Raw genomic sequence first — 446,639 nt, forward strand, 5'->3', positions numbered from 1 at the left:
GGAAGAATAAATGTAGTTAAGATGTCATTACTACCCAAAGCTATCTACACATTCAATGCAATTCCAATCAAAATTGCACGAGCATACTTCTCAAAGTTAGAGCAAACTATCCTAAAATTTGTATGGAACCACAAAAGACCCCGAATAGCCAAAGTAATCCTGAAAAATAAAACCAAAACGGGAGGTATCACCATCCCCGACTTTAGCCTCTACTACAAAGCTGTCGTCATCAAGACAGTATGGTATTGGCACAAAAACAGACCCATAGACCAATGGAACAGATTGAGAACTCAGAAGTGGACCCAAAAGTATACAGCCAACTGATATTTGACAAAGCAGGAAAGAATATCCAATGGAAAAAAGACAGCCTCTTTAACAGATGGTGTTGGGAGAACTGGACAGCAACATGCAGAAGAATGAAACCAGAACAATTTCTCACACCATACACAAAAATAAACTCAAAATGGATAAAGGACCTGAATGTGAGACAGGAAACCATCAAAACCCTAGAGGAGAAAGCAGGAAACAACCTCTTTGACCTCCACCACAGCAACTTCTTCCTTGACACATCCCCCAAAGCAAGGGAATCAAGAGCAAAAATAAACGATTGGGACCTCATCAAGATTAAAAGCTTCTGCATGGCAAAGGAGACATTTCTTTAAATGATTTGGAGTCTTCCTGTCTATAAACATGGCATAGTTTTTGTTTCATTTATGTCTTCTTTAATGTATTTTAATAAACTTAAAAAGTTTTCTTTATAAAAGTCTAGGTTTATTCCTTGGTTCTACCTATTATGTCATTTAACCTATTAATGTTTTAATATTAAGGCACCCTTGGATTTCTGGGATAAAGTCATCTTGTTCATGATGGATTATCTTTTGTGAGCACTGCTAGATTTGGCTTCACAATATCAAGATTCTTCTATCCATGTTTCTGAGTGGGATGCCTTTCTCAGCTGGTTTGGGTCATGGTTGTAACATTAGATTGGGTGTGTGGTTATACATTGAACTGAGTTGGGCATTGTTCCTGCTACTTTTGTTCTCTGTAAGAGTTTATATAAGATTGGACTGGTGTTTTCCGTGAAAGGTTGATAGAATCTTTCAACAAGATCTTCTGGAGGAAGATATTTTTTTGGAGGTTTTTTTTTTTTTTTTTTTTGTAACAAGATTTTTAACTCTTGTCAAAAATTAGAAGTACTGATCCAGTTTCTTTAATGGTTATAAGAATTTTTCAGAATTTTTATGTCTTCCTATATTAGTTTAGGCAAGTTGTTTCTGGTTCTAGCTTTCAAATCCCTCTTGTTCTGATATATAAAACTGTCCCTTTTTTGATTGCCAGCTTAATTATGAATTTAATTTGAAAAATTAATCTAAATTGGAAATGCTTATATAGTAGGAGGACTTCATACTAGTTGAGAGCTTCCAGCTTGCCAGAACCAGAACTCCAGATAGGTGCCTCTGCGACTTAGTAGATATTGTCATGTAGCTTTTAAAAGCTTTTATTTTATTTTATTTTATTTTTTAATTTTTATTTTTATTGCCAACACTCTTTGAGATTTTCTTTTATTTGATAATTTCACCAGTACTTAGAATTGTCCAGTTCTTTAATTTTTGCTAATCTCATGCCTATGAAATTGTAGTTTTAAATTGAATTTCTCTGCTTAGTGGTAGCATTGAGCATATTTCCCTAGGTTTGTTGGCCCTTTGAGTTTTATCTCCTGAAAATTTTTGATCATTTTTTGAGTGTTTGTATTTTTATAACTCATAGTCATTTTAATATATTCTAGATGATAATACTTTGTCACTTATATGTATTCAAATATATTTTTCCATTTTATACCTATCATCTATTTAATTTTTAAGGTAGCTTTCAAGGCAGAGAAAATTTTAATGTTGACATATAGAATTTACTGGTCCTTTTTTTCTTTGTGATTTATAATTTGGTATCTTGCTTAAGAGATCTTTTGCTCTCTCAAGGTTATGAAAATATTGTTTCAAAAGTGTCAAAGTTTGTTTTTCCAAATTAGATCTTCAATCTGTAACTGATTTTGGTACATGGTATAAAAGATAGAGATCTAACTTGATTTTTTCCCACAGGGTTAAAATGGGCCTGTTTCCAGGCTTTCTTTGTTGTCCCCTTGTTATATTTGTCTATTCTGGCAGCACTACCGCAATGATGTGGTTCTCATGGCTGCATCGTAAGTCTTGATGGCTGTGAAGGTAAGTCCCTCTTCCTCAGTTCTTCAGAAATGTCTTGTCTTCTTAGCTCTTATCTTCCATATGAATTTTTAAGATAAGTCTGCCATGTCCTTTGAAGAATCCTATAGGGATTTTGGTTGGAATTTCAATGAGTTTATTTTACTTTGGTGAAGGAAATGATATTTTCATTATTTTGCACCTTCCCATCAATAAACATGGTAAGTATCTGCTTTTATTTGCATCTTCTTTTGTATCTTTCAGTAGAATTTTATAGTTTTTCCATGTAAAGCAGGATCCCTTTTTCTTAATTTTATTCCTCAATATTTAAGGTCATCTTTTCCACAATTGTATTTTCTGATTGGCTGATATTTACGTATTGATCTTCTCTTATAACTTTGAAGTTTGGATACTTCCAATGTAGACATTTGTATTGCCTGTAAACATTTTAGTGTTGCCTATCATCAATAAACAACAGTTTATTTCTTTTCAGTCTTCTTTTTCCTTTTTCCTTTTTTTTTTTTCTTACTGCACTGGCTAGGGACTCCAGAACAAAATTAAATAGAAGCTTAATAGAAGACTTCCTTTTCTTATTCTTACCCTCAAAGGAAATGCTTCTAATGCTTCACCATTAATTGTGAAGTTTGTTCTGTATTGTAGGTAGATACACGTAACACCAATATTGAAATTCTGGTTGAAGAAGGAGAAATAAATATACAGAAAATTCATTCTAAGCCAAAAATTAGCTTTTATTATTAGCTTTTATTATTTGGATTATGGCTAAATCGTCAGAAAACTTCCAGGAAGATTGAATATTTGGAAACAGCCCCAATGTCTATGGAAAAAAAAAAAAACTCACAAAGAACCCTAACTATAAAATGTCAAATAAGTATTAATTCAAGTTGATTCATTCCTGAGATCTAGAGGAAACTCTAGTGAAGATCACAAAAAAAAATCATGGAGAAAATTCTGAAAATTGTATAGGACTTACTTCAGAGCATTTTATAACAGTTTTGGAGGTGTTTTATGACCCAGGATTTCTTAGGGCTGGAGAAATTGAAAATAACTAGGGATAGTTTAAAAATTGCCCTTATGAGAAAGAAGTGGGATGGCTTTTGAATCTCTCTGTATTTTTGGTAGTACTTTTTTTGTTTATTTGCACTTTTACAGAGGCTTTGGTCATTCTGTAAAATAATTAAGAGATCATCACTTAGCCTTTTTTCCTGCTTGGATCATTTTCTGCCCATTATTTTAGGTATATACTGTTCTATCTTTTGGTAATCTCTGACTTGTCAAAATCATTTTCCTGGTTCCTTATGTAGGCCTATCTTTTACCTCTTTAATTTAGCCTTTCCCAAACTGCTGAATTGCTGAGAAAGAGGGATTCCATGGTCAAACAAGTTTGGGAAATACAGTGTTAAGCCAAGCTCAATAGCTTACCTTACCACTAAAGCTCTTCTAGAGCCTTCAGTATTCTAATGTGCTTGTGAATCTCCAAAAGGGAAATACAGCTTGTAGTATTTCCCCAGTTAGTCAGTTAACTTTTTCCAAAGAACACCTAATGACACCTCATATAACCCAGTTCTTTAATCTTCAAATAAAAACTTCCAGTGCTTGGGGCACCTGGGTGTCTCATTCACTCAAGCGTCCGACTTCCGCTTAGGTCACGGTCTCATGGTTCTTGAGTTTGAGCTCCACATCGGGCTCTGTGCTGACATCTCAGATTCTGTGTCTCCGTCTCTCTCTGCCCGTCCCCATTCACACTCTGTCTCTCTCCCTCAAAAATAAACATTAAAAAAAAAAAAAAAAAACCTTCCAGTGCTTGTAAACTTTTCCTTAGTGGAAGACACATTATGTGCTCTCTCACTACTAGATTGTAAATTCTTTGAAGACAATTTTTTTTTCTTGAAGTATTATTTGATCTCATTATATACCGAAATTCTGCCATTCTTCCTCTCTTATAGTTCCTGGGATGGGCACACTGGATATTACTCAAAAGTTCATGTATGGCACAATCTTGCTAAAGAATCCAATTTAGCTTTCAGGGTCTTTTTATTATACCTCCATCTAACTACTTGTGATGCTTTACTCAAGGCTCTAAGATGGGTGCTGCTGGTGCTAAAAAGATTAGTAAGATGTAGTTACACCTCACTGGAACATGTGTACAGATAAATACATGACACAAAACACAAGTTAAATGCTAAACAAGAGGTACAAACTCCCTTGGGATTCAATGGAGAAACAATAACAACTGGACAGTTAGGGGAGGGAAACACATGGGAAGAATCAGAAAAGATTTCTGGGAGGATGTATCATTTGGGATAGGCCTTAAATTTTTTAAAAATATAGACAGCTTTAGAAGAGTGGCATTACAGGTGCGGCATATAGGATATGGAAACAGGAAGGTAGGAAAGAGGGGCAAGTTCAAGTGGCTCTGTCTGGCAGGATATATATAGGATAAGTTGTAGATGGGATATAGCCAGAGCATGGATTATAAAAATGGAAACAATACTTTGGGTGCCAATGTGGGTTATGCTAATGCTGTTGTCCACAGGGAGCTATGGAAGAATTTTTGAGTGGGAAGGTGATGTTAGGATCACTTGCTCCTCTCCTCTCCTTTGTGGTGTCTCCTAAGCTCTGGTTCCTTTGCCTCTGACCAGCGCAGCAACATACAGAAACTTCAGCCAATGAATTAAACTTCGCATCTCCTGACCTGTGTATATGATACCTCCTCTTGTAGAGCTGTCCAGAGTACAACAGAAATCGTGGCATCAGACTCTAGTTAAATGCATATCCACTCTATGTAGAATACTGTCAGAAGTCAGAATATTGGGGAATGAGTGTTCAGATGAAGAATACAGATAAGAGGTCATTGGTGGATTTAATGATAATACTTTGGGGAGTTATGATTTCAGCCTGTTAAAGAGGAAACTGCTAAGAAAAAAGATGGGTGCAGATAGTAAATTTTAAGTAGTGAGCCAGGAGAATTGACTATCACTAGTCACGTGTTCCAGGCAGTTCAGGGCTAAAACTGGCACAGGTGCTCAGGGAAGAAACCCAAACAACTGGAGTGTTGGTTTGTAGTCACCCACCTGGTGCAAAGTTGAAAGGTCTGTCCCTTCTGATGTAATGTCGAAAGGCCTGGACCCTCCAAGCTGTTGAGATGGGCCTGGAGAAACTGTGTGTGTTTAATGGCCTTAATGTTTTCTGTGACGTGGACTTTGAGGTCATCAGAGTAGTCGGGTGGGGGGAGGGAAGTACCCCTCAGATTGGAGGTTTGAGAAAGCTGGCGTGTGCTGGGAAATCAATCAATCAATCAATCAATACCGGAAGCAGAGCACCGCTTTGTGTTTTGCATTGGTCGGGACAGGGCTCTCACTAGGCTCTGTGGACTCGGCGCAGGGTTCCACCCGGGGCCCGGGACTCTTGGGGGTGGGCCCCTCTCGGCCCCCGCGGCAGCGGGCCTCTGTGCGCCTCGCCTCCTCGCACCGCAGGGCCTGCCCGGCACCGGCGAGCAGGGTGCAGCCGCGGCGGGGTGCCGGGCAGCTGTGGGAGCTCGTCTCGCTCTTCCGCTCGCAGGTTGCCCGGGGAAGGCGAGACGCGCAGGAGGGGGGCGCCCGCCATGCCCCGACCGCAGCTCCCCGCCGCTGCCTCAAGTCCTCTGCCCCCGCGGAACCTCCTGCCGCAGCCCCTGTGAGGACTCAGAAGAGGCGGCGGCGGAAAAGGCGCCGCCCCCTTGGCGAGCTTCGCGACCTGGCGGCCTCCGCAGGACCCATGGCGGATTCCTCGCCCGCGCTGTCCCTGCGGGAAGGCGGCCCCCGAGCTCCCCGGCCCTCGGCTCCCTCGCCGCCGGCACGCTCGCGCTCGGGCTCGGAATCCGAGGAGGCCGAGCTGTCGCTGAGCCTGGCCCGCACCAAGACCCGCTCGTACGGCAGCACTGCCAGCGTGCGGGCGCCGCTGGGCGCCGGCGTCATCGAGCGCCATGTGGAGCACCGGGTCCGCGCCGGCGACACGCTGCAGGGCATCGCGCTCAAGTACGGAGTCACGGTGAGCAGGGCGTGCCGCGGCGGCGGGGGCTGGTGGGCTCGGGGCGGGGCGCGGAGTACGGGGGTCGGGCCACAGCCTTGTGTCCCCAGCCGCTCGCCCAGCGAACGGCCGCAGCGGTCGCCAAAGATGGTTCTGTCGCCAGAAGGGCAGGCCGCCGAGGCTCCCTCCCCAGGTAGGTGCATCGAGTTCCCGGTGTCCTGGCCAGACACCGCCCAGATGCCAAAGAGGACCTGGGAGCTACGTTCACCCGAGATTTTCAGGCCAGATCACACCACTCAAAGCTGAACTGAGGTGTTGACTTCTGCAGAGAATTTTGTTTTCTCTGTAAACAAGCGCTGTGATGAGTCAGGGATGGTACGATTGTTTCCACAGGCTGGTTCTGGTTCTATCGATTATGCTTCTTTATTTAGAAGTGAAATTACACCCCTGGGCTCACTGGCAACTGTGAATGTGACACCTGTCGCTAAGCAGCAACCCAGAACTGGGGTCTAGGTGAGCTGGAGAGCTGTGTTTATTATAAATTTATAAGTGTGTATGTCCTGGACGTATTGCATTACACTTCTGGGAAGAACATGGAAACCTAAGGGAACATATTGTCTCATTAAAATTACTTATAATTAACTCTGAGCTATGTGATGGCCTTTTTGCATCTGAGTTCTGTATCAGTTTTCAGTGTTCTTTCCCGAAACACCTAAGACAGCAATGGCAAGAAAGGCGATCTTCTCTGTACCTTTCTCTTAAAGTGAAACTCTTCCTGGTCCTTCACAGAATGACAGAGTCAGAGTAATTATTTTGCACATTCGAGTTGGTACTATATGTTTCCCTAGCAGGCCTTATCATTTAAATATTTTGAGACAGGAATCTTGCTGTGCAGCATATACGGATATCATCATGCTATGGATAGTCCTTTGCTGTCCTCCTAGGAGTCTGCAAATGTGAACTACAATTCTCACGTACCTCAATAAGGCCTGGTTTGGGTTAGAGCCAGACAGGACCAGGGTTGGGGAATATCAGCAACTACCTTCTGCCGAATGTCTGCTGTGTGCCAGGCATTATTACATTCGTCCTGTTCCATCTTGTTCTTACTCAGTTTGATTTCCCTAAAGAGCCTTGGAGGTAGGTATAATTAACCTGTTTACAGATGGGAAGATGGATGAAAGGTAAGGGTATTGTCTAAGCATGCTTATTCATTGAGAGCAGCTTGAATTAGCACAGTGATAAAATGTTTGCTTTTATCTAGATACCACTTCTGATTTCCACCCTTATTTCTTTCCTAGACTTATCACTAGCTCTCTTAGCATCTTAGCATCAGAAGAAGGAAGACCTCTTCTGTTTGGTTTCTAAGCATCATACCCACTGGGCCAGGGTCGCTGTACCAAGAATCCATGATATGTAGAGAAGTGTTATTTCCCTGGTCCCTGCTCAGAACAGACTCTCTGCAGCCCAGTGCTCTCCACGGCTGCACTTGAGTTACTTACGGCTCTGAAACATCTGCTCCTTGCAGTTCTTTACTTTTGATCAAATGCTTTCTAATCTATGCTTTTGCTTAATATAGATCCTGTTCCTCATAACCTTATTACCCCTTTTGGGTAAAATATAAACCAGATTCTTCACTACTTTCATAAAGACTTGATTTTCAGATGTTAAGTTCAAGTATAATGAATTGGGAACTGTAATCTATACCCTCAAAGAGTCTGTCTCAACTGCAACACTATTAATATTATGGACCCTGTAATTCTTTGTTGTGTGGGTTGTGCTGTGCATTGTAGGATGTTTAACAGCATCTCTGAGCTCTGCCTATTAGATGCCAGTAAGACCCCCAACCTCCATCCAGACATTGCCAAATATTCCCTAGGAAGAAACTCACAATTCATTGAGGACTACTGGTTTATTACATGTATATCATTTACATTGGGCCCTGAACTATAGTTGATGAAATTTGTAGAGACTCTTCCAATTGGTTATGTAGAACCAGTGAAAGTGATAATTCTTACTTTAACAGTGAAGCGATATTATTGCTTTAATTCATGTATACAGATATTAATCGGATTTACTGATTGTAAATTGAGATTTTAGGTGGAAACTAAAAAGGCAGAAAAGTTTTTTTCTTTCTGCAACTGAACAGAAAGAAGTTGAATGAGTTAAGTTTCAAATATTGACTGCCTAGGTTATAAACATATTTAAATTATTGTTTAAAGGAATAGGTGATGATATGTTGGAGACTTAGAGACCCAGGGCAGTGCACCTGGAAATTAAGAGTCAGTCCAGGCAAACATTTAGCTTTAATATCCCATGTCTGGTAATAGCCGAGCATGGCTCTGCTGTGTTACTTGTAGGAACAGGAACTCTCAGGGAAGCCTGTCTGCTGATGACAGCTCTCCAGTCTCCCTGCTGGGATCCAGGCAGGACTTCAGTCCCTCAGAGGGAGAGACCGATAAGAGCCAGTAGTATTTGAGGCACCAGCATGTTCCCAGAACAGAGACTCTGACAAGGGGTGAAGATGGAGATCCGGTTGTCGACCATCAGTTTTCAGGGAAACACAGCAGAAACTGGTTTTCTGAAGTGATGCTCGATGGCTGGCAGCAGGGTATATCCCAAGATGTGGGAATAAACATGTTCCTCAAACTTGCCTGGATAGGGGAATGCCCTGAGGCAAACTGGAAATAAAGAATCCTAACTGACCTTGAGCCTATTGGATCAGAATATGCAGAAAAGGAGCCCAGGAATCTTCATGTTTTACAAGCATGGCCTCTTGGCTTGTTCCCAAAGCACTGTCCTTCCTGGGGTCTCTGCACTTGCTGTTTCATCTATATGGAACACTCTATTCCTGATTGCTGTGTGGAATGTTCGCTTCATGGGTGTATGACCTGGTAGTCACATGAGACCCCATGCTCAGAAGAGGCTTGCACTTGGTGTAGTGCTCTACTATTGCCATCTTGAAATTTTTAATACTCTGTGAACAGGGGCCCCACATTTGCACTTTTCACTGGACCCTGCAAATTACGCAGTTGGTCTTGGCTATGTAACTTGCTCCCTCACTGCCTTCAGGTTCTTGCTTACATGTCTCCTCCATGAAGCCTTCCTGACTACTTTCTGTCAAAGGACAGCCCTCCTCCACACCCCCTTTCCCCTTCCCTGTCTTGTTTTCCCAACAGTATTTATTGTTCATCTCCTTTTCTTTTCTCTTTTTTTCCAGCTTCTATCTTTTTGGTGATAGATTAGTGAATAAATAGAAACCCATGCCCTCATGGAGATTATATCTTAGTCAGTAGAGACAATAAGTAAACAAATGAAATATGGTATATGTCAGGGATTGATAAGCAAAATGAAGGAAAATTAAGCAGGGAAAGGAGATAAGGAAGGCTAGTGGAGGTGGCTATAATTTAAAATGGTATAGCCACAAAGAACTCACTGAGAAGGAGGTAAGTTTGTGTGTGTGGTGGGGGGGAGGGTTGCAGATATCTGTGAAGAACATTCTAGGCAGTAGGAGCAGCCGGTGGTGCAAAGGCCCTGAGGTGGAAGTATAATTGGCAAGTTCCAGGAGTAGCGTAACTGGTGCTTAGAATGCAGTGGCATGTATTTGGACCTTGAAGGCCATTGTAGGGCTTTGGCTCTTTTTCTGAGTGAGTTGGGCAGCATTGGAGGAGTTCAAGTAGAAGAGTGACATGATCTGACTTAGGCCCTAGGAGGATCACTCTGGATGCTGCTTTGAGAACAGGCTGTTGTGGGCGAGTGCCAAGGCACAGAAACCAGACAGGTTGATAGCTTGGTAATAAATGCAGGTGAGAGGATGGCAGCTTGGACCAGAGCAGCAGAAAAGCAGGTGGTGGGAAGTAGCTGGATTCTAGATGATTTGTTGATATGCTATATGCTTTCTGCTTATTTGTTTTCTGTTTCATTTGGGTATCCCTGCCCTACAGATGGGCCCATTCTTCTCCTTAGGAAAGAAGAATGTGAATGTTCAAGAATCTGGCCACGTCGGAAGCCTGATGGACCCCAGTTCTTCTGCCAGGGCCTTAGAAAATATCTTAAGGACCCTTCCCACCATCCTTTTTCAAGTCAACATTATTAATAATGGCATTTATTATTTTTTAGCTGTTTTTTTGAATGCTTATTTATTTGAGAGGGAGAGAGAGAGAGCCGGGGAGGGGGCAGAGAGAGAGAGGAGACAGAGAATCCCAAACAGACTTCACGCCATCAGCACAGAGCTGATGCAGGGCTTGATCCCACAAAAGGTGAGATCATGACCTGAGCCAAAATCAAGAGTCACCTTACTGACTGAGCCACACAGGTGCCCCCCACTTTTTTTTTTACCTGTTTTTATTGAGCCTGGTTTATTTGAGTCCTTTTGCCTCATGCTCAGGCTACAAAATGATACATGCTGTCCTCTTTTTATTCATGGTGACTTTATCCACTACTGCTTTCCACTAGCCTGTAGCTACTTGAGAAGCCAGGTTGCTTGTCCGACTCATCTCTGGACATTCTGTGTCTAGCCTGAGGCCGGCGCATGGCAGGCTCTCCACATAATATGGACCTGACCCACAGGCCTGACTGGTGTGAAATCAGGAGGCCCTGGAGTTGAGCAGACCCTGAAAGGTGGAGGCCAGGGGAGGGTTTGAGTGACTTGTTTTGCAGTGTGGTTTGAGGCTCACTGTCCGGCCTACAGAGAGGTTGCTGCTAGGGGGATGGTGCTGGTTTTCTCCCCTTCCACCAGCAGGGTGTCTTTAGTTCGAATTAAACATAAGGTTATATTTGAGCATCTCTACCAAAGACGCCTTTGAGGAAGTGGTCTGGAGACTGAAACTATTTGGGCTGAGTTGAGAAACGGTTAAAGGCAGTTCAGATCTCAGACATGAATTTGCTTGGGCTGGAATTTCCCTGGCTGTACTTATCTCTACTGAGACATTAAGGCCCTTTCCCTAACCCCGTATTCTAGATTTAGCTATGGCATTTGTGGCCGTGCTGGCTCCTCTCAGTTGGACGGAAGCTTCTGGAGGAAACTCACTGACGCTAGCCAGCCACTGTGAGCTTGAAACCCTGGAAAAACATCCAGAAAACAGTATAAAGACTAAAAGTGGGCAGGTAACAGGGAGGGGAACTATTATTTGCATGAACTTTTTCTTTGTCTCTTTGCTTCCCCTTGGCAACTCACCTGTCCTCTCTCCTCCAGTGCCCTCGATCACTTCCTGTCTGGTTTTATTCTCACGGTCTTCTCGCTTTCTTCCAGTGAGCTGCTAATGTACAGTGGCTTCTTAGCACTTCCCCTACCAGAAGTCACCTTGCTGAGAAAAGGTGAAATATGATTGTTATTTTAGGGGCAACAAGTGTTATGAGTTAGAAATATAAGTATAGGTAAATCTTTTGTGTTTATAACTTTAGCCCCTGTTGCTGGTGGAGATGGTTGATCCTTGCTGATCACAGGGAGGAGAACCATCAATAAATAGTGCTGCCGGTAGTGAAAAGTATGGTAAAATAGTCTTTAGTAACTAAGCTTGGGGTTTAATAGAGTCTCATGTATTCTTTGTTAAAAATCAGCTTTATTGAAGTATAATTTACATACCACAAAATTCACCCATTTTAAGTGTGTAATTCAAGGACCATCAGTCAATTTACAAAATTGTGCAACCATCACCACAATCCAATTTTAGAACCGTGCCATCACCCTAAAAAGATCCCTGCCCCTTCCTGTTGCCTTCTCTAGCCCTAGGCAACCACGAATATATTTCTCTAATCTATAGATTTGCCTTTTCTGGGCATTTCATATAAATGGAGCCTCCTGTGTTCTTCTGAAATAGCATGGAAAGGAAGGAAATCCTTTTCCCTATTATTAGCATATGGCAGTGGAGGAGTCTGATTGCCCCCAGCACCTAGAACCTAAGACAGTGAGACAGTGGGCTGATCAGTCAATGTAGCACTTACTAGAAAATGATCTGGAGAGAGTCCTTTAATATTTAAGTCTTTTCTCTTCTGTAAAATAATAATAATCAAATTAAAGTTGTGTGTATGTATGCATATATTCTGTAAACCACACAGAGCCATGGAAATGTTAGTTATTAATGTATCCTGAAATGTTTTTGGAAGGGTTTGCCTTTTTTAAGTAGTGGAGAGAAAGAAACAGAAACAAACCGTGAAATCATGACCTGAGCCAAAGTCAGGAGCTTAACTGACTGAGCCACCCAGATGCCCCTACAGGGCAATTGTTTTTATTTTATTTATTATTATTATTATTATTATTATTGTTATTATTACATTTTAAATGTTTATTTTTTTAGAGAGACAGAGTATGAGAGGGAAAGGGGCAGAAGGAGAGGGAGACACAGAATCTGGAGCAGGCTCCAGGCTCTGAACTAGCTGTCAGCACAGAGCCCGAGGTATGGAGCTCATACTCAGGAACTGTGAGATCAAGCCCTGAGCGGAAGTCAGACACTTAGCTGACTGAGCCACCCAGATGCACCAGGGCAATCATTTTAAAGAAGTTGTTTTTAAGTTATCAGTGGCACTTGTTCTACCTAATGTCACCATGGTTGTGATCTTGTGGCCACCTTGTTAGCTCATACTTAATTCTTCTGTAATCTTTTTCTTAGTGACCAGTCAGTTTCATTGAGTGATGCTATTCCATCCTGAGTGGGAGACATTTTTGAAATGACAGTATTTCATAAAAACTGAGTGTTAGGAAATGTTGAACAGAGCCCAGTTGGGAAAGCGCTAGTTTTCCAGCTCTTCTTTGGGTTGGATCATGACTTTACTTAGCTTTATGTGAGGTGACATTACCAGAACATTAGACCCACCTATGTTCAGATAAAAGTATAAAACATCATTTCACTGTTTGGGATTATCCCCAGTCTCTTGTCTGTGCTGTTGCTGTTTCTGCCATGAGTAGGCTTCCTGTTTCCACTAATGCCTCTTTCTTGCCAGTGCATTTTCCGCAAAGCTGCTGGAGTGGCCTTTAACTGTAATCGGATCGTGTCACTCCTTCTCTTCACCCTCCAGTGGCTTCTCATCACATTTAAAGTAAAATCCAGGGGTGCCTGGGTGGCTCAGTTAGTTGAGCACCTGACTTCGGCTCTGGTTATGATCTCACGGTTGACGAGTTCAAGCCCCGTGTCAGGCTGTGTGCTGACAGCTCAGAGCCTGGAGCCTGCTTCAGATTTTGTCTCTTTCTCTCTGCCCCTCCCCCACTCATGCTGTCTCTCTCTGTCTCAAAAATAAATAAACATTAAAAATTTTTTTTAAGTAAAATCCAAATGTTATCCCTTGACGTGTAAGGCCCTGTGTAGCATGGAGTTTTGGTCATTGCTCCCTGTATGTCAGCCACACTGTTTTTTACCTGTGCTGGGGCACTGCAGCTGCTTTTTCTCCCTGGAATGCTTTCCCCTCCCCCAGCTTTTTGCATGGCTGGTTTATTCCTTAACTTTACTACAGGTACAGAGTTTGCAGCCTGTGCAGTTGGTTCAAGCCACTACTTGTAGAGGAGAACAAGTTAAGATCAAGTTTATTACCTTTGGGAAAAAAACATAAAGCTCACACACCCCAGGGCACTGACAACATAAAATGTTAATTATCTGAGCTTGTTTGTATGAAATTTTTTAATATATTTTTAGTTTGTAGGAGACATATTTTTTATTGTGAGAAATTCCTACCTCCTTCCTTCTCATTGGCTAAATACATGTTAGGATCTGCCCTTACCTGTTACTTTCTAGTTTTAACCAAATGTAATAAATAATATGATAGCAGCTATTATTATTATTATTATTTTTGAAGGCTTTCTGGGGGCTATGTATTGTTCTAAGTACTTTACGTGAGTTGATTTGTGTAATCCTCATAATGATTTTATTGTGTGACAGGTACTATTATTTTCCTTACTTTTCAGAAAAGAAAACAGAATCATGAATGATTAGAAAGCCAGGAATTGAACCCAGAAAGTATGAACCCTAGAACCCATGTTTCCAGCTACTACCTTGTATTAAACTCATTGACCTGTTTCCACCTTCATTCAGACTCAAATCTGCCAGTTCTTAGATTGTTCCCCACCTTGATGCTAACTGTCTGGATATCTCTGATGTCCTTGATGCTGGCATCCTATGTATCATCTTACAGTCTAGACCATAGAGTGAATGTCTACCTGAAATGCTTGCTGATGGTACTGAGATGGAGATAGCACTGTCTCAGAGTTCAGGAAGCTCATAGACTAGTTCAAGAGGCAGTTCTATGGGTGAATCAGTGGGATGATGCATAAGAGCATAGGCAGCCCTGCCCTTTACTCCCTGCGCTTCCTTGACTATACCCAGCTGTTGATTCAGTCACCTTGTCTTTGCTCCCTGTCATTGGCCCTTTGCCTGGCTGTGATGGCCTGCCTTTCTTTGAATGATAGATGTATGGGTCAGGGTTCTGGCAGGAAACAGTGGGCTCAGGGGGCGTGGCCAAAGAGAACTTAGTGAAGGGACATTTACAGAAGTGGGAGCAGGGTTGAGGGAACCAGCAAGAGACGATGAAGCAACCTAGGACTAGCAACAGTGGGAAGATGTTACCCTAGGGCTTGAAGGGCCAGGGGAAGAAGTGGTGTATACCCCACATGGGGAAATCTGGAGCCTGGGATGAGGGAGGGGTTACCTGCAGGAACTCTGCCATAGAGTATTGCCGCCACTGGAGTCATTCATGGTGCTATCTTTCTGCTGGTGCTTCGTTTGGAACTCCCGCTGGAATGCCGAGGACATGGCTTAGGTAATGCAGTTCTTAAGAGGTCAGCCTCCTGGGGTTCGGAACAGGCTTAAGAAGAGTTGTGGATGGATTGGATGGTGACAGTGTATTTAAAGGGAGAGTAACTAACACAACAGATGACTTACTGTCTCTCTCTGGTTACTTCCTGGGATTCATCTTTTATGTCTGTTCCTCTAACCTGTTTTAATTAATTCATCCATCCATCTGTCTGTCTGTCTATCTATCTATCTATCCTTCCATCCTAAGCATTTAGTATGTACAAGATCTTTGTTAGCCTCAGGGAAGCTACAGAAATAAAAGTGTTTGTCCTGAAGGAATTCGCAGTTGATGCTTGATGTTCTCAGCTCTGCCTCAGCAGTGAGATCTGGTGCTCCCCATCAATTTCTGTTATCCATCGTTATCCTCAGAAAATGGTAGGCCTCTGCCAATAAGCATTTCAAAGGGCACTGTATCAGTGTAGGCTCTTTCATTTACAAGTGACAGAAAACCTAACTGAAACTGGCTTGGGCAAAAAAACAACAAAGAAACAAACAATAGCATTTATCGGCTCATAGAACGCAAAGGCCCTAGGGTTCAGGCTTCAGGCTTTGATTCAGAGGTCTGATTGCTTTCTTCCAAGGCAGCCTTGTTGTCAGGTTCCACGAAGTGAACAGATTGCTGTTCTTTCTAGTAGAGAAAATAGAGGACCTTTCCTCTCCCAGACCCAGCAAAAGTCTCCTTGCAGCTCTGAATCATTCCAAGATGGGACTGTGACCTAACATGAAAGCCAGGACACTGTGACACTGCAAAGGACAAGAATGAGTCATATGCTCACCCTGGAGTGGGGGAGCAGGTTTTCTGTTCAGTGCCATTGCGAGCCCACATACTAGGATGGAGGAGGTGGAGGCTAGCTGGTAAAACAAAAACAAAAAAACAAGAGGGTAGGGGCGCCTGGGTGGCTTAGTCGGTTAAGGGTCCGACTTTCGCTTAGGTCGTGATCTCGCGGTTCGTGGGTTCGAGCCCCGCGTCGGGCCCTGTGCTGACTGCCAGCTCGGAGCCTGGAGCCTGTTTCAGTCTGTGACTCCCTCTCTCTCTGACCCTCCCCTGCTCACGCTGTCTCTCTCTCTCCTAGAAATAAATAAAACATTAAAAAAAATTTTTTTAATAAATAAAATAAGATAAAACAGGGTGCACAAGCCAAACAAAGCAAACAAGGAGAGGATGGGGGAGGGGTGGCTCTCTAGTTCCAGGGCAGGTGGGGCGCAGGATGAGCATGCGGCTCGTCTAGGCTTCTGATCTTTGGANCTGTGACTCCCTCTCTCTCTGACCCTCCCCTGCTCACGCTGTCTCTCTCTCCTAGAAATAAATAAAACATTAAAAAAAAATTAAAAAAAAAAAAACAAGAGGGTATTAAAGGCAGAGTCCATATACCTGAACCTGTTCTGGATAAGGTATTCAAGTTATTTAAATCACTCACATTGAAGCCTAAACTAGACCAGAGATAGTTAGGATTTTCAGATTTTTATTTTGTCTCCTAAATGCACCTGCCTATTCATGCCTCTCTTTCTCACCCTTGCCTTCTCTCATTTAACAAGAAACTAGAACACCAAAGACCACCCCACCCTACACAAACGATACTTTAAGATAGTGCCTTTAAAAGAAAGAAAAAGCTTTCTCACTGTACTATTTGTGTAGATTCAGCTTATATTAAGAATTGAGGAGATAGAGGGTTGATTTACTAGTCGACTATTGTTTTTCAGGCTCTTTGATGTAGAAATCTAATTTTTTTGCTTACAATCAATTTGGCATTAAAGGATCCTATAATTTGGTCCCATTAGTCATGCAGTTTTATCCTGACTTTAGAGTCAGACAGAAATTCCAGCTCATACATTTAAAGAACCCTAGGTACTTGGTCAAATCAGTCATCTTAATTTCTTCATCGGAAAAGAGAGTAGTATCATCTGCTGCTAACTATTTTCTTTCTCTCATATATATCCTATCTATCTGTCTGTCTACTTACCTACCTACCTGTCTCCTCTCTACAAGCATGTATATAATCTCTCATTGAATCTTTCCAACGACCCTGTGAAGGGTAGGGGATGCTTATTTGCACACGAGAAAACAGGCTGAATGAAAGAAGCATTAAGCTCGTGTTGGGACCGTTGGTGTTGGAGGAGGTGGGATTTGAAACCAGGTCAGTCAGATTCCCAAGCCTGCGTGCTTAGCTCTCTTACCAAACTATCTTGGTTCTGTGCCTCCCAAGAAAGAGCTGTGGTGAAAATCAGATGGTGCGGGGGGGTGTGGGAGGAGCCTGGCATGGTGCAGGTTCCCAGACTTGCTGGGCGGAGAGGGCCACGGATGCTACAGTGTGGTGAATGCCAAGTGTACGCATTTCTCCCGCATGCTGCGAGCTCACAGGTGTGGTACTGCTTGCTGTTCACAGCATTTTGCACTGAAGCACCCCGTTTACCCCTCTGAACCCTCCTTGTCTTCATTTGCGGAAAGAAGATGAAGTATCTCGATTACTACCCGACCCATGTAAATTCCATTCCCCCTTTCGCCCTCTCCTCCCCTCCCCATGTCTGTGGTCTGCACGAGGCTTCCACAGGTGTGAGAGTTTATGGTTATAGAAACTGTATTAAATTCTAGCTTCTTCATCTGCCAGTTTATGATGGTTCCATAGTACATAATTTCTAAGAGTTTTGTTTCTTATATTTGTAAAGTGAATCTTTAAATACCTCCTCCAGAGTAGAAAATATGAGGTACTGTATGTAAAGTGCTGCCCACCTCCTTTCTTACCTACACCGCTTCTGCCCATTCTTCAAGGCCCGTCTAAAGTCAGAAGAATCAAAATCAGAACTCCATCTTCTCCATGAGGCCTTTCTAAATGACTGCAGCTCCAGTCTGCACCATTCTTGCAAATTCTTGTTGTATTTATTTCTATACCAGCTCCTGTATCCATTATATTTACCAAACACAATTCTGGAGACACAGGAAGCACTCCATAAGTAAAATAACAGTACTAGTTTTTTAAAAAATCAGATAGTAGAAATGTTTCACCAAGACTCGAATTTATAAAATAAGTGTTTAAAATTCCACATTTTTTAAGTTCAGGGATTTAAGGCTCTTTGGTAAAAGCTGCCTTACAGGGGAAATATAATAGTGGGGGAAATTTGGGCTTTTCTTTTTTAAAGTTGAGAAACAATTTCCTGACATCTCTTGAAATAACTAGGGGTACCTGGGGTAGTTACTAAACCCACAATAAGAATCTCAAATCCAGGGGCACCTGGGTGGCTCAGTTGATTGCACATCTGACTTCGGCTCAGGTCATGATCTCACTGTTTGCTTCAGATCCTCTGTCTCTCTCTCTCTCTCTCTCTCTCTCTCTCTCTCAAAAATAAATAAAACATTAAAGAAAAAGAATCTCAAATCCGGAGAAAGCATTGCACAATGATCCCAGATATTTTTAGTTGCTTATATAATAAACCCTACTAATGGATTTATTTACATAAAACTCTGTGTTTCCTTTTTCATATTTTAGATGGAGCAGATTAAAAGGGCAAATAAACTGTTTACAAATGATTGTATATTTCTGAAGAAAACTTTGAACATCCCAGTTATATCAGAGAAACCTTTGTCGTTTAATGGACTTAACTCAATAGATTCTCCAGAAAATGAAACTGTCGATAGCAGTTTTTCTCATGAGGAAGAGCCGGTAGCAGCTGCAGAAGACCTCTCTCCTCCCAGTCCTCAAGAATCCGACGTTCAGCCTGTACAGCCTGAAGAAGTGTCAGCTAGAGATTTCCTGCAGAGACTAGACTTGCAGATTAAGTTGTCAACACAGGCAGCCAAGAAACTGAAAGAAGAGAGCAGGTAAAAATACGCTGGTAAAATGTCAGAGGCTGAATAAATGACTCTTAGGATGTCCTTGCTTTGCTAAGTTTCGTTTTGTTTTCTCTCTGCTTCTGTTTCCCTTTTTCTCTGAAACTTGTATTTTAATTCTAGAAAGTCACTATTAATATATGAGGTCTAAAAAGAGCTATTGCATTCTGCATAGGACTTCATCTATTGCAATGTTCTTGTTTTGGGCTCTGTTACTTGTTATCTGGGGGAGCCGGGATTGCTCAGTTGATTAAGTGTCTGACTCTTGATTTTGGCTCAGGTCAGGATCCCAGGGTTGTGAGATTGAGCCTCACATCAGGCTCTACCCTGAGTGTGGAGCTTGCTTAAGAATCTCCTCTCTCTTTTTCTCTCTCTCTCTCTCTCCCTCTCTTTCTCTCTTCCTTCCCCCTCCCCTGCTTGCACTCCTCTCTAAAAAAAGTAAATAAAATAAACACATTTTTTAAAAAAAATTGTTGCTTTGCTTTAGTAGCGTAACCATCCAGCTAGCAATTCTGGATAGCAGCCAAGCAGAAACATCTAGTTTACCCCTTCAAAGGAGCAATGCCCTAGGGAATACTTGCGAACTACTGATCCTAATAAAATTTGTCAAAGACATTGTCCATTATTTGTTACTAGGTGTTTTTCATGTGAACTTTTTTCTTTGTTTTTTGTTAGGGCAAATCTTTCTCTCTCCTATAGAATTGTTTTTCTCCTTCCTTTATGATTCCAAAAATGGCACAAGCTATTGTGTTTGCTTTTTTTTTTGCCCTGGCTACCAGGAAGCTTGCAATTAAAACTGATTTTCAGTTCAACTACTACAGTATTTCATATGGCTAATATATTTGTATCCTTCTCCTTTCCTTGGTTCTCATTTTTCATTTCTATCTAATTCATCTTATTATACATATGCCCTTTGTTGTAGGCACATCAAGCCCTTTGGAGAAAAAGGTGGAATATAAAAACTATAAACAAACATGAATATAATCATCTTATAGTTTAATACATTTTGTTTAAATGTAATAGAGAATATAAATATAAAGCAAGTACTGTTCTTTATACCAGTAGCTGAAATACCAGTAAAATGCAGATAATAAGGCACACCCTAATGAGTATTTGCATTTCATTCAACTTCCAAGACATGCAAAATATTATATATTGATATACTCCTGCACTTCTTTGGCAAGTGGATATTAAGTTATATAATGAGTACAGTCTACGTATTAGTTTTCTGAATATCATGTTTAAACACTGATTCGTGCTGAATTTCTTTTTTTCAGAGATGAAGAGAGCCCCTATGCAACTTCCCTCTATCACAGTTAGATGATCAGAGATGATTATCTAACCTGGATTAAGAGATGGTTGTATCATGCAGAAACCAACAGCTGAAGATTCAAAAGTATACATCCTTAAATCACAACTAAGTAGTTCCACCTACTGCAATTGCACTGAAATGATTATTTCCCTCTGGCTTTCTATAATTTTAAGTCTTTATTATGGCATGAGAGCAAATTGTATTCTAAAGATCATCACTTTTGTAGGTGATGGTAGTTTTTAGACTAGTTTTCGTAAATACTAGTTAACAAAGCATCAAGGACTATATATATATATTCAAGCTGAAAGCAGTGTTTATCCTCTGAAAAATCCTAATTATGTGAAATACATGGTTGCTGTTTAAGTGATGCTGATTTTGCTATGTGTTTATAACTTAAGTGCTATATATATATATTTCGATATGTATTACATATTCTGTATTAATATAGAGAACGAAATTTTGTCTGCTATTTTGTAAAAATAAACTATAAAAGCCTGAATGAGAAAATAAACTATGTTTTCATATTTGAGTCTGCAATTTTTTTCGACAAATGGAAAAATAAAATTGATTCACAAATTATTTTTGAAATGGTGATAGCTTCTCCATTTTAGTTCCTTTTATTATTATTATTGGAATTTTGAAAAAGTTTCAGTAATCTAAAAGCAAATCAATTATGGGTATAGTAGCCTTTGCATTTTCATAATATTTGACCTGATTTGTTTGAGATAAAATATAAACATAGAATATGATCAGAAGGAGAAATAAAGAATACCATGCTCCAGGGTGCCTAGGTGGCTCAGTCGGTTAAGCAAGCATCTGACCTCAGCTCAGGTCATGATCTCATAGTTCGTGATTTTAGGCTCCCATTGGGCTCTGTGCTCACAGCTCAGAGCCTGGAGCCTCCTTCGGATTCTGTGTCTCCCTCTCTCTCTGCCCCTAACCCACTCACATTCTGTCTCTGTCACTCTCAAAAATAAACAAACATCAAAAAAAAAAAAATACCATGCTCTGAGACACTGGTGACTTCTAGGCTAGATTTCATTAAGTTACTTTATAGAGTGTTTTATAGTCACTGTGCTCATTTGAATTGAGGGTTTTTATTCACCTCTTGTCTTTTATCATATGTACAGGTTAAGCCTTCAGCAATATATTATTTACAATTAGAAGGTGTTTTTGGTCTCAATTTTTATTCAAGTACAAGGTTAAATAATTCTTAAGCCTCATATTTATCCCTCCCCTACATCCCCAAAGGATCTTCTGTGGGACAAACAGGATTCTCCCTTCATTTTCTCTTCTTTTTCTTGCTCCTCCAGGTCTTCCATTAAGCAGGAAACAGGTGCCCTTAGGTGTCAGTGCAGCAGAGCTGGTAGAGCAGAACCGCACATGTCCAGCCCCGGGGGGTGCCTGACAGGTGCATGCCTGGGAACAGTAGTTGTCTGCCCTTGGCTCGAATTTGTTCATAACATACATTATCCCTTGTGGTGTTTTTCTCATGCTAGTATTGATTGATATAGGGTGATCTTTTTTTAAGCTTATTTTTTTTTAGAGAGAGGCAGAGAGAGCAAATCCCAAGCAGGCTCTGCACCATCAGCACTGAGCCCAACACCAGGTGCGAACCATGACCTGCACAGAAGTCAAGAGTCAGATGCTCAAACAACTCACTCTGGGCCACTGAGGCGCCCCAAGTTGATCTCTTGATCATGCTTTGCTACTCCCTGTCTATGAAGAGTTAGTTGGCAGAAGAGAAAACAAAAAGAAAAAACAAATAAAGGAAGGGAAACCGTCATGTCTGTAAGAAAATGTGTAGGCCTTTTTGGAGGCAAAGGAACTTTAAAAAAATGTAAAGTTATATTGTTTACCATAAACTGAAATTTGAGAGAAATCCAAAAGATATAAATCAAAAAATGCTACCCAAAAGTTGTAATATAAGCAGAAATTTAAAATGAAGGCCACAATCTTAAAAATGTTCTTCTGAGTATTTCATTGTTGTCTAAGGTCTCTCTCAGCACTTTCTGGCCAAAACATCTGTCTCTTTCATTAAAAGAAAATTCATTAAACTAAAAAATCTGAAATTTGTTGTGGCCACAGTTGAACTGTCTTGGACCAGAGTATTTTAGTGCTGCCTCGGAGGAGTAGACTGAGCCACAGGAACTAGGTTTGAGGCCCAGCTTGAACCACTTCTCGGCCATCGGAATTTGAGCACACACTGTGCCCTTGTTCTTTTGGTGAACCAGTTTCCTCATTTACAAAACAAGGCTGAGCCGCCTGAGTGGCTCAGTCAGTTAAGCTACCGACTTTGGCTCAGGTCATGATCTCAGGGTTCATGGGTTTGAGCCCTGCGTCAGGCTCTGTGCTGACTGCCAGCTCAGAGCCTGGAGCCTGCTTCAGATTCTGTATCTCCCTCTCTCTCTGACCCTCCCCTGCTCACACTGTCTCTCTCTCTCTCTCAAAAAAGTAAATAAAACATTTAAAAAACAAATAAATAAAACAGGGCTGATGAGCCCTTACTCATCTTGATTCCTGCTGGGAGCTAATGAATGTCAGTGTGTCGGAAAACTGCAATACATTCCCTAAGAAAATGTCTCATTTTGTTTTATTTATTTATTCTTTAATTTTTTTAATGTGTATTTATTCTTGAGAGAGACAGGCAGAGCACAAGCTGGGGAGGGACTGAGAGAGAGAGAGACACACAGAATCTGAAGCAGGCTCCAGGCTCTGAGCTGTCAGCCCAGAGCCTGATGCAGGGCTCGAACTCAGGAACACTGAGATTGCTATAAGCTGAAGTCGGAGACTTAACTGACTGAGCCACCCAGGCTCCCCTAAGTGTCTCATTTCAAAATATATCACATAGATAGATACATTTTAGAAAAGTGAAAGGATAAAATGCTTTAACTGCAGCCAGATTTTTTTTTTCTGGTGTACAAGCTGCCCATTTGGACTATATACAACATAGGTGAAGTAGCGGTCATGTTATCAAAAATGACATTAAAATGCTCTGACCCATTGTGTTTGGCAAGGATAGTTTGGGCGTAGGTGTTTTTAGTTCCCCATTACTGCTCACCAGTAAGTACTGGCTTTTCAAGAACATACTGAGTTTAGTTTTTGTGTGTGTCAGGCTTCGGTTTTTGTTTATTTTTATAGCTCAAGAGATGATGAAGAGGAGCAGCAGTGGTTTCCTACCCATGAAAAACAGCCTCTTTACGTTTGTCTATAAGTTCTCTGTCCTCACCAAGAAGCAGCTACCAAGACGGAGCATTCAAGACAAGTATCAGAAGGCCATTTGAATTAGGGGCAGCTAATACACAGAGCATTATATTAAGATTTCCAACTGAAATATATAGAAAACATGTTATTACTTTATGCTGAATAATGCATTTTCAAGGCATTTTTCTGTTTGGGAACATTACCCATTAACATTTCATGAGGATCTTGAACCACTGCGTGTTTCCAGGACTGTGTTTGTGATGGTAGCTGAGGAAGACGAGTTGCAGGGGCCCCAAGTTCATTAACCTTTTCCGCAGGAAAGTTCATTTACCAGCTTTGGTCCACAAAGAAGGGAATGATTGTTTTCTCTCTTTCTGTTCCAGTGCCTGCCTCTCTTGTTCTCTATTGAGAAATGTTGGCCTGGATTAAATTCAGTTTAGATAACTCAAATCTGGCATACATCTTTGCTTTGGTAGTGTTTAACACCTCCTTTTTCTTGGGGAGTGCATAGTCATCCCCATTAATAAACAAACTAGATATCTGAAAATTCACTAATAGAAAATATTAACAGTGTGGCAAATTATTAATGAATCCAACAAATCTTATGCCCATTTTCCAGGTTCCTTTTGCACCACTGAGGCCTGATAAAGAGCCAGCAGGAACAGCCAAAAAAGCAGAGAGCTATCCTTTAAGCTAGATAGGTTTTGAGGAAATGTTAATTAATTAATTTATTTAAAAAAAATTTTTAAGGTTTTATTTATTTCTAAGAGAGAGAGAGAGACAGCGTGAGCAGGGGAAGGTCAGAGAGAGAGGGAGACACAGAATCTGAAACAGGCTCCAGGCTCTAAGCTAGCTGTCAGCCCAGAGCCTGACTCGGGGCTTGAATCCACGAACCATGAGATTATGATCTGAGCCAAAGTTGGACGCTTAACCGACTGAGCCACCCAGGTGCCCCAGAAATGTTAATTTATTTTAACTCCCAAAAAGGAACTGGTGGTGGAAACATTTTTTAACAGACATATCCTATGAGGTGTTGTGATACCCAGCATGCCTTGAAAACAGAACCCCTTAATTCTTCAGGGGGTGTCTGTGTGTGTGACACGGCAGGAAGAAGCTTCCGTTTTAAATTCAGTCTGTTACAAGCTTTCCAAAGCAACATATCTCTGATTATAAAATGTAAATCTATAAGGAAATAAGGATTCTATATACAAAATCTCAGCTTACAGACACCTTTACTTCTCAAATAGTTTTTATGGCAAGAAAGCTATGTTTGACCACTTCTAAAAGGTTAACTACTGCACTTTCATCACTTTCTAAAAATCCTTGACTCAAATTACTGTAATCACAGAATTAGAAGCGTTTTAGGCTATGTTTTCTGAAACAGTCTAAAGACTCCTGAATCTTTTGCCATTTTTACAGGCTGCTGTAAATACGCTTGATGGCATCGGCTTCTTCCTTATCAAGGATGCCTTTCTCCACGTAAGCATCAGCTTGTTGGTTGATGAAGTCCCTCATCTTTGAAAGGTCATAATCTGGAAAATATTGTCAGAGTGTCATGAGCAAAGATTAGGAAAGAGACATCCCCTTACAGTGATTAACATGAACTAAGAAGCGTTTTATACAACAACACAACTACCATTCCATCCCAGGCTTTCTCATTGGAAGACATATTAGACGTTGGCATTTGTTCAGTCTTTACAGTTTAAATTTTTTAAATGCTTATTTATTTTTGAGAGACAGGGACAGTGAGCATGGGAGGGGCAGAGAAAGAGAGAGAGACTGAATCTGAAGCAGGTTCCAGACTCTGGGCAGTCAGCACAGAGTCCGACACGGGGCTCGAACCCACAAACCGTGAGATCATGACCTGAGCCAAAGTCAGAAACTCAACTGACTGAGCCACCCAAGTGCCCCAGTCTTTACAGTTTAAAACCATGTTTATGTGTATTGTCTCATTTGCTGTCCATGAGCACACCTGCAAGGTGTTCAGGTGAGGAGTACCACCACCATTTGAGCAGGGGGGAACAGCCCCATACAAAACTTTGAAAACTTAATATTTATACCAATCACCTGGAAAGCTCTTACAGATTTGTATCAGTAGGTCCGAGACAGAGCTTCAGATCTTGCATTTTAAATACGCTCCCAGGTGATGTTGTTACTGCTGGTCTGGGAATCATACTTGGGGAAACAATATCCTGAAGCTTAAGTACTTTATTCAAGGTTACACAGGTAGTAAGAGTTACAAACAGAACCAGGTGTTTTGATTTTCTGCAATTGTTATACAGGAAGTTCCTGTTGATGTGACAACCCATTTTTTTTCCAAATTAAGAATTATCATTGGGGCGCCTGGGTGGCACAGTTGGTTGAGGGTTCAACTTTGGCTCAGGTCATGATCTCACAGTTTGTGGGTTTGAGCCCCACGATGAGCTCTGTGCTGACAGCTCGGAGCCTGGAGCCTGCTTCAGATTCTGTGTCTCTCTCTCTGCCCTCCCCTGTTTGATGCTCTCTCTCTCTCTCTTAAAAATAAATAAATACCAAAAAAAAAGAATTACCATAATTTTCATACTATCTGAATTATATGCATGAAGGAAAAAATTATATGCACGGAGCTTTTTATATTTTTTAAGAGAAACTGCTTTATGGTTCTTCTGTCCTACTTAAACAAGAAAATCTGTGTAAATCATCAAACCACTCATCAAAAGCAAAGAGATCCTCATATAAGGAGGCCACCTGTGGCATTTTTCTGAAAGGTTAAATAAAACCCACATCCTTCCTTGATGCTCATTGTTTTAAAAATGAAAAATAGGGGTGCCTGGGTGGCTCAGTTGGTTGAGCATCTGACTTCAGTTCAGGTCATGATCTCACAGTTCGTGGGTTCAAGTCCCACGTTGGGCTCTGTTGCTGACAGCTCGGAGCCTACTTTGGATTCTGTGTCTCCCTCTCTCTCTCTGACCCTGCCCCACTCACACTCTGTAGGTCTCTCTCTCTAAAAACTAAATAAACATTAAAAAATTTTTTAATTAAAAAATAAAAATGAAAAAGAAACATGAAAATAAAGTTTAAAGCACCTGAATTCTATTAATCATAAATAACCAGAGTTGGTATTCTGTTCTTTTTTTTTTTGCTTTTCAAATATATCTATCTCAACGCAGAAGTGAGATCACAGTATATCTACGACCTTATTAACAATCTTCTTTCACTTTACACAGTGAGCACCAATATTCTTCAGAAATACCATTTTTTTCTTACAAATAGTTTATTGTCAAGTTGGTTAGAAACACCATTTTTAATGGCTATGTACAGTGCATCCTATCAAGGTACCAAAATTTATAGCGCACATCCCTCAGGGCTGGACATGGGTGTCTTCCACACCACAGCGTACCTGGGGGGTTCCCCCCAGATTCTGAGTTGCCTGAGGCTGAGTACCTTGAGGACAGTGACATTCACCTTGGCTCTAGCAGCCCCTGGAACAGAACCCTGCCTTCTGTCAATTTGTAAAGGAAAAAAAAAAAAAAAAGAAGAGGGGAACAGAAGCTCAGAGCGTCTCATGAAAGGAAAACTATAAAGAACATCTCTATAAGTGCCAGGTGTTTATCATAAAAAGTGAGCTGAGGCTCAGAGAAACGCAGCTTTCTTTCCACCAAGAGAGGCATTTGCTCCCATTAGGGCTTCGCTGTAAAGATTAAAGACCTAACTGTCAGCTGGGGCCCTTACATGTATCATCTGATTCGCTCCTCGCAAAACTCCATGAGGTAAGCATTAATATCCCCATTTCAGAGATGAAGAAACAGGACAGAGGAGGGAAGTCACTTGCTTGGGTCATGGTAGAGTCAGATTCTGAACCCAGATCTCTCTGTCACTACCTTGACTACCCTACGGCCTTGAAGTAATGAACGTGAAGCCACTAACAGATGTAGAATGAACGTTCAGTAAGTGCTTGCGTTTTGTTGTTGGCTTTTATTTTCCTTAACTATCAGGTCAAAACAGAATCAAGCTGAACATATGTTTTGTGTGCACGTCACAAGCTGATTCCAGTCTCGTAGGGCACAAAGAGACGCCTCTTGATTACCACTGGCTCAAATTAGTCCTGGCTTATCTGAGTTGGTTGCAGGGTCAACATCTTTAATGGGACAAAAGGCAGCTCAAGGGCAGATGTGAAGAGGTCCGGGCAGTTAGAATGGACAAACAGGAAAATATTTTGCTTTCTTTTGAAATGGAAAATCTGTATCATTACGACCGCTCTCACTGTGTGCCATGGGAGCACTAGCTGGCTGTTAGATTACACAAGTCAGTAGTCACCTTGCTAATCTTAAACAGATGTTTTAAGGTTATTAGGCTCAAAAGAGAAAGGGCTGTGATTCATTTTCTTAAAAGTACAGACTTTTTTAAGGGTGCATAAAGTTTCATCATCCTTCTCAGCAGCACATCATATGGACCTCCCTTTCCTGGATTTGGGAAGTAGAGGCAGGTCATCCAGACCGCTGCCCAGCGAAGGGCATGAGCAGAGGTTAAGGAAGGTCAGAAGTAACAGAGCTACTAGCCTCCCTGCTCACACAGCTGCAGCCACTGCGTGACCCCAGGAACGAGATCCACAGGTTCTGAGAGATGACCTAGGTCAAGCAGAGCACATATGAAGGCAATGGAGGAAGAGCTTTCTGCTTCTGCCTTCAGGGAGGTATATTGCATATCACCCTCACTTCAGAGCATCGAACTCAACACTGTCATTCTGAAATTTGCTCACAGTGCTTTGGGGATGCAAGCACCAGGGTTCCAGGCTTGACTAGGTTTATCATTTCTGGAAGTCGAAGATTATATTTCAGGATGTTGCGGGTTATGACCAGGAGTCTAATTCAGGTTAATCAGTGAAAGAAATAACATAAGTATTCTAAATTGTTGAACCATCAAATTAACATTGATTTCAGAATGCATTTTGCTAACTTTCTGAATTATACTCATTCTATGATAAACATTTTTTATTTTTAAAATTTTTAAATGTTTATTTATTTTTGAGAGAGAAAGAGAGAGACAGAGCATGAGCAGGGAAGAGGCAGAGAGAGAGGGAGACACAGAATCCAAAGAAGGCTCCATGCTCTGAGCTCTGAGATCATGACCTGAGCCGAAGTCAGACACTTAACCATCTGAGCCACCCAGACACCCCATTTTTTACATTTTAAAGTCTTCACAGTCACTGATGGCATGTTACAATTTTTCTTCCTTAGAGGTACGTGAAACAATGGTGTTATTTTCAATCAGTGACAGATTGATTAAATATGGTTCATATGAATTTCAATGGAACTGACAACCTGGAAATTCACATCATTTTGAACCAGAGAAAATAAAGTATGTGTGAAAAGCTGGTAATTATTTCCATTTCACTCAATTTAACAAGACCGTAGGCTAAAGAGGAGCTGAAAAGACCTTTTTCTCCCATTGTGTTCTCTATCTCAGTCATCCTCAAACTTGGCCACACGGTGGAATCACGGGGGAGAAGGATTAAAAATACTGATGTCTGCATCTCTTTTTTTTAATTTTTTAAATGTTTTTATTTATTTCTAGGAGAGAGAGAGAGAGTGTGAGCAGGGGAGGGTCAGAGAGAGAGGGAGTCACAGACTGAAACAGGCTGCAGGCTCTGAGCTGGCAGTCAGCACAGAGCCCGACGTGGTGTTCGAACTCATGAACCGCGAGATCATGACCTAAGCGAAAGTCGGACCCTTAACCGACTAAGACACCCAGGCGCCCTCTGATATCTGCATCTCTTCCGTTGAGTTTCTGCTCTAGTGATCCTGAGATGCGCCGTGGATATCAGGACATGTAAGAGCTCTGCAGGTGATTTGAATGCACTTTCAAGCTGGAAAACACCCCTTGTCTCATTTTAAAAGCATCACTTGGCAATTGCTCACACAGACACCTGGGAGTCACTCTGGACTCCTCTGTCTCCATTTTGCTGTCAAGTTTCTCCCTTCTTTATTTCCTCTGTCTTGCCTTGGTTTAAGCCCCATCATTTCTGCTCCAGATCTTTGCCTCCAATCTCTGTCCAATCCTCTAGGGGCCTATTTCTTTAATCTATAACCACACTGCTACCAGAGAGATTTCTCGGTTCTTAACCTAATTAAGTCCTAATTTAGGCTCCTCTGGCTAAAACCTTCTTTGCAGGGCTCACGAACGCCTTCCTGATCTGGCTGCTACACACCTTCCCTCCTCTGGCTGCTGACCCTTTCCACAGATACCCAGTGTTCCTGGGAAATTGAGTGGCTCCAGGTCCTGGAACACATGACTTTCTTTTGTCTCTTTATGTCTTGGCACCCAGTGTTCCCTCTGCCTCTACCTCTTGTTACTTAGCTTTCCTGCAATCCTTTCTTTCAGTGCTATCCATCCCTGTAAGGAGATTGGGGGGCACATCTCCTTACACAAAGGTGCCACCTTTGCCCACTGCACCTGTCTATGATAGCACTGAGCAGGGCCAACTGTAGCTTCAGTGGTGCTGGGAGCTCCTTGGGAGGCCAGGGAGGGCAAAGGGGGGTTGCATCTGACGTTTTCATATCTCTGGGACTCAGAACAGAAACAGTCTTGTTCTGGGTCTTAAGTGAGTGACTGCTTTTGTAATTGCAGGGTCCATCTCATATGTGGTCAGAAAGTTCCCTTTTTAAAAAAACACTCCCAAGAGGCACCTGGGTGGCTCAGTTGGTTGAGCATCTGACTCTTTTTTTTATTTTTTTAACATTTTTATTCATTTTTTGAGAGACAGAGACAGAGCTCAAGTAGGGGAGAGGCAGAGAGGGAGAAAGATACAGAATCTGAAGCAGGCTCCAGGCTCTGAGCTGCCAGCACAGAGCCCGATATGGGGCTCAAACTCAGGAACCTTGAGATTGTGATCTGAGCTGAAGTCAGCTGCTTAGAGCATCTGACTCTTGATCTTGGGTCAGGTCATGATCTCACAGTTCACGAGTTCAAACCCTGCATTGGGCTCTGTACTGACAGTGTGGAACCCACTTGGAATTCTCTCTCTCTCTCTCTCTCTCTCTCTCTCTCAGTCCCTACCCCACTCATGCTCTCTCTCTCTCTCAAAATAAATAAATAAACTTAAAGAATTTATGAAAATAAATACTCCAGGAAAAGGGAAAAATGTTGATAATTACTGAAGGTGGTTGATGGATACATGGGGATTCATTATAGTATTCTCTCTACGTTTGTTTGATATATTTCATAATAAAATATAAAAGAAAAGGCCTTTGCTCAAGAGGTGGCTTTGAAAAATAAAAGAAATGGAGGTTCTATTCCTGCATCCTGGAGTCTTTTTGGACTCTGACAGAAGACTTTAGTCCAGTTTGATGGTGGGAAACTTTCTTTAACAAGAACCCCTGACAAATGGGTGAGGTTGGCAGTTTGCAACCATACTAAATCCTTACCTTCTTTATTTCCTTTTTTGTTGTGTTTCTTCAACCACTCAATATTTTTTCTGATGGCTTCCAAATAGGCTTCCGTTTTCCCTGGAAAAGGGAAGAGAATTCATAGCAAATACTCACAAAATATCACTGCATCTCTTTTTAAGACCACACTCTTGTTTAGAACCATAAACGCTGGACTCATCGAGCACTTGTGAGGTGGTGTCCTTAACGAAGTAGTGTGTATGTTTGGTGGGGGTGGGGTGGGGGATGTTGTGGAGGATGGTTAGGGATGAGATTCCAGGACACAGGACCAGGCAGACTAGTAAGTGTCAAAGAGCCATTATTCACGTACATGTAACTGCATTCTGATGTCCTGGCAGAGAAGAGTTTTGATTCAGTTCACCGGATGCCTACAGTTGTTAGACTGCATCATGTCTGGTTAGGAATGGTTCTTCTAAACTGAGGAGTATTCTCAGGTCAAGCACTAAATCAGAGTGGCAGATGCTGAAAAGACTCCATCACCAAATAAGTTATGTTAAGGAAGTCCAATTTGTGGCTTTGTGTAGGCCACTATACAAGTCTTCTGCCCAATCTAGTAGGGAGTGTGTAACAACTCAGATGAAGAGATGACCTGGGCCTCATTTCAAGGTTTGGATGTGAACCTTAGCCTTACTGTAGTAGAACTCCCCTGGATGTAAACATTCTCCCATGGGCCCCATGTGCAGTAAGATAAGCATGTGCTCTGTGATGCTCTTTAAATACATCATTGTCTGCAGGTGAGCATTATCATCCACTTAGAGATAAGGAAACTAACACTCAGAGAGTTTAAGTGACTTGGCTGAGGCCACAGAGGAAATAACAGAAGTAGAATTTAGACTCTAGTCTTCCCAAGCTTCTGCTACCTGCACTGTCGGAAAGCAAAGATCTATCTTCAGGCATAGATACTGATGTAGGCTTGTTCTCTCTCAAGGAAATCAGCCATCTCTAAAACCAGGTGCGGTTCCTAGTGCTCAGAGTGTCTGCATCAAGGGACCAGGTAATCTGGAGAATTCTGGATGGCCTAAGAAAAGAAGCCTTCTAAGTCTAGGGGCTCTGCAAGAAGCAATGACTGCCAAAACTCCATGTGGTGACCACTCATTCTGAGCCCCCTTAAGCCCCGTTACCTCATCTATTGCCCAGACTTACTGGTTGAGTTACCCGTACTGAATGCTTATGATGTGCCAAGGGCTGTGTGTTGTGCTCCAAAATGCAGTATCTCTTTTTTTCTTCACAACAACTTTTTAAAGGCAGTCCCTTTCATACCCATTTTACAGATGAAGAAACCGAGACAGAGAGAGATAAAGTAATATGCTGAAGGTCATATGGCTAGGAAGTTGTAGAGCCAGGCTTGAACCTGGGTGCATCTGACTACAGTCATGAACAATAATTGTCTCAGAGTTTGCTGATGTTCCAGTTTCCACGGCTGCATTTACCTATGTGAGCTCTTGAGCATCCTTCTTTCTGATCTTGTAAGCTCACTCTTGCCTCACTACCGGGGCTCCATGTTATCTGGATCCCAAAGAAGCACAGAGAAAATCTTACACAAAAGGGGTTAGTGGACAAGAGAAAAGATCTACCATTTTCAGCCCCTATTCACTTCAGTCAGCTGTGTAAAGTCTTGATTTCAGTGCTTTGTTTTTAAAAATGTTAGAGCATATGGACGACCAATGTCCTCTCAGCTGATGTTATAACATTATAGTACAGTGAATATAGGGATATTCATTATCTGTTGCCTGTTCGTTGAGCAGATCAGTTGCATTTGGTAACATAAAAACAATGTTCTCTGTTTCAAATTAATTCAATTAGAAAAGGCATTTTGAACAAAGAAATCTTAATGTAGACTATTTCTAGAGAATGCAACTAAAAAGTTTAAATCAAAGTAGTGGGTCTCATGGGGTGCCTGGGTGGCTCAGTCAGTTGAGTGTCTGACTTTGGCTCAGGTCACAATCTCATGGTTTCTTGGTTTGAGCCCCGCATCTGGTTCTCTGCTGACCACTCAGAGCCTAGAGCCTGCTTCGGATTCTGTGTCTCCCTCTCTCTATGCCCCTTCCCCACTTGTGCTCTATCTGTCTCTGTCTCTCAAAAATAAATACATGTAAAAAAATTTTTTTTAAAGTAGTGGGTCTCATAGGGCTTTAACAAATAGCTAATTTGTCATTAGCACATTAAGTAATTAGGGCTTCTGAAACTTTTAAGAATGTTTGAAAATAGTCTTGTTCTTTAAGTAATGTTAAGCATTTGTCTCACAATATTATTTATGATATATCATAATATGGAAAGCTTATTTGAGAAAAGGAAAATCTAAGCTTAGTCTCTGTGTAAATATGTTGTTAAAAATTCTGAATTAGGATAGTAAAGAATAAATATGGGGTTTTGCTATAGCATAGCAGACATTGTAGTTTCTCCACCTTTATGTCTCCCTTATTCCAGATATGCTATATATTCCTTATATCCTTATATGATATATCTTTATATCCTTATATTCCTTATATCTCGGGAACATTCCACACAACCTCCCAGAGATCCTCAGAGGGAAGCCTCAGTTGCCCACAGCTGAAGCCCACTAGTGTAACCACCTTCTATGGGCTTCTCTCTTTTCCTGTCTCATGTACCTAGCTCCCGCACCACCCCCCCCCCCCCCCCCCCCCCCCCCCCCCCCCGCCATGGTGATCTACCAATTAAATTTGACCTCAACTCCTCTCAGGGTGTGCTTTAGAAGCAACCCAGCCTAAAGCAGTTTGAAATAGGGGATCATCTTGTTAGGTTGCTTTTGCTCAGGAACCAATTTCCTATAAAAATATTAAAATTTAAAAAGTATGAAATGCACGAGAAGCAATTTTATCTACTATATTGATATTACTGAGTTTACTGAGCTTGAAGAAAACTATACTGCAATTTATTTAAAAACTAAACTACTATCTTGTATGTAGATCATAACATGATTATGACCATTTCTCTAATTTAAAATAGACCTCCCCATCACCCTCACCCCCTTTTCTGCTTTATTTTTATCCATAGCACTTATCATTTTCTACCAAATCATATAATCTATGTAAGTTTATTGTTTGTTTTCCCCCCTTAGAAATATTTCTTATGAAATAATATTCTTATGATATGCCCTCATGCCTAGAAAAAAGCTGGACACAGAATGGTTTATCAATAAATATTTGTTGAATAAGTGAATAGGTAAAGTCTTCTTATATGGAAGCCAAATCTTAATCAGAAGAAAAATATATTTAAAAAATTTTTTGTTTTGTTTATTTTGAGAGAGAGAGACAGAGACAGCACAAGTGGGGGAGGAGCAGACAGAGGGAGAGAGAGAATCCCAAGCAGGCTCTGCACTGCCAGCACAGAGCCCGGCTCAGGGCTCAAACTCATGAAACTGCAAGAACCTGACTTGAGCTGAAACCAAGAGTTGGATGCTTAATTGACTGAGCCACCCAGGCACCCCAGGAGATACAATTTTTCAAAGTACAAACGGTACAGATTTCTTTTTCTTTAACAAAAAATGAATTGTTTATTTGAATTCTGAATTTAAATGATAGTTATAGCAGAAACAATTTAAAGTACCTACAGATGTGCTACATATACTCTATCTGTATGTTATCTAATCTTCACAGAGCTCTACCAAATAAGCATTATTAGTTCCATTTTACTCATGAAGGAATGAAGGCTCAGAGAGATTAAATGACACGCCCAGGGGGACACAGCTGAGTAAGGGTCAGAGCCTGGTCTTGAACCAGAATGAATCTGGAACCTGTACTGAGTGTAGCTGGGTAAAATTCATCTTTTAGAGTAGAATGATTTAGTGCCTCTTCTTGTTCCCAAGCTGGTCAGCAAGACCGAGGTTCTCAAACTTGGCTGCACACTAGAATCATTTAGGGGAGATTTAAAAAATCCTGATGTTGGTCATGATCTCACAGTTTGTGGGATCAAACCCTGCATCAGGCTCTGCACTGACAGCACAAAGCCTGCTTGGGATTTTCTCTCTCTTTCCCTCTCTCTGTCCCTCCCCTGCTTGTGCTCTCTCTCCTCACTTTCTCTCAAAATTAATAAACTTAAAAACAATTAAAAATCCTGATGCCAAGGCTACGCCTCATATGAATTAAATTAAAATATCCTTGGGTAGACACCAAACATCATTTTTTAAAAATGGTCCTGAGGTGATTCCAATGTGGGGCAGCATTTGGGAACCATTGCCTCAGTATTGAGACGTCCACATGTTTCCTGGAGCCCTGGTAACAAGGTGGATAAAATCAGGTGTTCCTCTGCTCTTGGAAAGAAGCAGCTGGTTCCTATTTACATTTCCTCCTGTTGGGGGCTGTAAGGCAAACCTTTTATTTACACAGTGTGCGGTAAAAGCCCATGAGAGTCCACTTTGGAAAGCTAGGCTATTTTTTTTTTTTGAATTTATTTTTGTTTCCTTTGGAAAAAAATAGCTCATGGCTGAGGTAATATGGCACAAGCTTCAAAACATATGCTGAAGCAGATGGGAAGAGGGCCAGAATCAAGACACAGCCCTCCTTTCCTGGCTGTTCTGGTTTTCAGCAATGCCAAAGAAATATTCTTTTTTATACATGAATTTGTCCTTACTGTGATATGTTGACCTGATCTGTCCCCCCACCCAAGCCCCATTAAAAAAAAAACAACACTGTAGAAATCAATAGAATTAATCTACTGAATACTGGGCCTAGTATTCAATAGATTATATAGACCTAATAAAGATATTAGATCTTCTAAAGAGTGCTTATAAAAATTAAGTTTGATAGGCTTAAAATTCTATAAAGATTACATGATTGCAGTTTTGTACTGTATAAAACAAAGTAAGTGATATAGGTATCACGGATGCCAACATGGGCCGCACGGCCATTCATTCAAGAATTTCTGCACAACGGTGACACTTTACATGCCCAAAAGAAATGCTCAGATTGAGTACTGGACAGGAGTCAAGGGACAAGGGTTAAAGGCCTGGCTTTGCCACTCTTTGGCTATGGATCATGGGTGAGTCACTTCATCTTCTGAGCCTTGGTTTATTTATTTATAATTTAGGGGTGAATTCTAAAAAGAAGGTTCATGGTTCCTATATATGGGAAGAAACATTCCTCTGCTGTCCTCGAAAAACCTGTGTTGATGGTAGTCTCCTGTGCCTGCACTTAGCTCCTGGCATCCTTGCTGACTCACAGGGGAGAAGACTATATTTACTATTTTTGGACATTGTTAGCAGAATGGCTTGGGGCTTGACTAAAGGCACAAACTGTCTCCTCTTATGTTGCTTTAAAAATAACAGCATCCACATGAGATAGCCATTTATTAATTAAATAGACTACCTTCCCTTTTCTGGTTTCTGTAAGAAAGATATGGGAATAATAGAATATGTAGGTGAGAGCTATCGTAGAGATCACTTTTTTTCATCTATTTCCATAATCTGGCCATAAACCTGACAAATGATAGCACTGGAATGACTTTTTGACTATGTTAATGCTTATCTTATCCTTTGGATGGTTTTTTAAAAAAGATTTTCAGTGACTCATAGAGCAGAAGTGAATGAGTAAACATCGAATTGGCAAATAGAGACACACTTAGATCATGGAATAAAGTTTTAAAGTACTTTTCTTTAGTCTCCAGAGAGCAATTTATTTGAAAAATTAGATAACTTTATAAATATGGTTGAAATTAGAATAAATTTGATTTCACTGGCATATCCCTAAATTTAGGAATAATTATGGAATCATTCAAATGACTGTACCAATTAGAAATCAGTGTTTTAAAAGATTATTCTTTTTTGAAGTTTATTTATTTTGAGAGAGAGAGAGAGAGCAAGTGAGCATGGGGGAGGGCCAGAGAGAGAGAAAGAGAGAGAGAGAACATCCTAAGGAGGGAGCTAGACTTGGGACTTGATCTGATGAACTGAAATCAAGCTGAAATCAAGAGGTGGCCACTTAACTGACTGAGCCACCCAGGAGCCACAAAAAATGATTCTTTTCCTTTAATGTTTTATTATTTTTAAGAAAGAGAGCACACATGCAAGCCAGGGAGGGACAGAGCGAGGGGGACAGAGGATCTGAAACAGGCTCTGCACTGACAGCAGAAAGCCTGATGCGGGGCTCGATAATATGAACTGTGAGATCATGACCTGAGCCAAAGTCGGACCCTCAACCGACTGAGCCCCCCAGGAGCCCCTCAAAAGATTATTCTTAATGTAAGTCCCTGTAGAATGCAAGACTTTAAATAGTCTAACTTAACCATATTCAAAGGATTCAAATTCAGTTGGATTTTTTTACATTAATCCTAAAACAAGAGGCATGAAAACAGGCGTTGTAAATTGAAGGCTGAGATAAACTGAGGGTATTATTATTATTCCCATTCCCATTATTATTCCTATTCGTCACAGGGTCCAGCATATGCTTGGCATCGTTAATAAATATTTGCTGTGGTTCGATGGGGCCATCACCCCACATTGCAAGATCCAGACAGACTCTTTACAAACATTTCTGACAGTGTGTCTGCTTATAATTATTTTTTAAAGTAGTTTTAGCTAGATCATTACCTCATCCCTTGCTCTGCCCTGTAATGTCTTCCAACTTTGTTCTACACATTCCTGACTCATCAGTAAGGGAGATATGTGTGCATGTATGTAGCTTGTGTTACGCTTGCCTATATATTGGTTAAGAACATTCTCAAATCATTTCAAAGCTTGCTTGAGTCCTCAGAGGTAAGCATTTGTTCTTATGTTTCTTCTATAGGTCCACTTCCTGAGCATGGTACCAGGCATCCCTTCAGAATACATGTGTACTTAAAGCTGAATAAACGTCTCAGGAAACTCAGTAAGTCCTGCTTTTACCCAGGACTGCCTTTATTTTTCTGTCCAGGGGCAATAGGTGTTGTCTCAGTGGTTTTATAACAGAAACAAAATATTCTTGAGAAAAATGCGAGCAGGAGCACCTGGGTGCCTCAGCTGGTTAAGTGTCCAACTTCCTCTAGGGTCATGATCTCGTGGTTCGTGAGTTAGAGCCCTGCATCAGGCTCTGTGCTGACAGTTAGCTCAGAGCCTGGAGCCTGCTTCAGATTCTGTGTCTCCCTCTCTCTGCCCCTCCCCTGCTCACGCTTTGTCTCTGTCTCTGTCTCTCAAAAATAAATAGACATAAATTTTTTTAAAGGAGAAAAATGAGAGCAAAGCAATCGTCAATACAAAGGTATATGTCATAACATGCACTTTGGGGATTACACTTGTTTTCAAGAAATGTTGGCTCTTGGTTTAAGCTGAGGTTGTTGTTTTCTAAATTATACTAAAATCAGTTTTCCTCATCTCAGAGTAATAGGGGTCAGGGGTAGTATAAATAAATTAAATCTCCAAATAATGGAGAGGGAACTAATTTTAGCCCCAATTCCTATCCTCTTCCTAATGTTTCAGAAGAGCCATGACAAACAGTGACACTAAATGGGTGAAGATTTACTCTTTTCTGTCCTCCTTAGTATCTGATGGAATTCCTAATGAGAAAAGAAACCTAACCTCATCATTAGTTTTAAATACATCCTAAATAGGAATAGTAGACTACCAAGAATCAACTCCCTCAGATTACTCTTTTTACATGATATTTTTCTAAAACAAGCAAAAACACCTGTCAGCATCCATTCCCAGGAATATTTGCATAGTGATAGAAGATGTTATCTTAAGCACTGAGCATGCTGCCTCTGCCAGTCAAAAGTCTTAGATGGTGGCTTACTGTCTTCAGGAAATGCAAGCATTACACATGAGTTGCTCATGGAGGAAATGACCTAAGCATGCTGGTTTTCTATGGGAGTAAACTGCAGTGCTCTGTGCTGCCTACACACACACACACACACACACACACAGGAATATTATGCATCTCTAAAAAGGAAGGAAATTCTAACACATGCTACAACATATATGATCCTTGAGGACATTAAATTAAATGAAATAAGCTGGTCACACAAACACATGTACCATATAATTCCATTCATATGAGGTGCCTAGAATAGTCGGATTCACAGAAATAGAATGTAGAACCGTGGTTGCCAGGGGCTGAAGAGGGAAGGGAATCAGAAGTTTTATTTGATGTTTATAGGATTTCAGTTTTGCAGGACGAGAAGAGTTCTGGAAACGGATGGTAGTGATAATAACACAATAATATGAATATACTTAATGCCACTAAATTGTACGCTTAAAAATGGTAGTATGATCATTTTTATATTATGTGCATTTTGCTATAATTTTTTAAAAAGACATTTTAAATAGTTTACCATTCATCCAAAGTAGACCTAGGGAAGTATCAAAGCAGTGTGACTGGTCTACAGAGTCAGTAAACATGGCATGTATATTACCAATTCCACCTTCCTATGCCCATGACAACCATTACTAATTAATCGTTCCCAAGTTCTTTCCTCCTGAGCCCAGAGGCAAGATCATAACCTTTCTCAACACAGGCTACTACACCAAACAATTAGAGTTGATATGTCAGCTATGTTGATGTAGGAGACAATTGTGATGGTCTATGAAATCCATGCTAGAGAAAAAAAATACAATAATATAAAGCCTTGTAAGATAGGAAAAATCAACATGAACTTGATATGTTAGGAAAAAAATATTTTTCCTCTCTCTCAAAAAAATCCCAATGGAATAGAAGCAGTATTTTGGGCCCACATTGCTACTTATTTGAACCTATATAACCCAGGTCCAGGTCTCTATATTTTCTACAAAAAGGAACTAGAAATCTTTGAAGAGGAATTGATTTTAATCTTGGAATGAGAAAATTCAGTGAATATAGAATTAGTCTATTGTTGCCAGAGAGCAAAGATACTTTAAAAACTACTGGGCATAGTGCTAAAAGGGTAAAGGAGGAATAGGGGAGCTCCTACAGCCCAAGCTATACTAATTTGGGCATAAAATCATCACCACCACCACAATCAGAATCATTTTACATAAATGGAAAAGACTGATATTAAGTGTTAACAAAGATAGTTGTGACCTAAATGAGAAATTGTCGGTAATATTTTTGCTGTTAATAAGTTATAAGGTATTAAATACATAGCTAGTTTGCTTTTTTTTTTAACCTTATATACTGACACTGTTAAGCAGGATCTATTACCAAATATGCATGTGAACTTGTTTCTATCTACAGGATGAGGAGAGACTAGGAACCTATAAATAGGCCAAGCAGTCCCTTCAAAATTGAGAGCTATACCATGAACATGATCAGCGTTTGTGGTCTCAGGGCATCCAGAAAGGAATAAGCAAAGTCCATTAGTTCATTGCCACTAATGATTATACATAATAAATAATGAAAAGAGAGCCCCGTGGTGTATCTTCAGATGATAAAGTAGCTGAATGTCACACCTCTTCTGCCCTTGAGAGACAGCACTGGCCCACTCCCTCAGTTTCTAGGGAATAAAAGCTCTAGATGACCCTGCTAATGAGACACTGATTGGATAGGTATAAGTAACATTCCAATTATACATTAGGGGTCAATATATCATAATGGCAGAAGAATAAGGTAGGTTTAAGTCATCTGTTCACAACTTCAGGTAAAGACACTGAGTTTCAGAAGATATATTTTCCATGATATAACTAACACACTTCATAATTTAAAGGGCTAGAACCACTGGTCTATGCAACCAGATGCCACATCATGATCTGAAATAAAAGGGTTAACAACTTAGAACTTGCATCCTCATAGGGTCTTTTTCTTTTTCTTTCTTTCCCCCTACTCTGTGCCCCTCCTTGTGCTTAGGATTTTTTTCTTTAAGGATGTAGTAAATTTTCTAAAATCCTAGGAAGAAGTAAATTTTGTATCACATAAACTTACTAAGTCAGAGAAAAATTGACCCCAGGAATGTGTGAGAATGATAAAAACATAAGTTTTATAATTATTGGGCTAGTTTAATGTATATTTTTTGATTTTAAAGATATTTAGATTATTTAGGGAAATTTGATATACTGGATTTATGATTTTTAATCAGGTCCTTAAAAGTGTCTGTCACATTTCTATCACTATAAATGATTAAGGAAATTGGCTCTGTTAAATGCATAAATTTTCATGACTGTTAAATAGGTAGCATATGGCTATGTAGAGAAATATTGCTTAATAAATTAATAAATCATAGATTAGACATTAAACAATGCACAATAGCCATACGCATTCCTCTCCAATCACAAAAGTTCATTGGACAGTAAAGAGCATCAGAAGATAAAACCAATTTGCCATTCTCAGAGACTCAAGGCCATTAAAAAAGATTGCTATTCAGATAAAGACACCATGTGCTGAATCTCTTCTCTACAGATGGTGCTGATTTCGCAGATTTGGTGGGGCTGGCATTTTTTATCAACCTGTGTGTGGTGAAATTTTTTGCTTCCCCACTTTCATTGCCAACTTAGAGCTGTTAATTCCATACCTTTTGGCTCATCTGTCTTTCCTCTTGGGTTATCATCTTTTGTGGAATCTTTCAAGGCTCCATACTCCTTTTCCATCTTAGCTGCTTCTTCCTTAGTACTATCTGTTTCTTCGTGACTCTTTTCTGATGGTGCTGTAATCAGATTGTGCACTGTCGTTAGAGCCCTATTTCCTAACTATTAATCAATTTGTAATGTAGAAATAAATGTGTTGAAAGGGCCCAGTGTAAGGTTGGATCATTTTTCAGGCTGAAAGGGATCTTAGTGATTGTCTAGTCCAACTTCCTCCCCCCATTTCACAGAGGAAGAAACTGAGACCCAGGATGGGGAGAGATATGCACTGAGTTAGCAAAAGAGCGGGGCCAAAGCCCTGGCTTTCCAGATTTTGGTTGAGTGTTCTTTCCCTTCTGTTACCGCGTCATTAGAGTATAGATTATTTTCCTTACTATAATCAAGGTAGGCAGTGAAGTGGGATATGTCAGGTCCCTAAGTAAGTTTGAATCTTCATTCAAAAGTAAAATAACTCCATCATTGCTTAACGTCTCTACAATATTGCATTTTTTAAGAATACTCTATGACTCAGAGTAGCACCTAAGAATTTGGGGCTGTTGCAGGACTTCTTACCTTCTGCCTCTTTTCCTCACACTCCCTTATCCCTGGTCACCCTAACACAATGAAGAGAGTTGGACCCTTGTTGTCAAAAAGACCCTTGTTGACTCTTGTTGTCATCTTTGCTCACTTGTCACTTAAAAATAACTAATTTCCATATCAATTATACCTCAAAAAAGAAAAGAGCGAGGGGAGAAGAGTTGAAAAAAACTATATTTCCTTCTGGCAATCTTATATTGAATTTTAAAAAGTCATAAACCTTAAAGTAGCTAACCACTAGAAAAAAAAACTGCAATACATCCCTGTTGTAAATAAAATAGGAAATGTCAAGCAGTCTAACAATAAGCTCTTTTTTTTCAGTAAAAGGGTTATTACTATAGAAAAAAAAGAAAGAAGAAAGGAGTCAGTTACTATCTCATGAAAACATCCACTACTAGTGCTGCGGTCTTTCTCTATATTTAAAAAAAAATGTTAATATTTATTTTTGAGCATCAGAGTGTGAGCGGGGGACAGACATAGAGGGAGGGGAACAGAAGATCTGAAGCAGGCTCTGTGCTGACACCAGCAAGCCCGATATGGGGCTCAAACTCACAAACTGTGAGATCATGACCTGAGCTGATGTTGGACGCTCAACCAATGAGCCACCCCGGTGCCCCCTCTATAGTTTTTGATGCATCATTTTTCTTCATAGTTGCAGTATAATTTTGTTCCTTGCTTTTGTCATTAACATCATCACAGAAGGATATTTCCAAGTTATTGAAAACTATTTGAAAACATCATTTTAAAGGGCTTTATAATATTCCACGAAATATATGTATGTAACCGCTGTGAGAAGGGCACAAAATTGGGCATAAGAACTTGTGATCTTTTCTCTTTTCATTCCTACCTCCCCCATCCAAACAGGCTCCTTTGCACAGCTTGGTTCTGTGGTGTGGATGAGTGGAGATGCAGAAGTTAAGAAACCAAAAGGGGGAATCACACAATATAGGGGCACAGAATATCTCAGAGGACAGAGAAGACTTGTGAGGGGAGAACCAGTGGAGTGGACAAGTGACCAGGGATAGTGGTCTGGAGAAATTGTGCTCTTGGGAGAGAAAAAAATACTGAAAGGAAAATTTCAGGAAGAATTACTCCATTTGGGGATGTAGCCTCCTCCTTTCCCCACCAGCTACCTCCTAAGAATCTTTAGGGGAGACCTATATTTCTTTTCAATGCTTCTTGGGGTAGGTTTCTGCGCTAAGACTAGCCACAAAATAGCCAAGGTTATAGCTATTTAATCCTATAGTAGGATTTTAGATTTTAAAACTTTTTGAAATCTCTCATTGTTTATCAATGTTTATTAAAGTCATTATTTACCACTCAAAGGGTTATTGTGCTAAAAGGTAGAAAAATAGTTAAGTAAATCATACCTGGGAAAAGTTTGCTTTTATTGTCAGTAACATTTTTTTCTAGCTTGTTCTTGGTCTGAAGAGCAATAGTTTCGTCCAAATTTTCTAGAGTGAGAAGCAGAAAAAATATAATTTTATTTTCTGAAAGATGATATCAATTGTTTAATCATCACCAGAAATATCACAAAGCAATTCTACAATATTAACACTGTGATTAAGATACTGTGATATGGATTTTATTTCTAGGAATCCACTATTCCATACTATTTGAGATCCTTAATTCAGCCTCCTATTTAGTTATTGAAGAAGTCTCTTCCACATCTCTGTGGGCACTGCTAGAACATGTCCAGGGTTGAAGCCTTTAATGGACACCTATGGTCTGGGCTTCCTCAACACTTTCTGTAACTACACCTTGATTGTCCTTTAGAGAATCCAGACCTTTCCCATTCTCAACATATTTCCCTCAAGTGGGGCTTAATAACCCAGGCCTAGTTCTTCAGGGTCTATACCCTCCCCCCTGGGCTGAGTGATTGGTTCAGAGAGGAACATGTGATACAAACCAGGCTAATGAGATCCAATGGTAGGACCACTGGGAGAAAGAGGCTCTTTTCCTGCCAGGATTGCTGTACTGTGAGGATGGAGACTGCCAGCCATCTTTTTTTCACAGGGGAGAAGTTTGTTGGGAATGAACCAACATATGGAAAGTCAATCCTGGGAGATGGGGAAGGGTAGATTCCTTACACTGTTGGTGACTTTACAAACCTAAACTCAGACTATCCCCACCCCTGGACTCCTCAGTTACATGAGACAATGAATTCTATTCCCATACCATACTGGAAAGCACAGCTATAAATAATAGCAGAAATATCTACCTTGCACTTAAGCCTTGTGGCATTTCTAATCTATTTCCATAGGATGAATGACTTAAGTATGAAATTTCTGAGTTACAAGGTGTTGGTATGAAGCAATGATTGATCTGAAACAATGTCTTTGATCTGTTGAATAAAATAGATCATAAAGTCCTATGTATAACATGAGCCCATTTTTTTGTTAAACAAGATAAAACAAAGAAACAACAAAGGTATATAGGTGTACACACACGCACATACACACACACCCAGAAAAACATCTGGACGAATACAAACCAGAATGTCACCTGAGTGCTGGTATCATGAATGACTTTTTTACTTATTTTTAAACATAATTTTGCATTGACTGATTTTTAAAAAGGAATATGTTCTTTTATAATCAGAAAAAAAACAGTAAAAGTATTTTCATGTGGAAAAAAATGAAGTTCATAGAGAGTAATTCTAGATTATTATGTCCTGTGAGATTTTCTCTTCTGTTTAATTCGTTCTCTATCAGAGATCAGAGTAAGGGGCCATGAGGTCACCTTCTCCAAAGGACATTAGAGATAAATGGTACTTGTTGATTAATTAAACCAAGCACAAAAACAAAGGCTTTTTTTTTTTTAAACAACCTGCATGCACAAAGAACATCCAAGCTTATCCACAAAGTCCAAAGAATCAAAGGTCAGCAAACTTTTTCTGTAAAAGGCCAGATGGTAAATATTTCTGGCTTTGTGGGCCATATGGTTTCTGTTGCAACTACTCAACTTGGCCATTGTAGCATAAGAGCAGCCATAGACAGCACGGAAACAAAGGAGTGTGGCTATGTGCCAGTAAAACTTCATTTATGGCCACCGAAATGTGAAATTGATAAAATTTTACCTTTTTTAAATTAATAAATATTTAATTTGTTTACACCCAATGTGGGGCTCAAACCCCAAGATCAAGAGTAACACACTCTACTGACTGAGCCAGCCAGGTGCCCCTTTATATAGTTTTCTAGTGTCACAAAATACCATTCTTGTTTTGATTTTTTCCAACCTTTTAAAAATGTAGAAGTAACTCTTAGCTTGTGTGCTATAGAAAAATAGGCAATGGGCCAGACTTGATCCATGGGCAGTAGTTTACCAGCCCTATTATAGTTCACAACATCCTTTATTTTACAAATACAGAAACTGAGGCCCTGCAGGGTGAGTGCCTTGCCCCACGGGAGAGAACTGGTCTGTGGCAGAACTGGACCAGGAGGCACACCTTCTGCTGCCTAATCGAATGCTCTTTCCTTCCCACCACACAAAATCGACTCTTTTAGTCCTAACCATCCAAACACAATCGAAAAAAAGAGGTCAAATTTTTTTTTTTTTTTTTTTTTTTATTTCTAGGAGAGAGAGAGACAGCGTGAGCAGGGGATGGTCAGAGAGAGAGGGAGTCACAGACTGAAACAGGCTCCAGGCTCCGAGCTGGCAGTCAGCACAGAGCCCGACACGGGGCTCGAACCCACGAACCGCGAGATCATGACCTAAGCGAAAGTCGGACGCTCAACCGACCAAGCCACCCAGGCGCCCCAAAAGAGGTCAAATTTTAATGAAATTATCTCCGTGGAGATATTAGAAAATGTTAATAAGACAAAATATAATAAATTTGAAATGTTTGTACTCAAGCTGCATCTAAAGAATTGAAAACATCCGGTTAATTTTATTTTTTGCATTATCAAGCTGGGCAATTCTGGTTACTCAGACGATTCAGGCTATTTTGGCATGAATGATCAAATCTGCGAGGTGATTATTGCCTAATCCCTAACTGACTTTGGACAATGAAAACTATCACAGTGAAAACAAAACAGATAGGACTCTCACCAAGGTAGGAAACACCTTCTTCTGGAGATATTGTTCCATACTTTACCATCATCTTCACAAAGTCAATCAAGGTTTTCATGATCGTAATCAGTGTTTCTTTCTCTTTTGCCTCTTTTTCTATATAAAAGGACAAAAGAATTTTTAAAAAACTAGTGGCACATAGCTTCCTCTTTGTGCCAATTTATGAAGTACAGCATCTGATAGAAATATTTTTTCCCACATTTATAGCTGAACCCACATATATAATTTACAAAAAGTATAATAAGACTTGATTGGAAATATAGGATAATGTACAGGTATACTGAGCTTTTTCAGAAATGGGCAATTATAGGGGCGCCTGGGTGGCTTAGTCGGTTAAGCGTCCGACTTTTGCTTAGGTCATGATCTCGCGGTTCGTGGGTTCGAGCCCCGCATCGGGCTCTGTGCTGACTGCCAGCTCAGAGCCTGGAGCCTGTTTCAGAGTCTGTGACTCCCTCTCTCTCTGACCCTCCCCTGCTCACGCTGTCTCTCTCTCTCTCTCTCTCCTAGAAATAAATAAAACATTTAAAAAAACACAAAAACATACAGCCTGAGTAAAGAAAACTCGGTTGGTCACCAATCTTATCATTTTCTTTTTGAGTTCATATTACCTCAGGTTGCAAGCTGTCTCTTTATCATCTACTCAATTAATAAAATATTTTAAAGTAAATCTTTTTAGATAAGTTATAATTGCCCGTTTCTTTTTTTTTTTTTTAATTTTTTTTTAAATGTTTTTTTATTTATTTCTAGGAGAGAGAGAGAGAGAGAGACAGCGTGAGCAGGGGAGGGTCAGAGAGAGAGGGAGTCACAGACTGAAACAGGCTCCAGGCTCTGAGCTGGCAGTCAGCACAGAGCACGACGCGGGGCTCGAACCCACGAACCGCGAGATCATGACCCAAGCGAAAGTGGGACGCTTAACCGACTAAGCCACCCAGGCGCCCCTCAGGCTGTATGTTTTTGAGAGCAAGAATGGCCTGTTTCCATTAATCAAACTTAATATTTGAAAATAAAACATATATGTGTCTTTATTTTTTAATGTGAGCTTGATTCTTTTAATAGCAGTATATACCACTTTCTAAACTTTATTTCATTTGAAAGAATATATGCATGTAGTAAAAATATTCTAATAGTACAGAGTTAAATAATAGTGAAAAGAACATTTTCTTCCTACCCCCCAACTCCTACTCCCTCTGGTAACCACTATTAACTGTTTCTGAGAAATCTTCATAGTTGGCATACCGTTCTGCATCTTGATAGAAAAAGATGGCTGATCATTCCATAGTTCCGAATATATATGTATAGAATATAAAATTTTTAAAAATTTCCATTTTTGAAGAAAGGTACTATAGGAGAGCACATTTTACCTATTTTTTAGTGGCCATGAAGGATTTCTTCTAAATACTCCAAGCCTTTCCCTCCATTTTTTCATCCTTCCCACAGATGAAGTTGGTAGGCAAGAGCCATTAGTCTACATTTATTGACTGATAGGAATTTGGGATCTTTTTTTGCTCCCCTGGAACAGTGGAAGTCAGGGACCTGAGAAAATGCATGCTCTGTAGAATCAAACTATCCTAAGGATTGGCTGTTCCAAGAATTAGACTTAGGATAGGGAATGAGCAAGTCCAATTTTGGCTCTCACACTATGCTGCATTCTACAATCCTTACAATCCAGTCTTTACCAGTATCAGAAATATTTTGGATCTTGACCTGTTTTATTCTTTCTCCATTGGTTCAGACCTTGGGTGAGAAACATGGGTACTATCAAAGACCTTAGTGTAAGTATTTAAATTAAAATTCTATAAAAATAAAAGAAAGTATGAGGTCAAGGAAACTAAAAGATAAAATAAGTAAAACAAATAAAATAAAAAAATATTCCATATAGTGGACTCTTTCAAATATCATGAAATCCCCAAGGTTGGGAGGGAAGAAAGATGAGAAAGGAGATGGGGAAGAAATCCTGGAAAAGCACTGGCAAATAACTGCAGCCATCACATTATTTGCTCAAGGTCACATCTGTATAGGTGTTTTGTGTCAAGCTGATGCTCATCACTAACAAGAAGTGATTCACCAAGATGACAAAAGGTCTGAGCTGGGCATTTGCCATCCAATGGGACAACATGGCTCAAAATGGACCCTCAAGATGTATAAGCCCTGCAGACACTGGCAGAAGGGCTGGTGCCATCTGGCCAATGTCTGGAATTGAAGGATAATGGGTGTTCTCCAGAAATGAAAGCACACTCTAAGGTCACTTCTTGGGGAAATATTTATTACAAATTTTCAATCTGGGGCTGAATCTTTGAAAAGGGAGAGGAAAAGCCAGAAGGCAGTGCAGAGCAACTGTCTGGACAATAACAACAGAAAATTTGCCCATCGTTATCTTCCTTGAAGATTAATCAAAATGAAAGATGAATTGAAATCTTCAGTTAACTTATTTTGATATACATGTATGAGAAAAGAACAAGGCACATTAAGGACTTTGTGTTTTTAAAAAATATCAGTTTTTTAAACTGCCATGGTCCAATGCTTAGTTCACTTTAACTCATTTTAAGACTGAAGCTGAAAGTATCTAAAAAGCAAAAATCTGAATCATTTTTAAGGGATAATTATGTTATACACATTGTTCCCACTAAGAGAGGAAAATGAATACAGCATTTAAAAAAAAAATTTACAATAAGATTTGAGGCTGAGAAGGTCAGGCAGGGACATTGAATTCCCTCCTCATCTGCACAGGGCTCACCTCAATGTCCCAAACACAGCACATGTTCAGTAACTGTTTGCTGAACAAATAAATGAACCCTCTGTTAACAAGAAGATTAAATTATCCTGAAACTCCACCTTTCCTGATTATCCTTTCCTAAATATTTCCATGACTAGCATACTTCTTTTGAAAAAAAATTGACGTGAACTCTTTTCTCTGAGGTTACAATATATGTCATTGAAGATTGCATTTAGAAACTAAAAACAGGAAGAAAAAAACCTCACCCACACATTTCCTAGAATTATTGTTTCTATTCCACATGGTCAGAAAACAGTGTTTACCTGAATCAATACTTTTCAGTAGTGCGTAGAAGTTTGGGAAATATTGGAGTTCCTCAAAGTTGTCTTCATTGTAGATTTTAGTTCTCCTTTCCAAGCCATTTGTCAAGGTTAAGGTATTAGATACTGTTTCATCATTTTGTCCATTAGTAAAACCATCTTGAATTGCTGCCATTGGAGTCTACATTGGGGGAAAAGAATCAATAAAAAAATAAACATTTTCTTAGAGCTAATTATACCCCAGCTTGCTTCTGTCATCCTTGGTGCCCTTGAATGTGAAGTGCAAGAATACCTCCTCCTTTCCAAGCTCCTGCAGGATCAAACCCTTTTCCAGGCATATGGGCATCTAGCCACACGGAAAGGTCACTGGGGCTGAGAGAAATATGCTTCACCTGAGGACCCTGGCTCCTGCTCCTGGAGAATAGACAGGGAATTTCTAGGCTCCTCCTTGGCCAAGTTCCCCTCTATCAGTTCTCATGAATGTCTCCTCCTAAAACTGCCTTTTACCAAGTAGAGGAACTTTGAAGTCACAGAATCTGTGGTGTCAAGATATAGGAAAGCATGTGAGAACACCTAATAGCAGCAGAGCAGTAACACCTTGGGAACTTTTCCATGAAATTTTAAGAGCTATTTGGAAGGGTACACAGGATACTTTTCTCCCAGATCTGATCCATTTCCAGAGTTCTGCTTCTTGGTTAATGATCCAACACCCATTCAGCGGGCTAAAGAGAAATTTAAGAGCCTTCCTTGTCACTTCCTCTTCATTTCCTCTATCTAATGCATCAGTAGCCTTGTTGGCTCTACTTTTAAAATTTATCCCAAATTTGGACCTTTCTCTCTTTCTCCATTACCTGGCTCTAGTCCAAGCTGCTTTCGTCTCTTACCTTCTAACCATTTAACATCAACCACTTTCAATCTATCCACTGTATTTCCCATGTTATAGCCAGAGTTTTCTTTTTACAAGTATGGTCATGTAACTCCTTTGCTTAAAATCCTGCAGTGTTTTCCCATTGGTCCTACAATGAAGATCAGAATCCAAGGCCCTGCCTGGTCTGGCCTGGGTCCACCTTCCCCAGCTTCTCTCTCACTACACTCTGTGTGCCAGCCACTCTGCCCTTGTTGAAGATACTTGGATATTCACACATTCTTCTCTACACACTGCCTCTCACATTCACAGCCTTCAGTTTTTGCCTCAAGTCACTTCCTCAGGGAAGGCTTCCCTGAGCCTAAGTCCAGAAGAGGCTCCCTTTTTATGAGATCTCATAGAGCCATGTTTCCTTCTTCAGATTACTTGAAGCAGTTGTAGTGAAAATATGTGAGTATTTGAAGACCATCTACTTCTTCCATTAGACCTTAAGCTTTGTGAGAGCAGATCTTTTTGAAATAAGCATTGCATCTCCAGTGCTTGGTTCATAATTGGTACCTCAATAAATATTTATTGAATGAATTAACATTTTGTTTGCATCGATGCATTTAAATGATGTGAGCAAAAGGTCAAGCATATGAATGTTTTAGAGATGGGTGAAAAAGGAGTATGAAATGTGGAGAAACGGGCACCCTCCTACACTGTTGGTGGGAATGTAAGCTGGTGCAGCCCCTCTGGAAAACAGTGTGGAGGTTCCTCAGGAAACTAACAATAGAACTCCCCTATGACCCAGCAATAGCACTGCTAGGAATTTACCCAAGGGATATAGAAATGCTGAGGCATAGGAGCACATGTACCCCAATGTTCATAGCAGCACTCTCCACAATAGCTAAAACATGGAAAGAGCCTAAGTGTCCATCAACAGATGAATGGATCAAGAAGATGTGGTTTATCTATATGATGGAATACTACATGGCAATGAGAAAGAATGAAATCTGGCCATGTGTAGCAACATGGATGGACCTTGAGGGTGTTATGCTGAGCAAAATAAGTCAGGCAGAGAAGGACAAATATCATATGTTTGCACGTATAGGAGGATTAGGAGGAACTTGACGGAGGAACAAGGGGGAGTAGAAGGGGGGAAATGGTGGGGGAAAGGGAGAGAGGCAAACCATGAGAGACTCTTGAATGCTGACAAAAACTGAGGACTGATGGATGTGGGGGGGAGGAGGGATGGGCATGGAGGAGGGCACTTGTGGGGATGAGCACTGAGTGTTATGTGGAAACTAATTTGACAATAAACTATTTGTAAAAAAAAAAAAAAAAGAAAAAGGAGTATGAAAAAGGAGCAAATGCTTAGGAAAATACAGTAGCTATGTCACTTTCGGTTTGGATGATAAGCTTGAGTGAATGTCATGAGTCCTTTGATAAATCAAAAATGTTTTGGGTGGATCTTCAAAAGCTGTTTTAACAAAATGAAAGCTGGTGGAGATTGGAAGTAGGGAGAGCAAAAGAGAGCTGTTATGCTATCTAGTAAAAAAAAATTCCAGACCCGATTTCTGTTTTCTAGCCTCCTCTAAAAGAGGATTGTAAACCTAAACACTCCTTTTCCTTGTATTTGGAATGAGAAGTTGGAGGGGATGAGGAGCCATGGGGTCTGGGTGCTCTGGTGGAGAAAACAGGAGAGGTGAAGAGTTTGATTTTTTTCTTTATGTAACCCTCTGTGGTCAGCTCATCTAGAGTTTTACAGGGAATTCAAAGAGGGGAGAAAGATTTTTGTAGCTTGGCTGATACAGAAGAAAAGATGAAGAAGCATAGAGTCCAGGGAGGGGAAGGAAGGATGAATGACTAGTCCAAGTAAAGGACAGTTCCAGGCCTCTGAACCAAAAAAAAAACCCAAAAAAAACAAAAAACAGGAACGAGCAGTTGGAAGAGCATAGGATATAATGGCAAAGCATATTCAGGCAACTAGCGCTGGGGAATATACAGGCTGGTTGTGGCAGGGGACCAAATCAACCCAAGTTTCTTTTTTTGGGATCTGGAGGCAGATGATGACATTCTGTGAACAGAAGTTGAATACCGAAAGAGCTGTGAAATATTCGGTTCCAGTCCACTGACATTATACAAGCAGTTGTTTTGTAGAATGGTTATAACATTTCCATATAGCATTATGGATTAATTTACTGTGGAGTATAAGATGTAACCTTTACTATAACATAATATAACCTGTATCTTCATTTTCAACAGAGTTGATTTATATATTTTAACTTATTGATATTTTCTGAGTATATATTTTATGTGGGTTAAATGTGTCACATACCCCAAGTATTCTTTGGCATCAAGTGAGGTATTACTTATATACAGTTATATTAATTATATACAAATACAAGTAAACACATACACACATTCATACACATGCATATATACACATATCCATAACATATGCATATGAATTCACATATACATACCACTTTCTCTGGTATTTTTCCAGCCCGACTCTCAGTCACACTTGTGGGTTTATTAGATTCCTCCTCATAAGTATTGGCTTCCTTTGAGATCAATTTTTGTAAAACCTCTGCTACTTCATCTTCTAGCGTGTGTGCCTGGCTTTCTGTGATCTGTTAAAGAGTAAAAACATGTATTACTATTATTCTCATATTTATGATTTAAAAATCTAGATGAGGGGCACCTGGGTGGGTCAGTCAGTTAAACATCTGACTTTGGCTCAGGTCATGATCTCGTGGTTTGTGAATTCGAGGCCCGCATCAGGCTCTGTGCTGACAGTCTGGAGCCTGCTTCAGATTCCAGGTCTCCGTCTCTCTCTGCCCCTCCCCCACTCGTGCTCTGTCTCTCTCTGTCTCTCAAAAATAAATAAAAAACATGTAAAAAAGCTTTTAAAAATATAGACTAAACTCTGTACTGGAAGACATTTTTATACAATGAGAGACTCTTTTGGTCCCTCTTTCTAGATAACCCATGTTTATGCCTCTATTTGTTTCTGGCCATTCTAATGACTGCCCCAGAACTCCTGGGAAAAAGTGCCTTTGGGCCATGCAAGTGACTAGTCCTGTCTGTTGGAATCCATGGAACACTTATTTTAAGAAACATCTTGAGGGTTATTTCTCAATCGTCAGCTGCAAGTCATGGCTAGGTAACCTCTGTAACAGGCAAATTTAGGACCCTAGTGAAGTCTGTCAGGGCTGCATAAGGGTTGGGAGCCAGGCAGTGGGAGGATCAAAGTAAATTGCTTACAGTTTCCCAAATGTGGCATGCCTTTGCTCCTGTTACTCTCTTCTCATAACTCACGTATCTTTTACTGCTGCTGGTTAAATCCTAATGATCCTTTACTAAAAAAAGGTTTTATTTATTTTTGAGAGAGAGAGCACAAGAGGGGGAAGGGAAGAGAGAGTGGGAGACAGAGGATATGAAGTGGGCTTCACGCTGACAGCAGGGGGCCTGATAACGGGGCTTGATACCATGAACCATGAGATCATGACCTGAGCCGAAGTCAGATGTTCCACCGACTGAGCCACCCAGGATATCCCTAACTGTTTTAAGCTGACTTCAAACACCTCCTTCTCTGAAGCAGTTCCTTATTGGCCAATTGGATATGACTGATCCTCTGGCATGCTGAGTCTTTTATGGTTCTGATGGAGCTTGAATCATGGATATGTATGTATTTGTGTAGCTCTTCTGGTAGACTGTAAGTTCCTAGAGGGAAAGAATGTTGTCATATTTGTCCTCAAAACCTACAGTGCCTAATATAAAGTAGATATATTATAAACACTTGGCTACAACTTGGGTCACATGGCTTGGCTTCTTAGCAAATTCCAAGCTATACTAAGAAATGCGTTTATTCTCATGCATGACTTACTAGGCCAAGATTCAACAGTTTAGAAACAATCTTGTCAAATACTCCTCTGTCATTTTCCTCATAAATCCTGGTAGCAATTTTCTGGACAATATCTTCAGCAGTTAAAGGAGTTCCATCTAGTTGATGAAGGCCATCTGGATCATCTAGACAAAGATATCACAGTTTCACATCATAGTTATCATAGACCTATTTCAGGATCATATTATACTTATAATCTATACCTTGTTCTTATACACTTAGATATATTTGGAATGTATTTATGGTGCTGCTTGGTTCACATAAATTGTTGGTTTGAAAAAATTTTGCTTAAAGGTAACAACCTAGGATGATCATGGAAATTCTGAAATCTTCTTATGTGACTGTAACAAAAAGGAAGACACCACAAAAGGCCTCTCTATTTTTTATTCTCACTAATAACACAAACAAGATTATACTTCTAAATTTTACAGTATGCCACATTTATATAGTATGCCATATTGTTCAAAGCATCTACATATTATATAATTTGATATTCCATTTCCACACAAGGAGTAGACTGGTAATATCCACATGTATATATCTTCTGCTGGCAAATTCCTGGGCTGAGGGTGGGGGACCCTGCCTCACACTCAGAATCAGAGAGAGTGTATTAAAGATTTTACCACTTAACTGGAATATTTACTTCTAACTGAACATGTGTCAGAACTCCTTTATGGAAGACAGTTTAATGGGATAAACCCCTTATTCCAGAGAATAGGGAACTTACCTTATGTGTATGAAATTTAAACTTTTAAAATGAGACAACAGATTTGAACAAAGCAATATGTAAATCTATGTAAATCTCTGCAGAGAAGTTTGCAAATATATATCCTTGGCTTTCCCAGGAATACACCTGGCAGCATTACTTCAGAGTAAAGCAAGAGCCCATCCTGAGGGATGGACACAGTAGGGTTGGTGGCATGTCCAAGAGAACTCTCAGGGAATCAGTTGGTCAAACAATATGTTAACATGTGTGAGTTTACAAGGCACTTTTTTCCTCCTGTCACCTCTAGACAGACTTGAAAGATCGGAATTTTAGTCCATGATACCACTTATTGTTTACATATCCTTGGATCACTGTAAAGGGAGATAATAAGATTATCTGTTTCATGGGATTCTTATGCAGATTAGATGAAATAAGATGGAAATGCACCTTTTAAATTGCAAAGTACTATATGAAAGCTAAATATATATGTATGTGTATATATATATATATATATATATGTATGTATGTAAATGTTATCTTCTAGAGAAATGGAAATGGAGTCTCTGGTCAAATTCTGCCCTAATTATTCTGATCATATTTACTCAAAGAAAGAAGAGCCTAATATTTCTAATCTGATTCTGTCCTTTTCTTCCATGGCTTTGAGGATTCAGACAAGGAGTTTTACTCTCGTGACCTTTCTTCCAGAATCTATATACCAGAAGATATATGCTGCCTTAGGCAGAACAGTTTCTTGTTGTCTGAAAAGAAGCTTAGGAAACTGAGGAAGGTGATTATAGGTAGAGGACTGGAAGTTTCCTGATAGTATATTATTGCTGAGTTGTCAACCAATCCATTAGCTATGAGCCTGTTGAGCTCTGTGTACCACAGTGACCAATAAGCAGAAAAGACCCTAAGAAAAAAACCCGTAAAATCAGTTCCCCTCCTGACTAACTGAAAATTGGGTTCATTATCCATTTTTTTCAGGAGCAGAGACTATTATTTAGGTCTGATGCTTCCATTTGTGGGTTGCAAGACAGACTCTAGGGAATATGTGAAGCAGAAACTACCCAAGGTCTATGCAGTGGTGGAAAAATTTATTTCTCTTCCCACTTAATCCCTCAGGATCTGGAAAAAAGAAGCTCACTGGTTGCCTGCTAGAGCTGGAAAATAACTGAGATGACTGTTTTCCAGTTCATTTACTTCATAACAGGGAGAACATAAGCAACACTCTGAAGAAACAGCCTCTTCGCTCTGCTGCACTGCTGTATTCTCCTGAGCCAGGAACGTAGGACTCCACTAGAAGACCTTTGCTACATGGGGCTAATAGTGGACCACTTGGGCATTGCTTCTTGCCTTCCACTGATTTTCCCTGGCTTCTCTAAAGTGGACAGAATTTCTCAGAGTGACTTCTTTATTGTTCATGAAGGGGTATTTTATTCTCTTGTATATACCCTCAGAGGGAAACCAAACATGAGTTCAACATTCATAACTTTTTAAAATCAGCTACAACATTCTAAGTGGATGTAAAAGTCATCATCTCCCCAGTTACATTTTGAACCCTTAGTCTCTATTATGGCACTTGACATTCATTTGTCCAGTACATTTTTGTTAAAGTCTTAATATAAGCCTGAACTGGAAACAGGCTGATAAATAGTTTAGGCATGATACCTGACTATACAGAGCTAACTATCTAGTTCATAGGCTGCAACATAGCAATTGCTCAATAGATGTCTGTTTGGTGAATACACTCAGGAGTCCTGAAGCACTACTTCATAAAAAAATACTTGGAAAAGTCTTGAATCACATATACTGTAGAAACCACAGAAAAGGAGAAGTGATGGGTTCTATAGCCCATCTGGAGGTGTGAAAGTACCCTGCAGAAGTTCAGCTTCCTTACTCTCCCTTCTAGTATATGAGTCTACATGCCTCTGAGGTTCCAGTTAACTTGGTGTTCCCAAACCTACCTGGTACCAGGATTCCCAAGGTATGAGAGGAGACCAGTAATTCACTCATAGGCCACTCTCTCCAACAATCTTCTCTATAATTTCAGGTGGACTTGAAATGACTCCTAGGGTAAACCTAGAGCTGTCAGGACTAGTACTTGGTAGTTCTGAACCCGTTTGGGATGGTAATAAAATGTTGAACAATTTAAAAATAAGTTACTCAGATTAGTGATTGGATCACAAACAGACCTGTGCCTCTGCCTGCTCATACAACCAGTTTGACACAAAATGTAGTCAGATAAACATTAGACTACTTTTAAAAATTATTAAATCAAATGGTCAGTTCAGTCAAAGTGGTTAAAATTGTTTTGTATGCAGCTATACCCAGTGTCTATTTCTAGTCTAAACATTTTAGGGTAAAAGTAAAATTCAAGAGAAATTTCCTAGAGTCATCTGCAATATGAAATGTTTCAAAATATAAACCATCTCCCTTATCCCATTCATATACAACACACTTCTGAATTTTCCTCAGGCCGTGATACCCAATGAAAGTCAAATTAACTTGGTATTGTGTTCTGACAGAGGTAAGCAGCATTATGCTCTTGTGGCCATAGAGCAGAATAAGAACATTAAGGAAAATCTGTAGTCACTCTTAAGCAGTGGTCCTCAGCACAGAAAACACACTCTCTTCATCAATGCTTCGGTACAATAGTTTATTTATTCCCTTGTATGTTATTTGCTCATTCATTTACTCATCTATTCATGTAGTCAATTCATAAGCTTTCAGACACTGGGGCTAAGATGTTTCTGTACTAGTGAAGTTTTCAGTTTATTTAAGGAGAAAGACATAAATCATAAGTAGACACACTTAGGAATGTAAAATTACAAATTGCATTAAGTGTCATGAGAGAAAGGAACAGGTTTCTATCAGATCATGTGTATTGGATGAACACAGAAACCCATCCTTTGCAGGATTATGGAGGCCACATTAAGGCTTTTGGTTTTTATCCCAAGAGAAATGGGAATCTACTAATGGGTTTTATGCAAGAGTGTCAATTTTATACTGCTATGAGTTGGAGATGAGCAGAGTGGATGCCGGAAGATCCATTAGAAGATTTTGCTGTAGTTCAAGTGAGACATGATTAAAGTTTGGATAAGGGTGGTGGTGATCAAGGATAGAGGAAAAAACCCTCTATATAGTTTATATATATATATATATATATATATAGTATTATATTGTATTATTGTATTGTATTGTATGTATATATATAGTATGGTATTATATGTAAAAGTACTGGTTGCCTGCTGGAGCTGGAAAATACCGAGATGACTGTTTTTCAGTCACATATACTGTTTCTATATAGAGAGATGGAGAGATAGATAGTCTGGGCTAGTGTTATGGGACTTTAGGCTATAGATGGTAATTAAGGCCATGGAAAGGTTAGAATGACCTAGGGAGAAAGATCTGACTAGGAAGAGAACATTGAAAGGAAAATAATGGATATTTCACCTTTTGTGGGGAGTATTTTATTGATTTAATTAGTTGAGAATTAAGATTTTTTTCTTTGTACTCACAGTTAAATTGGAAAGTTAAAATGAATTCAATAACATAAAACATAGCAGATATAAATTGCTTTCAAAGCATCAGTAAATGAACCTTAAAAAGAAAATAAAATTTGGGCTTCTGTGGAGCTTAGACCTCACAGAAAAAAATTGGGCTTTCTCTTAATTTGGGTCCTGACTAATAAAGGACTATGCACGTATAATGGCCCTTTTGAAAATGTAAGACTTTCTCTTAACCTACAAAGGGAACACTCCAAGTTAGAGTAAATAGGAAGCAAAAGTTGTTTTTCCTCATTTACCTTGAAATTTATGATTCAATCCACTCTTAGTAGAATCATAATCATCAATCAGTCTTCGATTCTTGGTTGAATCAATATCTTCCACATTCAATTTATTATCATATGGGGAGCTTCTTATGGATTGTCTCTCTCTCTCAATTTTTTCCTTTTCTGTTATTGCCTTTAGCAGGTTCAAGTTATCAACAAAGGAATAATTGCTTTCACCTGGCTGGTTTTCTGGAAGAAAAGCCCCCAAGCCCAACACATCCATTTTAGTTAAGATTTTCATAACCTATATTATTTAAATTATGATATCAACATAATTTCTTTTTACCTGGAGGGTATGTTTTTTTAATCTTGTCTGCTTCTGCTTCAGCAATCTGGGAAGCAAATTAGATATAGACCTGGTTTTAAATCATTGCTCCATCACTTACCAAATATGATAGCTAAATGCTTCAATCTCTGTGAGATTTAGTTTTCTTATTTGAAAATGTAGATAATAATTTTCGCTTCAAAGCACTGCCATAAGGATTAGATGAGATAAAATAAAGGGCAGATGGTCTATAAATATTAATTCCCTTCTGTAATATTGGTGAGAGATAAATCTCAGATAAATTAAGCAGTCTTACAATAGAATGGATATGATGTTGAGCTTGCTGGGTTATTATACAGTCAGTTCTATGTATTATACATAATTCTATGTATATAACTGTCAAACTTCCAAAACTATATTTTCAATCCTAATTTCTGTCTATTTATTATTAAGCTCTTTAAGTTTGTGAATTCAAATGGCTAAAATGTTACAGCACAATTACATTAAATATAACTAAAGTAAAATGAAATAGTATTTATAATTTTACTTTTGACCTACCTGTTCATTCAAAGGTCTTTCTGCACTTAATTCACTATTATGTAGAGGTTTGTCTAGAATAAACAAACATAAATATTATTTAATTGTGCACTGGAAAGACACACTATGTCTCTTACTACATAAAATCTCCAAAAAAAGAAAAACAAATAATAGGATAAATGTTTTTGGATGACTGTGGAAAAAAACTATGCATTAACAAAGATAACCAAGATAATACAATAACAATATTTACCAAGGTTGCCTTGCTTATTATCCTGGTGTACTTCCTAATAGAATTGCACTTTTAAATTTCTGCCCAGAAATCTAATATATAGTTCTAACACTTGGATTACCAGCTATTTTCAACTAGATAAAGCATAATTTGAATTGGCATTATTAGCATATTAAAAGCTGTTTTATCATATACTGCACATATTATGAATAAAGTACCAGAGAAAAACAAACAAACAAAAAACAGGCCACTTTGTAAGGCGGAAAAATCACCCCCTATCCCTGTTTCAGAATAAGGTTATTTCAAAACAACCCATGTTATTACTGTCTCATTCAGAAATTGTAGGGGGAGAAAAATCTGTCTTCCAGCTCCAAATTCGAACTGATTTCTCTGTCAATATGCACGGATACTATCTGATCAGAAAACGAGACAAGTTGATTGACAGTTCACGGGATTATGCCAAGCTTTACCTTTTCGTGGCGAAATAAAAGGGAAATGGGAAGAAAACTGTCCACGTACCTTGGCTGCCTCCCGGTTTGGGGAAAGCTTGAACTGGGCTGCTTTGGAGCACCAACACCAGAATCCAAGTGCCGGTCCAAAGGAACCCCATTCTTCCTCGCTTGGCTTCAGATACAGCCTGGCGCCGGGCTCCCTGAGCTGTGGCTTTTGTTATGAATGAAAAGGGGGAGTAAAAACAGGAAGAGCTAGGAGGGAGGGTGAAAGGACGGTGAGTGGCAGAGACCCAGCGGCCGGTGGAGCTCTGCGCGGCTAGAGTAAAGCAATTAGAGAGGCTCCAGGCGCTGGGGAGTCAGGTCCTCAGGTGGAGGAGAGCGCTGTCCGCCCCGTGGGTGCTGAAGTTCCTGTGACGCGAGCCGGCCGCCTGTCCGCTAGGGCGTAGCCTTACTCTCCTTCCTTGAGAGGAAGTGAGGAAGGAAGCGCATGCTCCTTGAGAGCTAGAGGCGGGAAGGGATGGCGTCAGCGACACCAAGGCTACTCCAATCCCCTGAGAATGTAAGGGGGGAGGGGAGACTGGCAGGCTAGCGTATTTTCTGTGCCGCAGTCTTACGGGCGCTCCTGCGCTCAGGGTCACCTGGATAGCCAGGAGCTTGGACGTCATTGTCTAACTTTCCAACTAAACGTTACATCAAGGAACAAATGCCTTCCCTGCTTTTGTACCTGTCAAGGAGAGAGAAACTTGCATGAAGGTTTTTGTTTTGGGATAGTTCTGGGATATATGCCCCAGAATTCCTTCTTTCTGTTCCACCTGCTGTACCCAAAAGGTAGATGTAATTCTTACATACATCCTTAGAGCAGGCCTGCCTTTGTGATTTGAGTTGACATACAAAACGTCCCTCAGTACTCCTATTTCTGTCTTAGCTCTATGTAGTCTTTTGAATTGAGAAATTCAAGAAACATTCTTTCAAATAGTCAGATTGCTGCTACACGTTCTTTTATTAATTTTTTAAAAAGGTTTATTTTTGAGAGACAGAGCATGAGCGGGGGAGGGGCAGAGAGAGAAGGAGACACAGAATCGGAAGCAGACTCCAGGCTCTGAGCTATCAGCAAACAGCCCAACCTGGCACTTGAACTCTCGAACTAGGAGATCATGACCTGAGCCAAGTCGGTGACTTAACCGACTGAGCCACCCAGATGCCCTTGCTGCTACACATTCTTACTCTCTTAGATGCTAAAGCAGAACTAAAAAAAAAAAAAAAAAATTATCTGTTCCCCTAAGTATGGATACCCTCATCAGTCTTGGGTAGGTAAGTACCAAGGGCCAGTTTCATTGTTAAATTCCCCCTTCCCCTGTAAGGAGAAAGCTTCCTCTTCATCACCACCAGTGCCACAAAACCAACCAATCAACAAACATTTCCGTAAAATTCTTTCCCAGGATTCAATTATGTCTAAGGGCCTGACTGTTTCAGAGGTCTTTGAAGAAAGAGGATAGTCACAAAAAGTATTTACATCATAACTGGGTCAGGAGGTTCTTCCTACATTCTGAGAATATTCTCTGAAGCCTAACATTATTGCATAAAAGAAGCTATCAAAAGACTTTTAAATGATGAATACAAGCAACAGTAATGTGAGCAGGGTGCTGAGTAAGCTCTTTAGTTTCTGATTTTTAAACAGAGCTTGGAACCTTTCCTTTGGACTGTGGCATGCTGGGAACTGGTCTGAATAATGACCAAATAGAAGGATTCAGCACAATCAGGCCTTTGATTTCTGCACCCTTGCTTTTCAAGGAGCAAGTTAGTCATTCAAGTACCTAAAAACAAACAAACAAACAAGCTAACAAACAAATCTCCTTTGTTCTGAAGGTTTTTGAGTTTGGAAGTCACTCAAATACTTCACTTTAGAATCTGAAGAGTACTTTCAATCTAACAGCTTCTTCAAAACAAATAGTTGTTTCTTGGCACTGAAAACATAGCATTATTATCCCAGCATACTAGTATACTGCATTAAAAAAAATCATCACAATTTACAGTCCCAGCTGAGTGAAGGGTAAATTTCCTTAGGTTCCTCTTGTTTTTTATTGATTTATTTTGAGAGAGAGTGGGAAAAAGAGAGGGAGAGAGAGAATACCAAGCAGGCTCACACTGTTAGTGCAGAGCCTGACACGGAGCTCAAACCAAGAACTGTGAGATCATGACCTGAGCCAAAATCAAGAGACATTTAACCAACTGAGCCATACAGGCACCCCAGATTCCTCTTCTTTAAAACAGAGAGGACCAGCTCTGTTTACATCACATTATTGTGGGAATCAAAAGGTACATGTTTTAATCAAGTCAATGATGCCAAGAATATTTTAAAAGATGCAGCCTAAAACCTAAATCATAAAATGTTTTCAGTATTTAAGAAACACCACTGAATATTATATAATATAGTCATTCACCAATCCTGACATTTGTATTGCTCACCTGATTCCTCATTTTTCTTATTGATATACAATTGACACACAACGTAACATTAGTTTCAGGTGTACAACATAGTGATTCAACAACTGTATACCTCAGGCTGTGCTCACCACAGGTGTAGTTACCATGTGTCACCATACAACACTATCACAATACCATTGAATACATTCCCCATGCTGTACATTTCATCCTGGTGACCTATTCATTTCATAACCAGAAGCCTGTACCTCCCACTTCTATTCACCCATTTATCCTCACTCTATTATTTGTTTTGCTTCTGACTCACCTCTCCCTGCAATATGCTTGCAGTTGAGAGAGAGGCTCAGGGTGGAGTGAAGGTAAGGGATGACACTGAGCACATTGCATTGCTTACCCAAGAATTTTTTTAATGATGTTTGACCTTTCTCTGCCATTTGGAATCAAAGCGACTATGTTAAGTGGACACCGAATCTAGAAACATGTTATGTTTCTGATCAAATCAGCTATGGAACACTGAGTAAACTGTAAGGCATGGACTAGTTTACATTCCTCAGTCCTATAGATGTTTCTGCTGGACACAATGTAGGTCTGAATAGAGTGATCCTAAGTTTAATTTATTCATTTAGCAGATGTTTATCAAGTACTTGAAATGTAGCAAGTATTGAGATAATTGCTGGGCATACAAAGACAAATAAATAAGATGGTCACTGCTAGTCTTAAAGCCTAATGAAAAGAAAGGACTGTGATTATAAGCAACAATAAACACAGCTACTTACTGACTGGGTTTCATGTCTGACATATTGATCTCATTTGAATATAAGTGAGCAAATAAGCACAAAAGTGTGTTATCCATCCTCTGTTTTATGTGCAGAGTTCAGATAGGGTGCAAATAATGAAATGGATGGTCAGGTAAGGTTTCAAAGATAAGATTTTTTTAAATAATAAAATGATTACAGTTTTGATTATTGTGTGTAAATTAATTACAAACGTTGTATAATATAAAAAATACATGTTGAAATTACAAGGGTTATTGACACAGATCAGATGATCATGAAATAGACAATGTACAATGCACAGGGAGTTTGTCAATGTTGCTTGTGTGTAGGTGAACACACACATGGATTGCTTGTCATGCACTCATTCACTGGTGGAAAAGGTGCTTTTTGAGCTGAATCTTGAAGATAGAGATATTTGAAGGATGTTCTTATTCATTACAGAAAAGTCTCAATTAATTATCATGAATTTATTATAGGAAATTTCAAACAAACATAGAAGTAGAGAAAATATTGAAATTAAGTCCCATGAGTTCATTTCCCAACTTAAGAATGATTAACTCATAACCACTCTTTTTATTTTATATTCCCAACAACTTTGTACTCCAATGGATTATTTACCTATAAAAATCCCAAACTTCATATCATTTCATCCATAATTATGTCAGTGTGTTTACTTAAAAGATAAGGGTTCTTTTTTCCTAACATTGCTGTAATACCTTTAGCATAACTCATAATAATAATAATAATACCTTAGTATCATCAAATATCCAGTCAGAATTAATACTTCCCCACTTGCCTTATAAATATTTTGACAGTTGGTTTGCTTAGACTAGGATCCAAACAAGGCCACGCATTGCATTTGGCTAACATGTAAGAGATACATGTGAATGTTAGATTGGAAAGATATATGTTGCAAGGTTTTCCTTATCTTCTCCAAGCAAGTTAGTTTCTTTCTTAGAATACTGTGCATACTTTGAATATAGCATGTATCCCATTGTGCTGCATTTTGAACATGCTTCTTTTCTCATTTCAAAAATAATAAATATACATTGAAGGAAAATTCTGAAAATACGGATAAGCTAAAAGGATAAAATCTGATAGAGATAGCCACCAACTCTTGATATATGTCATTTTGGTGCATGTTTTTGTCTAAGAAAATATTTTATATATACCTCTATAAAATTGTGCCTTACACTACAATAAATTATCAGCTTACATAATTTATTACACTAGCTATTTACCCACTAAACTATGAGCTCCTCAAAGGAAAGGATCTTGTTTTACTTTCATTTCTCAGCCATCCTTACAGCATCTGGAAATCTATTTGTTTAAGTAAATGAATAAAATGGATAATAATAAAAAGGATTACCAGCTCACCTTTGGCCTTCAGTGGAGTATCAAAGCCACCTACAATTACTACATTATTATCAATAAGATTGCTTTCTTTTGACTTCCAGTAGCGTGATTGTTCTCCTTTCCCTCACTTTCAATCTGCAGATGTCCTCAGGTCTAATTTGAGTCTCTTGTAGCTAGTATACAGATGGATCTTGGTTTTTATCCATTCTGATACCCTATGTGTTTTGATTGTGGCATTTAGTCCATTTATATTCAGAGTGATTATTGAAAGATATGGATTTAGTGTCATTGTATTATCTGTAGTTTTCATGCTTATGGTAATGTCTCTGGTCCTTTGTAGTCTTTGCTGCTTTCCATTCAGAGTCCCCCTTAAGATCTCCTGCAGGACTGGTTTAGTGGTCATGAACTCCTTTACTTTTTGTTTGTCTGGGAAAGCCTTTGTCTCTCTTTGCATTCTGAATGATGGCATTGCTGAATAAAGGGTTCTTGGCTGCATATTTTTCCTATTCAGCACATTAAATATTTCCTGCCACTCCTCTCTGACCTGCCAAGTTTCAGTGAACAGATCTGCTATTACCCTGATGTGTCTACCCTTGTAGGCTAAGGCCTGTTTGCCCCTAGCTGCTTTGAGAATTCCCTCTTTATCTTTGTATTTTGCCAGTTTCACTATGATGTGCCATGGGTTGACCTGTTCTTATTGATTCTGAAGGGAGTTCTCTGTGCCTCTTGGACTTGGATGACTGCTTTCTTCCCCAGATTAAGGAAGTTCTCAGCTACAATTTTTTCAAATAAACTTTCTACCCCTTTCTCTCTTTTTCTTCTGGAACTCCTATGATACAGATATTGTTATATTTCAGTGAATGAATTAGGTCTCTAATTCTCCCCTCATGGTCTAGTATTGTCCTAACTTTCTTGTTTTCAGCTTCATCATTTTCCAGAATTTTACCTCCTATATCACTTATTCTCCCCTCTGCTCCCTCCATCCTTACTGTCACTGCATCAAGTTTATTCTGCATCTCATTCACAGCATTTCTTAATTTGTCCTATTTCTTAGGTCCTTGATCTCTACAGCAATAGATTCTCTGCTGTCTCCTATGCTTTTTTCAAGCCTAGCTATTAGTCTTATGACTATTCTTCTAAATTCTTGTTCAGACATATTGTTTACATCTGTTTTTGAGCAATTCTCTAGCTGCCATTTCTTCCTGGAATTTCTTTTGAGGAGAATTCTTCTGTTTCATTATTTTGGATAGTTCTTTGTCTTTCACATGTTTTAATTGATAGTTGTGTGTCCTGCACCTGTGAGCACTACGATATTAAAAATGAGTCATACACTGTCCAGGACCTGGCCCTTCAGGAAGTGTTTTTGGAGTATGTTGCATGCTCTCTGTTATTGTGACTTTGGTTGCTGTATCTCCCTACTTGCAGTGGAGATTTGGACCTTCCACCAGGTGTACTTTGATTTGTTCATTGAAGTAACCCTGGAAAAAATTTAAAAGGGAGGGCCACCTTTGGTCTTCAAATGCTGAGACTATAATGGCTGTCCTGCATTGGAAGATAGTAATAGTTTTACAGTGCCAGGAGCTTCCAGTTCCTTAAAGAGCTGTTAACCCCTCTATCAGTATGATTCTCCACGCAGCATTTTTTTAAACTGAAGAGTAGTCTTGCAGAAGAGGTGTTCATGAAAGGCATAAGAATAGAGAGGCAGGGCTGGCAAAGGCCCTCATAGCTACATAGTTATAGGAATGAATCTGTTGCAGTTAAAGAAACTAACACAGGATACCAGCACTAGAGATGGCTACTGGTATAGCTCAATAGAGAAGTAGGTGTGAATCTGGAAATTCACTATAAGAAGAAATTGAAATAACCAAGGGTAAGGGACATGAGCTAATAGAGACCAAAAAAATCAAGGAAAATGAAGACATGGAAATGAAAAAAAAAGTATACAAAGAAAATGAGCCCAAACAACAAGACCTTACAGATCACCTACAGAGTGGAAAAGTTCCAAAACTAAATCTGAGAGTGGGAAAGAAAAGGTTGCTGAATGACAGACTATTCTTATTATTCACTTACCTTGGTTGTACCATGGTTGAACTAGATTGGGTCAACCACTTGCTCAAGGTGCCATGGGAGAAAGGTATGAGATGCTATCATTGAGGGCTCCCTTAGAACTACAAGGGTAGAGCAGTTTCCCAGAAGGAATGAGGGTGAAGGTATAAGACAAACACTACTCACTACATTGTGGAATATAGTATTTAATATGAATTAAAGATTATTGAGTGAAAAATATCAGGTTGCCTTTTAGCTGTATAATTCCTACTATAAAAATTGTGTGTGAGTGTGTTATGTGTGTGTGCACAAATAGAGAATTATCTGAAAATTTTATTCCCCATAATATGTACAGTGGTTGCCAGGTAAGAGGTTTTTCTTTGTTAATTAGGCAATTCTGAATTCTTCAGATTTTCAACATGAGTATGTATTGGTTTTATAATTAGAAAAAATAAAACAATACCATCTATATAAGTAATTTTATATACTATAAACATATTTCATGATGTTTCATATAATTGTAATGAATTATTTTCTTCTGGGATATAAGAATAAATTATGATGGGATGTCTTGGTGGCTCAGTCAGTTGAGCTTCCAACTCCTGATTTCAGTTCAGATTATGATCCCAGGGTCATGGGATCAAGCCCCACGTTGGGTTCTGCACTGAGCATAGAGTCTGCTTAAGATTTTCTCTGTCTCTTTCTGCCCCTCGCTCATGCTCACTCTCCCACTCCCAAAATAAATTGTAGTAAGATCATGGGGTGCCTGGGTGGCTCAGTCGGCTAAGTGCCCGCCTTCAGCTCAGGTCATGATCTCACAGCTTGTGGGTTCGTGGGTTCGAGCCCTGCGTCAGGCTCTGTGCTGACACCAGCTCAGAGCCTGGAGAATTTTTCAGATTCTGTGTTTCCCCCTCTCTCTCTGACCCTCCCATGCTCACACTGTCTCTCTCTCTCTCTCTCTCAGAAATAAATAAAACATTTAAAAATTTTAAAAATATCTTATGATAAAAGAGAGAAAGTTAAAATTTGTTGGAAGAGGTAGCATTTTTTTTTGGTCTTCCTTGACCCTCTGCTACCACTTGAGTGCCATCTTAAACAATTTCCACAGTGCAGTGTCATTACATATACGTCCTTTTATTGTGATGTGCCTCCCCCTACCCCCCTTGAAAGAAGAGGCTGGTCAGGATTCATCTTTTTAACTCATTGCCTGGGAAGAGTATGGTAAAGAGGTGACTAAATGCTGAATGGAATTTTATCATCTTATAAATATCTCTTTTTTTATTGAAAAAATTTAATGTTTATTTATTCTGAGAGAAAGAGAGAAAGAGCTCAAGCAGGGGAGGGGCAGAGAGAAAGGGAGAGGGAGAAAGAATCCCAAGGAGACTCTACAGTGCCAGTGAGAGCCTGATGCAGAGCTCTAACTCACAAACTATGAGATCAAGACCTGTGCTGAAATCAAGAGTTGGGCGTTTAACCAACTGGGCCACCCAGGCACCCGTACAGCAGCTCTCTTACATGGCACTTGGCACCTTTTCCAAGTACCTCAAGTAACAAAACTGCACCATTCCTCCCCATGAACCCTGCCCATCTCCTCCCTTTCCAGGGGCAAAGTTGCTAAGCAGTCAAGGGCATGCTTGAGAGGGCTAAGGATTCCCAAGGACTCCTTACATTAGTACACATTCTGTAACCTACTAGACCCTGAGGCTGGCCTTTGGGGCACTGGGAATTAGGAATAGGGAATTATTCCAGTTCATCCTGTGCAATGGTGGAGTTATGGGAGTTGAGGGCAAGGGAGATGAAGAGTACAAACTGGGATTCCTTTCTGTAGCGTCCAGCCTTGGAGGATTTGCTAAAATACTAATGACATGGACTCACATGTGGATTGTCACAAGGTAATAGCCGTGCAAAGTGTATTCAGCTTGCATAAGACAAGGCCATTCTTAACTTTCTTAGCTACTGTGGGAGTCAGGCTGGCCTTGAGTGAGCTACTCCAAATCCTTATAAATGTTGGGTATGGTCATCTAGGTTTCCCAGGAGGAGGGGATATACATCAGAAGCTGGACATCTAACTGCTGGAAGACACTCTTCCCAAGTTTTTGCAAAACAGCAGGTATATCGAATCATCTTACCCAGGCGTCTGAAGTCAGGTACAGGACAAGGTTGAGATGGGTACTCCCTAATCTCCGCATGCATGTCCAGGATGCTGTGCAGGATGTACACTACGAGCATAGGAGTGTGGCACTAAAGGAGTCAGTGGCTCTGTCATAGGTAATTGGGCTTCATAAAATCATCACCGTCTGGATTTCTTGTGACTGTTCAGTATGATAAAAATTAGGATCCCTCCCTCATTAGGTGTGGTAGACTTGAACATGAGTTGTTTCTGACCACAGTTCCCATGAGTGGAGATGATGGGCAAGTACCAAGAATCGTGTGTTAAAAGAGGGCATGATTAGAGTTGTGGTAAATAGTAGAAACCAAGTCACCAAAGTAAAGGATCCAGAAGCAGGAGCCAGAGCTCAGGGCTGAAAGGAGCAGGAAAACTCAGAGCTGATGAATCAGAGTATGAAGAATGAGGCCAGTCTGGAAGAATTTCTGACATGGCCTATAGGTACCTATAGTAGTTTTTTATGGAATTATTTTTCTGGTTTGCCTGGTTGTGCCAGGTAAATTATAGGAAATAAAATGGAGTGACCAGGGATGTGTGGAAATGGAAACTAGTCTCAGCTGTCACCACAGAACTCATGGCAGACCTTAGCTCTCCATTATTTTTCTTTATGGACAAGAGGAAAAGGGTCCACAGAGAAGAATTTCCATTTTCATTTCTCATCTATGGATTCTAAGAGGATCTAAATGTTCTAAATGCCAGGCTCTGTGATGGAGTTTATGCGTTAGGTCATTATCTGGGGCCTGGATGAGAAGAGTCCAAGAGATCTCTCTGTAGGTCAGCCTAACCATGGAAAGTAGAAGCAGCTTCTAGTTAGTTGTATCAGCCTCTGTTTGACCATGAGCTATGCCAAGGGACTAAGGAGTCAACATCCACATGTAGGTGGTCCACTCTCCAGTGAATTAAAGGGACAGTCAGTTCTGTTTGTTCCTTGCCTTGATGCATGTTGGTTTGCCCTAGAGGGGCTTCTTAAGACTTCCTCTAAGAAAAATGGTGGCCTAGAAACTGGTAGCACCCAGACACAGTGGAGCTAGAACGTCACTTAGAGCTGTGTTATTATATATCTGGAAATGATGCGTTAAGAGTTCCTTCCAGGTATGGCTGAGGGTTTGCTTGCTGCATGTGGTTTAATCCATTTATTTGGCTCATGCATCTGGAAGAGATGAGTATTAACTAGAAATGTTACCTAGGGAATTGAGTCTTTTGAGGAAGGCCAAGAGAGAAAGGGGATGAGAAAGATCATTTAGGAAATTCTCAAGCTTTCTACTTTATTCTGAGAAAGATGCAGGTCTTTAAATGGCTTATATATATGTCTCTCCACTATATGGCTCCCCACTACATCTTTGATTTTATCTTTTGTTACTCTCTTTACTCTTTCTAATCTAGGGGTATTAAATTCCTTACTTTTCCTTAAATATAGCAGGCCCATTCTGCCTCAGGGTCTTTGCATCTGCTCTTCTCTCTTCCTGGAATTCTCTTCCTCCAGACATTCCCACAGCTCATTCACTTACATATATTATATTTTTGCTAAGAAGTCATGTTCTTAGAGAGGTCTCCTGTCTCAGATTGGGTTCCCTAAGAAGCAGACTCTGAAATGGAGATTAGCAGTAGGAAGTTTATTAGGGTAGAGGTTTCCCCTGCTAATCTGAAAGCAGAGCATTCTTATGAAACTTTTCATAAGCCCAAGTAGAATAAAGCAAAGAAGCAATTACTATTAATATATATGGAATATTTTTTGAACATTCCCAGACCATCAAAACAACCTCTTTTGGGGTTTTCTGATACCTTAGGACACATCTTGCTAAAGAATATGCAAAATAAATTTAGATAAAGCACAGATGCTCACAGACACAGTTCAAAGCTATGGTGGTTTGATGTTGAGATGCTGAGTGTAATTCCTGGGGAAAGAGCTTGGTGGTGCCCTGCTCTGGTGATGTTGCCTCTATAATTGATATACAAAATAAATGTTGAATGCTAGTTTCACTTTTCAGCTTTTTTTTTTTTTTTTTTTTTAGCAAAAATCCTCTTTGGATTCTTTTCAGGTAGGGAAAACAGATATAAATGTAGGTCTTTTTAAAAAGTATATATTTTTATTTTATTTATTTTTAAGTATGTAAAAGTTTATTTATTTATTTTGGGAGAGAAAGAGAAAGCACGAGTGAAGTAGGGAGAGAGAGATGGGAGATAGAATTCCAAGCAGGCTCTGTGCTGTGTCAGCTCAAATTCACAACCATGAGATTGTGACCTAAGCTGAAATTAAGAATCAGGTGCTTAACTGACTGAGCCACTTAGGCACCCCTAAATATAGGTCTTTTAGAAAAGCAGGGGCATAATGTGAACTTTTGAAAAGCAGGGGATACCTATTTGCTTTTGAATCAATATCTATGGAAAGGAAAGAATGGGAGAGTTCTCCAGAGGGAGAAGTTGAGCTGCAATGGTCTCAGTGGAAGCTTTAGTCAATTCTACAGTGAGTTCTGAAGTTCTAAAGGAGGCGATCCTTCAGAGCTGTCCTGAGTTGGGGAGAAAAGTGTAGGCCTTTGTAATCCTGCACAGATCAGTCTTTGGGTATGGGCATTCCTAGAAGCAGTTATGACCCTGGATGAAATGTTTTTTTCCAGCATCAGTGAGACAAAGTCCTTTGGTCCTAAAACGGGATCTGAGCAGTGCATTCCAATGTTCACCACATGATCCTGACCCCTTTATTTAAAGTTGTCAACCCTGTTCCTGCACTCTCTCTCCCTCTCCCCTGTCTTATATTTTTCCATTCTGTTCATCACCTAACATACCATACATTTCACTTGTTGACTTTAATTATTATCTCTCTTCCGCATCTAAACTGTGAAAGATTTTTGCAAACAGGGATTTTTGTCTATATACTTGTTATTCATTGCTGTATTGAGAACATCTAAAATAGTTTCTGATATATAGTAAATGCACATTGATGTATGGAATATGCTGTAAAATACCCAGGAAAAAATATGTAGCTAGATGTATTTCTTTCTTTCTTTCTTTCTTTCTTTCTTTCTTTCTTTCTCTTTCTTTCTTTCTTTCTTCTTTCTTTCCATTTATCATAATCTTTAATAAATTTGTTTTATTGTCCATCTCCTTCTCCAGATTATGCAAGCACTCTAAAAGCAGCGACTTTATCTTTTTTTTTTTTAAATTCCAACACCTCGAACAGAATCTGGCATCTAGTAGGCATTCAGTAATAGTTTTTGAATGAATGAACAAATACATGAACAACCAAGAAAATTCTAAAATAAAAGGAAGGGGAATTTCTTACTAGATATTACAAATATACAGTAACTACAACATTTTGACTCTGCACAGGAATAGAATACTAAAGTCCAGAGGTAGAACTACTACAGTAGCTTCCTAATTGTTTCCCCACAGTATGGTGATTTAGAATATGATAAAAGTGGCACTTAAAATCAGTGGGGATTAGATAATTAATACCTAAATGATGTTGGGATATTGGCTAGCAGCTGTGTTTAATGATGGATGTATTCCTCATACCTTCATTGAAATAAACTATAAATAGATCAAAGATTTAAATATGGAATCATGATAAATTGTGTGAACACTTTTATGATCTTGAAAAAATATTCTAAACATTATAGACAAAGAAGAAAACATAAAGGAAAAGAGTGATACATTAGCTATTTAAAATTTATATTTTAAAAAACGGTACAATGTTATAACAGGTTTGAAAAACTCAGGAAAATGCTTGCAAAAACTAATTTCCTTAGTATATAAGAAGCTTTTATAAATTTATAATAAAATAGAATAGTCTAAAAGAAAAACAGGCAAAGGGTACAAACAGAAACTAAAAAATAGAAAGATAATCCGGGGTGCCTGGCTGGCTCAGTTGGTAGAGTGTGTGACTCTTGATCTCAGGGTGGAGTCCAAGTCCCACACTGAGTGTGGAGCCTACTTAAAAAGTTAAACCTGGTCTCTGTCCTTAAAGAGTTCACAATTTGGTATATTATGTGCTTCAAAAGTATATGCCTGGCTTATGGTAGAGACTTTATATTTACTGAACAGATTAATATAAATCTCTAAAAAACCATGGAAGAGATATAAAACTACAAAACCATAGGCACACAGTGAACCCTGTTAAAGCTCACTTATTAGCAACAGATCTACCACAGATAAAACTGAGGACCTGGAAGTATAAATATAATTAAATATATATAGCTGGGATGGCTGGGTGGCTCAGTTGATTAGGCATCTGACTTCAGTTCAGGTCATGATCTCTTGGTTCACGAGTTTGAGCCCCACATCAGGCTCTGTACTGACAACTAAGAGCGTGGAGCCAGTTTTGGATTCTGTGTCTCCCTCTTTTTCTGCCTCTCCCCTGCTAGCGCCCTGTCTTTCTCTCTCAGAAATAAATATTAAATATATATATATATTTCTCTCTCAGAAATAAACATTATATATATGTATATATGAAGAAAATCCTATGAATATATGAAAAAAAGTTCACAACCACCAATAATCAAGAATGCAAGTAAAATGACTATAAACATCATTTTTGATCTTTCAAATTAGCAAAGATTAAAAAGATTGACAATACTGAATATTGACAGGTGTATTAGTTTCTTATCTCTACCATAACAAATGACCACAAACTTAGTGGTTTAAAACTTCACGAAATTTATTACCTCATCATTCTTTAGGTCAGAATGATGCTAGGGGTTTCACTGGACTAAAATCAGGATATCAGTAGTGTTGTATTATTTTTGGTGGCTCTAGGGGAGCCTTGCCTTTTCCCGCTTTTAGAGGCCATCACATTATTTGTCTCATGGCCCCACTTCTTCTATCTTCAAGACCAGCAAGATTGCTTCTCCTTCTGACCCTCCTTCAGTAGTCAGTGTGCAATTTTACAATGCCAGAATCAGGATGTCACCACATATCGTGTGATTCTATGGATATCTATGCAAGTACAGAAGAGACAAATCCATAGAGACAGAAAGTATGTTAGTGTTTGCCTGGTTCTCCTGGGGATAGTTGCTGGGAGCTGGGGGTAACTGGTAACAGCTACAAGATTTCTTTTGGGGATAAGAAATTTCTAAAAGTGATTATGGTGATGGTTCACAACTCTGTGAATATATTAAAACTTCTGAATTATACACTTTAAATAAGTAAATTGTATGACATGTGAATTATGTTTCAATAAAGTTATTATAAAACAAAAAAATTAGGCTGACATTATCCAAACTTAGGGATCAATCTTAACATCACAAGTAGTGGAACAACCAGACATTTGGACATTCTGTTATGATGCAATGTGAAGTACCTCTGAAGTAGTCTTGCCAAAAAATAAAATGCTTATTTGAATCTAATCAAGCCTTTAGACCTAAATTCCAGAGCACCTTTAATTCCAAGAATAAATTCTGTTTCCATGAAGAAGAAATGAGACAAATCCAGAAGGTGGCAAATCCTACCAGATAACTCCTCTAGCCTCCTCCAGAAATCACTGTCATGGAAAGAAAAATGTGGATGGAAACAGTTCCAGATTTCACAAGCCTTAAGAGATGTATCGAATGCAATATGTGGGACTTGAGTAGATGCTATTTTGAGCAAACCAACCAGAAAGGAAATTTTTAATATAATTGGAAAATTTAGATATGGAATAGGTATTTTATGATACAAAGGAATATTGTTAATTTTGTTAGGGATTGTGGTTATATATCCTTGATTTTTAGAGATCTCCACTGAAGCTTTTAAGGAATGAAATATCATAATGTCTGCAATCTACTTTTAAAAAGTCAGGGGGCCCCTGGCTGGCTAAATCAGTGGAATGTGTGACTCTTGATCTCAGGGTTGTGAGTTCAAATCCTATTTTAAAAAAATAAAACATTGAAAAAATAAAATAAAAATAGGAAAAAATATAAACAAAGCATATATGGCAAAATGTTGACTACTGTCAAATCTGGGTGTGTATATGAGGATCCATTTTACTAGTTCCTCTCTTTTCTATATGAACTTTTTATCATATAAACTTTTAGAGCCAGGAAATTGTAAAGTCTGTAATAATAACTGAAAAGAATTATCCAGAGTTTTCCAAGGGATGTTTAAATAAATTAAGGGGTATAAATAATTTTTAGCAATTCTGAGTTCTATATTAAACTTCAGGTGCTATCAACTTCTATAGTAGAAGTGTGTATAAAAAATGACAACCCAAATATTATTTAATTTTGTATTGCATTTTATAGAACATTCTTATTTTTTAAATAAAGGGAATTGAAAATATATATAACTAAATATTTAATACATGTATCTATATAAAACTTTTCAAGCACATAAATTTAAAAACCAGGAAAAATTCTTTATTGTATTATGATCCCTACATTGTAATCACAAAATATGGCAATTTTAACCACATATATTAAAGCCAGAAGCATTATGTTCTTGGAATTCCAGCAGAAGTCAACAGCTAACAACAGGAAAAAAGGAACTTGTTCTGAAATTCCTCACGTAACGATCTAGTGTCACACAGTCCAATTGCTTCTCTTCTCCTGTCCACTCAAATGTCTCTGTCTCATTTCTGGAATTTCTTATCATTCAGCTGATGTAGGAAACAGAGGTACATAGTCAGAATCTCTCAACAGGATCAGCCAGAAAACATACAGGAAAAGCTATTTTATCCTACTTCTGGTCAAGTCATCGTTCACTACATTCAAAGACAGATTTACTGTGAAGCTAGTGAAAGCTGTTATAAGCTGTTATAAGCCCCTTCCAAGTGCCCAGAAAGTCTTAGCTATCATTCACATAGCCATATGCTTTTGTAAAATTTGAAGAAGTTTTATTTTTTAAATGTTTATTTATTTATTTTTGAGAGGAGGTGCAGAGAAAGAGAGGGAGAAAGAATCCCATGAGGGCTTCTCACTGCAGAGCCCGATGTGGTGCTTGAATTCATGAACTGCTCAAACTCATGAATCATGACCTGAGCCGAGATAAAGAGTGGAACGCTTAACTGACTGAACCACCCAGGTGCCCCTGCTTTTGCAAAATTTGAAAAAGTTTTGAAACACAATTGGTGACGACCTTGTCTTTGTACTCCAACCTCCCACCAAACTTCCCTTCACGTTAAATGTTGGATGACTAGGCACTGGCTTTCTGAAAGTCAAATTAAGGGAAATTGAGTTGTGGATACATTGGGTTTAATGGCATAATTTAAGTGGTTAATAATCATGTCTGGACAAAGTTATTGGTAGTCTACAGGATATAGGAATGGATTCCAGGAACACATCTACTGGCAACAGTGCCAAGTCAGGTCCTGGCATGGAAATGCAGAGCTAGAGGTCCTATCGTGATATGAACGTGGCCTGAACTTACGGCACCAAATATGTCAAGAGTGGATGAGAAACAAAGTCAAGGGTGTGATGGAGTAACCGAGAAGTGATCGGAGCTGCTGCAGAACAGAAGAGCATGCGAATGAACTAAATACTTCAATAGAAAAAAAAATACTTCAATAGAAACACAAAAATTATCAGACTGGGTTTAAAAACACCCCCACTATTAGCTGCTCACAAGTACATACTTTAAGACATACAAAGTTTGAAAGTAAAAAAAGAAGAACCAAACTGAGCCAGTTGGTATGTGGGAAATTTTTGTAGTCATCAGAAGTATAACATTGTAAGTGGAAAATTTCCCTCAAGGTGGGAAGGAGCTTGGTGAATTTGAGAAGGAGAAAGGAGGCCAGTGTGGCTGGAGCAGAGTGAACAATAGGGAATGTGCCAAGAGATGAGATTGAAGTTGTCAGGGATCGGATCATTCAAGGCCTTGTAGGCCATCTCAAGGAGTTTGTATTTTATTCTAAAAAGTATGGAAAGATTTATAAGTGTTTGTAAGTTAAAGAGAGACAAAATCTGTTAACTACCTCGAGCTATTAGTTAACACCATCTCTGCACTAAGGTGCCCAAGAGAATTCACAGGATATTTTAAACTTTAAATAAAATATAGCAAACATCTGTCAGATAGCACAGTAACCGGTAGTTCCAGATGGCTAACAATTTCGACATTAAATTGAGCTATATTCAATTTGGGGGTGTCATATCCTTGGGAATCTGGGTTTTCAGCACAGCTGTGATAAAAACCAAGTACCACATGAAAACCATTGTGAAATAGGAAATAACAGTGGCAGTGTGCAATCTACTTGCAAGATTTGAGAAATTGTGCAGTGTCCACAGGTGCACACATCTCCTCAGTAATTATTCGCATGTACTTAAAAATGAAGTAAAAATATTTTTATTTTAATGTATGTTTATTGTGTTCTCAAAGAACTACTAAGTTGTTAGAATTAAAACTTATAAAGTTATTTGAACCTAACTACTTTTGAAAAAGATTTTATTTTCAAATAGTCTCTACACCCAATATTGGGTTTGAACCTACAACCCTGAGATCAAGAGTCATGTGCTCTACTGACTGAGCCAAGCAGGTACCCCTGAACCCAATTACTTAATAAATGAAACTATTCACTATTTTCAGAGTCATTGTGAAAAAGTCACTGAGACGCTAGGGCAGCATAAACTAAGTAAGTGTGGGAAACTTTGTCTTAAGCACAGTTTTAGAGATTCATGAAGGAGGCCAAGGAAACTCAGGAGTTGGGGCTAGAAGGAATGGCATCATTTTCAGAAAGGAGTTAACTGTGGAAAGGAAGAAGTATGTTATTTTCCACTAAGGCAGGAATAGTTAGATAAATAAACAAGAAGTGAAGATGAAGGTACAAGGGTAAGACAAAAATGTGATAAACAAAAGAAAGAAGGGGGCACCTGGGTGGCTCAGTCGGTTGAACATCCAACTTCGGCTCAGGTCATGATCTCAGGGTTCATGGGTTAGAGTCAGGTTCTGTGCTGACAGCTAGTTCAGAACCTGAAGCCTGTCTTCAGATTCTGTGTCTCCCTCTCTCTCTGACCCTCCCCTGTTCATGCTGTCTCTCTCTCTCTCTCTCTCAAAAATAAATAAAACATTAAAAATTTTTTTTAAAAAGTTGAAGGAGTTTCTTCTGTAGGGCCATGGTTTTCTTGGGATTATCTGCAAAGAATGAGGGAGTTCCCAAGGGCTTTAGAGCCTGGGGAGGATTGGAGAGAGAGGCTAGGGAAATCTCCACATTTGAAGTACCTTGTGGTTTGATTTAATTTTCTCTGATTATTTTTAAATATAAAAATTAAACTGGACAATGCTAGGTTTTCTCTTTCTTTTGTTCTTATTTTTTTCCTAGAAATGAGATATGCCCATTTTCAAAAAGTGTTTTCTATTATGAAAATTTTAATACATACAGAAATTTGAGAAGAATAGTAATAGCAAATCCTGATACACCAATCATCTAGATTTAACCATTGACATTTTGCTATATTTGCTTTTTTTTTGCTAGAGTATCTCAAAGTAAACAACAGTCATTATTTTATTTTTATATCTAACCACTTCAGTAAGCATCTCTGAAACATGAAGACATTTTCTTATGCATTGTCAAAGGATAAGACCTTTACTCAACATTTGAAACACAAGACTCTATCCATTACTTAAGTAAACAAGTGGTATACTGGGCCAGGACAATCTTTCAGGATAGAATAAATTGCTGATCTTATGGAGGGTTTAGAGGAGGGTGGAGTTCAGGCATTGGTGGATGTTTTGTAGGTGAGGTTGGGTTTTCAGAGCTGTTTAAGTCACCCCAGTGAGCCTGTTGCTGATTGGTTGGCATCTGGAAACCTGCTCTTTGGAATAACTCAATTAACTGACTTTCTAAAGCAAGAGATTGTCACAGATGAATTAGGTTACAAATTAGATTGAGACAAATGGTCATTGATTATCTAAATGGATTTACAACTAGTTCTGGTAATATTTGTTACCATAGTTATAGAATTACCATTTATTGATCAAGCAGGTGTAAAACCAGTTATGGTGGCTGTTTGTTACAATATCTTTGGCATAATCAGTCCTTTTTCAGGAGCATGGAAACTTTTTCTATTTTCAGTATGATTATCACACCTCATATAATTGACAATGATTTCTTAATATCATCTAATTCAGTGCTACATAAAAATGTGATCCATAAAGTAAATGGTGCTAGTCCATAGACTGTTACTTGTCTGTAAAGAAATTGAAAATAAGCATTTGTAAGTATAATAAGGTCACAGGATAATTTTTCTATTGACTCTAATAATAATCATAGACTTTGTTGTACATTTTTGTTTTATAGTTGATCCTTGAACAAAACAGGGATGAGGGGCACCAAACCCCAGCCTGCACAGTCAAAAATCCATATTTAATTTTTGACACCTCCAAAACTTAGCCTGATGTTGACTGGAAGCCTCACGTATCAATGAACACATATTTTGTATGTTTTATGTATTATATACTATATTCTTACAATAAAGTAAGTTAAACAAAAGAAAATGTTATGAAGAAAATATTTAAAAATATACATACAGTACTGTATTTACTAAAAAAAATCTTCATATAAAAGGACCCACACAGTTCAAAGCTGTATTGTTCAAGAATCAACTGTACTTCATTTTTCTAGATATTTTATTTTGTTTCATTTCTTAAATATTTATTTATTTTTGAGACAGAGAGAGACAGAGCAAGAGCAGGGGAGGGGCAGAGTGAAAGGGAGATACAGAATCTGAAGCAGGTTCTAGGCTCTGAGCTGTCAGCACAATGCCCTACAAGGGTCTTGAACCCATGAACCGCAAGATCAAAACCTGAGCTGCAATCGGCTGCTTAACCAACTGAGCCACATAGGCCCTCCTTATTTTATTTTTAAAATGTAGTGTTCTGCAGTAAATTGGGTGAAAAAAACTTTCACTACACTTGAAGCAACACTGACCTAATACCCAGCCCATATTTAAATTTTCTCAGTTTCTCCCAGGATGGTTTAAAAAAATTTTTTTTAATATTTATTTCTTTTTGAGAGAGCCCAGGATGGTATTTAAGGTTGGTTTGCTCAAACCATCTGCTTATTATGTTGCTTAAGACTCATAATCTAGGGGTACCTGGCTGGCTCTGTTGGAAGAGCATGTGGCTCTTAATCTCTGGGTCGTGAATTCGAGTCCCATGTTGAGTATAGAGATTAGTCAAATAAATAAAAGAATTTAAAAAAAAGATAAAAAAGACTCATAATCTAGAGCATCCTTCTTGTACTGCTTCTTTTTTCATGTCTTTGACTTGCAAAGAAATTTGGCCCATTGTCTTGTAAAATTACCCCCCGCTGCTTTGTGGTTTGATTGCTTCCTAGCTTGCTTTTTCATTTTCTTAATAGTGTCTCTTGAAAAGCAAGACTCCTTTCACCCCTTAAACCACACCCTCCTCCCCCGACCCCTGCTTCTGGCAGCCACTAATCTGTTCTCTGTGTCTGTGAGCTTGCTTGGCGGGGCGGGGTTGTTTCATTTGTTTTTTTCTTTTATAAGATTCCACAAGTAAGTGACATTATACAGTGTTTTTCTTTCTCCTGACTTATTTCACTTAGCATAATACCCTCAAGGTTGTTGAAAGCAGCAAGATTTCATTCTTTTTTATGGCTGATATTCCATTATATATTTTCTTTATCCATTCATCCATTGATGGACAGTTAGTTGTTTCCATATCTTGGTGATTATAAATACTGCTGCAATGAACATGGGGGTGCAGATATCTTTTCAAGTTAGTATTTTCATTTTGTCAGATAAATACCCAGGAGTAGAATTGCTGGTTTATATGATAGTGCTATTTTTAATTTTTTGAGGAGAGACTCCATAGTGTTTTTCATAGTGGCTGCACCAATTTACATTCCCAGCAATGACGTGTGAGGGTTCCCTTTTCTCTACATCCTCACCAACACTTGCTATTTCTTGTCTTTTTGATAACAGCCATTCTGACTGGTGTGAGGAGATAGCTCCTTGTGGTTCTGATCTATATTTATCTGATGATGAGTGATGTTGAACATCTTTTGATATGCCCGTTGACCATTTGTGTCTTCTTTGGAGAAATGTTTATTCAGATCCTCCGCCAATTTTTAAATCAGGTTGTGGTTTTTTTGCTATCGAGTTTTATGAGTTCTTAATATCTTATCAGATATACGAATTGCAAATATTTTCTCCCATTCAGTGGGTTGCCTTTTCATTTTGTTAATGGTTTCCATTGCTGTGCGGAAGGTTTTTAGTTTTAGTTAGTCCCATTTGATTATTTTTGCTTTAGTTTCCTTTGCTTTTGGTGTTAAATGAAAGAAATCATCACCAAGACCAATATCAAGAATGTCTTCTTCTAGGGGCGCCTGGGTGGCTCAGTCGGTTAAGCATCCAACTTTGGCTCAGGTCATGATCTCACGGTGTGTGGGTTCAAGCCCTGCATCGGGCTCTGTGCTGACAGCTAGCTCAGAGCCTGGAGCCTGTTTCAGATTCTGTGTCTTCTTCTCTCTGACCTTCCCCTATGCATGCTGTCTCTCTCTCCCAGAAATAAATAAAAAACATTAAAAATTTTTTTTAAAAAGAATGTTTTCTTCTAGGAGTTTTATGGTTTCAGGTCTTATGTTCAATTCTTTTATCTATTTTGAGTTAATTTTTGTGTGTGGTGTAATGGTGGTCCAGCTTTATTCTTTTGCATTTGCTGTCCAGTTGTTCCAACATCATTTGCTAAAGAGAGTGTCCTTTCCCTGTTCTATATTCTCACCAGCTTTGTCTAAATTAATTGACCATATATACATGGGTTTATTTCTTGGTTCTGTATTGTTCCATTGATCCATGTGTCTGTTTTTATGCCAATACAATACTGTTTTGAATACTATACCATTGTAATATAGTTTGACATTAGGGAGCATGATGCCTTCAGCTTTGTTCTTAAAATGAAAAATAAAAGTACAATTAATAAGAGCAGCAAAAACAGCAAATATCTAGGAATATATCTAATAAAATGTACAAGATCTCTCTGCTGGAACTGCAGTATGTTACAGAGAGAAATTTTAAAAGACCTAAATAAGTGGAGAGGCAGGGCATGTTTATGTATTAGAAGAATCAGTATTGTTAAGGTTTATTCTCCACAAATTGACCTATAGATTCAATGAAGTCTTAACAAAAATCCCAGCAGCCTCTTCTGAAGAAATTGATAAGCTTGGTTTAAAACTTATTTGGAAATGCAGGGGCGCCTGGGTGGCTTAGTCGGTTAAGCGTCCGACTTTCGCTCAGGTCATGATCTCGCGGTTCGTGGGTTCGAGCCCTGCGTCGGGCTCTGTGCTGACTGCCAGCTCAGAGCCTGGAGCCTGTTTCAGAGTCCGTGTCTTCCTCTCTCTCTGACCCTCCCCTGCTCACGCTGTCTCTCTCTCTCACTCTCTCTCCTAGAAATAAATAAAAATATTAAAAAAAAAAAACTTATTTGGAAATGCAAAAGAATTGAATAGCCAAATTACCTAAAAAAATAACAAAGTTGGAGTCCTTACACTTCTTGAGTTTGAGTCTTACCATAAAGTTATATAATCAAGACAGTGTGCTACTGCCTTAAAGACAGAGAAATACCAATGGGATAGAATAGAGAATCCAGCAAAAAAAGACCCAGGGTGCCAAGACAATTCAACAGAAAAATGAAATTGTTTTCAACAAATGGCCCTGAAAATACTGGATATGAGTATCAAAAAATTTAAACCCTTATCTCACTCCATACACAAAACATTTTAATTCAAAATGAATTACTGAGAGTATAGCTCAGAGGCAGAGTATTTGACTACAGATCAAAGTGTGTAATAGACCATATGATAAAAACTGGAACTATAAGGTCTGCACTGTTCAATACAGTAGCCACCAGCCACATGTGACTAATGAGCCCTTTGAATATGGTTAGCCCAAAGTGATATGTGCTGTGGATGTAATCTAAAAATCTCAATTTTTGTATTGATTACATATTGAAATGATAATGTGTTGGATATATTGTGTTGAATAAGATGTATTATTAAAATCAACTTCTTTTTTTTTGTTTTACTTTTTAAAGAAAGAAATTACAAGGATATTTAAAATTATACATATAGGATCTAGAAGCAATGATACCCCCGTAGCAATGAACATACCTCATGCTCAAATCTGGTTTTCTAACACCCCTTCAATAAAAGAAGACAGGGCTCCTGGGAGTGGTAGGGGATTCTAAAACTGGGGCAGGAAATATACAAGATAAGCCTGGAGCATACTGTAGCACTAGGAAGTAAGAAAATGCTCAAAACAAATCAACATAAAATCTACATTGATGTACACAACAAAGGGACACGGGAGCCAACTGAAAGAGTTCCAATGGCCAAAGCAGGAACAATGTGAGCAAGAAAATAAAGTAGTATTGGATTATAATCCAAAGTATAAAATAAGTACCTGTGAGTCCATACTGATGTAAACAATTAATTGAATAAATAAGTAACTAAATGGGAGAGAAGAGACAAATTTCTCTTGCAGAAGAATTCAATATAATTTATATAGATACTCTACCCTCAAGGAGAGGGAGCATAACTCCTTATTCCTAAAATAGGAGTCGCACATACTGACTTATAAAGGGTATATTATTTGGTCATGAAAAGGAATGAAGTACTAACATAAAAACATGGATAAGCCTTGAAAATATTATGCTACAACATGGATGGACCTTGAGGGTGTTATGCTGAGCGAAATAAGTCAGGCAGAGAAGGACAAATATCATATGTTTGCACGTATAGGAGGATTAGGAGGAACTTGACGGAGGAACAAGCGGGAGAAGAAGGGCGGAAATGGTGGGGGAAAGGGAGAGAGGCAAACCATGAGAGACTCTTGAATGCTGACAAAAACTGAGGACTGATGGATGTGGGGGGGAGGGGGGGATGGGCATGGAGGAGGGCACTTTGGGGATGAGCACTGAGTGTTATGTAGAAACTAATTTGACAATAAACTATTTGTAAAAAAAAAAAAAAAGAAAAGAAAATATTATGCTACATAGAAAAGTCAGAATCAAAGGCCACATATTATATAATTCCACTGATATGAAATGTCATGAATAGGCAAATCCATAGAGACAGAAAGTAGGTTAGTGGCTGCCAGAGATTTGGAAAAGGCAGATATTGGGAGTGATTGCTAATGTGCACAGAGTTTCTTTTGAAGTGATGACAATATCCTGGAATTAGATAGTGTTGATGGTTGTACAATTTTGTGCACATCCTAAAAATACTGAGTTGTACAATTTAAAAGAATGAATCTTACAGTATGTGAGTTACATCTCAATTTATTAAAAAGTTTTTTTAATGCCTAGGCCCCATCGTAGCCAACTAAAAATAAGCTTTGGGGGTGAGCCCCAGACATCTCTATTTTTAAAAAGCTCCTTCAAGTAGTTCTGTGTGATTAAAGATGAGCACTACCAGCTTAGACCAAAATATTCACCATCAGAGCACCTGAGGTTAAAAACAAACAAATAAACAACAAAAACAAAAGACAAAAAATCCACCATTTGCCAGCAAAGAAGTTGGGGGAGGAATGGCTGCCAGAAGGCAACCAACAGTATCTGCCACACTATGTAATAACTCGGATTATTTTCAGATATAGTCTCTCTCCCCACAGGGTTATCTGAATATTTACTGAGCACCTAGTATATGCTGGTGCTAAGTATATGGTGCTCAACCAAAACATGGTCCCTGCCCTTAGGGAGCTTAGTCATGGGGATTAGCTGTTCTATTGTACACAAGTGTTGGTAAGGTAAAGAGTCAGGAAAAATTCAAGAAGTAAGGGAGTTGGGGGTGGGTATGTCCAAGGCAGTGAAACAGGGATTGTTTGGGCATTCCTGAGGCTTTAGGACCTTCAAATACCAGCCCACCTTCCCTCAGGATGCATATGCAAGGAAGTCCTGAGATGGTACTATAACTCAGATTACAAAATTAAGATCTAACCTTCTATAGTACTCATGGACATTATCTTTAAACTAATTCCATAGTTTAATTAGAGGAGTTTTGCAGGCTTTTGCTGATATATAGAGCTCTATGTGTTATATGTTTTTATTCTTATAAAGCATATAATGACAGCTACATATATAGGATTAGCCATCCTGAGCAATCTCCCAAAAGGAACTCATTTCATTCACCAAACACTCATTAAAATTCTAGAATGGAAACATGGGTAAATATGTAATGTATTATTTATTGATATTATATTACATGAATGAATTTATTTGTATTTCTAGGCTTTAAGGTTGTCTTTGGTACCTTCATCCGCGACTACTCCCCTGATCTCATTTCCAGATGCCTACTTCACCTGAATGACCCTCAGATCCCAAATTAAATTACTCAAGCTCCTTCCACCCTCATTCCTCCTGTATCTCAGAGGATGTTATCCAAGTGTCCATTGAGGCATTGAGGGTCATATATGACTCCATCCTCACACCCCACAGCCTAACAATTGTTTTAGTTCTCTTTGTCCAACCCATCTTCCTCCTCTACATCCCCCTACTACCCAATTCATACATTTGTTAATTTAGTGAGTATTTTTGGAGCATACATCATATGCCATCAGTGTTACAGGCTTTGGAACAAAGTCTCAGTGAGCCAAACAGTCAGTGAACAAAACCAATAAAGATTCTGCCTTTGTGGAGTTTACATTCAACTGGAGAGAGAAAACAGATAAGCAAATATACATTGTTAGAAAGTAACTGGTACTTAGAAGAAAAAAGAAAGCAGGAAGAGGGATACGATGTTTCAGGTGAGGTTGAAAGGCTTCAATGAGAAAGTGACTTTTGAATAAAGACTTGAGAAGGAAATGAGGGAGCTTGCCCTGTGGATATCTGGAGGATACTCTGGGGTAGCATGACAGAGAGACCAGTGTGGCTGCAGGAGAGTAAGGGAGAGAGGAGTAGAAGGGATGGAAAGTGAGAGAGTTAATTAAGACAATATCCTGCAGGTCACAGCAAGGCATTGGGGTTTTGTTCCAGATGGGGAACCATGAGAAAGTTTTGAGTGACAGAATATAACTTACTATTTTAGAATAAAAGGATCACTTCAGTTGCTGTCTGGAAAACAGACTGAAGTGGGAAAAAAATAGAAAGAGGAAGAGAAGTAAAGCTATTCGAGTCATCTATAGGGAGCTGTTGGTGGTCTGCACCAGGGTGGGAGCAGTGGAAATTATGAGAAGTGATCAGATTCTAGAGCCAACAAAAAGTGATGATTAACCAGATGTGGGGTGTGAGAGAGAAGTCAAAATGACTTAAGCACCTGGAAGGATGGGATTGTCATTAGTGGATATGGGCAAAACTGCAAGAGAAACAGGTGTGTGTGTGTGTGTGTGTGTGTGTGTGTGTGTGTGTGTGTTAGCAGTAGTGGGTGGTTTTCAGGAGCTTAGTTTTAGACATGTTAAGCTTGAAATACCTAGTAATTATCCAAATGGAGGTATCCAGCAAGCTGTTGGATATATGAATCTTGAGTTCTGGGAAAAGTTTCAGCTGGGGTTTTAAATTTGGAAGTCAATTAAATACAGATGGCATTTAAAGCCATGAAACTGGGGCACCTGGGTGGCTCAGTTGGTTAGGTGTCCGACTTCAGATCAGGTCATGATCTCACGGTTTGTGGGTTTGAGCCCCATGTTGGGCTCTGTACTGACAGCCAGCTCAGAGCCTGGAGCCGGTCTTCAGATTCTGTTTCCCTCTCTCTCTCTCTGACCCTCCCCTGCTCATGCTGTCTCTATCTCTCTCTCAAGAAAAAAAAAAAAAGCCATGAAACTAAATGAAGTCATTTAGTCATCTCAGTGAGTGTTGGTGGAAAAGAGGAGACCCAACTAAGACCAGGGGCTCTTGAACAATTAGAAGTAAAATAAAGGAGAACCAGGAAAGGAGATTCAGAAGAAGCAGCCAAAAGGATAGGAAGAAAGCCAAGCAAGTGGTGTCCTGGGAACACTGTCAACTAGAACAAACATTGATAGGTCAAATAAGATCCAGTCAGAAAAACCAACGTAGGATTTAGTAGCATGCAAGGCTTTGGTGACCTTGAGAACAGCCTCAATTTGAGTGCTGGGCTCAAACCTGATGGGACAGGTTCAAGAGGGAACAGGAGGAGAGAAATGGGAAACAACGAGTGCAGGCATATCTTCCACTGTTTTCTTGTAAAGGGACGGAGGAAAAGGAGTAGAAGCTGGAGAGGGAGTTGAGATCAAGAGAAATTCTTTTAAGATGAGACAAATACCACATATTTATTTGTATGGTGATGGGAACAAACCAATGGAAACAAACAAACAAAAATGATGTAGGACAGAGAGGAAAAAAGTGCTGGAGCCTATGTTCTTGAATATAAGAGACGGTTCAGATCTAGCTAGTCCCACCATTCACAGTAACAGGGGGAAGGCCCAGCATGTGTGTGCAGTTGGTGGTGGATGGGAGGTGGTAGATAGCTTGTGGAAGTGCTCTTGTGATTGCATAAGTTTTCTCAAAGAATAGGAAGCAAGGTCATCAACTGAGAGCGGAAATAATATTGCTATAAACAATTTAGTTTCTGCCTTATGAAACACATTTCTATTGCTTTCTGTTGGGGATATATCTGGAGGTAGAAATGTTGGATTAGGGGTGCCTGGGTAATTCATCCGACTCTTGATTTTGGCTCAGGTCATAATCTCATGGTCCTGATTTGGAGCCCCACATTGGGCTCCTGGCTTGGCATGGAGCCTGCTTGATTCTCTCTCCCTTTCCCTCTGCCTCTCTCTCTCTCTCTGTCTTTCTCTCTCTCAATAAACAAATAAAATAAAATAAAATGAAGAAATGTTGGGTTATGTAGAATGCAAATGGAACCAAATAGAATTTCTAGGATTGGGGCACCTGGGTGGCTCAGTGGGTTGAGTGTCTGACTTTGGTTTAGGTCATGATCTCATGGTTCATGGGTTTGAGCCCCACGTTGGGCTCTGTGCTGACAGCTCAGAGCCTGGAGCCTGCTTCAGATTCTGTGTCTCCTTCTCTCTCTGCACCTCTTCTGCTCACACTCTCTTTCTGTCTTTAAAAACAAATAAAAATGTTAAAAATTTTTTGGAAAAAAGAGAATTTTTAGGATTAATTTCTTTCTGATTTTCAATGTAGAAAATACAAAATTGTTCAAAGAAGCAAGTAACAATAAAGCCCATAACCACCTCTCCTGGAAATAAGTACTATTAAAATTTTAATATGTTTTATTTCAATACATTAATTTTTCAATGTGATTAATATTCGGAGGAAAGTAGAAGTCAATTTTATGTACTGTTTGATTGCAACTATAAAAATATGCTTAGAGGAAAAAGGACCAGAAAGAAATTTAGTAACATGCTAACAGGTTATGTTACTAAAAATAAATATGATTTATTTTCTCTATTTCAAAACATTCCTGCAACCTGCTATTTTTTAATGAGATAAATTAACATAAAAATGTTGAAAGAAGCTACTTGTTTTAGCATTCCTCAAAGAAAACTTCTAGAATTACCATACAGCTGTACTGACCTAGTAAGTATTTTCTGTAGCAATCCTACCTCTTTCCATTCATGTGACATTGGACATCACCTGATGGGATTGGGTTTACATGGAAAGCACTCTTGAAATAACAGAAGGTACTATTTTCTCCCTGATATTCTACACAATATTTAGGAAATACTGCCACCAAGTGGAAGGTTGGAATTTAGTTTTGGTTCCTGTTTTAATCCTATATGGAAAGTTAGAATACACCAGATAAAAGGCGTGTGCTGGTGGATTGGAGGAAACTTTGGGTGGTTGAATTGAATCAAGAGGGTTAGACAGTTACTCATGTATACATGAGCCAAGAAGGAAAGATGAAATCCCAAATAGGAAGGAAACTAAAATGGAAATTTCAGAATCTAATTTAGAATCTAGTTTTAGAATCTATCCTAAGGAGTTAATCATGGATGTACAAAAATATAACAATGTTGTAAATATTTAATGGTGGTGTTTAAATGCTTATTTGTTTTATAACAAAAAGCCGAAAATGTAAATGTCAAATGGTTGAGGATTAATTGAATAAATAATGATATATCTTTACAATGAACAGTTCCACATATATTCACCATAAGCATCCTTTGTTGTAGCTGTTTTTGCTGCAAGCATTTTTGCTGTGAACGTTTTTGCCACATAGCTAATTGGCCATAAGGCAAGTTTAACATAAAAGGTAAAATCACAAAAAATAAAAGAGCTTTTACTGCACTGTGAAAGCTTTCCATGCTGTTATTTGCTTTTGGCATATTTTATGTGTTTGTTGATAGACATTCCAAAGTTCTATGGGAAATGTAGAAGAAACACTAATGCTATAGTGCCTTTGAAACTGAGGCTTGTAATCATTGTAATTGATATGTTGTCATTTTCTAGTATTGTAGTGTGTGCTCTGGCTTTACATTCTTAACGCACACTTCCAGTAAGTTTTACCCCACAGTATTTTCTATCAAGCCAATAAACATACTTGTTAACATCTGCTATCTTAAGACCACCATGTCTACTTATCACTTTATTATTTTTTTATTAAAAACTTTTAAAATGATTATTTACTTTACAGAGACACAGAGAGACAGAGTGCAAGCAGGAGTGGGGCAGAGAAACAGGGAGACACAGAATCCTAAGCAGGCTCCAGACTCTGAGCTGTCAGCACAGAGCCCAGTGTGGGGCTCAAACTCACGAACTGTGAGATCATGACCTGAGCTGAAGTTGGAAACTTAACTGACTTAGCCACCCAGGTGCCCCACTTTATTATTTTTAATGTTTATTTATTTTTGACAGAATGAGAGTCAGTGTGCATGCACACCAGCTTGGAGAAGAGCAGAATAAGAGGCGGACAGAGGATCTGAAGTAGGCTCTGCACTGACAGCAGACAGCCTGATGCTGGGCTTAAACACAAATCATGAGATCATGACCTGAGCCAGTCAATCACTTAATTGACTGGACCATCCAGGCATGCCTACTCATCACTTTATAAACTGTTATTAGGGCTGGCTAATATTTACATAGAATATTAATTATGGGGCTAGTTACTATTTATATAATATACAAATGGGAACTTTGCTAATGGAGAAATGAAACTGAACTGACAACTAGTTTTAAACCATTAACCCTGTGAAAGGCAGATCCACCAATGAAGAAATGATACCAAATTGTCAACCAGTTATTTTACCTTTTATGGCAAAATTGCCTTATGGCCAATAGTTATATAGCAAAAACGTGGCAAAATGCTTGCAGCAAAGATGTCTACTGCACAGATGCTTACCGAAGTAATACCAGACACAATTAACTACACTTTGACCATTAAAGTGATATTAAAAATATGTAGGGATGATGTTTGCAATACATTTTTTCATGACAAAGGCAAATCACAAAGTAGCATATATCACACACAACTAAAAGACCATAACAGTATACACTAATATGTTAATAGTAACAATAGTAATTAACATATATTCAGTGCTTACTCTGCACCAGGTAGATTAAAACAGCTATCCTAGACTCACCTAGTACTGTCTTTTCTAATTTAGTCCTTCTAATGCTTCCTTTTGCTTCCATTTCTAGCCTTTTTTTGGGCGCTGGACCTCTTTGGCAGTCTGGTAAGCATATGGAATCCAGAAGGGTGTTTTTAAATACATAAAGTAAAACACAATGTGTTAACCAGGAAACAAATTACATTGAACCATTCAGAAGCCGAATTTGTGATATAATAATATGTGTGTATATATATATATATAAATAATATAGGTATAACATATCTATGTATTTCTTCATTAATGCACTAAATAAGATATAGTAGAGGTATAATAAAGATTTCTCATGATATTAATGATATTTCATGATAATTGCAACAACTGTGATATGACAAAAATATTTATGATTTCTATTGATGACAAAGTCACTGTGTTTTGGTGGCTAATTTATAACTGAAGTAGTATTAAACTGCAGCTACTGTTCGGTGACAATAAATATGCGTGTTTTTTTCCTGTCCATGGGCCATACGTTAAGAACCATTCCCCTCCAGTCAATTATTCAGCCAGCTGTCAAATCACATCATTCTCTTCTAAAAGCCCTTCAGTGGCTTTCCATCTCACTTAAATCCATACCCCACGAAGATCTGGCCTATAGTCCCCTTTCTGATCTCATTTTCTACCATTTTCTACGAGCCCCTTCTTGCTCCTTGCCTACCAGCCACACTGCCTCCTGTGCACTTCTTTGATCACAGGCCAACCACAGTCCTGGCCTTTCCTCTTGCCATTGTCTCTGTCAGAAACTTCCTCCCCTGGATATTGGCAGGGCTTGCTCTCTTATATCAGGGGTCAAGATTTTCCCTAAAGGGTCAAATAGTAAACATTTTAGGCTTTGTGGGCCATATCATCTCTGTTGCAACCATTCAACACTACGGTGATAGTGCAACAGTGATCACAGATGATGCATAAATGAATCGGTGTGGATATGTTCCAACAAATATTTTTGAGCGCTGGAATTTGAATTCTGTATAATTTTCACATGTCATGAAATATTCCTCTTCCTTCAAAAAATTTTAAGCTATTTATAAATGTAAGAACCATTTTTAGCTCTTTTTTTTTTTAATATTTTTAATTATTTCTGAGAGAGAGAGACAGTGTGAACAGGGGAGGGTCAGAGAGAGAGGGAGACACAGAATCTGAAACAGGCTCCAGGCTTTGAGCTAGCTGTCAGCAGTTAGCCCGACGCGGGGCTCGAACCCACCAACCGTGAGATCATGACCTGAGCCGAAGTCGGAGGCTTAACCGACTGAGCCACCCAGGTGCCCCCATTCTTAGCTCTTGATGCTTTGCATCACTTAAGTCTCTGTTTAAATGTCATTGTTTGGAGAGGTCTTCTTTGGCCACTCTATCTCAAACTGCCTTTCCCTTTTCTCTTTTTTTCTCCTTTTTTAAAATTTATTTTTTAAAAGTTTTTAAAAAATGTTTTATTGATTTCTGAGAGAGAGAGAGACAATGTGAGCAGGGGAGGGTCAGAGAGAGAGGGAGATACAGAATCTGAAACAGGCTCCAGGCTGTGAGCTGGCTGTCAGCACAGAGCCCAACGCGGGGCTTGAACCCAGGAACTGTGAGATCATGACCTGAGCCGGTCAGACGCTTAACCGACTGAGCCACTCAGATACCCCATCTCTCTTTTCTTGTTTAACCTTTTTTCTTCTTAATTTTTCTTCATCAAACTTCTATGTCTATGTCTATCTATATCTATATCTATATCTATATATCTATATCTATATCTATATCTATATCTATATCTATATCTATATCTATATCTATATCTAGGCTTCCTGCCCAGCATGGAGTGCAATGTGGGACTCACAACCCTGAGATCAAGATCTGAACTGAGAGGCGCCTGAGTGGCTCAGTCGGTTGAGCATCAGACTCTTGATTTTGGCTCAGGTCATGATCTCATGGTTTGTGAGTTTGAGCCCTGCATCAGGCTCTCTGCTCACAGTGCAGAGCCTGCTTGAGATTCTCTCTCCCCCACTCTCTGCCCCTCCCCAACTTGTGCATGTATACTTTCTAAATAAATAAATAAACTTAAAAAAAAATCTGAGCTGAGATCAAGAGTCAGATGCTTAAACAAATGCACCACCCAGGCACCCGCCCCAACATATATTTTATTTGCTTATTTTCTATCTTCCTTATGGAATGTAAGTACCATAAAGCAAGGCCTTAATCTTTTTCTTCACTGCTGTACCCCTACCAGGATGACAGTGCCTGAAACAAAGCAAATACCTGAATATTTGTTGTATAAATAATTTACTGCTAATGGGTTATTATGATTTGTAATAAGAAATATATATTTGGTCTTCATTCCTATTTCTGGCACAAAGCTTTTAAAATTCTTGGAATTTATTAATTAATAAGAGTGACAGAGAAACTCAAAGCAAACTACATATTTAATGCAATCTCTATCAAAATACCATCAGCATTTTTCACAGAACTGGAACAAACAAACCTAAAATTTTATGAACACCAAAAGACCCCAAATAGCTGAAGCAACCTTGAAAAAGAAAAGCAAAGCTAAAGGCATCACAATTCCAAACTTCATGTTATATTACAAAGCTGCAGTGATTGGAACAGTCTGGTACTGGCACAAAAATAGACATACAAATCAATGGAACAGAATAGAAAACCTGGAAATAGAAAACAGAATAGAAAACCACAACTATATGGCCAATTAATTTTTGACAAAGCAGGAAAGAATATCCAATGGGAAAAAAATCTCTTCAACAAATGGTATTGGGAAACCTGAACAGCAACATGCAGCAGAATGAAACTGGACCACTTTCTTACACTTTACACACACGCAAAAAGAACCCTCAAAATGAGTTAAAGACCTATATATGAGACTTGAAACCATACCAGTCCTAGAGAGGAACAAAAATAGTAACTTCTTTGACATTAGCCGTAGCAACTTCTTTCTAGATACATCTCCAGAGGCAAGGGAAACAAAGGCAAAACTCAACTTCTGGACTTCATTAAAATGCTTCTGCAGAGCGAAGGAAACAATCAACAAAACTAAAAGGCAATCTATGGAATGGGAGAAGATATTTGCAAATGATGCATCAGATAAAGGGTTAGTATCTAAAATATATAAAGAACTTATAAAACTCAAAAATGAATAATCCAATTAAAAATGGCAGAACAGGGGTGCCTGGGTGGCTCAGTCAGTTATGCATCCAACTTTGGCTCAGGTTATGATTTTACAGTTTGTGGGTTCCAGCCCCATGTCAGACTCTGTGCTGACAGCTCAGAGCCTGGATCCTGCTTTGGATTCTGTGTCTCCCTCTCTCTCTGTCCCTCCCCTGTTCCCACTCTGCCTCTCTCAAAAATAAATAAACATTAAAATTTTTTAAATGGGCAGAAGACATGAATAAACATTTTTCCAAAGAAGACATATGGATGGCCAACAGACACATGAAAGATGTTCAACATCATGGATCATCAGGGAAATGCAAATCAAAACCACAATGAGATAGTACCTTACTCCTGTCCAAATGCCTAAAACTAACAATAAAATGTAAGGATGTGGAGAAAGGGGAACCAACCTGCACTGTTGGGAATGCAAACTGGTGCAGCCACTAAGGAAAAGAATATGGAGTTTTCTCAAAAAGTTAAAAACAGAACTACCCTACAACCCATCAGTTGCGCTACTGGGTATTTACCCAAAGAATGCAAAAATACTAATTCAAAGGAATACATGTGCCATAATGTTTGTAGCAGCATTATCTACAATAACCAAATTATGGAAACAGCCCAAGCATCCATCAACTGATGAGTAGATAAAGAAGATGTGGTAATGTGTATATACATAGATAGATATAGATATAATGGAATATATATAATGGAATATTAGTCATAAAAAGAATGAAATCTTGCCATTTGCAACAATGTGGATGGAGCTAGAGAGTATTATGCTAAAAAAAGTAAGTCAGAGAAAGACAAATACTATATGATTTCACTCATGTGGAATTTAAGAAACAGAGCAAATGAGCAAAGGGAGAAAAAAAAGAGAGAGGGAGGCAAACGAAGAAACAAACTCTTAAAAATAGAGAACAAACTGATGGTTATCAGAGGGGAGGTGGGTGGGGGGATGGGTGAACTAGATGATGGGTATTAACGAGTGCACTTATCGTGATGAGCGCCGGGTATGGTATGTAATTTTTGAATCACTATATTGTACACCTGAAACTAATATTATACTGTATTTAAATAATATTATACTGGTATTTAAATTTTAAAAATGGTAAGACATGTTGATAAACGAAAAAAATGACAGAGGTGTCTTTTGCAATGTTAACGAAGTAACGTTTGGACATAATCCAAGGATGGAGGCAGATTGTCAGGGGCCGCAGTCACGTGATTAGAGGGTGGGACCTTTCAGTTCCTAACCCCCTGACTTCTGGGCTGGAGTTTGAAATTAGCACTAACGGCCAGTGAAACCTTGATAAAGCCCAGGACAGAGTTTGGAGAACTTCTGGTGTAGTGAAATGCAGAGATTGGGAAGAGTGGTGATACTCAGAGAGGGCATGGAATCTTGGCACCCTTTCCCTATACCTTGCCCTATGCATCTCTTCCGTCTGGCTGTCCCTGAGTTATAATCCCTTTATAATAAACTGGTAATCTAGTGAGCAAGCTGCTTTTCTGAGCCCTGTGAATGGCTCTAGTAAATTAATACCCCCCAAGGAGGGGGTTATGGGAAACTCTGATTTATATCAATTCAGTCAGAAGCACAGGTGACAACCTGGAGTTGTAATTAGCATCTGAAGTGGGTTGGGAGGCACAGTTTTGTAGCACCAAGCCCTTAATCTGTGGGATCTGCCGCTATCTCGAGTAGATAGTGTCAAAACTGAGTTGAATCGTAGGACAGGAAGACAGTGTCAGAGAATTGCCTGATGGTGTGGGAAAAAGTCTCCATACACATCAGAATTGGATGCATAACACTTAGCTGGTCATTTCTTTATGAATTTACTTATTAGAATTAGAATTTCTCTTTAACTATGGTAGCTAGAACTGAAAATTATTCCCCAGATCAATGCAGAGTAAAATAAAACTATGCTCCTATTAATAGTTTTTACAAACTTATGCGTTCACCAATCAGAGTTCTCTAAAACTACACTTGTGGCTGATTTTTTTTGAACCTGTATCTAATTCTCTTTATTTATATTGTTGGTTTGGTGCTGTGCTTTAGTCTGTTTAAATTATTTTGCATTTGATTCTGTTATTTTCCACATCAGCTATCCTGGCTATCTACACATTTGACAACATTTAATGTCTTCCTCCAAACCTTTCAGAGTAAGGCAGAGAGGAGGACTGACTCCGCATGATTCTTCCAGGTAGCTGGAGCACCATTAACCCACACATGGGATATACCCTGTAGGTGATTCTTTTGGCCAAGATAACAGGCAAGTCTGCCACATAAGAACTGAATTGCAGGAAAGGGGAACTTCAGATAATTCATTTGAAAATCAACAGCTAAGATACTCAAAGCATTTTTTTTTTTTTTTTTTTTTTTTTAGGAGAGAGTGTGAGCAGGGGAGAAGGGCAGAGGGAGAAAATCTTAAGCAGGCTCGATGCTCAGTACGGAGCCCAACACGGGGCTCAGTCCCATGACCCTGAGATCATAACCTGAGTCAAAATCAAGAGTTGGACCCTCAACTGGGTGGACCACCCACATGCCCCTCAAAGCATATAGTTAAAGAGGGAAATGCCTAAGATTGGATTGTCTTAAGAGAGGATACGTCATTCTTAAGGGTATAGGATCAGCTGTGCAGAAACAAAGGAAAATCCCTGAGGTAAATATTGGTCCTACTCATCCAGCCTTATGTCAAGCCTCTTGATAGAGTAGCTCTGTTGAGGGTGGCTCAGTTGGTTAAGCATCTGAGTTCCGCTCAAGTCATGATCTCACGGTTTGTGGGTTTGAGCCCTGCATCAGGCCCTCTGCTGACAACTCAGAGCCTGGAGCCTGCTTCAGATTCTGTGTCTCCTTCTCTCCACCTCTCCCCTACCTGAACTCTCTCTCTGTCTCTCTCTCAAAAATAAATAAACATTAAAAATTAAAAAAAATAATAGCTCTGTTGAGAGCTAGATGATATTTGAATGATATTTCATCTAAATGTTAGATATTTGAATCATCTAACAAACTCCCTTTGTTCTATTTTATTCAAGACAGACTCCTGCAGATACTTTCTGAAGATTCAGCTGTTCATGTAATGAACCCACAGGGAGAAAACAGGTTGGTCAGATTGACCCCACTGTCTGGACCACCAGCCTATTACATTTCTCACTGAAAATTAATAAAATGGTGTCTGTTTCAACAAAATATATGGCCACTGATGTTCCAACAAAGGATATGTTCATCAATAAATTGTATAAACTGTTATATTCATATAGTGGGGCTGCACTTAGCAGTGAAAAACATGACGAACTATTGAGATATGCAACAGTATGAATTTCAAAACATAATGTATATAAGAAGACAAATACAAAAGAAAACACATTATATAATCCCATTCATGTAAAGTTCAAGAATAGGTTAAACTAACCTATCTTCTCCCATTCAGTAGGTTGTCTTTTTGCTTTGTTGATTATTTCTTTTGTTGTGCATAAGCTTTTATGCGCTTAAGTTCCAATAGTTTCATTTTGCTTTGGTTTCTCTTGCCTCAGGAGATCTATCTAGAAAAATGTTGCTATAGCTCATGTCAAAGAATTTACTGTCTGTGTCCTCTTCAAGGGATTTTATGGCTTCAGATCTCACATTTCAGTCTTTAACCTATTTTTAATGTATCTTCATGTATGGTGCGAGAAAGGAGTTCAGTTTCATTCTTCTGCATGTAGCACTTGTTGAAGAGAATGTCTCTTTCCCATTGCATATTCTTGCCTCCTTTGTCAGAGATTAACTGATCATATAATCTTGAGTTTATTTCTGGGCTCTATTATATAAAATTTTTTATTTTATTTATTTAAAAATTTTTAAATGTTTAGTTATTTTTGAGAGAGAGAGACAGAGAGACAGAGCATGAGCAGAGGAGGGGCAGAGAGAGAGTCACACAGAATCTGAAGCAGGCTCAGAGCCTGACACCAGGCTGAAACACAAACCTCAAGATCATGACTGACTGAGCCACCCAGGTGCCCCCTTGTGGTTGATTTTTAGTTTCATAGTGTGGTCAGAAAAGATGGATGGTCTGATTTCAATCTTTTAGAATTTGTTGAGACTTGTTTTGTGGCTTAATATGTGATCTATTCTGGAGAATGTTCCATGCGCACTTGAAAAGAATGTGTATTCTGCTGTTTTAGGATGGAATATTCTGAATATATCTGTTGATCCATCTAGTTCAATGTGTTATTCAAAGCCACTGTTCCTTGGTGATTATCTGTTTAGACGACTTGTCCGTCAATATAAGAGGGGTGTTAATGTCCCCTACTGTTATTGTATTACTATTGATTACTTCTTTACATTTGTGAAAAGGTGCTTTATATATTTGGGTGCTCTCATGTTGGATGCATAAAATATTTACAATTGTCATATCTTCTTGTTGAATTGTTCCCTTATAATTATGTAGTGTCATGCTTTGTCTTTTGTTGCACTCTTTGTTTTAAAGTTGATTTTGTCTGATACAAATGTTGCTACTCTGTCTTTCTTTTCATTTCCATTTGCAATATAAATGTTTTACCATCTCTTAATTTTCAGTCTGTATGTGTCTGTAGATCTGAAATCGGTCTCTTGTAGGCAGCATATAGATGAGTCTTACTGTTTTTGAATATTCCATCACCCTATATCTTTTGTTACTTGTTTTATGGTTGTTTTTGTAATTCTTCTCTGTTCCTTTCTTCTCTTGCTCTCTTCTCTCTTGGTTTGCTGCCTTTCTTTATTCATACAGTTGAATACCTTTACTTTATTTTTTTTGTATACCTATATTGGTTTTTTGATTTGTGGCTACTATTAGATTTATATATAACATCCTGTGTATATAAAAGTCTATGTTAGGTTGATGGTTGTTTAAGACTGAATCTGTTCTAAAAGCACTAGATTTTTATTTCTCTTCCCCTTGAGTTTCAGGCATATAGTGCCATACTTTACATCATTTTATTTTGTGAATCCCTTGACTGATTTTTAGATTTTATTTTTTGTAATCTTGGGCTCCAGATTTTGTAATGTGGGGCTCCAACTCACACCCTAAGATCAAGAGTCATGCACTCTAACAACTGAGCCAGCCAGATACCCCTCCCTTGACAAATTTTTAGATATATTAAATTTACTGCTTTTGTGCTTCCTGCTCTCTTATTCTTGCTTATGGTCTTTCCTTTCCACTCAAAGAATCCCCTTTAACATTTCTTGTAAAACCGATTTAGTGGGAAACTTTCGTTTATTGGAAAACTTTTTATCTCTTTCTTTATTCTGAATGATAGCCTTGCTAGATAGAGTATTCTTGGTTGCAGGTTTTTTTATTTCAGCTCTTAGAACATATGCCACTCCCATCTTGCCTGCAAAGTTTCTACTAAAAAATCTGCTGATAGCCTTATGGAATTTCTCTTGTAAGTAACTGTTTTCTTTTCTTTGCTGCTTTTAAAATTCCCTGTTTATGGGGCACGTGGGTGGCTCAGTCAGATAAGCATCTGACTCTTGGTTTCAGCTCAGGTCATAATCTCATGGTTTCATGAGTTTGAGGTCCACATTGGACTCTGTGCTGACAGTGTGTAGCCTGCTTGGGATACTCTCTCCCTCTCTCTCTGCCCCTCTCCTGCTCATGCTGTCTCTGTGTCTCTCAAAATAAGTAAACTTTAAAAATTAAAAAAAAATTCTCTGTTTATCACTACTATGTGTCTTAGTGTGGACCTTCTTTGATGATTATTTTGGGAGCTCCTGTGCCTCCTGGGACTAGATTTGTTTCCTTCCCCAGTTTAGGAAAGTTTTCAGCTGTATTTTTTTTCTTCATATACATTTTCTGCCCCCTTTTCTTTTTCTTCTCCTTATGGTATTCCTATAATGAGAATGTTGTACTTGGTGGTGTTGCTGAGTTCCTTTAATCTATTCTCATTCTTTATTAATCTTTTTTCTCTCTTCTTGATTCAGCTTGATTGCTTTCTGTTATTCTGTCATCCAGGTTGTTGATCTATTTTTCTGCTTCTTCTAGTCTACTGTTTATTCTCTCTAGTGTATTTTTAATTTCAATTATTGAGTTCTTCATCTTTGTCTTTTTTTTTTTTTAAATATTTTCTATCTCTTTGCTGAGGATCTCACTGAGGTCCTCCACTCTTTTCTCAAGTCCAGTGAGTAACTTTATGAACATTACTTTAAATTCTCTATCAGGCATATTACTTATCTCTGTTTCATTTAGCTCTCTTGCTGTGATTTGTCCTTTTGTTTCATTTGAGACATTGTGTTCTGTCTCCTCATTTTGTCTAACTCTCTGCATCTGTTTCTATGTGTTAGGAAAGTCAGCTATGTCTCCTGCTTTTGTGAGTAGTGGCCTTATGAAGAGGAGGCCCTGTGGTGCCCTGCAGTGCAATGTCCTCTCTTCACCATAACCTGGTGCTTCAGGGGTGTCTCCTGTGTGTGTTGCATGTACGCTTCTGTGGCACATTTGCCTTCAGTTTAGTCATCTGCAGTGGCTCTCTGCCTCTTGTGGCCAGCGTTTGATTCCTGTGTTAAGGGGCAAGTCTGGGGCCATCTTGAGTTTGAGTTGGGTCAGACCAGGCATTTGCCAGAGCCGTGGTCACACTGAACTGTAGGGTGCTCTCCCTGTGTTATTTCCTGGCAGGCTTTTGTTGGGGGGGTGGGGGAGGGGAGCCTGCACTCAGACCAGAGGTCACTGCTGGGGCCATAGTCAAACTGGTATGTGTGACTATCTTCCCTCTTCCCAAGGCATGAGTCGTTTTGGACCCATTTGTGCTGGCCCTTGTTGGGGCTGGTTACACAATGTCATGATTGTGGTTCTGCTTTGGATGTACAGCTGTTGAGTTCTCATTCGTGGGGGTAGGTCTGCAGGAGAATGCAGGGGCAGGGCAGGTGGTGTTAGCAAGGTCTGCTATGGAAGGAGATCCGACACTGATTTGGAGAGCTGCTATTGCCAGGTTGGAGAAGGAAAGTCTGCAGAGATAGTGGGGGAAGGGCACGCTGCTAGCAAGCTAGGCAGAGACTGTTGGCATGGTCCCCGCAGGTGTCCATGTATCTATGCTGGGGGATGAGGGAGGGAAACAGTACCAGCCCATTCTTTTGTTCTTGGAGAAGTCTCCCCAAATTCTCTGTCCCTTCAGTACATGCTCTGAGATTAGTAAACAAATCTCCCTCCTGCGTGTTTTCCAAACTGCTGCTTCTACACTGTATCTGAGAGAGACTGTTGGTTGTGCTGTCTTTATAAAAGTAAGGATTCTGTTTCCTATTGGCCTCTGGCTCTCCCAGAGCCTAGCCCACCGATTTTTAAAGTTCCAGGTGCTAAGCCACACTGATTATAAGAACTTGCAAAGTGAAGCCCTTCTAGTTTTCAAAGCCAAATCTTATAGGGATTCATCTTCCCAGTATGGGTCTCCCATGCCTGAGGTGATGGTGTGGGCTCTGCTCCTCTCCCTCCTCCACATCCCTCCCACAACAGTCTTGTGGATCAGCTTGGTTCCCAACCATGTCTCTACTCTTCCGACTGTTTTCAATGTGGCCTCTCCTCTACATGTAGTTGTGGAGAGTCTGTTCTGCCGGTCTTTGGGTCATTTTCTGGGTTATTCACACTGATGTGTTTTCTTGTTGTATCTGTGGATGAGGTGAGTATAGGGTCATCCTACTGTGCCATCTTCCCCAGAAGTCTTTGGAAAACAGTATTAAAAATGAAACATCTGCATGTCATTCAAAAATTAACTAGGAGATTTTATGCCTAACAACAAAATAGTATGATTTATGTGGAGAGAAATGTTTGGGTTTCTTAAAAAAAGAAGTTAAATATATAAGGCTAGAATAGATCTTTACCTACAACATAATTTATAAGGCATAGAATGTCTCAAGATAGAATATATATAGATGAAGAGTCCCTTTGAATTTGTCCTGCATTGATCTGACATAACCAGTGGTGAGTTATTTGCTTTCACTGTTATAGTTCTCTAACATTCTTTTCTGAATGCATCCAGATGGAAATGTCTCCCTTCCAGTTCTCTGTTATTTGCAAGTCTAGCCACCACTCATCTGTTCTCTGTATATGACCTTGGGGTTTTTGTTTTTAGATTTCATGTATAAGAAAGATCACATGGTATTTGTGTTTCTCTGATTTATTTCACTTAGCATAATGCCCCCAAGGTCCATCTATGTTGTTGCAAATAGCAAGATTTCATCCTTTTTATGGCTAAATAATGTGTGTGTGTGTGTGTGTGTGTGTGTGTATTACAATTTACCTATTCATCCAACAGTAAACACTGAGGTTGTTTCAATATCTTGGCTATTGTAAATAATGCTGCAATGAACATGGGGGTGCATAAATCTTTTCAAGTTAGTGTTTTCATTTTCTTCAGATAAATATCCAGAAGTGAATTGTTGGATCATATGGTCATTCTATATTTTGTTCATACTTTACCTTGACCAGCTTTAATAATTTCTTACCTGAAGACTGGCTTTGAAACACCATGCACTGTAAGATCACATTACTTTTATGAAACCGAAACATGGTAGAGCTTTGGCCATTGGCCTGCAGACAATTAGTTCTGTGGCACAACTATTTTTTTATGTTTACGTATTTACTTTGAGAGAGAGCCACGTGTGAGCAGGGGAGGGGCAGAGAAAGAGAGAAAGAGAGATAATCCCTAGTAGGCTCCACACTGTCAGAGCCCAACATGGAGCTCAATCTCACAAACCTGAGCTGAAATCAAGAGTCACCTGTTTAACCAACTGAGCCACCCAAGTGCCCTTAAGATTTTATTTTTAGGTAATCTCTCCACCCAATGTGGGGCTCAATTAAGAGATTAAGAGTCACATGTTTTACCCACCAAGCCCATCAGGTGCCCTGAGGCTACTTTAAAACTGTGAGAATAGAAGTTAAATTTTAGAGAACTGATAACAATACAGATAATTCATGGTCATAGCAATGCAGATGAGCTTTTTCAGACAGAGAATATAAATCTGTCAAATTTTCACTTGAACTAGTTTTAACATCTTACTGGTTCCTTCATTAATGATTTGAATAAAATCTTGGCATAACTTTATATTTTATATTTGCATGGAAGTAGTGCTTTTTAACTTTTCTTGTCTTTTTCTTTTTAAGATTTATTTATTTTGGCAGGTGAGGGAGGGGGGCAGAAGCTCTGAAGCAGGCTCTGTGCTGATATCAGCAAGCCTGATACACGGCTCAAACTCATGAACCATGAGATCATGACCTGAGCCAAAGTCGGATACTCAACTGACTGAGCCACCCAGGCACCTCTTAACTTTTCAAAAAGTATAGTTTAATAGAAAGAATGTGATAAATCCTATAATGGAGGCACAAGGATTTGTGGGATCATATGGTGGGATCGATTTATTTGATATCACTGGGGAGGGAAGATTTTACCCAGGATGTGATTTTTAAGCTGGGGTTTGAAAAGTTGAATTGAGGTGCAAAAGTGGTGGTGGGGGAAGAGGAGTGAGCAAAGAAAAAAATGACAGGCAAAAGCAACTGTAGATATGGTGGATCTGTGTCTGGCCCCTACTGCTTAAGAGGTATGAGGCTTAGAACTCCCGCTGACTGACTCCTCAACCACTTTTCATAGATGGTGAGATCTTGGGTTAGGCCTCCTGATGCTGTTATAGGGCTATGGAAGTCATCATTAGCTCCAAGATCAAAGGTCCAGGTTATCTGAGGTGACCCCCTTAGGTTATCCCAACACAAAGGCTGTGTAGACTTATTCAGAGTATAAAACCTATTGAAATTTTAAAACAAGTTTAGACGTGGCATTTGCATTCATATTTGAAATTCTATATATAAGTGTATGCAAATGATTATATTTTAAAAATAGTAAAATAGACTCAATCAATCACTTATATTCTCATTTAAGATCTAATTCTGCAATAGGAAAGCTGACATAGATTATATATTAATCATGAGCATGGTTTCCTAGTTTTTAACTTTTTTAAAAAAAGGTTTTTTTAATTGTTTTTTTAAATTTATTTCTGAAAGAGAGAGAGACAACGTGAGCAGGGGAGGGTGAGAGAGAAAGGGAGACACAGAATCTGAATCGGGCTCCAGGCTCTGAGCTAGCTGTCAGCACAGAGCCTGACATGGGGCCTGAAGCCAGGAACCACGAGATCATGACCTGAGCTGAAGCTGGACGCCCAAGTGACTGAGCCACCCAGGCGCCCCTCCTAGTTTTTAAAGTTAACCTCTTTGTAGACTTGAAAGACCACCCTTTGTTTAAAATTTTAAAATCATTATATGTGTTCTCAATAGAAAGTCAATGTATATATTCACTTTGGAAAAATTGGAAACAAATGTGCAAAAAGATTAAAATTAAACTTGTTCATAATTCTGCCAACTAGATGTAAGACCTGATAAAACACCTTCCAGATATTTTTTGTACTAGTTTGTTTTTAATCCATAAAATGTGACTGTTGTTTTCTTCCTTCCTTTCTTCCTTCCTTCCTTCCTTTCTTTCTGTCTGTCTATCTTTCTTTCTTTTGAGAGAACACGTGTGAGCAGGGGAGGGGCTGAGAGAGCTCGCACGTGAGAATCCCAAGCAGGGATTCTGTCAGCACAGAGCCTGATGCGGAGAGCCTGATGGGGAACTCGATCCCACAACCATGAGATCATGACCTGAGCCAATATCAAGAGTCAGATATTTAACAGACTAAGTCACCCAGGCACCCCTGTTTCTCTCTCTCTCTTTTTTTAATTGAGGTAAAATTCACATAACATAAAATTAGCCATTTAAAAGTGAACAGTCAAGAGCATATAGCTCAAACATATATTCATCACCACGTAAGGAGATCCAGTACCCATTAAACATTTACTACCTGTTTCCTCCATTCCTATCTCCTGGCACCCCCTAATCTGTTTTCTGTCTCTATAGGCTTACATATTCTGGATATTTCATACAAATGAAATCATACAACATGTAACCTTTGTTTCTGGCTTCTTTCACTGAACATACTTTGAGTTTCACTCATGTTATAGTATGTATTAGAACTTCATTCCTCATTATGGCTGAGTAATATATATATACACACACCACGATTTATTTATCCATTCATCTTTTGGTAGACAGGGATTTCTTTTTATAACCTGCTTTTTAAGAACACAATAAAATCTTAACACATTCTGAACATTTTTTATAATTTTGCTTCATACATGCTTGCAGGAATATGCCTATACAAATGTGCTTGCAACATTTAGAACTGGATTAAAAGGAGTCAATTTAGAACATTAGTTTTTTAGGAGCACCTGGGTGGCTCAGTTGGGTAAACGTCTGATTTTAGCTCACAGTTTGTGATCTCACAGTTGGTGGGTTCAAGCCCTGCATTGGGCTCTATGCTGACAGCTCAGAGCCTAGAGCCTGCTTCAGAGTCTGTGTCTCCCTCCCTCTCTGCTCCTCCCCTGCTTGTGCTCTGTCTCTCTCTCTCTCCCTCAAATATCATAAACATTAACAAAATTTAAAAAAAAAACCTCCAGTTTTTTTGTTAACACCTAATGCATGTCAGCACACACCCATACAGGTACATACATGCCATCACTACCATCACCATTGGGGCCAGACCCTCCTGAGAGCTTTTTGTTTCTTCCTGCAGATACGAATTCCTTCTTACAGGAGGGGGTACCATGAGGAAGTGTTGATTTCTGTCCCCTGTCACCTCTCTATGGGCATGTGGTGTTAGGGGGTCCAGTCCTCTGACCATCTTAGCCATCTCTAAGAGTACTATACAGTAATTGGTGATCTGAATACCGTAGCACCTGCTCTCTCAGCAGTAAGAACATGAAGTTCATTTTATTCTGTAACTCTAGTGCCAGATTAACTTATTGCTCCCTATTTAAAATTTTATTTTTCTCAAGCACTATGGCAACAAAACTAATTCATTTCTCTAGAGACATAGAATGGCCCGTTTACCACTCAGCAGGCCATACCTAGCTTTTATAACTAATTCCACCTATTGTTTAGTTCTTATCCCTTATCTCGATGCCACTAGCCTTCTATCCCCATAACTACCATCTGCCACTGCCCAGAGGATGTGGTTTTTTGTTTTCTGAGGCTTTGGGAGGAAAGGCTTTGGGAAGGAAAGACCTATGAGAGTTCTAAAATATTGGTGATTTTTACTAACTCAATTTACATAATGTACCCCCAATACAGTTAATAACTAGTTGGCTTAATAAACATTCCTTGAGTTCCTACCGTGTTCTAGGCACTTTGCCAGGCTTTAAAATAAAAAAAAAAAACAACTAAAAATGAATTAGAATTAGGAACAATTCTAACAGAGGCACAAAAAAACAGTGGCTTACACAAGACAGAAGTTTATTTCTCTTTCATGTAAAAATCTAGATGTAGAAGTCCATGGCTGGGAGGAGTCTCCATGATTGTCTGGGATTCAGTGGAAAGCTTCCAACTTTCTACTGTGCCATCCCTAGGGATGAGCCTCATCCTCATGTTCCAAGACGTTGTTCCAGCCATCATATCTATATTTTAGGGAAATAGGATAAAAGAAGGATGAGGCACAGAGGGTATGATAGCTACCTTTAAAAAAAAAAGTTTGTTATCTTCAGCTAACATCTCACTTGTCAGAACTTAGCAACATGCACAAAACTCAAGATTCCAATGAGAAGAGAGCAGATAAGGGAGAAGGCAATCAATAATTGTCATCAAGACACAGTCTCTGCCCTTTGGACAGAGAAGGTAAGGAAAGACCTATCAGAATGCATAACAGGGGATCAAATTCACAGTGGGCAAAGCTCTCCAGAGATGGGGGCTTCTGAAATGAACTTTTAATGAAGAGTGGAAATTAGTCAGGTAAAGGGTGTGGTGGCGATGGTGCTGATGGTGGTTAGGGAAATCCTACATAGGAGAAGTGGCAAGTTTCCAGAGGCTGAAAGATCAGAGGAATTACTAGCACTTTAGTGTGGTTGCAATATATATTTAGAGGTCAGGAATACTGAAATATGAAGTTGGAAAGATAAGTAGGGGTCAGTTCATGTCATATCTAGTCTACTCTGCATAACAATTTTTTAGAGCCACAAAATATTTTGAATAAAATTAGTTCCCATTTAAGCTCTCACTTAAATGTTTGTGAATCACCAAACATTGATATTTAAGAAAATTAGTAATATTTGTAGAGCATCTTACTTTTCACAGTATAGTCATAAATAGTGCCTGCAAAGATAAGAGCCATTTGCTACAATTCTTCTAAGATGATCAGTCTTCTCAGATCCTAGCAACAAAAGAATCTAACTAGATCAAAACTTACCTTACTCACTTGCTTATAAGGTTCATCTCTGCCTTCTCAAAAAATTGTTTAAAAATTACCCTGTGTTCAGTGTATCCATATTAGAGACAGAAAGCTAAAAAGTTGAAGGTATGAGTTAAATAGTGAAAATTCTCAAGTGTGGTTACTGAGAAGATAGTAATTTGATGCTGCCTCTGTCAGAGAAGGACATTCTTTTAGGGTTCCTGGACTCAATTCCAATGCCCCACCCCTCCAACATCACGCAATTTTCAGACACCAGCAGGGTGTCCAAGAATTCAACTCAATTCTGACACTATCTACCCAGAGATAGTATCAGATTCTACAGGTTAAGTTTTCTCCTCAAAGACAGCCTTTCACTCCCCACTTCAGCTGCCAGTTGCTAGCCCCAGGCTGTTACCTGTGCTTCTGAACTAATCGGCTACTGATAAAAGGTTCCAGTGACCTCCTCCTTAGGTTAGATTAATTTGTTAGAGGAGCTCACAGAATTTAGGGAAACATTTGCTACAGTTACCAGTTTATTAAAGGATATGACAAAAGATACAAACCAACAGTTAGATGAAGAGATACATGGGGCATGGTCACAAATAAAAGAGTTTCGTTCTTCGTGGAGCCTGGGGCCCAATTTGGTGGCATGTGGAAGTGTTCTGTTTCCTCAAGCATGGGAGCTCTTCAAAAAAGGACCAGTAAGTTGCCTTCTTGAGTTTTTAATGGAGGTTTCATTAATAGTCATAACTGACTAAGTCATTGGCCTTAGGCTGATTCAACCTCAAGTGCCTCTCTCCTCTGTGGAAGTGGGGTGGGGAGCAGGGTGGGACTGGAAGTACCAATCCTTTAATCACTGGCTTCATTTCCCTGGCAACCAGCCTCCTTTTTAGGTGGGGTCCAAAAGTTACCTCCTCAAGGGACACTTTTTATCACTCTCAACACTTAGGAAATTCCCAGGGTTTGGGGGGCTGTGAGCCTGGAATTGCAGATGAAAACAAATACATATGTCTTATAAATCACAAAATTGTAAGGATCACAGTAAATATATAAAAAATCTCATCCTACAAGTGCATTCTTAATTCAAACAAAGCAAAAACGATAAATCAGTGGTCATAGAGATGATCAGAGGTAGAGTTTGGGTCTGTAATAAAGACTGTTTGCAAAAATGGCTAAAATAATTCCTCCTATATCCCATTGCAATATGACTTTTCTGTTACTGTCATCAAAAGATGGAATTTATTTCCCTCTCTCTTGAATTGGGTTGACCCTGTGACTCATTTTGACCAAGGAACATGTTGGAAGGAACTCTGTGTGTGATCTTCAAGAACTGGCCTGAGACTGGTATAGAAGTTTGTCTAGCCCAGGGAGGGGTCATGGGGAGGGAAAACAAGGCACCCCAGCTAACAACTAGCATCAACTCCCAGCTATGAAGCCATTTTGGATCTTCTATCCCAGGTGACCCCTCCAGCTGAATGCAACTCCATGAGTGAGCCCAAATGAAACCAGCAGAACTCTCCACCCAATCCAAAGAGTGTAAGAAATGATAAGTCATTGTTGTTTTAAACCACTAAGTTTCAGAGTAGGTTGTTACACAGTAACAGATAACTGAAATAGGATCACTCTCTCTATATTTTAGATTAAAATACATTACCACTATAGCTTGTGACTCAAAAGCAATGAAGGCATTGCTATTACATCAATTTCAGGCTTAGTGTAATAGACTTTGCAAAATGAATTGGTAATAGGGAGTCAGAGCATTCATTATAATCAACTGAAGAAAATAGCAGCTTAAAGTGTTAGACATCTCTAAGAAAACTATAAGGTCTCCACAACTAGAAGAAACATTTAGAAAATGTTTAGAAAAGAAAGCAGATGAGGCATCTGGGTGGCTCTGTTATTAAGCGTCTGACTTCAGCTCATGTCATGATCTTACTGTTCATGGGTTTGAGCCCCATGTTAGGTTCTGTGCTGATAGCTCAGAGACTGGAGCCTGCTTCAGATTATGTGTCTTCCTCTCTCTCTGCCCCTCCCCAGCTCATGCTTTGTCTCTCTCTGTCTCTCAAAAAAAAAAAAAAAGCTAAAAAAAAATAGAAAGCAGAATCAGGTTTATACACTATGATCTCACTCATGTAGAATCTAAAAATTAAAACAAATGAATAAATAAATACAAACATGGGATTAGATCCCTGAAACCAACAAATGGACTCACTTGGGAAACTCAATATTTAAAACATACAGATAGTTTACCAGTAAAGAACTGATAATCACAGATATATTAAAGATCAGCATTACGGCACCTAGATTTACGAATAGAAATTCCATCTACCTCTGTAGATAGGAATAAGAATGACAAAAATGATGCCTCTTGACGCTTGAAGATAAAATCCCTTTTATGGGTTGTGTGTGGTGTGTGGTGTAGCAGTTACCCTCCAAGAAGGTCCCCAGTGATTCGCATTTCCTGGTATTCACTCTCTTGGGAAATATTCTCTGTAAATCAAGCTAGCCTGTGTATGCAGTAATATGTGGTGGAAGAAGTGGTATGCGACTTCTGAGACTAGGTTATAAAAGATATTGCAGTTTCTACCTTGATCTCTCCCTTGGGTCACTTGCTCCTGGGAAGCCAACGGCTAGGTCTTGAGTACACCCATGCACCCCTATGGAGAGGACCACACAGTGAGGAACTGAGGCCACTAGGATCATCTTGCCAGCCATGACAGTGTGTCATCTTGGAAGGTCTTTGAGTCTGAATCAAGCCTCCAGATTTTTTATTTTTTATTATTTTTATTTTTCTGATTTTTATTAAAAGTTTGTATGTTTATTCTTTTTTTAAAAATTTTTAACAAATAGTTTATTGTCCAATTAGTTTCCACATAACACCCAGTGCTCATCCCCACAAGTGCCCTCCTCCATGCCCATCCCCCCTCCCCCCCACATCCATCAGTCCTCAGTTTTTGTCAGCATTCAAGAGTCTCTCATGGTTTGCCTCTCTCCCTTTCCCCCACCATTTCCCCCCTTCTTCTCCCCCTTGTTCCTCCGTCAAGTTCCTCCTAATCCTCCTATATGTGCAAACATATGATATTTGTCCTTCTCTGCCTGACTTATTTTGCTCAGCATAACACCCTCAAGGTCCATCCATGTTGCTATACATGGCCAGATTTCACGGTTTCTCATTGCCATGTAGTATTCCATGGTATAGATAAACCACATCTTCTTGATCTATTTGTCCGTTGATGGACACTTAGGCTCTTTCCATGTTTTAGCTATTGTTGAGAGTGCTGGTTAACACTCCTTTTAAAGATAGGTTTATTGAGGTTATAGTTTATTTATCATAACATTCAGTAATTTTAAGTGTACAATTCAATGATTTCTAGTAAATTTATAGACTTGTGCAATTATGACCACAATCTAAATTTAGAATATTTCCATCATGCCAAAATACATCCCGTGCCCATTAGCAGTTACTTCCCTTTCCTCTACCAGTCCCAGGCATCCACTAATGTATTTTCTGTCTATATATTTGCCTTTACAGAAAACTTAATCTAAATGGATTCATGTAATATGTGGTGTTTGTGTCTAGCTTCTCTCTTTTTTTTCAATTAAAAAATTTTAAGTTTATTTTGATAGAGACAGAGACAGCATGAGCAGGGGTGGAGCAGAGAGAGGGAGACCAAGAATCCGAAGCAGGCTCTGCACCATCAGCACAGAGCCTGATTCAGGGCTTGAAGTCATGAAACCATGAGATCATGACCTGAGCCGAAGCCAAGAGCCAGATGTGTAACCAACTGAGCCACCCAGGCACCTGTGTCTAGCTTCTTTTTTTAAGCACTCAGCTGATATTTTGAGAGGCTATGAACTAGAACTTCCCAACTAAGTGACTACTGAATTCTTGATGCACAGAAGTTGACCACTAAGTTTGGGGGTGATTTGTTATACAGTAATAGGTAACAGGTACACATGAGTATGTAGTTACTGCTGGGAAACTAAGTCCCTCTGATATCCAAAGTTTTTACAACCCAACCCCAAAGGTAAAACATTTCTTATCATTAAAACTTGTGGACATGAGAAATTATACCTTACATTGTATTGTATTGGCAGGTTCTGTTAATGACACAAAACTGATACTTGTGAACTGATACTTTTTCTAATTTTTAAATGAAAGTCATTTCCAGATCAGAGGAAAGTATCCCCACTTTATTTTTAGGTCTATGCAGAAGGTTAGATGAATGAAGAAGAAATGAATTGTGGACAATCAAAATGTGGTCTGTGGGCTACTAAGAAAACTTGCCTAAAAGGAGTTTTGGTTGGTTGGATTGGATAACAAAAGGTTTGGTTGTAATTATATGAGACTTAACTTAGCCAGTTGCACCCCTGAAATGTTGTTATCAAGAAGTCATTTAAAGGAAAAAAAAAAAAAAGAAGTCACTTAAAGGAATCATGAGGGTAGAGAGGAACAAGTATATGCAGGCTTCAGATTTTGAGTTGATACCAAAAGGAAGAAGGAAGAGGTTTACAATTTTACAACTGTGCAGTGGGTCAAAACTTCATGGAATGCTGTAAAACAAGAGTCAATTGTGAAATGGTTTAAATAATATGGAGTTAATAATGTTCTTGACAATTCTCGGCATAGTTTATTATTTGATGATGGTTTGACTCAGTTTCTAATGTAGTGAAAGTTGAAGATTAAGAGAGTCTTCTAGAATTTAGTAGTAGCAATGGTTTTAAAGCTTTCAAAATATTTCTCTATTTCTCTAATACTCTGAGGGTGAAGATCAAAATCTTCACAGTGTTCATTTCTTGTTATACGGGTACTATTCACTAAAATACTAGCCTCTGTAACACATGCTCAATTTTTTCCCTGCTATTTAATGTGCATTATGATTTAATAAAATATTTGCCTTAACTCTAAGTATGAGCATGATGTTGAAATTTCTTCAATTTTATACTTTCACTGTATGTTTTGTTCCAGTTTTTACTGAAATGTTTGTCTATTTGTATTAAACCTTCTTATAAAGATTTATTTAAATTTGTTGTATTTAACCCTGTTTGCTTTATATCAATATTTATTGATATGTGCTGTGTATGTATATACATGTATAAGACATATACACACACACACACATATATACACACACTCCTGTGTATATAAGACGTACCCACATACACATACACACACACATACAAGAATTCTCTCAAATTTATTTGATACTGTGGTATGCTTTTCAGTTGCTAGTACTAAGATGTAGCACCCGTTTTTGCCTTCATGATACTTCAAGCATAACGTGGGTCTTCATTAATTGAATATTTTTTGTTGTGTTTTATTGTCTACTATCCTTTCACCATTTTTAAAAGCTATGTGATTTAGTTCCTTTATTCATGTTTGTGGTATATAGTTAAATATACAAAATATGTGATTTCCTAGAACTTAGTATATTGCACTACACTCTACATGTAATACTCCACAAAATCACTGTAAAATATTTTGAACACTTTCATAAACATAAATAAACATGTGTACAATGAAAAGTACTTATCTACCCCATAATTTTTTCTCGCAGGATTGGGTGCTCTTATTCAAATCTTGTATTTCAGCAAATAAAGTACAGTTGACCCTTAAACAACATGGGTTTGAAATATGCAGGTCCACTTATACACAGAATTTTTTTGATAAATACAGTTCAGTATAGTAGATGTGTTTTCTCTTCATGATTTTCTTAAAAACATCTTTTATTCTCTAGTTCACTTTATCGTAATTCATATAACACACAAAATATGTTAATTAACTGTTTTGTTGTTGTTGCTGTTGTTGTTGTTATCTGTAAGGCTTCCTGTCAATAGTACTGTATTAGTAAAGTTCGGGGAGAGTCAAAAGTAATATGTGGATTTTTTACTGCACTGGGGTTTGACTCCTCTAACCCCTGCATTGTTCAAGAATCAGCTGTGCTATGATTCAGGTGCTGGGAAACAGGGAAAATAAGATATTGATCTTGACATAAAATATCTAAGACTCTAGTTGAAGAAATGGACACAAAACAGTAAGTGATATATATGTGTGCTTCCAGAGGAGGAAGCCTAAAGTATTGGGGTGGGGGGAGGTAAGGAAGGCTTTATTGGGTAGGTAACTTTTTTTTTAAGATTTTAAAAATTATTTATTTATTTAAAAAATTCAAATGTTGTATTTATTTCTGAGAAAGAGAGAGAGACAGCGTGATCAAGGGAGGGTCAGAGAGAGACACACACACACAGAATCTGAAACAGGCTCCAGGATCTGAGCCGGCTGCCAACACAGAGCCCGACGTGGGGCTCAAACCCACGAACCATGAGATCATGACCAGAGCCGAAGCCGGATGCTTAACCGACTGAGCCACCCAGGAGCCCCTAGGTGACTTTTTAAAAATTAAAAAAAATGTTTTATTTATTTTTCTAACACACACACACACACACACACACACACACACACACACACGAGCGCGAGTAGGGGAGGGGCAGAGAGAGAGGTAGACACAGACTTCAAAGCAGGCTCCAGGTTCTGAGCTGTTAGCACAGAGCCTGACACAGGGCTTGAACTCCTGAACCGCAAGTGACCTGAACTGAAGTCAGATGCTTAATAGACTGTACCACCAGGAGCCCTTAATAGGTGACTTTTTAAACTAAATTGTGGTTTATGGGGTCAATAAGGGGAGGAAGGGTACTCCAGACAGAGCAAAGAGCATGAACCAAGACATGGAAGCATGAAAGAATACAGAATGCTCTGAAAACAGAAATAGCTCCGTGGGGCTGGAGAAGAGTGGATGTGAAGGAACATCCTGAGGTAAAACATGAAGATTCCATAGAAGCCAGAATGAATGGGTTTGTCAGCCAAACTAAGGAGTTTAGGCTTTAACTTGTAAGGAGTATGGATTTTAAGAGGAGGAATTTTTTCCTTTAAAAAGTTTTCTCTGGCTGCATTGTGTTGTAGAGCAAAGAAATGAAAGGCAGTCCAACTAGTTAGGAAGACATTATGGCAATTGAATGAGAAAGGATGAGGTCATAAATGAAAGTAAATAGCAGTGGAGAAAGCTTAGGGTCATGAATTAGGAATATGTATATTAGGGATAATTAGGGATACAGGACCCTTAGATAAGGGCAGCAGCGGGAAGGAGACCAAAGTGGCTCTGTGGTTTCTAGTCTGGGTGACTGGAGGAAGTTATGCCACTAAATGAAAAATAAAAGGGAAATGCCCCAAGTTGTTGGGAACTGTCTGACTCCTCCTTCTCTTTTCCAGGAAACACACTACCAATCTCTGCCAGGCCTTTGCCTCCTATACTCGCCTCCCTCTCCACCCTCCTCACTTCTAACTATCTTTCACAATGCTACAAAGTCATCTTCCTAAAGCAGCTCTGATAGTAGAAATTTCTGCACAGAAACATTTGATGGAGTCCCCACTGCATTCAGAATGAAATCTAAGCTGCTTAATGGAGCATTCAAGACTATCCTTGTTCTGGCAGGCCACAAGCTACCTCTTGGATACCCTTATCTTGCTAAGTATCATTTCCTTTTCCCACTCTATGTATCATCTGCCCCAAACATTAATCTAATCTTTGTTCTCTGACACATCCTGTCATTTTATACCTCTAAGCCTTAGCTCTCGCTATTTTCTCTATTTGAATGCGGTTTCTTTTCCATGCCAACCTGCCAAAACTCTACTCAGAGTTTACGTCATTGTCGCCATAACACTTTACCCATTCATCTCCTCAATCAAAAGAATTCTACCTTTTCAGTGGTGCATAGATTTTTGTGTCTCAATCACAACACTTTGGGCGTTCTGCCTTTTTAGATAGTTGTGTCTTGAAATTCCTTTTCCCTTGTCCATACCTATATACAGTATAGGTTCAAAAATTGGTGATGAATTTACCTGGAGCAGGGATCTGATTCCTTTATCAACCACCCAACATTTAGCATACAGTGGAAAAACATGGATTCTGTGAGTCCATGACATCACGCACCAAAAAGAGTCTAGAGGAGTCACCTGTCTCGAGGGGGCCCTTTCGCTATCAAGAACATCCGTGACAAAAGATGGGAGCAAAATAATTTGCTGACAGGAGAGTATGGCTTCTCCAAATAGTTGCAAGATGCCTTTATTGTTTTTGTAAAATGAAATACCCTACGTACTTAGTGTAAAAAAGCCCTACGGGATCTAAGATTTTCCGAGGTGGAATTTCCCAGTGACAGGCGTCCTCCTGAGGTCAACTTGCTCTGACCATCACACAGTGTACTAGGGAGTGGATTAAACACCGAGGCGTGTCCCCAGGGAACTGCTGCGTGGCCCGGAGCGGCCTCTGCTCCGCCCCACCCCCACTGACCGCAGCCGGGAGGCTCCGAGGGAACTCCCGCACGTCTGCGCGCGCAATCCCGGGACAAGGGTCCACGCGGCGCGCGCAATTGCCCTGGAAACCACTGCGCGCGCACGCGCAAATGCGCGGCAGGGAGCGGGACTGAGCTAAAAGCCTAGCAGCGGGAGGAGGGGTTTGCTCTCCCACTTTACTGTCGCTCCCTTGGGGGTGGGCGCGCGCACCGCCCATCTCTCTCGGGCGGAGCGTCCTTTCCAGCACGCTCCCGGCTCACGCGCTCCCCCGGCGCTTCCCCACCCCCGCCCCCGCCCCCGCCCCCGCCCCCGCCCCCGCCGTACACGCACCCTTGCGCTCCTCCCGCATTTGTGCGCCGGTGCAGCAGGCAGTGGGAGCATCCGGGCATTTCCGCAGCCGAGCGGCTATCCGGGCGGCGGCAGCGGTCGACGAGCTCCCATGGCAGGGAAGAAGAAGGGGGAAGGCAAGAGGGGGGAGAGGCGTTAAGCCGGAGCCGCCGCCGGGTGGGTCCCCAGGGAGGCGGAGGGGAAAGCGCTCTCGCAGGCGGGCGCGTGGCTCGTCGCTCCTCTCGCGCAGTCCCTAGCCAGCCCGGGCTCCGGAGATGCATCTGCATCAGGTCCTCACCGGGGCTGTCAACCCTGGAGACAACTGCTACTCCGTGGGCAGCGTCGGGGATGTCCCCTTCACGGTGAGCGGTGTCCGGGTGCTCGAGGGGGAGAGACCGGGGGTCAAGAGCCCCTGTCCCGGCCCACGCCTCCCTGGGGAGACTGTGAGGTGCTGGTGGGCCTCACCTGCGCCCCCTTTGCAACCCAATATTGGGGGGCGGGCGTGGGACTGTGAGTCTTTCGGCTGGTGTGGGAAATTACCCGTCAGGGAAAAGGATTAGGAATCCACCGCACTGTCTGCCTTCAGCAAACGGGCCCCCGGGGGTGACTGGACTAGAAGGTTCCTCTCCTAGGGCGGCCCCGTCTGCGGTGGAGGAAGATGGTTGCAGTCGCTGAAACCCCAGAGCTCGCACCTGCTCTCGGCGTGGAGGCGAAGACTTGGTCTTCTTGTCTGGGAGCATGGAGGCGATGCTGCACCTGGCTCCCCTAGCCCGCCTGTGGCTTTAAATCTGATACGACCCCACCTTCTGTATCTCCAGATATGCAGAATCTTACTTCCAACAAGGAAATAGGACATTTCATTCTTTGCCCCGAAAAAATCTAAATGGAAGGGTTAGAGTGACAGTGGCCTGGAGAGCTATTTATCACGAGATCACAGTTTGGTAACCTTCCTAGGTAATATTTAATCCTTTTGCAAGGTAGGCTGGTTTATTCTTTTTTAAACTAAGGCAATGCGAAAATTTTATAACTGTTATTTTGGTTTTGTTTGTGTGAGTAAAGTGTGTGTAAACAATAACGTTCGAACGTCTTTAATATCTCATTGGAAAAGACATGTTTTCTCAATGAGCTTGGACGGATCAGTCCTTTTGGAGAATGGATGTTATTATTACAGCTAATTCCAACTAAGCCCTAGAGCTTCTTTTTACCCATAGACTCCCATGGATCAACACGAGTTCCTTTTCTGTATTAAATTTATTTCTGTATTAAATTTGAAGACATTGTAGGCAGTAAGATCTTGATCAAATACACATTGTTATTGATAACTTGTGCTTGATAAAATTGGGAATAGCATAATGGTATGTTTTTTAGACAAGGAAAACAGTTCGATTTGCTGTCTGCTTTCCAACAGCATGTGTTTAAAGCTGCAGAAATAAGAAAAGCTCCAGCAGAACTGCAGAATCATTATGTAGCACAGTGCATTCTGGAACAGAATTTATCTGTCATTATGATACATTAAAAATAACCCCATAAGATTGTCTTTTGGCCGTTTTACTTTTTAAATGTAATCAACTTGGCTTTGTTTCCGTTCAGAATGAACCTTTGAGGATATAATTTGCCTGACTTATATTGTTACACATGACCCTATCAGTGGTGTCGTCCGTGTTTTGTATCCATGTGACCTAAAAATCTATTTGAGCTTGGGCTTCAAGTATATAGAGACAATTTGGGACATAGAGGAAATTCCCCTCTCCCCAGTTCTGTAGGTGGGAAGAAAGTTCCCTACCCTTAGAAGAGTAGGCTTTCTTCATCAAGAAATCTGGAGCCTTGGGTTATTGGGTCTTTTCACACTCTCGTGGTGGTAGTTTTCAGTTTCTGTCTAAAGTGGAGCAGTGTCTCACTGTGGGAACAGTGAAAAGTCCTAAAGAAGTTCAGATGCAGTCTGGAAAAGTCAGCACAAGAACTATTAGCATCGCACAAGTGTGGTTATGCTGTAGGCCACCCATGACCAGGACCTTGAGATCATTTTCAAGTCTTTTACCATCTCCCTAGTTCAGCCTGTTACCAAGGGTGACTGACTGACTGCAGTGTCTATCAGATTTATCCCTTTTCTTCTTCTTAGTTACCATCTTATCATAGTACTTAAATGTATTTCTTAATATAAACACTTCTAAACTGGTTTTCCTGACAGTCCTCTCTGATCAGTTCATCCTCCGCACGGCTGCTGGAATACCATTTCACCATATGCTGAAATACCATTTCACCATATCATTTTTGGCTCGAGAATATTAAGGGTTCTTAATAGATGTGTTATGATTTTAAACTTGTCAGATAGTCTGCCATCTTTGACTTTATATTTGCTTATGTGTACTCACCTTGGCCTCTCTTCTATAGACCTACTCATCATTTTACTGTGTCCTACATTTTTTTAAAAATTTTATTTATTTCTAGGAGGGAGAGAGAGAGAGAGAGAGAGAGACAGCATGAGCAGGGGAGGGTCAGAGAGAATGGGAGTCACAGACTCTGAAACAGGCTCCAGGCTCTGAGCTGGCAGTCAGCACAGAGCCCGATGCAGGGCTCGAACCCACGAACCGCGAGATCATGACCTAAGTGCAAGTCAGATGCTTAACCGACTAAGCCACCCAGGCGCCCCCTCTGTCCTACATTTTTATGTTGCAATATAAGAACCCTTTTTATTTCCCCAAATATAACTCCAAATTTACCTGGTTTAGGTAAATTTGCCTGCCTAGGATTCGGGTTATTTTGGCCCTTTAACATTTACAGATGCATGCCTAGGATTCGGGTTATTTTGGCCCTTTAACATTTACAGATGCATGCTGCACACCATCTCATTTTAATATCTTGGTTTTGAAGGCACTGATCCAGTTATAATTTCACCATGAACTAGAAATGACCTTTCGGACTCTAAGAAGAACAGATTTGCTTTTAAAAACTTGAGAACAAGCTGTTTTCAAGTACTCTAGAGTCAACTAACAATCATTTGAATGCCTACATTAATATAGTAAAAACAAATAATCAAAAATCAAAAATAAAGCTCTTTTACATAGAGTGTGCCGTTTGATTTGTGTAGCAATCAGATGAAAAACTTTAGTTCTGGGTCAGATGACTAAAAAGGGGACCGGCCAGGACTGGAATGGAGGTCCTGTGACTTCTCATCTGGTAGGATTTTCTCTGTAGTATGTTTTTTTCCTTCAGAGTGCTTGCTTTGAAGGCTATGTATATGTTTGGAAGGCACAAACATGGCCAGTGTAGAAAGATTGTATTGCAAGTAGACAGTTTTTAGTCAGTGATATCTTTCATGATAACCTGAGGATCTTTTCAAAATAGGGAAGGTCATTTATTTTAGAGTTTATAAACTGCAAGTTTTTTTTTTAAAGGAATTGTTCTAAAAGGATTTTGAAGTGTTCATAACATTGTAGTTGAAATAGTGTGTTATATATATTGCACTGTGCGTGGTGGGTCGTGGGTGGTGTGATCAACTGGGTTGTGAATGACTGCTTATGTCACCATGGCCCAATCTGTGCTATGTTGTCATGGTGGTGCAGTTTGTAGTGGACAGTCCTAGTGATGTGTGTATCTGTAGTGCTAACGTGCTAGGATGGTTTTCACTTGTGTTTGGGCAGTTAGTGGTTTTTAAAAGCAATTGTGATTTTATGAATGTGGTTGTATATATCACCTTTTGATCATTCAAGGTCTAAGTTCTGGAAATACGGTTATCCTGTAATAAGTCAGGTCCCAGCTAGTCCAGGGAGGTGATATTTTACCATGTATAAGCTTTGTTGTCTTTATTTGGCCAGTGAGACATTCCCAGCTGCCTTGTATATAAGTGAATGTTTTAGAGCTTCATGTTCACAGATAATGTGAATTTTCCTTAATTATGTTTTTTATTGCTTTCCTGAAAAATAGTCTTTAGGTTTTTAATTTTTTTTCTGTAAGCATTAAAATATCAATTAAAATAATGATAGTAAATGATTACTAATGTAGTTTATTTTTTTTTCACATTTTGGCCTTCAGTGGTACAGACTATATTTTCAGGTATATAGGGACAGTTGATGTTACTCCAGTTTGATACGAATTCAACACATTAATCAAAGTTTACAAAAATTAGTCATTTCCACTCTCAGGGAGCTTAATATATACTGGTATAGATTAAAAATGATGTATATAATTATAATGTAAGGCAGATGAAAGAGCACGTATAGTTGGGAAGATAAAAGATGTCATGTTAAGATCAGCAGTTGTAAAGACAGAAAGGTATTAGGCCTTTTTGGATGTCAAGAACAACAAAAGCCAAGGAATGTTGTGATATAAAAGATTATTGGGTGACTATTCCTTCACAAAACAATTACCCCCCCCCCCCCACAGGACTACCTTATTAAATGAGAAAACACCTTAAGAATGTTGAAAAATACAGTTTGCAAACCTTACTTACAGATTTTTAGGAAAACATGTATTTTGACATTTCCTAGCTTTTGTTGTTTTGTTTTTTTCCTTCAAGTACCACCAGAAAGTTAGTAATGAATGCAGAAATATTCATTTAAATGTTAGAAGTTACTGTTACATGACTCCCCCCCCCCCGTCATTTAGATATATCTTAATTCTACTGTAGTATAATAACATTCCAGTCCTAGAATTATGGCAACACTGAATTTGGAAGATGATCAGTCTGTTTATATCCATTTAGCAAATGTTTGTTGAGGACATAAGTGTGTGAGGCTCTGTGGAGATTAACAGCAACAGCAACAAGAGAACAAAAACGCATAGTACTGATTTCAGGAGTTTCTTAAAGAAGTATAGAAACCTGGTATCTATTTAGAGAGTTAAGACATGTACTTAACTACAGCTGGCTGGCTGTGTGGTGTTGTGAGGCACTTACATTCTTGTGGGAATTCAAGAATAAGAGATCACATTTAGGCAGGAGAATGGGGAAGTTGGACAGAAAAGTGCTTCTTTAGCTGGTGGGTTATCAATGTCTATAGCAACTTATACAGCTATTGACAGCCTGTGCTGATAGGAAAAAGGGAAAGGCAACAGTCAAGAATTTAGATTTCTCTTTTCCAAGAGAAGTCAGCGGATTTGTTCCTGGAGAGTAGCTTCTTGTTTATTTTACATTGATAGCTTTCAGAGTTTTTGTGGACATGTGTTTGGTGTGAACCTGTAGGTAAATAGGAGGTTATAGAAGTTCTTACTTATGTCTCTGTGTAGATTGTTAGCCTTCCTGCTTATAGTAGACTCTTAGCAGCTACCCAGAAACTGTGGTACAAGTCCCAAATAATGCCCCCTTAGAAATGAGAAGTCAGAGACCAACAACTTAAATGACCTTAGCTAAATTACTTAAACTTTCTTAGGGTTTTCATCTGTAAAATGAAGTTCTTAAATTAGGTTCTTTTTAAGTATTCAGACCTTGAATGAGCAGGATATGGGCTTTAGAGATCTGTAAGAGGTGAAAGGGAAAATGGACCAGAAATGTAATGCAGTGGTGGTGAAGTTATAGTCTCTTGTATATTGCCTCTCCACTTATATGTGTAAGACTGTCGGTCTGACTTTACAGTTAGGGAGTTGGACCTCCTTTCTGGCTCAAGGAATAAGCTATGCAGAGTGTTTATCAAATTGTGTGTCTTCTTTGGGCTCACCGTGGAGAAGATGGCTCTTGTTTATGATCGTATCCTCAGTGGATGGTAGGTGATAGTTGCCTGCGACTGACACAGTGCAATATGAAGTGGGAGATGGGGCCAGTGTGATTATATTCAGGGTTTCCACCCTGTCGATATACTTCTCTACTTTATGCTCCTTAAAAGAGGACTTTAGAAATTAGAATCAGTACCTTACCTTGGGTCTTGGGAAATTTTTTAGAACAAATCAGAGTCTCAGTATTTAATTATGAAAAAGAGCACAGGGTGTTGGGTTACAACTGCAGTGACACAGTGGAAAAACAAGTCATGCCTGACCAGTTTAATTCCCTTCTATGACAGAAAGCAAAGCAGTATTTAAAAGGGAATAATGATAGAAAATATCTGTAATTCACATTTAATAAGGCTCTTCAAGCTTGTTTATTATCTTTTAAAACAAGTTTGGAAACTCAATATTTTATTAGAAATATTAGAGTTTTCAGTCTTTTTGAATTTGTAGAATCCTTTTGTATTATATTTTTGCTCTGAAACCTTAATTCATTATGTAACAGGATATAGAACCTGTTATTGAGGAAGCAGGTGCAACTTACACAGGTGGTATGACTGTATTTTCTTTTTTTTAGGTATGGCTCATTGTTACTCTGGAACTTGATGCATATATGTGAACCAGTTGTCTGTACTTTTTCTTCTCTAACCTTCTCATTTCATGACTGTTAAAGGCTTGTTTCAGTGCTCCCCTCTCTTTCCATTCTAAGTGCCTGCAGATTAAAACGATTATCTCATATCCCTCTCATAGAGAAGTCAGTAAGTATAAAAGGGCCAGTGCATAGAGGGAGACTCCTTTAAACACGAAGTACATGATAATTTGGTGGAATGATTTGAGAACCATAAATAACATCTTCTTAGATTATCAGTAAAGATGTTCCTTTAGGGCCACTTCTCTAAAAAGTGAACCTTCTCAGGATTTAATTTAATTTGTACTAAGTCATGATGTCTTCATCCTGTGATTTTAAAGAGAAACCCAGGAAGGGTGCCCGAGTGGCTCATTCGGTTAAGCATCCACTTCTGACGCAGATCATGATCTCATGGTTCAAGCCCTGTTTGGGGCTCTATGCTGACAGCTGGAGCCTGGAGCCTGCTTTGGATTCTGTGTCTCCCCCTCTCTACTCCTCCCCTGCTCGCACTCTGTCTCTCTCTCAAAAATAAATAAACATTAAAAAATTTAAAACCCAGGAAACTTGAGACCGTATGAGCATTATACAAGGTGGCATGGATGGACCCAAAAAATATGTAGAAGTTTTGGCTTAGACTCAGTTCAAAGATACACGTAGCTTATATGGTAGCTGTAGTTCAGAAACAAAATACTGACATTTTCCTAGAGTAATAACTTTAGTTTTGTGATATGCTAACGGTTTCCATGTTTTCTCTGGCCTTGACTGTGTGTATACTTTCAAGGATCTAATCATAAGGAATATTCAAATTATACTGTACTCTACCTATAGCATCTTCTGTCATGCCTTTCATATACATGAATTGTCAGTGTTTCCAGCAAAGGCCATTTCTTCCATTTATACTTGTAGTTTTAAACTGTGAGCAATTTTCTTCCCTAGGGGGCATTTGACAGTATTTGGAGACATTTTTGATTGTTGTGATGGGGTTGTGGGGGGAGGACAGACATCTCCTGAGGAGAGGCCGGAGAGCCAGATAAATGTCATAAAATGCAAAGCACAACCCCCTGAAAAAAAATGAAGTAGCCACTTACTAATTTAGGGAAGGCTGGAGGACAATGTTATGAGGATTAGGATTCTGAAATAGCTATTAGAAATTCAAGAGGGGAACGTCCCTTGGAATCTTTCATTCTTTTCTTTCATTTATACCCCATATCTAATATTGGCAAATTCTGTTGGCTATGCCTTCAGGATGCATCCAGAATCTGACCACTTCTCACTTTATCTCATCTGTACTGCTACCACCCTGTTCCAAGACAACATCATGTCTAGGATTATGGCAATAGGTTCTTAACAGGTCTCTCTGCCTTATTTGCCTTTAGTCTTACCCTCTTTCAGTTTACTCTCAATATAGTAGCCAGAATGATCTTATTAAAATATAAATCAAATCTTGTTAATTCCTTTTTTAAAACTTTTAAATGACTTACTATTTTTTTCATACAAAGTCTCAAGTGCCTTAAAATGCTTTTTAGTGTTATTTCTTTACCATCTGGGACCAAACTTTATTTGGTACAAAAAGTACCCAATATATTGGTAAATGGAAAGGGCACTTAGTATAATATAGAACATACTTATTGTAAACATAGGGATCACTTTTATAATACTGTTTTTTTAATATCTATAATATAGGTTGGTGGCATTAGGCTATGTTTAGATCAATGAATTTTATAGGATGAGAGCAGGGAGAGCAGATCAATCCAGGTATAAGGCTTTGCTGGTCTGGTTTAATCTAAGGATATGTATTATGTATTGAGAGGAATTGACAATGTCCCCATCAAGGAGTTCTCACATTTTTCTTAATTATGCTTTTAAAAGCTTTAATACATAAAAATTAGAGATTAGCCTAATACCTGGAGTGTGTTGATTCTGTATTTTAGGAGTTACATGTTTTAAAAATAAGCTGAGCTGGACCTGGAATTGAAAATGGAGGAGCCTCTAGAGGCATGATAGAGGTGACTACCCTACTTGGTGGTGAACTGAACTCAGCCAAAGGAGAATTGGGCAGAAACAAGATTCTCTTTAGAAAGCAATTTTAATAATATTCTAATACATAGACAAATAGAGCATTCAAATATGGCTATCATAATTTAATGATGGAAAATTTTAATAAAATTTAGATAAAATCAAAAGCCCAATTTGGCCATTAAAAGCAAAAAGCAAATGGAAACCATAAGAACTCAAATTTTTGTTTTAAAAAATTAGTAATGTAATACTTGCATTATAAAAAAACTCATAATTCAGAAAATGTTCAGAAATAATTCAGAAATGTAGAGAATTAAAAGGAAAGTTCCCATTCCCCAGTAGAATTTTGATTAGCATAACTTCGTGGTTATCCCTTACTCAAAAAATATTTGAGCATGCAGGCATTGTGCATACCCTTTAAGATAAACCGGCCATCTAAATGTGCACTGTTATATAGGAGGACTTGGTGTATGTAGTTTTAAGCTATAAACTAGTTAAATTGAGGGTCGTCTTCCAAAGTGATGACTTTGGTTATAGAGAAATGAACTGTAGCTCTTCTTTCTGGCAGTATTTAAATAGTACCAGTTGTATGTGGTTGGTATATAGAAAAGAAACATTTCTTTTTGAAATGGTAATATTAATGTCGATCTTGTATTTTAAATTTTATTATTTTATTTTATTTTTAAAGTTTATTATTTATTTTGAGTGAAGGAGGGGCAGAGAAGAGAGAGAATCCCAAGCCTGCTCTGTGCTAACAGTGCAGAGCCTGACATGGGGCTTGAACTCAGGAACTGTGAGATCATGACCTGAGCAGAGATAGAGAGTGGGACACTTAACCAACCAAGCTATCCAGGTGCCCCTGTTTTTTATTTGAGAGAGAAAGAGGGACAGAGGGAGAGAGAGTGAGTACCAGTGGGGGAGTGGAACAGAGAGAAAGAGAGAGACTCTTAAGCAGGCTCCATCCACACTTAGTATGGAGCCTAATGCAGGGCTTGATCCCATGATCCTGGGATCATGACCTGAGCTGAAAGCAAGAGTTGTTCGCTCATGTGGCTGAACCACCCAGGCTCCCCAGTGTTGATCTTGTATGTTAAATTGGTACATGGAATGAAATGTTTTACAGTTGAGACCTAGTTCAGGAATTTTAGATCTGAGAATTAAAGGATTTAATCAAAGACACAGCTAGACCTATGGCAGAATTAACACTGCCTTCATTCATATGGCCTTGCAGGTAATATGAAAAATGTAGAAGAAAGATAAAATCATTTCTATTAGTATAACCAGAGATAACCCCTCTTAACATTTTGGTAAATTGGACGTAGGCCTCACAGAGGAGACTTTTATTATTGATTTGAGAATGTTTATCTGTACTTTTTCCTGAATAAGTTTTGGATAGTTATTTTTCTAAGAACTTATTATTTTGTGTAGATTCTCAAATTTCTTCCTATAAAATTGTTCAAAGCAACTTTTTATTATCTTTTTAAGGTCTGTAACATCTGCTGTATTGCTTCTTTATTCTCCTTACTGCCATTTATTATTTGTGCATTCTCTTTTTCTTCAATAGAGGTTTATCAGCTTTATTAACCTTTTAAAATAACCTGTTTCTAAGTTTACTAGTGGTTTTTTTCCCCTCTCTTTTAACTGCATTTATTTTGAGAGAGACAGCATGCATGAGCAGGGGCAAGGCAGAGAGAGGGGAAGAGAGAAAATCTGAAGCATGTTCCTTTCTGTCAGCACAGAGCCTGATGTGGGGCTGGATCACACAAACTGGGAGATTATGACCTGAACCCAAGTCAAGAGTAGGACATTCAACCAACTGAGCCACCTGGCAAGTCAGATGCTTAACCAACTGAGCCACTGGGTGCCCCCTAGGTTTACTAGTTTTATTACATGTTTATTTTCTATTTCATTAATTCTTATTTTTAATTATTTCCTTCTCTCTACATTATTTGTATCAATTTTGGTCTTTTCCCCCTAACGTGTTGAGATAAATACTTAGCTCATTTCAGTCTTTCTTTCTAATAAATGCATTTAAGAATGTAAGTTTTAGGGGCGCCTGGGTGGCTCAGTTGGTTAAGCATCTGACTTCGGCCCAGGTCATGATCTTGCAGTTTGTGAATCTGAGCCCCGCATTGGACTCTCTGCTGACAGCTTAGAACCTGGAGTCTGCTTTAGATTCTGTGTCTCCCTCTCAACCTTTCCCCCTCCTCCACTTGTATTTTTCTCTATTTCTTTCTCTCTCAGAAATAATAAATGAATAAACTTTAAAAAAAGAAAGTTGAGTACCTGGGTGGCTCGTTTAGTTAAGTGTCTGGCTCTTGGTTTTGGCTCAGGTCATGATCTCACAGTTCATGAATTGGGCTCTCTGCTGGCAGTGTGGAGCCTGCTTGGAGCCTGCTTGGGATTCTCTCTCCCTCTCTCTCTGCTCCTTCCCCACTTGTGCACGTGCACCCACTCTCTCTCACTCTCTATCTCAAAACAAATACATAAACATTTTTAAAAAGGTTTTTAAAAAATGTAAATTTTATATTCTTAAGACCTACTGTATCTTCATACCACAAAGCTATGTTTTAGTTACTAACTCAAATAACTTGGAAGTATGTTTCTAAATTTCCAAATACATATACGGAACTTTTCTAGTTGTGATTCTGCTTATTAATTTCTAGCATAGCTGTATTGTTTAAACAGCATATGACATATACTTCCAATCTTAAGCTTGTCAAAATTTGAATTGGTCAGTCTTTATGAATGTTCCATGTATGCTTAAATGTGTGCTCTCCAGTTGTTAGATAGAGTGTTCTACATGTGTCCTTTAGGTCATTTGTTAATCATGTTATTGAAATGTCCTGAAACTTTACTGGTCTGCTTATTCATTTTCTTACTGAGAGATGTATTAAAATCTATGAGTATAGATTTATATCCCTGTTTTCTTATAGATTTGTCAAATTTTGCTTTATTTATTTGTGCTTACACATTTAAAATAATTATATCTTCCTGGTGAATTGAGCCTGTTTATCATTATGAAATAATCCCCCCCTTCTTTTTTATCTGTTGGAACTTTATGTAGTCTACCTTATCTGATATTAAAATAGCTATCTCGGCTTTCTTTTGGCTAGTATTTTCCAAGCTTGTCTTTTTCCATCCTTTTACTTTGAATTTTTCTGTGTAGTTCCATTTCAGAATTGTGACTCCGAAATATCCTATACTTGGAGTTTTAAAAATTTTGTGTTAATTAGAACTTATAAATTTTTTTATTGCTTATTTATTTTTGAGAGAGAGAGAAAGAGAGGTGTGCAGGGGAGGGGCAGAGAGAGAGAGAGACTGAGAGAGAGAGAGACAGAATCTGAAGCAGGCTCCAGGCTCTGAGCTGTCAGCACAGTACCTAACAGAGGACTTGAACCCACGAACCATGAGATCGTGACCTGAGCTGAAGTCAGATACTTAACCGACTGAGCTACCCAGGTGCCCCAGAACTTTTAATTCACTTATATTTAATGTTATTACTGGCATATTCATGTTTAAATTTGCCATCTTACTATTTGTCCCTTTTGCTCTTAGCTCCCCTATTTTCTCCTTTCTTCCCGCTTTTGAAATGCATTTTTTTTCATTCCTTTTTTCCCCGTAATAGTCCTAAAGTTGTATATTCTGCTTCTATCCTAGAAATTTCAACATGCATTCTTAAGTTGCCATTTAACTTGCAAGTCTGCTGAGGCTTTATAGTCCTTCAGGCAATACAAGGACCCTTTATAATGTTTTTACTTTTTTCCTGCTTATGATCTATCCTTCAGTTTTATGTCAATAACTTATAATAACTTATGTCAATAAGTTTTCATGTTTATAAATCCTGTAAGGTCTTATTATTATTTGACATAGTCGATGCTTATTTACATTTACCTAAATATTTATTATTACTTTATTCTTTATTCCTTCCTGCATCATTCACATTCCATTTGGGATCATTTTCTTTCTTCCTGGAGAACCTTCTATAAAATTTTCCTTGGTGTGGATCTCTTGGTGTTGTAATGTCATGTTTTGTTTATATGAACATGTCTTTATTTTGTTTCATTCTTGAAAGATATTTTTTCTAGGTAGAGAATGACAGTATTTCCTTTCAGCACCTTAAAGATGTTGGTTCTTTGTCTTCTGGCTTCTCTGGTTTCTGATGAGATGTCAGCTACCAGCCTACTGCTTCTTTAAAAGTTGTATTTTTCCTCTCGCTGCTTTTAACATTTTTTTCTTTGTCTTTCTGAAGTTTTACTATGTTGTGTCATAGTAAAATCCTGTGAGTGTGTCAGTCCTGTTTGAGACTTTTGAGATTTTTGAATCTCTGAATTGATGTGTTTCATCAAATCTGGAAACATTTCAGGTAATATCTCTTTAAAAATTGCCTCTACCCCATTGACCTTATGAGACAGACTAATATATCAAACATATATTGGGCCTAATCACTTGATTTCTATATCTAATATCCTTTCCTCTCTGTTTTCTTTTTTATCGTTCTCTGCATCATTCTGGATGGTTTCTTCTAATTCATTTGCTAATCCTATTTCAGTCATGTCTAATTGGCTTTATTGCATTTATTGCACTGACTAGTACTAGATTTTGTTTGTTTTTTTGTAATGTCCTATAAGATGGAGCAAGTTTTCTTCTATTCCTTTTTTTGCTGGAAGTTTTTATCATGAAGGGATCTTGAATATTGTCAAATGTTTTTTCTTCATTAATATAATCATGCAATTTTTCTTCTTTAGACTTCATATGGTGGATTACATTGATTTTTGCAAACTGAATTAGCTTTTTATTACTGGTATGCTATCCTTTTCCTGTATGGCTAGATTCAGTTTGGTAGTATTTTACTGACTTTTTTTGCATCTATGTTTATTAAGGATAATGATCCGTAGGGGCCCCCCCCCCATATTCTTTTTGTTTGGTTCGGTATCATTGTATTGCTAGGTTTTTGAAATGAGTTTGGAAGTATCCCTTTTATGTTTTCTGTCAGAGGTCATGTAGAATTGGTGTCATTTATTCTTTAAATCTACTAAACTTTCTTTAACAGTTAAAGGACCATTAGGTAATATATTTCATCTTGGGTGAGTTTTTGTAGCTTCTTGTTGAGGAGGAATTAGTGTTTTTGATCCATTTCTTTGTCATATTTTTGTGTATATAATTGTTTATAGTATTTTAGTATTACCTCTTTAATGTGTACAAGATTAGTACTGGTATTCCCTCCCTTTATTCCTCATATTGATAACTTGTTTCTTCTCTCTTATTCTTTGTCTTCCTAAAGGTGTATACATTTTATTGTTCTTTCAAAGAACCAGATTGTATAAAAGTTTATTTTTTTTTAGTAATCTGTACACCCACGTGGCGCTTGAACTCATAGCCTTGAGATCAAGAGTCACATGTTCTTCTGACTGAGCCAGTCCGGTGCCCCTCAAAGAACCAGATTTTTATTTCATTCATATTTTCTATTATTTTTCTCTTTTAGTTTTCATTGATTTTCTGCCTTTGGCATGCTTTGAATTTGTTTTGCTTTCCTTTTCTAATTGATTTAATAAGGAAGCTTAGATTACTGATTTGAGAGTGTTTTTATCCTATCCAGTTTAATGTGTTTGCCTGATAATTCAACATCTAGGTCTTTTGATTGTTTTTTCCCTTTACCATGTGAGTTGAGATTTACTTCGTCTTTTGTATTGCTGAGTAATTTTGGATTGTAACTTGGATTTTTATTTATTTTTAAAGTTTATTTATTTATTTTGACAGAGACAGTAGTGTCAGAGAGAGAGGGAGAACTCCCAAGCAGGCTCTGCACATGCCGTCAGCGCAGAGCCCAATGCAGGACTCAAACCCATGATACTGTGAGATCATGAACTGAACTGAAATCAAGAGTGGGGCACTCAAGTGACTGAGCCACCCAGGCACCCCTGTAAACTAGACTTTTAAAACCATTATGTTATGAAACTTTGGGTCTTGTGTAAATCTTACAGAGAATGTTGATATTTTTGTTTTAGCAGGCATTCTACTTTTTTGGATTCAGGCCAGAAGTTCTCACACCAGCCTTCTATGGGTTGTCTTTCAATGTCAGTTTCATTTTTAAAGCCTTTGAATCCCAGTTAGATATATCCTGTGCATGTTCCTCCTGGTGCCTAGTTTAAAGGGCCTGGTGGGTGGCCTCTCCTATAGTTCAGTTCTCAAAGGTTTTTGCTTTTCTTTTTAAGGTGTGATCCACACATGTGTTGCCTGGGAATGAGCCCTGGAGTTTGTAAACAAAGTTTATTGGATCATTTTTCTGAGCTCTTCCTTTTCTCTGATTCCCCTAGCACTTTCTGGTTTTTTGGTCTCTCCCCTTTGTGGTTCTCTAGCTGTAAAGTTGAGACTTTACTCTGCACTATACTTCCTGGATGTATTGCCAAGTAGCAGCAGGACAGGGAAAGAAAAAAAGCAGTGGGGATTCACCTCACTTTCTTGGAATCATAGCTCCTCATGTGGGAGCTGTGGAACTGCTTGGGGGCTGGAATGTGAGAAAATGGAGAAAGGAAAAGGATAGATTCCTCTTTTTGAAAACTGAGACTGTTTTCCCACTTCTTCGGCCAAAAATAAATGGTTTCTCTTGGAGCTCTCTTGTTTTGCTTCTTGGTTTTGTACTAACTTTAGTTAAACTCTGTGCTCGTATGGTAGATTTAAAATTTTGATCTTTTTTTCTAGTTCACTTGCTACCATTTACTTTTCAGAGTCCTCAAATAACAGCTTCATGCATTCTGTTCATGTTTTATGGCTGCATTCAGTGGGAGAGACCTAATTTATTGTAGTTCTACTTGGAACTGGAACTATGATACCATTTTTCATACCACTGAAAAATATCAAGGACCTAGCAATAAGTCTAATGATGCATGTAGAACACTTCTACGGACAAAATTAATAAAACTTTAGAGAGAAAAATTCCTTATTTATGGACTGGAAGATTCATTACTGTAGATATATCAATTCTTTCCAAATTTATTCATAGCTTTGATGTATTGCCAGTCAGACTTTTGAGAGGATTCTGTGGAATTTGACAGAGTGATGCTAAATTTTATGGAAAGAGTTGGGGCCAGGATTAGGTAAGACAATCTTAAAGAACAGTCAAATGAGAGGACTACTTTGACCAACTTAAGACTTGAAAGTTGTGACCATCAAGATAATGTGGTGGCCTCAGAACAAATACACCAGAGTAATAAAACAGAGCACCAGAAACAGACTCCTACATTTATTGATGCTTGATTTATGTCAAGGATGACATGGTAGAGTAGTACAGAATTGTTGATCTTTTTGGTCAGCAGTGCTAGGGTATCTTATCCTATATATAGGAAAGAAATAAAACTTGGCCCCGATGTCACGCCATATACCAAAAAGAACTCCAGGCAGATTATAGAATGTAGATGTGAAATACGGAACAATAAAGATTTTAGAAGGCAATATAAAATATTTATTCCTGTCGAGTTGTAGAAGTTCTTTATATAATTTGGATATTAATACCTTGTCAGATAGATCATTTGCAAATCTTTTCTCTCATTTGACAGGTTGTCTTTTTTTTTTTTGACGTTTCCTTTGCTGTGCAAAAGCTTTTTATTTTGATGTGGTTCCAATAGTTTATTTTCGTTTTAGTTTCCCTTGCCTTAGGAGACAGATTTTTAAAATGTTGCTAAGGCAGGGGCACCTGGGTGGCTCAGTTGGTTAAGTGTCCAACTCTTGATTTTGGCTCAGGTCATGATCTCACAGTTTCGTGAGTTCAAGCCCCATGTTGGGCTCTGCACGACAGTGTGGAGCCTGCTTGGGATTCTCTCCCTTTCTCCCTCTCTCACTACCCCCACTCCCTCCCCCCACCCCTGCCACTCACACTGTCTCTGTCTCTCTCAAAATAAATAAATAAACTTAAAAAAATGTTGACAGCTGATGACAAAGAAATTACTGCTTAATGTTCTTTTCTAGGCTTTAATGGTTTCAGGTCTCACATTTAGGTCTTTAACTTATTTTGTGTGAGAAAGTGGTCTGGTTTCCCATTTAGGGGAATCTAGTTGTCCCATTTTCTCATTACCATTTGTTGAAGAGACTATCTTCCCCATTGTATATTTTTGCCTCCTTTATTGTAGATTAATTGACCATATAAGTGTGTGTTTATTTCTGGGCTCCCTATTCTGTTTCATTGATCTATGTGTCTGTTTTTGTGCCAGTACCATACTGTTTTGATTACTATACCTTTGTAGTATATCTTGAAATCTGGGATTGTGATACTTACAGATTCTTCTTCTTCTAGATTGCTTTGGCTCTTTGGGGGTCTTTTGTGTTCCATATACATATTAGAATTATTCTAGTTCTGTGAAATATGTTGTTGATATTTTGATAGGGATTACATTGAATCTGTAGATTCCTTGAGTGGTATAGACATTTTAACAATATTCTTCTAATCCATGAGCATAGTGTCTCTTTCTGTTTGTTTCTCTCATCTCTAATTTCTTTTTTTTTTTTTAATGTTTTATTTATTTCTGAGAGAGAGAGAGAGAAAGAGAGACAGCGTGAACAGGGGAGGGCCAGAGAGAGAGGGAGACACAGAATCCGAAACAGGCTCCAGGCTCTGAGCTAGCTGTCAGCACAGAGCCCGATGCGGGGCTCGAACCCATGAACCGTGAGATCATGACCTGAGCCGAAGTCGGATGCTTAATTGACTGAGCCACCCAGGCGCCCCCAATTTCTTTCAATAGTGTTTTATAGTTTTCACAGTACAGTCTTTTACCTTGGTAAAATTATTCCTAGGTGTTTTATTGTCTTTGGTACAAATGTAAATGAGGTGGTTTCCTTAATTTCCCTTTCTACTACCTAGTTATTATAGTATAGAAACAAAAGTATGATAATTCTGGGCATTAATTTTGTATTTGTAATTTTACTGAATTTATTTACCATTTCTAATAACTTGAAGAGTTCCTATTGGTAAGTGATAGTAATGGAGTATAACTATTTGTATGAGGTAAGAAGCCATGACCCTTACTAATAAAAATAAGTACAGAAATAAATAAGGAAAACTCTTCCTTACAGAGGAAAGCCAACTAATAACGTTTTTGTTTGTTTGTTTGTTTTGTTTTTTTGAGAGACAGCATGAGCAGGGAAGGAACAGAAAGAGAGGGAGACATGGAATCTAAAGCAGGCTCCAGGCTCTGAGCTGTCAGCACAGAGCCTGATGTGGGGCTCAAACCCACAAAGGCAAGATTGTGACCTGAGCCGAAGACAGATGCCCAACTGACTGAGCCACCCGGGTGCTCCATAAAGCCAACTAATAAATAATGAAATGATAGAATTAGATAATTGCCATTTGGCAACCATTATAATATTAACTTCAGGCAAGAAGTGTCCGGTAGATACTAAAACTAGTGGGTAAAAGTTTGAGAAGTCACAATTTATTTATATAGCCTCAAAATATCTTTCTACAAGAAACGTACTAATTATTAAGGAAAAATACTTTTATAGAGGAGAAACCTGGCAGATACCACCTTTATCAACTAATCAGAGTTAACTGTCAGAAATGGGGTAAATTGACAGTTAGGCCTGTTGAAAAAATGAGAGGAACCTGTGATGTTTCTATGATAATCTTGCTCAAAACGCATAATCCGAATAATCATTAGGAAACATCAGACAAACTTACTTTTGAGAATTCTACAAAATCTTTTCTGGAAAGCTTTAAATTTATTTGGCTCAGATCCATCGAAGAAGTAACTATCCATGGTAGTTGTAGCCTTATGAAATACATTTTGATTAAAAAAAAATCAAAATATATTTATTACAGGAATAGAATTTAGTGACTCATCACTTATATATGACACCCAGTGCTTATCCCAACTGAAATGTGTTTCTTTCTTTAAAAAATTTTTTTTAATGTTTTATTTATTATTTTTGAGAGAGAGAGACAGAGACAGAGTGTGAGTGGGGGAGGGGCAGAGAGAGGGAGACACAGAATCTGAAGCAGGCTCCAGGCTCTGAGCTGTTAGCACAAAGCCTGATGCAGGGCTCGAACTCATGAACTGTGAGATCATGACCTGAGCTTAAGTCGGATGCTTGACTGACTGAGCCAACCAGGTGCCCTTGAAATGTATTTCTTAAATAACAGGACTTGAAAGTTGAAATTACTCCTTGATCCATGGGCTACAGAATAGATATTGTGGGAGAAGGCATGAAAATAACACCACTCTCATTGTACTTCTCTGCCAGAGCTTTTTTTTTTTTTTTTTTTTTTTTGGTAGTTTATTTATTTTTGAGACCGAGACAGAGCATGAGTGAGGGAGGGGCAGAGAGAGAGAGAAACACACACAGAATTTGAAACAGGCCCAGGCTCTGAGCTGCCAGCACAGAACCCGGTGTGGGGCTCAAACCCACGAACCACGAGATCATGACCCGAGCTGAAGTTGGACACTCACCTGACTGAGCCACCGGGTGCCCCATCCGTCAGAGCTTTTGGACGACCAGGTGCGTTGACAATGAGCAGTAATATTTTGAAAGGAATCTTTTTTTCTGAGCAGTAAGACTCAACAGTGAGCTTAAAATATTCATATGTTGTAAACATATGTGTTGTCATCCAAACTGTGTTGTTCCATTGATAAAGCAGAGGCAAAGTAGATGGAGCATCATTTTTAAGGGTTCTAGGATTTTCAGAATTATAGGTGAGCATTGGCTTCAGTTAAGTTGCCAGCTACATTAGCCCTAAGAAGAGAGTCAGCCTGTCCTTTGAAGCCTTGAAGCCAGGCACTGACTTCTCTCTAAGTATGAAAGTCCTAGACGGCATCTTCTTCCGACATAAAGCTCTTTTATCTACTTGGAAAATCTGTTTTTTAGTGTAGTCATCTTCATTAATTATCTTAGCTAGATATTCTAGATGATTTGCTACGGCTTTCACATCAGTACTTGCTGCTTCACCTTGCACTTTTATGTCATGGAGAGGTCTTCTTTTCTTAGACCTCATGTCTCATCCTCTGCTAGCTTCAAACTTTTCTTCCACAAGTTCCTCATCTGTCTCAGCCTTCATAAAATTAAAGTAGGGGCCTTGCCCTGGATTAGGCTTTGGCTCAAGGGAAAGCTATGGCTTGGTTTGATCTTCTGCTCAGACCACTAAAACTTTCTCTTCTGTAAGCAGTAAGGCTGTATCAGTTTCTTAACATTTTGTTTGTTCATTGGACTAACACTTGTAATTTCCTTCAAGAACTCTTCCTTTGCATTCACAGTTTGGCCAGCTGTTTGACACAAGAGGCCTAGATTTTGGCCTTTCTTGACTGTAGACATGCCTTTTTTACTAAGCTTAATCATTTCTAGTTTTTATATTAAATGAGAGACATGCATGGGCACCTGGGTGGCTCAATCAGTTAAGAATCTGGCTCTTGATTTTTGCTCAGGGCATGATCTTACGATTCACGAGATTGAGCCTCCCCTCAGGCTCTTGTGCTGACAGCACAAAGCCTGCTTGGGATTCTCTCTCCCAACCTCTCTCTCTGCCCCTCTCCTGCTTGTGCATATGTGCACCTGGCTGCATGCTCTCTCTTTCTCTCTCTCTCAAAATAAATAAATACATTAAAAAAAAAAAAGAAATAGTGAAAGACAGGAAACTCTTTCATTTGAACACTTAGAGGTCATCATAGGGTTATTCATTGGCCTTTTAAAAAATACTGTGTCTCAGAGAATAGGGAGGCCTGAGGAGAGGGGTGGGGAGGAATGGCTGGTCAGTGGAGCAGTCAGAACACATACAATGTTAATTAAGTTTGCTGTCTTATATGGACATGGTTTGTGGTACTCCAAAACACTTACAATAATGACATTGAAGATCACTGATCACAGGTCACCATACCAAATATAATCATGAAAAAGTTTGAAATATAGTGAGAATTGCCAAATGTGACACAGCTACAAGTGACCAGATGCTCTTGGAAAAATGGCACTGACAGACGTGCTTGATGCAGGGTTGCCACAAGCCTTCAATTTGTAAAAAACACAGTATCTGTGAAGTACAGTGAGCAAAGCGTAATAAAAGGAGGTATGCCTGACATATTCTAAGCCCCAAAGGATCACAGATGTCTGTTTTAATAACTATCTCTTTTATACATCCTGTTTTGCTAGCTTTCCAGCCTACCCTCCTCATTGCATTCCCTACTCTAATTCTATAATCTAGTCATAGCCAATTCCACATTTTCCTTGAAGCCCTGCTCTACGCAGTCCCAATCTTTGTATCAATTTTGGTTTAGCACAAGTAACAGATGAACTGAGGTAAAAGCTAGGTTTATTTCTGGTTGATATAATGAACCTAGGAGGGACAATTGGGCTTCAGAGTGATTGGAACTAAAAAAATAAAAAGCTGGTAGAATCAAGAATGCCTTCTCTTAGGGATTTTATGTACTTATTTTTTCGTGAGTTCTTGTTTTCAGATATCTGATGCATTCAGTTTTTAAACTGGGGGTTTCAGTTTCACATTGCTGACTTATCCCTTGAACATGTATGACTTTTCTGCTTAACTCTTCCTTCTAACTCTGGGTTTTATTATTTGAATTCCTCAGTGGACTTTGCTTGACCTAGCTCATCTCTTTCATCTGGCTGATAGCCACTGGTCATTACTCTGGACCGTCCTCACATCCTGTCAGCTGTGAGTAGGGGAAAAAGTTACAACGTAAAGACCATTTAGCTGGGGCTCTGTGCAAAATAGTGCACACTGGGTTATTTAATCTTTTTATCAGGACTTTTTGAAGCAAATTTGTACACACATAGAATTATAGCTTAAAAATTGAAAGGAGTCTCAGAAGTGATCTAGTCACAATCTTTCACTTGACTGATAAAGGAAATATCTATAGACAGATTGTTACAGTTAGTATTAACACCTCTAGATTCTCAGAAATATATTCTTTCCATCATATTGGTATTGTATTGAGAGTTTAATTATAATTTAATAGTTTAGTCACATTATTTGGGAAATCTCTTTTGGAACACTGTCAGGACCATCTCCCTCAAAATATCAATATTTAGGTTAAATGAAAAAGTGGAAATTTCCTTTGTTGCAAAATAATTGGAATTTGTATAACATTACATATTAATATTGGTACATATTACATAATGTACTATTAACTTTAAAATTCTTTCAAATGTAAAATTTATTAACAAGGAACAAAATACTGAGTCATTTGTCTGTATTTCTAATAATTAAATATAAAAAATATTGTGTTTCTTTAGAAGTAACCATTTAAAAAAGTAGTATTTTACTACATTATTCTTTGTGAGGCAATATTATTATTTATCCCAAGCTTTAGAGAACAGATCTGAAGCTGAAAGGTGGCTAGGTTTTTATACATGTTGGCCAGTCCATGCAGTACCAATACTGCTGTGATTTCCTTTAGAAATTTTTGATAAGTAATACTTGGAGTGATTTTTTTCTCCACACTGACATATATAGTTATTTAGAAGAGATGATTTTTGATTTCTATTTCCACACTTACTTTTTAGTGAGAATGCACACAAGCTGGAGATAGAGCAGATTTTATAATATTTAATTAGAACAAATTAATTATTGCATAATTCTCTTTTCAAGGCCTCCTTCACTTATCAGATATTTACTAGCATCAGTAATTTTTTAAAACCCCTGTTTTGTTCTTTGTTCAGGGTCATAGAAATTAGTTTATACTATAGGTGTCTGCATTTTTCTTTAGGTTAGTATTTAGAAGTTTGTTGTAGCTCCATCTTTTTGTCAGTAAAGTATCAAAATTGGCTACTTTTTGACTAATACTAAAGATTGTTCTCTTTTTAATTTAAAATTTTAATTAAAGGAAGTTTTGCTTTCAGATCTGTTGTTTCTTTGGGGTTTTTATGAAGAAATTAAAACAAAAATCATTTTGTCTCTTAATATTTAATCACAAACACTTTTAATATTTCTTACATTTCTGTTTTTTCAGCCATAGATTTTTGTTTTTATATATTATTAAAATTTTTAATGCTTATTTATTTTTGAGAGAGAGACAGAGCATGAGCAAGGGAAGGAGGGCAGAGAGAGGGAGACACAGAATCCGAAGAGGCTCCAAGATCTGAACTGTCAGCACAGAGCCCCACATGGGGCCCAAACCCACAAACCGTGAGATCATGACCTGAGCCGAAGTTGGATGTTTAACTGACTGAGCCACCCAGGCGCCCCTGTTTTTATATATTACTAAGTTTTGTCATATGTTTCACTCAGTATACCACTTGCAACTTAGCCTTTTTCTACTTTTATAAGTAGTCTGTTAATTTTGCATTTCCTGATGTGAGTTGTTTCTAAAAGTAACAGTCCTTTGGTTACCACACATGTAGTCATTATTATATTATTTCTGATACTGCTTCACTTGTCATTGACTTAGGGTAATGTTCTCCAGGCTTTTAGCATACTATTTAGTTTTTTTCTCATTTATTTATTCTGCTTTTTCAGCATTCAAGAGTGGACTTTAGGCTGTTAGTATGATTGAATCATATTAAGTAAAGTTTGTTCTTAGTCATGTGGAAAGAAGAGCTGTTGTTCAGGTACTACCCTTTCCCCCGTTTCTAACTGTATGATGAACTTACATCTCACTGACAGGAGGCTTCTCTAGTTTGTGGGTGGTGGTAGTAGACAGTAGTTGATAATGGTTAAGGGTTTGATTTTAGGTGTAGAAACTTGTAGAAAGACAAATGAGGCTAATTGAATGTATTGCTGATAAGTACCCTTATTTGTAGACTGAAATTTAATTTTGAGAACTCTGTATATTTTTATAAATAAATGTATAACCTTTCCTGGTAATTCATAAATTAGGCCTTTAAACTAGTCCATGGCCTATTGTGATCTATTTCTAAAACCTTTCAAATTGAATTGTGTATTATATAGATATATTATTTCAATCAAGAAGTAATGATTTGTAATTTGCTTACTTTATCTTTAGGTCAGGCATTAAAAAAATCTTATTAGCTACATATGACAATGGATGAATGTACTTAATCTGAAAAGCGCTCTTATAAATCATTCAGAACAACATTACTAAAGACCCAGTTAAAAAATGGACCAATAACAGGAAGTCAGTTTTCAGAGAAAGAAATATAAATGATTGATAAATATATGAAAAGATGCTCAACTTTCCTCCTAATTAAAATACAAATTAAGACAACAGGGAGATGTTAAGTTTTGTTGGATTGGATTATCAGGGTTAGTGAGGAAGTGGGGAAATAGGTACTTTTATACTCATGAGAAATAAGTCTTTTTGAAGGGAAATTTGTAATACTTACTGATTTTAATTACTCATCCAGCAAATTATGTCTTAGAATTTATCCTTTGGGTATACTTGCACACATATGTGTAATATCATAAACACATAGATGTGCACTAAAGCAGGTTTTATGGTAGAGAAAGACTGGAAACAACCTAAATTAATTATGGCAAAGCCTCAAAATGAGACATGATACAACTATTAAGAAGAATGAGCTAAATCCTACTATGCTGTTAAGGAAAGGTCTTCAAGACAAATTGTTAATTAAGTGGAAAAGAAGTTGCAGAATTGTGTATAGCATAATCCCTTTATGTAAAAAATATTTATACATAGATATATATACACTAAACATTTCAGGAAGGGTTCATGGGTCAGGTGATCACTCCTTAAGTGGTCAAGCATAAGATGAACTAATTTTTGTATTTAGTTTTTATTTATATATTTTTCAGTTTCTTTATTTTGAAAGAGAGAAAGAGAGAGCGTGTGCAAGTGGGGGAGGGACAGAGAGAGGGAGAGAGAGAATCCCAAGCAGACTCTGCTGTCAGCATGGGTGGAGCCTGATGTGGGACTCGATCCTACAGACTCTAAGATCATGACCTGAGCCAAAACCAAGAGTCAGACACTTAACCTTCTGAGCCCATGTCAACTCCCCACCGATTTAGTTTTTAAATTAGCACGTGTTGCATTTTCTATAAAAAAAAGAAAATCTTGTTACCTAAAACATTAAAGTTAAACATTTAAAATAGTTTATTTAACTTATAGGTGGCTTTTATAAATAAGTGATATATGAAAATTCTACCTTAATAAAGAAATTCAAAAAGGAAATCTATTTGTTTTAGAAGTTAATTTTTTAAAAGTAATCTCGGAGCTCTTGGGTGGCTCAGTCGGTTGAGCATCTGGCTTCAGCTCAGGTCATGATCTCGTGGTTTGTGGGTTTGAGACCCTCGTTGGGCTCTGTGCTGACAGCTCAGAGCCTGGAGCCTGCTCCAGATTCTGTGTCTCCCTTTCTCTCTGCCCCTTCCTTGCTCATGCTCTGTCTCTCTCTAGCTCCAAAATAAACTATAAAAAATTTTTAAAGTAATCTCTAAGCCCGACATGAGGCTCGAATTTATGACCCCAAGATCAAGAGTCGCATGCTCTACTGACTGACCCAGCCAGGTGCCCCTAGAAGTTAATTTTCAATTGTGAGAAGAATAAGCAAGTTAGCTGTTTAATTAGGTAACTAAAAGGAAGAGGGATAGAATATTTTCTTGGGAAATTTTTGTTAATATGTGCTTTGTCTTCTTGATAAGATTTTTTTCATAGGTCAAGGCTGGCCTATTAAGACTTTTTCTCTAGATAACTTGACACAACCAAGTAACCATCAAAGCCCGACAACCCTGTCTTCTCTTTAGCTGTTTGTTACAGAACAAAGATCACAGCTGAAATGAAGAATCTAAATGAATTTATGTATTTAACCAACCAGGAAGAAGAACAAAAATTTGAGCAGTAGAAAACAAAATGAAAGAAGATGGTCATTAATGAAGTGGACATAACAGTGTAAAGAGACCTGAATTTGTCTCTCAGCCTTATGTTTACGTTGCTTCTTAAGAATTTGATTAAATCCTATGAACTTCCATTGCCTTATATTAGAGTGGGGTTAGTAATAGCTAACTTCTAGGATTACTGCAGTCTTGAAAAAGAGACCAGGCATGTAGAATGCATAGTATGTTACCCAGTAGGCTTTCAGTAAAGGGTATCCCTTTCTTATAATTCTTGTAATTATTTTTTTAACTCTTAATAACAAGTGTCCTCATTTGTAGAAGGGTGAACATATTTAACATGAGTCAAAATTCACTCTCAAGGAGTGGTGGGAATTTAACAGTAATACAGTTCCTGGTAAGACGACCATACCTTGTTAAATTAGATAAGTCAGCATGCTTAATGCCTCTTAATTCACCAGTGCTTTTCTTCTTTTAAATTTAGACACATGTCAGCAGTTGTCAGCAACCTTAAACTTTGATCCTGTAATGACCAGGATAATGAAGCATCCAAATATTCCATAGAAAATGCCTGTGTAATTTATCTATTTGTATTTTATATTCTCATAGGAGAAGTCATATTTGTGTAGGATGTTTTAAAAATTTTTTTTATTTCTTTATACTTTATCTAAAATTTAAAAGAAATCTGAAAAATAAGAACAGCGTGGGATATAAGTGTTTGCTTTTCTGAAAATGTGGTAAAGGCAATTATATAAAAAACTGAGGTTAGGACAATGATTGTGTTATATATATTCAGTTAATACTTAATTGTTCACAGCGACATTCTAGAGAAGGCAGCATTATGTTTATTATAATAATAGTATGTTAATTCAGGGTACTTAATGACTTTAGAATATGGTATTTAAGTGTTTTTTTTTTTTTTTAGTTTATTTTTGAGAGAGAGAGAGAGAGAGAGAGACAGAACATGAGTGGAGGAGGAGCAGAGAGAGAGGGAGGGAGACACAGAATCTAAAGGAGGCTCCAGGCTCTGAGCTGCCAGCACAGAGCCTGACACGGGGCTCGATCTCATAGAACCGTGAGATCATGACCTGAGCGGAAGTCAGATGCTTAACCGACTGAGCCACCTAGGCGCTGCTAGAATATGATATTTAAATTTTTTTCATCAAGTGAAATTTTGATAAGGTAAAAGAAAGAAGGTGACTTTTTCAGCCTCAACTAATTGGCAGGGCCCTTCTAATGAAATTTTGGATGTCATGACTAAAAACAGAAAAGAATCTTGGTAATAACAAATACTCAAGTTTTTAGCTTCCATAGAATTACTATTATGGGATAATATGACACACCATGCACCTTGTTAAGGAAGAGATTATTTAAAATTTTTTTTTAAAGTTTTATTTGAGAGAGGGAGTGAGCACGCACGAGTAGGGGAGAGACAGAAAGAGAGGGAGAGCGAGAATCCCAAGCAGGGTCCATGCTAATAACAGGGAGCCCATGGATTGTGAGATCATGACCTGAGCCGAAATCTAGAGTTGGACACCCAGATGACTGAGTCACCTAGATGCTCCAGGAAGAGATTCCTTTAGACAAACCAATGAGATCCGTGGGTACAGGAAAATAAGCGCATTCACATGACTTTAAATACAATTTCCAGGAGTTCAGAGACCTCCTGAGACCATCTATGACTTACATCCAGGTTGAAAACTCTTCGTTTTAGTGCTCAAAGCACAGACTGGTTTTCTTTTTCCTAAAAGGATGGATTTGTTTTCTGAAAGTAAGGTTAAAGCAAGTGAAGATTAATATATTTAAAGCATATCTTTGATGTTAGGGTTTGTGCTACAGAATTATTTCTTTTTTTAAAAAATGTTTTATTTCTGAGAGAGAGAGAGTGAGCAAGCATGAGCAGGGGAGGGTCAGAGAGAGAGGGAGATACAGAATCTGAAACAGGCTCCAGGCTCTGAGCTAGCTGTCAGCACAGAGCCTGATGCGAGGCTCGAACCCACGAACCGTGAGATCATGACCCGAGCTGAAGTCGGATGCTTAACCGACTGAGCCACCCAGGTGCCCCACTACAGAATTATTTCTTAATATGACTTATTATTATAGGCTGGTTATTCTTTATCATCATAAGGACGGTTAAGTTCTTCCATAAAAGAAATCCTCCCAGATGAATGGAGGGAAAGTATGTTTTTCTAAGATGCTTTCTCTTGGGATTTTTCTGTGTGTTGGGGCCAAATCATATCCTTGACTTTGAGATAAAATGTTTTACAGGTCAGTACGTTATAACTGGTGTATGGTGCTATGGCATAGGAGTGGTTCTGCCAAGAACCTAAGGGAAGAAGAACCTGGCTAAGGGATTCCATTTTCTACAGAAAAGGCTTACTGCCCATTTTTCTGCTTCCCAGCAATGGTCCTGTGGCTTACCTCCCACATATGGAATAGTCATGCTCCACTAAGTTCATAATATTTCTTTTACCTAGTAAAAGGAGTCCAGTCCTTACTCCCTGGGTTCATTTTAGTATTTGAGTGTAGTTTCAGTGAGTACCCTCTTTTCCTCCTGCATTATAAATTCTTCCTCTTAAGACTCACTTCTGAAAAAGAAGAATGGAAACAAAATTGCTTTTGACCTAAAATTGAGAGAATGGGAATCTCCTGAGTAATTATAGCTTTTGTATAAGCCTTATCAGCTATTGATTTTTACCAAGTACTTTGTGCTAGGTGCTGTGGTAAATTACCTGGGTTTACAAGGATGAACATGGGCCTTCTGTCACTAGGAAGACATCTTTTTTTTTTTTTTTTTATATGAAAATATCAGTTTGTTTATTTTTTCACCAGTTGGGGTACATTAGGATTGTTTCCAGTTTTCAACTATTAAAAATTCAGCTATTATATATATTTGTACCTACGTGAGGGGGATACTAATCTTTTAGCAGATATGTCATGTGCAAATATCTTCTCCCATTCCATAGGTTGCCTTTTAGCTTTGTTGTTTGTTTCATTCACTGTGCAGAAGCTTTTTATTTTGCTGTAGTCCCAGTGGTTTATTTTTGCTTTTGTTTCCCTTGCTTCAGGAGACATAACTGGAATGAAGTCACTACAACCGATGGAAGACATCTTTTTTTTTTTTAAATTTTTTTAATGTTTTATTTATTTCTAGGAGAGAGACAGCATGAGCAGGGGAGGGTCAGAGAGAGAGGGAGTCACAGATTGAAACAGGCTCCAGGCTCTGAGCCGGTAGTCAGCACAGAGCCTGACGCGAGGCTCGAACCCACGAACCGCGAGATCATGACCTAAGCGAAAGTCGGACACTTAACCGACTAAGCCACCCAGGCGCCCCCAACCGATGGAAGACATCTTAACAGAGTAGAGGTGGGGTAAAGTAGTGGGAAAGAGCAGGAGCTTTATTATAAAGCAAATGAATCCTTACTCTATGAACTTAGGCAAAACTACTTCCCCTTTCTGGGCTTCGATTTCTGCATCTTTAAAAGGTGACCTGTTAAGATACAGTGTTCCTAAAGACCTAGCAGATGGCCTTATCATAGTTGAGTAGTCAATAAATGGTAAATTACTGAGGAGGGATTTGGTAGATTCCCTTCTGGTAGGTCTTCTAAATCCACATAGTGTTAGGCTAGAAAATTGACCAAAATCTTTCTTTTCTTATGTAGCTAATATTGTAAAGTTGGTCAGATTATTAGCAGTGAGGTTATGTCATCTGTCTGAACTCCATGTTCTTTGACTAGGTTTTCAGGTACTGAGACTTCTAGAGCCAGAAATTGGGAAGATTTGGATCATTTATTCATTATACGTATATGTATTGAGGGCTGCTTATGCGAGGTGCTGGGAGTACGGTAGTAAATAGGAGATGGTTGTTTGCTCTGATGGACATTCCATTGTAGTGGGAACCTGACAGATACTAAACACATGCTTATGTAAATCATTAAAATCTTGTGAGCTTTCAGTTATAGAATGCATGTGATTCAATAGTGACTGATTTGGAGGCCCCTGTTTTTCCCTGCTTTAGATTCTTTAGATAAAGAGTAAGAATATTCTTCATCTGTACTTTGACAAACTGTTAGTGTGCAGTAGTTTAGAGGGGTCTGTTCTAGCCATGATTGTAGATATTATATAAAATGGTAGGTAATGTCTACTGATGGTTCCAGGAAACTAGTACTAGACACAAGTTGCTCCCTTTTGATGTGAATTATTAGTTTGATGAGGAATTTGAGACCATTTTAGACTAGTGACTTCTTTTTTTTTTTCTTTTTTTTTAATAGACTAGTGACTTCTAAACTTTTAGTAGCTACACAGTGTTCCTGTATGGATAGTCAGTAATTTATTTAACCTCTCCTGGTGGACACTATGATTATCTTCAGTTTTTGCTATTATAAATAGTAAGGCAGTGACTGTCCTTCTACATATATTTTGGCAAACTTTTAAAAGTATGCTTATAGGGTAAAATAAAGACTTGTTTGATCAAAGAGTATATTGTATTTAAAATTTTGGTAAATATTGTCAAATTCTTTTATCCATGAAGATTCTGATTTACTAAGTCTGGGGTGGGACCAAATGATCTGTATGTTTAATAGGTTCCTAAGGTGATTTTGATGGAGCCAGGTTTGAGACCGTGTATTACAGGATCAGAAAAATGTCAAGATTCCCTGCAGCTTAGGAGTATGGTATATGTCCTCTGGAAAAGATCGGGCAATTATGAATATCTAGGGAAGAGTAAACATCTTTTTTAGTGATTGAACAGTAAAAACCTTTCTATCTCTAGTAGATGTTTCTAGGAATGGCCTATCTTTAGAGAAGCAGGTATACTAATACTTATCTGGATATTTAAGTATCTTTGACATGTAATGTAGAAGAAAATAGCTAAAGAATTGTAAGGACCTGAGTTTGATCATCTTCCCCTTATTAACCATGTAATCATGGGCAAATTAATAAACTTTAACCTTTATACAACGATAATGATATCTTCCTTTCAGGTTTGTTGCAAAGATTAAAGGGGGAGTAATATTTATTGAGTACCTTTTGTCTTCTGCTAATATTCTGTGGATATCTCTGTCATGGCAGTTTGTCATTTAGTTGTGCCTGTTGATTCTCATCATCTTCCCATTAGACTCACTGGAACCACATTTTGTGGTTGTATATTCTCAGTCCCTAGCACAGGCTTGGGACTTCATGCATTATTTTGTTTTGTTTCTTCATAAATGAATGATGTGTGCTAAGCACTATGCAAATAGATTTTCTACTTTAATTTTCACAATTGTCCCAAGAGGTAAGTGTTATTTCTAACTTAAGATCACTTAGTATGGCCAAACCCAAATTGAAAACCCTGCATATATGATTTCAAACTAAAGTTTATGCTCTTTTCATCATTTCATTTTGCTGAGATAATACTATAAAGGACTTCGGAAATTTTGAAATATTGTTCAGAGGTAGGGTTATTTTTGTCATTTTAATACAATTTTTTCTATTGGGGTATAATTGACATATATTAGTTTCAGGTGTACAACATGATTCAGTATCTGTATGCATTGTGAAATGATCACCACAGTAAGTCTAGTCAACATCCATCACCATTTGTAGTTACATCATTTTTTCTTTTTTCTTATAATGAGGATTAATAACGTAATTTTAAAGATTATCAGAGTAATACAAACATTCATTTCTCCTATGCTCAATATTCCCTTTCAGTTTTGCTTTCTTGAGTACTTGGTATGGCAAATCTGCCTTGTCTGTAAGAATATAAGTAGTTACTTCCTCCCAGAAGTGATTTTTTTCCCCATATTTCCCCAGCCTAAGTTGAAGATGGTGTACAGTTGTTGCATCAGGATTTTGGCAATGTTGGAAGTTTTAGTAACCAGTAGAGTTAGTATTTGTCTTCCTATCTGGTCTTTATATTCATTTTCTCTTTAAGTAGCAGCCACATGTGGACCTCTTCAGGACGTAGGTCATGGACTTAGATGTCATCACATTCACTTCTGGCTGTTGAATATCTATCTTTTGTAGGACAGGACTATATTGCTTAAAGGTGTAGAAATAGTGAGATAAAATACCACCTCATAAGTTACTATTTTTTTTGGTGTGTATACACACATGTGTATATAAGGGGCTTTTTCACTTGAAAATTAGATTGTTAGGTTGTTTTGAATATTTACTCATAAGTTGAGTTAGGGAGAAAAAGGAAAAATGTCCTCACGCCCTGCCCCTTATGTCTTCATGAAATTCACAAAGTTGCAAAACAGGAATAGCATACATCAGAAGTGTGGCAATAGGAAGAAACATTTGGTTTTACTCATTATCATTATGTTGAACAAGGGAATTTTCCAGGAACTTAATTTTGTGTTCTATTTAATATTTCAGGCTATATAGTTAATGCTTGTCAACATTTTACATAAATCAGTTTATTTTTAAGTTAAGTTTATTTTAATTTATTTGTTTGTGTGTGTGAAGCCACTTTGGGTTGGTTTCCTCTCTCCCTCACACCTTGTAAGTTTGAGGGGAGGGGCAGGCAGGTGGCACCATGGATTTGTTTAGGCAGTTGATGAATTTAAGTTTAGTCTGCCTTAGTGCATGTAGTTCTGCCTTGGGGCTCACGTCTATTTAACTAGCTCTTTAAGCCATGTGGATTTGTGTTGGAAAATGCATTTGATTTCTTTCTTGATCTTTCTCAAGCCTGGTTTGAATCCTGGGAACACAACTGGGGACATTGATGCCTTATTACTTTCAGATGCAGGTTTTATTCTTTAGGGTTCACTAAGGTGAATTTTGGAGAGAAACTCTGAACAGGAAGATTTACGACCTGGAGGGACATAGGCTACATAGGTGTCATCATCCTCTTTTATTGTGTGACATTTATGATGTGACTTTTAATGTCTTATTTGGAAATTGATAGCTAAATATTATTACATGAGCTGTCTTTGTAAAAATGTGTCAGAGTCTATGGTGGCAATAAAATCTAAGGTGTAATTTATAAGTTGCATATCTTACATACTATAAAACTTTTCTCTTTTAGGCGTATGGATCAGGCTGTGATATTGTTATTTTGGCAAGTGATTTTGAATGTGTGCAGATCATTCCTGGTGCTAAGCATGGAAACATCCAAGTCAGCTGTGTGGAGTGTTCTAACCAACATGGAAGAGTAAGCAATTTAATTACCTTATTAAATGTCATCTTTTAATGCATTCTTATCCTTTTTTATAAGGCTTGCTTACAATTTCTTATTAATATACCATGCTTAGATGGTTACTGATAGGAGTGGACGAAGTGATAGGATGTATACACATTTGTAAGGGGCCATTAAACTGATAATGAGATAATTATTCTGCAGGTGTACACTGTCTTGGAAGTTCTGTAGGCCTCATGGTCCTGTGCATACTGATGTTCTGCCAGTTGATAATTCTAACAACTGTTAAGTCAGTAGTAGGGAAGTAAACTTTTGTCTTCTCTGCTTTTATCTCATCCATATCACAACATCAAATTTTTATAAAAAAATATAGCAAGTTGTTAGTATCTAATATAATATTTGTCATGTAACAGCTGCTTTGTAGAGCTTCTGTTAATTTAATGAAAATTTATTTGTTAATTGAAGAATCTTAAGCTTCATTCATTCAGACTTTAAAACAAAGGGTTTATTTTGAAGTAGTTTGCAACTCACATGTACCTCTCCCCCAAAATATACATCAAACATGATAAACATCAAATTTTGGTTGTATGTGAAGTAAATATAGTACATTTGCTCTATATTCTAAAAGCTCAGGAAGGCCAGTGTTGTGTAGAAGAGTTCAGTATTTCTGCAGTATAAGAATGAGACTTTTCTTGTAATAATTATAATAACTTAAGTGGTCTTAGTGTTCTAGAAATTGTTTTTTTCTGAGAAATAACACATTTTACCAAGGATATGTTAAATCAGAATTTTCATGGTAATAGTAATGATGCCAGTTTATGCCAGGTAACAAATTATTACAGTATTTCTAAGTGTCCCACCTTGCTGCTTGTATCAAGCTTTAGTATTTGTGCAGATGTGGCCCAATATAGTAGTCTAGTGATGTGATTGACCTAGTATTGAAACACTGAGTTTCCTGGTATTTTTTGATACTTGTTTCCTACTTTTCTGATTTTTATCCCAGTTTTTTCCCCACTAACCATTGCTTACTCTTAGAAAACACTGAGAGTGCCAGATTTCTTTCATTAATTTTTCATTGCTCATTTCTTTAAGCCAAGTAGGGTATCTTTAAACCTGCCTAGAGTTCTATGATAGTTCTCCAAGATGAACTTTAATAAATTATTTATGTGCTGGTAATGGTCACAATAAATTATCTGGGAGCAAAGTTTCCTTTCATATGTAAGACCTTAGTGTTCATAACCCTGTTTCCACTTTTCCTTCCCTGGTTGAAGATAAAGAAGGCAAAAATGACATTTTTGATTTATTGTTTTTTTATTGCCATCTTCTTTTATTTTCTATATTCTCAGACCTTTTGGTGATAACTTTGACATTTATGAGTTTATGTTAGCCAATTATAATTATTCTAGCCAACTCATTCATCGATTGACAACTTAAATGTGATCATTCTTAACACTCTTGCCTCCATGTTTCCTCAGCTGGGCATTTGAAATAGCTTCCTCCCTACCATTGTGGATTAAGAGCTTTTTTGTGGAAAGGGTATTAGATATTAAGTAACAGTTAAAATCACTTTTTGGTGTGAGAGTGCCCTGAAATGACAGTAGATCTTGTTTGGCTGGCCTTTAAAAAAAAAAAAAAAAATATATATATATATATATATATATATATATATAATATATACACCCACACCTAATTTAGTGTTCTAGATGTCAGCAAGAATGGTTTTTGGTCTCTTCCCTGTAATTGGTTCCCTCTTGCCAAGAGGAGGATGAACTGGGAATTGGCTTTCAAAGAATTATTAGAAAACAGGATCTGGTAGCTTCCAGGAACAGAGGATTTATGTCCTTTTTTTTTTATCAGGTATGTGACCTGGAACCCAGATCTCTGTCTTAAGTCCAATGGAGATGTCGACATCAGCTCTTTCTCTTCCGCTTGCAGTGGAGTCTCTGATATCTCTTTAGTCCATTTTCTCTATTCCTTTTTCTAGCTGGTTTTCCCCATTGAATTTTTTGTTCCATAGTATAATTAATGTCATTTTATTTGATGTATTTTGAATACTTGTTTAATACTCTTTGATGTCTTTTTCTGCTTCTCATGGTTTTTATATTATTTTTACTAGATTATAAAATTTCTGGCAGATGTGCCATTGAAATGTATCTTTGTTAATAAGGTTATTCCTATGTTATAAAAAATTCTTACAGAAAAGAATGATTTCTTTGAATAGCTCAACCGTGTATACAATATGTAAAATAAAGCCTGATGAGTTTTTGACAACAGAGAAGAGATTCTTAAATCCAGTACTTTTCCAGTTATATTTATGGAATGGAATCAATCATGAACTGTATTGGGATTGTAGTATATGTAATTAGCTTATACCTTATTGTGAAAAGGATGTTTTCTTTATCTTCCTTTCCTAAATGTTAATGCTTTGTTCATTTCCTTTTAGATTGCAGCTTCATATGGTAATGCTGTTTGTATTTTTGAGCCCTTGGGCATAAATTCTCATAAGAGAAATTGTGTAAGTATTCATTGGTAGTAGAAATTTTTTTTCTAATATTTTATTTATTTTTGAGAGAGAGAGAGAGACAGCATGAGCAGGGGAGGATCAGAGAGAGAGGGAGGCACAGAATCTAAAACAGGCTCCAGGCTCTGAGCTAGCTGTTAGCACAGAGCCCGATGCGGGGCTTGAACCCACGAACCGTGAGATCATGACCTGAGCCAAAGTCGGACGCTCAACCGACTGAGCCACCCAGGCACCCTGGTAGTAGAAATTTTTTAGAGTTAAGTTTAGAATCCAGTTGATAGCAGTAAAGAGCTCCTTAGGAGCTAGTGCTGAACATGGTACCCATGTGAACTTGATCTTCTGCTTTTTTATGGTAAGATCTTTTGCATTCATTAGGGATATACCCCTAGACCTTTTAGAAACCCAGTTTTCTACAATATTGCTAATTGAGATTTACCTTGTTAATTGGGATCTACCTTAGTTAAACTACTATTATTTCTTGTCTAGATTGCTAGAGTAGTCTCTGATATGTTTTATATCCCTCTCTCCCCTTCTCTGTTCTCAACAGAGCGGGTCATGACATACTTCTCTGCCTAAAACTCCATATTTCTCTCAGACACAAAGCCAAAAAGCCTTACAGTAGACAGTATAGCCATTCTTCCCTCTTGTACTCAACACCTCTCAGAGCTTGACTCCTACTATTTTTGTTCTCTAATGTTACTCCAGCCACACTGGCATTTTTACTCTTCTTTGAACAGTTACTTTCCCATCTTAGAGTCTTTGCATTGATTTTCCTCTTGTCAGGAATGTTTTTATTTTCTCTAGGTAACTCCAAGGGCAGCTCCTGCAGATCTATAAATATTTGCTCAGTAATACCTTCCCAGTGGGGATCTGCCCATTTTTAAAATTGCCACCTTTGTTTTAACCCCTCATCCTTCTATTTTAAACTTTTATCCATAGTGCTTGTTTGTTATTTAGTATTTAGAATGTAAGGTCCATGAGGGTATGGAGTTTTGTTTCTTTTGTTCACTGATCCATCTGAAGTACTTAGAACAGGACTTGGAACCCAGTGGGTGCTCCTAAATATTTATTGAGTGAAGGAGTTAGGAGCTTAGGTAAAATCACTTATCAGCTAAATGGTCTAGCATATCACATTGAGAACCAACCATTCAAATTCATTCTAGGTGCTTTATTTTATTTTAGTTAAAATTCAGAGGGACATCTGGGTGGCTCAGTTGGTTAAGCATCTCTCCCCTCACCAGTAAATAAATAAACTTAAAATATATATACATAAAATTATTTTTAGATAATAAAAATCAGGTTTTGTAGTTATTTTAAAATTCTGGCATGAATTTTAGATAGTCATGATAACTTGAATGAAGTATTTGTTAAGTATTTAAAAAATCTTGTAAAGAGAGAGAGAATTGCTGTTTGTTAAGCTATTACTACTTGCTAAGCAATTAATGTATAACTTACCTAAGGTGATGTGGCTTTACATGCAACTGTAATTTGACAAAAGGACAATTTGTATTTATGTACTGAAAAGAAAATATCTCAAATTTTTTTACTTACTGTATATCATGGCAAAGGCCTTTAACTTTTGCACTTTAAATCTTTCTACCTTTTAGAATGAAAATAGTAAGAAAAAAAGACTGGAAATTATTCAAATAAATAGAACACATAATATAGATTTGTGGATTGTATATATTGTGTGGTTCAAATTTGTTGACTTTGGGAGATATATCTAGTTTTATTTTAGATGTTGAATCCATATGATTATGATAGTTTTCCCTTCTTTCTAATGTGCATTTGTTTTCATAAACATTTATTGAGTGTCTGCATATGTTCCAGCCATTACAGCACTCAAGACACAAAGCTTATTATGGCATAATTCCTGCCTTGAAGAGTTGGGGTGTACTACGAGATTGAGACAGATGCACGAATACTCCTTCGATGTGGCCACTGTTAAAATGGTGGGATGTAAAGTGTGCTGTGGGTGCTGCCGGGATGTTGGCAGAGGTGGTCATTTAGCTGGATCTCGATGTAAGCAGAGGAGTTTGCAGATGGAGAAGAGAGAAGAAGCATGTCCTACATCTGAGAATGTGTTTATAGACATGGAAGGGGCCTGGGAGAATATGCTTTGTTTGGGCATGGCAAGCAGCTTGATGTGGTAGAATAAATAGTAAGTGTAACTATTGGAAGTTATTTTAGGAACAATATTTTCAAAATAATAGTGAAATATTTCCTTATTTGTTTTAGATCATAAGGTATTGAGGTGAAGAAAATGATAAAATGAAAATATTTGTACATATTACTTTAAAAACATATCTTTTTCTTTCTTCTTTCTGTATGTTTCAGCAACTCAAGTGTCAGTGGCTTAAAACGGGGCAGTTTTTTTTGAGTTCCGTGACATACAATTTAGCATGGGACCCTCAAGGTATTTAGTGATTATATTTAAAAATTATAAAGAGTAAATATTTGTTTTAAATGTATGATTACAAGGTAGTATAGTTTCTCATAATAAGATGATCAGTGTAGTATATTTTCTTTTTGTTAGTGAATGAGTGTATGTATTTTTTTCTTCTTGGTATACACTGCTTTGTACAGTGCTTAATTTACTATGAGTTCTGTGCTTTTTTATCCCCTGCCTTTGAATGTTTTGTTCCAAAAAACAGTGATGATTTGTTTCCTTAGTTAACATGTGCTATACTTCACTGTTACTGTATTTAGTAAGGAATAAAATCAGAAATAAAATAGGGCCAAAAAAACCCCTATCTCATTTATTATTTGTATTTTAGGAAATTTTGTCTTTAAATTTGAAAGATTAGAAACTCCTAAATGATAATGGCCATTTCACCTTTTAACTTTCATGATTAATAAGGTTAATTTTGTAGAAAAACAAATTTCATTAATTTTAGTTCTGTTTTATATCCTGAGAACATTTGTGTTTATATATCAGAGTTTTTTGCATTTGTTTGTTACTGTGCTTTTCCTTTTTTGTTTTGTTTTTAGGATTTACCTTGATACACAATAGCTCTTTGCCAGTAAGCTTTTCTTTTTTGTTCTCAGGTTTCGCCCAAGAATTACCCTTTCTTGTATAGTGGATTCTTAGAACTTTCAAATGGATATTCCCCAAGTATTTTTCATAAACACTATTCCTTAGTTTTCACATATCAGTTTATAGAGCTAAATATAAGCCCACATATGCATTTTTTTCTCTAGATAAGCCATGCTTATTCATCAGAACTTTCTTTAATTTTCAGATAACAGATTGTTGACAGCAACTGATTCTGTTCAGTTGTGGGCTCCTCCAGGAGGTGACATTCTGGAAGAGGAGGAAGAAATTGATAATAAAATTCCTCCAGTTTTAAATGATTGGAAGTGCATCTGGCAGTGCAAGTTAGTATCTAACTCTGTTGTTCTCATTAATTTAAAAAAAAGCTTCCTAAAATATGTTCCCTTTCACAGTGATCTCTATTTTTTGATAGTACCATTACATTTAGAAGCCTAGAAAGTAGACGACTTCTAACCCAAACCCATTATAATATTAACCTTTAGTATATATTACAGTTGATTGGTTAAAAAAAGAACAAAAATATTCTTGGAGTTATAACCTCAGGACTTAGATACTACTCATTAATGGATGAGATGTTGATAGGGATGGGGAAGAGGAAGATGTGATGAAAGTTGCCAGCCACTCTTAAGTGGAAGAATGGCTGTACCACTGACAATATGGATTAAGTGTAGGGGCCCACTTAGCCAGGAGAGGTGGTTGAGCTCAGTTTTTAATATGTTATATTTCAGATGTTGGTGGGGCATGTAGGTGGAGTGTCTTTTATGCATGTTGATTGCATTCTTCTTTGGATCCCCAAAGTGAACTTTGGATTGGTTTTATTAATTAATTTGTATTTTTAGGGAGGTGAAAACACTCTTGTTCTGATATGTTATGAAAGTCTTGTTTTGACCATTTATATATACAGTGTTTCATATTTTAAAAATGCGGACTGGGTAACTTTTTTTTTTTTTTTAAGAACCTCAGTGTCTGTACATTTGATGGAATGGTCCCCTGATGGTGAATATTTTGCTACTGCTGGAAAGGTAAAGGATCAAATAAAACATAAACAAAAGAAATAAAAAAATTAAAAAATGTTTCTTTTTCTTTGTCATCTGTAAAATTGGGGTAATCCTACTCTGCAAAGCTGGCCTGAGGAATAGTGATAGTATTAATGAAAGATCTGGTATGTTCCTCATAGGTAGTAGGCACTTGGAAAATAAATGTTGTTATTTGACCTTTCTTTAACACTTACACTTTATAAAATTAATTTTTATGTTAAAAGAATAGCATATCTATGTAGTTTAAGAAGTGAAATAGTGCTACATATTCACAGTGGAAAGAAGTACTTCTTTCACCCCATTCTTTTTTTTTTTTAATGTCTTATTTATTTTTGAGAGAGAGAGAGACAGTATGAGCAGGGGAGGGTCAGAGAGAGAGGGAGACACAGAATCTGAAGACAGGCTCCAGGCTCTGAGCTGGCTGTCAGCACAGAGCCCGACGTGGGGCTCGAACCCACAAACCGTGACAGGCACCCCATTTCATCCCATTCTTATTCCTGTGTCCTGAGGGAGTTGTCAGATTGTGTGTTTCAGTATTTCCTTTCATGTTCCTAAGTAACTTGCTAATGTTCCCATTTCTTGATTTTTTCCTTTTAGTTTTATGTATCCTCTCTTGCCTTCCTACTATGGAACCTAAGACTTCAGTCCTCTGACTGATGTCCCCAGCCCCATCTCTACTGTTGCCACATTTATATATTGACTTCCCTTCTTCCTGTCTTGCTGATGTAGATCTCTAATAATATTTGGGTAAATGTTCACATTGTTAAGATTGTGTAAAATGCTCTTCACAGAATAATTACTTTGGAGTTACTACTAACTCTTTTACTCTTTGCTTCAATTTGTCTATACCTAATTTACCCCAAACCTCTGGCAGTCTTTGGATCCCCTCTCGGTTTAATTCCACATAGGAGGTACCCTGGAAATGTGTGTTCTCTTTGCCCCCACTCTGGCTTAGTTGCTCTCCAAGCCTAAAATAGCAGAGCTATCATTTTTGAATTTTCTTTCATAAACTTTAATTAGGAGATTCTCTTTGCCCTGTTTCTTAGCATCATTTATCTTCCCTTGCCTGATAGAGATACTCTTTAGTAGATTCCTGAAAAGGGTGAATGGGAAAGAATTTTTTGAGGCATTGCAAGCCTAAGCAACTATTCTTCTTTTATGCTTGATTTGGCAGGGCATAGAAACATGTTGAAAATTTTCTCTCAGGATTTCTTACGTCCTGGTTCTGTTGCCTTCTAGCTACCAGTGTTTCTATTTGAGAAGTACAGTGCCATTAGGATTGTCCTCCCCGTCCATCTCCAGCTCATAGAGGTTTTAAGAATCTTCTGGTGTTTTGGGGCACCTGAGTGGCTCAGTCGGTTAAGCAACTGACTTTGGCTTAGGTCATGATCTCATGGCTTGTGAATTCGAGCCCCACACTGGACTCTGAATTGACAGCATGGATCCTGCTTGGGATTCTCTCTCCTCTCTGCCCTCCCTCGCCCTCGCCGCCGCCCCCCCCCCCCCGCCACTCGCTCTCCATCTCTCTTTCTCAAAAATAAGTAAGTACACATTGAAAAAATCCCCCAGGGTAAAGTTTCATTGTATTTAATTGTTGTATGTGGAATTAAAACCTTTATATTACACTACAGGGCAAGAATACATTCTCTAAGAACACCAGAGTTCATCCTTTTTGCATTGCTCTCTAGTTGTAGAACACTCTAAACTGTTTTGTGGCTGAATAATTAGTTGATCCAGAGGTAGTTGCTCAACAGGTGGCATTATAGACAGGAAGACTGCACAATATTATTGGCAGAGAGACTGCAATCATGTGCAGTTCAGTAGTTACCTAATAACAATTTCAAAGTAGTAAGGAGTATAAAAACTATTTGGGGATATTTACAGAAAATGCCATGTAATATTAAAACATCTGTGATTTCTGTTAGAGTCATAGGTACCACTAATACCACTTTGGTCTGTTGCTTTTATTCGTAACTGAAATTTAGCATTTCCTTCAGTTAGCAGTTATGAAAATAGAGAAGTAATTGTTTTTCACCACTCTAGTTCATGGTAACTCTGAGTCTTAGTCATCTTGGTTTCTCAAGAAGCAGATCCTGAGACTAGGATTCAAGTATAAGTAATTCATGTGGGGAATGATTACCAAGAAATATACCATATTTAAGGCAGGGAAGTGAAGGGGCTGAATAAAGGTATGTTTTCATGCAAGTGACTAACAGATTGTGATCTCTGGGTAACTCTGGGAGCTGGTGTTCCTCCTAACATCGTGTTCCTCATACATATTCTTCATACATATCAGTTGTCGGTTGGGGGCTGGTTAGGGCAGGTCACTAATTCTCAGGAGTCAGAAACAAGTCCTAGGAAACTTCAGGCAAAGATATATAGATGCTATAAGTTAGAACTGGCACACTAAAAGGCTAAGACATGAGAGCATACTGGGTGTATCAAAAATAATCTTTATATCTTAGAGTTCTATCCACAGGCCCCTGGGGTTAGAGACCTCAAAGAACCTGTGACCTAAAATCTGGACATTTTGTGTTTTTGTTTTCCACATCTATGTCTGAAATCTATGTGGAATCATTTTTAGATATGATTTGAGGAAGAGGCCAAGTTCGTTTTTTTTCTATATTGACACCCATTTGTCTAGCACACAATTGAAAAGCCTTCTTTCTCTGTTGCTCTGTAATCCCCCTTTTGTCATAGATTTCAGCATCCATATTTGTGTGGGTCTGCTTCGGGGTTATTTTCTCTAGTCCATTGGTCTTATACCAGTGCCACTTGTCTTAATTGCTGTAGCTTTTAAATTGTTTTGGTGTCTGGTAGAACACATCCTCCCATCTTGTTTTTTTTCTTAAAGATGATCTTTCTTGGTCTTTTGTATGTTCAAAGTAGTGTTTGGGAAAATACCCAATAGTGGAATTACTGGATCATATGATATTTCTGTTTTTACGTTTTTGAGTCACCTCCATAGTGTTTTCCACAGTGGCTGCACCAGTTTACATTCCCGCCACCAGTACACGAGGGTTCCGTTTTTTCCCCCCACATCCTTGCCATGGCCCTTTGTATTTGCATGTATATTTTAGGATTTTTTTCTTTTTTTTAATAAGATAAATAGATGGACTTATTTTCAAGTATTAAATAAGCCTTGTGTTTCTAGAATAACCCTAACTTGATTATAATGTATTATTCTTCTTGGATTTGGTTTGCTAATATTTTGTTCAAGATTTATGAGATCTGTGTGTTAGAGTGAGATCACATTGGTATATGTTATGGACTGAACATGGGCCCCCAGCCTGCATTCATATGTTGAATTGTGATGGGATTTGGATATGGGGCTTTTGGAAGGTACTTACTATTAGATGAGGTGTGATGAGCATATGGGCCTCATATAGGAATAGTGAGTACTTTTATAAGAAGAGATGCCAGAGAGCTTGCTCCCCTTCTGGGATGTGAATACATAGCAAGAAGGTAGTTGTCTGCAAGCCAGAAAGAGAGGTCCACCAACTTGATCTTTCTGGCAGTCACATCTCAGCCTCCAGTCCTCAGAACTGTGAGAAAACACAGTTGTTTAAGCCACCCAGTCTGTGGTATTTTGTTATGGCAGTCCAAGATCACCAATACAGCATAGCATGCCAAACATGCTATAATCTTGCCCATTCTGAAAAAAACAACAGAACCAAAAACTTTCTCTTGACCTTTTCTCAGCTTCTGCCACATTTCTTTGTCCTCCTTATAGCACCTTCAGAGAGTTGTTTATAGTTGCTGTCTCCAAGTTTTTCTCCTCATTTTCTGTTGTGTTCACTCTCTGTTTCTTCTGAAAGAGTCATTAGTGAGTTCCTGTTACTGAATCCTGTGGTTAGTGCTTAGTTACCCTAATGGCATGAATTAACACAGTGGGTTACTTCCTCACCCTTGAACACTTTCTTCAGTTTACTTTCGGGACATCACACATTCTCTTGATTTGCTTTTTAACTCTGGCTGCCCCTTATTAGTTTGTTGGGATCACCTTTTCTTCCCTACTTTTAAATTTTGAAGTGCCCCAGGACTTATTTCTTAGACCTCTTCTCTGACAACTGTTGTCCTCTGACAATCCTCACTCCCTTGGTGATCTTATCTCATGGCTTTAAGTGCATTCAGATTTGTATCTTTTGCCTGTAACTCTCCCCTGAGCTCCAGGCTAATTGTATGTGCACGCGGGTGCACACACACACACACTGCACACATTGGTATACATACACACATACACACACATGTGCACATACATAAAACTAATACAAGTCGTCAAGTAAACACGTCTAAAATGGAATCTCTAAAATTGAGCCTACATGGCTCAATCAGTTAAGCGTCTGACTCTTGATTTCAGTGTAGGTCATGATCTCATGGTTGTTAGATTGAGCCCCACATTGTGCTCTGTTATGGGCATGGAGCCCGCTTGAGATTCTCTCTCCCTCACCCTATGTCCTTCCCTTCCCTCTAAAAAAATAAGTAAATAAAATGGAACTCATGATCTCTACCTCTGCCCTCATTCTACTCCCCTGATGGCTCTACCTTCAAAATATATCCACAGTCAGCTCACCTCAGTATCACCTCCATTGTTATAATTTATTTGCAGCCTCTGTCACTTATTACTTGTATTATTATATTAAATTCTTAATTGGTTCTCCCAATTTTTTGCTGTGCTCCTATACACTATATTTTCAAACCAGTGGCTAGAGTGCTCTTTTCAAAATGTGAGTTAGGTAATGTCATTCCTCTGTTCAAAACTGAAAAGGCTTCCCATTTCATTCAGTAAAAACCCAAGTCTTTATGGTGGCTTTCCAGGCCCCATGCTTACCGCATCCCCCATCACTTCTTTGACTTTATCTTCTGTTCCTCTCTTCCTTGGAAACTGTACTTCAGCCACGCACCCATTGTTATTTTTCCTAAACACAGCTTTTGCACCTACCCAGAAATCTCCTTTCCCAGAGATTTGCCTGGCTTTTCCCTTTAATGTCTTAAATATCACCATCTCTATGAGGCTCTTCCTAAGCACCCTTTTTAAAATTGCTTACCACCTCCCATTATACTTTTTATTCCCTTTTCCTCCTTAAATTATTCATAGCCCTTATCACTAGGAGTCTGTATTAGTTTTCTGTTATTGGATATCAAAGTACTACAGATAGATTCAAACCACACATTTATTATCTCAGCTTCTGTAGTTTAGGTATTTAGGCATCGCTTGGATAGGTGCTCTGATTTGGGACTCCGAAGGCTACAGTAAAGGCATCAGCTAAATTCTGACCCAGAGACTTGACTAAAACAGAATCCTCCTCCAAGCTCACTCAGGTTGTTGGCAGAATCTATGTCTTTGTAGTTCTATGACTGAGGGCTTGGCTTTTCCTGGTTCTTGATCAGAGGCGTCCTCCAGACCCTAGAGTGCCAGCACTTCCTTGCCATTTGGGCTTTCCTCCTTCTCTCTTTTCCTTTCTTCCAATTCCCTGCCTCCTCTTCCTCCTCCTCCTCCCCTCACAGACTGTCTCAACGATTTGGTGGGGTAGGTAGTAAGGAGTCAAAGGATAACAGGAGAAACTAAAAGTAAATAAATTGGAAGAAAAAAATTAAAAGTAGATTTTAAAAACAAACACTGAAGGGTGCCTGGGTGGCTCAGTTGGTTGAACATCTGACTCTTGATTTTGGCTGAGGTCATGATCTCTGCGTTGTTGGATTGAGTCCCTCTTCGGGCTCTGGGCTGAGTGTGGAGCCTGCTTGGGATTTTCTCTCTCCCTCTGCCCTTCTCCCCTACTCACACTCACACACACACACACACACACACACACACACACACACGCACACCACTCTCTCTCTCTAATAAAAAACATCAAACACTGAAAAACTTGACAAGCCAATCACCTGCAAATTTTTTTTTTTTTTAGAAACAAGCTTATTTAATCTTACTTTCATTAGCAAAAAAGTGGAAGTATATAGATTCTACAAAACCCACAAATAATGCCACTACCACCTGCAACCACAATTAACATTTTGCTGTAAATTTCTTCTAGAATTTACATGCAATTTACATGAATACATGCATGCCCCCCTTTTCTTTAGGTTTAGTCCTTTTTATCTCTTTTTGACTTCTTTTGCTTAACAGAATATGGTGACTATTACTGTTATTAAACATTCTCTTACATACAATATCATTTTCCATGGCTACATAGTATATTTTATATATACATATTCATTATATAAAGAACCATAATTTATGACTTGACCTCCATTTTGTTTATTTTTTATTACTCATTTCTAATATTTAGATACCATGACCTTTAGTATTTCTGCTTTGAGGAATTTCCTGAGGTTTTATTTATAATATACAATTATAAATAAATTGTATAATTTATTTTGTAATTGTAAAATTACAAAAAATATAAACATTTTTGTAAATGTTCTTTGAGCCCAGAAAAAAAAATTTATTTTCTGTATTTTGGATATTAAGCAGCATATATTCAATCTCTTTTTTTTAATGTTCTTTTTTTTTTTTTTTATTTGAGAGAGAGAGAGAGAGAGAGAACAAGCAGGGGAGGGACAGAGAGAAAGGGAGACACAGAATCTGAAGCAGGCTCCAGGCTCTAAGCTGTCAGTACAGAGCCAGACATGGGGCTTGAACCCACAAACTGCAAGATCATGACCTGAGCCAAAGTTGGATGCTTAACCCACTCAGCCACCCGTCACTCTGTATATGTTCAGTCTTCATTCAATATTCCTTATATCACACAATTCCTGTATTTATATTATTTCTTGTTTGTTTACTTGGTATATGAAAGCCTGAGTGTGGCATTTTAAAATCTTTCACCACTACTGTATGTTGGGTGCAACATTAGCTAATGCAATCAACATTTACTGATGCATATATTTCCATGACAGTATATCTGCACTGTGAATTGGACTCTATGTTTATATAAAACAACCCTCATTGCCTTATTTAATGATCCTCATCTTAAGCCGCAATCACCTGCAAATTTTAAAAAACTCCTAATATTTAATATTTCTGGGTAGAATGTAGAGATGCAAGAAGAGTTTTCCATAATGTCTGAAAAACAAAGTTAGTCAAAGGTAAATGTCAGCATCACAGGAAAAATAGTTTGAAAAAGAATAGGGGTGCCTAGGTGGCTCAGTTGATTGTGTCCAAGTCTTGATCTTAGCTGAGGTCTTCATCTCAGGGTGATGACTTCGGGCACCATATTGGGCTCTGTGCTGGGCATGAAGCCTACTTTAAAAAATAAATAATTTTTGCCTTTGATCTCTAGAACTAGGCAGTCATCTTTAAAACTTTGATCTTTAAAAACTAGCATTCCATTACTCCTAAAGCTTGACCATGAAAAAAATGGCCATACCAACAGATTTGTTCTTTTTGTTACTCATATTTCTTAGGGTTACCATATGCTGACAAATGATTAGTAAGGCTAGTCATTCCTTTGATTTAACAAGTCTGTCACAGTTGAGGCCATGATGATTTAATAGAGGACAGAATCATTGTGATCAGAGAGCTAGTCTAGATTCATACTGGAATGCAGCTTTATATTTCCAGTTGGTCTTTGCCCTGACATCAGCTTGGGTACTGTTGTGCGTGCTGTGCTGCATTTGAAGCATGTTTTCCCACTACCCTCTCTCAAATGCAATTAATGGTACTATTGTAAACACTTAGGTTTTCCTTAAAACATGTGTTTTGCCATATATATCATCTGATGTACTTTTTAAAAAATTACATCTTAAAAAATTTATTTTATTTATTTTATTTTTAGAGAGAGAGTGTATATGAGAAGGGGAGGGGGCGACGGGAGAGGGACAGCCAGAGAATCTTAAGTAGGTTCTATGCCCAGCATGGAGCCTGGCATGGGGCTCAGTTCTACAACCCTTGGGATCATGACCCAAGCTGAAATAGAGGGTTGGTAATTCAACTGACTGAGCCACTCAGGTGCCCCATGGTATATTTCTGTTTTTAAAGTTTATTTATTTTGAGAGAGAGAGAGCAGGGGACAGGCATAAAGAGGGGGAGAAAGAGAATCCCAAGCAGGCTCTGCACTGTTGGTGCAGAGTCCAATGTAGGGCTCAGACTCACTAACCGCAGGATTGCTACCTGAGGCAAAGTTGGGTGGTTAACTGACTGGGCCACTCAGGTACCCCAGCTCTCAATTTAAATATCATTTTTTTAAGGAAACCTCCCAGACCAGGTCAATTCTTCCAAGTATATACTCTCACAGTATGCTTTTTATTTGTAGCACTTAACATAATTTTATTAAAACAGTAATTTATATCTTTTTTTTAAGTAGTCTCCATGCCCAGTGTGAGGATTGAACTCATGATCCTGAGATCAAGACCTGAGCTGAGCTGAGATCAGGAGTCTGACCCTTAAATGACTGAGCCACCCAGGCACCCCAGCAGTAATTTGTATCTTTATTTACTGTTGTCTTCCCTTCTGGAGTATAAGCTCTGTACAATTCTGAATTATATTTTGTTGTCTCCTATCTCTTCCTTCCCCTCTCCCAGCTGTATCCCCAGCAGTTTATACAGTGTCCACATTGAGTAAATATTTATTGTTGGAGTGAATCACGTGATCATTCTGTAGTATATAAGCAGTTAATAGCATATCATTATCCATTACAGACTAATTTTGTTTTTAAGGCTGAAGCAGTCTGAAAGTCATTGAATTTGCTCAGAGTAAAATTTAGCTTTTTAACAGATCTGTATCTGGACATGATCACATGAAATATAATTCTTATGAAATATATTACAATGCATGTAATTGGATTCAGTTAAGAATAGTTTATTAATAGAAATTAGAAGATGTGTACCTTCTCTAAATGAGACAAATGAATTGTTAAAATACTTACAAAAAGTACTGTTTGTTTTGTACATTTTTCTTATAGTTGATTTCTCTTATATATTATTTTTTTATTGAAGTAATTAACATACAGTGTTCTATTAGTTTCAGGTATACAATATAATGATTCAACAATTCTATACATTACTCAGTGCTCATCAAGATAAGTGTTCTCTTAATCTCCTTTACCCGTTATACTCATTCCCCTACCTATCTCCCCTTTGGCAACCACTGGTTTGTTCTCTGTGTTTAAGAGTCTTTTTTTTTCTTTGTTTTGTTTCTTTTTTTTTTTTTTTTTTTTTTTTTTTTACAAATAGTTTATTGTCAAATTAGTTTGTACATAACACTCAGTGCTCATCCCCAAAGTGCCCTCCTTCATGCCCATCCCCCCCTCCCCCCCACATCCATCAGTCCTCAGTTTTTGTCAGCATTCAAGAGTCTCTCATGGTTTGCCTCTCTCCCTTTCCCCCACCATTTCCGCCCTTCTTCTCCCCCTTGGTCCTCCGTCAAGTTCCTCCTAATCCTCCTATACGTGCAAACATATGGTATTTGTCCTTCTCTGCCTGACTTATTTCGCTCAGCATAACACCCAAACCTAACCAAGGATACAAGAGATCTGTATGATGAAAACTATAGAAAACTTATGAAGGAAATTGAAGAAGACACAAAGAAATGGAAAAACATTCCATGCTCATGGATAGGAAGAATAAATATAGTTAAGATGTCATTACTACCTAAAGCACTCTACACATTCAATGTTTTGTTTCTTAAATTCCACATATTAGTGAAATCATTTGGTACTTGTCTTTCTCTGACTGACTTATTTCACTTAGTATCATACCCTCTAGGTCCATCTGTGTTGTTGTAGATGTCAAGATTTCATTCTTTTTTATGGCAGAGGAATATGCCTCTGTGTGTGTGTGTGCCCATGTGCACATGCGCGTGTGCATGCGTGTGTACACGCCATATCTTCTTTATCCATTCATCTATTAATGGACATTTAATATCCTTATATCTTGGTGATTCTAAATAATGTTGCAGTAAATATAGGATTGCATATATCTATTAAATCAGTGCTTCTGTTTTCTTTGGGTAAATGTCCACCAGTGGGATTACTAGATTACTTGGTAATTCTATATTTAATATTTTGAGGAAACTCCATACTGTTTTCCAGAGTGGCTACACCAATTTGCATTTCCACCAAAAGTGCACAAGGTGTTTCTTTTTTTGCACATCCTCACCAACACTTGTTATTTCTTGTGTTTTGAGTTTAGACATTATGACAAATGTGAAGTGATATCTCATTGTGGTTTTGACATATATTTTGTGATGACTAGTGATAAGCATTTTTTCATGTGTCTCTTGGCCATCTGTATGTCTTCTTTGCAAAAATGTCTATACATGTCCTCTATCCCAGTTTTTTAATTGGATTATTTGTGGGGTTTTTTTGTGTGTGTGTGTGTGTTGAGTTGTAAAAGCTCTTTATATGTTTTAGATATTAAACCTTTATCAGAGAAATCATTTGCATATATCATTCAGTAGGTTACCTTTTTGTTTTGTTGATGGTTTTTTTCACTGTATAAAATCTTATTTTGGTATGGTCCCAATAGTTTGATTTAGCTTTTGTTCCCCCTGCTTCAGAAGATAAATCTAGAAAACGTTTCAATGCCTCATGTCAAAGAAATTACTGCCTGTTTTCTTCTAGGAGTTTTAACAGTTCCAGGTCTCATATTTAGGTCTTTAATCCATTTTGAGTTTATTTTTGTATATGGTGCAAGCAGGTGGTCCAGTTTCATTCTTTTGCATGTAGTTGTCCAGTTTTTCTATTCCTGTTTGTGGAAGAGATGATCTTCTTTCCATTGTATATTCTTGCCTCCTTTATCATAGATTCATTGACCATATAATCATGGGTTTATTTCTCAGATCTCTGTTCTGTTCCGTTGATCTATGTGTTTGTTTCTCTGACAGTATCATACTGTTTTGATTACTACAGTTTTGTAGTATATCTTGAAATCCGGGATTGTGATACTTCCACCTTTCTCATTTTTTTTTCAAGATTGCTCTGGCTATTTGGGGTCTTTTGTGGTTCCATACAAATTTTTGGATTATTTGTTCTAGTTCTATGAGAATGTTGGTGATATTTTGATAAGGATTACATTGAATCTGTAGATTGCTTTGGGTACTATGGACATCTTAACAACATTAATTCTGCCAGTCCATGAGCATGGAATATATTTCCATTTGTTTTTGTCACCTTCAAAATTTTTTTGTTGGTGTTTTATAATTTTTAGAGTACAAGTATTTCACCTCTCTGGTTAAGTTTAATTTTATTCTTTTTGGTACAGTTATAAATGGGGTTGTTAATTTCTCTTTCTGCTACCTCTTTATTAGTGTGTGGAGATACAATAGGCTTTTGTGTGTTAATTTTGTATACTGTGACTTTATTAAATCCATTCAACGCTTCTAGTAGTTTTTTGGTAGAATGTTTAGGGTTTTCTGTAGTTTATCATCTGCAAATAGTGAAAATTTTATTTCTTTGTGGTGAAAGTAGACATTTTTGTCTTGTCCTCTATCTTAGAGGAAGATCTCTCAATTTTTCACCATTGAGTATGATGTTAGCTGTGGGTTTTTTCAGATAGCCTTTATTTTGTTGAGGTACATTCCCCTCTACACTTACTTTGTTGAGGGGTTTCATCATGAATGCATGTTGTACTTTGTCAAATGCTTCTTGTGCATCTATTGAGATTATATGGTTTTTATCCTTGTTAATGTGATGTATCATGTTGATTGATTTGCAAATATTGAACCACCCTTGCATGCCTGGAATACATCCTACTTGTTGGGGGTGAATGAGTTTTTAAAGGGATTCTTGGATTCAGTTTGCTAATATTTTATTGAGGTTTTTTGCATCTATATTCATCAGAGATATTGGCATGTAGTTTTCATTTTTTGTAGTGTCTTTATCTGGTGCTGGTATCAGGATAATGCTGGCTTCATAGAATAAATCTTCCTTCCTCTTTTATTTTTTGGAATAGCCCCTCATGTAATCTTAATGTTTCTGATTGTCTCTATTTGCATAGTCAGTGTCTTATGTTTGCCTCAGCTATGTGTCACATTTTGAGACTATTTTAGGATATATGGTTTTTTGACAACAGGGTCATGTGGTACATTAAAAACTATTAATGACCCATGTAAAATGATCAGTATTCAGTGGTTGAACATCTACTGAATTTGAACTCTCATCTCTAATGAATTCAAAAGATACCCTTGTACTTTAAACACAACTCAGTAATAAGACTAAAACCATATCCTCTCACATGGGACATCTAGATTTAATGTTCCTCAAAGATTCTGTTTGCATGTTCCATAATGCTTAGTATCTTTTTCTTTGAATTTTTATTACAGTAGCCTTAGCAGTTGATTATTATTTTTCCCCAAGTATTAGTCATGTTTTCTTTGCATTAAATTCTTCTAATTCTCCTAAGAGATAAGTGTTCTGTAATTCTAATGGAAAATTAAGAATGCCTTACTGGTAAGGATCCTTTGGAGGTTAATAAAATGCATCATGGATTTAAAAAGCTTGTTTCCTCACATTTTTGAGAAGTTACTACATCTAATAAAGATTTTCTTGAAAAAAGAACAGAAACTAACTTGGTAATGTTGGCATTTCCCTCCCCCCCCAATCTGTTCTCCTTCTGTTAATAAAGCCAAGTTTGTCTGACTTGATGAAACAGATGGTAGCTGTGTGATCTACCACTAGAAGGCATTTTCCACCGCCTCTGCTACATATGACAACGTTTCAGTTCAGGTGTTGTGGAACTCAAAATCAGCTACCTTCAGGATTTTTAATATTTTTAGTATTTCAGTTCATTGAGCACTTCCTATTTTGGGGGCGCTTAGTAGTATTTTAAGTTTTTATCTGGACTTTAAAGTCTTACTTGTTAAAAAGCCCCCCCTCCAACGTGTACCTGGTTAAACCTTCAGTTCAAGAATTGTTTGCTTTGTTTACTATGTATTTATTTCAATTTTTTATGTTTATAAAGTTTATATCTGAACACTTTCTGTAAGAGTTGGTTATTTTGTAAAATTTGAAAGTGATTTAAAATACTATTTCCTTGGAAACATTTTTTAAAAAATAGAGAATAGAGGATTAATGCTTCTGAGTAGAAAACTGGGCTGTTTAAGGACTTGGATAAGAATTTTTGAGGAGGGTGATTTTGGCAGGAAGGAAAGCAGAAGCCTACAGAATGTTTCCAGAAACTACTTCCTCTTGAAAGCACTTCTCTGTTCCTAGATTCAGTGTTTTGGTTATTTAAGGATTGGCTTCTTGACCTTTTTCCTTCTTTAAAATGGAAATATCTTTACTTTTTAAATGTGATTTATTTATTTATTGTAAAAAACATGCAAAGAAAATGAAAATCCTCTGCCAAATAGTCCTACCTTCAATAAAAAAGATCACTGTTTTCTGTTCAGTATATATTCTTTCAGACTTTTTGATTCTTTGTAAGCCACATGGAAGTATGTGTGCATATACACACATACTCAAATTAGGTCATATTCTTTAAATTGATGTTTTCACTTAATACATCATAGATTGCTGTGTCAATACACATGTATGTGTATTCTTTTTAAAGGGGACATAATTTCCCATTATATGAATGAATATATTGTATTTTAACTGGATAACTATTAATGAACATTAAGTGTTCTGATTTTTTTCTATTGCTATTAAATATGAGCATCCTTGTACATAAATCTTGTCCTGTTGTTTCCTTTTTACAATTAACTTTATTGAAATATAATTAAGGTAAGATAAAATGTTTATGTGTACAGTTCAGTGAATCTTGACAGATTTATATACTTTCTCAAGATTTGTTTTTGCTGTTCAGGGTCTTTTGTGATTTTATATAAATTTTAGGATTTCTTATTCTAGTTCTGTGAAAAATACTGTTGGTATTTTGATAAGGATTGCGTTGAATCTATAGATTGCTTGAGTAGTGTAGATATTTTTACAATGTTAATTCTTCCAGTCCATGAATACAGTATATCTTTCCATTTGTTTGTATCTTCTTTGATTTCTTTCATCAGGGTCTTCTAGTTTTCAGTGTGTAGGGCTTTCACCTCTTTGGTTAAATTTATTCCTAGGTATTTTATTCTTTGTGATGCAGTAGTAAATGGGATTGTTCTTCTTAATTTCTGTTTATGCTATTTCATTATTAGTATATAGAAAATACACCAGATTTCTCTATATTGATTTTGTATCCTCCAACTTTATGAAATTCATTTATTAAGTATGATAGTTTTTTGGTAGAATCTAGGTTTTTTTATATGTAGTATATCATTTGCAAATAGTAACAGTTATACTTCAAAATGCCTTTTCTTTCCTTTTTCTTGTCTGATTACTATGGCTAGGACTTCCAATACTATGGTGAATAATAATGGTGAGAGTGGACATTTTTGTTTTGTTTCCAATCTTAGGAGAAAGCTTTTAGTTTTTTACAATTGAGTATGATGTTAGCTGTGGGTTTGTTATATATGGCTTTTATATGTTCACTGTATACCACTTTGTTTAGTTTTTATTAAGAATGGATATTTGTCAAATGCTTTCTCTATATCAATTAAGATGATCTTAGGAATTTTATCCTTCATTTTGTTAATGTAAAGTATCATGTTTATTAATTTGCATAACATGAACCATCCTTGGATCCTGGAATAAATCCTACTTGATTGTGATGAATTATCTTTTTAATTTATTTTTGAATTGGTTTGGTAAGATTTTGTTGAGGATTTTTTGTACCTGCATTCATCAGGAATTTTGCTCTGTAATTTTTTCCCACAGAATTGTGTAACTTTATTTCAATTTATATCATGTGTGTGAGTGTGTGTGTGTGTGTGTGTGTGAGTGTGTGTGTGTGTCTGGTTTTGGTATCAGGATAATGCTGGCCTCATAGAATGAATTTAGAAGGATTTCTCCCTCTTACATTTTATAGAATACTTTGAGAGGGATGGGATATAACTCTTCCTTAAATATTTGGTAGAATTCAGCTGTGAAGCCATCTGGTATTGGACTTTTGTTTATTGGGAGTTTTTTGATTACCAACTCAACTTACTTATTAGTAGTAGGCCTGTTCAGATTTTCTGTTTCTTTATGATTCAGTTTTGGGAGATTGGTGTTTCTAGGAATTTATCCATTTTTTTCTAAGTTCAATTTATTGGCATATAGTTTTCTTTGTCATAATCTGTAATTTTTATGTATTTCCTTGGTGTTGGCTGTAATTTCTCTTTCATTTCTGATTTTATGTTCTCTGTCTTTTTTTCTTGATTAGTCTGGCTAAAGGCTTAATAAGTTTATCTTTACAAAGCATCAGCTCTTAGTCACGTTGATCTTTTCTATTCCTTTTTAATCTCTATTTCATTTATTTATACTATAATCTTTATTACTTCCTTTCTTCTACTCATTTTGGCTTTGTCCTTTTTCTAGTTTCTTTAGCTGCAAGGTTTGATTGCTTATTTGAGATTTGTTTGTTTCTTGAGGTACACTTGTATCTCTCTAAACTTACCTCTTAGAACTACTTTTATTGCATTCCACAGATTTTGGACCATTGTTTTTCATTTTTCATTTGTCTCCCTGTTTTTCTCATTTCTTCTTTGATCTTTGATCGACTCATTGGCTGTTCAGTAGCATCTTGTTTTGCCTTCATGTATTTGTTCTTTCCTTCCAATTTTTTCTCCTCGTAATTGATTTCTAGTTCATATTGTTAGAGTTAGAAAAGATGCTTGATATGATTTCAGTCTTCTCAAATTTATTTAAAGATATTTTTTGGCCTAATGTGACCTATCCTGGAGAATGTTCTGTGTGTACTTGAAAAGAATATATTCTGCCGTTTTTGGGTGGAATGTTCTGTTAAGTCCATCTGGTCTAATGTGTTGTTCAAAGCTACTGTTTCCTTCTGATTTTCTTTCTGGATGACCTATCCATTAATGTAAGTGGGGTATTTAAGTTCTCTATTAGTATTGTATTACTGTCAGTTTCTCCATTTATGTCTGTTAATATTTGCCTTATATCGTAAGTGCTCCTGTATTGGGTGCATAGATATTTATAATTGTTATATCCTCTTGTTTGAGTGATCTCTTTATTATTATGTAATACCCTTTTTTTTTTGTCTTGTTACAGTTTTTAAGTCTGTGTTATCTGATATAAGTGCTACCTCCACTTTTTTTTCTCCTCCATTTGCATGGAATATCTTTCTTAATCCTTTCACTTTGTCTATATTGTCTTTAGGTTGGAAATTAGTCTCGTAGGCAGCATATAGATGAGTCTTTTTTTTTTTTTAAATAGTTTATTGTCAGGTTGGTTTCCATATAACACCCAGTGCTCTAGATGAGTCTTGTTTTTAAAATTTTATTTTTAAAATTCAGGTATAACGTACAGTGTAATATTAGCTTCATGTGTACCATATAATGATTTAATAATTCTGTACATTACCCTGTGCTCATTACAGTAACTGTACTCTTAATTCCCATCACCTGCTTTATCCATCCACCCATTCACCTCCCCTCTTGAAACCACCAGTTTTCTATATTTGTCTGGTTTTTTGTCTTTTTCCTTTGTACATTTATTTTGTTTCTTAATTTCCACATATGACATCAGCTGTAGAAACATCTTTTAAGATATGTGTCCTTTGGTAAGGGAAACAAAAACAAAATTAAACTACCAGAACTGTACCAAATAAGAACCTTTTGCACAATGAAGGAAATCATCAATCATCAACAAAACACAACTTCCTAAATGAGAGGAGATATTTGCAAATTACATATTTGATAAAAGGTTAATATCTGAAATACATAAAGAACTAGTACAACTCAATACCAGTAAAACCCCCAAATCCAATTCAAAATGGGCAGAGGACCTGAATACACATTCTTCCATAGAAGACCTACAGATGGCCAACAGACATATGAAAAGTGCTTTTTTCTAAGTTGTTCAATTTATTGGCATATAGTTGTTCAGCTTAGATGGTTTTCATTACTGTGTCTTCAACTAGCTGATTTGTTCCTTATCCTATAATCTGCTGTTCATTCTTTTTAGTGTGTTTGTCATTTCAGTTATTGTGTTTTTCAGCTCTGATTGGTTATTTTTTATATTTTCCATCTCTTTGTTGAAATTCTCAGTGAGTTCATTAACTCTTCTCTCAGTTTCTGGTGAGCTCTTTGTGACCATTACTTTGAACTCTTTATTGGGCATGTTGCTTATCTCTGTTTTGTTTAGCTCTTTTCCTGTCTAATTTTGTCTTATTCTTTCAATTGGGACGTATTCTTCTGTCTTTTCATTTTCTCTAACTCTCTTGTGTTTGTTTCTTTGTATTAGGCAAGTCAGCTTTATCTCCTGATCTTGAAAGTGGTGGACTTATATAGAATGGGTCCCATGGTGCTTTGTAGTGCAGTCCCTCCCGGTCACTAGAACCGGGGTTTCCCTGGTGTGGGGTGTGTGTGCCCTCCTGTTGTGGCTAAGCTATAACCTGTGTGGCTGTGCTAGGGAGTGTACTCATCCTGGGTGTATGCATTGAGCTAGGTGTGGTGTGCTGGGTGCTGCTTTGGAAGTGTGCCTGCTAGGGCTGGCTGGTTGGTTGGTCAGGTTGTAGGAGTATGCTAGGCAGAGAATGCTGGCAGATGGAGAGTGTCAGGACTGGCTCTAGAAAGCTTCTGGCTATCTAGCATAGGGGAGGGCAAGAAAAATGGTACTAGCCAGCACTTTTGTTGACAGAGAAAGCTCCTGCAAATCTCTGCCTATCTGGCACACATTCTAAAACTAGTCAGGGGGCGCTTGGGTGGCTCAGTTGGTCAAGTGTTCGACTTCGGCTCAGGTCATGATCTCACAGTCCGTAGGTTCAAGCCCTGCATCGGGCTCTGTGCTGACAGCCAGCTCAGAGCCTGGAGCCTGTTTCAGATTCTGTGTCTCCCTCTCTCTCTGACCCTCCCCTGCTCATGCTGTCTCTCTCTCTCTCTCAGAAATAAATAAAACATTAAAAAATTAAAAAAAATAAAATTAGTCAGTATATTTTCTTCTCATATACCCTAGGCTGTTTTCAATCTGCTGCTTTTATACTGTGTCTTGAGCTGAGTTATTTAGCATACTGGCTCTGTAAGGGCAGAAACTCAGTTTCCTATAGCCTTTGGCTGTTTTGGAGTTAAGCCCAGCTGGTTTTTAAAGCCATGTATTATGGGGACTCACTTTCTCAGTGCAGGTCTCCAGGGCTGGAGGTGTCTGTTGCGGGGTCTGATCCCCTTGCTTCTCTTGTTTGTGGGTAGCCAGCCAGGCCAGGGGTTTGGTTCCCAGTCAATTCTCTGCCCTTCCTATCCTTTTCAGTGTGACCGTCTCTATGATTAGCTGTGGAAGATCTGTTCTTCCAGTCTTCAGGTTGTTTTCAGAGTGAATTGCAGTACATGTTGTTGGCTTTGGTGTTTCTGTTAGAGGAGGTAAGTGTCAGGATCCTTGTACTTTGCTGTCTTTTCTTCTTTCCATAGCTTTATAGTAAGTTTTGAAATTGGGTAGTGTGAGTCTTCTAACTATTTTTTCTTTAAAAATATTTTGGTGGTATTGTTTCTTTGATGTCTTACAAATTTAGAAGGCAGTCAGTTTCTGCCAAAAATCCTGCAGTGATTTTGGTTGTGTTCACATTGTATCTTTATAGATCAGTTTGTGAAGAGTTGATCAGTTACATTTCTTTTTTCGGATCCATGAATATGATGTGTTTCACTTTTTATTTAGGTCTTCTTTGTCTTAGCGGTATTCTGTAAAGTTTTGAGCATACATAATCATAATTTGTTAAATTTGTCTTCCTAATGTAAAGGATATTTAAACAGATTATATTTCCAATTATTGCTAACATGTAGAAAGAAAATTACTGTTTGAAGTTTGATCTTTATTCTTATGACCTTGGTATCAGGTCTGACTTTTTTTTTATAGATTCCTTAGAGTTTTGTGAAATATTGACAGTTTCACTTCTTCCTTTCAAATCTCTATGTTTTTTCTGTTTTTCTATGAATATTTTCTATTTTTATTCTATTTCTATTTATTTTTTTATTCTATTTCTATTTATTTTTTCCCTTGCTCAACTTACTGGGAGTACTAGGACCAACTTCTGGGAAAAGCGTTTGTCTTTCCCCATTATAAATGATATAAGTTGTAGGTTTACTGTAGATGTACTTAATTAGGTTGAGGATGTTCCCTTCTGTTCCTTCAATTCCTAGTTGGCAGAGAGCTTTTATTTCTCTCATGAACTAATGTTTACTTTGTCCATTTCTTTTTCTGCATATATTAAGATAATTATAGAAGTTGTGTTTTCTTTTTCTTAAGATGGTAAGTTACAGAAATGGATTTTTAAATGTTAAACTCACTTTGCTCAGATAACTCCACTTGGTAATGATTTTTTAAAATATATTGCTGCATTCGGCTTGCTGATTTAAAGATGTTTGAAACTGGGGCGCCTGGGTGGCTTAGTCGGTTAAGCGTCCGACTTTCGCTTAGGTCATGATCTCGTGGTTCATGGGTTTGAGCCCCGCGTCGTGCTCTGTGCTGACTGCCAGCTCAGAGCCTGGAGCCTGTTTCAGTCTGTGACTCCCTCTCTCTCTGACCCTCCCCTGCTCACGCTGTCTCTCTCTCTTGCCTAGAAATAAATAAAAATATTTAAAAAAAAATTAAAGATGTTTGAAACTATGTTCATGAGAGATAGTTCTTTAAGGTTTTCTTATGTCTTTGGTTTTGGTATCGGGGTAATAATACTGTTTTTATACAGTGAGACCTTATTCTCAATTTTCTGCAGTAATTTATGTAGGACTGGTGCTATTTCTTCTCTAAATTTGGTAAAATTCATCAATGGTCCTAGAGTTTTGGTTGTAGTTTTTCTTTTGTTTCTGTTTTTGTTTTGGTAAAAAGATTTCAAACTTTGAATTAAACATTTTTTAAATAGTTTATTGTCAAGTTGGTTTCCATATGACACCCAGTGCTCATCCCCACAAGTGCCCTTCTCCATGCCCATCACCCCCCTTCCCCTCTCCCCCAACCCATCTGCCCTCAGTTTGTTCTCAGCATTCAAGAGTCTCTCATGGTTTGCCTCTTTCCCTCTCCTCAAATATTTTTCCCCTTCTTAAACGTGGTCCTCAGTTAAGTTCCTCCTAATCCTCCTATACGTTCAAACATATGGTATCCATCTTTCTCTGCCTGACTTATTTCGCTCAGCATAACACCCTAAAGTTCCATCCATGTTGCTGCACATGGCCAGATTTCATTCTTTCTCATTGCCAGGTGGTATTCCATTGTATAGATAAATGACATCTTCTTGATCCATTCATCCATTGATGGACACTTAGGCTCTTTCCATGATTTGGCTATTTTGAGAGTGCTGCTATGAACATTGAGGTACATATGCCCCTGTGCATCAGCACTCCTGTATCCCTTGGGTAAATTCCTAGCAGTGCTATTGCTGGGTCATAGGGAAGTTCTATTCTTAGTTTCCTGAGGAAGCTCCACATTGTTTTCCAGAGGGGCTGTACCGATTTACATTTCCACCAACAGTGTAGGAGGGTGCCTGTTTCTCCACATCCTCGCCAGCATCTAGAGTCCTCTGATTTGTTCATTTTAGCCACTCACACCGGCGTGAAGTGGTATCTCAGTATGGTTTTGATTTGTATTTCCCTGATGAGGAGGGATGCATTTCATGTGTCTGTTGGCCATCTGGATGTCCTCTTTGGAGAAGTGTCTGTTCATATCTTCTACCCATTTCTTCACTGGATTCTTTGTTTTTCAGGTCTGGAGTTTGGTGAGTTCCTTACAGATTTTGGATACTAGCCCTTTATCTGATATGTCATTTGCAACTATCTTTTCCCATTCCATCGGTTGCCTATTAGTTTTATTGATTATTTCCTTTGCCATGCAGAAGCTTTTAGTCTTGATCAGGTCCCAATAGTTCATCATTTTTGCTCTTGATTCCCTTGCCTTTGGGGATGTGTCAAGTAAGAAATTGCTGCGGTTGAGGTCAAGGAGGTTGTTTCCTGCTTTCTTCTCTAGGGTTTTGATGGTTTCCTGCCTCACGTTCAGGTCCTTGATCCATTTTGAGTTTATTTTTGTGTATGCTGTGAGAAAATTATCCAGTTTCATTCTTCTGCTGTTGCCGTCCAGTTCTCCCAGCACCATCTGTTAAAGAGGCTGTCTTTTTTCCTTTGGATACTTTTTCCTGCTTTGTGAAAGATTAGTTGGCTGTACATTTTTGGGTCCAAAATTGAGTTCTTTATTCTATTCCATTTGTCTGTGTGTCTGTTTTTGTGCCATTACCATACTGTCTTGATGATGACAGCTTTGTGGTAGAGGCTAAAGTCTGGGATGGTGATGCCTCCCGTTTGGTTTTCTTCTTCAGTATTACTTTGGCTATTCGGGGTCTTTTGTGGTTCCATACAAATTTTAGGATAGTTTGTTCTAGTTTTGAGAAGAATGGTGGTACAATTTTGATTGAAATTGCATTGAATGTGTAGATTGATTTGGGTAGTAATGACATTTTAACTATATTTATTCTTCCAATCCATGAGCATGGGAAGTTTTTTCAATTTCTTTGTGTCTTCCTCAATTTCCTTCATAAGTTTTCTCTAGTTTTCATCATACAGATCTCTTATATCTTTGGTTAAGTTTATTCCTAGGTATTTTATGGTTTTTTGTGCAATTGTGAATGGGATCCGTTTCTTGATTTCTCTTTCTGTTGCTTCATTGTTGGTGTATAAAAATGTAACTGATTTCTCTACATTGATTTTGTGTCCTGCAACTTTGCTGAATTCATGGATCTCCTCTAGTAGGCTTCTGGTGGAGTCTGTCCGGTTTTCTATGTAGTGTATCATGTCATCTGCGAAAAGTGAGAGTTTGACTTCTTCTTTGCCAGTTCTGATGCCTTTTATTTCCTTTTGTTGTCTGACTGCTGAGGCTAGGACTTCCAGCACTATGTTAAACAACAGTGGTCAGAGTGCACATCCCTGTCATGTTCCTGATCTCAGGGGGAAAGCTCTCAGTTTTTTTCTCCATTGAGGATGATATTAGCTGAGGGCTTCTCATAGATGGCTTTTATGATGTATAAGTAAGTTCCTTCTATCCTGACTTTCTCGAGGGTCTTTATTAAGAAGGGATGCTGGATTTTGTCAGATGCTTTTTCTGCATCTATCGACGGATCATATGGTTTTTATATTTTCTTTTGTTGATGTGATGTATCACATTGACTGATTTGCGAATATTGAACCAGCCCTGTAACCCAGGAATGAATCCCACTTGATCTTGGTGGATAATTCTTTTTACGTATTTGTTGTTGAATTCGATTTGCAAGTATCTTGTTGAGGATTTTTGCATCTGTATTCATCAGGGATATTGGCCTGTAGTTCTGTTTTTTTTTTTTTTTTTTTTTTTGCTGGATCTCTGTCTGGCTTGGGAATCAAAGTGATGCTGGCTTCATAAAATGAGTCTGGAAGTTTTCCTTCGATTTCTAATTTTTGGAATAGCTTGAGAAGAATGGATATTGACTCTGTTTTAAATGTCTGGTGGAATTCCCCAGGGAAGCCATCTGGCCCAGGGCTCTTATTTGTTGGGAGATTTTTGATAACTGATTCAATTTCTTCACTAGTTATGGGTCTGTTCAGATTTTCTCTGTCTTCCCCTGTGAATTTTGGTAGTGAGTGTGTTTTTAGGAATTTGTCCATTTCTTCTAAGTTGTCCAGTTTGTTGGCATATAATTTTTCATATTATTCCCTGATAATTGCTTGTATTTCTGAGGGTTTGGTTGTAATAAGTCCATTTTCATTCATGATTTTGTCTATTTGTGTGCTGTCTCTTTTCTTTTAGAGAAGCCTTGCTAGAGGTTTGTCAATTTTGTTTTTTTTGTTTTTTTTTTTTTTTTCAAAAAACCAACTCTTGATTTCATTGATCTGTTCAAATGTTTCTTTGGATTCTCTGTTGTTTATTTCTGCTCTGACTTTTATTATTTCTCTTCTCCTACTGGGTTTGGGGTGCTCTTGTTGCTCTCCCTCTAGTTCCTTTAGGTGAGCTGTTAGATTTTGCAGTTGCACTTTTTCTAATTTCTTGAAATAGGCCTGGAGTGCAATGCACTTTCCTCTTAGGACTGCCTTTGCCACATCCCATAGATTTTGAATTGTTGTATTTTCATTTTCATTTACTTCCATATATTTTTAAATTTCTAATTGTCTGATTGGCCCATTCATTCTTTAGTAGGGTGTTCTTTAACCTCCATGTTTTTGGAGGTTTTCCAGTGATTGATTTCAAATTTCATAGCATTGTGATCTGAAAGTAAGCATGGTATGATCTCAATTGTTTGATATTTATTGAGGGCTGCTTTATGTCCCAGTATGTGATCTATCTTGGAGAATGTGCCATGCACACTTGAGAAGAAAGTGAATTCCATGGCCTCTGTATGTAGAGTTCTCAATATATCTGTAAGATCCATCTGGTCCAGTGTGTCATTCAAGTCCACTGTTTCCTTAGTGATTTTCTGTCTTGTTGATCTCCATTGCTGAAAGTGGAGTATTAAAGTCCCCTGCTATTAGCACATTCTTATCTATAAGATTCTTTTTGTTTGTGATTAATTGTTTTAGATATTTAGGTGCTCCCATATTCGGTATGTAGACATTTATGATTGTTAGTTCTTCCTGATGGATGGACCCTGTAATTATTATGTAGTGCCCTTCTTCATCTCTTGTGATTGTCTTTAATTTAAAGTCCAGTTTGTCTGATATAAGTATAGCCACTCGGCTTTCTTGTGATTTCCTGTAGCATGATATATATTTCTCCATCCCCTTACTTTTAATCTGAAGGTATCTTCCAGTCTAAAATGAGTTTCTTGTAGACAGCATATAGATGGATTTTGTTTTTTTATCCATTCTGCTACCCTGTGTGTTTTGATTGGAGCATTCAGCCCATTTACATTTATCGTTATTATTGAAATATATGGGTTTGGAGGCATTGTGTCGTTTGTGGGATTCATGCTTGTGGTGGTATCTCTAGTCTTGCGTTCCTTACAACATTTCCTTCAGAGCATCCCACTCAGGATTTCTTGTAGGGCTGGTTTAGTGGTGACACATTCTTTCAATTTTTGTTTATTTGGAAAGATTTTTATCTCTCCTTCTATTCTGAATGACACGCTTGCTGGATAGAGGATTCTTGGCTGCATTGTTTTTCTACTCATCACTTTGAAGATCTGCTGCCATTCCTTTCTGGCCTGCCAAGTTTCAGTAGATAAGTCTCTCACCACTCTGATAGGTTTCCTTTTGTATGTTAGGGCCCATTTCTCCCTAGCTGCTTTCAAAATTTTCTCTTTGTCCTTACATTTTGCCAGTTTCACTATGATCTCATGCAGAAGATTGATTCAAGGTACGTCTGAGGGGAGTTCTCTGTGTGTCTTGAATTTCAACATCTACTTCCCTCCCCAGGTTGGGGAAGTTCTCTCCTATAATTTGTTCCAGGACTCCTTCAGCACCTTTACCTTTCTCTTCCTTTCCTGGGATTCCTATGATACAGGTATTGTTCCGATTGATTGTATTGCTGTGCTCTTGAACTCTTCTTTCATGTTCCTGGATTAGCTTATCTCTCTTTTTCTCAGCTTCCTCTTTTTCTATAATTGTATCTTCTAAATCACTTATTCTCTTTTCTCCCTCTTCAATCCGTGCATTGGACACCTCCATTTTATTATGTATCTCATTTAAAGCATTTTTTAATTCATCACAACTATTTTTGAGCTCCATAGTGTTTGTAGCAATGGTTTCTCTGATGTCTTCCATGGTTTTTTCAAGCCCAGAGATTAATTTTATGACTATTGTTCTAAATTCTTGTTCAGTTATGTTGCTTATATCTGTTTTGAGCAGTTCTTTAGCTGTCAGTTCTTCCTGGAGTTTCTTTGGAGGAGAGTTCTTCTGTTTCATCATTTTGGTTAGTTTTCTATCTCCTGTTAATTTTTTTTTTTTAATGTTTTATTTATTTCTAGGAGAGAGAGAGAGGGAGAGACAGCGTGAGCAGGGGAGGGTCAGAGAGAGAGTCACAGACTCTGAAACAGGCTCCAGGCTCTGAGCTGGCAGTCAGCACACAGCCCGACGCGGGGCTCGAACCCACAAACCGCGAGATCATGACCTAAGCGAAAGTCGGACGCTTAACCGACTAAGCCACCCAGGCGCCCCGGCTTGTTTCTTGAAGTAGCCCTAGAGCTCCTATTTGTAATTAGGACACTACCTAGCACGGCAGAGATTACAGACTCCATCCACATCATGGTCCCTTAAAAACACTGAAGGCCAAGCATCCCAGAAACCCCGGAGGGTGGTTTCAATTCCTATTCAATTTGGCTCTGAGCTTTCTGAAAAATTCTTTGGTTTGGGTGTCTCCATCCGGCCCTCCTATGGCCGTGCCGGCGCCCTTGAATTAAACATTTTTAATTGATCTAGAGCTGTAGAGCTATTCCGGTTTTCTGTTTGTCCATTTATAAAATTGTCATTCAAGAAATTTGTCCATTTAGCATAAATTGTTGGATTTGGACAAATTTTTCATAGTATTCCCTTATTATTCTTTTAATTTTTATAGAATCTGTAATGTCTCTCCTTTCAAGATTGATAATGGTAATTAGTATTTCTCTATAAACATTTTTGATCACTCTGGATAGATTATCATCAGTTTTATTGATATTTTCATTTTTTTTTTTTTTATTAAAATTTTCTTTTTTTTCTTTTTTTTTTTGTTTTTTTGTTTTATTTCTAGGAGAGAGAGACAGCGTGAGCAGGGGAGGGTCAGAGAGAGAGGGAGTCACAGACTCTGAAACAGGCTCCAGGCTCTGAGCTGGCAGTCAGCACAGAGCCCGACGCGGGGCTCGAACCCACAAACCGCGAGATCATGACCTGAGCGAAAGTCGGACGCTTAACCGACTAAGCCACCCGGGCGCCCCTATCTCCTGTTAATTTTAAAAGCTTGTTGTATACTCTACCCCTGTGAGTTCTGCTGTATTAAAGAGGGCTCTTTGGCTGTTCAGGGCCTGTCTGTTCTGGAAGTGTTCTTTGAATGGTGTCTCTTGGTTTCTCTTGTTCAGAGTTTTGTTATTTTGTTTCCCTACTCATAGGGTTATTTGGGACTCTCCACCATGTGTACTTTGGCTTGTTTCTTTTTTTTTTTTTTTTTTAATGTTTTACTTATTTCTAGGAGAGAGAGAGAGAGACAGCGTGAGCAGGGGAGGGTCAGAGAGAGAGGGAGTCACAGACTGAAACAGGCTCCAGGCTCCGAGCTGGCAGTCAGCACAGAGCCCGACGCGGGGCTCGAACCCACAAACCGCGAGATCATGACCTAAGCGAAAGTCGGAAAGTCGGACGCTTAACCGACTCAGCCACCCAGGCGCCCCCAGTTTTATTGATATTTTCAAAACGTAGCTTTGGATTAATTGATTTCACTAGTTACTTTTGTATTTAATTTCACCGATTTCCATTTTTTCTTATACGTACATTTATTCAGGATTTACTTTGTTCTTCTTTACATGATGCTTCAAGTAGACGCTTAGACCATTGATTTGGGACCTTTCTCCTTTTCTAATGCAAGCATTTAAAGCTGTACATTTCCTTTTAAGCACTAATGTAGTTGAATCTCCCAACTTTTGATATTGTGCTTTCATTTTCATTCTGTTCAACATATTTAAAAAATTTCTTTGTAATTTAAACGTGTTTAGTTTTCAAATATTTGGGAATTTTCTAGCTATCTTTCTGTTAACAATTTCTAGTTCACTTTTGTGTGGTTTTAATTTTATGCGGTAACAGATGACAGTGGGACTGCTTCATTTGAGTGAGGGCGTGCTGGTGGGATGGGAGAAAGGGGCCAGAATGCCACCTGCTCATGAGGCACTCTGCCTTTCCGTTATGAATCCTGAGGGGGCTCTTAGGTGCCTCTCTGATTGTTACGGTATGTGGTGTGAAACCACTGCCATAGATTGTGCACTACATTCAATTAGGTGAAAATGATGCTGAGTTGAAGAATGTACTTGGAGGAAAGCAAGGAGTACATTGTAAAGTGGTTGTCTCCAACTAAGCACTTAATGAGAGTTGCTGTATCAATTCAAATATTCAAATAAATGATACCATAGTGGAAACATACATTATGCGGTATAAATTGAAAATGAGTACCAAGATGATAAGAAACCAGAAATGTTCATTTAGTCCAGATGACAGTATTTGGACCTATACACAGTTTCCAAGAATACAGAATTTCATGGTTTCTTAGGATGAGATTTTTGCATGAATTATATCATTTTATTATTTCCTTCAAGGCTGTATTCACTACGAGGATAAAGCAGTATAAAGATATAGTTTCTGTTAAGTAAGAAAATTATTTGGGCCTTCAACAAAATTCTTAGAGCAAAGTAAAATGATGAAGTCAGTGCCTGTTGTTGCACTTGTAAATATATTAAGTGGGCATAGATGTTATTCTCAAATACCTTCACTTCATTTAGAGTGGGGATTAGAAAACTGTGGTTTTTACATTCTTAAAGGGTTGTAAGAAAAAAAACCCCAAGAATCTATGTCAGAGGCTGTGTGGTCCACAAAGCCTAGTAACTCCCTTAGTGTCTGTCCCTTTAGGGGGAAAGCTTGCCAATTCCTAACTTTGAGTCTAAGAAGCAGTTCATATTTTGTTTTTGTTTTTGTTTTAATATTTTTATTTATTTCTAGGAGAGAGAGAGAGAGAGAGCGTGAGCAGGGGAGGGTCAGAGAGAGAGGGAGATACAGACTCTGAAACAGGCTCCAGGCTGTGAGCTGGCAGTCAGCACAGACGCGGGGCTCGAACCCATGAACCGCGAGATCATGACCTAAGCGAAAGTCGGACGCTTAACCGACTAAGCCACCCAGGCTCCCCGAAGCAGTTTATATTTTAAAAAGGATTGGTTTAGCCCTTACAGATCTCTTCAAAAAGGAAAGGATGATAACAGTGACTGATGACACAACATCCTTATCTTTTCGTACCTTATCCAAGGGCATCTGGTTTCAGAATCTTGTGTACAGTAACTCCTGAATATTTAAATGAGGGAATTTGGCCTCAGTCTCCATTTGAAAACCACCCTTATGCAGAGGAGATTGATAATGAGCAAACTGTCCATTTCTTTTTCTTTTTTTTTTTTTTTTTTTAAATATTTTTATTTATTTCTAGGAGAGAGAGAGAGACAGCGTGAGCAGGGGAGGGTCAGAGAGAGGGAGACACAGACTCTGAAATAGGCTCCAGGCTCTGAGCTGGCTGTCAGCACAGAGCCCGACGCGGGGCTCGAACCCACGAACCGCGAGATCATGACCTAAGTGAAAGTCTGACGCTTAACCGACTAAGCCACCCAGGCGCCCCCTGTCCATTTATTTTTCAAAAGAAGTATTCTTTAGAGTAATAAACATTTTACATTTGCATTTGAGTTTGTACTATATAAGTAGTATATATGAGTTTGTATATATGAGTATATATATATATGTAGTATATATGAGTTTGTACTATATAAAGCTTTCATGTTAATTTTTATAGGTAGCTTAAGTTTTAAAGTTTCTTCAAATCACTTATGTTTTGAGTTCTGTATGTTCAGATTAATTTTATATTGACCTATATGTTTTTGCAGGATGATTGTCTTTTGAAAGTATGGTATCCTATGACTGGCTGGAAATCCTCAATTATACCTCAGGATCATCATGAAGTGAAAAGGAGACAGGCGTCTACCCAGTTTTCCTTTGTTTATTTGGCACATCCCCGAGCTGTGTCAGGTTTTTCATGGCGTAAAACTAGCAAGTATATGCCCAGGTTAGACAAATGTGTCCTATAACTTTAGTTTGTTTGCTTATGTATTTATAAAAATAATGAAAACAGAGGTTTTTTTACTGCATTGGCTTGGTGAAATTGAAGAGCAAAGGCTCTGGGTGTTAACTGCCTGAATTCAAATCCTGCTGCTGTTATTTGCTTTGTGAGCTTTTGCCTAAATTATTAAGCTCTCTGTGCTTCAGTTTTCTTCTCTGTACGTAATAGGACCTAACTCGGAGAGTTGTAGTGAGACTCAGTGTGTTAGCGTATGTAAATATTGACTGCAAGTCTTTGCACATAGGAAGTGCTTAGGCACTGTTAGCTGGTACTGTTAGTGGTAGCAGCAATAGTAAAAGTTTCCAGGAAGGAAATGTTTGCAGGTAACAGAAAAGCACACTTTGAAGAAAAATAAAACGTAGTAAATTGTCAGTATTACACATAGTAGGAAAGCATATTATACACAGTGAATAAAGTATCTAGGTTTTTCTTATCTTAGGGCCATGAACAGAGCCTTCTCAAAGAATTTATTATTGTAAGTTTTTGTCATCGTTCAGCATCTCTAATGAGTAGTTAGAAAACTAAACAAACTACAGTATGTCTCATACAAATGATTCCTGTATCATGTATATAGTTATAAAAAAAACTTGTTTAGAAATCTGTATTTATTTTTCAAGGAAGGTTATTTTATCTGTGAACTGTTAACACATGATGGGAAATATAGCACAGCACACATTATAGAAGTGCTCACTGAATGGAGCATTCATACATTAAAAAAATGTTTATTTATTTTTGAGAGAGAGACAGAACGTGAATGGGGGCAATTCAGAGAGAGTGGGAGACACAGAATCCAAAGCAGGCTCTAGGCTCTGAGCTGTCAGCACAGAGCCCAGTGTGGAGCTCGAACTCAAAAACCGTGAGATCATGACCTGAGCTGAAGTTGTATGCTTAACTGACTGAGCCACCCAAGCACCCCAAGAGAAGTCCTACATTTTTAAAATCTAAATAAAAAGTTTATTCTGCTTAAGTTATTTGCATCTCTTGAAAACATTTGCAAAACACTTCCTTTGAGTCAGATTCTAGGTAAGCGTGTTTAAAAGGGAGAATGATTATTTGTTCTTTTATAATGAACAATTAAGTCACTTTAGCTGCTTGATGCGGTAACATTTTTGGTTATTTTAACTTAATGGAAGTTGATTTATAGTTTGAACCTGTATTATCCTTGCAGTTTTATTTTGAAGATGCTCATTTACCTGTTAATAATCTTTTAGATTATAAGGATGATACAAGTACTCCCATAAGCCGGTTTAATTATATTTAATGATATTTTATTATGGTCACTGGAATTTGCAATGATTAGGTTTTCTCTTGCTGTTTATTTGTTTAGAAGATATTAATATTTCTGCAGAGCTTAGTTGTCAAACAGCATGTGTATAATCGGGCATTAATATCTGTTTCCTTTGGAAAGACTATTTCCTAGTTTTTATGGTGTTCACATTCACAGTGTACTATGTATGATTTCAAGCTCTTTGACCACTTTATATTCATACACTGTAATTTCTAAGTAATTGGAAGCATACTGTACTGTAATTCAGCTTAGCTGTTCAAGACATGATTTTATTGAGTTAAAGTGTCAGGGATATCTAGGTTCTCCCTATTTTATGGTAACTGATTGCAGCCCTGCATTCAGCCTGCCACCTTGCAGATATGAACAGGTAGTAAATGGGTTTTGGTAAGACTGTGAAATAGCCTATGTAAATCCATTACCATTACTGGAAAAATAACTACTCTTGGTACACTGATGCTATTTTTATAGGTGAAGAACCTAATATTAATAACCTTTAATCACTGGCACTGATTTTGTTTCTTTCTCTTTGTCATTAGAGGTTCTGTCTGTAATGTGTTATTAACTTCATGCCATGATGGTGTCTGCCGACTCTGGGCAGAAACCTTATTACCGGAAGATTGTCTTTTGGGTGAGCAGATTTGTGAGACTACCACTTCTAGTGTTGGCAGCAACCTCACTCATGCTGGCAGACAGAAAGACAGAATACAACATGCTCTTGAGGTACAGTATTATTTAAAATAGTACAAAAATTTGGAGATATGTGAGTTTAATGGGAATTTATAAGCTAAAATGCAGATAGTGCACATGGTACATGTAATGATGAAATTAATAGCAAGTAATTTTCACTAATTTGTTTTATGCCTGTAAGATTACTCATTTTATGCCACTTAAAAGCCCAATGCAATAGTAATGATCTTAGACATGTAGTCTCGGTGAATGGAATAATTTTAATTTTTTCATTTTGCATGTCAAGTATGAAAATCTGTAGGAATAAGCAGTTTTGATTAGTAAAACACATAAAGATCTCTGAAATTAGTTGTCATTAAAAAATGATTTGCTTTTGTTTCATGAGGATTAAAATTTACTTTTGTGTTCTAATTAAAAATGGCTATTTTGAGTCTTAAGAATAAAGATGGTGAGATATTAGACACAAGTCAACTTTATACAGTTGCTTAATAATTTCCATGGTTTAATATTGTGAAAGTGAAATAATTTTTCCAATTTTTAAATGATATATGAAATAAAAGTGCTTCTTATGAAATTAGATTGTTTATAATACAAACTTTGTGTCCATTATGACTTGAGAATAGAATGAGATAAACACATTTTTTAAAATTACCAGAAATTTATTAAAACAAACCTAGATTATTAACATTTTTAAAATATTTCCATGTGACTTTTTACTACACAAAGAATATGTATTTATTCTAACATTAGAGAAAATGTGGAATTTATAATCCAGTTATTCCAGTTATGTGTATTTTTCTTTACTTACAAGATTGAGATAATATATATTTTTTAATTTTAATGTTTTATTTATTTTTGAGAGAGACAGAACATGAGCAGGGGAGGGGCAGAGAAAGAGAGGGAGACACAGAATCTGAAGCAGGCTCCAGGCTCCAAGCTGTCAGCACAGGCCCCAGTGCGGGGCTCGAACCCACCAACTGGGAGATCATGACCTGAGCTGAAGTCTGATGCTTAACCCATTGAGCCACTCAGGTGCCCCCGAGATTGAGATAATATTATGCACTAAGGTTTTATAACTTGCTTTTTTATACTTACTGTGTTATAAACGTCTCTCTACATTACTCATTATGTTTTTACATTTACATGAACAGTTTCATGGTTGCATAGTCAAAATGCTTTGCTGTTTTTAGCAAGCAGAAATATTTTTTTGCATTGGATAGGCTGAGGATGTACTTTTTAAAAGTTTTGTATAAGGAGGGCTTGTCTGATACTGTCTGTAATTGGGCACTATTTATACATTTTTTCCCTCCAAAATTTAAAACAGAAATGAAATTAAGAGAACAGTTAAAGTTATATTTTCTTTAAATATTTATTGAAATTTAACGAGACAAAGTACTTAATTTACTACATGTTTATGGCCATTTATGTATACTTCTGCAGCGTTTTATCTTTAAATTACATATGAGTTTTTGTCGAGACTAAGTGCTTTGAGACATCTTTGTATTTATCTCCATGGCACCTAAAGTATTGCTTTTCAGATGCTAAATTGAATTACTAATTGCCACATAAAATAAAATCAAAGATAAAAACATATGTATTTAGTAATTTGACACATTTTTGCAACCTTTTAGTAATGTTATTAATAGTTAAAAATTGTTTTTAACAGAAAAAGCCTAATTGTCTGATTTATAAGCTTACCTTGCTTTCTGACATCTTTTCATATGAAACTCCTAACTGCAAGGTCTGTATAATTCTGTATACACTTTAGTTATACATGTTGTTCCTAGGAGAAAACAATCAAACAGCCTTGCCAATGTAATTTAAAATAATGAGGTAGAGGACACATCATAGACCTGATACTGTTTTCCATACGAAAAGGGGTAAGGGTTGTGGAACTTGAAAGGAAGGACCAGATATAATACTTTCATGCAAAAACAATTGAGAGGATGCCACATTTAATTTAACTGATTGTGAGGAACAAAGGAATAGAATTGGAAATTATTGTAAATCGTAGTATTGGGATTTGGGTGATAGAATAAGGAAGTACTGTGAATTGGGGTTATGGTGTAAAGATCCTTTCTTTGTAAAATAATTCAGGGCACCTGGGTGGCTCAGTGAGTTAAACATCTGACCCTTGATTTCTGTTCAGGTCGTGATATCATTCATGGTTCATGGGTTCTAGCCCTGCATAGGGCTCTGTAGTGACAGTGTGGAGCCTGCTTGGGATTCTGTCTCCCTCTCTCTCTGCCCCTCTCCCCCCTCCCCACTTGCTCTGTCTCTCTCAAAAATAAACTTTAATTTTTTTATTGTTTTATTTTTAAGAGACAGAGTGTGAGTGGGGGAGGGGCAGAGAGAGGAGGAGACAGAATCTGAAGCAGCCTCCAGGCTGTGAGCTGCCAGCAGAGAGCCTGACGTGGGGCTTGAGCTCATGGAACTGCGAGATCATGACCTCAGTCAAAGTCTAAGGTTTAACCTACTGAGCCACCCATGTGCCCCTAAAAATATACTTTAAAAAATAAAGTAAAATAAAATAGTGCAGATGATTGAGGATGCTAGTGGAGAATTTTAATCATATAGATACACCTCAATTTAAGCAAATCCCATAAGTCAACACTTTTAGTGAGATATTTTTTGGCTATACCTACTTAAGTAGATTCTCCTTATATATAGATACACCTCAATTTAAGCAAATCCCATAGGTCAACACTTTTAGTGAGATATTTCTTGGCTATACCTACTTAAGTAGATTCTCCTTATATATAGATACACCTCAATTTAAGCAAATCCCATAGGTCAACACTTTTAGTGAGATATTTCTTGGCTATACCTACTTAAGTAGATTCTCCTTATTCTGTATTTTTGTACTCTTTTTTTTTCCTTTATAATTGAGATTATACATTATTTAGCTGTAACCATGTAGTAGCAAGTGAGAATTTTAGGGAGAAATACCCTTCCTGGTAGGAAGACTCAGAAATTTTTTAACTTATTTTTTTATTGTTTTTACTAGTAAATTTTAGGTCAGTAGTGGGATATCTTGTAAAACCTCGACTTGGGACTTCTGATCTTTTCTTTTTTTATATGTTTACTTATTTATTTTGAGAAAAAGTGTTGTGTGTGCAAGCAGGGGGAGGGGAAGAGAGAGAGAGACAGAAAATCCCAAGTAGGCTGTGTACTGTCATTGCAGAGTCGGATGCAGGGCTTGATCCTACAAACCATGAGATCATGACATGAGCTGAAATCAGGAGTTGGCTGCTTAACCAACTGAGCCACCCAGGCACCCTGGGACTCCTAATCATAATAGAAGTTTCTATAGATAAATGAGTATTTTTGAAAAAATATTTTTATTTATTTCTAGGAGAAAGAGAGAGAGAGACAGCGTGAGCAGGGGAGGGTCAGAGAGAGAGGGAGTCACAGACTCTGAAACAGGCTCCAGGCTCCGAGCTGGCAGTCAGCACAGAGCCCGACACGGGGCATGAACCCACGAACCGCGAGATCATGACCTAAGCAAAAGTCGGACACTTAACCGACTAAGCCACCCAGGTGCCCCGATAAATGAGTATTTTTGAGCAACTACTTCTGCCTTGAACTATAAAATTTGCAAAACCTCTGGTGAATATATTCAGAATTGTTGAGTTGAAGTTAAGAGTTTCCTTTAAAGTGTTCAGATTTTACAGAGGAAAATTATAAAATCCTTAAAGTCAAAAATACTTTGATCAGCATTTATTAGACTTTTCAGAGTTGGATTTAGCAATTATTTTTCTATTTTAGACGATACACCATTTGAAAAATTTAAGAAAAGGACAGAGGAGGTCTTCAGTTCTTGTAACTCACACGGAATTAATGCCTGATCAGACGGCAACACATGAAGTTCAGAGACACATTTCCCACCATGCGAATGCACTGTGTCATTTCCACATTGCAGCAAGCATCAATCCTGCCACAGGTAAGTAAAACTAAAGTTTTATTTCCTATAAATGTTCTGAAATAAGATATATAAATAGAAAAGTGGGATTACTTTTGGAACTCTTTTATGTTAACCCTCCATGTTTCCTTTAATAACACATTAATTCATTAGGAAGATAATATAAAGTACCATTTCTTAAGCTGAGACTATGTGATTCTTAGTAAAGAACTTCAAGTAAGTATTTTTGGGCACCTTTTGTCTAGTATATAGCAAGCGTTCTAAATAAATTAGAGCTTTAGTTGAACCTGGGAACACAAGTGGTAACAGTGTAATTGGAGTGATTTCCCTGCTTTTTATATTTTCACTATTAATCTTCTCAACATTCTTTATAACTTTATCTAAATACATCTTTACATAGTTTTCTTTATATTTCAGCATATCTTGTTTTCTACTCCATAGACTTTCGTATTCTACACTAGGGAAAGATACTTTTCTTCTAATTTTGATAGTTCTTTTTGCCCTTTTCCTCCTGTGAGGTTGAGAAGTATTTTGAAGCAAGTTGTGTTGGCCAAAGCGTATTTGAAAACTTCTATTTAAGGGCATTATTTTCTTCATGCATGAAAATCATATGAGAAGGCTTATAGATAGTTTCACATTACATTGCTGGTAGAACTACATTTGTATAAAGTTAGTCATGTTTTATTGAAATGGAAATCAACATATTGCTTCAGAGTACAGAGGAGTTTATTTTTTTAAAGTTTTGTGTTTTTTTTGTTTTTTTTGTTTTTTTTTTTACAAATAGTTTATTGTCAAGTTGGTTTCCACAGAACACCCAGTGCTCATCTCCACAAGTGCCCCCCTCCATGCCCATCTCCCCCCTCCCCCCCACATCCATCAGTCCTCAATTTGTTCTCAGCATTCAAGAGTCTCTCATGGTTTGCCTCTCTCCCTTTCCCCCACCATTTCCCCCCCGTCTTCTCCCCCATGGTCTTCCGTTAAGTTCCTCCTGATCCTCCTGTATGTGCAAACATATGATATTTGTCCTTCTCTGCCTGACTTATTTCGCTCAGCATAACACCCTCAAGGTCCATCCATGTTGCTACACATGGCCAGATTTCATTCTTTCTCATTGCCATGTACTATTTCATCGAAGATATGGTTTATCTATACGATGGAATACTAATTTTTTTTTAGTGTTTATTTTTGAGAGAGGGAGACAGAGCACGAGCAGGGGAGGGGCAGAGATAGAGGGAGACACAGAATCCAAAGCAGGCTCCAGGCTCTGAGCTGTCAGCACAGAGCCTGAAACGAGGCTCAAACCCATGAACAGTGAGATCATGACCTGAACCAAAGTCAGGCACTTAATGCTTAACCGCCTGAGCCACCCAGGCGCCCTAGAGGAGTTTATTTTTAAATGTGTAGTTATATAAAGATGATGTTCAGTTAATACAGTTCCAAAAAGGTGATCTTTAGGACTCTTTCCCCCATTGTAACAGTGGCTCTACATGTGTGCTGTCTAGTACAGTAGCCACAAGCCATGTGTAGCTCTTTGAGCACTTGAATTACAGCTAGCCCATATTTAGAGTTGTGCTGTAAAACATACACTGGATATCTAAGACTTAGTACAATAAAAGAATGTAAGCTCTCTGAATAACAATTTTATTTCGTATTGATTACCTGTTGAAATGATAATATGTATATTGGGTAAAATAAAATACTAAAATTAAGTTTGCTTATTTCTTACTTTATCTTTTATAATGCAGCTTCTACAGTAAAAATTACCTATGTGCCTTGCATTTGTGGTTTGCATTATTTCTGTTGGATAGCGTTTTGCTAGCTGGTTAAACATTATTTTGCTTCCTGATCTCACATCTTAATTGTATTCTTAGATTGTCTTTATAATATTAACTCATTTTAAAAGTGTTACTGATTTTAGATATTTGTAAATTTTTTAACTTTTATAAGAATCTTATCTTGAATTATTGACTGTGATGAAGATCTGACTTCAGATATCATGCAATTAGTGATGGTATGTAGTAAATTTAGCACACATTAGAAAGGCTGACTTTTTAACTGTATGCACTACCCTCATCAGAAGGAATAGGATCACAAGATTGTTCCCTGTGTGGATAGGTAATCTCTCACATCATTTGAATTAAGTACTGGATATGTTCTTGTAGCCCTTGGGCCTTGTCTTTTCACCATCTTTATTAAATAATCTTCACCTTTTATCCAGTTTTATCCATTTTTACTTTAACTTCCTACATACTCTTTAAAAATCATTTTGTAAAAGTATTTAACATCATGCATTTATAGGTACTATATGTAAATGTAACACTTAGTTTGACCAAATTGATTACTAAATGCAAATAATTTTGTATTGTAGGACTCTTCTTCTTCACCTTTTTTTCAGGAAACTTTTTTTAAATTCTAAGTGTGTTTATTTTGAGGGAGAGAGAGCACTTGTGGGAGCAGGAGAGAGACAGAAAGAGATGGGGAGAGAGAGTCCCAAGCCAGCTCCACGCTTTCAGTGTGAAGACCAACCTGGGGCTCGATCCCACAAACCTTCAGATTATGACCTAAGCCTAAATCAAGAGCCAAATGCTTAACTGATTCACTGAGCCACCCAGGTGTCCCTCAGAAAACTTTTTTGAGTCTGTATTAAAGCTGAAAGCATAGTTCAATGAATACACATATATCCTGTTAATATCTTGTATGCTTTAACTCTCCCCTTCTGCTATGGATGTATGTCTTTGCTTCCTCTTCCCTTATTTTTGGCTAAGCCATTTGAAAGTAAAGTTTTCACTTGACATTAGCCTTTATTCCCTAAATACTTTATGACATTACCTAAATATTTCAAATATGTCTTCTAATAGAGCACAATAGCTTGCAATAGATAGCAATGTTTTTTTGGTTTTTGATTTGATTTCTTTCCTAATTATTTATTTTAAATATATAAACCTTTTTATTTGCAAAAAATTTGTCTTCTAATAAAAAAGGAATTTTTCGCCATTACTGCAGAACTGTTATTGCATGTAAGGAACATGGATAAGATTAGATTTAATATATAGTTCGTACTAAGATATAGATTATTTCTTATGCATTTGATTGTCATTTCTTTTAAACTCTATAGTTCTTCTAGGCTGTCAAAAAAGTCTCTCTGTTGGGGTGCCTGGATGGCTCAGTCAGTTAAGTGTCTGACTCTTAATTTCAGCTCAGGTCATGATCTCACTGTTTGTGAGTTCAGGCCCCATATCAGGCTCTGCCCTGACAGTGCAGGGCATGCTTGGGATTCTCCCTCTCCCCTTTCTCTCTCTCCTTGCCCCTACCTGCTCGCACCCTCTCTCTCAAAATAAATAAACTGAAAAAAAAGTCTCTCTGTCACAAAGAAGTTACCTCTCCATTACCTTTCAAAGCATCTTTTAGTCTGAATATTTGTTTATGGTAAGGTTTAGGTGAAACATTTTAGCAAGAATACTACATAGGTACATCGAGGATATGTTGTTTTATAGTATTCTAAATGTACAAATCCTATTTCACATGATTCATTTTTATCAGAAAATGAGGACTGTCATCCAGGAATTAGAAAAATAGAACAACCTGGAACTTTATTTAACATTGATATTTATTAGCAGGACTCTACCAGAATATCCTGTGCATTTTTACTTTTGTTTTATTTTTATTTTTAAATTTAAATTTTATTTTTTATGGGAAAAGATAGTTGCAAATGATGTATCAGGTAAGGGACTAGTATTCAAAATCTATAAAGGAACTCACCAAACTCTACACCCAAAAAAACAAATAATCTAGTGAAGAAATGGGCAGAAGACATGAATAGACACCTCTCCAAAGAGGACATCCAGATGGCCAACAGACACATGAAACGATGCTTGGCATCCCTCCTCATCAGGGAAGTGCAGATCAAAACCACACTGAGATGCCACTTCTTGCTGGTCAGAGTGGGTAAAATGAACAAATCAGAGGACTCTAGATGCTGGTGAGGATATGGAGAAACGGGCACCCTCCTACAGTGTTGGTGGGAATGTAAACTGGTGCAGCCCCTCTGGAAAACAGTGTGGAGGTTCCTCAAAAAATTAACAGTAGAACTCCCCCTATGTCCCAGCAATAGCACTGCTAAGAATTTACCCAAGGCATACAGGAGTGCTGATGCATAGGGGCACATGTACCCCAATGTTCATAGCAACACTCTCAACAATAGCCAAAACATGGAAAGAGCCTAAGTGTCCATCAGCTGATGAATGGATCAAGAAGATGTGCTTTATCTATACAATGGAATACTGATGGTAATGAGAAAGAATGAAATCTGGCCATGTGTAGCAATGTGGATGGAACTCGAGGGTGTTATGCTGAGCGAAATAAGTGAGGCAGAGAAGGACAGATACCGTATGTTTTCACTTATAAGTGGAACAGGAGAAACTTAATGGAGGACCATGCGTGAGAAGAAAGGGAAAAATAGTGGGGAGAGGGAGGGAGGCAAACCATGAGAGACTCTTGAATACTGAGAACAAACTGAGGGCTAATAGGGGTGGGGAAGAGAGAAAGGGGGATGATGGGCATGGAGAAGGGCACTTGTTGGGATGAGCACTGGGTGTTCTATGGAAACCAACTTGACAATAAACTATGAAAGAAAAAAATAAGTTAAAAAAACCCCCAAAATCTATTAGAAAAAAAAAGAATAAGGAAATTCTCTCACATGATTATATCATTATTATGCCTAAGAAAAGTGGAAATAATTCCGTAATCTCTAATATCCAGTTCATATTTAAATTTAAATTTCCTTAGTAGCTCCTGGGTGGCTCCTTTGGTTAAGCATCCCACCCTTGTCTTTGGCTCTTGTCATGGTCTCATGTTATGTTAGTTCAAGCCTCACATCAGGCTCTGTGCTGACAGTGTAGAGCCTGCTTGGGATTTTCTTTCCCCCTCTCTCTCTGCTGTTACCACACTCACACATGAGCTGCATTTTTCTCTCAAAATAAATAAACATTAAAATAAATAAATAAATTTAAATGTCTCTAGTTATCTCAGAAATGTCTTTTATAACTGCTTTTCTGTTTTATTTTTCTGCTCCTCTATCCCCAAACCAAGATTTAATAAAGGTTCATTCATTTGGTATATTTGATTTTTAAATTAGTAATTTAATTCCATTAGTAATTTAAGTCTATCCCATTAATTCTTAATATTCACATTTACCATTAAATCAGTTAAAGTTTTTACAAATCCTACTACAGTTGACTTGTTTAGCACCTTTTCTGTATAAGTATACAATAGTCTTGATAAGCACTTGGTAATCTTTTTAAAAACCTTAAAAATTCATACCTTTTTTCCCCCACAGATATTCCAAATGTCTTGGTTGGCACTGTATTTAACATTGATGATGGAAATGGGGGATTTGTGGTTCATTGGTTAAACAACAAGGAGTTTCATTTTACATCATCTACTGAAATATTTATGCAGCAATTACGAAAACTTTCTGAGAAGCAGGTAGATCATGAAAGTGATGAAGGAGATAGAGAAGATGAGGAACGTTCACAGGAGGAAAGAGAGAGGGGTTTACATATGAAACTAGACCATGGTTAGTATTCCATGTTCAAATTTTTCTTTTTGGCAGGTTAACAGCTTTTTGTGATACCACTTTTAGCTTATAATCCTTTGTTCCTGCTCTTTTTTACTTTTCTATTCATTCCATAAGTATTCACTATATTCACTATCTGCTCTCTAGCCCTATATGCTTTGTTATACATACTGCTTTGAGTAATGTATCACGCTGGAAGCCATTTCCTTTTTTGGGAACAAGTTTTGCTAATGGTAATAATAATGATAGTGTGAATGAAAATTTGATTTCTTTAAAAGTAAGACATAATAGTAAATTTCAGTTCAGGCTAGAAAATGTTTTCCTAATTTGTTTTTTCTCCCCCTGCCTCCCCCAGCCATAAATTAGGAAAAGGATTTATAGTCTCTAAAGATAGTATGCTATGTTATGCTATTGATAGTCTAGTATCTAGATAAATTTTTATAGTACTATTAGTATATAGTGATAAATTAGTGTGTACTGATAAATTTATTTTCTGATTCAGAATTATCCCTGGATAGAGAATCTGAGGGAGGTACAGGATCATCAGAACATGAAGATGGAGAAAGAGAGGGAAGCCCTAGAACCTTTTCACGATCCAGTGTACCAATGCCACTGCCCACAGTCCTGCTTGATCGGAAGATTGAAATGCTGCTAACTGAATGGAATAAGAATCCTGACATGCTTTTTACTATACACCCTGTAGATGGTACCTTTCTAGTGTGGCATGTAAAGTATTTGGATGAATATAATCCTGGAATATTTAGACAAGTCCAGGTATATTTTACTAATGAAGCAATTATTACATTTCTTAAAAATAAAGATGCTACTCAGATGAATCATCTTTTTAGAAATACTCAAAAGATTTGTTTTTGAGATGCAACTGAGAAGAGAATGCTTGTTCTTGTCACCAAGGAGGGAATCAATGAGCATAAATTTTATAAACCTGGTTAATTCAAAGTAAAGTGAATTGGGCTTTGAAATATCATACGAATATTTGAATATATATATGTGTTCGGTCCCTCCCCCCTGGAAATTCACCATATTTTGAATAAACTTAAGAAGCTACCCTAAAAATGTGACTCAGGATGAGCACCGCCTCCCCCCAGTTTTGTTAACTAAATCTGGCTGCCTTTATTTGTTATCTTCCTGAACTTCATTTCTATTTAGAGTTGTGGTTGTGGTCATTCAGCTCTACAAGCTTTTTTTCTTCAAGCTTTTCTTAGGCTGTGAATAGAGATAAGATATAAATAGAGGAAAGATATTAGACCATAAAGAGGTTGCAAATGATAGTTTTTGCTAGGAAACTGAGATTTGGCATTTTGAAAATGGAAGTATTTTTGGAAGACTTTTTGAGAAGAAGAAAACTATTCACATTGAATCATATTATTGTGTTTTTCAGGTTTCTTTTTCTTCTCGGATTCCTGTAGCATTTCCGTCTGGTGATGCAAGCTCTCTTAGTAAAAATATCATGATGTATGCCTGTATAAATGCTACAAAAGATCCTCCCCAAACCCTGTTACACCACGAGATGATGGCTGTAGGCAGTCCTCATGGATCACAGCCATACTCTAGATCACATGGTACAAATATGAACATTTTAGCTCCCACAGTAATGATGGTCTCTAAACACATAGATGGTTCTTTAAATCAGTGGGCAGTCACTTTTGCAGATAAGTCTGCCTTTACCACTGTTCTGACTGTATCTCACAAATTTAGATACTGTGGTCATCGATTTCACCTCAATGACTTGGCATGTCATTCAGTTTTGCCTTTGTTACTGACATCCTCACATCATAATGCTCTGCTGACTCCTGAGTTGGACTGTCAGTGGGACTCAGACAATAAATTAAGTAGACTAATGGATCCCATAAGACATATGAAAGGTTCCTCAAAACAACCTCTTAGAAATGCAGCGACGCGTACATTTCATGACCCAAATGCAATATATAGTGAACTTATTCTGTGGCGTGTAGACCCAATAGGGCCTTTGTCCTACACTGGAGGAGTATCAGAATTGGCTCGAATTAACTCTTTACATACATCAGCCTTCTCTAATGTTGCTTGGCTTCCAACTCTTATTCCCAGCTATTGTCTTGGTAAGTATTCATTTTAATTGTGAAATTAATAAGGGCTTTTAAACTTTTTTTTAAATACACAAAATGGCTTGTGTTTGTCATTATTAGGATTTTTAGACTTAAGTTTAGAATTTACAGAAGTTAGTTTAGAAGTCTGTTTTTAATTTTTCCCCCTCTCACCTATTTTCTTTTGAGTTCTTTTGTTAATAATTTTATATCCATTAATTTTATCTGTTTAATTTTGGTTCTGGACCATGGTTGTACCTAAAAAGAAAAGTATGAATATAAGTTTCTCCTACTTAAGCCAGAAATAAAAATAAATCACATAATATAATGCAAAGCACTTACTTTCTCAGGCACGTATTGCAATTCTGCAAGTGCTTGCTTTGTTGCTTCTGATGGCAAAAATTTAAGACTCTATCAAGCTGTGGTGGATGCAAGAAAATTATTGGATGAATTATCAGATCCTGAATCTTCAGTGAGTATTTCCTAATCTTTGTTAAAATACTTAGGCTGATGAGCAATTCTCTTTTTACTTTGTCTAGGACTTTTATTTGTCAGTTGGTGTTTATGGGGTGAGCACCTCTGTGTGACAGATACACGTTTTCTTTTTTTTTTCTTTTTGATTTTTAAAAAAATTTATTTTGAGAGGGAGAGAGCATGAACAGGGGAGGGACGGAAAGAGAGGGAGAGAACGAGGTTCCCAGCAGGCTCTGCACCTTTAGCATGGAGCCTGACACGAGACTTGAATTCATGAACCATGAGATGATGACCTGAGCCAAAAACAAAGAGTCGACTCTTAACTACCAACTGAGCCACCCAGGTGCCCCACAAATTTAGATTTTATTAATTTGTGTTCTAGGGTATATGACTCAGTATCACACATCATTGCATTTTTACATATAAATAAATAAATGACTTTTCCCCTAAGTTACCATGATTTCTTCTTGACATTTTTCACTCTCTAGTTTGGTTCTGTTAATCTTTTCTTGCTCTAAGGCAGCTTTAGCAAGCTCTTTGATTAGGCTGGAAAATTTGAGCTTTTCTGAGCTTTATTGACAATTTTTAAAAATCCTGTGGTTAGTATATGTTATCAGTGGGTGGCAGTATCTTACTCTGGTAGTTCTGTGTCTGAACCAGAACTCATGTATATTCATTACTATTCAATTTAAATAGTGCATTTTCCATCTACCTATGAAAACATGCTTTTTATAAAACACTTTTCTAATAAAAATGTTTCCAGTATTGAAAACCAAAGGTATTTTTGAGTATCTGCTATGTGTCCTTCAAAGTATAGAGAATATAAAGTGAAACTTTCGGTATGTGGCTTTATGAAGCTTTTACTTTAGCTGAGGAGAGAAATTACTATAAAAGATGAAATAACAATTTAAGACAGAAGCAGTGTCTGAGGGTGGTAAGTAATTAATTGCCAAACAGATAGCACTAGAAGTTTTTCATAATCCAGAGGGGAGAAGGATCAGATTAGGGTAGGCATAGAAGTCTTTATTACAGTATTTAGGTTTGGTTTTAGTAGGTGAATAGAGTTTAGAAAGACAAATCCTTAGTCTTTGCCTGAGTGAGAGACTGGCCTGAAAGTGTGGATACAGGAAAGTACATGTATGAGTCAGCATTCTTCCAGGAGTGATGGGAAAACCACTTGGACTGGAGCCAGAGGTTTGGCATCGAGGAAGTAGCATCTTCAAATCATGGAATTGAAAGATACTTTATAAATCACCCAGTCTAACCTGATGCTTTATTCCCCTCTATCACATTGCTGCCAGTTTGTCATCTGGCCTCCCAAGGGGAGGGGAGTCTCAACTCTAAATGCAGCTTGTGACACCTTTGTATTACCCTCACTACTTTACTGAAATTAAATTTGTTTTCCTTAAATTCTGCTTGTTAGCCCTGGTTCCATTTAGACTAAGTCTGATATTCCTTACATATGAGACCACTTCAGATATTTGAAGACAACTGTCTTTTCTTCAGGCCAAACCTGCTCCCCTCCACCGACAAACTAACTCTGTTTTATATTTGACCCTGGTGACTCTTCTTCGCAGTTTTCAGTTTGTCTCTACACTGGGTGTTGTGCAGCAGTATTGTGACCTCTCTCATTAGATTCTGTTTTCTTTTGGGCAGGCATGCCAGGTTCTTTGTATGTAATTGACTCCTACTGAGCTGTGAATTAAATATCCAAAAGTCTCTTCTTGCCAGTAAGCCATTCTATATTTGTGCCTTTGAGTTGCAGTCCAAATGTAGCCTGTTTTCACTATTACATTTTTACCTTCAAGATTCAGTTTTTCAGCATCATTTTGAATCCAGATTCTGTTATTTGTATTATTGCTTTATGACTTATGTCACCAGTCTGTTTGATGAATGCTGTTTCCACATCCTTATCTGGGGCAGTTATAAAAATGTTGAACAGCATAGGACTGAAAAAGAGCCTAGCAGTGCACATATGAAGTCTTTCTCCACTTTTATGGTCTGCAGTATTTCTTTAGTTTGTCCCTGGGATTTCTCTAAGGCAGCTTGTCATATACTTGGCTGAAATAAATTACACCCTGTCTGCCAACTATTCTGCAGTCAAAAAGGAAGTCAAATTTGTATGAGATGATTGTTTTAAGGTATAAATAGGTTAATGTATGTACGCTGATTTCTGTTGGTGACTAAAACATTATACTAAATAGACATCAAGCCCTTTAGTCTGCCTTACTGAGTTGTATTGTTTTCCTTTTTGAAAATTGGAATATTTACCTCTTTCAAGTATTTTGGCGGTGTCATTTCTTCTGATTTTTCAGAGAATGTCTTCAGTAGTTCATTGATCTCATTTGAAAAATGTCCCACTAACTTGGGCATCACTTTTCCAGAAAATATAATTTTATTTAGAGCAGTTAGATACATTCTTAGAATTTCTTAATTTATACTGGTCTCCTACTCTCCCCTTACCAATGTACATTTTTTCTTAAACCTTCTATTTTCATTAATTATTTAATGTTAAAAAGTAACAATTATTCACTGTAGAAAATTTTAGTTTTTTTTCAATTTTTTGTAAGCTAAATTCTTGAAATAGAAGACCAGAGACAAAGTAGGAATTAGGAGTTCTTTATTCTCTGGATTTTTGTTAACATTATAGTATCAGCCTCTGTTAATGAGCTAATCTTTTTTTATACTCTGAAAATAGTAATTTATTCAATTACTTGATTTTTTGAATAAATTTTTAATTTTGGAAGAGTTCTAGATTTACAGAAAAGTTGCACATATGGCACAAAGTTCTCATACTTCTCAACCAATTTTCCCTATTGTTAACATTTTGTGTTACCAGAAATACATTTGTCACAACTAAGAAACCATCATTGGTTTAATATGATCAATTAAACTCTAGACTTTTTAAGATTTAACTGATTTTTCTGCTAATGTCCCGTTTGTGTTCTAAGATCTCACTCAGAGGGGCACCTGGGTGGCTCAGTCAGTTGAGCTTCTAACTTCAGCTCAGGTCATGATCTTCCTGTTTGTGGGTTCAAGCCCTGCACTGGGCTCTGTGCTGACAGCTCAGAGCCTGGGGCCTGCTTCAGACTCTGTGTCTTCCTCTCTCTCTGCCCCTCCCCTGCTTGCATTCTCTCCTCTCTCTCTCTCTCTCTCTCTCTCTCTCTCTCTCTGAAAAAAAATACACATTACTAAAAAACTCTTCTTTTTTTTAATTTAAGATCTTACATTAAATTTAGTCATCATGAATCCTTAAGACTTTTAGGACTTATCCCAGACTGCTCTGGGATAGTTTCTCATTTTTCTTCATCTTCCTCAGTATTTTCTCATGACTGAGAGCTTTGAGTACTACTGATCAGACATTTTGTATAATTTTTTCTTGTTTGGTATTTGTCTGCTACTTTTCTCATGGTTACACTGGAGTTATGGGTTTTTGAGAAGAGTACTCCAGATATAAAGTATTCTTCTCAGCACATTATAAGAGGGTAAATGCTATCATCATGGTAATTAGTGCCTTTCTTCTTTTTTTTCTTTTCAGTCTTGCCAGAAGTTTGTTAATTTTATTGATATTGTCAAAGAATAAGCTTGTTCTTTCATTGAGCTCTTTTTGTTTCATTTTCATTAATTTCTGCCCTTATTATTTCCTTCCTTCTTGCCTTTTTTTGGGGTGTGTCTTTTTCTAGGTTTCATGAAATAGGAGCTTAGAGTTTTGTAACTTTTCTTATTTTCTAACATGTATTTAGTGCTATAAATTTTCTTCTCAGCACTGCTTTTGGCATTCTGGTAAGTAGTATTTTTGTTTTTGTTCACTTCACTATATTTTTAAATTTTCCCTTGAGAATTGTTTTTTTTTTTAAGTTTATTTATTTATTTTGAGAGAGATAAAAAGACAAAGTAGGAGAGGGGCAGAGAGAGAATCCCAAGCACGTTCCACTCTGTCAGTGGGGAGCCTGATGTGGAGCTTGAACCCCATGACCTGAGGCAAAAATCAAGTGGCTTAACTGACTGAGCCACCCAGGTGTCCCTCCTTGAGAATTCTTATTTGACCCATGGGTTTTTTATTTTTATTTTTATTATTATTTTTTTAATGTTTTTATTTATTGCTAGGAGAGAGAGAGAGAGAGACAGCGTGAGCAGGGAGGGTCAGAGAGAGAGGGAGTCACAGACTCTGAAACGGGCTCCAGGCTCTGAGCTGGCAGTCAGCACAGAGCCCGACGCGGGGCTCGAACCCACGAACCGAGATCATGACCCAAGCGAAAGTTGGATGCCCAACCGACTAAGCCACCCAGGCGCCCTGACCCGTGGGTTTTTTAAAAGAGTGTTTAGTTCCCCAGTAAACACTGGAAAGAGATATTCCTTTTATCATTCTCTTAATGTCTTCTAGTTTGATTCTATGGTGGTTGGAGAACACACTCTGATTTCAGTTCTTGTAAATTTATTGAAGTTTGCTTTATGGCCCAGGACATTGTCTATCTTAGTATATATTCCATGGCACTTGAACATATTCTGCTGTTCTTGGGTGAGGTGTTCTATATGTCAGTTAGATTTTGTTCTCATTACCGGTGGTGTTGAGTTCGTCTAGGTCTTTGCTAATTTTCTGTCTAGTTCTATCAATTCTTAGGAGAAGGGTGTTGAAATTTCCAGCCATAATGATGAATTTGTCCATTTCTCCTTTCAGTTGTTAGATTTGTGTTTCACATGTTTTGCAACTCTGTATTTTGTGTATACATTTAGTCTGAAATCAGGGTGTTGTCAGGGCCATGCTCCTTATGAAGGCTCTAGGGGAAGATCCTTTCTTGTTTCTTCCTAACTTCTGGTTGCTTCTGCTGATCTTAATATTCCTTGACTTTAAATGGCAACACTCTGGTCTCTGCCTCTGTCTTCACATGCCCTTCTTCTCTCTGGATGTTTCTGTTTGTACTCTCTTTAGTCTAGTCTGACCTTATCTTAAACAGATTAGATCTGCAAATATCCTTTCTCTATGTAAGATGGCATTCCGAAATTCTGGGTAGACATGGATTTTTATGGGACAATATCCAGCCCATTATACTTACCAACGTTCCCCCCCCCCCCCCAGTTATATTTACAGTTGCATAGGCCGGAACCTCCAAAGTCTCTTGAGCCATTTTGACTTTCAAAGCCATATGTTATGAGGAATTGTGAGATTTTTACCTTGCTGAATGATAGACTATAGGACTTGCCCTTACTGTTGATCTTAAACTGTTAACATAACATGATTGCTTCCTGTCAAGTTCCCTTTATTTCTGCTGATCTTTTTTGTAAGTCAGAGCAGTAGTTTTCTCAGTTATTTCCTCTACTAATTGGGAGTTGAAATACAGAAAGAAGTTGTCACATGCTGTCTTCTTCCTCAAATGAGATTTTTAGTAGATGGGGAGTAGAGGATAGCTTCCCCCCTTCCCCCCCATAGGAAGCATCTGAAAAGATTTGAATTTTATTCTGGGGTTGAGAGATGTATTTAGGGGACACAAGCATTTTTTGGACAGGAAAGTAAAGGGACTAATTTGCAAGATGGAGTATAGTTGGTAGGCATTTGAGGTCTATTGAGGTCATCAGAGCATGTGGTAAAATAAACTTGAGCTAGAGTGGTATTTGGCAGAGTCTGAGAAAGGGTAAAGTAGGGCTTAGTAGTTGCTTGACTATGGATACTAAAGGAAAAGACTCTAAGATTTCAAGTTTGTAATAGTGGTTGCACTAGCTTTGGTAAATATTTGTGAGGTATTGAGGATGACTTAAGTTTGAGATACATAGAATGTGAGGTGACTGAGGTTTTAGGTAGCAAAATGTAGTTAAGATAACTGTTTTTGCAGGTATTTGGAAATAAATTCCTAATGTTTCATGTCAGATACCAGTGTATATTCGGTTTTTATTATTATGAAGACAGTACTTGAAATCTTGAGATCTCTAAAGGTATTAGTAACAATATTAATAAAAGTGATCCTGAGTCATCAAGAAGGGATTTATGTTGACAAAACTGTTTATGAAGGAAGATATTTAAAGATTTTATTTTTGAGTCATCTCCACAACCAATGTGGTGCTTGAGTTTATGAGCCTGAGATCAAGAGTCACACCCTCCACTGACTGAGCTAGCCAGGTGCCCTGAGGCAGTGATTTAATTAAAGCTAAAAGGAATTTTCCAGCCAAAATACTGAAGATAAAGTTGTTCTGGTGTCTGAAAGCATAAACTTTTGAACCTTCTTACCCAGTGATGCTTGGTCGAAGGAGGTCCATTCATTCATTTATTCATTCCACACGTATTTCGTGATTATTGATGTATTCTATGTATTATTTTGTGTTCATAGTGAGAGGAGAGAAGGTGGTATGGAAAGGTAGCTGTTGGTGTTATTAAAAACAGGCTTTTCTGTTTCATTTACTTATTTTGAGTGTGTGCGTGTGTCTGTGTCTGTGCGTGCGCGCACATGTGCATGGGAGAGGCAAAGAGAGTGTGAGAGAGAATATTGTAAGCGGGCTCTGCGCTGTCACGGGGCTTGAACTTGGAAAGCTTGAGATGACCTGAGCCAAGAATTAAGTTAGATGCTTAACCAACTGAGCCACCCAGGCACCCCTGTCGTCTCTGCTTTAGAGATGAGGACACTGGTATACAGTGAATTGTAATAACTTGTGCCACTTCAATTAGCTAGTAGTGGTAGAGCCAGGATTTGAGCCCAGGCAGCTGGGCTCCAGAGACGAAGCTCTTTCTTATTTTTTAAGTTTATTTATTTTTGGGAGAGAGAGAAAGAACAAGCAGGGGATGGGCAGAGAGAGAAGCAGACACAGAATCTGAAGCAGGCTCAAGACTCTGTGCTGTCAGCACATAATAGATAACAAATTACTTACAGTTTATCATGCACTTTCTTATATTTTCTTATTACACTTATTTCTTCTTAATTGCTGTTCCTTCCACCTAGAATATTCTTTTCCTCCTTCACTTTCAGTTCATACCTTTAATAAATCTCTTGTCAGATGTCATGTTACTACAAACTCTTCCCTCATCACCACCATCTGAATTAAGTGTTCCTTCCATACACAGGATAAGCCTTCTTATCCAGTACAGTTGAGAGAGAGAGATGACTATTCAACAAGGCTGCTTAACCCAGAGAATCATTTTGAAAATACCTTCAATATTTTACTTAAAACATAAATGCACATAAACTAACTGATATTTTGGTGAAGAATGAAGGCCTTTAAGTATATGGGTCTGCTACTAGGAATTAAATATTTTTCTTGCATAACCCCCCGTAAGGCCTGGGTTTTTTCAGTTCTTTATAAACTCAAGTAACAACTGAAAGAAATGAGTGCAGTTTTTTGGTTTTACAATTTCCCCTAGAATCCTTTATAGTTGTCTCACCATACCTAATTAACAGCAGTTTTTAACAATGTTTAGCAACATTTATTTTAAAAAATCAAAATTTTTATACTCACATATCAATTTATATGACATTTAATTAAATCATAGAATTACAAGAAAGTGTACATCTTGACAAACACATATGTGGAAGCAAATGGCTTTTGAGAGGCAGTGCAGCATACTGGTTAAGAGCTTGGTCTCTAGGGGCACCTGGGTGACTCAGTCGGTTAAATGTCTGACTTTAGCTTAGGTGATACTGCACTCTTCAGAGTTCGAGTCCCACATCAGGCTCTGTGCTGACAGCCTGCTTCAGATTCTGTGTCTCCTTCTCTCTCTGCCCCTCTCCCACTTGTTCTTTCTCATTCTCTCTCTGTGTCTCTCATGAAAGTTTTTCTTTCATAAAAGCATGTTGAATTTTTTCACTGATAAGTCTGTGTCTCTGTGGAGGAAGGTGGTCTAAGACTTCCTATTCCACTGTTTGCTGATTTTACCTTCCTATTCTGCCTTGCTTTCTTACAGTCTTTTCTCAGAGAAGTCAGAATGATATTTTTAAAGTGTAATTTGGATCATGTCACTCTTTTAAGCCAGTGTCTACAGTGATATGTAATACTGTACAGTATCTACCTATTACCTCTTATCCTGTCTTCCTTCACTTCCATGATACTGTGTTTTTCTACTTTTCCTCTCCTTCATGTCAGCTGCAACCACATCAGTCTCTTTATTGGTCCTGGAACATCGCCAGCACTCTTTCAACTAAATGTCTTTTACTTACTGTCCTCCCTGCCTGGAATATTCTTCATATATTCTTCAAATAACACAAGGTTGTGTTCTTTCCTCCTTTAGGCCTTTAGTCAAGGGAGGCCTTCCTGACCATCCCTGTCCAATATTTCCTGTATTTTCCCTTTGGCACTTAGTACCATTTCACAGTTTGTGTACTTCCTTATTTGTGTACTAGTTGTCTTCATTTGAATGTAAGATAAGGGCAGCATTGTATTTCCATTGCCTGATATCTCATAAGCACTCTAGGTATTTGTTGAGTTAATGAATGAGTTAATGAATAATATACCCTTAAAGAGTTTTACTACCTTGTGAAGACAATGGGAATTTGTTCTACCAATTTGTACTTCATCAGCAAAGTATACGATACAGGTTTTCTCCATCCTCTTTTTCTTTCTTCTCTCAAAATCTTCATTCTCTTGAACTGGTATCTAGTTATTTTGATTGGTGCACTTTTTATTATTGCAGAAATCAAATGGTTTTTCATATTTTTATTGGCTATGTATTTCCTTTTGAATTCTTGTTCATGTTCTATCTTAAAAAATTTTTTTTAAATGTTTATTTATTTTTGAGAGAGACAGAGTGTGAACAGAGGAGGGGCAGAGAGAGAGAAAGAGAGACAGAATCTGAAGCAGGCTCCAGGCTCCAAGCTGTCAGCACAGAGCCCAACGCTGGGCTTGAACTCAAAAACCATGAGATCATGACCTGAGTCGAAGTTGGTCACTGAACCGACTGAGCCACCCAGGGACCTGCTTGTTCATGTTCTTTGTGGGATCATAGTATTTAAATTGAGAAGGAAGACCGTACTAAGTCGGAGAAGCTACACAAAGATCTTTCTTTGTTGCACTTTTTCAGAGAGAGACAATCAATACCACTTTGATTTAGTCTCTATGTCAATCAGAGCCTAGGTGGGAAACAGATGACACACTTAAAAAGGTTTAACTGAGGAGGGTTTAATGAAAGAACTCCTTACAGAGGTGAGCACATGGTTAATCCACAAGTGATAATAAAACACTCAAGAGTCTGGTAACAGGATGAAGCCATTATTAGCCTGTGGTAGTAAAGATGTTCCCAAAGATGATCCCGTGTTAATCACCAGAACCTGCAAATATATTACCTCACATGGCAAAAGAGACTTTGTAGATGTGAAGAAATTAAGGACCTTGAAGTGTGGAAATTATCCTGGATTATTTGGGTAAGCCCAGTCTCATCACCTGTGTCCTTAAAAGCAGAGAACCTTTCCTGGCTGTGGTCAAAGTGAGATGTGACCAAAGAAGAATGGTCAGTGAGATGATATTACTGGTTTTGGGGAAGAAGAGAGGGGGCCATGGGCCAAAGAATAGGAATAAACTCTAGAAGCTGGAAAAGGCAAGGAAATCAGACTCTCCCCTAGGGCTTGCAGAAAGGAATGCAGCCCTGCTGGCAAGTCGATGTTAGTTCAGTGAGGCCCCTGTCAGACTTCTGGCCTACAGAACTGTAAGATAATACATTTGTGTTGCTTTAAGCTACTAAGTGTGTGGTAATTTTTTTGCAGTGGCAATAGAAAAATATATCTCTATGCCTGAAGGGATAAGAGAGCAATAACAGTGTACCAAAGCCATGGAAAAGGAGCTGCCTGTTGGGAGAGGTGGCTGCACAATCACTGCCAGAACTGTGGGGGAGCAAGGGGGATAAGTGCCCCGAATTCTCTCATTTCCCTCCAGTCTCTGATTGGTACCTCCCATTGACTGAATTCAGCCTGAAGCTGAAGCGGGGTTGAGAATTAGGTGATATGGTCCCAAAGTCAATCTGTTGGAGCACAAAATAAAGCAGACAAGGGTGGAGAATGCACCAAGGTTTAGATGCAGATAAAGAATAGCCAGTAAAATGTGTAGCAACATGGATGGACCTTGAGGGTGTTATGCTGAGCGAAATAAGTCAGGCAGAGAAGGACAAATATCATATGTTTGCACGTATAGGAGGATTAGGAGGAACTTGACGGAGGAACAAGCGGGAGAAGAAGGGCGGAAATGGTGGGGGAAAGGGAGAGAGGCAAACCATGAGAGACTCTTGAATGCTGACAAAAACTGAGGACTGATGGATGTGGGGGGGAGGGGGGGATGGGCATGGAGGAGGGCACTTTGGGGATGAGCACTGAGTGTTATGTAGAAACTAATTTGACAATAAACTATTTGTAAAAAGAAAAAAAAAAAAAAGAATAGCCAGTAAAGTACACTCTTTTTGCCCTCTAGCATCTATTTCTCTTCTTTATTTAGATGAAGAAACTTTTATTTCCAGCACCAGGGAAACACAAATTCCAGTGTGGCATTGTGTCATTGTGTAATGTCGCCAGTGTATTTGCGGTCCTCCTTGGGACCTGAATTGAAGTATTGCGCTGTCAGTACTTGTCACAGCAGGGAAATCAGGGGAAAAAAAACAACATAAAGGAAAGCTGTCATAGCCCTTGCTTCCATAGGTAGTCACAGAGCCTGAATTCAGTAATCATAGTCTCCTCCCACCACCAAATTCCACATTCCCTGTACTTTTGTCAGCACCTTGGGTGTTTGCCTTATTTTTTTTTCCTTTTTCTTTTTAAACCTGGTGGAGTGGCCTGAACAGTAGTGTTCTCATTTTCTTCGAGTAAATACCCATAGTGGAATTACCAGATCATGTGGTTTTAGTGCTGCATTTTAAACAGAATTAATGCGAGAAAAATCAATGATGAACACAATGCCAAATTTTTAAAATAAAGACAAATCCAGTGGTGCCATGATGAACCTCACTGGAGCCTGGGGTGAAAGGAAGAATTTGCACTGTATAAATGTTTCTGTATTTTTTCAATGGTTAATTTTTTCCCAGAACATTAAAGTAGTTGAAAAATATTGAAAATTGCAAGTATAGTGAAATTCACAATAATATTTTAAGTTTAAATATTTTATATATGCCCCAAACAATTTATTATACTCTTAACCCTTCTGGCTTTAATAAAAACAAACACTTCAAAAATCTAATCAAAATTTACTTCTCTGCTAACCCAGTTTTCAGTTGAGAATTTCAGATATAATAGAGAAAGTAACTTTGAAAGTATGTTTTTTTTTTAAGAATGCACTTTTTTTAAAAAATTTATTTCTAGGAGAGAGAGACAGCGTGAGCAGGGGAGGGTCGGAGAGAGAGGGAGATACAGACTCTGAAATAGGCTCCAGGCTCTGAGCTGCCAGTCAGCACAGAGCCTGTTGCAGGGCTTGAACCCACGAACCGCGAGATCATGACCTAAGCGAAAGTCAGACGCTTAACCGACTAAGCCACCCAGGCGACCCTGAAAGTATGTTTGATGAGTTTAAAATATTAGCAAGAGGTATGAATATAGTTCCTGAACCTGAAAATGAGTTTTAAAAAATAGAGAAACTAGAAATGTATGAGGGGCTCCTAGGTGGCTAAGTCAGTTAAGTGCCTGACTCTTCACTTCAGCTCAGGTCATGATCTCCCAGTTTGTGAGTTTGATCCCCACATGCAGCTCCACGCTGAGTGGGAAACCTGCTTGGTATTCTCTCTGCCCCTCCTGTGCGTGTTCTCTCTCTCTCTTTCTCTCTCCCCCTTTCAAAATAAACTTAAAATAAATGTATGAGTTAACAAATGTGATATTATTATTGGGAAAAGAGCCTATAAAATAAAAATTAAGGAGATTGTGGGCATCTTTGTTATGACCGCTTATACAACAAATTATTGCCATCAGTTTGGTGATTTTAAAATAATACTTTCATTATTTTACAGTTTTGGAGGTGAGACATTCTAAAACCCAGGTGTTGGCAGGGCCATATTCCCTCTAGAGGAGAATCCATTTTTTTGCTGTTTCCAGCTTCTAGAGACCCCTGCATCTCCTGGCTTATGGCTCCTTCCTCCTTTTTAAAGTCAGAAGCATAGCATCTTCAAATCTCTCTTTTTCTGGCCTTTGCTTCTTCTGTCACATCTTTCTCTAAGTCTGACCACACTTTCTCCCTCTCATAAGGACCATTATGGTTACATTGGGCCCTTCTACCTCTAATCCAAGATCATTTCCTCAATTCCAGATCCTCAACTTAATCACACCTACAAAATCTCTTTGTCATGTAAAGTAACATATTCACAGGTTCTGGGAATTAGGATGTAGGTATTTGGGGGGGCCGTAATTTTGACTCCCACAGCTGCACAAATTAGTGCAAATACTACATGTTCAAAATGGAGGCATGAAAATTAACTGAAGTGCTTTAGATCTTGAAGTTTTAACTGGAGAGGAGTTTTAACTGGAGTAAAGTTACATTGTATAGATAATCTTGTTTACAAAATGCAGCCACTGACTTGGCTCATAAATGTTTTGACAGTTTAAGTCTTAGGGAAATTTCATCTGAAATAGTTTTAAGTGTCATGCAGTGTCCATAATTTGTAATATAAAATCAACATTGTTGATTGGATCTTCTAAAACTGATTCATAGATTTTGCTTAGTTAGTGCAGTCGTACTCAAATTTGGAAGTGTACTTAAGAACTTAAAAAAAAATAATACCAGTCACACACTTGTCTTGCAAAAGAAGTTTCTGTAAGTTGACGGTAATTAAAAATAATTTAAGATTGTCACTTGTTCAAGAGACTGTCAAATAAGTTGTCTTTTTTGAAAACAAGCAAAAAGTAGATTTTAAAAATATTGATAAGTGTGCTTCCATTAAAGCCAGGAAACTAAAATAATAACCTTCTTTTGGTATAAATAAATTTAAAATAATGTAAGTTTTAATATACCTACTTTTTAATTTTAGTAGTTTTCAACCACTTTAATGTTCTGGAAAAAACTCACCATTTAAAAAAAATACATAAAATCGTGTCTGAAGTTTTGCTTTTGTCTCAGTCTCTAATATGGCTCATCAAGACACTTTTTTTTTTTTTTGTAATTTAAGTAATCTCTACACCTCATGTGGTTCATGAACTCATGACCCAAGATAAAGAGATGGTTGCACACTCTTTTGACTGAGCCAGCCAGGCACCTCATGACACAATTGTATGCTGTACCTAAAATTTTGATATTTGATTTATTTTGAAATTTTTGCATTAATTTTGATTTTAAAAATACTGCATTAAGATATTTATCTTGATTCTTGAGTTTTTGGCAGCCCTTCTTAAATTTTATATCCAGGGGGAGTACTTTCATTCACTTTATCCTAATTCTGGTCCTGTCTCCTGCTTCGTTGGAGGTGAAGTTGAGTAGGATCCTGTAGTGTTGAATAAGGCATTTGGTAAGTTCATTCGTTACAGTGCCAGCCAAAGAGTTGTGTGCAGGGAATGTAAATCCTTAGCTGGAATGCGTATCCCTACCAGGGGATTGCAACCTTGGCTACATGTCAGAAGCACCTGAGGAGCTTGTAAAATGCCTGGTGATCAGATTATACCCTAGACCAATAAATCTACCTCTGTGCATGGGACCAGTGATTCAGCGTACAGTCAAGGCTGAGAGTTGGTCTACATCAGTACGAAACTTCAGTATGTACACGAATCATCTAGAGGTTGTACATGAGATTAAAAGGCAGATGTATTTACTTCAGAGCCTGAGAGTTGCATTTATAAAAAGATTCCAGATGCTGCTATTGTTGTTGCTGGTCCGTTGACCACACTTGAGTAGCAAATATTCATGGTGTGTTAGAGATATTCCAGTGTTTTAACCTCACCACCTGTTGGCCACAGTTGCGTCCAGATTTCAATTAACAAATCCAGCAGACTGTTAACACCACTTCCAGGTGTCTGAGCTAATACTCTAAATACTGACTCTTGGGTGAATGTGCTTGTAACAATAAATTCAGCTCTACCCAACCACATATTGTGTCCTCCTTGGTCTGGTAACCCTAGAATCTCTTCCCATACATGGTCTCTGGAATCCTGCTGACACAAATTAGAAAGATCCTACAGCTCCAAGTGTATGTGCTGTTTTCCCAGAGCCAATCTTGTATATATGGCCCTAGACTAAGCTGGGATCTATCTCCTCTTAGCGGCATGGAGGTGGTAAAAAGTTATGGAGGTTATGCTGAGGAGAATGGGCAGCTCCTTGTGAGTAACTGCTTCAGGTGAAGTTACTGAAAGGGTTTTATGCAAGAGAAGCATGATTGGAAGGAGGGAGAAGGGACTGTTTTTTTTTTTTTCAGCACAAAGGTTTGCGAGTTTGGGAGTCCAAAGTTAGGCTTCCTGTGTTAGTTCAAACATCCTCATCTCAAGACACAGAGTCCCACTTCTTCTCAACCATTGCCCTTATCTTCTACCTGGCAGTTGTACTTTTATTTTTTTAATTTTTTTAAAAGTTTATTTATTTTGAGAGACAGAACAAGCAGGGGAGGGGGCAGAGGATCTGAAGCAGGCTGTTTGCTGACAGCAGAGAGCTTGATGTGAGGCTCAAACTCACAAACTGTGAGATCATGACCTGAATCAAAGTTGGACACTTAACTGACTGAGCCATTCAGTTGCCCCTGATTTTTAAAAATATGTATTTATTTTAAGAGAGAGCAAGTGAGCGAGTGACCTGGGGGAGGATCAGAGAGAGAGGGAGAGAGAGAGAATCCTATGTAGTCTCCGTGCCTGTTGTGGAACCAGACATGGGACTTGATTCCATGACCCTGGGATCATGACCTGAGCCAAAATCAAGAGTCAGACGCTCATCCAACTGAGGCATTCAGGGCCCCCCAGAGTTGTACTTTTAAATGGCATTGGAGATCTGCAAACCATACACATGGACATTGGGCCAAACCCTCAGCCATGTCTGTTTTGAAATTTTAAGACTGAAAAATGAAGACCTGTTGAAAGAACTAGATGCCTTGAAGTTAAGCACTGTTTAGGTAAACACTATAGATTTTCCTAACTGGTTTGTTAATTTTAAACATGAGAATAAGAGTGAGTATAGCAATTTGAAATATTTCTTTGAATGTATGAACTGCCCTTGCCAGTCAGTGAACATTTAGAGGAACCTTCAATGTCTGAGATGCTGTATCATTTTGACAATAGATTCATACATTGTTGATCATTAACGTTTTTTTTTAATTTACAGAAACTTATTGGAGAAGTGTTTAATATTGTGAGCCAACAGTCTACTGCTCGACCTGGCTGCATTATTGAACTCGATGCAATAACCGACCAAGTAAAAACATGCTTGTGAATTGGGGGTATTAATATACTTCATCCCAGAGTGCTTTGTGTGCATATATTTCATTCTCAGAATAAGTCTCCTGTTTGATACCAAATACAGCCAGCTTCTTTTGATTTCCATAATGGAAATCTAATGATTTAGGAATTACTCCCCAGGTGAATTGTACCTGTAGCCCTATTTCCTGTTTAAAGCTCATTTCATTCAGCCAGGGAAACCATGAAGGAAAATACAGTACAGCTGCATAGGGGCTGTGTTAGTGGTTTCTCCTTTTATATTTTTACTCATTTCAACTTAGTTGATAGTTTCAGCTTTAGAGTGTTTGCTCTGTTAGGTTGAACGTTAGATATTTTATATCCAGTAGAATGCAGATGAAAGTAAACATGTACTTTTTAATCACAGTCTTTTGTGTAGTCACTGTTCCTTCCTAGCTACTATCTAGGAAAGACGGAGAAGCCTTCTCCCTACATCGAGTTTATAAATCTCTTTCTAGCCCTCAGGATATTTGTTTCTTCAGGATCATGTTGATGGACTAAGGGATACAACTAACATATTCATTCCAAATAGAGAAAAAAGATTGTTTTGATGAGGAAGTTAACAGTATTTTTAAATAAGGAAATGAAGAATGAGATAACCATATTTAAAAACAAATACAGTTATGTTATTGTTTTTTCCATGGTGCCTTGTATATTTTGTTGGGAAAAATGTAATAATTTCCAGCAATGGAGACAAATTATCATGTTCGCTCTTGGCAATAGAAATGTGGCTACCAGATTCAAGTGACTAATGCCTTCAAGGAAATCCTTAACCTGTGATTGCCTTTTTCTACTCTATAGAAGTATAGGAGAAGAGTGGATTGTCTTCATTCCCAAAAAGGCCTTAATTTTTAAAGGACTGGGTATTAAAGTCATCTCCCACTTTAGCTCTTTGTCTTCTTTTTACTATTGGATATTAAGGGGCCACTCTCACTTAGCATTATGCTTTTTATTTCATACCTGTTCAAGATTTTTTCCCCTCTAGTTGTGGCTATCTTTTAACACAATGGCTGGTAAACAGCAAGCACTGATAAATGGCTTAGGCTTATAAATTACAAAGTTTAAAACTCGTTCTAGGTGTGTGCCCAATGTGATGTATGATTTCTATATCCATGAAGACAACAACCCTTCCCTTTTCATTTATTTTTTTCCTTTGGGGCAGTTAACTTTTTTTTTTTTTTTTTTTTTACTATAAATGTGAAGAGATATTTGGTTTCTATCTGGAGAGACATAAAATAATTACTTTCATAAAAATTCTGTGAGTCAACCTAACAGTTCTTTTATTTCTATTTACTTTGTAAGGAGGTTGATTTCCTTTATTCTGTAAGATTTAGCCCACAAGGAAGATTGATCCCTTCCTTGAAATCTGTGAGGTAGCCATCTAACTATCTTGACATACTTCGATAATAAGATTTTGTTTGGATTTAGCCTTTCCTTGAATTTCAGCTCACTTTTATGATTATAAGTAGCCAATTGTGATTATTTTTACTTTTTCTTTGTATTGTCCAACAACATGCTCACGTAGTATAGCAGTAGCAGCTTACAGTGACGTCTCATCCATCCTTTTAGAAATCCTAGTTACTTACATGTAGCTACATTAATCCAGATATGTGTCACTCAGCTGCTTGTTATAGGGCCCCTCATAATTCCGACTAGAGCGACTGAGAATACTTTGAGGATGTTTCTGGTTTTCCTTTTTTATTTGGATTCTCAAATGGAATTAGAAAAACTAAGAGAATCCTGTATTAGTTACCTTATTCATAGTCAGTATAGCCTTCTCCAGCCAGTCATGAGACCTGATATTTTTGAGTTTACAGTGGTGTAAATCACTTACAGCTGTGTGTGTGTGTGTGTGTGTGTGTGTGTGTGTGTGTGTGTGTGTGTTGAGAAGCAGATCTGTTCATTTCTTTTTATTAGAGCTCTTCAGTTCTGCTGTTGGCTGTAGCATCTTTGAAAGCAGTTTTCTCTGCCCGGGTGACTTAATGATTTTTTTTTCCTGTTGCTTTTTCCTTTCTAATTCGTTGGTTAATAAAGAATAGAAATTGTTAGATTTATTTCTTCTACATTAGTGTTCTTGGAGAGGTGAGGGGTGGAAGATAGGGAATTAAAAGTTCCTTTTTTTTTCATATTTGTAGTGTGGATCAAATACACAGTTGCTTCATGTGTTTCAAGAAGACTTCATTATAGGATACAAACCACATAAGGAAGATATGGAGAAAAAGGAAACAGAAATATTTTTTCAGCCATCACAAGGTACTTTTAAAAAGTAGTCTTGACGTTGATACCTTAATCTTAGAAAAAAATCTTTAACCTTATATTTAATGTGGATCTTTATATCAAAAGTCATCACTCTCATAATTTTTAGTAAGTAACACCAGGTAATTCTGTAAAAATTGCTTGTTTGTATGTGAAGAAGGCATATGAGTGAAAATTGTTATTTTTTAATGTTTTATTTATTTCTGAGAGAGAGAGAGCGTGAGCAGGGGAGGGTCAGAGAGAGAGGGAGACACAGAATCTGAAGCCGGCCTCAGGCTCTGAGCTAGCTGTCAGCACAGAGCCTGACCCAGGGCTCAAACCCACGAACCGTGAGATCATGATCTGAGCCAAAGTTGGACGCTTAACGGACTGAGCCACCCAGGCGCCCTGAAAATTACATTTTTAAAGATAGTTTCACTGATGACCTAGACTTTTGCCAAGAAAATGTTAGTTATGAAACCTAGTTTGTTTTAAAAAGTAATTTTAATTGTTCACTTCCACAGGTAAATTGTTTAAATTGGTAGTAAGTTCCCTGTGGTATCTTAAGCAAACCAATTAATTTTAGTGTACTTTAAAAAAATGTTTTAATGTTTATTTATTTTTGAGAGAAAGAGACACACAGAGTATGAGCAGGGGAGGGTCAGAGAGAGGGAGACACAGAATCTGAAGCAGGTTCCAGGCTCCTAGCTGTCAGCACAGAGACCAATGTGGGCTCAAACTCACAAACGGTGAGATCATGACCTGAGCCTAAGTCAGACACTTAACCGACTGAGCCACCCAGGCTCCCCTTAGTGTAAGTTTTTAAAAATCCCCAATACATTACTAAAGACCATTGTTGAATGTAGAATGCAACACATTGTTTTGTATTCTAGGATATCAGAATAGGATATCCTATTCAGTTTTCTATACTAGGAAACCTAGAATATCAGGAGCCTCAGGTACGCTGTGAATTAAAGGTACCATCTCATGGTTTCCCCCTCTGATGTGTAGTATTTGTTTTTGTGTGTGTGAAAGAAAGTAGTTCTCCATAGAACTTTCAAGAATAGATCCCATATGATGTTTAATTTAAACTTTATTACTTAGCTTAAAATGTTCCCTTTTAAAAGTAACTTTTTAGTTATAAAAGTCATGTTCTATTTGAATTTTGAACATATTTGAACATAGAACAAATAGAATGCTTTCTTTTTGAAAGAAGGAAAGATACATTCTACTTTAAGAATTCATTTTAGGGGCGCCTGGGTGGCTTAGTTGGTTAAGCATCCGACTTTCGCTTAGGTCGTGATCTTGCGGTTCGTGGGTTCGAGCCCCGCATCGGGCTCTGTGCTGACTGCCAGCTCAGAGCCTGGAGCCTGTTTCAGTCTGTGACTCCCTCTCCCTCTGACCCTCCCTTGCTCACGCTGTCTCTCTCTCTCTCTCTCTCTCCTAGAAATAAAAAAAAAAAATTAAAAAAAAAAAAGAATTCATTTTATATGATGAACATTCTTTTAGTTTACAAAGGTTTCCAGATACTTTCATTTGGTTATAGATTGCAAGTATATAAATGGACATATTTAATTTTCTTGGTATAGCATGTTTCTCAGAATTACAGTACAGTATTTCTACCAAATTTATACAGTTAGGTGCTTTTTCTTAGTGAAAAATAAGAATGAATTTTTGTCTTCTGTGAGGCTTAGCTTAAACATGTTTTCACTACGTAGTAGTATTTTTTTTTCCTTTCAGGTACCTTGCTTTTTATATAAATACTTTACTTCTTGATAAAGTTATCCGTTGTCACACTGTTTTATTTCACTATCACTAGGGCAGTACTGCTTGATAGATTTAAAACATGCTTTTCCATAGTATTTCACTTTCATAAAGGTTTAAGCTTTTTTATATGCTTTCCAACAAACCTAGGTACTGTTTATCTTTCTACTAACAAGAAATTCACACAAGCCTACTAGAAAATGCTTATAGAAAGTCAGTATTCTAGTACAATATTTTTAATTGACTTACTTTTAAAAATAATTTTTTATTTCCCTCTTTTGATATTTCTTTATGTCATTGCAAAATTAGGCCAAAGGATTTCCCCATGCCTTTCTTGGTTTTCGTTTAGATGTTGTACAAAATTTGTTTGGTATTCTACTTGATTTTGAAGCTATTTTCTTAAAGGATTTGACAGGTAGACTTTCTTTTTTCCCTGCCCTTACCTTACTTGGTACTTTTTACGTTTTAATTAAAATTTAATTTCTCTTTTAATTAATAAAAATGCCAATTACAGAAGTAGTTGTACTCTACAGAAGTAGTGTACATAGCTTAAAGATTTTAGAATTTTGTTGCACTTGCTTTATCTATCCTATTTTCTTTCCCTTTATCCTAAATATTTTATTTTATTGTATTTTTTAAGTTTTATCTATTTTGAGAGAGAGAGTGCACCTGTGCAAGTAGGGGAGGGGTAGAGAGAGAAGGAGAGAGAGGATCCCTAGCAGGCTACCTGCTGTCAATGCACAGCTCATTGTGGGGCTGGAACTCAGATACCATGAGATCATGACCTGAGCTGAAATCAAGAGTCGGATACTCAATGGACTGAGCCACCCAGGTGCCCCTTGAAACATTTTAAAACAAACCTCGTCGTCATGTTGTTTCACTCCTGTGCACTTCTGTATGCATTTCTAAAAATGACCTTCTTACATGAGTGCTTTTATCACATTGATAAATAACAAAATTCCTCAGAATTGTGTAATAACTAGTCCATATTTAATATTTGCCACAAAAATGTCAAAAGTTATTTTTTAATTTGTTTGGATCTATATCCAGATAAAGTTCACACATTATATTTCATTTCTAAGAATTTTTTAATCTATTTTTTTAAATGTTCTATCTATTTCTGAGAGAGAGAGAGAGTGTGAGCAGGGGAGGGTCAGAGAGAGAGGGAGATGCAGAATCTGAAGCAGGCTCCAGGCTCTGAGCTAGCTGTCAGCACAGAGCCCGACACAGGGCCTAAATCCACGAACCGTGAGATCATGTCCTGAGCTGAATTCGGACACTTAACCGACTGAGCCACCCAGGCGCCCCAAGAGTTTTTTAATCTAAAGTGACCTTCCATTTATACTCTCATTATGCCACTTACTTGTTTTAGAGAAAGTCAGTTTATAGCAATTTCTCTAAGTAGTTACTTGCAGTGTCATTCAAACTTTCTCCTGTAAAGTACAAATTACCTCTGTAGATTTGATTAGATTCAGGCTCAACTTCCTAGATGATGCTGTGTCCTTTATAGAATGACCATAAGAAAGAACATCACTTAGGATGTCTCATTTTTAGTGATGCTGAGATGCAGAAGTTTCATGTGGTGGGTGATTCCAGCGTAATATTTGCCAGCAGTCTACTATATCATGATTTCTTTTTCTTTTTTCTTTTTTTATTATTTTTTAAATTATTTTTTACATTTTTTTTAAATGTTTTATTTATTTCTGAGAGAGAGAGAGGCAGTGTGAGCATGGGAGGGTCAGAGGGAGAGGGAGACACTGAATCTGAAGCAGGCTCCAGGCTCTGAGCTGTCAGCACAGAGCCCGATGCGGGACTTGAACCCATGAACCATGAGATCATGACCTGAGCCAAAGTCGGACGCTCAACCGACCAAGCCACCCAGGCGTCCCTTCTTTTTCTTTTTTAAAAACGTTTATTTATTTTGAGAGTGCATGAGCGAGTGGGGAGGAGCAGAGAGAGGGAGAAGTAGAAGAGACTTCCAAGCATGCACTGTGCTCTTAGCACAGGGCCCAGTGCAGGGCTTGATCCATGAACTGAGATCGTGTCCTGACAATGAGACCAAAAGTTGGACATTCAACCAACTTAACCACCCATAAACCCTGTCTACTATATCATGGTTTCTTCAGTTAATGTTTTGTACTCCATTTTTTTCATCAAGGATTGCAAAGTTATGTTTTCTTAACTTTATCAGTTTTCATTTACTTATTATCTGGAAAGTATTTGTAAAGAAAAGCTTTCCCTTATCAACTGAAGCTACTTGGTTACCTTGAAATACAGAGTTATTTTTAGGAAAGGTAGGGTAAATATTTAGCTCCTTCCCTTTAACTGGCAATTTCAGAAGGAGTTTGTGTCCAAGTTATCACCAGGAATTACAGATGAATATGTTGTTGTTTGGCTTTCTTTTTCTTTTGAGTATCATTATGAATACATTTAAAAAAACTGTTTATTGAAGAATAATATACATACAGAAAAGTACTCATTACTCATGGATTTTTATGTACATTTATGTACATGGATTTTAGCACATTTCAGTCCGTTTTCTATCATTATTCTTTTTAATGCTGATATTGTTCTCTATATTATTAAGCTAGTGAGGAAAGACCCTTGTAAGTTGATCCTGAGTCCTTTTGACACAACCTCATTATTCTTGCTAGTTTATTTCAGGCACCATAAGTCATCCTAAGCTCATGTTACAGATATCCTTTGCAAAAATGGAGTCATCCCTCCAAACTGTTCTTTTTAATGGGGTGTGGTATTTAGAGACCACAATGAGAGCTCTAGCGTGCTCATTACCAGTGAGTTGTCATTATGGATTTTCTTTCTTTCTTTCTTATTTTATTTTAGAGAGAGAAAGAGGGAGAGAAACTTAGGCAGGCTCTGTGCTTAGTGTGGAGCCTGACACCGGGTTTAGTCCCATGACTCTGGGATTGTGACTTGAGCTAAAATAAGATTCAGATGCTCAACGGACTGTGCCACCTAGGCACCCTGGATTTTCATTTTTAAAGAAAGTTTTTGCTCAGTATTACTCATCATCAGGGAAAAGCAAATCAAAACCATAATGAGATATCACCTCACACCTGTCAAAATGGCTAAACTCTAAAATATAAGAATAACAAGTGTTGGCCAGGATGTGAAGAAAAAGGAGCTCTCATGCACTGTTGGTGGGAATGTAGACTGGCACAGCCACTGTGTAAAACAGCATGAAGGTTCCTCAAAAAATTAAAAACAGAGCTACCCTATGATGCAGTAATTGCACTTTACAGAAATAATATGAAAACACTGATTCAAAAGGCTATATGCACCCCTCTGTTTATTGCACCATTATTTACAATAGCCAAAATATGGAAGCAACCCAGATGTCCATCGATAGATGAATGGATAAAGAGGATGTAGTATTATATACAAAGTAGAATATTATTCAGCCATAAAAAAGAATGAAACCTTGCCATTTCCAACAATATGGCTGACACTAGAATAATGCTAAGTGAAATAAGCCAGTGAGAGAAAGACAAATAACATGTGATTTCACTCATAACTGGAATTTAAGAAACAAACTAACAAAGGGAACAAAGAGACAAACCAGAAAACAAACTCTTAACTATAGAAAATAGATGGTTACCAGAGAGGAGGTGGGTGAGGGATTGGTGAAACAGGTAAAAGGATTAAGAGTATGCTTGTTTTGATGAACACAGAGTGTATATATAGAGTTGTTGAATCATTATATTGTACACCTGAAACTAATATAATGCTGTATGTTAACTACACTAGAATTAAAGTGAAAAGAAAAAATATAAGTTTTTGTTCTGTGTAAATCTCATTTTCAAATATGAAAAATAAAAATGTCAACACAGAAAGTTATGTCAACAACGCTTTATCATAAAAAAATGCATGAAATTTCTAAAAAGTCTCTTCTGTACCATTACTACTGCCCCTCCCCCATGACTTAAATTTTTTTTTAAATGTTTTATTTATTTCTGAGAGAGAGAGAGAGTGAGTATGGGAGGGTCAGAGAGAGAGAGAGAGATACAGAATCTGAAGCAGGCTCCAGGCTCTGAGCTAGCTATCAGCACAGAGCCCGACACGGGGCTCAAACCCACGAACTGTGATATCATGACCTGAGCCGAAGTCAGATGCTTAACCGACTGAGCCACCCAGGCTCCCCTTAAAAAATTTTTTTAATGCTATTTTCATATAGGAAAATTAGGTTAAGTATTACTTCAGTTTTCCAAATAAGAGTTAATGCCCCAGTTACTGTGAGGTAATCCAGTGAAGCTGACTGTGCTCTTGCAACCCTCTTCCTCTTTTGCTCTCTTTCTTCTTTATCTCTCTCCTCTCTCCCTCTCTGTTTCTCTTCCTTCCATTCCTTTGTTTTTTCTTGCCCTTCCTTTCCTTTTTCTCTTATGTACCCTTTCTCTTTTGGTATTTTTATGAATTCATAGTTTTTTACATAGTGTGTTTTAATTAATTGCATTCACTTATTCTTTGATGCTTAAATTGTCCATCTTTGACCAGTAGGTATACTTTCATATTGGCATCTGTGTACTTTTGACATAACCTCACTAGTCTTTGACAGCTACCTAACTTTTGACATAAAAATGACGTAAAATTGCTCCTAAATATCCATTCTTCCATCTTCTTCCCAACTTGTATATATATCAAGAGATGTTTTTAAAAAGTGTCTTCTTTTAACCCAATAGAAGCATAACTTAAATAAACTTTTCCTTTGAACAATAGGGTATCGTCCACCACCGTTTTCAGAAAAGTTCTTTCTAGTAGTAATTGAAAAGGACAGCAATAATTACTCTATTCTCCATATGTGGCACCTTCATCTTAAATCTGTACAGGCATGTTTAGGTAAGTTATTATAATTATATGCAGAGATGATGTGAAATAAATTCATTTTACTGAATGTTTTAGGTTGGTTAATTCTTTGAAGATCCAGTGAACTATAAATTGAGTTGCTGGATTGAAGTATGGATATGACAAGCTTATCATACTTTCATCAGTTTACATAATTGATGAAACAGGTTAATACAAAAAGAAACCAGTCTGTGGGCACACTAGACATATATAAAAAAAGTTTGATCAATTTATTTTTTTCAATTAATATTTATTGAATGCTTATTTTGGCTCTGTTCTAAATACTATCTCTATAAATCTGTTTTTCCCATAGAATCAACATTGTACTTTTCTGTGGATTAATACACATTGCATACACAGTGTACATTAGCTTAAGCATCACTGAGAGAAGCAGATTTTCTATTTATAAAAATATGGTCGAGCATCTGAAGCTCATAGGTAGCAGTTTTTTTGTAGAATGTTAAGAAATCCAACAATATTTTAACCATGCTTTTGCTATATACATTTATGTTAATTTCATAGCAAATTAGAAAATCTGTAGTATGAAGCAAGGAAATTGATCATAGACCTTTTTTTTAGAACAGACTTTTACTTTCTGAGAGATCATTGTTAAAATGAGCTGCACAGTAGCCATATCACACTGTAGCTGCTTTAAACTCGTTAACTCAGAATAGTTAAGAATTTTTAAAAGATTTTATTTTTTCTGGTGGTTATATTATTTAACTGATTTTATACACATTAAACATTTAAAATGAAAGTCAACTAATACATATTTTTTCATTCCATTTGTATTTCACATTATCACATAACTGTAAACAGCAGTTCTAACTAGGCCATGAGCTAGTGTTAGAAAAGCCAGATGATTTAATAGAACCTTTACCCATGCCCAGTTGAGCCTAATCTTCTTGAGGCAGCAGGAATCCAAAAGTTCTTCCAAAAGAAAGTTCTTTGAAGTTAATTTTTGGTGTTATATGTTGTCTCACAAAAATGGAAGAATAGAGTGATCTAAAACCACCTTGTCAGGAAGAGAATTTTTAACACACAGAAATGGTTCTGAAGAGATTAATAGAGGTAGTAACAGATCCTTGTGGTAGAACAGGAAGGATGTGATAACTTCTGTTCCCATTGCTTACGAGGGAAGTGTTCCCACTGCTGCTATTCCCCTAAATTAAGGGCTAGTGTAGAGTTGCTTGCTTACTCTGTTTCTAATAGCAGTAGAAGGTCACAAATAATAAGATTACAGTAGAGGCAAACAAATAATATGCTCCCTTCAGCTATGACAGGAAGCATCTTCTATCTTTTGGTTCTAATGTTCACAATAGATTTAATATAGTATATATTGTCATTCACAGCTTATGCTTGAATATATCAGTGTTGAAAATCCTGGCAGAGAATGAAATGATGAGCTCTAAATTTAGATGAGGGAGGAATATGGTGACTGCCTTTAAAGTGCCAGGTACTGAGATAGCTAAATGCTTTATATGTGTGAGACAGATATTATCCCCATTGTACTAATGGAATAATATTAAGTAACTTGACCAAGTCCCATGGTCTGGTTTATCATAGGACCAATTTTCAAAATCAGGTTTTCTGGCTCTACAGCCTTTGCTTTTTTTTCTTTGCTTTGCTTTTCTTATTTCCTTTCTTAGCATGAGATACGCATTATAAAAATGCCTGGTTTACAGGAAGAGGAATGATCTAGTTCAACCTTATTTTGCAGATGAGAAAATAGCCAGAGATGGTGAAGTGCCTTGCTTGAGGAAACGTACCTAGTTAGTGATAGAGCCAGGAGTAGTACTTTCTTCTGCTGAATACTGATGCAAGTTTATAGTCTCATTCTGTTTTATGGAAAATGTTTTCATATTTCTCATCTAGTGGCCTGCCACTCTAAAATAGATGGATATATTTAACATCCACCAGAAGCAAAAGGGGATTACTTACTATCTCTTAGTATTCTGGTGTTTCTTGAGATATACAAAGCAAGCATCGTACTTGCTCTTGATATAGTCATAGTCTAATGGGAGTAGACAGGCATACAAATATATAAATGTAATTCAGTGTGTCCCTCCCATGTAGCAGAAACACAGATAACTGAATCTCCTTAGAGATTTATATTCCACTCTAATGTGAAAGCTGGAGACTCTTGGGAAGAAGATCGAGGTCAATATCCCTTACAAAGTCACTCAGCTAATAATGTCTTAAATTTGCTTAGAACTTTATTTTTTGTATTTGTTTTTGAAATCATCTTGTTCCAGCACTTGGTAGTCAAGAACCTGGTATTTTAGTGTCTTCTTTGCTAGTAATTAATTATATGACTTTAGGAAAGTCATTGTGCTCTTCAAACTTAAGTTCTTAAATCTACTATGCGAGGCAATACCTTGTTATTTCTCAAAGTTTGATTCATGATGCTCTGTTTCAGAAGTACCTGGGCTGCTTGTTAATGCAAATTTCTGGGGTCTACCCCAAAACAACTGAATCAGTCATTCTGTGGTAATGCCCAGGTATCTGCATGTTAATACATTCCACCTCAAGCTTTTGATAATTTTTAAAGGTTGAAAACATTGGACTAGGTAACTTGAGTTTTTTTTTTCTAGCTTTTACATGTTGTGATTAAGTCTGTGTGATAGACTTGGAAAGGCTAAGAGTAAAATAGTTAAAAATCTGTCAAGGTAACTGAGCAGAAGTCTGAAAATTGACCTTGCCTCCAAAGTACTTTTAACAAACCATGTTTCTTAAATGATAACAAAGTATTATTCTAGCTAATGTATCTAGTGATGATAGTAATATATTTCATAATTTATTTTCAAAGCTAAAGCTTCAGAAGGTATTTCATCAGAGAGTCTACTTTCAGTCCCTGGACAGAAGAATGTAGACTCTTCTCCAGAAACATCTCCTGGTGTGAGCCCCATGCCACATTCTGCATCAATTGCCAATCTTCAAACTGCTAGTAAACTTATTCTGAGTTCTAGACTGGTCTATAGCCAACCTCTTGATCTCCCAGAAGGGGTTGAAGTAATAAGAGCAACACCTTCAGCAGGTAAGGTAACTTTAAAGACTGGGCGTTTGTAGCTCAGAGTGGCCTTCAGCGGTAAAATGCACGAACCCTTCTGAATTATGTGCTGTGGTGACAGTTGTAATTTTCTAGTAATGATGTATATAGAAACATGTCTTTATTAGAAAGTTTCCTGTGATAAATGTAATTGGCCTGACAGAAAATGATGTAAATATTTTAATGTGAAGTTTCTTGCCTGCACTATGATTTCCTGTAAATAGGAATAGTATGATAGTATAATTGCAAAGAACATATGTATTCATTTGCAAATCATCAGAACTTTTTTTTTTAATTAAAGATTTTCATCCATGTTGTGCTAATCATGTGTCACTTTTATTAAATTTGAACAAGAATTGGCAGGTACTTTGGGAAAAAAATGTAGGATATGAGATTATAGTTTGGCTAGCCTAGAATGATACTGAATTTAACAAGGTGGATAAGACAGTTTGGAAGGCAGGTATATTTAAAATGATCTATCACTTGTAGAACCATAATTGAAGAGTGCCTAGAATAATATTTTTGAGAACTGAAATTTGAAGGTCAAGCATATTTCAGTTGCTGGTGAGTATGACGGTTCTTTTCTTCATCCATAAATTGAATTCAGAGTTGGAAAGATGACAGTAATGGTTTACTCTGGGCTTTTGTGGCAAGTGCAGATCTGGGCCAGATTTTGAGTCTTTCATAGTATTTGGAAAGTTTGGGATATACTCAAAATAAGTTTGTTAGAATTGATAAAAATAAATTCTCTTTTGTGGGGGCTTTATAAAATGCTTTTAAATGTGTTAATTGGCAGTAACATTCCAAGGGCAATAGTAACATGACCCCTTGCTATTTAGATGAAACAGGACCAGATGTTTAAGTGGCTTTCCCATTGCAAAGGTATTGATGTACCAGAACTTGAATCCAGGTCTTCTGACCCCAGTCCTTGTCATTATTACTCCTTAGGTTATAGTTGACAGTGGATGGGTGGTGTTAGTCTTCAGCAGTCAGGAATAAATATGAGGAGTCTGGTTCACTATTAGGAGAGTATGAATTAACCCTGGTAAAAATGGTGAGATCTAGTAGTCTGTTTACCTGTCTGAAAACAGTTTGATGGTAGGGATAGTTCTAGGGTTTGGATTATTCAAGGGCAGGTTAGGGACATTTGAATGGGAAATTGTAATGACTACTTAAGAATTTATGATCAAAGTGATAAAAAATGGAGACTGAAAGTCCAGTGAAGGCATATATAAATTATAGCAGATAACGGATTTAGTGATTAAGGATTGACTTGTTTTATTGCATTTGAATTTTGTTTTGTTTTTTTTTTTTTTTTTACAAATAGTTTATTGTCAAAATTTGAATTTTGTTTTAATGGAATATTCACCTCATTTAAAATACGTAATTACCTGAAAACTAATTGATTATTATTGCATACTTTTATTTCACCACTGGACTGTTTAAGATTTGTATAGATAACTTCAGCCAATGGAGATTTAGTGTAAAACACTAGTTAAGGGGAGTTTGCAGAATTATATTGAAGAAGCTTATAGTAGCTTTGGATTTATCACATTCCAGAACTTGATTATTAGCATTTTATTTTATGGTTCTGTTGTCATGACTGTCTGCTTTTGCTTTTTTAAGGTCATCTGAGTTCTTCTTCAATTTATCCAGTATGCCTCGCACCTTATTTAGTGGTTACAACTTGTTCTGACAATAAAGTACGCTTCTGGAAGTGTAGTATGGAAACCAGTGTACAATGCAAAAGTGATGAGAAGGAAGCTTACCATTGGAGGAGATGGCCTTTGATGAATGATGAAGGAGAAGATAATAGCAGTACAGTGAGCATTGTGGGAAGACCAGTTGCTGTTAGCTGTTCATACACAGGTCGCCTCGCTGTGGCTTACAAACAGCCTATCCACCACAGTGGTTTTGTTTCTAAAGAATTTTCCATGCACGTTTGCATCTTTGAATGTGAATCTACGGGAGGATCAGAATGGGTTTTAGAACAAACAATTCATCTTGATGATTTGGTCAAGGTTGGGAGTGTTCTTGACTCAAGGGTCAGTGTTGACAGTAATCTATTTGTGTACAGCAAATCAGATGCACTTTTGAGCAAGGATAGATACCTTATTCCGAATATCAAACATTTAGTACATTTGGATTGGGTATCAAAAGAAGATGGCTCCCACATTCTCACAGTGGGTGTCGGCGCTAATATCTTCATGTATGGGCGGCTTTCAGGAATTGTGACTGAGCAAACCAATAGTAAGGATGGAGTAGCTGTCATTACTTTACCACTAGGTGGTAGTATCAAGCAAGGAGTTAGGTCAAGGTGGGTTCTTCTTAGATCTATAGACTTAGTGTCTTCTGTGGATGGTACACCTTCACTGCCTGTTTCTCTCTCCTGGGTGAGAGATGGGATATTGGTGGTAGGAATGGATTGTGAAATGCATGTATATGCACAGTGGAAGCATGCTGTGAAATTTGGAGACATTGAAGCTGATGGTCTTTATACGGAAGAGACAGCAATACAAGATCATTCTGCCTTTAAATCTAATATGTTGTCAAGAAAAAGTATTGTTGAAGGAACAGCTATTGCTGACGATGTTTTTTGTTCACCAACTGTAGTTCAAGATGGTGGCTTATTTGAGGCTGCACATGTACTTTCCCCCACTCTCCCACAGTACCATCCAACTCAGTTGTTAGAATTGATGGACTTAGGGAAAGTTAGAAGGGCTAAAGCTATTCTCTCTCATTTAGTAAAATGTATCGCAGGTGAAGTTGCAATAGTTAGAGATGCTGATGCTGGAGAAGGAACTAAACGACATCTTTCCCGAACCATTAGTGTAAGTGGCAGTACAGCGAAGGATACAGTCACCATAGGAAAGGATGGTACTCGAGATTATACTGAGATAGATTCTATTCCTCCACTACCATTATATGCACTGCTTGCTGCAGATCAAGATACAACCTACAGAATTTCAGAAGAAAGTACAAAAATACCACAGAGCTATGAAGATCATACCAAAAGTGAACCAGAAGATCAGTATTCAGAGCTGTTCCAAATCCAGGATATAACAACTGATGATATAGATTTAGAGCCAGAAAAGAGAGAAAACAAATCAAAAGTAATAAATCTTTCTCAGTATGGACCCGCTTACTTTGGCCAAGAACATGCTAGGGTACTTTCAAGTCATCTTATGCACTCAAGTCTACCAGGCCTTACCCGTTTGGAGCAGATGTTCCTTGTAGCTTTGGCTGATACAGTGGCTACCACCAGTACGGAGCTTGATGAAAACAGAGATAAGAGTTATTCAGGTAAAAATTCTCACTATAATTTACAAAGTTACAAATAGAACCATTTGTATAACTTACATAGTGACTCACATATTAAATTGCAGTCTTTCTTTAAACCGTGCAGTGAAAAGACGTCTCTGGTTAACACTTACTGTTAAGTAATATAATTAGTTGTGAAAGAAAGACAGTTGGGGTAGGCTGTGACTTGCCCATGACTTAATGAATTTTGATGTCTTTGTGTGTGTTCTCACGTGAGTTTTTACTCTGAAAGCTTTGTGTGATTTTAGATATATGTAGTCTTTTGTTTTTTCTAACATTATTCCCATGGCTTATTTTAATTTTTATTTACTCTTAATAATAATCATGGACCATTTGTTTTACTATTGAACCATGAAGCTTATAAGGACCATGAACCCAACAACTTCTGGGTATAAATATTCTTTACAATTACCTAATTTCTCCAAAAAGTCTCCTTTGAGAAATAGGTTTTAATACATTTTACTATAATGTGTGTCTTGATTAATTTGCTCTATAACTAGAACATTTTTGACTGTCTCCTGAAACTAGATTCCATTCTCTTTTATGCAGATAGTTGAAGGTAATGGTGTTGATTGTAAATGATGGCATTAGCAAAGGAAACCGAAAATTATTGATCATTCATTCATTCAGTAAATATTGTGGAGGAGTGAACAATGACTATGTGCCAGGCACTTTATGTACTTTATCATACTTAATTATCACAACAATCTTCTGGTAGGTAGCTATTATTATACTAAATTTTATGGATGAAAACACTGATCCTTAGGGAGATGAAATGACATATAAGATCACATCAGTAGTAAGTGGCAGAACTGGGGTCATATGTGGATAAATCATTGCCTCCCAGCCTGTACCCTTACTGTTTCACAAGATTTCCAAATTTGAGGGGAAAAGATTGTTCCTGAAAGCTACCTGGAATATATCTCTTCATATAGGTTTATATCTTTATATCTCCAAAGTTTTCTCTGCGTAGATTAAAATAACTAGGGACCTTAGGTTTTTCTATGACCTATTTTCTAAACATGTTAAATAAAAAAAATTCTAACTATTATGAGATACTGTGTGTAATAGAGCAGGATTCTCCCCCAGAATATTGAAAAGTTAATATACATTAGAATTTTTACTCTGGGATATTAAGAAAATAGGTATGCCACAGTCCATGAGAAATAGTTTAAACTTTTTGATACTGAACAATCTGCTTGGCAAGACAGTATAAAAATGCTCTTCCTAGTCACAGTGGGGTTTCATGAGGGAGATGCGGCAGGAATTAATGTCTCCATTTCACAGGTCAGAAAGTGAAAATCAGAGTTTAAATATGTTGCACATCTCCGTGAATGAATTCTAAATAAATGGATTCTTTTAAAGGGAATTAGAGGCATTCCTGTTTTATTTTACACCCCATATCCAGTCTCCTGACAAATGCTACCAGTTCTTTTATATCCAGAATCCAGTCATTTCTTGTCATCTCTCCTGCTAACACTCTGGTCCAAGTCACTGTCACCTCTTGTCTTGGTTATTGACAGTCTCCAAACTGCTTCATTCTTGTTACCTCAGTTTGTTCTCACATAGGATCCAGTGATTAATCACATTTAATCTCTCTGGGTGCTCAACATACATGAGTGCCTTGCTATCTCACTTTAGACTAAAAGCCATATCCTTATGGAGGTCTGCAAGGCCCCGTATGACTTGTGTTCATTTTCATTCTACTACACTGGCCTCCTTGCTGTCCCAAAGCATACTACACCCATTCCCGTCTCAACGCCTTTGCACATATTGTTTCCTCTGTGTAGAATGCTCTTTTTCCAAATTTATGCCTCTCTCATTCCTTTACCTCCTTAGATCTCTGCTGAAACATCATGTTGGAAAGTTCTTCCCTGGCTAAACTTTATACAGTAGAACCTTCTTACTCCAGTACTTTCTTTCTGTCAAACCTACTATTTCTCTCTATAGCGTTAATTTTCCACCAGACACTTATTTGTTTGCTGTTTGTTTGTCTCCTAAAATGTAAGCACCATGAGAGCAAGAATTTCCTCTTACTCACTGGTGAATCCCCAGCACCTAAACTGTGCCTCACCTGTAGTAGATGTTGGATTTATTGAATGAATGAGTAAATGAATGAATAAATGAATATAGCTAATGGGAAGTGGAGCTGGAACTTGAGCTTTAAGAATTTAAAGCAGTTTATTTTCTTCTAGAAAATATTATTTGGTTCAGCATTCTTAGTACTTCCTAAGTGACAGTTACTGGGCTGGGTGCTGTTAATAGTTTTGCATTACTTTTCTTCAACAGTGGCTGTAGTTTGATAAAGCTCACCATACTTTCATACCTTTGTGCAACTTCTAAACAAGTTTGTGGAATTAGGTTAAGGTTCAACTTTAACTCTGGAAAACTAGCCTAGGAAATCAAATTTCAAATCTTTCATGGTACTGTATTTCAGTTGAGCTAACCAAACTAGAAGATATTGCCTAACTAATGATAATAATGATAATAATTAATGATTTCATTTTAGATATGTAATTCCTATTTTTTAAATCTCATCTGATTTCACCTCGGAAGTGCTTTTTAAAATTATACCTAGCCTACTATAGTTAATATATTCTTTATTGAATTTCAAGATTTCATTTGTTATAAATAGCTATAAGTACTATTACTACCTGTACTAATAGATAATTATATTTTCTCTGGTCATTTTTCATTTGGGAGTTTTAGTATCTACACATATTTTTTGTAAAGATACATGTTCTATAAAGATATTCAAGTGTTCACAGGAATACACAAACATATATTTTGTATATATTATTATTACTGAATTTAATGTTTATTTCCTAATTTTTTATTGGTTTGTGACCTATTTCCTTCAATATATTTTCTGCTTACTTTATAGGAAGAGACACATTAGATGAGTGTGGCTTGAGATACTTACTAGCTATGCGTTTGCACACATGCCTTTTGACATCACTGCCTCCTTTATACCGAGTACAACTACTTCATCAAGGTATTTAACTCCTTGTCTGAACCTTTGAACAACTTTTATTTCATATTGAAATGAAATATTTTGTTTATATTTGTGTATAAGAATCAGCTAAATCAGGGATGCCTGGGTGGCTCAGTTGGTTGGGCATCTGACTTGGGCTCAGGTCATGATCTCACAGTTCATAAGTTTGAGTCCCACATCGGGCTCTGTGCTGACAGCTCAGAGTGTGGAGCCTGCTTCAGATTCTGTATATACCTTTCTCTCTGCCCCTTCCCTGCTTGCACTGTGTCTCTCCCTCTCATAAATAAACATTATAAAAATTTTAAAAAGAATTAGCTAAATAATTATATGCATATTTATCATTAGCCTTAAGATCTTCTTGTCACATAGTACCCAGTTAACCACTTTACTGTGCATGTTTCAGCTCTATTTTGTGACTTTTACTTTTCTATCTCAGTTTCTCAGCTTTTACTTGCTAAAGTCCTAGTAGCCTAGGAGTAAACCTGATACACTTGAGGCCATAACCCAAAATCACCTTGACTTTCTTTGACATCTAATGTCTTTTATTTAAAAATTATGCAAATGTTGTCCTGTGTGTTATTTTTTATGTTTATCTTAGTATAAGCATTAAAATCCTATACTCACAAATAAAGCTGATGTTTCAAGAATATCTGCCATCTAGAGATGGCAAATCTGCAAGAGGCAGATTTGCATACATGTAGCACATTGCCACGCCCCCTGATTTGAGACGTAAGAATTTCTGTCAGCTGCCTAATTTTCAGATTAAAAAACTGAAACTTTTACAAAGTGACCTGCTACGATAGAGGGCTGTTTGTGAGTAGAGTTGAATTAGAATCCCAGCCCAGTGCCTTTTTCATTAGACTATGTTTCTTTTGAAACCAGCATCCTGGACACAGTCCCATAATTAATGCTTTAGTATTGTGGAAACTAGAATACCAGGCTTTATAGTTTGCTGTTCTGGCTGAAATGCTTACCCTTTACCCTCATAAATGTTCTTTGAATACTTAATTTTAAACAGCTGTCTAATATTTTCTCATGTCTCTGAACTGTGTTTCATCGATCCATTCCTTTATTTTTGAAACAGGTTTTGCTGGTTTTCTTTTCTATTTGAATTATTGCTGTAATGAATGACTTTAAAACCTTGCATGTAAGTTTTTATGTATACATCTGATTATTTTCTCGTGTTACTTTCCTATAGTGGAATTATGGTATTAGAGAGCTTGAGAATTCTTAACTCCTTTTTTTTTTTAAGGTAGTTATTTGTTTTTGTTTTTAATGTTTGGGTCAGCAGTTCACAGTACTGCCAGGCCAGTTTTCTAAATTCTGAACATAACTATATTGGTGAATTTTTTTATTCAGATATACAATATAATGATTCATCAATTTTATACACTTTTCAGTGTTTATCAAGATAAGTGTTTCACCCATACCCCCACCCACCTCACTTCTAGCAACTGCGAGTTTGTTCTCTCTGCTGAAGAGTGAAATTTCATAACTCTTGATAAGTATTGCCACAGACAAAAACACTGTAGTCATTTACATTCCCAGAAGCAATGTTTGATGATTTCAGTAACACATTGTTAACAGTTGGTATTATCATTTTAAACAGTCTGTGCCATTTGGATAGGTTTAAAAAATGTTATCTCAAAGGTCTTTTAAATTTTCATTTTAAATGATAGATAGTACTGAATCACTAGCAATTATGTACTTTCTTAGGGAGATCACCTCAAATTTCTAAAGCTTTGTTAAATTCCATTTTCCCTTTGATACAGTTAAAATATTGGAGATAAGTGACTGGTGTTGTAGGTGATGATCTTGGGAATAGCCAGTATATAGATAGAAAGGCTAAGAAGAACAAGGAAAAACTGTGAAGAATAGCCTACTATTAGTAGGCCAAAAAACCCCCCAAAAAAAACCCAAACCAAAACACTACTTATTTGTGCCCCTGTTCTTTTTCTTCTTAATATCTTTTTTTTTTTTATATTAAGATATGGGGCAGGTCACTTTAAACTCTGTAGTTATGATTTTTTAATCTGTAAATTAGGGGGCTGATATAAATCCTTGTATCTCAGATCAGGGGGTGTGGCAGTGTGTTAACAAGTATGCCTTCCAGATTATTATATGGCAGATATTCCTGAAACATCAGCTTTACTTGTGATTTATATGATTTATAACACAATGCTTATATTAAAACAAACATAGTTAGCCTTCCAAATATATTCACTGCTCTTTTAATCTTGTTTTCCAAACCTAATTCCCTTGGCATACTTGTGTTTTTTTGTTTTCTCTTAATCATATCAAAAATTGAACTAATCAAATTTCATTTAAGAGTATAGAATGTAATGTATTTTACATTATTCTTTATAGTATAAATTTGCTGTTAGCAAAAGTATATTGTACGCATTGCTATGTAATAATAACTTCTAAAGCAAAATGTGAGTTATTTGATGTAGTGATTATTTCTTAAATCGGGCATAGATTTAAAAAGTGAGAAAATCTGCCTTTAAGGTTCTGAAAAACTACAAACTGGTTTTACTAAATTTTGACCATTTTCCCCTAAATTTATAGTGACAGACAAAGCTTGTTGCATTGATTTTTGTGCTGTGATTTCAAACATAGTTGTATATAAATATTAGTAATGGGAAATTTAAAAGAGTTAAGATTATTATTCAAAATGGTCATAATAGGTTTTACTTTTTTTGAGAGAGAGAGAGAGAGAGAAAGATTCTGTGTGTGTGTGTGTGTGTGTGTGTGTGTGTGCGCGCGCGCGCACAAAAGAGAGGGGCAGAAGGAGAGGGAGAGGAGAATCTTAAGCAGGCTTCATGCTCAGTATGGAGCCTGATGTGGGGCCCCATCACATGACCCTGGAATCATGACCTGAGCTGAAATCAAGAGGCGGATGCTTAATTGACTGAGGCACCCAGGTGCCCCAGTTTTTCCCTTTATACTTTCTAAAGGAACTGTTGTGAAACCATAAAGATTAGAAAAGCTTTGAACTATAAGTCTATATAGTAGCTGTTAATGAAACAATTATATGTAATAATATCAGTGGTCTTAGAGCATGGAGAAGCCTGTGTTGTGACTATCATTGACCTCAGACATGTCTTTGTTTCAAAAGGTCCATATAGATGGCTACTTTGACCAGTCTAACCTTTTTCCTAGGCTCATTGGAGTTCTTCCTGGCATTCCCACTTATCTGTCACCACTCTGTATGTGTCACTTCCCTCATGCTTCCTCTTTGCCTGCTCTAAGTGGAATAAAGTGTTATCAGTAGTTCAACCGTTGATAAACTTCCTTGTACTCCCAAGTCTGATGGTGTCACTAAATCTATTTTGTTGCCTCTAAATATAGCCTAGATCCCTGTCCTTCTACCAGGGAAGAACAAGTTTGCCATATACCATCAGTATTAGGCAGCTTTAACTACTTTTAACTGTAGTGCTGAAGGCAGAGGAATGTGTCTCCTGACTGTTGTTCCCTTGAACCCTCTTGAAGGTTAAAACTTACTCTGAAATGATACTTAGCTCCTTGGCCAGAGGGATGAATGGGGAAGTTTTCAGTATTCAGTACTAAAGTATATTTTGGTTTACCAAGCAAGTGGCACTGTGAAAAACCACCCAGAGACACCAGCCAAGATAATTTAATTTGACCAAAGCTTTCACTGTTGATAAATTTGGTGTATGTATAAATGACTCGATGTTCAAATATCTTTCCAGTGATTAAATTTTGGCGTCTCTAGTTTTGTAGAGAAAAAAAGCAAATACTTTGGAAAAAAAATAGAGATTTTAGTTTTGTGTATCCTGCCATTGATCTTGTATTTAGAAGCTTATAGTGTAAAATCCTGAATGGTGAAAGGCTTTCTTTCATCCATTTTTCTTTGCTTGAAAATTCTTTCCAGGATGACTGAGTACAGGGCTATGTGAAAAATTGTTTTTGTTATTTTTGGATATAGTTCTGAAGGTTATTATTTTGTATTTCTAATTTAGGTGTGTCTACCTGCCATTTTGCCTGGGCTTTTCATTCTGAGGCTGAGGAAGAACTGATTAATATGATTCCGGCAATTCAGAGAGGGGACCCTCAGTGGTCTGAACTAAGAGCTATGGGAATAGGTTGGTGGGTCAGGAATATTAACACTCTTCGAAGATGCATTGAAAAGGTAACTTTACTTCATTGGATGTTAAAGTTAAAATATCTTAAAGGATAAGAGCTAAGGATGTTCCATAAAATCTGTAGTGGGGAATTAGATTGTACATCTTGAGATCTTAAAAATTTCTTAAATAAACATTTTCAGAGATTTCAGAAACTTGTAAAATGTGTAGTATACCAATTGCCTTTTGCCATATATGCTGAGTTCATAATACTTGTAGAATTGCATATGTTCTGCTGTCAGTTGAGGTGGTTCCTAGTTTGGGAAAATGCAAAAATCATTTTTTTTTAATAATGGGAAGTTTGCCATGGTTATGAAAAGTACAGCATAGAGAATATAGCCAATAAAATTATAATAACATTGTACCGTGACAGATGGTGACTGCACTTACTGTGGTAAACATTGCATAGCATGTAGTATCACGAATCACTGTTGTATACCTACTACTAATATATTGTATGTCGTTGTATGTCAGCTGTACTTCAATAACGATATTAAAAAAAGAAAACAAAAATCTAAATTTAGAAAGCAAACTTCAGTTCTTATCAGATAGATCAATTATATATAAGAATTCTTTTTATATAAAGGATTCTCTTTGACTAGGTTAATAAATAGCAAACTTACTTTGCACACTCAAAATACCATTCCATAAAAGATTTTGATTTGTGTGCACTTGAAGAGCATATTTGTGGCAGCAAATTAAATATGCTATTAAAAAAATTTTTTTTGAGAGCGTAAGTGTGCATATGAGTGAGCGAGGGGGAGAGAGGGAGAGTAGTTTCTGGTATATGGGAAAAGTTAATTGTTATAGCATGTAAATAGCACAGTACCTGCATTAAATTTTTTTATATTCCAGAGCAGTGGAAAAAAGAGGACCTATTTTATCTGAAATGTTTCAGATGTTGTTTCTAAAGATCTCTTTAATTTCTTGTCAGCAGTGTGTTTTGTTGTTATAATTAAGTGTCTCTGATATGTACCTATGATTTATTTCCACAAGAAATATTAAACTTGAATCCAAGTTTTTTGCCTTGAGATATAGATTATAAATCTTTAGCAAAAAATGAATAAAAATTTCTCTAAAAAATACTACACATCAAGATACGAAGTTAAGTAAATGATTGAAGGCAGAGAACATGCTAAAAAAGGGAAAAGAGAAATAAGCAAATATTGAGAGTAAAGCAGTTTTCATGATGCAGTTTCCCCGCTCTCCCATGCCTTGGTAGTTCCTGCTTCATCATCAGTGTGAGCTAATAAAACATCTGTTGTTTTTTATTGTTACATTTTTCAATAGTGATTTGCAGAAATTATCTAAGTATCTTTGAGAAATAAGATATGGTTAGTATGGTACCATGTTCAAAACAGTATAATTATATACAGTAGTGTTACTGGCTTAGTTTTTAAACTTAGCACTGAGTTGATTGGTTCTATATGAATTCAGCAATTTTGGTTATATGTCTCCATGGAGATTATCAGTTATGTGCTCATTAAGACTCTTTCTCATGGCATTTCTAAGAACTAAAATTAGTCAGCTCTTCAAAATAATAGAGCTTCAACCTTCTATATTTTAATTACATGCCAGAAAGAAGATGTCATTCCTTTATAATTGTCAAAATTTGATTGGAAAACTACCAGAAAAGAATGTTTCTTAAAAAGTATGTTTAAAAAACACTGGAACACTTATTTTTGTTTGTAGTTTTTTAAATGTGTGAGTCTTGTTCCCAGGTCACAGTACATAATTAATATTTATTCATTGAGTTGAGAGAACTTTAAGTTGTGAAATCACATATTCTATAGCAGTTAGCATTTTAGCTTTTACAAAATGTTATGAAGTGTAACATTTAATTTTCAAGAAAAGGTTACATCTACTGAATATTCTGCCTTCATTATCTAGTTGCCTATGATAGACAGTTATTACTGCCTGGCGTCTAACTCCTTTTCTACCCTTTACAATGTGACCTTAGATAATTCACTTACCCTGTCTGTGTCTCAGTCACTTCCTAGGAAGTAAAATGGGGAGAATAGTACCTCATGGACTGTAGTGATTATGTAAGATAAGTGAAAGGCACTTAGACTGGTGCCTGATTCATGGGAAGTAATCAGTAAATGCTAGTTGCTATTATTATTTTTATTATAATTACTGGCATACAAATGGTTGTCTCTAGGAGCATGTATTATAAGCTGCTGGAGATTGTGGAATAGAGCCAACTTTTCTCATCTCCATGGTTACTATCAGCCATGTAAGTAGCAGGGAAGCATTAATTGTTGGTTAATCGGTTGTAATTCTTTTATCAAATAGTTAATTTAATGGAATACTTTATTTACCATTTAGGTTGCCAAAGCTTCTTTTCAAAGAAACAATGATGCTTTGGATGCTGCATTATTCTACCTCTCAATGAAGAAGAAAGCAGTAGTGTGGGGTCTTTTTAGGTAAATTGCCTCAACAGTTAACATGATTTAATGGAGTTCTGTGCTGCGAGACTGCTGATGCTGATGCTTTTGAAAGTACTTGTATGCATGAGCTTTGAGCTTGATCACATCAGCTTACTTTTTTGTATCTTGGTTTCTTTATTTGCAAAAAAAATGGGCATAATACCGGTTCAACCTAACCTAAAGGGTGGGATGTTGTTGAAAAAATTGACAAAAGTACTTTGAAAAGGAAAAAGTGCTCTTGCTTCCTATTTACATGTACACAAGGTATTTTGAGATACCTGTCACTGAAGTTATTATTTTTTAAATGGATGTTTGAGGTTATTTTCACATAATCTATGAAGGATTCAAAATATTTAAAATTTTCCTGACCTGTATTCTGGTTCCCAGGTCACAGCATGATGAAAAGATGACAACATTTTTCAGCCACAACTTTAATGAAGATAGATGGCGTAAAGCTGCTTTGAAAAATGCTTTCTCTTTACTTGGAAAACAACGCTTTGAACAATCTGCTGCTTTTTTCTTGTTAGCTGGTTCATTGAAAGATGCCATAGAGGTATAAATAAGAAAACATGACGTACTTTAAGAGATTGAAAACCTGAAAAGTTCATAGATGAGGATGTAATTTTTTATCTTCTGTCTGTAAGGACAACAAATACCTACAGAGGTTACTGAATCTAAATAGTGGCATGGTGATAAAAAAAATTATAAGTAAATTCAAGTGTGAAACCTAAATGAAAAATTTTTTATATAGGGAATATTGCATTTCAAGATAAGTATATTCATTTCAAATGTATATTAAAAATGACAAAAAATGGTTTATGAATATTTTCTTCCTAGACATCTTATGATTTTGAACTCTTTGAAGTGTTTATAGGTCATAGTCTTCTTCTCTGGTGTAGACAGACAGGTACTTTCTTTTCTTGTAACAAATTTATAGATAAGGAACTGAAATTACAGTTTATAGTGTTTTGTAATGTAGTTGTCTTAGATAGTGGAAAATGAATCAAGAGGTAAAACATTGCATTTTTGATACATAATCCTGGCAGCTGATTAAGAGAGAGATTATGTTTATTTATGAGATCTTTCTCTTAGAATACTTACTATCATTCTGAAAAATCCTAACATTCTGAAAAATCCTAACAGGTGAAGGTAAAATAATAGATATAACTGGAATGTTCTACATGATAGAAGAAATAAGAAATATCTAACAAAGAGAAATTCTCTACCCTTAGAATTGGTCATATTTTCAAAATTGTCTCTGATGTATGATTTTTTTAAATAACAAATATTTATAATTTTGAAATGGGGAGTTTAACTTAGAAGACTTTCAGACAAAGAAGAGAACTGTTGATTGACTGAGAGATGCTTTTATTGCCTGAATGACCTCAAATTCTCCATGTAAATATATATTTAACAGATTCTAAATTCTATTCTAAAAATAGAATATATATATAGAATATATATTTAACAGATTCTAAATTCTATTCTAAAAATAGAATATGTAGCTTTATTTCATGTTTTTTTCATTATGTAATTAGAAGGTTCTTTTAAAATAATAATTATGTTTATGTGGAAATGTATTTGGAAATTAAGAGGAACTGATACATATAAGTTTGAATGCGATAAATATATTTAATTTAAAATGAATGTTATTGGGACACCTGGTTGGCTCAGTCGGTTAAGTGTCCGACTTTGGCTTAGGTCATGATCTCATGGTTCGTGGGTTCAAGCCCTGCGTCAAGCTCTTTGCTGACAGCTAGCTCAGAGCCTGTAGGCTGCTTCTGATTCTGTGTCTCCCTCTCTCTCTGACCCTCCCGTGCTTATGCTGCCTCTCTCTCTCTCTCTCTCTTTCTCTTTCTTTCTCTCTCTCTCTCAGAAATAAATAAAACATTAAAAAAATAATAAAATGAGTGTTAGTAATTTAAATTGACCTAAGTTTGATACGATGTTGATATTTGTCTTAGGCTTATTTTGTTTTTATGTCTTCTCTCTCTAGCTACTAAGTTCTAGTTTCTTACTCTTCTTGTTATTCCTTAATCTCCTATCAAACAGTCATTTAATTGCCTTTTACTATCTCAACCTCTGGACCCCTCCCTCCACTATGAGAATATAACTGGTAGTTTTCAAGATATCAGTGAAATATTTCATATGTCTAAATAATTTTCATAAATAGATATTTCTTAACATTTGAATTTGTAGGTATGTCTTGAAAAAATGGAAGATATTCAGCTAGCCATGGTTATTGCCCGTTTGTATGAATCTGAATTTGAGACTTCATCCACCTATATATCCATCCTGAATCAGAAGATTTTGGGTTGCCAGAAGGATGGCTCTGGATTCGATTGCAAAAGATTACATCCTGATCCTTTCCTGCGTAGTCTTGCCTACTGGGTAATGAAAGATTATATCCGAGCTTTGGACACATTATTGGAACAAACACCAAAGGAGCATGATGAACATCAAGGTAGGACTTTCCTTCCTTCCTTCCTTCCTTCCTTCCTTCCTTCCTTCCTTCCTTCCTTTCTCTCTCTCTCTCTCTCTCTCTCTCTTTCTCTTTCTTTTTCTTCCTTTCTCCCTCCCTCCCTCCCTTCCTTTCTTTCTTTCATCTCCACACACTGTGTGGGGCTTGAACTTACAACCCCGAGATCAAGAGTCACATGCTCCACCGACCGAGCCAGCCAGGTGCCCCTCTTTTTCTGTTTTAAAAGAAGACTGTTTCAAAGAAAGAAAGATAAAAATAAACAAACAAACAAATATAAAAAAGACTGTTTCTGAACTTATGTTCATTTAGAAAAAAACAAAACAAAAAACAATTTTATTAAACTGAAGCATATATAATGTTTACCCATTATATACTTCTTCCATATAATACAGCCTGGTTGTTTTTTTTTTTAAGTAGAAATTTGGCTATTACATCTACTGGTTTAGTGCATGGGCCTATTCTTGTGTAATAGCTTTCTTTACTTCTAATTATCCCAAATGTTTAGATTTTTTTAAACCATCTGGAGGGTATTTATTAGCCTGTTTGCAATAAATTTTTTTAAATGGTACATTTTAAGTGTTTGTTGGTAGAATAATTCAATGATTTCTAGATATATTCTAGTATACTACAGAAATAGTGTGCCATTAGAAAATGAAGTAGATCAATGCATTAATATTTGCTGTATTAAGTTAAAAAAGTAAGATGCAGAATAGTGTGATTCTTGTTGCATTTTATTTACATATAAATGTTGCAAGCACATCCTGCATCTAGTCTCCCTCTTCCTCTCCTTTGTTGTTTTCTGGAACACATCAAAAGAAACCGAATACTGATTACTGGTTAGCTTTGGGGAATAGGTGTGGGGAGATAAAAGCTTTTACTTTTCATTCTGTGTTTTCACGTTACAATTAGGTGATAGGTATTAAGGAGGGCACTTGGGATGAGCATTGGGTATTATATGTAAGTGATAAATCACTAAATTCTACTCCTGAAACCAGTATTATCCTACATAGTGACTAACTAGAATTTAAATAGAAGCTTGAAAAAAATTTTTTATTACATACTGCTTTTAAATGCTAAAAACACTTGCATGGGTAAAAGGATTAGGGCACCCATTTTTATGTTCTTCATAAAGAAGAAATATTTTATGAATAATGCTAAAAACTTGGGGCGCCTGGGTGGCTCAGTTGGTTAAGCGTCCAACTTCGACTCAGGTCATGATCTCACGGTTCATGGGTTCAAGCTCCGAGCCTGGAGCCTGCTTCGGTTCTGTGTCTCCCTCTCTCTCACCCTCCCCTGCTCACACTCTGTCTCTCTCTCAAAAAACTAAATATTAAAAAAATTTTTAAGGGAAAGGTAATAAATCCATTAGGAAAAAAATAAGTATCTGAGTTACCCAGGTAATTTTGTTAAAATATATACATTTTTATAGAAGGAAGTTTCTTTTTATTTCTTAATGTTTTCTAGGTTAATTTTTAAAACTAGTTATTGTGGAAAACTGCACAATAAACAACTCTTTTTTAACAATAAAAAACTTTTTATTATAAAAAGAGTGAATAATATATTGAAAGTCTGTGAATCTTATCACTCGGCTTCAGTAGTTACCAACTTAAACCAACCTTATGTCATACATTCACCCACCCTTTTTACCCTCTTCCATTCTAAACATAGATTTATTTTGAAGCAGTGTCTAGCATATCATTTCTTTTGGAAATATTTCAAAATGAATCTCCAAAAAATTACTCTTAAACATATCACTATACCAAAATTTTATTCGTAATCATGTATAAAATCTAATACAATTGATTTTTTTGAATCAAAATCATGTATAAAATCTTATACAATTGATTTTTTTGACTCAAAATCCAAATATATATATATATATTTTTTTTTTTTGATTCAAGAGGTGTTGAGGTGCCTCTTTTGTCTACTTTATTATTTTTTTAATGCTTAAATAAGCATTATTTTGAGAGAGAGAGTGCACATGCACACGGGTGGGGAGAGAGGCAGAGAGAAAGGGAGGGAGAATCTCAAGAAGGCTTCCACCTGTCAGTGCCAAGTCTGATGTGGGGCTCCAACTCACGAACTGTGAGATCATGACCTGAGCTGAAATCCAGAGTCAGATGCTTAAATGAGCCACCCAGGCGCCCCTGTCTACTTTAATCCGTAGATTTTCCTCCTTCCTTTTCTTGTCCCTTGTAATATATTTGTTATTAAGAAGTCACATTGTTTACTTTGTTGTTTCTCACTTTTTAGATTTTGTTGGTTGTGTCCCTTTTGTGTCATTTCATGTTTTCCCCCCCATATTATCTGCATTTGATATAATTTGGTAATTTATGAGATTTTTGGCATAAGTATTTCCTGGTGGTGTGGAATACTTCTATTGGGGAACTCATAATGTCTGCCTGTTGTGCATTTTGTTGTGTTAGCAGACATCAGTGATTGCTGTGTAGATCCCTTATTTCGTTAGTGTTTGTCAAATGATGATATTCTACTTGTGACATTTTATTCTTCTTTTATGAGTTGAAATACTTGTCTGGAGTGCAGTCTCCCCGAACAGCTGTTTGATTACTCTGAAATCCAGTAGTATGCATACTGAAGTGAACATAAATGTTTGATTCTTTCTCTACCAGTTTTCAAAATAAGTTGGGTTCACTAGCATACTAAAAAGGCGACTAATAGCTTTTATTTTTATTTAAATTATTTGCACTCAACAGGTTAAGATAGATTTGTGCTTTAATATATTGTACTTTATTATTACGGATGCTCAGGTTATCTCATTTTTAACCAGTGGGAGCTTTGAGTTTTTGAATCCTTTTGACATTATTCCTTGATAGTTTCTTTGCTTTCTATTCTGGCAAGATGTTTCAGGCTCTTCTTCTACATTTCATGCCCCAGACCTGGAAATGGTCCTTCAGAAGAAGGATCCTTTTAGTGGGGAATAATAGAGATGACAGCCTGGGCATCGGGACCTTCATTTGCTATTGGTTTAGTCATTGTTTCTAGGCTGTTTTAATTAACTCCACTAGGTTATATATATATACATACATATTTTTTTTACCTGAGAATTCATGAGTTGACACTGAAATTTTTAATTCAATATAAATTAGAGTTTTTCTTTCTAGTTTCAAATTTCTATGTTATAATGAAAAGCTTGAATTCTCACAGCATTAATATATTTGTTATTTTATATGTATATGGTAGCTTCAGAATAATGATAAAAAAATTTTCATAACAACATGTTTTCATAGAAACAGTTTAAGATTTTATTTGTTTTTAACGAATTATTTTTGTTTTTATGGTATATCTCAGGATGTACAGTCAAATTACTTATGTTAAAGTCACTTTATAGTTCTTTTCTCTGTGGTTGTGCTACCAGCTTGATATACAGAATCACTTGTTTAATTTTGCTTTTGCTTTTTTTGTGATTTTTTTAATTTTTCTTTTAAAATTACATAAAATGTTGACATGGTTTTGAAATAAAATATATAAAACCAAGGTATTTTCAGAGAAATCTAGCTTCTTTCCTGACCTCTCTATCCTGTTCTTTCCTCCCTTTTTGCAAAGGGAACCAATTAATTTTTTCGTGTGTGTTTTCTTTCCATTTAAAAGATATAAGCAGTACTGGGGTGCCTGGGTGGCTTAGTTGGTTAAGTATTCAACTTTGACTCAAGTCATGATCTTATGGTTTGTGCGTTCAAGCCCTATGTTGGGCTCTGTGCTGACAGCTCGGAGCATGGAGCCTGCTTTGGAGTCTGTGTCTCCCTCCCTGCTCATGCTCTGTTTTTTTCTCTCTCTCTCAAAACTAAATAAACATTTAAAAAATTCTAAAAGTATATATAAGCAATATTAAAAATATGTATAATTTTTGTGTATCCTTTGAGAAAGTGCTGACATATTTTATTCTTTTGTAATATAAGTGTATATTGACATAATAACTTGTAATTGTATCTGTTTCATTTCTCTAGTTATCATCAAATCTTGTAATCCAGTGGTGTTTAGTTTCTACAATTACCTTCGAACTCATCCTTTGCTTATTCGAAGAAACCTTGCCTCCCCTGAAGGAACTTTAGCAACCTTAGGTCTCAAAACTGAAAAAAACTTTGTTGATAAAATTAACCTTATAGAAAGAAAATTATTCTTTACCACTGCAAATGCTCATTTTAAAGTCGGATGTCCTGTTCTAGCCTTGGAGGTACTCTCCAAAATTCCAAAAGTTACCAAAATATCTTCCTTACCTTCAGAAAAAGGTCAGCCTGACTATATTTCTAAAAAGACAGATGATGTACCTTCAGAATCAAAGACTCTGAGTGACGACAATAGAAGTTCTGGCGTTGATTGGTCAAATGTAACTTCATCACAGTTTGACTGGAGTCAGCCAATAGTAAAAGTTGATGAGGAACCTCTTAATCTTGATTGGGGTGAAGAGCATGATAGTGCCTTAGAAGAAGAGGAAGAAGATGCTGTTGGCTTAGTAATGAAAAGTACAGATGCCAGGGAAGCAGATAGACAAGATCAGAAGGCCGCAGACCCTAATATGTTACTGACTCCTCAGGAAGATGATTGTATTGAAGGTGATACTGAAGTTGATGTGATTGCTGAACAACTAAAATTCAGAGCTTGTTTGAAGATCCTTATGACCGAACTAAGAACATTGGCTACAGGTTATGAAGTCGATGGTGGAAAACTCAGATTTCAACTCTATAACTGGCTTGAAAAGGAAATCGCTGCCTTGCATGAGATCTGTAACCATGAATCAGTTATTAAAGAATATGCCAGTAAAACGTATTCTAAGGTAGAGAGTGATCTTTTGGACCAGGAAGAAATGATTGACAAACCAGATATAGGTTCCTATGAGCGCCACCAAATAGAAAGACGGAGATTGCAGGCTAAAAGAGAACACGCAGAAAGACGAAAGTTGTGGTTACAGAAAAACCAAGATCTCCTGAGAGTGTTTCTTAGTTACTGTAGCCTTCACGGGGCCCAGGGTGGTGGTCTGGCCTCAGTAAGGATGGAACTCAAATTTTTGCTACAAGAATCACAGCAGGTATGAACTTCACTTTTGTTTTCAATCTTGGTTATTTTAATAATTTTAATCGCTCTTTTTACTAGTTGATCTAAATATGTGCAGCTCCTGTATTCATAGGAGGCAGATGTTTATGCTCTGCATAGGCCTTTTTTAAATCAATGTTATAGTGATTATGAGGAGGCTTAACAGCTTGAGAGCACAGCTGTTTTTATACTCCTCCTTATATCTTCTTCTTGCATAGCAACTGGTACAGATGGGGTGCTTAATAAAGTTTTGTAGAATGAGTGAATAAATGCTGCTTTTATTCCGATGTTCATCACCAGTATTTTTTTTTTAAATGTTTATTTTGAGAGAGAGTGAGAGCATGACTAGGGAAGGGCAGAAAGAGAATCCTAAGCTGACAGCACAAAGTCCAGTTCGGGGCTTAGTCTCAGTTTCATGAGATCACGACCTGAGCCGAAATCATGAGTTGGCTGCTTAACGAACTAAGCCACCCAGGTGCCCCTTATCACTAGTATTTTTTATCATGTAACTATTTTTTAAGTTTATTTGTTTATTTTGAGAGAGACAGAGCGTGAACAGGGGAGGGGCAGGGAGAGAGATGAGGATCCCAAGCAGGCTTGTTGTAGCCAATGCAGAGCCCAGCATGCATCTCAAACTTAGGAAACTGAAATCAAAAGTTGGATGCTTAACTGAGCCACTGTTAATTGATTTTTTTCCTCCTTCATTTTAACTACCTTGAAAAAAATAATCCACTGTAACCCACAGGAAACTACAGTGAAGCAGCTCCAGTCTCCACTACCATTGCCTACCACCCTACCTCTGCTTTCAGCAAGTATTGCTTCAACAAAAACAGTCATAGCTAATCCTGTATTATACCTAAATAATCACATCCATGATATACTTTACACAATTGTTCAGATGAAAACACCACCTCATCCCAGTGTTGGAGATATGAAGGTAATGTAAAGTTTATGATCAGTTGATAATTGATAATTGATCATTTACATTGAAAAGGTGAATGTGTTATACTTGTCTTCCTGTTTGAACTTAGAGGAAATATTTTAAAGTGCTCTTAATGTGCTACTTTCCCAATCCTGATCAGTTGAAGACTCTGTCCAATGAATGTAATTTAAAAGTAAGCATTCTTCTTACTTCAGGAAACATAATTTAAGATAGGCAAATACTTTTTTCATTATAAAATTATTTTTCTAGACACTGTTCTTGTCTCTTAATACTCCTTTAAATCTTCCATTCCCCTTAAATGAGTCATAAATTTGGAAATGTTTATGACTATATGCCAGGATATTATGAAAATACAAGCTTTGGGAGTATCTTTGGGAGAACATGACTGATCAGAAATATCCCAGAGAAAGTATCCTCACTACTGTTTCCCTGATGATTGTGTTTGCTGTAGGCTCTGCATAGTCAAGGGCACTCAGAGGTTTCCAAAGTTACGATCTCCAGATGAAATCCATACCCTTTGCTGAAAACTTAAGAACATCACTAGGAAGCTTGGCAGGATTTGAAATTGATCAGGCAACCACTGTGCTAGCCAGTGTATATTTGTGCTGTGCTTTTTCCAATTCCAGGGGCTGATGTCATTAAAGGTCCTCAATATCTTTGTTTTTTATTTGTTTTGTTTCAAAGGCATGTTTGACCTCTGGTAGTACATTTTTCTGAAGGGCCCACAATTTACTGGTTACATTAACCTATTAGAGACTTCCAATCCATAGCATGAATTAATCTATATGAGTAGTTTAGCAGAGATAAATTATTAGGTGAATATGGACACTTAGAAAAGGGCAGTAAATTCTTTTTGTAAATTTTTTTGATGTTTGTTTATTTTTGAGAGACAGAGAGACAGAGCATGAATGTGGGAGGGGCAAAGAGAGAGGGAGACACAGAATCTGAAGCAGGTTCCAGGCTCTGAGCTCTCAGCACAGAGCTCGATGCAGGGGTCAAACTCAGAAACTGAGAGATCATGACCTAAGCTGAAGTCGGACTCTTAACCAACTGAGCCACCCAGAAGCCCTGAAAAGGCATTAAATTCTAAATAAACATTTCCAGTTCCTAGAAATTTGGATAAGGCATTCAAAGAGTATGAAACTGTTTCTAAGTTCCCTTCATATTTTTAGATTTTTAGGAGTCTGAAAATGTTGATTCAGTATGACATTAGGATGTAGTTTTTATATTGATAATTTTTAAACTTTCTAAATTTAAAATTTCAAGTATGCACTACTCATAAGTACTAAATAAATTACTTGCTTTCTGAAAAATCAGCAATTTCATACAGTGATTTATGTATCTAAACATTTAGTTTATTTCTATTGCTAAGATCAAGTATTTATTTTCATCAAGGGAAATTTTGTAAGGCAGTTTAAAAGCTCTGAAAATTATATACTTATTTTGGTTCTTCTTTATTTTGGAATGTTAATCTTCAAGTTAATCATTAGGTAGAACAGTCTAATGAACAGTAATCGATGAACATTGACACTTTGCTCAGAGTCTGGTAAATGGCAGGCTCACAGTTATACATATTTGATAAACGTGTTCTGCATCAGTTAGCTTTGTTGTGGGCTTGAGTTGGGTGAGTGTTATTTTAGAAGTTTTAAAGTAGAGTTAGTAGTCTTAGGATTTAGTGTTATTAATGATATTGCCAGTTTGCTGGGTACTTTCTAATATTTAAGATATTACTGTTGTATAGAAATGTTAGTATAAAATGTAATTGTGACTGTTTTGGTTTTAGGTGCACACACTTCATTCACTAGCAGCATCACTTTCTGCATCAATTTACCAAGCATTATGTGACAGTCATAGCTACAGGTAAAAAAAAAAAAAAAAAGAAATCATGCTAAATTATTAATACAGCAAAAACACTGAACTGTGCTGAAGTTTATATCAAAGTTCTCTTTCTTAGGGATGGAAAAATTCTCAAATATGACTACCATGTATACTCGAATAGATGAGAGAGAAGGAGAAATAACATAAGATGACTTAATTTAGTGGTCACCTAGTAACAACAGAGGCATATAGAGAATGATAAATAGTAAATGGAAATTATCATCATCACAGTCTTTTTTGATTTTAAGAAAATAATCTTTCACGATTCACTAACGTTTCTTTTAGCATTGGATCAGCTCGTATATTGCTTAAATGGTTTTCAGTTCAAAAAGGAAATACCTTTTTAAAAACCAAAAAGTACATTTCTTACAAAGAATTATTAAAATCACTTTTTCCTACCCATTTACATGTAATATAGAAGTCTTTGGAAGTGATATCAAGGGGAAGTAATACTTTAAATTTCTCTAAACGTCATATTACCTTAATGTATACTGTACATTTTAACGATGAGGGCAGTATAAGTAGCAAGAAATTGAATCACTTGGAAAGATGACCCAGATTTAAATGAATGATATTAATAAATGAAAAGTTTGTAACATAAATAGAATCATATTAACTTTATATTAAACATATGTCTAGATTTTTTTTTCTTGTAAATTCAGAAGACTCCTGTGAGAAGATTTGATATTACAAAAGGAATTACTCCCTCAAAATGTCCTATACTCAGCTTTTAGTTCAGTAAGGCCACATCTAAGTACCTACAAAGACTTGGAAATATAAATGAGGAAAAATGAGTGTATTTAATTGAATGTGATCATCTTAATGAATAAAGCCAACTTGTTTGATATCAGTCACTGGTAAAGATGGCACTAAATGAGAATTCCAATAAATATTTTTTAAATGTGTATTTTCTCATCCTTAGGCTATGATGGACTCTCAAGGGAGTTAACTTTACTCTCTGCTTTTGTTTTTTCCCCAGCTCCACAAAGATGAGGGAAGTATTTAGTCACATTTGGCTTTAGGGTTTGATATTTCTAAAATATTCTCCGAATTTTTGTTCATATTTTAGTTCAAAGTTAAGATTGGACAACTTTGCAGAGCTAAGAAATGCAAGAAATAGCACCCTGAAGCTTTCTAATACAGTCTAGTATCAACAGTAGTCTTCTTACTTTCCAACTCTTTATTTTATAAAAATGGGTGAATATAGAAAAGATTTTCAAGTATTAAGTGGCATCTGGAAAAGATTTTAAAAGGACTAAATGGGATTATAATTGTCTAAAAAATGTATAAAGTGCAGTTGCTGATTACCTCTGTTAGAGTGATAAATAACTAACCCTTATTTGTTTTAGTAGTCAGACAGAAGGAAACCAGTTTACAGGAATGGCTTATCAAGGACTTCTTTTAAGTGATCGTCGAAGACTCAGGACCGAAAGTATTGAAGAACATGCAACACCGAATTCTTCTCCTGCTCAGTGGCCAGGTGAACATTTAAGTGTTTTTGTTTTTAAATCTTCTTATTTGGCAATTCCATTTTATTTTTTTTTTTAATTTTTTTTAATGTTTTATTTATTTCTAGGAGAGAGAGAGAGAGAGAGAGAGACAGCGTGAGCAGGGGAGGGTCAGAGAGAGAGGGAGTCACAGACTGAAATAGGCTCCAGGCTCTGAGCTGGCAGTCAGCACAGAGCCAAAAGAGGAGCTCGAACCCACGAACCGCGAGATCATGACCTAAGCGAAAGTCGGACGCTTAACCGACTAAGCCACCCAGGAGCCCCTGGCAGTTCCATTTTAAAAAGTTACTAACTGGTTTACTGATTGTTATTCTTTGTGGATTTGGTGAATGCTTTTTTGTTTGTTTTTGATGATGTTTTCTGCCATGGATTAGGAATTCTTAAGTACTGTAATGTTGTCTGAAGACTCAGAAAGTTAAGGCTTCAAAACCCAGCTGTGTTGACCAGTATAAATAAACAAGGTTTAACATCTTTCATAAGGGTGAGCACATACTCTTCCTTATCCTTAGAAATTCTAAATTAGAGAGCACTATCACCAGAGATATTTTCACAGATGTATCAGAGAGAATACAGTTACTCTCCAGTGTGAATTTGTCTGTTGGAATGAGTGACCATTCTGTGGCACATCTGTCATGCTGTCTGCCAGTCCTTCTCTTTGGTTAGCTCTCTTTCTCATCCTCCACGTCAGTTATTTCAGACCTTCTCCACTTTTTTCCATACCTTTTCCTGGTCCACTTTGTCATTCAGTTTTTACTCTACTTGCTTTATAACTCTGAGTTCACACCCTAGTGATTGCTGTGAAGAGTGGCAGTAGAAAGAAGTGACAAACTCAAACTGGATATTTAAAATTTATTTGTGCATAAGTTTCTAGAAACATTGTTTCCATTTTCATTTTTATTGGAATAAATAAGGCTTGTAAGAAGTTGCAAAAACAGTAGGAAGGACTTTTTCGTATAGCCTTCACCCAGATTCTCTACATGTTAACATTTTGCCATACCTGCTTTAGCATTCATCTTTCTCTTTCTCTCACTGTGTGTGAGTATTTATGTATTTTTTCTAAAGTATTTGAGAATAAGTTGCAGACATGGTATGCTTCTACATTTAAATATATCAATGAGTCTTTGCTAAACACATTGTCTTACGTAGTCATAGCACAGTATTCAAATTCAGCATGTTAACATTGTACAGTATTGTTCTTCTCATCTATAGATCTTTTAGAAATCTCGCCAGCTGCCTTACGCATGTCTTCAATGTAACATTTAGTTGTAATGACTCATGAGTCTCCTCTGTCTTGGAATAGTTCTTCATTCTTTATTATTTTTTATTTTTTATTTTTTTTTTGTCTTTCATGATTGAAAACTTGGCAGAGTACTAGCCAATTATTTTTTAGAATGTCTGTCAATTTGGGTTTCCCTAACCTTAGTATTTACATTCAGGCTGTGTATGTTTGGCAAAGATACCACACAAGGGTTGTTGTGTGCCCTTAGTTCTGACTATTAAGAGGCACATGATGTCAGTTGGTTCCGTAACTGGTGCTGTTAAATTCTCATCACTTGTTAAGGTAATTTCTGCCAGATTTCTCGTTTGTTAAGCTAATACTTTTTCTTTGTAATCAATACGTTTCTTTTGAAGAGATAATTTGAGACTGTAAAATATTATACTTTCACGCACTCATTTTTAGCATCATTTCTTGCCTGAATTGGATATTACTGTGGGGATTACTAGATGGTCATTTTTCTGATTTTATCATTCCTTCTACTTTTAGTTGAAATTGTACCATGAGGAAGAGCTTTTCCTTTCTTCCGTTTTTATTTATTTACTCATTTATGATATCAGTATAAACTGTGGTCTTATTTTATTCTATAAGTTATAATCAATTTTTATCATTTATCTTGTTGCTCAAATTATGGATATGATAATATATTACATAATATGAATACATAATTTAGGTTAAGTTACAGATTTGGATTCTTTTCTTCTGGACCTTTTTGTTGATACACTTCTTGTGATATTATATACCCTTACAGGTGTGAGCTCACTCATTAATCTCTTGAGTTCAGCTCAAGATGAAGACCAGCCAAAATTGAACATTTTGTTGTGTGAAGCTGTTGTTGCTGTTTACTTAAGTTTATTGATACATGCTCTTGCTACAAATTCCTCGAATGAATTGTTTCGACTTGCAGCCCACCCATTAAATAATCGGATGTGGGCAGCTGTTTTTGGAGGAGGTGTGAAGCTTGTTGTGAAACCTCAGAGGCAATCAGAAAATATTGCAGGTAAGATAAATTTCACACCAATAATGTATGTAAATGTAAATAATTTCCAGTGTTACAGTAAAAGATTTTCTAATGTTTTAAGAATTTTTATTTTGAAGATCAGTGATGTTTAAAATCTCATTACTCTGGTTAAGATAGTAAATAACTAAACTCATGTTGAAATAAAAAATGTAGTTTCAGTTGGACATTTTTTGATAAACCAGGACAAATTTGAGGAGGATATAAAAGAAATAGAGGACAGGTAAAGGAAAGTGTGAAGGAATGGAAAGGGAAAAGGATAGTTTTTGGAGAAAGAAGATTTAAATAAATCCTCGTAATCTTTACAGAGCATGAGAATAGTTGGCTTCATTTTAAGTCATGGTCATGTACTCCCCCATGTACTCCCCCATATGTGGGTGACTCTTCATCTTTATCTTGTTCCTGTCTTGTGTAGTCAACCTAAATTTGTGATACAGATATTGTTCCATTTAATTGTATCGCTGAACTCTCAAACTCTTCTTTCATGTTCCTGGATCAGTTTATCTCTCTCTTTCTCAGCATTTTTTAAAACCTTAAATTTGATCCATTCATCTGTTGATGGACACTTAGGCTCTTTCCATGTTTTAGCTATTGTGGAGAGTGCTGCTGTGAACATTGGGGTACATGTGCTCCTATGCCTCAGCATTTCTGTATCCCTTGGGTAAATTCCTAGCAGTGCTATTGCTGGGTCATAGGGGAGTTCTATTGTTAGTTTCCTTAGGAACCTCCACACTGTTTTCCAGAGGGGCTGTACCAGTTTACATTCCCACCAACACTGTAGGAGGGTGCCCGTTTCTCCACATCCTCGCCAGCATCTAGAGTTCTCTGATTTGCTCATTTTAGCCACTCTGACTGGCATGAGGTGGTATCTCAGTGTGGTTTTGATTTGTATTTCCCTGATGAGGAGGGATGCTGAGCATCGTTTCATGTGTCTGTTGACCATCTGGATGTGGTTTATCTATACCATGGAATACTACATGGCAATGAGAAACAGTGAAATCTGGCCATATGTAGCAACATGGATGGACCTTGAGGGTGTTATGCTGAGTGAAATAAGTCAGGCAGAGAAGGACAAATATCATATGTTTGCACGTATAGGAGGATTAGGAGGAACTTGACGGAGGAACAAGGGGGAGAAGAAGGGGGGAAATGGTGGGAGAAAGGGAGAGAGGCAAACCATGAGAGACTCTTGAATGCTGTCAAAAACTGAGGACTGATGGATGTGGGGGGAGGGGGGATGGGCATGGAGGAGGGCACTTGTGGGGATGAGCACTGAATGTTATGTGGAAACTAATTTGACAATAAACTATTTGTAAAAAAATAAAAAAAATAAACAAAAAAAACCCTTAAATTTGAAAGTTTTCCCTTCAAATCACTTTTTTCTCTTCCTGAAATTTCTATTATACTTTACATGGTAATTAATTCATTAAGTCATCCATGCTTAAAACTTCTGAGTACACATTGATGTTTGTATCTACTTAACGTCTGCTACATGACAAGCAGTGTTCTAGGCCTTGGGGTGAATACAAATCCCTTACCTTCATGAAGCTTACATGTAGTGGAGGTTAGCACACAGTAAACAAATTAACAAATAATAGTATTTCAATTATGGTAAGAACTATGATAAAAATAAAAGGAGAGTTAAGTGGAGAGTGATGAAGGAAAGGGTATGGGAACAGTTTAGTTAGAATGGTCAGAAAACACATTTCTGATGAGAGCATATGAGCAGAGTCCCAGAGAAGTCAGGGATGATACCATGCAGATATCTGGGGTCAGAGCCATTCAGGCAGATGGTGAAGGGAGTACCAAGGTCATGAGCTAGGAGGTAGGACTGAGTTTGGCATTTTCCAGGAACTACAGAGGAGGCCAGAATGGCCGTCTTGAGCTGGAGGAGTTTGGATCGAGATAGGGTAAGACAGCTATCTGGGGGCACGATCATTTAGGATGGTGAAGACCTCAATAGTTGTTCTAAAGAAAGAAAGGAAACTATTGGCAGGAGTCACCTAATCTGATTTAGGTTTTTCAGTTCTAGCTACTATGTGGATAATAAACTATAGAACAAGAATAAAAGAAGGACACTATGTAATGGTCCACTTAAAAGATAATTGTGGGTTACCATCAAGAATGAATGGTATGTATATGTATATATGGTGTGTATATATATATACGTATATGTATGTGTATATATGTTGTGTGCATATATACATACATACACACACACAATGGAGTGTTACCCAGTCATTAAAAAGGAACAAAGTACTGATACATGCTATCACCAGCATAAAGCTCAAAAATATGCTAAGTGAAAGAAACCAGACACAAAAGGTTACATATTTTATTATTCCATTATATGAAATATCCAGAATGGGTAAACCCATAGAGACAGAAAATAGATTGATTGGTTGCCAAGGACTAGAGGAAGGGAGGAGTACTGTGTGACTCTTTAATGGCTCTGGAGTTTTGGGAATGAAATGGGATGAGAATGCTTCAGAACCAGATAGAGATGGTGGTGGCACAACATTGCGAATGTACTAAATGGCACTGAATTGTGCACTGAAGAATCTTTATTTTTATGTACATTTTAACTAAAAAAAGATAAATATGGTTTAGCTTAGAGTGGTAGTTGTAGAGTGTAAAGTGGTTATATTTTGGCTATAATTTGAGATTATTCCTGATGGATTTGTTGATGAATTGTGTGGGGGATATGATGGAAGAGGGAGTGAGATAGAACTATCCTTTCCTGTGACGAGTTTTAAGAGAGGAGCTGTTGACCTCTTTTTGGCCTTCCCCTAATTAGTTTCTGAATCCTCTTGGTGTTTTTTTTTAATGTATTCCTCATATCTTACTCTTCTCAGCTTTATTACGCACTGTACTAGTTGTCCCTTCTTACATCATCATCTTCCATCTTCTCTGTCATTGACTGAGCAAGCAGTACCTCACCCTGTGACTAGCTTAAGAAGTGTTAGTGAGGATCATCCATAGGATAAGCTCCCAGCTTCACATCCACTGCATAGTCCCAGCCCACCTCTGGACTGTTCTTTTTATCCCCCTCCTCAGTGCTTGTCTGGCAAAAATAGTTTACTCCTTGTCAACCCAGGAAAAAAGAAAGCAAGATTGCAAGCTGCAAGGTAAAATGTTTGTGTTTATTCAGGATCTTAGGGATTGCAATCTGGGAGACACAGAGTCCACCAAAATCAAAAGCATGCTCTAGAGAGACAAAGGAGGCTAGAGTTTTTAAGGAGGAAAGAGGGAATTTACATAAGTTGTTTTGAAGGAAATGTGATTGGTACTGGTATGGCTACAGTGACACTCATCTATATGTGATTGGTTGCTAGGGATAGTGTTAGGTGGAAAGTCCACCCATGTCCATTCTAAATGCAGCAGATGCCATGGTTTTTAGTGGGGTTCAGCAACAGTTATAGGGAATTTGAGACAGGAGTTGTGCGTAAGCCCCACTTCCTCAGTGTCCTCCTGGGTCCGTTTTAAATAGCGCTCTTAGCAGTGTTTACTCCACTTTATTCCTCTCTTATCATCCTCTTTCATCTAAAGCTTTAGTTACTGGTTTCTCTCATCCCTTCCTCTTTTCACATGGAACTTCTCACTTCTCTTTTAAAGCCATGCTTTATATCCTACAGCTTCAATGAATCTTTCTTAAACAGCGTAACCAGAAATAATTACTCAAGCATTAATTAATATTCTATTTACTTAATGCATTGTAACTAGAATTACTTTAGCCTTATACTGTATAGCACACACACTGCTTCATGGCAAGATAGTTTTTTATGCTCTGTCCTCATGTGCATCTCCGCCATGGTTCCTGGAAAACTAGTGCAGTAACTAGGAAAGTTTAGAAGCACAGATACAAGTAATTTAGTTTAAACCAAAAGATGGCAGGAGTATGTTGAAAGGGAAGTTAACTCTTTGAATTGATAATGGAAAATAAATGCTGTGTTTTCTCTCTATCTTTATTCAGCACCTCCTGTTCCTTCCGAAGACATAGATAAACACCGTAGGAGATTTAACATGCGAATGCTCGTCCCTGGACGACCTGTAAAAGATGCTACTCCACCACCAGTGCCTGCAGAAAGACCATCTTACAAAGAAAAATTTATTCCTCCAGAACTTAGTATGTGGGACTATTTTGTTGCAAAGGTAAGGGGTGTAAAGATCATAAGCTTTTATGTGTTTGTTTTATTAATTCTTATGTATGCATCACATAGGAATAGTGAGGTAGCCTCTGGGTGGAATAAGTATAGTTTAGATATTTAATTTCTCAAGTACAGAAACTCAGTAGTCATTCAGTATGGGATTTAGGTCTAAACCAGAATCAGTTTTATTAACATACAATCAGCATCATTGTTTTCTAGTGACTGGAATACTTGTGTCTGCCATCTAGGTTCCCTCCATCTAATTATCAGTAGTTCCCTTGGTCACCATGGAATTAGAGCAAGAGGAGATGCTTGGGTATTTAGGGGTTTCATCAGGCCAGAGTTCAGCCCCATGACATGTCCCTGTTTCTCCAAAGCAGACAGAACTCTGGGGATCAGAATACTCCTGGAGACTAGATTTATTGTAGTCGCATCTCATACCATGTTCAGTACATGCTGCTAGTACTTTCTGCACTTTGCTTTTTCAAGCTAATCACCTTCCTTCTCTTAATGTTGCCCTCTTTACACGTGCTAACACTGTGGTCACCTTGCTGTGTGTGCACATAGGAAATACATCTTTCATCATGCCTCCTCCCATTTAAAAATTTTATTAGATCTCAGAGTTCTTGAGGTATTGATCCCACTAAAAAGTCTTTCAAGGTGAGTTCCGAAGATTTGTTTTTGTTATCCTAACCAGCTGTCTTTTCTTTCCTCCCACTTTTGTTATCTTTGTCATAGATTAATTTCTTATACACATACTACTTTGGACTGTATATGTCCATTGATCAGTTGCTAGACTGTACTTCTTTTAATTTCTTGTGTCCATATCCACTAAAAATGGTGTTTTTCCCCTTAAAAAGACTTCTCAGCTAATCTTGTCTATTTTTTCTCTATGAACTTTGCATTCCTTATGAAGCCTCAATAAAGGAAAAGAAATAACCAGGGGGATTTTTATCGCAATTAACTTAAAACTTACAAATTGTCAAGAATTATAGTTTTTACATGTCTCAGTTTTCTTATATAGCTTTTAGAAGGATATGTGATTTCCTTCACTACAGCTTTATGTTTTCATAAGGGTTTTCCTTTGGTGTTTATGTTTTTCAGTGTGTCTCTTTTCTTTCAACTTTTATAACTAGTTCTCTTGATGTATAAGAAAAGGCATGATTTTTAATAATTCTGTGACATACTTTTTTTAAAGAATTTATTTGAAGGAGAGAGCTAGTGGGGAAGGGGGAGAGAGGGAGAGGGAGAGAGAAAGGAAGAGAGAAGGAGGGAGGGAGGAAGAATACCAAGTAGGCTCCATGCTGTCAGCACAGAGCCCCATGCCAGGCTTGATCTCACAAACTGTGAGATGACCTGAGCCAAACTCAGGAGTCAGATGCTCAACCGAGCCACCCAGCCACCCCTCTGTGACATATGCTTTATTATTTCTTTTAATTTATTTTTTATTGAAGTATAGTTGATATACAATGTTTCAGGTGTACAAACAGTGATTCAGCAGTTGTATATATTGGTCTGTGCTTACCATAGTAAGTGTAGTCCTCAGCTGTCACCATACAACATTATTACAGTATGATTGACCGTATTCCCTATGCTGTACTTTTCATCCCTGTGAATTATTTATTTTATAACTGGAAGTTTGTACCTCTTAATCCCTTTCACCTGTTTTGCCCATCTCCTACTGTTCTGGCAACCACCAGTTCTCTATACAATTCTCTTTCCTTTTTTTTGTTTTTTAGATTCTACATATAAGTGAATCATATGGTATTTGTTTTCTCTGACTCACTTCACTCAGCATAGTACCCTCTAGGTCATCCATGTTGTCACAGATGGCGAGATCTCATTCTTTTTAAAGGCTGAGTAATACTTCTCTCTGTGTGTGCCACATCTTCATTATATACTCTTCTATCAGCCGACACTTAGTTTGCTTCCATAACTTAGCTATTGTAATTAATGCTCTGGAAGTATTTATGTTGTATCTGGCTATTCAGCTATTTTGTTGAATCTGAGAGTTTGACTAGTTTTCTAGGAATAGTATCATTTGTGAAAAGTTTTTATTTAGACGCCACATAATAATGTTCAGTATTAAGTTAAGACAAAAACAACCTGATTATATATATAAAAAATAACTTTACCTTTTATTGCAGCCATTTCTCCCTTTGTCTGATAGTGGTGTTATATATGATTCTGATGAAAGCATTCATAGTGATGAAGAAGAAGATGATGCTTTTTTTTCAGATACACAAATACAGGAGCACCAAGATCCAAATTCCTATAGGTAAATAAGGCTTCTCCCTCTGCCTCTCTCTCTCTCAAAAAAATCATGATGTTAGTAATTTTAAGTAATGTTTTCATGAATTTATACAAGAACTGGCTATAGTTTTGGGTTAGTAATTCTGTATCTTTGAGGTAAATTTCTAGACAGTAGAGTATTTCTTTCACATCTAGTTTCAAAGAATAGCTTACCTATAGGATGGAAACACAAATATTTTTAGTGAGAAAAAATATGTAATTTCTTATGTGTCATTCGAACTTAGTATATGTTCATTGATATGCTATTAGATTCCATGTTACTGTAAATCTTTTTCCATTAGGTGGTTTTCAGATATTTTAAGTGTGATATATTGTTATATATTTTCTGTTATCAGGGATAACAAAGGTTTAAGTTGTTAGAAAAGAACAGCTTTTTTTCTGAACTGGAAATTGGGCTAAACAATTGACAGGAATCATTACTATGCTTCTTTCATGATGTTATTTTCAGTGAAGGAGAATTTTTTGTTTGTTTCCCTTGAACAGCTGGGCTCTTCTGCATTTGACAATGGTTAAGCTAGTACTTCATAACATCAAGAATTTCTTTCCCATTGCTGGATTGGAATTCTCTGGTAAGTAATGAATGTTCTTAAATATAGTATATTAGCATCAAGTTCTCTTCATAAAAATCTACATAAAAGAGCATTTGGTACTGAAAATTGGAGATTTTATGAGGTCTTGTGTACTTTAGGCTCCAGTCTATGGTTTTAATTCATAGCAAGAACCACCGTTTACTCAGAGGGTTGAAAGAGAAAGCAGGAAATCAGACTGGAGAAGCTAGACCTTTTCTTGCTCATTTTAGAGAGATGGTCTTCTGTTTTGCTAAAAGCACTAAGAATCCAAATAGTATTAGATTAACATTTTCAGTTTTCTTTGTATTTTCAGAGGTTTTGGCTCTGAAAATTTCAGATTTTTTAAATATGTGGATGAAGATCAACATTTTTATCAAAACAAGATGACATCTTCTGTCCCCTTTTAGAGTTGCCTGTAACATCACCATTAGGTATTGCTGTGATTAAAAACTTGGAGAACTGGGAACAGATACTGCAAGACAAAATGGATCAGTTTGAAGGTCCGCCACCTAACTATATCAACACGTACCCAACTGACCTTTCAGTAGGAGCTGGACCAGCTATTCTTCGAAATAAGGCAATGCTAGAACCTGAAAACACTCCATTCAAGTAAGGATGCTCTTACAGCCCATGAGAATGTAGCCTGGTTTAACTTTTCTGGAAGGTATTTTGGCAAAATATGCCTATGTTATGTTTCTATAAAAACATTCATAACTTTGAACCTACAGTTCTATTTTTAGCAGTATATGTGAGGAAAAACATTAGAATAATCTGGATGGAAAACATTTTTCCCAGTATTACCTATAATTGAATAGACTTACTACTTTTATAATAAAGAAAGAGCATTTATTATATTTTTGCCATTATTTTAAGAACTCCTACAGAAATATTTTGGGATAATAATTTACATATACAAACAAGGTGCTACTTACATTTTGGTAATATTTTAATAATAAACATAATTAAGATTTGTTATTGATGTTTCAGTCTTCTACCAGCCATCTTGCCTGTCCTTTGGGTAAACAGCATGCTTTTTGTGAGGCACCTATCCTGTGATTAGGAGTATCACTGATAAACTTGAAAGAACAGGCTTTTCAGCTTTTGAGGGCTGTTAAAAATGAAATCTGTGGCTTTATGTTAAATCTGTGTCTTTATATATGCTATGATCTGTAACCAACAGAACCAATGTACAATATAATTTAAAAAGAGAATAATAAGAGCTTCTTTTGACTGTCAGCTCAACCTGTGCATTCAGAGAACCATGTAATTAGAGAATTAATTGCCAGATGAAGGAATGATTTTTAGAACTAAAAATTAAGGGAAAAAAATCATAAAACTTTGTTGAATTTAATGATGCATCTTCTTTGCAATAGATAATGGAGGTTTTAAGTTTCTGCAAATATGAAGCACATTTTCTACAGAGTAAAATAAAATGTGTTAATTTTTTTAATAGGTCCCGGGATTCTTCTGCACTTCCAGTCAAACGACTCTGGCATTTCCTTGTGAAACAAGAAGTCCTTCAAGAGACATTTATTAGATACATCTTCACTAAGAAAAGAAGGCAGAGTGAGGTATTTTGAAAAAAATTTTTTTGTTTTGTAATTTTTGTTTAGTTTTAACATTTCTAATTATTTACTTTTTGATTGGAACTTAATTTTATCTTTCATACATATGGGTAATAGTTTACCAGACTACAGTGAATTTCTTTTATAAGATAAAATCTTAGAATTTTCACTTTATAACAATAAGACAACATAGGTCCCTTGGTAAATCACGTATAACCAAGTGAAAGTTGTTATGTCTTTGCAATGCTTGCCATTCGGCTTTTACAAATAATAAATATTGTGATGGATGATTTGGGTAATTTAATATATAAATGAGTATACTCTCTATTAAGATTCTCTGAATATCATTTAATAGGAAATCTAACATAGCCCTTTAAAAGCATTTTGTTTAGTTAGCATTTAAAAATGAACAGGATAAACTTTGGAAACAAATTCAGGATAATTTTTGTGAAAGGGCATAAATGACAGAAATATGACTATAAGATGAAGGGAGTTTGCCTTAAAAAGCAACACAGAGTTTCGGCACCGCACAGTGGTTTTAAGCTAACTGTGAATTAGCAGTGTAATGCCATACAGGGTTCAAGAAGAATCAGGAATTTGGGAAACTAGACTCTAGAACTTAAAATTACCTCTTACAAAACGAGGAGTGCACAGATCTGTTACAAGAGCACATCAGTCCATGTGGCTACTTCATGAGGTAATGAGCAATGTAGAAAGTGTTCAGAGTAGAGTGTCACATGAGACTAAAGATTTGTCAAACAAGATCTATGAGAAAAGAACATTGATTTTTCACTTAGAAAACTGAAAACTGAGAGGGACAGTTTAGATGGTTCCATTGCCCAAGGTAAAATAATAAAGAGCCACAGCTCCATTTTCCCCATACCTGGACTAACAGAATCTACCCGACTCTTTCTTTTGATTAGTCACCCACTTATCTAGATGGTAGTTAGGGTCAGCTCTTGTGAATAGTCATTTACTTTCTGTATGGATTCAGAAATCATGTACCTAAAGGAAGAAGTAGGAGAAATGAGCAGCAGAAATCCTTTTTTGAGTCTTAGAAGCTTTTTTGATAACAAAAGATCCAGATGGTATTAAAATCATTGATATGTAGGGTTTGTTAGGGAAATCACAGATTTCATTGTCTCATTTAGTTGGCTGTTTACAGTATTCCCTGTAGTGGTCCTGAGTCCAGATTCCATAAACTAAGATAGAGAAATCTAAGAAATAGATTTAACATAAAAGATACCTGCTCAATTAGTACTCTCTTATTCACAGAAAGCCAGTTCATTAAAGGATCACTTTTTTGAGTGTTTAGTTCTTCAGATTATTAAATGTAATGATTCATTGGAAATATGTTTTAATTATTCAGAATGTTTGTAGCAGTGGTTTGGTTGGGTTGCAGGGCCTCAGAGTTCTGTGGGAACCAGGTGTCCAGGTTGCTTGAACCCTTAGTCTTGTCTTCAGGATCTGTTCTCTCAGGTTTCCTTCTTCTTTAGATAAGCCTCTCTGTCTTTCTGCCCCTTAGTCTCTCCTTTATACCCCTCAATCGCTGTGTGGTTGGTATCAGCAGCCCCATATTCAGTGTGTTCTCTTCAGATTTTCTACAAGCAGAGGGCCATGAACAGAGAGGTGAAATTTCTTAAAATGCTGTGTAAGCATTGGTTGGCTCCAGGGATGGGAAGGAAATACATGGTAGGAGTTTGGGTGGGAGGAAGAATTTTTATCATGCACCCTTTTGTACCTTTTGAATTCCAAATTATTGAATGAAATTACTATCTTGTTCAGTGCTGTCCAATAGAACTTTCTGTGATAATGGAAATTTATATCTGTTCTATTCAATACAGTAGTTCTCAGGCACATATGGTTGCTGAACACTTGAAATGTAGCTAGTGTGGGCATCTGGGTGGCTCAGTTGGTTAGGTCTCCAACTCTTGATTTCGGCTCAGGTCATGATCTCACAGTTTGTGAGTTCAAGCCCTGCGTTGGGATCTGCGCTGACAGTACAGAGCCTGCTTGGGGTTCTCTCTCCACACCCTCTCTCACAATAGGTAAATACACTTAAAACATAGCTAGTGTGATTTAATTTTGTTTAAATGGTCACATATGGTTAACAGCTGTTTTGAATAGTATGGGTTTACTGAAAATTTGTTTTCATTGAGGACAAATTGAAAAAAAATGTTAAAGCTGTTAAGACAAAATAAAAACTGGTCACAAAGTTCAGAAATATAGAACATTTATCATAATCCATTCAGTAAGAGTGGTTTATCTTTTTAAATTATTAAATAGGTTTATAGTACTCATAAATTTGGTAAATTCAGTGAATTGATTAATTAGTAAAATTGATAAACATCCTAAAAATTCTAAAACGTTGGCTCATTTAAAAAAATTCCTTAGAAAAATCTCCTAAGAAGTGCTGAAATTTTAGGTATATTCATAAGAAGATAATTTTGCTCATTGACTATATTAAAGAAAACTATTCCACAAGGCAGTTTTTTGTGAAATCCATGAATGTTGCAAACTCAGCTATTTATGATTAAAGGCAAACAGGTTTTTCAGCAGGTTGGCTTTTGCTGAGTGGGCCTTGTGCAGAGTTCCCTTTCCATCACTGTCCTGTGCAGCAGCCCTAGGCAGTCGCTGAAGGCCTGCACAGAGAATTTGGCCCTTTTGGTTGAAAGTGAAGCAGTCACTCATCAGGTTATTATGAGGGGTCTGTTGCTATGACCAAACCTTCAGAGGCTTCTGCAGCAGAGCAGCACTGTGGCCATCCTTAATGACCCTGTCATCAACCAGGAGCAAGCTCTTTGTATGATTTCTTTCCTATGCCCCATTTTATTGAACATTTATTTACTTGTAAGGAGAAAATATCATTTATAGCAAAGAGTTGATGTGAATTCCAGTCCCTGACTCGTTCTCATGGATCTGTTTCTTATGATTAAGAGTGAAATAATTACCAGTACTTTGAATCTGTGTTCAGAAATACTGTTAATTTGTATTTAAAATAAACTTCTGTAGGCCAGGAATCTATGCATCTTCTCATACAAGCAGATTTTATTTTGTAGACATTGCAGTTTAAATTAGAGCCTTAAGTTACATAACTGGTATACAAATAACTAATTTTTATTGTGAAACAGTTTTATGTAATCGGCACATTAACTTTAATTTTGCCTGTTTTGCTTGTGTTGTGTTCATGTGATGACATCACATTTTACTTAGTTTTTCTTTTTTGATTTTGTGCTTTTAAAAGGAAATTTTACAAATTACCATCTTTAAGTTATAGAATGACCATTTCAGTTTGAAATTTTTTATTCTCTTTATAATTTCCTTTCATGCATGTGTTTTGTGTTTGTGACGGTGTGGTGTTACTTAGTCTGTAGAAGAACGTGTGGAACAGGTCAGACAAAACTGCGTAGCGGAGGATTGCCACAGCAAGGTAGTGTTCCACACTCTTGTATTGAGCTCATTCTTAAAGTTCGAGGAGCTAACCTTCATCTCTGATACTAACCACATTGGCTAGCCAGCTAATCAAAATACTCGTTGCTCCCATCAGCCTCAGTTGGCGTAGGTTAGGAAACACTCCGCCATGTCTGACTTGCTCTTCCTAAGCATTTTCTTCTCTTTCCTTCTTCCTATTACATCTTCACTCTGTCCCCTTTTCTAGCCTGTTCTTAAACATGTGGTTGTTTTATCTTTCCTCCTTGATTTTGCATCTTCTTTCCTTCCATCACCTGTAACCCTAAGACAGTGCACCTTCCTCTCATCAGTCTCCTTCATCCCTTTCTAACTTTTCCTTCTTCCTGTCTGATTACCCTATTTTAAAATGTTTAATTTCTTACATGACTTCTTTGTCTTATGGTCTTTTTCCTCCACCTTGTGGCTCTTACTGTGTATACATCCTTAATGCAATGTCCTCACACTTTTGGAAGAGACACAAGTGGCACGTTGCTATTACAAATGCTAATGAAAACTACAGGAGTTACCTTTTGTGACAGTTAATCAGTATCCTGTCATCACAATGGAAATCTTTATAATCAGGACAATTACAGGGCATCAGAGAATTTAAGCTAATTCCAGAGTTAATTCTCAACATACTAAAATTACTGGTACTTTTTTTCTTGCTCCTGCTGCTATGTTTTCTTATCCTTCTTTTAATTCTGTGGAATGTGTGTGTTTATCATGGGGAGCTCTACAACAACTAACTGCCAGTAACATTTTGTAGGTTGAAGCTGATCTGGGCTATCCAGGTGGAAAGGCAAAAATCATTCATAAGGAATCAGATATGATCATGGCATTTTCCATTAATAAGGTAAAAGTTTTGGTCATTGTAAAGATTGTACTATTTTTGTTAATGAAATTTCTTAAATTATTGACTCTGCCTTTGCTTTTTAGGCAAACTGTAATGAAATTGTCTTGGCTTCAACACACGATGTACAAGAACTCGATGTTACTTCTCTGCTGGCCTGTCAGTCATATATATGGATTGGAGAAGAATATGACAGAGAATCCAAAAGGTTAGTCTGCCTGTGTAGTCCATTTTAAATGTACTTTTCTTTAAAAAGAACACATTAAATGGTTATGCAGATTTGAATTATCTTGCAAAGTATGTATGTCTCTTTATTTGGGTATGAAACCAATATAATTGGTTTAGCTGCCAATAAAAGGCTCTTCTTACATCAGTGAACATATTACTCATACTTCTGCCATTAGACATGGAACTATTCTTAGTGTTTGATTCAGAATAATCCCCAGCACCAAAGCCTAATGCCAGTAACTACAACATTGACATTTAACCCCCCAAAAATGTCAGGAACTATGCAGTATTCAGCAAATTTAGTTGATTTGGATAATTAAAGCAAAAAGCAGAATACACAAGTATGTTAATAAGACTGATTGATAGGTCACATTTAGTGAGTAAATTTTCACTGTTTCTTCTTGATTATAACCTTTTAAGCATACCTTTTTTATAGATAAAAATGTAGACAAGTTAACTTTTCAGTAAAGCTGTGAGTACTACACCAAGAGTGTTTTGCAACACTTTACTATTTTGGGGTTTCTCCTCCACATTTGCCCTCCCTCTGGCTTTTTTCCAGACTCCTGGGCATTTTGTGTGCTCGAAAATGGTGCCATCATTACCTCTCTCCTTGTTCTGTAGGGTTTTCTCTTTTCTTAGGACATAATATTACTAGGTCTCAGTATCATATTGTCAGAGTAACCATGTGATATGATACAGTCCATCATAAAAACTACTGTAACATTTTTAACAAAAATATTACAGTAATTTTTATGTGATGATTATTATAGTACTTGAAAAAACCTTAAACTCAGATTTCTTTAAAATGTATGAATTTGATACATAGGATATCTGTATTTGAAGAGACCTTATAATCTTTTTCTATACATGATAAAAAGAATATTTGTGTTAAATTCTTCAAAACAAACATTTGTTCCAACTTCTGCACAGTAAAATTGTCCCCGAACAACTTTAAATTTGTATTTTGTCTCAAGGGGAAAAGTTAACCAGTACTAAAATGGCCTCTGCTTAGTAATTGCACCTAAGTTTTCCTTATAGATATTTATTCACATTCTAAAAAATAGTGTCCTGTGGACACATAAGCAGCTCTGGAATTGGAATGTGTGTTAAGCGAACACGGCACCTACATAGTAACACACAGGTGTTGTTCACAGCTCAGATGATATTGATTACCGTGGCTCCACTACAACCCTTTACCAACCCAGTGCGATGTCCCATTCGGCAAGTCAGGTGCATCCACCTTCCTCTCTGCCATGGCTGGGCAGTGGGCAGACGAGCACAGGAGCAAGTGTGGTATGTTATTTACTATTTGGTGTGGCTTCTGGGTGTGGACTCACTCCAGAATAAGTGGAAGTCACTGTGATGCAGGAAGGATCCTCAAAATCAGGACAATGACTAGTTAGCACCCCATAATAATAGCTCTTATACTGTGACTTTCTGTCAGGACTGTTAGGAGCATGCTCTTCCTCATAACAACCCGAGGTGGTAGGTGATAGTATTATCTCCCACTATCATTTTATAGATGAGCAAACTTGAAAGGCTCAAAGTCGTAAAGCAGAGACAGAGGAGTTGTGCCTACTCTAAGTGTTTGAAACATGCATCTGTAAGATTGTTGTTAGTCACTGTAGTTGAAGGGGTCTCATTGTCATGTTCTGCTCTGACCAATGTGGAGACACTCCTGATTGTCCTTAGGGAGGGCACATGGAGGAGAGTGCCCTTTATCACTAGATAAAGCTGCTTGGTACCCACATGGTCCGTACGGGCCAGAGCTGTGCCAGTGCGTGACTGCTTCTGCAGTCTTCAGACAGGTGGCATGTGTTCATTGGTTCAGAACACCCACAACAGGGTACATGTTAGTAATACTCCAGTTGTAAGAGAATAAAGGCTGTGAGCATTAGAGTTGGCTTTCCTCTTCTGTGATACACAAAATGAATGTTTTTATCTTCTTTTAAAGCTTATGAAAAGGAATCTCCATAATGTTAAGAGAATGACCTCCCACCCAGTCCATCAGTACTGTAAGTATTTTGTTTATTATCCAAAGGATTATAAATGGCCTCTGTCATTTTGAAGTTTATTTATAGAGTGGAAAATATTGGAAATCTTAAGCTTTTTCATTTCTTATTGTCAGCTTTTCCTTTTGTATTTTAGATCTTACAGGTGCTCAGGATGGCAGTGTACGAATGTTTGAATGGACACGACCTCAGCAGCTTGTCTGTTTCCGCCAGGCCGGCAATGCAAGAGTTACCAGATTATATTTTAATTCACAAGGCAACAAGGTTGGTTTTGTGGGGAGGGGTGTTACTGCTCAATTCATCTGAAAAAGGTATTTATGAAGGGATGTTTAATAAAACTACATCTAAAAACCAATTGAGTGGCCCTGGATTTAAGCTAGGCAGACAGTTTATTGGTGCCTTGGCTCCCTATAAAGCACAGATCTTCAGAATTTGATATGGATCAGTCATCTACTTAAAGATATTAAATACTCTGTGAAGGAAAAGAAGTCTATTTCTGTTGGTAGTGTCTAATAAGGGACCTGTAATCTTCCAGTTTCTTACTAAATTATCTTAGAGAAGTATGGAAGAAAACAATGAAATAGGTATGGAAGAGCACTTAAAAGGTTGCAGGGTATTTATAGTGCTTGGCTTTCCTGGAAACTACAGTTAAAGAAATAGGTGCAGGCCGAATGTTAACTGAGGTTTGAGTGACTCTCAATGATTTTGCCTTCCATATGGTTACTAAGAAGCTGTGTTTAATATTTATGCCATTCTTACAGTGTGGTGTTGCAGATGGAGAGGGTTTTCTGAGTATCTGGCAAGTAAACCAAACTGCATCAAATCCTAAACCTTACATGGTAAGTATCACTCAGCATTCCCCAAGCACGTCCAGAGGTTGCATAGTGTATGAAGTGTCTATTTCAGACATGAAATCTCAGTGCAACTTCACTCATGGGATCTGTTGAGAAAGGGACACCTCTGCCCAGCAGCACAGCACCTGCTATTTGCCCTAGTTTTAAACAGAAGTGACTAAAAAGCAAAACTTTGTTCTCAGAACTTGAAGGATGACCATTGTATTTGAAAATGTTCAGAGGCTTCCTCTGTATGTGTTCCTACTTTTTTGAAAATTCTAGTTTTGTGATAGATTTTTTTTTTAATGATTTTTTATTTATTTCTAGGAGAGAGAGAGAGAGAGAGAGAGAGCGTGAGCAGGGGAGGGTCAGAGAGAGAGGGAGTCACAGACAGAAACAGGCTCCAGGCTCAGAGCTGGCAGTCAGCACAGAGCCCGACACAGGGCTCGAACCCACGAACCGAGAGATCATGACCAAAGCGAAAGTCAGACGCATAACAGACTAAGCCACCTAGGCGCCCCTGTGATAGATTTTTAATAGAGTACCTAAAGTGAATCACTACAAAATTCTGACCGGTTTCATGTATTCTAGTTTGTTCCAGAAGTTTTCTTACTACATTATAAATTAACCAGTCCCAATAGGCCACTTCATTCATTAATCCAAATCATGTTAAAACATTTGGTGATGGAGACAAGTGTATCTTCACTTGATGGGGGCTCAGTTGGGGGAGGAGGGTGGGTAGGTACTGCTATCCTGTGCAGAACTTCTGGCTTCATATATATTTTTAATTTACTTTTTTGACTGTATATATATGTTCTTAATTAAGAAAATATATCTGGTCTCATATACATAAATTAGTGCCCTGTAAACTATCATTAAGTCTTTACAGAAATGGAAGTGATCTTGAATCTGTCCTCTAGCCTTCACTCCCATCTATACCATGATCATTCCAAACAGAAGAATGCATTTTAAAATACCTGGACACCCTCCTGAGTCTTTACCTCCAGATTTCTATTCATTCACCTAATCCAACATGAAAAGTCATGCCTGGCTCAGTAAATGGTTTCCCACATACTGGAACATCCTTTGGGAGTGGTTTTGGGCAGCCTTAAGCCTGTAGAATGTTTGTAGGACCACATTTGACCCTGTTTTCATTACTGCACAAATCGGAAGGGAAGGGAAAGGCAGGGAGCACAGAGGTGGTAAGGAAGGTGGAGGCTTGTATTTAGGTTGCAAAGTTTATTTGATTTTACTTCCTCACCTTGTAGGGTAAGACTAGATGGGCATGGGGGAGTTTCCCTCGTCGGGCTCTTGTTGCTTAGTGTGATTTATATTATCATGTAAAGTTTATTAAAGGTATTTGAGAGCATTAACAAAAATTGTTATCAACTCTTCTAGTTTTAAAATATCATTGGATATTAGTTAAGAATATGCAAATAGCTAATTTGCTTATCATTTATTCTTTAGTTTTTTAAAACTTGTTTTTTTGCCCATGTGTACACTAGCAGAACTGTGTGTTTGTACTGTACCAGGTTTTATTGGATTTTTAGGTAACATCATTTGCACTTTGTTTTTCATAGAATTGGCAGTGCCACAGTAAAGCCACAAGTGACTTTGCATTTATTACCTCTTCAAGTCTAGTTGCCACATCTGGACAGTCCACTGATAACAGGTAGGTTGAGAGAAGCATAATAATCACATTTTTAAGCAGAAAGGTATTCTTGCTACAAAATATGGGTTTTTTTTTACTCAGGAGTTTTTTTTGCACCTCAGGATAAAAGTCTTTGCTATGTAATTCTTATCTCAGTAGTTTTCCTTACTAAAAGAAAAACAGTGTAGGCTTATCAGTAAGTGTATGTAATTAGGTTAAGCCTTTTTTTTTTTTTTTGGCACTATTTTTTTTTAGGGTTTTTTTTTTTTTTTTTTTTACAGATAGTTTATTGTCAAGTTGGTTTCCATATAATTTTTTTGCACTATTAATACTGTCAGCTTTTTAAGACACTGTAGCCACCATACTCAATACTTTGACCTAACATTGTGTTCATAGGTGACACATACCATGAGTAAACACCTCATTTCCCTCCGATGGTTACCCCTGGGGGTACAGAATCATCCTCTCCCCTCAGGAAATCATGTCTCCATTTCCCTGGAGTGGTAATGGAAAAGAGATGGGGTTGAGGGATGAGATGGTAGAGACAGGTGGGGCCCTGTGAGACACAACTGTGTGGTTTGAACAGGATGAACACTTACAAGAGGTATATCCCCAGCTTCTCTCCTTTCATCCTACTTGAGAATCATTGCTTTAGAAATCTAAGTGAACAAAAAAGATAGTAAGATGCAATTAAGTAAAAATATTTGACTTGAAGACATAACAAAAAAACACCTCAAAAACAATTGTGTTTTCTCTATAAGAAATGTATGCCTCTGGGACACACTGGTATCACCTGGAAACAGTCTCATTCATGGTAAGTGAGTTAACATCTATGATTTTAGAGTGGCTATCTTGCTCGGGTAAAGGTCCAACTAGCATAGTATAGTGCTCATTTTTTTACATTCAAACACATGGTATGGAGATTGGTGTTACTAATGAGAAGAATTTGAGCTCAACAGAAAGGAGCTATGTTAAAGAATTACCTAAAAATAAAGTAAGAACAAGAAATATGAATAGTGTTATTTAAATATTATTCCTTTTGGGGCGCCTGGGTGGCTCAATAAATTAAGCATCCAACTCTAGATTTGAGCTCAGGTCATGAACTCAAGGTCATTAGATTGAGGCCCGCATTGGGCTTCATGCTGAGTAGGGAGCCTGTTTGGGACTCTTTCTGCCCCTTCCTCATTCTCTCTCAAAATATTAAAAACGCTTTTTTAATATTATTCCTTTTAAGGCAGGTTTTCCAGTTGGCATCCTAAAGATCCCCTTTTCTTTCTGTTGAAAGAAGGCTCCATGCTCCAATACATTTGGGTTAAACGTAGTTAGGTGGATTCTTCTACAGAATGATTTCTCAGTCTTTTATTATACTGGTACACATTCTGAAAGTATAGTTATTTCTCAGTTCTTTTTGATTGCAATTTTTTTCTGTGATAGCTGGCTCTTAAAGATTTGCCCCATATTAGCAGAAGACTTTAATTATATTAAAATGCAGAGAATCCTGGGAAAGGTAACTCCTTACCTTGTAGCTGGCCATTTTCACATCACTGTAGTTGAGTTTGTTACTTACCATTCAAGATGTCTGGGCAGGAACTAGGATAGTGTAGATGTTCATTGTGGTGGGGATTAATGTGATGGCTGAGAGAGTGTTGTTGGGAAGCTTGGTCTCTTCTGCAGTTTGGGCTTAAGGTTTAAACTTCTTGCAGGTGTTTTCATAGTGAGATTATGGATAAGAATATCTTTTCTGTCATTGCTTGGGATCTTTCCTTAGTACTTGGATCATAATTACACAAATTGAACTGAAAAATTTGTAATTTCTGTATTATTTAAATGTGCATTAAAACATTACCAGAATTGCCAAGATTGTTTGGGAAAGACTCGGTGTTTTTCTTCTTCAGGGTTCACGTGCCATGATCACGGAGCCACCGTGCTGCAGTACGCACCCAAACAGCAGCTCCTCATCTCCGGAGGTAGGAAAGGCTACGTGTGCATCTTTGACATCAGGCAAAGACAGCTGCTTCACACATTTCAGGCGCATGACTCCGCCATTAAGGCCCTTGCTCTGGCTCCCTGTGAGGAGTATTTTACTACAGGCTCAGCAGAAGGGAACATAAAGGTGAGTTAGTATAAGTAACTCTGTATCTGCTGAGTGCAGATATTATCTGTATCTGCTGTGAAGACAGGGGAAAATATGACCCCACTGCACTCTTTGAAATGTGAGTGTAAAGTAAGGCTTTGTGAGACAGTGAAGGCCTCTTGACATCCTTTCTCCCTTAGTACTGTGTTAATGGATAGAATTTTTTTGTAACATTATTTTGGCTCCTCAGAACCTCCTGCCTCCCTCCTTCTGACCCTAGGACCTTACTCTGTTGCGTATGAATTGAGGTGAGGGTTCTGGAGAAGGGTAATGGTAAGGTTTCTACTTATATTGCCCCAGGGTTTCCCTTGACATTAGCAATATATTTAATTCAGTTACATATTTAATTGAATTAGAGATGGGGGTATATGTGGATAGTATGAAACTACAAGAGGATGTGAAGAAGAGAGAGACAGTGGAATGTAAGAGCTGTAAATAAATCACGTGATGACATCATTTCCAATCAGATAAGCTGTTAGGAAAGAGGCGGGAGTCTGGGAAGTTGAGCCAGTTCAGGGCAACAGAAATGAACGCTGTGGTTCTGCTTTGGGGCTCTTTCTCTTTTTTAAAGACTTACCCTTTGTGTCTTCACTTTATTTTAAACTAGGTTTGGAGATTAACAGGCCACGGCCTAATTCATTCATTCAAAAATGAGCATGCGAAGCAGTCCATATTCAGAAACCTTGGGGCTGGAGTCATGCAGATTGACATCATCCCGGGCAACCGGATCTTCTCCTGTGGGGCAGACGGCACACTCAAAACGAGAGTTTTGCCCAATGCTTTTAACATCCCTAACAGAATTCTTGACATTCTATAGACTTAAAGACTGGGGCTTTATTTTTATAAACATTCCAGTGAAAAAAATACTCTAGTAATTAATTGGCATTTCTGCTTTCCAAGCAGCTGTTAACACCTTGAAAACAGTACAGAGAATCTCTGTAGAATTTGGAAGATCAAGCTGAGTGTTGCCCATACAGGTTGGTAGAATGACTGTGCATGTACCTTGTCATCATGCTCACATACTTAAAATCAAAACCTAGTGTTATATGAAGGGTAGCTATTCTTTACAGCATTTAGCAAACCTGATTCAGAAAACATTTGAGGTTAGAAGTTAGTATATTAGTAATTTATAAGAATGGGAAGGACCTTCTTACCAAATTAAAGAAAAAAATGTTGCTGATTCAGGTTTTTCTTTCTTATCTTCCCACTGATGGAAGCATGCCTGCAGCCTCTGTGCTGAATGAAGGATAGTCACAGGTGTTAGAAGCTCTAGAGCACCAGACACACTTCCTGAGCTGTAGAGCAGTGTGTAGTGGCCACTTCTCTGCTCGGAGAGGTCATTTCCATCCTTTCTGCTGGTTATTTTTCCTGTTAGTGTTTATACTGAGCTAGTACTGTAACTTGCAAATGAGTGCAAATATAAATGCAATGTTTTCCTCACAATTTGCACACTCACATTTTTTGGACTGCTTGTTTTTCTATTTAAATATTTGCCTTCATGTTAGGAATGTAATACTTGTGAACATGACATATTTGTAGTTGACCAAACATACTGGTTTAGTACTTTTTCTTTCAGGGTTAAACACCCACAACATTTAAGGCTATGTTGAAACTACACCAGTAGAGCATTTCATATCATAATTTGAATGAATGTTAGGCTTTTTGTGGCCAGTTAATAGTTGATGAGATTGGTGATATTATTTATTACCACAGCCTATTGTATAAACTATGCAGTTAAATATTATTTGCTTATAAATTATTAGCCAATGTTGTCCTATTTTGATGTACCTCCTTGGTTATGACCAAAAAATGTTCTTGAGATACTGAAACCAATATCTGTGTGTTTAAATGTTTACCAGCAAATTGTCTCATCATGTTAATGAGAATGTTCAATGCCTGTGTGGTAAATAGTAAAATACAATGGCATAAAAGCACCTTTCTCTGAAGGCGTTGTGATGTTCAGGCTGTGAAATACATATGTAAAAGAAAAATAAATGTTATTTGTTAGAGTTTTACCTTAGTTTCGTCTGGAATTCTTTAATAATATTTTTAACTACTTGAGATCATTTTCAGTTTTATAAAATGGTTTATATAGAGTTTGTAAGCTGCTAGGCAGTTCATTTATTCACAGATACTTACCGAGTACTTTCTAGATCAGAAGCCATTCTAGGAAATAGGATAGAATGGTGAGCCAGACAGAGGGCACTCAGCATTGGGATTTAGTTGGGTAAGAGGTAACTTCACTGTACCTTATTTCGTTTATTGAATTACATGTGGAGTTTGGTGTGGACACTGGTGAAGGAGCCGAGTTGGGAGGAGTGCTGTGAGGAGAGGTGAGGGAAAGCAGATGTCTGAGTCCACAGAAACGCAAATTGGGCAGAAACTGCAAATATATACACACACTTCCCACAGATTAGTACATAGATACCTGTGCTTGTTGCATCCTCTCCATCTTTGTATCTGTTCTACTAACCTAGTACCAGCTGATTCAGTCTGAACTGAAATTCAGACTTCACAGTAGCTGCTGCTATTTGTTGGAAAGACTCATCTTTCTCTACTGAATTGTCAAAGGTTAGTCGACTGTATTTTGTAGACCCACTTCTGGCCTCTATCCCAGTGATCTATTTGTCTCTTCTTTGGCCAGTACCATACTGTCTTGAATAGCTTTATAGTAAGTCTTAAAGCATTTTCTGCACCTATTGGTTTATCTGTGATTTTTCTTCTTTAGCCTATTGATAGGATAGATTACATTAATTGATAAATTAATTTTTGAATATTGACCAGTTTTACAAAACCAGACTTAATCTCAGCCATGGTTTGTAATTCTTTATATGCATTTCTGGATTCAGTAACATTGAGGAAAGAAATTGAAGATGACACCGACAAATGGAAAGCTAGTGCATGCCCATGGATTGGAAGGACAAATATTACTAAAATGCTCATACTGCCCAAAGCAGTCTACAGATTCAGTGCAATTCTTATCAAGATACCAACAGTATTTTTCACAGAACTACACCAAATAATCATAAAATTTGTTTGGAACCACACACACACACACACCACACACACCCTCCCCCACCCCCCCAAATAACTAAAGAAATCTTGAAGAGCAAACCTGGAGGTTTCATAATTCCAGATTTCAAGATGTACCGGAGAGCTATAGCAATCAAAACAGTGTGGTCCTGATAAAAATAGATGCAAAGACCAATGGAACAGAGTAGACTACACAAAAATAAATCTATCTTTATTTGGTCAATTAACCAAGACAAAGGAGGTAAGAATATTCAACGCAAAAAGATAGTCTCTTCAACAAATGTGTTGGGAAAACCGGACAGCCACAAACAAAATAATGAAACCAGATCATTTTCTTACACCATACCTAAAAGTAAGCTTGAAAGGGACTAAAGATCTGGGGCTCCTGGGTGGCTTAGTCGGTTAAGCATCCGACTTTCGCTTGGGTCATGATCTCGCGGTTCGTGGCCCGCGTCGGGCTCTGTGCTGACTGCCAGCTCAGAGCCTGGAGCCTGTTTCATTCTGTGACTCCCTCTCTCTCTAATCCTCCCCTGCTCACGCTGTCTCTCTCTCTCTCTCTTAGAAATAAATAAAAAACATTAAAAAAATAAAAACTTCATTCTAAAAAAAAAAAGACTAAAGATCTAAATATGAGACATGAAACCGTAAATACTCTAGAAGAGAGCACAGGCAATAATTTCTGATATTGGACATAGTAACATTTTTCTAGATAGGTCACCAGAGGCAGGGGAAACAAAAGCAAAAATAAAATTACTGAGACGGAGGCAAGATGGCAAAGAAGTAGGGAGCTCCGTACATTTCACTTGCCCCCATAGCTCACACGGAGAAGGCCTGAAGCCATAAGAACCCTTATAGAATCCAAGAATTTGGGAGGAAAAGGAGACAGAGTCTGCTAAGAAAACCTTATAGCATGAGTGTGAACTGGGGAAGATAAAAACGGGCCGGGACCCGGAGACATGGAGGGAGCCCCCTTTACAGGGAGCCGCAGTGAGTCAAGGGGAAAAAAAGAGTGGCTGAAACTGCTCAAGACACTGTCCTTGTCGCTGGAGAAAAGAAAAACCTTGGCTTGGAACACAGGGTTCCAGTTTCCAGCTGTCCAGCTGACCGTGAGCAGGACGCACTTGTCCCAGCCGACCCCAAGAGAAACTGCTCCTCGCTCGCCAGCTAGACCTGGGGGGGGCGACGCAGCGGCCCCTAAAGCCACGCCGCTGTGCTTCTGGCTCAGCTCGATTCCCAGTAGGTAGGTGAGAGGCTTGAAACTGCTTGCAGGGACTTGGCCTGGGGGCTTATATTTCGGGTGATATCAATGGCTCACAGACTAAGATCTGGAAAAGAGGCGTGGCTCGGGACATAGAGCACAGCCCACCTCGGCTACTACTGCGGCACAGGAAGATCAGACCCAAAAGAGTGAGTTACAATGCTTGGTTTAAGAAGGGACTGGGGCGCCACCATATTTCTCCCCACAACCACCAAGGTGGGAACTCAGGGAGTGCCCACAGGACTCAATGGAGGCTAAGACCCGCCTACACCAAACCACACTCATCCCCGCTAGAGAGCCTTTTTTTTTTTTTTTTTAACCAGAGCCCTAGGGCAAGACCAACATGGATACACTGCTGTGATTAATTCTATATCAATTCTTTCTGGTCAGATATATTTTTTCCCTTGTCTCATTCGTATCCGTCCCCTCTGCTGGACTGGGCACTCTGGCCACTGGTTTGCTTAAACAGTCACATTTAATTCATTATCTAGATGTATATTCTACACATCTACAGCTACCTTTCTCTCTCTCTGGAGTAATCAGACTATACAGTTTCTCTGAGTAACATTATCTTCATTTATTTCTCCTCACCTCTAACCATATTCTCCTCTTTCTCTCTCTGAATTAAACCTCTTAGTCTCTCTGCCTGGTCATTTCATTTCCAATTTCACTTCCTCCCCACCCTGTCATTTCTCTCTTTGTATATACTCTTCAATCAGCACTGCATACACCTGGCTCTTTATTTGTAGATGGGAATTCTGGTTTTATGCTTTTAGACTGTCCTTGGTCTTTTGGGTTTTTTCTTTTTATTTTTTTATCTATTTTTATTTTTATTACTGGTCTTCCCTCGTTCCTCTTTTCTTTTGTCCTTTCCTTTTTCTCCCCTGCCCCCCGCCTTTCATTTTGCGTGTTTGTTGGATTTCTGTGTTTGTGTGCCTTTGTTCCCTGTGTGTTTGTCTGTTTTCTTTTCCAGGGCTACCTCAAGAAACAAGCCAAAGTAGGGGCACCTGGGTGGCTTAGTCGGTTAAGCGTCCGACTTTCGCTTAGGTCATGATCTTGCGGTTCGTGGGTTTGAGCCCCGCGTCGGGCTCTGTGCTGACTGCCAGCTCAGAGCCTGGAGCCTGTTTCAGTCTGTGACTCCCTCTCTCTCTGACCCTCCCCTGCTCACGCTGTCGCTGTCTCTCTCTCTCTCTCTCTCCTAGAAATAAAAATATTAAAAAAAAAAAAAAAAGAAACAAGCCAAAGTATACATGATGGAGAGTCCCAAATACCACCATGAATAGGGAAATACAATAACCAAAGTCTCAACAAGAGAGACCAAGAACACCATTCAAAGAACACTTCCTGAACGGACAGGTCCTGGACAATAAAAGAGCCTTCTTTAACAGCAGTATTCGCAGGTGCACAGTGCATAACAAGCTTTTAAAACTAACAAGAGATAGAAAGGTAACCAAAATGATGAAACAGAAGAACTTCCCTCCACAGAAATCCCAGGAAGAAATGACAGCTAAAGAACTGCTCAAAACAGATATAAGCAACATAACTGAACAAGAATTTAGAACAATAGTCATAAAATTAATCACTGGGCTTGAAAAAGGCATGGAAGACATCAGAGAAGCTATTGCTACAAAGACTATGGAGCTTAAAAATAGTTGTGATGAATTTTAAAAATGCTATAAGTGAGGTCCCTAATAAAATGGAGGTATCCAATGCACAGACTGAAGAGGCAGTGAGGAAAATAGGTGAATTAGAAGACACAATTATAGAAAACGAGGAAGCCCAGAAAAAGTTAAACTGATCCAGTAACACAAAAGGAGAGTTCCAGAGCTGAGTGATACAATCAAATGGAACAATATCTGTATCATAGGGATTCCAGAAGAGGCAGAGAGAGGGAAAGGCCCTGAAGGGGCCCTTGAACAAATTATAGCAGAGAACTTTTCCAATCTGGGGAAGGAAACAGACATTGAAATCCAAGAGGCACAGAGAACTCCCCTCAGACTTAACTTGAATAGATCTTCTGCACAACGTATAGTGAAACTGGCAAAATATAAGGACACGGAGAGAATTCTGAAAGCAGCTGGGGACAAAAGGGCCCTAACATACAAAGGGAAACCTATCAGAGTGGTGACAGACCTATCTACTGAAACTTGGCAGGCCAGAAAGGAATGGCAGGAGATCTTCAATGTGATGAACAGAAAAAACATGCAGCCAAGAATCCTCTGTCCAGCAAGCTTGTCATTCAGAATAGAAGGAAAGATAAGAGTCTTTCAAATAAACAAAAATTGCAAGAATTGTCACCACTAAACCAGCCCTACAAGAAATCCGGACAGGGACTCTCTGAGGGAAATGTTGCAAGGAACACAAGATGCTAGAGACACAACACAAGCATGAATGCCACAAACGACACAATGACTCTAAACCCACATATTTCAATAATAACACTGAATGTAAATGGGCTGAATGCTCCAATCAAAAGACATAGGGTAGCAGAATGGATAAAAAAACAAAATCCATCTATTTGCTGTCTACAAGGAACTCAGTTTAGACTGGAGGACACCTTCAGATTGAAAGTAAGGGGATGGGGAAATATCATGCTACTGGAAGTCAAAAGAAAGCTGGAGTAGCTATACTTATATCAGACAAACTGGACTTTACAGTAAAGACAGTAACAAGGTATGAAGAAGGGTATTATATAATAATTACAGGGTCAATCTATCAGGAAGAGCTAACAATTATAAATGTCTATGCACCGAATACGGTAGCATTTAAATACATAAAACAATCACAAACAGAAACAATCTTATGGATAAGGAGACTTTATCCATAAAGTCTCCAGGAGACTTTAGTACTCCACTTGCAGCAATGGATAGATGAACTCAACAGAAAATCACTAAAGAAACAATGGACTTGAATGATACATTAGACCAGATGGAATTGACAGATACATTTAGAACTCTACATCTTGAGGCCATGGAATTCACTTTCTTCTCAAGTGTGCATTGCACATTCTCCAAGATAGATCACATACTGGGACATAAAGCAGCCCTCAATAAATATAAAACAATTGAGATCATATCATGCACACTTTCAGATCACAATGCTGGGAAACTTGAAATCAATCACAGAAAGAAGTCTGGAAAACCCCCCAAAACATGGAGGTTAAAGAACACCCTACTAAAGAACGAATGGGCCAACCAGGCAACTAGAGAAGAAATTTAAAAATATATGGAAGTAAATGAAAATGAAAATACAACAATTCAAAATCTATGGGATGTGGCAAAGGCAGTCCTAAGAGGAAAGTACATTGCACATCAGGCCTATTTCAAGAAATTAGAAAAAAACACAAGTACAAAATCTAACAACTCACCTAAAGGAACTAGAAGGAGAGCAACAAGAGCACCCCAAACCCACTAGGAGAAGAGAAATAATAAAAATCAGGGCAGAAATAAACAATATATTATCCAAAAAATAATTGAACAGATCAATGAAACCAAGAGTTGATGTCTTGAAAAAATAAACAATATTGACAAATCTCTAGCCAGGCTTCTCTAAAAGAAAAGAGACAGCACCCAAATACACAAAGTCATGAATGAAAATGGACTTATTACAACCAACCCCTCAGAAATACAAGCAATCATCAGGGAATACTATGAAAAATTATCTGCCAACAAACTGGACAACTTAGAAGAAATGGACAAATTCCTAAACACACACTCATAAAAATTCACATGGGAAGAGATAGAAAATCTGAACAGACCCATAACTAGTGAAGAAACTGAATCAGTGATCAAAAATCTCCCAACAAATAAGAGCCCTGGGCCAGGTGGCTTCCCTGGGGAATTCTACTAGACATTTAAATCAGAGTTAATACCCATTCTTCTCAAGCTATTCCAAAAAATAGGAATCGAAGGAAAACTTCTGGACTCATTTTCTGAAGCCAGCATCACTTTTGATTCCCAAACCAGACAGATACCCAGCAAAAAAAGAGAACTACAGACCAATATCTTTGATGAATACAGATGCAAAAATCCTCAACAAGATACTAGCAAATCGAATGCAAAAGCACATAAAAAGAATTATCCATCATGATTAAGTGGGATTCATTCCTGGGTTACAGGACTGGTTCAATATTTGCCAATCACTCAATGTGATACATCATATCAACAAAAGATAAAAACCATATGATCCTGTCAATAAAGAAAAAGCATTTGACAAAATACAGCATCCCTTCTTAATAAAGACCCTCGAGAAAGTCAGGATAGAAGGTACTTACTTAAACATCATAAAAGCCATCTATGTGAAGCTCTTAGCTAACATCATCCTCAATGGAGAAAAACAGAACTTTCCCCCTGAGATCAGGAACACGACAGGGATGTCCACTCTGACCACTGTTGTTTAACATAGTGCTGGAAGTCCTAACATCAGCTATCAGACAACAAAAGGAAATAAAAGGCATCAGAATTGGTAAAGAAGTCAAACTTTTACTTTTCACAGATGACATGATACTCTACATAGAAAACCCGACAGACGCCACCAGAAGCCTACTAGAACTGACCCAAGAATTCAGCAAAGTTGTAGGATACAAAAATCAACGTACAGAAATCAGTTGCATTTTTATACAGCAACAATGAAGCAACAGAAAAAGAAATCAAGAAACGGATCTCATTCTCAATTGCACAGAAAAACATAAAATACCTAGGAATAAATCTAACCAAAGATATAGATCTGTATGATGAGAATTATAGGAAACTTATGAAGGAAAATTGAAGAAGACACAAAGAAATGGGAAAACATCCCATGCTCATGGATCGGAAGAATACATATTGTTAAAATGCCATTACTACCCAAAGCAATCAACACATTCAATGCAATCCCAATCAAAATTGCACCAGCATTCTTCTCAAAGCTGGAACAAACTATCTTCAAATTTGTACGGAACCGCAAAAGACCCCGAATAGCCAAAATAATATTGAAGAAGAAAAGCAAAACAGGAGGCATCACCATCCCACACTTTAGCCTCTACTAAAAAGCTGTCATCATCAAGACAGCATGGTATTGGCACAAAAAGACACATAGACCAATGGAATAGAATAGAGAACTCAGAATTGGATCCACAAATGTATGGCCAAGTAATCTTTGACAAAGCAGGAAAGAGTATCCAATGGAAAAAAGACAGCGTCTTTAACAGATGGTGCTGGAGAGAGAGAGGGCAAGATGGCGGAGAAGTAAGGAGCTCCGTACTTGCACTCGCGCCCATACATCACACAGAAAAGATCTGAAGCCATTGGAAACCTTACAAAACCTGAGAGATTGGGAGAAAAAAGACGCAGAATCCACTGAGAGAGGCTTCTAACGTGAGTGCGAACCGGGGAAGAGAAAATCGGGCCGGGATCGGAGACTCCAGGGTGGGAGGCGATCCCCCTCTACCCTCTACGGGGAGTGAGAGGGGAAAAGGAGAGAGTCCGAAACAGAAAAACCTCCGCACGGGGGAGAAAAACCTCCGTTAGAAAGACCGTACTTGCCAAATACCTGCACACCAGGTCCCCTCGCGCCAACTGGTCCTGGAGGGGGCTGAGCACACAAACTGCTTCTTTGTGCTGCTCCTGGAGGCAGGACTTCAGAGTGGTGGCGCGCCTGCCGCCATTGTAGCTCCCGGGTGGCTGGGGCCCCTGAAAGAGCCGCGCAGACACCGGGCGTCCGCGCCCCTGGCTGGCTGGGACTCGAGAGGGAAGGCAAGGAACTAAAAACTGGGAAATTAGCCTGTGAGTTCGTGTTTCGGGTGACGAGCCATAGAGGGACCCGGTTTTCCTCACTCCAGCGGGCTCGGGCTCAGAGCACCCGGCAGGCAAGCCCCTGCCCATGCACGCCAGCCCAACCCAGAGAAGGAAGCAGCGATTCTGACTCCGCCCCCAGAGCTCGGCAGGGGGCCTGGAATTGCCCGAGGGGGTTGCCTGGGAAGCTGTGTCTAAGGCAACTTCAGCGGGGCGCGCGGACGAGGATTTGGAGATTGGGACTGGCCTGGGTTGAAGAGTGCAACCGACTTCGGCTGCGCCCCCGGTACGGGGAGTTTACACGCCCAAAAAAGCGAGGTGCAGCGCGGGGTTCAAGAAGGGACTGGAGCACCATCACTCTCCTCCCCACAACCGCCAAGGCAGAACTCCCGCCTGAGGCATTGGATCACACCACGCCCATCCCTGCCTGAGAGGTGCCCTCCTCCCTTTTTTTTTCTTTTTTTTTTCCCTTTTTTACTCTTTCTTTTTTTCTTCTTCTTTCTCTTTTCTCTCTTTTTTCCCCCAGAACACTGACCTGATTAACTCTGGTCGCCAGCTTGCTTAAACGATCACGAGTCCATTGTGTAATGGAGCACCAAGTAGATCGACACTTTCCCAAATAGACCATAGCCAGCAGGAATGTGAGAAGGGCTCAACATCATGAACTAGAACGATGCAAATCTAAACCACAATGACGTAGCACCTTATACCTTTTAAAACAAAGAGATAACATGAAAAAGAAATGTAACAAAGGGATAACAAGTATCAGTGAGAATGAGTAAAAGGGATTTGCTTTTCACTGTTGTTGGCAATATCAATTGCCAACATATGGAAAACATTATGGAGGTTCAAATTATTAAAAATTGAACTTTCATATGATTCCACATTCTAGCCTGGGTATTTATCCAACGGGAATGAAATCTCTATCTGGAAAAGCTGTTTGCATCCACATGTTCATTGTAGTCATAGCTACAATTACAATGACAGCCTAATTTGGAAACAACCTATTTGACCATTGATCTATGACTTGATCATGTAAATATGGTTTATATATATATAATGGAATATTTTTCATTGGTTAAAATGTAACAAATTCTGCCTTTTGTGACAACCTGAGATTCATGCTTGAGGCATTATGCTCAGTGAAATAAGTCTGGCAGAGAAAGATACTCTTATCATCTAACTTATACGTGGAATCTAAGAAAACCAAAATTACAGAGACAGAATAGATTGTTTGAAGAGGGGCTTATTAGTGGGAAATACATGAATGTGAGGTAAAGATAACAGCTTCCAGTTATAGAATACCTAAGTTCTGAGGATATAATGTATAATGTAACTATATTTAATACCATATTGCATAATTAAAAATTGCTACAAGAGTAGACTTTTTAAAGTTTTCATCACACACACACACACACACAAGTTCCCATCACAAGAAAAAAATCTATGTGAGGTGATAGATGTTAGCTAAACTTACTGTGATAATTTTTTCACTCTATATACATATATCCTATAATTATGTTGTACACCTAGAAGTATGGAACATTATCAGTCAATTATCACTCAAACTGGGGGAAAAAGCAAGAAAGACCTAATTGCCTTGCCAAAAAATGAGCACAAAAAGAATGTAAAATAAAGACTTCAACATGCAAAAGGTAAATGAATTTATCACCAGCATATCTGCACTAAGAAATGTGAAAGTCATGTACAGGAAGTCAGCCTCTCAACCCAAATAGGAATGATACCAGATGGAGATCTAGCTGCACAAAGAAACACAAAGCACCAGCACTGGTAACTACATAGGTGAAGGATATACTTTTTTCAACATCATTTAAATATCTTTAAAAGGTGATTGTCCACTTGAATCAAAAATAATAATACTTTCTGGTTGCATAACATATGTACAGGTAAAAATGTACGAGAACACTAGCACAAAGGCCAGGAAATGAGAATGGAAATATATTCTTCTAAATTTCTTACATTGAAGATGTACAGGTACACTGATAAAAATATACACAATAAACTCTAAAGGAAAATAAAATAGTAAATTTTTTATAACTCATTATACTTATTATAATAAGCCAAGAAAGAAAATAAGGTAGAATTATTTAAAATTTTTTATCATTTCAAAAGACAGTAGAAAAGAAAAACAAAAGATGAGACAATATCAAGATTATAGATTTAAATCAACCATAATGGGGCTCCTGGGGGGCTCAGTCGGTTGAGCGTCCGACTTCGGCTCAGGTCATGATCTCATGGTTCATGGGTTCAAGCCCTGGGTTGGGCTCTGTGGTGACAGCTAGCTCAGAGCCTGGAGCCTGCTTCTGATCCTGTGTCTCCGTCTCTCCCTGACCCTGCCCTGCTCACGCTGTCTCTCTCAAAAAAGTAAATAAAACATTTAAAAGTTTTTAAAAAATAAATGTTAATGGTCTAACCAAGGGTCAGCAAACCTTTTCTTAAAGGGCTAATTAGTACTTATTTCACGTTTGCATATGTAGCAACTACGTAACTCTGCTCTTGTAGCACAAAAACAGTGTCAGTCAATACATAAAGAAATGACTTTGGTTACATTCCAATAAAACATTACTTACAAGAAAGATAACCCAACAGACTGTAGTTTACTAGTCCCTTGTTTAAATACCTCCATTAAAGGCAGAATGATTGGTGTGAGGGGTATCTCATTGTGGTTTCGATTTGCATTTCTTTGATAATTAGTGATGTTGACTGTCTTTTCATGTGTTTGTTGGCTATTTGTAGGTCTTCTTTGGAAAAATGTCTATTCAGGTCTTTTATCCATTCTTTAATCAGATAGTGATGATGATTTGGTGTTGAATAGAATGGCTAGTATCAAAGAGACCAGAAACAACAAATGTTGGCAAGGATGTGGAGATAAGGGAACCCTTGTGACTCTTGGTGGGAATGTAAATTGGTGTAGCCACTATGGAAAACACTATGGAGGTTCCTAAAAAAATTAAAAACAGAACTACCATATGATGCAGTAATTCAACTTCTGAGTATTTACCTGAAGGAAACAAACACTAAAGATATTTGTACACTAAAGTGTATTTGTAAAGATATACACACCCCTGTGTTTATTGCACTGTTATACACAATAGCCAAGATAGGGAAGCAACCTAAGTATCCACTGATAGATGAATGGGTAAAGAAAGATGTGGTGTACATACACAATGTAATTACTTGGCCATACAATGAGAAAGAATGAAATATGGCCTTGTGTAGCAACATGGATGGACCTTGAGGGTGTTATGCTGAGCGAAAGAAGTCAGGCAGAGAAGAACAGATACCATATGTTTGCACGTATAGGAGAATTAGGAGGAACTTAACGGAAGACCATGGTGGAGAAGAAGGGGAAAAATAGTGGGGGAGAGGGAAGGAGGCAAATCATGAGAGACTCTTGAATGCCAAGAACAAATTGAGGGTTGATGCGGGTCAGGGGAAAGGGAAGGAGGGTGATAGGCATGGAGGAGGGCACTTGTGGGGATGAGCACTGGGTGTTATATGGAAACCAGCTTGACAATAAACTATTTAAAAAATATAAAAAAGTATTAAAAAATAAAAAAATCAAATTGAACAAAAATATATTACTTGGCCATAAAAAAGAATGAGTTCTTGCCATTTGAGACAATATGGATGGACCTAAAGGATATTGTGATAAGTGAAATAAGCCAAAGACAAATACAGCATAGATTTCACTTAAATGTAGAATCAAAAAACCAAAATACACACAAAAAAAGCAGAAATAGAACCATAAATACAGAGGAAAAAAAACTTCAATAAAACAATAAAAAGAGAAACAGACTCATAAATACAGAAAATACACTAAGTCCTTTTGGATTTTTAATGGAGGCTTCATTACATAGCCATGATTGATTAAATCATTGGCTGCTGGCAACTGATTTAACCTCCAGCCTATCTCCCCTCCCTGGAGGTCAGGGTGGGACTCAAAGTCGAAACCTTCTAATGACATATTTGCGTGCCCTGGTAACCAGCCTCCATAATAAATAGGTTATTTAGGGCCTTTTCAAAAGTCACCTCATTAACAATAAAAGACAACTCTTATGGCTCTCATCACGAGAGATTCCAATAGTTTTAGGAGCTCTGTGTAAGAAAAGGGGACAAAGAACAAATATGTATGTCTAACTCTAAATCACAGTATCACATCAAGGGTCAGCAAACTGGGCTGTAGGTCGAATACAGCCTACCACCTGTTTTTGTACAATCTGTAAGTCAAGAAGGGTTTTTACATTTTTAAAGAGTTAAGAAAAAAGCCAGAAGAAAAACATTTTGGGACACTTGATATTGTAAAATTCAAATTTCAGTGTCCACGAAGTTTTCTGAGATATAGCTATGCTTCCTCACTTCTGTGTTGTCTGGGGTGTTTCTAGCTACAAAAGCAGAGGTAAGTAGTTAAGCAGAGACAGTGTGGCCCACAAAGTGGAAATTATTTACTATCTGGCCTTTCGCAGAAAAAAAAAATCACCAACAAGCTTCACGTACTCCAACCCTGAATTTCCTCTGTATTTCCAAATGACCATGAATACAACACACACCAAATTTGGAAGGAGCCAACCAAGATACCCCCACCCTATTTGGCAGATTCCCAATCTTTCCCTGGCTGGATGGGTCCTCACCTGGGTACAACAAACTTGTCTCACTGAGCGTTTCCCCTTCTTCAGAGCTTGGCAACTCTGATCAAGTCCAGGGTTGGGTCCTCGGTTTTTCCTGCTCTCTACTGCAAGAGAGGAGAGCCTCTTTGTATGCTGCGAAGGAGGCTCTACCGGGGCTTTTCCATAGCTTTCACTTGGCAATTAATTGGTTTCAGCATTTTATCTTTTTCCTGAGGGTCAATCAATCTTAGCAACAGCCTCCTGGTTTTATTAAGTTTTTAGTCCCTATTTCTCCCTAATTCTCAATCATCTGATACATAACATTAGCTAAGGGATTCCTTTCCACTGGCACACCACTCAACACCAATCAAAGTTTTAACAAATGGACCATCTCATTGTCCCAAAGGCTAATTGTGCTCAATCTACTATCAGCAGTGGGGTTCTCACTGTCAACAGGTGGTGAATGATCCAGCTCCAAAACCCAATCTCTGTGGCCTCTTTTAGGACTTCATCTGTTTAGGGTTGTAGGACTCCCAGTCAAATTAGATTTTCAGATAAACAAGTTTTAATTGTGAATATATTCTTCTGTGCCATACCTGGAACATACTTACACTGAAAAATCTTGTGGTTGTCCTTTATCTGAATTTAAGTTTTAACTGGGCATCCTTATTTTATCTGGCAACTCTACAGTAAGTTGGGTTTCCCAGGAAGCAAGCTCTGGGCTGGAGTTCAGCCAGGAGGGTGTCATTGAGGAGTGCCCTTGATTCAGCACCTGTGGAAGGGTTGGGGGAAGGGCAGAGGGAAAAGTCAAATTTTTTCACTCTTAGGACCAGTTTTATCGTAAATCTGTTATGCTGCTAAGAACCACTTTTGGTGGTGTGAAGTGTTAACTGCCTAATCAAATAGGCCAGCAGACAAGCTGTGCTGTGGTTTCCCTGATGCATTCCTGCAACCCTTGAATAAGGCTGCAAGAATCTGATTCTCCTTAAAGATGAACTGTAAAAGTAACAACAATAATTTATCAAGAATTGTATCATTTTCATAGCATTTCTCATTTCATACAGAAAAACCAAAGGAGGTAATACTATTATACATTTTACAGATGAAACAGAGGTTAAGGGATTAAGATACCTGCCCAAATTCGCACCAATTCAGTTTTTTAAAAATCTGTCCTATTTTCAGGAAACTATCAACACCCTAGAGGAGAAAGCAGGAAACAACCTCCTTGACCTCCACTGCAGCAACTTCTTACTTGACACATCCCCCAAAGCAAGGGAATCAAGAGCAAAAATAAACTATTGGGACCTCATCAAGATTAAAAGCTTCTGCACAGCAAAGGAAACAACCCACAAAACTAATAGGCAACCAACGGAATGGGAAAAGATAGTTGCAAATGACATATCAAATAAAGGGTTAATATCCAGAATCTATAAGGAACTCACCAAACTTCACACCCGAAAAACAAACAACCCAGTGAAGAAATGTGCAGAAGATATGAACAGACACTTCTCCAAAGAGGACATCCAGATGGCCAACAGACTCATGAAACGATGCTCAGCATCCCTCCTCATCAGGGAAATACAAATCAAAACCACACTGAGATACCACCTCATGCCAGTCAGAGTGGCTAAAATGAGCAAATCAGAGGACTCTAGATGCTGGCAAGGATGTGGAGAAATGGGCACCCTCCTACACTGTTGGTGGGAATGTAAACTGGTACAGCCCCTCTGGAAAACAGTGTGGAGGTTCCTCAGGAAACTAACAATAGAACTCCCCTATGACCCAGCAATAGCACTGCTAGGAATTTACCCAAGGGATACAGAAATGCTGAGGCATAGGAGCACATGTACCCCAATGTTCATAGCAGCACTCTCCACAATAGCTAAAACATGGAAAGAGCCTAAGTGTCCATCAACAGATGAATGGATCAAGAAGATGTGGTTTATCTATACCATGGAATACTACATGGCAATGAGAAACAATGAAATCTGGCCATGTGTAGCAACATGGATGGACCTTGAGGGTGTTATGCTGAGCGAAATAAGTCAGGCAGAGAAGGACAAATATCATATGTTTGCACGTATAGGAGGATTAGGAGGAACTTGACGGAGGAACAAGGGGGAGAAGAAGGGCGGAAATGGTGGGGGAAAGGGAGAGAGGCAAACCATGAGAGACTCTTGAATGCTGACAAAAACTGAGGACTGATGGATGTGGGGGGGAGGGGGGGATGGGCATGGAGGAGGACACTTGTGGGGATGAGCACTGAGTGTTATGTGGAAACTAATTTGAAAATAAACTATTTGTAAAAAAAAAATGCTACTGTTATCCAAGTAGAAACTATATAAATTGGACATATTTTCCCACTAATATTTATAATAAATTTCTCTCAAAGTATTTGAAAAAAAAATCTGTCCTGTTTTATTTTTAGACCAAAATATTATGTCCTTCCCAGTTGCTTTGCCTATGTAAGTAAGTTAGTAGATCTTCACTGCATTTATGTCTGTCTCCAGTTGTAGTTACTGGTTTTTACATTGTCCAGGTTTTCCTATAGAGAACACATAGTCCATATCAATTACTTTTCGGTATTCAGGAGTCAGCAAATTGCAAGAGTTTCAACAGAGGAGCAACCAATGTAATTCTTCCACAATACTCTTTTGGGTTGTTATTTTTTCTTTTAAATGTAAATTAGCAGGAGGTAAAAAATAAGCATACACTTGTTTCAACGTGTGACTTATTTTATTGACTAACGTTAAATAAATGACATCCAAAAAAGAGACATTCATCATGATTCATTTTTCAGAATTGTTCAGATCTGTGGTTACAGATTGGACATCACATCTTTTAGTAGTGTGCTACACCAGCTTCCAGCAGAGGCGGGGAAACTGAGAAGCCCTATCACATACTTCACATGGTTTGACATCAGTCATAGCCAAAATGTACCCTTGCAGTTGGAAAATGACTCCCGGCTCTTCAAGGATCATAGCGTCTCATTTGACCCTCACTTGGCAACCTTCAAGGGAATGACTGGGAAGGAACCTAAACCCAGAACTCCTCATTTTATTTTTTTTACTATTTATTTATGAGACAGAGACAGACAGAGCATGAGCAAGGGAGGGGCAGACAGAGAGGAAGACACAGAATTCGAAGCAGGGTCCAGGCTCTGAGCTGTCAGCACAGAGCCCGAAGTGGGACTCGAACTCACGAACGTGAGATCACGATCTGAGCCAAAGTCCAATGCTTAGCTGACTGAACCACCCACGTGCCCCTGAACTGCTCATTTTAAAGCTTTCACCCCAGAACTCTTTCTCTGTCATAACATCTAGGCTTAGTAATCCACTGAGACCCCGACCACCTGCACAGCTTTGATAGGACACATTATCACTTTGAAAGAAAATGCTTTGAAATAGCTTCTGGCCTACTTTTGAGGTTGGGAGGAGAGTTGTATTTACTTTCCAAGGGAAAGCTATCTATTTTAGATTAAAGAAGAATTAGCCAATTATCTGCTTTGATTCTGACATCAGAAGTGCAGATATTTGAAAAGTACTTTAAAGCAGCTTTGATTGTAAGCAGCAAATGTAAACTTCTAAAATGATATCTTGACTTAAAAACATTAGGTTGTACATTCTACTTTAGCAGTAAGCCCAAACTTTTTTTTAAAAAATAAAGTAGTGTTTGCAGGCACGGATGAGTAAAATCCGACTTCTTTGCCTTCTGTGAAGACAAACCTTCAACCCCATTATAGTGTTACCCTACACCCTGAATAACTCAGTTATCCTGATATTAGTTTGACATGGGAAAAAAATATGAGCTTCTCTAGCGATAAGTATATGATCCCGTACCCACAATTAAGGGAGTCAGGATAGCTCAGATATCAAGACTGAGGTTTCTATAATTTTTTTTCTAAAAGGAATATGTGCTAATTCAACAAACTTCTTTGGTTGCTACCGTATATAAAATTAGTGTTGGATGTAGATATTACTACTACCACCATTACTATGAAACTGTATTCATATCCAAGTCCAATGTGTCCAGAAACAGAAATGCATATATTCAAATACTTTAAAAGACTAGTATTCATTAAATGCGTTAATCTTAAGCATGAAACTATTTTATTTTATTACAAAACATGAATCTGAAGAGTATTTTTTTTTAAACTTTAGACAAGACACAGCCAATCTAACAGAAACGTGGAGGAAAGATTTCAAATATCCATTATTTTGAGAATACAACAACAAAGAAGTCCCCAGTAGCTGCCTAAGTGTTTTCAGGGGGTGGGGAGATTTAAATACCCAAATCTGTATAGCCCCTAAGTTTTAAAATGTTTCTGTTAAATAAGTTATCAGGCCACACTCTGGACCCCCAAGTATGAAAAACCCTGAGGGTATAGCTCTCCTCCAACACACACATGAATTCAGTGAAATCAAAAGGATAAAAAAATCTTTACGTAAGATTTTCCCTAGGTCCCTTCCTTCTTGGCTGTGGGACCCCAGTAGCTTTCTTGATTCCTCTCTCCTCTCAGCAGCCCTGCCCATACCCCAGGCTGCAGGATGTCTGAAGAACTGAATTGACAGAAAATATGTACTTAAGGACATTCAGGTGCAAGTTAAGCTGGATTTTTCTCCTGGCTTCCAATGGGAGCAGAACATATCCTTTGAAACTATATTAGGGAAAGAGTGGTTTACTAACTGCTTTTGGGGCAGGTCACTTAATTTTATGCTATTCTAACCCTTCCCCTATACCAAACACTCAAACCATACACAGGATTTCTTCTTTGTATGGAATAAAACAAAATATAACAAGCAGCGTCTGGCGAATAAGCCCTGCCAACAATCAGACTCACTCTATATCCTAGATCACAAGTCAGCAAACTTTTGCTGTAAAGGGCCAAAGAGTATATGTTTTAGGTTTTGCGGGCCCCTTCTCAACTTTTTTCCAACAACTCAGTTCTGCCACTGTAGAGTAAAAGCAGTCACAAACTGATACACAAGCAAAGGCGAGTGACCCTGTTCTAACACAACTTCACAAAAACTTGCAATGGTCTAGCATTAGCCTAAGGGCCATGATTTGCCTGCCCTTGTTCTAGATAATAATCACAAATGGTGCCTCTTCCAAAAACTGCAAAGGGCTTCCCATGGTTCTAGCCAGATTATCGTCTACTCAAATAATATTTAGCACTTGGATAGCAGATGCATAGCAGTGAAAGCAGCAGCCAGGGGGCTGGAGGATTCAGTGTTTGTGATCTACAGCATGATCAGACCAACAAGAATCCAGAAGGGGCTGTTTCTATTTCATTAGCAAACCCGAGCGTGTAGCTGTGCCTGGCTCTTGTTTACCTGGGAGTGGCAATCACGAGCTGAGGATGATGGGCATTCTGGTGCTGTGGTGGCAGGTGCGGGTGCAGAGAAAGGTAATATATTATGGGTAATGTGGCCCCTTCAGAGCCTTAAAGGGTCCATGCAGCTTCCCAAAGCACTGACCACAAGTCAGTACTAAGGAATTCATTGTTCAAGTACTCGAGCTTATCAACTCGGAGGTAAAATTTACTCAACACGTGGCTAAAAACCCAAAACCAAAACCAAATATATAACAGCTGTGAAAGCAGCAACAGCCGAGAAGCACAGAAATTCCTACAGGTGGAGGAAATCTTGCCAATCATCTTTGGCAGCCCTTTCATATTACCAGTCAGGAAAACAAGGCCCAAAGAGAGAAGGATAACTTGCCCAGATGGTCTGTGGAAAAATCACCAAATCATAGCCATCTTGACTTCCAGACTGCTGCTATTTTCCTCTAAGGAATCAGAATTTAAAGGCGGTTCTCTGACCATATAAACACTCAAGTCACGAGATTATGACAGCTAAGTATCTGGTTACCCTAAAGATTTATGTTGGAATATTAATGGTAACAGAGAACATCTGAAATTTACCAAGGGGGAACAGAATGCATCTCATCACTGGTTTATTGTAGCTGACAAAAACCGCACAGGATAAAGCATTAAATGACCATCTTCCCATGAATATAAATGCTGGTCTCTCATATTGTAGGATAACATGGCAAGAACAGACTGGGAAGTTCTTAAATCAAAGTTTGCATTGATCTGTTTCCCTCCTAACAAATCAAAGGCAAACGTTATCCTCAGATCTTTGGTGTCCGTGACATAAAGGATCCCTCGGGCAATGAAGGCGTTGCCGGCCTTGGTCTTGGGGTACGTAGTGTTGATGTGCTGGACCACAGAGAATGTTCTCTGATCCAACTGAGCGACAAGAATGCTTGAGCCATCCACACTTGAGGCATAGATAATCCAAAGGCCCTTTTCATCCACAGCTAAATTGAAGTAAGTCTTGGAATTGGCAAAAAGGTATTTTCGATCAAAATACAGGGCATTTTCAAGTTTCAGAGTTTGGGATGTTTCTTTGCCAAATTCAAATCTGAAATGTGATAAAAGGAAGATATAAGTCAGCACTTTTGTGGACAATGGTGGGTTTTTTGTTTGTTTTGCCTCCTCTAATAAACTGGGGTGGGGCTTGGGATTCTGCATTTCTAAGTTCCAAGTCTACTGGTTTACCCACAATGCTCTGTGCACCAAGGATGTAAAGGATGCTGACTACATCTAAGTGTCCACCTGTGAGCCATGTGACACCAGGAAACTTCCTTACCCTCAAGATTCCTCAGATGTTTGCTAACCTCCTGAAATGCCCTAAGATTCTTAGACCTGAAAGGGCCTTAAAAAATGATTGAGTCTAGTCTTCATTTTACAAATGAGAAAGAACTGACTAGCCCAGGAATATGAGTAAGTAGCCAGAGTTTGAATTTAGGTTTTCTAACTGCAAGTTTGGTGGGGTTTCCTCTACCCTGTGCTGGAATTTTTAAGACAAAAATGTCACAGTGGTTTAAATGAAGAAGAAAGTTGTCAGCTGGGAAGAAACGTAGGCAAATCATGGCCATGAAGTCAGTTTTCTTGTCAGAAAAGTGAGTGGATATGTTTAGCTATGGCATGGAATCCCATGTCCTCAGCTCCTGGAGGCTGTCTGGCCAGGCAGACTTCAAAACCAGACCATATCTAAAAGTTGATTATGATTCAAAAGTTAACCTAACTCCAGGAATGAAAATTCGGGAATGTTAGGCTAAGTGAGAAGAAAAACACAAGAGGGTGCCATTGAGCTGGAGAAGAAATGGGAGAAGAGGGAATTTGTGGATATGCGGTGGATCTAAACTAACAAACTTGAAGCCAATTAAGAGACCCTGAGGTAAGTGTGAGAAGAAACCAGAGGAAAATGAGGCCTTGAGAACAGCCTGCTTGCCTTCCTCTGCTCCTTCCTCTGAATGCCTGGAGTTCAGGACTGCCAATCGGTCCATCCGTACTGTTGGTCTGGTACCTAGCAGCTACGTTTCTTGAGGAGGCCTGTCCCCTCACAGGAAAAACAGGGTCTAATTCCAGGCTGCCACCCCCACCCACCCTTACTGTGGCCTGGCATAGAGCAGGCCAAAGCAGTGTCAGACACATGTAGCTCCGTTAGAAGACACGCTTGGAGAGGCCAATTCTCTCTCTGGGGCTCACTCACCCGGGAACTCTCTTACCACCCTCATCCCTATGTAAACACTGCTGTGGCAGGCAGTAGAGAGCTGCAGGATTAAATGAGGAGAAATGTCACAGGAAGGAATCTGTCTGGGGCGCGCTGGCTTCTGAACAGGAGGTGGGTTGGTTGTTGTTTTCTGTGAACACAAGACTTGCCCAAAGACGTAGCCAGGGAGATATGGAAATGACGAGGAAGCCTGGGAGAGGGAGGCGAGGGGGAGATGCTTCCAGCCACAACTTTTGTGCGCCCCGTCCCCATCCTCACCCACACTCCAATGCTAGCAAAGTTGTTGCGGTTGGACCTCACCAAGTGGAGGAGGGCAGTGAGGGCGAGAGAAGAGGGACCCAGCCCTCCCTCAGGTCCTTATCTCTTGTTTTGAATGACTTGGACTGTAGCTTTCTTAATGCTGGAATTATCTCAGATAAGGCCACAGCTGGAGGGCTGCTGACCACAGGAGGTAGTGTCTTGTCTGAGGCCATGGAGTGAGTAGGCGAAGCTGGAACGTGACCGAGCTCCCTGCTCTCTTCATTTGCCCAAGATAAGCCACTTTGGCCCAGAACTTGATTTCTTCTTGAGCCACAAAGACAACATTTTAGCAAGTCTTTCAGGGAGCCGGGAGGACATGGCTGCCACCCCGAGAACAGTCTTACCCAAGAGACTACTTCCGCTCAGGAAAACAGAGAAGAGGAGAGGTGGCCTGGCTAAGGTGACAGATCAATCCAAACGCATTGTCATCCTTGGTCTTCAGTGATCTCAGCTGTGACATGAAATTCTTCACACCCACAGTTTTTCAGAAATTTTGAGTGTGTGTGATACCTTCCCACCTGGGGAGAGCGAGGTTCTGGCTGTTGCTTTTCTCATATGATGAGAAAACTGCAGCCCTTATCACTCCAGGTCTACTTCTCTCTGGCTCTCACCTTACTCTTGGTGAGACACCAGCAATGTTGCAGATCCCGGGTCAGGTCTGGGTGAGGGGGCTCACTCATTGTGTCCTGTGGTTCATTCACTCAGCAAACCCTGACTGACCTCTGTGTGCCAGGCTCTGGGGACAGGAAGATGACAGCACCACAGTCCCTACCCCTAAGTAGCTCTCAGATTACTAAAGCGCCACCCAGGGGCTGTCTGGGATGCAGGAGAAGGAGGGCCGTGGCCTGAATGACTCACCTCACTATGGTGTTGGATCCTCCTTTGTGGTAGTAGAGAGAGTTGTTGTGAACGGCATGCCCACAGCCATGGAAATAATACGGGAGGTGCACGAGAGTGTAAGTGCCATTCAACAGGGAGGGTTGGTCTTTGAATTCCTTCACCCTGATGCCTGCAGGGAGGAAGCCAGGAAGAGGCAATCACAGCTTGGAAGTGAATCAGGGGAGCAAGTTCAAAGAAGGAAAATTGAGAGTGAGGTGTCCTGCAAGGGTCCATGTCCAGGTTGGAGTCTCAGACTCCCAAACTTAAGTCCAGTTCTCTTCTCTGGATTCATGAACTGTGCTTCAAAGGTAGGAGCCACAGAATTGGCTTTGCTCCTCCCAGGAAAACTGTATCACTCCCTCCCAGTGCACCCTAGATGGTTCATAAAATCTATCAGACCCATATAGGCCCCTACTGGGAACAGCAAACACTTGGCACTTGGGCAGTCACCTCCTACCTCCTCCTGCCACTAATTCGCAGTGTTTCTCTTTCCTTCTGAGTCAGAGTCCTTCTCAGCTAGTAACCTGCACAGTTACTACCCACTGATCACTTAGCCCTGATGAAATGAAGCACAGTGTCTCAGCTATCGCTCTGATCAGTGAATATGGTCAGACCCTTTCTGGAATGAGACTACTGCAGTCCTCACTGGCAATCCCTGACCAAGTCCCTCCAGGGCAATCTGACTAGGGTCGTGCTTAGATGCAGGCTGTCTGCAAGATGGAGCCTCACCTTCTCCCCTAGGCTCTCTGTCCAACAGATATCTAAGAAAGGTGGCTAAAAGTACTCTCCTTAAAGAAAGGTGGACTGGGCACAAGAATTTGTCTCTTACATTTAGTCCACATTATGGTTTGGGGCATTTTAAGGCTGTAGTCATAATGCTATTTGTTTCCTTCTGGATAATTTGCCTAAAACTGGATCAGTTATATTGGGAGTACCCCAGTCATGTCCTTGTCACCAAAGACTGCAAGGCTTGTCACCAGTGTGCTCAACTAAGAAAAGTGTTCTGCCCTCTCATATGTGCTCTCTGAAATAAAGGGCAGTTTTGTGACACCTGTCAGCAGGGATTTCAGACACAGAGATAGAAGAAGCTTGAAGGAAGGCAACAGATGAAAGGCATAACTCCCACACAGATGTGGGTCATTGCCAAGTGAAGGTACCTGAGAAATGTTCAGTCACCCAGATCCGCTCATCACTCTTGTTAGCAGACTCTCTTATCCAAGTCCCAAATGTCTCTGTAACTTTCAGTACTTGTGTTGGATTTCCAATGGAAGCAATCATGGATTCTATCAAAAGAAGAGATAGGAAAGTCACTCACTTACCAGTTACGACTTTAAGATATCCGAGTTTTTAATTTCAGAACAAGATGTTTTGCTTCTGCACCTGCTCGTGGAGAATGGTGTTCCCCGCCTTTCTCATCCACTTTTCCAACCAAGGTATCATCATTTGGTATGGCACATGTCTCTCCTAAAACAACGACAATGGCAATGATCAGAGCCAATGTAGGCAGTCCAATGAGACTCGTGTAACTTTGTCACTGGTGCTCTCCCCCATCTCATTCCAGACTCTAGTCCTATAAGCATCCCTTACTTGATAGGTCTATCAAGTTTTTTGGTTGCTTGCTTTTAAGCAACAAGTCACGTACTTCCAATTCCCCACCCTCACCTGGCACCCCCACCACTTGGTGAGTTCCTAATAAGCTTTCCAGAAGCACAGTTTCTAAAATAATAAAATCTGAACAAGCTGTCAGTAAAAGGGAAAAAGTGGTCTGTTCAGGCCCTCAGCATTCTGGGGGGAGGGAGGAGTGAGGGCAGGAAGAGCCTTACTGAGACTTTCCTGGCTTCTCTGGGCAGGTGGTAGGTATCACTATCATGGATTGCATTTTCCAGGAAGGATTTTCACTTTCAGGGAAGCTTATTGGGCCTCATGAGAGGGTGGCCCCCTTTACCCTGTCTTCCTGGATGACAGAGGGAGGCATCACAGAAGAAGAAGGAGCATGGAGGTGTTTGAAATCTCAGCCACCTCCCACCTGTGTCTGCATGAAATACTATGGGATGTGGGTCCTTGACAGATGCCCAATTTGTAGTTGGTTTGAAGCTATACTGAGCTAGAAGTCATCAAATCTGGGTTGTAGTTGTTACCTTTAACAGATGGGCTAAATTCAGGCCTTGGTTAAGAGGTGTCTTGGGGCAGTAGAAGACAGAGAAGGTGGGGAGGAACACGTCAGCGTGAAGGTAGGGAGCAGATTGGCTGGGGAGAAGGATCTGGTCTAGGGCAGGTTGAAGTAAATCAGGCTTTCCAGACAAGTTCGGGCCCACTTGCCTAGACAAATTCTAAGGGGTTCAAGTCACCTGTAGTTGCTAGGTAGAAAGGATTACCTCCAGTGTCCCAAGGAAAGCTCCCAGAATAATCTGGAGAGGTTTTTTTTTATCAGTAAAATAAAGGGTAGGACTCTCTGTATTCTAAGCTTCTTTCTAGTGGGATGAGCCTATGTTTGCCTTGAGTCCTCCTGTGCCCTGATGAGAGCAGTTTTGGGGATATGTTATGACTCCCTCTTCCCCATGCAATCCTGCTGCCTCTGAGTTTCATCTGGAGTTTCTGCTAAAGAACTTGGGTTTTGCACAGGAAAGGGACAGAGAGACCCTCCTGTTCTTTATCTGAAGAAAAGGCTCTCATTAATTCATGTTGTACCAGCCTGATTCTAAAGCTGTGGGGGCGGGAGGGAGCTTAAAGAAATAGAATTGGAGCAGAAGAGAAGGCCAAGTTGAGATGCTGGATGCCTGGCAACCAAGGACTCATTTCTAGGAGGCCAAGTGGAAGATTATGGCCTTTCCTTTTAAGCAGTTTTCATCACTCTGAGCCCTGGCCCCTACTCAGTAGGCAGGCCAGGCAGAGATGGGTGCTTCTTCAGCACCTGTGCCCTGGGTGACAGTCTTCAGCAAACTGGGACTCTAAAAGCTCAGGTCATATTCCACCTTTTCCCAGGTGAAGGTTTCCGCTCAGCTCATTCTCCAAGGGAAGCTGAACAAAGGGCTGAAACTAAGGGAGGGGGTGGTGCTGAGTCCCAGCCACAGAGGTGGGCAGCTCGGTTGTGATTTCACGTGGTGCTAACTGCTGGGCAAAATTATAATTAGGCTGCACTGACTGGGGGGCAGGGTGGTAGTGATCTTTGAAAGCACCAATTTTCTCACTCTGACAGCTGAGTGTGTGCCCCCAAAATGCCTTTCTAAAAGACCAGGGCACCAAACAGAACTAGAGACCATGTAGGGAAGCTGCAGGGAAGCCCATAGCAAGTGCGAAAGAAACTCTAGTCAGGATCCTCCTCTCCTTTTTGCCACTGATGTGATGGCATCAAGTGGTGTCTTCTTGTGGCTTGACCAGGAGTCGGTCCTGGGTCATCACTCTGGGAAGAAGTTCTAGCATCACCTTAAAAGTATTTTCTATTTATATGGCCCTTGATTTCTAATTAGCTTTCAATCCCATGGCTACCTCTGTCACAGATCGGCCAACACACAAGTCCTCTGGCCTGCCAGAGATCAGACATCCCTTGCCCTGGGTTGGCTTAGTCTCTATGTGTGGATTTCCATCTCTGAAAGGAAGATGCTCTAAGAGCAGGACTTTAGAGCCAGTCAGACTTTGGTTTGAATTCCTGCTCTGTCACTTACTAATTGAGTGACCTTGGGTAAGCTACAATAGCTTCTTAGGGTTTCAGTTTTGTATCTATAATTTGGTGGTGATACCAAGTCCTGTATTATTTTGTGAACCAATCACTTAGCATTGTCCCCTGCACGTGGTTAGCACACAAAGCTTCATGGTGGTGAGGGCAGAACTGTGGTACTGTGGGAAGTTAACCAATCTGAACCTCCCTCTTGTCTCCCCAGCATCAGCCAAGCCCTTCATGTTCCCAGAGTGAATGGCTTAGCCTTTGAGACTCTTTCAGGGGAGAGGGATGGTGGATTTGGCAAGGAAGAGGAAGTCTGGTGATAGATGAAGGGAGAGTGATGAGGGAAGGGCATGGGAGGCCCAATTCTAAACCTGCTACAAGTTCTCACCTCCAGGGCAAACTGCTCAAGCCACCCACCAACATGTTGCATGGGGAAACTCTTGTTTTAGGCAAAATCTCCTCCCTCTGTTTAAAAAATCTGGTTGTAAAGCCTGAGAGTTTGGGATCATTAGCCGAAGGGGTGGGTTCTCTGGGGCAGGGGCTGGTGACCTGGGCACTGGCCATTGAACATGTTTGGCTGCCGCGGGCCTTTAGCTCTTCTACTTCCGGGGGGTCCTGGGGGACCTGGAGGGCCTGGGGGCCCAGGTGGGCCAGGCAGGCCTTGGTCACCTTTGGCACCTGGAGAGAGAGAAGAGGGGCAGGGAGAGAGATTGATTCAAGAGCCATAAACAGAGATGGGTTTCTCCTGGGGGGAAAGGAGAATGAACAGTCCTGGGGAGGATTGATAAGCCATGATTCCCAGGCATAACTGTATTCTAGCCCTGGCTGTGCAAAGTTGAGGAAGTACTCGTAGTAGATGTTGAGTTCCAACTCTGTGCCAGGAACTGCACTAAGAATTTTACACATCTTCCCTCCATTGTACCTCCCAACCATTCTGTGAGACAGTATTAGTAGTCCTTCAGTGACCTCAGTCTTGGGGAAGTTCAGTGCTTTGCCCAAGGTCACAACTGGGAACAGGGCTGCAACTTAACTTCAGGTGCATCTCATGCCAAAGCTGATGCTCATTTCACTGGTCATGTTGAAGGATCTCAACGCTGACTGCCTCTTAGAGTCACATAGAGTCAGTCTAACACAATTCGAATGCTAGGACGCCATCCAGAACAGTTAGAACAAAATGGTAAGGAGATTGGTCATCTGTGTTTTTTAAAGCTGCCTCATATGCTTCCAGGTATGAGAAGCACTGTTCATAACTGTAGGAGAAATCAGGAGATCTTGCCCAGCCTGTGACCTTGGGCAGGCAGGTTAACCCTGTGAGCCTGTTTCTTTACTTCCAGACTAAGTTTCATCCTCCCTGTCTTGGCCTGTGAGAACCCACTGAGATCACTGGCACGGGTGCTCTAGCAGCTGGAATTCCTATACATCTCTAACTTTAGGTGGCCAATATGAATGGGTGCAGTCCTTTGCAGGTGCTGTTGTCTGGAGCATTCAGAAGATGCTGGACCATTTAGCCCTTTGGCTCTACCCTCCTGAACTAAGCTGACTGATGATCCAAGGTCTTATTAGCTGCCTCTTCCCAGCAACCAAATAAGCCTTTCCAGTCTCTGTAGAGTGGGCAAGCCAGGGTCACAGAGGCTCGAGGCAGGTCCAAGCCCACTCAGGAAGGGGCAGAGATCTGTAGGCAGAGCAGACATGATCTACCTTCCTAGGCCTTGTTTGCTCTCTGACCAGGGAATACTCAGCTCTGCTTGGTCTCTGGAATTGGGGTACACTCAGCGATGTTGCCTTTCTGAATGGTTTGTCATTACCCCTCACTGGTTCAGTAGTACAGGGGAGTGCAGTGTTCTGGATGAGTAGATTCCCATATAACTGAAGTATAACATGATCTCGTGCTTCCAAAGTATATTCACAAATATATGATCCTGTCAAGACACTTCTTAAATTTTATATATTTTACACTGCAACCTTCCTATTTTGGAAACAAAGCATGCTACTCATAACTTGAGCTTTCCTTGATGCTTTGGTTTGAGCACAGTGCCCGGCAAATAGTAAGTGCTCAATAAATTTTGGCAGGCTAGATGGGTGACTGATTCAGGGTCATTATTCTTGAACATCTATCATCCTAGCTTCTTGAGGACAGATGTCCTGACTTACTCATTTTCATATTCATATTCTCAGCTACAACAAAAGTCTCTAATTCATGAATGGTGTTCTTTGATATTTAAAAATGTTTATTGACTACATTAACAGGATAGTTATGTCTCTGAAGTACTGTGCTTTTAAAATTCTTCTGTCCCTTCCTCCTCCATGACTGTCAGCTGTCTCCTGTCTTTCCACCATGTGATTGTCCTTCCAGATTATTGTGCCTTTACCTCCCCTCCCCACCCCAGATGCCAACTATCTGCTTTGAACCTGGGCTGGAAGACAGAAAAAAAAAAGATCAACATCCATATCTGCCCAGTTCTACGTCAAAAAGCTGAGGATAAAGATCTGAAGATGATCCTACTTTGTGAAGAAAATGCCTGAGTTTTCTGTCAGTTTGTCCTCTGAGGTATCTTAAATTGCTTGCTTACTTGTCTGGTTCTAGATTGTGCTAGACTTAATACATATTTGGAGAAAGGAATCTCCCTTCATCCTAATTCAATCTAATCATGATGTTTAGACCTGAATTATCTAAACTGCTTAAGCTTAGATCTCAGATTCGGTCTCGTCAACCTCGGGGTAACCTGCAGTTTTCTCCTTTTTGGAAGCTCAGAACTCTAAAACATGTGGCAAAGCAGATGGGCATGAAAAGTAGAAAAGGAGAGAAGACCCATGCACCTTTGTACTAAAAATCAGGCTGGTTTGGGGGCCCATTCACAGGCTGGTTTGGGAGCCTGTTCACCCTGGGAGAGAGCCTGAGTGCTAGCCCCTTACCTGTGGGGAGCACGTCATTGGACACGTCCCCTTTGTCTCCTTTGTCACCCTTTGGCCCTGCTGGGCCCTCATTTCCAGTCAAACCCAGCTCACCAGGGTCTCCCTTTTCCCCTGGAGTTCCTGTAGCTCCAGGTAGCCCTGAGGGGGGAAAAATAATGGATTAGCCTATAGCACAAGAAACTCTGGTACACGACTTTGTGATATTATACTTTGTACCTCTAAGATAAAGTGGCTCAATACCAAATACAGAAGTCTCTCTAACCATTTTAGGACAGCAGCATGATTATAAATTCACTAACAAGTAATATTTCCAGGTGGCTCTTCTGAATATTTTAGAGATATTTGGTTGAGCCAACAGGTTGGAGAGACGAGTGGACCAGAAAGGGACAATCACAGCAAGAGCAGAAGGGAGGTAAGGCCTGATCAGAAGTTTGTCACATGGGAAGGATGGAGCACTCAGAGGGGACTGTTCAGTGCTAGAAGGGTATGTGTTATCATCTGCATTACCTGGTTTATTCCTTACAACATGCCAGAGTGGTGAGCTGGTAACTCATCCTTACTGTCATTTTTAGAAGCCAGAACTCAGGCTTGCAGTGGTTATCACTGATGTCACTAAGTGAGCAGGCAGAGATCTGATTCCACCTCCAGTTCCCTTTTCTGTGACATTCCAGTGCAAAATGCTTTTAATCAAAATAGCAAAACAGGTAACATTGCTCTAGCACAGGCATGAAGAGGCATGGTGATAGTGTGGACACATTGCTGTGTATGAAATGTCCATCTCTGTTCCTGGGGAGTCATAACTGTAGGATTTGCAGACAGAGCTAAGAATCTATGCAATGGTCCATCTCAGCATGGACCATGGACAGCACAGCATTTTGACCCATGGGAGAGAGGAAGCAAACTCGGTGCATAAAATGATTATTATGCACTCCTGGCAGGGTAGTTTCTAGACAGCAGCACAGAGAAAGGAAACCAAATAGAGCCTAGCAATTTCACTGAGGTGAGGAGATGAAAGACAATGTCTGAGGAGATAGAGGTGGTGAGGATTCACGTGACAAAACATGAGAGAGGAGGTAGTTGTGCAGAAGGAGCTCTGGAGAACTTCAGAGGGGTTTCCTTGAATCTTTGGCCGAATAATGAGTTGCAAGGTAAAACTCTACAAAGTGGGGAAGAATGAACAGGAAGTTCGCTATACAAGTCTCAGTGCTTGAAGAAGGAAAGGGCCTCTTCAGTCAAAGCAGAGAAATCTCAGAAAATGATGTGATGTTGGGTAAAGTCCTTGGAAAGGTCTTGTCTCAATAGTGAGGCTAAATTAGCATTAGAGTCAACGCCTCTGGAGATCCATCATAAATAACTTTAAAAACAAGCTTCAAAAGGATTAAATACACCTGGAAGTAGTTTAACTGCCTGAATAGAGTCCACTATTTGAATCATTCAGGAAATATAATGCAGTACATTAACACTTTAAGAAAAAAATCCTATCCAGAGGCGCTGCACCAGTTACATTCCCACCAACAGTGTGCAGCTCCTCTGGAAAACAGTGTGGAGGTTCCTCAAAAAATTAACAATAGAACTCCTCTATGACCCAGCAATAGCACTGCTAGGAATTTACCCAAGGGATACAGGAGTGCTGATGCATGGGGGCACATGTACCCCAATGTTCATAGCAGCACTCGCAACAATAGCCAAAACATGGAAAGAGCCTAAGTGTCCATCAACGGATGAACGGATCAAGAAGATGTGGTTTATCTATACCATGGAATACTACATGGCAATGAGAAAGAATGAAATCTGGCCATGTGTAACAACATGGATGGAACTTGAGGGTGTTATGCTGAGCGAAGTAAGTCAGGCAGAGAAGGACAGATACCATATGTTTACACGTATAGGAGGATTAGGAGGAACTTAATGGAGGACCATGGGGGAGGAGAACGGGAAAATAGTTGGGGAGCGGGAGGGAGGCAAACTAGGAGAGACTCTTAAATACTGAGAACAAACTGAGGGCTGATGGGGGGAGGGGGGAGGGAAAGGGGGGTGATGGGCATGGAGGGCACTTATGGGATGAGCACTGGGTGTTATATGGAAACCAACTTGACAATAAACTATTTTGAAAAAAAGAAAAGAATTCTATCATCTCAGCATACGCAGAAAAGGCATTTGATAAAATTTAACATCCATTCTTAATAAAAATTCTCATCAAACAAAAATCAAAAGAAACTTCCTCAAACTGAAAAGGGGCATCTATAAAACTACTTCCAGCTAACCTCATCCTTAATGATGAAAGACTAAAGCTTTCTCCTTACTACCAGGAACAAGACAAGGGCCTCTAGACTGATCACTTTTATTTCACACTATACTGGAGGTCCTAGCTAATGCAATAAAGCAGGGAAAAAGAAAGAAAGGGTGAAAATATTGGAAAGGGTGAATTAAAATTGTCCTTATTTGCAGACAGCTGATTGTTTTTGTAGAAAATCTCATGGAGTCTATAAGAAATCTACTAGAACTCATAAGCCCTTGGAGACAATGGGGCCCTGAGGGGAAAAGGAATTGCCTGATATTGTGCAAAAAGTATTGCCAGAATCTATGGACACGATCTCCTATCTGCAGGGATCACATCCTCATTTTCACAATGGCTTCCTGGAGATACTGTTCACTAGAGATACTGATCAAAATGCCAGGGATTTCAAGGACAAGAAAGAGCCAGAGGCGTGTTTTTGCACAAACAACCCGTTTCTATAACCAAGAGGGCTTAGGATCCATTTTCTTTTCTAATTACCCAGCCAGTCCCCATGCCCCTTCTTCTGGGCTCTGGCTAATTGACACCGCCCATTCACTGCCCCTCTCTAATGCCCATCAATTTTGCCAGTTCCCTGTCTCCGGCTGTCATCCTTGTGCTATTGAATTGTCCTCCCTCCAGATCAGAACTGCAGATTTTAAAATCTGTACCTACTTCCTACCAGCTCCATAGGATTCCAGCAGAACTGCCTCAAGAGAATCAAAGAATTCGGGAGTGGAAGGCACCTCAGGGGTCACTCTGATTAACCTCCCTAAAAGCCCTTCTACATTATCTGATTGGCTCTTCTCAAGTCCTGTCACCGGTGGGGAGGTTATTACATCACACCCTATCATAGATGGTACTGGAATACTCTGTGCTGCCATCAAAGGCAGTGTCCCCCAAAGCCTACAGCTGGAGCTCTTAACGCATTCCCTTTATGCTGGTGAAGTGAGAAATCCTCAGTGCGGTTTTTGCTCTTCCAACTTCAGGGGACCCTACACAGACCACCACAAGAAAGACAGCAGTGTACTCAAGAACCTTAAAGTACTGATCACTGTTAGTGCAGTGAACAAAGAAACATTTGCTAGATCTCAGCCAACCATAAAAACCACACCTACATGAAAGCCATGAAATAAATTCGGCTCTTGCAGAGGGAGTAAGAGGCGCCAGGTTTCTTGCCTCTGTCAGTGGTGATGTCAGGTGGGTGTTGTGTGAACACAGTGGAAGAGGATGTGAAGAAGAGCAGGGGCAGCCCCTCCGTTGTGGGCACTTGCTTTGTGGTGAATTCACACAGACAGGAAACCATGCCTGCTGGGGGTGGGGGTGGGGTGGCTCATCATGCATCTCTCACAACAGCTCAAAACCTATGGTTCTGGGTCATCCCTGCCCACAGTCATTAGGATATCTTGCTGGAAAGTGGTTCACTCACTTAAGAAGAGCCCTTAATCAGGGACCTCTGCACGCGAAAATGTCCTTTTGTCAGTATTTTAAATAGGCAATTGGACACATTATCTGAAGGACATAAAAGACGAGAACGTTGCCATAGAGTCTGGCCAGCACAATGCACCAAGTATAACTGATACCTTCTAAAGGTTTCACATGACCCCAATTCAGCAGTGCTCAGGGAAATGATATCTTCTAGTTACTTCAAGGTTTTCTTTTTCAGAGATTTATTCTAGTCACAAAGAGCCTTACTGCATCAGCATCCAATTTCCCCTTCTTTGCCTTTATTCCTTCCTCATATGTCTTTTCTTTTCCTTCTCAAAAAGGCCACGTATGAAACAGGAAAACGTTCATCACCTAATGTAGCTGTTGTAATGCTGCCCACACAGAGGTGAGTATACAAAGCCAAATATCTTAAAGACCTTTGCTTAAGAATATATTTTGACTCTTAGCTGATTGTGCATGATTGTTTTTAAGCTTTTCTCCCGAAAGGGTGGGGGATGTTTTGTTTCCATACAGTCTTTCTCTTAAAACCAACATCTCTGACAGTTTCCTCTCGTCCCACCTTGGTCGTGCCCTGGCCGTGGCACGTCGGAAGTACAGCACCACCAAACCGCATTCACCAGCAGAGGTACTTTCCACCCTGGCTGGCCTCAGCAGTGCACGGCAGTGCTGTCCCATGGTGTGGCCTGGCCCCCGACACGGCGTGTCCCATGATTTCTGGCACGCCTGAGTCAGCACATTCTGCAGAGAAGAGGGGCCAGCTTCTTGCCTGACTCACATGCTACAAGTGTCTCTTTGCTATTTTCCTTCTTGGGCGGCGCCCACGCTAAACAAACTGTCTTAGCAGCTTTAGAGTTTGGGGTTGTGTGATGTTGCTGGGGTCAACGCCAGCATCTTCACTGCAGGGGGTGAGGGAGGACAGCTTATTTCTGGCAGAACCATCTGTCACTGACTGAGGCGGGGAGGCAGAAGGGGGCCAGAGGGTGTCACAGAAAATCCAGTCCCAAGACAGAGGAGGGGATTTATTTCTGTTTTAGGAGGATTCGATTTTTAGAGAAGACACTGCAGTCTTCTCATTAACTGTTAATGAGAAAGTGAGAGACAGATGGAAAAAAAAGAAAATGCTCAAGAGAATGTCAAACTTCATCAAGGATATTAGTTGCAAAACTGACAACATTTAAGTCCCTTTAGGTCTCTCTCTCCAAATCTCAGTGTTTTCAAGTGAATACAGACATTTCAATTTAGATTTCCTTTTGGTTTAAAATCAAGTTTTGGAAACAACAGCTAATACTAATATAGCACTTAGTATGTGTCAGCACTATTCTCAGCACTATATATATATATATCCTAAATGACATTATGAGGCTGATACTGCTATTGTCCCCATTTTACAGATGAGGAAACTGGCACAGAGTGATTAAGTAACTTGCTCAAGGACACATAGCTAGTAAGTGGGAGAGCCAGGGCCCAAACTATGCCATCAGACTCTGGCTCCATGCTATTCCATCATTGTTCAGCCCAGGGCAGAACCTGAGGGTCATCTCTGCTACTTCAATCTCCTGGCAACAGTGGTTAGGCTAAACCCCTATCCTCTGGTTTCATCAGGTTATTCATCTTCCCAAGAGCCCACAGAGGCCCCCAGCTGCCTCCTGAAGACATGCATCCTGCCTGGGTCCCCACTAACATCCAGGGGCAGTCCCACAAATAGCCTCTCCAGGCTAGGTCTTTCTGTTCTCCCCAGGCAACGTCCTCCCCAGCTCCCCTCTAATCACTTCTAAGATGTTGATTACACTTCTCTCTCTTGTTCCTTACACTTAGCCCTACTATACAATGCATCTTCTACACAGGGTCTTATTTGTCCATTATTTGCACTGAAAGTTCAGCTTTCTCTTCTGGCGATATTACCTGCTGTGCAGTAGAAAGCAGTCTTCAAATCAGAACAATTAGCTCTCGAGTACCTGCCATGTATAAGATACATTCTCTCTTTCAACTGGATGGGGAGCTCTTATGGATGGAAACTATGCTCTATTCTTCTCATTCATGCACACATACATGCACACATGCATGCATTCTTCACTCAATTCTTTCTTGAGCCTCATCTGGGCCTGGCAGAGAGCTGTGCCAAATAAGAGAATATGTAAGACATGGTCTCTCCTTTAGGGACAAGCATGAAAGGAGACTATTTAAAAACTGGAAACCATGTTAGAGTTGTAGGAACTGAACCTCCTCAGTCTATGGGACATCCTCCCGATGGTGCAGTGACCTGTCCAAGGCCTCAGAGCCAGTCGGGGATAGAGGCAGGTGCTCCTGGACTCATCCCACTGCAGTCCTCTGCCTGAAAGCAGAGCAGAGGCACAAAATCAAGTCTGCCTGGCTGCCAGGTTACTGCGCACTGAGCTCATGTTCCTGCACGTGTCCTGCAGGCTTCTCCGAAGCCTCCTGGCCCTCTCTGTAGATGCAGCATCAGGCTGAGGCCTGAAGGGGTGCGCAGCCCTGTGTCTTTCAGTAATTAACGGCACAGCTCCCACCCTGTGACCCCTCGGGTGACACCGCTCTCACACCTCGGGGCCAGCCCCTCCAGCCTGGAAGTTCAGTGTGGTCTTGTTTAAGAGCCAGGGCCAGGAGTCAGAGAGACCAGGTTTCAGGTCCTGCCTCCTCCACTTCTTACCTTTTTGACATTGGACAACTTATGTCTATTCATTTCAACAATGACTCTGTTGCCCCCCTTCTCTGGGTGTCCCAGGCCCTGGAGGTTAGGACTGCACAGACAGATATGGCTTGGGCATTATGGACCTCACATTCTCCCTGGGGAATCAGACCATCAGTGCAATGACAAGCAAATGCAAGGAATTTTGGAGAGGGATATGTGTTTTGAAAGAACAGGAAATGTGATTATGTATGTGAGGCAGGGGCTAGACACAGAGGTCAGGGATGAACTTGAAGAAGGATGACACATGAGCTGAGACCTGCACCAGGACCAGATGCAGGAAGGGCAGGGAAAGGGTGTTCCAGTCACTGGGCACGGCAATGCAAAGGTCCTGGGGCATTGGTGGGCTTGGCCTGTTGTGGAAACAGAAAATAAGGCTTCTTTGTCTAGAAAAAATATGGCCAACCAAAATATCCATCTCCTTGGGGTTGTTTTGAAGACCACATAAGGTAAGTAGAGAGTAGTTGGTAGCATGCCTGACAATAAATGCTACCTAGTTGCATGCTATTGTTCAGAGGATCACCACTAGAGGGTACGGTCTGGCCTGAGTCCTGTCTCAGTGGAACACAGGCTCTTTTTCCTGATTTTAGAAACAGCACTTGTTGTTCCCTCTTTCTGGAATGTGCGGTCACTCCTCCTCTCTCCCACTCCTGCCTGGCAAACCACTATTGATCCTGGAACTCTCAGCTGGAATCACAATGCTTCCTTCTCCACAGTCACGACCCTGGTCCAGCGGGTCACATCCTGTATCCAATCCTGTGGTGCCTTCCTGAGAGCTGACCAGGAGACCCAGGCCACTAACCTGAAGGCTCTGGAAGGGCCTGACTGCTGCCTCCAGCCTCACCTGTCAGTCTGTGTGCTGTGGGTGTGGGCCAGCCTCTGTGCGCTCTCTTCCTTCAAGTCTGACCTCAGACTTTATTTCCGAGACCGTCCCTCTCTGTACTCTATCTCTTAACACCCTGTTCTTTCCTTCAAATGGGCATCTCACACTGTGACTGCAGATGTATTTGATTATTGACTGTTAATCTTTTGCCTTCCCACCAAAGATAGAAAGTTCCAGAATAGGGGCTGCATCTGTTTTGTTTCCCCTCAAGAACTGGGAACCTGCTCAATAAATACTTGCTGACAGATGTCCCCACCCTCTCCTGCTATTCCTCTTGCTACTCAGTCCTGTCCTTGGCCTCCTTTGCTGGCTCCTCCCCTTTTGCTTGGTCTTCAGATGTTGTTGCTTCTCAGGGCTCAACCCAAGCCCTCCTCTCTTGTTAGCTCCCTTCAAAAGCGAGGGTGCCTGTGCCCACATGCCCACCACTTCAGATGAGCCCCTCATTTATACCTCTAGCCCCAGGGTCTCCTCTGACTACAGACCTGCCTGCATCTCCAAGGCCCCCTGACACCTCCGCCCGGGCATTTCAAGGCATCTCAGCACCTCCCATGCTGAGTTGTGCTTGAACCTGAGTTGATACGGGGCTCCCCTCCTCAGGAAAGATCAGTTATCAGGGACAGAGATCTCAGAGTCAGTCTGGGGGTCTCCCTCCCCCTTCCTCCTTATATCTACCCACCACCAGGTACTGCTGATTTCATCCCAGGGTATCACTCACCTGCACTGGTCTCCCCACACCCTGAGCTACGGTCCCCTCTACCTGGACACTGAGTAGCTTCGGAACTGTCTGCCCTGTCCTTGCTCCTTTCATGTGCTCTCCATGTAGCAGCCATGGTGTTGTTTTAGAAAAACAGGCCTGGTCTCATCACTCTCTCCTTGTTGTGACCCCTCAGTGGCTTCTCGATGCCCTCAAAACAAAGCCCGGGCCCCCCTGACTAGCTGGTCTTTCCTCCCTGCAAGAGCACTGAGTGCCGGGTAGGAATGCCAACCCATCCAGGCCGAGGGCCAGCTTCAGGGCCCCAGCAGGGTGACTGGGCCCTTGCACCGGAGTTCAGTTCCAGGTCAGAATCTGAGCTGACCCACAGCTGAGCGGTACTTCCAAGAACCTCTTCATAGAGCCAGGCTCATCAAGTAATCTTTGTGTGTGTACATCTAGGCTGGTGCCAGTGTCCCCTTCCCCTGGCCCGGGGTGGGAACAACTGCCCTATTGACTCAAGTTCTCTGCTCAACCTTAGTGTTCTCATTCTAACACTGCTGACTCTCAGAGGCCTCCCTCTCTGGGAGACAGCTGCAGACAGGGTCTGCATCTTTGCTGTAGGGTCCCCTGGATCTCCGGGAAACCAAGCATTTCGCCAATGTCCACTGATAAACAGACCCTGGCACCTGTCACTGCTGCCCGGGTGCCTCTTCCCTCCCCTCCTGCAGTCTCCCTCAGCTCTGCTGCCAGGATGATCCTCTCCCATTGAGTCTGGGCAGGGCTCTGCACTGCTGCAGACCCTCCCAGCTCACTCTGAGTACAAACCACAGTCTTTGAGATGCCCAGGGCCAACCTGATTTGACCACCATGTCTCTGACATCAACTCCAGCATATGTGCCTTGTATCCCTCTGTCTGGCCACCCTGGTTATCTTGCTGCTCCTCAGACCCTGTGGGCACACTGGACTTACACATTCTGCTAGGATCTTATCCCCCAGACATCTCATGTCTTCCTCTCTCCTTTCCTTCAGGTGTTTGCTTAAACGTCCCTCCCTCTAAGGAGGCCTTACCTGGTCTCTCCATCTACAGTGCCCCCCCCCCCTCCCGCTGTGCACACACACTTGTCATTCCCTTTCCTTGCCACTGTGTTTTCTCTGTACCACTTAGCACCACATAAAATGATATTGTCTACTTGTTTATCTTGTTTGTTGTCAATCTGCCCAGACTAGAATGTAAGTTTCATGAAGGTAGGGATCTTGTCAGCTTTTCCAGTTCTGGATGTCCAGCATCCAGAACAGCACTTGCCATATAAACAGATGTTATATACATGAATGAACTTGTTCTCTTTCCTGGCTTCGCTGGGTTGTGGGCTGTTTATGAAGCGTGCCTCTTCAAAGCCAGAGGCTCTGTAAACCTTTTTGAAAATCACTCCTCTGCCACCTGCTGTGTACCCATTGCTAGCATTGGGGGTGGTCTCCTGCCCTTCACAGTTAGCCCTCAGAACGCTCAAGGCTGAATCCTTAGGACCGGATTACATTTCTGGAGCCTTTCTGGAATAAACCAATGTCTGCACACTGATGCCCATCATTATTCAACACCGATGCTCATTTATAATTATGATTATTATCCAACACATAAGGATCAATTCTCTCTGCAATTAAAGCTGTAATGACTGGCCTTCTGCGGACTGAGCTGACATGGACCGTGTGGGCCTATTCTCATGAAGGCTGACCCCTGGGAACATGAACATATAGGCACTGCCACGTGGTAGAGCCACCTAACAATTTTGCCCCTTTCCAGTGGTTTGCATTTAAAGTGCTTATGGTAATAAGAACAAACGTTCTGGAAGAGGGTTACTGCACCACCTGGAAGAATGTTCTAGTAGTTCTTCCAGCCTAGGGCCTGTCCAGGTATAATAGAGCTAAGAGGCTGAAAATAAACAAGAGGGTTTGGTAGAGTCTGTACCCCCTGGAGTAGCTAAGAGCCAGGCCTTCCCTGGGGGGGGAGGGTCTCGACCCCCTGCACCAGAGCCTCTGTCATGCCATGTGCCAGCTTGCTTCTGGTGAAGCTTCCAGGCCTTCTCCATGGACTCCCCAGGCTTGGTGCTCAGAGCCCTTCAGAACTTGCCTACCCCTCCCACAGCCTCCTGCCAGGCCCTGCACAAGACCTTGCCTTCTCACCGCTCCCTGGATACATCTGACATCTTAATGCTTCCAGGGCTTTGCTTGATGTAGGGCAATGCTGCCACTCAAAGCAGAGCAGAAGAACTTCAGAGATGCCTGCCTGCCACAACGGTGTCATCATCCTGTGATGCCTGGACAGGAGACTCCGACGGCTGGGACCATGTGATCTGAGTGCCAGCTAAGGAGGCCTGGATGCTACCTTTTTACTCAAATGGCTCTAGCTATTCCTCCAAACAAGAAAACCTAGGGGCCAACACCAATCAGCTGATTTTCAGTCAAACACGAGGATCTGCTGGGCAGGAGGAGGCAATGAGAGGGCAAGGGGGACATGAGTTTCAAAAGAACTTGGGACCCCAGCACATGCATAGCCACCACACAGCCCAGGGGGGCTCCCTGGGCTGCCCCTGCCCCTGGCATCTGTCAGTCTGCATCATAGCAGGCAGAAGAGTAGGGGTCGGTTCCCAAGGAGCCCACTCTCTGGTTAGATATAAACCTTTGTTAGGGTTGCACTAAAAAGAATGCCCTTGGCACCTCTGCCCACAGCAGCTTCAGGGAAAGAGTTAAAGCAGTCCTGCATGGAGAGATGTAACATTTTCCTCCCACTACGTTCAGCTTCGGCCCATCCAAAAAGCAATAATCGAGACAAGTAACAAGGAAAAATTAACTAGGAAAGTTGCCAAAATACCCATTTTTCCTCTTTTCCCAGTTGCTCCTTTTTCTCCTTTTGGGCCCTGGGGACCAGGCTGTCCATCTGATCCATTGTGTCCTGGTAAGCCACCAACTCCCGGAGGTCCTGCGTCAAAACATGGGAAACAAGAACATTTAAAAAAATCTTCACTGAGGTTAACATGCTTTCCTTGAGCCAGTGAAACTGGACAGGCAATGTCTTTTCCAGATCTTCTCCTGCCTATTCCCTTCATTTTCTACCTGTGCTGACCCCGCCTGATACAGTGACAGATGGGGAGTGGTAATGGCAGGTTGTCAAGTGGGAGGAAACAGGAAAGCTGGTGATTTGGGGAGAAAGAAGGAGGGGGACACATTCATAGTCAAGGCCAACTCCAGATTCTTCCCCCCTTCCCACCTCAGTCTCTTCTGAGGGATCCTGGGGAACTAGCTCCCCCACATCCTCCCCACAAAGTAGGAAAATCCCTGGGTTCTTACCTGGTGGGCCAGGTGGTCCTACAACAGAAAAAGAAATTTAGATGATAAAGCATGGGTGGAAGAAAGTGCAGTCAGCACCACAACCCCAAATCAAAGAGTATCTACCCTCTCTTAACATATTCTAATCATCTACTGGCCCTAGGCAACCACTCCATGCCTTTTATTTAGAACCAAGCATAGGGACGTCTAGGTGGCTCCATCAGTTAGGCATCAAACTCAGTTTTGGCTCAGGTAATGACCTCACAGTTTTGTGAGTTTGAGCCCTGCATTGGGCTCTGTGCTGATGGTACAGAGCCTGCTTGGGATTCTCTTTCCCTCTCTCTGCTCCTGCCCAACATACACTGTCTCTGTCTCTGTCAAAATAAATAAACTTAGAACCCAGCACATTTGCCCGAAAGATCCTTAAAAGCAATTCAGCAATTAGCCAATAAAAACCACTTTTGCTTAAGTTTCAACGGACCAAGAATAATTTCTGAGTGGGCTTCACCACAGATTCAGAAATCAGTCATCTCTCAAGCAATCAACTTAATTAAGTGAGGTTTGGTAACAACACAGGAGGGCACTAGTGCAGCTTGGTACAGGTAAGCATCAACAAATGGTTGTGTTGTCATTGCAGGGCTGAGATCTGGTTGTCATGAGAAAGCAATCCCAAGAACTCTCATCCAGCCAGCTTGTCTCCTCCAGGCCCCCCAGGGTGATTGAGAGCAGAAGCTGGTTCTCAGGCCTCTTTCTGTTGCATGAAATAACCTGAGAACAACTGAGCACCCATATCAGGTAACAAAACACCTTGCTTAGTGTGTAATTACCTGAGGATCTAAGGAGTTCAGGTGAACCATTTACACATAATCTAACAAAACAAATAGGAGAGTGTTATTGTCAATTATTTTATTTAAACACTCAGACAAGCTGGTGAATTTATACCATGAGTAGGAGAGATCCTTTTGTTTCTCCAGAACATATACAGTGAATACCCACAATGGAGTAGAAAGGTCTTTCTATAAATCAAATTTCGTGACTTTGCAGAAGACCACCACTTACTAAGCACTTACTATGTGCACTAAAATCAACCAAGAATCAGAAATCTTGGTCCCTGTGTCTGCTGTGTTTACTATGCAGCTGGGGAAGGCAGACACTCTGAAACCACAGTGAAATAAGAGGGAGGGAGTTTCGGAGAAGCAACCCCTCAAGGGAGTACTGGGCAGTCTGGACACATGGTGATCTGAGAAGGCCTCCAGAGACAGTGAACCTTGAGCTGTGTCACTGAAGAAACAATGGGCCTGGCATGGCCATGGGGGTGAGGGCTGGGCATTCCAGGTAGGGGGCTGGCAAGAGCAAAGGCGTGAGGGTGGGAACTTGCATGATGCAGGATGAGAGAAAGGAGGAAGATTGGCCAACCCGGCATGAGTAGAGAAGAGTCTGAGTAAGCTTGGTGGGGGGATGTAGGGCAGCAGCATTTGAATGCCAAGCAGAGAGGTGTAGGTGCTATCTGCAAGGCAATGGGGAGCTACAGTAGATCTTAAGTAGTGGATAATGTTGTGAAATCTGTGTTTTTGAGATCTTTCTGTAGCTGGAAGTTGAATACAACTAGGGAATAAGATGAGAGAGAAAGAGAGGTGGGGCGGGGAGAAAATACCCAGAGGATCTTTGTAGTTAAAATTAGGGGCAAGGTTGTGGACAAACACAGTTGATAACTGTATAGTTGTGTAGAAAACTAGAAATTCAAGAGGTATTTCAGAAGAATGAGCAGGGTTCCATGTCTGATTGGGTAGGAAGCAAATGAGAAGGACTCTCAGATGACTGGAAACCTAGGATATTGATGGAAACAGGCTATTTGATAGACCAGAGGACTCTTGGAAGGGTCAGTGCCTGAACGCACACTTTCAATACACACTGGCCTACTTTGGGCAAAAATGATTTGCTGAAAATGGCACCATATTTTTAAAGTCAGTGTAGCTTTACTGACTTTACTGAGTGTGGCTACATGGCTTTACCACCAGATGGCACATGCATGTATACACACATAAGGGGGTGATGTGAAACAGTTGACAGATGTCAGAAGAAACCAATCATTATTCCTGACTACAGATGGAGCCAAATTCAGGGGTGCAGACTGGTAGAAAAAAAAGGTAAACAATCAACAATTGACTGTATATTATAGGTTTCAAGATTTCTCAGGACAGTCCAACAACCATTTCTATGCAGCAGTAGTACTGGAGAGAGGTCCTGCCTGGAGCTGTATATTTAGGACTATTCTTTCCTGGCTAAGAGCATCAGTATGGTGAAATGTTAAGATTAGGGTTTCCTGATATTGACCTGAAGGTCTCTGACACCTATGGCTACAGTTCTTAGTCATTTGAGTCCACAGAATCACCTAGAAAGCTTGCTACAAGGCAGATACCCAGACCTCAGCTGGAGATTCTATTTCAGTTTGGATTTAGAGTGAGGCCCAGGAACATGCATTTTTACCAAGCACTACATGCAGGTGGTTCAGGAGCAGATGGTCTGGCGTACTCCAGACCTGAAGGGAAACTTCTGGGAAAAGAATCAGTCACTATAAACAGACCCTTAAAGGGGTCCCTGACCCTAGAAAGGTTGAGAACTATTAGTATGGAGGCAAGAGTAAAATGTCCAAGCCACATTTGGGGATGGAAAGAGAGGGGAAACCATGCCACATCTGGAGGGAGGTGGGTGAGAGAAGAGCCATCAGGAAAGACGGTGAAACTGAAGATGTGGAAGGGAATCCAGGAGGTCCTGAGCCCTGAAACTAATGGAGAAGAGAATTTCAGAAGAGAGAGGATGACAAACACTTCCAAAAATCTCAGAAGCATAGCTAAAGTGATGGTGAGCCTCTCTCCCAGAGCCCTCTCAAGATGCCAACAGAACTGCCCAGGGGCCCCTTGTACGTGGAAGAAGCTCTAAATATGTGTTATTATAATGATGTCAAACATCAAATATGTGCCAACTTGGCCTTTAAGAAAACTGGTTTGCAGGATGTTTTCTCAGCTCTTAACTTCTCTTCTTGAATAACAGAACCCCTGGGAATACTTGTGGACAGCCAAGTTCATGTTAGCACGGCATGCAGGGCTGGTCTGATGGGATAATGGGGCATATCTCAGGGACTTGAAGCCTTGGTTCATATGTGCTCCTGTCTCCCACTACCTTCCTGTTGCTCACTGCCTCCTGGCCTCCCCAGGACAATTTTTCTCTGTTGCCTGCTCCTGTTTTTCTTTTTCTGTTCTTGCTTCTGATGTGTCTGCCCCACTCCCTGCCCAGTCAGTGATGGCTACCACCTTCCACACTGGTGCGGGCCAGTGTGAGTGTGAAGGCTAGGGTTGGACATGTGCCCTGCATGCCTTAGTCACAGATTGGGGTCTCCTGTGCTTGTGAGGGCCTGTTCTTGTTCTGAGAGCATCCCATGCCCTGAAGAGTATAACACTAAGTAGCAAATTAAAAGCCCCACCATAGCAGGTGGAGAAGGAAACCAATGAAAAAAGGAGGAAGCCCTTTTCCTACATTTTGAACAAGGGGGCCTGCATTTTCACTTTGCCCTGGGCCCTGCCAATGCCACAGCTGGCTCTGACTGCCCCAACCCACATTTCTAGCCAGAATAGATTAGAAGTGGGTGGATGCTATAGCTGAGCCACTTGGAGGGTTTTCCTCCTTGACATCTAAGATTGACCCATGATGCCCCTAGTTATGTAAATGAGAGGTCTGTAGATGGCCATGCAAGGTAAAACAATGCCTGTCTGCAGAGAGATGATCTTAAGAGGAGGTGGTGACTGATGTTGGTGTGATGGAACCACAAGATGGCAGCACTGGGATTGCAGAGTCACCAGAAACAACCTGGAGCGCCCTGGACTTTGTGCCAGAAAAAAGCCTTTGCTGTGTTATGCCACTGAGATTTTATGGTTTAATTGTTACCAGAGCAAGGCTTAGCCTATCTTGATAAATACATCCCTCTATCCTTACAATAACTGGCAACGCCTTGCCTTTTTTCTTTTCTCAAGTAAGCTCTGGTGGGTTTCTGGTACCAGCAAACAAGAATCTCAAACTAGACAGGGCATACAGGCATAACAGTTATGAGGAATGAGTACTAAAGAAGTATAATGCTCACTTCCTGTCTTTGAGGGTGGGCTGGGAAGCCTGCCCACAGGGCTCCTCTCACCATGGCCATTCCAAATCACAGGGAAAGATTTTACTAGCCTCCTCCTTCACCCTGGGATAGTTGCCAGACCCAAGGCACCTGCTTAGCACAGCAGTTACCACAGGGGATGTGGCTACACATTTCCCAAAGTCTTGCTGATCTAGGAAAACAAAGAAGCCCCCACATAAAAAAATCCAAATAGGAATATTTCAGAAAATGAGGTCTGGTTTTGCTGCTTTAGAAAGAGCTAGTAAAAGATGCAGCTTCATAAGCCTGATACCACCAGGCTTGGTGCCGGTGAGGTCTGCGGTCATGATTGTTTCCCTCTCCTCCTTCCAGCAGTGATTTCCTGGGGCTTGGGATTCATGCCAGTCACAGCTTTAGGGCCAGACAGGAGCTCTGGCCAAAGGGAATGTGACTCCCCTTTCCCTTGGGAGCCAGGAATAATTGGCTGTCCTTCAGAGATGGCCTAAGCTCTCACATGTGGAGCAGGGATCTACCGACTCTAATAGACAACGGCCTACTTGCTCAGTGAGTCCAGCTGAGGGAGAACCTGACCAGCTACACTAGCTGTTTCTGAAAACAGCCTGTCAGTCAGCTTACAAAATGTTGCACTGGCCACAGCTTTGAGGCCTCAGTACCCACTGTATGTGGACACCCTCTGCAGCTGTTGCTGCCACCGAGTATTGGGCCAGTCCCAGGATGCTTAACTTAGAAAGGCATCTTTCTTCACATGTCCCCGCTAAACAGCAGCTTTGGTCCAATCCCATTTATTTGGTGCATTTCAACCTTCAACTACGGCATGGCAACCTTAAAAATTAGAGTAGGGATAGCAAATAGATTTTCAAGCATTAATTCTAATCAATCAGTACAGCTCTCTGGAAAACCCGGAAAGAATTACATGGGGACATGCTCAGTGGAAACTGTGATTCATTATTAATGTCTGCCTGGGTACAGGATGAGAAGTGACTACTGCCATCACTGGGATTGGAGTCACTCAGCTGTAAGGAGAATAGGCACTGTGGACATGAAGCCCTAACAAGCAGGTCAGTAATGTGACAGTTTAGAGATTTTCCAGCAAGCCCATATGCAGAGTCCACTGGAAGTGAAGAATAACCCAATAACCTGCCTTCTTCAGGACACTTGCTTTTCCAGAAGGTATACTTCTGAGTTCCCAAGGAAATCTGGGCTTAGGGTTAGGATGCATCCAGAAAAGCATGCTCTTTGTACTCAAAAAGCACAAACTTGGCACTAGCAAAAACTCCTAGCTACTCTACCTAGTGAATTGCTCTCACTCTACCTGAGAGGTTACAGGCTGTACACACCTGTCCTTGTCCTCATAGCCACCACAGCTGCACCCAGAAAAAGGAGCAGGGATGGGGTTTCACAGTCACAGCTGGACTAGCCTCACGTCACAGCTTCTGCTTTTGCAAAGATGAGTCCACTGTAAAGCTGGATCTTGTTCTCAGGCCTCAGGCCCCCAGCCTGTAGTCTGCTCTGGCAGCCCTTCCTGCCAGCATCCGCTTGGGGCTCAGGACCAAGGCTCTCTGCCCTTCCCCCTGGAGTTGCCAGTTCAGTCCTGGGTCCTGTCACCTTCCTGCTCCCAGTCCAGACAGCTTGGTCTCTCCCAAGTTACCACCTCACTCTGCAACTTGTACTTTTCACACCTAAGTTTTAATTGAAGAGATTTCTGTGTAAAGGGGGACCCAATTTCCAGCAGGCACGATAGAGAAGGTGCTGGCTTTTGAAAAGATTTTGAGGTACCGAAGAATAACCTCCTCGAACCATTTCCACACATATGCGATTCCCATCCCCCTCCCCCCACATCTTCCCTAAGTGGTCTTGACAGCTCCGTCTGCATTCACTGAACAGCCTGGCTCTCCTTCTATCACGTCTATAAAAAAAATATCAAAAAGGAAGAGGCTTTTCCTGTACCTCTCAACAGGGCTTTTGTGTCTATAATTCCATCTATCTGAGCATTTCTCTAGTGCTCATTACTGTCACATGGGGGAACTCTGAAAAGGACCTCCAAAGATGGGAGAAAGGTGCTTAAGACACAAGAGTTTTAGAAATGAAGGACCAAGCTGTCCTGAAGATATTTAATTTTCTGTGAGGGCTGAAATGTGACTTGAGTAATTCAATTAGCACTTCCCAAGAAGACACAGCATTACAGCTTTTGTCTCTAGCTTCAAACTAAGAAAACAAGAGTCAGACTTGGATGCGGGTTTCCTCAGGGAAGTACCTTTCTTACTGAAAGATACCCCTGATTTAACCATTTACAGAAATGATAGATATAGTTGTTCAACAAAGTCCCATTGTGCTCCTAATACATGGTAGGTACTGAGCGGTTCTGGGTAGGACACAGCAGCACAGGACAAGGTTTCTTTCTTTTGTTTTCTTTTCTTTTTTTTCTATTTTATTTTATTTTTTAAAAATAGTTTATTTTCAAGTTGGTTTCCATATAACACCCAGTGCTCAACCCCACAAGTGCCCTTCTCCATGCCCATCACCCCCCTCCGACTCTCCCCACCCCATCTGCCCTCAGTTTGTTCTCAGCATTCAAGAGTCTCTCATGGTTTGCCTCCCTCCCTCTCCCCCACCACTTCCCCCCTTCTTCTCCCCCAAAGTCCTCCATTAAGTTCCTCCTAATCCTCCTATACATGCAAACAGGACAAGGTTTCTTAGAACTGGATGCACACTGCAGAAGTTCTTATTTTTAAGTTTATTTATTTATTTAGAAAGAGAGAGAGAGCAAGGGAATGGGGGATGGGGCTCAATCTCACAAACTGTGAGATCATGACCTGAGCTGAAATCAAGAGTCAGATGCTTAACACACTGAGCCACCCAGGTCAACAAACACTGCAGAGTTTCTTAACCCAGTACTGCCTGGTGAACAGGGACCTCCCCAGGGCCTAAGGCCATAGGAAAAGGCTCATCAAAAGCTTCATCAGGCTTCAAAGTCTTGTGGTTATGTTTTAAAGTTCACGACCATAAAAGACTCTTAAATACAGAGAACAAACTGAGGATTGCGGGAGGGGAGGTAAGGGGAGGGGGATGGGCTAAATGGGTGATGGGCATTAAGGTGGGCATTTGTAAGAGATGAACCCCTGGGTTCTACTCCTGAAGCCAAGACTACACTGTATGTCAACTAACTTGAATTAAGAAGGAAGGAAGGAAGGAAGGAAGGAAGGAAGGAAGGAAGGAAGGAAGGAAGGAAGGAAGACAGACAAACACATGGCTCACAAGAGCTCTGCATTTACTCTGTATTAGACTTTTAATGCAAAAATAATTTCCCCATTTCCTCAGCATGAAGGAGAGGTAGGCAATGCTGTGTCTGAAATCAGGGTCTGTAGGCCCATTCTTGGGTCTGGCCAGGGCCTCCCTCTGCCTGGGATGCAACACTGGGTGACCGTTCTGGGATCTAGTTCCTTACTGTGTTTCTTACTGCCAGCTTCTGAAGGCAGGAGGCAGGCACTCCTCTCCTCAGGCAGAGGCAGGGTTCTTTCAGACTCAGGGGTACAGGAGCATATCCACAGCACTCTCCTCCTCCCCTGCCCAACCCATCAGCCATTCTGTGTCCCTTGGCTTGATATGCCTTCGGGTTGATTTCCCTTCCTCCTATTTGTCCTGATTCATTGAGTAGAGGGGAGCTGTGTATGACATAACCTCCCATCTCACCTAGCACGCAGTAGGCACCACACACGGAGCACTCTTCATCAAGAGTGTTTTCTTGACTTATCAGTAGTTTACTTCTAGAACTTTCCATTTATGCCATATGTATGATGTAAGGAAAGAATTACTTCTGGTAAGGTCTCTTTCCTTCCTTTCTTTTCTCTTTTAAAAATTAATGTGAATAAAGAAAACATCTATGGCCCCAGTTCAAATGTATGTACCACACATTTCTAATTACCCAATACCCAGTTATTTTCCATGGCTATATTTCTATGGCAATACCAAAAATATTATTTTTCATAATTATACTACAATTGATTTTCAAGTCATTAAAAACATCTGGTAAAGGTAAAACCAACATGTGTTTTTAGCACCCACAGTGTTCCTAGGTGTTCATTCTGATCTGACCCTTTGGCTACCACATGTGTTTGTGGTGTGAGCCACTCCTGCCCAGTGCCAGGCTGGCCTACCTGTCAGGCAGATGCCCTTGGTGCTGTTGCACAGATCCACCATCACTCGGATCTGCAGGGAGAAAGGACAATTAATAGCAGCAAGTGGGCCCCGAACTTGCCCTTTATCTGGGCAAGAAGAAAGCAATGAGATAGATTCACAAAGTAACCTCAGGAGGATATTAAAAAATCTGAGGAAAAGTTAACCTAAAACTGAAAAAAAAAATGCTTAAAAGATCTAAAGATATGTGATAACAGAAGCTCTTCTGTCAATATTGTCAACCAATCTCTTTGATTCCTATCCTCTGAGAAGATAGGATGGAGAAGGAATTGCTCATTCCAGTTTTCGAGGCTGTATTGAGCCCTATCCAGCATCTATCTGAAGGGCCCAATTTTTCTGTGCAGGTTGAGTAAAGAGGGCAGGCCTGGTGGTTGGGAGCATGCACTTACTAGCTGGGTGAGCACAGGTGCAATACTTAGCCTCTGGACACCTGGGTTTTCTCTGGAAATGTAACTACTCTGAGCACTTGTCTTGAGTTCTGTCCCTGGCACATGGATGCTGCCCCAGATGGTGGTAATTCTCATGTCACGTGCATATTGCCCATTCATCACTGGATAGCCATCCATGGTAGGTGGTCACTGTGTCATGGTATTAGCCTGGTATCTGATTTCCCCACACTTGCTTTGCAGTCCCTTCCCCGATCTACTCTCTATGCTGCACCCAGTGAGTGTCACAAAAACACAAATCTGACTGGGTCAGCCCTGATTCACATATTGTTGTGATTCTTTGCCGCTCTAAAGTTAGAACAAAATTCCCCCTTCTTCAAACTCATCTCACACCACTCCCCTTTCCCTGTCTGTCTCCCAGCTATACTTTGCCTCAGTTTGCTCATCTATAAAATGGAGTTAGAAACAGTGCTTATTTCTTAGAACTATTGTGAAGAGTAAGTGAAATCATTATATGTGAAGTTCTTGGAACAATGCCTAGCATGTAGGAAGTATACACAAAAGTGTTTTCCATTTGGTGGGGGCAGCAGAGAGAGTAGAAAGGAGCATAGATTCTGAAGTCAACCTGCCTATATTCAAATCACAGCTTTGCCACTCACAAGCCATGTGATCTTGAGGAAGTTATTTAACCTCTCTGTGCTTCAGTGTCCTTATCTGTAAATGGAGCTAATAGCACCTACCTTATAGCAATGTTATCTGGATTAAATGAGCAAATACATGCAACACACTTAGAACAGGGCCTAACACACATGAGAATCACACTCTATGCTACTTTTTTGATAGTTCCTTAAATGTGCCAAGAATGACTTAGTTAATTTATTAATTTACCATCCAGTTGTTTTCAATTTACAGATTCAGTAATTTTTAGACTCAAATACTGCGACATTTCAAAACTGTGGAGAGAAAACTTATTAGTTAAGGAATAAATTTGAGACAGCTGGATGGACATCGGGGATAGATATCTGGAGGATAAACAAAAAGTTGAATCCTTACTTCACTCACTACACTAAATAAGTTCATTAAACTATATTGACAAAACCTTTAAAAATGAAAAACAAACTGGAAAAAACTTGGGAAAAAATCTTATAATGGCATTGGAGTAGGAAATAATTTTCCAAGAAAGAAAAAGCCCCCATACTATATGTAGAAAGGATGTATAAATACTGTCTAGTAATTTAAAATTTCTACAACATTGGGGTACATGTGCCCCTATGCATCAGCACTCCTGTATCCCTTGGGTAAATTCCTAGCATTGCCATTGCTGGGTCATAGAGGAGTTCTATTGTTAATTTTTTGAGGAACCTCCACACTGTTTTCCAGAGGGGCTACACCAGTTTACATTCCCACCAACAGTGTAGGAGGGTGTCCATTTCTCCACATCCTCGCCAGCATCTAGAGTCCTCTGATTTGGTCATTTTAGCCCCTCTGACCAGCGTGAGGTGGTATCTCAGTGTGGTTTTTATCTGCATTTCCCTGATGAGGAGGGATACTGAGCATCATTTCATGTGTCTGTTGGCCATCTGGATGTCCTCTTTGAAGAAATGTCTGTTCATATCTTTTGCCCATTTCTTCACTGGATTGTTTGTTTTTTGGGTGTGCAACACTCTCAACAATAGCCAAAACATGGAAAGAGCCTAAGGGTCCATCAACTGACGAATGCATCAAGAAGGCGTGGTTTATCTATACAATGGAATACTACATGGCAATGAGAAAGAATGAAATCTGGCTATGTGTAACAACATGGATGGAACTTGAGGGTACTATGCTGAGTGAAATAAGTCAGGCAGAGGAGAGCTACCATATATTTGCACGTATAGGAGGATTAGGAGGAACTTAATGGAGGACCGTGGGGGAGAAGAAGGGGAGGGAAATAGTGGGGGAGAGGGAGGGAGGCAAACCATGAGAGACTCTTGAATGCTGAGTACAAACTGAGGACTCATGGGGGTGGGGGGGAGGGGAAGGGGGTGATGGGCATGGAGGAGGGCACTTGTGGGGATGAGCACTGGGTGTTATATATGGGAACCAACTTGACAATAAACTATTAAAAAATGAATCCACATTAAAAAACAATAAAATTTCCACAAGAGGTAAAATACTACATAACAAATGAGAAACATAGGTCTTGAACATAATTGTGAAGGGCTAGTATATAAAGAGCTGTTACAAAGCAATACAGAACAGGAAACCAAAAGGAAAATGGGCAATGGACCCAAACAGGAAGTTCAGAGGAAAAAAAAAGAGTGCCTCATTTTCATTTATAGTTGAAGAAATAAATTTAAATGATGAAATGCTATTTCCCACCTCTTAGATTTGTTAATAAAAAGACTAACAGAGCACATATCATGGAAGTGTCAGGAAAGCAGAACTCCGTCTCTTTTTTCCCCAAAATTTCATTTAAATTATAGTTGGTTAACATACATTGCAAGATTGGTCTCAGGAATAGAATTCAGTGATTCATCATTTACATATACCCAGTGCTCATCACAACATGTGCCCTCCTTTGTACCCATGACCCATCCAACTCATCACTCATCTACCTCCCTCCATCAACCATCAGTTTGTTCTCTATCATTGAGTCTCTTGTGATTTGTTTCCCTCTCTTCTCTTTTTGCCCTCCTTCCCATATGTTCCTGTTTTGCTTCTTAAATTCCACATAAGAATGAAATCATATGGTATTTGTCTTTCTCTGATTGACTTATTTTGCTTAGCATAATGCATTCTAGCTCTGTCCATGTCACTGCAAATGGCAAGATTTCATTCTTTTTGATGGCTAAGTAATATTTCATTATATATGTATATACACACACCACATCTTCTTTATCTATCATCAGTCGATGGACATTTGGGCTCTTTCCATAGTTTGGCTATTGTTGATACGCAAGAAAGCAGCATTCTCCTATTCCTGTTGATGAAGTGTAAAGGCATGCTATCTCTTTGGAGGGCATTTTGGCAATCATTACTAAAATTTAAATGGGTCTACCTTTTGATCCATTAATTGCCCTTTGGGATTTATTCTTCAGATATACTCATATACATGTAAGGAGATAGAAGTACAAAGACGGTGGCTGTAGAAATGTGGGAAAGAACAAAAAAACTTAAATATTTATCAGAGGGGTCTGGTTAAATAAAGTGTAGCATATCCACAAAATGAAATACTTCAAAAAAGAATACATTTAAATCTGTAAGAATTATATTGAAACATCTCCAAGATAAATTTAAAAATGCAAAGTATAGGGCAGCATGTGTAACATACTTTCATTTATGTAAAAAAGTGGTGTGCCTGCAAATGTTTCTCTATACTTCTCTCTTGCTGCTTTCAAGACTCTCTGTTTTTGGCATTCTTGAACATTCATGGAAAGAAACCTAAAAAGCCTCAAGTGAAGGTGAATGGAGGGTTAGGGCAGGAGGAAGCTGTACTAAGCATGAGATACCCTTTTGTTTCATAAGAAATTTTTACAGATTACTCCTTCAACTAAGCTCTTTTTTGAAAGAATTATTTTTTAAAAAAAATTTTTAATGTTTTATTTATTTCTAGGAGAGAGAGAGAGAGAGTGTGTGAGCAGGGGAGGGTCAGAGAGAGAGGGAGTCACAGACTGAAACAGGCTCCAGGCTCTGAGCTGGCAGTCAGCACAGAGCCCGACGCGGGGCTCAAACCCACGAACCGCGAGATCATGACCTAAGCGAAAGTCGGACGCTTAACCGACTAAGCCACCCAGGCACCCCTAAAAAGAATTATTTTTAAATATTTTTATTTTTAAGAAATCTCTACACCCAATGTGGGGCTTGAACCTACAACCCCAAGATCAAGAGTTGCACATTCTACTGACTGAGCCAGCCAAGCACCTCTAGAAAAAACCTGTTTTGAGGGGAAAAATTGTTTTGACTTCTATGTAGGTTTATTCCATTTGCTAGGAGATCCAGACTAAAACTCCTGCTGTATTTACTTTTTGTCAAGCGTGTCAACAGGTTATTTACTGACAGTTTTAGAAATTTATTGTGAAACGTACATATCACAAATACATCAATGTGTACAATTGCAAGATGAATTATAAAGCAAACATGTATATCTGACCGCCCAGGTAAAGAACTGCAGACGCTTCTCCCCATAATGCTCCAGCCCCATCAACTCTCTGACACAAAGCATATTGTACAATATGCCTCTTCCTTTTATCCAAGTAAGAACATAGAAACTTAGAGAGGTGACATCATTTACTCAAGGTCCCATCACTTGTGGTAGAAGAGCTGGACTCAACTCCAGTCTTCCTGTTTCCAGGTCTGCTGTGCTTTCTATTATGGCTCTGATGATGATCTCAACACAATGAGACAAAAGAAATTTCGACTCACTATTTTTAGTCATTTTCATAAATGAATGTAATCAGCTGCACTATGGACAAAATTTATTATCTTAAAAAATGTATAATTGCCCATTGAGAGAACAAAATGCTTCATTTGTTGCCTGGGGGATCATGACAGAAAGAGTCGTTTGAAACAACAGAAGCATCAATAGGGAAAATTAGCCTTTCTCTTTCATATACCCATCATCTGTCAAAGACAGTGAAGAAGGAGTTTTCATTTCCAGACCTTTTGGCTCCATTTATATGCTAAATGTCAATCTAGATATTTACCAGTAAATTGTGTTAATCTTCACACAAGAATTTTCTTCTACCAGACGGGCTATATAAGATTGTATCAGTGTGAAACATATGGTATGAAAAGGTATGGCCATAAGAAAGTAAAAAACTTTTTCCTGTTAATAGTGATTAAGAATTTGGAGCAAAATAAGATAATTCAAAATTGGTTATCATATAAACTAGATTGTGACATTAAAGAATCACATTTGGCATAGAGGGCTTTCTAAATCTTAATTTAGGATTTGAGAATGGTAAAGCTGAAAGAGGCCTTACAGCTCATTGTCCTGAGGTGTGTCAGGCATAATCCATCTATGAGGTGGCTCTGCCCCCTCCCCAAGTCCATCTTCTATCACTTTCCCCCGACAATCTGCTTCAGTCACACTGACCATCATCACTGGTCTTGGCTGTGCCTGTAAGCTGTGCTCACATCTTCTCTGAAAGCTCAGCTCAAATGTTACCCCATCAAGAACACTTTCTCTGACTCCCCAAATGAATAGAGCCCCAGGGGCCACTCTCCATCACCTCACCTGGCTCTTTGTCTCTGTAATGCTCATCATTATCTCATATTATCTTACTTAGGTCTGCATTTTTTTTATTACTCGCTCCTGAGTGAAAGCATTTTGAGAAAATTTGCTGTTTTATCTCTATCCCCTATGCATAAAACAGTGTCTGCTTCCAAACCTAGAACTTCTGCACTAGAGAGATACAGTTCATGTAGGAAAATATGTCAGGGGTCTTCAAGGGAGAGCTTAACTTGACAGAAGGTGACAATAAATTGTTAACCTGGATTTATGATGTGGGAATCTGATGGTGTTAGGAAGAGGGTGGGGGAGGTGCAGAAACAGCTCCAGAGCAGTGGTGGGAAGTCCCTCCCAACCCACCAACACCATTTGGGGGATATATTGTATGAGGGAAAAATGGCTATCACCCTGAGTACAATATAAAGAATGGTACTTCTAAGAGCTCAGGGTTAGGGCACCCTTGGTCAATGGGTCATCAAGTTGGAATCATCTTCCCAGAAGGAACACCAGGGCTTGTCAGGATCATCTCCCTAGTGAGAAGATCAATACATTAATGGACAGGGACATATCACATTGTATGGGGACTTTTAGCAGTGACAACATGTGGTACTGATGAGAAAAATGATAGTCAAAATGTAGTTCAGTTTGGCCTGACTAGACCTTCCAGTTTTCTTTCTGGACAAAGAACTGATATTGCTGGATTAAAAGAACTCATGGAATCTTGAGAAATCTATAGGCAAAGAAGAGGCCCCAGGAGAAAAATAATGAATTTCCTACTAACTTGGCATCAGACACCATATGCTGGCTTTAAATTCAACTAAAAAGACATGGGACATAATTTAGCAGTATTCATTAGAAAGAAAATGCTATGAATTGGGAATATCACTTGTAGGAAGAGTATACAAGTGTTAAAAACAAAACAAAACAAAACAAAACTCTACTAAGCAAGTTTGAAGATCTGATTGGCTTTATTAAAAAAAAAGGGGGGGGGAGTTTAAAGGCAGAGGGAAGGCATTAGAAAAAAGAAGAGAGGAATTTATTAGCACAGAATGCAGGGCATTAGAAAAAAGAAAAGAATTTATTAGCACAGAATGCATTGTGTAGGCAAGGTTGCCCTCCTAAGGGAGGGAGCAGAAGGGGTCTATCCTATCAATACTAGGATCAATTTCCTAGTATTGATCAGGGAATTCCATATTGACTGGCTAAAGGTTACATTCTTGGGGTGGAGGGTAGGGTTCTGAGGTGGGAGTTGAAACTGCTATTAGGCTAGGTATTAACCTTGGTTTGCTGACTTGGCCTAAGTGATGCCATTTTGGAGCCTGCAGTATTCTTTTTAACAAATCCCCCCTTTGGTTAGACTCCCAGCTCAACTGAGAGACGTGATCAAAATTTAAGGGATTAGTATCACTTTCATCTACTGCTCTGAAATTCTTTCCGTTTCTGTTGTTACTTTCTATGGTACCCATAGGTCATGACATTTTTGCTTTTTCTCTGTCATATTCACAGGTGATGGCTTAAGGCTTACCTTCTTTAAGTTGGTCAAATTTTTTGCTCCTTTTCTGACAATCCAGTCTTAAGGAGACCATTTATGTGATGGCTAGTGGCTGTGAACATACATTTAGAGCTTTTGAGAGAATACCAGCAAGATTATGATTACTAGAAGCAGAGTAATTCCTAATTTTTGGAGTGCATTTTGCATGATTCCCAATACCCAAACCAATCAAAACCAAATAAGACAAAAAAAAAAAAAAAAAAGACCCCACTGAAGGAGCACCCTAGTAAGCTAAGGCCCCAAAAGGGAGGGCATTGGGTCCCTCATCATGAGGGTTCTTGGTTTTGCACAAGAAAGAATTCAACAGCAAGCCATTTAGAAGAAGAGACAAAGATTTATTAAGCAGAGAATTAAGAAAGGAACTACTTAAGAAAGTAGAGGTCTCTCCTCCCAGAGTGGGGAGAGGATCCTCCTTTTCCTGTAATGAAGGGCTTTATAAGTTTTTAAAATTAGCTAACTGTATAGGGAGGGGCTTACTCTTTAACTTTGGGCTTATCATTTACATGGGGAAGTTAGTTTTTCCACTGTCCTATGGTTGTGAAATTACCTACAGGGAACAATTTTAAGAATCTCCAGACTTTGTGGCTTTTACTGTTGGGAGGGAGTAGGGTCTTGTGGTCTTACATGAGTCAGATCTTGTGACTTTTTTAATGATGTACTGTTTTTTAAGTTAACGGTCAGCCTAAATGGCTTTACTTTAGTCAACTTATCTCCTGCATCTCCCTTTCCTCCTGCGTCAAACGTACAGCAGGTGGTATTGGCCATAGCACAGACACCTCCCTGCTCAGCTAAAAGATAGCCAAGGGTTATCGCATTATCAAGAACAACTTTGGCCAGAGATCTAACGATCTTTGCTGGGCCATCTTGCTTTAGCAGCAGATTCTGCAATAATTTCTAGAATTCAGAAGTTAGCATTTACATTTATCCCTAACCAGGGGAGTAGGGCAGATCTCCTAGCCTGTTCTAAATTCCAGAGGTTGCCCCCCTTAACAACAACCTTGGAAATGAAGTTGGGGCCATTACCTTTCCAGGCTAATGCCATAATAAGGGAAGGGAAAATAAGGAGAAAGGGTTTCATGTTTAGTTAAAGTAGGAAGTCTTGATGTGTCCTCTTGGGTGGAAGCAGTCTATCTTGATTTCAGCTACTTCTCTTGTCAATTTGATTTAAAAGTCTCCAGATTCTGCATAAGTGGAGACTTCTTTTGCTGTGTGATATGTACCCAAGGGTCAATACCTTCTGGTTTTGCAGCAGTGTCAGTGGTCAGGAGCACTTGGTGAGATCCCCTTTCCAGTGGGGCTTGAGGGCTGTCTTTTTCTAATGATGTTTTCAGAATACCCTATCACCAGGCTCTGACTTGTGATCAATTTAGATTATCTGAATTGGATCTCAGAAGAATTTTTTTTAAGTTTATTTATGTATTTTGAGAGAGAGGAAGAGAGCACAAGTAGGGAAGGGGTCAGAGAAAGAGGGGGAGAGAGAGAGAATCCTAAGCAGGCTCTAAACTGAGAGTATGGCTCAATCCCAGGAACTGAACTGTGAGATCATGACCTGAGCCAAAACCAAGAGTCAGACACTTAACCAACTGAGCTGCCCAGTTCTGCTCTGGGAAGGCTTCTTTAGCCTGTTGATGATAGGCTTGGGTATAGACATTAGGCTTACAGTAGTTGGTCATATAGCATGGGATGATAAGGGATAATAAGCAGAAGGTTTGTTACTCATCAAATTTTAAGAAGTCTGTAAAGTTTTTGTTAAGACTCATATAATTTGTCCTTGTTACAGAGAAGCATTATCTTTAGAGAGCCGACTGACTTGCCGAAGACCCTACAGCTAATTAAAGCTAACATATGGAATTAAAATGGCATTGAACTGAAGCAAGCTCCCCCCATGATCTGAAATATGACCAAAGTCAACCATTATGGATTTTAGGCAAATGTGTTAGCTTTCAATTCTTCTCTATGGGATGTGGTTTTCCTGAGCAGATTTCTAAAAATGCCATACTGTTGCTTTTTATTTTTAATGTTTATTTATTTTTGATGAAGAGGTTCGTGAGGAGAGGAGAGATGGGGGAAAAGAGGATCTGTGCTGACAGCAGTGAGACCAACTTGGGGCTCAAACTCACAAACTGTGAGATTATGACCTGAGCTGATGTCCGACATTTAACTGACTGAGCCACCCAGGTACTGCCATACTGTTGCTTAAATAACAACCCTGGGGTATTGCTATCCACAAGGTAAAGTCAAGCCTTTAGTTAAGGACCTGATATCAACCTACTAACCCAGTCAGGAGGAGAACCCCTTTCTCTATCTGGGTGCCCCATGGCTCTCATTGTGTTAAGTATCCCCAATCTTCTCCTCTCTAGTCCTTCAGGTTGACCCCTGACCTATGGCTAGAAGGAAAGTGGGGTTGCTTTCTTTCTGTAGTCATTGCTCTTGGAATAAAATGGATAGCTGCAGAATATTAAAGTGGCTCCTGCCTTTGGAAGCTAGGTTGAGGACCTCCTAAAAACTTTTCTATCTTAAAAGCTTATTTCTTGGGGTACCTGGGTGGCTCAGTCAGTTGAACATCTGACTTCAGCTTAGGTAATGATCTTATGGTTCATGAGTTTCAGCCCCAAAATAGGCTTGCTGCTGTCAGCACAGAGCCTGCCCTGAATTCTCTGTCTTCCTCTCTCTGACCGTTATGTAGGGGATGGGGGGGGGGGGAGAGAAAGTGCTCACTCTCTCTCTCTTTCTCTCAAAAATAAGAATAAACATTAAAAAAAATCTTGCTTCCTGAAAATTTCAAAGACCACTGGATTTTAAATCCATTTTCTGAGATGAGATTAAGTATGTGTAACCTGTAGAGACAGAGAACAGATCAATAGATTACCAAGGGCAGTGGCTGCTTAAGGGGGACAGGGTTTCTGTTTGGGAGGATGAAAAAGTTCTGGAACTAGATAATGGTGATGGTGGTACAGCACTGCAAATGTAAGTAGTGCCACAAAATTGTACACTTTAAAAGGGTTAAAGCAGTGAATTTTATATTAAATGTGTCTTACCACAATAACTAAGTATCTGTTTAGAAGCTTAATCCTTTTAGGATACTTTTATGTCCTCCTTTTCCTGGAAAAAATCAATATCCAGGGATCAATCAGGGAATGTGTTGGGGTATAATCTTAGGTTAAAATTTCCAACATTACTACACCACATGAAATTCTCAGGTTGTAAATATTTTTCTCTAGTCTTCACAATTATGACTAACACAATTTTGCCATGTATCTTTTCCCGATAGGAAGATATAAAAACTGACTTCTTAAAATCGATTTTGGGGGGCGCCTGGGTGGCTCAGTCGGTTAAGCGTCCGGCTTCGGCTCAGGTCATGATCTCGCTGTTTGTGGGTTCAAGACCCGCGTCGAGCTCTGTGCTGACAGCTAGCTCAGAGCCTGGAGCCTGTTTCGGATTCTGTATCTCCCTCTCTATCTGACCCTCCCCTGCTCATGCTGTCTCTCTTTCTCTCTCTCTCAGAAATAAATAAAAACATTTTAAAAAAAATCGATTTGGGTAGCTTCACATGTCATTATATTTAATTTATAGGAAAAAGAACAATATTGTCCCAATTTACAGGTGAGAAAACTAAGTACACTTCTGTACATTTCGAGTTCAGAATCTAAGGGGCCATTCAGACATTTAAATTACTTTTTACTATAAAGGCGGACATTGGAATAATAATAGTAGAGGTTACTTTCCACAGTATTAAATTCATAACGAGTTGGTGACAGTGCCTAGTATTGGAGTAAAGGGTTTGGAGGAGAGGTAGGATAAGAAGTTAAACTAATCTGGCTCCAAAGAAAAAAAACCAACAAATAATAGAAAGGTCTCACCCCCTTTTATTTTTTCCCTTCAGTCTTGGGTAATTGTGGACTTTGTTTATATTTTAAAGACATGAGAAAATGTATACATTAAGGAACAGAGAAAGAATTTAAGTTCTTCCAGGAAGGGCCTGGGTTTCCTAAAGCCAATAATCTACAAGTTTGTTTGAGACAAACAAGGAAAGTTTTGGATTTGGTAAAGGAATAGGTGAATTTTGAATTGCCTCTAGAGGTAATTTTTGTTTTGTAAAAAATTTGTAACATTTGGATAATGGCTCTCAGTTCCTCCAAGAATTGAGTTATAAGTTAAACGACATCATAGATTGATTCACCTATGCAACTACATTATTCTTCATTTGTTTCTTTCCTTTCGGGGACATAGTTCTAATTTTGAATATTTCTGGAAGTATTGCATAACTCCTCCTGGGTATAAGACAGGAGGGTGCAAAGGGCATTGCCTTCCCCAAATTCAGAGCCTCTCAAACACAGCCCAGAGAAAGAACTAGCAATCTGCTTGGACCAGTCAGGCAGAAAGCAAAAACCCATGTATGCAAAACAAGACAAGCCCAGAGGCAATAAGTATCCTTGGGAAAGTTGGAATCAACAAACAATAGTTTGGGATTTGGAAGGGAAGGCACAACATGATATTTTATTTTCCTCTCTTGACAGGGTACTACAGACAGAGATTCAGAAGAACTGTTTCTGGTAAGAATTTTCACCTCTCGCTGACTTATGCCAGTGGTTCTCAGGTTCCCTCTGCAGGCTCTGGTATCTACCTCAGAGTATCCCTGTTTGTTTGTTTGTTTTTTGTTTTTAGAGAGAGAGCACTCAAGTGGGGGAGAGGGGGAGGGAGAGAGAGAGAGAGAAAGAGAAAGAGAGAGAGAGAGAGAGGGAATCTTAAGCAGGCTCCATGCTCAGTATGGAGCCTGATGCAGGGCTCTATCTCACAACACTGGGATCATGATCTGAGGTGAAATCAAGTCAGACACTTAATGGACTAAGCCACCCAGGTGCCCACCCTTGGCTATTTAAAGGAATAATGAGCAGTTTGCAAGAAAACTCCTCAGTTTTGTCATCTTGGGGAGGGGTCCATTTGAGGATCCTCCTTTCAAGGTAGATATGGGAGTGTCTCTAAGGCCATTAATTTGGCAGCTTTTTGTTTACAGTTGTATAGTCTTTTCACAGTGGAAAAACAATTCAGACACAGGATTAGTAGAATGAGTATTCAGAGGAAAGGGGAGCAGAATTTCCATCAATAACTCAGACTTCCGCTTGACAATTAAAACAGGTGTCCCATTCTGTTTGATTTGGCAGACCTCATTTCAAGTGTACCTCTTATATGATTTTATCTAATTGGAACATTCCCTATCATGGGCATTGTATTTCTAGGCTGCAGTTCCTCTGAGGACTGGCAGCAGTTTGGTAGGATCCTAGCAAGTGGAGGTAACCTACATTTCTGTCTGGCCATATCTAGCCACAAATGGGGTACAACTCACATTTTGGGGCCTACCAACTGATGGTTACCAAGCCAAGTTCTTTAGCACATAAAATAAGCCTGCATATTTTTATGCCTTCCGAGAAAAAATTCTAAGATATAAAGTAAACAAGTGTGCTAGAAGGTAGAACACTTAACTCTTTAGAATTTAAGGATCCCATTAGCTAAGACTTTACTTATACAAAACAAGACAAAACAAACATGAGCACCTGAATGCAGCAGCAGTAACCAAGGACTGGCCATGAGAAGACCGTGTACACCACCAGCAATTCCCATGTGGACTAAACCAGCAAACCCCAGTAAATGGGGACTGTGGACTGAACCAGAACTGGGAAGGGACTACAATGTGGGACTGTGGACTGAACGAAGGGCTAAGGACTGGTGCTCTGTTAGAGCCGCTCATCAGTCTACACTGACTGGTTAACCAGAAACTAGAAAGCCAATTAGATCCGTAGCTCAAACGCAAAAAGAGCGGAGCTCAAACCAGGAGGGACTCACCAGCGTCCCTAGAAACAGTGAGAAAGACAGCAAACTCAAAGGGCACCAGGACTGTGTTTCTCGTTGTCACCAAAATGCCATCAGAAGTCAGCTTTAGATCCCACTGCTGCCACCAAATTTGTTAAAAAACAAAATTTAACTGAGTAAATTTGAAGATCTAATTGGCTTTAGTAAATGATTCGTGAATCAGGAGCATTCCATCTAGCAAGCAGACAGGAGCTCTGTTGAGCTAAACAATAACAACAAAAAAGGGTCTTAAAGGCAGAGAGAGGGCATTAAAAAAAGAAGAAAGGAATTTACTAGCACAGAATGCATTGTGCAGACAAGGTTACCCTCCTAAGGGGAGCAGAAGGGGTCTATCATTAAATTTCCTGGTATTGGCCAAGAAATTCTATACTGACAGGCTAAAGGCTACATTCCTTGGACAGAGATGGTGGATTGAAACTGTTGTTTAAGGTTAAGTGTTCAGTCTGTTTGCTGACTTGGCCTAAGTGATGCCATTTTGGGGCCTGCAATTTTCCTTTTAATACAAGGGCCTCCTGGACAAGAATGTTCATGGCAATGTTGTGATGACAAAAGCACTGCAACAACCTAAATGTTCATCAGTAAGGCAGTTGTTAAACATGACAAAGAATGAAGTAAAATGATATGCACTCATCTGGATAGATGGCCTTAGCATACTACTAAGCAAGGTACGTTCATAGCCACAACAGACAATACAACTTTCTGGTTAAAAAGGGATTTTTAAGGGCACGTGGGTGGCGTAGCCAGTTAAGCATTCGACTTGGGTTCAGGTTATGATTTCACAGTTTGTGAGAGTTCAAGCCCCACATCAGCTTACTGCTGTCAGTGCAGAGTCTGCTTCAGATCCTCTGTCCCCCTTCTCTCTCTGCCTCTTCCCTACTCATGCTCTCTCTCTCCCTCTCTCTCAAAGTAAATAAACTTTTTTTAAAAAAGAATATATTAGACATGTCTAGATAAAGCAAAAAAAAGTTGGGAGTGTCATGAGATTCTTTTTTTTCTCCTGGTGACTGAGATCAGGGTAATAAGAGATTTTCACTTCACAGTATATATAATTTTAAAAGATATTTCTTTAATGGACTTTCACTGTTAGGTTTTTAGTAATTTAGAGGAAGGGATGAGAGCATGCAAACTGGTGTGAACTCAAAAGATGCATCTAATATCACAGCTTTCCCTGGAACCCAAATATCATGCCTTCACAATTACTTGCATCACTTGGAATAACTCAACCCCTGTTGCTTCTAGACAAATGAACATAGAATGAACTAGAACAGTTGTCTAGTCCAGCGATTTTCAAAGTGTTCATTAGTCATAAGATTTTTCTTTTTCCCACATAAATTGCCAAACCCCAAAACATAAAACAAACAAAAATGGAGCTACTCTGGGTGAACTGGGATGAGGTTGGCCTTATTTATCTGTAAAATGAGAGTTTTGGAATAGACATGATTTCAAACACTGCTCCAACCAGAGGATGGGGGAGAGGAAGCGAGAAGGGGCGCCCAGAGACTTAGAGTCAGGGGGAAGGGAGGGAAGAGAAAGCTGAGGACTGGAGAGAGCAAGTGGGGTAGCTGGCTCAGGTTCACTCGGGGCTTCCAGAGTTGAGTGCTATTTTCTCTCACATCTACCTTTTCATACTGCTGAGGCTTTGCAAAAGTAACTGGATCAATTCCACTCAAAATGCAAATTTTTGCTTTAGTTTTAATATGAATAGGGCATTAGAGTTTCACTGGTTGAAAACACATCAATCTGAAGAAATCTTTTCTGTGCAAAAGTGAAAGCTTTAATCAGAAGTATCTCTCATCAACACAAGTATTGCTTAATGCAGCGAGTCCCCACTATTCATTGGAACACAAAACCGTGTGATGATTGGCTAGCTACCCTCTTGACCTACCTTCCTCTCACCTTTTATTCTCAGGACTGAGTCATGAAAAAGTAAAAGAGCAAACCTGCCCATCCACACCAGCTTGTTCTGGTTTGAGCATTGCTTAAACAATGTGTACCGCCTTGGCTTCTCTGTAGCTCCCCCAGTATAGGCTCTGGTTTGCTAGCTAGAACACTGTTCAAATTCCAAATTACCTTTCAGATCTGACCTATTCTGTAACTTAAATTCCATTTTTCTTAGACAATTGAATACTCTTTATGACTCTCTGTAATTATGCAAATTGCTGTTATTATGCACATCCAAATGATCCTTTAGAAACAGCTCCAGGGAGCTGATAATCAGCCCGCCATTGACTATAGAGATAGGGCTGTGAATGTAGTGGTCCAGCTGCTGAAAGGTTAGACCACAGGTGTTGGAGGAATCCCTCATGGGAACTGAAGCTGGGGTCGGCCACCCTGGACTCATCCCTGTGGAAGACAAGAATTAACACTGGGGCCAAGAAATAGTGATGACAATCTGCAATTCCCAATGGGAAGATGGAGTTTGCCTTTTATGGGGGTGAAATTCTTGGGTATGATCTTGTTCCTGAGGCCCACAGGAGGATCAGCCAAAGGTCCAGGCATTTGTCAGCTCAGATGAGCAAGCTCTGGTCATCCCACACCAATGGCCTGGGGTCTGAGTGATCCTGTCAGTTTTTCCTGAGTGGAATCCTGAGGGTCCAACTAAACCCTGCCCAGGTCTTCCCCTTAAAGACTTCCGATCCCACTGACAGTCCCCCATTTGAGCCTAAGCAACATTGCATTATGGCTGTTGCTGGCATACTTGTTCATGTGTTGCTCTGGCTTCTCAACCAGATGGCTCTTATTGGTAGGGACTGTTTCATCCTTTTTCTTTATGCTCTGTTCACTCATTAGTTCTCTTTCCCAGCATTAGAATGCCATTAGGCACAAAGTATTCAATAAATATTTCATAATTGGTTATTCACTCAACTAGGAGGAGAATATACTCCTCAACCAAGTATATTATTCCTTTCCAAACAGCAGTAACATTGTTTATGAGAAATCAACATCTAGCATGTGGTTACCTATCTCTCTTTGTGCCTGCTTATTTAAGATAATTTTATTTTGGAAGATATGCCACTAATGCCTAGAAATAGAAATGTGGAGCTGCCAGGCCATCCTAGACACAATCCCTCAGACATGTCTGTCCCCTTCCTGCCTGTATCAATATCACTGCAAAACCAGAAACAATTGATATTCCCCTGGTATGCAGGGTAATAACTGAAACCTTTAATGCTCTCCTGAGTAGAGGCACCTGCAGGAGCTCTGCACCCAGCTGGTTAGGGCTGGGTCAGCTAGGCAGAGACTGGGGTGCCAATGCCATGGGGAACCATGACATTCACCAATAACTCTTGCTTTACTAAGTGGATTAGGCTGGGAATAGAGCCCAGTCTGCCCTCCAAGGAGCAGCAGTTGGATTACCTCTCCCTAAGGCATTTATTTTGCAGAGTAGGGTCTACAGAAATGCTGGAGACAGTATAGCCTCCTGCCACCTTCCTTCTTACCCTGCCTTAGTCACTGCCCAGATTCTAACAAAATGCTGAACAAATAATTAAGGAGTGTTCATTAGAGTCCACCAATAAGCCTTGGCCAGCCCTCTGGCATGCAGTCACAGAAGCAGCTCGGGTTGGGCTCAGGACTCATTGACGATCCCAGCTGGAAGAGGTGGTTCCAGCAAACATCCTCACTCAGTGTCTCCAGCGAAATTGCTTTCAGCTGGGATCAGGGCCTCAGGACACTTATTAACACTGAGAACATCTGAAGATGTGCAGTGCAAGTCCCTGAAGGAATATTTCTTCCCGCAAGCGTGCTTCAAGGCCTTCTTCAGGCTCTGACCTCAGGTCTAACAGTGGTGGCAGATATCTGCTGTTTCTTGTTGACTGCACAGGACTTAGTACAAGTGCCCCAGACCCTTGACAAAATAGGACTCATGACAATACTTCCCTAGGGAGCAGCTGGGAGGAGTAATGAATTCCTCATAAAAACAACTTTATATGTTTGTATTGGTGTTTTATAAAGATATCATTTCATGAGTTGAACATAAATGAGCTGGTTCTGCTTTTTGAAAAATCATTAATTCATATTGTTTAATAAAAGTATTTGATTATAGTTGCTACCTTTAAAATGTAAAAACAGAGTAGGATTTATAGAAATAACCAGACACAAATCAATAAGCTCCCTAACCCACTCAACAGAGGTTGCTATTGATCATTATGACCCCTTCTTAAGCCCTTTCCTTCTCCCACCAGGCGCCCCTTAGGCACCAACAAGCCCCAGGTTCTCAGTCTTGTCCTGTCGGCAGTTCAAGTAGCTGCATCTTAGGAATGGCCAGACAATTTGGTTTTCCTTCTGTTGACAGGCTGGCTGAGAGTTTCTGGCAGTAAGGAATACTGCTCACACCTATGGGTTACCCAGCTCCAGAACCAGAAACCTGGGACACCCTCAGAAACACAGTCTCCAGTATCTCCTGTGTTCACATCTTTCTTCCACCAGGTGCAAACACAGAGTCATTGTGTCATTGAACCTATCCGGGACAGTTCTCCCCCCAAACCCAAAATTAGAGGAAGGAAGGAAGGAAGGAAGGAAGGAAGGAAGGAAGGAAGGAAGGAAGGGAGGGAGGGAGGGAGGAAAGAAAAGAAAGAAAGAAAGAAAGAAAGAAAGAAAGAAAGAAAGAAAGAAAGAAAGAAAGAAAGAAAGAAAGAAAGAAAGAAAGAAAGAAAGAAAGAAGCATCTTAAATCAAGTTACTAATCTCAAATCCGCCCTTACTTTAAAAAGTTGTTTCATAGTGAATTGCCTATTTTCAAATCCAGCAATCTATTGACTAATTCTGGCCAATTGTTTCTTAAAGAGAAAAGAAAGGTTCCTTTTATCTCTGTATAGTTGAAACACATGCAAATGTTTTAGAACAGCTTTCAAATGAAATTATATGTAACTATGAGAAAACAGAGGTGATGATTTGATCTTAAGATCTTGAGATAGGGAAGAACATTCTAAGCATAAAAGAAAAAGAAGAACTCATAATTGAAAGGCTTTATAGATTTGACTACATGAAATAAAAAATTTTCAACCACCATCACAAGGAAAAAACCCTATAAACAAAATGAAAAGACAGGAAACACCCAAGGCCAAAAGTGTGGTGTAAAGAACACAGGTTTTAGATTCAGATCCAATTGCATCTGATCTGAATTTCAATTTTTTCACTCACTGGCTTTGGGATCTCAAGCAAGATGCTTAACCTCTATAAGCCTCAGTGACCTGTCAGCAATGTGGAAGTTACCCAAGGCTGTGTGTTTTCTACCCCTTCATATGAAGAGTGCCTAACTGAGATATAAGCACCTCAAATAAGGCAAAATCACAATGTCTAGCATCTAATAGCAAATTGCCAGACCTGCAAAGAAGCAGGAAAACACAACCCATAATGAGGGAAAAATATCAGTCAAGTGAAACTCACCCAGAAATGATACAAATGAAGGAATTAGTAGGCAAAGACAATGAAACATTTATTGTAACTGTATTCCAAATGTTCAAGAAGCTAGAAGCAAGATTAAACATGTTAAATAGAAACATAAAAAATATTAAAAAACTCCAATTCAAACTTCTAGCAATGAAAATTACATTGCTAGGTGGAAGGTACACTGAATGGGACTAAAATCAGATTAGACATTGCAGAAGAAAGATTAGTGAATGAGAAGACACAGCAATAGCAACTAGTCAAAATGGAATACACAGAGAAAAAAGATGTAAAAAAAAGAAAATGCTGCCTCTTTCTCGACACCTTTCCTAATTGCCCACCGGATTTTAGTCTTATTTATCTTAGGATCCTATTTTCCTTTGCTCTGTGTCACGAGTTTTTGAGGATTTACCTTTTCCTTCCCACCAGTCAATAAATTTGTTGGGGGTTCCTTTCTTGTTCTTCCTCATCACCCATAGTGTACACCCACACTGCCCACAACAGGCACTTAGCATTTTTTATATTGACTTACATATTACTTAGTTGCTAAAAGATCTCTTTTGAATTTATTTCTAAGATATTTCTGACTGATTAGAAGTACCTATTTATTCATCAGCAAACACTTGATAAGCTGGGCTCTGTGCTATAAAAGTAAGACAAAATCTCTGGGCACAAAAGGCTCACAATACAGTTAATTGGTTTAATTTGGTTATTTATAAAATAATAGCATTTTTTATGTTTTTATTTATATTTTGAGAGACAGAGCATGAATGAGGTAGGAGCAGAAAGAGAGGAGGGCACGGAAACTGAAAGAGGCTCCAGGCTCTGAGCTGTCGGCACAGAGCCCGATCTGGGGTTTGAACTCATTAATCATGAGATCATGACCTGACCTGAAGTAGGACACTTAACTAATTGAGTCACCCAGGTGCCCCAAGTTGTTTTTTTTTTTGTTTTTTTTTTTTTAACAGTCTGAGTTTAATAAGGAATGGACAGATTCTTGGTTAGAACCTCCCATTGTCCAGGTAATAAATATGCTCCTACTCAGCATTTCTACTATTTTCTGGGGACACTTCCAACTGGGACCCCTTCCCACACTCTGGGAAACAGCTCCCTCTTGGACCTCTTCACTTGGACATCTCAAGGAAATCTCAATGTTAACATGCTCAAGAGGAGGGCACTTGTTGGGATGAGCACTGGATGTTATATGGAAGCCAACTTGACAATAAACTAAGAAAAAAAAATGTTAACATGCCCCATACTGAACTCCTGATATTCCCCTCCAACAGCTACAGATCTGCCATCTTAGTTAAAGGCAATTCCATTGCTTGGCCACTAACCTTGCAGTCATTTAATATCTATTTTCCTCCTCACACCTATATTCAGGTTGTTAGCAAATGCCACCAGCTCAACCATCAGATTTATCTGGACACTGTCCACTTTTTGTCATTTCTGCTGCTAGCACCCTGGTCTAAGCCACTATCTTACTTCACCTGGATTATCACAATAGGTATCTAAAAGAGTGTCTTGCTTCTACTGCCAGTGCTGCCCCCATAGAGAATCTAGTGTTATCACAGTGATTCATTGAAAGGCAGGTCAGATCATGTCACTCCTCTGCCTGAAAACCCCCAAAGACTCCCCATAAAAGTCAATGTCCTTACAACAGCTTGCAAAGCAACATGCGAACTGTTGTTCCCCCCACTTATCTTTCTGACCTCCTTTCTGACCTGCTTCTCCCTCTCACTCACTCCGCTCCAGTTTCCCTTTGCAGGGTCTTTGCATTTGCTGTTCCCTCTGCCTGAATGACCCTTCCCCAGATATTTACATGGCTCATTTTCTCCTCCTTCAAGTGTTTGCTCAAATTCACCTTCTCAGTGAAGCCTTCCCCACTCACATGACTTTTAATTGCATCTTCCTCTTTCCCCTCTTTAATCCTCACCCCTACTTTATCATTTTCCATAGCATTTATCACCTTCTAACACTGTATGTATTTTGTACTTTGGTTTTTGCCTGCCCTTCCCTTCCAGAACATAAAGTCCAAGAGAATGGGAATTTGTGTGCTTCATTCATACTGTCTCTCATGCACCCACATAGTGCCTGGGAGACAGTAGTTGCTTAGTAACCATATATCAAATGAATGAATCTCTGACAGGTAGAACATGCCTCTAAGTCTTACCAACACCATTACTATTTGGTGGCCAGCATGAATTCTGAGGAAAGAATTTAAAAAATGCTCCAGGACCCACCTTCAAAACTCTTAGGACAAGAAACCAGATTAAGAAACTGACAGATACCTTACTTTAGATTTGCACTTCCCGAGTTGTGGATGAATTCTTCAGTGAAGAGGACTATCTCACTAGAGGCAGAGCAAAGAATGGTGAGATGTATTTAAGGAGACAAGGTGACTAAAGGTGACAAATTGGAGACCAAAATTGTACACAGAGTTTTGGTTTGTGTGATACAAACAAATAAGTGCAGAAGGAGTTAAGGAAGGAAGAGATGAGTGTTTTGAAGTGAGCTGAGAATCACTTGTCTCCTCCTGGCCTCTAATGGAGTTTTCTGAAGCATAAGTGTTGCTGGAATAATCTTTCACCAACTGTTAATAACACTATTTTGTGCTCACATTGTTACCTTCAACAAGCATCTTCAGGTAATTTCTGATTTTATCTAAGCATTCTTATCCTTACCTCATAGTCAGAAAAGTATATCTAAACCATAGCAAATATGTTGTCCAGTGTTGGGGAAATGGGCAAAGAATTAAACCATTAACTCAAAACTCTGCCCTGTGGCATTCTTTGTACATAGCAAAAACATTTGTGAGGATGTTTTGTCAACCTACTCCTTGGTCAGCCCCCTCCACCCTCCCCCTTGTTTCAGGGAATAGCTGTAAGTGGTTAGTCCAGAAAACATTTGGAAGAGGTCTTTAGGGATGAGCTGCTCACCCAGAAGATAATTATTGATGCAGTTAGCATTATAACACTGGCTGGATAGGACCAATGGTCTGAAAAACATGCTGTTCTTATTGGGTTCAAAAAGATTTGGTCAATGAAGGAATTAATGCATGAGTTCCAGTTGGACATGCATAAAGATATTTGCAAATTATGTTTCATATAATTAAATTCCCTAAATATTATATACTTAGTATAAAAGTATACACACACACACACACACACACACACACACACTTTTTTTTCCTTTTGGACCCAATAACCAGAAAAGCAACTACCTGGGAAACAGCATGCTTTCTAAAGGTCTGTGTGTTTCCCTAATCACCTAAGATTCCAAACTTTAGAGTCATCTTAGAATCTGCTCTGTCTCTGGCAAGTTCTGTTGATTCAATCTGCATTGTTTTTATTACAAGGTGTCAAAATTCCCTGAAGCACAGAAAGGAAGCATTTGAGAAATACTAAAATATCAGTAAGAATAAGCTAACATGCTTATTAAGTTGTAGACACTATGCCAAGGACTTTACATGAATTATTGAATTGAATACATGTGTAACACCTAAGAATGACACTGCTATCATTGCCTTCTTAAGGAAGAGAGAACTGAGGGGCACCTGGGTGGCTCAGTTGTCTAAGTGTCCGACTTCAGCTCAGGTCATGACATTGTAGTCCATGAATTCAAGCCCCATGAGCCTGCTTCAGATTCTGTGTCTCCCTCTCTCTGCCCCTCCCCCACTCACACTCTGTCTCTCAAAAATGAATATTTAAAAAATAATTTTAAAAAACAAAACAAAACAAAAAGATGAGGGAACAGAGGCACAGAGTGACCTGTCAAAGATCACACACCTAAAAGGGAGTCAGGAGTAAACCCACAGTATGATTCTAGCACTTGTTGTAAAGGCTTTGGGTCTGCCTTTTACTTTTTAAACTTGTGAAGACCTCTCTGTCACAGAGAAGACAGAGCTCTTGGAAGCAGGATGTTCTCCTTTCCCTGAATACTTTTTTCTTCCTCAGTTTTCCTTCCTTTATTTTTCCTCTTCTCATCTCATATTCAGTCTCAAAACACATTCAGCATCCTCACTTCTAAATTAACCTGCTTCAGTGTTTCCTCAATTCTGCCTGTGATGCCACCCTCCTTCTCAGTATTGGATGGATCGAGACCAAACGGTTCCTTTCTTTTTCTTATATACAATTAGTTACCAGTTCAATTCATTCTTCTGTCTTGGTATTTGTAGGACATATATCTTCTTCTCCATTTCTGATGCCATGACCTTAGCCAGACATGAATAATTTCTTGCCTGGACTAAGGCAATAACTTCCTAATTTTATTCTTGTCTCTTGTCTCTTTCCTGCTTTTCCCACATTGCACTACCAGACCAATGCTACAAAACCACTTTCTTCATGACTCCTTCCTGAAAAGGGTCTACAATGCTCCCAATTGCCCATCAGATTCAATCTCAACTTATCAGAAGTATTAATTCAAGGAATACTCTCCCCCCAGCCCAAACTGGGGGGAGTGCAGCAAGACTTCCTTGGTTCCTTGCTCTTTCAACCTGGTACCATTTTCATTCCAGTCCCTTGAGCTTGGCTTAAGTTATTATATGCCCTTGAAGTAATTCGCCCTCCTTGCCTGCCCAAATCTTACCAACCTTACATTGCCCACTTCAATTTCTGTTTCCTCCATGAAAACTTCCTTCATCACCTTAGTGAGAATTGATTTTCTCTCTTCTGGACTGCCCCAATGATAATCACACAATTCACTGTAAAGGATTTTCCTCTAAAGGTCTCCCTGTTCAGAGGAATTAATTCTAAGGTCTTCAAGTTTTGCCTAGAGAGAGAAGGCATATTCCACCTACAAGTAAAAATGATTCCAAACCCCAATACTCATACATTCAGTTACTGAAAAACCAGGGGGAAATTTGGAGTAGCCAGTTCATCATTTTAGCTTGGATATAGTTGTCCACAATTTTTTTCCCAAGTACTTCACAGTTTTTACATACAGCTCAGGCACAGTTTCCAAAGTTTCTAGCACTTTGCTAAGTACAAGAAACTTTCTAAATGGCAGATGAAAAGGTTACTCTATCTATTTCATTTAGAACAAACTCCACAAATTGCTTTTTGAATGATATTTAGTTGGCCTTCTTGTTTTAACTCTACCTTTCAGTAAAGGAAATTGTGTCTTGAACTTCAGATAAACTAGAAGTAAATTATATCTACTTAAAATATAGAGCTGTTAAAACCCAAAGAGCTACATAAAAGCAACTGATGAGCTGAAAAATGCTCCCTTTGTAGCAGAATCACAACCTAAAAGCTTATTTCACACAACATGACCTTTAGTCTGTAGATAAAATGCATGTAAATTAAGCTTGAATGTCAACTAGATTTGGCCAAGGATTTCTTTTTCAGGGGCAAGGGGGGTAGGTTTGAGGAATGCAGAGAAAAAAAAAAATATTTTTTTCTCAGATAAGTATGTTTTATCAGATATAAAGCCTGTTCTGATAGTTCCCAGTTAGACAATCATATCCTGAAGAACATGAGACCCCTAAGAAGTAAACTGTTCTTCTTTCTTATAAGTTGTTTTTGCTCTACCTTTTACTGTCATTTTCTCAATTCTCCAAGTGAAAGCATTCAAAGGATTTTTTAGGACTGCTACCAACAGTAATCAGTACAAATTAAAGCCAGCCAAGCCAATCAGAAAGGGGGTCAAACCTCATCATCAGTGGCCATGCAGAAGGGGTGAGGGCCCAGGAAATCCTGACCTACTCAAGAAGTCCTGTAAGAATATCAAGGCTTACTCTGTTTTGTTTTCATGACAAGATGATTTAGGTTAGTATGATGTCAATCTAGGTATCAAGAGGCCAAATATTGTCCCAAAACAGCAGCTGATAGAAGTACATATGGATAGACAATTTGATATTCTGAAGGAATTGGTGATAAAGAATAAACCCAGAAACAAGGTGCTGAGAGCATGGGACAAGAAGGGTTAATGATGAAGAAATCATGAAAAATCTTCATAACAGCAACAATGAATAGCTAGTGGGAACCTGGCTACAGCAGGTGCTATACTTTACCTATATCATTTCCCTTAAATCTCCTAAGGACATAATAAGGTGCATGCTATTACCTCAGTCTTACAGATGAGGAAACTGAAATTTGGAGAAGTTAATAGAGGAATAGACCCACTGACCCAATCAAAGGAGGAACATGGAGACTCAGAGCACAGTGAAGTGAGGATTTAATCAATGTTCTTGCAAGAGTGGGTGCCTGACCGACAGGCACACTAGGGGCAGTTATAGCAGACAATTTATCTCCTAGCATACAAGTCCCTCCTCTGGTTCCTCTTTGACTGAGTACTACAGAGGGTTACAGCCTTACCTGGAGGTCATCTATGCCCATGTAAGGCAAAAAGTAGTCTGACTGGAACAAATGTACATTTCCTGAGGTGACACAGAGACTTTCAGTCCCTCTTCCCTTTGTTCTTTGGTGCGTGCTCATTGCAAAGCCTGTGAAAATAGGCCCACAAAACAGAGGAGAAGAAGAACCAGGATGTCAAGTGTCAAAGGTTTGGGACTCCAGTGTAGGTGGGGGGAGGTTCATACATTTTCCCAATAGGTTGTAAACCTACAGTTAACTAAACAGCACAGATTTTATTTGGTATTTCTGAAAATGAATCATCTCCCTAACTTCTCACATTAAAAGACTTGTCCAAGGTGGCCTAGCCACAAGGTTGTGGGCCCAGGATGTGAAAACGTCTGACTCCTGGGTCCACACTGCTCACCACCACAACATACTCAGGGAAGCATTAGTGAGAGAGAATTTGGCTGGGAACCTAAGAGTAAGGAAGGAATCCCAGGTTGCTCAAGTTAGGGTTGGTACACAGTGGCTGAAGGTGTCAGGAGTACCATGTGGTGGTGAGCCTAGGCCAGCCATAGAGAGATCCTGGGATGAGAGCAATGAGGAAGATAAACAACCTCTTGGCACTGGAAGGCTCAAACTCTGATAAGCTGCTCTGGAACTCACCCAGAAAGGGCCTTCTTCTCAAGGATCTCTCGGCCTGTGGTCTAGTGGGCAGTGCCACTAAATGACGACTAGTCTGGGGATTCTGCTGTCTCCCAGAGTGGAGTGGCACTATTCCAGGGGGAGTATGTGGCTTTGAGTTCCAAAGGAAAACAATTCACTTTATCTCTGGCATAGAGGCAGGAAAGGTTAAAGGAAAGGCAGGAAACAGAGAGTGGACAATTTATTAGGGCCCAGAAGTTCCATCCTGCTAAGGCTATAGAAGCTTAGCAGGCTTGTAACTGCTGCCCTCACCTCTAATGGTTTGGCTAGTAAGAGACTAAGAGGTTTTTAATAGCTCCAGGATCTGGGAGCAGTTCCAAATGGCTTAATGCCATTCATGTGGTCAACACAACTGCCCTGTTTTTGATGGGTTTAGGCGCTCAGTCTTGGCCCACTTGTTTTTTACATATGTCCTTAGAGAATCATGACAATTATATATCTGCATTGAGTGTTTTATTTGCATGTGTGCAAAATGTGTTTTGAGAAAGAAAGTGTCTGAAGGATGTAACCAAGGAGCTAGCTCTTGCTTGTCCCCTTCAACGTGCCATCATGAGTTAAGTTTATAGGTGTGTTTGCAGTGCCAACACCAGCAAATCCTAGCAAGCATGTAGCTTCAAGTTCTCTCCCACCCTTAATTGACACTCAGAAATGGCTTCTGACATACAAAAGCACCAGAGGTCAGGTGTGATATACCAAGTGCCCATGTGCACATGCTGCTATGAGGAAGGCTGCAGAAACAAACCTCCCAAGTGCTGTATGTGGGTTTCTGCCTTTGGCTGCTCTGGCTTTTCTTGTTCTTCTGTATCAGGCCTCTGAGTTCTCACCAGAGACCATTCCATGGGACCTAATGGGGATATAAGTCTCTCCTTTTCAAATGAAGAGAACAGATGGGGTTAAAACAAGGCTTAGATATGGGATTAATGGTAGTTAAAAGCTGTCCTCACATGACTGCTCTTGACTTGGGGAGCTGGCCTAAAAGGAGCAAAACACCTGAGGACCCACTCAGCCTTAAAGCCCCCCTCCAGGGTGGGACCTCACTTTGGGTTGGCTCCATCCTAGATTCTATCTCCTCATGGGTGGTCCTAAAGCAAAGGGTTAACCCAATCCTAAAACAACCCTGATTTAGTTGCTTGGGTCTTCCAAAGGAACAACCCCTAGTACCTCCCCCACTCCCAGTGAACTACAGACTAAATGAGGAGTTGGCAAGCTTTTTCCATAAAGGGTCAAAAAGAAAATATTTTAGGCTTCATGGGCCATATGGTTTCTGTTGCAATTATTATGTTCTGCTGTTGTCATGTGGAAGTAGTCACAGACAATATGTGAACAAATGGGCATAGTTGTATTCCAACAAAACATTATTTATGATTACAGAAATTTGAATTTTATGTGTCATGAAACATCATTATTCTTTTGATTTTTTCCCCCTAACCATTTATACATGTAAAAATCTTACTTTGTGGGCTGTACAAAATCAAGTGTCAGACTTAATTTGGTTACAGGGCATAGTCTGTTGACCCCTGGTCTAAATCCTCAGCTTTTTTTTTTTTTTTTTAAAGTTTATTTATTTATTTTGAGAGATAGAGAACAAGCAGGGAAGAGGCAGAGAGGGAGGGAGAGAGAATCCAAAGCAGGCTCTGTGCTGTCAGCACAGAGCTCAATGAGGGGCTTGAACCTGTGAACCTGAGACCCTGACCTAAGCCAAAGTGAAGAGTTGGAAGCTTAACCAACTAAGCCACTCAGGTGCTCCTAAATCCTCAGCTTTTATACCACCTGGAAGTGACTCATTTCAAGAAGTAGGAGAGGGAGGTAAATCCTGGCAAAGCCAAGTTATGGCCTTCAAGGAAATATAGCATCCAAGCAAACAGGAGCTGTGACTGTAGGTAATGTGATGTTCCCCTATATACAAGATAATGTATAGATCCATATAAGCATACCTCATTAGAGTCATCACAAAAAGCTCTGTTTGTTACAATAATGCATTACACAGCTTAATACCGCTGGCATCTCCTCCTTGAGAACTATCCTCCAAATTGGAGCACATGCTTTTGAAAAGCCACAGTGACGGGAAATCTCCATCCACTGAAGGTGGAGTTGATTTTTAGAAAGAGCCAAAAAGCAAAACAAAACCCAAACCAAACCAAACACACAAAGAAACCCATCTCCACTCAACCAGCAATAACAGTGGCACAGTTACTACTATCCTTGCAGAACCAGGGTGGAAAATGAGTGGGGGAGAGGGATGTGGTTGATCGAAATAAAGCCATTTTTGTTTAAAACCACTCATGATTATAAGAGACTGCTCAGAACTAAGCTTGGTAGTCCTAGAATGGCCCCTAACAATGTGAGTGTTGTTTGGCCAACACACTCAGCCAGTTAAAAATGTTTTTGGAATTTTTGTCAGTATTTCAAAGCCAAGAGATTTCAAATAAAAAGTCAGATTTTTAAGCTTCTCTTCAAAAAAAAAAAAATCAAAAGATTAGAAACACTGGGCTGTTGCTCTCATACAGCAACCATCAGTGAGAGCCTCCCTTTTAGAGACAGTGCCTGAAGTTCAGGCTTCAAAGTCTCTTTCACACTCTTATTGCCCCCACAGGTGGGGGGGCCGCGGCCATGCAGCCTTGTGGTTGTAGCCTTTTTACTCACAATTAGAGTAACACAATAATATGGTTCAAATGTCAAAATAATACACAAAGCTATACAGTGAAAAGTTCATTCACATTTTATCCCCACTCTCCCTAAGTAAGCACTTTTGTTAGTATCTTCACTTATTTTCTGCTTCTTCCTTACACAAGGTAATATAATATATATTTTTCTCTGCCTTGCTTTCTTCGCTTAAAATATATCCCAAGGGCTATTCCAGTAACAGTACACAGAGAATTTCCTCATTCTTGTTTTACAGCTACCTATTCCAGTGGGTGCATAGGTTAGTTTATTTAACTACTTCCATACTGATGGGCACAGATTGTTAATAATAGTCTTTTTGTTAATAATAGTCCCACAAATGATATTTCTGGGTCATAGGGTAAATGTATTTGTAATACTTTTAGATATTGCCAAACTGCCTTCCATATGGGTTATACCATTTTGCAGTTCAAACGGCAATGCAAAAGCTTGTCTGTTCCTCTCCAGCTTCCCCAAGAGAATGTGTGGTCAGACGTTTGTAATTTTGTCATTCTGACAGGTGACAATTATGTTTCAGGACAGGTGTAATGTGCATTTTTAAGCTAATACATCTTTTCTTACATGTTTACCTAGAGACATTTGTATTTCTTTTTCTGAGAAATACTGTGTTCATTGCCCTATTGGATTCTTATTTCTGCTGATTTTTCTATTAAATTCTTGTTTTTTTCCTTATTTACTTATAGAAGTGCTATATATATTCAGAGGACTAGTCCTATATTTATGGTACGAAAAAGTTATGGAAAAAAATATTTTTTTCCAGTTTGCCATTTATCTTTTATCTTTGTTTATGGGGTGCGTGTGCTTGTTTTTGCTGCTGTGTGTGCTTTTTAAATGCAGTTAAATTTATTTACTATTTGCTTTTGACTTGTCAGTTGTTTAAAAGAAAGATATTCCCCATTCCAACATTAAAAATGAATTTACCCGTATTTTCCTCTAGCCATTTTAGAGTTTCATTTTTTAAAAATGTAAATCTTCAACCATTTAGAGCTTCCTAAGGTACACATTGTGAGAAATAAAATCTTTCTCTCATCAGGAGCATGACCCTAGATTCTGGACAGGATGATAAAGCTACCAGAACACCGATAAGTGTAAGACCTGGAGAATGGGATGAGAGAGCAGCTGATGGGGAAAGTGAGATGGGGGGTGGTGTGAAGTGGGGCAGGGACTAAACAGAGGCTATGTCTCCTGCATGAGTTCCTGGTGGATGGGTGTTCAATACTGGTCTAGCTCAGTGATACCGAAGCCCTTATTACTTTTCTCCAAAATACTCACTTGTTTTTAAGAATTTAATGTGTTTGGTTGTACCAAACTAACTGTTTTTAAGTAATGATTAGTTATGTTGCCCTTCCAACAACCAGTTTCTGGGCAGAATGTGCTAAGCAGGATTAGCATGCTGAGCTGATATACTTTCAGCCAAAAGCACAGAAAGAACTTTGAAGTGTCAGCTAGCTTGAGGAGGCTCATCTTGGATAAATGAGCCATTTTGGAAGACTTTTTGAAATGCTGACATTAATCTTCCTACCGCTTATTTTTTTGTTTCTAGATCTCAAAAGACATGGAACTTCAGTGGAGGGTGTGGGAACCTCTGATTTCATCCTCATTCAAAACCTACTGGGGCTGTATAAAAGGGTGGGGGGAAGGTGTAGACTTCAACCATAACAAGTGTGCACACTGACCTCCATGATGTATAAACAATTTTCTTAGCAACTTTACTTTTTTAAATATATTTTTAATGCTTATTTTTGAGAGAGAGACAGAGCATGAGCGGGTGAGGGGCAGAGAGAAGGGGAGACACAGAATCCTAAGCAGTCTCCAGGGCTCGGAGCTATCAGCACAGAGGCTGACATGGAGCTTGAACTCACGAACCATGAGATCATGACCTGAGCCAAAGTCAGATGCTTACCAAATGAGCTACCCTGGGACCCCTCTTAGCAAGTTTTCTACTAGAGGTGCCTGTGAAAGTGCTCTTTAAAACACACATTCCTCATGTGAACAATTCTCTGTTCTGAGAAAATCAGGGAGTAAAAATGAGAACAATTTGCAAAGATAAATGATAAGAATATTGCTAAAATAAAGTGAAGGGCTTTCAGCAATAAAATTGGTTCCTCTGCTTGAAGCAGAGGCTTCAAAAGAGACCTGGTGAGAGTGAGATGCTTAATGCTGCTTACTGTCATCAGGAAGGTATGCCAATGTCCAGGCACACTAGGCTGCACCTCTAACAATTAATTCAGGATCTCTGGTGGTGGGATCCAGGCATCAGACATGCCTAAAGCTCCCTATGTGATTTCAGTGTGCAACTACCACTCTAGAACCATGCTATTCAAAGTGTCATCCTCAAACCAGCAGTGTTGATGTCAGTGGGAGCTTATGAGAAATGCAAAATCTCAAGCCTAATTAGACCTTCTGAGTCAGAATCTACATTTGGAAAAGATCATCAAGATATTCATGTGCATATTAAAGTAGAGAAGTGGTGTGGGCACCCGGGTGACTCTGGGTTTCAGCTCAGGCCTTGATCTCAAGGTTTGTAGTGAGATGGAGCCCTGGCACCAGGCTCAGCACTGAGAGCACAGAGCCTGCTTGTGATTCTCTCTCTCCCTCTTTCTCTACCTCTTTCCTGCTCACATGCATGTGCAAGAGTTCTCTCTCTCTCTCCCCAAATAAATAAGTAAACACTAAGAAAAATAAGGAAGCAGTGATTTAAAGCAGCTTTCTCAAAGTGGCCCCTAGACCCCCTGTATCAAACTGACAAGGGGATGGGAAGGTGGGGGAATGGGGATCAGGGGACTTCTTAAGAAAGACAATTCTGGAGATGATCATTTTATAAGTATGAGGGTGGGACCCTGAAATCTGCATTTTAGTGTGCTTTCACATGACCCCTAGCCTACTGTTTGAGAACTACTCCCAACAGGAAAGCCAGCAATCTGACAGCTGCTTTCTCTTGACCTGCATGGACATTCCCTACAAGGAATGCAATGACTCTACAAGGTCAAAGCATACCCATTACAAGTGGGTGACGAGTTGATGATAATCTATGAATACTTCTCAGCCTGAGAAATGTGATGCTTGTACCCTCTGATCTATAACAGAGCAGGTGGTAGTAGTTAAGTCTGGCTTTCAGGCTGACACAGAAATGGGTCTCTCCAGCCTCTTGGGTTAGTGACTGAACAGGCTGCAATACCTCATCTTCTAGATTAAAAATATAAAATGTTGATGATCAGATGCATCCTCCTTGAAGGGTTTCAAAAAACCCTCAAAATACATGGTAGAGAACCAGGAAAAAGAGTAAATCCCCCAAAGGAGATTTCTTCATTTTACAGAGGTCTTTTAAAAAGTTTGCTTGGGCCTAGATACTTAAATGATAACATAGGTTAAAAGAGAAGAAGAAGAAGAAGAAGAAGAAGAAGAAGAAGAAGAAGAAGAAGAAGAAGAAGGAGGAGGAGGAGGAGGAGGAGGAGGAGGAGGAGGAGGAGGAGGGAGGAGGAGGAGGGGGGGAGGAGGAGGAGGAGGGGGAGGAGAGGAGGAAGAAGAAGGAAGAAGTAGAAGAAGAGGAAGAAGGAAGAAGGAAGAAGAAGAGGAGGCAGCAGCAGCAGCCTCCGCCGCCAGGAAAGGAAAAATTTGATCTCTCTCAAAAGATGTATCTACAGTATGTAATACTTCCATGTTGTAGTTGTAAAAGCATTTCAGCTCGTAAAAGATATTTAAAAGTTTTATGATAATAGATGCTCTAAGTGAATTTATCTTCAAATACCTAGGATTCTGAAGGCCACTCGACTTGGGGTGACAGAGCTGAAATCTTTGTAATTATAAAACGAAACAAGACTCCTGCGGCTGTAATGGATAATGAAATGGAATGGGGAACTGCAATGTGATCTGAATGTAATTGTTAGATAATTATTGAGTTGAAAATCAGCAAAAGCAAAGAAACTTCAAACTGGTAAAAAAAAAAGATTTTTGAGGCTTTAAAGACTTTTTTTTTAAGGGCAGAGTTTCTTAAACCTTTTTTGGGGAGTGCAAATTGAATGAAACTCTAATGAAATTAATCTAATCTAATGGACTCTCCCTAGATGCACAGTCCCCTGAGGGCACACTGGTAATTTCTGGAGCTCCACAGACCCGCTGGAGCCCGCATTAGAACCTCACCTTTCACAGTGAATTTTAAGAAAATTTCTCTATATCGATCTTCCCATTTGGAACCGCTTTACCTAAGAGCAACTTTTTATGCATCAAGGTCCCAGGTGATTGATAAAATTAGAGTGGATTGTTTTCGCTTCAGTCAGTGTCGTGAGGGTGGTCCGAGGCCAGGTGAAAGGCCAGACCACTAGATGAAGCCAGGGAGAGAATCCTTTTATTGAAGAAGTCTGCGCTCTCAGAAAGGTCTGCCCCTTGCTCTTAGAAGGATGCAGCGAGTTGCACAGGTAGAACCTGGAGCCGCTGTGGCTCCTTTCGCACTAGACTGTGAAAACTTCTGTTTGAAGTTAGGAAGGAAAGTAGGCCGTTAAAAACACTGCCTACGCCCCTCATTTATCTGCCTACTCAAAAAAGGATGAGGAACAGAGGAGAAACTGACCTCAGAGGGCTAAGGTGCTTGCCCAGGTGACATCCCCAGCCGGGTTCGCGCCCAGGGCCCTCTCTCTCAGCTCCTCGCCATCCAGGGAAGCACAGGGTATCTGGGCCTCTCTCCCCGCACTGCCCGCCGCCCACCCCAGCGGAGGCGCCACCGGGAGCCAAGCCCCAGCCTACCGGCACCATGGAGTAGGTCATCATCATCAGCATGTCGTGGCTCTCTGCGCGGATGTGCGGCGCGGGCTCCCCGCCATGACTGCGCTTATTGCGCGCGGCGCTTACAGGGTCCGGGGGTGGAGCGGGTGCCCTGCGCGGCGCGCAACTCAGCTCAGCCAGGAAGGAGCGCAGGGCGCTGTTCTCGCGCTGCTCGCGACCCTGCTGATCCTCCAGCGCCCGCACCGCCGCGCTCAGCCCGCGCCACTGGCACAGCGCGAACACCGTGCCAGCGGCATTGAGCGCCGAGAGCAGCGCCACCGCCGCCAGGGCTCCCCGCAGCCCCCAACCGGCGCCCCTGGGGCCTCGCTCCGCGCCACTGGCCATGCTCTGCGCGCCTCGGGCTGGGCAGGGCTCGCCGCCGCCCGCCGGGCGGCCTTTATATGCCACAGGCAAGTCGTAGGCTGGTGGCAGCGCCGCCGTGAGTCACGCTGCCCTTTGCCCCGACTGACGGGGCGGGTTGGGGACAGTAGTGGTGGCGCCTGAGCACCCCGGAGGGACAGGCGGGTGAGAGGGGGAGAGGAGCGACTGGAGACTGTAGGCTGGCGGGAAAATGGTGGGCAGGGCTCATGCTCCTGGTGCCTGGCCAAGAAAACCAGCAAACCCAGGTCTCCCTCCTTTTCTCACTGCCCTGCCCGTGGGCACTGCTGTGGCCCAGGCGGGCAGAGCGAGGGTCAGACTGAGGAGGAGGGCAGGAATTCTTAAGGCTCGAGAAGTCACTGGATTCCACCCCCTTCTCCCCCCCACACTGACCTCTCTGGAGAAAAGGATCAGCATGCCCAGAGGCCAAGGCATGTGCCCATTGTCCCTAGGTTTGCTACTGGGTAGCCATCCCAGGCTGCCCATCATGTGGCCGCTGAACACCCTATGATACCGTTCTGAGGAAGGGGATGGATGGAGACAGGGAGACAGTAGGCACTGGTAGGTTAAAAATCCACCCATCAGAACCAGAAAAGCCCTTCCCTGCCTGAGATGGAGGAGTCCTCTGTGAAGGGAGACTTCTAGGATGTGACAGGCCAAGAACTCCCATGAGACCCATACCTAGGAGGCAGCAGGGTGATGAGAAAAAAACTCAAGAATGGAAATCAGGAGACCTGGTTCTAACTCCATTCTGCTACTGCTCAGCTGAGGGGCTTTCAGCATGTCCCAAGACCACTCTGAATTGATTCTGAGGGGCTTTCTGGCTGAAGGGTTGGGCTCTGGCCAGCCATTTCTGGACCTTACTTAGCCTGCCTTGTTTGAGGGGGCAGTTGCCTCATGTCTCCTAGTTACCCCTTCATAATACCCTCCCTTCCTGTCAGCTCAGTTGCCCAGTGTACTTCAAGGTACAAGTGATAGAGGATGTGTCACTCTCCTCCAAATACAGAGTCACTTCTCAGTCTCCTCAGAAGATGTCTTCACTCCCTCAGCTTTCCCCATAATGGCTCTGCTTCCCTGGTCAAATTTGACTGTATCACCTCCAGACACCTCCTGGAGGCCCTGGTGGTGTTGGAAGAGCACAATCAGAAGCCAGGATTGCTGTTTCCACAGCCCATTATTTCAGAAGAGGAGGTGGCCCCCTGCCATTGAGCCAGCTAGAGCTCTCAAGGTCCTGTGTCAAGCTCTGGATTCCTGAATTTGGGACATTGACCAACTTGCATATTCTTAGAAGAACATCCAGGATGAGGAGAAATTAGGAAAGCATGAAGTTCCAAGTGGTTCGTTAAAGACCTCAACTATGAGGACATGATGTCTAGGAGGGGATGGAGGTAATACAGACAAATTTGTCCAGTTTCTCCCAACTCTAGCATACTGTTATCCATTTGAAGAATGCCATGTATCCTTATCTCATCCAGCCTTAGGATACCAACTGTCAGGCTTAAGATCAATGGAGAGAAGCCACAGAGAGACAGAGCTTGGGAGTCAAGCCCAGTAAGATCTTCTTTTAAATAAATGGTCCATTTCCAGGCATCTCATTTCTTTTTTTCTTTTTTGTCTTGTCTTGTCTTCTTCTCTTTTCTTTTCGAGAGAGAGTGTGTGTGCAGGCAGGGAGAGGAGCAAAGGGAGAGAAAGAAAAAAAGATCTTAAGCAGTCTCTATACTTAGCGCAGACCCAGATATGGGGCTCGATCCCACAACCCTGGGGTCATGACCTGAGCTGAAATCGAGAGTCAGACACTCAACCAACTGAGCCACCAGGCACCTGAGTAAGATCTTCATTTAATTCACTAAAAATTTCTTGAGCACTTACTGTGTATCAGGCATAGTGATGGGCATTGGAGATACAGAAATGAACAAGACAACCAGCTTGCAGTGAGAGCAGTTGGAGTCCCATGGAGCCTCCTGAGCTTCTCTTTATTCTAAAATTCATTATAGTTAGTTACTATTGCCCAACCATCTGTTGTCAATGCCTGTCATCAATAACAGTATACAGCTCCTGAGGTTAGGGGCCTTGTTTGACTTTGTCGCATCCAACACCTAGCACAGTCCTTGGCTTGAAATCGCCATTCAAAATTACCTGTTGAATGAGTAAATGAGCAAATGAATGAATAAAAGTCTGTAGAGTGAGCATATGTTTGTGTAAAATGATGTATGCCTAGTGGTGGTAAAGCTTAAGCATGAAACTCTGCTCGTTCCACTAAACTAGAACTACATTCCTGTCCAGTGGTAGGGAGAGTGACTGTAGTCTGATACACATGCCTTCAATCCCTCTGGTTCAGAGCCCGTAGTCAATAGAAGGAGTTTAGTTCCAGTTCCATTTGGGACCAGCCAGGCTTTATCTGGCAACCTAAGGTCAAGATGCTACCCTTCTTGGGATGCAGGACTCAGAAAGTTTGTGACATGGACTGTAGGCTGGATGGGTGGAGTACCTGAGATAATGCATTCAGAGAGTGCAAAGAGTAATGGAGAGCAAAGGAAAGGGGAGATTCCTCTTCCATTCAACTCTTCTTCCAGTTTCTTCTCCAAATCTTTCTGTGTAGGAATATAATAGTTTATAAGAAAGGAGAAGCATGGGCCAAGTTGTTACAGCATACAAGGCAGGTGTCTTCACTTAGCCCTCCTCCCAAGATGGCTGTATTCAAGCAGCTGGCCTTGCTCTGTTCTCCTTCCCCTTTCATCTCTGTCATCTCTCTACACCCTTGCCCCATGACAGCTCCATGCATTGACCTTCCTCCTTCTCTCTCCTATCTCAGTCAGCGTTACACTTGTATAAGGCCTAGCTCAGAACCATGTTCCTCATCAAGCCCTGCCTTCCATTCCAGCCTCAATTCTTCCTCTCCCTGAACTCTGCAAGCCCTAGGGACTCAGAAGCTATGAGTGTGGGTTTTGGAATCAGATAACACTAAGTTTGAGACTCCTAAAAATTTTCTTTTAATGTTTATTTTTGACAGAGAAAGAAAGAGAGAGAGAGGGAGAGAGAAAAAGACAGAGAGAGAGAGAGAGAGCAGAGGAGGGGCAGAGAGAGGGGTATACACAGAATTCAAAGGAGGCTCTAAGCTCTGAGCTATCAGCAGATGTGAGATCATGATCTGAGCCAAAGTCAGATGCATCTGACTGAGCCACCCAAGTGCCCCTTGAAACTGCTTTTTAAATTTACAGCCGTGCGTATGTTACTCAGATTTTCAAAGGAGAGTGTAATCATATCTATCTCATAGCTTGTGAAGATTTAATGAGAAAATACACGTAAAGCACTGGGTATATAGTAAATGCTCAGTGGACATTAGTACTATTGGCTGTGGGCTGTGGGCTGTCTGAACTTTGCTAACACCCATGCTGTGCCTTGTGCTGTTGAACAACATCTTAGTTCTTCCAGATCTTACTTCTTTTGTTGGATTATAATATCCTTAAGGAAGGGAGCTCTTTTCACTGTGACCCAACAGGGGCTTATGCCAAGTAGGAATATTTGATTAATAAATTGATTAGCTAAAAATTGAAGGATTTTTTAAAAATGCTTTTTGAGGAATAAAACTTTTCAATGAATGGTAAACTTGGTCTCTTTTCTGAACACAGTAGCCTTGAGATTAGTTATTTGGTGCCTTTCCATCTCTAGCTTCCTAAGCCCCCTGTGACTCCTTGATGGGCAGATACATCTGTGTAGACTGTCCTACCTAGTATTTCTTAGGATGGGCTGGTAGTTTTAGTAACAAGTAATTCTTAAAAAAAAAAAGAAGAAGTTAGCTATTACTCTGGCCTATTTTGTTGACATAGGAGTTCAAGTTATAGCAAGGACACAGGGAGATATCTGATTTTTCTTTTCTGGAGACCAAAGAAGCCAAGAACATTGTGAGCTATCTTTACAATGAGAAGTAGCTTTTCCATTAAAAGGCAGATGCTTCATTTTCAAAGGTTAAATAGAATGGTCCTTAAAAAATGATTCCAGCTAGTAAACTTTAGGGTCCTGGAGAAAAATATCCAACTCAAGAATATAATCCAACCTTAATTCCATATTTCCTCCTGACTGTGAAGTGAATAATTTTCACTTACTCTAAGACCTAGAAGTTGAGTATTTTGATCCTCTGTGATGAGGTCGGCAGGTATGCTGTGACTCCTGATGGCACTGTGCTGCCTCTCACCCCCATCCTGCCTCCTGGCCAGGGTTTAGGGAGAAAGTTTCCATAATAGTTGCTACCAAATACATCTTCCACCCAACTATGTCTGGTTTTTAACTCTCCATTTCTACATTTTAACTGCATGAAGCTTTAAGTTCCCCAACCAAAAAAAAAAAAAAAACAAAAAACAAAAAACCCAGAAATTTCTTTGTTCATTCACTCATTCATTTATTCAACAAATTGGGTGCTTCCTATCTGCCAGAAACTGTGCTAGGAGCTAGGAATAGGATGGGCAAAACCAGACATCAGTCCTACCTTCCTGAAGCGTGTGGTCTAAGTGAGGATATGGAATTAGCCAAATAATTGCATGAGGATATAATTCTAAATGAGATAATGAGATAAATGTCCTGACAAAAAGGAGTATGATTCTGTGAGATCTATCACTGAGGAACATATCCTAGATGTAGGGTGTGGGGTCACCTAGTTAACTAGGTGTAGGTGTGGGTGGGAGAGTCATAGCCAGAGGGGATAGCACATGTGAGATCCTATGGTAGGAGGCACTATGGTTTGTTTGAGGAACCATAAGAAGGCCAATGTGGCTGTAGCATAAAGAACATAAGGAGCAAGGAGGAAAAGGGAATGAAATAAGGCTGGACATGAGATAGGGGCCAGACTCTTGGTGGGACCATGTAGGACTGGGGGTTTTATTTTAAGGGCAATGGGGAATTACTTAGGGGTTTTAAGTGTGTGTGGGGGGTGGAGGGTTGGGTTGATGGATGACAGATTTTCATTTTCAAAGATTACTTTTTATTTCCAGGATTTCCAATGGCTTCTGTCACTACAGAAACTATCTCTGGCCTCCACCAGGCTAAATCTCAACCTTCAAATCCATCTTTCCAAATAAAATAAGAAGACAATGAGTTCTAGAAAATGCCATTTTCTCTTTCATTGCACATTTAAAGGTAGTTGAAACATAGAACCATGACTCACATTTAGATGATTTAGCTAATCTTGATACTAGCTGGGGTTTTTGTATGATACCCAGCAGGTGTTTGCATTTTTTGAGAAGTCAGCCTTTGGTACTTCAAGGTGAGATCATCTAATCAGGTCATCTCTAGCACTGGGAATAAGAATACAAGATATTGCTTTCCTTATGAGAGTTTGCTCTAAGTTGGGCAAGTAACAACTGATTTCCACCTATCATAGGTACAGTATCTGAGAGTCACCCAATCATTGTTTGACATAGAGCTGTCTGAGGTTGTACAGTAGGGCTATTTCAAAATTTCCCTCTACCCTTCTTGTAGAAGGCATTACTTTGTTTCACTTCCTTATTTTCTTTGTTTGCAATAAACATGCCCCTCCCCAACCCACCCATTCTGCCTTACTAGCCCATCATAGCCAATTATTATAGGTTGGGTTCTCTGGAACAGATGCCGAGATGGAATTTTGGGTGCAAGATGTTTATTAGGGATCAGCGTCTGTGAAGGAAAGAGAGGAAGTAGGATTGGGTAGAGGCAGAAGTCCAACTCAATGCAGTCTTGCAAAGCCTCAGCCAAGGGGCAGGTCTGAATCCAATGTTGCCCAACACAGTGTCCTTTGTCAGGCCAGAATGGGCTTAGCTTTCACACTAATCTCACCAAGTCACAGGGCAGATTTGGGCTGCCCCAGGAAAGGTATGACTTTGGGCCAGGTGGCTCTCAAAGCTGAGGGATACCCTGACTTCACTCCCTGAAGCTGGACAGCAAGTCCTTCCTTGAAAGGAGAAATGGGGGCACATCTCCATGTCTACCACATCAGCCACCTGATTAGTGCCAAAGACAGGTCTGCACGTCCAATATTAGTGAAGTCTAAATTGTAATAATATCAGACAGTGGAGAGAAGCCTTCTTTTTCAGCAGCCTTCTTTTTCAGTCAGAGTTATGACTTTTCAGTAAATAAAAAAGCAATTGTTTTCAGAAACAGAATGAAAATATGAAGAAAAGCTCTACTAGTAGCTTTGAAATGGCTAAACCCATGGAAGTAACTTAATACTGCAAGGCCCCACTTAAGAAACTTGAACCACTGTTTTTGAAAGAACAAAACAAAGCTTTACAGGGTGTAAGGCACTTCAGTTTTCAAAGTACTTTCTCATGTCATTTGAGCCCTATAATAAGTTTGTGAAGTGAGCAGGGGAGGTCTTATAACCATTTCACAGATGAGAAAGCAAGGCTCACAAAGGTTAAGTGACTTGCTCAAGACCACACTGTTGAAACCTCACCAGCATTCATCCACACTCTTCATTGAAAGTGGGAACCTTCTTGATCTAAATATGGGACCAGTCAGGAATGCTCAAGATGATGGACAGGAAGTGGAAAAATAGGGCAGGGAAAGGATTCAAACTGATGAAATGGAAAGGGCTTAGAGCGGCACTTGGCTTAAAAACAAAGGCGGGGCAAGCACTGATTGCTAGAGTATGTAAACTACACAAGAGAGAGAAAGCCAGTCCTTAGCCTAGCATTTTATGGAGGGCTCAGGGAGAGCAATAATGTCAGAACGATTCCTGGAGACCAGTTAGGGGAACTGTCATCCCTGCATCTCAAAGATGAATATGGAACCTGAACGAAAGGTGAATTTGGGGACTGAGAGACCAAGACTTTTCCTCCTTGGGGTCAGAAGCCAGAATGACAAGCAAGATTAGATGTGCTGCACCTCTCCAAAGTCTAAGTGAAAGGGACTAAAAGGGATTCCTACCAATACCAAGTCTGGAGAGATGTCACTCCATCTGCAGAACCAGAGAACAGGAGGACTGTCCCCAGCCAGAGGGAACACAGGTCAGACTACAGACCATAAACGGAGATGACTTTTTAAAAAGAGATGTGCAGAACTGTGAGGTATTAGGCTATATCTCTCCTACTCTTTCCTTCTTCCCTCCCTTCCTCTTCCCTCCCCTCCCTTCCCCTCCCCTTCCTTCCTTCCCCCCCTCCCTCCCTCCCTCCCTTCCTTTCCTTCTTTCCTTCCTTCCTTCCTTCCTTCCTTCCTTCCTTCCTTCCTTCCTTCCTTCCTNTTCCTTCCTTCCTTCCTTCCTTCCTTCCTTCCTTCCTTCCTTCCTTCCTTCCTTCCTTCCTTCCTTCCTTCCTTCCTCCCCTTCTTTCTTCTTTTGTTTTAAAATCTCACCAAGTTATTAGGAATGAATTATTCTTGCATGTCATTTTACCTTGTTTCTTTTTTAAAAAATACTTATTTTATGGTGGTAAGAACACTTAGACAAGATCTACTCTCCACAAATTTTTAGTCATATGATACAGTACTGTTGCCTGTAGGTACAATGTTGTATGACCAATCTTTAAAAGTTACTCATCTTGCTTAAATAAAACATTATGTCCTTTGATTAGTGACTTCCCATTTCCTCCTTACCCTAATCCCTAACAACTACTAATTTCAGTCTTTGATTCTATGAACTAGACTATTTTAGATATCTCATATTAGTAAAATCATGTGGTATTTGTCTTTCTATGACCGGCTTATTTCACTTAGCATAATGTCTTCAAGGCTCATCCCTGTTGTCTCATATTGCAGAATTTCATTTTTAAGGCTAACTAATATTCCGAGTATGTATATACCACATTTTCTTTCTCCATCTGTCAATGGATATTTAAGTTGTTTCCACATTTTGGCCATTGTGAATAGTTCTGCAATGAACACTGGAATGCAGATATTTCTTCAAGATCCTGATTTTAATTCTTTTGCATAAATACCTAGAGTGGGATTGCTGGATCATGTGATAGTTTTATTTTTAACTTTTTTGAGGAACCTCCATTCTGTTTTCCAAAGCAGCTGTACCATCTTATAGTTCCCCAACAGTGTCCAATTTCTATATCTTCAACAACACTTGTTGTCTTTTTTTTTTTTATTATTATTATTGGCATCCTGATAGCTGTGAGGGTAATATCTCATTGTTGTTTTGATTTGCATTTCCCTGATGATTAGTGATTTTGAGCATTTTTAAAAATAAACCTATTGGCCATTTGTGTGGCTTCTTTGGGCATATATCTACTCAAGTCCTCAGCCCATTTTTCGTTGGGTTATTAGGGTTTTTGTTTGTTTGTTTTTGCTACTGAGTTGTATGAGCTCTTTATATATTTTGGAGATTAACCCTTTATCAGACATATGGTTTGAAAATATTTTTTCCCATTTAATATGTTGCCTTTTCAGTCTGTTGATTGTTTCTTTTGCTGTGAGGAAGCTTTTTAGTTTGATGTAGTCCCACTTGTCTATTTTTGCTTTTGCTGCCTGTGCTTTTGTGTCAGATCCATGAAATTATTACTAAGACCACCATCATAAAGTTTTTCACTGTTTCTTCTAGGAGTTTTAGTTTCAGGTCTTACATTTAAGTCTTTAAGGCATTTTGAGTTGATTTTTGCGTATGGTGTAAGATAAGAATGCAGTTTTCTCAACACTGTTGAAGAGATTATTCTTCTCCCATTGTGTATTCTTGGCACCCTTGTTAACTACATATGCATGGATTTATTTCTGAGTTCTCTATTTTGTTCCATTTGTCTATATGTCTTTCCTTATGCCAGTATGATGCTGTTTTGATTATTGCAGCTTTGTACATAGTATGTTGAAATCAGAAAGTGTGATGACTCCAGCTTTGTTCTTCTTTCTCAAGGTTGATTTGGCTATTCACAGTCTTTGTTGTTCTGTATGAATTTTAGAATTGTTTTTTCTATTTCTGTAAAAACCATTATTGGGATTTTAATAGAGATTGCTTTGAATCTGTAGAGAACTGTGGATAGTATGGACATTTTCAACAATAGTAAGTCTCCAAATCCATGATCTTGAGATGTCTCTCTGTTTGTATTTTATTTCTTTCATCAGTGTTTTGTTGTCTTCAGCATAGAACTCTTTTCCCTTCTTAGATTTATTCCCAAGTGTTTTATTCTTTTTGGCATTATTGTCAGTGGGATTGTTTTACTAATTTCTTTTTCAGAAAGTTTGTTGTTAGTGTATAGAAATGCAACTAATTTTTTGTATGTTGATTTTGTATCTTACAACTTTACTGAATTAGTTTATTAGTTCTAACAGTTTTTCATGGAGTCTTTAGTGTTTTCTACATATAAGATCACGTTGTTTGCAAATAGGGACTTCCTCTTTTCTGATTTCGATGACATATTTATTTTTCTTATCTATTTGCTCCAATTAGTACTTCCAGTAACATGTTGAATAGAAGTGGTGAAAGCGGGTATCCTTGCCTTGCTCCTCATCACAGAGGAAAAGATTTTAGTTCTTCACCATTGAGTCTGATATTAGCTGTGGGCTTTTCATATATGTCCTTTATTATATTCAGGTAATTTCTTTCTATTCTTAATTTGATGAGAGTTTCTTTCATGGAGTGATGTTGAATTTTGTCAAAAAAAAATCTTTGTATCTGAAGACAGTCATGTGATTTTTATCCTTTATTCTGTTAATATGATGTATCTCATTAGTTGATTTTTGTATGTTGAAACATCTTTGTATCCCAGGAATAAATTCCACTTGGCTTTGATTTATGATCCTTTTAATGCACTGCTGGATTCAATTTATAAGTATTTCATTGAGGATTTTTGCATCTTTATTCATCAGGAATATTGGCCTGCAATTTGCTTTTTTCATATATGGTGTCTTTGCTTTTGGTATCAGGGTTATGCTGGCAATAAAATGAGTGTGAAAGTGTTCCTTTCTTTCCAATCTTTTATAAAAGTTTGAGGATTGTAATTAATTCTTTAAATGTTTCATAGAATACACCAGTGAAGCCTTCTGGTACTGGACTTTTGTTTATTAGGAGGTTTATCATTACTGATTCGACCTGAATGCTAATTATAAGTCTTTTTAGATTTTCTATATCTTTATGATTCAGTCTTGGTAGGTTGTATGTTTCTAGGAATTTATCCATTTCTTCTAGGTTATCCAATTTGTTGTTGCATGACTGTTCAAAGTAGCCTATTATGATCCTCTTTTTTTTCCTGTGGCATCAGTGGTAATGTCTCCTCTTTCATTACTGATTTTATTTATTTGAGTCTTCTTTTTCCCTTAGTCTATCTAAGGATTATTCAATTTTGTTTATCTTTGGTTCTTAAAAGAACCATCCCTTGGTTTCATTTTGTTGTTGTTGTTGTTGTTTTGAGTGGGGGGCGCAGAGGGATAAGGAGAGATAGAATGCCAAGCAGGCTCCATGCCAAGCACAGAGCCCAACATGGGGCAGAACCCACAACTGTGAGATCATGATGTGAGCCCAAATCAAGAGTTGGATGCGTAACCAACTGAGGCAGCCAGGCACCCCTGTTTTTAATTTAATTTTTATACTTATTTAATTTGAGAGAGACAGAGATGGTGTGAGCAGGAGAGAGGTATAGAGAGAGCAAGAGAGAGAGAAAATTCCAAGCAGGCTCTGCACTGTCAACACAAAGCCCAATCCAGGGCTCAAACCCATGAAACCATGAGCCAAAACCAAAAGTCAGATGCTTAACTGAATGAGCCACAGAGGAGCCCGTTTGTTCGTTTGTTTTAAATTAATTTCCTATTCTCTATTTCATTGATTTCCACTCAAATCTTTGTTATTTCATTGCTAATTTGGGGGCTTAGTTTGTTCTTTTTCTAGCTCCTTGAGGTGTAAAGTTAGGTTGTTTATTTTAGATCTTTATTCCTTCTTATCCCTTCTTTTTAATCTCAATAAATTTCCCTTTTAGTACTGCTTTTGCTACATACCATAAGTTTTGGTATGTCATAAGTTTTTTTTGTTGTTGTTGGTTTGGCCTGACATATTTTCCAATTTCCTTTTGATTTCTCCTTTGAACTAAGTTTTGTTCAAGAATATGTTGTTTAGGGGTGCCTGGATGGCCCAATTGGTTAAGCGTCCAACTTCAGCTCAGGTCATGATTTCCTGGTTCACGGGTTTGGGCTTCACATCAGACTTTGCTGACAGCTCAGTTCCTGGAGGCTGCTTCAGATTCTGTGTCTCTCTCTTTCTTCTCCTCCCCTGTTTACTCTCTCTCTCTCTCTCAAAAATAATAAACATTAGACAAAAAAGAGTATGCTATTTAATTTCCACATATCTGTGAATTTCACAGTATTCCTTTTGGTATTGATTTCTTGATTCATTCCATAAAAGATAGTTGGTATGATTTCAGTCTTCTTAAATTTGTTAAGACTTGTTTTGTGACCTAACATGTGATCTATCCTGGAGAAAATTCAATATGTACTTGAGAAGAATGTATGTTCTGCTCTTGGTTAGAATGTTTTGTATATGCCTCTTAGGTTCATTTGGTCTATAGTGTTGTTCAAATCCTGTGTTTCCTTATTGCTCTTCTGTCTGAATTTTCTATTCATTATTAAAAGTGAAGTATTGAAATCTCCTATTATTGTATTGCTACTTATTTCTCCCTTTGGTTCTGTCAATGTTTGCCTTATGTATTGAGGTGCTGTAATATTGTGTACAATTATATATTTATAATTGTTGTATCTTCCTAGTAAATTGACTCTTTTATCTTCATATAATGTCCTTCTTTTTCTCTTCTCATAGTTTTTGACTCAAAGTTTACTTTGTGTGGTATATCTATAGCCACCTCTGTTCTCTCTTGGTTACCATATGTATGGACTCTCTTTTCTCATACTTTCATTTTCAGCCTATGTATATACTTAAACTTAAATGGAGTTTCCTATAGATAGCAAATTGTTCTGTCTTTTTTTCTTATCTATCCAGTTACTCTATGTCTTTTTATTGGGGAGTTTAATCCACTTACATTTAAATTACTTGTAGGCAAGGATTTAATATTGCCATTTTGTTGTTTTCTGTTAGTCTTGTAATTCTTTTGTGTGTCTTTCCCCCTCTTGCTGTCTTATTTTGTATTTTGTTGATTTTTTGGTATTAATATTTTTAAAATTCTTTTTTTGTTGTCTTTTGTGTAATTTCTATAGGTATTTTTGGTGTTGGTGGTTACTTTGGGGACGACATAAAATAGCTCATAATTATAACAGTATATTTTAAGCTCATAAAAACAGTCTATTTTAAGTTGTTCAGACACATATAAAAACTTTACACTATAACTTCTCTCTTCACATTCTTTGTGTTTCTCTCTTAACATATTGTTATAGTTATTTTAATACTTTCATCTTTTTTATACTAGAATTAAAAGTAATTTATCCACTACCATTACAGTAACACAGTATTCTGTATTTTTGTATACATTTACTTTTACTAACACCTTTTATACTTTCTTATGCTATTGTGTTGATATCTGGTGCCCTTTCATTTCAACTTGAAGAACTTCATTTAGTATTTCTTGTAAGGAGGTCTAATGGTGATGAACTCTCTTTACGTTTTGTCTGGAAAGTCTTTATCTGGCCTTCATTTTGCAGGACAGTCTTGTTGGGTATAGTATTCTTGGTTGGCTGGTTTTTTTCCTTTGACTGCTTGAAATTTATCATACCACTTCTTTCTAACTGGCAAGGCTTCTGCTAAGAAATCACTGATAGTCTTATGATGGTTCCCTTGTATATTACAATTTGCTTTTCTCTTACTGCTTTCAAAATTCTCTTTTTATCTTTGAATTTTGACAGTTTGGTTATAATGTGTCTCAGTGTGATTTTTTTTTTTTTTTTGCTTCCTTTTTTTTGGTATTTTTTTGGGCTTCTTGGACTTGGATATCCATTTCCTTACCCAGAGCTGGGGAGAAATGTTCAGCTGTTATTTCTTTGAATAAGCTTTTTGGTCCTTTCTCTCTTTTCTCCTTTTGGAATTCTCACAATGTATATGTCAGCCTGTTTGGTGATGCCTAATAAGTCCCTTAAACTTTCTACACTCTTTCATTGTTTTTTTCCCTTTTTGTTCTTCTGATTGAATTATTTCCTATGACTTATCTTCAAATTCACTGATCCTTTCTTCTATATGATCTAGTCTGTTTTTGCACCACCTTTAGTGAATTTTTAAGTTTAGCTACTGTGTTCTTCAGTTCCATGATTTCTACTTGGTCTTTTTTTACATTTTCTATTTCTTTATTGAAATTATCACTTTGTTCATATTCTCTTGACCTCAGTGTGCATCTTTATGACAAGTTATTTTGAATTCTCTGTAAGGTATAGCATATAATTCTATTCCGTTAGGATTGTTTTGTGAAGATTTCTTGTGTTCCTTTGTGTCATCTTTGCCTGATACTTCATTTTCCTTGACTTTGTGTTGGTATCTGCATTAGACAAAACAGCCACCTCTCCCAATCTTCACGGACTGGCCGTATACAAGAGAAGACTCTCACCAATCAGCCTTGCCAGAGATTTTAGGGGTCTCTAAATCTTTTGTGCAATCCAACCCACTTTCTATGTTCTTTGCAGCTCCTAGATGTCTAGAGTTTGCTGGGTCCTTTCAGTGCACTGGGACAAGTGAGACCAAAGCCAGTTCCTTGGATGGTCCCCAGAAAAGTTGCAACTTTGGACCCTCTGTCCAACTTTTCCTTCCCCAGGGAAATCTATCTATCTATCTATCTATCTATCTATCTATCTATCTATCTATCTTCTATCTCTGCTTATTCTGTGCTGAACCAGGAAGGGGTACTATGGTGACTGCCAACCCAAATCTCTGTAGCTGTTCTCACTAGCCCCCAGACAGCTAGATTATGTCAGGTCATACCAGCACTCCAAGATAGGCAAGTTAGAACCAATCCTTTGGGAAGCTCCAAGAAAAGTTGTGGTGTTGGAAGCCTGAACCATCTCTTTCCGTTGCCAGGGAGAAGCAGGCAGCTTGTGTTTTTGCCTGCTTGCTTTGTGCTGAGCAGAGGGGGAGAAGCCATGGGATTTCCCAGTCCAAGTCATTGCTTCTGTTCGCCCCCACCCCCCGAGTGGCTAGACTGTGTTGGACCCATAAGGGTTCCAAGACTGGCAAGACAGAAGCCAGTTCTCTGGGGAACCCTTTTTGGAAAAGTTGGGCCATTGGATGAGTGAACTAACTCTTTCTCTCCGCTATTAAAACCTAGGGCCTAGGGAGTCTCTTCCTGATCATATGGTGCTGTGCTAGGGGTAGGAATTTTGGCAAAAAGTGTGCCCTGAATTTCCCTCCTAGCTTCAGTGAGCCTGGTTTCATGTTTGCCTGGAGTGCAAAACCTTTCAATTAGTTTCTAAATTTCTCACAAAAGGAACTTGTCTGTGAATTGTTGCTGAATCAATGTGTTTGTGGAGAAAGAAGGTCCTCCCACTGTGTCATCTTGTTCATGTCACTCTGGGATATCTTCTTGAATGGAATGTGTGTTTCTTTCTTAAAGCTGTGCATGTAATCACCTAGTCTCCAAACTGCCCCTTCTTCTATGATCAGAAGAAGGCCCTAGTATATGCGCACCAGTAGATATCCTGGCAAAAAGACCAAGCTGGATGAGAGGGAGAGGAATTGTACAGGTGCCCTGTACTCTACCTCTAGTCCCAAGACTGGGCAATATAAGAAAATCGGGGAATGAGAGTCTTCCTCCTGGGGTCTTGATGAGGTAAACTACCCACCACTTATGGATCTGCCCCTCTTAAAGCACCCCAGTGATTGGCATTGATCCCAGAGAGCAGATAAAAGAAAACAATACTATCATACCCAAGGAGCCCAGCAATACTCTTAAAAAAGAGGCTTGCATAAAACCAAGCCACTAGAGAACAATAATAACTTTAAAAATAATAACATTAAGATGTAAAGATTTCAGTAGAGCACACACAAAAAAAATTTAAAAAATTTTTGACATTTTTTTGTTTTTGAGAGATAGAGAAAGTGTGAGTGGGGGAGGGGGAGAGAGAAAGAGGGAGACACAGAACCTGAAGCAAGCTCCAGGCTCTGAGCTGTCAGCACAGAGCCTGATGTGGAGCTCAAACTCAAGAACCGTGACATCATGACCTGAGCTGAAGTCAGACGCTTAACTGACAGCCACCCAGGCACACCCTTCCCAACCAGAAAACTTTCTAAAGCCAAAAGACAAGATCTGCAAACAAATTAAGTAGATGGAAAAGAGAGAGTAATACTTAAGTAGTAGAAAATAAATTCCCCAAGCTAAAAAAAAAAAGGCCCAAGCTGCTGACTAGAAGGTTTTGGCAAGACCTGGGCAAAACAAATGAGTCATAGCTTGGTAAATTCCTGAAGTCTAAGGATAAAAAGAAAATCTTACAATTTTCCAGAAATAAAGTACAAGTTACTTACAGAGGAAGAAGGATCATGGGGGCATCAACTTTCTCTTCCAAAACACTTGAAGCAGAGAAGATGGAGGTTAATCATGTGAAGATTACTGAGGAAAAAAAAAGCACATACCAAAAACCCTGTAACAAGACATTGTTCCCTTGTCAGAGTGAAATACATTTGAGGATATGCAAATATTCAAAGGATGTGTCACCCACATCATCCATCAGTAAAAAAGATATTAAAAGATCTAATCAAATAATAAATGAATCAGTTTAAAGGGTTCAAGATGGAGGGAGGACAAAAAGGAAAAAAATTGTGATGAGCAAGAATCCTTATAATACATAACTAGTTACATTCATACGGATAATAATAGACTGTTTAGGGATGTGTAATAACAGCGCTCAAAATAGAAGAGACATATTCAAAGGGAAATGTTAATAATAGCCTAGAACTAAAAGTACTAAAGGAGAAAGAGGGGAAGGAAAACTTTCCCACAGGTCTCATGTTGGTGTGAGAGTGGGAAGTGAAAGCATTCTAAAAGATTCATCCTTCAACAGAGGAAGAACAGCAGTAGAATAGAGTTTGGGGGAAACAGTTGGGCTCTTATCTTCATCTAATGGAAGATATTCATTTTGCCACTCTATGAGTGACAAAAAGGAGAAGACAGTTGATATAATGGAAAAGTAGAGTAGAGATCCCAGATTAACAAGGAAATAAAAGAATTGAACAGGAACCCTAACTAATTAACACAAAGGGAGTGGGGTGTGTGTGAAATAAGTAATAAACAAAATAGAAGAAACATGTCACTGATGACTTGTTTGCTGAATACAGTGCATACTCTTCAGTGTGAAGGTCAATCTTACTTGACCTCTCTGCAACCTTTGGTTGCCCTCCTTCTTGCCATTTCTTCCCATGCTGGCATCCTTGACGTTATTTTCTTCCATGTTTCCTACTACTTTTTTAACCATTCCTTCTTAGGCTCCTTCAACCGTTCCTTAATCTCTATTCACCTTGATTACTAGTGTTCTCCAGGGTTTTGCCCTACGTCCTCTCTATATAGACTCTCCCTTGGTGATTTAACTTACTTCCAAAGCTTCTGACCACCACCTACCATGGATGACTTCCAAACTTCCTCTGCAGCCCAGGCCTCTCTTCTGAGCACTGGACCCACAGGGCCAACTACCAGTGGTGTGGCTCCATTTGGAGACCCACAGAGACCTCAGATTCAACACATTCAAACATTCCCCAAGTCACCTGCTCTTGTATTCCCTAAAAACAAAACAAAACAAAAACCTTTATGAAGTCAGTGGAAGAAAGTACCGTATCACTTAATTTTTTAAAATGTTTATTTATTTTGAGAGAGAGAAATAGAGCCAGAGAGAGAGGGAGAGAAAGAATCCCAAGCAGACTCTGTGCTGTCAGCACAGAACCCAACACATGGCTTGAAACCATGAACCATGAGATCATGACTTGAGTTGAAGTCAGATGCTTAACCATCTGAGTCACCCAGGCGCCCCATATCATTTTATTTTTTACTGCCTGGCCCCTGTTCAGTAAAACAGGATTGTTTCATGTTTTACTGATCAGTTGTGTATGTGTATGTGCAAATCCTTTCTCTACTTGATATTCTTTATACCCGTTCCTTCCTCTCTGACTTGTGCCTTAATTTGGGTCCCCATGACACCACAACCAGATTACTACAACGCTTTCCTGAGTGTTCCTCCTGCTGCTGGTCTGCTAGTTTATGCAACCAGACTCAGTTCTTCAGCCTGAGTGATATGTTTATTAGACAAATCTGACTGTGCCATTCTCCTGCTTAAAATATGTCAATGGCTCCCTATTGCCTTTGGAATGAAAACCAGGCAGACTAGCATGGCCCACACAGGGCCTCCATGATCCAACATCTGCCTGCTCTCTTTGTCTAGTTCTTGCCACTCCACACCTCTAGCTTATATCCTTTCTTCTAGCTTCTGGGAGGCACCTCTCCTTCACTTCATGCTTTTGCGGTACTCATCTCTGCCTTTTGTGCCCTTTCTCCCTTCTCCATCTGGCTAACTTCCATTCTTCAAAACCTACTTCCGGTGTTCCCTCTGGTGAGCCTTCCTCACTCCTGACCCCAGCTCTCTGGGAGGGCTAGCTACCCCAACTATGTGCTCACACTGCAATTGTGTTTACTCATCCTAGTGGTACAGTCCATTGTTTTATAATTGCCTTTTCACCTGTCTGTCTACTTGCTAGTCTGTGAGCTCCTTGAGTACAGGTCTACATCTTCCTCATTATAGTCTCAGAACTTAATGCAAACCTGGCATGCAGTAAATATTCAATATATTTTTGAATGAATAAAGTTGTGATAAAATGAAACATGCTTCTTATACTTTCTTTCTGAGGCTCCTTTCGTGATCATAGAATTCATTCATTTATTTGGAAGGGGGAGTAATCAAAGTAAACAAAATGCCCCCAGCCCCTCTGCTCAATGAGAGGATGCCTTCTTAAGAAACTTCCTCCACCCTAGGTGGTGTTTGAAGAGGGTTCTCTATATCTGCTTACTTTGTAAAATTTCCATCTTTGGCCCTGGCCTTGTTGACCTTCCCGTTACACTTCTTTGGGAGCACTAATACCACGTCTTCCCCCCAAAAGCCCTCCTTCCCTGTTTCACAAGAGGGCCCAAGCCTGAATGTCCAAGCAGGTGCTGAACAGGGGCCAGGCTCAGGGCTAGTCAGTCAACTCTAAAGGGTGCCTTGTTGGAGTCTCTTCCCCATTCTGTTTGCCACTGCTTGATTCATGCTGCATTTAAGGTGGGGTCACCTGAGACCTCCTGATAAAGTGCTTCAGAGTGTTTTATGGTCCCCTGGAATGGGGGACCAGAGGGCAGAAGGCAGTACAGGGAAAGGACATTGCTCAGACTTGAATTGGAATGTATTAGTCAGGACTCTTCAGAGAAACAGAAGTATCCCATCTTATTGGCTGTATATAGGATGTATATATAGACAAGTTTTATATACACTTGTGTATATAAAATATACAATATATATTATAAATTATATATAAGGAATTATATGTACTATATGTTTACTGTTTATATTATATACAATATATGTGTATATATGTAGTTTATAATTATAAGGAATTGGCTTAAGGTGATTATAAAGGCTGACAAAATGTGCAGGATGAGTTGGCAAGGTGGAGACCCAGGAGATCTGATAATGTGGGTCCAATGAAGTACCAAGTAGCCTTGAGACTCAGTAAGAGCCAATGTTTCAGTCTGAGTCCTAAGGCAGGAAAAAGCTGATGTCCCAGTCTAAGGGAATCAGGCAGGAGGAATTCTCTCTTACTCTAGGGAGAGTCAGCCTTTTCATTCTACTTAGGCCTTCAACTAATTGGACAATTGCCCACATTGGAGGAGGCAATCTGCCTTAGTCTATGAATTTAAATGCTAATCCCATCCCTAAACACACTCACAGAAATACTCAGAATAATTTTTGACCAAATATCTGGACACCCCATGGCACAGAAGTTGGCACATAAAATTAACCATTTCAGAAAGCAATAGGGTGAGCAGGGGATCCCCACTTCCAGCTGTTAGAAGACACACATAACCTACACACACACACACACACACACACACACACACACACACACACACACCTGTCCTCTAAATAGGCTTCCCAGGAAGGGTAGTTTCACTCCCTAATAGGTATTTTTGGGAATTTATGGAAGCATTTGTTACTATTACAATTTATCACAATGATGGGAGTGAGGGTGCCACCAGATGGGGGTGTCAGATGTTCTGCCATGGTCAGGATAGTCTATACTGCAAGGTACTGTCACCATGACTTTCAAATGTCCCACTAGATGTTTATGACCATGAAAACCCTGTTCATAATTATCTGGGTCTAGCATGTAGCTCCATTTTACATATTAACATGATGGATTTTTTTCAGTTTTAACTGAACTTCTCTAGGAATGCAAAATTGAATGAAGGTGGTACACTTTTTTAGGACTTTACTAAGGGTTGTTCCTAGCAATGCCAATAACAGTATTTGAGTCTGCACCTTTGTGCAGACATCTAACTATTCAGTATGTCTTCCACTGTAGCTGTGTACACATTTTTTCAGGTACTGAAATACTTAATATTTTACTATAAAATTGATTTTTTTGCCCTTTGACTATAACAGTGCTTGTTCATAATTTCTTTTTGAAATTATGGATTTTGGACGGGAAATTCTATACGTAGGCAGATTACATTATTTATGGTTTTCATTTGAGCATAACAATGGGAGAGTTACAAATTTGTAAATAAACAGAGGCATTGGGTCTAATATGGCTGATAGCCACTATTCTATGCAAACCATTGCCTCTGAAGAAATGTTCATCTATCTGTCAGGCCCAAACCTTGCTTCAAGGGGCCTGCATGCAGTGAGGAGGCTAGATCCCCAATAATCTTATCTTCCACTTTGGGGAAACTTCAGAAAATCACAAGTCCCAGGTGTCTGGCTGTCTCAGTCAGTGGAGCATGTGACTCTTGATGTCAGGGTTGTGAGATCAAGCCCGACGTGGAGTATACAGATTACTTTAAAAAATTTCTTGGGGTACCTGGGTGGCTCAGTCAGTTAAGTGCTGACTTCGGCTCAGGTCATGGTCTTGCAGTTTGTGAGTTTGAGCCCCACGTCGGGTTCTGTGCTGACAGCTTGGGGCCTGGAGCCTGCTTAGGATTCTGTATCTCCCTCTCTCTGCTCCTCCCCCACTCATGCTCTGTCTCTCTCACACTCAAAAATAATAAACATTAAAATTTTTTTTTAAAAATCTTAAAAAAAATTAATAAGTCTGTAAGCAATTGGCTAATATGCCTACTCATCAGTGTCACTGAGATATTTCTTTATTTAATCAAGAGCTGGCAAGATCAAGAGGGCTTTGTGCCTATTTCCTTCTAGAGGCTTATAACCTCTGCCTCCTCCATAAAGGCTGCCTGGATCAAATCCACCTTGAGAAAGCTCTCTTTCTTCTCCTCTGCTCTGCTTACACTTGCTCCACCTTAAATTCCTTTAATGAGATCATTTCTTATCTCCTCAAATGGATTACAATTTCCTTGAGGGGAGAGATCAATGTCCCACATCCCACGGCACTCATTAAGAATCTTGAATGAATGAATAGATAAATAAATGCATTATTTGGGGGAGTATAAGAGATGGCTCTACCAATTTAATATCCATATTTTTAGAAATCAAATAGGGGGAGCTATTTTGTGCTTTATACTCAGCCAGCTTACTAGCTGAACTCCTAGTGATGCCTTGGGCTTTGATCAGTAATTTAATTAGCCCTGGCACCTGATTCTGGAAGAAAGGGAGGACAACGATGAGCACAAGCAGGAGAGAATCAGGCTGTTACCAGCCTGACATATGGTGCAATGTATCACCCACTGGCTTTCATTTAGGTCTGGACTAAGTCCTAGGTACATTTACTTCTAAATGTTAGAAGTGTTTCTTCTCTTTGTAGATGCCAGATGATTAAGACCTTTTATTGGCTGCCCAAAACCAAAAGCATGAAGTCCTTTGGATGGTTAGGGGTATATACAAAATAGTTGCAGATATAGCAGGTATAGATGTTCAAAACACTGGGCTTAATTCCTGATGTTTTCCACCAACTAGCTATATGGCAATGGACAAGCAGTTTATATTTTCAGGTTGAAAAATCTGTGAATCGATGCAATGCAATAAACACCTATTTAAATGAATTACATTGTGATTCACTGACATAGATGTACCATGAAGCTAAAGAACCTCAAACTTTAAGGCCCCTCATTGCACTGGCCTCTTTCCAAGGCCCTATGCCTCCTATTATCAGATGGTATTATTACCCTAAACCTGGGTCTCCTATTAAGGTTTCCTCCAGGTTCAAAATTGTTTCTGGCGAATGGCCTTGAGGAGAAGAATTTTCTACTATACAACTTATCCAGTTTTATAACTTGCTGTTTTTGAGTTTTCAAGGCTGATGCTGTGTCATAGGTACATTGTTCCTAGATACTTAATACAATTTTGGACAGCGCTGATCAAGAAAAAGAAAATCTGAGTGAAAGTCTAGATCTGTGAGATTTACTAGTAAAATATTTGAACCCAAACCATGTTCTATGTTTTCTTGTAGCTGAGAATTCTACCAGCAAAATTCTCTTACTGTAAGGTCCACGTCATATTCCATTAGTTTTGCTCATGTTTCATTTCTTGTTGTCCTGGAATCCCAACATTTGACTTAAATATTGCAGAGGCACTTCCTTCATCTTCCTAGAGCAGCTTTGACTCTGGCCTCTTGGAAGCCATGGCTGGGAGATACTGGGGAAAACTATGAATTGAACTGACAGTGTTCAGTAAAATAGGTCTTTACTGTGCAGCAACCTGATTCAGGCACCCACAGTAATTGAACTTGGAAATTTGAAAGGTTCTCAGGAAAGATCTTCATTATTTGCCTGATGAGTATGGGGCACAAGCCCCCAAGGTTTAGTGTCATACTGCTAGCCCAAGGGGATAGAGCAGAGAAGGCAGATGGTGGAGGAGGACCACCATCTGAAGATATTCAGGCTGAAAGTCTTACAGTGAAACCTTTCTTCTCTGTCTTCTGAGTCCTTACAACCTCTTGCCCTGCCAACAACAAACACCACAGGGTACCTGTCCTCAGTTGCTTTCCAGATGGGCCTTGTTCTGGAGCAACCGGGTCTGGGCACTCACCTCATCTCAATCAAACTGCAAGTTTATCTGGGCTCAGGAATTCTCTCAATTACTTTTTCTTGTTACTGGCATTTTATTACTTTTTTGTGGAAAAGAGAGCAAGAACTCTTTTCTTCCTGTTTATTCTTCCTGGTGATTTTCACCAAAAATGAGGCTATAGCCCCACTTCTGACTTTGTGTCAAACACAAACCACAGCATTCTGTTATTGTTTTGTCTCTAACCTTGTTTTCCCAATACGTAATCACTTTCTCCTCAGAATCATGACCCACTAGGGTTCCTACTGTTGACAGTAACAACTCCAGATCAGTGGACAGCTTAAATGGATTTCCTGTTAACATTTACTGTCTGAAATTTGCATTTCAATTTATGCATTTTTCTCATTTAATTTCCATCTATTTGTTTGTTAGTGGATTTGGATTGGTGTTTGGTTTTGAATCAGTTTTGAATTTATCTTTTCTTTTTGGCTCATAATTATCTTTTAGTTTATATTATTTTCCTGTTTATGTTCTCAACCATCCATGAACTGGATTAGAACTGTGTTCTAGGGGCGCCTGAATGACTCCGTCCCCTGAGTGACCAACTCTTGATTTCGGCTTGGGTCATTATCTCTCAGTTGTGGGATCAAGCCCCACGTTGGGCTCTGGGGTGAGTGTGGAGTCAGCTTAAGAGACAGCCACTCACATGGGCTCTCTCTCTCTCTCTAAAACAAAAAATAAAAAGAGCTGTGTTCTAACTCAGCTCTGATCAGTGTGTGACCTTGTCTCTCAGCATGCATTACTTGTTTTCATCATCCTAGGTCTTAATAAACATGGTTTTTACTCTTCTTTCTATGTTTGCATTTTTGGACCAATTCCCAAACTTATTTGGAAATATTTTATCATATGAGCCTAATGGTAATTAGGAATAGCCAGAATAATTCCCAACAAGTTATGACTTTATAAATACTAATCTTTGAAATGATGAGAAACATCTACATTTAAATAAACGAGAATATCCACTCTGTTAGGGGTTGGTGGGCTGTCCTCTGAACTGAGAGGAATATGTGAGGAGAGCCCCATTCCATGTGCTGCCTGATTTTAAAATAGTACCAAGCCTATCATTGTGCTGCCCAGTCTTCAGGGGGTCTGAGATGCTGTGAATAGTGTCAGGAGGGACACACTGTTGTGTAGGTAAAAAAAAAAAAAAAAAAAAAGAAAAAAAGAAAAAAAGCATGGTCCTCATGTTTCCTGATTTTGTCCACAACTGAGACCTTCCTTTTTCCCACCCTGCATGCCAGTCTTCTGTTGTCCTGTTGCAGAGCGTGTCAAATCTCTGCGGTTTCAGAGATTCAGAGTGTTTTCTTTTGGGGTGGGGGGAAACCTGCACAAAAAAAACATTTGAAAACCCTGTGATGATTAGGAGGTGGGGAGGAGATGCAGCATGAGGAAGACTGGAAGGGAACATGCCAGCATCTTTCTCTCCCTCCCTCTTCTCCCAGGGTTTCTGAGTAGTGGAGCTAAGCAGGAGATAACTTAGAGGGGTGTTTCAGACACACCCGGGGATGGAGGGTGGGCGCATGGGCATGGAGGTCTATGCTGTGCTGTACAGCTTGCAAGCACTTTTAGGTTATCTCATCAGGATAGGTCAGTGGCTCCAGAGCCATTTTATAGTCACAGAAATTGAATATCAGGGTAGTTAAACTTACCAAGAGCACACATTTGTAAAAAAAAAAAAAAAAAAAAAAAAAAAAAAAAAGNAAAAAAAAAAAAAAAAAAAAAAAAAAAAAAAAAAAAAAAAAAAAAAAAAAAAAAAAAAAAAAAAAAAAAAAAAGAGGGTAGAGCCATACCCCAATCCAAAACTCTGGTGTTGGAAAGCTCTCATGCCATAAAACAACTTCCTTTCTTGGTTCATCTTTGATGCCTCAAGTTCTACTCCTTAAAATTAACTTCTTTGGGATCTTGATGGATTTTTTTTCTCCTATAGGACATCTGCATTTTAATTCCTTAGGAAGCATTCTGTCTCAGTGTGAATTAGTCAGTTGGCTCCTTCTCACCACAAAGCAGCTTCCCAAAGGAGGAGCTTCTTAGCAAGCAGGGAAGGAGAGGGCTGGAGAGGTCCAGGCATGGTGTGCACTTATAGGCCACCCAAGATCCCAGACTTTTGTGGTGATGATGGCACAGTGGTAGGGGTGTGGAGAGAGCTCCAGAGGTGGCGGCCCAGGAGACCACTGGAAGAGAAAGCAGAAAGAGGGCAGAAGGTCAATTTCCCTCTTTATATGGGGCCAGCTAAGGCAGGCCTGTCCCGGACCCTTGTGGTTCCAGAAGTCATTTGGTATAAAATACTGAATTCCTTGGAGCCATTATTAAGGCTTAAAAGTTTGGAACCTCTGTGTTAGCAGCAGTCTGGGAACAGTTTAGCACAGTCTGGGAAGTGGGATAGGTTCCCTTCAGACCTATAATTCTACAAACTGCATTGTTTCCTGATGGGATCACTAGCTCTGGATTTATGGTGCTAAAGGAGCCCCTTTTAGCAGAGGAGAAACTTAGGAGGTCTTAGAATCAACAGCTGACACCCACAGGGGTAGGGATTTGCCCAAGGCCACACAGTGAGTTCACTTCACCCAAAGCTGTTGCAATCAAGTGCACTTGAAAAACTCTAATGGGAGAGGTTGGGAAGGGGAGGTAGAAAACATTCTGTCAAGCCTTAGATTATGACAAATTCTTCTCAGAAGGTTCTCTATACTTCCAGAAGTTTAAAAATGTGATGACTGAAGGGGGCCTAGTGTATATTTTAAAGCATTTTGGTGGTATTACTGACATTTGAGGATTTTCACTGTTTGGATGGTTAACAGCAGCAGCAGCAGCAGGAGCAGCAACAAACTCTTATATAAAACTTATTTCTAAATGCCAAAGCAGTTTCTTTCTCTATAGTATACAAAGAGATGCATTTGCATAAAGTAGCTATCAATTTCCCTTTGTGCTTCCAGATCAGGTAAGGGGCTGCATGGTTCAGAGAAAGCCTCCACTTGTTCCTTGCTCACTCAGCAGCATATCAGGGAAGAACACTGGACCTGGCAATCAGGTCTCCTTCCTCTGAAGAGGTTACGGCCCTCAAAACTCACTCGTGAGTCCCCCAAAGTGAGGCGGGAAGGTGCTCACAGGGCTCCACTCAGTCTACTTCACATGTAGGAAGCAGCCCCTTCACTTGCGCAGCCCAGCTCTGGCCCATGGTGGCCAGAACAGAGCTACCCACTGGACCACCTGCCCACTTCTCACACAAAGGGAGAAGTTTGCTCCCTGACAGTTGCTGCTCTCAGGAATTTCATCAGGTTTTTTTCAACAGGATTTTTTCTAAACAGCACTCCTCTCCATTTAATTCATAGTGTGTTGATGGGGTTCTTTTCTGTTGGCTCCTCCATGATGGCCTAGGCCTCCTCCTTTCCAGGACAGAGTCCAGCCTGTCTTCATACTCTTTCATGGGCCACTGTGCCCCTGTTGTTGTCCATGTGCTCTGCCTACATCTGCTTGGTTCAGTAGATGTTGAGGATTGACCCTGGAGTGGGTCTGGAGCACAGAGCAATGGAAACCTCTGTCTCTGACCTTGTGGAGCCTATAGGCCAGGGCAGGAGATAGCTTTGGGGACAGGAAGGGATAGAGCTGAGAGGGACCTCAAGAGTAGGGTTGAGGAGGGGCGCCTGGGTGGCTTAGTCGGTTAAGCGTCCGACTTTTGCTTGGGTCATGATCTCGCGGTTCGTGGGTTCGAGCCCCGTGTCGGGCTCTGTGCTAACTGCCAGCTCAGAGCCTGGAGCCTCTTTCGGTCTGTGACTCCCTCTCTCTCTGACCGTCCCCTGCTCACGCTGTCTCTCTCTCTCCTAGAAATAAAACATAAAAAAAAAAAAAAAAAAAGAGTAGGGTTGAGGAAAGAGGGTGGATGATGCAGATTCCAGATCTCCCCAAACTGAGGTATTTCTAGGGTTTGTTAGGGCCACAGAGAGCTTCAAGAATTTCTGGTTTTCCCAAGTAGGGTACCCGGGAATCTCCCTCTTTCCTTCTTACTTGCCTGGCACCTGAACACATACTGTTTTATGTTCAACTGTTGCTTACTGTGTCTCGGAGTTCTTGCCTTGGCCAGATGACACACCACCTCAGGGCAGTGCCAATTGAATCCCATATGCTTTTCCCAGGGCTGAGGTGGAAGCTGGTGCTCCACAGGTACTTGGCTAACATACTTGTGTTGGGGAAAGTCAAGCAGCTGGGGCTAGGAGTAAGGTTCATGGACAGTAGAGGCCTCAGGGGCTTGACTGCCTTCCCTTGGTCCCCCGCCCTATTGTGTGGCTCTTGAGGACTAATTTGCTGCCAGGCTTAAGGACAACAGCTAAATGTGCTCTTCGCAAAACACAGCCATGAGCAGGGATAGTGCCATGGAGTTGCCTTCTTCCATGGAAGAGGAAAGAGCATCAGACAGGAAGACCCAGGTGTGGACCTCAGGTCCACCATGCTTATTCACTTGAGTCTCCACATCTGTAAAATGGGAAAATGATACTTCCTAGTGTTGTGAAGATTAAAAGTCAATGTATGTGATAAAATGGCTAATGTTTGAGTGTTGCTTCATGACCTGTAAGGGATTTCCCATTCATGATCTCATTTGAACCTCATGGTAGGGCAAGCATTATTATCATTTCCATTTTACAAATGAAAAACCTGAGGTTCAGAGCATCTAAATGACCTAGTAGAGATCACACAACTATTAAGAGGTAGAGCTAGGCCTGGAGCCCAGCTGGACTTTGGCCACCATCCATTACTATGTAAAAGGACAGCTGGCATGTGTACCATGTTATACAGGGTTTCAAGGACCTCTCATGTCCACTGACTGCTTATGCTTCCTGGGGGCCATATAAAGTTTACCATATATGAAACTTCTAGGGCATAACTTTAATGAAAACGTCGCAGCCAAGGAAGCAGTGAGCTTTTGGTAATTATGTGTATCCAACCACTTAACTGGCCATCACTTTTCTGTGACAGTAACAGATCATAAGGATTGTATAAGAACCACCAATAAGAATGTCTACGAAGTGTAATGACAAGCTCTAGTGAGACAGTTTGCCCACACTACAATGCATGAGCATGTTTGTAAGAACTGTGCCTCTGAATCTGACAAAATCTGCTTATATCTTCAGAAAACTTTGTTATGAACAAATTGAAATTACTCTTCCATGTCTGATTTTAAATACTTCAAGTGGTGATCTGAGAATAGGAATATTAATTATAGTATTTACAAGGAAATGGAAGAATATTTTACTAATAACTACTAAAATCTGCTAGACTTAGACTAAGCCTAATAAATCTAGTTAAAATAAGGGAAACACATTCAGTCTTTGGCCTGATTAGGAAGAGGGTGTAAGGTGAGAGTCTTGGGCTGAGCTTGGCAAGGAAGAGTGTTTTGCCAACAGGAAGAGAGGTTATACAAGAATGGGGTGGACCAGTGATGACCCAGGGCAAAACCTGGCAAAGTACTTGGCCTCCTGTAGTTGGGCAGAGAATACAGAGGAGACAAGGGTCCATCTGTCGCCTTCAGCTCTGAAGGCCACATATTAGGGTGTTTCCTACGAAAGTTCCAGAAGAAAATCAGTGTGGTTAGCTTAGGGGAATTATGTGGTTTGTGTTGGAACACTGGACATACCACATTACTGGAAAGACACACACTGGATGACCAGCAAAATAAAATTCAACTTCCCAAATCTTGGCAATGATAGGAGATTCAGTTCTAATGACCAGTTGTCTATTGAATGGATGCCAGTGCAAATAATAACAAATGCATTCTAACCATGACAGCCACAGGAAGGACACAAAGAATGCAGTGTCCCTTATTCCATGAAACAGCTCACTGGAATCTGTGAATTCTAGAACCCAGAATGGGAGGACTCTGGCATCCTTGCTGCATGACCAACCAAGACAGAGAATTCTGGGAAGCCTGAGACCACAAATATCTGGGCATCTGTGGGTCTACCTCCCCAGGAAGTCCCTCACCCATGTGAGGGTCACATGTAGGGCATGTGACTTTTGATTGCACGTGGGATGCACACAGCTGGAATCTGGCACTGGCCAACCTATCAAACTAGGTAAGTCTTTGCTGTTTTGAGTAATAATAGGAACCTATTCTGTGCTTTGGCAGGGATTGAGAAGAAATTAGAATGTGGGGCTAAGAACACAGCTTTGGAGTTGAACAAATGTGGCTTTGTACTTCAACAGTGCCATCAACTGAGTGACTCTGGGTAGTAGTCATTTATTCAAGCTTTAGTTTCTTCATCTTTGTTGTAAAATACGAGTGGTATTATAACTTTTGTGGTAGACTGCTGAAGGCAGCAATTTAGGTAATATACAGAGTGCCGAGCACTGTACCTGACACATGGGTACTTACCACATAGCACAGCAGCACCTTGGCCACTGTAGCCTCCTCATCGGGTTGGCCAAACAAGGATCCAAGGAAGAGTCCTCTGACTTCACGGTAAGTCTGAATCCTGGGGCACATGGGTGGCTCAGTCGGTTAAGCATCCATTTCTTGATATGAATTCAGGTCATGATCTCATGGTTTGTGAGTCTGAGTCCCATATCGAGCTCTCCACTGACAGTGCAGAGCCTGCTTGGGATTCTCTCCCTCTCTTTCTGCCTCTTTCTCAAAATAAATAAATAAACTTAAAAAAAAGGTAGGTCTAAGTCCTAAACTTATAGCAACCCCCTGAAGTTTGCTCCTAATGGTGTGGGGGTGTGAGGAGGGGCACAGTCTAGTTCCCTAGCTGTGTCAAAGTGTAAAACCTCCATTCCTACCCTTTTTGTCCCAGATTTCCTCAAAGACACATAGAACAATGGTATGGCACTGGGCCAAGTGTTAGTAGAATTGCGATTGGCTCTGTAGCTCTCTGGCTGGGTGACCTTGAACAAGTCCTGTAATCTGCCAAGTTTTGGATTTCTTCATCTGCAAATGGAAACAAGTTTAATTGCTCTGTTTGCCCATCAGAGGGTCAAGCACAATGTTCTTAGCCTGGCATTCAAGATTCTTCCATCATATTCCCTGGTCTCATCTCATATAAATCCTCTTCATGTTGACACAGCCCTGACAATTCAAACCTTTCTTAGGATCTCCTTCATACCAGACAGAGCTTTCCTGCCCAACTGTTTGTGTATCTAAATCCTATCTACCTCTACCTCCCCTGCAGCATCTAGCACAGGGTTTTGCATAAGATAGGTGATTCTTTTATCAGTTAGGGTTAGGTTTGCATGTAACAGGAAAACTAAAACAACAGTAGCTTAAAGAAGATAGAAATTATTTCTCTTATGGCAAAGAAGTCCTGCAGAATAACTGAGGGCTGGGATGGTGGTTCCAGGGACCCAACTCCTTCTGTCTTGCTGTTCTACCATTTTTAGTATATCACCTCATGGTCCACTATGGCTGTCAAGTTCCAGGTATCTTATTCTCATTCAGCCAACAGAAAGGAGAGGAAAAAGAAGGCAAAGGGTATATTCTTCCCCTTTGTAGAAGCTTTACATAGATGTTATACATGACATTTCTGCTCATATCTTATCAGTTAGTACTTAGTCAGTGATCCTCTTAGCTGAAAGGGAGGGTGGGGAATATAGTTTTAACCTGGGTATATCACCATTTTTTTTAAGTTTATTTACTTATTTTGAGAAAGATAGCACACAAGCAGGGGAGGGCAAAGAGAGGGTGAGAGAATCCCAAGCAGTCTCTGTGCTGTCAGCACAGAGCCCAAAGCAGGGCTCAAATTCATGAATCGTGAGATCATGACCTGAGCCAAAAGCAAGAGTCAAATGCTTAACAACTGAGCCACTCATGTGCCCCGGCGTATTGCCATTTCTAATAAAATAGATAGGGAAGAGGAGGCAGGGAATGGATATTGATATACCCATATAGTTGCCTCTGCCACAGTTATTAAAAAAATTAAAAATACAAAAACTCATGTAGTTTAAAGCCCCCTATAATGTATAAGATTATGATTAGAAAAACACTTACCTCAATGATATTGGTATCCTGATATTTAGATTGGAAATAGCCAAATTCTTCTTCACCTCTGATGGGAATTTGGTGAAACGTTTATTAATAGAATTATAACTCAGAGCTGTAAATGAAGATAAATGATCAGTTCTTCTCCTTACTGTATTTTACCAATGAGGAAATCAAACTCCAAGGCTAAGTGATTTGCCTGTGGTCATGGAGCTGATGAATGAAGGAGCCAGGACTAGAACTTGAGTTTCTGGACTCCATCAAGGCTTTTCACAGCTCCTCCTTGATGAGTGGCCCATTCAGCTTCTGAAGGCCTTGAATTCTGTGGATCTCCCTGCTCATCCAGCAGTTCTGGGAGCAGATCTAGGTCACCATGTTGCCAGCTGCATTCCTGTAGCATGCAGTTCAAAAAGCCTTCAGTCTGGAAAAAGGGAAATACCAATATATAGAGCATTCTATTTAAACAAGGAGGGCTTTTTGCTAAAAGCAAATGATTACCTCCTTCCCTTTGCACCTAGGATAAACAGGGCCCTGAATCAGGCACTGAAGGGAGATATAAATAAGCATATAATATGGTTATTGCCCTTGAAGATTCAGATGTATAGATTCATTCTTATTTCCATTCATTTATTAAAAAATGATTTGAGCATCTCTGAGGGGTAGACACTGGGCCCAGTGCTGGCTATGCAACAATAAACTGTGCAGATATGGTTTTTGTTCTGAAATTGCTTATAGTCTACTGGAAGACAGACCAGTAAACAGGATACTATAAAATGGAATTAAAAATATGGATGGGGCAACAGTCTGGCTCAGTCAGTGGAGCATGCAACTCGATCTTGGGGTTGTAAGTTTGAGCCCCACATTGGGTGTAGAGATTACTTAATAAAATCTTGAAAATAAAAGGTATGGTGATGGGAAGTACTCAGAAGGTACTCTGAGTAGGTCACCTAGATGTAGGTATGTGTTTGAGGGGATGGGAGTCAAGGGTTACTGGGTGAGATAATACTGAACACCTGAAGACTGAATATGTATAGGTAAAGCAAGAGCTGTGTGAGAGGCATGATGAGTGAGCAGGAAGAAGATTCCAGATAGAATGTCCAGGAGAATGTGAGTGTGAGGCACTGAGAAGGATTTATCATGACCAGAACACAGCAGGCCTCAGGATAATGGTGGAAGGCATTGGTGGGGTTAGCGGAATGTTAAGAAATGTGACTGCAAAGGTGGGCAGGGACCAGTTAATGAAGGCCTTTGAAAGGTCTGTTGGAAAGTTTATATTTTACCTTGAGGCCAGTGGGATAAAGGGTTTAAGGCAGATTTGTATTTTTTTGTATTTGCAACAGTCCTCTGGCCTCAGCGTTGAGAATGAATTGGAAGGGTTGGTCCAGATGCAGGAGCCTTAGGAGGCTGTTGCAGTAATGGTGACCGGAACCAGAAAATGACTCTGAAGGATGAAGAGAAGTTGATGGATTTAAGATATTTTGGGGAGGTACAAGCAACAGGTTTTGGTGACTAGCAGGAAAAAAAGAAATGAGAAAGATGGGGGAAACAAACATTCATGAAGGAAAAATTAAAGTGACAAAGACAGATGCTAACAAACAAAGCCATAGAATAAGAGCTATCCAAAAAGAAAATGAAGACATGACTGTGTGTTTTGAGGAAGGAATAATTGCTGTGGGCTACAGTTTGGAGGGCTTCCTGGAAGGGTTGAGATTGGCATTGGGTCTTGTATATGGGTAGGATTTTGGTGAGTGGACAGGATATCATGCTGAACAATGATGCGAGTTAGATTGTTGAGATAGTGTGTGATTTTTAGCAGATGGTTTGGTCATAGTTTTTTGGGGGGGCGGGAGTTACAGAGACCTGATTCTCTAGGGGGGTGCAACTAATACTTGCTGAATGGAAGGACTGAAGAGATGAATCCCAGTGCTCTCCCAGAGTGATTTAGAGTTCTTTATGTACCCCCAAGTCCACTCAAGAGGTCTGTGAACCACTATACAGCCCAGCAAGACCAAATCCCCAAGGATCTCAGTTTCTACCAGAAGAAAAACAGTCTAGGGGCACCTGGGTGACTCAGTCAGTTGAGCATCGGACTTTGTTTCAGGTCATGATCTCACGGTTCGTGGGCTAGAGCCCCATGTCAGGCTTTGTGCTGACAGCTCAGAGCCTGAAGCCTGCTTCGTATTCTGTGTCTCCCTCTGTTTCTCTGCCCCTCCCCAGCTGGCACTCTGTCTCTCAAAAACAAATAAAAGTTAAAAAAAAATATTAAAGTCTCCCATCCCCAAAAGGAATGCTTTTATGTTTGTGAGTCTTCACAGTCCCCACAGTGACCTAAGTCCTCATGTTGAGAGCTACCACTCTAGGGTGGTTTTTTTTTTTTAATCTCTAGGCCTCTCCAGAGCCCAGCCTGGCAGCTTGCATTGTAAGGCCTATGAAATCATCAGGGAGATTGCTTGAACCCAAGGCTGTGGAAAATACAGCTGCGTAACTAGGTGTGTGGAGTAGTCCCTCTGGTCCTGGAGTGTGAACTCTTGCCAGGTACCATGTCCTGCCTGAGCACCCTGCACCACACCTCTGGGTACTGACCCTAGCCTGTATGCTAACAGCATCTTGGTCCCACCTTCTCTGGCTCAAAACTCACTGGTGTGATCTGCTTTGGCTCAGCCTCCAGACTCTGACATTGGCTCTGATCTAAGGACTCTACAAATATTCCCAGAGAATCCTTTCTAGGGGCACTGGCTTCAGGCAAGTTGAATACTGGCAACTTCTAATTGACCAGTAGCACCACTTACGGACCCACAGTGTCCTAATGCTGCACTGGCTTCTACTACATCATCTTTAGCACTTACGGCCCTCTTGCAAAGCACATAGTATCCCAATTTTACCAAAGAAGAAACTGAAGGATATTAAAAGACTGTCCAAGCCCACCCAGCCTACGTGTCCTCTGTCCTAAATATCCTGTATGTAAGTTGGGGAACTCCACCAGATAACTGTGGCAGATATTACATTCTATGCTCACAATAACCTTATCAAGAGAAGTACTATTACCCTTTCATAAATGAAACGCAGAGAGGTTAAGTACTTATCCCAAGGTCACATAGCTAGGAATGGGCAGAGGCAGGATCCAAGCCTAAGTCTGCCAGCAAAACCTCCTCTCTCTATCTCTCCTGGTACCTAAGCCAGTTGAGGGTTTAACCTCCTTTCCTTCATCAGGGTTCCAATGTCCAAGTAGGAAAGTGCAGTGATTCAGAAAAGCAGTTTCAGTAAGGTCATGTACCTTAGTCCCAACCCACTCTTCTGTGATCCTTTTATATATGGAAAAGCAGAAATCCAGAGATGAGCAAGGGCTTCATACCATGCTACCATTTAATTTTCTTAGTCCCTTCTGCCCATTCCATGGCACATGGAAATGGCTCCTGCGGTTTGAGCCCAAGGCCCCAACTTGGGTGGTACCTACCTCCTCCCATCAGCTCCTCTCCTGGTTAAAGGCACAGACTACTCAGTTTTGATTCAGGCTGAATGAGTCATTAAGAGTAACAAAGAAGAGAAGGCCTACTTCCTTGCTAGATGAAATAAACCCACCCACCTTTTGACATCTTTTTGTTCTGAAATGATGATCATATGCAATGACTCAGAATTATCATACTCAAAGAGACTTTTCTTGAAAATGAAGGGACAATGTGTGAATAAATGAGCTGAAATTGGCTCATTAAGGGAGGAAAGGATGACCTCCAGGCACATCAATGCAGAGTGGAGGCTGAATGAATGTGCAAGAATGGGAGGGAACAGCAATTCCTCAGGAGGGAGGAGAACAGAGAGGAAGCCCATGTGGGGGCCAAGCAGCAAAACCCTTCAAGGTCCCTCACTGATAAAACCTTAGGAAGCAACCACCAGTTCCCAAGCCTACTTGACTCAAAGCCAAGCACATTCACAAGCAGCTAGAAGTAGGGGAGGAAAGACATTTTCAAAAGAGCTGTGTCTAATACCAGAGAGCCTTTCCATGCCAAGCAGCCTGGCTAGTGGTGATGAAGGACTGGGAGAGGGACAATGTGTATTGAAGCCAACTCTTAACACCATGTTCCTCTCTAGAGGAATGAGCTGAGAGGATCTAATGTACTACAGCCTGCCCTTAAAATGTGGAGTAACTGGCCTCTTGCCCAGTAGCTGCAGGTCACAGCTTGGCAATGCCTAGAGCCTCTGGTTCCTGGTGGTAGGAAAAGAACTGAAAGCCAGAAGAGTTGGCACTTTCTCAAGCTTAGTAGTAGATGGACTGGGGTAAAACTCTCAGCCTCTCTCAGACTATTTCCTCTGAGGAAACAGGAGGTAGCTGCTACAACTTACTTTAGGGGTTGGTGGTTGGGAGGAAGAAATGAGATAATGGAGGAAAGAGAACTGTTCTATTAACTGTAAGATGCTATACAAGTGTTTATTATTGTGTTTACAGACATAGATTTAACATATTCTGACAGACTTGATATCAAACTAGGAACCTGAGGCCATGTGGGCATTCTATTCCATTCCTTAGCCTCTGAAAAAACATGAGATTGGAAATGCATTTATTGGGAGTGAAAAGTTTTCGGCAGATCTTCCTTTTTCTTTGCACTGAATTCCAGGCCTCCCATGGTGCTCAGAGAACTCAGCAGGAAGCTGCTGGGGAAGGCCAAACTCCATTCTGGTTGCTATAAAACTTCATTTTGGGTTCTGTTCTGGCAGCTTCTCCATTTCAGTTACCTGCACTATTCATTACAAAGGGTGGAAAGACCCTTGGTAGGAAGGTGGTTTCTTGTTTCATAGCATTAGCTTTTCATAAATAATGTTATCATTTTGAAAAGAAAAAAGTCCACAGAAGAGCTGATAATGGATAGTTATTTTAGAACAGGAAGGAAATTAGAAAATCGTGTAGTACAACCCTGAGATTTTCTGGATGAGGAACTGCAGCCCATTCAGGGTAACTGGTTTTCCCTGGGTCTCATACTTGAGTCAGTGAGCTGGGATTAATCCCTAGGAGTCCGACTCCTATTCATGTGCTCCTTCCCTGACATGAAGGTGGAAAACTCAGATGTCTTCAGGGTCTAAGAAGGAGGGTATTGGTGGGTAAGATCCTGATACCATATGAATCTGTAAACATATTTTTCACCAAATTTGAGAAATCTTTAGCTATTATTTTTTTCAACTATTTTCTTCTACACCAATCTTTCTCCATTCCCTAAGAACTACAATGACATGAATGTTAGACTGTCTGATATTGTTCCACAGACCCCAGAGGCTCTATTCATTATTTTTCAAACATTTTTCTCTGTGTTCTTCAGATTGGATAATTCCTATGGATCTCTCTTTCAGTCTACTGGCTCTTCCCTCTCTCACTTGCACCCTGCTATTGATCCCATCCAGGGAATTTTTTATTTTAGATATTGTATATCTCAGTTATAAAATTTCCATTTTAAAAAAAGTTTCTATTTTGTTACTGATAACTAATTTTTATTCAAGAGTTAAGGTAAACACCTTAACATCATGAAGAATGATTATAACAATTGCTTCAAAATCTTTTTTTTCTTGTAATTTCAACATCACCTTTCATCGTTTCCCTTGAGAATTGGTCATCTTTTCCTGGTCCTTATCACATTAGGTAATTCGGGATTGTATCTTAAGATGTTTTGTATGAGATGTTATGTAACTCTGGGTCCTAAAATCAGAGCATGTTAATTTTTTTTTGTTTTGGTTCACCATTCAAGCAAACCAGTTAAGTGCAGACTGCAAAAGTTCTGTCTCACCTTCTGTATGCAGAAGTTCACTGTCAGCTCAGGTTCCAAAGCCTCTGCTATGTGTCTGGGTGTGTTCCACACATGCGTAGCTTACAGGGAAAGTCCAGGACTTATGTCAGTTCGTACATGGAATCTCCTTCTCCAACTCTTTCCTCTTGCGGATTTCCCTCTCATTCTTCAGCTCCCAGGATCACGTATCACTTTTCTGGCTAGAAAGATAGGGGTCTTTCTCAGAGTTATAGCCACTAATGACATCACAAAGTTTTCTTCTACTTTTCTTCACAAAGACCTTCTACGAGGCCTTCCCTCTGGATAAAGTGGCAAGAGAAAAGAGAAAAAAAAATTAGAACTTCCTCATACTCTTCATGTAACAGGGGCCCCATTTCTACATTCTTCTGTCCTGAGATAATGGATTTTTCTCTCAGGGATTTTAGGTGCCTGAGTTGCTGTCATGGTGGTGGCAGTTACTTTGGAAGCTGCATCTGGCCTTGAAAATGAACTGAGAGATAAAATATATGAGAACAAGAACAAGAATCTTCCCCACACACTGTGGCTTGCAAGGGCCCCTTTTCCAGGTCATTTGTCCAGAAAGATTGGCTGTTTCATATAGTTGTTGTGGTCTATGACCACTGTGCAGTTTCATGAGTCAGCTCACCCTTCAGATCAAAGCCAGGGGAAAAATTCTAAGAAACTCTGGCCTTGAAAATGAACTGAGAAAGAAAATATTTGAGGACAAGAACAAGAATCTTCCCTACACACTGTGGCTTGCAAGGGCCTCTTTTCCAGGTCATTTGTCCAGAAAGATTGGCTGTTCCATATAGTTGTTGTGGTCTATGACCACTGTGCAGTTTCATGAGTCAGCTCACCCTTCAGATCAAAGCCAGGAGAAAAAAATCTAAGAAACTCACTGGACTCACTGCCACCATATTGGTCATGTACTGAGTTATTTCTTTCCCCAATCCACCTACTTTTACTTATTTTTCAGAGTCCTCAATTAATTGCTCTGTGTGTGTGTGTCTGTGTGTGTGTGTGTGTGTTTTGTTCAGAGTGTTTAGTTGTAATCAGTTTTTCTCCTCTGTTTGGTCAGAACTAAAAGTCTAGCAATACACTTGGAATCTAGCTCTTTTGGTTGGAACTCTCCTAGGGCTTACTGGCAGAGTCCCACTGACAGAAACTGTTGCATTTGAGAATCCTATATTCCCTGGTCTGGTGGTGTCAGGTCCCAGGAGTCAATGGCTCCAAGTTTTCCACCTTGTTTGGGTTGATACTTGATACAAATGTTCACTCAACAAAGGTGTATTGAATGTCCCTATGTGCTATATTTGGGGGCTACAAAAAATGGCCCCCACCCTTAATGAGCTCACAATTCAGTGAAATAACAGGAATTCGGACGAGAAACTTACGATCCAAGCTTGAAATCTTTCTCAAGATCCCTTGTGTGCCCCCAGAACAACAACACATTGTTAGAGAGCATTTTCTAGCCTCATTCTGGGGTGTTCCCTTTCTAGAAAACATCTTCTGAGGGGAAACAGCAAATCACTTTTACAAAACAGTATATAAAGTGATGCTTTGAGTTTTGTGAAGCAAAAATGCAAAGAGTATTCTGTGTAATAGCTTCTTGTCTACTAAACATAGTCTTAAGAGAATATAGTCTGGTTTGGGGCTCCTGAACTCAAAAGGGAAATCAAGACATTGGAGAGTGTCCAGAATAGCACTTGAGGTAGAAAAAGGATGAAATCTGATATATATATAAAATAATAAGAGTAGGAGAAGCTGAGGCCATTTGCCAAGGAGATATTTCTTCATAAGGAAGATTACTTCTCCAGCCCATCTCTGCTGTCTCTTCTCTTTGAAAGCACTTACCTTTTCTTTCTACATCAAAGTAATGCCAGTGTGTTGAATCTGAGAAAGGAGATAAAAATCAGGAGAAACAATAGGAGTCAGCCATTTAGCTAGCAAAAGTAGATGTCATGCATCAGCAAGAGTGTTCTGTGCATCAGTTATCTTACCATCCTCATGACAGTCCAGCAGGCCCTTGTGATAAGCTTTGTGATTCCTGTATGGTAGGCAGGGAGACAGATGCAAGGGTGATGTGATTTTCTCAGGGTCCTAAAAAGGGAAATGTATGCCAGAACCTAGGTATCCTAAGTTCAGGTTCTGTTTTCTCCACTGCACCAGCCTCTAAGGCTATGGGGTGTGAATGGTCCCTTCTCACACCACTAGAGCCACAGTGGTTTTCTGTGGGTCATTCTGAGGAGTTTGGGGAAGAGATACTACTACCAAGAGTGGGATCTGGAGGCTCCCAAGACAGAAAGAAGTCCATTGGGAAGCCAGGCCCCAGATTCTCCAGACCTGTATCTCCTTGGAGAATAATTCAAACAAGTGTTTATCCCCCTCTCTAAAAATAAAAATTCAGAAACTGACCACAATTCAAAGGAAAGAAACGAGAGATAAGAGTGGGATCATTTTCCAGGACCTCTTCTGACCAGGAAGGTGACTTGGGGGTGGAGTAGGGACTGCTTGGTGGGGATTAGTAGCAGCAGAGTGGTATAGTCATTCCTAATTTCCACTGGGCCTCGGTGCTGGCCTTGGCTGAGGAGAGCTGGGAGTGTTGAGCTGGCAGGTCTCTCTCTTTCCTGAATGGTCAGTGAAAAGCGGCTTCTCTTCCATTTCTGGGAGGGTTGGTGAAGCCTGCTTGTTGCATTCCAGAGCACAGAGGGCTTCTCTATGTCAGTCACCTTATGGCTCCTGTCTATCACTATCTCATGCCTGCTTTCTAATTTAATGCAAGGAGAAAGGAAATGAACATTGATAGAGCCTTAAGTGTTTAGCATTATGCTAAACTTTACATTCATTAGTTTCCAGTAGAGGACTTGGTATACTGTAGGTGCTCAACAGATATTGGCTCTTACCCTTGGTGTCTCAATCTCCTCCATCTTACTAGTCTCCAAATATGAGGTAGTCAGTGCCTGCTCAGTTTCACGACTGTTGAAGAGTGGAGGCAAAAACAATGTCAGAATGGCAGGGATGAAAATGAGAATAGCATTTGGGCTAATCATGCTGGCTTCTCAGAGTTCTCCTCTTTTAAGGAGAACTATTTCTGTGAGGTAAGTGAGGCAACCCAGAAACCAGCAGCCCAGCAGAGAGCTAAATAAAAAGATATGTGGGGGCACCTGGGTGGCTTAGTTGGTTAAGCGTCCGACTTTCACTTAGGTCATGATCTCACGGTTCGTGGGTTCGAGCCCCATGTCAGGCTCTGTGCTGACTGCCAGCTCAGAGCCTGGAACCTGTTTCAGTCTGTGACTCCCTCTCTCTCTGACCCTCCCCTGCTCACGCTCTCTCTCTCTCTCTCTCTCCTAGAAATAAATAAAAAACATTAAAAAAAAAAAGATATGTGGAAGTCTAGGAACCTTAGGGCTTGAGCAGCACCTCTTGTCACCAATTTGCACCTGAAGAGCATCTTTAAAAGTTGGCTCCCACTTGTCCCAAAGCAAGCAACTTTTACACCATTATAATACTCTGTTCTAAGTGTGACTAATTTTTAATTTCTGAAGTTCTCAATCTTAAGTGAATTCTGTAAAAATGTCACCATAAGCCCATATACAATGACATTTCTCTGCAACGAGAAAGCAAGGTTGCCTGAGACCACTGGCCCCACTGGCCAAAATCTTTGAAAGTTTGTGACATCAATAAACTACCTACTAAAGGAGAATCCATATATTTTAGACTTTTCTGTATATTATATTTTGAATGCCATCTTCCCCTGTCCTTTCCCCTTGCCCAGCTAGGTCTTTATCACTTTTGCCCTAAACTCCCATTAGGCTCCCTGCCTCCAATCCAAACGCAACTGACCATGGATCTTCATGAAACATTTGCTTTTGTTGGATCCAAAAGGACTTCAGTGGCTTTCCATTGCATATAGGAAAAGCCTAGATTCAGCACTATTTTCCAAACATCTCCCCTACTTCCTTTAACATCAATCCCACCTTTAGCCCAACTGATTCACTTATTGCTATACAAATGTGCCTAGACTCTTCCAACTTTCCCAATTTTTTCCTGCTCTATGCCAGCACACTCCTCTACCACCCTCCCCCACATTCTTCTCCATCCTCACCACTGATGGAAGATCACCCCTCCTTTAAAGATGGGCTGGTCACCTGGACTCGATGCAGTTCCTCTGCAATTATACCTCTGATTATCTGGACTTCTTGTGCCACATATAATCATCCTGTATTGTTAATTGCATTTATATGTCCGTAATTTGCTTCCAACTGTGGATATGACAGCACTGTGCCATATTCTTCTCACAGAAGAGGAATTTGATATTCTATTGCACACTTCACTAGAGCTTTAATTATAATTTCACATAAAGATTGGTCATTAAAATGTTTTATTATTTTCAGTGAAGATTTAGGGACACTGAGACAGTAGAAGAAAAAGAGATGGAAGGATTTCTTTTCTAAAGCCATTTGCCCTTCCTATGTATATTATATAACCTCTGATTATTTCCAGTGTTAAAGAAATACTCCCTCTGGACGTTTTGCAATGATTCAAACACTGAAATGATTCACCAGTTCAAAAGGAGCTGGTGTGACCCATTAAAAAAAAAGAATAAAAAAAAGAGAAACCAAATATTGGCTCACTTGAGGGGGAAAATAAATTGGCTGCACTTCTTAAAATTTTTTTTTAATGTTTTATTTATTTCTGAGAGAGAGAGAGGGAGACACAGAATCTGAAACAGGCTCCAGGCTCTGAGCTAGCTGTCAGCACGGAGCCCGACGCAGGGCTCTAACCCACAAACTGTGAGATCGTGACTTGAGCCGAAGTCGGACGCTTAACCGACTGAGCCACCCGGGCACCCCTCAATACTTTTAAAGAATTGAAAATGCACCACAAAATGCAAGAGTTTACTTTTGCACTTTTGGTATCAAATAACAACATGAAAGAAAACAATTAAATTTCAGGGAAGAAATTTGCCAAGTCTCATGGGACAAAAATTAAGTATTTACCTTTGAGTGAACACATTTTTGATGTGTCATCGGGGTATAAACATCATCTCTGGATTCTCTACTTTCCACCAGTCTCTTGTTGGGCAGGGGAAGTCACAGAGCTGTAGCCAGCATCGCTCACCTGAGCATTCCTCTTGAGACTCATAAGTTTAGTTCCTACCATGGGGACCCTTAGGAACCAGGTAGGGCTTTTATTTTATTTTATTTTATTTTTTGCCTGACTTTATACTTCAGCACCTCTCACTGATTGGCCAGCTGACCAGAATGTTTGCTTCCCAGCTTCTCATAGAGCTCTAGAGCTTACCTCCTCCATCTCCAACATTTACCCACCGAACTAGTTTTCTCTTACTACATAACAAACTACCACAAACATAGTGGCTTAAAACAACATAAATTTATTATCCCCATGTGGGTCTGGGCATAGGTACGGGATAGCTGCTCAAGGTCTCACCAGGATGGAATCAAGGTGTTGGCCACAGCAGCAATCTTGAGGCTTAGGGTTCTCTTCCAAGCTCACTGCTTGTTCAATTCACTTTCAGCTCCTAGAGGCCACATGTTGTTCACTGCCATGTGGTTCTCTCTACAACATGGCAGATTGCTTCCTTAAGGCCAAGAGGAAAGCCTACCTTCTTCTTGGAATCACTCTGACTTCAGGGAAGGCCTGCACCCTTTTAAAGACTTCACCTGCTTAGTTCAGGCCCAGGATTATCTCCCATTTTAATTAACTCAAAGTCAACTGATTAGGGACCTTGATTATACCTACAAAACCCCTTTTACCATACAAAGTAACAATTACAGGTGTGAAATTCCCTCTTCACAAATCCTGCTCACTCTTGTGGAGAGAGATTTCTACAGTGGGTGGAGACCATCTTAGAATTCCACCCACTACATCTATGAGGTTCAGTCTTCCACTTAATAGTTTGGCTGAATAAATCCCAGATAAATTGCTTTGTCATTCCTGAGTGCTTTTCTTAATGTGGACTTCTGACTTTCCTCTCTGGGTCCCCATCCCCAGATCCCCAGTGTACCTGATGAATTAATGCAAGTGTCCCCTCCTTTGTGACCCCTTACCTTATTCCCCAGCCTCTTCTGCCAAGCAAAATTAAGAGCTCTCTGTGCTCCCTAATACCCTGTATGAGCATTTGTGCCAGCAATCAGATCTGTTTAACTGTCACCTTAGCACAGGCTCATTAAGTCTCTTTAGGGATCTGTCGTGTCCATTTCTGTCATCTCAGAGCAAAGGTGCAATAAAAGGCACATGCTATGGGTTCAATAAAGGTTGGATGAATGAATGGAAAGCCCAACAGCAGTCCAGCAGAAAGTATGTGGGGACACAGGGAAACTTGTCAGGTGGCTTAGAGCATGGAGGTGTGATGATGGCAGTGGAGGGCAGTGAGTAGTACCTGGTGCTTCATGCCTCAAGTTCATAGTGTCTAGCTTTGTTTTTGAGACAATCCTAACCATATAACTGTTTTCCATTTATCCCTGCTATCTAAGTTTTTACTAGATACATGACACAGGCTATCCCCTTATAGTTCTTTTCTCAGAAATCTTCCAAAATCACATTTTTCTGTAATGCCCTAAAGAGTTGATACTCACGGGTGATGTCCTATATTGAAAGGAAGAGAAGCAGTCACTTGGGAGTAGTAGACTGTTTTGAGTTACAATCCTAAAGCTCACCTTACAGAATTTCTACACATGTATCTTTTTTAAAAACAAAATTTAAAAACCTGATTATACTGAGAATTTTCTCTTAAAAAAGACTCAGAGGCATTGCCATGTCACTGAGAATGTCATGGTTTATGAGGATTCTCTTACAAGACTTTCTATGAGTGAGAACTCCAATCAGCTCCAATGTACTTTTCTTTCTTCAAAAAAGATGAATTTAACTATGGAAGTAGTATTTGGAAAATGTAAATAAAATAGGGATTCCCCATAAACTCACCACCCCCTGAAAGCCATTGTTAACATGATCTGGCTTGAAAAAATGTAGGGAGAAGAGTTTTACTCCTGGGAAGGACTATTGTCTCTCTTCTACACTTCGCAGCAAACATTAGCCTAAGTGATAGCTGGGTGGAAGAGAAGCACAAGTCATGTAAGTGACTTTATTTGGCAAAATTTACTTCCTGGCTAGCACCTAAAGGGAGATGAACAGAGAGAAAGCAATGATTTCCACAATACCCCCAAGACAAGGAATGCACTATGCAAATCCAGCACCAGGGAGAGCGCCAAGTGGGAACTTCAACTCAACATTTATAGAGCCATCCATATGTCTCCCAAGCCAGAAAAACAGCAAAAATGTTAATTTTTAAATCACTAAGTAAATACAATGTCAATATTTAAACAAAGTTGCCCTTAAAAGCACACTTAAGGTTTCTAAAGATTTCTTCCTCCCCCATCTTATATTTTTTCCTCCCTAGCCTTATATTTCTGGACATTTCTGCTGCAATTGATGAGCTCAGAAGCACTGAAAGCACTACTGCCACTATCATCATCACCTCTCTCACCCTACCTTTTTCATTTGAACAATCCCTGCATCCTGCATCCTGCCCTTTCATTTGTACTTGCTGCTTTGCAAGATCCATGCACTCCCTGTGACCCTGGGGCTTACCAATTCATAGCCTGGGATCTTCAGGCTCCTAGGGGCCATTTCCTCTTACTGACCTATCAACAAGTCAAAGTTGAATTCATCATTATGTCTCTCTTCAAATTGGCCCCTTTTTCTCCCTCTCACTGCTTCCTGCCATCTAACCAAATCCACCTGTCTCTTTTTAAAAATTTTTAATGTTTAGTTTTGAGAGAGAGAGAGAGGGAGAGAGAGAGAGAGAGAGGAAGAGAGAGATAGCGAATGTGAGCAGGAGAGAGGTAGAGAAAGGGGGGCGGACAGAGGATTTAAAGTGGGTTCTGTGCTGACAGCAGTGGGCCCGATGTGGGGCTTGAACCCACAAACTGTGAGATCATGACCTGAGTTGAAGTCAGATGCTTAACCAACTAAGCTACCAGGTGCCCCCATTTGTCAGTCTCTTAAGAGGGCCCTCTCTTCAGTCATTGCCCATTCCCTATGCACACAAGACTGCTGATTTTCACCTCATCTTTGCTCAAACTGTTTCCATCACCAGGAGGCAGAGGTTTCAAAATCTGCATTGACACTTCAGAAATGCTACCAAAATTCAACTATATCTACTTGGTACCTCCAAGCACTCCATGTGTTTAGGGTGGGCTATGTGTCTATGTAATTTATGTTCTTATTAGTAATGACGTTAATGATTACTACTTATGTAAGGGTTATTCTATGCTAGGACACACATCTTTTTTTTTTTTTTTTTAAAGGCATAAGTAGAAAGATAACAAAAGTAGCTCAGAATACTAAGAAGCTGATTGGAGGGATGTCAAGAAATAGCCCTCCCAATCCCCCAAATTCCTTCCTTGCCCAGTCTGTCATGCCTAAATTCCCTAATAGGAGTACATGCCATTGAGGAGTTAAAATCCTCACCTTTACCTCCTTCAGCACTCTCCCAACCACACCCCATCCTACCCCTCTCTTCAGTGCAAAGACTCATGGGAGCAGCAAAATTCTAAGCTGTTAACAGCTGAAGCCTTCACAGAGGATTCTGTCCCACAGTGACAGTTGGCTAAAGACAGTGAAAAAGAGAGATCCTTCAGTAATGGGTTGGGAGTGAGAATGGAAGGGGAAAGGAAAGAACCAGCTTTCTAAGAGGTAGACCTCAGACCCAGGCTCCACCCAGCCTACTGAAAGTGTGTTTTACCATGTTTAGAGTCTCACTCCTTCCTGAGCCACTCCTGCTTCAAGAGAGTCCACTGGACTCAGCCCTGCAGGGGACCCAGAGATGAATCAGACATGGATCCTGCCCTCGAGGAGCTTACTGTCTAGCGGTAGAAAGTGCCAAGTACCATAGCAAAGACAAAGAGCCATGGGGCTTCTAAAGAGAGAAAGAAGCAGGCTTTACATCAGGAAGGCCTGCCAGAGGAGGTCGCATTTGAGTTGGACTTAGGAAGGTGACAGGGAATTTTCCACAGGCAGAGATTGGAGGTGGTGCTAGTTATGGTGATGGGACACCTTCAGTCCAAGACTGTGATCTGCAGGGGCAGGGGTAGACGGAAAAAGGTGAGAAAAAGCCCAAGGAGACTCTGGGTGTGTTTTATAGTAAGAGGACACCAAGGATGACACTAGGCCTGCTTTAACATTTTGCCCAATGTTGCCCAGGTGTAAATAGGTCATAATTTATAGAGCATGATAGCTAAAAGTTGAGAACACAAGGCTGGAATGACAAGTGCTCTCTGAGGGTGGTGGTGAAGTGGACGCTCAACCCCATTCTTCTATGAGTCTGTGTTTGGAGAGGGAGCCAACAATACACCTCTGGGCCTAGGCAAGGTCTCTCTGTGAATGTTCTCAAGCAAGCAGTGAGGTTTAATAGTAGAATGGGAGATGGGGCACCAAAGAGTGACTATGCTCAGGCTTGTTCACTTGAATTTGCAAGAGTATCAGGTTGATGTTTAGTTCATGTCTGCCAGCAGAAACAGTATGGGCACATGTTTTGAAGACTCTGTAGGCAGAAATGAGAAAGAAGAGGACTACAGCTGACACGGGTGGGGAAAAGTTGGTAATAAATTGCTTGATGAGAACAACAACAAAATAGCCAAGAAGGGGCAGCTGAATGCTAATATAAAGACAAAGGGGAAACTCATCTAAGAAGTCCACACTTTACATATTTAATCCAGTTCTTTTTCCCTTTGTTGCCATTTTAGAATTGTAGCTCTACCATTTTGTGGAGGTTACAGAAGGAATCTTGTGGAAGTTTTACTTTGGCAGAGAAATCATTACCCAAATATTACTCCTTTAAAAATGTTTACACAACTTCCGAGAACAATTTTTAATCTTTGGTGGCATCACAGCCTTGGGACATTTGTTTTTAAGCCTGAACATAGCCAGTATTTGTCCAGGATTCTACTCATTCTCAGCTGAATTTAGTCAGCAGTAACCCCAGCCTTGGAAAGAGAAAACAACCCAGTGATACTGTATGGAAGAGAAGCTGGCAGATAAATCAGCTCTAGTCAGCCAAAGGATTAAGAGCATAAGACTCAGGCCCGAGAGTGTAGTAGCATGCTCTGGATGGCAGCATTAAAATAAAAAAAAAAAAAAAAAGGAAGGTAGGCATGGTGGGTCATCCAGAGTAGGGGTACAATGTGGACCTGTGGTCCCTGATCCTAAGAATCTTCTGGAGGAAGGAGGAGACATTCATTCTCTGCTTGACCTTTTATACACCTAGCTGGGAATGAGGAGCCTTGGCCTTAGAGGTGTAGCCTCTGCATCCAGAATGAGGTAAATTCTGTCTCTGGTCAACCAGGATCATAAAGGCTAAATTGACCTAATTTGGAAAGGAAGGTTTGTGCCCTCTAAGTTCTATGCTTAGTGTCTGCCATTGTTGGGCAAGAACTACCATAAAATAGTGCAAATAATATCAGTGTCATCAGAGAGGGGAAGGCAAATGACAAGGGGCAACATGGCCAAGTCAACAATTTGGGCTTAGAACTGGCAATATGGCCAGTATGAGAAGTTGTCTTTGGGAATTTTCCCACATCATTTCTTTCAGTCTCCAAACTCAGTCTTTCTAGCCTCTGCCTCCTATGAGTTCCTTAAAAGTCCAGCTTTTCTATGCCTATTCCCAGCTCAAGCTTACTGTGGTAGGTCCCTGTGCATCTGATTTCTCTCTAACAGCTTCTCCACTCCCTGGTCTGATGGCATTATCTCACCTGGGAAGGTAATTTCCTTTTTCAGCTTTCTGTTCACTTCTCTTCCCCTTTTTCTCCTTCCTGCTGTTTCTCTGATAACACTTTGCTGGCCTTGTATCATATTGGTGTCCAATCTTTCACCTACTATTGTTTTTTGTTTCTGGGGGGTGATGATTTTCTAAGGGGAATGTTCTTGTTATACTTTTAAATAAAAAACAATAGTTGCACCAAGAGGGATCCTCAATCATTTGATACATTAAAAAGGCACCAAAGATGGATGCAATTCGGGGAAAATGCTTTTCCTTATAGGAGGAAAAAGCAGTAGGAGCTGGTTCCCAGTGTAGGGCTAGAGAAGAAGCTGATGGTGGTACTGCTCAGACTCTGCAGGAGGTCAGGGGGGTCTAGAGCTCCAATCCTGGCAGCTATGGTGGGAGCAAGTGCTTTCGGGTTTTATTCTTGAAAGTCTGCCCTATTGACAGAGTTAAAATGACCCTAAATGTTGTCACATGTGACTCAAACACCTTTCTAGCGTACTTGATCATTTGTTCCAGAGATGATTTCCCACAAAAAGAGCTGAAAAGCACCAAAGTGATTTCTAGAGAGTCTTAGCTCTCAAAGACAAGCTAATAGGCTGGAGCCCTTCTTATTAGTTGTGGTTTGGGGTACAAGCATAGAACACTCAGCAACTTAGGTAAAAAAAATGCTGGAAGACTCCAAAGAAACCTAGGCAAGGAGGGTTTCAGTTGAGTTGAGATCATGGAGTTGCCTTTTAAGGATTCCTTAGGGAATCTCAAAGTGCTCTATGAATTTCTATGAAGAAATGGGTCTGAAAAGTTTTACTCAAACTGGGCTCAGGATTCCTGGTGGCTTAGGACTCTCAGTCTGACAAACTGGAAGAGTGTCTTTGTGGTGATGTGGTCTGTCTTGTGTCATCGCCTGCTCTTCCACCCTCCCTGCTGCTCAGTTTGGCTCTGCTTTCTACTGCCTTCACACAGAAGCAGCTGCATAAACGAAGGCCCTCCCATCTCCATTTCTGTCTGGTGAAATTCTACCTTTCCTCCAGCCCAGCTCAAACGTCACCTCCTCTGTAGAATTCATGAGTGTCCTGTTGGAAGTCAACATTTCCTTCTCTGGGCTCAACAACCATTTGGTTGGGTACTCCCCTAGACTTTTAAAAACCTGGACAGCATATTAGTGGAGCTCTTTTCTCCCCCTGGCTAGGCTGTAAACTACAAATGAAAGGAAGATAATTGAGCCCCAGTGTAATGATAAAGCCAAAAACTTGGCTTTATTTTTTTCAGCCATTAAATTTCTTAATAGGGGCTTCTTATTGCTCTCTGTGGGGAAGTGGCAAAAAGGCCTCCTCATGGCCTTGTCTTTACAAAGGCATAGTCAGGTCTACAGAAGAAATATTTGAGCAGCTGTGGCAATGTAACCCTGATCACATGGCCCATCTTTTCATTCTCCAGCTGACCTGATCAAAGGCCACTTTGGGAACAGCTCTTTCCTAAGAGCCACTAAGGGCTGTGGGGGCAGGAGTAGGGGAGGAAAGACAAATGTCAGAATTCTTGGATGATCCTTTGTAGCAACTGGCCAACTGGAGGATGAGAATGGGTGACAGAGCCTTTCACCTTTGGGGTCAACAGCATGCCAGGCTACAGGGCTAGGAGGCCAGAACATCTGTCAGCTGGGCAGCAGCTCCTATGAATGAATCGCCTTTGTCTCGTTGGCAGTGGGGATGAGTGTATGTTTATTTGCTCAACAGAAAGCCATGTAAACCAGGGATCAAAAGGAAACCCTGGTGATGGCAAGAAGCCCAGTTGCCATCAGACAGACACCACCAACAACAGAAGAGTACTTGGGGGGCTCAGGAGGAAGGGTCCTCTGTTTTGGCAGAAGTCCCCTTGCCTCTTTATGAAGCTTTCTAAGGCAGAGGATTGAAGGAGTCAGAAAGTGCCCTTGCTGGCTCCAAGAAATCTATACAGATGGAGCTGGCCAATGGGGGACTGGCCCAGCCACCTTCTTTCCCAGCTTCCCTCAAGCCATGTAAGCAAGCTTATATTTGCAGTCAGCTCAAGACTTGTTTTCTAATTTGAAGAAAAATAGTAATCCATTATCCTAAGGGTGATTCTTTGCCCCCAACCCAATTCCTTTTTCTCACTTTCCCTAGTTCTGTTGGCTCTTCCTCAGCAACAGCTAACGTGGGACGATGATCGTTAGCAGTTGAGCAGTTTTGAGCCAACAAACTAGCAATGCTAAGAGTTACTGAGAAAGCAAGGGTTCAGGGTTTCAGAAGCAAATGATGCACAAGATAGGAGGGGAAGGAAATGTTCTGGACCACTGTTCAGTAAAGGAATCCCCTAAATTCCATCATCATAATACAAAGCTGGAAGAGTCCTTAGAAACCATCTATTCCATTTTTCCCCCTACCTAGGCAACTGTTTTCTTTCTATGATAAGAAAGTAGAGTGAATGGTAGTAGGGATAAGATACTTAGTGCTAGGAGCTGAGCCAGTGTGAGAAGCCAAGTCTTCCTGATTCCCATGTGATCTTTTCACAAAGAATGTTTCTGGATTCTTTTATGTTAATTTCAATGATACACATCAACTTTTAAAAACACAGGCTCATGACATATCTCTAAATACCTTATCAAAGCATACACTTGTCAAAGCATGAAGTAGTTATATCATGACTATTAATCATCACCCAAGGGCATAAATAGTAGTGAGATGTCAATATAACAATTGAAACATTAATTTCTTAATTTTTCATGGCATGGCTCCATAGAAGTTTGAATTATTCTATAGGCTCTAAAAATGATAAATAAGCCAAAAATATAGAATAACTTAAATGGCCTTTGGGCATTAAATCTCAGCTTAGTCAGTGAACAGATAACCTTACACCATGAGCTGGGGCTTCACTCAAATCAGGAAAGAAGGGCCATTTGATTTTATGCTGCTACAAACAGGAGCTACATCCCAGCTGGTGGGTGCTCTCTGGCTCTTACTGTAATTCTCCTCTCCACCTCCTGCTTTGCTCTCTGATGTCAGTTCTGTGTCTAGGGGCAGGGAGTTGGGTTTAGAAGATCCTCTCTCTGCCTCTAACTCATTCTTCAGGCCCCAGATCAAATGTCTTCTCTGTGAAGCTTTCCTGGGTCCACCCTCCATTCCTCAGAATGGCCCAAATCCTCCCCTGTTGTCATTCCCCTGCAGCACCCTGTCCATAATGTCCCATACAGCCCCAGCATAAGGTGACTCTGCTAGGTGTCCACCAGCCCTGGAGGTGTTCTTGTTTGTAATTCCTGATCTCAAAGTAAGCTGTGAAAATGCTAGTGCTAGAGAGAGGGAGCTGGCAGAGAAGGCATCTGTAAGAAAGCCTTGTTGAAATCATGGAGGTTAAGGTGGACTGTGAGAGCCTGGGCCTTGGAGCTGACCCCTGGGTCACAGTGGAAAAGAAGCCCCTCTAGGATGGGACTGAGGGGCTGGAGCAGCAGTTCTGAGTGATACAATCAATAAGGCATTAAACACTGAGGCAACAGCCATTATTATAGAGGAGAAAATGGCTCTCTATTTCCATGTACCACCCTATAGGCCTAGCTGCTATTGTTTGGCTTGAGGCTTGCCTGCTGGGAAAGAGGGGGTTACCATGATCCTGATCCAGGGGCAAGTAGCGATGGGTCACCTGTGAGTTTGGAGACTGGGCCTCTTGTCTCTGCTGCTAGTTGGTTTTGTGGCTTTGGGCAAATCTGCTCCCTTTGATAGAGCCTCAGATAGAATAATCCAGATTATGTGACAAAAATAATTCTAAAACTCTTCCCAGGCCTAGAGGTCTGGGATCTCAAGTGCTACATGAGCTTGATTTCTACCACAAACCTGTTCATTGGTGTCTCTGGAGGGAGGTGTACCCAAAAGTCATCACGTGGTCCTTTTGGAAGTAGTTGAGTCAAAGAGACTTGACTTCCCATTCATCTTTAAGGTGGGCTTCCAAGGAAATAATTCACAATTCAACTAGTATACTAGTTGAGGGTGTGAGTCCTAACCAGGGAGACCAAACCAGAAATGTCTTTTCTTTTGTGCTCAAAATACTTTATTTAAAATAATTGTTTTCTAAAACTGTATTTTAGAGGCGTATAAACATTAGTTTCAGAACAATTCTCAATAATTTATTTCACAAACAGGAACATGCAAAATAAATGGAAGTGGTGGCAGAGGGAGGACTCACGAGGAACAGCATTATTTTCTTTTGCTAGGTAAAGACATGGAGGGAAAACCCAAACTTTTATCTATTGTCATTGTTTCATGTTCAGCAAAGAACATTTTAATACCAAAAAAGTGAAAAAGATATAATATCAACATAAAGGACAGTTCTTGGGGCACCTGGGTGGCTCGGTCGGTTACGCATCTGACTTCGGCTCAGGTCATGATCTCACAGTTCATGGGTTCGAGCCCCACATCAGGCTCTGTGCTGACAGCTAGCTCAGAGCCTGGAGCCTGCTTCAGATTCTGTGTCTCCCTCTCTATCTGACCCTCCCCTGCTCACGCTGTCTCTCTTTCTCTCTCAGAAATAAATAAAACATTAAAAAAAAAAAAAGACAGTTCTTTACATTGAATGCAGTTCTAAAAAAAAAAGGGAACCTCATTTCAGTGAGAAGTTTCCTATGGAAGAACACTGGCCCATGGACTGGACCAGTTTAGAGGTGAGAGTGCCATCTGATGAAGGTCAATGGATTCACATTACTGCCTATTCTTTTAAGTGACTAGCCCACACTACAAAGAATTGATTATGAAGGTGTCCATCCCTGCCACCCTGTGTGCCATCTAGATGTGGAAGAGGGATACTCATGAAAGCATGTCAGATCTACAGCCATTCTTTTCTATTTCAAATCCTCCAATCTCAGAGGAAGAATGTACTTTACTTCTCCTCAGACTCTCTCTCTCAAGGCCCTTTCTACCATGACCCCTAACCAACGTTTGCTGCTAAAGTGAACTCCAGCATCTGCCCCTTCCCTCAGCTACAGTCTGACACACACACACCCCCACCTCTAATCCCCTATTGCTCTGGAAATGTGTAGTCTTTGCCCTGCCACCTCCTACCACACCAAGCCCTTCTTACCTCTCTGCCACCTGGCTTCTATTCTCACCTCTCAGGAAACTGGAAAAATCAAGAAGCAACTTCCTAAAATCCAGAGGCCTTTCCTTGGCTGTCCTCAAACTCAACCTGTCTGCAATCTTTAAAAATCCTCCCACACATCTTGAAACATCCTTCTGCTTTCCTTGGTCAGCCTGGCCATATTTTACTGAGTCACTTCTCTCTTTTCGCACTCTTCTCTGTACTCCCTAAACTCCCCTAATACCAGAGCTTTGTGACCTGTGGGATAGGGATAGCTTCCTTTCCCCCAACAGACCTGACCTGCTGGTCTTTCAATCTTCCCAGGTTGTGAAGAAGTTGACTGCCTCAGTCAAGTCTAGTGGGATGGAGGAAGGAAGCATCTATGAATTTGGACTTTTTTCCATTTTTATTCCAGTCTCTCACTTAACTCTATCCCTCTATACCCAACATCAATGCCTTCCTGAGAGCCTCCTAGGTGTGAAGTACTCTGTGGCATGCTTTTGAGGACGAGGATGTTAATACCACAAGGTCTCTGCCTTTATAGGGCTCCCCAGCTCACGGGATGGTGGATTGGGATTGGTGTTTTGGTTATCTGGAGGCAAGGCAATTTGGTGAGAGCTCTGTGAGAGAGGGGCAATAGGTGAGGGGAGTGTAAATGCAAAGGAAGATCCCTGGTAGGAACTGAGAGGAAAAGTGGCCAGAGTAAAGCTGGTCTGGACTCCTGCTTAATGCTTTGGCCAGTGTTTCATTTGTCCTTCTGAATCACTGTGGCATTATCAACAAAGAATAATACATGATCCTTCTGGGAGTAAAAAGCATTTAGTAATGCTTCACAAAAAAATCTTTTGTAAATATTGTGTCCTACCTCAAAATTATTATTTTTTTTAAGAAAAGAACATTGTTAATTCACTGATAGCCCACTCAGCCACTGAAGAATTTAGAGTATTTGGCTAGGGAGCTTTGTAGTGAACAAGTGGTTCAATTATTCTAGTTTCATTATACAACGTATCAGACATTCTTTGGCATCAGGGAATTAAAGTGCATTTTCTCTGGCAAATGGCAATAATATTTGAAGACGTATCCTACACAAGTGGTTCTTGACTAAATGTGGCTCCATTTTAAAAATAAGGGTATTCACATGATTTAACCTCTTATAGTCCAGTCTCATTGGGCTCATTCAAGCGTGGGGGAGGGTGGGTAGCTCAGACTTGCTAATTTTCTGTTTAAAATAATTTGGGTAAATTCTGTACTTGACTCTATTTGGAACCAGGCATTGAACCCCTAAGGCTCATTCCCACAACTCAGCAGATCCATCTGGGCCCCTTTTCCTGTTTTACCAGTGTTCCTTCCACAGGCAGACCTTTCTACTTAAGACCACCATGGCCTGTGGAGCACCGAACCCCAGTTCTCCTGGAAAACTCCTCAATGCTGGGCAAAGAAGCAGAGCACCTGGTCCCTGGAGACTGGGCCTGTGGCCACTAAAGGGGCTCTGTCAGAGAAAAGGGATTCTCCTGAGAAGAGAGCTGATCTCCACCCAGGTAGAAGGACCCCAGTCCTCCTCCAAGTGTAAATGTATAGGCCCAAGCTCCTTTGTGCAATTTAGAAAAAGGTGTCCCATCTGGATGGATACAACAGTCCAGGGGCTGGATTTCACTCCACTTGGCTCCTGTGCATGTGGAAGTAAAGAGAGGCTTCCCCTTGGCTTTTAACATCATTCTCCCTGGACAGCCCCTTCTCCAAAGGCAGAATAAGCAGGCAGAAGCCAAGGAAAAGGCTACATCTGTGAACATTAGATATGATTTGCCAGTCTATGAAAATGCTCAAAGCTTTCTATGGGATTTTTGGATATACAAGCCTCCTTGCCAGCCTGAGCTATTCAGACTGCTGCTTGGAGGGCTAGGCGAGATGATCTCCCAGATTCTACCATCGTACTAGACAGTATCTACCTTTATAGGCCAGTGATGGTAGCAGAATTACTACCAGTGAGGGGCTAGGTTGAAAGGTGGGGTTACAAAACTGCTGAATGAAAGTGTGGTCTGTCCAGGGGCAATACATAATCTGGTTGGGGATGATTTGTCTCTTGGAGCATTGCACGGATTAAGAATGGAGTGATTAAGTCTGTGCAGTTCAAATGACTGTCCAAAGAGGCCCTCCAGCCCTCCCTACCTTTACCAGTCCTCTCCTCTCTTACATCTGAGTCTCTTGAAGGAAGAGTCCACACTTGCTGTCTCAGTGGCTCCCCTGCCCACCATTTGACTGGATCTGATTGATGGAAAGCATCACTGTGTTCCTTGCTGAAGCTGCTGGCCTTTTCTTGGTTCTTTTTTGTTGTTGTTGTTTGTTTTTTGTTTTACTTATTTGTCAGTGTCAAGTGTTCTAAGCTGATGATTTCTCTTTCCTGTTTTTATACTGTCCTCCTTGGACTCCAGTTAAACGGCTCTCTCCTGGTTTTCATTCTACTCTGGTGGCATTTATTCTGCTTCTTCATTAGTTCCTCAGCCAACGGTATCCCTCAGGGCTCCAGCCTGAGCTTTTGTCCCTGATCTCTACCTTCTATGTGGGAGATTTGTTGAGTCCTGGAATTTCCATTGTAAAGGCCATTCAACTAACTAACCATATTCGTGTCTTCTGTTCCTGATATATTCCCAGACCTCCATGCCCACATTTCAAACTGCAGGGTGTACTGCTGCCCATCGGGCCAGTCCAGTGACATGCTCAAAGCCATTTTCTACCCTCTATTTTGCTTCTTCTTTTGGGTTCTCTAGAGAAACACTCTGCAGTGCAAAGGGCAAGGACCTTGGGATCACACCCCTAGATGAGAATCCTGGTCCTACACTTTTCTGTAGAGTCTTTGAAGCGAGATCCTTTTTTCTCCTGTTCTGTGAATTCTACCAACGCTTGTTCTGTAATAAGCACTTGTTAAATGTTGGTCCTTTTGCCCATTTCTTGTTAGCATGAACTTGTCCCTCTAAAGTGGGCTTGCCTCATTCCCAGGTGATTCCTGGGAATGTGTGTGGGAACCTCAAGTTAGGTAGAAACTGAGGAGTTAGAGGAGTGTGGCCTAACCAGGGGACCAGCCAGGGAAGACTGCATTCAGAAGCTGGTTTTACAATTGTCCAGTTAAGGTAATTACTTTCCTTTCCCCTATACCTTCCCAAATCCATGTCAATTCTTCTGAACCATCTCTCACATTGGTCCCCTCCTTTCCACCTTGAGGGGAAATTATCTGGGCCCATAGCCAGTCTCTCTGCTTTTAGGTTCTGCCCATTCCAATCCACCTTTCCCATTGCCACTGCCTGAAGCACAACTCTGATCATATGAATTCCCTGCTTAAAAAGTTTCAGTGTCCTCACCCCTGATTCCATATATTCACTTTCAAGGTTTTTATAATATGCTTCCAACCTAGTTTTCTGCCAAATTTAGGCTGGTTCAATCACAAGGCATGTTGGGAACAAACTTATACACAGTCTAGGCGTCAGGGGAGGGAAGAGAAGGGTAAATAGTGTCCCACCCAATGGCATTCAATCTAAAGCTTGGGCACAATGTTGTGGGACCCTGGTGATGTTCAAAGTGAAGTGGGTGCTTCACCTGCACTTAGGTGCTATGCTCTAGCTCTCAGGGCAAGAAGCATGGCAAGTAGCCAAGCATGGTAGAGGATCCAAGCCTCTGCCCAGTTAAGCAGTTGAGAAGTCAAGGCACTGCTAGAGGACAAGTTGGAAATCCAGACAGTCTCAGGAAATGGAGGCAAAATTCCAATCCCTAGGTGCAGAGCAACATAACAGGGCAGTGGGGAGGGGAAAGAAGCAATGCTGTGATCCTGGGCTCAAGCCACCAATATTAACTCCATACTTGAAGACAGAGAACCTCAGCTGTTTATCTTTCCGCTTCCTGGCTTTAGGTGAGAATCTTGCAAACATTGCTTGCTTAATTGGTTTAACATACCTCATTAGACTCACTCCTGTAGAAGGTGCCAGGTCCTTTGAAAGTTCTCTACATCATCTGGCCATTGGAATTCTCACAGCCAAGACAGAAGACAGATGAGTCATGTTTTTTTGGTCCTAAATCTCCATCTTAGGCATTGAGCAAGATATTTAGCTACTGGATGAAAAACCTTTTTTCAAACTCTCCTGGAGATTTAGGAAAAAGGAATTCCTATCATTTTCCTTTGGCTGGCAGGCATTCTTTTCTACTTCAAAGAACTTCAACCCCCTCCAGTTCAGAAACATGAAATGAATAATCTACCATGTGCTGGGAATGTAATGGCCTACAATCATCTCAGTCCCTTGACCATGCCTAGTAGCTTCTATGCAAGGGTCCCATTCTGGACTTTTTATTATTAATAGCTAACATTTACTGAGTGCTTACTATGTGCCAGGCACTGTGCAAAGGGAAACACATTGCCTCCTTACCAGGTGGCTCCTGGAAATTGAGTAAAAATGTGAAGAAAAGAGAAACTCTGAAGAGTTAGGGGAGAATAGGCCCAGGCAGGCTGGGACCAGCCAAGGAAGATGGCCTTCAAAAGATGGCTTTGTGACTCAACTTCAGTTTCACACCTGTTATCTGCCCGCCACTCACCCAGTAGTGGGTCTGAACTTCACTGGTGGGGAAGAGGTATGGTGGAGGGATGTGGCGGCTGTTGATGCTTGACACTCACCAGCTTCAGCCGGGCCTGGCAGCATAAGTGTGTGTAGGATATTGGAGCACTGGAAGAGAACCTCCCCCAGCTCCTCCAGTCCCCTGAGGTTCAATGCAAAAATTCCTACAACAGGACAAGCTTTCATTCTTTGATTCACTGGAAAAAGGCTTAAAATACAAATAGCTCTAGAGAAGGTAACAGGGTTGCCTCCCATTTACAAGAAGAGATGAATGAATCAGGAAAGTTTTCTGGCAATGGCTGGGGAGAGGATGACCAAAAATCCTATCCTGGCTTTTCTGAGGAGAGTGGGGAGAAAAGGGGGCAGTTGAGAGCACATTTGCCCTCAAAGCATTGAAGAAGGTCCCAAAGTACCCACCCAGCTAGAGACAGGATGGTGGTTTACATCTTCTTGGAAGAAGCCAAGAAAGATGACAAGCAGAGCCAAGTTCACATCCTTGTTGATGAGAGCATGATTCTTATAAAGTGAAGCTTGGGGCAGGAGTCAGATACAGGGGGCACCCTGGGAGAGCTCCATGCACAGAATCATCCCAAGAACTGCACAAGCAGTGGCCTGGTTTCCTACTCATCCAAGGGTCCTCTTTTCCCAAACTCATAATTTGAGAAGGAATTCTTTTAAAATGTGTTTGGAAATGTTTATGAAGTCTAACAAGGCAATTGAAATACAGACATATGTATATTTAGTAAAGCACAAAACAAATTCCTTTCTTTAAAAAGTATAAATCACAAGGAAAATGGGACTGTCTAGATAATTTCAGCACATCTGGCCGTCAGAAATCTATACCCAATACCCTCTCCTTCCATGAAAAATGTAACCAAAAACTCTAGTTCTATATTCTATAGCAGTAAACTCATTTCAGAACAACCCCTCTGGCTCAGCTCATCTTCCATTTCTCTTGGCAGTACAAGAAGGAAGGTGGAATACAAATGTGTGTGTGTGTGGGGGGAGGGGTGGCTATCATCACCATATTGCAGATCCCTTTGTTGTATTAAAGGTTGGCAAGACAGTCTGAACGATACCCTGTCATCAATAGTGGGCAGATTGTGCACTATCTGGAGGAACAGCTGGGAGGGCAAAGGGCACAGCAACCTCCTATCTTGATTTAAACAAATGGTCAATACCAGGGGTTCACAAAATGGAGGTGGGGAATGTCCCATCAGAGGAGCAAAGCAGAGACCAGGCCTAGAGCAGAGAGGCAGCTATCACCACTGAGAATAGTCCTGAGTTTAACAGGGAGCAAGCTGTTGGGCCAGGGGTTAATATCAGGGCCCCAGGGAGTAGAATAGAAGGTGAGGGCAGGGGGTGGAGAATAAAAGCAGAGGAGCAGGCTAAAGGGGATAAGTGAACCTCAGCTGTCTCTGTAGTGGGCAGAAGGAACCTGTGGCAGGGTGACGAGGTACAGCTGGAGTGCTCGTTAGACAGGCTGGCTCAGAGCAAGGAAACAAAGTCCAATGCTCCTGGGTACCCAGTGGTGAAGTCTTAGGTACAAGAGTCCCAAGTTTCAGTCGGGGCATCACAAGGGGTATGAGATGGTGGAGAATTTGTGACCTGAATAGCTGTGGAGCACTAGGAGTCAGCTCCGGGGTACCAAGGCCCAAATTAGACTCCTGGGGGTGGGCAGCGAGTTAGAACCACACTGGAGAGTGGGCAGAGCTGTGGCTGCTTGAATGAGAATTCTTGTCTCAAGACATGATTTGTCTGGGAATGGGTCATGATTGATAGCTCAGATAGCTCAGTTGAAAAGATCTGAGAAAGACTAGGGATGGGAGGAGCTGGTGACATGAGGCAAAGGGTAAACAGTTTCATTCTTTCAAAAATCAGTGCCCAACTACTAAGTGCTATAGGCACCACCAGCCCAGGGATAGGAGGATGAGTAAGACACGGTCCTTATTCTTGAGAGGTTCGTGAATTTTTAGGGGAAATAGGCTGGGGAGAAATAGACTCCAGGGCCTTAAGATGATATCTCCAATTCATGGTGCTTTTAAATTATTGTACAAAAGCATATATTACTAACATTTTATTCCAGTAATACTCATTAGCTTATGTATATCAAATCTAGTCATCCATGGACTATTTCACTGAGGCACTGAACTTTTCCACATTTCACCTTCAGTTCACACCCTACCTCCCAAGATGGACATAAGTTGGAACTTCCTGTTAGTTGCCAGTAAACTCATCTGGTGACATGGACCTGCTTTGGGTTGGACATCAAGAAGGTGGTGCTTCCATTTCCTTTAGCCCTGAATCATTAAAGAGGATCAGGAGTCTATTTGGGAGTTTTAACTGAATGCCTGGGGGGAAGGGGGCCATTTGAGAGTAGAGAGGAAATCTGGCCAGGGTAGACTCAGAGCAATGGTGCTTGGGCCCAGGAGAGGAGGAGAGGCCTGCGGGGGGGTGGGGGGTGGGGGAGGGTTGTGTATGTGTGTCTGTGTGGGAATAGACTCCTTCTTCTGCAGAGCCATGATACCAATGTCTGAGCTACAGCTGCCTGACAACCTTACAGGAGGCTCACAACATCCTCAAGGAACCAGCACACTGGAAGAAGCCCCTAGTTCAAGTGGGTTTGGTTTTTCCTGGTCTTCAAAAGAGACCCACCCAAGTTTTCCAGAGAAACATGCCACATCAGGGTTCACCTTGCTGTAGTAGTGCCTCTTGGAAACAGTCATGCTAACCCATTGCATGCCACCTTCTCTTTTGGCCAGAGAGTCTTGATTGTTGTTGTTTTTTCTTTAAAGAGCATATTTTTCATTACTTTGATTGGGATTAGTGTAGGGAAGGACAGGATAAGTAAGGAAAGAAAGATGGATAAATTTTCTAGCTCATTCAAAAGGTCTGTTTTGTTTGGAGTGGGTGTCACTTTGATGAGTTATGGGTGGGAGGAATACACGTGGCAAGCTCCATTCCTGTCCATGGCACCCAAAGATGGAAATGATAGGTAGGATGAATGGAAAACTTCTGCTGGAATCATCCTTAGCAGGACTGGAGCAGCACCTTCTGGCACCTCTAGAGGACTCCTACAGGTATATTCTGAATCTGCCACAGCTTACCTTTTTCAAGATGTCATGGGTACAAGGTGTCCACTTCTTGCTTGTATGCCAGTCAGTGTATCTCCTGTGCATATATCCCTGCCTTTTATATGGGTGACTTTCACCAACCTTCCACTGGTTGCCTGCTCCATTCTTAGAAATCAACAAATCCCCTGCAGAATGAAAACAGTTGGGAAACCCTAAATGGAGAGGAGGTGATGATGTCTGGAGCATACACAACATGAAAACATTTGCTCTGCTTGGGAGGATTCCCTTAAGCTATCAAAAGACTTGGGAGATATAGACAGAAAACACACTCTTATTGTGGAAGATTCCCTTAAGCTATTAAAGGACTGATTGCTTTACACAGTGGGCTTTGGACATGTCTAGTATTCAGGGCACACAGCCTCAAAATGTGATGTGATGAGTGAAATAAGAATCAATTTGGACCTTGATGGTTGAAAATTGTGGTTCACACAGGAAAAAAAAATTCGACAAAACAAGTCCCTGAAAACAGTTTGTTGCTTCTTGGCATTTATCTTAGCCCACCTCATTTAAAGATTTGTGTTTGACCTAGGTTTGAGCAGTCAGGTACAGAGGGGTGGGTGGGGAGGGTGCTTATCTACAGATGAGAGGTGACTATCGGGACATAACAGGTAGAGAGTGGAAGGAGACAAGGATAGATAGACTCAGAGGTGGGTTAGGGAAAAGACAGGAGGACGGAGAGTAGTTTGATTTATGAGAATTTTGCTCAGTTTAATTGTACTTCGCCGAAACATGTTGGCTTATAATTACGTTGCAATTAGTAATTCTCTCCAATTTTTATCTCTGGAGAATTAGAAGATTTCAGAGTTGGTAGGTTTCTGTGGAATGTGTTCAGTGTGAATATTAGTGTATACACGTTGTATACATCACTTTAAGTTCAAGAAAACCCTTAGCTTCTATGTGCTTCCATGTTTCCCTCACCACATCATATTCTTCTCTTATTTCCCATCTCTCCCCAGTCATCTCTTACTCAGTAAACTACTTAACAGATGGGTATAATTAATACCTGAAGCTGTCAAAGGCAGTGAGTAGAAGTAAATTACCAGCTGTGGAGAGGGCCAGACAATGTATGAGAAGAACATCATGATTCTTTGTCCAAAAAAGGCAGTAAAACTGGAATGTGTGGTGGTGCTTATTAGGCTGTAATCTTTTGTTATGTTAATTATCACAAAAACTGTCATCCAAGAGCATCCTGCCTTGAATGAATATCTGGTAACAAAATGAGTTGGACTCATATGTTTGCTCTGGGGTGAGCAGTGGTTGGTGGACTCTTCATTGTGGTCCTCAACATATTAGAGCAAGGCATCTCAAGGGCTTTCCTAGAAGGTTATTGTAAATCCCAGAATGGCAAGCTGGCTGCCAGAGTGTTGGTATGACCACAGCACTGGGAATTTGGTGTGGATGGAAGCCATATTTTCTGAGGCAGAGGTGGAAAGGGAAAGGGCAGGGAGAGGAAGGGGTGTTCCAGCATGAGAGAAGGGATAGAGTTATTACAGATAAATTTTCCTGGATATTTGGATCAGGCCTTACTGCTGGTGACAGGGATAAGAAAAAGTCTTTCCCAGGCACCCAAGTAATACACTGTATCTGGCCTTGCTCTTTAGGTAATCGTTGGAGAACTGGTGGGTGTGCATGTGGACAGGCATATACCCCACAAAGCCAGGATGCAATCTGGATGAGGAGCAAGATGTTTACAGGAACTTTTGCTGAGTAGGGCTGTAATGATGTGCCAAAAGGGGAAGATGAAATATGATGCCTTAAGGCCTCCATCAGTGCAAGGAGGAGGCAAGACCATAAAGCAGGGGGGTGGGGGGGGGTGCAGGGGACGCTATCAGGGAAGGCAGCTATAACCATGTGTCTCAAGGTCTGTTAACCCTTGGCCCAGGCCTCTGTGTCTCAAGGTCCTAGCATACCAGAAGTTCCTGTGGACTACGATGAAGACTTTTGAGTCCAGAGAGGCCATCAGCACAAGGGCAATCTTGGTTGCCATACCTCTGGCAGGCATGAGCACCTGTCCCCTGGTACAGCAGACCCTTTGCCCCTTTACCTCATGCCTCCCAAAGGTGCCCTCGAGTTCAGATTGAGGGAGTTGTGCTTTGCTGTCCTTGCTGCCCAAACCTTACTTTCTAATAGTAACTACTGAGCTGGATGGCTGGAGAGAACTTTTCCTGGGCAGGCCTTCCTCTGCTGCCCCCTGGTGCCCTGGCTTCAAAGAATAGCTTTCTGCCTAGCACATGGCATCTGGCAAGGTAAAATTGCTTGGAAAAAGCAACCTTGTTTAGTGCTGGTCAACCTTCTACTAGGTTGCATGCAGAGGTCTTTCTTGAGCACAAAGTAGCCCCCATCCTTACCCAGCAGGTCATGCTCCTCTATAGGCCTCTTCTGGGAAGTTCCTGATGAGAGTTGCAGGCCACTACCCTGAACCTTCCCAGGATAAGAGTGGATACTTCCTATCTCTTAGCCTAAAGAAGGTCCTGTGTAAGCCTTTCTAGAAATAGTGTCTTGGATTTCTATACAGGAAAGGCAAGTCCTGAAGAAATTACTGACAGCTGGGCAGTAGGCAGTCAATGGATCCAGAACTTCAAGTGCTTAGTCAGGAGTGGAATTGGGACACTGGTTTCCCCAACAAAAAGTACTAGCAGTGGCAGCCATTTCTGCAGAGAATGCCTTGGGGCTTGATGTCTTTCAGTGTATCATCTCCAGATCTGGAGGCAGGAGCCCACTGTACTGAGTTCCCAGCTCCTCCCCCACTCCTGAGATTGGGAGATGGAGCTTGTGTGAGTTGGGCAGCTTCCCAGCAGTGGTGGGGTCAGGGTGTGGGGGTCTTTGGTTCCAGATACTTGTGAATAAGTGGGCTGCCACATTGTGGGAACCAAAATGACACCAGACTGCATTCCTTGGTGCAAACAGTTATATGCATGCATGCATGCATGCAAAAAAAATTCCTGTCAAAGCTTCAACTGGGGACATTTGTAGGCAAAACCTTTATGGATCCAAGCTTATTTCCTTCAGCCACATACTGTTGACAACTGGGTGGATCCTTCTTAGACAACTGCATTTCCTCACCTCCACCCAGGTAGGTAAAAGCCTGGAGACTGCCAATGACTGGTATCCAGAATGGTGCCTCCTGATAGGCAAGGAAGATGTGGGGCCTCATGTCTCAGAAGTAGCAGCTAAGAATCTAAAGCAAATGGCCACCAGGCACAGGAGACAGCCAAATCAGAGCCAAAGGAGAAGAAAGACCAGAATGGATGGGTAAGAAGAAAGGTGGGCTTTTATTTTTGAACTGAGGTATAAAATACAAATATCTACAGAATATGCTCATTTGAAGAGAACCAGGCATATGGGATACAGGCCCAAGTAATAGTTCAATCCTCTTGGGCCCATCCCTTCTGCTCTTTTTCTCCTTTGACTTAGAATTTAAGAAAAAACATTTGATTGTGTTCTAAATGCAAAAGCTCTGTACAAAGTGCTTGGAATGGGGGAAAGAAAAGTACAAGGTGGCTTCTGCCTCTGGGAACATACAGTGAAGTTCATGTCTTCTTTTCCCCTTAGCCTCCTCTTCCTCTTTCTTTTTCCTTCAACTGGTATTTCCTAAGTACAACTATATGTTTGGACATTTTTATTTCTCTTGCCTTTTTCTACCTATAATTCCTCTATTTTAGATCCTTTCCCTTTATGCTTCCATTTCTCTCTCTCTCAAAAAAAAGGGGGTGGGGAGTAGTGAGGGAATAAAGAGAAATTTGGGCATTGGAAAGAAGAAAAAGACTTTAAGGGAAATGCATGCTTAGTTGGTATACCTGGATTTATTCTGTGATGCCCACATGCTCTGTGTCCATGTTACTCACAGCCTTGGCTGGGGAGAGTCAGGGTTTCATTTCCTCCTGTAATGAAATCCTGCTGGGCATTAACCTCATTTCATTTGCACAGGTGTATTTTTTTTTAACCACTAAATATTCCTAAATACATTCAAGATGGTTGTGGGTCTTATATCCACTCTGTACATGAGTAATGAGATGATGCCAATGTCACAGTGACTAGAGCTGAAGAGTGAGAAAGCCAGACCTCTCACTCTCCCCGCTGGTGTGTCCACCCCACCCTCAGCCCTCTCTCCAACATACAGTGTATCGCAATCAAACCAAAGGCATGAAATCTTCTATGATGACAAGCATTTTGGAGGCTAGTAAGGGGGAAAATCTCTAGGATCCTAGGTATTCTTTTTACTTCTTGTTTTTTAAGTCCCAAGTCTTTGATCCCTTATTTGCTTGCTTCTTACCTAAGAGGGGACAAAAGAGACCTGTGAAGAATGGAAGGGGGTAGAGGGGGAGTGGAGGAGGGGCTGTGTTGTGGAGTCATACAGTAAAGGGTTGTGTCCAACTTTATCTTGCTCCCAAACATCTCCCACCCTATTAAGAAATTTGGAATGCCACCATTCCTTTAGAATAGAATTTAAAAGAATTTAAGAGGCTTTCATTTAAAAAACCTAGTCCTAAAATCCCAGTGTCCTTTGGAGGGGTAATTCCTAGGTGGCAGTTTGAGGTGTCACCATGAAGGGGAAGAGGAAGAACCCTAAAGCCAAACCTTATGTACTTCACCTGTTGTAAGTACTCCTGTCTCCTGGTTAGTGCTGAAGAGGATAAAAGGCAGATCTATATCCAAGCCTCCTGCCCGCCAGCACGTACACACCTGGACCTGAAGCACTGACAGTTGCTCAAACATGAATACATTTGGCTGAAGGCTAAGATTGCTTCAGATTTCCAACTTAAAATTTCCTGATTTTTCTTTGGAAAAGACTAAAGTAGTTCCACAACCCCCAAATGTCTTTGTACTCCAAATTGCACTCAAGTTTGCCTGGGACAAGTACGTGTGTGTATGTAATCTGTATTCCCAGGATGCGTCTACAACCCCCACAGGGAGTCAAAGTTTCCGAGAGCCTCATGACGATGCGACTCCTTCAAAGGGAATCCGTGACATTACTCCGTGTCCATGTGAGCGGACACACAGATCTTTTCTCTTCCTCGTGGTCAGTTTTCTATTTGTGATTAGTAATTGGCTTCTCTTAGTACGTTACAATGTATTACAAAAGCCAAACATTCAGAGGGCCGGCTGAAATGACAAAATTTGGTTGTAATTTATGTTGGCCCCTGACATATATATTTTTTTTAATGATTTGGTCTCTAAGCAACTGATCTCTTAGCAACAAGAAGCACCTTTATAAAAGATGGCACACAAAGAGTGATTGCCAGAAAAGCCACCCGGTTCTCAAACAGCCGCGCATCATTTGCAAAACTCACCATCTTCAAGAGTCCAAAAACTAGGAAGTGACCAGCAGATCCAGGTAACCTTGATATTTGCACATTTTCCTGAAAAAGGAAAAAAAAACTCATGCAACTATTGAAGAGAACAAAATTCTTTGAAATATGTGCATTTTTGAGGTCTTTTTAGATGGTTTTGGCTAACTTTTCATAGAATGTATTCTATTAAATAACTGCTTCTTGATTTTGTTATACAACTTGGACATAAATTTTGTGATCAGAAAACAGTTCACTTAAAATATTTCATTGATATGAGAATGGAAGGGGGGAAGCAGTCTATCCTTCTCAGAGTTTATTTCTGTAGGTTTTCATCTGAAGGGAAAAAATCCACACTGTGGCAAAATAGGAGCATGCAGAATATTATCCTGAATTGTGTGCACTGCTAGGGGGATACATATATATTCCCCCCCGCCCAGGGTATTTTTAAACTGTTAAAATATTTAAAGAATAACAAAATTGTTTTACCTCTAAACTTTAGCCTTTTAATCCAGAGTCAATTCCAGTTGCAAGTGACGGTCTTTTGTTGCAAATATTCAATGACTGGTTTTTCTTTTCTCTCTTTCATAGCACAAAAGCAAGCATTTTTCTATTTGTTTTCATTGCCGTTGAGAAAAGTTTCATTCTAAAACTAAAATTAGGAGAAATTTCAGCTATCTGTACCTTTTTTGCTTTTTTAGGTACTCAGGAGTTAAAGGCTTAAATGTCTGTCTAGAAAATTGGAGTTGGAGATGAGGAGCAATTGTTTTTCATCTATACCCCTTTGATTGAGATTGTGTAATTATAAACCCCCTTGGGGTACTCATGGGGCATAAATAGGGGATGTTTTGTGAGAATAAAATAAAAATCTCCCTGATTGAGCTTGGAAATACTACAAAGAAATATCACAGATCTAAGCAAACAGACTTTAGAAAATTGCAGTTTCAGTCCACATAAGTTGGGATGGTGATACTTTGTTTTTTATAAGAATTGCATGTGCCACTTATCTTTAAATTGGGAGGCTAGCTGAAATAACAAATCTTTAGAACCCAAAGGGACAGGGTATGCTGTCATCTTCTGAGAATCAGAAAATGGGATACTTTGTCTCAATACAGAGCTTGGCAATGGGTCAGAGCATCCAAAATCAGGACAATCCCAGAAAATTTGGGACTTATTAATCTTCTGCTAAGAAAAGGCTCCTTATCAGCACAGTATGATTACACTTGATTTAAAAGGCTGCTATGACTTGTATTTACTGCTAATAACTTCAGGCAGAAAGAATTCCTTCATGTGATTGTTTTGCTTGATTGCTACCAACTTATCAACTTGGGTATTTTAGGTTAAATTGCAGAAACTCTTTTTAAAGCAATGTAATATGAAAGTACAGAGAAACATATAGCTTTGTCATTTAAAACTATAAAGATTTTATACTTTTACTACAGTGTGATGGTTATCATAGAAACACGTTTATGGCTTTAAGTTAAGAAAACTTGGGTAAATAACGATAAGATACAGCTTTTGTTGGCTGTGTCTGGATACATTTCCAGTTTTAGGTATTCTCCTGAATACGGAGGAGAATTAAAATAAGCACAGATAGGGTAACATATTGCAAATGATAGCTAAGTTTTTGTAGCGGTTCTTTTAAAAATTTTCAAACCCAGTCACTCTGTCCTTTGAGGTTCGTGTCATCTATGTTTTGTCTATGCATAAGGAAACAAAGAGAGCCAATGACACTGTAGAGCTTGTCATTTTGGCTGTCTTAATGAGCCATCTGCCTAAGATGGACAAACAATGGCAAGATTTGAAATATACAATGAAATACTCTGACTAGACTGGCCATTATAAACTAAGCCAACTCATCCTGCTGTGTTACTTCTGAGACACACACACATACACATGGATGGTCTCAATATAAATCATAAACCAGGAAATGAAAACAAATGAAATTAAAACCTCCATTACTGAAGGCTTCTTAGGAAAAGGGGAAGTTTTAATTTCATGAATGGGAATTTCCATCATAGTCCTTATTTGGTGTCTAAAAATCCTAGATAAAACTTAATGTCTCTTTTCCTTCAAATCTTGTCTGGGATTGGGCTTCTGGGGATGTGAGCGTGTTGTGGGGAGAGAGGTAACAGCTGGCAGACATAATCCCAAACACACCTGCTGCATGGAGGTCCATGCTGCAAACAAATCCATTTACTTTAGACCCTTTAATACCTGAACTGAAATGACTAGGCACGAACTTGATCAACTACTTCTTTTAACAGAAAAATGCTAGCCTTCCTAAATGAATCATACTTGGGATAATTTGGACTTTCTCTAGAGAGGGAAGCAAGGAAAAAAACCTCTGGAGCAGTCACCGTGGGCTAGGCACTTTGCAATGTGCAGTTCTGTTTAATCCTCACAACAGCTGTGCAAAGGCATCAACATCTCCATTTTACACAAGTGTAAACTGGGTTCAGCAGTTTGCCAATATGTTACTTAAAGAGTGAATGGCCAAGCTGGGCTTTAAGCCCAGGGCCACTCTGACACCCCCGTCAATGCGCTTTCTTTATGCCACAATGCCACCAGCAATTAATTTAAGTTGACATTTAAAGAGTCTCTGCAGTCTTAGTGAAGCAAGAGCTCCGAGTAGTTGGCCTAGCAATAGAGATTCAGGTGTCTTTTCACCAAAGAAACTCCTTAATCCCTGGTTCTGTCAGCTGTGGGCGACTCCGATCTGGCATTTTCAATGCCTGCCACAGGCTATCACTGGAGGCAGGGGCACTCGGCTGGGCTGTGGTGGTGGTGATCACAGGTCATGTTGTCATTCTTTGCCATGATGCACATCACAAATGAAGTGGAGTGTGGGACTCTTTGGTGCATGTTTTCTATGAGAACAAAGCCCGAGTCAGGGCTTTCTGAGGGGGCGGCATCCCCACACCACAATTAGGGACCGCACAGGGAGAGAGGAAGCCAAACCAATATCCTGAATGGGTCCAGTGACATGCCACCAAGTTAAGGTGACTGGAAAGAGAAGCCAGGTGTGGCTGGATATGGGCAAGGGTGAAATGATGCTACGGAAAGCAGAGCTTTGCCCCAAGGAAGTTGCTTGAAAGTTGCAGGACTGCAGTGCCCAGTCCCCTCTGGTTCCCAAGCCTCTGGCTTTTGTTTTTGCCCCTTTTCAAGTTTCCCTGACAAAGGGATCCATGTTAGGGCTAATTTTAAAAACTTCTGTAAATGAGTTTTGGGGTGGGAGAAGATTTGTAAAAAGAGTGAGGGCCAGTTCAGCCATGACTAGTCCTGAGGCAAAGCTCCCTACACATTTCTGTTTGATCCTTATGAATCAGCTCAGAGACCTGAACAATCTTGCCCAAAGCTAGTTTGTGTAGATGGGACTCGAACTTGGGTCTTTTGATTAGAAACCCTGTGGCTTTTTCCCACAACTAGAAACTATAATGGTATATATAGGCACATATAGATTCTAAGATGTTAATATGGATCCAAAAATGTTTGGAGTTGAAGGTGACATGATCTGCCTTGAACTTCACCTGATCATCAAGTGAATACCAGGGGAAGCTCTTCACCTGTTACACTTGAGTCCATCCCTGGAGAAGGGACTAATACTCTAATAGGTATAAGAGGCAACTTCTCATTTCTTTTTCCAATCCCTCTCTGTTGGGATATACCTATGGATAATCCCTCCAACTGTAAGTCAGAGGGCTGATGCACAGTTTACGAAGCCTGAAAACAATGCATAGAAATAAGCTGTATTTCTGTACAAAAAATAATGATACTCTTTGTGCAAAAAGTATTCCAAATAATCCACATTCCTCTACTTCTCTGAGCTCTTATCCCCAAGAAGACATGCATACCCTCTTTGAGTTCCTGCCTTATGCTACGACATATATGGTTGACACATAGACTCCACATACCTACTATGGCCAACAGAGGCAAAATCCCCCTCTCTATATAGGGCACAGAAAGTCTTCTCTCATCTGGTATCCTTGGATAGAAGAAGGGAGCCACTTAACTCATTTCCATTCTTTAATTTTTTTTTTAATTTGGGGGCTGACTTTAAAAAATGGCTTAATTTAGATTTATCATTTTGGAGGTGAGGGAACCAAGTTGAATGATTTGCCCAAGATCTATGAAGCTACTCATAATGAAGGGCTGAGCTCAGTTTTCTTGACTCCCAGTCCGAAACTTTCTTCTGTATCATGAGAAACATTAGTCCTAAGAAGAGGGGGAAAGTACAAACTATTACCCCTATTTTACAGATAGAAAAACTGAGGGCATAATTTAGGTAAGGGACAATTGCCACTCAAAATGTATGAAAATGAAAATTATTAAATCTATGAAATTGATTTAACATATCTTCAGGATTAATAATTTTCATTCTCACTGCTAGATACAAATATGCAAAGTTCAGTGTTACAGTGAACACAGTGGAGTATCCACAGGTCATTCAGCTATTGATCATAAAATTTCTCCCCAATGTGAAATGTAAGGAAAGGTGATGAGGAGGGCACTTGTGGGGATGAGTACTGGGTGTTATATGGAAACCAACTTGACAATAAACTATTTAAAAAAAAAAAAAGAAATGTAAGGAAAGGGAGAGGTAAATAATCTCTACCTTTATGAAGTCTAGTGTCTAAACAGATTATGCATTTATAGAATCCCTTAAAAAGATAAACCAGCATGTATCTGTTATATCAGAACTGTCACAGCCAAGCCCCACACTAAAAATTAACAATAGTCTTATGGATCTTTCTCCTGTTGGACCCAGATTTTATTTTCTTACAGATTATTACAACTCCCATACTTGCATTTGATACTGGATCCAATGCCTGTCTTGAGGCTCTGGCAAAAATACCCTGACATGCACAAACAATTGTGAGAATGCTAAAATTCTAATAATTCTAAAAACTCTTCATGGGAATGTGTGAACTCACATGGATTAAGCTCTCTGTGCCAAGTTCTGTGCTAGGAATTTTACACAGGTTTTCTTATTCCATATTAATAACTTATGATGTCAGTATTCTTAACACAATTTTCTAGAAAACAAAGTTGAACCTCTTTTGTATTAAATGAACTTGCTGAAAGGGGCAACACCATTAAGTGGTATTTATTTATTCAACATATATTTGCTGTATTTAAATGATCTGCCTGGTACTAGACTAGATGCTGGTGATATAAAGGTAAATAAGACATGGTCCTTGTCTTGAAGAAGCTCATAGCCTTATGATATTCATTTCCAGTTAGTTAACGTGGGAACTTCTCCCCAGAGCTAGTTTAATAGCAAATAAGATATTTACAAAGTATATTCTAAATGTTTTACTGTAGAACACACATCTTGAAGGTTGGAAAGGGTTAAAGAAGAAATTCTAGTATTGGAAAGTATAGGCCTAGGGTTTACAACAAGGGTGAAAATTGAAGACTGGCAATATGTTGCTGTTCATGGCATGTAGAATGAAATGGACAAAAATATGTAGGAGAGAATAATCAGGTCACATAAGAGGACCAGCAAAGTTTGGGTTTCTTTGTTTTCTTGACTGAAGGAGTTCCACATTGAGGAATAATATGAACAATGAAATATCTACCAGTGATACAGGACACTGGTAGATAACCTGAAACATGTGCCAAAAGTGTTTGGATTTAGTGAAAAGAAAATGGGGAACTAATGCAAAATCTGCTGATGTGGTTCCTGGCTTTGGGATATCACTAGATTGTGGACATCTGTGACAAAAAGTGCCAGAGAACAAGATTCTTGTCCATGTATTATTGACCCTGGTCTAAAGATACAATTGACTAGAAGATTAGTCTTTTGAAATCCTTGACTCAATCAAGAGTGAACTGATGTGGCCCTGGCCTGGGCAATAAGTAGCTGCAAAAGACAGAGGCCAACCCAAAACAAGTTCAAAGAAAATGATGGGCTAGACTTGGTGGTTTAGTGGGAGAAGCGAAGGAGGAGAGAAAACAAAAGGATGGTGGAATCCCCAGAAGTAAGAGAAATTAGGCTTTAGTTACCTGGTTAGGTAGAACTGTAATGAACTTGTTTCTCATTAAGGCTTAGATACCATTAATGTGCCCATCCAAGAGGGGGTATTTCCTTAGAAATGTTTACTATGTGCCCCAAAGTACAAATCAGAATACAGATAAAAGGTGCCCAGAGATTTTAGAAAAGAACCAGAAGCAAACTGGATCTCAAAGTTCCAAGATTTTCTGTGCTAAGGCAGCAGAGAAGTTAAAAAAAAATTATTGGGCTTGCAAACAGTCCATCAGACGGGTGAGAGAGAGGTCACAAAAAAGCAATGTGGGTGGAAGAGGAAGCTGGGAAACTAGACTGGGTGGCAGACACCACAGGGGTGGAATAGCAGAGCCCAGTCAGGTCTCATGACCTGCAAGCCCATGTGCTAAATGAATGCCAATACTAAAGACTTGGACTCACAGAGATCTAGTCTGAAATCTAGTTGTCTGGCTGGGTCATTCTCAGGATAACTAGGTTGAGGTGGGAGGAAAGAGCATGAACTTTGGAAACAGGCAGATGTATTTAATCTTTCCTCAGACATCTCTTATTTCTTCACCTTTAAAAGGGAACCACTTCTTTTTTTTTTTTTTTACAAATAGTTTATTGTCAAGCTGGTTTCCATATAACACCCAGTGCTCATCCCCACAAGTGCCCTCCTCCATGCCCATCTCCCCCCTACCCACCACACCTATGAGTCCTCAGTTTGTTCTCAGCATTCAAGACTCATTCATGAGTCTCTCATGGTTTGCCTCCCTCCCTCTCCCCCACCATTCCCCCCTTCTTCTCCCCCATGGTCCTCCGTTAAGTTCCTCCTAATCCTCCTATACGTGCAAACATGTCATATTTGTCCTTCTGTGCCTGACTTATTTCGCTCAGCATAACACCCTCAAGGTCCATCCATGTTGCTACACATGGCCAGATTTCATTGTTTCTCATTGCCATGTAGTATTCCATTGTATAGATAAACCACAGCTTCTTGATCCATTCGTCTTTTGGTGGACACTTAGGCTCTTTCCATGTTTTAGCTACTGTTGAGAGTGCTGCTATGAACATTGGAGTACATGTGTTCCTATGCATCAGCATTTCTGTATCCCTTGGGTAAATTCCTAGCAGTGCTATTGCTGGGTCATAGGGGAGTTCTATTGTTAGTTTAATGAGGAACCTCCACACTGTTTTCCAGAGGGGCTGCACCAGTTTACATTCCCACCAACAGTGTAGGAGGGTGCCCGTTTCTCCACATCCTTGCCAGCATCTAGAGTTCTCTGATTTGCTCGTTTTAGCCACTCTGACTGGTATGAGGTGGTATCTCAGTGTGGTTTTGATTTGTATTTCCCTGATGAGGAGGGATGCTGAGCATCATTTCTTGTGTCTGTTGGCCATCTGGATGTCCTCTTTGGAGAAGTGTCTGTTCATATCTTCTGCCCATTTCTTCACTGGGTTGTTTGTTTTTCGGGTGTGGAGTTTGGTGAGTTCCTTATAGATTTTGGATATGTCATTTGCAACTATCTTTTCCCATTCCGTTGGTTGCCTATTAGTTTTGTGGGTTGTTTCCTTTGCTGTGCAGAAGCTTTTAATCTTGATGAGGTCCCAATAGTTTATTTTTGCTCTTTATTAAAAGGGATCCACTTCTACTTATCTCACAGGTGTTTTTGTTTTCTTTGAAAGACTAAAATGGGATAAAATACTTATAAAATATTGAGAGACATGATCAGTGAATACCAACTTCCCTGGAAGAGTGTATTGTTTAGCTGTGTTACTATGAGTCTTGGAGTTCTTCAGAAATTCCCCAACTCAGTTTTTAGGGTAGGAGGGAGATAGAAGCTCATAGGAGGAGCTACAGCTACCCATACCCCATGCTTACTACAGCCCATGAAAATTGTGTTTAAAAAGGTAAGGGGAGCAGAGACAAAATTACTGGCAGTGTATTGTAGCAAGGTTTCAGGATGCAAGATTAATACACAAAATTCAATTGTATTCTTATAGACTAATAGCAATTGATTGGAAAATTTAAAAAAAAATTAAAGCCCCAATACAAGTAGTCTGCAAAAACAGAAAAATACTTAGGAGCAAGTCCAGCAAAAGATGTCTAAGTCCTCTACACTGAAGACATTGCTCAGAGAAATTGAACACCTAATAATTGGAGATATATATATATATATGATGTAAGACCCAATACTGTTAAAGTAACAATTTTTCCCAAAGAACTGCCAATTAAAATTCTGGCGAGTTTTTTTTTTTTTTTTTTGGTAGAATTTCATAAGCTGATTTCTAAATTTTATATAGAAACCCAAAAGACCTAGAATAACCAAAGTATGTCATTTTGGGACATTTGAGAAGTAGGCAACAGGACTGGATTAGATATATAAGAGATTCATCATGGAAAAGACTGGGGAGGAAAAAAGAGGAGGAAGCAGGTAAGGATGTGGTTAGAACCCAGGGCAGGTCTGACACCTGTGAAAGGAGAGACGGAATGAAGAACTGTGTGGAGAGAGCTTCAGACCACACCATAGTTCTGAGAGAGAGTTTGGAAATGGGGTGTCCCCAAGCAAAGATTTCCTGTTGGATGAGTCCTGCCCTGAATGGAATGGGCTAGCACTAACACACCCACTTTACCTAGTTACTGGTTAGGAGCTATCCAAAGAAGTGGACCTTTCTGTGAACTTTGTGTTGAATCCATAGGATAGGGCTCTCAAGTACACCCCCAACAGCAGTTTCTTTTGAAGGAAATCTGAACAGTGCACCTCCATGGCTACTACACAAAGTAATTTTTAAAAAGAATGAGTTGGAGAACCTTTCTTCCAACTTGCTAACCTTACCTTAATATTTTAAAACTTACTATAAAGCTACAATAGTCAAAGCAATGTGATATTGGCAAAAAATAAACAAAATCAATGGAACAGAACAGAGAGTCCAGAAAGAGTCCCATACATATATTGCCAATTTTTAACAAATGTACCAAGGCAGTTCAACAGGGAAAAGAAAGTCTTTTCAGCAAATAGCACTAGATCAACCAGATATCCATAAGGGGGGTGGAGGGATGGGAGGGAACCTCATCAACCCTTACCTCACACCGTACACAAAAATAACTCAGAATGGATCAGGGACCTAGAAGTAAGATCTAAAATTATTAAACTTCTAGAAGAAAACACAAGAAATATCTTTGTGACCCTGGAGTGGTAAAGTCTTCTCAGAATACAAAAAAACCAGAAACCATTAATAAAGGAGACAGACTATATAATTGGGCTTCATCAAAAACTAAAAACTTTTTATCTTCAATAGACACTAAGAAAATAGGCCATAAACTAGGAGAAATTATTTGAAACACATATATCAGACAACTTGAATCCAGAATACAGTTTTTTAAAAAAATGTTTATTTTTGAGAAAGAGAAAGCACAAGTGGGGTAGGGGTAGAGACAGGATGACACAGAATCTGAAGCAGGCTCCAGGCTTTGAGTTGTCAACACAGAGCCCGAGGCTGGGCTTGAACTCATGAACCATGAGATCATGGCCTGAGCTTAACCGACTGAGCTATCCAGGGCCCGCAGAATACAATTTTTAAAAATTTCTTAAGATTCAGTAAGCAAACCAATTTTATTTTTTTAATTTATTTTTCTTATTTTGAGAAAGTAAGAAAGAGCAAGGGAAGGAGAGAGAGAGAGAGAGAGAGAGAATGTTAACTGGGCTTGATCCTACAATGATCCTGGAATCATGACCTGAGCCAAAATCAAGAGTTGGATGCTCAACCTACTGAGCCACCCAGGTGCCTCAAAACAATTTTTAAAAACAGGTAAAGTATTTAACCAGACACTTCACAAAAGAAGATCTATGAATGGCCAGTGAACTACTAAAAAATGTTCACAATCATTAGTAATCGGGGAAATGCAAATTAGGACCATTTATAGATCCTTCTAGAATGGCTACAGTGAAAAGACTGACACATACCAACTATTGGGGAGAATGTGGAGCAACTTGAACTTTCATAAACTACTGGCAGGAATGTAGATGTACTTGGAAAATAATTTGGCAGTTTCTTAAAAAGTTAAACATATATTTACCATAAGACACTCTGGTACACTAATATTCATAGTAGCCTTATATGAAATAGCGGGGGGACTGGGAAACCACCCACATATTCATTAACAGGCAAATGGATATACTGTGGTGTAACTAAACAATAGAATACTACTCAGCAACATTAGGGTACAAACTGCTGATGTGAGCAACAGCGTGAATGATTCTCAAAATCAATATACTGAGTGAAAGAAGCCAGACAGAAAAGAGTACAGACTGTATGATTACACTGCTATAAAAGTCTAGAAAAAGCAAACTAATCAGTGACAGGAAGAGATCAGTAGTTGTCTGGGGATGGGGCAGAGGAAGGGATGGATTATGAAAGGGTGATGAAAATGTTATATTGATTCTGGTGATAATTTCACAAGTGAGCATATATATGTTAAAACTCCTAAGACTATATAGTTTTAAGTATTTGAGGTTTATTGTATGTCAATTATGCCTCAGTAAAGTGGTTTTCAAGGGATGGAGGAAGATGGAGTCTGATGCAATTCATGCCACCCTACCTACACACTCAAACGATATGAATGGTTGGAACCATGTCATAGTAGAAACTTAGGGAGCAGTGAGTCTGGTACTTTGCTTTCCTATTTGGCTATTGAGCATGGACCTTTCCCTCAAGCTGGGGGAAGGAGTGGAGGAAGGCACAATGTCTAGTGCCAACCAGCTGTGGCCTTAAAGCTACCTCAAGCACAAGGAGGATCCTTCCCTCAAACAGGGGAGCATGCAGGCCAGCTGTGTAGACAATATGCCAAAGCAGCCAGATAGGGCTCAGCATTCAGAAGGGACCCCCACTAGCAGGTTTAATGTTCTGCAGTCACGGTATTGAAATTCTTAATAATTTTGTCTTTGAATTTGCACTTTGGAAGAGAAGTCTGATGGGATAGTGGATGTACTGCGAACCTGGACCCTTGGCTCATGCAGGGTCACCTCTTCTGTGACTTCCCTGGGGACAGAGATGAGTTCTCTGCTGCCCTCTGCCCACCAATGGCCTGAGCATGAGAGGATTGGGGCTGGCGCACAGCCAGAGGCTGAGTCACAGGGTGACTCTGGGACAACTGTGAGAGTCTGCATTTGCCCATAGAATATCCATGCGTCTGAGACAGTGCAACATTAACATGACAAAACCTGCAATCATAGGTGGACAGGAAAACTGCAAAATAAAGGAAAAGTCTTTTTGCCTGCTTTCTGAACAAGAGGCTTCTGCATTTTCATTTTGTGTTGGGCCCTGCAAATTTTGTGGTCAGTCCTGGCTGCAGTGCAGCCTGCTTGCAGTCACAGTATTCATCCTCCACCTGGCCTGCCCAGGGGCTCCAGCTGTTGATTGCCAGAAATAGAGGAGGTGGGCTGATCTTGCTGCACGGAGCTTCCAGTTCCTGTCAGGGGAAAGACTCCATTCACCCTTCCCAGGAGTGACAGAGACCGGAGCCATGGAATGGAAAGTCTGGAATGTAGGGCAGACTTGCTCTCCAGAGTAGGAAGTGTTATCAGGGGAGATGCAAGGCAAGTCCCGCTCTCATAAGATTCTTTGGCTTACTGGTTATGGTCCTCCCTGTACTTTGATGTCCTCTCCAGTGTAGAATAAGGGTGAAAGTCCCAATTTGTTGTTTTGAAAAAAGTAACCATGACAACAGCCAAGTCTACAGAGAGAGTAGTAAAACCTATCAAGCTCACTTTCAATACCTTGCCTTTCCTTCCAGACCGAATACTCCTAGTCAGACAATGACCCAGCCACAACAAAAGACCAGACTTTAGAAAAATGTCATGTGCCTGGCTCCTCATAGATTAGTGGTGGTATCTCTTTGATTTGTCAGTTCTTTGCCTCCAGCTTTCTCCACATAGTCAGGTTTAGAAGTCTTATTTTAAAAGGGCCAAGAGCAGATATGAGCTCTTTTTAGGTAACATGCCCTACAAATCTGCTAAACTCATGGATTCAGAAGTAAAAATGAACTTAGAAAGTTCCATTAAATGCATCCAGGCATGATAGAAATTTTGGACTAATCCTTGTGTTAGAGAATGAACTGGCAGAAGCTTATCCACCACCTCCATCTATGTGAGGAGGGAAGCACTTTTTCCTTCTGCCTGGCAGGGAGGGCCTCCCACTCAGCCTTTCTTGGAGTCAGAATGAAGCAGTATAATCTGCAAGGGCAATGGCTGGGAAGACAGGAGGTCTGGGTTCTGAACTCTGTCACTCATTAGCTGTGAGACCTTGATTGGATACATAGTTTAACCTCTTAGGATATGTCGATGTTTGCCCTGCTCTATCAGAATATAAGCAAGCACCTTTTAACAAGAGGAAAGCATTGTGCACGTAATGTGACGTGTGAGAGCATTATCACATATTCCTCTTTGCTCTTCTCTGAGCCTGGCATGGTAGGGTCAGATCTGGCAGGTTTTTGCCAGGTAAAAATTAAGTCTTCTTCACCTGATCTCTGGGCTGCATATGGGAGCAGATTTATAGAGCAAACAGAGGCTTACTGTACCTTGCACAAAGGAAACCAGCTATTTTTCTTAGGGTTGGGGAAAATTAGATTTGTTTTGTCTCTGAGGCTATTAACTAGGTTTATCAAGACCAGTCATAGTCACTAACCTGTAGCCTGGCCCTTGGCCTGCTGGCTATCATGGTAGCTGAAGCTCAAAGAGCTAAAAAGCTCAGGCAGGTAACAATCAGAGTATGATAATCAGGGGGAAGGGAGGGAGCCTGCCACTTTGAAAGGGACAACAGACTGTTGCCACAGGGAATGTGAGTCCAGCGTGGCCAGATTGTCTAAATTTTTCTCAAGAGAGGCCTGAAATCTGGACTTTTAAGTGTTAAGATATTCAAAATTTTAAATAATGGCAGCAAAAGCAAATTTAATGCACAGTGTAAGCCAGAATAAGACAGGCTAGCAGGGTGAGTGGGTTAAAGATGGAAAATTCAGTTAAGGCAGGGAAACACAACAGAAGGCCGTCCTGAGCCTCGCTTCCTGGAGAGCACCATAAGAGGAAGCAAGACTCAAGAGCCTCCTTATCTAGGTTGCCGTTCCCCTGCCTCAGCTTCTCCTTTTCTGTCACTCCTCCTTCCAGCCTTTGGAGATTTTACCTCTGTGGAAGGAGGAGGTGAGAAACTCTTAAAAGCCATGCCTTTCTCCAAAGCCATTAATGTGGCTGGTCTTTGCCTACCCCTACAGGCCTAGATTTTGAAACTCAAAAGCCAGGAGAATATTTTTTTCCCCTCTGTGTTCTGCTTCCCTGAGGCAATGAAAAATGCTCAGCTGATTTACTAAGGAGAGGGCATAAAGAGTGATCGGAGGGGTGCCTGGGTGGCTCAGCTGGTTAAGTGTCTGACTTCAGAGCAGGTCATGTTCTCACAGTTTGTGAGTTTCAGTCCCACATTGGGCTCTCTGCTGTCAGTGTAGAGCCTGCCTCAGATCCTCTGCCCCTCTCTCTATCTGCCCTTCCCCGACTCTCTCTCTCTTTCAAAAATAAATAAACATTTAAAAAAAAAGTGATCAGAAATGCTAGCTAGCCTGCCCCCATTCCAGGGCTAGACTGGATGGGGGGTACATCACACACACAATCTCAAGAGGCCCAAACGGGGATGGTGTGCTTGGGAAGTTAGGACTAGTTTAGCACAGCTGGGCGGAGTATAAATCACATGGCAGAGGAGGTGCCTGGGAAGGCAGATGAAACAGGACTTAAGAGACAATAGGATGTCTGATTACTTATTTTTTTTATTTTTTTTTAACGTTTATTTATTTTTGAGTCAGACAGAGACAGAGCACGAGCTGAGGAGGGTCAGAGAGAGAGGGAGACACAGAATCTGAAACAGGCTCCAGGCTCTGAGAAGTCAGCATAGAGCCCGATGTGGGGCTTGAACCCAGGTACCGCAAAATCATGACCTGAGCCAAAGTGGGACACTTAACCAACTGAGCCACCCAGCCATCCCGGATGTCTGACTGCTTATGTTAGTTTTGTAATAAAGTTATTTTGCAAAGCTGGTCACCAATGCTTCATTCAGTTTTGTATAATTTATCATCTATGCACTTTAAAGTGACATAAAGGACTTTGGAAACCATGATCTGGAAATCATGCCTGTCTCATTTGGATGGTCTTGACCTCTGAGGGTACTAGGTGACTCCAGATTTCATTGAGTGGTGCACCATGGCCCACAGGAAACCTCGCTATTCCTGGAACTGCTAGTGTTTTCCACCTGTCCTCCTCCCATACCAGCTCCTACTTCCCGTGTCCCCAGGCTCTGCGAGCTCCTCTTCTTCCCTGGTGACCAGTGATCAGTCCAGCTCTGTCTCTGCACCATACCTGGACTGACCCCTGAGGACCTTGTTTTCCCGTCTGCCCTCTCAAGTGAAGGATGTGTTTTCAATCATCAGTCCCCCAGTGTCAGTGTTGGGATCTAGGGCTGGTGGCTCCCAGGGTGCTGCCTCTGAACACTCCCTTTCTCTTAAACCTGCTTGAGGCTCACACTGTCTACCCACCTACCCTAACTCCCCTAGTCACTGACATCTTCAGTCTCTTTCTCCATGTCTTTTGTCTCCACCCCATCGTCCTAAGCAGCTAAATGTCCTTGTGGTTGATAAAAGCAACAAACGTCCTGTCTGCAGAGCTACATGATCCTTGTACCTTCAGTGACTTTCTCCTTCCACCACAGCAGGCTCTCCTGGGGGCGGTTGGAACCTTGGCATCATCGAAATCTCCACCTCCTCTGAAATCTCATTCTCTCTCCACATCCTCCAGCTTATTTGCTCAGGTGCCTTCACTGTGAGATCTCCAGTGCTACCTCCACTTTCTTTGTCCTTGAACCTTCTCCAGTCTTTCCTTACTTCATATCTGCCTTAGAGGTGATAGTTCTTCCCAATGTGCCCCAAACAGATTACTAAATGCACCATGCCCCTTCCAAATGTCCCCACCTGGCAAAGGCCTGCAGAACTACTCATGCCTGTGTTGAGCAGACACTGTGCTCTTCTTCTTTATTGAATTGAAAGAAAATTTCAATTCTTCTTCTCAGAGCTTCATGTTTCCAACCCCTGTATTCCCAGAGAATAAGCCTGGCAGAGAACCCTGGTCAGCTGTGTCTGCACCTGTCCTCTCTTCCTTACGTATTACAGCAGAGCACAGATCTTTCCTCCAACCAAAGCCAGTTCCTCCACAGGTAACTTGATCTCATCCCCTCCTGCCTAATCAAGGGTCTTGCTCCATTAGGTAGGTCTTCCTCCTGCACAAATCTTCAACCTCTTCCTCATACCTGGATTTCACTTAAATAGATGCAAGAATCCTCCGTTACAAGCAAAGGCAAGCAAACAAAACTTCCCTTAACTGCAAGCATCCCTCAAGCTCTCACTTAATCTGTCCACTCTCCATCCACAGCTAAGCTTTTTAAGAGTTCTGCACAGGCACTGCCTTCACTCTATCTCCTCTTCTCCTTTCAAGGTGGACTTCGTACTTCACTGCTTTGAGGAAGGTACTCTTGCTGGGGTCCCAACAGCTTCCATGCTTTATCAACATAAACTTTTCGTCTTCCTCTAACTTGATCTCCCAGCAGCATTTGATACAGTTATCCTCCTTCTTGAAATAGTCTCTCCTCTTCTCTTTGGTGATAAAATGTTATTTCTTCTTTGTACCTACTGGCTCTTCTTTCTTAGGATTTTTTGCCTGTTCCTCCTCCTCACAAATTCTGAATTCTCAAGTTCTTTGGGAGCTTCTTTCATACCACAGTGTCCCTTGGCAATTTCACCTTCTTCCAAAGCCTTAAACACCATCTCTAACCTGGTTTAGTCTTTTCTAAATCCTCACCTTTTCTATCACAGAACTGTAATTAAGTACTTAACTCAAGTGATTATCTGTATATTGATTGTTTCCCTTACTGAAACTGTAAACTCCATGAGGGTGGACAATGTCTTCTGAACTCACCACTTCCATAAACCACTGGGCCAGCCCACAAAATAAAGTAGCTGAGCTTCAACACTGACTGCTACTCCATGGGCCCACTGCTCTGCCTTCCAAAAGAGGGAGCAAACATCTGCCTTCCTGGGATTGTCTAATTGTTAGAACTTGTCACCACAGTCTGTTTTCCAGATTAAGTGTACAACTATCATTTCTTTATTGCAGAACAGGAAGTCCAGATGTATTCTTTTGTCAGACATGGGGGGGGGTGGATCTTGTATTAATAAAAATAAAACTAGAATTAAGGAGTGGGGGAAGCCTTCAAGTTTTTAAGCATAGGAGTGACATGATGAGCTCCATATTTTAAAAAGCTGTCAATAAGGAGGAAGAATTGGGGGAAGGAGAGAATAGGGGCAGGGACATTTGTGTGACTCTGTTCCAGGGGGAGGGCTGGCAAAAGCCTTAGCTCATGGGTGACACTGAAAATAGAGAAGAGAGGGAGGGAGAGGTGAGACATGCAGAGATAAAACAGCAATTGAATATGGGGGTGGGATGGTGGGCAGTGAAAGACTTCCCAGAATCAGAGGACTCTAGTATTTTGCCTGTAATCTTCTTCAGTGAGCCCTCACAGACATGCTGTTCTTTCTTTGGAAGGACCTGCCACACACTTACCTCCTTGGAATCCTATTTCTCCACCATGATCTCTCTGAAGCACTCCTTAATTACCTCAGGGAGGATAACTCTTTCTCCCTCATGACCACAGCACTTTGTTCAAGTGGTCCATATCATTGCTGGTTGTATATAACTGAACCAAGGCATTGTGCCATCTGTGATGAAATAGCTACTTCAAACTAGAACACTTGCCAAAAAAAAATTAAGAGAAATGTATTTAATATCTTTATTTCCTTAACTTATAATTGACCAAAATGATCTCTTTTTATTATATCAAAGTTCTGGTGGAGTCTGTTAATAATGCTAATTATTCATTTCTTTGACAAGATTTATATAACGGTCTTGGCTGATCCTGGCCTGCTCCTTCCTTTGGTTTCAGAGTCCACAACCTCTTAACTTCAAAATAGTCTCAGAGACACCATCTCTGAGTTTCTAAATACTTGTATCCTGAAAACCTATGGTGATCACTCTCCAACTCAGCTGGTTCCAATTAACCTCTTCTCAAGCTATCTGTATGTGCATGCTTTATATAGCAATGTAGCCTTTAAAAAGAGCCAGATATTTTTAGTCATACTGGACGCACATTATAACATAGTTAACTCCTATATGCTCTGGGCTGGCTTACACAGGCTTTTTCATGTTTATAACTTCTAAGATGTCCCAACATTCACTAAGGCTTCAGAAGCCCTTTAGGACCAATACCTTCCAGAAAATGCACAAAATCCATCTGAATTCATGTCATACACCATCACCAAGGGCACTCTGCCATCTAGATCTAGCAGAATCCTAATGATTCCACAAGACACAAAAAATCTGCTTCCTCAGGAATCAGCTCCTAATTCCTGTCTCCCTCCTCTGATCAGAGTCAGTCCCTTTGCTGTTCCACACTCATGATTTGCACACTCCTTTCCTGTGGAGTTTATCACATAAAGCCTTGCTATTTTTATTTGTACTCATGTCTTTCTCTCTAGCTGTATCAAAAGCTCCTTAACAGCACAGACAGTATTTTCTTAGTGTCCTCCCTACCTGCCCTCCACCCATCTACCCACCCATACTGGAAGCTTAATACCATGTCTTGCACTTAGGTGGAGTTCAGGGTTCTAGAAAAGTCAATGAATGAATCATAAACATAATTTGGGTCATTTTCCCCTACAAAACACATCACCTGTCTTTGCCCACATTGAAAGTCCCCAGCCTCTTCTCTGCCCACTCCTACTGGCTTCCTATAGTTTCTCCCCATCTGTCTGGCATTTCTTTCTACCTCTAGAGAGCTTTCCAATCTGCTCCCTATTTTGGCTCATTTTTAAAGCTTTGTAATAGGGTTAGTTCCAGAGTTTAGCATACCTACATTTGGAGAACTGAACTACCACTCCTGGTTTCTCCAGCCCTGACAACACTGCCTCCCACCCCCCTACCCAAGGCAACTCTACAAGAAAGCCTCATGAAGTCTCCCATGATGAAGGAGCTGGTTGTCCTAGAAGCAAAAGAAACTATGTGCAGTGTCCAATTCACCCCTAAAATCTCCCTTGAAGCCAAGGAACACAATGTGGTCTCTTCCTGGGTAATTTCCTTATATCATCTTTTCTTGCATATAGCCAAAATGTTTACAGCTATCTCCAATTATTCCTAAACTTGAGTATTTGCCAGAAACAGATCCTTGTGTAACGCATTCACCTTCTTTTTCTTTTTTCCTTTTTTAATTTTTTAATGTTTATTTTTGAGAGAGACTGTGTGTGAGCAGGGGAGGAGCAGAGAGAGATGGAGACACAGAACCTGAAGCAGGCTCCAGGCTCTAAGCTGTCAGCACAGAGCCCAATGTGGGGCTCGAACTCACAGACTGTGAGATCATGACCTGAGCAGATGTCGGACACTTAACCAACTGAGCCACTTAGGTGCCCCTCCCTTTATTTTTCATGCAAAAAATATTATTTTTTATTTTGTTTCCTTTGGTGATTGCTTGACAGATGCTCCCAGTGATAGCGACTCCTAAATCCTAACTCTGCCTAGCATGATTTCCTGGGGTGCCTTTCTTTACTACTCACTGTCTCCTCTAGTGATCACATCATCCTCTGAATGGTGACAGGTCAGGGATCGTTAGCCCCACTGTACAGATGTGCATGTGGGGCTAGGAGAGAGATCTTGTGATTTTCTGAAACTGGCACAGCTTGTAAAACATGGTAGGGGGTGGGGTGGGGGTTACTTAACTCAAAGCTTCCTAAGACTTTCCCACTTTCTCAAGCTTTTTATTGGCTTTGTTGTGAGCAGCATCTGATATAGCCAGCTTTGGTTGCATTTAGTCATCTGCTTTAGAGGGATTACTCCCCTATTTTTTTGGATTTGAACTCTTCTAATTGCATAAATCAGGTGTACATTTCAAAGAGAAAACCACTCTTATAGTCTTCTTAGTTTTTGTAAATTGTAACAATTTCAACAGGCCCTACCTTAGAATTCCAGGAAGCCAATGGATGGATAGGTACTGAGCACCTCCTTTGGAGCCCCCCTGCTAGACATTGAAAGGATGGCGTGGGGGGTGAGGGGGACATGGTGGGAAACGGGATGGAGAATGAGTGCAGGGGCAGGAGGAACTGGAATCTGGTCCAAGCTGCACTGAAGGAGAGCCTCTTCCAAAATTTATCCTCCCAGTTGCGCATTTTTCTAAATCACACAAATGTGCTGCATAGGCTGATAGGGGTTCTGCTGGGAGGTGACTAGTGAGAGAGGCAGGATAGTTTACAATCTAACCTGAGAGTGAAGCCACACGATTAAAAGCACCTGGGTTGCACCAGCATAAAGACACGTTAGAGATGTGTCACAGAAGAAGTACACCAAGTGCTGACTGTGGTTGTGGGCAATAAAGGAAAACACAGATGAGAGAGGTGACTGGAGAGATCTGGAAAGCTTTGTGGAGAAGAGGCAGTGATTTGGAAAGCATGAAATCCTAGCTAAAAGTAGAGGAACATAGTCCCATTCCCTGGCAGGGCTCTAGAGTCCCATCTAGTGCCTGCTCAAGGAGCCTCCAGTCCTTTGGAAGTAGGTAGGATATGTAACGTTAGCTACCCAGTACACAGCAGAGGAGAGAGAAGAAAGCAAGAGGCAGAAGAGAGGATAAGAGCATGCTTCTGAACCACACTGCCATACCACATTGAGTCCTGTTGCACCACTCAGGAGCTGAGTGGACCTGGGTCAGCTGCTGCTAGTTTCTGGACTTCAATATTAGTGTATATCTCCTAGAGTTGAGATAAGGATTAAGTGAGAATACTACCTACAAAGTGCTTAGAACAGTGCACGGTACACAGTAAGTGCTCAATAAGTGTTAGCTATTGTTATTTACATTTACTGATATATACACATATGCATGCACAAAATGCCTGCTGTGATTCACAAGTAGGATTAGGACGCTCAGACTGAGATTATTAGAGTCTAAAAGACACCACAAAATGGAGAGCTTGAGGTTCTTGTGTTGCTGCTGTTTTTACATGGTTTAGCACTTTGGGATAGTATTTGGAAGAAAATATTGCAATAAAAATGGTGCTATTTGGGACTGACCTCAGTGCCCTCGGCTCAGGTACCGGAGTGCAGTGTCTAAGAAGCTAAGGCCTGTTTGGATTTCCTCACACCGTGGCATGGAGGCAAAGCTCCTGCTGGCCACTAACCCAAGGGCCAACATTCCTTTGAGCTGCACCCTTCTCAGAGGTGTTTGTGGTTCAGGCCCTGGGGTTTGTGGGAAACCATTTCCATTGAAAGGGAAATTTCCAGAGAGGCTCTCCTCACCTTTACAGAATCATCAGCTGCTCTGCCCAGAATATGGAAGCGTGCTATGACCTCCGGTTCCAAGTTCTATACTTCGTGAAATCTGGACTCTTGGGCAAGTTACCTCACCTCTCTAAGCCACATATGTAAAATGGATATAAGAGTAAAATCTTGATGGGACTGGTTGTGAGGCTTAAATGTAATAAGGTAAAGCTTGGCATTCAATTAAAGGTAGCCATTGTAATTATTAATAGCTGCAGTCATTTTCGTATTGATGCTGTAGGCGGAGAGAAGGGGGTGGCTGCTTCTGGAAGCACACTTGAGACTCACATACAATTAAGGTGATTATGAAATTGTCTAAACTGGAACACGTTGGAGAGTAAATGGAGTGCTATTAATAATGGCTCAGGGACAACAGGCATAATTGGGACTGTTTGGGGCAAACCAGTCCATGAGTCTCTGTCCACTGATCAGCACCCTTCATCTCCAATGCCTGACTATCTGACTATATATCTTTCTTCAAAACATAGTTCTTAGTTAAATATTTTTCTCCTTCCTGACATCCTTGTCTTTTAAGGGGTATTTGTTCATTAAGGTTCTCTATCACTTGTTGGGAAATGAGTATGTGTTAGCCATCGAACTAGGTGCTTTAAGTAAATGAGATATAAAATGCTCACCAACCACTGTAGGAGGTAGGTGCTACCTCCATTACAAAGCTATAGAATTTGAGGTTGAGGGAGGTTAAGTAACTTGCCCAACCAAGGTTACAATTAAATGGTATATTGGGGATTTACCACATAGGCCAAAGGCTGGCTTATACTGGATCAGAATTTTTAGAGGTGAGTCCAGAATGATTTATGTGGGGCCCTCACACTGCCCCTACCTACATCATGTCCTTGCAAGTGGGAGTTTTCCTCTGCACCTTTGGCTGGTTTCTTAGGACTACTATTAGCAGCTTCCATGTAGAACTTGGGATCAAGAGCAGGCAAGTCACAACTTTTGTCTCAACTAAACTTGGGCCTCAGCGACTGTTTCCATCCATATGGTTAAAGACTTCCAAACTTTCAACAGTGGTCCCAGTCCTGAGAAGTGGAAGCACCAGAAAGCCTCCCTCCTCAACAACTTGTATGCTTAACAAATTGAAAATGAAATCCTTCTCAAATATTCTTTTGAGTAAAGATTCCTTTAAAGTTACTTTAACTTGGCTTTTATGGGAGACAGGGATTCCTCACTGTGTCCCAGGTCATAAGTGACTTTAATGAGAAAAGGTGGAAGTCAATTCAGGCGAGCCCACCTGCACATGGGGCCAGTCCCCCACATCACTCTGTTGACAGATCAGGAAACCATGTTGAAAAATGACAGCCCAGCTGTGCCAGAGACTCTCAGCATAAATAATGTCTGCCCCAAATTACTGGAGTAGTGCCCACATAATTTGGAAAGAAGTTTTCCTACTTTCAGTAAGAGCATTGTCTTCTTAACTATCAGAGCCTTTGTACACACTGTTCCCTCTCCCAGGAATAAGTCACCCCTTTGCCACTCCTTCCCCTGGAAAATACTATCTTTAAGATTCAGCTTAAGGGGGCACTTGACCTCATCTGGGGAATCTTGAAGAGGTTTTCTATTACATATTCCTATCAGGCCCCACAAACTCCCTCTGATAAATCTTATCCCAGTTTTATGCTTACTAGTTTAAGGCCTGCATTCGCTACCAGGTCATGAGCTCTAGGGACAGGGCTTGTCAACCATGTCCCTCCTGTGCCCATCACCTAGCATGGTACCTAGAACAGAAGGGCCTTGGTGAAGGAGTGGACTCCTTGGAAGAATGTGTCTGGTTCACCAGCTGTGGCAGTTCAGAGTCTTTCAGAGATCCTTGGAATACTTACCTGAGGCTTTCTGTATCTTTGAGGGGACACTAGATTGTTCATTTCTGCTTTGCTCCTTAACTCCAGGAGAGTTAGAAGGAGCCTCAGGCAAAATCATGCCTGCCATTTGCACTGTATCACAGTCTATGTAGATATTTTATCTAAGCTATCTCAAGGCAAGGAAGGCTTTATTATCTCCATTTTACTGGGAAGGAAACAAGGCTCATTATAGTAACTTGCCCCAAGTCACACAGTATGGGACAGAGCTGTAAAGTAAATTATTCCCCCACTATGACAAACTACATTAACAATATAATGTCATAAAAATTATGACAATGCTGATTATGTCTCACTTCCAAGTTCCAACTGGTCACAGGTCACTCAGGGCCCTTTTCAAACTATCACTTATTAAGGGTTCACCCATTGCCTTTTTCCAAGTTTACCCTGCCTTGTAGAAATTTTTATTATTTTATTAGAATTCTCATGCCTGGCCAAAATCTCCCATGTTCTCTATTCTACCCTGAGAAGCCATTCTTATGTGTTTGCATTTCTGCTTGCTTCTTTTCTCTCCAGTTGACTTTTATGTCTAGCCTATATTTGCTCTTCTGGGCCTTTAAGTATATCTCTTTTCATTATTTATCCCCTGCTGCCTCCTACATTTACCATATCTTACTCTGGATCTTCCCTAGATGAGATCTAAAGGACCTCTGACATCAATGATGCTGTCTTATTATCACAAGGTCTGGCCTCAGAGCCAAGGAACTGATGAGTAACTATAACATCAGACATTATAGGTTGGAACAGATAACACTATTGTTCAGTCTAACCACTCATTTCAATGATAGAAGCTAAAACATCACCAGAGCCCCTTCTTTGGAATTACTTTCAGAAATCTGTGGCACTTTACTTTTCATATCCTGGGTAAACTTCTGGTTCAAAATGGAGGATTAAGCATATGCTATAGCCTTTCTTTGTCACCCCACATCAGAAAAGATATTTTTAAAATCTACAACTGAACTATAAAACAAGAATGGAGCCCTCCTTGGGCCAGAAATTCTGGAAGTATAAAAACTGATGAGATCAACCTGTTAAAGGAAACAAATCAAAATACAGAAGAGTATCCTTACAAAGGCAAGACAAAACCCAATGAAGTTCTATATGTGGAGAGAATAGATTAAGAGAGCAGGAGGAAACTAGGGGCAATTAGTAGACCGAGGAACTAGCTTCAGGTGTTTCTGTATATCTCTTATCCCTTATCAAGCAGCAGCTCAGATGGGGGCTCTTTCCAAAGAAGCTGTTGGCACAGAAGGTTGGAACTGGTGATGCAGAGTACATCGAAGCCCAGAAGCTTAACTCTATGATACTAGGGACAAGTTCCACCCCTTCTTCACTCTTCCTGTAAACAGATTTGGAATACAAACTGCACTGAACATCCTGTCTCTTCTCTTCCTCCCACAAAAGGTGGACAAACAGAAGCTGCCAGCTGACTAACAATGAATTTCAGCCACAAAAATGAGCACATAATTATGACTTACCAAAATTTGATGAATGCCCACACCATGGGAGGAAATCACAAACTGTAAATAGAAGGGTTTGCACTTGAGGAAACAGACTTATTGATCAATCAAAACAGGGCTTTAGACTACACTGAATTAATAATAGCCTTAGAGATGTCAGCAGATATTGCAACCATAAAAAATTTACATATAATGGACATTAATATTTTGATTTTTGAAGTAAAAATATGAATGGATGGACTGATAAGCCAAATAACAGCTGAAGAGCTGAGAGAGCCAATCAAGGAATTATCTCAGAATGTAGCACAAAGAGATAACAGAGATGGGAAATGCAAAAAGAACAGGTAAACATGAAGAATGGATCCATAAGACTCAGTGTTTGTCTAATTGGTGTTCTAGGAGGCAAAAATAGTGAGAATAGAGGAGAGACAACATCCAAAGAAATATTGGCCAGGACATCCCCAGAACTGAAGAGGACTGCCTAAATGCTCAGCAGTGTAAAAAGTCACATACAATTATCTCAATGGGCCAATTCTTCACTCACTGATGATAGATTTGCTTTGGGAAGCAGTAAAAGGTCATTTCAAGTCAAGTGTGTTGGAACAGATGGATGGTCAAGCCCAGTGCTTGTTGACAGTGAGATGTATGTTAAATTAGGTGTAAACTTAAAATTTTTTTGCAAGGCTCACAAATTAGTTTTGAAGATGCTGCCTCTAGTATTAGCACCCATACAAGCAGTTTAGCCAGTGAAATTTTCTATTTCCTCAAACCTTCCTCTAGTTTTACAGCACAGGAGTACATGAACAAACTAGAGGCCAGGGGGTCAACTAAGAGAATAATGCTTCTCCTGTATCCTCCCTCATCACCCTCACCCCCGCTTAGAGCTCCACCAGTAGATATTAATGCTTCCCAACATGATCCAGCTTCTTCAGTCTCATTATCCCCAACCACTCACTCATTCCTAACTCTAAAAACCCTGTCCTCTTCTTACTGTCAAAACTCTAATCACATTTCAAGGCCCAGAACAAGTCTCACCATTCACAAAAAGCCACCTTTGGCCACATCTCTATGCTAATATCTCTTTGTACTTGTCAATAGTATCATGCTTACTAGTTTTTTTTTTCCCACTAGACTGCAGGCTCCCATAGAGCTGAGAGAGTGCCAAACATTTCTCTCATGCCCTCCAAAAAACAGCTCTAAGTACCTATTAAAATGAAAAATATCCCTAGGAGGGAGAACAAGTTGAAGGATTAGCCCCTGGACACTAATTATTTTGGTGATAGATGATTTCCTATGACTAGGGGGAAGAAAGTGGGTGGATAAGAAAAAAAAGTGGGCAAATGACACAGAAAAGGAAGTCTAGTGAGGAGGGGAGGGGCACTAGAGGCAAACATAAACTATTCTGCAATCCTGTTCAGGCCACCTCAGCATCTCTCACATGATCCCTAATTACTCCCATGACAAAAGGGTCATAGAATCACTGGCCTCCAGACCAATGAACTCAGAGACTACCACACACCCTATGAGTACCCAAGAGAGGCGCAGTAACCTGCCCCAATGCACAGATTTCTTCAGTGACCTCCCATGGGACACTACTCCAATCTAGAGACTGCTCCTCTAGATTCTCCCAGGACTGGCCCTTATGACCTATGCTCTTGCCAGAGACTGAAGACTAATAACAATAACATCTATTGAACTCTTACTAGGTGGTAGATGCTCTGATAAGGCCCCCACATGGTTTATCTCTTTCCTTCCTCATAGTTACCATATCAAGACATACTATTTTCCTCCCCTTTTTCTGATGAAGAAACCAAGGCAGAGCTATAGCAGTGAACACACACAGTGATGAGGGTCCATCTGAACCCAGGAAAACTAATGGGATGGGGAGGGATGCAGGAGCAGTTTTGAGTTTCCCCTGTTAATACTTTTCTCATTCTCTTAACCTGCAAAGCCTTTCCTTCCACCTGTTACATTGAAAACAATGCTTCTCTTTCAAGGCTTGCGCATTAAACCATACCCAACCTTGCCAGGATAACCAGCTTCTCCTGTCTTCTCACAGTTGTTTATGGCCTTGGTTAAACTCTTATAATTTGACTTATATTATTAGTAATACAGGTGGCTGCATCTTATTCAAATTAACTCCTTGAGAGCAAGAACCTCATTTTGTTCATTGCTATATTCCTAGAGCCCAGAACAGTACCTAAGATATTGTAGGTATTAAGTTTTTGGAGTGAACACAGCAGTCTGCATGTGCGTGTATTCTCTCCCATGATATGGGACCTTCCATGGCAGAGATACAAGAGATCCTATAAGCCTTGATGCCTAGAGAGGGTTAAAGTATAGCCATGGACAGTGTCATGTGAGGCTTAGGCCACAGACAAAATTTCAGGGTATCAGACATTCTCCTCTTAAACTTTTCTCACTGATTCCATTGGCTGCATAATCTACCACCTTATTATCATTAAGGCTTCATCTGATTTGGGATTTAGGTGAAATATAAAATTCTCCAAGGAAATTTTATTCACTTACAATCTGAATATCATACTCTGCTGACCAGTGAAAGTGGTTTTGATCTGGAAAGAGCTTCTGGGATACTGGGAACCTAAGGCAGAAGGTAGAGGAAGGAAGTAGTGACAGGAGTTTTTACTTTGAAGTCTGTGGATGGGTCTCAGGGGGTCCAGGACCCAGAATTATATTCAGAAGCATTGCATGCTGATTTCTAAGATTTTTCTCCAAAATGCAGTTCCACAGGTTCTTTCATGAGTTCTCTGGAGCCTTAAGGAGAATTAGAAGAGCTGGAGGAGATGGCAAAAATCAGCCATTTGCACCCCAGTTTCCCTGACATACCAGTTTTGCACTGGGCACGTGGGCCTACAGGTACCACTGGCTGGCTTAAAGCAATGGCGCACAAGGAGAAAGAACCAAAGAAGATGGAAAGGGGTAAAGGCACTGGAGAGGGACAGGAGGGGAAGCTAAGATAAAGGGTAAGAATGCTGTGCATCAGACACAGAACTAAAAGAGGTCATATGGCCCAATCTCCATGTTTTAGAGATAAGGAAAGGAGGTCCAGGGAGGTTAAGTAACCCGAACACTTGGGGTCAGAGAATGGCTCCCTTGCCAGAGACTGGCCCCACTCTAGGCCATCTCTGTGGCCTCACAGTTTGTTCATTCAACAACAGATAAGCTCACAAGGAAAGGCCGGTTAATGCTTCTGTTATCTGACTGTTTGGGTGATGGCTGTGGACCACTGCATTGCTGAAACTTGGCATGTGGAATCACAGATAAGATATGGAAGACATTCCCCTGGGGATGCTTTGATGACCTAGGCCAAAAAGTCTTACCTGCTAACCATTCACTTTACCAACATTTACTGAGCACTTACTAGGTACAAGGCACTCATGGTGGCTTCCATGGGGGCCACAGAGAGGAAAAATATGTGATTCTTAGCCCTGGAAGAACTATGCTATGGTAACAATGAAAGACATCCCACTGCAGGGGCAGCTGGGTGTTCTGTACAGGAGGCAGGTTTGGTACCACATCCAGGTAGGTGAGCCAAAGCAAGGCCACTGGGACCTCAGTGCTCAGGGAGGGCTCTGGATCTTACCAGAAGAATGGGATTCAGTGGCCTCTCCAGCTACCCTAGGCAGTCCTACTTGGGAACCTTGCATAGATGCTCCCAGAGTCATGGAGTCCCACAAGCCTATTGTGCCATAGAGATCTTAAGCTTGAGGATTTAAGCCAGTGGTGCTGGCTCTGGAGGTTTCACTTTAGCCCTTGTCTCCATGTCCTGAGCTAAAGAGAATTTGCTTCCTCAGCCAGGGTTCAGGGAGGCTTGGGAAGCAAATGAGCTCATGGGGGCTAGTTAGCCACTGAGACTTGAACTCAGGCCCCAACCCCAAATCCTGCTCCTGTGATACTGTCACTTCTACCCTTTCCCTCCTCAGGTTAAAAGCCTAAGAGTAGGCTGAAAAATTCCACTACCTATTTCCTCAGGGGCCGGACAACACATTAGGTCTTATAAAATGGAATCGCAAGGTGAAGGGGAAGGAAACCTCTTATTGAAAGGACTTATGCTGTGGGAATGACAGGCAGCCTGTCCCTTCTGCTTCCTCCATGGAACAGTGAGAAAATAATATGGTTTGATGTCAGGTGGCCTCTGTACAAGAGGGTCTGAGGGCCCCATGGAGGACCTCAGGTCCCACAATACCCCTCCCCTTGTCTCATGGCCAGAAAGGCTTTTAATGATCAAGATCTGGAAGGCTTTGCATAGGGTCACTGCTGACTATACTCTAAAGACAAATTCTCCTGGCAGAGGATCTCAGATATAGCCCATTGGGAAGATAATAGGTTAGGTGTCTGAGGGACAAGAGGGAATCCTCAGAGGGGCAAAGTTGGAAGCTGAGGTAAAAGAGCAGCCAGGCCAACTGGTAGTTGGCCAGTAAACTATGGTGAAGGAGCATTTCCACAAACCTGCACTGAAGTCATGGGACCTCAAATATGACAAAGAAAGCCCTAGTCCTGCCTGATCCCCAGGAGCTTTGGATCAGCATAATCATGTGAAATGTGGATTTTGGCAGCCTGTGCATTTATTAGAGAGGGAAACTTGCCTGCCATGCACTGTCAATAGTCTTCCCTTCTTGGCTGGAATGCTAGTGGCTGAGGTCTTGCCAGTGATCCCTAAAGCGGGGGGGGGGGGGGGGGC

General features: G+C 39.6%; 6 protein-coding genes across 11 annotated transcripts in view; 3 read left to right on the forward strand and 3 right to left on the reverse strand.

Annotated features, from left to right (window-relative positions):
- The window catches only part of TMOD2 (tropomodulin 2), an 82,627-nt gene extending 77,257 nt beyond the window's left edge, over positions 1 to 5,370 (reverse strand). The window contains exon 1 of the mRNA XM_039237143.1: positions 5,288 to 5,370. The gene's annotated coding sequence lies outside the window, so the exon portion shown is untranslated. The remainder of the gene's footprint in view (positions 1 to 5,287) is intronic.
- Positions 5,371 to 5,892: 522 nt separating this feature from the next.
- LYSMD2 (LysM domain containing 2) lies at positions 5,893 to 20,399 on the forward strand. Of its 2 annotated transcripts, none has more exons than XM_039237145.1 (3): positions 5,893 to 6,242; positions 18,481 to 18,812; positions 20,099 to 20,399. In XM_039237145.1, exons 1-3 carry the CDS (start codon positions 5,970 to 5,972, stop codon positions 20,139 to 20,141), a joined length of 648 nt encoding a protein of 215 aa, XP_039093076.1. In that variant the 5' UTR covers positions 5,893 to 5,969; the 3' UTR covers positions 20,142 to 20,399. The 2 variants fall into 2 exon arrangements, with proteins under 2 accessions (XP_039093076.1, XP_039093077.1); XM_039237146.1 differs by lacking the exon at positions 5,893 to 6,242 and adding an exon at positions 6,317 to 6,414.
- A 3,887-nt stretch (positions 20,400 to 24,286) lies between these two features.
- On the reverse strand, positions 24,287 to 60,150 carry SCG3 (secretogranin III). The gene is made up of 12 exons (XM_039237084.1): positions 59,767 to 60,150; positions 59,037 to 59,089; positions 58,500 to 58,545; positions 58,187 to 58,402; positions 53,658 to 53,800; positions 52,252 to 52,401; positions 48,922 to 49,099; positions 45,865 to 45,981; positions 43,185 to 43,268; positions 41,169 to 41,300; positions 30,741 to 30,821; positions 24,287 to 24,869 (listed from the first exon to the last, which is right to left on the reverse strand). Exons 1-12 carry the CDS (start codon positions 59,855 to 59,857, stop codon positions 24,751 to 24,753), a joined length of 1,410 nt encoding a protein of 469 aa, XP_039093015.1. The 5' UTR covers positions 59,858 to 60,150; the 3' UTR covers positions 24,287 to 24,750.
- A 54,827-nt stretch (positions 60,151 to 114,977) lies between these two features.
- On the forward strand, positions 114,978 to 272,590 carry DMXL2 (Dmx like 2). 4 transcript variants are annotated; one of them, XM_039237094.1, is made up of 44 exons: positions 114,978 to 115,340; positions 147,070 to 147,195; positions 149,624 to 149,695; positions 152,039 to 152,117; positions 152,944 to 153,079; positions 153,712 to 153,778; positions 182,306 to 182,484; positions 184,363 to 184,546; positions 188,282 to 188,456; positions 193,771 to 194,010; positions 194,513 to 194,784; positions 195,410 to 196,106; positions 196,442 to 196,563; positions 211,740 to 211,829; positions 214,006 to 214,123; positions 220,604 to 220,723; positions 223,539 to 223,766; positions 225,405 to 227,081; positions 229,984 to 230,094; positions 234,078 to 234,247; positions 236,568 to 236,665; positions 237,056 to 237,221; positions 238,868 to 239,132; positions 243,116 to 244,194; positions 244,945 to 245,136; positions 246,926 to 247,002; positions 248,370 to 248,500; positions 250,556 to 250,804; positions 254,796 to 254,974; positions 257,118 to 257,248; positions 257,767 to 257,852; positions 258,260 to 258,461; positions 259,306 to 259,423; positions 262,785 to 262,847; positions 263,634 to 263,720; positions 263,804 to 263,925; positions 265,100 to 265,238; positions 265,900 to 265,960; positions 266,094 to 266,221; positions 266,719 to 266,796; positions 268,371 to 268,462; positions 269,203 to 269,255; positions 270,337 to 270,554; positions 271,183 to 272,590. In XM_039237094.1, the coding sequence occupies exons 1-44, from the start codon at positions 115,254 to 115,256 to the stop codon at positions 271,390 to 271,392; spliced, it is 9,174 nt and encodes a 3,057-aa protein (XP_039093025.1). In that variant the 5' UTR covers positions 114,978 to 115,253; the 3' UTR covers positions 271,393 to 272,590. The 4 variants fall into 4 exon arrangements, with proteins under 4 accessions (XP_039093025.1, XP_039093026.1, XP_039093027.1 ...); XM_039237095.1 differs by having other exon boundaries at positions 248,373 to 248,500; XM_039237096.1 differs by lacking the exon at positions 262,785 to 262,847.
- An 18,613-nt stretch (positions 272,591 to 291,203) lies between these two features.
- GLDN (gliomedin) lies at positions 291,204 to 353,468 on the reverse strand. Its single transcript, XM_039237083.1, has 10 exons — positions 353,100 to 353,468; positions 320,232 to 320,283; positions 311,946 to 311,963; positions 311,470 to 311,577; positions 300,599 to 300,736; positions 298,235 to 298,363; positions 295,405 to 295,488; positions 295,182 to 295,307; positions 294,004 to 294,154; positions 291,204 to 291,690 (listed from the first exon to the last, which is right to left on the reverse strand). The coding sequence occupies exons 1-10, from the start codon at positions 353,460 to 353,462 to the stop codon at positions 291,213 to 291,215; spliced, it is 1,647 nt and encodes a 548-aa protein (XP_039093014.1). The 5' UTR covers positions 353,463 to 353,468; the 3' UTR covers positions 291,204 to 291,212.
- Positions 353,469 to 417,915: 64,447 nt separating this feature from the next.
- The window catches only part of LOC120234998 (aromatase), a 72,104-nt gene continuing 43,380 nt past the window's right edge, over positions 417,916 to 446,639 (forward strand). The window contains exon 1 of one of the 2 annotated variants that reach the window (XM_039237082.1): positions 417,916 to 418,220. The gene's annotated coding sequence lies outside the window, so the exon portion shown is untranslated. The remainder of the gene's footprint in view (positions 418,221 to 446,639) is intronic. The other variant, XM_039237081.1, reaches the window with a different exon arrangement.

The sequence above is a fragment of the Hyaena hyaena genome, unplaced genomic scaffold (genome assembly GCF_003009895.1).
Source record: "Hyaena hyaena isolate Hyena2069 unplaced genomic scaffold, ASM300989v1 scaffold_120, whole genome shotgun sequence".
NCBI classification, from domain to species: domain Eukaryota; kingdom Metazoa; phylum Chordata; class Mammalia; order Carnivora; family Hyaenidae; genus Hyaena; species Hyaena hyaena.

What these genes read in the sequence shown, in the direction of transcription:
- SCG3 (XM_039237084.1), bottom strand. Translation starts at nt 59,857, where the DNA reads ATGGGGTTCCTTTGGACCGGCACTTGGATTCTGGTGTTGGTGCTCCAA. An exon ending in AACTGTTGAATCTTGGCCTA is followed by an intron (nt 52,402 to 53,657) that starts GTAAGTCATGCA and finishes ACTCTTTAACAG; the next exon opens with ATCACAGAAAGCCAGGCACA. An exon ending in CAAAAAAGGAAATAAAGAAG is followed by an intron (nt 24,870 to 30,740) that starts GTAAGGATTTAG and finishes AATATTTTCCAG; the next exon opens with ATTATGACCTTTCAAAGATG.
- LYSMD2 (XM_039237145.1), top strand. Translation starts at nt 5,970, where the DNA reads ATGGCGGATTCCTCGCCCGCGCTGTCCCTGCGGGAAGGCGGCCCCCGA. An exon ending in CGCTCAAGTACGGAGTCACG is followed by an intron (nt 6,243 to 18,480) that starts GTGAGCAGGGCG and finishes TTCATATTTTAG; the next exon opens with ATGGAGCAGATTAAAAGGGC. An exon ending in AAACTGAAAGAAGAGAGCAG is followed by an intron (nt 18,813 to 20,098) that starts GTAAAAATACGC and finishes TCTTTTTTTCAG; the next exon opens with AGATGAAGAGAGCCCCTATG.
- GLDN (XM_039237083.1), bottom strand. Translation starts at nt 353,462, where the DNA reads ATGGCCAGTGGCGCGGAGCGAGGCCCCAGGGGCGCCGGTTGGGGGCTG. An exon ending in TGGGAAAAGAGGAAAAATGG is followed by an intron (nt 300,737 to 311,469) that starts GTATTTTGGCAA and finishes TTCCCCCCTCAG; the next exon opens with GGCTACCTGGAGCTACAGGA. An exon ending in GGTGACTGAACATTTCTCAG is followed by an intron (nt 294,155 to 295,181) that starts GTACCTTCACTT and finishes TCCTCCCTGCAG; the next exon opens with GCATCAGGGTGAAGGAATTC.
- DMXL2 (XM_039237094.1), top strand. Translation starts at nt 115,254, where the DNA reads ATGCATCTGCATCAGGTCCTCACCGGGGCTGTCAACCCTGGAGACAAC. An exon ending in GCAATCAGAAAATATTGCAG is followed by an intron (nt 250,805 to 254,795) that starts GTAAGATAAATT and finishes ATCTTTATTCAG; the next exon opens with CACCTCCTGTTCCTTCCGAA. An exon ending in CAAATCCTAAACCTTACATG is followed by an intron (nt 266,797 to 268,370) that starts GTAAGTATCACT and finishes TGTTTTTCATAG; the next exon opens with AATTGGCAGTGCCACAGTAA.